General features: G+C 44.5%; 23 protein-coding genes and 4 long non-coding RNA genes across 52 annotated transcripts; 13 read left to right on the top strand and 14 right to left on the bottom strand.

The window, feature by feature from the left end:
• Positions 1-1,359: 1,359 nt before the first annotated feature.
• On the bottom strand, positions 1,360-31,483 carry sptbn2 (spectrin, beta, non-erythrocytic 2). Of its 6 annotated transcripts, none has more exons than XM_086130452.1 (40): positions 31,054-31,483; positions 25,558-25,756; positions 21,943-22,062; positions 15,906-16,057; positions 15,546-15,719; positions 15,350-15,441; positions 15,129-15,209; positions 14,279-14,394; positions 13,952-14,064; positions 13,644-13,831; positions 13,420-13,537; positions 13,170-13,328; positions 12,779-13,081; positions 12,502-12,655; positions 12,002-12,396; positions 11,628-11,891; positions 11,335-11,546; positions 10,756-10,893; positions 10,456-10,675; positions 9,832-10,368; positions 9,343-9,545; positions 9,184-9,274; positions 8,945-9,091; positions 8,585-8,848; positions 8,247-8,471; positions 8,072-8,161; positions 7,603-7,881; positions 7,380-7,510; positions 7,077-7,281; positions 6,615-6,989; positions 6,298-6,542; positions 6,078-6,216; positions 5,924-6,008; positions 5,605-5,801; positions 5,366-5,493; positions 5,193-5,268; positions 3,771-3,943; positions 3,514-3,687; positions 3,310-3,352; positions 1,360-3,225 (listed from the first exon to the last, which is right to left on the bottom strand). In XM_086130452.1, the coding sequence occupies exons 2-40, from the start codon at positions 25,712-25,714 to the stop codon at positions 3,004-3,006; spliced, it is 7,185 nt and encodes a 2,394-aa protein (XP_085986578.1). In that variant the 5' UTR covers positions 25,715-25,756; positions 31,054-31,483; the 3' UTR covers positions 1,360-3,003. The 6 variants fall into 6 exon arrangements, with proteins under 6 accessions (XP_085986578.1, XP_085986573.1, XP_085986574.1 ...); XM_086130447.1 differs by lacking the exon at positions 21,943-22,062 and adding an exon at positions 4,598-4,675; XM_086130448.1 differs by lacking the exon at positions 21,943-22,062 and adding an exon at positions 4,598-4,672.
• Positions 31,484-35,227: 3,744 nt separating this feature from the next.
• On the bottom strand, positions 35,228-64,139 carry ltbp3 (latent transforming growth factor beta binding protein 3). 3 transcript variants are annotated; one of them, XM_086131464.1, is made up of 28 exons: positions 63,616-64,138; positions 49,766-50,044; positions 48,933-49,096; positions 48,761-48,866; positions 46,965-47,051; positions 45,861-45,977; positions 45,626-45,772; positions 45,422-45,529; positions 45,282-45,338; positions 44,937-45,014; positions 43,697-43,822; positions 42,836-42,967; positions 42,629-42,757; positions 42,408-42,527; positions 42,156-42,278; positions 41,654-41,776; positions 41,374-41,493; positions 40,851-40,979; positions 40,223-40,393; positions 39,281-39,361; positions 39,035-39,163; positions 38,762-38,899; positions 38,556-38,696; positions 37,907-38,035; positions 37,209-37,370; positions 37,034-37,123; positions 36,353-36,481; positions 35,228-36,025 (listed from the first exon to the last, which is right to left on the bottom strand). In XM_086131464.1, the coding sequence occupies exons 1-28, from the start codon at positions 63,851-63,853 to the stop codon at positions 35,874-35,876; spliced, it is 3,705 nt and encodes a 1,234-aa protein (XP_085987590.1). In that variant the 5' UTR covers positions 63,854-64,138; the 3' UTR covers positions 35,228-35,873. The 3 variants fall into 3 exon arrangements, with proteins under 3 accessions (XP_085987590.1, XP_085987589.1, XP_085987591.1); XM_086131463.1 differs by having other exon boundaries at positions 43,697-43,825; positions 63,616-64,137; XM_086131465.1 differs by lacking the exon at positions 37,907-38,035 and having other exon boundaries at positions 43,697-43,825; positions 63,616-64,139.
• Positions 64,140-67,551: 3,412 nt separating this feature from the next.
• LOC147193949 (uncharacterized) lies at positions 67,552-70,221 on the bottom strand. Its single transcript, XM_086131915.1, has 3 exons — positions 69,982-70,221; positions 69,201-69,896; positions 67,552-69,037 (listed from the first exon to the last, which is right to left on the bottom strand). The coding sequence occupies exons 2-3, from the start codon at positions 69,871-69,873 to the stop codon at positions 68,109-68,111; spliced, it is 1,602 nt and encodes a 533-aa protein (XP_085988041.1). The 5' UTR covers positions 69,874-69,896; positions 69,982-70,221; the 3' UTR covers positions 67,552-68,108.
• A 3,588-nt stretch (positions 70,222-73,809) lies between these two features.
• LOC147193948 (LRRN4 C-terminal-like protein) lies at positions 73,810-75,632 on the top strand. The gene has a single exon (XM_086130750.1). The coding sequence runs from the start codon at positions 73,810-73,812 to the stop codon at positions 74,503-74,505; it is 696 nt and encodes a 231-aa protein (XP_085986876.1). The 3' UTR covers positions 74,506-75,632.
• Positions 75,633-81,208: 5,576 nt separating this feature from the next.
• klhl13 (kelch-like family member 13) lies at positions 81,209-102,988 on the bottom strand. Of its 4 annotated transcripts, XM_086130746.1 has the most exons (9): positions 102,914-102,988; positions 101,842-101,912; positions 93,810-93,881; positions 90,598-90,739; positions 90,386-90,518; positions 89,773-89,969; positions 88,775-89,570; positions 86,292-86,405; positions 81,209-82,173 (listed from the first exon to the last, which is right to left on the bottom strand). In XM_086130746.1, the coding sequence occupies exons 2-9, from the start codon at positions 101,892-101,894 to the stop codon at positions 81,686-81,688; spliced, it is 1,995 nt and encodes a 664-aa protein (XP_085986872.1). In that variant the 5' UTR covers positions 101,895-101,912; positions 102,914-102,988; the 3' UTR covers positions 81,209-81,685. The 4 variants fall into 4 exon arrangements, with proteins under 4 accessions (XP_085986872.1, XP_085986874.1, XP_085986875.1 ...); XM_086130748.1 differs by lacking the exon at positions 93,810-93,881; XM_086130749.1 differs by lacking the exons at positions 101,842-101,912; positions 102,914-102,988 and adding an exon at positions 98,686-99,009.
• Positions 102,989-103,822: 834 nt separating this feature from the next.
• On the top strand, positions 103,823-111,735 carry wdr44 (WD repeat domain 44). Of its 3 annotated transcripts, none has more exons than XM_086131831.1 (21): positions 103,823-103,974; positions 104,251-104,328; positions 104,678-104,711; positions 104,815-104,889; positions 104,993-105,602; positions 106,102-106,250; positions 106,331-106,426; positions 106,553-106,689; positions 106,879-106,962; positions 107,053-107,159; positions 107,461-107,612; positions 107,693-107,831; positions 107,916-107,980; positions 108,105-108,221; positions 108,305-108,427; positions 108,505-108,696; positions 109,220-109,321; positions 109,421-109,536; positions 109,760-109,887; positions 109,972-110,106; positions 110,191-111,735. In XM_086131831.1, exons 2-21 carry the CDS (start codon positions 104,252-104,254, stop codon positions 110,277-110,279), a joined length of 2,727 nt encoding a protein of 908 aa, XP_085987957.1. In that variant the 5' UTR covers positions 103,823-103,974; position 104,251; the 3' UTR covers positions 110,280-111,735. The 3 variants fall into 3 exon arrangements, with proteins under 3 accessions (XP_085987957.1, XP_085987958.1, XP_085987956.1); XM_086131832.1 differs by having other exon boundaries at positions 103,828-103,952; XM_086131830.1 differs by having other exon boundaries at positions 103,850-103,894.
• LOC147193945 (U2 snRNP-associated SURP motif-containing protein) lies at positions 110,944-119,722 on the bottom strand. The gene is made up of 24 exons (XM_086131833.1): positions 119,605-119,722; positions 118,298-118,382; positions 118,096-118,207; positions 117,802-117,914; positions 117,589-117,656; positions 117,396-117,496; positions 117,232-117,296; positions 116,990-117,155; positions 116,713-116,912; positions 115,966-116,009; positions 114,789-114,893; positions 114,648-114,714; positions 114,203-114,372; positions 113,737-113,899; positions 113,404-113,483; positions 113,222-113,309; positions 113,021-113,149; positions 112,753-112,942; positions 112,606-112,686; positions 112,475-112,538; positions 112,228-112,375; positions 111,791-111,901; positions 111,350-111,522; positions 110,944-111,264 (listed from the first exon to the last, which is right to left on the bottom strand). Exons 2-24 carry the CDS (start codon positions 118,373-118,375, stop codon positions 111,150-111,152), a joined length of 2,631 nt encoding a protein of 876 aa, XP_085987959.1. The 5' UTR covers positions 118,376-118,382; positions 119,605-119,722; the 3' UTR covers positions 110,944-111,149.
• Positions 119,723-120,379: 657 nt separating this feature from the next.
• lrch2 (leucine-rich repeats and calponin homology (CH) domain containing 2) lies at positions 120,380-135,043 on the top strand. Of its 3 annotated transcripts, none has more exons than XM_086131836.1 (21): positions 120,380-120,733; positions 125,802-125,946; positions 126,127-126,253; positions 126,343-126,448; positions 126,717-126,853; positions 126,947-127,077; positions 127,177-127,264; positions 127,692-127,788; positions 127,955-128,028; positions 128,109-128,176; positions 128,571-128,678; positions 128,864-128,932; positions 129,489-129,548; positions 129,865-129,913; positions 129,997-130,137; positions 130,523-130,573; positions 130,652-130,715; positions 131,337-131,449; positions 131,864-132,001; positions 132,099-132,176; positions 132,742-135,043. In XM_086131836.1, the coding sequence occupies exons 1-21, from the start codon at positions 120,457-120,459 to the stop codon at positions 132,859-132,861; spliced, it is 2,241 nt and encodes a 746-aa protein (XP_085987962.1). In that variant the 5' UTR covers positions 120,380-120,456; the 3' UTR covers positions 132,862-135,043. The 3 variants fall into 3 exon arrangements, with proteins under 3 accessions (XP_085987962.1, XP_085987960.1, XP_085987963.1); XM_086131834.1 differs by having other exon boundaries at positions 127,931-128,028; XM_086131837.1 differs by lacking the exon at positions 128,864-128,932 and having other exon boundaries at positions 127,931-128,028.
• Positions 129,887-137,939, bottom strand: LOC147193943 (uncharacterized). Its single transcript, XR_015103122.1, has 4 exons — positions 137,746-137,939; positions 131,804-132,151; positions 130,956-131,032; positions 129,887-130,075 (listed from the first exon to the last, which is right to left on the bottom strand). It is a non-coding gene; the product is annotated as an uncharacterized LOC147193943 (long non-coding RNA).
• Positions 135,669-139,202, top strand: il13ra2 (interleukin 13 receptor, alpha 2). Its single transcript, XM_086131838.1, has 9 exons — positions 135,669-135,693; positions 135,866-135,966; positions 136,100-136,251; positions 136,364-136,520; positions 136,596-136,716; positions 136,821-137,005; positions 137,934-138,079; positions 138,506-138,665; positions 138,755-139,202. The coding sequence occupies exons 2-9, from the start codon at positions 135,879-135,881 to the stop codon at positions 138,769-138,771; spliced, it is 1,026 nt and encodes a 341-aa protein (XP_085987964.1). The 5' UTR covers positions 135,669-135,693; positions 135,866-135,878; the 3' UTR covers positions 138,772-139,202.
• A 2,549-nt stretch (positions 139,203-141,751) lies between these two features.
• On the bottom strand, positions 141,752-148,170 carry LOC147193941 (transmembrane protein 47-like). Its single transcript, XM_086132010.1, has 3 exons — positions 147,814-148,170; positions 145,454-145,594; positions 141,752-142,551 (listed from the first exon to the last, which is right to left on the bottom strand). Exons 1-3 carry the CDS (start codon positions 148,118-148,120, stop codon positions 142,370-142,372), a joined length of 630 nt encoding a protein of 209 aa, XP_085988136.1. The 5' UTR covers positions 148,121-148,170; the 3' UTR covers positions 141,752-142,369.
• A 5,290-nt stretch (positions 148,171-153,460) lies between these two features.
• On the top strand, positions 153,461-168,130 carry LOC147193940 (neuronal migration protein doublecortin-like). Its single transcript, XM_086131954.1, has 7 exons — positions 153,461-153,566; positions 155,730-156,161; positions 157,898-158,241; positions 163,237-163,339; positions 164,525-164,614; positions 165,760-165,857; positions 165,939-168,130. The coding sequence occupies exons 2-7, from the start codon at positions 155,798-155,800 to the stop codon at positions 165,993-165,995; spliced, it is 1,056 nt and encodes a 351-aa protein (XP_085988080.1). The 5' UTR covers positions 153,461-153,566; positions 155,730-155,797; the 3' UTR covers positions 165,996-168,130.
• Positions 168,131-170,467: 2,337 nt separating this feature from the next.
• LOC147193939 (calpain-5-like) lies at positions 170,468-178,348 on the top strand. Of its 2 annotated transcripts, none has more exons than XM_086130468.1 (13): positions 170,468-170,701; positions 172,186-172,374; positions 172,954-173,085; positions 173,359-173,567; positions 173,799-173,991; positions 174,074-174,264; positions 174,533-174,610; positions 174,712-174,907; positions 175,017-175,139; positions 176,612-176,814; positions 177,028-177,149; positions 177,251-177,387; positions 177,827-178,348. In XM_086130468.1, exons 2-13 carry the CDS (start codon positions 172,210-172,212, stop codon positions 178,007-178,009), a joined length of 1,932 nt encoding a protein of 643 aa, XP_085986594.1. In that variant the 5' UTR covers positions 170,468-170,701; positions 172,186-172,209; the 3' UTR covers positions 178,010-178,348. The 2 variants fall into 2 exon arrangements, with proteins under 2 accessions (XP_085986594.1, XP_085986593.1); XM_086130467.1 differs by lacking the exon at positions 170,468-170,701 and adding an exon at positions 171,380-171,510.
• Positions 178,349-178,509: 161 nt separating this feature from the next.
• On the bottom strand, positions 178,510-198,422 carry LOC147193938 (serine/threonine-protein kinase PAK 3). Of its 3 annotated transcripts, none has more exons than XM_086130469.1 (16): positions 198,224-198,422; positions 189,430-189,623; positions 189,218-189,318; positions 188,301-188,454; positions 188,174-188,211; positions 186,372-186,434; positions 185,109-185,270; positions 184,823-184,997; positions 184,397-184,460; positions 182,911-182,959; positions 182,683-182,795; positions 182,416-182,533; positions 182,122-182,221; positions 181,836-182,032; positions 181,632-181,769; positions 178,510-181,329 (listed from the first exon to the last, which is right to left on the bottom strand). In XM_086130469.1, exons 2-16 carry the CDS (start codon positions 189,599-189,601, stop codon positions 181,240-181,242), a joined length of 1,734 nt encoding a protein of 577 aa, XP_085986595.1. In that variant the 5' UTR covers positions 189,602-189,623; positions 198,224-198,422; the 3' UTR covers positions 178,510-181,239. The 3 variants fall into 3 exon arrangements, with proteins under 3 accessions (XP_085986595.1, XP_085986596.1, XP_085986597.1); XM_086130470.1 differs by having other exon boundaries at positions 185,109-185,267; XM_086130471.1 differs by lacking the exon at positions 186,372-186,434.
• A 4,792-nt stretch (positions 198,423-203,214) lies between these two features.
• mepcea (methylphosphate capping enzyme a) lies at positions 203,215-207,440 on the top strand. 2 transcript variants are annotated; one of them, XM_086132017.1, is made up of 6 exons: positions 203,215-203,505; positions 204,412-205,998; positions 206,092-206,181; positions 206,778-206,996; positions 207,083-207,206; positions 207,288-207,440. In XM_086132017.1, exons 2-6 carry the CDS (start codon positions 204,460-204,462, stop codon positions 207,320-207,322), a joined length of 2,007 nt encoding a protein of 668 aa, XP_085988143.1. In that variant the 5' UTR covers positions 203,215-203,505; positions 204,412-204,459; the 3' UTR covers positions 207,323-207,440. The 2 variants fall into 2 exon arrangements, with proteins under 2 accessions (XP_085988143.1, XP_085988142.1); XM_086132016.1 differs by having other exon boundaries at positions 204,412-206,181.
• A 3,605-nt stretch (positions 207,441-211,045) lies between these two features.
• Positions 211,046-211,947, bottom strand: LOC147193936 (uncharacterized). The gene is made up of 3 exons (XR_015103063.1): positions 211,811-211,947; positions 211,495-211,606; positions 211,046-211,340 (listed from the first exon to the last, which is right to left on the bottom strand). It is a non-coding gene; the product is annotated as an uncharacterized LOC147193936 (long non-coding RNA).
• A 1,055-nt stretch (positions 211,948-213,002) lies between these two features.
• Positions 213,003-216,379, top strand: spag7 (sperm associated antigen 7). Its single transcript, XM_086131846.1, has 7 exons — positions 213,003-213,146; positions 213,784-213,851; positions 213,937-214,025; positions 214,110-214,194; positions 214,279-214,368; positions 214,522-214,678; positions 214,763-216,379. Exons 1-7 carry the CDS (start codon positions 213,029-213,031, stop codon positions 214,876-214,878), a joined length of 723 nt encoding a protein of 240 aa, XP_085987972.1. The 5' UTR covers positions 213,003-213,028; the 3' UTR covers positions 214,879-216,379.
• On the top strand, positions 216,107-220,264 carry chrdl2 (chordin-like 2). Of its 2 annotated transcripts, XM_086131845.1 has the most exons (11): positions 216,107-216,221; positions 216,493-216,605; positions 216,688-216,781; positions 217,389-217,531; positions 217,822-217,915; positions 218,117-218,178; positions 218,315-218,468; positions 218,801-218,989; positions 219,068-219,241; positions 219,319-219,411; positions 219,493-220,264. In XM_086131845.1, the coding sequence occupies exons 1-11, from the start codon at positions 216,155-216,157 to the stop codon at positions 219,618-219,620; spliced, it is 1,311 nt and encodes a 436-aa protein (XP_085987971.1). In that variant the 5' UTR covers positions 216,107-216,154; the 3' UTR covers positions 219,621-220,264. The 2 variants fall into 2 exon arrangements, with proteins under 2 accessions (XP_085987971.1, XP_085987970.1); XM_086131844.1 differs by lacking the exon at positions 216,107-216,221 and having other exon boundaries at positions 216,384-216,605.
• Positions 220,265-225,830: 5,566 nt separating this feature from the next.
• On the top strand, positions 225,831-230,201 carry LOC147193933 (sialidase-3-like). 2 transcript variants are annotated; one of them, XM_086131729.1, is made up of 3 exons: positions 225,831-226,169; positions 226,310-226,547; positions 226,989-230,201. In XM_086131729.1, the coding sequence occupies exons 2-3, from the start codon at positions 226,323-226,325 to the stop codon at positions 227,982-227,984; spliced, it is 1,221 nt and encodes a 406-aa protein (XP_085987855.1). In that variant the 5' UTR covers positions 225,831-226,169; positions 226,310-226,322; the 3' UTR covers positions 227,985-230,201. The 2 variants fall into 2 exon arrangements, with proteins under 2 accessions (XP_085987855.1, XP_085987856.1); XM_086131730.1 differs by having other exon boundaries at positions 226,241-226,547.
• A 629-nt stretch (positions 230,202-230,830) lies between these two features.
• LOC147193932 (voltage-gated potassium channel subunit beta-2) lies at positions 230,831-252,907 on the bottom strand. Of its 2 annotated transcripts, none has more exons than XM_086131027.1 (14): positions 252,226-252,907; positions 236,273-236,316; positions 236,143-236,180; positions 235,887-235,966; positions 235,675-235,719; positions 235,244-235,288; positions 235,076-235,119; positions 234,197-234,283; positions 234,026-234,111; positions 233,819-233,939; positions 233,634-233,728; positions 233,331-233,451; positions 233,012-233,100; positions 230,831-232,559 (listed from the first exon to the last, which is right to left on the bottom strand). In XM_086131027.1, the coding sequence occupies exons 1-14, from the start codon at positions 252,525-252,527 to the stop codon at positions 232,470-232,472; spliced, it is 1,287 nt and encodes a 428-aa protein (XP_085987153.1). In that variant the 5' UTR covers positions 252,528-252,907; the 3' UTR covers positions 230,831-232,469. The 2 variants fall into 2 exon arrangements, with proteins under 2 accessions (XP_085987153.1, XP_085987152.1); XM_086131026.1 differs by lacking the exon at positions 252,226-252,907 and adding an exon at positions 248,339-249,627.
• A 5,974-nt stretch (positions 252,908-258,881) lies between these two features.
• LOC147193931 (uncharacterized) lies at positions 258,882-261,609 on the bottom strand. The gene is made up of 3 exons (XR_015103111.1): positions 260,997-261,609; positions 260,413-260,474; positions 258,882-258,996 (listed from the first exon to the last, which is right to left on the bottom strand). It is a non-coding gene; the product is annotated as an uncharacterized LOC147193931 (long non-coding RNA).
• A 657-nt stretch (positions 261,610-262,266) lies between these two features.
• On the bottom strand, positions 262,267-294,246 carry ephb4a (eph receptor B4a). The gene is made up of 17 exons (XM_086130751.1): positions 293,430-294,246; positions 276,873-276,943; positions 275,211-275,492; positions 274,214-274,604; positions 272,948-273,100; positions 270,194-270,529; positions 269,998-270,122; positions 268,995-269,160; positions 268,331-268,430; positions 267,135-267,199; positions 266,885-266,998; positions 266,300-266,547; positions 265,997-266,212; positions 265,732-265,881; positions 264,973-265,166; positions 264,371-264,529; positions 262,267-264,272 (listed from the first exon to the last, which is right to left on the bottom strand). Exons 1-17 carry the CDS (start codon positions 293,506-293,508, stop codon positions 264,164-264,166), a joined length of 2,958 nt encoding a protein of 985 aa, XP_085986877.1. The 5' UTR covers positions 293,509-294,246; the 3' UTR covers positions 262,267-264,163.
• A 5,302-nt stretch (positions 294,247-299,548) lies between these two features.
• dlg4a (discs, large homolog 4a (Drosophila)) lies at positions 299,549-336,659 on the bottom strand. Of its 3 annotated transcripts, none has more exons than XM_086130641.1 (22): positions 335,943-336,075; positions 321,767-321,928; positions 316,649-316,705; positions 310,472-310,525; positions 309,751-309,801; positions 309,308-309,432; positions 308,488-308,657; positions 308,212-308,348; positions 307,584-307,728; positions 306,805-306,940; positions 306,576-306,732; positions 306,384-306,486; positions 306,192-306,306; positions 305,319-305,495; positions 305,187-305,229; positions 305,069-305,099; positions 304,672-304,719; positions 304,484-304,585; positions 304,148-304,320; positions 303,482-303,594; positions 303,295-303,386; positions 299,549-302,445 (listed from the first exon to the last, which is right to left on the bottom strand). In XM_086130641.1, exons 1-22 carry the CDS (start codon positions 335,982-335,984, stop codon positions 302,339-302,341), a joined length of 2,340 nt encoding a protein of 779 aa, XP_085986767.1. In that variant the 5' UTR covers positions 335,985-336,075; the 3' UTR covers positions 299,549-302,338. The 3 variants fall into 3 exon arrangements, with proteins under 3 accessions (XP_085986767.1, XP_085986769.1, XP_085986768.1); XM_086130643.1 differs by lacking the exon at positions 335,943-336,075 and adding an exon at positions 328,952-330,559; XM_086130642.1 differs by lacking the exon at positions 316,649-316,705 and having other exon boundaries at positions 335,943-336,659.
• On the top strand, positions 300,998-315,036 carry LOC147193929 (uncharacterized). 2 transcript variants are annotated; one of them, XR_015103031.1, is made up of 6 exons: positions 300,998-301,121; positions 301,850-301,997; positions 302,242-302,518; positions 308,536-308,708; positions 309,313-309,450; positions 313,002-315,036. It is a non-coding gene; the product is annotated as an uncharacterized LOC147193929 (long non-coding RNA). The 2 variants fall into 2 exon arrangements; XR_015103032.1 differs by having other exon boundaries at positions 309,292-309,450.
• Positions 336,660-360,487: 23,828 nt separating the features above from the next.
• zbtb20 (zinc finger and BTB domain containing 20) lies at positions 360,488-395,359 on the top strand. Of its 2 annotated transcripts, XM_086130653.1 has the most exons (4): positions 360,488-360,689; positions 378,983-379,107; positions 380,432-381,943; positions 383,076-395,359. In XM_086130653.1, exons 3-4 carry the CDS (start codon positions 380,452-380,454, stop codon positions 383,627-383,629), a joined length of 2,046 nt encoding a protein of 681 aa, XP_085986779.1. In that variant the 5' UTR covers positions 360,488-360,689; positions 378,983-379,107; positions 380,432-380,451; the 3' UTR covers positions 383,630-395,359. The 2 variants fall into 2 exon arrangements, with proteins under 2 accessions (XP_085986779.1, XP_085986778.1); XM_086130652.1 differs by lacking the exons at positions 360,488-360,689; positions 378,983-379,107 and having other exon boundaries at positions 380,233-381,943.
• Positions 395,360-402,871: 7,512 nt separating this feature from the next.
• LOC147193926 (ADP/ATP translocase 2) lies at positions 402,872-405,508 on the bottom strand. Its single transcript, XM_086131001.1, has 4 exons — positions 405,291-405,508; positions 403,989-404,475; positions 403,772-403,912; positions 402,872-403,690 (listed from the first exon to the last, which is right to left on the bottom strand). The coding sequence occupies exons 1-4, from the start codon at positions 405,399-405,401 to the stop codon at positions 403,533-403,535; spliced, it is 897 nt and encodes a 298-aa protein (XP_085987127.1). The 5' UTR covers positions 405,402-405,508; the 3' UTR covers positions 402,872-403,532.
• Positions 405,509-408,477: 2,969 nt separating this feature from the next.
• On the top strand, positions 408,478-429,682 carry LOC147193925 (GDNF family receptor alpha-4-like). The gene is made up of 8 exons (XM_086131892.1): positions 408,478-408,872; positions 420,035-420,301; positions 421,611-421,703; positions 421,786-422,155; positions 422,872-422,981; positions 423,929-424,063; positions 425,048-425,181; positions 426,573-429,682. Exons 1-8 carry the CDS (start codon positions 408,818-408,820, stop codon positions 426,771-426,773), a joined length of 1,365 nt encoding a protein of 454 aa, XP_085988018.1. The 5' UTR covers positions 408,478-408,817; the 3' UTR covers positions 426,774-429,682.
• The last annotated feature ends 6,359 nt before the right edge of the window (positions 429,683-436,041 follow it).

The following is a 436,041-nucleotide window of genomic DNA, read 5'->3' as shown; positions in this document are numbered from 1 at the left end:
TGCACTTGTCTCAGTTTACTCATATATTTACTTAGCAGAAAATTTAGGTCTGTTGTGATGAACATGGAGCTATTATTCTGGTGTGTGGCCACATGTGGATACACGTTAAATGTAACTTCTGCTCTCACGGAAGAACGTTTGTTCTGTCCGTCATTATATGTTATTGGTACAGAAAGATGAACATAGATGCATCATTTGTAGAACTTGGACTGTTAAACTGAGCTGCACAGTAATTTAGCAAAAATACACAAGTTCATAATTTACTCCCCAAAAAGCAGCACATTTTTGATTAAACCAGATTTTATTATTCCTAATATTGTAGCTGGAGATACAGAAGTCAACAAACATTTCTGGAATTGTAATGAAAATGTTCCACGGCACACTGACACCATGTGGAAGAGTCTGCGATTACAGACATGTACCTGAAAAATGGACAGCATTTATACTTTTTTTTTTTGCTTTTTTTTTCAACGCATTAGTAACAGGAGTCGTAATAGTAACAACAGTAGCAATAATGATCATAATAGCAATTAATAATAGTAGTGTTATTAACTACAGAGGAAGAAAACGGACATTGTCAAAAGCAAAGTGAAAATGTAAAGTTTCATCCAATGCCGCAAGACAAAACCACCGGATGAAAAAAATGACCAGTTTCCAACTAGACTGCAAATACCCTCCCACTTTTTACAAAAAAGAAATCACCCCCATTCAGTGCATTTCGCCCCCATTTCTATAAAACAGTTCACACATCAAATCATTCAGAACTTTTATTTTTGCGAGTGCTCTGGCAGCCAACCAACTTTTCGTTCTTGTCAAAAGGTCCTCTGAGGAGAATTGCACACGCTTCAAGCACGCAGTGCAGTTTTGTGAGAGAGCACTTATGTTTGTTTGATTTTTTTTTTTTTTTTTTTGCTTCCGTGACCAATTTGGCCCAACTGAAATGGATTGATTTACATTCAAAATGAGATGAAGTCATACAATACTGTTGCCTGACCTTTCACCTTAGGACTCATTTGGAATCATTGTGCTCAACGTAACAGTGCCAATGGTCACTTGTTTATGCATTGTTAACCTTTGTAACTTGGCTTCCTCAGACTGTGGGCCAAAGTGGATGTTTGGTCACCCTGTACTCGGATTGGAGCGATGGTTCCACATTCATTTGGAACTACAAAATAAGGCCAAGCGTGACAGTTCAAACCAGCGCAACCATAATGTAGGTTTACATCTCTCTCTGTCAGTGTCATTGTGATCAGCAAGTATCCGGATTACCTGTAACAAAACCAAACCTCAGTTTTGGATTGTTATCAAGTTACCTCTACGTGAATTTTGGCAGTCAGAAAAGGCAAATTGACACGTGGATGAAAGTGACAATTATCAATATGTATTTTGAGACAACAGCTCTATTATATCATTGAATACGTACAGTAGTTGGAAGATTCTATGAGAATGTTTTTTCCATAGACTTGGCTACCTTATTTCTAGTGATTGGAGACGCCAATTACGCATCACATTGTTCTCCCACGCTGATAATGAAACAATCACGTTCTTGTCGTGAATTCACATAGATGGGTTGATGGTGGTACACAAAAGATAAACCTACAGTATAATCATGCCACAAAGCACAAATATCATTTGAGAAGATTCAAAACGTGTCTCTATTTGACAAGACCTTGATGTTTGAGCGCACCATTGGGCCTATTGTACCTACATATAGAGTCCATAGCCCAGTTTGATCATATTGGAATTTTTTTTTTTTAAATCTCCATACTGTGAAAGCTTATATCGTGAAAGTATTTGAATGGAGGGTAGGTAGGTTTGAGTACAGGGGTGAGGGGTATCTTTTCAAGTAAAGCGGCACTTCCCTACATCAAAGCCACACCAGCTGTGATTGGACATGTGCTGCCATCCATCGACGTCTGCCACACCAAATGTGCTTCGGCCCCCAAATGCCAGAGTGATGATTGAAACAAAAAAGAAAAAAGAAAAACTCCTTGGACATGTCAGTTTAAAAAAAAAGCGCAGAGGTAAAGAAAAAGCATTTATCAGCAGAAAAGAATTCCAGTAATATTTTGTATCCGTGTTTCATTTTCATCTCCATTTGAGTACCAAAAAGTAGCATCCGTCAGGCCGTTGTCTGATGAGGAGTAATATTGACGTGCAAAATCCACATCACCACAGCTCACGCTCACGCACACACGCACTACAAAAACTAATTTTCTCTGCTTTGTACAGACAAAAGAAAAAAAAAACTCATACAGACAAAAAAAAAAAGAACTCACAAATCAAGCAGAAAAGATCACTGCAATGATAAATTCTGGCAAATTTAGCAATACAAAAAAAGCTTATTTCATATATAAATTTCCTAATTGAGTTTGTGTTCACTTACTGTAGACTGCTAAAATTAAATGACCTTTATTAAAATAAAAAAAACTCAAGTACCGTCATTCCTAAAACAAATATTATCATAATACATACAAGGATAAACCCAACATTCTCCACTACTTTTTACTTTGTTTCTCTCCACGACATGGATAATCAAATCAATTGTTTTCTTCAAACCAGCAATAACAAAAGATAAATAATCATCAGAACAGCATTAATATTGGTCAGGTTAATAACATCAAGCTCAAAAGCAGAACAAAGGGTCTGAGGTGACTGCGTCAAATGAGAAGAAGAGCTTCCAGCAATTGGGGCGTCACAACGGCGGCAACGCAATGCAGGCCGACCAAATCTGCGGACAGGAGATAAACGGGACGCCCCTTTTCCTCTCTTCAAACATTAGTTCTGTTAATTATTGTGGGTGGTGTCTCTGGGTGAGGGCTTCCGTGTTTGAGATGCACTTAGTCGGCGAACCAAAAAGAAAGTGACAGATAAAACCGGAGGGGGAGAAAAAAAAAGTACAATTTCTGTAGCTGTCGAAATACAGCGCGCCTCTGAGCTGCGCCGAGACCAGTGTGTCGTTCAGTTTGTGGGTCGCTTCCATCCATGATTTTGACCAAAGTCCTATTTTTTCTTGCCAAAGAAGCTGAACCTCTTCTCCCGATCTTTATCTTTACCGTCTTTGTTGCGCATGGTCACTCCTGCGGTGTCGACCGAGCCGGGCGAGACGGGCGAGATGGGGGGCATGGTCATGGCGCGGCTGAGGACCCGCGGACTTCCAGGCGAGTCTCCTGATCCCGATGGAATGGAAGTGAGGATGGAGCGGATCCAGGAGCTCATTTCCGCCTTGAAGTGGACAAAAGGAAATTTGGAATCAACCAATTCACAGCAGAAATGCAACACATTTACAAAGTCTTTATTGTTTATCACCTCATCCTTTGCTTGGAACAAGTACTCTTTTCCATCTCCTAGCCTGGAAGCAGAGCATTCACATGGTCAGTTGACCCAAAAGTCACACAGTATTTTCTCTATTTTATTTTTATTTTTTTGGTCAGGGGTTTTTGAGAAATCAATTTTAAAAGGCTAATATTTGAGTCAACACAGTAATACGGCAAAAACTAGTTTGACACTCACCGGAGCTTGAATACATGTTTCCTCTTCTTATAGTCATGTGCGATCTCGCAAACTGCCTCGCCAAGGCTGATGGGGACCTCTCCGTGGTATGGAATCCCATTAGCAGCACTCTTGCCATCTTTGTAGAAACCCAGACTTCCTTTTCTTAGGACGCAGTATACGTTCTGCCATGATCTGTGTGATTATATAAAAGCAATTAGAATCGTGTTGATGAACACATAAAAAAAAAGGAAAAAAAAAGATGAGTTTATTATTACCTGGTAGCTGCCTTCTTGCTGTGCGACTCCATCTCTTGTTTTCGACAAAGTATGCCCTCCATGGCGTCCGGGTCGGCGTCGGCTCCACCTCGGCCCGGTAACGTGGCCGACGGATCGAGGCGTGAGGAGGCCAAGCCGCTGTCTCGACCCGGTCCGTTTTCCGATTCCGAGCCCTGTGGTTCAGAGCGGAACATGAGTGGAGGTGCAGGTGGACAAGGCGAAGGCTGATGGAGGACGAGAGCAGCTAAGCAGCCGGGGTGGGAAAGCTCGAATGACAGTCGCTGTATATCATTTTGTCAGTTCAGCGGGTTCGCATAATGACACATTGTCGCAGAGACACACAATTACACTACAGCTGCACTTCCTGAAAGCTTTTGTGGCACACCTGTCATAAATACCTCAGACATTATACAGCTTGAATTATATAGATATTGCACCTACAGAATCTAGTTGTCATTTCTGTATCTTTTATTGAGTGTATGCTGATCAGACGATGTATCGGGGGTGGCGGGGGGGGGGGGGGGGGCTAGCGCAACTGTCACGTACGGGGAAGGACGACAACAAACTACACATAAATTCAACAAACACAACTCGACATTCACTCGTGTCCTGGTCAAGATGAGCACATAAATGTATCAGCGTACTTGAGCCATGAACAGCACGTGTGCATGAATCTGCATGATGCCTTGGAGCGCAGCTGCCAACCAGAGGCCGTGACAAAAATGATCTTACATGATAAAGCGATGGTTGTGACAAAGCGCAATGGTGCTGCAGTTGACCAGGGGCTGAGCGGAAGGCTACAAAGCTGACCAAATCTTGGTACTCACACGCTGAGGCTGCTTTGGTTTACACACACGCTTAGCCTCTGATTTCGATCCCACTGACAATGATAGCGATAGCGACTGCTGGTAAAAACGCAACAGGACATTGTTAAATCATGTCAACTATAAAAGCCTTTCTTTACTCATAAAACAACACTCGTTGAGTCTTCGAGTCATCTCATCTCATGAGCAGTCAGTTTGGATTAAACATGGATGTCCGCTGGAGCTAAACATAGATCATGATGATGATGATGTAAGTGCCACCCTGCATATAACAATGTCGTGATCTGACAAGGGACAATGTTGATAAGTCAACACGCACATCACAAACAGTACAGTTATATATTTGTTTCAATGGGGCACTCAGAATCTCGTCTTATTTTGGAATACAAATGAAGCACAGGCATTAGTGACAAGACCTTTTTTGATTGAAAATGTCCTATTTCTGATTGCTTGCTAGTTATAAAGCACATCAGTGTTGTCATCTCATTGCAACGAGGATAAACTATTATCTCATTGAAAAACTGAATTTGAATAGGCATTAGTCTAGATCCACGACCATGATTTGGAAAAAAATAAATCAATAAATATAATCTCTTACCTGTGATGTGTCATTGTCACTGTGCACTCCGTTCACGGACACCGACTGATTCAGTGTTGTCTGGTCTAGACTGGTTCTGTGTTTGATTAAGAGATAAGGCGCATGATCAAAAGCAATGTTGACAGTGTTAACCCACAAGCTTTACATTTGATAAAAATCAACCTTTTGCTTACCTGGCAGCAGAGTCATGCACTTGACTTTCTGCCTCCGACTGCACCACTTCCTCTACGGGGGCCGGTGTGGGGGGCCGCCGTGCCCTCTCCTCCTCCGCTCGCCTCCTCTGAATTTCCTGCTCCTCCAGCTGAAAAAAAAAAATAGACACTCAGTTGCCATTTCTAAACTGGAGCCCTCATGCCCGAGGAATTAAGAGTGATTCTTCTTTCACAATTTCATTTGAATGCAGTCGACTCACTGTCGTAAGTTTCTCCAACTGGACAAAACGCTCTTCCCAGGAAGCAGCGAGCTTCTCAAAAGCCTCGTGGCGCTTGATTAAACTTTCCACCTCGTCGACATTGGAGCCGAGGTCTGCCGTCCGCACAAGAGGCTCTTGCCCGGCCAACCACGACTCCGCGACGTAGGCATCGCGTCCAAACTGCAATACCTCTAGCACTGCAAGGCGAGGGAAGGAGAGAAATATCCAGTGTTACGTTTGTACGATGCCATATGATCCGCTAACTGAAGCAAATGCCACATGCAATGTGCTCTCTCGTAAACAAGATGAGGATACATACTAATTTGTAAATAGTCCATCTTGTCCTGCCACTTTTTGTGGATCTTGTCTCTCTTTTCTTTCAACTGAGAGAGCTTTTCCCGGATCTGAAAATGAAGCTGTGATGAGCAATGACATGGTCGTAACTTTTATTGTCGCGGCAAGAGAATAATGACCTCATCGGTGGCATAGTGGTTATTGTTGACCAGCGCGTTGCCCATGTCAATACAGGCCGTGAAGCTGTCCGCTCGGGTCTCAATCTCCGCTTTGATGTCTTGATGATTGGCGATGACCAGGCCCGCTGAGGAGACATCCCTGCAACGACATCATGAGAAAGTAAGTTACAAGCTGCTCGGGGGCAAAAGTGTTTGCCCCCGAGCATGATCATGCACTCACCTGGGGCTATCGTGCGCATCAATCTGCAGGTTGACCCCATCCATCCAGAGCATGAGGTCGCGCACCATGTTGAAGAAGCGGAACTTTTCCACCGTGTCGAGCAGGAGCGCCCTGCGGGACTCGCCGGCCTTGAGAAGACCCTCCCAGGCAGAGCTCACAGCATGTTCGCTGCGGTTAATATCATCAGCTTTCTCTCCGGCGTAGGCCTTTTGCAGCCGTGCGGCATCGTCTTGCACCTGGTTCACCTTTGGGCGGATGATCGAGAGATTAATTCTTCCAGATGAATCTCCATCGGAGGCATTTTCTCAGCACATTACCTGCCCGCTGAGGGCCTGAATGTCGTTTTCAAAAGTATTGTGCTGTCTGTGTAGATGCTGGACAGTGTTCAGATCTCGGCCAAGGTCAGACGGCAGCGCCTCCCGCTTCTCCTTCACGCGGCCAAGAACCTCCATGGCATCCTGATGGAAGCGGTGCAGCTCATAGGAGGCCGCTAACATCTGCGTGCGCGTGTCAATCAGTTCCAGCAGGTCGGCCCAGGCCTCGTTGAGGCCGTCCTTCCACTCGGCCACGCTGGCGTTCTCCGGGTGACCCGACTCAATCAGGTCGTCCGCCAGCGCGTTGACGCCGTCGACGCGCTCTTGGCCAATTGTGCTCGTGTCACGAGCAAACTCGCGGAACTTGTCCCTCAGCATCTGCGCAAAGAAAAACAAATGAGATTCCGCTTCATTTCCCGTGGCGCCGTAATCATCGGGATGCGCCGGGGGCGCAATACGACTTACAGTGACATGCTCGTAGTCCTGTCCTAGTTCGTGGGAGCCGGCAACCACCTCCCTTTCTGCGATCCACTGCTCCAAATCATCCACCTCCCGCTTTAACTGGGTCAGACGAAGTCTCTCTTGAAGCCTCCCGCGGCGCTCCTCCGCGAGGTCTTTCAAGCCAGCGTACAACTTGTCGACTTGTGCTTGTCGTAAGGTGATTCGGTCACTGTCAAATTGAACATACCGCCATGCCAATCAGCCGTCGGGAATGTACTCCGCTCCTCATATACAGCTGTGAAACAACATGTGACGGCATTCTCCAACCTCTCTGGATGTTCACTGGTGACCATGAATCGGCTGCTGTTGGCTAGCTGGTGAATGGTCTGGGCGTAGTCTTCAAGTGCCTGTTCCAGAGTCTGGTGCTTTTTAACCATCACGAGAGCACTCTGCTCATCCTGAGAGGCAAACGGTTGGGGTGACTTTACAAAGGAGGTCATGGGGCAAGCGGCAATCGGTCCAATTCTCTGTCCGATTCGTCTTGGTTTACCTTTGCCTTTTCTTCCGACATCATGTGCAACTCCTGCTCTCCCATCCAGGCCTCTGCCTCCGCCGCGTCAGCGTAGAACTGCTGGGCTCGATTGGCCTCCACCAGACGAGCGTGGCGTTTGTCGGTCTCCGCAATCAGCTGGTCCCAGAGTTCTTTCAGCTCGACAAGTCGCTCCTCTAGGACAGACTGTCGCTCCCCATCGACCTGGCTTTGCGTCTTGCCTCGTTTGTGGATGTCATCGATGCGGGGTTGATGTCCCTGGATCTCCTTTTGCAGCGTCTGATTCAGAAACAAAAAGGACACCATCGGATTGGAGCCGTTTGCGTGGATCATGGGCGCTGCTCGGATTACAGTCGCGGTCAGAAAATCTCTTTCGAAACAACCTCCATCTTCCTGCATCATAGGAAAAATAAATAAATCATGCGATCATCATCTCTTCCAAAAACTTCAAAGGCTGAAGTCAAAATACCTGGTTCTTCTTGATAAGTAGCTGCACTGTCGGAAGATCCTTTCCATGGTCCGTGGAGGCCGCCAAGGGCATCCGTTCTTTCACCCACAACTTTAGGAATAAGATTTAAGACAATTATGGATGAGGAAGCCAAAACATAAATACACTTATGAATAAAAAATTAAAAAAAACTCACGATTTCATCTTCCAGGTCTCTGTTGAACTGGTGTGCCTCTTTGGAGGCAAGTAGCCGCTGTCTCCTCAGTCTAAGCGGCTCCTGAAGGCTGGAAAAGCTGTCGGTGACGCGCCTTTGCTGACCGTCCACCTCAGCCAATCCAGCGTCTTCCTGAGACAAAGCCAAAGCTTGGGACTGCAGTGACTGCACCTCCTTCTCCCTGACCTCCATCTGGTGTTCCAGCATCTATAACAGGCAGAAAAAAGAAAAAAAAAAGGGGGCGTGAGACATCAGTCGTTTAACCGACACGAGCAGCATGATTTGTCACCGGCGGGGAAGACGTCGCCGCGGTGGCCGACCTGATGCTTCTTGAGCAGGATGTTGACGCTGGTCAAATCCTTGCCATAATCGTCACTGTGCAGCTGACCCTCGAGGTTCTTCACCCAGCCGTCCAGAGCGCAGCAGCTTTGTGTAAACAGCTCTGCTCGATTGGCATCAAACAAGCATTGGGCTTTGGTGCGGGTGGTGCCCTCCAACTCCTCCCACTGACGCTGCAAGTCCTCCAGGGTTTGCTGAACAACAGGTTTCAGCTCTGGCTTCTCTGCCACAAGAGCCTGGCCCTCCTGTTAGGAGACCGAAAAGCAGGCGGGACAGTTATTCTTCGTTTCATTTCCGTGCGTAGTTTCAGATGGAAAGGGGGGGGGGGGGGGTTGTCACACCTTATCGATTTTGTCTAGCCAGTCTTTGTTCGAGGCCAGCTCTGCCATGAAGGCCTGGTGCTTTTGCCACTTGCTGTGAAGATTTCGAGCCTCGTCATATGACATGTCCTGAGCCGTCAGCATCTTCTCATTAATCCATAATGTGAGCTACGGGAAAAAAAAAACCCAAAAAAATGATCATGTGTCGAACAAAACAGCTGAATACTTTGAGACTTTTTCTAATGATGTGCTGTTCATACCTCCTGTCCGTCTTGGAGGAAGTGCTGCAGTTCCCGGTTGTCCTTAAGTTTTGCCAGCAACTCATTGGCGGCGTTCTTATTCTTGAGGTGCCTGGTCGAAGCGAACGAGGAAGTTAAAAATTGAGCGGAAAATGGTGTCTCTTTTCAATATGCTCCAACCTTTCCTGAATAGAATCCACTTTCTCTTGGATCTTATCCGAGTTTGCGTTGCCATCGTTAATGAGGCGCCGTCCCGCCTCCACAACACCGGTTATCTTCTCCTCGCTGGCCTCGGTGGTGGTGAGGAAATCTTCATATTTTTTAATGGCCTCTTCCGCTCCCTGAAGACTTGTCGGCATCTCCGTGTGGGATAATACATACTCCTAACAAAAGAGAGGAAAGGAATGTTCGGAGCTCAATTCACAACTCTAACCTAATTCTTGACAAGGCCTTTCGCACAAAATCAGTCAAACGTAGGGCGATGTTCCCGAAATAATTTTCGAAAAAGGATGTTTCGAAGGCGTTTCTAAGCAACGCCGCCGTCCTCTTTCCTCAGCGCGCCAGCTGGCGGCCTCGTGTTTGCTTATAGCTAGGCTCAGACTGCCACTCGAGATATTTTTAGAATGGCGGTGGCCGTAGCTCTCCGGAAAGAAACCTTAGTTTCCTAACCTGGCTGTTGAGGAAGGCCTCCGCCTGCTTTGCGTCCCGTAAGAACGTCTGGAAGTCGAACGCTTGGGCCAAGAGACTGTGGCGGTTCTCCCACATTTGACGCAGCTCATGCCAGCCGGTATCCAAAGCCTGGAGCCTTTGAGCCAAGAACATGTGCTGGGCATCTGTTTGACCTTGGGTCACTTCTTCACCCACCACTCGCATCTTCTCATAGTCGTTCTTATAGTTATCCACCTCATTTTTGATATTCTCATGCTGGGCGAGCAAACTCTCAGCCTCGGGCAGAGAGGTGGGAATGTCCTCAGAGGCGACAGCTGTCTGTGTGCGGGACAGCCAGGACTGGAAGTCATCAAGATCCCTGAGGAAGCCCTGCAGCTTGCTGGCCTCACCCAGTGACTCTTCACGCCGCTTCATGGTGGAGTTCAACTCCTCCCACACTTCCTGTATTCCCGCCAGGCGATCTTGAATCTCCCCTGCTTGATCTGGATGTTCCTGGGCCAGTTTTTCTGCTTCCTCTCTCAGGTCATCTAACTTCCCCTGTAGACACACACACACACACACACAAAAAAAAAGATTTTAAAACGTGCTCATCTTTCCACACCCAGCGTAGAGGAGACCGCGTACCTGAATAGCTTCTAGGTCTCTCTCCATCCCCGTGAGTTTCCGCTGTAGAGCCATCACTCCGGTCAAATCATTTCCCAAGCTCTGAGTAGATTCTATGACTTTGGTCTTCTCTTTCATCCACGTTTGGATTTCATTACATTCCAGGTGGTAGTTTTGGATATTGAGGGCTGACTCCAGGCCTTGTTTCTTTTGACCAGCCAGTTTCTGGAATTCTTTCCACCTGGGGACGATGCCAACGGTCATCAATCATCCCGCTGCGTGGTGGTTGGGTCATTACCATCATGGTGTGTCATTTCTAACCTGTTATTCAGATGGTCGCGAGTCTGGTGGATTTGGTCTTTGTTACAGTTGTCTGAAGACAGCAGCTGCTCAGCCACCTGGTTCACATCGGTGACACTGGTCCCTATGTTGTTCATTTCTGGTTCCAGTGTCTCAAACCTGTAGGAGCAAAGGTACATAATTCACAGACTGTACTAAAGATAAATAGAGCGTTGCCATGCCAATTTAATCCGCCCACTGCCTTCAGGATCAATCGTGCTGCCAGATGTAACTTAAAAACTATTATGTGTGGCCAATATGACCAATCAAATTTGAAATTCGTCTGAGAGGACCAGCTAACTAGCATACAATGACGTCAGCATTTTCCCATCACTTGATTGCTCTGAGCAATGATTGAATCCATTGTTGTCATGTCATTAAGATTAATGTTGACTTTAAACTGCTCCTGATGAATTGCTGCGTGATAGCGGTGGCATTTAGAGGTGGAGTCTCGTACGAACGTCTGGACGCCCAAGTACCAGTTGCGATGCCCACCACTGCATACTGAGCTAAAGAATACACAATCTCAATCCCCCCCCAATGCTTTACTTCGACACTGACCTCTGCTGCACCACCTCCAAGTCTTCAAGTTTGGTCGGGATCTCCATGCCATGTAACCACTTCTCTTTTCCTTCCACCCAGAGTTGGCAGGCACCCGCCTCGCTGAACATACGATAAAGTGCTAAAGCGCCTTCCAGGGCCTGGCGACGAGACACTGACAGGGACTGTAGCTCTTTATAGCGCTGCTCGATAGCAGGTAGCCGGCCCTCCACCTACAGTGACAATAAACAGTAATTTAGTAGTACAGACAGCACGAGATGATTTGAAATGCATGAAAAACAGACAAGGTATACCTCTGGGAAATTAGCGTAGGTTTGTGGCAATGCTTGGTTCTGCTCATGCAAGGATTCAATGAGGGGTTGGTGGCTCTTGATCTCCTCCTCTATTTCCCTCTGCTTGCGAGCTAGAGTTTGGGTGGAGAACTCGTCATGGCCCACGTCCTGACTGGACACCTGTCTTAGAGTTTCCATTAGCCAAGCATCCATGTCATTAGCATCCGTGAGGAACTGATACAGGGCCACTGAGTCTTTCAGCTTCTGTTCTCTCAGTTTTGTTGTCTGGGAAAGACAAAGAGCAGGAAATCCAACCAAAGTCATTTGTTTTGTTTTGTTTTTTCGAATAGGGTAGACGTGTCAAGCACTTTAAGGGAATGTTGATCACCACCCACCTCCTCCAGATGTGTCCACTGTGCACGAATGTCTCGAATATTCTCTGTGACCTCTGGGGCTCCAAAGTGTCCCTCGTTCACCAAAGCCTCCCCTGCAGCAATGCTGTTACTCAGCGGGCCGTAGCGTGCCGCCATCTCATCCCTGAAAGCCTCGTGTTTACTGAGCAGGTGAAGGGCAGACGTGAGGTCCCGGCCACATTCTCCGCTGGTCAGGATCTGCTCTTGCTCTCTGATCCACGCTGCCTCCTCCCCCAAGTCCCACAAGAATTGCCAAAGGCGACGGGAGTCCTCCAGGCGTTCCCTGCGCTGTCCAGCAAGCCGGCCTAGCTCCTCGTAGGCTCGGCCCAGCTGGTTGACCTTTTCACTCACTAGCCCCGGCTCACATGGTTGGTACGCTGGCAATGTGAAAGGAAAGAACATATACGGCCGGTCTTGTAAAAGTACGTTTCACTGAACAGAAAACATAAACGGAAGGTGGAAACAATGATTTAATCCCCCACCTTGGTCATGCGAAGTGAAGCGATTGGCAGCTCCCTGCACTGCTTTGATTCTCTCTGCCTGTGCTGAAATGTCAGCCTCTACGAGTGTGTGTTTCTGAAGTAGGTCCAAAACATCATGCAAATGCTTGCCACTGTCTTGGGACTGCAGACGACTCTACGTAGAAATAAGGACGCAAATCATTCAATGCTACAAAAATTGACATGGAGTCCACAAATCACAGTCGCTCTCGGGGCATCCCGGTTAATTGGCGGCGTGTTTAAAATGCTGTGGCGGTACCTTCATGTCAGCCATCCAGTCCATGATGTACCGCATCTCTTCAAACAGCCGCTGCAGGTCTCGATGGGCATTCAGTCGCTCTCTGCGTGCAGCGAGGAGCTCCTTGAGGTATTCCCAGAGGCGAAGCACATTGTCCCTTCTTGCAAGCACACGTCGCACATCATGGTAACCCTCGGCCTCCAGCTCTTTGGCAACAGCCTCAACGGCGGCCACACGCTCCCAATAGGCACCGATATCTGTCTCAATTGCTTCATGTTTACGGGTGGCGGCTTCCACCGCGCCCAGATCAGTTCCAAAATTGTCCTTGATGGCAAAATTGATCAAATTAGAGCTGGCATCAAAATGTTCGCTTTGTTCTTCATGAGGCTATAAAGCGATTCCAAAGAGTTACCTGAGACACCAACCGCTGGTTCTCACTCAGCCATGTTTCCCGCATAGCAGCTTTGCGGTCAAAACGTGCCGCAAGCATCTCCAGCTTTTCTTGGCGAATGAGTTCGTTTCTGAGTGCCAGCTCACGTTCGTGCTCTGCCTTTTCAAGCCGCTCCCATGCCTGCACATACAGGAAATACAGGAAGTAAGCGCTACATACTACTACTAAGGCTAAAATTGTCGCATGCATCTCTCTCTGGATACACAAATACCTTATTGATGTCAGAGATGAGTTTTCCCTCTCTTGGCATGTAAACTTTCTGGTTGTTTGCTCTCATCTTGCTCTGGATAGTAAAGAGCAGGACCTCCAAGTTTCCTTTCTCTGTGAATCTGCGGCGACAAACAATCATTGTTAAAACAAATGAAAAAAAAAATTTACATCCTAACGAAACAGAACAGGGTCATTGTTTTGAAATGGATATTTTCTGTTCCTCACTTGGGCGGTTTCTCCACAGTGCGGTAAGAATTAAAAGCCTGGAGCTGATTCTGTACAGCGCTGAGCGAGTTCGCTAGCTGTCGATCATTCAGCGTCACTATCGTCTGCTCAATCCACTCCAGCAGCTCTGAGGCCAAGGTCTCATACTTGTCTATCAGCTGATCGGCCTCAATGGCGTAGTCGAGAACCTGCAAGAGAGATCGAGGGGTTAAAGCAACCGGCCAAACAAATAGCAAGCGCAAACTCGTTAGATATTCATGATTCACATAAACGTATGTGCATTATTATTCATCCACGGGGGCGCTAACCTTGCCGATACGTTTGCCCTCCACTGCAAGCGCTTTCATCTTTGAGAAGTAATGGTAGTAGGTCGCCACGTAGGTAATGATGGACTTCTCATCCGGCTGATCAACATTAACATCTGGAGCAGGGTGAATAGAGTGTGTTTTAAGTGAAGTTCATATCTTGGAAGTACAGTGTCAAAGGTCAATGACGGGATGCAATGTCATCGACACTATAATTTAGCCTGGCAATCCATCAATCAGGCCACGGAAAATTTGTGGTTCAGAGGAAACACGTGCTGCGGTGCAAGTTACATAAGGCTTTGTGTGTCGGTCGTGGCTTTCATCACTCACCTTCCGGGTCCAGCAGCTTCGTCAGGCCCATCTCCTTCTCGGCCACATTGAAAGCATTCTGGAGGTTGTAGTGAGCGTTGGACCTTTTCAGGGTGTCAAACTCAATCAGGTCGGGCCTGCGGAGGCCAGGGAACAATTATTATTTTAATAGGAACAAACTCCGGGAGGCGGGGTGTCAGGGTTGAAACGCGCCGTTAGCTTTTTATGCCACAGAGAATTAGACCATAAAATAAATGTTATCGATTAAAAAACAGATTCGTCTCCGATGACAGACCTGGAAATTGGAAATAGCCAATGGAAGGAGTGAACTACTTGCGCAATTCAATCATGTGCTGCCTCGTCTATACCTTGAACAGTTATGTTAATGGTCGTGTCACGTTAACCTTCAATAACATTTCACCACTGTATCACTGCAGAGTCTCGGCTTGAGAGAGCCTTTCACGTACGCATGTACTCATAGCTTGGCAAGCTATTCTAACGGCACTATTACCGACTGGAGGTGCAAGTGATTTCCCTAGAATGGCTCCACATATAAAATAAGTGGGTTATTATTTCTGTGATCTAGGTCATCTCATTCCCACTTTTATTTTTATCTCTAGCCATCATATAGACTGAGAAGACCTGAATTAAAAACACTCCTGAGCAGTGCGATGGCACTGCAACAAGGAATATAAGTTTAAAAAAATAAAAAAATAAAATAAAGGAATAGGTGCAAAGCAAAACATGCACCCACCACAAGGATCTCAAACCTCACTTTGAAAAGAGCTCCATTCAAAGGGCCAACAATGGCTCGGTTCTTCGCACATACCAATGTAGTAAGCGGCATCAAGTACAAGGAGAAGTCAATGACCTGTGTTTGTGCACGATGGCATTGAACGCTAGGCCATCCCGCCAGCTGGTGGTGAAGTTGTGGATGTTGACATTGGGGTAGCTGTGGAGGCCAGGACAAAAGGTGATGAATCATTAACGTGAGACACAGGTCCGGCAGTAACTTGCTTTTAGGACTACAGTAGCATAAATGGCCTGATAGCTTAGCCATAAAGTGAATGCGCTCTCCGGCGGATTTCTCACCCAGCAGTTTTCATTTGGCACCACAGGAGGAGGGCATCTTTTGCGGATTTCTTCTCTTTGTTGTCCTCAGTCTCAACACTGATGTCCTGAATCTGTGGCCGCAACATTTATGAATTTAGGATAGTGCCCAAGTAACCCAATCTTCGGATGAGATAGAAGTGAGCATTTTTGAGATATGGAAGATTGTTCAAATTACTTGGAAGCGAAGAATTATGGTCCAGATGAGTCCCAAGGTGAGACGGTGGTTCCCATCCACAATATCGTGTGATCCCATGTTTTCGAGATGGACCTTTTGTTCTTTGAGGAATTGCAGAGCTTTGTCAACATTTTCTAAGCAGTGGATACGCATGCGGCCTCTCGTAGGTTTTGGCTGCGAAGCGAATGAGGCAAAAAAAAAAAAAAAAAGATCCATGTTGTAAATGTCAGTAGAGAAATAAAGTCACAATAAAAATGATGAAATGAGGCACACGAAGGGTCCTTCCTCATCACTTTCGGTGCCAGAAGGGCGACGGCGATTGATTTTTTATTTTTATTTTTTAATATCTCAGATACTGACCAGCTGTTCTCCTGAGAGCACTTCCAGCAGGCGGATAAGCATGCGGCCGTCACGCAGGTCCGTGTACAGGTCACCGATGCGACAAGTGACGCGGCCTAAGTGAGAGTTCACCCATTTGGTAAAGGTCTTCTTCTGTACAGCTTCACGCTCATCTGGAAAGAAATCACAAGAAAAGATTTTTTATCAAAAGGCAACCGCATTGCATCAAAATACCCCGCCCCAAAAAAATACATTGAATATACAATTTTAAACCTCAGCGAGCAGACAGTAAATCCTGAGGTGCGGTCCATTTTCCATAAGCTATGGCATTAAGTCACTCGGATCACTCTATTGACCGCTTAGAAAGAGATTTCAATTAGTTGTGTGTTTTGTGACATTTCTGCTCACGAGGTTAAGCGGCTCGCCACAACTCGGTTGAAATAAAGTGGCATTGCAAATGTTTGTCATCGCTATAGGGAAATGAGAGAAAAAGAGTGAATGATTTCAACTCAACAGCAGCTCAGACATATGGACCAGGGGAATAAGAGGCTAATCCCGCTCTACCAGCGAACAAGGTGGCCTCATTTCTAGGACATAAGATCTCCTTTCCTTTTGAATATGCTTACTCCAGTATGATACTTTGTGCTATTGATATAACAACAATACGCATCATTATATGTACGTATGAACACTACCAGACCATTTCAAGTAACACGAAATCTGCCACATTGCAAGTTTATTAATAAAGTCCAAAAGGGTGAAGTTCAGTGAACGTGAGCTAACAGAGGTTGTGTAATCAACCACTCGAGCAACCATCGAGAGGGTGGAAAAAAAAACACACACAAAAAAAAAACTGATTCTAAAATTTCGCACATGCTAGCTAAGGTGGAGCAATACCACAGTGCGTTACATTTGAACTATTGCAGGCTGAATGAAGGTACTTCCGCTTTGAACACCTTAAAAGGGAGAAAGAGTGGTTCCACTGTCTACCGATCTTTCAAAACGTATGAAGAAAGCCCAATGTTTTCACATGAGTCCGTTAATGAGTTTACAAATCGCCTTGCTAACACTTGACCGTCAGAATGCAGAGGGCCATTCCGGTTCTCCCTTAAATGCCTGATTCTTCAGCCTATGGCCATTTCAAATTCTCCGTTTGTCACCACTGAACTCGTAAGGCTTTCCCTGCACTTTTTGCAGGAAAAGGAAAGCAACAACGAACGATGTTTGCAAATGGCTCATTATGTGCTAATAACGGCAAAAGCAAAGAGATGGTCAAAGAATTTGCGGTATTTGATTTGATACGGCCTATTTAGAGTGGGATTAATCGACCATTCAAAAGCCTCATCAACTCAGATAAAATGACTGGAGAGAAAGAGGACGGTGGAATTTCCCACAGCTAAGACAGCATTAGAGGCTGTTGCGGAATCAAATGAACGCATTTAAAAAGGCCAGTTTTGTTATGTTCCCCGGCACACCCCTATTGTTAGATGGCACACCTCTATTTATCAAACTCAGCCTGCTTTTAAGAATCAACTTGCTGGGAACTCAACTGACATTTTGTGGTGCAGTGTGAGAACGTCAGGCCACATAAGACTCATTTTTATACGACACAGCGAGGCAGAAATGCAGCTATTTGTCATTGCGAACATGTCAGAGGCGCTCATGGGAGTGGAAGATGGAGGAGGCTGCATTCCTCCATGATAGAAAGAACTCTCAAGCTGAGGTGGACGGCAGTGTCGCGGACGACACGCCGCCACAGTGGCCCCTAATGACAAGGGAATTGAACAGGAAGGTGGCTGACAAACACAGACATCAATCTATGATGGCTTTGTTCGTTCCAGATCACAAGCAAAACACAAAACATGTCATCGGTTGCCGCTGCGGTCGATGAGAAGAAACCTAGCGCAGCTGTTTCGTGTCACGATAGCGGCACTTGCGGGTTGTGTTGTTTGTTGTTTGAAGATAAGAGGCATTGTTTCAAAAGTTGAACTTTCAGAAAGAGTAGATGATAAATACGAGAGCGAGGATCAGGTATGCGGTCTTAGTCAGCCGGTCCCCTTTCTACATTTTAAAGGTTGAAGAGGTTTTTTTGGTGCTGGTCCTGCTGGTCCTACTTTTTGTTAAGTGTTGATGATGAGTCTAATAATGATCAGGTAATATTAGCAAAAGTGACGACATACTAAAATGCATATCGATGTCCCACAGGATATGTAAAATCTGAAATATTGCATTTGAAAGGAGACAAAACCATACAGTGACGTTGATTGACTACATGTGGTCGCAAGCAGCGATTTACTGCTTCAGTTCTCGGCAGTTGTCGTGTTCAAATTCTGCCAAAGGCGTGTGCTGCTCTGCGGCCAAATACAAGCAGCGAATCTGTGGCTGTATTCCTCATTCGGTGATAAAACTCGCGTCTGGTTTTCCAAGAAAAGATAAAGAGCGACATAACGTGAGGGGAGAAAGGTGAAAAAAAATAAAGAAGCATTCTTGGAATTCTCAGTCCTGAAAACGAGTTCAATACATGGATCGGGGCATGGTTAATCAATCCTGTATCTCGTTGCTGTGATGCATGACACTGCACTTTGGGTCTGTGTCGTCACCGAGGGTAAGAAGTAAGAAGACGGGATGTCTGAAAATAGCGCGCCAAGCTGAGCAGCATAGCATTTCGCATGACGTGAAAGTAGAGTCTACCTGACTGATACGGTTGAACAGGCTGGACGATTGTGATAAGCTATCACACACAAAAAAAAAGACACCAGAGAATTAGCTCATGACAAAAGTTCTGATGATTCTTTTTGTCTCACCGTTCCTGGCTCTTTCAGATATAGGATGAAATACCCTCGATCCCATAAACTTCTGACATGCCATCTCACCCTGAACTATACATAATGATCGCTTCTGGTCACCATGTCCTCGGAAAGAATGGGTAAACAAAATGTCTGCTTTAATCTGCTTCAATGACCTTCTCTTCGTCGTTCCCTCTGAAGATTACGGTGGAGGAACGAGGAAATCCGTGGGAGTACGACTTTTCTCTCACATTTTCCGCTCGGTTATTTGAGGAACACCAGATACATGTTATTTTAACGAACCAAAGGATAAGCACCAGCCTAAATCTTAAAACTCGCAATTTTATGGTCCACGTTTAAAAAAATGACACTTCAGGATGCGCTTTTCCAACTGGCGATGAGAATGAGCTGTTAGTCATCCAGCACCCGTCGTGACAAACATGATTTGGGAGTGTTGAACTCGTGAACATGGAAAAATAACTTCCTGTATCTTTATCTAGATTCTGACTAACATTTAATGGGTTCTTTGACAGATGTTCCAACCCTGTTACGTGCCAACCCAACCGTAACTTTATCTCTCTGTCAAAAGGAAACAACAACAAAGCCAGTCATGGCTTTTTGCAATTTTTTCCATAGCTCCGTTTGTTTCCAGACACATAATTTAGCACCAATTGGTGTTTAAATAAAACCGCGAATGTGTGCTGCAAACTACAACATATCACCTGCAGATGCACAAAGCTGCACATTGCACTCGCTATGAAAGCGGAACTGTCTTGGTTCTACTGTCCTTCTAAAAGTAAGCCTGTGGTAAAACTGCCACCTTGCAACATGAGGTATGTACTCTTTTTTTTTCCCCCCCACCTCCCTTGTACAACCGTTTGAGGTCACATGCACACGAGAGCAAAGCGGCACGTTCCTCTCATGAACTGAGAAGAGGCCGACAGACTAAAGACAGCACCGAGACATCAGTTACAGAAGCGTCCATTTTGCCCCCCATTGTGAAGACGGCTAAGGTATCAATTCGGGTTGTGCTTCTCTACCGTCTGCAGCTGCGGTTGATAAATGTGGGGAGGGAGGGAGTGGCCAAGGCCAATCCCATGGGAGAGGAGAGCGAAACGGGCACCCCTAAAACCACAACATCTGGACAGTAAGACAGAAGTGAAATGTCAACAAGACAGTCATTGTCCCTCGGCCTCCAAAATGGACACCGTCTCGTGACATGTTTCTAAGAGCAAACTGTCAATGTTGGTCTGACTGTCCAAACAAAAAGAGGGAATTTGTGTTTGGATTGTGCGCCGGTTTGTTTTTGTGCGGATGCTGAAGTCTCACAAAGGGTAACGTGACTTGGAGATACAGCTGCGGGCCACTTGAGTAAGAGCTTTCGATAGATCAAGTTGCAACACCCAGTTGTTTAAGGTTGGCCGCATTCTTCACCGAAATGTCTCGCACGGTGGACAAACGACTACTTGGACGTATGAACCAAAATGAGTGCCAAAGTGAAAGCTGTGCGGTCTCAGTCCATTCTAGGTTGCGCGGACTATCGATTTATTTTGTGCGGTTTATGAGCTGCCGTTAAATTATTTCAAAAAACAATCACGCTGAGAAGGAATTCAGGCCACACTAGAGTCAAGTTCAAAAGTCCACAGAAGGTTAACTCAGTGGGTAAATGGAGGAAGAACAACAAAAAAAAACATTGTGCAATTGATTACACTGACAAGGCTCACAATCAATGAATTTAAAAAATAAAAAAAAGAAGCAAAGGAGTGATTTTGTACTTCCATGCGGAGTTTGACCACATAATATAAAGCTCAGACTGTGATTTGTGATGAATGAGAATACGTTTACATTAAAATAAGTTTGCACAATACCCCAACGTCCTTCTACTGGGAAAATGAAGCGTGAGTGTGCATAAACAAATATTTGTCTTCAGACATAAATTTAACTAGCTGGCTCACGCTCGCATTACAGTTATCTACTTCAACTGCGGTTAATGAGTTACTTGCCTTATCCTGCAGATATTCAGTGCCACGGGGTCGAGCGCTCGCTTTATGTGCTTTTGACTTAAGGCGGGTTGTGAATTTGTGTTTGCGTTATTTTTTAATTGGGAAAAGTGTGACAATGTCCTTTTTATGACTGTCTTACATAATACAGAAGACTTAATATTAGTTCAAGACTTATTGAGCATTTGGTCGTACAGTCATGTGTCACCACCGATGATGGTGGAACACATGCTTCATCTCCAAATACATTTCAAGACTTGAAATCACAACAATAGGAATGCTTTCAATTAGCGCAAGATGTGTGGAGGCCCAGACACAAAAGTATGCACAGCCTGTCCGCCGACAGCGTGACTGAACGCAGGGCTGAAGGAGTGACACCAAGAATGAGCCTCAAGTGCAGTCAAACCGGAAATGCAAGTACGAGTCACTCATAAGACGTGCGACTGTGGAGTGCATATTTACAGTTCTGTCCCAGACGCATCCATGTACAAACTGGACCAAAAGTAGTTTTCCTGTTCCATAACCAATCTCGCGCTTTCATTACAGTACATGACTATTTTCCTTTCGTGGCAAGCGAAGATACGGTTAGCATCTTCTGTGGTATCTCCATGCCGTCTATGAGACCCATTTGTCATTTAGTCCTAAATGAATTAACGCGTTGAGTGTTTCCAATCTTATTTTGCAGTAGCGCCCTCTACGTCGTTAAAATACGGCCGAGCGCCGTTACATTTTTCAAATTGAGCCCCGACCCCGCCCACCCTCAAGAAAAGCATCAGACAACGCTCTTTTGTGGAGCCCCACCGCTGAAGGGCCAGAAGCTTGCAAACACCGAAACCTTTTTTCTGCATACCGGTGGCACGAGGCCAAGTTGCGCGCACTGTAACGTGAACACGGACAATGACTGCAAACTCCCCGTGGCCTGCGAATAAAGCGTCCGTGGCTTAAAGGCAACCGGCCGCACTGCGACGCCAAGAATCTATTCCCATTACTCCCTTTCTGCTTTTAATCAAGTTAATTAAAAAAAAAATACAGTTTGGGTGAGCGCAAGCGCCGTTCAACGTGTGTGCACAGCATGGACAGAGACATGCATTGTAATAAGCTGAGGCCAGGTGGCCTACGAGTAATCAGGTGCCACACTGGCGTCCTGCTTTAGAAACTGAGCGGAAGCCTCATGCGTGTCCCCGAGCGCTTTCATTCACTGCCCCCAAATCACATTACAAATAGGCGCTCCCTTCTGACGTCAAATCGGAAAGCTGAAAGAAGTCTTCTTACCTTGTAGCTGTTTAAATCTTCCTTCCAGGATATTGGAGTATTGCACCTGATTAACAAATGCCGCAGGAGACAAGCAGGACTCCTTGTCTTTGTGATCCCATTCCATGGCCTTTTCCGTGGCTTTTCCCTCCAAAAGATTCCTCTTAGATCGAATCGAAATGTGGGCGCTTCAGCATATCACAGCAAAAGGAAAACCTTCCCACGCTAAGACTGCATCAAATCCTTTCAAGGGCTTTACAGAAGATCAACCTTTTGGATATCCACAACGTCTTGGTTTAGAATTTCCTCTCAATCCCCACAACGTGTTGAACGAGTAAGGCAAAGGACGAGCTTGCAAAAAGTTGGAATCCGGTCCAATGAAAACGCAAGCGGGGGGGTGTCTTTAAAAAAATCAAATGTAAAAAAAAATACAAAATTCAAGAACAATATAGTCTCTTTTTACCTCCTCGTGTGAATCATTTCACCACATTTGTGGAGGGGGGGAAAAAAAAGATTGCGATCTCTTGCGGTTCCAGCAAAGGAACACTGACTATTCCGCTCAACGCACTCTTCTTCGTCACGTTTGCCGGAGCAGTGCATTGTAGAAAAGGCTAACAGGCTGTGGTCGGATTGCTGTGTAAACAAAGCCTGCTGTGCCCTCCTTGTCTCATTTGCATAAGGTGTGCTTCGAAGGGAGGAGCTTCCAAAGAATTCTGGACAGCAGAAGGCAAGGGGGAGGTGCGGAGGTGGACAAAACCATTACTAGCGCTTCGCACGGTGTAACCGCGGGCAGATTATTCATGGCCACCTTAATTCCATGGAGCAAAAGGGGCGTGGACTGCCGAGAAGACACAAACACTCAAGTGTGTTATCCGGTGTCTAGCTGCACGCTTCCTTCCCTCTATCGTTTTCTAAGACAACATTACTTCTTTTGTGTGTGCGTTCCTCGGGTCAGGGGTTGTTGTGATACGTGATAAAACAAGAAGGAAGTTGTTGGGGGCTTCGTGGCAACGCGGCAAGCTAATATTAAATGATGTCTTCCTTTCAGGAAACCTATTAGGCAAGGTTTGAAGTGGAGGGCTGTTATCGTTCTGAACTCAATGGATGTGTTTACAAAGCGCCGTCATTTACATCTTGAAAATCTTGTAATGCAAAATGATTACTGTGACTCGGATTTTGAATGGTTGACATACTGTCAGAAGAAAAAAAAAAGGAACCATGCGCCTGCATGTGAAAAGAATTACACAAGCCTATAAAGAGCATGATGAGGACTTAGGGGTCATGGCCTTTGGTCTGGTGAGGGGGCAGAGTTAAAAGAACCTGTTTATTTGGGGAGGGATTGTTTATTTTATTTTCATCCGCCCTGATGAGCAAGGAGCATCTGGTTTGGTCTCATTAGGAAATGAACTGCCCTGGGTCTTACGTGACTGTGTGTTTACGGTGGGAGGTTGGCGCTGGTGGCAGTGGGGGGGGTTTACTAATGAGATCCAACGAGAACATGCATCTTCCTGATAGACGCGACGAGCGGAGCAAAGAGAGAGCTATGCGTTCAAGCACTAGCGAGTGCTGGGAAAAATAGAACTAATAATTCATGATAGCGATGGTCTGGTGAATGGACACCCACTGGAGGGGACAAGCCGCTGCACAGGCAATGAGTGCAGAATAGAGGGAATGAACGAACCAACTGGTCCATGAAATGTCCAGTCTCAGCCACCGTAAGACACTGCAGGTCGAGAGCGCCGAGCGCGGACAAACGAGACAAAACACGCTCCCAACACTACGGCAGCGACTCTCCGATCAGAGTCGATTTCCCAGAATCAACTCCTGTTGATTTTTCCTCAGAGATCTCCCATGCAGGGTATTTTTGACAAACTTCAAATGCGACTTCCATACAGTGTGGAACAACATAAAAGCTTTGAATGAGAGGCTGGAGCATGTCTGAGCAGCAACGGGGCGCAGGATGAAAGTCTTGTAAATTGCAAAAGATGGGCGGGACCCTGGCCCGGGGGTGGTGGTGGTGGGGGGGGGGGGGGGGGGGGTATTTACCGCAGCATGTCAAAGAATGTGTACATCAAGCCGGTACTTGTCCAGCCGCGATGGTAATCGTTGGAGTGCACACTTTTTGGGTGTCATTCAGGCAGCTCTGATAATATGCCAGCGATGATATAATACATAATGCCTTGGCGTCAAGACAGGCGGCTATGTCATGAGATGGATGTGTGTAGGGGGGGGGGGGGTTGTTTTTTGGTGAGGAAAGGAATCTCTTTCCATTTGCCCATGAACATTCAAAGTCTTTTTTGACACATCACTGCACAACAGTTGTACTCAGTCATCATCAGAACCTTTGCGAGAGTTGGAAGCAAGTGTGTCATTGCGGGAGGTTCCTGCCTCTTGCCCTCCCTCTGCTGGATTTTCCCCAACACTGCAAGTTGGGAGCAACTCAAAAGCAAACGGTGAACAGCTGGGAGAACATCTGCATGGATTGAAGCATTCAAACGGATGGCTTAGCAGTGTCTGAGATGCACTGGCGCTCAGCTAGCTTGAAGAACCTGATGAGTGGGAGTAGATTTGATTCGTGTTCAGGATCTCACAATCTTACCTGAAAATGCATTTTCATCCGCCGCAAAACACTGTTATGTGCTTTTCAAACAATCATTTCAAGGTTGGTTTCAGCAAACAGACCTTTTTCGTTACGGAATCACTTTGAGACTCCATCTTGGAAGACGATGCAAAAAAAGGGTCTGTTGTGGCCTCCTCGTTATTTTTCTGCATTACTTCTGCAGTGCATTGGAAGTGCAGGCCTCTCTGTGACACGGCCCTCTTTTATATCTATTTCTGTCTTGCCCTATAATGACAAAATTGCATCTCTCGGACCGCGAGGAATTGTGTTAGTACCTGACTCAAGAGCCTAATTAGATTTGTTCTGATTACTATTACTCTTTGATATTTTCCTTTGAGTTTTTTTTTCTTTGCAGCTTTCTTCCAAACAAGACCGTGCGAGGCTCAATTTGTGCACCAACGACCTAGTGAAAATGAAGTTTCACGTACAGGCGACAATGTTGTGTCTATGCGCATTTGTCAGAAAAAGAAACAAAAAAGGTTGTCATACGCATGCCAGGCTGGGAGTTGACACTTAAACACTTCAAGACACCACATTGTAACGTTGGTCTCATTTAAATAAACCACCCAAGTAGGGTTTTTTTCCCCCATCTACTTTCAGTTAAAAATTACCTTAAGACAACGACCCCTACATCTCGCATCAAAGCCGTTTATCCTTCAACCCACCTAATCGTTGAAGCGAATCATGAAGGAGAGCACTTCAAGCCGTGCTCAGAGCCATGCTTCACATACACCCTGAGTGATGCAATCACAAGTGGACAGCGTGAACCCAAGGTCCACTTAGGATCACATAATTGTTCGCCAGAGTGAAAGCAAGTGGGGATGATTAAAAAAAAAAGGTCATCTAATCAATAAGCCAATCAGAGACTATTAGTCGGAGACGGATTGCGATGCTATCGCCACACCGTGGGGCCAAGGATGATAAGGTCAGTCGTCGGGACGTTTGAAGACTGCATCATTGTAAAGTGACTCAACAGATACATTCAGATTCATAAAAATTGGCGAGGCCGCCCATACCTGCAAGGGCTTTGATGCGCGAGCGCTCAAAGAGGCGCGCGGAACTATTTTCGTTGTCCCATTCGGTCTCTGCCGCCAGGTCCCAGCGGTTGTTGATGTCATTGTACTGCTGCTGGATCTCCAAGCTGTCAAAGTCTGTGGGCGAGATGGTGCTCATGGTGTCCGGCGGGCGTCCAGGCAAGAGGAAAATTCATCCAACCTCGAGTCAGAAAAGACAAAGTCAGTCCACGCTGGGCAGGAGGGGCTAAATATTGTATCAAAAGCTGACAGCTGCACAGCTTTATATTCCACATCAGATAGGAGCTTTCACTCTACAACTAGCTGCCAGGGCTTATGTAATGAGATACAAGGCATTTGATTTTTTTGGGGAGTCAGAATTACACAATACTTTTTTTTTTTTTAACGTTTCTCTTTTCATACCATCCTAATGTTGTTCCAACAGCAACAGACACAAAAGAAATATGAACGCACAAATGTCACCCTATGGGTCTAAATACCAAAATGGAAATTTGCAGAGGATTAACCCACTATTTAGGAGCGTTGCTCAGATTAACGTCGCCGATGCGTCAATTTACTAAAAACAGTTTGTCGCGTCTGTAGTAAGGGTATAAGATGGAAAACAAAATGTTATCTCTAACAAAGCAAAGGATGTCAAAAATGGAAAATGATGGTCCGTCCATCATGCTTTGGTTTGTTGTTGAACAGCAAAGGATGAGGCATAGAAGCAGCAGCCCACGATGACCATTAATTATGTATCGTCACCATTTTTTTATATACAGCCCGTGTTCTTGGCCCCAGTTTCAGAAAAGCCAGAAAACACACCACTGACCCCCCCCAACTCTCGAACCATTGCATTATTAAGCATGTGAGAAATAAAAGCACATCCATAAGTGGCATTCGACACTGAAAGTAAACCTTAATGCTCCTAAGTCAAGTAAAAATCAACAACACATATTCTAACTATATAACAAAAGGGGGAAAAAAAATCAAACAAAAGCTTGGAAATCTTATTAGCAGGAGATTAAGGAGTGTCTGGGAATAGGAACTAAAGGCAGGGATTAGTGAAGAAAACAGAACACCGCCTCCACATTACCCCCCCCCCCCCCCTTCAACATTTCCCATCTAACCACACGACGGACATAAAAAGTGCTGCAAATGCACAATTTCATGACTTCCGCTAAACCCGGGGTCAGAAATACATCAATAGGCACAAGTTCACGACTGGACAAGCATCACAAATATGAATCATATAATTGTTCCAACTGGATGCAATAGATTCAAGCCTGTATGGGCGGCAAATGTGCGCCCCCCGGAGCCCGAAGAAATTACCCAGATTTCAAAAGCTGACTACCTCAGACAGGATCAGAGTGGCCAAGTGGATGAAAATGTGTCAGTGGGCGTGGTTAAGGGTGGGTGGGGTCTGAAAGGGCATTGAGGTGAAGGGACTCTGGCTGAGAGGCAGGACAATCGTGTTCTGGGAACCAAGTATGAAGGGTCGCCGTTCAGCATCTGTGGTAATCTCTCCTCAATGGATCAGACAAACAATCCCCCTGACCTACTATATGATACAAGCCTTTGCTCATCCTCCCCCCCACACACACAAACACTCATCGTGGAATGAAATCACACAGAAACCGGGATGACCTATTCCACCCTCCCCACCCCCTACCGCCACAATCGCGACTACCCACACACTGCCTGGAAAAGTCACAGTCAATCCACCCACTCAGCATGACACCATAGACTGCACTGGAGCGTATTCCGATTTGGCACAACGTGGCTCGGCTCAGCACTTGGAATCACACACGGCTCCGGAGTGCACACAGGAACAAGAAGACAGTAGCAACTACTACATCTGTTGTTATGGGTAACTAGGCAGGATCCTCTTGGGGACGAGATCTCCAAAATAACCTTCTGGGGGTATCAGATGCACAGCCTCGAGCTAGTTCACAACAGTTGTGCTTCTTCACATTAAGACCAGAAAAAGGAAGAAAGAGGGCTTGGGGGGGGGGGGGGGTGTAAAAATGGTTCCATAAAAGCAAATCCCCTTGAGAAATAATCCAAAAATTGAAAACAAGGTCAATATAATAATGACACAAATCAAATTGTCTTCGTAATTTACAGGAAAAAAATGCTGCTGTTTCTAATAATACAATTTAGTATCGGCACATTTTAATTACTCTCTTTTTATTCATTCTGTTTTATTTATTTTCAACCCATCCGATCCCCCTCCTCCTGCTCCTACAAAGGGGAAGTGGGCCATCCGGCGGTCCCTTCGGGGCTAAACCTCAGCCTCTGACCTGACAGACGCATGTCAGCCTATTGTGCGGCGGGCGCAAGCTGAATTCCGCCGAGCAGAGCCAGCGGCGTGACGGGCAGCGCCGCCGTTCTTTCCATCTCCCCTCTTGGTCACCCCCACCCCCCCTCCCTGTCCTGCTCTCGGTGAGCCCAGCCGGATTGTTTGTCAATGCGACCACATTAATCAGGAGCAGAGTAAATGAGAAATTGAGCCTAGATTGAGTCGCCTGCAGGGAATGACGTGGTCTGTGTACATTGGCCGGCCACGCAGCCTCTTTTCTCAACAGTGGTGTACACGACTGTAGCGTTGACACAAACGCAAAAGACACTACTGGTCTTGAAAACAACAACACGACATCTGCTGTGGGGAAATGAGCTACATCGACGATAGGACCCCTTCAGTCCTGCCCAATACAACGCCGGCGCTGACACAGGACTTGGAAACCCCAAAGATCCATATAATCTTAGTTTTCAGTCTCTTATTGTGAAAGGTTCATGTTTGTTTGATCGGCGGCGGGCGCCCTACAACGCTAACACAACCGGATGTAACCAAACTGACATATTTTAATTAAAATGTACACAGAGAGATGAAACACACATTTCTACTCTCCCTGCGCACACAATAAAAGTACCACTCAAACTAAAATGCCGGTGCCACCACACAGCCCCGTACAATGAAGGAGAGCGGGGACAGTTGTTCGGGCTTTTCCTGTTGGTAGCGACGAAGCAGCTAGGGGCATGTAAGCATCACAGGCCTCCCCGCAGGCTGCTGATCCCTGTCTAAATGCGTTGCTGAATAGGACAGCAGGCTCTTTTGTTGACCTGTAGCATCACATTCATCAAACAGTCAAGCCACCGTGCCCTCCGCACGCAGACACACACACGTCACTTTGATTCAGCGAGCCAGCTTTGTATACAGAATAATGGAAAACATCATTCGTTTCTCTTTTGTGTCGGATAAAGCACGCGGCGCAAAAAAAGGAAATGTGACAGAAGTGTCACTGCGGAGGCAGTGATCATTTTCCCCCAAAACCTATTCAACTCGAGACTCAAATTTGAATAGAGCGTGTCAACCAATGTCAAAAGATTTCAAACCTTCACTTATTATAAAACTGCTCCACTTCAAATGTATTCTAGGAAACAGAATCGGACTGCTTAACATCACAGTGCGTTACTGATTAGCAAACAATTCTCTTTCTACTGGGTGCATCTAATGCAAAATTAAGTACGTCAACTTAACAAGTACAACATCACTCAGTGTGGTCACATTGATATATTTTTTTAAAGGGCGTTCACACAAGCTCTCTTAGCATAATAATAGCACTGGAAACAAATAAACTAAACCACATGTTATTTTTGCATAGTAAGTCCCAGTTCCCATACAACAGGTTTACCACTCCCATCTTGAAGCAAAATAAGCTAAGCCTTTATTTGACTTTTGTTTCTTTCCTCAATGCTTTGTTTGTCAAGTGTCTCGCCAAATGGCTTTTTGATGATGAGATAAATTCTTATCAGCTAGTTTTTTAATACTGTACTGACATTATGGGGATATATTTGGAGGAGGATTGGGTTCTCAAAAGAGACCAAATTTCTAATTTGGTTTTGAGCTGAAAATGTTTTGGAACTCCTGTTTTGGGGAGACCCTAAGAAATGGCCATGAATTATTCAATACAACAATATTTAGTTGTACACACGATTCCGGCCACATATCCAGAGGGCCACTGTAAATTATTGACCACAGTACACGTGGCCATCTACCAACATACAAACCAATCCTGCCTCGAGACATTTCCCTCAGTAGCATTGATTTACTGTTGCTAGGTGGAAAAGAGGACATGCGGCCCTCTAGTGGCACAGTTTGATTTTTACAATTTCATATATATACACACATGCATATATCACAGTGCCTTTCTTTAACCTGCCTCAAAAGCAATGCAGAGAAATTCAGACAAGTGTATACAACTCAGGATGGAAAAGGGACTTAAAGGGGAATTAAAATCTAACCACACGGGCACAAGGTTTCTTTTCACACCATAGTTGGCTCTCGTGCATTTTATCAGCTTGCGTCAAATCGCAGATATGTTGTAATTTATGCATGGAGAGCTGTACTGAAAACCGCGATCATAGAATATTGTAAACAATTCCCATACGTGGACACCACAATCATCTGGGAAAGAAAAGCAATTAAAAGTCATCAATAAGCGCACACATATTGAGCAACCATGCCCAACTGCCAATCATCCTTACATGCCTATATTAAACAGCTGTGATGCGGTTTGTCATCGTGTAGGTTATCTTAACAACAAGGTGGTTTCCAACCAATGCGCCAAGAGAGATAAGGTGTGCGAAGGGAAATTGTCCAATTTCACTGAATTGGTCTGAAAATTATTCCCACGTAATAAATATTGTATATTTGTTCTACTGTCTATGCCAACAACAGATTGTGACCAACTAAATGCTCTTTCGTTAAATGGTAGAAGGTATATTGACCTGTGTATCTACTTTTTGTGATATTTTGGATTAGTGGTGTGCCATGAGTTTCTTTCTAAAGTTAAAAACATGTGTTTAATAAAGATTGGGAAATACTAGGTTAATGCACATGGTTGTTAAAATAATCAGTAGCCAACGCAACTTACTGCTGATACGTTCCTGCCGTTTAGGCCATGCAGCAGCATACATCTGTCCTAATCCATCCCAATATAACAGCGAACAACATCGAAATCCCGACACTGGGCAAATGGCGACAAATTCAATGTAGAAAATATCAGACAAAGCATATGCTCCCTAGCAGGTCAACGTTGCTTTTAGTTGCTCGTACTACAGCTCCCACAGTGTGGACGTGACGGCTGCATGGCAAGTCCGAATGTGGCAGGCTTTGACATGGATTCAAACAAAGGCAAAAGAGAGAGACGTCCTGATTGATGGCTCCTACTTACAACACAGACCAACTCCTCGGCCAAGCAGCTTGCGTTTGAGCCACACACGAGCCACGTTGTGTTCAATGTGACTTTTGTCATCATGTGAAATAAACACACATCGGCGACGATAAGCTATCTGTTGGTATGGGATGCTAATAGCGGTTGCGGGCTAACAGCAGTCACCTGAATGATATCACTCTCCTCGCTCATTAGCTTGGTTATGAGTGGGTTAGCCAGAAAGCAGGTAGAAGATGGAAGAAAAAATCAGGAATATGCTTACCTCTCGTTTGGTCTTCTGCCTTGCTGTATGTTTAAATTTCTACCCTATCGCATAAATCTGGAATTTTAGACGACATCAAAACGTGCTTCCCTCGCGTTCAATTGGAGCGTGCCACTACGCTAATTCGAGCGTTAACTGTTATTAAAAAAACAACAACTAAGGGTTAAAAATAAAATCCCCAAAAGACTGTATTAATGTACCTCCGTTACATCCGCATCATCGAAAAAAAAAAGATAGTCTCCTCCGCGCTTGCTATCAATTCGCCGTGTTCTAAAGGCAACCCCCCAAAAAGGGCCTTTTTTCTGTCTCTAGTTGAAACACATGAAAGCGGTCCGCCTTGGGAATAGAAGTGATGAGACGCCGGTACGAGGCGGATATCCGCAGCAGCTCGTGGCCGAGCATCCGACGCTCCGCCCGGGTCGAACCTCACTGGCGCTCCCACTGCCTGCGCTCCAGTAAAGCGGCTCGAAGAAAGAAAAAGCGGTGGAGGTGCTGCTGCTGGTGGTCGTTCAGCGTGTGCGTGGGGTGAGTGTGGGTGGGTGCTTGCTGAGCCGTCCTGGTCACATGCGAGGCAGCGTGCACAGATTCGGTGCTCTTCATGCACTGCGATTGAACGAAAAAAAAAAAAAAAAGCACAATACGGTGCTGTCCCTGGTGCTAAACGCAAAAGCCTCATCACATATTGTTTTGGATTGAGGTGATGCATTTCATGAGGTTTACACCAACTGCTGCTACCACTACTACTGTTGTAAGCAAAATTGCATTATGGATTCCGAAATGCTACGATTGTTGTTCGTTTCCGTCTATTAGCTCTTGTAATCCACTTCATTTTCTTGTTTTTTTTTCATTCTGGGATAGGCTCCATCTCGTCAGTGACACGAATGAAGTTCATCTATATGTGCCCTGCGATTAGCTGCTCCCCACAAGAAAAAAACAAGCCCCCTAAGATGTTTTTTTCCCATAATAATGTGAATGCATGAGTGAGTGTGAAAAGTACCCCAAATTGTTTGAAAATCCAGCGCTTGCTCCAAAGAGTACCATCATTTGCACGTTTGTCGTTGTATCACAATTATTGCACTACTGGCCACTTTCCAGAAAATATGGCACAAACACTAACATAACAAGAACTGGATGTAGCTTCTAAATTGCGTAGTGACATAAAGAAAGGTACAGAAAACACTTTAGAGTATTCAATTAACTTATCATGTGCATTTTCTGGGGGAGTGAAAAGCCAATGAGCAAACCCTTGTAAGCACGGGGACAACATTCAGACTCCACACAAAACCGGAGCCGGGAATGGAACCAGCAGAACCTTTGGCTGCAGCAATGCATCAAAAGTCAATCCTGGAATACTCTAAAATCCCAAGATGCCATTATCGGTGCCTTTCAAACATGGAAGCGGTGCAAGTCGGAACATCTATTTTTGGGTCTGTGTGCTCCATCTGCGCTGGGGAGGGTGGGTACATGTGCGCATGTGGGTGTAGCTAAACCAACAAAGTGGTAGTGGGTAGGATTTTATTGGATGTTGGGTCTCCTTGGGAGGGCCGAGCAGTTGGGAAAATAGCATCCCATTCATTACAAGAAATTTGTGGCCATGAAAAAGCAGAGGCGAGTTTTGTTGGGGATGTTTTATTGTAGCTGAAGATTTCCAATGGGTCTTGACACTTGGCTATTCATTTGAAATATTTTATCTTGCACTGAACACCCAACGCCTTTGTATTGACAATAAGTTCTCTCATACTGCCTCACTGAAAGATATTCCAATACTTGCATTTTTTTGTGTATGTCGTCTTTTATCTATGGGGTCCAGAGGGTTGAAGAGCAACATCGCCCTTGGTGCCTTTGAGCAAGGCACTCCCGCTTTCTGTTCAGTGGGAAGGTCCAATGTGGGAACATTTATCCATTCATTTTCTAATCTGCTTATCCTGACAAGGATTGTGGGTGTGCCTGTCCCAGCTGTCTTCGGGCAGTAGGAGGGTCACACCCCAAACTGGTTGCCGGCCAATCGCAGGGCACACAAAGACAAACAACCATTCGCGCTCACACTCACAGCGAGGGACAATTTAGCGTGTTCCATTAACCTGCCATCCATGTTTTTGGAATTTGGGAGGAAACCGGAGTACCCGGAGAAAACCCGCACAGGCACGGGGAGAACATGCAAACTACACACAGGAAGGTCGGAATCAAACCCTGCACCTCTGCTCTGTGAAGCGGACGTGCTAACCAGTCGCCGCCTGAACATTTCACTTTATTGTCCTAATATTAAATAGTCAAGTTACACTGGGGCAAAATGGCCACCTGGCAAAAATTCGTTTTGTCCCTGAATAGTCCGTGCTTTTTACGTCGGTCTAAATGAAACCTGACACGAAATGGAAAAAAAAAAAAAGAACGTCTCTCGTGACATTTGGCACACCTTGCATATTTGTTTTTAATTAACTTGCATACTTCAATTTATCAGTTTGAATCTCCCTGGCAAATAACAACAAATAAGTTGGAGATTAAAAAAAACTCAAACCGTATTAGGAGACCAGGACGGTCCAAAATATTGAAAGTTGTCTGGTTGTGTATTCCATTATAAAAGCCCCTCCACTCAACAGTAATGAGTCTGTGTGAATATGTGTCAACGTTTTTCGCACCCACCCAGCATGTTTACACCCCAGGGCCCAGTCCCCACCCCTGCGCCCAGACCCACACCCCGCACAGGGAGCTCATCCCCAATCCACTGTGACAAAGGGAAAGAGCTGAGTGCTGAATATAAGTCCGCCACTAGCTGCCAGAGCGCGTCCAGCACAGTGCTTTCTGCAGATTGCAGCAGTTTGAGTTAAACCCCCCTCTGTCTGCTCTCTATAGATGGCACCCGGACGGGGCTGGGTCATCTTTGGTGCGCGCGGTGACAAAGGGAGGGGTCGCGGCGGGCCAGGCACGCGTTTGGCAAAGTTGGCGTGACTGCGCTGGCACATGGTCGGACGGGACCCGTGTTCTTATTTTCTCCCAGTGAAATGTGGGAATGATATTCGCAACCTTAAAGCTGAATCATATGACTCCAGTCAAGGGGAGGTAAAGGAGGAGGGGCTCTGCGCTGCCCTTGAAGAATGACAAGAGGTCCCAGAGAAGCCGATCTAAATTAAATGAAGTGGACAACCACGACTTCTTCCACCATTTTATAAAGATTCAGCACCCCAACAGAAGACAACAATGTCTTACGTTTGAAGCACTTATTGAAGGTATAACATCGTGTTGAATAAGATGCATCGGCTTCAGTTGGTGAGAGGCCGTTATTTGTTCAAGTGGCACCCGACGGCTCATACAACGGAGGCCAATGTTTGGTCAACGTATTTTGCCGCTATTTGTACCTCGCTGCCATGCGGTTTTAGCTGTAGAAAAGATATATTTGTCATGCTGTGAGTTTGTTTGCATAATCATTTCAAAACTACATTAGCTAGTTGCCTGCGCGCTCCTTGCACCGCCCCCCACACTTTTTCCAATGTAGCCAAGACAATGAAATGACTTTGCGCTTGCTTTAAAAACAAAAACAAAAAGGTTGTTTGTGGTTAACTATAGAAAGAGAGAGTCATTACTGGCTATGTTTATCCCCCCCCCCCCCCCGCTACCACTGAAGCCGCAGAACACCTACTTAAGTTCAGCAGATGCAGTGCAGAGCAATCAGAGGTTTACTCTCCGGGCAGTGCGACCCACTAAAACGTATTCATAGCCTCTCGCCACCTTTCGAGTCACCTCAAAATGGCAGCGACGCTATTTTAGTTGCACCTGTTGCTCAACCTCCATTTCTTTCCGCCATGACCTCGTTCTTATCCGCCTAAACTGGTTGCTGAAGGTCACCCTGCTGTTCCAAATTGAAATGACATCACGCTGTGACAGAATGAAACCAGGACAAGCGAGGGGCTGGTGGCGCCATCGTGACGTGAACTCCCCGAGCTAACGGGGTGAGCGGCATCATCTTTGCATCTTGGACCAAACCTTTCCAATCTGAAGCAGAGCTGCAAATAATCGGTTGGGTGGAGGTTGGACCGGCTCAAAATTATTTGAAGGCACAATCGATTGGAGATCGTTTTTAATGGTACTGTTCAAGATTTAATCACTGATGTCTGAGGAATGTAAGCACGCGCCCTAGCAACAAAACGCATCTTAACACATAAAATGCAAATGCGCACAATTGTTTGGAATATTTTTATTATTATTACTATTATTAAATCCTTAACACATTTTCAAAATGGTTCAATGCAGCAAAAACATTCTCGTCTATTCCAAAATCAGTTTTGGCAAACACTCCCGCCTTTCATTGCTAAGTGCATGGTTTTTATTTCTAGCTTAACGTCTACTTAGGTGCACATGTCAAATTATACAAAAACATCCGGTCTCTCATATTTTACAGCAACAAAACAGGTTTTACAGCAACTCTCAAGCCACAAACTGTACAACAACACAATTCCAAGTAGGGCAATTTAGAATTAAATAGTCATGAACGCAGACGAGGATTTCAAGAGGGAGGGCGCTACGTGTAGCCTTCAATGTACAAATCTCAAATGGGCTTGAGTAGAAAACAACGATAAAAAGCATTATAAAAACAAAATCACAATAATTAATTACATAAACATTTACTTGAACATTTATCATCCCAATTATTTATTTTTTTTGAACGGGGCACGTGTTTGCTCCTTCCATAATTTTACATTGACTGTGTGTCGACACAGGTCCTTTCTCTAAATGCAAGTCAGAGCTGCATGTGCACAACACTTGAGTGTGCATTGCATGTACTGTGCATGGATAAATAAGAGCGACAATGTCGAGGGGGGGGGGGGTTATTGGGTTCTACGGCGGACGCATTTGTTTGGCCTGCGTGTGGCCACAAAGCCGTGTTTGCAGTAGCACTTGTACGAGCCCACAGTGTTCACGCAGCGAGCGTTCTCGCACGGGCTACTGCGAGCTCCTGGTTCTGCACACTCGTCAATATCTGGGGAGTGGGGGGGGGGGGGGGGGGGGTTAAAAAAAAAAGCAGAAATAAACACCAAAGCAAACAACGTTGTGAAGTGTAAGTGAAATTGAAACGCTAATGTGGCTCGTGTTTACACCGCAGCCTGCATTGGCTGAATGATCAGCTATGTGGTTTAATGGCGTGGTATCATCCAAACGCATGACGATATTGCACTTCAAAAAAAAAAAAAAATGAATGGCCTTAAACAAAACAACCAAGTTGTCCAAATTACTGCGCTATACAGTATGCCATGAGGTCTACTCTTTTATCAGTCACTTCAATGTATAATATGATCAAAGTACAAACCTATACAGCGGGTGTGGGAGTGGTCCAACCTAAATCCTTGGTTACATTCACACATGGTGCCCAGATAGGAGCGCACACAGTGGCCATTTGCACAGCTGCATTCATCTGAATCCTCCTCTGAACTGTCACCTGTCAGAAAACATTTTCATAATTTAAAAAAAAAAAAAAAAAAAAAACAGAGCAGAAAAGATGGGCGTGAGCTGTGGCTGACAGCAGCTCCTGTGTGAGAATGCGTATCGTGGTCGTGTGCTTTACTGTTCTCCCGGCAAGCGATGAAATGCTGAGAAAAACCATGGACAGTGGTGGCTCTCCTTTCCCACATGTGAGGACATTATAATACACGATTTCAGTGTAGTGTTTCCCACTTTTAATGCGGGAGAAAGACCGAGTCCAGTAATTGACGCCCCACCGTGCTATAAGGTTTAAACTAATTGCCTATAGATGTCACAAGATGGTGACAAAGCACGACAAACAGGTGCTCAATTTACTTAGTTCGACAAAAGCAATACTGTAATATAAGGCAGTGGATAACCAAGAATAGACTCCACCCAAAAAAAATCCAGAAATAGATGAAAGGGCGAATGTCAAACGGCAAAAGTAGAGGGAATGCGACCGATGTCAATTTCTTGAGGGGGCACTGCAAACCATGTGAAGTCAAAGATGTTGGGAGTGAGGTTTCACCTGGGTTATAGTTAGGGAACGCTATCAGGATATCCTGCTCCCCGTCCGACTCCGTCTCCAGGTGCATCTCGCACAAATGGTTGAACATCTCTGCGTGCAAAGCAGACAAGCCCTTCAGGGAAAACTCGCCGTGGACGGCAAACGCGTCAGCGTAACCGCTTGACCTTTTACGAACCCGAATGCCTCGGCGGGCACGTGTTGCACTCGGGCCCCCAGCCACGGCCGTAGTGGCAGCAGCACTCCGAGTAGGTGACCAGCATGACGCTCCGTGGATCGCTGCAGATCAAACCCTCGTCCACCTGCAGGAAACAGACGTCTTTGTGGGCTGCAGTGCGATCTGGGTAAAGAAAACGGCATCGAAGCGTTACAACCTCCAAAAGTCTTCATTCTGTAGAATGAGTACAGGAAGCTTTTTTTAATTTATTTTTTTGTCACGCTCATAAAATCCACAAATATTAATGCACGGCTTTCGTACGGCGTCGAGGAATTTGAAATAAGACTAGCAGCTTTGCGTGCTTGGTGAATGGCCCACTCAGCAGTTCCGCTCGTGAACGCGTCTCTATAGGCCATGCATTAGTCTTCCTTTTGTCAACTTGCTCACTTCCTGAGGCACACCTGCACACTCTAAAAAGACCAAGTGACGGTATCACAAAGGACGCCTTTATAAAGATCTGCGTTATTGTTGTACTTTAACAACACGGTATCGATCGCTGGTTTTTGTTGCCTCGTTTGGATGCATTAAATACACATGTTGTCTAGCAGAGGTAATAATAGGCACTGGCAAAACACGAATTGTGCATAAATTTAAAGTGTGAAGTGTCTTTAGGGACTTTTTTTTTTTTTTTTTAACTAGCTGATACTGATTTTACCCACCGTCATAGACGCACTGTTTGAGCGCCGCACTGAAGGTGCGAGGAGGGTCACAAAAACAGTGAAAGGAGCCGGGCGTGTTCTCACACCTCCCATTCTTACAGTACGAGGGATCCTGGCACTCATTCACATCTGCAAAGGGCACCACAGACACTGGTTACAGTATGAACATCTGTTTGGGGCCAGCCAGAATTGGGCAAAGTGGCGGACACAGAAACAGCGTGGTTTTAGCAATACGGCATAACAGTCCTGCGATAAATACCAGTTACGCTGTCTGCGGCAGAGACGCCGTTTCGGTTGCATCACCAACGCGGGCGGTATTTACAGCAGGAATGCAGTCTTGCATAACGTACAACACAGTGGACATGCGACGACGACGAAAAGTGCATTTGATGCTCGATCTCCTTCGAGCGGAATCTTCCAGCGCATCATAAAATGAGCGTCATCTTTGGAAAGGCAGATTTGTTTGATACACCTCTTGCGTTGGTTCTCATTCGATTGTGCAGGTGTACCCAATGAACTGCATCTTGCGTAACAGTGTCCGCCCCCACCGCCCGTGAGTGGACCGGAATGTTGTTACCCCAGAAAGACAATATATTTTGTTTTGCCGTAAGCAAATACATTTTTATAGCTAACTAGGATCTCGACTTACCGGCCTGCTCCTCAGGAGTCACACAACGGTTGCGGTCGATAGCGAGAGTCCAAGGCGGGTTGCAGATGCAGTAGTAAGATCCTGGTGTGTCCACACACAGACCGTTCTTGCAGTTGGCTGGGTCGTCACACTCATTCACATCTGCGCAATTAAAAACACGCGTCATCACGCTCACGTCTTTTGGCAGACGATTGTCGCGTACTCACCAGCCACTGCTGCTATCACACATTTCTTTTTGTTGGCGTCTGGGGTCCACGGTGGCTTACAGTTGCAGTAAAAGGACCCCTCGGTGTTGACGCAGTGGCCATTTCTGCAGAGAGACTCGTCGTGGCATTCATTCACATCTGAGGGAGAACATAAAAACAGCGTCGCCATGGTCACAGCGCCGTGGAAATGCTTATTGAATTACATTTTCAAACAGCATCAATGAAAAAGTTATAGAGGCGAGTACTGGAAGGAATGGTACTTTGGACACCCACCAATGCACGCAAGCAGGTTGCCGTCATAGTAAAAGCCCTGCTGACAGTAGCACTCGTATCCCGGCTGGGTGTTCTGACAGCGACCCTTCTTGCAGATTTCATCGGCAAAAAGAGAACACTCGTCAATGTCTGCAAAGAAAGCGCGTACAAGTCTTACAAGTGGCAGTTCATCGCGGCATTCGTGTTGCCGTCAGGGGATAGCAACGTGGACGAATGAGAAAAGTGCAGCGACGACATAAAATCTACCCTGGTAGGCGGGCCGACTGTACATGAGTCCTTCGTCATAATATAGACCCTGCCCGTGGGGACACAGGAAGTGGAATTCAGCTGGGTGAATGAGAGAACAAAAGTGGAATGAACACATTCATGAGAACACACTCATCAAATATTCCCACCAAATGAATAATGGCATGATCAATAAAGCGGAATTGTACTGTCATAGATGACCACATTCATGCGGCGGGCATCCTCCAGTAGTTGATGGTATATTATTTCCATATCACTAAAGTTGACCCATAGGTCAGTCATCTTAAATTTACCGTCAACTGACTTTTGACAAGCAATGTGTTTTATTGATCTCAATGTGTACCTGCCAATCATAACGACAGAAAAATAGCTTTGTGTTCGACTAAACAAGGCTGGATGTTACACCAAGTCAATTTGTGAGTAAATTGAGACAAGCACATTATTTCAGTATGTACACATTTAGTGACCTGAACATATTTTGGCCATTTTGCCGCGTATGTTGAAGTTGCACAGTGAAGCACTAAGAAAATTACTGATGCATGTGCATGCAGTTGGGCTTGTATTGCAGACTTAGCAAAATTCAGTCACCGTTAGTGCTGCTCGTCTATGAAAAAAAAAATACTGATCAGGATTATTTTGGTAATAATTGAAATTAGGATTATTCAAATGTTTTTTTTTAATAAAACAAGAAAATGTTTAAATGGAAAATATATTCAGGCAAATCAAATTCTCCGAAAGTCTAGAATTATGTAAGTGCTTTTAGGACCAAAATAAATCAATAAAATTTGTTAAAATTAAAAAAAAAAAGGGGTGCAAATATATAAAGTCAAGTACGGTTTCCTTGTACAAACAAAACAGTGCATTGGAGTTGACTTGCCAGACAAAACCACATTTTAGAGAGAGAGAGAGAGAAAACAAATACTGAGCATGGTTGGGTTATACCTGAGTGAGAAACGGGACACGGGTAGATCTCACAGTGGTCTCCCCATCCGACCCCGATGGAGCAGCAGCACTCCTGCTTGGTGACGTTGGTGGCCAGGACGCTGTCGCAGAACACGGTGTCATCCAGGTTCAGGTAGCACTCCTTCTTCTCATCTGCGACCATCTGAGGTGCTGCGAGGGGGTGGGGGAGGAGGAGGAGGGGGAGCAAACATTGTGAGAGCTCACCATCTGCCGTGTAAGCAAATGACTTTTGGAGGCGTAATATTGAGTCATTATCCAGCAACATCAAAAACATCATGAAAAAAAAAAAAAATCAATGGCGAGACAACGTCGTCATGCCATTGCTGTAAATTGATTGCACTTGTTACAGTCAACAGGCTGTGCTGTGCTCGCCGGTATAACCACTGATTGATTTCTTCCTCATTTCAGCTTGGCAATCACATCTATTCACATTCACGCCCACAATTACAGTGGGAATTTACATTTTTTTTAGTCCTTAAAAAGGGAGTATTTCTCTGTAATTGGTCTGATGTGAGTTGATCCCGAGTCTGGGACTGGGAGGAATCAAATGCGCCGGCTGGTTAAAGCTCGTCATCAAGAAATGTAGGAGGAATGAGAAGAAGCTTACCCTCGCAGCTGTGTTTGTCCTCGGAAAGGACGTAGCCGTGATGGCAGACGCACACGTAAGAGCCCGGCCTATTCTCGCAAGAGCCGTACGGCTGGCAAAGACCCCAGTCGGATGCGCATTCATCAATGTCTGCAGAGAAAAACAACACGTGATCTAACTTTTTGAGTCCAATCTAAACATCAGACGAAAGAATGTTTTGGTAGATTAAAGTGAGAAAACACCGGGTTATTGGTATATTTGCTCAGATCTTTTAAAAATAGCCAAACTCATGGCTTGAAAAGTTACATCAAACAATGGCAAATCACATGTTTGGCGATGTAAAGCAAAGGATACTCATACCAGTGTACCTTGAATTATGAGTGCGACCAACTAATGTTTTTTTGTCATTTGGTCCAATCTTTGCTTCTGAATTCTGACCCAGCGAACATTAAGTGGGAGATATAATCTCAGTTTGAATCCAGATCTTGCATGAATTGCTCGCGATGCGCAAAGAAACCAGGCAGCATCATTCCAGCCGACTGACCTTGGCATCGCCGGCCTCCCACCAGCGTGTAACCCTTCTGACACTCGCAGGTGTACGAGCCCATACTGTTGATGCAGCGGCCCCTTTGACAGTTAGATGGCCTCTCGCACTCGTTGATATCTGGAGGGACAATGGCAGCGTGTAAATCACGTCTCCAGAAACTGAGCTGAGCAAAGTGAATGATGAACTTTGATGTAGACTATAAACCACGTCGAGGTTAAAAATTGTTTAAAAAAAAAAAAAATAATAAAAAAAGACAGAGGAGGTGGGTAATTCATGCCTTCGCAGTGGCTGCCTTCCTGCGTACGCTGGTAGCCCGGGTAGCACTGACACTGGAAGGATCCCTCGGTATTGATGCAGCGACCGTACGCGCACAGCCTGACGTCCTCGCACTCGTCGATGTCTGCGTGCCAGAAGCTCGTTTGTCATGATACCTCCACTCCCACGTGGCCATTAACAGGACTCAATAACTATCTTGCTCAGGCCATGTCAAGTCATCATCCGCGGGTGACCTCTCTTCTGGCAAATCAATCTCGTAGAAGTGAAAGTGACGAGCTCGTGTGAGGATTTGGTGGCAAATAATATTCATGAACACTGGTCAAAATTTGCTGCTTGTCCAGTGTAATCGTGTACATACACAGACACAGGAGTACATTTTAAGATAGGTGCCATATATATTTAAGCTACTATTATTTCAGTAGTACAATTCCAAACAAAATGAAAAAATAGACAGTAGAGATATACAGAGTCATTAAAAACATTTCCCAAGGCCAATTTCTCACCACTGCAGCCTTTGCTGTCAACGGAAGGGAGGAAGCCTTCATTGCATAGGCAGCGGTAAGTTCCAGGAAGGTTTTCACATCTCCCGTTAGGACAGATTCCAGGCTTCTGACACTCATTTATATCTGGTGAACACACGTCAACATTTGATTGTAATTATTTTTTTTTAATTGTTACAAATACAGATGTCACCGACATCCTGATGAGAGATTTTTCGTTACTGGATCTTTAGGCGGATTTATTCATACGCTCACCATAACAGACGCCAGAGCGGGCCTCGTGACCCGGCAGGCAAGGAACGCACTCATAGGAGCCATGCGTGTTGTCACATTGCTCATTCGGGCAAGTGTCAGGACTCAAGCACTCATTTATATCTAAAAGAAAGCCACATGAAAACAATTTACAATTGGAACACACACACACACACACACACACGATGAATGTCTTGTCGACTTTTTTTTCTGTGTCTTTTTACCTTCGCAAACAGGATGACGGTGTGACCTGCTCCTAAAGCCGCTGTGACATTCACATTTATAAGAGCCGGGCAAGTTAACACACTGGCCTCCAGTGCCACAGATGTCCCGCTTGGAGCACTCGTTCACATCTGTCAAGACAGTGAAGCAAATTCATGACCTGATAATGGGGAAAAAAAATGACGTGGTTATAAGTCAGCCTAACTTACCGACACATTTGAGCCTCCCATGATGCACCATGTGTTTGTAGCCTTGGCGACAGTGGCATTTGTAGCCGCCGTCTGTGTTGATGCAAAAGCCTCTGCCCTGACCGCACGGCTCCGACTCACATTCATTATCATCTGGACAGGAAGGAGCAATGGCCGCATATTACTTTTGACATGGATTCAACATCCAGACAAAGAAGACGGAGCCAAATTTTTTATTTTACAAAAACAAACAAGAGCAATTTGAGGGCACATCACTCCGCTGATATAATTAACATTTGTCATCTGGGAAATCAATGCGCAATTAGCAACAATTTAGAATTGCAATAGTTTAAATGAGGTTAAGTTTCACAGTGGAATAAATGGTAGCAGTGATCCTCTGAAAGTGTGTGTGTGTGTGGGGGGGGGGGGGGGGGGGTGATGAGATTAGGCAGGATTTGATGCCGGCATGGATTTCCCATATTAAATTTTAATCTGGTTTGGAATACAGATTAATTTTGATTGGACACCTTCTGACCTTTCACACACAGCACATACATTTTAATGAGATTTAACAAAAATATGAAGGCTATTTTTGTAAGTTTCTTCAATTTAAAAAAAAATGCATACAAAAATCAAACTCACCTCGATGACAAAATCTCCTCAGCAGAGGTAAAAACCACATTACTTCAATTGTTACAAACACCTTCCAAATGCCGCGCTTAACTCTAAACTGATGAGAAAATGCAGCTCGAGAAAAAGTAACAGGACACAATCTGCTCGAAGCAAAGGGGCATGCACGCACGTTTCATCGGACGATACCCCGCCCCTCACCCCCCAAAAAAAGGTCCATGTGCACCTCCTTTAACCGCCATCGTCTCTTACCCTCACAGATGTTCCTCTGCGGGTTGAGACGGTAGCCGGCGTGACAGTGACAGATGTGGCCGTTCAGGCTGTTCTCACATTCTCCGTGACCACAAATGTTCCTGCTTAGCCTACATTCATCTGTCTCTGCTTCAGGGAGGGAACACACAACTTACTAGTGGGCCAGCATCTGCTACGGTAGAGCCATGCATATACACTCACTGGGCACCTTATTAGCGAACACGTTTGCTAGTACTCTAGAAGAACAATTTGATGCGCAGATTTATACCACCACAAAACATACATCCAAAGGGGATTTGTATTGACCTGTCATGAACGCAGAGGCCATTTGAAGCAAAGAAATACGTCTGCTTCACTATTTTCATGCGGAGAGAAATATGATGATGGAGAAGAAGATATCATAACATTAGCAGCTAGCTATGGACCCGCGCTTTGTCATTCCTTAAGGTCAAATGCCCAAACTACCCTATGAGCTTTCCGACACCCGTAGGCTACCTTGAAACTTAACGTTCTCACCCAGAGTACTACGGCTGCAGTTTCTTAAATCGTTAAACTAAGCCTGTGTGGACCCAAATAAAGTGACAGGTGAGTGTATACACATCCAGTGTTAAAACCTTCTGTGGCTTTCACCGGAAAGTAGCCATGAACTGAATTCCTATGGCTAGCTTTCTCATGTGTTAAAAGTGTCCATAAAGAAGCACAAGTAGGACAAATAAAGCATAGAAAGCAGAAAAGACAGATGAGGTCATTAGCAACATTCCATTAGCAGCCATGCTAAAACTTGGGCTCGGGACCAGTTGCCACTAGACAGTGTAACAAAACAAACAAACAAACAAACACTTATGGCAAAGTGGGATGTGATTCATATTTATGTTGATACAAAACAAAATGATGTCAGTTTATGTGAACAAATATATTGTATGTGTCATGGCAATGAGGTATTTTCTGAACAATGTCAAGTTTGGTTGAGCCAAAATATTTAAATACAAAACACAGACAAGAAAAACAGGACCTAAAGACTTAGTTCGTGGAAAGCATAAAATAAATAATAAAAACGTTTGACAGGATTTAGCTTAGTCCTAAAAACAACCCACAGGTATGCTAAACGTACAAGAAATGTATTAGTAGAGTTAGCGTCTCAACTGTGAGCTACCGGCCTAGAAGTCATCTCATTGTTTTCTGCTGATCTTTAGGATGGAGGACAATGAGCGAGCAATCGGAGGTTTGTGGGCAAACTCACGTGAGACTTTAGTTTGGGTTTCAAACGGGTCATTGCCGGGAGTCATTCGGATGATTGTCGGAGGGGTTGGTATGACAACTGCCGGTAAAACAGATGGGAAAAAAAAAACAATATGACAACAACAACAACAAAAGTGTGATGTGCCTGCCTGTTCAAGTACACACTGCAACTTCCAGAAGTAGAAAAACTTTGATTTGTGCAAACTCGATGCAAAAAAACCCGAACCTTTTGGAGAATTTCAGCCAAGCTAAAAGCTTTCTATTTCTAAACCTCAGAAAACTGGACTTGGAAAAAAAAACCCATAAGTCATGAACAGTAAACTAAGCGTGGACGAGGGCAGTTTACCAGGAACGCGAGGACTGTGAGCGCTGGTTGGAGCCTGCTGCACAGCAGTTGTCGTCTCTGGATGAGGAATAAAAATATCAATATTATCATTGGGATTGTGCTCGCAAGTACCAGTGTTTGCAAGAAGAGAGTTTATTGACCTTCCTTCTCAGGATTGGGATGGTCGGGTATCGGGGGGAAGACCACAGTTTCTCGAATACTATGGACAACATAGCCTTTGCCGGCAGGGCAGATATTACTGAAGGCCACTGAGTATCAAAACATGAAGACAAAAGTGTTATTTCATTGAAATCAAATGCCGCTGTCAAGGGAGCTGTTTCTAATACCGAGCATGGGGTCCTCACCTGTGCCCACCTGCGGACAGCGTTCACAGTTGCGCCCCCAAGCTTTGCCCACCGTGCAGCAGCACATGTCCTTGGTGATTCGGGTGGGCAGGGCAAGCTCGCAACCCCTGACGTCGGTCACTATCCGGTAGCATTGGGCCAACTCAGCTGCACGGGGGTGGGGGAATGGAACGTTTTTACCTCCACGAGGACCGAAGGATGGATGTTGGAATGTTTTAGCGGTAGATCAACCCACCGACACATTGATTCCTCTCCAGGACAAAACCGGCCTTGCAGAAACATTTGAAGCTCCCCAGAGTGTTCAAACAATCTCCATTCTGACAGATGCCCTGCATGGAGCACTCGTTGATATCTTCAAAGCCGGGCAGCGTGGGAGTAAAAACACGAAAATGTGATTTAGATACACGGTAGGTTCTTATCTCTAGTTACAGACAGGAGAGCAGAGAGTGCAGTTTCAGGAAGAACAGTGGAAGGTAGAACCTATTTCGGCTCAATCTTCAGTACCTCTACATCTAAAAACGGGAATAGCGGGACAGATTCAAATTGTCACCGTTATAAAAAATTGAAAAAAAGATGAAAAAACACTTTTTGTTTGGCGTCAAATCATAAAATATTGTGTAAACTTTAAGAAGAGGAAGGAAAGCACTGTAAAAGGTAAAAAGGCTCCAATTCTCTTGAATGCCCTACCCGTGGAAATCAGAGCAACAACCTGGGAAGAAATGCTTTTATTTGGACGCAAGAATCACTTGAACAGTCTTGCGTTTGGCTAAACCACACCAAGAATGCATTCGTGTCTCGCCCTGCAGCCTCAGCCAGATCTGCATTTCGGCCTGTTTTACTGCCGCACCCTCCTCCCTCAAATCAGCCCAGCTCTCAGGCCATTGAGCAAAGGGAGACCGTTGCCGACAAGGACTCTCAGCTCAACTTTATTTCTAGAGAACTTTCAAACAACCACAGCTGCAGACAAAGCACTGTATATTTAGTGAAAATTAGACATAAAAACTAAGACAGGTACCAACATAAAAAAACAATTAAACACAAAAATAACGCCGAGTCGAAAGCCAAAGAATCAAAACGTGTTTTAAAACGAGTTCTGCATCATAGAGGGGAAACGCTTCCATTTGCGGCGCTTCATTTCATGAAATGGACTCTTTCTGTTTGAACATAAGCATCATCCGTGATTAGCTTTGCCCAACTTGACGCCCATTGCGTACAGCAGGAGTTCCGCTGTACGCAAATAATGAAACGACAAAAAGACGATAAATGAAGTGAGCTATCGATGGAGCTGTTGGCAATGACGTAACCATTAAAAAAAAGTCAAATAAAATCAGCCAGTTACCTTGACAGTGAGTGCTGTTGAATCTTTTATAGCCTTGCGGGCAGGTGGAGCCGTAATCCTCGACAATTGTCTGCTTGACGGAAGCATCTGAGGACACACGTGTAAACATAGCATGAGGAGACCTTTCGAGAATAAACCTTTAAGTGACTCATTAACACCTCTCAGTTTAGCATTATGCATAAAAGGAAACATAAAAGCAAAAGCGCATTGCGCCGAGAAGGCAATTAAGTCAATTTCCCAATATAATCAAATTACCCCCAATAAAATGCTCGGAGTTTCACTGTAAATGGTAAAGCAAATTACAAAATAAAAACAGAAGCCTCCATTTTGCGCCAAAGCGTATTTTTGGCAGTGAGGTCTGAGAAATTGCAGTTGTCAAAGCCAGTGAAAGGTTTCTCCCCACATTTTACAGCGAAACAAACAACTTTCTTTCTCTTTTGCTTCTCTAATGAGAGCTTTTATGAGCCCTTCTGCTCACTCAATCCACTCTCGCCATGCGACGGACACGTCTTGAAACGTGGCCTTAACGGCACATTAGCCTCGTTTGTCACGCGTTTCGAACCCAGACGGATTCTAGGCGACAAAGGCCCGGGAAAAAGAGAGGCAGCAGTTTCAGAGAGCTGTGGGTGGACTGAACTGGAATATTGAGAATGTAAACTGGAACAACAACAGAAAAGCAAGATCAAAGCGTACATTGTGAATAAGAGTGTAAAAATTTGAAGCGATAAATGAATACGGATGGAACAAAAGCATACGGGACTCGGGGCTGTGGTCTAAATTCTAACCAGACGTACAGTATCAGGTTTTGTCAAAGGCTGTATTGTGTGACTCAGTGCCGAGAGCTGGAATAATAGTTGAGTGGAAAGAATGTGGAGCCAACATTTTCTTGAAATTCAACCTTGGGCGACGTGATGACAGTCCTGCGCCGGGCAGGCCAATAGGAACATGGGGATGTCGGAGAGCCGTATTTTCCACATTCTCCTCCTCTGTCTCACTGTCTGCGCGTGTGTCATTCCTATAATTGAATCGGCGTTCTCCTCCCTAACTTTCATGTACGGTGCTATCAAATTCACGTTTCGAAAGTTGGATGGTGCAATTCGCCGGGGATGCCCGACACATTTTTTGGGGGCTGGATAAATATTCCCAGGAACACACAAGATGCGGAGATGGCTTGTATGGGCACTTAGCGGATACTGCGATGCAACCCCCCCCGCCCCCTCCACAAAAAAAACGTCATATTGATTTTGAAATTTCCACACTTATGACGAGTAACTCTGGTCAACAAATATATATATATATATATATATAATTTTTTTTAAATTGGTGATGCTGATTCTGACTCCGCCCTCATTTTTCTCTCGCACATCAAGTTTTCATAACAACAACAATAATATGTAACACAGTATTATATTTAGGAATATTGATGATGAATTCAGGATTAGAATTTTTTTTTTTGGTCAACGTCACGGTTTTAAATTAAATCTGTATTCCATATGCAATTTTATAGGTCAAACTTAAAAACAACAACAACAACAAAAAAGAAAATATTTCTAAAACCTGATGTGGTGGGGGGGGGGAAAGCAAATTAGCATCAAAAATACTTAGGGACATATAGCGCCATTTCTGAATACAATTTTCAGTTGACAAGTGTTATTTTTGCTCGAGTTGCTGAAGTCGAAGAGTACTTTATTGTAATCTGGGAAGCACAGCACGTTGTTTGTTTTAAGTATTGTCGGCGAAGGACACAAACATGAATGAAAAATGAAAATGGAAATGTAATGTTTGAAAAGGCTTACTTGGCAGTTTGGGGCACTGGTAACACTTGTTTTGTCCCCATGAGTTGCCCACGCTGCCGCAGCAGTCCTCCTGGTTGGTCAGAACGGGAAGCGGGGTGCTGTTGCACTAAAACAACCGCACAAATCATTAGGAACACTTGGGGAGTCGTGGCGGCCCTGTGACGAAACTCACGGCTTGTTTGGGTGTGGTCTCCTGGAAGCAACGCCCCTTGGGCTTGTGCCGCGTGGGCAAGGGGCGCGGTCCCGTCTTCTGGGGAGGTTTGCCGTCTGCTTGGTCCACAGGTTGAATGACCACCGACGTGTCTGGCGTGTGGTGGACACGCACCTTTATCTGCACTGAAAACAACCCAAGGACATGAATTGACTCAAAATGTTTACCGACTGCTCACTTCATTTTTACCACCGGCTGCAGGGTTATTTTTTTTTGTTAAAGCATTTGAGATAATTGATACCGTTACATATTTAAGTCCATTTGATACGTTTCTTGACCATTCCAACTTCCAACTGTTCAGCTCATTCCTATTCCATTTTGCCTCTCCAAATTTCAAAATAAAACCCCCATATTATCTACTTAAATACTATTTTCCACATCACTTTGCCAAATCATACTGTTCCAATTCCAAAGGACATTTTCCAGTCAATAGTTCTTGTCTCGTTTAATTTTTACTGTTCCACCTCATTACATTTCCGAGTTTGTACTTTTACTCGTTCTGGAGTTGAATCAGTACTTGTACATTTATCAGAGTTTTACATAAGCATCTGAACTTCCGCTTCCTCTAACTACTATTGACGATTTTGACAGTCAATTATTCTATTATATCATCAAATAAAATAAAAAATTGCATTAAAATGTATTACAAATGAGATTTATTCCAATGATGCACTCACTAATGTTTTAGAAACTGAGCACTACATCTTGGATACCGATTCATGCAACAGGATACTAGATTGAGAACCACTTCTGAGGCCACTTTAAGTGTCATAGCGACGTAAGCAAGCGGGTACCTTCAGAGGAATGGTGGCCCGGCTGGGCGAAGGGTAAGGTGAAAACGGAGTGCGACTGAGTCAACTGGGTTTGTCCCAGGCTGGCTTGCTCCAGCAGCTTCTGGCCGTCGGGCTTTAAGGACACGGGGTAGATGGGTGGCTTGTTGCCTCGCGCCGCCTGAACTCGCTGGGTGAGCCGCAGAGGAAATTGGCACAGTCGGCCCGTGAAGCCCGGCGGGCACCGGCAGTGTTTTCTGGAGCTGCACACTCCGCCATTCAAACACGTGAGAGGGCACACAACTGTGGAAACGCAGAGGGAAGAAGCCATTTTTATTTCATATATGTAGATTTATAACCCGGTGTTAAGATTCATGGGTGGCCTCGATACCATCAGAAGCACCGATGTCCATTTCCAACCGAAATTAAAATATTTGTTACATGAATTTGTAGGGCCGGAGCGCTGAACGCCCGATGATGTCGGCATCTTCGCGTCCTCCGACTGGTTGGTCTGAGCAAATCTTTGACTAGCAAACAGAGTCTGAAGCGAGTCGTACACGGAAATATATGTGCATCTCCAGTGGCATATGAAATCTTTTGTGTCATTGCATTTGATGCATTATGTAGGAGACTGGACTGTTTCAGAACTGTCTGTCATTCATTCCTTTGTTGTGTCTTCACAAACACCCCCCATGGAATTTATTTTGTGATTTCCTCGCTGGATTTTCTGTTGTGGTGCTGCATTTTCAATTTTCTTCGTGCCATTGAAGCAATCATTAATTTACGTTTTTCTGAGGCGGTCTTTGAACGCCTCTCGAGCGGAACGCGGAAGAGAAGGCACGTCGTCCGACAGAGACGAGTCTGTATTTGTTTGAGAGTTTTAAAAGAATTAATAAAGTATACGTTTAAAATCAACAACACTGCAGCTCGCTTTGTTTCGGAGCTGCAACAATTATGCTTACAGTTTCATATTTTTGGCTGGTACATATTTTATTTGAAGGTTGTATTTGTCATTAAACAGACGGAAGTTTTGCTCTTTTTGGTTATTCAGCGGCCTAAAAAAGTGTACAAATGAGTAAAAACAACTTGTAGAAAAAAAAAAGTGATCCGCCAATTATTTCTGGACTCGCAGGTTCCTACAGCCAATCAGAAGCGAGCTCTTGGCAGGAGAAGAGAAGGTGACGTCACTGATGAGTTTCACAGCCTTTAATGGGGGGAACCCTATCTCAATCTACAGAATGTATGAGAGAAAAGAGCTCGTTGGCTTCGCCAGCCATCACGACAACTTTAAAGTCTCCATTTTGGAACCTTCAGCCTGCCGTTTTGGGACTTCTGAGGAAAAAAAAAAAAGGAGAAACGGAAGAGCTTTTGGCAGTTTCAGATTCACAGCTCCTCACCACTACACGTGTACTAAGTAGTGTTTTCTTTTCGCTGGTAACAAATTGCATTCAAACAACACCAAGACAAAGAGGAAAGCATCCACATGGAAACAATTAGGGGCGCACTGCCAGCGAGTCTGGACTGAGGGGTAATTATGGGCCTGGATCACTTTAAACACAGCGGGGACATCCTCAGCATGAGAAAGACAAAAGGCAACAATTCTGAAAGGGTCTCAATAAAAAAAAGTCAGCCAGCATGTTGGAAAGACTTATTGTGAGAAAACTGCCCAAAAGTCCAAAACTATTATTGCTGTGAAATGAATTTGCACTTATTTACTGAGCAGAATAAAGAAGGTGTTTATGCACGGGAAGGTGTTTTAGGAGCTCTTGATTTGTACTAATGCGATTTAATAGTTATTACGATCTTAGTTGTAACGTTCCATCGTAAATCACAAACACTGCCATTGGAAGAGGAAGGACAATTTCAAACACGAAAAGAGAAGGCTACAATGTTTCTGCGATGTGACCTACCAAAATGTTTTCATTTAAAAATGCCACCTCACTGGATTTTTTGACATGCGCGCACACTTAACACAAGGTGACGGTGCAAAACCGCCATGCAGGCAGCGACATGCTGCATGAATGACAGGAAGTAGATGAAGAGCACACACACACACACACACACACACAGGAGTCATCTTTACCAGACATCCTCTGACATAAGAGCTCCACAGTGGGGTTGCGGCTGCACTTTGCATCCAATTTGGGAACTGGGAAAGACGCGGGGGAGGAAAATGGCGATAACAGAAGCAAACCAAAGACCGTCTTTGTTTTTTGTTTTTCTCCCCCTCCCGAAATGTTACACAATGTCACACGATCCCACACAAAGCCACAGAGGCTGTACTCGGCAAGAGTGGAGCGGGGAGCCCGGTCTGACTGCAAAAAGTCCAGAACGGAGGGAGTTCTCTGAAGATAGCAGAGTCAGGATCAATGTCAGGTTCATGAAACTCAAAGGGAGATGAAAAGGTTATCCAGCGGGTCAAGGTCGTATTACTCAAATGTGGGGTACAGGCCCTTCAAGTGAATTGGACTTTGGTTTCCATCCATTATCGACTGTTCTTCATTTTCTTCCAGATGCACCAATAATTCTACGATACAATCTGACATTTTGACGATTGTGGTGCAGACGTTTTATACCCACTGCACTTTGGTGAAAGTGTACAGTTAGATGCCTGCGTGCGTAACTGCATTCCCCATTAATGTCCTTCACCCCAAAGTACAGTAGCAACCACTTGTGGTTCAAATACTGTGTAAATCTTTCAAATCCAGTTGACTGTCAGCAACTTTATTAAGCAGGAAAAAAAAAAGTTTCCAAGTTAAACATCTTGTCTATATTACACTGCTAATTGGATTTTGCCTTGTGGTTCCTCAGGGCTGCAGGACTGACACATTGATGATTATCCTTTATGATTTACATTTTATGGAGTGGATCATCACTTGACATAGTGGTGACAAAAGGGAGAAACGCTTTCTGGTTTTCCCTGCCGATGGAATGCAGGGTGTTAGCTGCATATGCATGGCCCGCTAAGAGAAAAAAGACCAAAATTGCTTACATCTTGAGAAGACTTTCCCTTCATCAGCACGGAGTTTATGATCCTCCCATGCTCATTAAGTCATCAGTAAGCTTCTTTCGGTCTGGGAGACAAGCCGTTCTGGGCGCGTACCACGCCTTTGTCTTGAAGGATCCAACACATTCCAGAGACGGGGAGAGGGTGGTGGGGAGGGGGGGGGGGGTGTTATTAAAAATCAAATGCACTGCTCGTTTGAGCGACGCGATGGTACGATAGCAGGAGGCAGGACGGCGGCCGTACGGACGGCGTGACGGCGGCACGAGAGGTCAATTATTGACTTTTTCCACAAAGCCCCGACAATGGAAAGAGATTACAAGACTGCAGTTGCAACTCGCCCCTTCTCCACCTTCATATGTCCATGCCGCTGTTGTGCATGTGGTTTCTGTTAAGCCATTAAAAGTGTTGTCATGCTCTGGCAAGAGAGGAAATGTAGGATTTTCACAGGCCTGACAGTAAAGGGTTTTCTCATGTGCTTCGGGACATCTATAAGGGAAACACTCTCTTTAAAATGCTTGTGGCAGGTTATGTTAAAATGTGGGGGGAGAGATAACGTGCCATTGGAAAAATGACGTATGCGGCGTGCGGTAGTGTGAGGGATTCAAGTCAAGAGACGCCTAAGAAAGAAAATGATGTGATATTTAGAGCTTGTGATGACCTGTCTCTTCAATTTGAAACGACGCAGTTGCATTCCACAGCCATAAAACTGAAACCCTGTACGTGCATGGAAATGAACATGAGATTTTGGCCTGCTGGAAGAAAAGGAAGGGATGACGGAAGGAAAGGCAGAGGCAAAGAATTGGGGGGGGGGAGAAATGGAAGAGAGGGTGCGTGGAAAACAAAGGAAGCGGAGACGAGAGCAAAAAAGACGAAACATGAGAAAGAACAGGTATCGAGGAAGATGGGAAAGGGGGGGGGGAAGCAGGAGAAAAGAACAAGTGAGGAGGAAGTCGGGAAGGGGCGAAAGAGAGAAGACGGCGGAGAAGAAGGAAAGCAAGTGACGGAAGAAGACGGCAAGTCCAACGGAGGGCAGGGAGACAAGCAAGACGAACAAAAAGAAGGACGGGGGATATAGAGACAAGGAGTTACTAAGAAGAAAAAGAAGGACAAGGAGCAAGGAAACAAACAGAGAAAAGAAAGATAGAAAGAAAGCAAAAAAGAGACCGGATAGAAAAAAAAAAGAAAACCAGGTTTTCCCTACGAGTGGCCCGTGACGCGACCACCCACTCGATGGCGTCTCTCGATGACGCATCATCATAACGCAAACGCCCCCCCCCCCACGTCATTCCAGCCACAGCCGCACCCTTCCCGCCCAAAAACAACAAATTACACACCACAAAAACAGAGTTTAAAAAAAATTAGTTGCACGTACAGCAGACTGCAGCAAACATACGCACGCACACAACGACCTGATGTGTCCCCTCCACACCCGCCGTGCCACAAACAAGCATTAGCCACGCCCCCAATCAAAGGAATCAGACTGTGAAATAATAATGACGCCGGTTGAGTCACTTTCTCTGTGATTCACGGGCCTTTCGGAACCAACCAACCCACACGCAGATTAAATATAAACACTGTTTCTCTTTCTGAGCTCCATTGCACACTTTTGCACATGGCAAACGCACGCGCGCACATTTCGGCTCTGCGTGTTTCCACTGGTGTCGTTTTTCATATTGTTGGCCTGCGATGCGGACGCACCGCTCACTAAAACGCACAGCGGCGATTACGGTAAAGCGTGACGCAGTAAGTTGAGAGATCGAATCATTTCAGAATACGTTGCCAGAATTTCGGGGACATTCTATGCAACAACATAACATTTGGACCGAGCAACAGAGCCGAAACCGACTGACACCTAAATTGTTGTCCTTTTTTATTTGCATTCCTGAACGCACAAAAAAAGTGTTTTAGTGGTTGAATGTTATGACAGCACGGTGAACTAGTGGTTAAACATGACCCGAAGACCAGTTGTCTAAACTGCTATGGTCAAAGTGTGACAGTAGAAAACAGCTGCTCTATTTTTGTACACACACATACACACGGACACACACAGTGATAATGCACTGGGGCTGTCCCTTCGGAGGAAATAGTTTGGCACGTAAGCTCCGGATGAATGAAACAGAACAGATATAGCCCTAATGAGCTTTAAAAGTACTCAAGGGGGGGGGACTGACTGTTTTCTCTCTGTTTGCAGTCATAATGCTAGGCTAAGCTAACCACCTTTATTGGAAAGCACTGCAACTGCTTGAGTCTATCCTCTCATAAAGCTCAAAGCATCTGTCCAAAGGCGTCATACTAGCACTTTTGCATGGGACAAAAGCTGTCATCATCTTGTCCTTCTACAGTCTGTAGTTGGTTTGGAGCCACTTGAACTCTGAATGGCGCTGCTGGCACCGGTGTGCACACTTTTCTCCACACAGATTAAACATGTCGCAATGACTGGGTGCATAAAAACAGTAAGACGAAGCGACATCGTTCAAGGGTTCTATGAACAAAACAACATAACATAAGACGAAGAAAATTAAATGTGTAGTTTAAAAAAAACACGTAGCTGTGTTCAGTTTGTGAGGATAATGCTAACACATAACGGGGAAACGTTAGAGACAGGCTAATGAATAGTATTGAGCCTTTTAAGGAGCGGATATTTGAACACAGACAATACACCAATAAATGTAGAGCAACAATATAACAGTATTCGCATGCATATATTCTTTATCCTCGGCGGAAAAAAAAAACTACGATGACTGCAGATTCCTAAATAAATCCGTTGAGTGATGCTCTTTGTTCACATTACTGCCACCCGGTGGTAAAGGAGCCGCAACGACTCATGATGTACAAACTTAAATTCTTTACATTCTATTTATGTTATTACGATATACAAAATACAATATATTTTTATTTATATAGTGCTTTCACCACAGCTGCAATATATGTTAAGTATAATAATATAGAGCGCTATTTTCCTCATCACAAGACGAACATCTTTGTTGGTTTTGGGGGAAAGGCCGCACTGGATTTCTGGCTTTCCTATTCATCTGAATGGGGAAAGGTGATTTGAGAACGGAACAAAATAAATTCATATCTCAAAGCACCAATGGAGTTCACAGCCTTTGTTTTTGCAATCAGACCGCCTCTTGCAGCAGTCAGGCCGGTAAGGCTGAGCCAGACATTGGCAGTAAATGACATAATCACTACCTTTTCAATACACTAAAATCTCTGCTCCCACCACAAACCTCTCTGGGCTCCATCAGCTACCAGAATCTTTGGGTGACCTCATCGTATGTTATCCAAACACAGCCTTAGGATACTTATGGATTTTTTCCATATGGCTAGTTTTTATTTCGTTTTGAGCAGGTTTCTTAGTTTTATTCTACTTTTTTGAAAATATATGGAATATTTGTCAAGTGTAAGATGAAAAAAGGTCACTAAGTATTGTGTAATACAATTTTCAAGCGATTGTTTGACTTTGTTTCTTTTTATGGATGTCCATCAATACATTTAAAGTGAATATCAAATGTTCGTGCATAGTATTAATTGACCAAAACATAAAGGACCTTTCTGTCATCGACTGACAGAAAGGCAGTATTGGGAAGTACCAACGTACAAATACTTCAGTAAGTAAATTTTCCAGGTATCTGTACTCGCGTATTTTTTGTTCTGACTTCTTACTTTGACTCCCTACATCTGTCAAAATCTGAAAAGCCCTAAACAGGAAAGTTGTATATTTCATTTGCTAACATTTCCTGATTTTAAATGTTTTGTTCTTCACTCCACAACTTTAGCAGCAGTGCGGTCGGTTCTGTTAGCATAAAAGTTAAACCAACGCTAGCTAGCGCTTAAACAACATGCTTCTGCCACTTCTGTCGCCTGGAAATGCTCATAATTCCCAGCACAGATGTTATTCAGTAAGATAACAGTCCGTAATGGTGAACGCGTCAGCTTCAAGGTTTGTGAATTGCAGCACAGTCTAAGAGCATGGCAGCAGCTCTGGCAGAAGCCGTGTTATTCTGTTTACCCTGGCTAATCGCTACAGCTACAGGGTCCCGCGCGATGGCGGCAGTCCCGGCGCACGCATTCCTCCGACCGGCTTTAAATAACTGCTCCCATTCTCCCCCCCGACCCCGACCGGGCAAATAGGAGGAGAGTGCTAAGGATGGTAAAGAAGGTTGTTTGTTTGACTTGCAGGTCGATAAACAGCGTTTGAACACCGAGCACACTTGGGCGCACATGCTCGCGCAAACATGCACAGTGTTGCCTTGTGACATTGCCCCAGAAAAACAACCCAAATTGCTGCTTTGTTTTCCAAACATTATTTTACTGCAATGCTTCATGGCCCATTCAAGTGTCTGGCTCTTTTTACAGTTTCTTTTTGTAGAAAGTGATGACTGGGAGGAATTTGATTTGAAATGACTCACAGGGGTGGTCTCCCTGTATAACAGGGAATGTTTCGATTCAGGGAATGTATTGTCTGGTGCACAACAGACTTTAGTCGCTGATGCCATGACGGGACATTCACCTGACTACGGTGCAGGTAGCGTGTGTTCAGTTCCCGGTTAGGTTTCAAGTTTTTCGTTGCGCTTAAACTGACGCAAAGACAAAAGCAACCTGCAAGAAAACTGGTGGATTTTGCTGCTTAATTCATATTCCACAATGCAATATTAACCAGAATGTCGTGTTTCGGCGAGTGGGGCTCTATAGGACCTGTCATTGTAAAGAAAAAATTTTGACTTGTTTTCCCCTTTAAAAAGGTACAGTGTATAGAATTTAGTGCCATCTAGTGATCAGGTAATAGAATGCAATGACCCAAGCTCGAGCATTTTGAAGCACAGGCACTACGGTGCCTCAGAGAGACCAGCAATTTCTTTTCTCAAACGACTTCTACTATTCTCTCAAGTAAAGAAGTAAGTACATTTTTTTATACATGATGTTTGTCTCCTTCGGGTTTCCGTAGCCGAAAGATGGCGGTGAAACATGGCAGCCTCCTGTATAGGAGGCGCGCCGAGTGTAATATAATTAACGATTACTTCACCTACAATTACATCTTTAAAAAAAATGACGTGTGAGTTGACTTATTGAAATTTGTGTACAGTATTTGTAAAACAATGAACATTGAAGAAAAAAAAACATTTTACACACCGTCACTTTTAAAAAGTAACACTACAACTAACCTGAATATTAAAAAAAAAATTATGTCACAAAGTCCTTGTTGTAGTTAAATTATTGACAGATTTGTCAATAAATACACTACATTTAATTATAATAATGACTAATAATCTTTCTATACAATTCATTAGGTAATCTTGAATTCTTCGGCGGATCGAGTAAATTTAGTGACAAGCAAAGAGGCAGCGGAAACAATATTGTGACAGAGTCCTAATTACACGTGAAATAAAACGCAGGCCACATCAAAAGAAAAGAAAAGTACTTCATGTACATCATCCCAAACTTGACCGTGAGCGTGTTTGAGTGCCTTTCCCAAACCAAAAGCGAGCATGGAGTCTGTGGGGTGGGCTTCAGGCTAAAATAAATCAAGCCACTAGGCAGAAAGCAAACGCGACGGCATTTAACGGAACATGTGGACATTTTCAAACTCCCATGGACCTCTGACCTGTGCTGTGGCGGGGAACGGGGAGGGAAGCAAAACAAACTGCAGGCTACTACTGTCATTCACTCAAAATAGAGAACCACATGGGAACTTCCCAGAATAGCCATTTCAACTAATGATGATGAGGTCCACTTTCAGCAATAAGCAGCCCAGACTGTGACATAACTGGTCAACATCCTGTCACGATAAGAATCTGTAGTGCGAAATATTGAAAGACAGACAGACAGAAAGAAAGAAAAAAGGTAGGCAGCTACCATTGAGGCTGATGAGGAGATGACAGACTACATGAAAATATTTGGACACACTCTTAGTAGAAGGCTGGTAGGCTATAGATGGGCATTGGATCCCATTTCCTTAGTTGACTATATGCTCCTAAATAGTGTCTAAAGACTCATGTGTAGTCCTGGCATTGTTTAAATAGCTGATTGAGAGGTGCCTCCCCAGAGCTTTTTCTGTCTAACATCGAGCCAAATAAAAAGGAACCAAAGCAGATGGAGTCACAGGCTAATAAACTTAAGCCAATGAATGTTGGATACTTGGTCTGGCCAGCACAAAATAACTTTGTCTCTCTTTGTGGACGATAGCACGCAACAAGATCGCTGCGCCAAGTTGAATTCAGGGTCCCCCCCCCCCCCCAAAAAAAGTACACCTCCTCACAATTTGAATAATGACCTAAGAAATGCACTTGGCAGGTAGACGGAGTACAACAGGATGGGGTCCTTCTTTCAGTCCTGACATAATCAATAGTGATGCTTGCGTCTTTTTTCCTGCGGTGCGATGACAACGCGCATGCTTTTGATGTGGAGGCCATGACAAGGAATTACATGATATTCTCTGAGTCAAACTTTCTCTGCTAGTTACGAAACACTTTGGGCGTCGACTGGATTTAATTTGGGAAGCCAACAATGGAATAGAGAATTATCATATGCACAGTTGCTCACATAATAATAGTAAACGTAACCCCAGCAACAAATGTTCATGCTACGCATGATTGTAAACACACTGCCAATCACCTGCCAGACTGTATTTGGGGCGTTTCGATAACTGTCACAAACTGTTGTTAGCGATGTCAACAACACAGTGTTGTCCTGATACTTCAATTCAATCGAAAAAAAAAAAAAAAAAGACAATTTCATTACGCTAACAGTGTATTGTACGACGCCTGTTACCAGATTTTAGCTGCGGCTACTCTGTTAGCAAGTGCCCCATATATAGTATATGGGCGCCATACACTATATAGTTTGGCGAGAACCAGCGGATCATGGCTGCCATGCTGACACAGTCGCCGTTGCTAGTGATGACTTTTGAACAAACCAAGCTTACTCATATGTTGTGTGAGAAGGCAAAATCGCTACTGTGGTTCTGATATCACTTCATCTCATAAACCAAAATCTATGGGGAGAGATTTGCCTAAAATCTCACTCATGTTTCTACAGAGGAAAATAGTGTACTGCTTCGCAGTTTAAATTTAGGGCATCAAATGTAGATTACCGAAAAATGAAAACCAGTTTGTTATTCATTATCAAGTGGAAATGTTCTTTAAAAAAGCAAAAATTATTTTTTTTTAATCTTTATTATTCGATAGCTGCAGCCCTACATTGATGTGATATTCATCTACTGGCAAACCTTCAAATTAGCATGATTGTTTTTTTTAGTCACTGCCCAAATTAATCAGCCCAAGTCATCTTTGTCCAGGCTTTGTGGGTTTTTGTACCGATGCACACACTCAAATAGTTTTGGTCAGGCTGAGCTCACGTCACAAATATGGAAAAGTCCTCATATTGTTGCCGCTATAGCTGTGGCCGATTTAACACAGGGGAGAGAAATTTCCACCGGTCCACTCTCGCACACATTCCAGGGCTCACGCAGAACAACACGCATCTCGTGTGGCATAGGAAGCCAAATGCTCCTTGAGGCTGCCGCATGAGCCAAAAAACTCAGTCATATTTTTCCACTCTTTTTTTTGGGGGGGGGGGGTGTTGATAAATCCAGGATGCAGGTGCTTTGCAGAACAGCTCCCACCTTTCCAGAACAAATGTCTCACAGTCACCAGTTATTCCAGGAATTTAAACGGCGGAATTATTTGACACGAAAGCTCCAATAATGTGACATAAACAAATCAAAGAAGAGGAGCCGGAGATCGGATGTATGAATCTGCAACGCTGTGACATGCTCAACTGGAAGACTCGTCTGCAGGTTAAAAAGCCACAACAAGCTAGTAAATCAAAGCGCTCTCTGGAGAAAACAATAAAGGAATTGTTGAGCTGATGATAAAAATAGCTAAGGGATGAACGCTCTGAAGTTAGCATCAAAGCTAAGGCTGACCACAAATTACATTATTTGTTTCTCCTGTTGATTCGCTTTCACGGGCCACTTAAAATGATATGACGGGCCACATCTGGCCCCCAGGCCTTGAATTTGACACCTGTGCTTTCAACCAACAGTGACAGGAAAAAAAAACCGACAAGTGAACGACAACTGATGACAAGAATGCGGTGACGGAGTCACGGCTCAGTAAAATATTGTCGAAGAAGACTGGAATGTGCACTGCCAAGTCCGCTTCAGCGGATAACAAAAGTCTACACACCCCTGTTCAAATGTCAGCAGGTGTATGTGATACAAAAAAAATGGAAGCAGGGCATTTCAAAACTTTTTCCACGTGAGCTACAGTATAACAATTGTAAAGTACAATCTGTACAAAGTACGCGGGCCGGGGGGGGGGGGGGCGGACGGAAATAATGTGATTGCATAAGTGTGCATACATCTTTATAACAGAAATCATGTCATATATTTGGTCAAACATTTTTGCCAGTTGCGAGCTGTTTTATGGCTAATTGTGAATACAAGACACACCGAAGGCTCAAGGGGAGAAAACAAAAACAAATCATTTTGAACTTTTGACATTGAATAAAATGAGACTTCAAGGCGAGGAAAAAAATGATCGTTTGTGTGTCTGTAACATGACCCTGAATATACACTGCTTCTTTGAAAGGGAGTCAAAGTGGTTTCATTTCCAGCAACGTATAGTCATGGAAACACAAAAAGTTCACTCACTAATGACTTCAACAGATGGAGAGAAGGGATTTTTTTTTTTTGATCAGCACATAGATACAAATTCTCAGGGTAATTTCATTTGTCACTCAATATGTCAAGACTTGTATTTATTTTACTACGATATTAGACTCTATTTTATCACCGTGACGGAATCAGAGAACGTCGTGAGTGATGTTTAACATCTGCTATCTTGGACCATCATTTATGGCTCAGCCTCACCAGCCGCTCTTTTTTTTTTTTGGACGAGTTCCTTTATCTGGTCTATTGGACATTCTGAGATAACTAATCAGAATCACTTCATTTTTTTGGGGGGGGGGGTGTGAAGGGGAGGAGGAGCCTGGGGGAGGGAGAGGTGGGGTCATGTTCTATATGCACAGTAAGTAAGGACTGAAGTCAGTTGTGGGCTGGACAAGTCAAGTAGACAGTAAGGCTCCACGTCTGGCCACATTTGGTGTGATGGAACGGAGAAAGACTCACTCACGCCAACCAGACGCTGAGCCACTCTCTTGGGGTGGGGGGGTCTGAGAGTGCATTTATGTACCATGTAATGAGCCTTGGCTCAGTAATTAAAGTGTGATATGGGAACTTTTTCCAGGGAAATGTGACGCAGTGAAGGGAACTCCATCTCATTTCACCACCAAATAGTTTTTATCAACCGGATCTAAAAAAAAAAAAAAAAAAAAAAACACACATCCTGGTTATCACATCTGAGCTGACTTTTTGAATTTGAGAGAGCCCATATCTCATGAGGCGGGGGGGGGGGGGAATCAGCGTGTGCCTTTCTGACTGTTCTTATAGTGTGCGGTCAATATTACCCACACAGCACACATAAGGATCTTCTCCAGCAACAATTGCAAGTCTCCTCCCCCAAACCACATTCTTAAAAAAAAAAAAAATACACACACACACGACTTGTATTTTTTGGGCCCAAAACAGAATTTTTAGTTGGAAAACGTTGAAACTATAAATTACTGAATTACTGACATTTATGGCAACTATGTTAGTTAGCCCAGCAAAGCAAGCAATCTGTTTCTACTCAAATCTTTAAGTTGAGGTTCGATAAAAGGGAAAATCCTTCTGTATACTCTCTCTTTGGGGGGCGGGGGGGTCCAAATACAGGAAAGCTAATTCTCACAACAGCAAAGTTGCCCACCTTAGAATGTAAGTTTGTCAGTAATAATGTAAAGTAAAAATGTGATTACATTTTGCTAAAACGATCAGAAATCGTTGCCAGTACGTTGGAGTGCTTTGCTACACCACACGAAAGAGGTTTTTGATACAGCTCTTGTATTGCATGTCTGCATTTCAGGCAGCGAGTTGGGTTGTGTAATTATTCCGTCAATCGCCTTTCAGCTCTGGAGAGCCATTTTGTCCCGGTTTCATTAAATCTCTCAAACAAAGGCCATTTGTCTATGAAAGGCGCCAAGGTAGGTTTTGGTACGCCACTAATAACATTGTTTAAAGTTGAGTGGTAACATTTTAGTTTTGGTTAAAAAAATAACCAATCACCGATCCAATCAGAAGATGGACCAAACTAGCATGTCTATTTAAATAACATTTAGAGTGTTAGCAATGGTAGCTCAGACCATCACTTGAGTCAATTAGATTGTGTTTCCTGGAATGTCTTATTTTGCAGATTGATTAATGACGTCATTGATTGATCGACAAATTATGACATTACGACCAATCACAGATTGTGCATAAAATGCGAAATATCTGCCAATCCGACGCAGTTGATGAGATGTAAAGTCTCCTTGATAAATAATATCAGCCTGGTGAGTCTATTAAGCCGTTTCACAAGTGCAAACAAAAAATCATCTTCACTCAAGACGTTTCCGCATGGCTGAATTTGCCTTAATTGGCTCGATGCTTCAATTTAAAAGACATTGTTGGGCAACATACGAATTTCCCCTCACGTAAATGTTTTTGTCTGCTTGACGTGCTTACGTTTTTTTCCATTAAACCTCCCTACTCAAGCAAATTATTTGGTGGGCCTCTTGTGACTTTGACAATTTGCGTCTACTCTCCCCACGTGTGATGATGATGATGATGATAATGAGGGTTTCGAACTTTTTCACAACGCCACGAGCCCTGGACGGATGCACATCCAAATTGAAATCATCGGGGCACCCCTCGGCGTTTATCCCAGCAGCCTAATTATATCACCCCCCCCCCCCGCCCCCCCCAAATCCAAACCGATTGTCCACTCACCGACCCTGAAGCCCTGTCCGATAAGCGTGTCCCCCGCCTGGCCGTTCTCCGCTATGAGCGTGGTGTTGTTGCCCTGCTCGCAGCGGTCCTGGCACTGACCCTTCAGGCAAATCCGCTTGCAGATGAACGGCGCGATGACCACTTTGAAACGCTCACGCGTGGACAAGCGCTCCGTGCACCGCGCCAGCCTGTGTAGGCTGAGCCACAGGAGAAGCACGCGGCAGATCAGCGAGGGCATCGTGGCATCCTCCGGTGCCACCCCCCTCACGCAGCCGGACACATGAAACCACCAGCCGGCGGCGATCCGTTTTATTCGCCGATTGACAACAATGAAGCTCCTTGTAGGCTTTCCCCCCCTCCTCCCTCCTCCAGAAGGAACAAAATCACTCCTCCGGCGTGCGTTGGTGATCCACCCGCAAAAGCGAGCACCGTGGCATGGCTGAAAGTTCCCCCTCGAAAAAGTTCTCCAAGCGCTTCCTTCTTCGCCTGTTGCTTCCCGGGAGTGCGTGTGCGACTCGGGGAGAAGGAGGGAAGAAAAGGGAGGAGAGGAGGAGGAAGAGAAGTGAGCCAGCCCTCCGTGCAGAAAGACTGGCAGCGGGCCAGGCAGGCGGTGTAGGGGTGAAGCCGAAAAGTGCTTTTCGAGTTGGATAGTCAGCGACTGCGTTTCTTTCCCACCTCGCGTGCAAGCCTTGAACGCACCACAGGCCGAGTTAAGCTTCCATTCCAGATGCTGGAAATAGCAAATCATCACAATACTGCTTCTTCTACGTCACACGTCTAACAATATCAAACCTTGCTCGACGGTCAGAAAATCTCTTACAAGACTGACCCGCGCAATTCATCAAAGCAGTGATCAAATGTAATTCTGGATACGTATTTGCTGACTGAATACTAAATGTATACTAATAAAAATTGCAAGATCTAATGCTGGATATCTATTTATTTGGTAAAGTACCAGTGTAGACTTATACTTTTACACTCTTGGATATTTCTTGGAATCAATATGTAAGTTGAGGGGTTCGTATGTAAGCTTATGTTAAATTATTATTTAACATAAGTTTACAAATACATCATCCTGAACAAAATGTGTAAACGACTAAAGTCTCAGGCATATAGTTTGTATTCGTGTCATCTTCATATTTAAAATTCAGTGCCAAGTTATAAGCAATCCAAGTGTAAACAAGACATGTTGTCCCAGCATCTCGTAAGTAGGCGGGTTCGCCAAATGGGGTAAGACGCTCCAAACCAAAAATGGAAATCCAAATATAGAACCTATAACAAGCGTACCAGCAAACAATATGACCGTCAGCCATTCAGGGTAAAAAGAATAGACTCATTCGAGTCGGTTACCCCAATGGCATACACTCAGTCGACAGCCCCCCCCCCCCCCCCCCCCCCACTTTAAATGATTACAATCACGACTTTCATGCCTGGGAAAAGTCAAGTGTGTCTGGTATGGACGTGCACCGCGGTCCCAAAGGGAGGAAGGCGCTATTTGGGTTCATGTGGTCAACAAGGGAAAGAGAGAGAGACACAATGAGAAAGAGAGAAAGAAAAATAGAGAAAGTGAGTCACTCCCCCCCAAAAAGTGTTTACTTTCCAGGCACTGAGGAAATGATTCCATGGAGTTCACAGGCTACTCTGACATCTCTCTTTGTCGTCATTAACTGCTGACACGCAGACACAAAAAATAAATAGCCTACGATGTACACGCAATGCATACTAAAAATCAAAATGATACTGTGTAGCAAAGGAAAAAAATAAAGCAAGGAGACTATTGGGCTGAAATAGCGTTGGTCACCGTTTGTTAAATGAAGTTTGCATTTTCCCCCCCGTATTGTTAGCCTAACATGAGAATAGTCCAGTGACCTTGATTCCATTTTTGCAGATTAAAACCGGGAGGGCTGACACAGAATCCAAAACACAAATGAGCAGTGAGCAAGCACATTGGTATTACTTATTGATATTGTGACAGTATGTTAAAAAAATCGTTTGGGTAATTACGTTATGAGGCGAGTCCTTCTCAAATTGTGGCGATGTAACCCCCATTTAAAATGTTTTTTAGTTTAGTTTTTTTCTTTTTTGAAGAGGCATGCTTCTCATTGGCATTTTGCGAATTTGCTTGAAATGACAGTTTATAATATTTTGTGGAAATACATCACAAATGAACCAAGTGACATTACAGTACTTGCTGATTCGCTCCGGTAAGTAGATTGCTGCATTCCATTCTGCCATCGAGGCTGTGCTGAGCGACGCAAACCTCTTATGAAAATCTTCAACGTGCAAAGGAGTCCCATTAAAATTGAATTTACAATGCATAAACGGTGGCACGTTTTTCGCGTTAAGCCTTCAAACCACACCAAAGGAACACACCAGCAGTTTGCGTGCGTTTGCGACCACAGCTGTCATTTCTTAAGTGTTATTTGGGTTGTGTGTTCGGGTGTGGCCACCCTCTGTCTGGCTGCAGCACAGTCGTGACGCAATGACATCATGCGAAGAGTGCAACGAGGGCCGCTCTGATATCAATCTCGCCGAAAACAAAGCTGGGCCGTAATGTTTTGTTTATTGGCTGGCTGGTTCGGAAAAAGGGGCAGAAAAACAAACTTAGGTTTCAAGGGAGGAAGAGGCAACAGGTTAAAACTTGAAGCTGGTCCGCAGTATTGCGGGGGGGGTGAGGGGTCTCAGCCCAGGTCAATGCTGATTTCGCAATCAGGGCAAGTGGGACAGTACAACATCCCAACCAGCAGAGGGGAGTGTGAAAGAAAAACAAAAGCTTGATCCGTTTAAAGTTACGCTTTTCACAAAAAACTGAAACGTTCTCGGGTGAAATTCGTGATGATACGCTTCAACTGCAAAATGAACACGTGTACATAAAAATATCTAATTGTTTTAAAACAACCTGCTGAGTGTGTGTACCTTTCAGGTCTCAATTTGCTTCTCCTGCGGGCTCGCTCTGCAGCAACTTGTCAAGGAAATTAAAGGCACATTTTCTCGCCACCAACAAACCTCGACAAAGAACAAGATGAAAACCATGAAAAAGATCGAGTGATTCCATTGTTTGTCCAATAAAGTTGAAATATAAACAAGGTCCTTTAGTACAGTGACATTTATGGTGCGAGGGTACATGACAGTTTGAACACAGAAGCATAGAAAATCCATTGCACGTTGAACAGGGACTTCCTGTTTTTATCTTCAGGTTACATGCAAAGGCCTCCGTTAATGTCGTTCAGGAGGGGGGGGGGGGCAAACCTACAGCATTATCGAGGCAAAGCTACCTTGGCAAACCACACTGTGCGTATACAACGACAAACATTTCACATTTGGAGCGTCTTTCACGAAGATAAGATTAATACAATGCTTATAGTTTAGTTTGTTATATAGTACAGCAAAGGGGCAAGGATATGTATTGCGATATAATTTGGGGCTGTTTTGTTTGAAGGCTGAAGACAGAGATTATATGGGAGAAACATCCGTTTTAAATATGAACAAAACAAAAACGCTTTACTGCACATCGACAAGAACCATCAATAGATACAACAGTCACATTTACAGCCATATTCACAAAAAGTGCATCAGAAAGGCTGGCCAATGTGTCATTTTGCCTCTTTCATATTTGCTCACAGCTGATTATTGTCTACATGAAGACATTTTGTGTGTCTAATATTGTGGCTGGTGTCGGTAAGATAAGTAATGATCAATAAATAATGCCTCAAGTACCCTGTAAGCTTTACAGTCATTACATGTTTTAAAATCATTTCATATTCGTGACCAGAGTTGTTGGAGTCACTAGGAATAAGAATGACTCTTCTTAAAATGGTTGCCAGTCAAATCTAATTCCAGAATTTCATAAACACGTGCAGCTCATGACCAGAGTCCTGCCACGTGAGAATTACATTCAGTAGCAGCACTGACGGATCATTTTTAAATCAAGCAAGGCACTTTCAAATGTATTTATTTCTTTTTTAAACGGTGGTTAATATCCGCTCCAGGTTTTGTCACATAGCAGATCAAGTCAATACTGTGTGCTCCGAGTGGTGCTGTGTGAACTTCATGCGAACTATTAACAACACAGAAGAAGATAAAATAGGAAAGTGCCAGGGGACCAAAAAACAGGTTCACACACACACAAGTTCTTTTCACGATGGAGGCTTGAGCTCATCCGTGACCCTAATGAGGATAAGTGCAATAGAAAAATGAACGGATGGATTTTTGTTCTTGACTATAGCTCCACAATCAGCTGCCAATAATTCCCCTTTTCCTCACTTCACTATTGTTCAAAGTCAAATCACAACATCAAAAGTGTCATTGAAGGAAAAGGTTTCGCCACATTGGTTGACTCGGCCTGTAAATACATTTTTTTCTGTTGCGATTGATATGGGCAAAGATTTTTTTGGTCTTTCGAAACATCCGTGGTGCCAAACGGAATTTTCAGAGCTTCCAGATTCTTTGTCCACCGTTCAATTTAGACCCACGTTTTCGGAGTAATTAGGTCTCTACACGCAGTCGACAACCGCATTCTCCTCCTCTTCCGCCCCCCACTCCTCAAACCTCATTTGCGGGGACGGCGCGGCCGGGTGAAGGTTGTTCATGTCATCGATGGCGTCGGCGGTGGCAGCGATTGCCACGTGGCCGCCCTCCTCGCGGTGCGTCCGGATGTGCTTGCGCAGCGCGGCGGGCTCCTTGAAGCTGCGGTTGCAGAAGGGGCAGCAGCACGGCCTCTCCCCCGTGTGGATGAGCTGGTGGTGCTTGAGGTGCTGCAGGCGGCTCAGGCGCTTGCCGCAGATGGCGCACACGTACGGCTTCTCTCCGGTGTGCGTGCGCCGGTGTTTGCGCAGGCCGTCTAAGTGCCGGAAGCAGTTGCCGCACTCGGAGCACGAGTACGGCTTCTCCCCGGTGTGGATCCGCAGGTGAGTCTTGAGGGCGCCCGATTCGCGGAAACAGCGGCCGCAGACGCTGCAAGGGTACGGCTTCTCTCCCGTGTGGATGCGGATGTGCTTCTTCAGGCTGGAAATCAGACGGAATGTCTTTCCACACTCCAAGCAGTGGTGAGGGCGATCTCCGGAAGGCTCGACGACCGCGTCAGCGCCCGAAGGTCCCGCTGACTCGTGCGCTCTACCCGGTGAAACACCGTGACCCCGTTCGGGTCCCGAAGTCCTCGCCGGTGGCTTTTGTCCGTCCGTCATTTGCTGCTGCGGGGCGCTGCCGCATTCTCGAACAGGCCTTTGGTGGCGCAGAGGTTGGGTGAAGGTACGCTGGGAATCTCCCCCACCCCCAACTTGAACATAGCCCATGGTGTGCGACGACTGCTCGCCAACACCGACTGTGTCCTTCCTGTTGCTTTGACTGGAGCTCGTCGCTTGTCCCTGCTCCACTTTGATCTCAAAGCTGCCCGCTTCGCCCGGTCCCTGAGACGGCCTCGCCTCTGAACCACAAAGAGCACGAAAGATTTTAGTCTCAAATGTAATGTACGGTGACGCATGACGATGGATGCCTCTGTCAAATATATTTTGAAGCGGGTATTCTACCAATTATCCCATCAATTGCAGTCATCGGCAACTCATGGAGGAATGCTAGAAAAGCCGTACCTGATCTGTTGGCGTCAGCGCACATGTGAGATGTGTCTGCCGCAAAGGAGTCCAGAGCGTGGTTGGTCACAGAACCATCGGGTTGAATAGACAGCGGGCACATCTTGTAGTCATCTCTTGGCTCAAACCCATGAAGCGAGTTATCCATGGAACCACTGAGACCCAAGTCGACGCCGGCTCCACCGTTTCGAGAGTTTTGATGGTCCCGGTCCACGTCTGCCGGCATGGAGGACAGCGATGAAGCGAAAACCGACTGAGCGATGTTATGAGGGCCACTGTATGAGATCTGAAGCTGGTCTATGAGCTTCTGAGCACTGCACAGACAATCCTGCATCGTCTTCAGCTCCCTCTCCGATACTTCCAGGCGCACTTTGAGCCTCTCATTTTCTTGTTCCTTGTGCAGCAAATCTTGATGAGTCTCGTTTAGCACAAGCGCCACTTCGCCCAGGAGAGTATCAACTGCAGCCGACATGGCAGATTGAATGGTCGGTGCAAGGCGGGATTTCAGCGATGTTACACTCACGCTGCCGTATACAACCTTGTCTGGTTTGCGCTCGTAGCAGGATTCCACCACAGGCCTGTCAGGAATGTTGTTGATACTTGCTTTGCGGTTGCCACTATTTGACGAAGGAGAATCCTCGCTGCTCGTATAACCTGCCCGCCTGGAAGCCATAGCTTTACTTGAGTTAGCGTGGCCTAAAATACACAGTCAACGTCGTGTTAATAAGCAAAACGGACAACTAACAGGTATGCTCGAAGGATAGTAAGAGTCAGGTATTACCTCTTAGTCTGACGTCACTGACCAAAACAATGCAGACCACTCGGAGATTAAACGGGGCCCAAATCCGCGTGCTAGCATTAGCCTGAAAATTATAACTATGGTGCAAATATGTACTCTTGAGAACACGGTTACGGACGTTTATATGTAGGAATAAAGTTCAACTGCGTTATTGACTAAGATGTACACATTTCTCCCTGTGCCGATCCCTTCGTTCGCAACCTCTAATTACGGAAGTGCATTTTGTCCGTCGCAATGAGAAGGCGTCACAACTAGTAATGCGCTCTGATTGGACGAAAGCGCGCAACACGTCAAACGCTGCAGCAAAATCTTTTATGGACAACCAAATGTGCCAAAATGACATCAACAAAATTGCAATAACATACATAATCAATAGTGTCATAACCAATCCACAGAGAAACACGAAGTCTAAATAATATTGACCTCAGCATGTTGCTGAATTGACAGAACTACAGCGTCAACAAAAGGTGTTGTTCCTACTTAAATACGACAGAGGACGTTGTAGACCGCTCCGGAGGCCGAACATATTCGGAACGTTCATTTAGGAGTACAACAATAAAAGTAGAATCACATTTCTGTAAGATATGAACAGTTTGAACACCCACACTGCGCTTAACTATAAATGAAATGAAATTTACAGTTCAATTAAAATGTATTAGACACAAACGGTAACTACAAATTGTGCATTGTTTTGAAACAATAAAACGCGAATTCCACTCCATAAACCGTTATCCTGTTTAGGGTCACAGGGTTTCTGGAGCCTACCTTGGCAGCTGATTTCAGTCAGAGTGTATACCGGATGAGTTGGCATTCAAATGGAGGGCACAGATGAACAAACAACCATTCACACATTCCGACCAATGGGATTTTGTGTCCTCAGTGAACCTAATGTATGTGTTTTTAGAACGTGGGAAGAAACTACACCTGGATAACACGCATGCAAGCTTGGGAAGAATATGAAAACAACACAGAAATAGGCCCGAGCTAGGATTTGAACCCAGAAACTTTAGACCACAAGGTCGACAGGCTCGCCAAGTGAATTTACCGGTACACTGTTTTTTTTCTTACGGTCCATGAAAATACGACAGTCGTCACTTGTTGATTCTGTTTTAAGGGAAAATGCAGGACCATCCCGCCCATCTACAGAGGGTGGGCAAAAACTGACTTGGTTATTGCACGCATTTGGCTGCAAAACCCACGAACAAGTACCATGTGCTCGAAGTAAGAAAAGAAACATTTCATTGCAGTTTTGGGTTTTTTGCTTTTGTCCGATCCAGATATACATCCCCGGCAAGCTATCGTGCTGAGCTCGTCTCATCTTTTGATGTCCAACTCAAATGTGAACAGCAGAAACAAAGGGGTGTTCCAATACTTTTGGAGCGGTGTTCATACGAGCCCAGATCAGATCATTGCCAGAAAATTTTGTGGTACTTGACAGATGTTTTTTACTGGTCCCACGGAGGGGAAAACGAGGACAGTTTAATGAATCATTTTGCGATGTTACATGGATGGAATTCTTGAGGTGTGTGCTCTATCTATTTGTTTAGAAATACCAAGTTTGCGCTTCGAGTGAGTGGCGTTGATGTCCCCGAATTTCCCCACCTCCCTCCTTTGACTCCCTTTCCAGCCAGCCAGTCTGAATAAGAAAAGAGGCCCATGTGATGTGCGTAGCTGTGCATCATCCAAGTCTGATCTGGTTTATTTCCTGTCTTTGGTGAGCAGATGTCCCTCAGCCACATTCCGTTTATGTTTGCACGTTGTTTGGGACCTTCCATGCAAAGTCATGCATTTTATTTAGCTGAGAAGTCTAACGAGGCGTAAGCGGCAGTCTGGAGGCACTTAGTAATCGTTCGTGGATAAATCATGGCAGGCATTTTTGTCATTTCCAGCCTCCCTTTCAGAGCGATGTGAGCTCATTAACAAGCGAGACATTTTTTGTTTTGTTTTTTTGAAACGTGAATAGTGCAAAGGAAAGGAACAGTGCTGAATTGTTTTTGTTGGCCCGAGCAGAAAAGTCTACACACCCCTGTCCAAAGGCTTTTTTTTTGTGATATAAACAATGAGAACATGAGTAATCATTTCAGAACCTATCCCACAATTAAATTATAAAGGTTATAGCTCATCATAAGAGGGGGAGTACAAATAATGTGGTTGCAGAAGTGTGCACACCCTTCCCAAAATAGGGATGTGGTTGTGTTCAGAATCAACAAATCGCATTTCAACTCACGTTGAATCTGAGTCAGAACATAGCTGCTGCTATTTAAAGTGTCTCTGCTTACCCCCCCCCCCTCCCAAAAAAATCGCTGTTTTAGTAGGCTTTTTCTAATGTTTTCTTTCTCAAAGGTTTTGGGCCAACAGGGCCTGCTCTTTCAAACTGCTCTCAAATTCCTTTTGCGGATAACTCGTGTATGGTTGGCATACTTTTTGGAAATATGGCCTAAAAGTTCAACCTTGGGTTCAATGGACTATAAGACATTTTTACAAAGCTGATTTTCCCGACAACTAGGGTGTGTTGACTTTTTGCATCTACTGCGAGTGATAGTAAACATTTCTAAAAGCATGCAGACTCATTTCACTCTAACAGGGCGAGGGAGGTGGAGCGGGTGCATGAAGGGTCCAAAGAGTGGGGGGGGGGTCGGGGGGGGAGTGTGGGAGGTTGCAGTCATTCGGGAGAGGAGCAGGAGAAATAATACATAAAGGAGACGCAGGCAAGTGAGGAAGCAAGTGGAGGACACAACAGCGGCGTGAGGAGCTTCTGAAAGCGCTTCAACCACTGCAAGCAACAAGTAAGTTATTTTCCCCCGCTCGCAACATTTGACCAATTTTCACTCTTTGCCGAAAAGTACACTTGGGCAGATAATTTCAATCAATTTCCTGCGCAATCAAACACCAGTATTTGTTTTGATTCATTGTGAAAATTCCACACGGAGAGCTTTCCTGTAAGTGGATCCAGCTGACTGGGCTACACTGTGTCCCGCATGGGTGTGTGTGTGTGTAGGCATTCACCGAAGCTCTCTTGTGCAACACGGTCTGGAATGTTAAATTTGTGCGAGCCGCCTGCGACAGCTAAACATGTGAGGACTAATCCTTGCAGATACAAAGACACGATTAGATGTTTTCGTCGTCCTCGCTTGGGTTTTGTCCAAGCTACCTTCAAGATGCCTCTTAGGATAAACTGTCATCCCTCAACTGTCTGGAAGTGTCGATGTAGCCTGTAATTGGCGAGCGACAAGTCCATAGTGTACTCCGCCTCGCACCATAAAGTCATCTAGGATGGGCTCTGTCTGGGGTGGAACATAATCGACCGTTCTTGTCACATCCTAATTTTTTTTTCCACTTGTTTTTGATGTTTTCCCACATCCTTCTTTTCCCTGATGTAAGTTGACAAGCAAGGCGGGTGGAATTTTCAACCATTACTGTTTGACAGAGTTGGCAAGTGTACCGACACTCTGTACCGAAGTACAGATGGGCTCTGTGCGTTTATTAAAAAAAATGGTGAAAGTGCTGATTCAAATCCTGCACTTTGATAAAAATACACAAGTAAAAAAAAATTACCGTAATTTTCACCGCCACTTATATACAACACCCGTTTTGACCGCTCGGTGCAAAGAAAAAATATTTTCCCTCCTTTTATCAACTTAAAATTCACACAGCAGGGGCCCATCCTATCAAACAAAACACTGAAGAAAAAAAATCCACCCCTGAGGGGGGACTGGCAAGGTCCCGATCGGGTCCAAGATGTGACTATATATAAGTACAGTACTTATTGATCCTGATGATCTGTTCTTTGTAGCGTCTCCAGGCCGTGTGATGGCTGCCAGCCGACATGTTCCCTTGATGGTCATTTGCCTGCTTCTCTTCAGCGGTTCCACATCCCAGCCGACAACAGAACAAGAGACAGGTGCCAATCAAACACGACCCGAGGCCCTCGCGCTCCCCTCGGATGACTATCACGACAATGAGGATGAAGTCGCGACGGTTCCGACTAAGACCATATCGTCAAACGGAGGAACCTCGAAGAGATGCGAATACAACCCCTGCGAGGAGGACCAGCCGACTTGTTTTGAGCTCTCAGCGATCAATGACTGCTTGTGTCCGGGATCGACGTCTCACCTTGTGGCACCGCAGCCTCCTTTCCTGAAAACGGTGACCTGGAACGGTTCCGACGTGGTCCTGCGCTGGTGTGCCCCTCACTCCTTCGTGAAAGGCTACAGGGTGACGGTCGGCGGGTCGGAGAGGCGAAGGTTCGGGAAGGAGAGACGCGGCGGCGGCGTGGGGCCCGTCGAGAACGTCTCCGAGGTTTGCGTGGCGGCGCTGAATGACGCCGGGGAGAGCGGGGGCTCGTGTATGATGTACCGGCCCGAGGAGCGCAGTGTGGCTCTGAAAGCGGGGCTCATCGCAGGCGCTCTGGGTCTCTTGCTGCTCGTCTTGCTGGCTGTTCTGCTCTGGAGGCGTCGGCAGCAGAGGAAGCGGCAGAACGGCATCCCGATGGGAGGCGTCGCCTAAACTCAAAATGACAACGCACGTTTTCTCATGAGACATCTTTTGAGGCACACTCGGGTGACAATTTTTTTTGTTTGTTTGTTTGTACAGCAGATAGAGCGACGAAAGCGCACTTTTTGTTGTGGGGTTCACATAAGCAGAATCTTGATTCGTATCAAAAACTGTATATTGCCCCTACAAAACAGTGGCGGAACTTGACTTTCATTCAGAAAACACAGATAAAACTTTTTTTGTAGGTCAGGGGCCAGTGCCCCCGTGGGCCCCCCTCTAGCTCCGCCAGTAATACAAAATACTTCAGTATCAATCAACAAAGAATTGTCACATGCTATTTAATTTTTTTGTCTTTTGCAAAGTTGCTTCACCCAGTTAGATTTTTGTGCAAATCTCTTGTTCATTACTCACAAAATGCATAAACATGTATGTACATATACATTGTTTAGACTTTATGCATTCACACAAATATTCACACCACGTATTCCTGCTTTTTTTTTTTTGTTTGTTTTTTGTTTAATTATTCTACAAATGAGTACCGGTACTCAAGCTAAATCCTACAGTTTTTTGTTTTTTTTTAATACAGTGCAAACAGTTGAGAGTCCATTCACAATGTGTGGGAGTGAAGTATAGGTGGTTAATTCCTCTGCTATGTTTTACAGGAAAATAAATCCCCGGTGACGCAGTTTATAGATAAGCAAGATTTTTTTTTTTCTTGAAACAATTAGTGCTGCATGTTTCGACACGGCAACACCACGAAGGGTCTAAATGCCGGACGGGAAACATTCCAAAAAGACACAGCAGGGTTGTTTGTCAACCCATCTGTACGGTAATGCTGCTGTTGTTATTTGAGGTAAAATACATGGGGAAAAAAAGCTCACGATAATATTTAAGACTAAGACCCAGAACTGACATGTTTGAGGTATGAAGAATGAAGTCTTTATGCCACAAAAATTGCGTGTGGCATTGATTTGATGCTTTAGCTCTCTGTGAGAGGCGGCTTTTTCGTTGTTGTCGTTTGTGAACGTTTATTTTTTTTTTTGTTTTAATTGAACGCACACCAAGCAAGGTTTGATCTTGACTATTGTACTGTAAATGTTTCTTAATGGTTCTGACTATTAAACACGATTCCGGTCAAACTGTGTCTGTGCCGTTACTTAAAGAGTTTATCAATGCCTGTCCAGCGCCATCTGTCATATTGTCGGATGTTGGGGCTCAAGTGTTCACCGTTGTTTTTGCAGCTGTAGTTAAGAAAAAGAAAAAAAATCTCCAGTGGGTATAGATTTCGTCAGGCTTGTTTGGTTGCAAGTGAGATTTCACAGTCTTCCATCGCTTGGCTGGTATGAAGTCATGATAAGAAAGAATGTCCAGTATTTCAAAGTTTCCACTTCATCCTGTCAACGAACTTTCATCTCACAACTGAGTTTCATTTTGGCAAGGTGGCTCAGGGAATGGTTTTTTTTTCCCGCACAGAAAGGCCACTGCCGAGATTGGAACCTATCGACTGTGGTGCAAGAAGACGACTCAATTGACTTATTCACTCTCAGCCCAAGTCACAACAATAAACCTTCGATTTCTGTAATTGTCAAAGGCAGTGAATGAGTTCACCGAAATGAACTTGTCTGGCTGTGGCCAGCTGTTCCAATACTTTTATCCACGCCGCGTACCTCTCAGATAGCCCAATCGGATTTGAATGTCGAAATGAGTCACAAGGTACAGAATGTATTTACTGTTTCGATTAGATGTGACACAGCACGTTTTTGTTTTTGTTCCTTGTGAACTCCTTGTCATTTTCAGCATCTTTTAAAGCGGGTGACAAAGCAGATGACAACCGATGACTCTTTCCCTGAGCGCGGACGCATTTGGCAACAATGGTCTGCATCTGACGAGTGTCCCCTTCTCAACTAGGAGTCACGGCGAGTCACCCATTCATTAGAAAGGTGAGTCGGGGTAGCCAGTCGCAGGCAAAATCGTTAAAAGATAGTCTAACAAAAAGCTACTTTGTGTTTGCGCGTACGTGTCACAGAGTTCCTGGATTTATGAGCGATTTGGTGACTCACGGTGACGCGAGTGGCTTTGTAATCATGTGCTTGTGATGCGTGGACTAATGCTTCGCAGTTGTTCCATTTTTGATGGTTGCAATCGTGGCTCCGTGAACCCAAATGTTCTCCATTAGGAACGTGCAGTGAGGAGGGAGCATGATTTTGTCTAGCGCGCCGGCGAGTGGCAGATCTTTGCTGCCCTCTGCTGGTCACATTATTAAGCACGTTCATTTTCACTCCAAATTTGTCCAGGGTATTAAAAATTGAAGACTCGAGTGCAAGGAGGTACCGGGAGTCGTCGCAACGTACACATCCAATTCTAATTCAAAACTAAAACGACTAATGACTTGTATTTGGTCATCAAGGATGATGCATAAAAGATGAAGAGAGGTCTGCGCTATCGCCGTTCTTGATCGTTATGCATTCCGTCTGATCTTAACATTCATACAGTACACATCTTGCAAAATTGAGCTTTAAAATGACTTTGGTGTCCTTGTCAGAATCACTTAGTCCAACATGAGAATGGAGCAGAATAACAAAACTCTTGAGATGTTCGGATAAGCGGCCAAACATTTGCATGGATAAAACTACAATGATACGACTTTTAAAATGTGTTACCTTCATTTCATCATGCACCTTTTTTTCCCCCCTCATTGCGATTTGGGCATGTCCCCCACACTACTCCAAAAGTGACTGAATGACACAAAATCAAAAACACATCATGTCATTGTCCACATTTTACGTTTGATTAAACAAATCACGCGTGTATACTCTTATTTCTACGATATTGAACATTTTGCATCTGTCCACCCTGTCATGATAGGGTGAAAAAATATGCTGGGGAATCTGAAATTTGAAATATTGTAAACAGTACAAGGTGAACTTGCAAACTCGATCATGTTGTCAAGTAAAGGTCTACTATCGTATCATAAAATGCTAATATTAGCCAAAAATGTCCACCCTGCAGTTGTCCACTCTGTCAGCGAAAAGATAATTTTTCAGTTAATTTATAAATAATCAATAAATAAAATGGGTGAAATGGGAGAAGTCTCAAAGGCACCTTGCGGCCATACAGTATACTTTCGTATCCGCCATCGTTAGCATAACCGCAAGCTAATAGCTCATTATTTGGCAAGTAGAAGAGTCACGCTTATCGTAAGGTGGAACTCACCGGTCCGTAATCATCGGCCAATTCATACGCAGTATTTCATTTGCGTTTTACCCAGAGAAAATATGAACGACTACAGAAGTAGTTAGTTCTTTACTCAGCTTTCAATGGGCATATACAACGTTTCCAAGTAGGTCGCCATCCATCGGAGTCTTTTGTTGCAATGAGGTCACCCTGTCATCTGTAGACCACGTTACCGGTTCAGAGAGTTGAAACGGGGTGAAGGAGGAAATGAATGGACTTGATCCCCGCAGATGTTTTCGCTCACACCGTGACGGTGGAACATGAAAAGCCTTCACTTCTGAGAATATGCCGAGTGATTTATGCGGAGGGGCTTGCGTTAAGTGTCAGCTTGTTACGAGCGCACGCGCGGGCCCGTCCGCGCGTGTCCTATTTGAAGCGTGCGCACACCTTTTATATCCGCTTCAATGGCAATCAAAGCGCCGTCCCGCTCTCATTAAGATCACTAGGGGTAGTTATTGTGGAGCTAGCTCCCAAGCACCTTAGGCATTAGCTCGGCGATAATGAAGTGGGAATGGAAATGAGTTGATCTAATGGGAATGGATATGACTTTGTGCTACTGTTTAGTTTTTTTCCTTTGGGGGGGGGTCGACATGTAAATTGTTCATTTCACCCTCATCGACTACCTGGCAGGCAAGCAGGACAGCACGAGTGTGCCTTTTTTTATTTAATGTGCAGAGGAATTCGGGTAACCATGGCAACCCGCCACTGTACAAGGGGACATATAGGCCAAAGCCCGAGTTATCCATCAAGACCGCCAAAGCACGCAAACAATCGGACGTGACCCATACTGAATGAGATGGACTTTTTGTTCCCGATTTACGCCTCGTCCTTTTAGCATCGCTTTGCTAAAAAGCATTTGCTGCGATTCGGCTCGATAGAAAATGAGATGACATTGGGGCTCATTCGCGTGATAGAAAAATGATTAGCGATGCAATAGACCTCGTGCGGTTTGCCGAAGGACTTCAGCAGGTGCTGCCGTTTGGGTCTTTAACCGGGCAGTAAACCTGCAGGGACATGAAGCCAGAGCCGTATTTAACCTTGCGAGATCCCAGAGCAGAGCAGCTGTTCTCACCGAGCCCAATTTCAGCGCCTCAAAGGGGGGAAAGCGCACTCTCGCAAGTCTGCAAATGACTACTTACTTGACTGACAGTTATGTCAGGAGGCATCAAATTTGAGGGAAAAGGCCGCAGGGCCATCGAAGCGGAAAGAATCGGGATGGCGTCAGAAAGCAAACATACGCTGCAATAGTGCAGCAATAACTCGCCATAAACATGCGCTCCGTTGGTGTGTGATCGTATTCTTCGGCATCGACGCGTTGAAAAGGATTATCCGTACAAAGTCAATGAAGAAGACGCTCTGGTTTGGAAGTGCGACGCAAGAAAGCGAGCCACGTGCCGAAAATCTAATCTAGGCCTGTGACATGGCCAGATGTTCGTAGAAAAACAAATCCCAATTACCGCTACCTCCCCCTGGCGTCACCGCACGCATGCACGCTGCAATCCAGCTGGTGATGAATCGGGGCCGGATTATTCACTCCGCGTTCACAGCGGACCGAAAGGCAGCGCGAAGCAGAAAAACGTGACCGATGAATATATCATGAAAGAGGATGAATCAAGACATGTAAACCTTTCCGAAGCAGGTGGGCTTTAAGAATTGGGAGGCGGCTTTTGATTCGGCGCATAAAAGAAACAAACGCCAGAGCGCAACGGGCGTAACGTTGGGATACGTTGGCCACCTGCCATCCGCCCCTGATCGATAGCCATTAACGCCGTTTGCGAGGATCTGCATCTCTGCGGAGCGTTTCATCATGATGGGGGAGGCGCGGAGCTTCAGTTACAGTAAAAGCAGCCGCCGGTGTGCCCCCCGTCCCACCCCCACTTCCGCCCTTATCACAGCTGCTGCTGAGATATGCCTCCTGACTGACAATGTCATCAGGGAGCCTGGATGTAAACACACACACAGCAGCAGAGGCCGGACAATCTGGGTCACTTGCTGGCTGCATGAGAGGAGCCACGGCGAGCCCGACGTGCGCCGAGGATGTCGGGACACCCACGTAGCTCGTCACTTGGGAAAAGGGGCCACCGGTGGTGATGAAATCCGGCAAGAAGCGCAGGTAGCAAAGATGATGAAAGGGAGATGTGACGAGGGAGGACGTTTTCTTTCGGGGGGGCTAGTTCTCTTTGATTTCTCACTCGAGTCCGCATTGTTCATTAAAAGCCCGGCGCCATCATGCAATATTGACACTAGCTTGCACAAACTTTGGGATTTGGAGGAACTCTACAGACTGCGACGTCGCCGTTCCAAATCAGGCGCTTGAAAATGAAGAGATTTTTTTTTTTTCTTTGAAAGTGCCCACGCATTCCCGCCAAGATTACGACGGCAAGACGGGACCGCGCAGCTCAGACGAATTATTTTACTTTCTTGTCTCGGTTTACTCACAAATTTACTTTGGTCAGCACGAAATCCGATCCTGCTTGTTCGAACGCAAAGCTGACATGGTTTCAGGAAGATGTTCACGGATTTTGGCAACATTGGAACCTTCTGCCATTTTCATGGAAGAGCATTCAATTGTTCTGCTAGTCATTATACAGCACTGGCACAGATAGAAGAACAAAGATACACTTTGCCCGAACACATTGTTGTTCGGGCAAAGTGGTTGGGAATCACCTCCATAAAGGAGAGACATGAGTACATGTCTGACGGTGCGGATCGAGGTTGCTAATTTCCAGTGAGGGCCACATCGTCGTTACGATACTCCTCAGAAGGCCATCGACTGTGAAAACAAAATCAAAGTATAGTCAGCATCATCATATCGCACACAAGCGTCCCGGCAACTGATAAACGATTAAGCGAATGTAGTCCCCGTTAGAAGTCTAGAAAAAAAATCATTACAGATTTTCTGCCCAAATGAAAAGAAGAAACTTCTTATGAGACAAAGTACACACAGTACAGTATTTGTTTTACTTTAGTGGTGCGGCGGGCCAAATCTGACCCTCGGGCCTCGATTTTGACACCCGCGGTTGAATCCGGTGCCGGCGTACTTAATATTGTGCAAATCTATTCTGAGCACAACCGGCCCCAAATGAAGGCGACTCGGAGGCAGGATCGTAATGTGCCGTAATGAGAGTTTAATGAGGATATAACGGCGTGGACCAAACTCACCTGATGATGACACAAACCTTTTGTTCTTGGTAACAGCATGAAGCGCTCGTCTCGGACACCATATGTTGCCGTTCTGGATTTAATCGGCCGGGAGCAGGTGGGCCGACTGGGCGACGCTTCCGTCTGTCCTGGTGCCAGCGGAGAAAGAGCGAGAGAGACAGTTTCCAGGTAACGCCGGTCAGCGGATTGTTTACAGCAGCAGTAAACAATCGGCAACTGACAGGTTGTCGCCGGGAATCTTTCCCAATCAATCACAGTGGAGAATCTGAACGCATAACCGAGCAATCCCTTTCGCGTTAATGATGCCACAAATGTCGACTTACTTTGAAAACCATCTTTATTAAATTTAGAAAACAGCACTTTGTTAACAGTTGTGTAGCAATCGCAGGAAAGTAAAACCGAAGGAGTGCTGTTTAGGCGGGCCTAGTACAGAGCCCTGAGCTCTTCCTGGTAAGGTTCTCCTCCGCGACGCGCCCGGAGACGTACGACAAGCGGCGAGATCAGGTAGAAAAGTTGATTTGCAAAGTCCCTTTTCACGTCGAGGTACTTTCTTGAATACAATCTGAACCGAGTCGGCAACATGAAGGTGGAAATCAGTTGCCGTTGGCGTAGCGCTATGTCGGTTTAACCACTCGGAGGAGCTGGTGGGGCTTCTGCACAACTGTACGACTGAGGGACGCAGTACTGACTTAGTCCGAAAAGGAAGTGCAAACAATGTCTATATGGGTTTGTTGGGGAGTTAAGGGTTTATGAGGGTGTGACCAAAATAGGGCTGCCCCCCACCCACCATCACTCATCAAGGTGCTGAAAGCGGCGACTCTCTGGACGGCGAGCTTGAGATATCTTCGAGCGGGAACACCGTTAGCGTGCAGGCTCGAATCCCGCCGAGCGACTCGGGTAAGTCAAACACTTTGTGCCACTCGTCTTTCTCGGGGTCGTATTTCTGAACTATTTCCACCATGCAGCGATTGTTCCACGAGTATCCGCCCACCACGTAGATCTTGTTCTCAAACACGGCCACGCCCACGTCGCTCTGGCCTCGCAACATGGCGGCGATAGGAGTCCACAAGTCCAGGGCGGGGGAGTAGTACTCGCAGCTGAGCACGTCGTCGTAGTCGCTGGTGCCGCGGAAGTGGTTGCCGCCGATGACGTAGAGGCGGTCGCCCACCGTGCACATGCAGTGGAGGCCGCGCACGGTGGTCATGGGCGCCTTCTGAGTCCATTTGTCTGCATCTGGGTCAAAGCACATCAGCTCCTTCTGAAAGGTGTCGTGAGTGATGCCGCCTGCAGAGAGACGAGAGGGCTAATTAGCTTGCGCGCCAAGTAACCGGAGGAGGAACGTGCGATGGGATCGGCCAATGTGACTCATTCGCTCTCTTACATGGAGGTAAGCGGGCCAAGCGGATGAAAAAAACTTTGGCCACATTCAGTAGGGGGCATAAAGGATTTGAAAAATACTCAAGTCATTTGGCATTCACTCCCGAGTGAACTGGATGACTACAAAAGCAAGAGGGCCACAATGTGCTCACGCAAACATGCACAAACAGAGCGTAGACGTCGAGACGCACAAAGCTGAGGCAAAGTGGGGAGGGGGGAAAAAAAAAAACAGGACATGTCTACAGGGAAGGCTTAAAATAAAGAGGAACACAATCCCAGCATGCATTTGGGTAGATGCCAGCATCCCCGCCCCACTCGCAACCCCCCCACACCCCCAGGCAGAAAGACTCGGAGCGAGAGCAGCCAAGATTTGCGGTGAATCGACAGCAGAAAGCGCTTCGCTTGCTGCCCACAGATCGCGTGCGCGCTCTATTGAAGACGCTTGAGCCGCCTTTTCGGGCCTGCGATGTGGCGCCTACTCAAGTGATCAAGTCAGACTTTCTTTCAACAACTGGCCCACACACTCAAGCCACCGGGGAGAAATCCGGCTCTCATTCAAGTCTTTCTGTTTTCAAATGCGAACCAGAAATGAAAACACGAGCTGATTTTTCATATTCAATTTTAAGATCTGATTTAAAAAAAAAAAAAAAAAAGAAATGTGAAAAAAAAATGTGCCACTGCCATCGTACCGAATTTGATTTGAATATGTCCGTTTGATGACCTGATCGCATCATTTTCACTTAATTCCTGTCGGCACTGAACGCCGCAGACTCTGGAGTTAATGACTTCAACAGTATCTCGACACACTTTTTTTTTTTTTTTTAAATCAACCTCTGTGCAATGATACGTGAGGAACTGTGTGTATGGCACGTCTCGGTTGGAACGTGTGCACCAACTGGTGCAGATAGAGCAGAAGGGGAAAAAAAGTGCTGCTGACTGCAGCAAAATCAGTTTCCATAAAACTGTTCTGGCAGGTGGCAGTGGGGTGGGGAGTGACTGTAAAGTATCATGTCTGGAGGAGGATAAGAAAAGTAGATTCAAGATTAAATTTTTTTTCTTAATCTATTGGTCTGACGACTACAGAAAGCATGACACCAATGTTCATCCATGGTGCAAGTCTGTACAGTTTGACTTCCAAGTATAAATGAGTAAGAAGTTGTGGAACAAACCCACAGCTCGTTTGATATCATTCGGCGGGGGAAAGAAAAAAAATATATATAGAGTCACAGTGAACTCGTCATTTTCTTTTCAGATGAACTCATCCTTCACTTGTTTCCCCGCAAACACACATTGTCAGGTTCCATTTTCGTCCGTCAGCCCGAAAAACGTTATGAGACCTTGCGATAAATTAAAAACAAGCCTTCCAAAGACACCAGCAGAGCGGCTGATTTGATATAAAAGTGCTGTACAATCATCCTTCGCACCTCCTCAGTCAGCCCACTGCTCGCTGGAGGCGTGTTGTGTGAAAGCCAACACTTAACCTCAAGTAACCTCCAACAAGAAGAAGGCATTTCACGGAATCGCTGATAAATCTCACATCGGATGATCAGAAATGCAAAATATTTCGCAAAACGGGTCATCTGAGGCAAGTTTACCCCTCGGAGCCCAAATGGTCATGCGAGCGGCTTGAACCGCAGCACCTCAGGGTGCCGGCCGGCCCTGCGGTCCAGAGGCGCCGCGGCTCGCGCCGCTCCGCTACTCGCCTCTCAAAAGCGCGCCACACCGCTTGAGCCGTGACGGTCCGTGGGCTGAGCGCATGTGTCAGGTTCATCCGGCTGACGGAATACCTTCGGACAACCGAGCGGCGCGGCCATGCAACGGGAGCTGATCCGCTGTGACAGACCAACACGGAAGTGCACTTCGGCGCGGATCACCTTGCTCTAATCCGCCCCCGCGACCCCTCCCCCTGGGTGCTGCGGGGCGCTCGGTGCAACAAAATTCCACTAATTGGCCATTTAACTTGCCTTAAGCCTTCAAAAGCCCTGCACTATATTTTCCGGAAGCAATACTTGAAATCTAAAGGTAGGTGACTTTCAAATGAGACCCTTGGAAGCATTCCAAATTCTCCTCATCATATGCGCCCGCACAATCCAACTAATCGATGCTAACCACAATACAGTTTATACCTCTTGCGTTAAACTATATTCCGCAACAAGCAGAGATGACAATCTCCCTGTTGCGCGCTCTCTTTTTTTTTTTTTTTTTTTTTTAAATCCAGCTACACTAAACACGAAGGCATTTTGGATGCATTAGGGGAGAAGACGTGTAAGCAATGCCAACCAGCGGGCTCCAGACAATGAGAGGTGGCCGGCTAAAAGCAGATTTGCCATCCTGTGACCACTCCGCTATGCGTCGTTTCATTGCTTAATGAACTGGAAAATTCGAGACCAATCGATTCGAGGGTGCGCTTGCACACCACTTACGACGGTCACGCGTATTTTTGATAAGGAGCAAAATCATAGCGCGTATCTGAATGATCAAGTGTACAAACGAAGTGCATGAGTCGAATCTCTGAAATGAATACATTGCCTCTTAAGTACTCGGGACAAGCTCCAGCATGCTCAGATATTCTCTCTCAGTCTAATGTGGTCCAATCAAACGTGTAGGCTGAAAAACAAACGTTGCTAAAAACCCGTCAGGCTCATCACGTATGTTGCTGGAACAAGACCGTGCCCACAGCCAGTACGGATTAACAGGCGGGATTTTCCATGTGATGCCTCCCACGCAGACTTCATCCAGTTATCAACCGCACCCCACCCCCCTCCCGCCCCAGCCCCGACTGCCATTGTAAAAATTTGCTCAGGATTAGTCATCCAGAGAGAAACTAGGGCTCATCTCCATAGCGCATGATATGCTGTTTTCAATCCCATGAAGTGAACACAAACAAATGGGGGAGGGGGGGTGACACCCAAAATGAGTCAGGCGAAAACAGCAAAGCTAACGTCGATCATTAAGGTACTCACCAAACAGATTTCAAAAGATGAATCAGTCCAAGGGCCTTTCATGTCTCAAAATAAAATCATTCTCTTGCTTTGTGTCACATCTACCGGTAGTTTGATTTCTCTGGTCCAATTCTGTCAAATGAAATTGTGCCCCTTCCCCCCTCCCCCAAAAGGCAGAAAATCCGAGCAAAACAAAATGCGTCACAACAAACATGTGACCGGGCTCGTTTCTCTCTGGTCACACTTGCACATAAACCCCGTTTTAGTTACAACAAGCTCTGGTGCGATTTGGCCCGGCGATTAATGCAATTAGTGCGATTAATTTGTTCAAGTGAGAGAGAGCGCTTCCGTTGAGTCAAGGAACATATTTGACACGAGAAAAAACAAAAACTGACGGAAAGCGAGGAGTAGTCCACTGCCTTTCCGAGAGTGTTAAAATGCTGACATTTCGAGAAACTCATCGGACTGTTAAATAACGGACTCAAGAGAGCAAATGGGTTTATTCGGATAAAGTAAGGAAAACTTGTGTCAGGCAAATGCGGCATATTAAAATAGCGGGTGTTAAAAAGTCACCGATAAGCAGCGAGCGGAGACTCGAAGCCGCCGTCGTCCCCGCTGTGCCAACAAGCTCTCCAATCTCTCAAGAAGAAACATTTGCGGTTGGCTCCAAAAGACATACAAACAGTTTTATTCACCGTTTAACGGCGTATACTATTTTGGACGGTCAAGATGGAGGTTCTGGATTGCCACCACGTCTCCCCAAAATGCTGTGGTGGCAAAAAGTGGGCGTTTTGGGCTGGAAAATTTGGGAGTGAGATACTGCACCCCTCGAGGGTGGTTTGAGGGTGTCGACTCATTGAACCGATTGTGCGGTCATGACGTGAGAAGAACTTTCTGCCTTTCGCAGTCAAATAATTCTCATGCAAGAGAAGATAAGAGAAGAAGAGAATGTGTGATATAAGATGGCATCATGTCAATGTATTTTTTTGGAGGGGTGGGGTATAGGTTTTTAAGATATATATTTTGTAATTATCTCTATGTAATGACAGAGACGCAACAGATTTGTGTTCTTCGGAAACTTACCTGAAATATACATGTAGCCGCCATACACCGTCCCGGCGTGCCCGTAGTGTGGCTCGTTCATTTTGGCAACGTACGCCCATTCGTTCGTCCTCGGGTTGTAGCACTCCACGGTCGCTTCAAGGCGGCCGAGGAGGGGGGAAAAGGGGAGCGTATTAGTATAAAGTAGGTCAAGACACAACCGAAGAGGACAAATTGCAGTAAATGGAGGCTTGGAGGGTCTCGGCGTGGGAGCTGAAAACACAACTTTAAAAACGCGGGCGGTGCATCCGAGAAAAAAAAAAAAAAAAACATCAGCAGGGGGCAAACAGGAAATTGGAAGAGGGTAAAATCACGGAATCATTTCTGACAAAGGTCCTGGGGATGTTTCCATCAAATCAGGGACGATCTGGAGAAGAAAAAAAACAAACTAACGTGATTCCCGAAATGTTGCGTACTGTTAATTTAGCAAATTTGATCGCAAAGAAGGGCCGTTGTGTGAGTTTGTGCGCCGCTTGTGTGACGCCGCGACAGCAGTAGAATTCAGCGTCTTGTTCCAGCGTCTCGAGGAACAGCGATTTTATTATTATCGTGCCTTATTAGCAATGCGCCCCCTCTGTTTGAACAACAACAAAAATATTTTCGCGGCAGGCGAGGGGAAGGCACCCGATTCTTCCAATATCGTCTTTGCTCATCGTCGCTGCGATGATGAACGCTGACCGCCATCACCACGATACAAAAAAACATTTCGTCAAACAACAACACTTAAGCGCCGCGTCTTTACGGCTTTGTGTGTGTGCGTGTGTCATTTTAGTGACGCAACAACCAAACTCGGGAGAAATAATTCTATTAGTCAGGAGATTTACTGGCGACTCTTCTCCATCCCGCAAGGCAAGCGGAGGGTTTCTCAGAGGGTGGGATGAATGAATACTTTGCCCACTCATCGCCGGTCATTAAAAGTGACCTTGAGCCCAGCACGGAAGTGTACAGTCACTCAGTAGAGGAAGTCAAAACATCCTGAAGCGCAAACACTTGAATACTGGAGATTTACACCAGAACACCAGTTTTTGCTGGCATGCTTTCTATTTATCGGATGAAAAGCCTGATTGTGATTAGCGTGACCTTAACAGCCCGCAAGGTTTTTTATTTCCCCCTCCCCCTCACAAATCTTCATGGAAGCAGTGGGCAGCCGGGAGACAACTGGCAATAGGGAATGGATTTTTTTTTGTGTGTGTGTGTGTGTGACCTTCAGATTTGGCCCAAAACACATGGGACAGAACACAGTAATTGGATCGGCAAGCGACAAGTGTTCTGCAGAGGCCGATTAGTTCTAATAATCTCAGGGGATTAAGAAAAGAGGCAAGAAGAAGGGGGGGGGGGTGCATCGAGTTTAGTTTTTGAGATTGCTTTGTCGGAAAAGACCACAAAGCCAAAAAGAGAGACGAACTGCTGAGCACCAATAAAAAGAGAACCTTGCTGACTCAGAACCCTCGGCTTGATAAAAGAACCAGACGAAAAGGTCATAAAAAGATCAGATTTAAACCTAAAAGACCCTTAAAAACAACTTGACATATTCCAATGACCTTAAAATCCTTCCGTGGAAACCACAAACAAAACAAATTTTTCTGATTCTTGTCACTGAAGCCGACTGTGCTGTCATTATTTTGTCCACCTAAATGCTCACCAAACTCACCAAATCCAACAATGTGGTTCAAAAGAACACATCACAAGAAAAATGGATACAATTACATCACTACACGACGCCTTTGTTCTGTTTCAGCTCTGTAAATGTTTTGTGTCCGGGTTTTTTCAGGCTGGGTTTCCGCTCAAACTGAAAATGTTTCAAATGATGAATGCACATATGCGGACGGGATGACGATTACCCCCACCATGTGGCCTTTTGTGCAACGTGGCATTGCAGAAATCGGCGGCTATTAGCAATCATTTCTTGGTGGGTTTTCGCAGTATACTTTCCTACCATGCCTTTGCATGTGGGAAAGGAGGTTCATCGTTTCTGGCAAAACCGAAAAAGAAAGACTACAACACTCTGTTCAGGAGCTGGTGTCGGCCACAGCTCACTCACAGACACTCACGCGTGGACCACTCCTTGCCTCGTGAAGGGACAAAGCCAATGCACAAGCACAGGATTTGCCACGCATTATATAGTGGCAATATATTTAAAAAGAGGTTTTAATAACTGGGTTTCAAGCGCGTGGGAGCGCTAAGACTATCAAAGTGATTTTTTTTGGGGGGGGGGGGGGTCTCCATATCATCCGTAGCAGAACAGCAAAGGTGTATCTTATTAACTCATTCACTCCCAAAGACGTTTTTAAACGTCTTTTAAAGACTTGGTCTAGAATTGGCTGGTACTGAATGAGTTAAAGCAGACGTTCTTTCCAAGAAAAGTCCTTTTTGGCCAAGTGTCTAATCTCGTGCAATCTTTTGCCATTTCTGAGAGAAGGGAGGAAAACCAGGGGCAAGGGGAGGAGCCAGAAAAACCAACTCACCGAGCTCCCCGGCCGCATTCCTTCCACCGACAGCATAGAGGTGTCCCTTGAGCGCGCTGAGGTGGAAGAAGGTCCGCTTCTCGTTAAGGCACGCCACCTGCATCCACTTGTTGTACCGGGGGTCGTAGCGGAACACCGTGTCCACCGCGGTCTTGCCTTTGGTGTCGTAGTTGCTTTGGCCGCCCACCACGTAGAGGAAGTTGCCGATGACCGCGATGCCGTGCTGGTAGCGAGGCGCGTCCATGGGCGCCAGCGCTTTCCACTCGTGCGCCTTCTCGTCAAACAGACGCAGCTCCTTGCTCACCACGAGCTGCTGCCGCAGGACGCCGCCCAGCGTGACCAGGTGGGCGCTGTCCGAGCGGATGGCTGTCCGTTCCGACTGCATGACCGGCTGCATGTAGGGCATCATTTGGTAGTTGCTAGCTTCCAGGAGGAGGTTGACGCAGGTGTTGTCCGTACGCATGAAGTCCACCGTCTGGACGTGATTGATGAGCTCCTGCGGGTTCATGAGGGGGAAGCGGATGTTCTTCATGAGCTTGGAGGCGTGGTCCATGCGGCTATCTTCGTAGCGTAGCCAGCGGCAAGCGGCCTTGAAGAGGTCCAATTCGCTGCAGTGTTTCAAGCTGTTGCTGGACAGCACAAAGGCCAAGCGCTCAAACGGCAGCTTGACGAACTCACCCGTGCCCAACAGCGAGGGGAAGTTTTTCAGTATGAAATTGTTGACGTATTTGTCCACCTCTGTCAGGTTATACGTGTTGGCGATGCGGCCCACCTCGACGCAGTTGTCGAGGGAAACCTGCAAAGTTCGAAAAAGAAAATTGCCAAGCGGCACCAAAGTATGTTGATAACAAAAAGCCAAGTGGGTTTGACTTAGGTAGATATGTCGACATCGAGGTAGCTTCAAAAAAAAAAAAAAAAAAAAAAGCTATCAGGTAGTGTGCAATTGGTGATAAATGTGATGCTGCAGCAAAACACCGCGCGCACGCACGCTCGCTTACCCCGGATATAAGAAAGACCTTGCAGAAATCCAACACCGGAAGGATTTGTAAGAAGCTGGCTGCTTCGAGCGTGTCCTGCAGATTCTCCATGTTGAGCGACAACTTGGCTGTGTAGATGAAGTCGATGATCTTCTTCAGGCCTATTCGGTTCACTCCGTGGAGCTTGATGCACATTAAATCCTGTTCTTTCATTCCACCTGCATCGGGGGCAAAGTAGAGGATCAGCAAAAAAAAAATAAAAATAAGGAGATGGCGCCACACAACTAATACATAATCCTCCTTTGATTGACAGGTCTGGGAGCTGCTGCATCCAGGCAATGTTCTTGTCCGGAGTTACACTCAGGGAGGGGAATTCAATTCCCAAGATTTTGCTTTGAGGCAAGAGGTCGCTCTTGGCTGACCAAGTCATAGTGACATACCTGCTGCGGTGGCAAAGCGCGGATGTGCTCATGAATAATTGAAAAATAAAACGCTTTTACTTCAGAATACAATAGCGCGAGGAAAAAATAAAAAATAAAGCAGCCGTTTAATGAATCAGCGATGTACATCCCACGCACGAATTATACCAGAAGGACACGGGAGGAGTAAATAGTCGGAGTCATACCAGACCCACCTGTGAACATGGCTTTGAAATAGTCAGAGGAAGAGGCCATCATCGCTCGATGAACGGGGAAGGCTTCGTCGCCGTCGCCGGCGACCAGAGTGACATCGCAGAGCAGGCCCTCTATCCTCAGCTGGTCGAAGCCCTGCGTCGAGAGCAACGACGAGAGAATAAGTCTCTTCTCATCTCAAGGGGCGAAAGCCGGGACCCAATCGAGCTCTCACCTGAAGAACCACCGAGCTGTGTGTGTTGCTGGTAAAAAAGCGGGTGTTTCCAGTCTTTGATGCCTGAAGGTGAGCGCAGATGCCCATATCACCGTAGCCCAGAGCCACTTTCATGTGAGTGTCGTCGTCCTCCACGAGGGATCTGTGACGAGAATGAGAAGCGGCTTTTACGAGTGCCGCTCGAACACCCGCGGCGGACAGTCGGGTTCGGCTCCGCGCCGAACGGCAGCTTGGGAGGGGCCGAACCCCTTGTTGCGCGTTAACTGGGTGCTGATGGTCAGACTGGAACATCCTTACAACAGATGGAATGGTATGAAAATTATCTTGATCAAAATTATCAGCTAACAATCATTGGACTTATTCCTAAAAATCAAACTGTGTATAGTGAAGCTTTTAAATTATTATTATTATTATTTTTTTCAATTCAAGCATTTTCACGCAGATGTCAGCCATTCCAGCTCGAGACCAAGCTCGGTCTGCAGCTCCTTCCGGGACGATTCCCCGTTTTGCTTCCACTGCAGGAGTGAGTGGAGACCGTAAAGTGCAAAATCGATTCATCCCAAATCATGACCACTTCTTTCAAAACAATCCATTCTTGTTTGCGATTACTTATCGAAACGGTGAAATATGAAAGGACTTGTGGTCGTGGGGTTTGTCGGCAGTTTCTGAATTTGTCTTATCTGAATGGTCAAAACTGGTCTGACATGAATGTGAAAAGAATAAAATGAGGATGGCCTTCAGCAATGTTTAACTCTTAAATTCACGAGGCGATCAAAAATGCTGCTTTGAACAGAGGATGGGATTCCTTGTGATGTGTCGCTAACCTTTTGCTGACCTTTTCCACTTGGACATAAAAGATGCCGGCAGAAAGACTGAACGAGAACGCCCCGCCCCCCACCCCGATCCAAACAGTTAACATATGCGGAATTCTTCGCGGATGAACCATTTACATTTTGTAACCATTTACATCTTTCATGCTTCAAAGTGGAAAAGCTGCCAAAGTGTTTGAATGCCCAAGTAGCCTCTTGGCGACGTTGCCAAAACCAGGACCAGCCGTGCAATTTTGACATTTGCACCATCCGCGGCATCCGCATGGCAGCCTGTAATAAACCGCGTGGCGCCCCCCCACCCCCACCCCCCCGGAGGGCCGTGAACATGACGTCAGTTCATGTAAATAACTGGGGTGTCGCAGAAAAGTCGCTTTGAACAAAACAATGTGCAAAATGGGCGATTTTGCACATGGGCGATGTTTTCCGTTTCTTAGATTTGGAGCTGCTCTCCTGAGGCTTCTGGATGGCACTCTCTTCTTCTTCTTCTTTTTAATGCGTAGTGACATTTCTGTGTCTAGACTCAGGCAAGAAACTAATGAGTGCAAAGTGCAGAGCTGTGTTACGCACAAAGAACATTATTAAACAACTGCGGCCCAGACAAGATCGAACGAGATTTGAGAATTAAGAAAGCCGATTCCGAGAGATTCATTTTTCTTTGCAGTAGTTATTTGAGGGGGGGGGGGGGGGGTGACCTGAGTGTGCAAGATGCTATTTGGCTAAAATAACTACCCGTAAAACAGGAAGATAAAGTATCCGTCTGTTACCGAGTTTCAAACAGCAACTCTAATGTAGATATCAAGTCGGTATCAGGCCGAGGCAATATTTTGAAAGAAAGAAAGAAGTCAGTTTATCACCGGGAGGAATCCCTTTACAACAACCTTTCTATCTCCCTTATGCGGAGATTTATTCACACCGTCAGTGAATACAAGGTTTAAAAATATTACAGCTATCCTCCATGCGGATACGTTGATCGAATTCTCAAGGGTAGCCGACACTTTAAATGCTAGCTGGCCTGATTTTGATAAAATATTGTCTTACAAAAATGCTTGGCACGCCATCGCGGTAAATCTGTCTCCACCAGGCTCTCAGTCACTAAGTGAATCAACGTGCATTCCCATGTGCTTTGTGCAAACTTTGCTTTCATATTTAAATCTTTTTTTCCCCCAACCAGAAATCTTCCAAAGGCTACTAAATGTTTGACAGCCTATTGACAAAAATATAGCTCCATCCTGATAGACTGATAAAAGATTTTGGCTGATAAAAGAGTTATGATGGGACAAAATTAGAGGATAGATGAATTATGATTTGAGAGGCATGAGAGCCATGAAAGCACCAGTGTGAAACTCGAGGCCCCGGGGGCCAGATCTGGCCCACCATGTGATTTTTATGTGGCCCGCCAAAGCAGATCATGTGTGTCAACTTCCATGATCTAAAATCTGCACCGAAATCATCAAATTGCCATGTGTAATAAATCACATTGAGAATTTGCAATCATTTTCTGAGCCTGGTTACACTCACTTGAATCATAAGTGAACAAACAAATAATTGACTGATTTCAAAACTTGTAATCCATCAATTTGTTGATTAAATATTGATTCGGCCCTCCGAGGGACGACGTCACTCCAAAGTGGCCCCCGGCAAAAATGCGTTTGACACCCCTGCACTAAAGCCACAATGCATTTTTTTTCCTGAGGTCTTGGCGACCGATTGGCGCTTGCCAGCACAACGTTAACAACAAACCAACAGCGGACAAAGATGAGGTTTCTTGACAGTGCGCCTAAAAAGTGATCAAGATATACATTCTATACAACACACACACGATTAAAGAAAGTGAAGAATCACGATCAAACACAGTCTTACAGAAATGACAGCGGAACCTCGAAGGTTGAAGTCCAGAAAGGTCACAAAATGTGGACACGACTGAGATTTTCTTGGACAAAGACACCTCGAAAATTACTCTGACCTACTTTGTGTTATTGGAAAGTACTTAGTGCCAGCGACACTTTTTCCTTTTTTTCTCCGAAACGACTGTGTTCAACCTTTGTGGTTCCACCGTACGTGCTAATTGGTCACATTAAAAATAAGTCAAATTACACAATATGGGCACGTGATGGATAAACAACTGAGCTGGTTGCCACTTGTTTCACATTCCAAGGAACTACGAAGACGAATGGAAATTTGGTTGCGCGCAAAACAACAAAAAAAGCACACCAAACAGACGCCACCGCTAACACGACTCAATGCGACACTTTTCTTTCTTGGAATGATGGCGAAGGGTCACAAACGGGACGGCGACACATCTGGCAGGATTCGACACCTGCCACTGCTCAAAAACCGCACAGTGATCACAAATCACAGGGAAGGGACACCGTTGACATTTACCGGGTCAGGTGGTATGGCGGACAGGCAGCGAGGAGAGAGTGTTTTGTCCACACCACAAAGGAGTGTTGGTGGCTGCCGGAACGAAAAAAAAAAACAAGACAACAACTACAGCATACCAACATGAGAGACGGAATGCGTTCCGGCGGTTGAAAGCGAGCTTAGGTGAACTCCGCTGATTGATGGAATGATTGCGGGAGAGTGGAAACCTTTTGCCCTATTTGCTCGGACAGTGCCAAGGGGACATTGATTTACGTAACTGCAGTTTGGGGGTTTATCAATTGGGAGTGGGAGGTGGCGGCGTCATTATTTTTGGGATTAACAAACAATACCAGATGAGATTTTTTCTTCCCAAAGAGATGATGATTATCAGTGAGGCTATTGCAGTCAAGTGAAATAAAGTTAAAACAAAGTCAGTGGGACTATTACGCAGAAACGCTGAGAACTCGAGGCAGACTAAAACGAACAAATAAGTGGTCCCCAGACCCCGGTACATCAAAAAACGACATCACACATCATTTAATACAGCGAGGAAATTGATTGAAATACGGAGCGAGTCTCTGCATTTTATTTCAAAAGAGAGACTTGCTTTGGTGCTGCTGTTTTGGTCCGCAGAGCTGGCAACAGACGTCAAATTAGAAGTCACATTTGTTTTTGGAATACGAGCGAGCAGATAAAAAGACTAGATTAAAGGAAAAAAATGGAGTAGGGCATCATGCCCTGCGGTGTCGATGAGAAAAAAAATAAAAATAAAAATAAAACAAGCCAAAGACTCCTATTTGTAGGCCGGGACTGTTTGCATCTGCAAAAAGAAACCCTTATTTACCAATTGAGGTTTTGAGAACAGAAAAAAAACAAAGAGTAGCAAGTCAAAGAAACCACTAAAAAGTGCTCAGGGAAATGAAGAAATGAGCCAGGAGGGATTGAAAGTGACAGTCTATCAAATCCCCTTCATGTCAGTGGAAAGCTTAAAAACATCCTTCTACCAGTGACAGTTTAAGAAGCTAAAGTCAACTCGGCTTTTCCGCGAGATGACAGTGGCTCTTGAAAGATTTATAAGAATAGCTTTGCGGTCTTAGCTAGCCGCGAACCAATAGAAACATCACAAAAAAAAAAAAATCCTTCCATTTTAGATTGGAAGGCATCTTGACGAACAATGTTGCGCTCCGTAAAACTTCGCAACCCCTCACGGACGCGTGTGGAAGAACCCGAGCGAAAACGCTTCCGACGAAGGGTTCGCGTTTGTTCAAGGGCATATGCAAACGCTTCTTCATCAAACATTCTTTGTCATCGGTTGAGGGTTTGTCAACGACGTGGCCGGATGGCAAAATGGCGTACCGAGCAATCTAACAGAAGCAATACAAGGCTGAGCAAACTCATTTGACTTTCAAAGAATGCAGCGAGCGCCAAACTCAATCACTCAGTCGTCGGACCATCTGCTGTGCTCCTATACATTCCATCGACAACTTCTTTAAATGACACAACGGCTCCAGACATACCTGTACCTTCCACCGCGAGGGAACTCATCCATGACAATCCCGGCTCAGAAAAGCAACAAAGCAAAGGCGGCGGGCGAACGACACCTATGTCGCTTTCGGTACATGGAAAAAAAAAAAAATAGCCCAACAAAAAACTGGTCAGCTCATTATTATTGATGCAATCAATGGAGAAACAGGGCCTTCCGCATGCTGCTTTTTCAACAAGCTTCCGCCCCGCTTGAGACGGCGATGACACACTTGGCCCCTTCGGATAAAGTGAGAAGTCAAGAACGCTAACCGTTCAGCGAATTTGCAAACCGCTTGGTTGTGCCGGACAGTCCAAAGGCAGCTGGGCAAGAAAAAAATGAATTAAAGACGAAGCAGCATTGCATTGTTGCTAAATGTTCCGTCTCACAGTTCTAGTCCATCAGATTCTCAGGCGGGCTGATTTTCGTGATGTGCGAGACGACATGACGTACCCGATGGGCGGATTTATATCATGAAGATGGACGTCAGCATCATAACCATCAACTTGAATTCAGACAATTTATTCCGCTGAGGAATGAACACGAATCACAACTTATGAAATCAAATGCGATGTTCAGGGCCACAGAGTCAATTCCTCTTCCATCTCGAATGATCGCATCATCTGGAATTTGTGTTGGTTAATTATCAGAATATCAACATTTGGCCTGAGTATGGTGGCAAAAAAAAAAAAAAAAAAGATTAGAATTTCACCTTCAATGAAAAGAGATGCATAATGTGGAGCGACTCAAAAGAAAAAAAATGTTTCTACGTGAACCACAAAGAGTTAAGTGAGAGGAAAAAAAAAAAGGCTTGCGTGTGGGTGGCGTAGACAATCTGTCAACATGCACCAAATGCTAAATCAACCCGAAGGATACTGCAGCAGGAAGACAACCCAGAACAGGATGCGTACGACTAAAAGAGACGCCGGGCGACAGAAATAGTACTTGCTTCGAGATACTTTACATTTTTAGAAAGAAGATATGTACACAAGTTGTCAACACAGCCGCAGAAAAACATGGCCGCGTTTTTGACAATGACGTGATACTACAGACTTTTGACGGTGCAGAGCAACGGCGTGGAGATGACTTTTGGAATGATCGCGCCGACAACTGAACAAAGTCCCGGCGTATTTCGGGACTAACAAATGTTTCGCGGTGCGTGACAAAAATTTCTCTTGGGGGAACAAATGCGCGACAATAATGTCAATCCAAAAAGTCAGGGGATAATTAAGATTGTAAAGGAGTGATGAGTGAGCACATGGCGACAAAACACACGTAGGAAAAAGTGTAAAAGATGTAATATTGATGATGATCAATTGGATTAATGGCTGAAAATTGTGTTTGTACCCCCCCCCCCAAAAAAAAGGTGACTCATTATTTTAATTCAAGGAAAATGTTTTTTTGGATTCAAATTGACTTTTATATCCAAAAAAAGTGAGCTCAGTAATCAGACGACTATTTGTTGTGGGAAGACGTTTAGTTTGATTCAATTTCAAGATAGGTCATATCTGCCGCCCACCCCCAAAAATACATTGCAACTAATTAATCCGGATCTCTGGCCGTGTAAATGTGTTTTATTTCTTCAGGAGATGTGAGATTCAAAGTGAAATCGATTTTTTTTTAAAATAAAATCCTCCCAGCTCTTCTTGAGTCTGACGTCAGCTGTCAAATCGACAACATTTGAATGTGGAATGCAGATTCTCGTTTGATTAGCTTGGTATCGGGATTCTTATGAATTGATTCGGTTGGTATCGTGATTCCGCCGCAGAACGAGTGCCTGACAGACACGCGTCTTTATGTATCGCACGATAATTTGATTTGCCCGCATTAGCTAGCTAGCAGAACAAAATAAGCACGCGTGTATTCCAAACCTTTCGCTGTGGATGTAAACTTTACCCTAGCTGCATGCAGTTATAAATATCACCAAAGCCTCAAGGGCTCCACAGCAAAGGACCTCCAAAGGGAAACCTATAATTGGGGGGGGGGGGCGATATCCACCTAACCAAAAACACAGCTTACAATGGACACGTTTCAAAAAATAGCAAGCGGTCTGGTGAGGCGGAGCCTCGGGCCTTGACATGCTTCACTTGACAGTGCGTGCGTACAACCTTCTTATGGAGACACGCAAACGCCATCCTCGGCCACTTGCGTGCTCGCAATGAACCCTCGTGCTTTCGTGCGCCGCGCTAGTCCACTAAAAGGACATTCTGACCAGACGACGGCTGAAATCTCGCTGCATTACTTTTTATTTGGTAGAAAGGGACCGAGTCTTCTATCGCTGCCGACTGGTGAGGAACAAAGCAAAGAAAAAGACAAATAAGACACAAGGAGGACAGACACATATTTGGTGTTAGATATATTCAAGAGGAAAAGTGTTTGATGATGATGATGATGTGCGGCTGGATGTGTGATCCAAAGATTATTCTAGGTGGGAATGTCAAAGGACCGGGCCTCAATGGTCACGGCTACTGTGGCGAGCTCGTACATCTGAACAAGACAAGTCAATTGTGTTCACATGTAGGGAGATAACTTGGGATATTTATCAATAAAGTACCGACATTAAGTCTTAACAGGCAATTGCTTCCATCAACCTTCAAGATGCTTCTCTGTTGAAACAGGTGTCAAATTGTACATTGTGAAAAAAAAAAAACACCAAAAAACATGATTGCAGGACTTAATTTCATTCAGCTCACAAAATTAAGCTTGTAAGTAGCTCAAAAGTAAATCTGCGCAATAATTGGCCATTGCATAAATCCAATTGAGCAACCAAAAAAGCCAATATAATCACCCGTGAGGTAGCCTAGCTCGCTTTCAAATTATTCGAAACCAAACCCACATTTTCACACCTTCTCCCGTAAACAGGACCGTTCGTGGGGAGCTGATGAAAAGAAGGACCAAAAGAAAGGCTGGCAAAAGATTGTGTGAAGACCTTCTGGTCTACCCTCCCCCCCCCCCCTCCCCCTGCTTCTAGAACAGTAGCAGATGACAATAGCTTCGAAAAGCAGGGCAAGCCAGACATCCTGACAAAGGCAGCCTCCTCCCAAGCCGGCGAGTCCCCGTTTCCAAATAAACACAGCCACAGGGAGACGACAAAAGTCGTGGACGTACTGCTCGCTGTGTCCCGGACAAGCAACGAATTGACTGTTGCCCGAAGCAGCGTGCCAGAGAAACACCAAATGCATGCTGGACAAGGCTAATCTCTTGAAACGGTACAACCGCTCAAATCACATTTATAGAACCCGCAACTGGAACCAAAAATGCCAGCGTCCAATGTTCAAAAAAGATGATTATTCTTTTTTGGAATCTCTCAAAAGTGAGAAACAAACAGAAACGTCCCCGCATCCACATTAGCGCTGTCAGAATGCTCTTACTCACATGTAGGCGGGTGAAAGCGGCGAGGACCGGGACGTCTTAAGGACCGGCATTGGGAATTTCCAGCTGACGGGAGAACCGCTTTTCCATTTCAACGGCATGTTGTTGTCACCAGAAAGGCGCTAGAGCAACACCGACGGCAGAGAGCGTTTCCATGCGAAGCTTCTCAATGCAGTCTTCCATACCACTCCTGCCCACACCATTGAAGGGGGGGGAGGGAGAGCGGGCCGCGGCGACGGAAATACACAGGGTGGAGGCAGTGCGGGATCCAGGCAGGGTTGTGACATTAGCGGCAGCGCCGAGAAGCCAATAGGTTGCATCCACCGCGACTGCTCGCCTCGCTGCAGAAGCGGCGGTCTCGCGGTAGGAGGGGGAAGGGGGGGCGGGGGAGCTCAGCCTTCCGAGGGTTCACCAAGTGTAGCTAAGCAACAGTGCCACCTTGTTAGCACAGTTGTGATTACCGCCATGGTCATGCTGTGGCATTTCTTTGAAGCTAAGCTGACATTCGTTCGGCATTATTGTTCAGTTGTGTTGGGACTTAAGCTTGGTGATTTTATTTTAAACAATTCTGAAGTGCCAATGCTGCGGCACCTTTAAAGGTAAAACACAAATCCGTTGTGGCGTGACGATCAACCTCCAATTTGTTTGGATCTCTGGGAAACTGTACTTATTTATTTTTGTAGGCAAAAAAAAAAAAAATTAAACTCACTTCTCAGGAACATTCGCAACATTGTAATTTGGTCAGAAACAAAAAAAGACATGCAACCAGAAAGTCTCCAAATATCGCTATTATTTTTTAAACTCTTTCAATGCCAGCTATTTTCAAGAAAAACTATTTTCTGAGTGCCAGCCAATTGAAATCAATCTGGATTTCTGACTGATCTTTCAAGGCGCACTCAATATTGTTTTATGACTCATGACAACACAGAAATGATCAAATGAAAGATCAGACTCTTTCTTCACAAAAACTACGGTCCGCCATCCAACTTCGCCAACGCCATCGCAACATTCCCCTCTGACGCGAACATGCTAGGACCCGTTCTGATATGAATTTGAGATTTCTGATTCAGCCTTCATTGTCAACGGCCAATTCGCAACTTCATTCGAGTCGGCACCGATTCTTGCCCGGCCCGTCCGTGCACGTGACAGTTTGTGCGCTTCTTCATGAACGTTGCAAATTTGAGATACGCACATCACGCGGGCTACTGCAAAATCTTCAAGAGTTGAACACAGCGCACTTGAGGGCCACAAAAATTCCACTGTCGCCAGGTCAAGGAAAAAAAACTTTGCTGCCCCATCTGTCATCGCCTCAGTTAGACCAGATGTCATATGTTGCGCTGACTATCAGCTAAATATAGCCCCGCTGTCATACTACAAAGCTCTGAACTTTTCACACACAAGCCTCGGATGCCTTTTGGAACTCTGGCGGCGAAAAGATTGCACAACAATTGAAGATCAACAATGCAGGCACCTTTTGTTTGTTTGACACTGTGAAGAGACAAATTAATTCAACAATGTTAATTATGGTGGCTGCGGCTGCAAACGCGTCAAGTGCACTAAATCATACTCGAGAGCTATTCCGAACATGTTTTACTCTCACGCAACTAGCTGGGGTAACCCAAATGTTTGACACAGCTCTCGTTATGATGTAGTACCGTTCTACACCCTGGCAAACGACAAACATAATAAACAATCAACATATATTTTTTACTAAGTACCTCTTTGACAGTGTCAAGAAAAAATGAAAAATTGCAATGGTATTTTTTGCTTTTTTAGATTCAACTTCATTATTGGATATAATTCCATTGTCCAAGTGGACATGAAGTGGCATTTTCACTTCCTGTAGGTGCAATTGCCACATGTTCCAATATAATTGTATCCATATACTGAAGTGGGCTGCAATATGACATTAGCATATTATTACAATGCCTCCAGAGGAAATTAAATTCACACTGCCACATATTAATGTTGCACACCACAGAGGAGTAGACACCACTCATGACGGCATGCAAGGGGAGAGGTGAGAGTGTTTGGGCATGCAAGTGGTGACTGTACCCTTGAGCTGAGGTTACGTGCCTTGCTCAAGCACAGCAGTCAGGATGCAGACTCGCATTATCACCAATAAATAGTTGTGGGGGTCAAATCATGACTATTCCGTTCCAAGTCCTTGCAGATGAGCTCCTGACATAAGACGCATATGTGTTAAGATTTGATTTTACTATTTTTTTTTCTGGCAGTTGAATGTGCTTGAGTTCTTTTTTTCCGTCCATTTCCCCGCTGCTGTGAATTTAACCAGAAACTGACTCACCAATCACTGGCGAGATTGGGAATACATCTCGGAACTGGTGTTTGGTCGATAAGAGGCAAAATTCAGGAAATTACTAAACTGCAATCAGCGCAGATGCTGTTGAATCAGTCGTCACTAGTTTGCTGCCAAGAGAAGTGCAACATGACGTCAGCTATGGGAAGCTTGAGCTCCAGCAACACAAGATGGCTCTTCCGGGCAGTATTATTCTGCTCAATGACACCGGGACGGAAAGACTGCAGGAGAACATGCCAGTAAAACTTAAAAATAGAAATCATTTGGTCCTTAATTTCTCCAGATATTTTTGTCTAAATGTCTAACCTATCTGTATGGACTGATATTACCTTCCCTTGCGTCGTCATCGTCATAGTTTTCTTGAAATAAATATACTCGTCACATCATATTCAAATATTTACTCTTTAGCTAACACCAGTATTATTAATCCTGTCGCAAACACATGTAAGAAAATCCTATTCCTAGGTCGAAAAGGTTTCCATAAGAAAATACCAGCTTTAACTCTCCATCGAGCTATAAATACCCATTTGTCCACAACTTCTGCAGCAGCTGTTTTTCAGCGCGGTCCTCAAGTACAGCATCTTAACTCCTAATCAGGTGTTACCTGATTAACACCGCTGATTCCACATGAAAGCTTTTCTCCAGATGGTATGATAGACTTACAGCCAGGATACAGTCAGGTCAAGTCAGGCCAGATAAACGCTACACTGTACTTTTTCATAAATATGATTTCAAAAATTGATTGGATTTGTCTTGACTGAGGGTGTCATTTAAAACTCTCTCAATAAAGTTCAATAACTATCACTTGTTGCTAGTTGTGTAATAGAATTGCACATTACCTGTCATGCAGTCCAATGGGCATTGCGTCCCCTCTGTGCACAGGGTGCTCCATACCCTTGCCAGGCAACACCTTTCAAACCAAAAAATAAAACTTTCAACCGACAACAAATAGAACATTAAAGTAGCAAAGGCAACATTCAAGTGGGAATCGGTACAAATGTGAATACTGCAAGTGTGACCGATGTTTGAATGTCTTAATTTACGTGATGACAACGAGTTCAAACAATTCCTTCCACACTAGTGACAGACATTTATCCTGAAATTAAAAAGTCTGACAGGCAGACAAATTTCTATTACAGTCCAGATGAAGCTTTTAGGATTCTGAGTTCTCTGCTCATCTCGAGAACTCAATAAGAATTTGAAGTCCTTCAAGACATCCCACCATGAAATATACCCATCTTACTTTTTTTTTTAGTTCCAAGTCCTGATGTGGGCTAATTGAACCTAAAAATATCTGCCTGTTGTCATGCCTGAAAAGCGCAAATTCCATCATCAATGGAAACGACTCAAGGAGCTGAAACGCGTCAAAGTGACTCCCAAAATAACCAAATGAAAGTTTTACCTTTCTGTGGCGCAATGCAACGTCTTGGACACGCAAGGGAAGTGACTATATTGCGTGAAAAGGGAAAGTGTGCAAATGAGTGAGCTAACTTGTTTATGAGCACAGGAAACCACCGTAAAAATCTCATTTTACGGTCATTTGCGGTGAGCGTTACCACCAGTGGGAAGGCTAATGCTAACAGCATAGCTAAGCTAACGCTTCACCGTTTATTATTAGCGAACGCAATATGCATTAAGAACAGTCGACAGTGATGTTGTCAGTTGTGTTTACGAGTAGCTATTTTCTATATATATTATTTGGGTAGTTTAGAACTGCTAAACAAGCTGAATCTTTAACGTGAGTTACTTGGTCGTAGAGTTCGGTGCTACTTGGTCCGGTAGATTTGCCTCGACCAATTAATAAACAGCCTGGTTGTCAACCTGTTGTCTGCTGATTAAATATGTACCATAACCGATTCGATTATACTACATTAAATATACTCCATGAACTTTAAATAATACATTCCATACCTTCCACGACAAGGTAACGCTGACTGATGTCCTTGTTTTCCTTCCAAGCCCTGAAATCCACTTAGAGCTAGGGAGCTGCCCATTCTGTTTTAGCCAATCAGATTTTCGCTTAATGGTAAAGTCCGAACATCCAAACTTTTCATTGGTCAAATAGTAAGGCAATCTTTTCTTATTGGCTCAAAACTTCCGTTACTAAATACGTACAGAATTTCTCATGAGACGTTCTCACGCATTTGCAAAAATGTATTGCTTTTATTATTAAGGTACATATCAACGGGTAGGATGGGAGCAATTACATTTCCTATTCAAAGTGCAGAAATTCTAAAGTATGTAGTATCTGACAGTCGAACAGGAAATGTTATAACATTTCCCCTTTTTCTTGTATTTATTTTCAAACTTTACAGCCAAGTTTAGTGCACCTGACTTTAGGCTGGCGTGGTTGTCTCAGAGTCCATCATTGTCATGGCATGGAAAAGCCTTGCAATTAGACCTGGTGGGATACTATATGCCAGTAACCAAACCAGTGCTGTGTAGTATGGTCATAAGAAAGATCCTAGGCTAGACATGACAGGTCATATCCATTTCCTTCCAGGACATACGAGACGCATTCAGTTTAGGGCTGCGTGCTTTCAGTGCATTCATCGGACACACCCACTGGGTTTAAATGTGGAGCGAATAATTTGATTTGGCATAATGTTGTTGCACATTTGACATAGTCGTTAAAATTTAGATTCATTTTCAAGTTACATGGACTTTTAATTGCTAAGCAGCTGCTTAGTTCTTATTAAATTTGCATGTTCAACAACCACTTCTGCCTCTACTCCGATACAGCAGGAGGCGATCTGTAAACCAAAGACCAAGACGCAAACCACTGCCTTATGCCCCGCCCTTTGGGTATTGGCTGACAATTTTCTTTTTTTTTTCCCTACAAGAAATGGGTTTGTTTATAAGGCTGTCCACTGCCTCCGAACGACTAGATCGGTAATTGGTGCAAAAGACGCCATTTTTGCTTCTTGGGTGATACTCTGACTGGATATAAGTAAATGATCGCCGGCTTATTGGTAGATATAACAAAATACTTGCAGCCTTTCGCTAGTATGTACCAATGTTGCTCTAGTTGAGCGCAGTGTAACGTAATGCTGTGACGTTGACAGGAAAGTGTTTGTCGAATAAGACAAGACCGAGCCTTTTCCATGTTATTGTTACAATGCAAAAGGAACGAATGAGATAGCGGAGTCATCTCCCTTAACTCAATCGCATGTTGTTGTTGTTTTAAATAAGTGGTTGCTGGTGGTTAGACTGGCTAGCTAGATCACGGTGAGCTCATTTCATGTTAGCATGGCGTCAGACACGAGTGACACGGACGAGTTCTACGATGCTCCGGAGGACGTGCATTTCAGCCCATCTCCCAAAGTGTAAGGAATCACATTTTGCTATATATATGTATATGTGTGAGTTGTGTCGATCTTCTAAAATAAACGCTTGTCTTTAATATTTGTTTTACATTGTTATACACTCATTTCACGTCCGTGTAATCTTTCATTTTCGGTGCACACAAAACCTTGTTGTTAACAGGACCTTTTCCCCATTAAAAAGAATATATGCGCAATGTTGCAAGGCTCTTGAGTGTTGTAAAACATTTTAGTCATGCCAGTTAGTCATGACATTTAAAATGGAAATCGCATGCATCATCTCTCAATTTGGAGGTTTATGAAAACTAGTCATTTGATTATGAGTTATTCTTAATGTTTCTGTGCCTTGTAGGTCTCCAGCGAAGTTTGTCATTCCCTCGCCTCAGGTATGTTTATTAAAGTTGTAAATAGAAAAGACTTGCAACAAAAATTCAAACAACTCTGATTTATATATTTTTTAACCTCACACAATGTTTTCATTATGAACAGCTCTCACATAGATCCCATGAAGACGAGAGCTGCGAAGAGGCGTCCTCTGAGACGACTCAAGATGATTCCCTACATGTGTGGTTTTCTATTTTATTGCTTAATAACACACACACACACACGAGATTTGCACAACAGCCATCATAAAAGTGAACTGGATTTTTTTCTCTCTATCTCATAGATCATCGATAGCATCATTGAAGAGAGTCAAAAGGAAAACGGTGCTGGCGCCGAACTGTTCGATCAACTCCACGTTGGTGTGACTGCGGAAACCGAGTCGAAGGAAGAAAGCAAAACTCCACAAGTACCTCTGGAGGCATCAATTGCAGCTGACGAACCAAAGCCTAGCGAGAGGCCCGAGGAGCAACCGGAATGTTCGGCGACAAACGGAGTGTGCTCTCTGCCTGTCCCCTCTCCTTTGGATCTCCCAGGACCTTCAGTTGGAACACAGGAAAGCATTCAGCCCCCAGACATCACCAGCACAATAGGACAGCGTCACCCCGATGCGGAGCTTGCGGTCGCAGAAGGGGAGCAGGAACCCAGGTCTGCTGACATTTTAGAGCAGGTTTCATTTGCAGACAGACCACTGGATTCCATGGACACCTCTGGGCCTACAAAACCACCGCGGCAGTTCACAGTCGAACCAGACATTGTAGCCAGCACCAAGAAGCCTCCGCCGTCGCGACCGCGCCCTCCCAGCGGAGCTCCTCCGCCGAGACCGCCTCCACCAGCGATGCAGGGTCTCCCTTCCAAGAAGTCTCAGCAGTCTCTCAGGCCCAGTGGGCTTGATGGTAAGAGAGCACATGATATGTTTGGCATCAAAACAACACAAACAGTAACTTTGCTTTGCGTAATTGGGCGCAGTCAAGCTGTAACAGTTAAAGGACCGTTTCAACGCCGTCCATTTTCAAACCCTTCTTTACCCTACCGTGTGGAAAAAAAAATTCAAAATGAAACAAAGATGTCCATGGGATTAAATGCCTGTCTCATCCTTGGCATTGAACGAGTTAAAAGGTTCACACAAATTGTCGGAATTAAACTTGGAAGGCACCAGGGGTCTTATCCAACCCCTGAATGATTACATTATGTAAGATATGTCTCAATACCTCAGCGTGTGAGAGCTTGATGTTTCATTGCAGCCTTTCAGGAAACACAATGGTCCGAGTCTTGTTTACTTATTACTGACTTCTGCTAAAATGTAAGTCAATGGATAACAAGCCCTGCCGTGCTGCGGGTTAATCATAAATGGAAAGCCTTTTTTGTTTTACTTACTAGTTATTGCCTGTGCAGTGTCTGCAGCGACTCCAGTCGGCAGCAACCCTCTGGAGCCATCTGGTCTGTTGTCTCCCAGTAGCACTGTGAGGAGTTTAACCAGAGAGCTGCAGCACTCCTTGGATCTGGCCAGCGCCACCAGTGGGGACAAGGTGGTGACCGCACAGGTCAGTGACGCACTCTATGATTGGAGTGTGCGCTCTGGAGCGCAACCATCGACAAAGAACGCCTGTTTTGTGGACTGTAGGAGAATGAGGGTGAGGAGGCGTCGTCTCGGGTTGAGGGACAGGTTCCCGGACCTCAGCGTCCACGCTCCAACTCTGGTAGAGAACTCACTGATGAGGTCGGCCCTGGTTTGTTTTTGCGCTTGTCTCGGTGGCCTTTATTTAGCTTGGCTTGAAGCCACACCCGAAGCTGTAGCACATTCCTGACACTGAGGTTCACTGGAGCGTACCGAATGTTAAAACAGGAAATCCTGGCCAGCGTGATGATCAAGAACCTCGACACCGGGGAAGAGATCCCGCTAATCCAGGCGGAGGAGAAACTTCCCGCTGGGATTAACCCCCTCACTTTGCACATCATGAGGAGGACCAAAGAGTATATCACGTAAGTTGATTGTGTTTATTTTTGTATTTTTTCCTAAAACCAGAAAGCGGTAGAGAGGAGAGCAGTCTATTACTGTGCTTTTGAGTGTGACGCTCTTGGAGGGGGGAGGGAGGGGGGGTCCTCCAGTGAAAAACAAGGCACCGTGTTCTAAAAGGGAAGTTGTTCAGTATTCCTTTTTTTCCCCCTCAGAAATGACGAAGCGCAGTCAGATGATGATGACAAGTCACAGGCTCCGTTGGCAGACACAGATGGGGGAAAACTGAAACAGAGAACGTAAGCACCTGCATCTTATTTGATCCTCCGCCGCAGTTGTAATGCCCCTTTGGTGCTGACCGAATCATCTGAATCGGCCCTTATTTCCAGAACTCAGTTGAAGAAATTCCTGGGCAAGTCGGTGAAGAAGGCCAAGCATCTTGCTGAGGAATACGGAGAGAAGGCGGTCAACAAAGTGAAAAGTGTTCGCGATGAAGGTAAAAAAAAAAAAAAAAAATCAAATCAGTCAATCGGGAAGTGATATAGAACTGCTCACTTATGGCCTTCTGGTTCGAACAAGTTTGGGGCGCATAGACAGCTGTTGAGTACATTTTACCAATGTGCTTCAGAACCACCATTTGGCATTTGTTATTCCTCTGGCTCCATCCGACGAGCCCAGCCGAGGCTTTCTAAATGCCACTGGAAGTGGTTTGCATCACGATGGGCTGTGGTGATGATATTCACGTTCACAAGGATGCGGTTCCATCAACTCTAAACCGTTTTCCTGGGTGTGTTTAGTTTTCCACACGGATCAAGACGACCCGTCCTCCAGCGATGACGAGGGGATGCCCTATACCAGGCCTGCCAAGTTTAAGGCGGCACACAGCTTTAAGGGTCCTTTTGACTTTGATCAAATCAAGGTCGTGCAGGATTTGAGTGGCGAGCACATGGTAGGATAATTTGCCCTTTCCTCCTGTGATATTGTGAAACGAAACTCGCCTGATTAGCAGCATTTGTTCCTTGTTCTCAGGGGGCCGTGTGGACAATGAAGTTCTCACACTGTGGCAGGCTGCTGGCAACTGCCGGCCAAGATAATGTGGTTCGCATCTGGGTCTTAAAGACCGCCTTTGACTATTTCAACAACATGCGATTGAAATACAACACGGAAGGTATCCCCATCGGGCATCCTGACGTTTGCGGCGGGATTTGATTGGGAGGGGAGTTCCAGTGACGGTTTTTGCGTGCCTTCCTAGGTCGAGTGTCACCTTCGCCATCTCAGGAAAGCTTGTGTTCCTCCAAATCTGACACTGATCCCGGGGTGAGTCGATCTCAAAAACTTGGGAGTCAATTTGACGCCGGTGGGAATGGCGGCGGCTATATGTGCCTTGTGATTGGCACCTCATGAGCATTGTTGCAAATGTCTTGCTGTTCTTGCGTTTCAGGCAAGTTGTGCTCCAGAGGACCCAGATACAGAAGACAGGAACGCTCCTTTTCGCCAGGTCCCCTTCTGCAAGTACAAAGGCCATACAGCAGATCTATTGGATCTGTCTTGGTCCAAGGTGAGCATCTCCACAGCTTTCCATTCATCCTCCATTTTAAATGCCGTCTTGCCTCACACGATGCATTTGCTGCGTTACTGTAGAACTTCTTCCTGCTTTCGTCATCCATGGACAAAACGGTCAGACTGTGGCACATATCCAGGAGAGAGTGTCTCTGCTGCTTTCAGCACATTGATTTTGTCACGGCAATCACATTCCATCCCAGGGTAAATTGATTAACTCTCTCTGAAAACACTCCCAATTTAAATTCCAAATTGACTGCAGTAGTTTTGTTTCTTCCCAGGATGACAGGTACTTTTTAAGTGGCTCTCTGGATGGAAAGCTGCGATTGTGGAACATTCCGGACAAAAAGGTGGCACTGTGGAATGAGGTGGATGGCCAAACGCGCCTCATCACCGCTGCCAACTTTTGTCAAAATGGGAAGTACGCTGTCATCGGCACCTATGACGGAAGATGCATCTTCTATGACACAGAGGTACCTTTCCTACAACCTTCCGTTTGTTTTTGTTTTTTTGGCATCCAGTTTTGTATTTATAATGTGGAGCAGGTTGTTGTGGTAATGAGATTTGGGGAAAAAAATATATCATTAGCATAACAGTGGCAATTCAAACTGGGCCGGGTGTAGCACGGGGAAAAACGCAGAGGCCCAAGCACAGAGCCCTGGGGTTAACCTTGGGAAAGAGGGGTGGTGAGGGAGCTGCAGTTGTTGAAGGAGATGAATTGCCCTTGGTCAGTGAGTTAAAACTGAACCAGGACACGGAGTTGGAGGTGATGTGAAAGCAGGTTTCCAGTTGTGAGAGGAGAATCAAATGATTGTGTCAAAGGCTGCCGTGAGGTGAACCGTGATGAGGATTATAAGTCGTGTCGCTTCAACAGAAAGGTCATTTATGTTCATTCCCTAAACCACGTCAGGCAACAAGTGCTTTTAAGATACTGTCTAGTTGCCTTGGGTACGTCATGTCTAATAATGTGCTTTTTTTTTTTAATGCATTCAACAGCGTCTGAAATATCATACCCAAATACACGTACGGTCCACCAGAGGCAGGAACAAAGTTGGGCGAAAAATCACTGGTATTGAACCATTACCTGGAGAGAATAAGGTAACAGAATCATCTCAGTTTGACTCGACTACTTCCAAAAAGCTTACGGAAATGTGAACATTTTAGCATATTGGCTCAATGGTACCTCTGCTCTAATAGATTTTGGTAACCTCAAACGATTCCCGCATCCGCCTTTACGACTTGAGGGACTTGTCTTTATCCATGAAGTACAAGGGTTACGTCAACAGCAGCAGTCAGATAAAGGCCAGTTTCAGGTGAGGAGCTAATTAGTCAGAGTAACATTCATAACCGCTAAGTCATAAAACCTCGCCGCAACATCCTCGAAAAGCAGGGTCAGAATCAACTAACATGACTAACTTGTAAAACATTTCAATAAAGTAGATCATACTCACCGGAGATCCTGATTAGTAAATGAATTAGTCTTTCAGCTCCACTTTTAAGGCCAAGTAAATTTCTAACGCGGCTGTCTTCCCGCAGCCACGACTACTCCTTCATCGTCAGTGGCTCAGAGGATAAATACGTGTACATCTGGAGCACTTACCACGACCTCAGCAAATTCACATCAGTACGTCGGGATCGCAATGACTTCTGGGAAGGGATTAAAGGTAACTGCGCTGTTAATGTATTGCCGACAATTTCATGCTAACCTCCTGCCCCAACGCGTGTTATGGGTACTTTTCCCCCCGTAGCACACAACGCTGTCGTCACATCAGCCATTTTCGCACCTCACCCGGGTCTCATCGTGCCACAAGAGACGGGTGCGGAAAAAACGGATGCCGACTGCAAGAGCCTGGACTCCAATGAATCTGAAACGATCCCCTCAGGTATCGTGTGTGTACTACAACTATACCATGAGAACAAAATCCAAAGTGTTGTCAGCTGTAGCTTGAAGGAATATTGTGCTGCAGGTGCCCTGAAGACGGATCACACCGAGGTTCTACTCTCTGCTGACTTCACTGGGGCCATCAAGGTTTTCATTAATGTGAAGAAATATTAAGCTCCATGAGACTTTTACTTGTAACTCGCACACATACGTAAAATCGTTTTAACTCTGAGCGTGACGGCTGCATCACTGCTTTACCTTTTCATCTTAAATACCAAGCAACTGTTGAGTAGTTTGGCATTTCTAAAAGCTTCGACTTGCCGATGTTACCGTTATGTGGTTTCGGCAGCGATGACGTGTTCATTGACACCGAATACGCGGTTAGCTTCTTGTGCCGTCACATTTCTCGGCGGCGATCTTCTAACTGTTGCAAGACACTCTCTGAACTGTAAGTCATTCATTTCAATGTGTCTTGAAATCATGGTTATTTGTAAATGTGCCTAAACACTGTTTTTGTTTTTTTAAGTGTTTCCGCTTCTCGACATTTCCTCTGCTGCTTATAGCAACGTTTTAGATACACGAACTCTGCACATGTTTATTAGTGAGGGTCAGGTATCTTAAAATGTACTTTTCAGAAACACTAATGGCTCCACGTTTGATACATTTCACTAGATTAGGACTGTAGATTTACTTTGTAACATTGCACACTTCTTGCTTTTGTAAGCTGTATTGATGTCCTCAATAAAAAAGTTTTTTTTAATATTTGGAAGCAGAGTTGATACCTGGCCCCGGCACTTCTGGGAGAAGAACTATTATAAACGCACACAAATTCACGTAATCACTAAGAGTGATTTTAATGTTCGAGCGTCGCACATTTCAAATTATTTTATAAACAAACGTAAAACAAAAATATAATTAGTGTCCAAATATGATACAAAAAGAGAGCGGAATCTTGCGGGGGAGTTTGTTTGGGGACCAAGATGACGCAGCGCTGTGAATGGTGGACACCTGCTTGTAGTTGAGTTGCAGGCCTGGTGGCGAGAGTCAATGTTTACTCTTTTTTGGCTTCTTGTGGGAACGATGCGGGGACTGTGACCGGGACCTGCGCCCCCTCCATTCTGGAGATGGAGATCGGGACCGTTTGGACTGTCTGGGACACCTGAGGGGGAGGAGATGAGATCATTGTGAAAATAATGATCAATGGATATATTCTTTGCACTATATCAATGTCACGTGGCACTTGCTTTGAAGGAGAGATGCTATTTGATTTTCTGTTGCGCCTGTCCGAATCGCGACTCCGTTGTCTCTCTCCGTTTTCACTTTTCTTGCTCTTCTTTTTGTCCTTTCTGTCCTCTGTTGGCTTCTCTTTTGATTTGGATGTGGATCTCTCAGGCTTATCATCCTCTTTATCAAATTCCTACAGAAGATGAAACAACAGATTGAAAAACTCACACAAACGTTTTTATTAGCAAGCGGGTTCTTTGGGACCAGTATGTTCGTCGTGATACCAGATTCAAACCACGTTGCACCCACTGAGCGACAGTTTTTTTGAGCTCCTCTGATTGTACTCGTGCGTACTCTTGTCAGTGTTGCCAATCCAAAATTTGTCATTAAAGAATTATTTATCTTACTGAGCGTTTTGCTGTTCTTGCTCAAAGAGCGCCTTTGTGTTCCATATACTGTACCTTCTGCAGCAGTTTGTTCCTGTAGTGCTCCACCTGCTGCTGGATGCTCACGCCGGACTTCTTCTGCCTTTTGCCGCTTTCCAGCTCATCTTGGAACTTCATAACCTTCAACTAATTTACAAGGGTTATGTTAAAAGGCGCCGATTAGTATGGAGGTGGAAGTCAATTGTGACTTTTAAGAGAGGAATAATTGAAATCAATTTGTTTATGAAACCAAACCTAAAATAAAAATAGTTGAACATTCGAATAGGCTCATTTAAAATTGTTAGTTGATGTGACGGGAATTTTGAGATCTGTCCGCGCGCATCGTTTTTATTCAATTTAAGACGTAATTCCGAACACATTTGGTGGAGGCGATAGCAACCAGTCACTTTTTCATTTTGATTACATCTACACGGATTGCTTGACTAATGGCAATTTCAGAAAGATTCACTTACTTCCAGCTCTCTCAGCTTTTTTCGTTGGCTCTCAGACAATTGTAAAGTTCTGAGTGAGCTCTGGAAATGTGCGCTGTCATGTTTGGGGGAACTGCTCGAGTCATCACTGCTGTCACTCTCCGAGTTGCATCCATCCAGTGAGTTGACGCTGTTCGCGACAGAACAAAGCACCGCGCTGACTCATGGATGCTTTTGAAACGCGTCGACAGGCTGTAGATAAAGCAAAACAATGACGGAGGTCCCTTACCTTACATTCACTTCTTTGACATTGTCCTTGCCTGACGCGATGCTCCACTTGGACTCGGGAAAGGCTTGAAGAAAACAAAGAACGTTACACCCCATCGGTGCTACGCAGAGGACATTTGTGAGCTGTGTTACCTTGCGAGAAAGTCTCGTCGTCGGCCGTCTTCTCCCACTTGGACAAGGGCCCTCTGGGGAGAGCCACCTTGCTGTCATCCACTGAGGACAAAGGGGAACAAGTTCAGGACACGGTCACGCCAAACTTAACAGCCGTGCTTTACTCACGCGGCATTCCGTCAATGTCGTCGATGGCGCTTCCCAAGGGAACGCCGTCTATGTCATCAACGGGAACGCCGTCCAGAGGGTCCCAGCCCATGGGGCAGCCGTCCAGGTCATCCGCTGGGCCTTTGCGTAGAGGCAGCCCGTCTATAAGTGCACGGTCCATCGGTACGCCGCCGAGTTTTTGAGAAGCTTCCTAAAAGAAGAGCGCCAGAGTGTCATTTGGATGCCGCATAGGTGACTGATCAAAGGAAAAGAACCTTTTCTCACTCACTTCTGCCACCTCCGTTAACTCTTCTCCAGCTTTGACAAAGCCCAGGAAGATGTTTTGAAGGCGGATGAGATAAGGCTGCGGGTATATGGCCCAGTCCTCCCAAGCTCGAAAACAGCTTGTGACCTTTTGCTACAAGAGGCAGAGTAATTATGTTTTCAGCTTTTTTTTTTTTCCATCTTAATGCTCGACAGACATGGTTACCTTGAACTGTTCAGCTTGCAGCCTGGCTTGTATGTTTTTGTACGCTTCATGAAGCACTCCAAATATCTGTGACAGCTTTGATTCGAAACTAAAAATAAATGATTAAAATCGTAGCTATAAATAACAGGAAAAACATCGAGAGGACCATGCACAAAAGGATGAATAAAAAGGCATCTCCTTACTGCTTCCGGTAATATGAAGCCCCGGCGACTTTGGCACTGGAGTTGTACAAAATGTCTGATACGAGATACAAGCTGGCAATCTACAAGAGCAAAAGTAGCGATGTTAACAGTTGCATAGACTTACGCCACTATGTCGCAGTTCATCAGTGGCAGCAGGTCAGATTTTGAAGCGATCAATTCTTTATGGGTTTTTACAGGGCAATATATCACTGTACAAAACCAAACACAATTTTTTAAATAGTTTCTCTGAATGGTGGCTCACTGCACCATGTTTAGTAGTCTGAATAAATGTGTCCCCAAAATAAATAAATAAATAAATAAACTAGCACTCGCCTTCTTTTGAAGGGAAGTCTGAGGCGAGGAGAACGATTCTGTGACGTGGCCCACGACTTCCTCCGCTGCGTCGGCTCGTTCAAGACAAAAGAGCATGGCGTCGGCGATGACCGCTTTGCTGGCAGTCAGCTCCTGAAGCAGCACGTCCAGCTTCTGTCTGTGCCTGCGTATTTTGTTTTGTTTTTGAGAAAAAAAATTAACCGCACTTAAGGACCGTCAGGGATGCTAAATTAAAAAACAATTTTTAAAAACACAAGATAAGCCGATTCATTTTCACATTGTTTGGCATATAACTCGAAAGGAGCCAATCATGGAGTGACTCAATTGTGCTTAACAGTTCCAATTTTATTAGCTTTTGTAAGTAGAAGCGAAGAGGGAAACAAATGGATTAAAATCAGAAATTGGCCTAACGCCCCTCTCTAAGTTTGTATGTCTCACATGCACTACGCCTGTTTGGCGTACTCACTCGGCTCTGAGATGCCCCTTCTTCACCTCCTCCTCGGCAGAAGCGGCCTCGTCCCCTTCCTCGGTCTCCTCATCTCTGTCCATGTAGCTGTTGAAACCGGGGGGCCTCCACAGAGAGCCTCCGCGGAACATACGGAAATCCGCGGTCCTCCATTTGGTCAGCGACTCTCCCTGAGGAAGTGAAGGTGCGATAGACTCAACACATTTCGGGCTTTGTGTTCACAAGGAATGTATTTACTTGATTAGCATTGCCTTAAAAAAAAAATCAGCCTTAACATTCAAACCCCACACAGGAAAGCCAGGAGCCGAGATTCAAACTCAAATCATCAAAAACAACCAAATTATTACAAACAAGCCACAGTGCAGTTTCTCTAGCAAAGCAAAACTATGCCCGCAACACTCGACTCATTTTTAGGAACTGAGTGATATCACATTTACATAAATACCTGCAGGATGGAGAACAGTTTCCAGCGATAGTAAACGTGATTTTGACTCTTGTTGTCAAAAAGGAACCTGGGACAAAAGAAAATAACGTTAGTTGCCACGCGGCCTTAAACGTGAAGACAAACACGCAAGGTGATTTGTACCTGTACTCGGGGTTGCTTTTTTCCTTGTTCATTATCATGGCTTCAAACAAAGGACCTTCACGCACCACAAACTCTATCATCCGATGGATGAGGAATAATAAATTTCTGTGGGGAAGGGGGGAAGGAGACAGAAAGTGATTTATTTATGTCAACCCCTCAATGTTCTTTCTGTCTCTGTTCCGGCGGGGAGGGAAGATCTCTTAATACCTCTTTACACTGAGCTAGTGACCCGTGCAAACTGCAGGCTGGCTCTTTGCGCACGTCTTAACGGCGTCGGTCCTTGTCAAAGCATTTACTGTTTGAAAATGCGAAGCGCATATATTTTGCCAGTCTAAAAGGGCCGGCCGTTTTCACTCAAGTGCACAGTCACTGCCCTCTACAGCATGCAGGACGAGACTCGGATCACTTTATTTCTGGCTCAGTCAAAGGGGGAAAAAGAATTCCTCAGCAACAGAACATTGAGAGACTCGTTTTGCCTATTTGACCTTAATTGGCGACCGTCAATACAGATCTGAGATCTAAATCCATATGATGATTTGTTAGAAAAGTCCACAAGTTGGATGTGAGGTAACAAAGATAAGACTCACTCTCGAAAACAACAGCATGTTTATTTTTACGAGATTATGTGTCCAGATTCCGGGGAGTGAATGACCTACATAAAGTCGTGATTTTATTATTATTATTCTAATCTGGGTCACACCTCGGACAGCAGTTGACCATTGACTGAAAAATGATTACGTGTGGCATTTCTTGCAATGCACATTACATTCTTGGCATCCAGCCTACACTATATGAATAGAAATATTGAGAAGCACATCTCAAATCATGAGTTGGACTAGACCCCTCAATTCTTTCTTTCGATATGTTTTGGGCTTTTTTTTTTCGGCGTTCATTCAAAGCAATAAATCGATACAATTTAATTGCACGTGTTTGCTATGTTCTTCTACCTTCCTGCCATGGTGGGAACGTATTGGTAATGTCTTTTTTTTGGAACTGGGTAAAAAAAAAAAAAAAGGCAATAAAAGTTTTTTGGAGCTTTTTTTTTTTTTGCTTAGTTATGACTACCGCTTTATTTTGGGTCAAAGTTTTATTTTAATGAATACGATAGAGCACCTGCCTCTGTCCTATCACTTGTGTGCTAACAGCTGGTCAGTCGTAGGAGGAAGAGTGTGTGTACCTTTCGGTCGGGATAACCACTTTGACTACGGCTTCGGACAGAGTCTGTTTGTGAAGTCAAACCAAATAGTGAAAATATGACAAATGTGAATATTTGTACAGATGAAAGAAACACTGCAGGATACATACAGCAGAGAAACGATAGCATACACACTACAGCAACAGGAATGGGTGGCCCCCTATCTAAAAATGAGGGATTATTTTTCCAGATTATTAAATAAATTTCCCTGACGCTTTATCCTTCTACAAACTAACACAGACTCAGCCTACCAGTGACGTAAACTGAATACCCATCACATTAGGTACACCTGCACAATCTATTGTGTTTTCAAACCCTTATTGAGCAAACCAAAAATATGTAATAGTTAACGGATGGAAACAGAGACGCTCTTAATTAACTATGAACCTTCTGCCATCTAGTGGAATATAATTTAATTACTCTGCCTATTACTATAAATCACTGCTACAGGCAGATGAGCAAAGATACATTTGCTGTAAAGAACAAATCGCTTTTGGACAAAAAAAGTGTCTTTTTCCACACAGCACGAGTCACTCAGAAACACACACACACACACACACACAAAAACGGAAAACCGAAAGCTGTATAAAAATGTCTGCCTTCACAAAGATAAATGATGCACAGTTTGGAGTAACGCGTAGACGTGCAGGTGTACCCAATGAAGTGTCTCTTTGGTACACTGCTCTGATATCATGCGCATGCATCAAGCAAAATCAAGCCAGACGTTACCTTGTCGAGATCTACTTTGGACAAGGCCAGGGGTTTGGTGAAGTCATTTCGAAAGCGATCCCTTGGCTGCGCGTTGAAAGGAAGGCCTGACTGGGGTGGCGGCGCAGCCCTCACCCCAACTGGAGTGTAGAGCGGCTGCGGTGGAATTCGAGCCGGTTTGCCCCATCCCAGTTTCATTTCAAATCCCATAATCACTTTCCCTAAAAAAACAAAACAGTATGAGAGACAGCCATAAGAATAATGGCAGAAAGAAGCATGCTTTTAGGAGTACCGGTACCATCAAGCGCTGCCAAAGCTCGCTCAGCATCTTTCCGTGTCATGAAAGCCACAAAGGCTCTGTTGGAAGTCCTGCAGCGCTCCTCATCCGTGCGGGGCCACATGATCTTGACGCTGGCCAGAGGACCGTACTTACCAAACTCTTTGCAAAGGATCTCCTCATTCATCTAAGGAGCAAAAAAGTGCTTTGTGTGAGCTGGGATGCTAAAATAAGCCCGCGCCATGGTCGAGTGTGAGGCTTACCTTGGGACTGATACAGCTGATGTATAGATTAGTGGTGGTTGGTATTGTTGGGTCATCATAAAATACTGTGGAACACGACAAAGTTGAGTAGTTGGGTTACTCATATCTCAAGGCGCCACTGTATTTTGACTTGTTTGTGTCACAGTACATGAAAGGTTTCTTACTTGGTCGTCCTAACAACGGTGATTCCAAAAGTGCGTATCCTCCTCCACCAGCTGGTTCGTTTTGCTTTCTTTTGTATCTCTCCTCCCGTTCTTCCTGAATCCTACATTTTTTGAAAACAAACGTATAAAAATATTTGTTAATAACTGCCTAAACTTTAAACTAAACACCACACGAGGGACTTTGGTGACTCACATCTTAAGTTCCTCTTTGAAAAGCTCTAAGTTACTCTTCTTCTTTTCCTCTACCTTTTTTTTAAAAGCCTGTGAATTATAGAATCCAGTGTGACTTAGATGAAGATCGTAAGACATTTTATGACCAATATGCAGAAATCCAGGTAATTCCAAAGGGTTCACATAGATTTTCGAGCAAGTGTAAATTAGGAGATTCGTATGGGTCCAGACTTACAGACTTTCTGCACTCTGAGGATGATGCTGGTGTGGCATCTTCAGATAGGGGAGCACATTTTGAAGCAGGTCGATAAAGCCTACTACTTTTGGTGGCCTCTCCTGCTTCCTCATCTGCAAGAAGAAAAGTAGTCCCCAAAAACAAACAATTAAGGCAGTTGATCTTTAGTCCTTCTGCTCTATTTGTAGGTGACATTTAATTGACAGAGTTGTATTTGTATTTAAGATGCGCTTTGAATAGGATTTAGTACTCGCAAAGATTTGAGGTGGAGTGCAGCAAGTCTTAACAACTGACCCTTTGTTGGATTTACAATGCCTCCGCGAACAAAAGTTTTCACTCCACTCTTTTGATTGGGCTCAAATGATGCTAAAAATTCTTCAAAAACAACAGCTGCCTTTTCTTGCTCCTGCAACGTCAACGCAATCATGTCAATATAGTTAGTTAAACAACATTTTTAAAACATTTCCTTTTCAGTTGAAGTTTATAAAGACCTGACCTTTTTCTTTCGCACTTCTTTTTCCTTCCTTGTTAGTGTTTTGACTGGGGGGACAGTGTTTCCCTTTTTGTCAGCCATTCTTGCACTGCAAAAAGAGAGACATGAACCTCATACCAATTAACATGGAAATGACAACCACATTAACGTAACAACTCATCTCTTTTGCACAGGTCCAAAAGTAAGTAGTGGTGCGTAATTATTGAAGATAATATGATATAATCCCACAGCCTCCATTTTCTAAAATGAACTGTTGCACTAATTTGGTATTCAAATTAGCGGGATGTGAAATCCTGTTAGCGTTGGCCTGTATCTTTGACGGTGTCCTTCCATGCATTCGAGCATGAATCATCCCATGTAATCGCTGCACCTCTACTTGTAACCTTTCAAGCACATTAGTGATAGCAGGAAACCGCTCGGGTCGGGCAGTCATGAAACCCCGGCAAGGCCAGAAGAAATGCGTGCCAATCTCATCCTCTGCATTCATTATCTTAATCGAGACTCTAAGGCTCAAGTCTTTTGAAGGTAATCTAAATCCAACAGGAGACATCTTTGCATCCTCGATGGTAACCTTCATGTGCACTTTGCTGTATCCTCCCATGCACCGATGCATATACAATTAAAGTATTTTCCAATCTATCTATGCACATTAGCCCAAACCCAGGCCTTTGTCGTTTCATGTACCCTTGCCTATAATCAGTCATCCCCTTTATGAACGACCATTTTCATGGAAATGACACTAAGCAACAGCTGGTGGTCCACCGCTAATTTTGTATACAGTGTAGTTATTGTAACGTGACACAGACGTGTAGTAAATAACAAGCGGTGTGGGAGGAAAAACAAAACATCACAACTGTAGTTTCGACAGAGAGCTGCATTCTTTGTGTACTGGCAGAGACAGAAACACATGTCGTTACTGGTTTAAAATAAGAGAATAAACACTGCCCGAGGTAAACGGGCAACAAACTGCACTTTTAGAACCGTCACGATGATTTTAAAGGGCCCGTTTCACCTTACCTCCTACTGACGCTTCACTTTGCTAGCATTGCTATGCTAACATCAACATTTAGCTTCGCCGACGATTGTTCACGGGGGTGCAAGCTAACCCTTCAAGAAATGGACGTTTCCACTACATATTCCCCATCAAATCCTCCCTTGCAATAAAAACAAGTGTAAAGTAACCAAGTTACCAGCAACTAGCTAACGCCACCCGCTACCCATTAGCTACGCCAGCGAGCAACGACACGTTATTAAAAGCCCAACGCATGCACACGGGTGCTTCCCAGCTCCACTTAAACAGTGCAACTTACAGTGTGTTTAGTATTACTGCTTCATCATTCTGGCAGCGATGAATAGCTGATAGTAACAAGAACAGGCTACCACATAGCGGAATACACAGACGACTGCAGTTCAGTCGGTAACCATTGAGGGCTAATGCATATTCATGAGGGGGGGGGGGGGATTTCACTCTTTGTTTGGCTCACTTTGGTCCCCTAGTCTCAAATGATCGTCTTGTATACAGCCAAGAAACATTTTGCACTATAACAATGTAACGTAAACTCACCAAACAAAGCTGATTTTTTTCTAGTAGCTACGTAAATAACGATGGAGCCTTACAGAGGTTAATTGTACCTTCTGCCATCTAGTGGAAAATAATCTAATTGTTCTGCCCATCACTACATGCTGCTCACTACATGCTGCCAGTTCAAGAGTAGCAGGTAGTAAACTTACACAATTTGATTCACCCAGCACAAGCATCAATCATACATTTTTGGTGAGCTATTTTGTTTGTCATGTCATGGACTGTATTTCGCTGTTTGATGCAACCATGTGAACTGAAAACACGTTTCGAAAATAGTTCTCAGTAAATCATTCCCAGTTAAATAAAGAAAGTTACCTTTTGCTTGAGGAACACCTCTGCGGCTTATTAATAAATAGGAGGGGGGTCTTAATGCCTAAAATGGCCACCATACCACATCGACCACCGCCAGCATCATCAGTACCTCCACCTCGGTGGCGGCCCACCCACCCCCTTGCGCCTCCCCTCAGTGATGCGCGCCTCTGCACGCGCATGGGCGTAGAATCTGCGGCTGTGCGCTGCTGCTGCCGCTATCATTGAGACTCAATTCCTCTTTCTTTTTTTCCTTTTTTTTTAAACGAAAATGGCGTCCAGTCAAGGAGGTGTGGGAGCTGTCACGGCGCTCCAGAACCACCACCACTACCCGAGCGTACCTCACTGGAGCCCGGGGAGCAGCCAGTACCAGCACCAGTACCACCAGCAACAACAGCAGCAGCAGCAGCAACAGCAGCACCTCACGGCCCGGAGCCTGGAGCGAGCTCTAGAGGATGCCGTGTGCTCCGGGATTCTCAACCTAAGCGGGCGGAAGCTGAGGGAGTACCCGGGCGTGAGCTACGACCTCGCCGATACAACACAAGCAGGTGGGGTATCACCAATGCATTCTGGTGTAAAAATGTGTTCGCTTGCATACCCGGATGTTACATTGTGAGGACAACGAGTCTGACTGTGTTGTTGTCTCCATGTGTCTGCGCTTACGCAAAGCGATCGTGGTAATGATTTGCATCATTTATTTTCAGCGCAAGGGGCTCGGTTGCCGCTCGGTTGTTTTGGGCGAAACCAGCAGCCCCTCGTTTCACAGCGCCCCTCCTCCCCCCCCTCGAGATACATGAATGAGACGTCGGCAGGCGCACCCAAATCAGCCACTGGGCAGTGTAGCGCATTGGAGGAGAATATGAATGAAACATTTCTAATAGATTCTGGGATATATTTTTAGTGCGGTGCATTTTTTTTTGGTCGCATGCGGACAAAAGATCGTCCTTGCAGCCTCACCCTTCTTTACATGCATGCGTGCGCGATGCTTAAAAGAGCACGCAGAAAGGAGGAAGACACACTAGTCTCGTTTCCTACCTCTTATTTCTATTTTACATGCAGCCGTTTGGTTTGTTCATATTAGCTCTTGCATACAGGAAATTTCTACCGGGCTTTTAGAAGATGCACATGAAGGCACACAATTGTTTTAATTCAATGAGATCCCAAGGCAGCCTGATCAGTCAGTTATTATTCATTCTGTCAGCATCTTAAGTCATTATACTTGCCACTGAGATGGTTCATGTCTGCTAATGATAGTCTTCTTCTCTGATAAGTCCATATACCATATGCTGTTACACTTTGTCACGTATATCTCAAAGCACAGGATAGTGATTGATTGGAGGTGAGCACCCCAGGGAATTAAATGTGGTCAAATTGTTTCATATCCACAACGGCTTTGCTACTAATGTTTACCCTTTACGATGGACAATGCAAGGCAAGCTACAGTAGTTTCCAAACTTAAGCATAGTGGATGCCCGGGGCGAGCATATGATGCAGCACGATTATCGGTTTTGATTTTTCCCCCCCAATTTGTTTGTATTTCATTAATTGTATTTTTTTTATCCATTAGTTTTAACTAATTTTTGGAGCATGTTTGTTTATTTTTATTGATTTCGATTTTTTTTTTTAGTTTTAGTTTTATTTTTTTAAATACATGGAGTATTTGTTAAGTGTAAGATAAAAAAGGTCACTATGTACTGTGTGATAAGGCAAACTGCAATTCGACTTGATTCTGTACAGATGTACGTCAAAACTGAATCCATCTAAAATGAACCCCAAAAACGAATGTATGAGATTAATAGACAAAAACACAAACGAAAGACATTTTCGATTTTAGTATTACAGTTTTAGTCAGTTTTGTAAACGTAACATTTTGTTTCGATTAGTTTTCTTTTTTTTTTTAAGTATTTAAAATTTTATTTTATTTCATTGGCAAAAATGTTTTTCACTTTTAGCTTTAATTTCATTCATTTTTCTTAACTCGGTATGATGATCCCCAAATAAACTTTGTTGACTTGATCCAAATGAGCTTTCTACTGACAATAGCGAAACGAAAACAGCTCGTCTATGCTGCCGGCAGCCATTGTTTTTGCTGGTGAGCTTTGAAGGCTGAATGAAAGGCGAGGTTTTGTGTTGTTGCTGTTTGTACTCAGGGTCTGGCTAAGTGCGGGTCATCTGACTAATGAGCGGTGTTGTGCAAAGAAAGCAAGGGAGTCTCCTCGCACAAGGGTGTCTGTTTGCAGTGCGCCACTGGCACTTTGTCTCCACTTGGTTTGTTTTCTCATGGGAAAGAGCTGCGGGCTGAGGGCCTGACTGGAGAAGGCTTGGTTAGTAACCTGGGCAGATGTTCAGGGTCATATGTCAGCGTTAGCTCACTCTACAAAGGACCCGCATCGCCCTGCTAGACGGCGTGAGGTATTTGCACTGTTTGCAAGTCGCAGCATGTGGAATTCTCTTGAAATGTTCATTTGCTGAATTGGAGTCGAGCAGTGACTCTCAACTGGTGGGTTAGGACACAAAAGTGGGTCGCTAAACCATTTTGAATGGTTGGTGGGCAGGTAGTAAAAATGACAAGGGGTCCTTGGTTCTCCAAAAGTGGGTCTCGAATTAGCGGCAATAAGAAAGAAGCAACGCTCTAAAGTGGGCCAGCAGTTGAGATTTGGCCAATCGAACTTCTTCTTGACTTAAAGAATTGGTGTTATGGCTTTTAAAGAAGGGCAACTTAACACACCTCCTCAAAGTGCACAAGGTCACAGACAAGATAAAGAAATGTAATCTTTGTTTGTAGGTCACTTTGTCTGGATTAAAAAAAAAAAAAAGGGAAGCTGCGAAATACTTGCAAAATGTAAACATTCCGGCCCCAGAAATAGTATTGTATCGTTACTATTAGTCATTATCACGTGCTTTTTTTTTTTCCTGCCTGAACTTCTACTTGAGTTTTGTAAAATGGCTTTTTTACCAGCAAGGGTTAAAATGTGTTTCTCCAGTTGATTTCCATGCTCAGGCACAATAAATAAAAGTACTTTCATGGCTTGAGTGTGACCAGCAAAGCTCTTCTAAGTCATGTGTTGTCACATTCTTGTGCTTGCTTCTCCAAGATCCCTCACTGAGGACCGACTGCCCTCAAACGCACATCTCGACGTTCTTAAATTTAATTATCAACCTGTGTCAATACGGTGCTCGTCATAATAGTCCAAGCACAATGCAGAGAAAAGAAAAATGACAGGCTGCATAAAAACTACCAGTTGCCTATTATTCTAACTATATTTGGCATGGTCGCAGCCACGTGACTGTAGCTTGACAATCTCTATTCCTGCGCAGTGATTTTCCGGCCTCGGGCTCATTCATGATGTGCTCGCGCATGTTGAGACACGACATAGTTGTCTGAGAAAAAAAAAACAAAAAAAAAACAAGGCCATATCACTTTAATGATGTCGCACTACAGTAATCACTCGTTGGACTTAATCTGTCATTAAAGCACGTAGTTACGGTTTATGTAACAGTGAAAACATTTCCCACTACATTAGAACCACAACATTGTGTTCATTTATTTGACACCGCCTATTGTGTGTTTGCCGTAAGACGACATAATTGGCGCTCCCTTATTTTTCCCGTCTCTGCAGTCATTTAATATTAATGTGGCCAACATTTCACGCAATGAGGTCAACATAGGCAAAAGTCTGCACTGTGATCAAGAAACACGAGCTTTGCGCGGCTTTCAACACTCGGTTTTCATTTCGCTTCTTTAACTACACGTGAATAATGGAATCTCATCGAAATACTGTAGCTTTATGTTCTTCAAACAGATAGTCATCTTCAGTGGAGTCACTCAGTTTTGAAATGATTGCAGAATAATGAAACTGTGCAGTCTTATAAGTGCACTGTAGTTAAAACTGCTCTGCTAACTACTCCTGACTGTGATAGTTTGTTAAATGATCCTAACATTGACATTTTTACATGTTTTTTTTCCCTGCCCACAACTTAGTGGATGTCAATGAACGGCTCCTTTATGTAAATGGCATCTTGAATGTTTCCTGTGGTTAAATCCTTGCGAGAGCGACAGCACTGAGAGAAGCAGCGCTCAGCAGGATGTCTATTTTAGAGTTTGCTGTGTCATTGGCGGAAGGAGCCAGGCATCATCTGCACCTCGGGCACAAATGAATGGATTGCCGATTTGGCCTGGAGGTGCGGCAAGAGTGGACTCTTGCTGGGAGCGTCTGCCAGGCAGCAGGTGGAAGAACAAGGCCCACTGTGGGCTGCAGATGGCATGTGGTCTTGGTTGGAGGAGGGAAACGGGAGGTGGACACGCCTATGCCCCCCCCCCCCCACCAACCTCCGGTGGTGCGAAGAATCCCCAGCTGTGAGGCTTCTCGGGGGGGGGGGGGCAGCTGCATAACATTATTAAGCTTTAAGCATTTACTGTTAATGGAAGGTGCTTGCACCCTTTGACCGCAGCTTTGGTCTTCTCAATGTGATAATTGGTGTTTCCTTTAACCCCCCAAGGCCGATTTCTTGCGGCCTGACAAAGTGTCTCATGTGGTCTTCTCACATCTGCTTTCTGGATTCTTCCTGGCCTCTGCGATTGAACCTCATGTAGATGAAGCTCAATATTTAATAGCCGCATCATGGTAGCTATAAGAAATGTCATGTGTTACTTTATTGCGTGAAGGAGCAATGATGTTCGCTGATACAATATGTTTATCTGTGGCTCTACATTTTGTCACGGTTTGGCATCAGTTCATTTGCACAATCAATAGGTGTCCAAACTAGGTCGGCTCCTCATACGATAAATCGCTCGCCTATGTCCCCATGTGTCCCCTTTGATTTGAAAAGACAACGCTTGTCTTTGTTGAGTTATGGAGAGAGCGAAAGCGAGGAAGACAAGGCGAGAGCTGCAGATATTGTGGACGTGAAAATATTTTTTCGACGGTCCATAAATGATCTCGAGCGTGGTTGTTGACATCTGCAGGATTCTTTATAATCTATATATAGTTGGGTCAAACGTGATTTGAGTCGTTTTCTCGAGACGGTCACGCTGCGTATTATTTGTGATGACATTTTGTGGATTTTGTGCAGAGAATGGCAGAACAATCATTTTAATTCCAAATTCCATATTTTCAAACAATATGAATGGTTGTAATATCTCATTAGTATACTGCCGTGCTACTTCTTGAAGGCATTAATGTCCCTCCCAGTGGGATCAATAAAAGGAATAGGAATTCCATCCATGCAGTACGACAAAGAGGGATGTAATTTTAGACCGCAGTGTTCAATGATGACATGTTCCCCACTCACTACGTTGTATTGATCCGTCTGTCTAGTAGTCAATGGTTCTTGCCTACGACAGAGACAATGCCTGTATGTTCTCAGTAAACATTATGGACCATGTGGACAAAAGTAGTTGACCAAGACATTTTGGACAATTCCAACTTTTTGCCAGCATTGGTGTTGCTCTGAGATCAATAAAATGCCAACATCTGGAATTTCTTCAGGTGACCAGAATGTTTGAGCATCTTCCCAGAATAGTGAAAGCAAAGGGCAGGACAAATTTTTTTTCTTCCATTTTCAAGATGCCATATTTTTTTGTTTCTAAAGCGTGTTTTGGTTTTTTGTCGGCAGATCTGTCCAAGAATCGTCTTTCTGAGGTCCCTTCAGAAGTTTGTCTCTTTGCCCCACTGGAGTCGCTCAACCTCTACCACAATTGTATCAAGTGCATCCCAGAAGCCATCATTAACTTGCAGATACTGACGTATCTTGACATCAGGTGATCATGCCACACTTCTGGCCCTTATTATCCAGAGTTGCAAAGTACAATTATGACGTGTGTGTGTGTTTCAAATACCGGTTCCATTTTTACTGCGAAACATTGTACTTGAATATGTAAGTGTTATTTGCGCACCATTCTAAAAGTACGTTCTCGTTCCCCTCCCCCGCACCTCTCCAGTCGAAACCTCATATCCGTTTTGCCCAAACACTTGTTCAACCTTCCGCTCAAAGTTCTGCTTGTGGGCAACAACAAGCTGGTGTCTATCCCCGAAGAGATCGGCAAAGCCAAAGAACTGATGGAACTTGTAAGCAGCTTTTCTCTCTCCATGCTTAAAAGCTACGCATACAGTACGCCACGCTTGTTGGATGTTTTCAATCTCTCTCCCCACTGCAGGATGTGAGTTGTAATGAGATCCAGGCTCTGCCAGCCCAGGTCGGGCGTCTCCATGCCTTACGAGAACTCAACATTAGGAAGAACTGTCTACAGATTCTTCCGGAAGGTCAGAGTGAAACCCTGACATTAACCTGACCCTACGTTGCACTAACTCATTTTTCTTTTGGTGTGAATGTGAGTGTGAATGGTTTATGGATGCATCATTTAGAATATCTCCAAAAGGTCTCTCTCTATTAGATAGACCCAAATGTAATATAACCCAATATTGTATGTGCATATATTGTATATAATATAGAAATGTTGGGATTAATAATGACTTACCCAGTGAGCAACAGCAGCTCTTTGTGACACTCCCACGTCCAATTTGCCGACAGAGCTGTCTGATCTCCCTCTCATTCGACTTGACTTCTCCTGCAATAAGATCACAGAGATCCCAGCAACCTACAGGAAACTCAGGCAACTGCAGCACATTATCCTCGATAACAATCCTATGCAGTCTCCTCCAGCACAGGTGAGTTCCAAGGCTTGGTTCGCAAGCAATATAGATCTGGCACGATTGCGCCATCTGGTGGAGAAAGCAACACATCTCTCGTCAACGTTTCAGATTTGCCTCAAGGGAAAAGTGCACATATTCAAGTACCTAAATATTCAAGCGTGCAGGTCGGACAAAAAGCCAGACGCCCTGGACCTGCCGTCCCTCGGCAAACGCTGTCTTCCACAGCCGCTCACAGATAGGTATGCCTCTGCCAAAGTGACGTTTTATCCACCGATTGTTGTGTTGTAGTTCTCACAAGTTTGTGTGCCATACCCACTCGTGTTCTTACCTGTGCGCAGCATGGAAGATTTTTATCCCAGTAAGAACCACGGGCCTGATTCGGGAATTGGGAGTGACAATGGTGACAAGAGGCTGTCAACAACAGAGGTCAGACATCAAGTAAATAAAAAGAGTGCACCTTAACCTAGATACAAATGTCCATATACACGTTTTGTATTTTTTTATATGCTGATAATTGATGACTTAATTACAATTAAATCAATTATAAATGATAATATTAAAACCTGAAATGAAATGTTGAACTAAACAAGTGTACCCATTCATTTAAAAAAAAATTGTTTGTTTGTTTGTTTGTTTGTTTGGGACCCATCTATGAATGACGTGTCCCTTCAGTCTTTTTTTAAGAATCAAATGTGACCCCTTTGAGCCTAAAAGCTTTCCCTCCTCCGGACTAGGGGAACCGATCACAGAATGGAGGCCAAAATGTGCCACATATGACTTCGAATCAATCTTTGTGTTGAAAATGTCATTGAAGCGCACGTAGGCTGACAGAGCATCTCTTTGCTTCACGCAGCCTTCGGACGACGACACCGTCAGCCTCCACTCTCAGGTGTCTGAGACGGCCCGCGCCGATGCACTCTCAATCCTTTCCAAAATGGACTCTTGCAAAGGTTACCAACAATAAGTATCCGATTACCCCTTTGAACGCAGTAACGGAAGCGAGGGGATGAATTGAATGAAGTGCCTAGACGTACAGTATATACATAAGCGAGCGTTAATGTGATCATCGCGGATGCTTCCTCCCTCTATCAGATCAGGATCTGTATGACTTTATAGAACCCAACCCGGATGAGGATCCTGCTCTGTCAGAGTGTGATGGACAGCAGAACTGTCATGTGTCGTGTATTAAGGTAAGGAGCTATTTTCTCGTCGTCTCTTCCGAGCTCTGACTGAGAAATGACAGAAAAGTTTCTTCCATTGTGTATTTCAGGAATTGGAAAAGGTTCTTAACTTGTCTCACCAAAGCAAAGACAAGGAGAGCTGGAAAGAAGAGTCGGGGTAAGATTCTATTTCTATACATATGTACACAAAAATAATAATTAACTCATTCACTCCCAAAGACGTTTTTAAACGTCTTTTAAGACTTGGTATAGAATTGGCTGGTACTGAAAATTAAGTGCGCTGCGTTATACTGGGAGCTGTTTGTGATATTTTCCAACGCCTTGCAACTAAATAAGGAAACTACAACATCACGAACATATCTCAGTTTGTGGGCTGGTAATGTAACTTTTGAAGGCCTGCCGTGGTGTGAGACAGTCTTGATCATATCTATTATACTAATAAAAGGGCAAAAGGAATGTAATAACGGGACTTGGGTCGATGATGACTGTCATGGGGAATACCTTCGTACACGTGAAGCTGTACTAGGCCTACGCTCCTGTCCGCCTTGCAGCTCCGACAAGGAGCAGCTACTGGAGGAGGAGGAGGATGACGAACTGAAGGAGGTGCTGGATCTGAGGAAAATCGCCGTCCAGCTTTTGCAGCAGGAGCAGCAGAACAGGTGCGCGGCTCCTCCGCTTGACTTATCGCCGGGCATTGCAAACGCGACTCGAGCACGTTTTCATGGCTGTCCTCTCTTGGCGCTAACAATCTTATCGGCTTCACGTCACTTGGCATCGGTTCGCCCTTCATCCTGTTTTCTCCTTTTCTTTCCGTCGCGGTGGCCGTGTGATGTATTGCTTCTAGACGACGCTCCTTAATTTGCCGAGCGGAAAGTCTGATCCATCGGCGCAGAGTGACTGGTCGAGCTCACAGGTAGAGAAAGAGGCTTTTCTTTACAACCGTTTCTTTCCCCTGTCGGTATGTCTACGTGCACGAGTGAATGGACGCCAGTGTTCCTCCCCAACCCTTAAAACGTGTCAATTAATACTTTGTCTAGCAGCCTTTTCCGATTAGCATTTTTTACTTCATTGACACCCCCCCCCCCCATACATCTAGCGGAAACAACTCTTTATCTTACACCTAATGACATTGCTAACTTTCACCACTTGCAATAGTGATCCAGATCTTTCTCTGCATCATCCTGCATCTTGTACAAACGTGGTACAAACACAACAGGACGCTTCCGGCACGCTGCTTTTCGCTGTCAAGTCTGTTAGCGATCAGCTGATGGCCACTGCAAGCTGCTCCTCCGTGCGCATACCGCAACTACGGGACTTGCCCCTTTAAATTACACTCATCGATTATTCCTAGACATCCCTGGGCCTCTCGCAAGGCGCTTTGGCTAATTTTTCAAGAAAAATATTATTGTTCAGGAAAACTGCCAGGTTATGATTTACCTTTATCGTACGTGACTGTCTTGTGTCTGCAGATTCCTAAGTCACTCTGGGAGCTCCAGCAGCAAAGCCAGGCCTCCTCCTCAAATCCGCAGGTGCGTTGCTGTGCCACATGCTTCCTGTTCTGCACGCGCTCAGCAGTGCTGGTGGAATGGCAACGATCCCGCAGTTATTGATATGCGCTTATGGAATCAATTATGCAGTAGACCAAACTGTAAAAATTCTATCCGTGCCCAAATATAGTCAATACATGGAGTCAACTGTTAAATCTGAAATGGCGTGGACTCGTGCACAATCTGATAGCTGTATCAATTCATTCCATTCAATCAGGGAGAATTTGTCACCTCTTGTATTGCAAAATGGTGCATAAAAGCTGGATTTAAACATCATCGCTTCTCTGATTTATTATAGCGCTTCCTTGGATGAGGGACATAGTGGCGCATCGGTGCTAAGTGGACAGGTACGATCTACCTACGTACGTGTATTTCTTTTAGCTGTGTGTCTGTAGCCTGGAGGGAACCAATTATCTCCTTGTTTTCATAGCCTCCGTCATCCTGCTCCTTTGACAGCAGCCTGAAGATGGATCAGTCAGATTCCGAGTCCAAATGGCCAGAAGTGCCGCCTGTTCTCAATCAAAATGAAGATCGCAAGAGAAACAAATATCTGAGAAAAGATTATCTCAAGGTGTGCGCGCGCGCGCAGTTTTTAAATCCGTCCCCTGTCTGCTTCTAACGGAGCTTTGCGGACCAAACCAAACTGATGTGCTCCATTCTTCATCCAGCTCTTCCGATGTCGATTAGCTCAAATTTTTTGGCTGAATTCCAGTTATTGCTGGATTCTCATAAAGTTGTTTTCATCAAAAAAAAAAAAAAAACCACTGACTTCTGCAAACTGATGTCCCACCCTTACATGGAAATTGGTATGGCGTGATCTTGTTCATGATCCAATAGGGATGAAAGCTTTGTGGCGGTTGGGTTTTTCCAAAGAAGCTATTGACTTAAAAAAGAACAAACAAAACAAAAAAAACCTTTTTGTAATGAAATACTTTTTTTGCTTGCTATCTCGACAGTACAAATGCCAGAGCGCCCGGAAAAACTGCGGCGGGAATGATGACTGTGAGGTGCGTGCGTGTATGGGAAAGAGTCGTCATCATTAATCCTGAATGATATCCTGCATGTGACATTTATTTTGTCTGCAGGAGAGTTTACGTAACTCGGAATTCAGCACCGCACTCACCGTGTTTGGACTCAAGCCAAGATCAGGTACGACCGTGCACACGTAAATCCAAACGTTTGTTTTATAAGCATGCAAAAATATCAAACTAGCAAGCCATATTTTCATACCAACCAGTGGGTTTATTTTTAGATTATCATAACTGTGTTACCATAATAATAACACGTCATGTCAATCCAATGTTTATTTGCTTGACATACATGACTTTTTTTTTGGAAAAACGTGTTTGCAGATAAAGCCATAAAACGGTGATGTAATGATGAACTTACTTGGAAAACAGCAGTCTGCCGATTATTTTCTTCTGAAGTTAAACTGATTGCACAATTCTCTGGAAGCGAGGTGGTTTCTAGGGAAACAAACAAATCCGTCACCTCGCAGTTAATCACAGCGGAATCTCCTGGGGCACTCCCGGGTTCACTCTCGACACCGTTTACATTTGAAGGCACTGGATTTAAAACTCTTCAAGTGCTATAAATCAGTCACGATAAGCATCGTGACCTTCACTGTTTCACAGAAATGTTTTTAACGTAAGCCGTGGAGCTCATCTGAACTATTTTGCATGTACTTTGTGTTGGCATGTTTTTTTTGTTTGTTTGTTTTTTACTTCATTATCCCGAAGTCTTAACAGTTTTGCTAATTTTATATTCCAGCCTTCGCCAGAGGAAGTCATCAGGAGTTGAGCTCGACTGAGCCCAGCTTCACCATGAGGAGAAAGATGGAGCATTTAAGAGAGGAAATTGAGCAAATCGGAATCCTACGACAGGTTGTTTCCGACCATTTGTATAATTATGAGTACGATTTGACATGTATCCAAATTTTATGACACAGGCCAAAACAGTTTCAGGTTTACTCAAAATACAGTATTTATAGTCTGACCGTGCTGGCTTCTCAGCAAATGTCTCCTAAACGCAAATGAACTCCCGGCGTTGAGCAACATCCACACCCAAAGGCTCTTGGGAGTTAGCATTTGAGCAACGCTTTGAGCCTGTTCTGAGAATTTATGTGGGTTTTTAAAGCCTGTGGATTCCAATTTGGCTTGGCCCTTTCCATTACATAACACCATCAATGACTCCACTGCAGACTACAATCAGAATAATAAACACGGTTGAATGAATACCTCTCTGCCAATAAAGGTCATCATCTTAATCTTTGTTCCAAAACACATGTTTAATTGCAGAACATCGAGTCCAGACTGAAAGTGTTGCTTCCAGACGATGTCGGAGCCGCTCTGATGGATGGCGTGGTCCTTTGTCATTTAGCCAATCACATTTGTCCTCGCTCTGTGGCCAGCATTCACGTACCTTCGCCTGCAGTGGTAGCGCACTTTGATTTATTGCACCTTTTAGTGTGAGGCGGCTATTAGGCGTCTGCGTTTTCATGATGATCCTTTTTTTTTTTTTGTGTCATCTCAGCCAAAGCTCAGCATGGCTAAATGCCGTCGAAATGTGGAGAACTTCCTGGATGCCTGTAAAAAAATGGGAGTTCCACAGGTAAGCCTCGACAAACTTATTGAGCAACGTTTTAAGTAATGCTGCCAATATGTCCATTGTCTTTGTGTTGATTATCCCCCCCCCCCTTCTTAGGCCAAGATACACATTTAGACGTTGCGTGACATGAAAATAAAAACCTTTAAATCGCTGAAACTAATCCTGATACAACCTTAGTGACCCACTCTATTAGAATGAATTAAAGTTGAGTTAATTTGGACAAAATGATGCATTACAACCCTCTTGTCTATAAAAAAAATAAGACTGTTGTAAATACACGGAGAGCAACACAATCGACACATTCCAAAAAACAACCCAAATGCACCATTGTTTGACTAGTGGCAATGGAGGGTAGTGCAGGCATTATTCCTCAAGGCCACTCGAAATTAATTTTGCTCTTGATAGCGGACCAAGTCTCGTACAAAACAGGCTTACTCAAATACAACATTACTTTCACTTGTTGGAAAAAAATGTCTCCAGTTCTTTCTTGACCAGAGTATCGGTACTTCTGTTTTCTGTCAAGAGTGGAACTTCCACTTGCATTTTTTTTTTCTTTGTGCGAATGCAGGACAAGCTGTGTCTGCCCCATCATATCCTGGAAGAACGTGGCCTGGTGAAGGTCAGCTTGACCGTGCAGGCCCTGCTGGATCTGCCCGCCATGAAGCCCACGCAACTATCGGCTGCTTGACATAAATCCGCCCGGCCCAAGACCACGCCCACTTTACCGGAGGTCGGGGGGGGGGGGACACACATGATAAGACATCCCCGTCTTCCCACCTCGATCGGAAGGCGAGGACCCGGCGGCTCTCGGATTTGCTTGTGCCCGACAGAAACGGGAGAGAAGATAGTCAACGTTCCTCCTGTCCCTGTGTATGATGTCACACACTTCCTGTTCATCACGGCTTTGACTTTGTATCCTCTTGCGACTTCCACCACTGGTACTGCTTGGACAAGACCGCGGCTCTTAAAATAAGCCCTGCTGATCCCTCTCTTGATGCTCAGTGGTTAGCGAGCCTGCGTCAAGTGTCGGTTGTGACATGTAACTGACTCATTGATGAGCGTGTAGTTCAATCCGACTCTTTCAACTTTATACCGGTAACTGTTTTGCCAGTTTGAGCACTCTGCTGTTCCAAAACTTTGCCTTTCCAAATGCATGACGACCACGTTTTGTTATTCCGAGTCATGGCATCGCAAACCTTCTGTAAATTAGTGTACAAATCCTCCGCTTGTCGATACGACCACTGTGATAACGCGTTGCCCACTGTGGTTCCTGAGCATTTCCTCCTGTTTTTATTTCAAGTCATGTATTTTTTACATTTTCTACCGTTTTTTTTATACTTTGCCACACACAGACACAAGAGAAGCTTTTTTAAATCTTTGCTTTGGATGCTTTTCCAGTGGAGCGATCTAAACACGCCGGGACGACTTCCACAAAGCACAACGTACAATTTCATGCTCAATCATGTCGGAGGGAAAGCGGAAATGATTTTGGCATTTGTTGTTTCTTTGCCAATGTTTGAGGATTTTGTTTCGCGCGTTTGTACTTTTGGCCCATACTCTGATCATGATGCAGTCTTGAATCGGTAATCACATTTTCAACCTCGTATTTTACTGGTGTGATTCCCCGCCCCCCCCTTTTGAATTGTAGCCATTATTTATTTATTTAATGATGATTTCTTCTTACTTGAAAATTATTTTGAGTCTTCTTCGTACTGCCATCGACAGGACTCACGGGTCTTTTCAAATAACCTCCTTTGAATAAAGGCCACAAAGTAATTAATGAGGACGGGTCGAGGATTAACCAAGTGTTGACTGAATTGCCCCCCTCTCCCCTTTCTTCCTTTTCATTTTTTGACTCTGAGTGACTGTTTTTAATTGTGACTTCATCACTTCCTTCCAAGAAACGCATACTTCTTGTACTCTACTTTCTTTTCTTTTTTTTTTTTTATAAACATGGTTGCAGTATTTCGGAAACCTTTTCACATTTGTTTTTTTGGTGCTCAAAATGCCCCCCCCCCTTTCACTCTGAAAGCAGAAAAGGCTGTTTTGAATACATTTTCAAAACAGTGCTTAAAACTTACAGCTCTCGTAGAAGAAGTATGGAAGGCATAGACAGCAATGTCAGATCTGACATGAAGTTAGTTGGAAATGTTACCAAAAAAAAAAGGTTTGTTCGAGCTGTACTTTTTAGAAAGCACTGCGCGGCTTATTACTGTTGTTGTCATAACATTCACTCCTTAACAACAATGACATTCTTTTTCTGTGAATACTCCCACAACTGGCAAAAAAGGGAGTGATCTTTGGCTTCGGGGGGAACTTTCAGGATTAGCTTAAAATGCACTTTACAGGCGGAGTTAAGTTTAGCTTCTCTAAACTTTTGAATGCACGGGTCCATTTGTTCTATGTTTCTGTGTACTTTTTGCAACTTGCTGTTCAACTTGCTGCAACTTGCTGTTCATGAGCTCAATGGCAAAATTCTCGCATCAGGTTTTTTAAATTTTATTTATTTTTTTGTCCAGGAATGGACCGATACATTTCCTCGTTCAATGAAAAATTATTACTTTCACATCACTCTTCATTATGCTGTTTTCCTGATTTTGGAATCATCAAAGCTAAGATGACAATTCATGGCCTTTCATGACCCAATCAAAGACAACGGTACAACCATGAGTCAAAGTGACATTAAGACACTGCCAGAAAACAAAAATTATACACAAACTTTTTTTTCCCTGTATTTTAAAGTAGGTCAAGTGCATGTGAAAATAATGAATGACCGAAGCTCTGTACATATCATCTGTAATAATTTTCTCTCCAAGTTTCTAACAAAAAAAAAATCAAAAAATTATTATAAATAAATTCTTTGCAATTCACTCTCGCCTCCTTTTTCCCCTCCATTCTACAAATTGTATGATTCAGTGTGGAACTGTCAAACATTTTGGGAAGGAATCCCAAAGGGTAGGGGTATTAAGTGGTGCAGCATATAAAGTGTCAGAAATGTTTCAGGACTGACATCATAAAAGACATATAGCAAATCCAAACAACAAATACCTGATGTTGTCCACAACTTTAAAAAAAAAAAAAAAAAAAAAGTTCCCTTGATTATTCAGTTGAGCATGAGACAGACTGTTGTTATAGCTGCTGCCTGCTCGAGCCGTGAGTCAGGCTGAAATAGCCCCAAAATTTCCGGACACAACTCCGACCTCACACATGCACTGAATAAAGCAAATGTCGCAGGATGACTTTGCAGGCGTGCAAAGGAAGTTGAAAACTCATCTTTTGGGTTTGAAATGAGTCTTTTAGAACTAGTTCTGAAACATTTCTTGGGACACAAGAGTCAGCAGGTATGAATTAAACCAAAACTAATTTTCTTTAATAACACCAGGCAACTTGCCTTGTCATGATCTTTTTTTTTTCTTTCTTTTTTGGATAGTCCCTCCCCCTGGCTTCTGACTTAGAAGTCTAAAACTACTGGGCAGGCAAGTATCATTCACTCACTTGACACACACTCTGGAACAGTCATGTAAGTATTTCCCCTGTGGGATTTTCTGGGTATAATTTTTTTTATTCCACATTTTTAATCACCGATTAGTCAATCTGAGAGTTTGCCTCTTTTATTTTATTTTTTATCATTTTCATTTTGTCAATTGCGATTGCATTTGTCCATGTTTAACTTGTGCCTGTTTTTCCAACAGTGCGTACGTAAAAATGTTGCCGTTCAAACTGGCGCACGGAGCTTTACTGATGGTGTTCTCAATAATCGCCTTGGAGGAGTTGCATAGCAGTGCTATGCAAGGTTGTCGGAAACATCCTACTACGTGGCAATGAATATTATGTCATCAGCAACTTGTTCTGCAGAAATACGCAACTTTACTTTAGCTTACTTCTGTTGCATCGTTCATACTTGACTAATGACATTTTATTTGCAGTGGACCCCCCCGAGGAGATTAAAATCATAGATCCTGATCATCTTGGCCATCTGGAGATTACATGGACTCTACCGGCGAGTTTACGTAAATTGAAAGACTGTCCTAAACTGTACAAGGTGGAATACTTCAACGCTTATTCGCAGAGTTGGGATGTGAGTAGCACCTTTGCAACGCTCCTCATGCACGGAAGAACTGCTTCAATAACTCAGATACAAGCATAGTAACTGAGAATAGGATCCCACCCCTTACCCACACAACCCCCAGATTATTCAGACGCCTCAGAGGACATACAGCGCTCAGTTTGATCTGATGAAGGAAATACGAGTTAGAGTGTACACCCTGCTGAGTGGACGCTGCACTAATAACACTTGGATCAAGAGTGGGAACTTCACGGAATTGGTGCAGAAACCTCCAAGCTCAGGTCAGTCAGCTGCAAAAAGCAGTGAGGAACGTTTGAGTTGATATTCCTTGATTTGGTACTGCTCAATTTCAACAGGTCGTCACGGGAATGCAGTCAAAGATTTCGGGTGCGTGTTTCATAACATGGAGCACATGATCTGCAAGTGGAGAAAACATCCTACATCTCCAGCCAACTCACAGCTTTATATGTATTACTGGTGAGCCTATTTTATTTTCCCTGGTGGAGGTATTGGCGATTAAAAAAAGAAAAGGCAATCGGTTTGTAATTTCATTGTAACAATTCGATTGTTCTCCTGCGCAGGCACAAAGAACTGCAAAAAACGGAGGAGTGTCCCAAGTACCTCTTTACAAACGGAGATAGGAGCGGCTGCAGCTTCACAGAAAAAGCTCTCCCCGATTTTACTGATGTCAATTTCTGTGTCAACGGCTCTTCTCCAGAAGGTCCCCTGAGGCCTTCGTACAAGTCCCTTCAAATCCAAAACTATGGTACATACAAGCCACCCAGCTCTAATGTGGAAACGTGTGACGGCCCACTCACTGCGGTGAATTAGGGATGTTCTTTTTATTGTAGCACCGCAACACAGCATTGCAGGAACAGAGCCGCATTCAGTCTCGTATCACTCTGCATTCCTCAAAGCGCTGACTACTTACAAAATACTGTTTCTATTCTTATCCGAAAACAAAATATGCAACGTGTGATCGTATAGTGTTATTAACTAAAGCAATCTGGTAAAAATTATAAGAATCCCAGCGATCCTTTTTTTTTTACAACTACCGTATTTACAGTAAAACAGAAAAAGAACACAATCACTCCCGTTTACGAAGTACCGTTGAACACACCACACACAGGTACGTGATGCGTCATACTGTACTGAACGGCGGCCGCGGGTTCCCGCCATTAATACAATCAATCAAATGGAAAAAAAAAATAACGACATGAACAACAAGACACAAATTTTAAAAAGAAATACACATGACCTGGAATACGGTTTGGCAGGAGCAGAGCCGCATTCAGTCTCGTATCTGAGCAACAAACGAGCATTTACCAATCAACTCAACACATAAAACGCTTCAGTCGACAAAAGGTAACTGTAACAACGACACAAAAAATAATCTGGGCTTCGAACAATTACGGGAAGTACTTGAGCACACAACATAGCAGTATAAGAAAAACACATTGAAATATTAATATTGAACCGTTATTTGAGCCGGATAATGCCACTCACCACTGCATTCCTCGGAGCTCTGACTAACGCTACGGTAGGAAGCAGGTGCCAAACTGTTTTGTTGCGTCACTTCCGTCAAAATTTAATAAAGTTTATGTATCACTCCGTTACACATGTAACCCGCTGCGTTCCCATTCTCAGTCCTACTTCACCCGTCAGCATCATAATGTCTTCTTTTTTTGATGCAGTGAAGCCTGACGCTACAAACAAGCCAATTCTGCTGCCAGGAGACGCTCGTATCAACCTCCGCTGGAGGAAACCGGATGGAAAAGTTCCTGGGCACTGTTTAGAATGGGAGGTGGAGCACACGAGCGATGGACCACAAAATAAATCTGTGCGTTGGGTAATATGCAAAACTCCCAGAGGTCTTTAAGTCGTCCATTACTTCCCACCACTCTTGCTTGTTTCGAATGGAATTAGCTGTACAGAAAAGAGGGAAAACGTGACAGCACCACCTGTTGACAAAATGATTACACTGCAGTGAAATGCTTCCAGAACCGTGGCATTGCGTTTGACTCGTTTTAAGACTCATTTTAAGTGTAAAGCAATTTTTTTTTAATAAAAGCGATGTAAAATATATTAGACTTGCCATTTGTTGTGCGAGGCTCCCATGTTAACATATAAAAGTGATCACGTGTGTACAATTATGGACTTTTTTTCTTGATGTGGCAGCAATACACTTTACAAAAAAATGATCTCTCTGTATTTTTTCATGTTTTTTTTCTCACCCTGATTTGTCAATTCCTCATATCTTCTACAGGAGCCAATTTCCACCATGCACACAAGCCTGAATTTGCCTGCTGTGGGTAAGAAAAACTGTTTCCGCGTACGCTCCAAGATGCACAAATATTGTGCGGCAGGAAGCTTCTGGAGTGAATGGAGTCCCCAAACATGTACCATATTTGAACAGAATACAACAAGTAAATAAACTACTCATTCTTCTAAAATATGCCCCATAATCATAACTCCCCCATGTACTTATACTACATTTTTCTCAATGTCTTTCCAGGTGACACCGAATTTTGACCCATTTTTAAGAGTCTCCAGCACTTGACTGATGGTGTCCCACATGGATCCCTGTGGAGCCCTCTTACTGTCTACCACTGACTGAATCCAACTTTTTGTTCATGTTTGTGGACATAGAGTAATTGTGAGCCCTTGGCGGCTGAAACATGTTAAATGGATATCTATTCATTTCAATGGTGGGAAGATGATTTTAAATGAGTACAGCAATATATTTATTCTTTGGAATGTGTGAATGTTAAGTCATATTACAGGGGAAAATTGCAGTCTTATTTAAAAATATATATTTTATATGCTTTTTGTCAATGTTTAAACTGATTATGTCTAGAAATTCCACCTTGGTAAAGAGTTACAGTCTAACATGCAGTTTGCCTGAGGTTTACCTTAACTAAAGAAAAAAATACAATAAAATAAAGCTCATTTGGATTGCACAATTTTGTTGAAGACTTTTTTATGCACGCAGCATGGGAATGAATCCATCTGGATCCTGCATGACCTCAGCTTTTTTGTTGTTTGATCCCTTGTACAAATGACACTGACAAGGTCAGCCATGCAGCCATCTGCAGGCTTCCCACTAGCCATAATTGTGCATTATACACATTTCTGTCTGTGGGTAGGTTACTCTATTATAAGTACAAATGTTAGTCCTCAACTTTAATTCCGTCCGTTTGTACCATTCCTGCTTTTCGATGTGTTGTTTGTCTTGTCCTTTTTTAATTCATGTTCGGCGTGTGAGGGCCCAAGGAGACACACGATAGCGAGGGAGACGTGTTTCAAGTTAATGTGTAATTTTGGTGTGGTCACGCTTGGTATTAGACTGGAGTGGTGGTAATGTATAGCTCAGTTGTTGCCATCTGCTTCACTTTGCTGCTGAGGACTTCCAGCTCGGAGGACCACGAGACGAGCCGCAGCGCTTTCAGGTTTGCCTGCGTGATTCCATATTTTCACTCTTCTGCATTGTATACCATCTGTCCATCCGCCAACCCTTTCTTCACCATTTGTCATCCGGATGGTTAGTGTGTGCAGTGGAGCCAATCCAGTTGTGTAACACCCTGGACTGGTCAGCAGTTAAGATCAACTTTGCGAACCACCACACTAGCAACAATCATCATTGTTTTTTTTCCTTCCTCAGAGTTCAAGAAAGTGTGTCTCCGTCTCCCAGGTTCAGTAACTGGAATCTGTCCCTGCAGTTTGAAAGGTTGCAGGGCCCAGCTGGTTACTGTCCCCAGGGGCCGACTTGTTCTACCAAATACCTGCCTCGGTGGGGCATCTCCTCCAAGCTGCGCTCATACGACTGGGTCAACGTGCATGACAAAGTGTCTTTGGTGTCCTCTTCAGAATCATTCCGTCATCATGAAAATGTAGCAGAATAATGAAACGTTTATTTTAAGTGGGCAAATATTTTTTTTTCCAGGGAGGTACAAAGAAAACATGATGCATCAGCATTCAGCTGTTTTGCTGCACCCAAATGGAATAAGCTGCCAACAGATCTGAAGGTAGCTTCAAGTGGAAATGCTTTTAAATCCAGGTTTGACTTCAAAATGGCGCCGCGAGAGTGGCTGCCTTTCCAGCAGCTCCTATATTTTGTTGTTCTACTTCTTTCCCTTTCGTAACTTTGCTGCTGTGAATTGGGAATTTCTCCATTGCGAGACTAATAAAGGTTTTCTTATCTTATCTTAAAAGCTATGCCTTTTACCCCCACCATCCCCATACCTATGATCAAGATATTTTACAGCATGTCTATAATCAATATTTCCAAAATCATGTGAAACTACCTTTCTCTAATTTCTTAAATTCTTAACTCCGTTTGCCTTTAAATGTTGTATTTTGCTTTTAGGTGAAGCGCATTAAGTTAACTTGTGTATGGAATGCGCTACATAAACACTTGCCTTGCCTTTGTAAGTTCTATAAATAAATTAAAAATATACTTTAAATGCTGCGTCTCGCTGCGGGGTTAGCAAAGTGGCAGAAGATCAGCACATTTACCAAACAATCCACTGTACAGTAAAATCTCTCACAAGGACGAAGCAATGCCATTTTTGACCACACGGGGATAGAAGAGAGTCAGAAGTGACACAAAGGATAAATTAGATCCTGAATGAAGGCTGCACAAAGTAAACAGCAGCCAGTGGCCGGAAACATGCAACTGGCTCACGACAATCGAACAAGCGTTCTCTGTCAAGGGGTGTGAATGGATGGGCGACTTTCACAATAGATCATTTGTCGCGGTGTATTTCATGTTATTCATATTCATTTTACAATATGTGTGCGCTTTGAGTTTGCGGTGGTATGCAACTGCACTTCATGATACATGTGAGGGATGTTTAAATATATCACTCTTGTGCAATATAGCAAATTGATTCAATGTCTGTGTGTACGTTGGGTTTTCAAGTGCAAATAGCGAATATAAAGTTCACTACCCCTTTTGGGTTTTTATGAAAATCCTCCCTGTGTGACAACCCTTCCCATTTGTTTTGCAACTCCACCACCTCCACCCAGATCACATTTCAGCTTGCTATTATAAGAATCCCACTGAAGAAACGCCTCTCACGTCCAACATGACAGAATCAATGCAGACATTTGGGACTTTCCCCCTTGCTGTTGGTTCGTTCCCATACAAACATCAAATCCTCACGTGGTCATCTATCCAGATGCTGCAGCTGCCGAAATAGTTTATTTGCGTTGGTTCTCCGGGCAGCTGTTGCCGTTTATACTTTTGAGGGTGACAACTTCACCCCAGTCTCCCAGCACATCCGTGCCTTCTGTTTCACACCCGCATGCAAACTGTGAACGTAATTGTAGCAAATGGAACCAAAATGCGAGCGATCCCGCAAGCTGCTGAAAACGTCGCCGTGTGGAATGTGAGCCCTCGATGATAAACACCAAGTCCATATAAGGGGGCACCCCTTTTTACACATGGGTCAAAGGTCGAGATGTTTAAACCTCAGCTGGCAGGACACACCAATAATTTAAACCCCTCAACTCCTCATACCCCAAAACGACACTTTTTATTCAGCAAAGTACTTCGTGTACAAACACTTTTTACACATTTCCATTTCCATCAGAGACACACAAACTATAAATACAGTAGCTCCAGCATATTACATAAAAGCCGTGACGTGAGAAGACACTCTATGATATGTTTCAGGCAAAATGCAGGAAAAATGGCACCACGAATACACCGACAAGCTCCTCGTTGTCATGCTACAAAAGAAGAGGCCCAAATTAAAAGGCCACAACACGGCAATGCACTGCTGCCTTGAAATATTCCGACCCTACTGTCCATTTTGTCCAAACAACAGACATCCAGGCCACCGTGCAGTGGAAATGTCCAGCAACGGGTGGGCGTCCCAAAAGGTCGCCACCTCACTCCGATAGCGGCCAGGCTGAGGGACACGTTGGTGAGCAAATGGGGGATGGAGCGTTGATAGTAAACTGAAGGGGTTCTACTCAAAGAAACCTGTCCTACTCTAGACCTTCGCAACCTGACTAAAAATAACCAGAGAGAGCCAGAGAAGAGAATTTAAGTCCGTGCTCCTATACACACCGGCTGTCCAAAGAATTTCGACGTGTGTTCTGATGAAGGGCGGCGCGCGAGGCGTCAGTACATGGCATCCTCGTATATGTCCGTCCGCAGGCAGAAGAGGACTCCGCCGCCCAGCATGAAGATGGTGGCGCCCCAGCCGAGGCCGTAGCCCCAGTTGAATTCGTGATACGTCTGCAGAACCGTCCCGTCGATGAACTTGATCGGGTACAGGACCAGCGCGCAGGCCTGCAGCACAACTGGTGGAAAAAGACAAAAAAAAAAAAAGGAAGCAGGGTCACCATCCAGATTTATTCTTTTCAGTTCTACTGCACAGTAAACTACAACGGTGATCATAAACCGATTGTTAAACGAAAACCTCTCTGACAGTTTCAATCAAATCTCAGCATTATTATCTTTGGAAGAGAGATATTTGGATGAACGCTTCAATAGCGGAAAAGCTAGTTGAGCATCTCTACTTTTAAAGCGGCATATAAATTTTGGGGGGGTGCTTGTAAATGTGAGATGATAAAAGATTCTTTTCAAAGATTGTTGTTATTGAACGCTCTCAAAGAGGGGAAAAAACAGTGACACAGTTTGGGGAAAAGTAATGATTCTTCATTTTTTTTTTTTTTGTCTAGAAGAAGAAAGAACACTACTGAACATTGTGAACATTCTGAACATGAGTGCGGGGAGAAGCCACTGTAGCAATTTGGGGGAAAATGAAAAATCAAGCTTCATTTTTCTGTGACAAAGCTGTAAAGTAAGACTTTGGAAACGTAGGAAAAAAAACGTAGAACATTCGACAAGAGTGTCAATAACAGTAGTGAAAACATAAATGATACAAAGGGTGGAATTTTTCTTTCATGGCTCAGATGGCAACGAGAGAATAACAAGCCCGATCCCCGTGGACGGCACGCGTCGTCTTCTCAAAATTTGCTTGCGTTTTGCATAATCCGGCAGACAAACAAACCAAGGCACCAAGCGCCTAACAAAGGGTGATCCACACAAAACACGTGTGCGCATGGTGAAAGTTGAAAACAAAAGCTTTGCGTGGCGCAAACCCGCACGGATGTCAGTGGAAAGTCAGGACTCTTGACCTTGACATAAAAGGAAAAAAAAAAGGATTTGGATGCCTCTCTCACTGTGACTCATTTTCCTTGAGCTAAGTCTTTGCGGCTTCGAGGATTTGAGCGTGACTTCTCATCCGCCTTTTCCTTCCTCCCGGTAGAAGTGGTGGCGGCCCGAAAGAATGCAGCCGTGTTGATGGAGGCCAGACTGAGCTGAGGTCATATTTCTGGACAGAAAATAAATACCGCAGCGCTGCCAAAGGGCATTTAACGGGGTCCAATACGCGTCCGCTCCTCCTCGCCTGCGCGCCGTACCCTTGTATAGGCGGCCTTATTCTCTCTCGCCAGGCTCGCAAAGCAATTACGCACACAGGAAAGGATAACAGCGGCTTCCCATGCTTTTCGGTAAATGGCTAGCAGGCAGTGGTTGAGCCATTAAGTCAACTGCACACACTGGCCCTTTATGCCTCATGTTTTCAGAGAGGAACAGAGACAAAGTTCCCTCACAACCACTATACAGCTTGCGTGAATAACTATCCATCAGATTCAATTTAAAAAATGTTAGGCACAATCGGTTCTGGGATGTTGGCTGACCTCCAATTTGTTCAACTTTAGAATCTTTTGCTAAAACAAACACAAACCATCACCATCATAAAGAGCTTTTAAAATTCACTTTGTTTGTCTTTTTTAATCAACTTTTTCAGCAATGAGTATTTGAAAACAAGCAGTGGTGCAACACATGTAGACAGACAGTACGTAACAATATATTAATACTCACGGGCTTATATTCTTTATACTTTCCGAATATTGACTAATAATGTTACTACATCTTATGGAGTCAGTTGCATAACTGTTCTTTGTGTCTCTCACTATCTGCAAAGGGGAACACACCAGGCGGAATAGCCCACAATCCATTGAAGTGAAGTAAAACGTGGCAAAAAGTGACTATTTACATTCTCTACATTTTGTCGTTAGTGTTAATTAGAACTTTTGGGGTTTTTTTCTGGGGGTGGGGGGTTGAGTTAGGCTGATTGAGCAAGGAGAATAAGCACAAAAAACTGACAAGGACTGTTTACACATTTCGAAAGTAGTGGTGACAAACGTTTTGGTCTAAATTATATGCTTATAGGATGGACATACTCCCACTTGGTGTCAACAATTTCCCTCTCTCAAGTATGCATGTGATGCTTTTTTTTTACCCCCTCCTCCTTCGCGACTTCCCGTTGTTGGTAACGCTGCAAATACTGTGGCTGCTTTTTCTTGGCCGGCGGGCCAAGCGGGCCTCTGGGCTGCTCACCACAGAAGAAATGAGCTCAAGCAACGCACCACTGCTTCTCTCCTTCAGCCGCCTTTATTTCATACGAGCTCTGGAACAAATAAAAGCTTGTCTGCCTGGAAAGGCTTGCGGTTGGGCCGAGTGCGTACTTGCCGCTTTCTTGAGTCTTTTTTTTGTCACGCGTTGCGCCCTGTGAATTTGGTACCTGGACCATCAATGGGGTCTTACCATACTTGATCTATTAAATACCACTGTCGTGTTGTAATCAGGGTTCTACCAGTTGAGGATTTTTCAATACAGTTTAATTTTTAATCCATTAAAAAAAAAATTTTTAGTATTAGTATTTTTTTGTATTTAGATATGTTTTTAGTAAGAATTAATTTTCGAGGTTTGTTAGTTTTTATTTTCATCTGTTGCTTCATTTCAGTTGAGATTTTATTAGATTTAGTATTAGTTTTAGTTTTTGATAGTATTGGAGTAACAGGAGTTTTATAAAGTTATTTTTTTAAGCGGTCCTGTTTTTATTTAATGCGATATAACAGCAATCACTGAAATCAGACTGGACGAAGAAAAAAAAATCAAACAGGTACTGGAAGCAGTGCAACCAAACTAAATGCTACGAAATAAAGACAATAGACTTTTGGGAATTTATTCCTATAATCAAACAAAGATTACAATTGGATGTAAGTCAGTCCTTCGGGTCGTGTTCAGGCTAGCGGAGAAGGCCTTGCTGACCTCCAACCACCGCTTGCCATTTCAGATCGCGATACATATTCAGCGCAAACAGTAAGAAACAGGAAGTAGAGGACGACTGACCTGCAGTGAAGAGGAAGACGGCCACAGTGCGGTAGTGCTTCCTCTGCGTCCCGTGGCACAGCGAAATGAGGCCCACCAGAAAGGCCACCAGGGTTGCGGCGGCGCCGCCCACGAGCAGCACGAGGGTGGCAATTTGCCAGTCTGCGGGAGGAAACACGTACCAAAATCTTAGAACGTCATCCAAGCAAATATTTCAAAGGAGTCACAAGGTAGTCATCGTTACGTAAAACTCAACGTGGTTGTCACGGAGATGGCTTTGGGCCCGGGTGGAAGGAAAACCTTGTGATCATTTCTTTGGCGCCTGGAAAGCAATAATAAATATTCGACTATTTGTGGTCGGTGGTTGCTGAGGTCATGTTCCAGCCACGCTGACTCGGAATACATCTTGACTCTGTAAATGTGTTTGTGAGAGGACGAGTCAAAAGCACTCCAGTCCAGAGTGCTGCTTGACTTTCGGTTTGTTCTCATTTCAAAATCTCCTCATTCTTTTTGAGGTCTTCTCTTGGAAGGTGCAGCATGATTTGTTCTCGTCAAGCACACGCACGAAGATTGCTTTCCCGTCCGTCTCTTTCTTGGCTGCTTTGTTGTGCATCCCCATCCTTGAAATCCCACTCGCCGGTGTCGGGAGACAGTCGACGGGACTGAGCTCAAAAGAATAATTTGCATCGGATGAGGCCAACAATTCGTTTGTCATCGGGGAGAGAGAGAAAGGAGCGCGTCCCCGCGCGATAACACCTCAACGACATTTGAATAAGAAGCACACGAGGCGAAGGCTTATTGCTTCCAGCTTTACCACATCACGTGGATAGAATTTCGATCAGACACCTCTCACCAGCAACACATATTTTTAAGGTCATAATATTTCATCGGCATTTCTCTGCTTCTCACTATTTGTGTGTGGAGCTCAGTCCAAACATGAAAGGAAAAGCCTGGGTTAGACGTTAAGCCTGGGCTTCTCCCCTCTGCTTATGCCTTTTGGCCAAGAGGCCATTTCACCGTGACCCAACCCTCCACAGTTGTTTTAATGGGATCTGCAGACCGTCAAAAGCGTCAAACTCACCTCCCAGTCGGCCCCACACATTCCGTAACAAGAGAGCTCGGGCCAAAGCCTTGTTTCCGCAACATTCTTTGTGGCGCGCGTGCAGACGTGCAAGTACGACAGTGAACACAACATCTTAAACTGTGCGCCTAAAATGAGTCAGACTCATTTTAAGAAGCACGCAAATAAAAGTTGCATCTGCAAGCAATAACACCAGCGGAACCTTCAAAGGCCAAAAATTAGTTTGAAAGCTCTCGAGAGATATGTATCGGCTAACAAAGTTGCGACGAGTTAGCCATCGCTCTCAAATGTGACTGAAGGGTACCAGTGATGTCAAAGAGGAAAAGTGTGATGATGTCAAGGATGATGTCTGTTCTACTGCAAAACAAGGGGGTGGGAGTGTAAACCGGGTGGGTCCACGTGCCCGTGGACCCGCAGTGAAAGCCTTCCTTGTTAACTCTGTGTGCGCGGTGTCACGAGAGGTTAAAAGGGCTCCACTACAAGTGATGAATTGATGCTCCCCCTCCCCTCCCCCATTCCCCGACACTTTCAACACCACATTAAAACAAATATTTGACCAGAGTAAAAAAAATATTTTCAAACAATAGGGGCTCATTCATATGACCGCTGACTACCTTGTTGGCTGTGACTTCATCAGCATGGGTTCTATTCACACTCATATCCTTCCTGCTCCTGAATCAGCCTGCATATTTATCGTACACCTCACTGCTATTGTGTGGGGGAGGCCTCACGTCAATGCAACTGCAAAACAAACCTTTGACGAATGATGTGATGATGAGGGTCGGAGGTGTGTGCTTGGGTCAGATTAGGAGCGCAAATACGGACTGAAGCATTTTTTTTTTAAATTGAAAGAATTCAGATGTCTTTGTCCAATGATGGTGAAGAATGTGAATGGTAGCCTCCATCATCAGCCCTTTGTTTAAATTAATTCATATATCTTGAAAATTGCTTTTTTTTCCCTTTTTGCGACAGATTCCAAATCTTTCCCAACTTTTTCTTACCACGTCAGGTTGTCATGTAATGTAGTCCTATAATATATTTAGTTATATTTATTATTTATGCATTAAAGTTATGTTCAAGAACAGGTGGATTCTTTTTGGAGGGGGGGGGGCAACGCAATTAAAATCCGAATTGCGCAAGTTTTAAGAGGTCAAACTTAAAAACATAAATTCTCAATATCATCTGATGTGCTAGGAAAAAGCTAAATTAATATTAATCCAAACTTTTCCCCGTCCCACCTAAACACAGAGAGCATCCCAGCAGAGATGAGGACACACGAAAAGAAATGCAATCTTCTGACCTGAAGTGAGAGTGGAGAAGCAGCTCCACGAAGCCTCCTCGTCCGGCTGCCTCGCCTCGGACTGGGAGCACGACTCCCACAGGGACAGGGAGAAGTGGTCGGCTGTGACCCAGGCCGGACTGAGCAGCGCCACCAGGTCCAGGCACAGCGCCAGGAAGACGCACAGCAGCGCGATCAGCTTGAAGGGCCGCAACACGTACACGTCGTTCATCGACATGGTCCTCTCGTCGCACAACGCCGTGGGGCTGTCGCTGTGGAAAGAACCCGAGGAGGAGGAGAGGTGTGCGTGCGGGCCGTCTGCCACCATAACACGCACTAACTCGCGAACACACACCGACTCAAGCTCGCTGCAACGCTTCCCGCTTGGAAACTTTCGACCCGAGACATCCGGTAAACCTTCACATTAAGAGAGACGTGTAAAATGCACACTATTGATTCTCAGCGAGTGTGTCGTGGGAGATCGCGTGAGGCGGGCTGTCAGACAATTTCACTTATTTTCTCAGAAATGTTACATTTGTGACGTACTGTATCGTGACAGACATAACAATTCATTATTAGTTCCACTCGATCGTGGAAGGCACAATTAAAAAGGCAATGACAGTACATAGATCATCATGTAAAATCCAATGTTATTTTTCAAAATGACGGTTAAAATGGTTGTGATATGAAGTTATTGATACAACTGTCGTCCCGCTACCTTTAAAAGCTTGGAAGAGTTGTTGTTGTAGTGTTTTAAACATCCAGAAGATGGCAGTATTTAGTCGTTGATGCAACTATGTTGCCATACATGGAATATAAAAATCATCTTTCTCTCTCTCTCTCTCTCTCTCTCTCTCTCTCTCTCTCTCTCTCTCTCTCTCTCTCTCTCTCTCTCTGTGTCTACCTAGGTGCATTTTCATTAAACACCAAAAACGATCTAGCAGAACAATACAACATCATCAATTAGACACATAATGAAAACGAGGTGTGATGGAACCTTTGCACATAATTTGTTTCCATCGCAATTGTCGATTCATCTCCATCAGAATATAAACTGAAAGATTAAGATCAACCGTCCTGAATTTCTCCTTCACACGTTTTTGCTCGAGAGATAAATGGGCCATTTGCTTGTGTGTATGTCATGTCTGATAAACAGGTTGAGCACATCACAGACAAGTGTGTGACTTGTTTTTCTCTGCCCAAATCTATGTACACCCTATCGCAAACGGGCCATTTGCAAAACTGTTGTGATGTCGTGAATGATGTGTCGTATTGTTCTCCTCTGCAGTAAGTATCAAAAGTCCTCGATGACATTTTTTGGTGAAGGGCCGATGAAAGTTGACAAATATTAAGTAAAGAACTATGTTAAGATAACCGTATGGACACGTTACGGTTGTCTATGTGCATTTCTTGTTACCTTTGTAAAGGCAGCATTTTTAGGAAAAGCCATAAATTAGATTCACTCATCGATGTGTACTTGATATAATGGCGGATGAATCTCTAGTATAAAGGGGCTCACTGTTGCGGCCTACTTTGGTTTCATTGTACCCTTCACATTTTGGAGGCTAAATTACAGGTTTTCAATGACTTGGGCATCATGACAGTTTCAGACGACTCTGTTGCTAATGCGGCTGCCAAGATGCCAGCAGGGCATATCGAGGAGGGGTGCTGAGCGGAGGGTGTAGTATTAGTCGCGTCCACGGCGAGCACATTGCTCATTTCCTTTAAATGCCCCTCCTCGATGTGAGCGACCAGTCATCCTCCTCCAAAAAGCCCCTCATTAGAAAATCCTCCAGGCAGACAAAGCTACTTGCGATGGCACATGCACTGAAGAGCAGACAGAAAAAAAGTCTGGTCTTGATTTAATTTTTTTCTTTTTTTATGGGGGGGAGGGGGTGATCCTAGGATTAAGTCTAACTTATCCACCAAGACAACCACCTATGGTACAATCCTCCTGTTAGCGCTTATCCATCCGCCATATTCTAAAGCCTCCCACATGCAGGAGGAGTGACTCATGGGCATTCTCGAAATGATGGAGAACAATGGCGAAGACGTACAAACAAAGAAAGAGGTTGAGACGCGCGAGTGATTCAGCAGCAGTGTGGATGACGCTGCCAATGTTTCGCGGGACGCTTCCTAATAAACTACTCATCACATGATCTCATCCTTTTGTTGCCTTCTATCTTTTCCTGCTTTTCCTCCCGCTGCTCAGGCTCCCAATAATCCTCTCGAGGCTTTTCCGGCTGTGAATAATCTTGCGTGGTAAATGATGAGGCTGTATTTACGGCTGGCTATACGGCGCAGGTCTAACGGGCTCATCTCTTCATTTACTAGAAATCCACTTCAGTTCTTCCTGATGTCATTTGTTGTCGTTTATTTATTTTTCGTGAGCAGGGTTATGCAAAAATTGCTTCGCCGATGACAAAAGTAATTAAAAACTGGTGTGGATCCCGGAATTCCCATCCACACATTTGTTAACGTTGAATGATATGGACCACATCAGTGTATCCGGCCCATCGCTATGTCTACTTCCTGTTTCTTGCTAAAAAGGGGTTTTAGTTTCATTTTGGTGGACAATCTATACCAATATTAAGATTCTGTTCCACATTTAGCAAATACAACATGCATTTTTTTGTTGTTGAGCACTAGTGTTCTAAACACGTCTTTAAAGAGAAAACATGAACCGCGAAACTGTGATGCAGACATGCTAACTAACCACTAGCCCACAATGCTACATCGTTTTTGATCAAATTAACCTTAATTTCTCGGTGACTTGTGAATGTCAATGAACAAAATTGAAACACAAGTAGAATGTTGATAAATAAGAATGACAATTTGGGAGAGTTTGGCAGACTATTGCACTCAACTGACGCATTTAGTTTTCAGTCAACCGGGATGTCACTCTGCGAAAACATTAGCTTTGTCACAAGTGTGTTTGTCTGTTTTCGTGCGAGTATTTTGAAGCCGGCGCCTGCGTTTAAGCGAGCCTCACAGCATCTGGCTTTCGAGTGCCTTCCTCAAGGTCACGCCAACGGCGAGTGTTGACGGACGCCACAACGACTCGGTGTCCTTCCTGCCCTTCGTGCCGATTCGGCAATCTGCTGCTTTGGTTTGTTTCCTGGAGACTGCAGCGGTGACTCCGCAAAAACGCTGAAGTGGGGCTTTAAGGGAGACGATGATGATATGTGTTGGGACTGCTGAGATGGAAGCTTTCCCAGCGCATTATCATCATTGTCGCATCATTTCATGACGTTCACGAAAGGCTGGGGAACAAATACAGGACAGCAATTGGGAGTGTGACGTATTGGTTTGGTGCCATGACCAAAAAAGTCCAAACACATTTCTTGTATTCATTGTGGTCTCGTGTCACACAAACTCTGAAATCACTGCTGAATTAAAGTTTTCTGTGACATTCAGTTTTATCGAAATGCACTTTTACACTCGCTATCTAACATGAGAGACGTAGCAGGTGTAAACAGGAGCCTACTTGTGTCCCAGGATGTCCAACTGGCTCCCAGTGTCTTCTCACCGCCCACTACTTGTTTTGCCAGCTTGTGGACATCTGTTTACTTCCTCCTCCATCCATTGCCATGGTTGCGACCTCGCTAACACTGCCACTTCCAGAAGACCCTGCCCCCCTAGCCGGCAGGCCCTTCTCCACCTCATTCTGCAGACACCAGCTGTGAGCCACTTATGCGTCTCATTTCAGTCGGCCTCCTTCAGGCTCCTCGTGGCCTCCAGCAGGGCCGAAGTCACCAACTCATCGTCGTCGTCATGTGCGATACACAAACCCGAGCAGGCTGTGTTCGTTTTGTTTTTCTGTTGACGGTAGTCGGGTAGTCAAATGGGATTGTGAATGGTTCCATTTTGAGTATCGCTTTACAACTTTTGGAGATTAGTGTCAAACTCAACCGCATGTTCCTCACCTCTGGCTGTGATTTGAATTTTATGACTTGTTGTTTTGCTCCATTTGATCAGAATCAGACATTTCGTTCTGGACTGTGCACTCACAAAATTTGTACATTGTTCTGCAGCCTTTGCCCATCCATCCATCCATTACAGTGTTATTGTGTGACAGTGTTCGGGGAAGCTTTTAGAAGCGCTCTGAAGGTTTTGTGGTAACTGACTGCTATTTCAAACTGTTTATGATTCCTTCCGCCTTATCTAAGGCCCCACGTCCAACGAAAGAAAAACAGCACCCAAAAAAAAAAGATGCTGCCAACCACCATGATCCAGTTTTGGCTTTGGTTCTTTATCTTTTTCAGAAAAGCAGCTCCTATTTTTTTTTTCCGCTCCAGCCAAGTCAGGCAGTGTGTTCCCATTTCCACTTTAGTATTTTAATGCTAATTTCATGGTAGGGACAGGAAATGGAAGATTTGGATCCTGTATCCTTCATGTACACTTGCGTTCACGGGTTCACAAGGCATCCAGCTGAGAGCGGAAAATCCAAATCTGCTGCCTCCCCCTGCCGCCCACCCTGCCGCTCCATCTTGCCCTGTATTGACAGCGTGTTACAGGCCCCTCTGTTCACACTGCAGGCAGTCGGGCGGGGCAGGGCCGCACTGAGGGAGCCCATCACAGTGCATTAGAGCTATGCCTGACATGCAAAGGCGAGGCGCCACGATTTGGCAACAGCTGAGTTTAAAAGTGATGCTTGGACAGATTAAGCGATGAAGAAGAACTTTGTATCCAAAACTGCGTTACAGTATTATTCATTGGTGCGTTGGTGTGGAATAGCATTGTAGCATCATGTGAGGTGGCGTTTTGAGACAACAAGGGTCCCTAAGTTAATAGGAACAGTTTGCTCTAAAGAAACATTATACATTTGCACTATGGCCCACAAAATGGAGTCACAAAAGACGTCATTTGTCTTAGTTGAAGTTTCCGACAGGGGAGTTCCTTTTCTTCACATTGTTTGGATAGTTGGGCTTTGTCCTCGGATGTTGTCGGCCTGTTGGGAGTATCATATGGTTCCCCTGTAGTCTCCCAGCTCACCTTTGCCTCCATTTGACAAAAGTTTTTGTGGAAAAGTTGCCTCAGCCTTTACCATAACGGTCTCAATGTGTATCCCATGCTGCATTCAAGCATATACATTACTGATGTCCATTCACTGTCGAACTCCGATCCTCTCTTTAAGGCCTCAGACAGAACCGACTTCATATTTCCACCACGGGCAGACATAAATCAGGGGCTAAGAATGTACTTTACACCTTTCAACTCCCCCGGCTGTCATAGCGAATTCCGGACTAGAAGTTCCTGTGCCCTTGAGCAAAGCTCCTAATTCCCCCCAAGTGCTCCCGAGAGTACATTTAAGTTGCTTAATGTACAATCCACACTAATGCACCTTATGTTTTAAGATCAAACTGAAAATGTGGCTCTTTCCCAGGACGCCAACCCGCTGGGGGATGGATTTGTTGTTTTTGATTACCCATCAACAGCACCGTTCCTGGCGTCACCTAAAAAGTGATCTTCATGTTTCCAAAAGAGAGACAGAGAGAGAGTTTCCATCTCATCTGACTCAGAACCGAATGACCCACTTTTTTTCTGGCACCAATATTACTGATCAAAGTGGGCGTGTCCACTGTGACGGCGCTAGGACCCAGCGGCTCTACCGGTGAGGCAGGCAGGCAGCGGCTGGCAGACAAAGGCGAGCAGAGGCGGCGTGGAGTTTTTTTCCCCCCTGCAGCATTGACTCACGCGCTTACACACGCACCCGCTCCGACACACTCCCACTTGAGCACACGCTCCGTTCACTGCTACAAGCATCCACGCAGGTAAGTCGTCTCCGAGGTGCGGTTGCGGGTGCGTTTTCATGCAGAAAGCAGAATCTTTTTTTTTTTTTTATATATACTTTACAAGATAGCGTTTGAGTTATTTTCCAAGTTATGCATGTGAGGGTTGCTTATTAAGACATACAAAAGAAAGCAAAGCTGGCGTCAGCCGATGCCACGTGCCAGTCCTCTTTATCAGGAAATGCGGCGTCAATTAATTGAACTTTGTGGTTACCCTTTTGTGTGCTCATCTCGATGATATTTTGTGTGCGGAGGCAGTGTCACATTCTGAGTTTGAAGTCACTGGTCAGTAACCAGCCCCCCAAAAAATGCAAAATGAATGGCTACCCCGCCCCTCCAATCTGGCGTTCTCGTTTGCAATTCCATCAATTAACCCGAATACCGCGATGGTAATCTTGTGAGAATGCGAATTGGAATGATAAAAATCAGTGTTTCGTTGCTAGAAATGTACTCTTAGGACTTGCGTGGCTATCCTCAGTAGCATGCGGTATTGTAGGTGATGTCACCCTAAAATGAAGGAACCGGCTTGGACGCAGACAATGGACTGTCCTTCCACTTAGCGCTCTGAAGGGGAAGGGTCATTTTTGGAGCAGCAGATGGCCTTGGAACCTGCTCTTTGTCATCTTAGGCGCACCACTGGTCACACCCCTGTCACCAAAGCCGTTATAAAACTGAGATGAGAGCTCCTTGTGCATTTGAAAGGACATGGATGAGATTACTGCGGTTAGCAGTGCATGCTGAGGGTTTTTGTATCTTGTGAGAGTTTTAGTTTGTATTTATAAAACAGAAATTGCCATACCCCTGATAGATTGTCCTTTGGAAGCAATGCTTTTATTTGCCATCATATCTCTTTGGTATGTTCCTAAGTCATTAATGGTTAAATGGGACATTCAATTGTTGCAAGCAAAAGTGTTGGGAGATAATGAATCAATCAGGAGTTGGACTCGAACCCTTAGTTGCAGCTAAATTTAATCCATGTAGGACATTTGGGACAATTCATGCATCCACTGTTGTGGCATTTGTTTTGAGGAAAGCCCAAACCAGGTATGTAAAGCATTGGTTGGCTGACTTTGGTGGAGAAGAATTTGCATATAACCTTAACCCCACCAGCGATGGACTCCAAGAGCTCGAATAAAGTCTTTCTTGTAGCATTGAAGCTGTTACAAATGCGAAGAACTCCTATTTTTTTTTTCACTCTCACTTAACCATCCCATTGTCCTTATTCTGGTGTGGAAACTGGAGTGTTCTGCTTAAATTTATGCCAACTGGTGTACTTGACAATGTGGGCCGGAATGGGGTGCAGCTGAGGTGTAGGTGTAGTGATGCAACTGTGCTTAAGTTTGAAAGAGATGGACCGCCCTCCACTGTTGGGACTCTTCATCTCAAAGCGCAGCATGGTGATTGTCTAATGGACAATCATTTGCATATTTCCTCAAAGGCAGGAGGCATTCAGCCTCATTGAAATTCACGCGTCTCTTTTGGATATCTACTTGCAGAGCTTTCTGATGGCACATATCATCCAATAATTGACAGAATTCAGTTCAAACCCACTCAGCTGTAATCTCCATCAGTGATTGGCTTCCCGCTGGCAGAAGCAGGTGCAACGACTACAAAGTCTAATTCCAGGTGTACATGGCTACCCATATGGTCGGGTATACCACCGGAGGTCACTATTTAGTCGTATCCTCGTTTCGGCATACGCCAATTCCAATTCAACCATTAGATTCTGTGCTCGGGGCAAAGCGAAAAGTGTTCATCTGCTGTAACTTGGTGTCGAAGAACTATGTCAAAGTGAGTTGGAGTTTCACGTAGACAAAAATAGTACTCATGAGCTAATATGCTTGAGGCGAGGAATTATAACTGATTTGCAATTGGGCCGGATAAGCACTGATGTGGACGTAGACTCTTGGCCGATGCTGGAGTGTGTCACTGGGTGCCGTTTTAATGAAGCCCCCCCCCCCCCCGTCCCAAAAAAATTGGAAAACTGAAACAGTTGAGGCTAAACTTCTAAAACTTAACACTACCTTGTTGTCAACCTTTGAATGTTTTCGGCAATTCACATGACTGATCCACAAATCTCTGAATTCACTGTACGAGGTTTTTTAACTAGCTGCTTAACATGACTTCATTGCAACCGATTTGTAGACTCTGTGGAGCTGGTCCACCCCCCTCCCACCGCACATCTCGCTAAAGTACACCAACTCTCGCTCACCATGGAGCTCGACTTCGCACACTTTGACGAGCGAGACAAGGCGTCCCGGACCCCGCGCGGCGGCCGCTTGAACGGACTCCCCAGCCCGACGCACAGCGCCCACTGCAGCTTCTACCGCACGCGCACCCTGCAAACCCTGAGCAACGAGAAGAAGGCCAAGAAGGTGCGCTTCTACCGCAACGGAGACCGCTACTTCAAGGGCATCGTGTACGCCGTGGCAGCCGACAGATTTCGCAGCTTCGACGCGCTGCTGGCCGACCTGACGCGCTCGCTGGCCGACCACATTAACTTGCCTCAGGGTGTCCGCTTTATCTTCACCATTGATGGCGCCACTAAGATCTCGGCACTGGATGAACTAGAGGAAGGTGAGCTCATTATTTCTTTTGTGACTTCTCTTTGAGGGACTCTTGCGGTGAGATTTAAAGCCTCTCAGGATTCAAAAATGTTGTCAGCTCAGTCTTAAAGAAGCTAACTTTTTAATCTGAAGAGGTGTTCACCTAACATTGGTCGACTTATACTTATTACTGTACACCTCCGTTTTGAATTACATGAGCCACATTTATACTTTTCTGTTGTCTCACAGTTCAGTGGTTTGAGTATTAAAGCGATGCGAGCACGATTCTGAGTACTCAACATTTCAGTCTGCGACAAATGCTCCATTAAAGGACAGCCTTAGCCTTTCATTACATTTTAACTGGTTAACCTTTGTGGCCATAAGCGGTAGAAATCGCTCTTTGCGAGGATTCTATTGACTGCGTTTTGCGCCATAGTCAAAGTGAAGCTGTTGACGTGTTTTATTTTACGGTGCCGCTAAGATGCACATCAGTGGCCTCGTCGGATTCGGAGTGTGCATGTAGCCCGGGAGAAAAAAAAAATGTAAATAGAAGGTTCAGCTTGGCAGGATGATTGGCTAAATTCCGGTTTGCTGACGGCAATTATGACGTTAAAAAGATGCACATCTATATTCTTTGTTACCTTTTTAATGATGTAATTCAGTCCTGCTGTCCCTGATTGTTCTTTATACCCCACTTTAAACAACTGACTTGTTTGAATGACTATGTTCTGACCTTTACAGACAAGTCGAGGTGAGGTGCCATTGTCAGTTTTTGAATGTGCACCTTTTTAGCCGGAAGAGACATGTGGCAAAAAGGAAGTCTGGAATTTTCTTTGACAATTTTAATTTCACATTGGTTGGACACACATAGATAAGTACCTAAGAAGTGGAGTTAAAACCAAAAAATGGGGCAGGAAGCAATGTGGATAGTTGTTCATTGTTCATCTTGTGCGGTAGAATTAATTGCTCAATTTCCTGGACACTGTGTAATGCTGTTTTTTGTCTTCGCTGTAATATTCCCACATTTGGCCTAATTGTTACAGTCTGTGCTTTTTTGTTTTTTTTTTTTTTTGCCAAATGTTCTCTTCCCCCCCTTCACCGGCTGTCTTTTGTTTCTTCTACTCTCCATGCCTTTGATAAGCTACACTACATGACCAGAGTTATGGCTACTCCTTGAAAATGGGCGTTACATCGGGGACATACTGGGATAGAAGGATATCTGCTACATTAAACCTTAATAGCATGCTCAGTTTTTGATTAGCTAATGAAACTATAGTATCCAGTTTATTTAAATACACTTGGTGTTGTGCGCTATTAAAATAGCCTAGCGCAGTTTCATATCTCGACATTTTGGGTTTTATCGCGTCAACGTACTTAAAGTTGTCGACCACACGTGATAAAATGGCCGCCCCCACGAGATGGATAAAAATAAGTGGATTTTGATGCGGAATTCATAGTCCACCAACAGAATATTGATCAGAATGCCGCGTTGAAACTAGTGGGGCCACATAAAACATAATGCGAATTTATTTAATTTTGGAAGTTGACTTCACCCTTTTCATGAATTATTGTCTTCAGACTTGCTTCATCCTTGAATAGAAATATTCTTGTTGTTACTAAAATCAGGTTTGCAACTCCCTTGGAAGGTTAAAATTGGATTTAAAGCTTAAATTTCTCTGTGGGAGGTATGAGGACACCACCGGGACTCTCTGATTTCCACAATATGGTGAAAGGCTAACCTCAAACCGTATTGTGCTGCCTTCTCAGGGGAGAGCTACGTTTGCGCTTCAGAGAACTCCTTCAAGAAGGTCGACTACACAAAGAACGTCAACCCCAACTGGTCGGTGAATGTGAAGGCCTCTGCCAGCCAGAAGAGCATTCAGTCGTTGGCGGCCCGCGCTGCCAGCGAGCCCAGGGAGCAAAGCAAAGACTTTGTTCGACCCAAGCTGGTGACGGTGATGCGCAGCGGCGTCAAACCGCGCAAGGCCGTGCGCGTCCTGCTCAACAAGAAGACGGCGCACTCTTTCGAGCAGGTGCTCACCGACATCACGGAGGCCATCAAGCTTGAAAGCGGGGTGGTCAAAAGGATCTACACGCTGGATGGCAAGCAGGTATGCCGTTGCCCCGCCCACTTTATCCTCATGATATTTTTCTAGGCAGCTGCTGCAAGCGTGGCAAATCTGCATTCGTTGCCGCATTTTATTCAGTGACTTTTATTACTTTTGTGCAATAAATTTCCCCTCGTTTTTTATTGGCGAACCCTTCATGGAGTTAGTGGGTTACATAATTTCTAGAAGACTAATAATTTATCTGAGCATGTGAAATGACTGTCGTTCTGTGGCAGCAGTGTACATTTTCAGTCTCTTAAATATGAAAAAAAACTAACTCTATCAAAACCATCCTGATGCCTCAACTCAAATAAAACCACAAAACGGGGGTAGCATTCTTACCTGAGCGCACGTACAATACAGGGCTTGGTCCTTTTGTAGAACTTGGCGGGTGAACGACAGAACTTCCCAGGACTTTCAAACTCTGTGGCCTAAAAAAAAACACAACCAAGGACGCTCATGACCTGAACCGCAAGGCAGGTGAACACCAACTAAAGCTGAACAAGACAATGAAGGTCATTGTGCACATTGCTTAGCTGTTCTCGTAAACCTGCCGGCTCAGGGCACGCAATCATACTTTGTACTTAACCTTACTTGTCCGCTTTGATGGTTTGGAACCGCTTCTGATGCATTCATTTGTTCACAACTCAATATAAGCACTCGCGACCTTTTGATCTTGGTGGGATGACATAAGTCATGAACTGAGCCTCAAAGCTTGTCTACAGATTTGTCCGTTGCTGTGAGCCTGATTTAAGGTGAGGCACACTCCTTTGATAGGTTGCAATTTTGGGGAAGTAAGAGCCATTCAAATAATTGGTCAAACAGTCATCAAGCTAGATGACCAGAGATTGATTATAGTTGAACTGTACAACCTCGGACACTTTTGAGGCTCTGTGGCATGAAATCAGCATATAGGAAGAAATCAGGGTTTTTTTTCTCTGTATCGTAAGACCTTGCTGGAGGGGCGATGCTGTCTTATGATAGATGGAGGAATTAGATTTGAATGCATCCTCGCCGGGGTGCCGTCGGTTAGCCCCAAGGTGTTGCAGAACTGGTGTGCCAAATATTTGGATATAGTAGTTGTCATCAAAATACCCCCAAAAAAATTGCTGCAGTGTACGCACACTTGGCATCATTCACGCGTTAAGAATTTGTTTCACCACCAAATGTCATGCATCCAAATTGTGGATTGGCGTCACGACTCGGATGAGTTGTTTATCTGATGATGAAATGAAGGCTCATTTCAAAGGACAGAAATGTTGAAAATAAAATAGCTGCACAATTTCTCTTTGCGCACGACAATGGTAGACTTTCTAACGCCGATGCGTTTGAGGTGATCTGGTAAGAAGCGTTATTGATGCAGTGCCTGCCCCTCCCTGACTTTGCGCCGCTCCTCCTCCTACCATTGCATAGCGATAGCTGCTAGGTCTGGTTGCTAGGTAACCACATCCCAGGCACAAAGAGAGAGCCCAGCTGGTGTGGACCGGTCTGCCGGATACCACATCCTGCAGTCTCGTGGGTGTGAAAGTTGACAATCGATGCAGGTTATGATATGTGATTGATTGCTGGCGTTTTTGTACAAAATTTAGTACACGCATTAAAGACGCACCGTTGTTTTTTCACTTGCGTCCAAAAGGGTGGGGCCCATTCAGCAGTAATTTTCCATCTTTTGAGCCAATTGTGTGGGGTCCTTTTTTTTTTTTTTTTGCTGACAGGGCAGTTAATTGTTCCCATTGCCTTGAAACGCATCTTGCTCGTCGAGCAAATTTAGCATTAAATTAGTCTTTATCTAATCGTCTGTGGATCTTTTTGTATTACATCTGCAGTGTCTGGTTTGTATTGAATGAATTAATGCAAGGCTTTCATTTAATAAATGCCACATGCAATTTGGGAAATCGGTTTAGTTAAGGTGCACCGTGCTTTTTCTCTTTGGCACTTTGTGTCCCTTGTTGTGACCCTGCTTTAAAGACAACTTTTTTTTTTTTGTCCATCGGCGCAACAATAGCATGAGGATGCGTCCCACAAGGCAGACTGTCTTGCAGTCGAAGAAAAAAAAAAAAAAAAAGAAGTTAATTACAGGGAATGATTTGCAGCATTGGAGATGGATTCCGACATGTGTTTGTGGCGTCTTAACGACCAAATGCATCTGCTGAGAGGGAAGAATGGTCTGCTTTTGCAGTCTGCTCGCTCTTGGCCTCACTGCAGAAGCTGTTGTCATGGCGATAAGCTCTGCCGGGATGAATTCAGTTTTTGACAAAGGCTGCAATATGATGAGTGGGCCTTTTGTGATTTACGTTTGGGTTTTACCTGTCCACTGATCGTTTCACCCGGTCACGTGAAGATGTAACCTCGACCGCTGACACACACACACACACACACACGTGCTTAGCTTTATATAGGGGCGTGGTCCCATATATGCCGCAGCCATTTTAACGCCATCAACTAGTAAACATAACCTCGGGGGAGGAGGAAGAATCGTATTTTAATGACGCTCTGGCTAACATCAGTCAGACAAATATGATGCTGGCTTCCTCCAGGATGGGGGGTGGGGGTGGGGGAGGGCAAACAGATCAGACACCAGCTGGCCCCCGTGACTGTGCAGATATATCTCCGGCGGAATTGGTCATCTGTGCTTCAGATGAGAGTTGATGGGAACGTGCTGTTGGTGCACCAAGGTCATGCGTAGGTCACAGAATTTTGTGAACTCGGGACGCAATGTAGATGCTGTGGCCAATGCTGTGCGCCGTTATTTCGCCAAGTGGCGTCTCAGGATGACTTTCGTTGAACTACTTTCTCAAATAGCTCAGTCCCAAAGGGTGGGTGGGATTGTTGGCGTTCTATGCCGGGAACCTACTTTTCTTCACAACTTCAAATCAGCAAAACCTAATTTGTCGTCTTCCTTGTGACAGATACACTTGCATCAACCCCATCGGGAGGTCATATTTTCCTGACAGCTGGTCAAGCAGCGATTGGGGGGGGGGCGGATGGGTCTGGGTGGATAGAGTTTGGGGGAGGGCGTTTAAGTGGGATCTGAAAGGAGAAGCCCCTGATTTCCAGTCGCGCACAAATTCTTCCAAATAAGCACAATACTTAAAATGGGTCTTCAACATCCAAGCTCTGCTGGCAGGGCTGTGGTTGTGTCACATGTCACTCACTTCCATACTCTGTTGGATTTGAGTTTTTTTAAATTTTTCTTTTTTTCCCCCTCCCCATGTTGAAAGCCGATGCTTTCCTTGTCATTCCCAAAGCAACTTTTGACATTTCGAGAGCAAGCGAGATTGTTTTTCGATCAACTGTAGACTGCTCTGAATAATACAGTAGGTCCAACGTGTATCAGTCTCAAATACATTGTTTAATACTAGAATTTTTAAAGAGTGACTGTACAGATAATGTGAAATTTGAATTCAGTGGTAGGCGGGTGATTTTTTTTTTTTGGGGGGGGGTGTATAGACACTCTTATTGAGTTCAATTTTGACAGACCTTCAGGAAAGGAAAATAGAACAATTTGAGTTAACATATAGTGACATATTTAATCTCAATTGTTGATGGGATGTATGGTGATCAAATTGGATGTTGGAAAGGCGGATCTTGTGTGTCCATAAATGAGCATAACCCGGGCAGGTAGTCTGGCTTGGACAGAGTGCATGACTGCCTTTTGAGTGTATGCGTATTCCTGCTGAGAGTTTAAAGTGGCGGTCTTTCCGATAACCACGTTATCCCTTTAATCGGCTCTGTTCTTAAAGCTATTAAAACATTCGAGCCTCTCCCCTGCAGGCCCATTTTGGCACGTTTCTTCTTCCCGGGGGGGGGGGCCTCCCCGAAACTACCATCTCTTCTTGCCACACCCATAGTAATGAAAAGTCACATGCATCTAATCCCTTTGCTGATGTTCATGGTTAAAAAGAACTAAAAAAACATACGCATTGTGAAAATTGCCCTCGCTTGCTAATTAGCATTTAATCCAGTGAGTCAAAGCATCATTTCTACGCATCAGTGTGGATCATCCTGCCTTTTAATCCAGTTGGCGGGGGGGCACTATGCGCACTATGGGCCATTGAGAGGGTGGGTACAGCTGTTGGATGCCATGCCAGGAAGTCGCCAGTCCACACTCGGAACTTGTTGACCAGGACAGCTGCTGGGGCGGGCGGGACCTTCCCAAATTATCTGCAGCTCATAGTTTAGATGTGTATCAGCAAATGTGCCATGATGCATCGCCAAATGTGGCATCCATCACGTCACATCTTCAGAATATGGTCTGCTTATATTGAGACTTACATCACATTACATCTAAATGGATAATCAAGAAATATGGAGTAAAACGATTTCAGCGTGAATGTCTTTATCAAGCATGCCTAATGTGATAATGAGGCCTTTCAGGATGGAAAGCAAAGCAGAAGGTGTGTCTGCAGACATGGGTCCACAAAGGACACAACAGCTGCCGCGGACTCAAAAGTTCCCCCCAGCGATGAAAGTTGAATCATTAAACGTTACAGCAAAGACATCCGTAACTTTATACAACAATGTCTGAGGGCTTGTTGTGTCTGTGGGCCTTTTGGAATTGACGCTCGCTGTGGCTTGAAAGCAAGTTAACAGGACGAGAAAAAACACAAAAGCGACACACCGGCTCACATCAGAATCCCCAAGACTGCTAGAAAAACTGTTTTCATTTGTTTGAAAACAGTTGACTACTACTAGGGGTAATAAGATTTGCCTTTGTTTATAGCATATTAGCATTAGCGCTTATGTCAAATGATAATTGGTGTCTATGTATTCCAGTTAAGAATATTCAATTTTTAAATTTTCACCATAGAAAAAGCACAAATATGATCTTAATACAGCAACAAATAAAAATGTACCCACCAAAAAAGGCATAATGTTAAAAGTGGCTGACATGATGAATAATAATACCTCCAAGTGCTCTAACTTTTTTTATGAGACTCCTTTATCGCAGTTCATCATTGTATTCCTGCTCACATTTTTTTTCTCTTCACCTTCTAGGTTACTTGCCTTCAAGACTTCTTTGGGGACGATGACGTCTTCATTGCATGTGGACCTGAGAAATTCCGCTATGCCCAGGATGACTTCTCTCTGGATGAGAATGGTAATTTACATATGTGTTAATGACACTCCATACCCAAACAGTTAAAAAAAAAAGTGCCATATTAATGTAGCAATTTTTTAATTGTGGTTGCAGTAGTTTGGAGCTGTACAGCAATCTCCCGAGAGCTATTTTGTTATTTTACTGCCTCAATTGTTGCTAAATCGGCTTAATATTGCATGTGGCGGTCAATGATTGTTGAGGGGGCCCAATGAGGAGACAGGAAAGGGATTTTCTTATCTGCAGGCAGCAGCGGGAATAAGAAAAAGGTAGAAAAAAGAACCATTAATCTGCCCGGCGACGGGCTGAGACCAGCTGATGTGCCGCGACAGATATCGTGGCGAAACGTTCAAGCAATCCTCTTCGCGCGTCTCGGTACTCCCATCAAGTCTTTGTTCTTTCCTCCAAGTTGCTTTTAAACCACTTCGCTTCCGAATATAAACACAAGCCCATGTGTTGCGCTGGGTCACGAATTCTGCCTTGCGAGGATGATCAGTTTTTGAAGGTGTGCCGAACGCCTCTTTTGTCTCCCGCCCTCACGATATGGTGCAGTGCGCTTCTATGAGCGGGGAACGGGAGCGCACGGGTCTATTTCGTGGATCTACTATAACTCGTGCTGCTCACCGTGATGTTCAGACACAATTTTGTCATGCTTCTATTTGCGTGTTTCTATGAATTTTCTCCTACAAACAAACAAAAAGAAAAGCAATCATTGATGAGCGCGGGTTTATTTTCATGGTTTTCGGCCCTTACCGAGAGGTTACCCGGCAACCATAAATGGGATCTGTGGCCTTGGGCAATATCCAACTCTCCACATTTTCCAGTGAATAAAAATACACAAGAAGCTGTGTTTTTATTTTTTTTTTGCGGCCATCACATGGCGCCAAGGTCATTTTGCGCTTTTAGATGATGAAAAGTCGAAAATATTCAGTCGTATTTTCTGATTTATTAGCCACAAAGCATTTGAACATTTGCGGTTAGGATGCAAGATAATGGTTCAATCGAAATTCTGCCTGGCAACATGTTTGTCAAACACAAATGGTAACCGTGTGTCGCTTAACCCCCAAGGAAACATTTACATCATTCATGGCAAAAAAATAATAATTTCGACAGCAACTCTGCTAACCGTTGGGAAACGCAGTTTCAAAAAAATGTGTTTCCCCCCCTCCCCCCTCTCTTCCATTTTAGAGTGCAGGGTGATGAAGAATCAGAAAGCTCATCGTAGTTTGATCAAGAGTCCCGGATCGGTCAAACGCTGCAAGTCCCCTGCTGAATCAAGTAAGCTCTTTTCTTCAAATTGGCTTCCATGAGAAAATCCAGAAGATCAGATCAACTGTGCTGCTCTACAACACCTGCTGCCCCCTTTGTTTTTTTTAATTGCCAATGTTACGAGTAATGGTAGTAATGTAGATCCTAACCCACATTATGATCCATAAACAAATACAGAGAGTGGCTTCATCATCTTCAAAAGAATCAAAACAAGGCAGCTGATTAAACCATCTCAGTCTTGGCCCCATTGAGAGAAATGGGATCAGCTACCGTAACGATGCTCATTTACATTCTGTGATCCCAAAGATAAACGGCCTCCCACTCTTTGTTTCTATGGCATTTAAACATTTCATGATATCCGGGAGGCAATGGAACAATGCTGCATCTCTCTTAGGGGATTTCGGAATGCTTAGCGGCATCCAACCACCGCGGCTGCGTCACCGCCCCTCACATCAGGCATCTTGTTGCGTGACCAAGCCACGCAGCAGGTGACATGTAAACTCCCCCGCTGGGGTGCAAGAGGAGACCACACCATATTGGTGGGGACGAAGGCACGATTCCTTGCTCTTATTTAAGCGATTTGATTGGGGATGTGTTATGGCTTTTGGGTGGCCTTCTTCTTGATGCCACACTTAGCCAAGTGGTTTCAATGAAGGCAGCACACGGCTTAAACAATGCACCTTTTAGTCCCAAGTTGTGTTTAAAACACTCACTGGCCACCTGGCTGGAAGCTTGCCCCAATCTTTTTATCTCTTGTACTCATAGACAAAACGCTCCTTTTAAAGCACTTGAACAACTCTGGTGCTTCTCTAGGATGTGCACACAATTGGAACCAAACAAATGCCCCCCCCCCCCCCCAACTTTTGGAGGAATGAAAATCACAGGGTAAGGTTGTGGGATAGGAAGAAAACCCATCTATGGTGCTGCATAAAATTAAACAACGCTTTTGATGCTTGTGCAACGACTGTTTTTGCTCTTAAACTCAATAAAATGTGAGCGTTCCAGCATGAAAACGGGTTTAATAAATATGCCGTGCTCATGACAGGAGGACAATAGCAACCAAAGGTTTCCATATTTTGGCATCCGAACCTTATCAATGCAATGTCTTTTTTTTTTTTTTTTTTTTTATAAACCCCTTCCTCTTGCCCTCTCAGCCAACGGGACAGGCTCCAGCAGCCAAATTTCCACCCCGGTCTCAAAGCACTCCCCCACCTCCACCCCTACCAGTCCTGCACTCGGCACCCAGCAGAAGGTACCAACTGCACACGCTTTGTTTTTGTTTTCTTTAAAATCCTTAAAAGCATCATTTGAACACGTTCTGTTGTGTTCACAGGACCTCTACCTGCCCCTATCTCTGGATGACGATGATTCTGTCGGGGAGTCCATGTAGACACTGAAAAGCCCCCCCCCCCCCCAAACCCACGTAGCTTTCCAGCTCTTCTCGAGTGCCACCTTATGGTCTGGCAGATCCACTGATGTGGCAACTAGAATTCCTTTGCTGCTTGAGAACACACACATACACACTTTTTTTCTTTTTAATTGATTTTTTCACATGAATTTTCTTCCTCACCAAAATATTCCTCTCACCATGACACCCATATAATTTTCACTTTGGTTTTTGAGAACACCTGTCACTCCAATCACAAAATCCCGAGCAGCAAAATGGGTGATTTTTGAGGTCAAATCTGAATTTTTGTAAGACTTTCTATCTGTGACGTCCTCCCCTTGTTAGGGCATACAACCTCCCCCCACCCAAGGAAGGTCCAGTGTTCTGAACCTGCTGTAAATACTGTGCATAGTTCTGCTAACCGTTTGTTTTTCCAGTCACCATTGCTGTGCTTCCATAACATTTGCTCAACTTTTTCAGTCTGGAGTCAAAGTAAAAGAGGAACTCTTGAGGGGTAAATATGTGGAAAGATCTCCTGTAAAGATCAATAATTGCAATAACTTCAAAGACATTGAGGGGGGGGCATTCGACACATTCCTCAGCTGATGCTTCTTTTAAATTGGCTCCATACATACAGTAGCAGGCTATACCTGGTGACATCATATACTTTCTGTGTTGTACATACTGCATTGCATGATTCTGGTGAATTACTTTAAAGCTTTAGGTGCAAAAAAAAAAATGCTGATCTAAAGGACCTAATGATGCATAAGATTGACCAAAGTTCAACTTGTTCAATTAGGCCAATCAGCAGACGGCAGTGTTTTAGAAATGTTTTAATAAGGCACAGATAAATAAGTAAAGGTCGCAAAGCCAAAGTGTGGCAGGATTTATTTAAAAATAAATTCTGGAGAAACACACGGTGATGTAAGCATGTTTCTCCAAAGGCTCGCCATAATACACGTTGCTTTTAATATCTTATAAAGTTTATTAATTTATATATGAAGGGGTACCTGTCTTGAATTTTTTCTCTACCTTTAACAATGTGAGCTACGAGCACTAGTACTTTCTTTCAAGGCTCCATGTGCAGCTCTTTTTAAATATAATAAAGAAGTATGTGTGTATTTTTCTGAAGAGTTTTCTCAGGTTTTGCAGGCAATCAAGCCCGAGACTCTTTTGATTCAATTGGATGACACTGAAGCACAACCAGCTGCAGGCACTTTGAATGTCTGCATGGCACCATTACAATGCAGGACCCCCCCCACCCCGTGCTGCCTTTGTAGTATCCTTCCCCCCCCCCCCCCCCCCCAGTTCAACACGTCTATGCATTTGGGTTTCAGGAATAGTAATGAAATATCCATGCCGTTTGGCTATGACGTCATGAAAGTGGCAACAAGCTTATACACACGAAAAGCAGTTTCAATCATTTATTTGATATCCTTCTAGTGTGGAGAAATGCCATAAAATAGTGACAAAAAACGTCATTAAGTTCTACTAGTCATGGTACTAGTGTGATTTATCTTACTCGTGTGATATTCAACAAAAACTCGGAACAGTTTGCCATCCGGCCATCACTAAATGCGCCTCTGCTGTTATTGCAATCGTTTTACAATAGAGGGCGCTCGCAAACAAGTTTTTGCTCGTCTTTTTATGTATCCCCCCCCCCCCCCCCCTTCCCTCTCCCTGCCACAGCGCCATTTACACACACTTGGATGCGTTTCTTCGCTTGTCCTCCTGCTTCATTTCTACAGCATACAAAACAAAATGTCTGTCTTGTGTAAACTGGCCTCCGCGACATGGGATGGCCAGTGCGGTTTCACCATCCCCAACATTGGTGCCTTGTTTTTGATCAAAACAAGAAGTGCGCAATCTTGCTTGCTCTTTTTTAACCACTTTTCCAAATGAGGCCTACCCACAACGCTTGTTTTGTAGACTTAGACACTTTATCATGGTGTAAATACCCTGCCTCCCGTGCTTTTTTTTTTTAAATATTCCGCCTTTGCCTTTTCTCATTAAATAAATGGTCTTTGGGATTTAGGATTTTTTGGTGGTATTTTGCAATGTCAAACAGTGGCTTGTTTCAGTGCTTCATTCAATGTAATAACTGGCATCATTTTGCAATTAAAATATTTGTACAAGTACTTCGCCTGTCATCATTTATACAGTGAGTCCGGTCATGAATACTGCACATTTGCAAACAATAACCCCCATCATCGCTCACATAAAGGCTTATAATTGCTTTTTGCTGCAAAGCACTGCTTTTGTCTACTCAACTCGCTTGAAATTCGGTGCTTGGTATTGAGATGCTACAGATTGGCAATGAAATAGATGTCAATCGGTGACCTTAAACATCATTCCTTTGGGCCAATACATCACAAGACCTACCCCAAAAATATATCTTAACATCTTTGGCACATGTACAGCTAACAGGTGTGTGTTGGAGAAAATAACTGGGGGTTGGGTTCCACAATTAAGAATCCATCAATAGTCAAATTTGCCAATATGTGCTGGCTCACAAGACTGAAGTTTTAAATCATCTGCCCTGAGGCCCACAGAGAGAAACCTTAAGCTAAAGTACGAATTAGAAAGTTGTTTTATTTTGGACTCTTGCTTCCGTTTCACAAATAATAGGTAACAAAATACGTTTTTAAGCACCTGGGAGACCACAGGCACATTTGGCAGCTTTCTGTCTCGGGCTAGCGCGAAGATACTAAGGTATGCTTTTATCACTCACTGAAATTGACTGTAATGCCTCACTTTTTGGTCTTCCTGAAAAGAAGATTTAACGTCTACTTGAGAATTCGCCAGCCCGTTTGACAAAGACCAGAAGGCCAGCACATTACACTAATTTTAAAAAGAATACACTTCTACTACAAATGGAAATCTGCTGCCATCTGTTGACCGTACTGTATTTTGTTGCGCTTACCGTATTTTGTGGGGTTAACTCATTCGAGGAATGACTACTGTATATGAAGATAAAGAGAATCTAAACATAGATTTCGAAATTGTCACACTGCCCAAAGTTAATTAGAGGAAACAAAAGATGGGAAGGCTCTCTTATCGGGCTAGCGCCCTCTGTTTCAAAACGACGTATGCTAGTTAATTAGTAACACGTGAGCTAAAAATGTCGTCTTTGTCGCCTTGTGATATGCCTGTGGGCTTTTAAAGCGAAACTGGATTTTATTACACCTTCACAGACCCTTGACCTTAGTAAAGACAAAAGTTATCCCCGGATCCTGCGGCAATAAATGGAAATAAAATTGCTTCATGTTCCGCAAATATTGGCTCAAGTGTCAGTGACGTTTCGGGGCACATTCTTGACCCAGACTGTTTTAGTCACATTTCAACACTAGACGCATTCACTGGTGCATGGTTGCGTTTTTTATTTTTATTTTTTAATTCTTTTGAGAAAGATGATTAAGAAATACCAGAAGCATGATGGCGATTCTTATCAGTGTGGGATAAACCAAGATTTAACCTGTCAGTTGTCACCTTTCCTCGACCACACTGTATTCTGGAACAAACATGCACGTTCACTCTATTTGTTTATATTTTTCTTAATAATTAGGGGGCAGTTGATTAGCGTTGTGGTTAGCACGTCTGCCTCATAGTTATGCGGTTCAGTGTTCAAAACTCTTATTTTCACATTCCCAGATTCTGTGGCTTGCCCCCACCTTCCAGATACATGTTAGATATTGGTGATTAAAAAAAAATGTATTCCTCTGTCATAATGTGAGTGCAAATTGATTTGAGATATGCACACACACAGAAATATAATAAATTGAAGAATTTAAGAAATGTGATCATGGTTTCCAAGATGCCATCAAAAAGAAGCTTTTTATTTGAAAGTTGGGATGGTTTGAATCAGACAAGAAATGTGAAAGGATGAAGTAAATATGAAAAATATTGTACCTCCGAAGCGCATGTGAACTTGACTTGCATTTTAAACATCACATCCATCTCTTTGTCGGCTCATTATTGATCCATGAGCTTTACTTTTAATTTGGTCGCGTCTTCTTGAGCCGGTCGTATTTCTTTTGGCTGTCACGGAACATTCCTCTTCACTTGGCTCTTTTTCCCTTCACGGTTGAAGATTATCTGAAAGCCGTCTTTTCCACTTGTGTCTCAAAGAGTCAAAGAGCTCCTTGTGCTCCTTCCTGACTCAAATCCAGACAACGGAGTGCATGCCAGTTTTGTCTTTTCTAGTACACTTCAGCTAGTGTGCACAATGAATGCCCCGTTAGTCCTGTTAATTGTCGAGCTTTTAAATACGACTGACCTCTGGCCCCTCTCTTGGCGATCCCAAACAAAAACGGCCACTATATCAAAGCTCCAGCAGATTCCACACACATTGCTGGGATTGGTTGTACGGGTGTAATGCAAATCAAACGCAACAGGTTTTGGCTTGTTTCACCTACGAGGAGCTCTGAAATATTCAGTTTCAGTCGCCCCTTCCCTCCCGTTTCTCCTCAGCAGCCGTTTGCATGAATCCACGGAGCCGCTGGTCAGACCAGTTTTTTCGACTCCTGCTTGTGGCCTAATTACGACATTGGCTTCGGGGAGTTTGCACAGTGTGCAATCTGCATCTGAGACCATCCTCCTATGCCTTGTTTTATGGAAAAACCCTTTGTAACCCCCGACGTGGGATGCATCGAGGATTTCGTCTGTGACTGACCTCAGAACGGCAAAGCGCAAGACAGCCCCCTCGACAGGTGAGTGTTATAACCCGGCGTTCCTCACCCGAATGGCTTTCTGTGAGCTACCTTGCACTGGCCCACTCACAGGTCACTTGATTAGGGGCACCCGCATGCTCGAACAAAACTCCGCGTGCGGGATCTGATACGCACCTCTGAAAAATCTGATAACCATCTGTCACATGGGGAATTCTGTAACATTTCCTCGCCTAAATGAGGGCACCAAAACCTTTCAGTATGATGCAATGCCGTTCTACAAACTATAATAATGAATAGATTGATACTTGAGGTACTTTTTTTCGACGCTGCCAGTCAAAACCGGGCGTTATTGTATTGCTTTGGATGTGTGTTTCATCATTACATGCAAAACACTGAGAACTGCAATCTAATAATAAACAACAAAAAAAAGTGATACCTTTATGGTCTGGCATATAAACACCTTACCAAAATACACTGCATGATAACATTAGCCTGGAACTCCAAACTAGATAACACACACACACACACACACACACACACACACACACACACACAAACACACGCAGAGTCACATTCAGTCCCCCCCCCCAACCCCTGGATAGGCTAGGATAGGTTAAGATATATCTCTCCCCGGTAAATCTTATTCAGTGATTTCCCATGTCGTAAATTGAACACAACAAAACTATATCAGAGGAAGTTTCAAGCGTAAGAGAAGAGCGGTGGAATAGAGGCAGGGTGCGGCTCCAACAATGCAGTAATCCATCGGCAGTGTGTGGGAGGGGAGAGGCGGGCAGGTAAAACACTCGTGAGCTTCCTCATTGTGGAGCAGGAAAGCATTGGAGTCAGAGGTACGGTGACGTTTTTTGTTTCCTTTGCTGTATGTGGAATTGTTTACATGCAACTGGTCATTAGTATCCAGGTTTGCTGTATATCACTTGTTCTACTCCACCGGCAACGTAGGGGAAGATTGGAAAGACACGTCTGGGTATTGTGTGGTCGTATATGTTCAATAAATACCGTTTGGCAAATGAATACCTCCCAAACAGAGCTAGATTACCTTTGCCGAAGTAACATTTGTGATACATTGTAATGTAATGACTTGTACTTTGATGCAAGTCGACTTATTTGTCTTGGGAGGACTTGATGGCTTCAGTGGAATTCGTTTGGCCTTTATAGAAAGAATGAAGGAATCGGCGTGTGGAGTCAAAGGTTCCAACATCCGTATACAGTGTCAGGGTTCATTGCTCCTTTAGTCATGTGACGCTTTGGGATGCTCTAAGGACGGTTTGGGCCAATGTGGAGAATGGTTCATGGCCGTTGCAAGGTTGGCGTGTTTTCATTTTTGGGTATGGTTTCAGTTTATACAAAGCCTTCGGTGACTTATTTCAATATTTTCAGAGCTAGACACTTGGGAGATATTCACAATGTCCTTCCGGGGATTGAGAAGTGCAGATGTCTATTTGAGGAGGGGGAAGAAAAAAAAATCACAATATGTACTGTACGTATCATGCTTTTTTGTACAGCTGTGAGTCTTCCATTCGTGGACCATGTTCTCCTCCGCGAGCCCCTACAAGAACCAGCACTACAGTGAGCTGAAGAAGGACTGCATCAAGAGTAAAAAACTGTTTGAGGATCCCGAATTCCCGTGCGTAGATGCGTCACTGTATTTTCGGAAACCACCACCTGGTATGGTGCAATGGAAACGTCCCGGGGTGAGTGCAATTTCTCCTCTTGGGAAATTTTGGGGATGTCAAGAAAGAACAATCCAGACGTACTGGAAACGATTCCACAGTTTGTTTCTAGACCAAAGTGATTTTGTGTAAATCTCATCAAATGTATCTTACGGTGCTGGGTACGGTTTTTCGGACCTGAAGTGGCTGTTATCAGTTGACCCCAATAGGCAGAATGTGCCCCACGCAACAAAGTGAATTGAGTGGTAGAAAAGAACATTTTTGACTGAAAGGAGGGGGCGGGGGCGGGGGGGGGGTAATTTATGTGAAGCTATCAGAGGCACCAAAGTAATTGTGTGAATACTGAGAGAAGACCGGTCTTACAAGACCAAACTTAAATAATACAAACTGCAAATTGGGTGCTTAATCCATTAAAAAAAAAGAAAAAAAGCAAAGCTTCAGCGGTTATTAAATGTCCCATAACATAGTTTGGCTGCCTTTTATGAAGTATGTCAAGTTGACCAAATGTGGTGCCTTACCCGTGATCTCTAAAAAGGGCTGCTTAGCTTCTCCTTGTGGTCAAATATTTTCATGTGATTCGTTCATGCTGTTGCGGTGCAGGAGATCAGCAATGACCCTCACCTGTTTGTGGAGGGTGTCAGCTCGCACGACTTGCACCAGGGCTCAGTGGGGAACTGCTGGTTTGTGGCCGCCTGCTCATGTCTGGCGCTGAAGCCCATCCTCTGGAAGAAGGTGAGCCGAGTGGATTGGGTGAGCCGCGCTAAATGACGGAAAGTTCGTGTGAGTCCTGAGATCAGGAATTCACCCGAGGCCGTTTTACTCATCTTAAGTTTCTTCGCCCGTTTTTTTTTTTTCTCCCTGCTTTGTCATACAACACAACACAACACAACACATCGTTATTAATTGGGCGTTTTTGCAACAAAGCGCTTAACAAAACAATTAACATATAATATTAGAAAACATAAAACATGGGCACTACCTCAACTGGCACAATTGTGTATGCAGGTAATTCCTGACTGGAAGGAGCAGGAGTGGGACTCCAAACACCCGGAGAACTACGCCGGAATCTTCCACTTTCAATTTTGGGTGTTTGGAAAGTGGGTGGATGTGGTGGTGGATGACCGGCTTCCGACAATCAACGGGGAGCTCATCTACTGTCACTCCAACGACAACAATGAATATTGGAGCGCCTTGCTGGAGAAAGCCTACGCAAAGTGAGTCGACTACTTATCATGCGGCATATTAGACTTGCGGACCGGAGCGAGTCAACATCAAACAACACCTGCTGGACTCCTCGTACTGGACTGTACCGGAGTCCGAGTACTGTTAATCTTCTTTGTGTGTGCCTTTGGACTTGGCCTTGCAACAGGCGGCGGTTCTCCCACTGATAAAATGCCACTGATAATGAAAATACAACCAAAACGTGCCTTTCATCCCGCGCCCAGGCTCTCCGGCTGCTATGAGTCACTGGAGGGGGGCAACACTGGAGACGCTGTGGTGGACTTCAGTGGAGCTGTGGCGGAGGCCATCAACCTGGAAGCGGAGGCTTACTACAAAGACCAGCAGAAGCTGGACCATCTCTTTGAGGATCTGCTCAAGGTGTACGACCGTGGCGGAATCATCAGTTGCTCCATTAAGGTATGAGGCGCTTCCTGGCATTTGAGCTGTCTTGCATTGAAAAACAAATGGTCCTCATACATTTTTTTTTTTCCCCCATCAGGCGCAACCTCATGAAATCGAGCTGAAGTTGGCCAACGGGCTGGTGAAAGGTCACGCCTACTCGGTGACAGCAGTGAACAGGGTGCGTCTGGGTCACGGCCTGATAGCCTACTTTAAGAATGAAACCATCCCCATGATCCGCATGAGGAATCCGTGGGGCAAGACTGAGTGGAATGGAGCCTGGAGCGACAGGTGGGACCCCATGCCGAGCGTGCACCCTGAACTGCTTGTCAGCCAGTCCTCCATCAAGCATCTGCAGTTGCTACAAAATGCAACAGCAGCATTTTGGAGCAACTGGAGATGCCTAAGTGGCCCTCATAAGAGGGAGCACATAACCCCAATTCAGGCTTCCCTTCACTGGCTCCCAGTACATTTTAAAGTTCGTTTTATGGTACTTTTCAAATCTTAAAGGGGCCTCGCTCCAGTTTACCTCTCATCTCTCTTTTAATCATTTTGTCAGCTCTGAGGAATGGTCAAAGGTCGGTGACACCGAAAGGGGCAACCTTGGCATCACAGTGGAGGACAATGGAGAGTTCTGGTATGCAATCGATGTTCCAAATTACAAACAATCGTCCGTTTGTGACCCCCCCTCTCCGCCAGCTCCCCTTTATTCATTTCAACTGGACCCTTCGCATGCAGGATGTCTTTCACAGACTGGTGCAAGCACTTTACCGATGCTGACGTGTGTCGCCTCATCAACACGTCTGTGATCAGCATCCATAAAACCTGGCATGAGACTGTCCACTTTGGGAGCTGGACCAAGCAAGCGGAGCCTCTCTTAAACCGCTGCGGCGGCTGCGCTAACCACAAGCCAACATTTCTGCAGAACCCACAGGTCCGACAGAGCAACAATACACAATACTTGTGCTTCATACCAAGAGCATTTTCAAACATTCTAACCGTTTTTCGACTCCCCCCACCCCCTCCCCGATATCTTTTTGTAGTACGTTTTTGATGTGACGAAGGAGGCCGACGAGGTCCTCATCTCCTTACAGCAAAGAGATATGAAAATCCACAGGAAATTCGGGCAAGGGGAAAATCTCACCATCGGCTTCAGTATCTTCAAGGTAAAATAACCCCCACGGTAAATGAGGAGTGAAGTTAAACAATTGTATAGGAAATACATCTAAAATAAAGTCAAATTACTCACACCTCAAGGAATATAAAAGTGTTATCGGGGGCTGTAGCCCAGTGGTTTTTAGTGGTGCTGGAATTACAATAGAGTGTAGTGCCTAAATGGCGTATTCACATTAGCATCTGCGCTTTAAAATTCATGCATGTACCGGTAGTCCAAAAACAATATGTAGACCAGAGTGTAACATTGCTAGAGGGCATGAGGGCTCTTTGAGGAAAACAAAGGCAAGCAAACGATTCATGTCAAGTATAGGATGTAAAATTTTGCCAAAAGAAAAGGTTACAAAAAAAAAAGTTCAGACTGATTGTTTTCTTGGCACACTTCATTCAAATGTCTCTTGGGTGAACAGTCTGGGATGTGTGGACACAGGCCAAGGCTCATTTGTTCACATTCTGGATCCGTCCGAAGACTGACCAAGCGGGTTTTTAATGACACCTATTAAGTTTATCAGATCATATCAGGCCTTTTGTTTCATCAAGACGCTAAATCACACCAAATCACGCAATCATTGAAGTTGATTGTTTCAAGCTGAAGAAATCTTAGGGGAAAACTCCAGACTCAACAAGCAGTCCGTTTGACTCGGCGCTTTCTAGTTTTGAAAACGCACGCTTTCTCACAAACGTTTTCTGTTCAGGCGCGAATAATATTTTCTCGGATAAAGTGTTCCGCACACGTGCCAAACCTTTTTCCTTTAATGCGATTCGCTTGACATCTGGCTTTGGTCAAACACACATCATGCGCTCTTATCGTGCTGACTGCTGACACTTGTGAAGGCTTCTGGACAACATTTGAGGTCAGCACCGCCATCAACATGAAGCCGCTGTCTGCACATCGCTGACTGGAAACATTCATTTATCCTTCCCTATCTCTCATCTTGTTAATATTCTTCTCCTCCTTGACGAACTAACAGTAGAACACGGTGGGAAAATGAGGGATTGTGTCCCCGTGAGAGTTTTTGTGACGTCAACAATATCGCTCCGTTCGAGCTCATCGTAAATGGCGGCCCGCTTTCCGCAAATGCGATTAACGCAACATTTCAATGGTGAGCTTTAAGATCGATGACACAAATGATCATCGTCGCTCCAAAAAAAGATTCATTTTTACCTGGATCCAAATATAGGTTCCGACGAGTGACAGCCTCTGAACATTTAACACAAACACACACACATACACACGCAGTCTATATTTACATATACCGTATATCAAAAATAATTAAACAATAGAAATATGAAATACTATCACGTCATTAAATGCGTATATAGTCACCAAATTTTATTGACTTCAAAACTTCTATCACAGTGTATTCATAACTCTGACACCAGGGGGCAGAAAAAACACAAGCTGGCTCATTGACACTGCTGGGCGTCAAGGACAAGTGCATTTTCTGCTATTTATTGATCTCAGGTGGAATTGAACAGAAAATACAGGCTGCACGACATCCTGACCCAGAAGTCCGTGGCGACGTCGACCTACATCAACGCCCGCACGGTCTTCATGAGGTGCACGCTGCAGCAGGGCCGCTACGTCATCCTGCCCACCACCTTCAAGCCTCACACTCTGGGCGACTACATGATGCGACTCTTCACTGACGTGGACTCGGGCTGCAGGTAGCATCCGTGTTATAACTTAGGCTTGTTAATTTTTATTATTATTTTTTAATGATGTTGACTTTCATTGCCGTCAACTGCCTCACTCTTGTCCTAACGCATACGTCCGATTGCATAAACTGTCACTGACGCAAACAAATCGACTGAATTTCTGCTTGTACGTTTTCTGCATTTGGACTATCGGGTCATCCAGAAAGTCGTGTGTGCTTCCAGGGAGCTGAGCGAGGATAAGCCAAGGGTGAGATGTTGGAGCTCTTTCTTGGGATACCCACAAGTGGTGACCCACGTCTACGTCCATGCTGCCGAGGGGCTGCAGAACCAGGACAGCTCAGGGGGTCAGTCGCTCTCGGTTTGAACCCAAATTTAGGGAATCTCCTGAGACTTGCATGCCGCCGAGTTTTGCCGTGTGAGTTGATCATCCCGCGCTCGCACGCAGGAGCCGACCCATATGTGATCGTAAACTGTGAGGGCCACTCTGTGAAATCGATGGTCCAGAAGGACACTTTGACTCCAACGTTTGAAACCAGTGGCGTTTTCTACAGAAAGAAGCCCAGGAAGCCTCTCACTGTACAGGTAAGACATTTGTTCACCTTCTCAATTCAATCGGGTAGACTTGATTTTTTCACCAATCATAAGTAAATCGATACTTTTGGTTTCTTGTGAAGACCAGTATTAGGCCTTTGTCAAGCAGCAGTTTGGTAAATTGTGAATAATTCTTGATGTTTGACGCCACTCCCAGTTGGTGTGCTGTCTGTCAAAGTAAACATACAACCAAGAGAATTACACACAAAACCACATCGGTTTGCCTCGGGAAAGTCCACTTCGCTTCATGCAAACAAACACAATAGATGGGCTCATGACTAGCATCGGTGTCACTGTGTTTGAATTACACAGAGACAACCGGACCTATTACGATTAAATGACAGTTTACCGAGGAGTCCTTTCCCATGCATCGTCTTAAGTATTTTCCCATATTTTTTTTATCTCGCAAAAACCGTCTGCCTGACGCCAGATCTGGAACAGCAATGCGATGCAGGACCAGTTCATGGGCCAAGTGGTACTGTCTGGTTTGGCGAAGGACACCTCCGACCCGCAGAGGCTGCGGCTGAGGAAGCAAGGCCGCAACATGGCCGACGAGATGCCCGGCAGTGTTACTTTGAGAATAGTCACTTCCACTCAACTCACCGCCATTTAAGGTTCCGTGCGCAACTGTGAAAACGATGACATTAAGGTCATTAAGGTCATCACTCCCTATGATTTGCATTTTTGTAAAGCAAGGCAATGTTGGATAGCGTGAATGTCGGTTTTGTAACCATCTCTGTATCTTATGAGTAACTTATACATTTTGTACGGTACAACTCTTTACACTCATCTTAATATACATTCAATGATTTTTTTCTTTTAATTCAATTAACATGTTTTGTATTATATCGGGAGGTGTTTCTAATATTTTGGTTACATTCCAAAGAGCAAAATATTTCAAACAGGTCCAAGTATGATGCATTAAAACCAGATTAATATGTGACAATGTCAATCACGACTGAATATTTTTTTTATGTTTATACAGCTCTTTGTATTGGATCACATTGTGTCCTTAGTGTAAAACCTGCAAGCAAAATATATAAAAACACACTATATCACCTTCCAGAATGCAAATTCCACACCTTGAATGCAACTCGCCAAAGCCATGACGCATTACAGCAACTCGGTTTCTTTTTATTTCAGTCCAGTTCCCAAACTGCGATTTTTTTTTCTTTTTACACTCAAGACACAGCCATGCACAATTCAAAGTTCAAAAAGTCTATTGCTTCAACCACAATTAAAAATAGTTATCCAAAACCTCACTCCCCATCATGCTTTTTTTTTCTGTCCTTTCTCCAAGACGGGGAGAGCAGCCTGCTGACGTACGCCCAGACGGATCAGCAGTTTTACAAAGCTTGACAAGAATAAGAGTAGTAATCATGATCATAATTTAAAAAGTAACATTTTTTTGTCTTTGTTCCATTCTCTTGATACACATTAATAGAGGAATTTTCACACCACGTGTACATATTGACACATTCAGAAGATAGGAATGTACAGGAGCAACCACAGAACGGGGGCGGGGCACATCCGAGGCGTCTCCACCTCTCGTGTTCACAGTTCGCGCCTGTACACGGGTGTCGCCTTTTGCAACCAAGCGTCCTCACGGGAGGCCAGCCATATCCAGCGCTCGCCCACACACAAACTAACTGGCACTAACTTGATTGATACATACCATAAAAGCAACCTGAAATGTCTTGTTTTGAAGTTACATCATTTTGGAATAAAAAAAAAGGGGGGCAGTTGATGGGGGTAGAAGGGATGGTCCCCCCTTTCATATTTACATACATACATACATACTGTACATACAGTGGACACAAAAAGTCTACACACCCCTGTTCAAATGACAGGTGGTATTAAAAATAAACAAACAAGAACAAGATGAGTGGCGCTAATAAGCCTCTTATAAATGCGGTTGTGTGATGTGAAATCATGTTACATGGGAGTCAGCGCATAACTGCCACCATTTATAGTACCTCTGATTAACACCAAACACACCTCAGATGTTCTAGTAGGCTTTTCCTGATATTTTCTCAACTTTCGAGCAGAAGCCTGGAGGTTTTGTGTTACTGCTGACTGGTGTTTTGAACAATTCATAATTCCCACGACTTAGACCGAGGGACCAAGTCAAGGTGGAGGTAATTATTCATCAAGGTTAGCACAAAACCTTTAGATCGTCTGCCAGAAAGCGCACACACAAAAATGTCCGGAAAACCCCTGCTAAAATATCTGAGGTTCATTTGCGTTTAATCAGAGGCACTTTAAATGATGTTACACAACAGGATGTGCAAATTTATGCAGCCACCCATTTCCCCTCCTGTTCTTAAAAATGTTTTTGTCAATTGTGTTCACGAGCGGAAAGGATATTAAAATCTCATTTCATCTCACTTTCATTTTGCGTCACAAGAAACCTGGCATTGAGACAGGGGATGTGTAGACTTTTTGTATCCACCGCACATATCCGAACAATCTTAACCTAAGCGAAATAATGAGAAGCGAGTGTAGAGTTGGTTGGTTCACATGCAGGACTCGTGTGTCACATCACTCCATCTTGTGGACCTTTGCTGTACAACGGAGGTAACAAAATGTGACTGAGCAGCTCCCCCCGAACCTCGATGTCACAGCGGCGGATCGGAGTCAGACTGAAGGTAGCCCTCGGACATTCGCGCACACGCGATTTTAATTGGGTGAAAAGATGTCGCAGCATGATAGGAAGACAAGAGCGCGCACGCGCACACACACTCGCGTACACACACACATCCATCCATGTGCAGTAGACACAGTGGCGGAGCTACCTGGGGATGCTTTTTGTTGTTCTCAAGAAAGTAGACGTGGGTGGTCACTGTATTGTGATGCATCATAATGATAATGCAGGGAATGGCCGTTTGCCGCGGAGTATGTGCTTTTAAAATAATCAATGAAATATTGTTGATCTGAGGTTACAAATGGGCACTGCACATCCATGCAAATTTGCTCGGTAACAACTATGAATGTTAAGAGAAGTCTAAAAGTGTACCGGATCATGGTTAAAAAAAATTTTTTTTTTTGATTGATCTATTGACGATCGATTGACTGATTAAATAAGGGCAATGCTAATGTAAAATAAAGCAGGGCCATTGAAGAATGCTCAAATCCAACTTTGGTCAGCTGAAATAGAAACCATGGCTTTCCCCTTGTCACTGCACATTTACACGCGTGCGCGTGGACACACACACACACACACACACACACACACACACACACACACACACACACACACACACACACACACACACACACACACACACAGCACACAGCACCCAACAGCTGCCCCGCAGTCATACGAGCACAGTTTGGGTCCAAGAGCCACTCTGATCGAACACTGCAGGCGTGGGCGTGATGTGTTCTCCACATTGATGACACAAGAGGCAGAAAAAACTCTACCAAAAGCTCTTCTTTGAGGGTCTTGTCCCCCCGCCCCCTTTTTTTTTTTTGGTTTGAAAGCAGTCATTCCCACCCCACAGAACCCATGTGCACGCGCACTAGTGACACACAGCTCTACATGTACTGAAGACGTAAACAAAAAGGTCTTTTTTAGCAGCACGGTGCCGAGAGGCTGCAAAGGCCGCCGTTACTGTACGTATGGGTGGGCTGGGGGGGTGCTGGTGGCGAGGGGGGGGGGTGGGGTGGGATGGGGTTGAAGGCGTTTGAGAAGGGGATTCACAGAGCTCCGCCCGACCCCCCCATTCCGCACTTTGTGCTGTCACATCACCCAGCCCGCAAATCAGAAGCGCCCCTATACCGACATGAACGCACCCCTGGACAGGGAGGGCTGCGGGCTCGGGTGAGGACAGAGGGCGCCCCCTAGCGGCTGCTGTTCTTTATGGCTTCCTTGGCAGCTACAATCAGAGGCGTCAGGCTGGACAGAGGCTTGGCCAGCTTGAGGAACGAATGCTGCACAGAGGGAAAAACGACATGAAGATCATATAAAAAGGAGGGCAGCGGACGATTGGGTGTCAAGCATGAACGCGAACAGGCTTTTATTAGGGAAACACATTTTATTTGACTTCTACATTCACAAAAACCTCTTGGAAAGTCAAATGTAATCCCGTGTGAGGTCAAATCGATTTTCCCCCCCAGAAAGGTTCACTCAACTTACTTTTACAGAAAAGGCTGTCTACACTAAGACAAAAAAAAAAAAGTGTCAACTTCCCTCCCATCTGTGAAACGTTTGTTTTTTTTCAGTCCGCTTTTACCTGAAGCAGCTCCTTGGCAGAACCTCTGCGATCGACATCCATCTCCAGGCAGCGGTTGAGGAAGTCTCTGAAGACGGACGACAGTCTCTCTGGGTTCTGGAGCTCGGGCGTCCCGTTGGTAGCTATCAGGTACAATGCCTGCAAAGACGGACACGGGTCGACATGGAGCCAATTGCCAGTAGGATGAATGACCGCAATTCTTACCCTGAGAGGATTCTCATTCAGATATGGAGGTTCTCCCTCCACCATTTCAATGGCCATGATCCCCAGAGACCAGATGTCCACTTTTGGGCCATAAGCCTTCCGAGTCACCACCTCCGGCGCCATCCAGTAGGGCGTTCCCACCATCGTGCTGCGCTTGTTCTGCTCTGGAGTGATCTGGGCGCAGAAGCCGAAGTCGGCTGTAGCGAGGGGCAAAAGGAAATTCCCATCAGCGAAAGCGTCAAATCGACTTTCTTTGGCAAGTGTCAGTCTGGAGTCAAGAACCTACTGAGTTTAACAGATCCATCCATTCCCAAAAGGATGTTGTCACTTTTGATGTCTCTGTGGATCACCTGGTTGGAGTGTAGGAAATCCAACGCTTGGAGACACTGGAGAGAAAACAATGATATTTGAAATATTCATTAAATAACTAATATTTGTTCCTTGGAATTGTATTTATTCCTTCCCGACAGGCCATTCTCTTCATTCCGGATCATTTTGTCGATCCGATTTGAGCCTCTATGCGCGACCACGTCAATCTAATCCGCCCACGGCCCTCAGAAGAAGTTGGCGTGTCTCTTACCTCTCTACAAACCGCTGCAATTTGGCCCTCGTCCATGCAGGTCTCCGTCACGACGTCCGTCAACGAGCCGCCGGCCAAATACTCCATCACTACCCAGAGCTCGTCTCCTACCAAGTAACTGAAGGAAAAAAAAACCCATACCAAAACCCCCCCCCCCCACATTAGCAGAATATAACCAGGTATGTATTTGGTGTGCTTGATGAAGTCATCAAGACGGTAGCATTACTTTTAATTCTAAAACGAAACAACACTAAAATGAATCCTGACCTGTCCAGATAGTTGACGATATTTGAGTTTTTGTTTTCCCTCATCACCAAAATCTCATTGATGATCAACTCCTTCTTGGGTTGCTGCTGCAGGTTCATCTGCTTGATGGCCACCTGTCATAGGAGGAGAGGAAAAAAAACCCAACAAAAAAATCCAAACCCCACATTATTGGTTCAAAAGAATTACCTTATGACATTCAAAAGATTAGGGCCACAATTGTCACTTTACCTCTTGGCCAGTTGCTATGTCGATGGCTGTATACACAGTGCCAGAAGCTCTGGAGACAAAGAAAGTAGATCAATAAACATATACTGTATATATATACATACAGTATATATCAGTGGTGTTCCGTCAGGGCCAGCAAGGCCTTCTCTGCTGGCCTAACCATTCTCAGAAAAGTAAATTTAATAAATTTACTTTTCTGAGAATAACAAATTTAATTTGTTATTTTATTTTCATAAATATGTCAACAAAATTATTCTCTGTATTCTTTACGTCATATTATTTCCACTTAGTCGAGTGGCTTTCAATGTTATTTTAAATTGTTATTTTGTTATTTTAAATAACATTGAAAGACACTCGATAAATAACTTCTTTATTATGGTAGAGTTTTTAACCAATCATATTTCAGATAGCTTGTGTTGCCAGGTAAACTAAATTTGCTCGGGGCCTTCAGATTAAACAGAGCAGGCCGATGTGCGCTGTAAACGAACGGGCACAGTCAGCTTGCAATAGCCAATCAGATCACGAGTCTGCGTACCAGGGCCAGCTGGACGTGCGCGTTCGGTGATTGGATTAGCGCCTGCTAGAGGGAGCTGTTGCTGCATTTTGACCCAAAATGGCCGAAGGAGAAGACGTTGATCGGGTTGCTGGACTACTTTCCACACAATTTTCAAGACGGACCTTCCACTGGATTTACCAATTTAAGTTGTTTTACCAAGGCAGCAAGGAAACATCAGAGCACGGCTGGGCACTTACAAGCTACGGTGCGTTTAAAAACGTTTGCGGACACTCGAGTAGATCTGCAGCTCGGTGAACAGGCACTACATTGGTGAGTAAATGAATTGTATTTTACATTTCTTCTTGTTATTTTATTTCGTTAGTATTAATGGTCACGAAATAAAATGACAAAGATACAAAAATGTATCAAATAAATCAGCTTACCTGCAATTTATAATGGCGCATTGTAGTCAGCTTCGTGCACTAAAATTCGTTCAATCTCAGCTGCTCAACATTTTCAGTTATTTGCTGTTGTATGGCCTATTCTCAAAATGCAAATGATCTGTTAATTTTATTTTCGAAGAATAGTTTGTTTTGTTATTGTGTGGTTGGTGTCTTATATGAAACTGCGACAGACTTGTTTAAGATCACACAGTGTAATTTGGGTGGCATTTTTAGTATTTTAAATCATCTTTTTATTTTTGACAATATCTGTAAATTTAGTTTCCTGCTCTTAATTGTGAATGCATACTTGATGGTTTTAAATGCTCCTGAAATTAAGTGCTGCTTGACGAGCCCTATACTGTATTGTGTTATGTGACGTCACTGCAGACCTAAGGTTGAAATGCACGGCCCGCCACTGGATATACTATATATATACAGTATATATATATATACAAAAAGTTGCCTACTATTGCCATCATAGTTTATTTGTTTAAGCTATTACAGTTGAACTTTCAAAGACTCCAAGTTTCCACTCACGCGCACTACTTACCCTTGGCCTATTTTCTCGAAGCGCGTGTACTTCTTTTTGGGATCCCCCACACTCACGATACTCCCTGAGTCAAAGACAAAACACGGGCATAATGATTGTGCGTGTCGTGTGTTTCTATGTGTGTATGCACGCATGTGTGTGTAGGAGGATACGTAAATGTATACACGCAACATTGTGCTGTCTTGACTTTTCTGTCTATTATTAGCGTATATCGTCCAGCAGTGGCCTCCTCTCACGAAGGCAGCTCGCTAAAATGAAAAAAATAAAAAAAGCGCTCTCTTCATCTGAGAAAAACGCTGGTATGGTGTTATTTGTTTAATGCTGTGATATTTAAAGGAGAAAAACAAAACCTGAGATGCACAAAAAAAGTGATGTGGGCTAAATTGTATAGGCAGACAATAAGAAGAAGCGTATCAAGACACATACTGAGTCTTTCTAGAATCTCCTCATCGGTCATTTTGGACTTCTTCCTCTGGCGGTCAGTGTGGCGGTACATTGTGCTGGATGTGTTGTCGGGCTGGACCTGCGACTCGGGTGGCGTCACAACCTCTTTGATGGGAGTGGGAGGTTTGGGCGGGTCCATGACTGAGCGCGTGTAGATCTGAGAGAGCGCGTGAAAAGATTTCAAGAGATGCGGCAAGGTTTGGCTTTGCATGTTTTGAATGCAATAAACTGTTAAGAATTATTATTATTATTTTTAAATTAGACGCACAGATTTAGTGTGCTCGGGTCGAGGCGCGATGACGGGGGGCAGTTCGTCGTCGTCCTCCTCCTCCTCCTCTTCCTCCTCTTCCTCCTCCTCCTCCTCCTCGTCCTCCTCTTCAGACACAGGTGGGGCGATGGGGGGTTCTGACGTTGATGTTTTGGCACCCTGCTGAATAGGAAAAAAACACGTATAACACCACAAATAGTTCCGAGCCGGTGGAACCCAAACCGGGAGATGTGTTTGTTAGAATTCATCTTATAAACCTAAAAAATAATAATAAATCCTGGAAATGAGAGTTGTGTCAGCAAATGAGGCAGCACAATTGTCGGGAAGAAAATGCGCTAAAGGACAGGAAGGTGTTAGTTGTCGAGTGACAGCTAAAGGAAAGAGGTGCACTTTTTGTCAGCGCGAAAGGGCTTTCGGTCCAAGAAACACGCATGAGAATGCACTTTCTAAAGGGACCCACACGCTGACGTATTCGGTCGGCTCTGCTAAGTGGAGCAAACATGCGGCAATGTTGCTCGAAAGTGCAATGCGTACATGAGCTGCAGACAACCTTGAAATGCACGATTCCTTTCACCAGGTGTAAAAGTCGACGCTATTATGCTTCAGACATATTTATTATGCCTAACCCTGAGTATTTTGTCCACCCGCTCCACCCCCCCCCCCATTTCAAAAGTCAGTTAGCCTTTTCCTCCTAAGGAAACATCCTTTTCCAGTCTCGTCATGCATAAATGCCGCAGTGCAGCTTCGTTCTGGTGGTTAAACAAGAAGGAAAGACCCAGTCCTTCATTCAAGCCCGCTAGGCCTGTGACCTGCTCCAAGAAGGATTGGCTCAACCGTGCAGTGCACAAATTGAAGTCTGGATGTTTGGAAGCGGTGGAATGTGTGTGTGTGGTTTTTTCGGCATTAGGAAAAACAAAACAAATCAAAAATAAAGGCCATGCGGTGTTATGATGTCAATGGTGATGAAGTTACAAGGGAGACTTCTTAATCAAGTTGGAAAGAAGATGAGTTGCGGGACATGCACTTTGAAAGTCATCGCAACCCTCCCGCAGCATGCGCCCCTGCCTTGCCACCACCAACAAGAGGTGCTCTTACCCCTCCCCACCGACACCATCAAGACAACCTTAAGCGCACACGTCACTCGCCTTGAACGGGGAAACTCGCACGAGCTGTTTCATCCTCGCCGTAGGGCATAATTGAGATCAAAGGATTGGACCTTAAAAGCCAATGCAGAGATGTGCAATAGTAATATGGAGGAGTTACCTTGTCAAATAATGCGCTGCAGGTTCTAAGGCTGACAGGAGGCCCAGATGACAGCAGTCGGTTCTGAATGTGAAGGTTGAAAATGGGAGGATTTACTCAAAACAAACCCGCACAGCGTTGAAGAGTGAGTGGATTTCAGGGGGGGGGGGGCAGGTGGGAGGGGTCGCGACTGAGGGATGGATGTCATATCTGTAAAACTGGGCTCCGGATGCGATATCAGGAGTGCTGACGCAATACAGACGTCTTTCATTCCGATTTAGTAAAACAACTATTTGGTGAGAAAATCATTGCCTACAATCGATAAATGTCTGCAGGTGACAACGCCGTTCAAAAAGAGAAAAGAGACAAATGATCGCGGTGTGATGCCAAGCCACCATGATGTCACATGTCATCATCATCATCATCATCATCACATTTGTAGCTCCAAAACTCAATACTCGTTCCTAATTGAATAAACCTCAGTGGCCTAAGCCGCATATCAAAGCTGACACTAACGCCAATTTGGTGCGCTTACGGGCAAATTGTGTTTCCTGTCAACAAATCTCAAAACGACTGCACTTTGATCGTGAGCTGGAGGCGCTTCCATTCTTTCAAACTGGTCATTCTGGTCGACTTTCCTCATCAATACGATCGCGATGAGGACGATGCGCTCGGCTGAGGTCAAGACGAGGCTCGGTCTAAAAATGGGAATTGACAAGTGAAATGATGCACGAGGAGGCTAATCGATGCACATTAGGTGCTCTGTCTACGCAAAAAAACAATAACACCACAACATTGGGTGCCCCCCCCCCCCCCCCCGCACAACATCATGAGATCCAATACAAGCTGTGAAATAAACACAGACTCAAGATTCGACACCGCTAGCGCACATCTATGTTGAAATTGCCCTAGAGGGCATGATGGGATAATTGCATCCACTTTTTTGACAGTTGGGCCTGCTCGAGACACACGAACGTTCCATCTAAGGCCCGAGTTCAGAGTCCAGTTTGCAGGGCAGCGAAGCGACTAGACCGTCCGAGACGCCCTCAAGTACGCTCTCACGCGCAAGCCCTTTGGCCGAGCGCCACCCTCGCTGGCCCTTCACTGGCACAACCCAAGCGGCGGCCGCGCATGATCCCACTGTGTTTGGCCCAAGGCGGCGAATCCCCCCCCCCGCCAAACTCGGATTGCACTTCTTCACCCGGCTGAGCGTGTGTGCAGAGAAAGGCATTAAAAGCATAGATTACTCCGTTCAAAGCGAGGAATAAGGTCAGCCTAGCGGGAGTCCTCCTCAATGCAGCCGAGCCTTCTCGGCTGTTTGCATTACAGAATCGAGTTAAGTCGATCGGAAAAATAAACTCGGAGCAGCGGTCCTTCTCATGGAGGCTCACTCAGTTTTTTGAGTGCAAAACTGACTGGAATGGCTGCAAAGTTCAGGGAATTAGTGGGACGGCATCATGAGTGGGAATGTGCGCATTTTGCCCATGAAAGGGAAAAGCGTGTGCACTGATAGCAACTCCGCCAGTCAAGTCACGCCAATGAATCGAATGCACAAAATGTTCAAACTTACCTGTGAGACTTTTGAGACGAGAAGAGAAATGACGCCAAAATGCTCAATGTAATACTTGGGAGTGTGTGCTTTGCGTAATTTCAACAAGTCCACCAAATCACTTAAAAAAAAAAAAAAGAGTGAGGAAACCGACCTCTAAGGAAGGTCGGGTTAAATGCTAACATTCCGAATAAACAGGCCAAAGAAGCCACCGGAAGCAAAAAGTAACATGCATGAATCGAAAAAATAAACCCGAATCACGCCATTTACTCACCAGAGTGTTTGCTGCTATGTAACCATGGGCAGACTTGTCTGAAATAGAAAGAAATGAGCGCATTCAAAGACTGACTTCAAAGTCTTTTTTTTCCTTCCAATGGATGAGCATTCTTGGAGCCGCGTACCTCCTGAGGTGAAGCTCATGTACTTCTGGTTGTTGACCGTCTCTTTGGAGTCATAGAACTTGAGCACATCCAACACAGCCTGTGGGTTCTTCTTCTGCTCCAGCTTGGTGATGTTGGAGGTCTGCAGGAGGCGCGCCCATTGCTCCGGGATGCCCTGCAACCACGCGGGCGCGTTGGGGGAGAAGGGGGTTGTCAGACTTTTAAGATGAAAATACTACATTCAAAACACTCTGATGTCAACGGCTGGACCGACGCTTGTTGGTTTCCGTTAGGAGAAATCGTAATCTCGCCAAGTGTTGTTCCCATGGTAACCGCAGAAGGCGCTTGTGTGGACTAAATGGTTAAAAAAACATGAGCTTGATGCTGTATCGTGTCCCCAGAAAGGGGGGAAAAAAATCAATTTTGATTGATACTGTCAGAGATATGGAATGTGTTACAAAATACTGTAGAAAATGATTGCTAATAAGCATCGCTAACTTTGCTTGCAGGCAAATCTTTTCATCTGTGACTGACTGGAACGAAATGATGTGACACGGTTTCTAATCAATGTCGACACTTTCCAATTCTAGTGAAGCCAACGTAGCGGACTTCGAAGTCCAAAACCCAGTCGTGTGTCGCAGCGCCGCCGTTTGGCAAACAATCAAGTTCTTATTGGTTATTTTTAAAATGCATCATGATGCTTTTCAAAGTCACGCGCAAGCCAAAAAACTGGGAGAGACTTTGTTCATTCTTTTGCAATTTGAGTGCACCGAAAATAACATTGAACTGTGAGGGGTGCAAAAAATGACAGATTTTGTCATTCGGACACATCGATTGATTTAATTTGGATCAGCTCAGCATCCTTATCAACGTGCGATGTTTCTGAATGAATGACGGGCGATCACTCGGCTGCCCCGTCGGGTGAAATCGACACTCACTGTGAATTCTCCTGTTACCGCGTCAAAGCCCACATGGATGGTGTGTTCAAAGTCGGAGGGAAGCGATATCTCGGGACGCTCCTTCTCCTTCTTCTTGTTTGCTAGGCAAAATTATCGACACAAACTCCATTTCTATTGGTTCGACATGGATTATTGTACTCCGAATCAAAGAAGTGACGGAAGGGGGTGAGATGGGGGTGACGGGTACTCACTCTTATCGCCTCCGGGGAAGATGGAGCGCAGGCGCACTTTCTTGATTTTCTCTTCGGGGGCCATTGGAAGCGGTTTGGAGGCGGGATTCACTGATGAAGAGTCTCTGGAACTACTGTTCATTCTCAAGGGGGGGGCCGGTGGTTTCTCTTCAATATCGACACTATCAGACATCTTTAGTAGCACTCACAATGTCCTGGAAAAGAGAAAGGAGTGACGGTTTTGAGTAGTGTGACCATCAAGCCTTCGACGTAAAACATTTCGCACGCCGAACGTGGAGAAGAGAACATTTTAGATTAAGGGAGAGAGAGAGAGAGCGTGATAAGTGATCAACAGCACTTCCTGTTTTCTGATGTGACATCATCACAAAATGGTGCAAAAGGTCCAGTCGGGGGTCGTGATGTACACGGTTCCTTTTCTGGTCAGCTGCTTTCTGAGGCAGCGGAATTGTGGTAATGTGACTATCACATCAGACAGACCACAGCGCATTCGGAGGCACGTTAACGGTCCTCGGTGCAAAGTGGTCTGAGCTTTGACCTAATTTAGCCTTCCAACAGCAGGAATCTGGTTAAAGCGCCATTGGCTTGAGTGAACTGAAATGTTTGCATGTGACAACCTGCGCTATATTAAGACGTTCAACACTCATGTATTCGTTTGCCACCTCCGCATCCCACTAGCATGTTAAGACTCCTTTCACCGCCTCAAACCCCGAGGCCAGGCCCATCATGTGATGTGCCGCACGATCGTCCCAGAAAAGCGGGCCGGCCGGGCCGCCCCCTTCATGGAGACCTACATTAACAAACAAAAGCCGACCCTGAGCTCTTACAAAATGCGTGCGCTCCGAATCTTGCGATTCGCACGTGCCTTCACGGTGACCTAAAACGACTCACGTTATTGTGTTGTACGATTATAAGTGGCCATCTCTTTGCAGAGGGCAACATGGCTGGTTGGGCCAAATTCTTTATTGACTCGATTACTATGACAAGGACCCAGTGCTCTCATTTCTGTTGGCATTCATGTCAAAATATCACTTGTCACAGAAAAAAGGGACAATTTGTCCCACTTTACAACATTCACATTCATACTTTGTTATACAGTCAAACGTCGAAGGCCCAACACAAACCGGGCTGCTGGTCGACCTCCGTTTTGTTCCTATTCCAAAAACTGAAATAGTTTTGCCACTTGTTGTCGCTTGAAAATGACATCACAGTTCGTCAGGACTCGGGTAACAACCAATCATGGCTCATCTTCGGCAAAAAGGTGACAGGAAAAAAAAACTTACAGACTGAGGTTTTGTAGCTTCAGTGCTCAAGAAGAAAAGACAGTTGAGGGAAAGGGACTTTTAGAGTCGGCTTTGAGTTGGGCTTTGAGGGAATGATGGACAGGACGAAGGTATTGCGATGACATCCTCGTGTCAAATCTTCACTGGAAACTCAGCAGGTATAGGACCTGGCAAGAAGCCCTGAAGATGGAGGAAAGGAGCTCAGTCATCTGATCAGAGCCGCTAGGGCGAAGGAAGAAACTTTGCCAATGCAGACAACTTCACTCACAGTCGACCTCGGTGTGAAATTTCAAGAAGTCCTGAAGGTCGCTATGTTGATGTTGGACTGAGGAGAAGTTGGAGAGCGCAACCTGTGTTCTAGTCTTTTGCAAAACGGAGGCACGGCACCGAGCAGATTGTTCAAAAGGCCTAGGCGAAATGGAGAATTAAGATTCTGGGGAAGCGCGGGGGATTAGAGCAGGCCCTGATTGATTAATTGATGAGATGAGTGTCTGTCAGGAAGTTGGAGCACGAGCTGTGTCCGCTTCAAAGGACATCAAGGAAGGACGCTCGACCTTTTACAATCCTTCATCTTACATGCGGCTTCTTTACTCGAAAAAACACACAACCTTTTTGGGAGTTCGCATGACAGTAGCATTGTTGCACCCAAGTGTGAGAAGGGCAAACTATAAATGAAATGTTGAGCTCATAATGTATTTTTAGAAAGATAGTTTCTGGTTGGGTCTGCAGCGGCCTGGTGTGTCTGACAACAACGGGGTGTTGAAAACCAGACGATTATTTCGTCACATTCTGAAACTCACGGCCGAAGTCATGTTTTCTTATTTTTTTTAGAATTGAATCATCTGTTGAACGAAAGATGTCGTTGATTCGAGCAGAGCTGATAGGTGCCGCGAGTCGACGTTTGAAGCGGAAGTGAAGTCAAATATTGACTTTAGCGTAATGTGTCGGGCCACTTGCCGTCGACTGAAAATGACATCACAGTGCCAAAGGGCTCAGGTAACGACTCTTAAGGCACACCTAATTTCTGGAATTGGTCATGTGACATTTGTAAACTGAGCTCTGAGGCACTCGGATGCCATTTTCAGGTGCCAGTATTGGGTCAATACGACAGCAAAATGGCCGCCCCCGAGATGATTAAAAACAGGTTGGTTTTACTGCGTGATGCTGAATACCGTGTTCAGACTAGTGTGGGGGTGGGTTGTGTGTGCATAGAAGATATTGAAAAGATCATTTTGGACACGACTTTTCCCTTTCAGGCAAAAAAAAAAAAGATTTTTGTTAAAATATGACATTATTTTAAGATGTGACTCACCATCAACGCAGGTCTGTAGTATCTTTAAAACCACTGATGATATCATTGTGAAGCCGGGTCATGCATCATGGCTTATGACAAGTGCAACTGAGATGCGATCGATGGGGGATCACTATCTGGTCACCAATTACAGAGGAAAAATGGATCAATACGAACAACGCCACATAATGAACCCAGCTGACATGCACACGACTCCCACTATATAGCTCATACTCAATCACAACGCCTCTTATCCTCCTTTGTGACACATAGAAGAAAAAAAAAGAGTAAACAACATGAAATAGAATTCCACTTTTGGCATTACGGTAGACAACAATTCCACAAAAAGACTGCAGTCCTAACAAGTAATTGTGTTTACCAGACTTGACTTTGTTGAAGCAAATATAAAACTAGAGCAAATAATCAATACTGTATTAAACTACGCGACATTAACCTACCTACAAGACACAAAGCACTTCAAACACTTTCTCTTTGAAGACTCAGCACTGCAAGCTCTGATTAAATACTTGTGGAAAAGGGGCGGGGCCACACTTGTATCACATTATTGGATGTTCTTATGTCCACTGCGACAAGCCACACTCTTAAAACTGCTGTGTTTATAGTAACCCAAACTGTGAAATAGCTAACCCAGTGCTGGGTCCAAAGGGGGCTGAGCCAATGCTAGGTTACTGCGCACTGGGTTGAGGGGTAAAAATGTTTTATTCTCAGACATCCCTGATTTGTCCCTTTCGTATTAGAAAAAGACCCAAACCCACACTGCCAGGGAAGCTGCACTGTCTGTACAATAAGCATGTCCTTGATTCAAAGTCTGCATTTCGCCTTCACACGTTTCTATATTCTTCTTTAGGGCAGTTAAAAGAATGCAAACAATGTCAATGTTGCGTCAGTGTCCTTTGCGAAACGTGGTGTAGGAATGTATTTAAAAAAACAACCCTGACACTCCAACACTCAGGCAGATATTACAGAGGATGTTTTCACATTTCCCTCCCATGAAATATTAATCTCACCACGACGAGCGGGCCTTTCAAACATTAATGCTGAATTTGAACAGCGAACACAGGAAGAGGGTCTAATCCTGAATCCAGTAATGGCCTCGCTGAAGAGGGTTTACTGGCCGCTTGAAGAGAAGGGCTCTGGTGTAAGCTAGCCGTTGCTTTGTGCCCATGGTTGGGACGCATTCTCTTTGCACGGTGCCTTTATGAATGACAAAATGGTCAAAGTCTCCTTGAATGTCTATATTTAGCGGGTGTTGTCCATGCCTTGGAAAATGCTAACATCTTGCGTTGACAAAAAAGGCCTACATTCAGTCCATAATATGCCAACTGGAGCATGATTGCGCAATATCAAAGGCTAAGCTAATGGATTCTATGACCGCGCGCACTTCCACTGTAAATGCCCATTCACCCTGACCCCATGACAACCCGCTGCGTTCTGAAGACTTCTCTTTTTCGCATACTTCTTGAAGGGAGATTCCTTTTTCCAAAGACAAACCCGTGGCAGGCTACCCTTTAGCTGCTAGTTAGCATGCAGCACAGAGCACAACCATGTCTTAATCACTTAGCGTGGGGGGGTCGCTATTATTAGCCACTAGCCAGATGTCGCTGTCTGATCTTGTTCTACCTGATTGTGGCCTTTTCACGGATTGCCTCAAAATCAACCAAGCTTTACATCTTATTTTGTTGAGAAGCTAAAACACCACATCCACATTGTTTTCTAATTCTTCCTTCAATGAAATAGATCAACTATAGAGGAAGTAGGTCTTGTTAGTCCCCTTATTCCCTGACTTTTGAAGGATTCAGTTGATCAGCTCCAACGGCTGAGGGATAACGTTCCCCTTATTAAACAAACTGAGAAAACTGGTTAATCCACCCTGCAGGCTAATTTATTCACCACCAAAGTCTCATCCTTCCCCAAACCCCCCTGCTGGGGAGGTGTGAGAGGCCAGACTGTCTGCCATTTAATATTTAGCTGTGTGCCGCTATATCGTAGTCCCACTTGCACGAGCATGTGTGCTCCTACCACCCTGAAAAAAAAAAAGGTAAAAATGACATTTTCACAAGATACTGTATGTTTAATGGAGTCATGCGTGCATTCCCTTTTTTGAGGACAATGTGTCATCAACACAAATAGAAAATGAAAAGTGTGAAAAGAATCAAATGAACGGTCACAGCAGACAATTCTGTTGCTTGCAAGCAATGGAATGAAAGTGTTTTACTTTGTCGGGTGTTAAGTGGACAACATCTGTAGCAACTTGAAAGCATTTTTAACCGCATTAACGTGACAGGTTGTCTGTTTTGGCAAAATAACTGAAAAAGAGGCTCTACTTCCATTTCCAAGCACACCTATTTGGTGATGTTTTTGTATGAATGTTATATTATCTTACACATGTTGAATTTGAATTTAATTTCGTTTGATTCATAACCATGACGGATTAGAGGAGAAGCTGTTCTGGACCTGGCCAGATGTTTAACCGTCCACACACGCAGGCATCGGTTTCCATTAGCCAGCAATGACGACACATAACGAACGTACACGTTTTCTTGCACAACAAGCATGCTGCAATGCCTGTTTCATGAACAGCCAATCGATTCTCGAAATGGGCGCGCTTCAAAGGACACGCTGCTTGTCAAGTGTGTGCAGTCAAGGTGTGTTGTTGTTGGTTGCGTCATTGGCATGTGACCCAAAAAACATAACGAGAGCGCAGGGAGAAAGCAAGAGCAGACAGTGATGAAATGCTGACCGATAAACTTGCATGTGCGCGCGTATCCGTGTGGGCGTGCACGTTGTGCAGGAAAGCCAGGAGCATCAATATAACACACTTATTCTAACAAGCTTCCACTTTGGAATCGGAAATATATTTGTAACCTACATTTGGCTCATGTTAGCAATATCCCTCAAGCAGTCAGTGTTTTGTGTTTGTGTCTTTCCACTCACGTTCAAGGAACAGATGTTTAAAAAAAATTGACACTCAGCAGGCACTTTAAAACGTACACCAGCAGTCAAATGGCAATAAATACAAGAGGTGGCTTTATGCAGTTATAAGTATTTTTGTGACTTTATTCATTTTATGAGTCAATGTCAGTATTTTTGCTGACGTTATGATTCTGCTGTCCTCCAGCGCACTTCCTCGTGAGCCTCATATTCGCTTTTGGGCCAGCAAGTGAGTGGAACAGAAAGCGTGGAACAGAACGCGTACACAATAGTTTCACCTTGCTGCAGCTGAGAAAATAAACTGAGCTCTTTGGAGGCGAAGCAACACTGCGATCTTCCCTTTCACCTGCATTTGTGAAGCTTGAATCACACGCTCGCCAAAACAGCTTTTCGGGAATTAAGAGCAGTTAAATACCGCAGCTGGACCGTGCGGCGCGTGCAGCTCTCCCCCACTGTAAAGTCAAATCCGGCGCTGTCAAAAAAAAAAAAAAAAAAAAAAGAGGGCCGAATTGTGAGTTTACAACATTCAGGAAACCCAAACGTGAATCGACGAGGGAGCGATCTGCAGTCTTCCTCTCAATTTCCTTAACATCGAACTTTTGATTTTCGGGCATTCGAGTTCAGCCAAACCCCTCTGCAAACGCCTGATCCAGTGAAACTTGCTTATCTCTTAAACCTCTTCCAACTCTGCAACATTTCATCCTGATATTCAGCACGTCTCTGTCCATCTTCATCCTCTGACTCATCTTAACAGTAAAAGGGTGCAGCAACTTTCTGGAAAGCCGAACCTTCCCAAGAAAATCGTTTTTGCAACGTCCTCAACGTCAAATTTCCAGCCGGAGTTGAACGCGTCCCAAATGCAGACGGGACTTTTGTGGAACTCGGGCAAACAAAGACATGAATGCACGCGGACAAGTAAGGGTATTGTAAGACGCAACAGACATCAAGTAGGGAGATTACGACCGAAGCTGTGTCAATGTGTCAGTGTGTGAGTGTCTCCCTCCATCCATCTCTCGCACTTACTCCCCCTCCCCAACGAGAACAAAATGGCCAGATGGCTTCCAATCCTACATGCTAATCCACCACACACACACACATACACACACATAGAGCAGCCCTGACACACCTACGGCAATACACTGCTGAAGTCAAGTTTGACCCTAAAACAAACACACGCCCCGCATAACATTGATAGAAGACACGGGAGACCTTAACGGTGACTTGACGGAACAATGCGCTTTCCGGCAGCAAGTCTCACCCCGACTCCAACAGATGGAGGCCTCCTTGTACGTGTATCAGATTTCAGAGAAGTCCACTTTAAGTGGGCCGCGGGCCAAGACGATGTTCTGCTGCTTTTGTTAGTCGAGGCGAGGTAAGCGAGGCTGCGTGTGTTGGGTTACATCTGCCATAATGGAAAACATAAGGGGGGCCAAAGAAATGCAAACACGGGAGGAGAAAAGAGGCCAGCATAAAATCATACGGCTTTTTTATTTGTATTTTTTCATGGTATCACTCGGTGGAGAGCAAACCTATGCCAAAGTCAACCAATTACAATTTGGATCCGGATACATACCTCCTGCATTTTTATTTCTTTATTTTGCCATAAAGATTCGTATCACTCAGAAGTGAAATGTAAGTTACAACCAAAAGTGAAAACAAAAAGTCAGTTGACCCTAATCTGCAAGTTAAATCATACAGGAAGTTTTTTTTTAATCATACCCCTGATAATGACTGAAATGGCACACCGCCCCCCCCCCCGCACATTTGTTTACTCAACAAACAGCACAGCAGACGGTGCAGTTTTACCAACCTTTCCGCTAACGCCGAATACAAACGTACGAGCGTCGTGGGAATCGGCCATGTTACCTTTTGCCTACTTGTTTTCGGCGATGAAATTTTCATGAGTTGCAACGTAACCTTCAGAGACAACGGAGAAAGACCGGATACAGGGAATTCTGGGTTTGTGGGACAGTCAGAGGGACGTTCCTGTGCTGGATATCTGCAGATGAAGATGTGGGGACTTTATGAGCCCAACAGTCGATAATATTGTCGTGAATATGTGTCGATTTAGGCAGTGGATCAGTCGGATCTTGGGCAATCTGGCATGGCAACTAAATATTTCCTCTGCAATATGAGGGCAAAGAAATCATATGTGTCATCGAAGCATAAATAGAAGCATCGACTGACTATCAATATACAGCAGACCAGTGTTAGCAGAGAGGAACACCTTCTGTAACCCATCCCCCAATTCTCCTTGCTATCATCTCACCCTCCCCTCCATCACTACGTTGACTCCCTAAAAATCTCCCTTACGCCTGACAGCTAGACAACAGGTTTCCCAGCAGGCCTTGCGCCTCACAAATCTCAGGGACAGATGCCGCCAGAGATGGATTTCTCCCCTTAGCTCACTTGCACGCAGTGGAAACGCACATTCATCTGGATCCCATCCGACCAATTGTCCTCCACCGATGGGCTGTGGAGGAATCTGAGGAATAGCGGCTCGGCTCTCACAGGACCGGCCCCCGCCCCCATTTCCATCCCCAAAGAAGTCAGGTGACCAGATGTTGTATATCTGCTTGTCAGTGGAGCCGCCATGAAACTGCTGCACACGTCCATGTCAAAGCCAGGAGACAGAGGCACGTCCCAGCTTCGCGTGTATGGCTAGTGACACCCCCCCCCCCCCTCTCCCCAAAAAGAAAAATTTCCTCCTACATCATCCTTTCTAGAGAGGCCTCAAAAGGATGCAGCACAGAGGTAACAAAGAGCATCCGTGAGCATATGAAGCATCCGCACATACAGCTCCCAACCATCCATCAAATTCAGGACTAAACCCAAAACAGCGAGGCTTCTTTATATTTTGGGGGTCCTTGTGTTGGCAACTGCAGCTGCCGCGGGCCTACACAAACGCCACTATTGATTAGAAACACCTCCCCATCACTAATTTGCGAGGCGGGTGCCTGCACGACGTGCAGAGTTGATCAGATGCAGAGGAGTGGAGGTGGGGGCGCAGATATAGGATGGTTAAAAAAAAAAAAAAAGGAACACGTCAAGCCCGTTTGAATTATGCAGTGACCCAGGCCCACTCGAACAGACTGCAGTTCTAACAGCTGCCTCCTTAGCCGGGCCCATTGCAGAGCGCAAGACAGGCAAAAAGGGGCGACAAAGCACCCCGGCATACATACACTGTCTCCCCTCCTCCCGTCCTCTTCCTCGCCTCTCCTGCCTCCCCCTCTTCAACATCCCCATATTCCATACACAGAGAGGGAATTACCTGAAATATGTCTTCACATTCTCTCGGTCCGTGGTTCGCCAATGAGCCATCACCTGTGCTGGAACCATCGTCTTCCGTCCTGGTCCTGGTGACAGTTTAGGGCAGGTTTTCCATTCTCTTGTCAGACCAGTTCCTGACCCTAAAAGCAGGCTTGCTCGGCAGGCTGGCTGGCTGGCTGGCTGGATGCTTCACTGGCTGTTCGCTGTTCCCTAGCTCGTGACGTCATCCGCCCTGTTTCGATTATTGGTCGAGAGGATGAATATTAACGAGGGGAAGCGGGTCCGGGGGTGGAGTCAGCAGCCAGGAAGACGTTGTTGGTTTTCTGTTTGACAGACCAAAACTGCTGAGTGAGACGGTCGGGAGGGCGCGACAGAATTAACACGTTCTGCTTTTTTTTTTCTTTTTGTGCATACTTAAATCACATAACTCAGCTTGTAAAATAAATAAAAACGAAAAACCTTATAATGTCAATCACAGATTTCTTATTTATTATTAGACTCATTGTCATTCCGCAAGGACAAATACAACATTAAAATAAGAATAGTAAGAATAATAATATACAAAGAGTACACAGAATTCCGCAACATCAAGTAGCATATATGCGATACATGCTTCTGAAGCATTAACATCCAAATGCTATCAGATGTCATTCATTCGTGATACAATAAAAAAAAAAACAACTCTGTGTGTGCGTGCGTGCGTGCGCGCGCGCGCGCGCGTGTGTGTGCGTGTGTGTGTGTGTGTGTGTGTGTGTGTGTGTGTGTGTGTGTGTGTGTGTGTGTGTGTGTGTGTGTGTGTGTGTGTGTGTGTGTGTGTGAGAGAGAGAGAGAATTTGTGCACACAATGTCTGTCTGGACACTGGAATGATTTACTCCTGTGTTACCCGAGTGTTGTTTTAGAACATGCAAATTATTTAATAGACATGTGTGGTCAGATTTGAATGGCATTCAAAACGTGGACCAATAATTTGTTATTTTATCATCCTAAACTTCTTTTCATATATTTACAAAATGACAACTCAATACCTGGGAGTCATCTATCTATACAGCCTATAACGCCAATCGAGGATTCAGAGGCGGGCAGACATGACAACCAAATCCCTGGCTGCATTTGACTTTAATTTGCCTATGATGTCATCTTTTTGCTCGAGCTCACCTGTGATTGGCTGAAGGGCGCAGCATCTGCTGAAGCTCATGGCTAGCATCTAGCTCAAGGTGGAAAGCGTCTCCAAGGCCCTGTGGATCCTGGCTGGTTGTCCGGACAACGCCTTGTAACGTCGACACCCCTTGTTGAGGAGCAACATAGCTGTTCAGTTGACAGCACTGACTCAAATGGGGAGTGATTTGAAAAGACAACGAGGGTGAAAAATGTTTCGTACCGTTCCTAATTCTCAATGCAAATATTGCACAGTTAAAGGCCCGTCATATATCCTCAAGAGCTCAGCAAAGGCCCATGCATTTTGTCTTAAGAAGTCTTAGATATATGGCAGATGAAGTATAATCCCACACGCATCTTTTGACTATCTACTTTTTCTTGAACTCTCAGGAGCATTAAGCTTAAGCCGTGACTTTGGAAGTAAAGACAAATGCAATTTTAGTTTGCCAGTGCAAATCCAACATTCTCAAGTAGACACAAGTCACTAAATCATCATGACAATTTCAAGAATCCGGGACAACATAGGGGACATATGCACTGTTATCACGCGCTTCCCATAGCCAATATTGCACCACTATACTGCACAAGCGCAAAGATTTTTACATTCAAAGTCATTTCAATTCATGCAAAGGTCGAATAATTATTCAAACAAGAAGTAGCCACAGTAATGTCCAGTATTAGTGGAATGGATGGTACTACACTGATGTCTGCTATGGACAGTCTATTAAATGCGCTTCATTTTATTACATCAGATTAACTTAAGCCTTTCACTGGTAAATTTGGCATGCAGAACATAATAGGTCACGCTCATCCATGCTACAGCTGCATCCACAAACACGACTACTTTTACTCTGCCTGTGTGTGAGGCTGTGTATGTTAACACAACAGATTACCATCCAGCCCCCCACCCTGCATCCACCACAAAAAAAAAAAAATTAAATTGAGGTTAGTGTGCCTCACTGCAGTTGATCACGGGTAAATATTGATGGGGGGGGGGGTCTCCCTGATGGTAGCAGGTTAAGCGTGGACAGCCGTGCACAGTAATGACAGATTACAGCTTGATTTTAAAGGCCGTGCACTTAATACATTGGAAGGCCTTGCCAAGTTTTGAAATGTAGGTTTTATGGCACGTTTCAACCTGCTCCATCAAAGAGGATAATAAGGCTCAGTGGGAGCTAGCACGGAGCATACCCGATGGATGTGGAAATCAAGGCGGTTGCATGAATTCCATTTTTCTATGAGATTAAAAAAAAAAAAATCGCCAAATGTGGGCGAAGATCAGAATCTTGTGATCTTAATTCATCTTCTTATACCTCAAAGGACATCAATGGTGATTCAGATGAGGCTGGAGTGACCTTTTGAATATAAAAGAGTTACAGAGAGATAAACGTGGAGCCTCTGTGGATTGGGGAAGAGGCTTTTAATGTTCGTGAATGCAGAGACACACTGGTGTTCATTATTATGCAGTTGGACGCATCATCAAAAGGATATGTGAGCTAACAGGCCAGAAAGGGTCATCCTCAATGAGAAATAAAGACATTGATTTTTTTATTAATTGCTGTTGCTGAAATTTTAACGTTTGATCAATCCAACTGGCCCAATTAAGCCTTGCGTCAGTACTAATCAGCGCATGTCCAACTCGCATAGGATCACCTATCGTCTCTGTGAAGGCGACGCAACACCCTAGCCATGACAACTGCGGTCTGGGCAAGCGCCCCACCCTCTGACAGCTGGCTTATTGTGCTCCGAATCTCTGAAGCGGCCTTGTTTCCCTTTACTTGACCAGTTCAATAACTAATCTCAATGCAGCCGGCAGCGTGGAGATCGGAAAATGAGGAGGGCAGCCGGGGTCCAGCATACTGAGGTCACTTTATGATTCAATGACCAGTCCAAAAATGTTCATGCAACTTTTGAGTAAGTCAATGGCAACATTGACCACGTAACTATCTTCACGTGTCCTATTATTGTTGTTTTCTATAATGCAGTGCATTGAGAGGCAGACTTAAGCGTTCCCTACTTATTTTGTAAATGCCACGTCTATGACAGACACACACGGCCTGAACACCTCAGTCGAAACAAGCTTTGGGGGTGTTACGATGTAAGATAAGAAATGTTAAGAAAGCACGTGAGTGATGTTTGAGACGCTTTGATAAGGGCTCCCGATTATGTTAAAAGATCATCTCTGCATTGTGCAGCTTCTCTTCAAGACTGCAGATCACATTTTAACATCCAACTTTGGCAAGCATCAGCTAAAACGAAAGCATTTCATGCATGACGTACGTGTTCAAAAGCGCAGTTGACCTGTCAAGTCAACGGTTACTTTGAATGACATCACATTTAAAAGCCTGACCACACCTCAAAGGACAAACATACTCCCTGATGTTATGGCACACAGGCCACGCTTGAAGCCTCCCATCCTCTTCTGTCACATGTACGCTAATGAACAACAGACCCGTGCTCTTGATCCAAAGCGCTTTTTTTGGGCCACAAGAGCTGCGTGTGCTCACCACGTTCTGCTTGGACACACATAAACAATAGAGCATGTCTGGACTGCTTGGGGCCCAAACGCTGAGGAAGGGCAGATGGTGCCCGGAATCGAGGGCCGCACCCTTATTTCCATGAGAAAAGAGACTGACATAAGGGAGGGAACAGGTACCCTCTCCCTTATTTCTCCTTTATGGAGATTAGAGTGTGGGGGGGGGTGCATTTACCCAACGGCGGCACTCATTTAAGAACCCAATTAAGAACAAGCTGCCACATCAAGTGCAGAGAGCATCAACGGCTGTTTTTTTTACTACAGTTTCTTATTTCCCCTATCAAGAATTAAAAAAAATAGAATAAAAATGTGTATTTCAAAACATCCTCCTTTAACTAAAACAAACACTTATATAAATAATAGGACAAAATGACGTGAGACATAATTTTGACAGCAAAACACAAGGAGGAGATAGCACAAGGGTGGACCAGCAGGTGGCCTTCAACTGTTGAATTGACGTGGTGTCTCCCTCTGGTGGCCTTTTACGGAAAAACTGTTTCCGTTTATTTTTGCTCTTCCCAACAAGGCTGAAATGCGTCTCTGTAAAGTGAAAAAAAAAATGTCTTTTGAATGTGACACACCACAGATGTTTATTTATTTGATTTTCTGTCAACTCAAAGTAGGCTTGTTGATTTGTGTAATTTTAATCTAAATTGCTAAATTTCTTGATTCCTGATGGTCCTAATCTGACCCAGTCGTAGTTTTCTTTGCACAATAAGTATATAGTGTTGCGAAGTGCGAGACTGCTGCTGTTTAGTTTGCATTTTTGTATTTAGCGTCTATGGTCACTGATTATTGCTCTCTATCTGAATGGATTGTTGTCTTTTTGGCAGTTTTCATTTATATGTATACAGTATATGCTTATTTGGCTGTGTTCTTTGGGGTTCTAGTTGTGAGGTGATTTATGCTCCACCTTCTTGCCGGATCGCCCTTGATAAAGAGTTTATTTATTTAGTTACACACTCACTGACTTATTAGAAAGATCTGTGCTTCTACAGCATGGGAGTACTTTGCCACCTCTACTCTCTTGACACTGTCAATTAATGCAGGCATACAGGGAGGGGGGAAAAGGTTTGGCCTCGAGAAGAGGAGCAGTATTTAAAACGTAATAAACACGTCAAGTTTGGGCAAAGTGTGTCCATACAGCTTGCAGTAGTTCGTGACCTTCCTGTCCTGACGGTGACCATCATGTGAATCAAAGAGGCTGCTGGTTGCCCCACATCAGGCCGGCCTCTCGGCATCAATCCTTGCCGAAGTCATCTCCGCCCCCCGCCGTTAGCTTGAAGCTACATCCCCTCGCCCGGATGCGCCGCCATGCCGACTGCAACGCCACAATCATTTATTCACCCACTTGCCTGACACGAGTATCGAGAGTTGGCCGAGGACGCAGCTAGGCGCGTGTGGTACGCACTGAACCCCGCACCACAGCCAAACTAGTGCAGACATAGGCTGTGTTGATGTTATTATTCATAATAATATTTGTATTAGCCGCGCGTTAGCATCGATGTGGTTGCATTTGTATGCTAGTTAGCTGCTAGCTAACATTAGCTCAGCTAGTGACAGTCTGGACGGAGGCGGGGAGAACTGTGAGGTGAGTCTATTATTTTGATGGTGTCCACACTCCGGACTGCGCTCGAAAAGGTGACCGTTGCTGAAATATTTTCAACACCGTTCGAGTCACATGTTGTTTATTCATAGGCAGCGACAAGTCGAATTGGGTACTTTTTGTGGTCATCGGGTGTCTTTTAAATGGAACGTTGACTCGACGTTGGCCCGGATGCTAGGAGCTAACATGCTAACAGGATAACTGTCCAGCATAGTGCCTCGAACTTTTTCACATCATTAACCCCTGCCTCGTCTTAATATGGCAACGTTCTACTTTGGTAGTGGTTCAGTTTAAATAAGCGTGAAAGACAAATTAGCCTGATAGATTTTGTAAGGGAGACTGACTGAAAAGTAAAAGTTTATTATTAGTTTTAAAATAAGTGTATTTAATGTTCTTGTTAGTAGCAATGTTACAAATCTTTTTTTTTTTTTTAATGACAGACCTTCAAAATGCTTCGTCTGGTTGGAATGGATACTTGAAATTGAGTACAGCGCGCCAAGAATATAGCAAATAAAATGTTGGGTTCATGAGAAATGTAATTTTTTTTTGTGTGTTGAAGAAAACTGGATTGCAGGGGAATATATGTGTGTGGTATCACATATAGGAACTCTGGATTAGTTGAAAGCAAGACATAAATTCATTATTTCTCAAAATATCTTATTTAGTTTAGTTCACTGACCAGATTGAGTTCAAAATATCCACCGATAAGCTTGTACTGGCTGAAATTTTAGAGGCTTTGAACTGCTCATTCCATGACTTATTTTTCCCCCCCATAGAGATGGCTGACACTTGTCACATTGTTATTTACAGTGTTGTTATTGTTGTCAGTGTTCAATTTAAAATGCTGTTGGTTTTCTAACTTTTTCCATCTGATATTCTCTTAACTTCCAGATCAAATACAAGTTTCCATGTCCAAACCGGCTTTGGAAATCAATCGCAATGTCCGTTGACGAAGACACTGTAAAAACCGCTAGCCCACAGGCTAGCTCAACTTCATCGTTGCAGATTTCAGAATGTTCTGGAAGTTTTAGCACCGCTTCAGTTTTAGCGGAAGGTGCAGCCGTGGCCGCCTCGGACTTGGCTGCTTCTTGCCCAGTCCCCGGCACCGCCGCCTCACCAAAGCACACCAGCACAGTTGACGCTCTGAGCCACTCTCATGGCGCTGGGCCAAGATCCAAAGGGAACGAGACAAGCATCAATCGCAGGAATAGCTTCCACCACGGCAAACAGCATCAACAAATGAGAGTGGCGAAGCGTCGCAACACATCAAGCTTTAATTTCAAGCATCCCAACTCTGGTAAAAGGAGACGACGGGTAAACTCAGAAAGTGACTCTGTCCTGCCAACTAACTTTCTCCTGGGAGGGAATATTTTTGACCCATTAAATCTCAACAGCCTGCAGGATGAGGAGGTCAACCGGGCGCTGAATGCAGAAACCCCAAAATCGTCCCCCTTGCCGGCAAAGAGTCGAGATCCCGTGGAGATCCTCATCCCCAGGGACATCACAGATCCTCTCAATCTGAACAGCTGCATCGGGGACAGCAGCTTTTTGGTGTCCCCCTTAAAAAGCGGCGGAAGGCGAAGGCATCGCAACAGACATCACGGTGGCAGCTTTTCAACCCAGTTACACCTTTGCGAATCTGGAAAAAACGAGGTCAAAACTGGAGACTCTGTGTCATTTCCTGGTACGGTAACCCGTTCTAATCTGGAAGTCTCGAAAGCGTCAGACAGAGTCTCTGGTGGCGAGGGGGATTCTCGTGTCCTCTCTGCAGACGATTCGTCCAACGTGAAGGAAGAAGCCACCTCCATATCTATGGAGGATTCCACTTCCTCCGCTCATGGGGGGATTGTCCAGCACATAAGCAGGCGCAAGCGGAGGCGCAACTCTGGCAAAATGGACCCCCCTGTGACTCATTCTACCCCTGTAGCGAAATCTGCATCGGGTGAGCAAAATCATAAACCTGGGGGATCCAAAAATTCCTTCCACACGCCCAGGAGTGGATCCAAATCTGCTCCGGGAGGTCGCCAGCACCAGCATCCGCACAACCAGGCCAGGGACCAACAGAAGAAGAAGTTCCAGTATGGCAACTACAACAAATATTACGGTTACCGCAACCCGAGTGCAAATGAAGACCCCCGGGTGCACGTCTTTCGCCCAGAGTGGTTTGAAGGTAAATGCGTGCTGGATTTAGGCTGCAACTCGGGCCACCTCACCCTCTACATTGCAAAAATGCTGCGGCCAGCCCGCATATTGGGATTGGACATTGACAACGGGCTGGTGCACGCTGCCCGCAAGAACATCAGGCATTACCTCTCCGAGATGCAGACGCAAGAGGCCAGGCGGGCGACGCAGGAGGGGAACACCAGCTGCGATGGTGAGGAGAGGCACACGGAGAGCAGGGAAAACGGCGACACACTCAAAAGGGAAAGCGGCCTCGCGGAGGAGGCGGACGACAAGGACTCTTGTGGCACGGAACAGGTCAAGGCTCGGAGACAAGATGGCAAAATAGAAAAAATGGAGCACGTGGGTAGCGATCAGCCCGGGAGCTGCTCTTTCCCTCTGTCCCTGCAGATCTCCCGGGGGCCCATTGCTGCACCTCCTCTTACCGAATCCTCCACCGCAAAGCCAGGGGAGTTCCCCGCCAATGTGTCCTTCATCAAGGTAAGATGGCGGCTTCTGGACGCTGGTCTGGTCTATTATTTTAGGGAAAAAAATGCAACAAAAGCAGCAATATTAATATAAAGAATTCAGTATCGTTGATAAAAGCCAGCCACCTTTTGTTATTAAGTTGAACATGACATGACAAGCCCCATTTCCACGAAGCAACTGAGTTGGGTAGATTTACTGTTTCTATAGTAACAAGATGTCAAGGGTATCACTTTGTGTCACCCTTGCGTTAGGCCGTCTTCTGCAGTGATCGTTTACCACGTGGGTGCAGAAAAAAAATACACACACAACAGTCCACTGATTGTTGAACATAAAATTGTCACCGGTAACAGCGAAAGGGAGGCGAAGAACACAAAATGGGCCTTCTAATGGCCCCATGCCAAGAACGCTGAATGATGTCTTCCATTGTCCTTGTCCATGTCCAATTTATTAATGGACACTGATACTACTGTGAGATGTGTTATATAACACAACGGCGAGAGCAGGGTTTTCCGGACTGAATCTCCCTGTGCTCAGCTGAACTTGAATTTAGTGCTAAATAGCCTCTAATTACAGTATTGTTGATTTTCTTTTTTCCTCTTTCTGTCCAGGCCAATTATGTGCTGCAGAACGACAACCTGCTCGTGACCCAGCGGCCCGAGTACGACGTGATCCTGTGTCTGAGCGTCACCAAATGGGTTCACCTGAACTGGGGGGACAGCGGCCTCAAGCGCCTCTTCAAGAGAGTCTACCGACATCTTCATCCCGGAGGCCTCTTCATCCTCGAGCCGCAGCCCTGGCAATCCTACATCAAGAGGAAGAAGCTGACGGTAAAGACGCAAAGTCCTTTTATTTCAAGCATTTTTTTTTTGTTCCCAGTAGTAATGAATGGAATGTTTCTTGTCTTCCTCACTAGGATACCATAAACAGAAATTTTCACAGCATTCGCCTCAAGCCCGATCAGTTTTCCTCCTATCTCACTAATGAAGTGGGCTTCACCAGTTGCGAGTTCCTCGGGACGCCGAAAAGTTTAACCAGAGGTGGTGTATTGTTCACGAATGTAAAAACGGGGAGGTTGATCTGCATTGTGTTTTGATGCCATGATCAATTTCTCCCTTCAGGTTTTCAGAGGCCAATCTACTTGTTTCACAAATGACCGCTTCTGCCTTTGTGATGGGACTGAATGTGAGTAAACGCACAGCCAGCTGCTGGACGCTTCCATCTCCGCCTCAGACTTTTGACGAGGGACTTTCTTGAAGAAGGGGACCAAAAGCAGGATGTTGGGGGGGGGGGGGGGTGTTGTGTGTGTGTGTATGGATGGAAGGGGCCGGGGGTGAAAAGACTCTCCAGTCACAGAGGAACAGGCACTCTGCTTGGACATGACTACTTGCAAACGATACATATGATGCATGGCGGTGTCGTGCGTTTGGATACCTTGGGCTATATCTCTTTTTTTTCCTTTATGAATACTGTGTTGTGTGCCACCTCAATGACACATGGAGCAGATCTGGATGCTTCTGCAGAATGTTCTCCAATGACCATTTCAAAAGATGTTTTCCTCATCTCCAGCAGCTCAGTGTGGCCAGACTTGAGCTACTGACTCATTCCCGATCATACGAGCAATTCGTGGCCTAAACACACCACTCACAAGTTGTTTCCGTCGAATAAAATGGTTACCGGTAAGTTGAAATTCTACTTTGACTGCATCAGCCTTAAATTTTGTAGATTGCTGCCAAGTCACAGCCTCGAATTTTTTATTTTTTCGTATTTGACATACTTTATGACAAAATGAGGCCCAGGGGTTGACCAAACATCAAAGTACACGACAGACTGCATTGTAAAGAAAAAAAATAAAAATTGCACTCACATCAGCCAAAAACATGGTCAGTTTGCAACCACTAACCCCAAGTGCAGAGTTGACATCCTCTTTGAAATGTTTTTTGACAACGGGGCTTCTTTTTTTCCCCCCGTGTGTTAAATGTAACATCATATTTTCAAGTTTGGAAATTTCTGAGGAGGCGCCCCTTTGATCTCATTGCTTCATTGGGCTGTTGCGATCCTCCGTTCGAATAAGGGGGGGGGGGGGGGCTCATTTGAGACCTGATGCCGGCTATTTGGCACAATGGTTGCATGTCCGCGACGCCATACCTCTCTCTCTACCTTTACGCCGTGTTCGTAATCGTATCTGTGTTGAGCTCATGAATGTAGAATCGAAGCAGCGAAGGAGCCACGGCTGGGTTGCTGCAGCATCTTCAACCCGCCGTGAAATCCACTGTCTGCCAATTGCGCACAATTCAAACGCAAAGTAATGCACTCTGAAGCGACGGCTAAACCACGAGACCGTACCATGCCTTGTTTGAAGAAACACATTTCTATACGAATGATCTGCAGTTTCAGGTGCTGCCAAATGTTTTCTGGGTCTTTTGCACTTGATTTTTGACGACAAGAGGTCCTAACATTTGTCATTTACAGGCAGTCAGTGAACGATTGTACCTGCGTTGGTGTGCACAAGCACTGCTGATCTTAAATTCACTGCAGCCGCACGCATTGATTCAGACGTCATAAATGATGTGTCATGTTTCTGTTTCGGTAAGTGATCAATGTACATACGTTTTGAATTTTGTTTTTGCTCTTGTCATTGTTGAGTTCCTTACTGCTTATTTGTGAATAGTTGATTTGCGTTGGCCTCCATTTTGTGAGGCAAAGGATGTTTTTTTTTTGTAAAAAATGTTTTTGTCTTAAACAGGATCTACTAATCCATCTGGTTAAATTGCAATTGTTTGCTTACTGTCCCCCAGAAGGCACATGGATGGAATATTTCATGAGCAAATTCAATGTTTTTGTTTTCCTAATATAAACTGAATGCAAGGAGCCAAACTGTCACTGCTCTTTTTTTTTTCATTTCATTCAAAATGCTGTTTCAATCTGTTGCCTCCCCCAACTTCAAACACACCTCCACCAGAACACAAAATATAAATGAAATTTAATTGACCTTACCAAAAAACATTTTTGCTAAATTAAGACAACCGTATTCTCAGGTATAAATCAGCCCTCGGCTGTCATACCAAGGGCCAATTAATTTTCGTCATTTACTCCCCCCCGCCCCCCTTACAGCACACAAAATGACCATATATCTTTGCTCATTCATGTGCTGTCATAGTCTTTGTCTGATTGCACCTTTGCTGTCTCAGTAGTGGTGTTTTAACTTTGCAAATGTCACAACTAGATATCCGAGGTAAAGTGTGTCTTTTCTGCACATAACATAGCATTACATTAAGTTAATGCACTGTAAAAAAAATAAAACAATAATAATTAAAATGGAAAAAAAGACGGACTCCCCTGGAGGGCTTTCACTCATCTCTGTACTCTTCTGTCAGCGTAACTTGTGTTTTTACATGAAGTAATAATACTGCTTCATGCCAATGGGAAAAAATGGTTTCTTCCATTTTGCAGCACTAGACAGGAAATAAATGGCGTGCGTTTTGATACAAAACAGCCCTTAAGGCATAATTCTATTTTATAGGTAGCAATATGCCAATGTATGGAAATTTCAGATGAGGTCCCCCCCACACACACACACAAATATACTTCCTCCGGTTGCTCAACAGAGAAACTTAAGGGGCGTATGATTATTTTTTTTAGCTGCTCTATATTTCATGTTGATTTTGCACTGATGAGGGAATAAAATACATTTCTGAAGGCGAGTTTTGTGTTTTTCATCAATCTCGATGTTTGTTTTCATTTTCGGGGGACGGTGGGTGAGGAAATTTCCCTGCTGTCACGGAAACCTGATTCTCGTGCCTCTGAGCGACAAATGTGACAATGTTGTGGTTCACATTTGAAATGATGAAAAATGTCAATAAATCAAGAGCCACTCGCGAAAAGAAAATGGGTGACATTAGAGCCACTCGAGTAATTTCAACTATTCGCTTCTGTTGACTCTGTTTTTTGCTCAGCTGTCAAGTTAGCAGAGTGAAGACAGACAGCCTGGCGTAAACAAAGTCTGTGAGGGGCGTCTGCTGTTTGGGTCACGTTCGTGTTCAAACATTCATACCAGATGACAGCGTGTGACACAATGCAACGGCTTGTGTTGACAAATAGCATCCATACTTTTGGAATGCCTGTTCTCCCCTCAGCCATATTCATTCACTCATCAACGATAGGCCAATAATGACCGTCAAGGCCGATGTTTATCGATTGCAACTCGTGCTCTGAGTTTGTCAAAGTTCACCTTGTCCAGACATTTGACCTTTCTGTCTCGCAGGCAGAATAACAAAGAATGTGCTTTGCAATCAAGACTGTTGAACTGTCATGTCTGATGTCCGGTTGGCAATGTTGTCCTGCAGACAGACAGACAGACACGATGGTTCGAACAAAAACGAGACACTTCATTCACAAAAGTGCCGGCCCACCCCGACTACTATCGGAGTCAGTCACTTGACTATTATCGTGTCCTGCCAGTGCAACATCGGCCCGCATTGGACTCGTTTCCGCATTTTCTGTCCGTACAAACACAACGCAGATGTTGTTATTTTTTGTGTAATTCGCCAGCGATTGAGCGAAACGCAACCTCTTGCACCAAGGTGAGCTGGGATGAGGTCCAGCTCACCTGCAACCTAATAAGAACATGAACTGCAGTACAGAAAATGGATACACTCCAAAAACTAAACAAAAATAAATGTTGACTAACATTTTGTTTTTTTTAATACTTATATATATTTCCGATATCAATATAAAATGTGTTTGTGTATGTTTTTGTCTTTAACAAAATATGATCATGCGGAACTGGTTGACAAATTCAATGTTTCTGCTTTGCCCTGTCAAAGGTGACATAACAATTCTAATTAAATACTATACAGGAAAAAAAACCCACAAATAGTTTGTATTTTCACACCTTTATTAGTAACACTCCTTTTCAGACGGTATTTGAAACCGCCCTTTTTTTTTAATAGTCGATGCGCTATATGTCATACAATATTTCAAACAAAGAGATGGAGTTTTATGAGCCAACAGGTTACAGATTCACAGCAAAAGGACTCATTTTCAAATTGCGCTGATATTTTAAAGGTCTGCAAGCAAGATTCAAGGCCTCGAAATAGCACGCATCACTCTGTGACTGTTCTCGCCGGTCCCGGCTGAAGACTGGCAGGTGTTAAAAGCGTATGGCACAGCACCTGCAAGTGAACAGGGGACATATCGGGACTGTCACACATTTGCTTAGACAGATATGGAACGGTGCGATACTTCATCATGACATTTCTATACCATATGCAAAACGTTGACTTTTGTGAGACTAAAGTGTATATTTTATGATCTTTGTATGCCCACCTATATCGTCGAGGGCACCCGTGATGACCGATCATGTACTCCTGAGCATAGCAGAACCGTCTGCAGAGTCCTCTACGCCCGCATGTCCAGTATTGTGGTTCGGGATCATTGCCTGGAGACAACGACATTCATGATAATGATGACAACACCATCCTGTGCTCTCAAAGACACAATTTGAAGAAACCTGGCAAATTGTTTGACTTCCATGTATGACTGAGCAAGTCGGGCCCTCATGAGATCAATGTATGTGGCTTTACATAATTATGTGTCGATTTGATGTCACAGAGTTGTGAAAATCGTTTGATCTGTTGCTTACCCTCCACGACGGCAAACAGCAGGAGAAGCACAAGGAGAACCAAGCCCAGTCCCTTCATGTTTGGGCACCAATAAGCTTTCAGATTTGGCTGTGGGCACGCTGCTGCTGCATTTATACCTCTTTGCAATCACGGGGGTGGAGTCAGCCGGGCTCGGTCCAAATCCCAATAACAAAGTATGTTTGAATGAAGGGAGTCTGAGAAGTGAAGCCCGCCCAGTTGAGTCAACCTGCTACAGTATGTGTGGCCTCTTCAGTACCAGACAGGACACATTATGCTGCAACTATTTTTTTTTAACCCGAAGAAGAAAGGCTGAGTGATATAGTTAATGAATTTACATATGCATCCCTATGGCAAGATAGAGAGGATGCACTCGAATGAGCAAGGCCCCCAAAAGGTAATATTCGAGGATTAAGTCTAATTTGAAAGACAGTGTGCCCTGCCTCGTGTTAGGGTTGCCCTCTGTCAGCGCACTGCTCTGCCCACATCTGAATGCAGCAGGAGTTAATGGGTTATTGCTGATGCTGAGAAACCACAATCAAACTATACAAAACATGCTGCTGCCATGACGCAGGGCGAATTGTCATCCAGACAATAAGACTACAAGGCATAGACACGTGCAGCTGCGCAGGTGCTTGTGCAGCATGCCCCCTAGTGATTGTTTAAAATGTTTGAACCAGCTTGTTTCTTTTGTCATCTATGACTCTATGATCAATCAATATAAAAAAAAAGATGCATTTTTCAGGAGGGAAAAGCCAGCCATGGAATGATTATAGAATCGTTTGGTGGTGAATTAAAGTCGATACATTTAATTTATGTACCATTTGTCCTTATTAGGGTGACTGGCTGACTTTTGGGCAAGAGGCAGACTTGTCTTGTCACCAGTCGTGCGGCCATCGTGAAAAATGGAAAATTTGCTTTCCATTTAAGATTGACAATTGTAGTGAATTGAGTGTTCTGTCAACATCGGCATACCTCTTAATCTTAAGGAAATCAGCATCTTAAACTGTCTCATTTTGCAACATTAGAAATAGTTTAATTACCTATCAAATGTACTATTAATTTATAGAAGAAAAGGTCAAGAAAAGGTTCACCAACCAAAATAATGCAGTACTGTACTACTGTGTATGGTATCTGTATTATGGAATTTGCACTTAGAGGCGCCAAAGCTTTTACTTTACCAATTTGAGAAGCGCCGAAGAAGACACTACTAGGCGCGCATGCGTAGTCGTTGTTGTCGCTGTCGAGTCAAGATGGCGGATCTGCTCGGTTCAATATTAAGCTCGATGGAAAAACCTCCAACAGTCGGCGACCAGGAAAGTCGGCGAAAGGCTCGAGGTATAACAATATTTTAGCCGTTGAAGCAACTCAGTTTGCGTTCTTCTTTTAAAACGGCATCGAGTGATATGATACATGACTGGGAAAAATATGGAAAGGGCAAACGAGGTTATTTCTGGTGCTCCTATAGGCCGGTTTGGCTATCCAGCTCACATTTGGGAAATAGTTCCGCCTTAGCCAAAGACACCGCCCACGATCTCGTGTTTATTATCAGTTCCACAAATCTACACCCCGGATAGACAACGCAGACGACGCACACCCGCTAACAGCTTAATGTGTATGCTTCATGTTGGCTGTTGACGCATTCGTAGAGTTGTGATTGGTCCCTACGTTGAAAATGTGTGACGTCTCCGCCATCGCTTGATACTCTTAGCTTTCGTTTACTGTCCTTTTGCAACATTTGCATCCTGCAGAATGACCTAACCAGCATCCAAAAAGCAGACAAACAGTGCATTTACAGTATGCGGAAATACATGTCCTAATTTTATCAATTTGCTACAATGAAGTTTATTCTTGCCTGGTAATCACCATAGTGTTGGATTTACAAAAAGCGCATGTCAGGGAAACAAAGGACCTGCGGGACTGTGTGAGAAAATCTGGCGTAGCTGAGTTTTATTAACTTTTACCACATTTGCAGAGCAAGCGGCGCGGTTCAAGAAGATGGAAGAAGAAGAGAAAAGAAAGAAAGCAGCGTTCAGGAAAAAGGTAAGCGCTTGAGCCGAGTGGTCTTGCTTCTTGACATGTGAACTTGCGTGTAAAGTGGCGCTAAAGTGCTTCTTTCAATATTTAGATGGAGAAAGAAGTATCAGATTTCATCCAAGACAGTACACAACAGAAGCGAAAGTATAACCCAATGGGGAAGATTGAGCGAAGTATATTGTAAGGTTTATTAAATATTGCATTTACACAAAAATGAGTTTTTGAAGAGATGTAATTACCCAACAGTAATTATTCCGTTTTCAGGCATGATGTCGCTGAAGTGGCTGGTCTGACGTCTTTTTCATTCGGGGAGGATGAAGAGAGCCGTTACGTCATGTTGTTCAAGAAGGTTGGAAAATATGCTTTTTAATCCACTAAATATCGACATGAATGGGAGGCAGCGTTTTGACCTTCTACTTTTATGATCCTGTAGGAATTTGCTCCGTCCGACGAGGAGCTGGAGGCTCTTCGCAAAGGAGAGGAGTGGGATCCTCAATTAGCGGAGCAGCGGCGCAGGCTAAAAGTAAGACAAGAGGCCCTGTTACCAGACGTATCATTAGGCACTCCTGCTTCGCTCTAATATCGAAGCTGTTTCATTTTAGCACGCCGGTTTATCATGTTATCACTGTGCTCTTATGATGGAACTTTTCTTTATTTTTTTTCTCGACTACTGTAGGAGCAGGCGGCTCTGGAAGAAGAAGCATCCCGGCAGAGCGACAAGTCGGAGGTGTGTCCGAATTCCAACTACAGAGACAAGTACAGCCACCTGATTGGCACCTCCGCAGCCAAAGATGCAGCACACACACTGGAAGCCAACCAAGCATATGGATGTGGTGAGTGTCGCTAATTGCATCCGTTAGAGCACACAAAGAGCTGCCCTTGCAATCATTTCCCTGTCGTTGACTTCTCTTACGCAGTGCCGGTAGCCAACAAGAGGGATACTCGCTCCATAGAAGAAGCCATGAACGCAATCCGAGCCAAGAAGCGGCAGAAGTTAGAAGACGACACAAGTGCACGTAGCAGCACTTTCTGAGTTGCTCCGTGTGACCACGAGGAGGTGCAATTGGATCTTTGGCTAGAAATGCAATATTCTGCACTTCAGAGACTTTATATATGGCAGGGTGAAACTCTATTCAGATCCTGATTGCACAGAAGAGACTCAAGTTTTCTGAGGGCTTAACTGTGTGTTAACTATTAACTTCGCATTCATAATTGAGAGTGTAAGGAACATTCTTGTGTTAAAATTGGGCGCCCCAAGTGTTATCAACAATACTGTCTCGGACATTTTAATGCAGATTGTTAGTATTAGTTTTAAAAGTGTTGAGATCACTCTACCAAGGTTTTTAAAGGACATAGAGTATGTCATTGATTCTCCTTTTCCCATTTACAATTTTTACAAGTCAACATCTTTCAAGACAGGTCAAAGATCTTTTAAGTAATACAGACGTGTGTGTTTTAAGCATCAGGGATTTTTTTCCCCCCTTATCTGTGATCAACCGCCACTCCATGATGTCATGTCAATGGGTACAGTGATTAGAGATGGAGCAGAGGCATCCGAAAGCATTTATTTTCATGTCCTTTTTTTGTTTATTCTTATAAGACAGATGTTTGGTTTGTTTTTTAAATGCTGTTTTATCACCCCATATGGAAGATGTAAAAACAGTAAGAAAAAAAAAAGACTTCATGAATTTGTCATTTTTACAAAGGTAAAAAAAGGATCATTTTTAAAATACAAGGTACTTTTTAAAAAACGTATATTTGATCTAAACAACAAAACAAATATAATATTCAAAGATAAGCGTAGAATGTGTAGGATAAAGCGAGAGCATTTTGACAACTACCACTTATTGATTAGAAAGGAAATTATCCATCAGGTTTTATATAAAAGTGCACTACTTCATACTCTACTATATTGCAGATAATTATGGTAATCTAGTATTTAACCAAAACTCGCAAAGTGTGCTTCTCAGTATAATTAGATGATTTTAGTATAGAGTTCAGATTTTGTCATTTCTATTCAGAATTTTAGTTTTCATTTTCATCATCATTATTCAAACCGAATATAATAGTCCTGAATGCAGGTATAGGTTTAGTCGTAATTCAACAAAAATTCATTTATCGAGAGCTTCTGAGAACAACAACAAACCAATTTTTCTGATCGCATGTCATGATGTCCTTTATCCCGCAGGTGGCGCTACCGCTCAACCAAGCAAATCCAATTCGTGCACTTTGATTCGTGTAGAAAGATACAATGTATTTTACTGTCTTACTTCTCGGTTCGTATCACGTACGAGTTGGGGGTTGATAAAATGAAGTCCTTGTTGGTGTCTTTGATGCTCGTTTGGTGCGCGGACAGCCAGCTGAGAGGCCGCAAAGGTAAGACTTAACTTCTCGGCCACGCGTATCGCCTTTCAAGGACATTGATTTACAAGGGTAGAAAAACCTATTCAAGCTATTTAGGGTTTTGTGTAGAAGCGTTGAAGATTTACTGATTTATTTATTCCACATAAAATCTGCACTGGCGTCTGAGTGAATTGAATGTTTTTCTTTGCGGCCCCTTTTGTAATTGTTTTACAATTAGATCACATGCATACGTCTTTGTTTCGTTCCCTGGAGCTCATGTTCTCATTTGTAACCACCAATGCAGGCTCGGGGGTGCTGTGCACCTTTAAAGACAAGACATTCAAACCAGGAGATAGTTGGCATCCTTTTTTGGAGCCCTTTGGACTCGTCTTGTGCATACGCTGCTCGTGCACTGAGGTACCCCCACTTGTAACGTTTCAGTCTCAACAAGGATTATGGCAACGTGTGATGTGACACACATGGCGTTGTTTTGTTTCAGAAAGGCCATGTAAAATGCAGTAAAATTAAGTGTCCTCCTCTGCCGTGCGGCAAGCCAGTAGCAGACCCGCAGCAGTGTTGTCCACGATGTACAGGTAAAGCGTTTGCCTCATGACAAGACAAGACTTTCTGTCTTGCCTTGTCAGTTGACTCCAAAACGCACTTGGCTCGACGCCTTTTTCACGGAACATCAAGCCGTTGTATGGATGAATGAATCCACAGGTTAATTGTCCCTTCTGCCATCTAGTGGAAGAGCGTTTACTTGTTGGATGGTGGCACTGAGTTCACTTAAACTCACTTCGCAATGAACAGCAGTTTGAGAAATGTTGAACGATACATCAAAAAAGGGGCTTCAAGCTATTTAGCGTCACTACAAGTAGACATTTACTGTCAAATCAAACATAGCAGAGACTTCCATATCGTGTACTTAAAATAACCACGTAGCTTAGCCTTAGGAAAATCGCATGGTGCGAACAAACGGCAAAAGTCCACTGACATGCTCATGGATAACATCGACAGTTGTGGTTTTAGAAGATATTTCAGCACAAACGGTGGAGCAACACATGTAGACAAACAGTACGGTAGCACAATACCCAGAGGCATATATTCTTTATCCTCTACAAAGGTCTAGTAATACAGCATACTTAACGTGCAGCCATGCTTGTCGCGACCTGATACAATATGGTATTCTTGTTTTCTTAGACGAGCCCAAGATCCCAGCAGGCCTGAGAGCTCCTGCGAAGTTGTGCAGATATAATGGAACCATCTATCAACCTGGCGAGACCTTCACCAAGCATAACCTGCCAGCCAAGCCAAGCAACCAGTGTGCCATGTGCTCGTGCTCTGTGAGTCGCACCATTTTCCTTTACAATTATGGCATAGTAGATGATGAGCATATGGTTTAACGGGCAATCATATAAATCGTGGAGGGGAAACGGTATCTCATGAGCCGATATTATCATGTTATTGTCTCAAGATCTCCTGAATCTTTGTATGTGCTTATGTCTTTGTATTTGGCTATTCAGTGGTAGATTTTGTATTCCTCTCCACTCTAACGCACGGAAAATATATCGTAAAAAAAATCTTCTCTTAGCTTTTGGAACTAAAAAGACCTCTATCTTTTTTCCTCCCTCAGAATGGAAACATCTTCTGTGCAGTTAAAACTTGCCAACCAATCAGTTGCTCCTCTCCGGTCACGCTTGCCGACACCTGCTGTTTGGTGTGTAAAGGTAGTCCAACTTCTTGCAGCTGTCAAAGAAACGTGTCTCTTTTCAACTTGGACGAGAGCATTTTGGTCCTGGCTTGAGTGAGCGCATGGCAGATATAGTCCCAATTTTGAAATCGGCCCAAATACAATCATTGTGTTCAATTGTAGTTTCATGTCGTTGTGCATTAACGTTGATTTAAAGTTCACGCATTGTTTCCTTTAGACTCCAGCGCCAGTGGCTCGTCATCAGCAGAGGATGGAAACCAGCAGCTGAACAGAGGCGTTGTGTGTTACTTGACAAATACATTCCAAATGCTCATATTTCATGAATTACATATGATTGACAATTAAAAAGAAATATTTTTGCTACAAAATATTTGCATCGCTCAATTAGGTGTCCTGTATGTTGTGTTTCTTATAGAGACATTCAGTGGACCAGTGTTTGGGAGAGCTGGCGCGTGCACAGTCCCCTCGGGTCAGGACTTCTCCCAGTCACCTGAGCCTCAATAAACTAAACCTCAGAGGGGCTGCAGAAACCACTGTGACGATTGTGTTGCAGAGGAAGCATCAAAAAGGTTTGCCTCCGGTTTGTTTTGCTAAGCGCTGCGCACATGCACTTTAAGAAGACGGAATAGTCCTTTGCATGTGAAGGGAGGGGGACAGATCAAGCAAAACTACAAGTCATATCTATTAAGTTGCTTAAATGACAACTAGAAGCAACATGTTTATTTTATGCAGGCATGTATGACTCTGTATGACATATAAAAAGAGTTTTCGAAAGAGAGTGTAGCAGCGCCATCTGGTGGGGAACTGCCTCCCTCCCACTAATGCAGTTACCTTTTTTTTCCCCCCCTCTAGTCACACACCAACCATGACCATTGTTTTTTTCCGCTGTCTCCCTCATCAGCATGTTTATATAACGGCAAGACATACTCGCATGGAGACATGTGGCACCCGGTATTGGGGAAGGTCCTGGAATGCATCGTGTGCTCATGTCGCGATGGCCTGCAGGAGTGTAAACGTATCACGTGCCCCAGCCACTATGCGTGCCAACATCCGGTCAAGTCTCCAGGAAAGTGCTGCAAGACGTGCTCAGGTAGCCAAACACGGAGCGCTAGCTGTTCCACTAGCCGTTGAAACGAATCCACACTCTCCCATTTGTATTTCCGTCTAGAACATAAAGCCGCACGTAACCAGACTCAGTGTTACACGGGCCACAAAAACAAACTTTCGGTATACAAAGTGGAATCGGCTTTGAAGGTCGACTCCCCCAGCACAGTTCGGATCATGGCAATTGAAAGAGCAAATACTGCTCAAGTGGAGGTCCAAGTGTGGAAGATAGTAGATGGTACTGTACATATCACATTTTTACATTTTTCCCCCCAAAAAATATAATATGTACAGTAAACGACTTCTTTCCTACAGGTATTTTACAACTGATGGAAATTGGAGATGTTCAAAGGAAAGATATTCAGCATCATCCGGAAAATTACACATTACTGACAACAGTTGATGAAGGTGCCTTCCACGGCGTTTCTGTACATTTCCGTGCAGTTTTCTAAATGATAACGGCTGACTACTGTCGGGATTGTTTTCCAGAGATGTGGGGGAAATTCAAAGAGGGAGGAGGCAAACTGGATCAAGCCGCGACCGTTTGTGAAGATGGCATTCGGGAGATGGTGACGTTTCTCAATCCCAAGAAGGTCGAAGGCCTGTGCTCGCCTTAACTCGCTTTCGGACTGGAAACTTTTGGGAGCAGTCTTAACGCGTACTCTAACTGCATGGAAAGCATTTGTTATTCCAGGATATGAGGCTACTTGGTATGTACAATTATTATTTTTAATATACATATTTATTGTAAATACGATGTTTTCTCACAGGATGTAATGTTGGTGTTGTGAGTCGACTGCTTTCACTGGCCAGCAGGGAGATTTAAAAAAAAAAAGTGTTAAAAGGTCTCCAAAGGGGCCCATTAACTCGGTATCTGGGAATTACTAGAATATGTTGTGATGTATTAGCCAGAGACCTATTAGAAAAGGACAATAGTACAATCAAACATTTTCGTAACTACAATGGAGCCTTTGAAAGTAAGTCTTCTTGTATCGCGGAGCTGGATGTTTGATTTCAAAGGTTCCATTTGTTTTCTGTCATGTTCATCATGATGTTCATTTTGTGTCGTACAATTCTCTCCCCGTACATAATATGACAATGAGACAACAAAGCCAAATGTGTAAATAAAAGGACATGTGTTTCTCAGCTTAAAGATGGCGGCGTCCTATTTGGATATGTTGTCCTTCAGAATCCGCCAAAATATAACTATTTGATATGCACATTGCATAATCCAACAACAAACAATAAAAATAACCGTGTATTGTAATGTTTGGTTTTTTTGCCAGTCCATAAAGGTTCTCTTGTATAAAAAAAAAAAAAAATACAATTCAAAGATGGCACAAAACTGTTAAACGAGAAACCAACGTGAAGTGCAAAAGCTAATTTTTCAGTCAAATCAACCCACTCAAAATTTTAATATTATTGAGTAACTGTCCTGCTTATCATTCCGAATCCGTAAAAAATAATACAGATTTATTAGGCCTGCTGATGTTGTAGTACAGGGCAGTATAACACTGTGTTAAGCGCAATTTATACATGTCTGCCATCTGGTGGTGACAAGTGATATTACAACTCGGTCATATTTGTTTCCTTTTTTTTTTTTTTTTTAAACATTCGCCCATCCCGGTCCAAATTCTCAATCAGTGTAAACGTTTTTTTTTTCCTCCAGCTGTACATTGTAAACCGAACCGTAATCAATCCGACCTCGAAACACCAAGACGCAGTTCACCTCAAGCCTGTTTGATCAACAGGTGTCAAGTTATCTGTGTGTTTCCCATGATTCACTGAGAGCTGCCAGAAGGCTCCAGAATAATATTGCTCCTTCGATGAACTCCTCGTGTGCCCCCTCCCCTTCCAACAATGACTCATTGTACTCCTTTCACACTTTTAGCGCCAGATCGCTCGCTCGCTCTCCCACACTGCAGGAGATATTTCCAATTTGCATGCCTTCATTACTCACACAAAAATGTTTGTGTAAGCCTCTGAACCCAACAGCTTGAACAAGACTCTCTCAGTTCACATTGATACGCTTCTCCCTGGCCATTGAGTGGGGAAAAAGCCCATCGTTTATTTTACTCAAGGTTTGAATTTGTCACACGCGCTAGGTGAGCTGAGCATGCTTACTCTATTGACTCTGCAGGTTGTAGCAGCTGGTGGCAGTCATTGGGTAAAATTTACATACTTGCTCAGGCCCCTGTTTAGGTTCACCCCACCCTGCTGCCATGCAGGACAGAGTGAGTGAGACGTGAAACACGTTTGTAAATCAGGGGTCGCCAACTTAATTGGATTTTGACCAACCTCCGTCTTTTAATACGATCACAATTTAGTACGATAATGAGTCACGGTTTGGGCTAGCGGCGGTAATGGCTTTATTTCATTTTCATGAAGGCATGCAAGTAGCAAAACAACTTTTTGGCAGCTATTGCTTCTCGTCAAGTGTGATGGACCGGTGTCCCAAAATTTCTGTCAATCATCTCCTCCACAAGGAGGGCAGAATGCTGTACATCGTGAAACACGAATCCAAGGACCTCTGACTTAAGTCATTTCAAATGTCATTCTTGGAGGGAGGCAGAGTGGATTCTGAAACAAAAGGGAAACGATCTTTTAATAGTGTAAGAGTGAGTTATTTAAAGTTTTTCAAAAAAATTGCCATGTATACAAAGTCAGGCTTCAAAAAAATCAAGTGTTTGTCTACAGTCTCAAACGCTGCTGCTACCCCGGTGTGGTATTTTTCTTCCGAAACATCTCTGCGTGTTAGAGCTGTGAAAATGCATCCTTTTAAAGTCCCCCGCTTGCTGGAATAGAGTAAATTCTATCGGCTTGCGCTGTGCTTTCCGTGCAACGTTGAGCCTAGCTAGCTAGCTAGCGGGCTAACTTCACTTGACAGTATTCAAAAGGAAGTGAAGGGCCAAAGGAATCGCAGCAAATCATGTTAAAAAGTAATTAAGCCTCACTGCCGTGTTTGCTTTCATAGCTGATTCATGCACTCTGCCGTGTTTATACTTCATGACAAATACTTCAGAGACATGCTGAGGGCCTTGTTATTTTTTTCACTCTCGAGTGTGAGTCACAGAGAAAAACAGTGTCATGAACACTACGCTCCTCGTGATCACCTATAAATGTGAACTTTGTTAAACGCGCTTGCAAAGAGATAAAAGGAAGCTCAGCACATTTCAAAGGTTGGGATGTGTCACGGCCTCTTGTTCGGATCTGAACCCTCCACATGAGTTTGTTTCATCAAAGGAAAAGCATGAACGGCGCCAGTCTGAAGCGAGCTCATTTGGCACTTGATTAATGAGCAGTGTTGATGAGGTCCCTTTTCGTCACAGCCTGATTGGGTGTCTGCTGCCTTGTTAGCCGAGCTCCAGTGGCTGACCTTCACTTGGACAGCCAGGTAAACAGTTTGGACAATGCGTGCTATTCCAAAGCGTTTGGTATTTTTGAGTCGTTTGATATGTTTGATTTTGGATAATGAGGGTGTTGTGTGATTCTGTTTGGGCAAACATCAGGGTGTTAATCTTTATTCACTAACATTTCCAGTGTTTAGTGCCCCCCCCCCCCAAAAAGAAAAAAAAATGCTGTTGTCATACGCTTGTTTTCACCAAAATCATTCAGTATTGACATTCGTTCTTTTGAGTCGGCAAACTACAATGTGAATGCTGACAGTCAACCATGCCCACAAACAAACACATATTGGAAAAGGCATCAGTAGACGACCAAAGCGCATACTCAGCATCCCATCGGTTTGATCAGATGCCAATGCTATCCTTGTTACAGCCGCTAGAGGGCACATTTCATGAAAGTACAACATTCATTTGAATAGCCAACAATCTGCAGCTAGGACAGTTTTTGTCTTTTCTCTCTTTGTCACAGTGGTAGATCATTTTACTGTCGAGACAATTCAGATTGCTGTGCACCAGATGTCCCTTTGTGCTGTTGTTGTGTTACTTGTCACTAATAATCACAAACAGGAGTTTGGAGATCCGAAAATGCAGCCTTGCACTGCGGAGCTTTAAACATTGTATACCGTCTCAAGGAGCAGAAAAATGGGCGCGATGACCACGTTGGTTTTCGTTTGTGGGGAACATGACTCGAGCCAGCAGGGCAGTATTACAGGTTTACAGCATATCATGTCCGGTTCAAATTTCAATTACGTTTGGGAAGCGCATTGGCTCAGGCCTTCCTGCGCGGATGTTCTCCTTGGCGCTTGTGTGGGATGAGGACGAGGACAAGTTTTATAGAAGGAGATCGACAGATGGAAAAATTATTGTTGGAGTTGACCAACCGATTCAATCTGACTCATGTAGAATCTAAAGCGGCACAGAGAAAACAACTTCATGGATTAAAAGCGTCACTGAGCTGTTGTGCGGTAGTTGTTTATTAGTCCAAATGATAATATGTCATTTTCATCATCCTTTCTGATCACTGCAACCATGCGAAATGAATGTCGGTCCTTTTGTTTTGGTGTCCTTGCACATTTCCTCTATAATTATAAACATTCACACACACGGCATGAAACGTTTTCAGTTATTTTCTCCTTGGATGCAACTCAACCAACTGCTCTCAGCTCATTCCGGCTTCTCGGTTTTGACTCCCATGTTCCATTGTTCCCCTTCAGAAGGCGCCTGTATTTTATCTCCAAATCCCTTCGGGGAATAAGCGCCTCCTTGTGTTCTGTCTTCTTCACACAAGCAGAAAAAAAGGTAACTGAAACGCATAAAAAGGTGTTGTGAGTGTGAATTGTACACACTTAAAGGTGCTTCATTTTAGTGTTGCACTCTCTCTCATTTCCTTGATTAACTTGAGTCCCATTTCACTAATCCATTGTCTTGTCTCAACAGTGGTAGATTCTTAATTTGTCCCCGCAAAAAGAAAAAAAAAAGTTTTGTTCCCATCATAATTCTCCGGATTGTAGTATAAATCATAAATGCGAAGAGTTTGTGTGTAGCGTGGCCAAACCCGTTCAGTCCGTGTGTGTACGCCGTCTGGATGCTATCAAGTCTTGCTTTGGAGCCTCTGTAAATATTAAGATTCTTCAGTGTGTTCTTCAGCATCCGAGCAGCTGTGTGAATTCCTGGTAAAAAAAAAATATATATGGGCATTCCTCTTCACCATGGGGCCATTGTGCAGCCAAAGCGTTTTTAGGCCTGGAAGAAATTCTGCCGAATAAAAATAGCCACGAGTCCTCATCATCAGACCGCGCCACATCAGGATTTGATTTAGCCTGCATCTTCTTCATGCAGGGAGTAGAATCTCTCGGGCGCAGCGCCATCCTCGTGTCTCTTGGAACTTTTGCCGTTGTCTTTAGGAATGTCAATTGCCTGAGCAACAAAGACTCATTTGTATCGTTAAGGCCACGTATCGGTCCTGAAATGTCACCTTTCATTTCTCCATGAAACGCCCCCAGCTCACTAATACGCTTGCACGCCGAGGCAGCTACGTTGCTAATGTGACCCTGTTCGTTCATGAGGGAGTATTGCCCAAAAAACGAAATGTTAACGGTTTGCGGTTGTATTGTTTTGAAACGTGCAATCAATTCAACATAAGAGAAGTGATCAACTTACTCGATGACCTGATGGAAAGGGACGCACCGGGGCTTGCAGCCGGTCATGCAGCTCTCTGTCCCTCAACAACACCTTTCTAGCCCATGGGACCAAGTCGAGACCTTTCCAATTCCTTCTTTTTAACCTATTAACCGGAGTTAGATAAGCAGCCAAGAAACTATAGCGGTCTCCTTTTGCGACAGCTTCTTTGTGTTCCCATGAGCCTCTTTGAGCGGCGGTGCACATGAGTACATTATTGACGCATCCCTCGGTCACACCTTCTGGCTCTACAGTTTCGGATTGGCTATAGGTTTAATCAGGCCATGATAAGTTAAGAAATAATCATTAAAAAAATGAAATAGAGAATGATTTTGCCAAGGATAATTTCAGTCATAATCTGCTGAGACATGTGCAGAGTATATACTCAAACTGTATGTCCTCTGAATTATGAATCGATGATTTTCTTTTAGATTTCAAGAAAAAAATATTGATGACACAAACCAAACTACTGTCATGTTGAAACACCATCCAAGCAGTCGGCTTACAAAGCAAACACATCATGACCTCTTAAAGATTCAGAGGCTTCAGAGTGCACTTTGTTTTCATCAAGCATCAAGACCTGCAGGGCGTTAAACTCAGTGCTTTCTCCGCAACGGTGTACAAAAGAATGCCATCAAAATAATCGACAAATATATTTAATAACTCTGGAGCAGGTCATTTTCATTTTGATAGTTTTGCACCACCTGCTGGTCAATATTTAAAAAGCCTTGATACAGACGTTTTACCATTTTAAAATGTTTTTCAGTTATTACTCAACATTACGGCAAGTAAAACATAATGATATCGAAAACAATACTACTCCAGACGTTGTAGATTTTTATTTGCTCTTGGGCGCACTACGGAGTGCCTCTCAGGAGATTATTCTCTTTCTTCCAAGACATTTGAAATGTCCGTGCTGGAAAACATTTTGGGGAATTACTGAGTCCACGGTAACTGAAAGACATTTTTTTTCTCTTTGAAAAGTGCCGTCGCCTAGCAACAACATGTCAGCACTATACCTCCTGTCCAATGGGTGGCGACAAAGTTTATTGCCAAACGCGCAAGTGAGACTCCAGCATTTTTGTTAATTAATATATTTATTAAGAACAATGAACCTGAAATAAATATCTTATATATCTACTGTAAAAGATATATCGATAGTAGTAATATTTCTATCAACTCAGGCTTGAAAATATTTTCGTTCCGAACGATTTTGTCAATGACGACTCATTGCGCATGCGCTGCAATGACTTCTCGACTCGATGCGGAGGGATATTATTTCTTTTTATTTGATTTTGCGAATGGGTTCGATTGTCTCGATGGATAGTATCTCAAAGTAAGCTCGCAACGACGAGTAAATAACAATTATGGCGCCTTGTGAGGCAAACCTCACTTTAGGTTTGGAAAAGCGGCGACCAAGCGAACGCGGAAGTGAGTAGGAAGTAATTCTCCCTTCCGCGTCTTCTCTTGCGTTCGTCCCTCGGCGTCAGTGTCATGATCGACGGAGCTCTTGGCTCCACTTAATGAAACGAGACTGTGTGTTGATCAGCTCAAGGTGACAGATGTGAAGCGTGACAAGTGAAGGTAAGGACTTTTTTTTACGTGCCGTGTTGCACAACGACGTGATGCATATCATTGTCAACTCTTCTTCCCAGTGAGTCAGCTTTGGAACGTGTGCAACCAAGGTGTTGTGACTTGATAAACGTGCTGCATGCACCTCACAGGAGCTGGTTCATCATGGGGAACACGCCATCGAAGAGCGACGGCGGAGAGGCGCCACCAAAAACAACTTTATTTGAGAGGGAGCCAAGCGGCATCACGTACAGAATTCCTGCTCTCATCTACCTGAGGCACAGTGGCACCTTTCTCGCCTTTGCAGAGAAGAGGACCTCTTCACGTGACTGTGATGCCAAACTTCTGGTTATGCGAAGAGGGGTGCAGAGTGATGACGGATCTGTTCAGGTAGGACATAAAAATGACTCACGTACTCTTCTCATGGTTGTGCTGTTGTTTCCCTTTCGGTTGTAACTTGGGAGGTGTGTCAGAAATGTCACAGGACTAGTGTCACCTTGTCTCAAGGTGTCCCCGCAGTGATTCATTCTCTTCCATGCCGCTTTTTCCTCTGCTCTAACTCCAGCTATCTCCAAATTTTCTTTTATCACATCTCAAAATACTCCTCTCTGTCTTGTCTTCTATTAATACTGAGAAACAAACATTACAGCGATTGCACTTTATACGGTTTTATTTCCTTTGACATCATTCCACTGTGTGTGGGCATCGGTCAAAACTGCGAAGGATGATCTTTTAAGGCAGGCAGGTGGTTTAGTGAACATTATTAGAGTGTACCGGTGTACCTAACGAAGAGTCCAGTGAGTATATTTAACAACAGTCTTATCCTTCCAGTGGCTGTCAAGCGAGGAGTTGTCAACGGCATGCCTGCCGGACCACCGCACCATGAACCCCTGCCCCGTGTTTGAGAAAAACACCAGCACCTTGTTTTTATTCTTCGTCTGCATCCTGGGCAACACCTCGGAGCAGAGGCAGATCATCACAGGTAAGAACAAGACGCGTCTTTGCTACGTCAGCAGCGGTGACGACGGCCACACCTGGAGCGAGGTCACGGATGTAACGCAGAGCGTGATCGGACAAACTATCCGCAAGTGGGCCACGTTCGCCGTGGGTCCGGGTCACGGGGTCCAACTGGAGAACGGGAGGTTGATTATCCCAGCCTACGCCTACTACATCCCATACAGGTGCTTCTCCTTCCCCGTTCCTCACACGGTTTACCCGCGCGCGCTGACGGTCTACAGCGCGGACTTGGGCAAGACGTGGCACATGGGCAAGATGCTCCTCAAGAAGTCGTGCGAGTGCGAGATGGCCGAGATCATAGATCACGAGGGCCGGAGTCACCTGTACTGCAACGCTCGCAACTTCGGCGGCCACAGAAGCGAGGCGCTGAGCGAAAACAGCGGCGTCTGCTTCGACAAACCCCGCACGGCCCGAGAGCTGGTGGAACAACCCAAAGGCTGCCAGGGAAGCGTCATCGGCTTCCCCGTGCCCGAGTTCATCCCCAGTGAGGAGGCCGAGAACAAAACGTACGACACGTCCCCGCTGTCTCCCGACACGCAAACCTGGCTCCTCTTCATGCACCCGACCAACAAGCACAGCCGGCGGGACATGGGCGTGTACTTGAACCGGTCCCCGCTGCACTCGCGAGGGTGGGACCGGCCCAGGATCCTCCACAGCGGGCCCAGCGGCTACTCAGACCTGGCCTACAACCGGGACAACGATCAGTTCTCGTGCCTGATGGAGTGCGGCAAAGAAAGCGAACTGGAGCAGATTGCGTTCATGTCGTTCACGCTCAAAGAGGTCATGCAGACAAACAGGAAAACTTGCTAAATAACGACCGTCGCTTCCGCCAGCTTAACATCTAAGCATGAACGATGCTAATGCTAACATCGCTCTGTGTCTTCTCGTGTTCCCCCTTTTGTGGAAGTGCGCATGCATGCCGGAGTCGTGTGGTCTGATGTTTACTTATTTACACGACGATGTACGTAAGTCCAATGTGCTACCATATTTCCTCAAATAGTGGCTGGGGTACAAATGTATGCAACTGCAGTATCGGGCACGTATTTGTAGTCGGCGTGTATTTAAGTGGAGGCCTTTATTTGTACAATCGCCTGTGTAAAGTTAGAGCGGTAGACGCCGTTGTCTTGTCCGGGGAGAATTCTTACTTCTGTTTTTTTTTACAGTGGGAGTCGATTGTGTAACTTCCTTGCCTTAGCACTTTCTTTTTTGTGTGTGTCCCTTTTATTGTTAGTGCCTATCAATAATGCAGTGCAGTAGAGGTGGATTTAGCGTCCCGAAGTAGTAAACAGAGTCGGTGATTTGAGTCATTGCAACTTTTACGGTGACTGCATGTGACTTGACTTTAAAAAAACTTTTTTTAAAAGGCTCGAGACGGAACATTGACTGGCAATCAAGTTCCAGTCCACCATGGAGAACATTTGGAAGGCTGTGATTGCCGTAGATGCCTGGCTCGATTTTGAAACTGTTAAAAAAAAAAAAAAATAGACATGGCGGTCGTGGTACGGAAGAGGAACCGAGTCGTAACGAAACTTACAGGCGGTCTGTTGTAGGGTGGGAAGCATACAGTGGATTTAAAAAGTCTACACACCCCTGTTCAAAAGTATGATTGGGAAAGGGAGGAATCGGACCAAGATGAATCGTTTCAAGGGTCTTTAACTAACCCCAAACACATTGAAGTGAATATTAGCTGTTCTAGTGGGCTTTTCATGACGCGTTGATTGAGTTTCACAGGTGAAAGGTCACATGAATGATCAAAGTAGTTTCAGAATGAATCTTGGTCTCGTGTTTTTATATCACCAACACCTCAGATTTGAACAAGGGTGTGTAGACTTAATATCCGTTGGACTTGAGACCTGCAAGCAAGCCAGGAGGTACATTTGAGGTACTTTTTTTACAAGCTAAAAGCATGACTTTGACTGAGCTGTGCTTGGATGTCATTTTATTTATAATATTTTTTTTATTGCTGCACAGTTTGTAAAGCCACGCCGCGCATTTTGTTTATTTTTAAAATCCCCGATCTCATGAGTTGTTCAAGAGCCGGATGTACTCGGCGACGATATCAAGGCACGCTATTGGCGCCAAGGCCACTATTTGAGGACGTAAGCTATTTAAGGAATCATATTTTTTTGACGGCTGATTTTAAGCATGCCACTCTGCCATGAACAGGCTTTGTGTGCGTGCGAGCGAATGTGCGTGTGTTGCGTAGCATGCTTGACAACTGTTCCTGACTGCTTCCCGCGTCTTGTGATATTTTTTCCTACCTCAATTCATTTTCCTTCAATCAAGGAGTGTAGCATCCCCCCCCCCCCCCCCCCCCCCAATGATCCGGCTTTCCTCTCATTTTATTTCACTCTACTGTGATTCACATATGCCTTCTCGGGTCATACAGCCTTCATAGGTTTGCCACCTTGCAAGCTGTGCCAAATATAATTAATCTAAAATCGGTGAGAGGTTTTTAATTTTTTTTTTTCCTTTTTAGCGCTTGTTCGTTTGGAGCAAAAGTAATTCATATTTTTTACAATTTTCAGGGTACGTATTGCAACTTCCCCTCGTTTTTGAAGACGACAACTGTGAATAGTAACGTGATCTGACAAGAATTGAGTAGGAAATCACACAAAAAATTCGACTGTATACCTATGGACATGTAAAGTCGACATTATACAATGTAACCATTTCACTTTCCAGCGACATCAGTGCCACTCCACCGCATATGCAAAAGCACCCCCCCCCCAAAAAAAAGTTCAAAAATCTTGATCCAACACAGCCAATTTTTCTACTGAATCCCACAAAAATCCTGCGAAGCGCCCGATGGTTGTCGAGTGATGACTTTTGTAAGATTTCCAAAAAAGAAATTGCACGCACAAAGGACCCGGTCATTTTAGGCTCCTTCTTTGCCAAATGTTGACGATTCTCCAAATGATTTTTCACTCGTGTCAGTGTGTTGGTGTTGACTGTTGTGGAAAGTGACAAAAGCTGCATGGCTTTTTTGTTTTTTGTTTTTGGTATTAAATGAAAATGATCACGGCATCAGCTGTCTCGTTGTCATGTTCTACGTTTATGCGTTCAGAAGTCAACGACTGAATACATAAAATACTGTAGTGCGACTATTACAGCGTAAATCTCATTACCTTATGGATTCACAAAGTACCGTAATAATTAGGGAGGTTCAAACGTCGAATGTAAAAGGAGAAGGCGGATATTTGAGCTTGGAACATTTTAAAAATATAAACGATTGTCATTGATGGCAACGGCGTTAGCGCAACAACGCTAGCAAGTTGTTTGCTGCTGAACAATTTGCTGAGTTGTTTTTACTCCTATCTTGAACATGGGGGACAATACATGTAAATTTCTTGACAAGAAATATGTTTAAGAGTGCATTTGCGGAATGAGTTTAATCAGCAAAATCCCCCGTTTTTTTTTCGTCATCTCCGGGGGCGGCCATTTTGTCACTTTCTGTCGACTGAAAATGACATCACAGTTGCTCAGAGCACAGGTAACGAACAATCCTGGCTCAGCTTCAGAGAAGAGGTGACCCATGGTTGGTTGCGACCTGAGCCGAGCAACTGTAATGTCATTTTCAGCGACAGAAAGTGGTGGGAGAACACTGGACAACTCTTTGATCATGTTTTGAAATGACTCTCACGCACACACACAAAAACAAGAGAGAAGGACCCTTTTAATCATGTAATGTGCTTTCCCTTTAGACGCAGCAAAAGACACGTTACATTCAGCATGTATTGTTGCCCCTCTTTGCACATCCTCTTTGTTGCAAGACAGTAAAATAGAAGTTATGCAGGCAAAGTTAACATCTCCATAGGTTGGATCGAGTAGTTCATGTACGCTGGACGCAACACTCAGTCGGACTGTACATGGTCACGGAGTAACGGGGGGGCGCTTCTTTCGTGATTCCTTAAACGAGCCCCTTTACCTGGCTGCCGCATAGAATCGTTCTATATACACTTGAATTGTGTGCCGACTTCAGCACGTCGTCATAACACTCCCAACCCAAAAGTCCCGATTGTGGGTCACAATGACAAAAGGAACACAACCCTCACTCTCCATAGAAGTCGTAGAAAACGAAAGGAAAATGCATGGAAACCAGAGTATTAAATGCTCAGAACGTGGAAACAAAAACACAGAATTTCCCAGAGAGATGTTTGAAGAAGCCGTAAAAGGCTTCCATTAAAAAACAAACAAACATATATTTACTCAATCTCACCCCGTGTGACTCATAGCGCGACTTTTACAAATGACCCCTGCGTGCACTCGACATGTCTTCAATGTCACACTTGGAGCTTTCGATCTTTGATCCTTTTGCCGTCAAGTGCAGCTCTCAAGGGTGCTGCAAATCTACATCACGCCGATAAAAGCCATGCCATATTTGATAACCTGTTGGAGCTTTTCTCTCTTAAAGGGACATGCGCACAGTTGAGGAACAGATGAGGCAAAAAAAAAAAAGACACTGCCAAGAGATGCGACAGGGTTGGAAAAACGTACTTTGACGGTAGCCACCCCGCTTTGACCCCATGAAAGAAACGCATGAAAATACACATGATAATCCAAAGATTTGAATCTTTCCGCTACTTTTTGAAATGCATTCACTTTCATCAAGAGCAGTCATTCTTCGCCAAACTTTGTAAACTATAATCTCACGTCCTTAGTGCATTTTTCATAACTCTGAGTAAACTGCCTATTTCTAAAAAGCATGTGATGTATTTTGTTTTTAATTTCCTTTTTTTTTTTTTTTAAACCGCACAAGTGAGCCAACTTGGTAAAGCAGTGAATCCTTGCCAGACCAGTCGCATGCACGCTATGGGAAATGTTGGTCATGACACATTTGAACCAACTTCTGTCCCTCTTGATGCTCGTTGCGGTTGCTGGGGACACAGTTCAGACTGTCAAAATGTAGCCGGAAGCAGCTCACGCATTGACTCAGCATATTTTAGCACAGAGGCGGTGTCGTCATCGTCCCCTTTTTGGAGTCAAAGTCCTTTTTTTTTTTTTTGCTTTTTGCAACCTCTCACTTCTAACCTTTGACCTCCTCTACTGTCGACATCATTTTCCAATCAGTGAGTATTAATATGACCTGTTTCTGTTGTGATGAACAACTGCAAGATTTTTCTTTTTTTTTTTTCCCCCCCATACATGATACTGCGCGCAATGGTTTAATGCGCTCATTCTGGTAGCATAATGTTGCTGAGAACATGCAAGTTGTTGAGTATACGGCAGAGAAAAAGCAAAGTCTTTTTGTCTTCTTGGTCGTTCTTCTTGCTTTTGCTCGGACAGGTGCGAGGTTCACGCGCGAGACTCCTTCTTTGAGTGCGGCTTGTTTCCCAGCACGGCGTCCATCTCCGTGACTGTTTGGGGGTTCATTTGGGATAAAATCTGCAAAGGAGGAAAAGTGTAATGAAATGCTGGCCCCATTGGAACTTCACTACAATGGAGTCAATTCAGAAGATGACCAAAACTTGCTGTCATGAAAATTACTTTCACTGTTTATCTAAAGATGTGGTGAGCAAAGTATGGTTCGTGGGCCACATGCGGCCCGTGTCGTTCTTCAATCTGGCCCGCTTTAATAATCCAGATATTGAATGTAGCCAAGGTTTTATAATTTTTTTTCCCTAGAATTGAATCATCTATTTGTTCATTTACTATATTATTTTCATTTATTGTACATACATTTTGTCACACTTATTATCATCATATAATCCGTTTTTGGACAATGAGCACATTCATCAATATCAAGTGAGCTGAACTGTAATCAAACTGCAAAAACTGTACACATTACTTGAGTGAACCGCTATCGATCTGATGGACCGAGAGAAAAGAATGTTTACCCGCAGTGCGCCCAGGTTCTCCAGTAGCTGGTCTGTGTTTGAAACCCCCAGAAGTACTGAGCTGACGCCTTCACTGCGAAGGCACCATGCTGGGGAGGGGGGGGGGGGGGGGGGAGTTAAAAAAAAAAAGGTTATCTGCAAGACATTCACGAGGAACGCATGCTTGCAGGATATTATTGAACGGTCCAAAATATCTTAAAGCAGAAACAGAACCAGACCTCTCGACTGTGAGGCAGGTATGCTAACATGAAGCCGCCATGCTACACAGAGGCAATTTTTTTAACAACCGATATCTGCAGTGCATTTTTTTGGGCTGTACCGATGGCCAACTGTGCGGCGGTGCATCCCAGCCTGTCTGCCAGTAGGTGGAGCTCTTTGATTTTAGCAAGCTGCCTTCGCCCCTCCTCACTGTTCACTCGCTCCCTCAGCCACTGGTAGCCCTTCAGCCGCAGTCAATTGGAGAAACGGGGGGGGGGGGGGGGAGAGAAAAAAATAGTGAGGTAAAACGCTTCTCTACTGATTTGTCACCAAAAAAAATAAATAAATAAAAAACGCCCCACTGATTGGGTGGGGAATTACACTGAGAAGAATCCCACAGGAGTGCCCGCGAAGTCAAACTGACCTTCATTGCTGCTCTGGAGCACTCTGGTACGCCATCGCTGTACTTTCCGGTGATTAATCCACACGCCAGTGGTGACCAGGTCATCGCTCCGACACCTGAAAGAGACCAGTGGATTTGTCTTTGCCTATTCGACAATGAAGCGGAGATGATCAAGTGGGATGTAAACGTCGGAGATGAATTGATACCGATCTTGTGGTAGAGCTCCGGTAGCTGCACCTCGACTTTATCCCTCTGGAAGTAGTGGTACTCGGCCTGCTCGCACACGGGTGGGATCAAGTTGAACTGGCGGGCTACCGAGTAAGCTTCCTAATTTGCAGGAAAGATTTAGAACGAGATGGTTACCGCCCCTCTCCGTTCACAAAGTGAAAGCGGGACAACGAATTGAAGGTCACCATGATTTCCATGGCGCTCCAGCGGGAGGTGCCCCAGTACATGGCCATGCCCTGGTTTATGACAAACGTCATGGCCCGCACGATCTCTGTGGGACGGCAGTTTAGAATGCCGGATTGAAAACCCGATTCCACTTGAGTAGCACACCTGATCTGAAGCATGTTCACGCTTACCTTCCATCGGACTGTTGACGTCATTTCTGTTGGCAAAAACAATGTCCACGTAATCGAGCTGGAGCCTTGATAAAGATCCTCTTAAACCTGATGATGATATGACGCGACGTGATATGAAATATTATGACGAAGAAACAGTCCCAAAATACGGTGTAAAGTCGATGCGGATGTTGTTGCACATCTCAGAAGGACACAAGTGTTTTACAGCAATTTGAAAAAAGAAATAAATAAATCAAATGACAAATGTCAGCCTCTAGATGACGCTCGAGGAAAAAGTCTTATTTGACATTTCAATTCAGTTGTATAACTCGTGAAAGAAACATGAACGTATCATAAAATCCTGAGCCAGAAACAATTTTAACAATGCCATGCCGCTGGATCGGAAACAAATCTGTTTTTAGAAGGCTGATGTGGACTTAAAGCCCGTCTGTTACGTATTCTTGTCGAATGTCATGGCTCACCCTGCGTGTATGTCATCATTTTGGTCCACATTTTAGTGACAGGCCCGAAGCCGACTTTAAAGCCCAAGTATGAGATCTGTCCCAGCGTGCCGTGCAAACGTTAAAAGCTGCACAAACTTGACCTGTTACGTAACGGCCACAAATCAAAAGGCTCGTGACAGTGACGCCCGGTCAAATCCTTATTTAATTGGACAGCCCAAAGCCATGCCACACAGTGCGCGCTAAACAAACAAAAGTAGCCTTCTATAGGATTACGTTGTGCGGGAAGAGCAGATCAGGCGGCTGGAAAAACCAATGATCCCCAGTTGGATTTTCCAATGGGAGCTTCACCGTATTGTTTTGTCCCCTCGGCTGACCTTGAGTGACTAATTCACACCAGATCGTTTCATCCCAAAAGGCAAATGGCATCATGCTTTACCTTCAATTATGTGCTTTCTGGAGAGCCCTCTCTCTGTTTCTGCTCTGTGAAATGACAAAAGTAGACTCGATGATATGAATTTGAGCTAACAAGGGAACAAGATCCACCGTTCGAAATAATATTCATACTGCACTGAAAAAACCCCCCAAACAGCCCGTAAATACTTACTGGCCTCCCCAGTAGATCTTTGTTGTAATGACAAAACTTGAACGTCTATTAGGAAAGAGGAATTATTGATTATGTGGTTTAAAGAAAATATTTCCCAACTTACACTATAATACTATGCCAAATTGAACAGCAGCACATATAGACGAATAATCTAACCAATACCCTGTCATATATTCTTTATCCTCTGCCTAAAATGACGAATATTCCTGCGGCTTACGGAATCGTTTATGAAACCCTTCTTGGTTTCGATCTCTATGTCTGTATTATGTTGCCCCTGGTGGCCGAGACGAGCGTGGCCACGGAACAAATGAAACTCGCGTAAGCCGAGGCACCGCTGCAATGTGTTGCTTCGTAGCAAATCACGAGGACGCAAAGAAATGTATTTCACATGTATTTGTCTGATTAAGAAGTGGTAGTGGATCGTAAGTGACCTCCATCCTTTCTTCTTGATTATGTTTCCCAGCGTGATCTCTGCCCTGTGAAGAGACACATTAAGGCGACTTAATTTCATGAGGAGCGTACATCTTTACAGCATGATATATGGCTCAAAGGAAGGTGGAATGTATATCTATATCTATATATAGATATATATGCACACATATACATATACAGAGACGAGACAAGATCATAACCGAAGTCTGACCTTCCAGAAGCGTAAACCTCTGCGGTGTCAAACAGGTTGACCCCATTCTCATAGGCTAAGGTCATCAGGTTCTCCGCCATCTGAGGGAAGAAATAGCGGTCGAGACTAAGAGAGGAACGTGATGGATGTGTGGCAACGACTCCACGCGTGACCATGTGACAAAGGAACACAGAGGCCGCGGCTATTGATTCTGTAATAACGGTGGCCCGTAAAATAAATAAATAAATAAAAGATGGTTATGAGTATAAGGGCTCACCTCATCGGATATTTGTGATCCAAACGTCACCCATGTGCCTGGATGTGAGGAGATTGATGGATGTGCGTGTTACATTTGAGACCACGGGGGGGGGGAAAGATGACATTTGACTTCACACTTGGGAACTCACCTAAGCCGAGGCAGGAAACACGTAGGCCGGACTTCCCGAGGTTCCTGTGAGGAGACAGAGGAGACGAGACCTCTAAAATGAAATTGAATTTTCACAAATCGTATTTACATTTTGAACAGGGATTATGTTCGGCAAATGTGTCCTCTGCATTTCACATTTCGCAGTCGGCGCACCGAAGCAGGGAGCTCAGCTTGATTGTTGCCTCTTAGTTTCACAGTTGACGTTGCACAAACGACTTGAGGGATATATATATTGATTCATTGATCAATTGTAATACGGTGAATGTTAATGAGACGTGGGGGGGGGGGGGTAGTGCCACATGAAGATGTATGCCACTGCGCTGCTCGGTGCCAATGTGCCTGTAGTTAAAATGTGTCTAATTGTTGCGAGAACAATTGACCTTCTGCCGTTCATATGTTAACAGCTCGCAGTCGTGGTCCGCTTAAGCAAAATAGCTGCGGGGAAGCGGGCTCGGATGGAGTCCGAGCCAAAAGCCCCGAGCCTCGGGTCTGAGCGCTAAATGGCCCAAAATGTACCAGCAGGAGCTGAGGAGAGATTTATTACCCAACATGCCACATTAGATTTCCCAGACGGCTGAGTTTTGAAGGGCAAAAAAAAAAAAAGCTGCATTTGTGACCACGGGAGCAGATAAAATGTCTTGATGCCGGCTCTCCTCCTGCATGTGTGCTCTCCTAAATCTTAATTAGAGGCAAGTAAAAGGGTGGGAGAGGAGCATCAGAACCGCAGAGCTACCGTAGCTGCTCGCTGTCTTTTCATTGCCAGTGTCCCCCCCCTTCACGTGCCCCCCCACCCATTACACTGCCTGTCTGCCTGCCTGTGTCCGCCACAAATAACCAAATGCAGGAAGACAGTCTGTCAGAGCATTTAGATTCAGCCCAGCGAGCCCTGCTTTTATTTTCTCTGCTCTATTTTTAATGCCTGACCCTTGAGCTATTTTTAGATTTTCTGTACATGTAAGCGTTTGTGTCCTGCCGCGTGGGCGTGCGTGCCAGCGTGCACACGCGCTCTCCCGCGTATGCGGCGTGTGGGTGTGAAATGCTCATTGTTTAGACTCTGTCAAAATAGCACACTCCAGCAGGGTCAGGATTGCTTAGCTGCAGGGTGGAGGATGCAAAGAAAAGGCGAGTGGTGCTCGACTGAAGCCGATTCCTGGGATGCGAGGCCCGACTTTCCAACACGGCTTCCCACCAATGACAGCAGGACTCCTCTGAGACCGGCAACACACTCACTTTGAACACTTGGCAATATCGTATACGAGGCACAGGGGACTTCTTCTAAAACCATCGGAATTGTTTTCATTTGCTTTGTGCCTTAATGACTGTGAATGATAAGACAGACAGAGAGACCAATAGTTAGCGACTTTGCCAGCTAGCTAGCTAGTTAGCTGCTGGCCTAAATACTTATAGAAGGACTGATTTCGAATAATTGTTCCATGAAGGTGTGCTAATGAAAAGACAGACAGAGACCAATAGTTAGCGACTTTGCCAGCTAGCTAGCTAGTTAGCAGCTGGCATAAATACTTGTAGAAGGACTGACTTCGAATAATTGTTCCATGAAGGTGTGCTTATGAATTCCTAGCGGTCAATTGTCATAATTTTCTTGGCTGCAGTGCTCCCACCTGTGTACAGCATGTGGATGTAAGATTTTTTTTTTCCCGTCAGATTTCAGCCTCTCTGTTTATTTAACCAATCAGATGTCTAATTCAACCTCACATGGGGTCACAGCGCTGGGCCTCGATTTGGGGGAATATTGATTCTAAACTGTGTTTTGTGTAGTATTGATGGTTTGTGTGATTGCGAAGTCATAGTGGTTGTATATTAACCTGCTTAAAAAAATAAATAAAGGGAACTCTTAAACAGCAGAGTGTGAGTCAATTCGAGAGTCTTATTGGCCTTGACTCTCGAATTGACTTACACTGAGTATACCATGTACCTGTATGATATATCAAAGGATATATTCATACATGAAATAGGTTCAAGGAGGCAACATCCTGGTATTAAATGCATGGTCCACATATACAGTGTACGCAATATGTGCAGTAAAAAAAAAATCAATTGAGTATGTCAGTGTTTCTCTTACATCTGCACCCTTCCCGCACTGAGCCCAACTCCACAGCTCTCTGCAGTGCTGCAGTCTGCTTTATGACTATCAGTGAGTGCGGAAGGGCACACGTCACTCTTGACTTTGGCTGACAAACCTGTCCCTCACTTTCCCTCTGACATACGCACGCACTTCAAGACCAAAGTCTGCAGACATGCCATTTCATGTGAGTGAGGCTCTTCTGCAAAAAAAAAAAAAAACATCCCGAAAGAATGTGCTGTGCAAGCACGGGGGCGGCCTCCCGATGCGTCACCGGGCCCGTTCACGCTTGATGGCGACGAAGCTGCAACGCGGGCACACATCTGTGTATGGCCCTGCATGAGTGCGCCCATGAGCAGTGCACACAGATGCTGCTATGGCCTTCATAAGGAGCGCTGCATGGTTTCTCCTGTATTATCATTTCTGTCACACAATAAATCACAAAGCCCAGACAAGGTGGTTGGACGGGACTCGGTTGTTGTGATACATTATTAATGGCGCAGGGCGGGGAAGGCACACAGGTGCTCTGTCATGATGTGGTCAGCATTTTAACCTGTGCTGACACCTCCAGTTAGCTCGCACACCCGCGGCGGCGGTGAGACAAATACGTGCAGATGGTCGCGAGTACTTGATGGATATTTTGTCTTCAGAAGGCACCTTCATGCTGAGCAGGCTTTTCTCCACAAGCAAGCACACCTTAGATCAGCCCGCGGGCCGTAAAATAAAACGTACAGTACTTTCAAAATTTTGGATTATGCGTGTTGGGCCGTGGCCGGGCTCTTATTGGCCTGTGAAAAGTTGCTTGGAATTAAGTAAATAAAGCCAACTTTCAATTTTTTGCAATGTGCGTGGACGGAACCAGCAGGACCTTTACTTTGAAACCTGTTGAAGGTATGCGTGCGTCGTTTACGTACGGTGTTTGCGCGTGATTAGCAACGAATCACGGTCATGGTAACGATTCAAAATGGCCGCCTGTGCCCCCCCCCCCCCTTCAAAATAAAGATAGACGCTGAAGGCCGTGGTTTGAAGAAAATACAGACTGTTCAATATTTATTTACAAAAGTCGGTTTATTTGTGGTCAGTCGGTTGCCGTCTTGAAGCACGATGACGTGAATCGGCACAACGAGACGAACCATGCGGAATAAATCCAGACATGTGACTGAGGCTGGGAAAGCGAAGCTTTCCGAAGATTTGCATGCGAAGCTCGAAAAACAACAAGATTAGTTTACCAAGTTACGCGCAGCCGGAGAAGCAGCAACGAGGACCAGCTTTGTGATAGCCCACGACATCGCTACGAACACTAAGACATTTTCGGACGGGGGAATTCGTTCAAGAGTGCTAATATGTCCGGAGCAAGAAAAGAAGTTCATCACAACCAGGTAAGGACCCTCTTTTACTGATGAGCATCTGTCGTGTGCATCACATCTGCACCGCAAACATTCATCCTGCTTTGATGCACTTGTCGAAGCTCAACAGAGGCTCGATTTCTCTCACTGAACAAGAAAAAACAAAACACTGAAACGTGCTTACCTAGATTTTTTTTCTGCATTGTTTGGACAAAAAATGTGAGCTATGTTACTTGATGACTGCCATACAAAAACATTGTGGTATCTTCATCGAAAACTAAAATCAGAAAGCATTGCAGTGTTCATGTTCTTGAAAAAGAGTTCCTAACGTTGCACAGTTGCAATTGTTTTGCGTTATTTCACAGAATAAATAATGTACTCTCATCATCTAACAATAACATCTACTCATCAGCTTCTGTAAATGTCATGTACTTATTTCTATGTAGAAATACAATCGATGACCGGAGTAGATTTCGAACCTTTGGCCACAATAGTTTATGCTTCTCACTCGCCGCCCCCAGGGAAAAATAATTGCCCACCCCATGCCTTAGATATTAACATTAACGTCAATGGGTGTTTGTGTGTGCACGCTCGCGCACACTTGCATGAATCTGCATTTTTTCTGAAACAAATTGGTGGCAAGATGGTGGACCTTCCGCATGTTTATAATGATGCCCCATGGCTGCTGGGTTTGAAAGAAATCTACAGGGTGTCTTTTAAGTCTAGACACACACTGTTGGCAAAAAAAAAAAGCACATTATGAAGAAATGACATCTTAATCTTCTTTGTTCAATTTTAAGAAACAGCTGCAGTATGTTTCCAGGATTTTGCTGGTTTCATGTGAATTTGATGCAAGAACTGCACATTGTGTCAAGACTTATTGGGGACACCTTATACTCAACACCAGAATACATTTTTGGGCTGTAAATTTACAAGGAATATCTGTCTCTTTTTTTAAATCAACCTTCCTCTTATCAAATTCTTTGAAAAAAAGCCACCATATAATATTGAAATTTATAAAAACATACAGTAATGGCATCATTGGATACAATGTTAAATCGTTTTGGAGAGGATAAAGAATATATGACAATGAGTGTTGTTCCAGTATACCATATTCTCTTTCTACATGCTTTTGTAAGGATTTAGTTCATCGCGCTGAAGACTTCTGTGTTACGATGAAAATGCAATCTGTAACTGCCTCACATTTGCCGTTTCTATTTATGTCTTTTATTCTTGGCTCCTCTAAATAATGCAGCGCAGTTCGAGGCAGAACTAATTTTTCCACAACACAAGTTTCCGCACCGTCACGAGGGTATAAACAGTTCTGCCCAAGATTCGCAAAAGCTCTGGCAAAGTGATGCCAATTTAATGTGCACTTGCGATTAATTTATTCCACTATTTTTGTATCTCCTCCATGCTGCTCACAGACCATTGTACAGTCTTCCCTTTTTCATATTTTCATTCATTTGTTCTGTTTCTCACTTAGACTGCAGCGTGTGACAGAAGCCGTTCTTGTCACTGTTCTACTCTTCACCTCGGCTATTATTAACGAAACGTGCTAAACAATCAAGTGATTGTGTAACGTGACGTCTTTTGTTCAGTACTGTCCATTCAAACCGCCGAGAAAGTGGGTCTGTCCTAATTGAAGACATGATGCAGGAGAATTGAATGGAGGGGAAAATTACTACTCTGTCTCTCTCATACAGCTATATTAGTGGGCATGACCCACCTATTAAAATGCGCGTAATGAAGTGGAGCAGCTCCAGTTGATATTAAAGTAGTGAACCACTTTATGACGGTTGGAAAGGTCCCAGGAGACACGGTCATGGACAAAGACACGCATATAATTCCGAAGGCAGAAAAATAATGAGGGGTTTTCAAGGGTTTTTATTTCACTAGAATACGATTAAAAGTTGTTTAAATCTGAATGTGAATTCAGAAATGTGTTTTGCAAAGACTGAGGACTGAGGTATGTAGATGTAGCATTAAACTGTTTGTCATCATTTCAGTTTTCCTGATGTTTTTAGGCTTGGTTAAAAGGGGGGGGGCAGTGGTGCAACTCGGCCCTGGCATGAGTCGCCCCTCCCACGCTAGATACGCGCTTTCAATTATCTGACGCAATGGCGCAATGTGCAGTTAGCACGCTTGCTCTGCCTCCACCCTGAAAATACCTTCATAATCCGCTGCCGTGGCTGCGTTAGAGTGCCTCGTTGTCTGCTGTGAGCTCACGCATGTCACGCAGAAGGCAGAGGGGTGAGGAGGGGAGAAATACATTTGAAAAAGTCCGACTTGCCCGCAGCGTGTGGCTTGGGGCTGATTTTGAAGTCTCGTTATCTAAGCCTGGCTATTTTTAATTTATTTTTTTTAAGCATTCAAAAACAGCAGCGTTGTTCACTCTTCTCTGGGGTGTATCAAATTTCAAAGGCATATTTATTTTTGACTTCACAGGGATTTTGAAGCGTGTGTTTTGGTTTAGCGTTAGCCAAGTAATGAGATGAGGTAAATTGGTAGGTCAGTGGCACCTGCCAACTTGCTGTACTGTATGTCTGGACAAAGAGCGATGAAGCGGAAGATTTGAATGGCGGCTCACTTTTCCCTGGCTGGCTGCCTCATAAATACTATACCTCATAGGCTTGGACGGCTCAAGGAATTTAACATGATTGAATGCAGTTGTCCACATGTTTGGGCCTATTTGGATGTCAGCTGATGCATATTTGCGTGATGGAAAGCATATGAGCTGAGCTACTCACTGTCACAGTTACGAGATGAAAAAAACCCCAACACGACAATACAACCCCCCCCCCCCCCCCCCCGCCCGCCGAAAACTATGCTCATATTTGATATTTTAGCCACATGTCCATTTTCTATATCTGCTTGGTTCAAAGTGGGTTTCCCTAACTAACTTGGGGCAAGTGGTGGGTGTTTCCGGTGTCGGTTGTAGTCTGTTTCACCTGATATTAGTTGGGATAGACTCCAGCTCCCGGCGGCCCCCAATAGGATAAGTGGTTACAGAAAGTGGATGGATAGTGGATGGTTTTTTTTTGTGTGTGTGTAATCATTTCCTTGAATGACTCGCTCCCTGTCACCGTTAGCTCTTTGTCAGAGGCAAAGAGCCATCAGCCCCCGTTTTATCGTTCACTCATCCAGTGGCTGTGTTTGGCATATGCAAATAGTTTGCTGGCCCTATGGGGACAGCGGTGATTAATGTCCTAAACTTGAACTCTGCCTGCCAACTGATGTGATGTAAACAGACACAAAATGGAACATTTTCTAGTATGTCTGCCAGTCAGCTAAAAATCAATTGAAAAGTTATATATACATACTGTATGTAGTTTGTAGCATTTTGTGCTTGCCTTTTCATAGTTTGCAGTATATGTGGAGAGCAAATATTGAGTCTCTTTCTATAGTTTCTACTGTTGAGTGCAAGTTTTGTTAACGGAAGAACTTAAAAAAATGGTTTTGTTATTTTGGTGGTGGAATATGGAACGGATTACAAGCATTTTCATTCATTTTGATGGGGAAAGATGATTTGACAATGCCAAATTAAACTTGTAAATCTAAAGCAAGGTTATTATGGACAAACAAAAAGGAACAAAATAATATCACTTAAAATTGATTGAAACATTTTTCTAAACGACACAAAAAAGTAAAAAATAAAAAAAATAAACGAAAAAAAACAAAGCATTTTTGAAGAAATAAAGACGAACGAACCAACCTGCTCTAAAAGCCAATTAAAAAATAACTGAATGTGAAAAGCAAAAGCCAGAACGAAATAAAAACAAACTATAATGACAAACCCCCAAACCACCGTATTGGCCTTGGCTCAATAAAGTCTGGTAAACACTAGTTGAGATCAACAATCTGAAGCAGTCTACAGGAGCGCAATGTATGCCATTCAGTATTTCCGGCCCCCAGATGAGGTGAATATATGGGCAAAACTTGACAAGGCTGTTGAGGTTGGCTGATTTGTTCATGTGCTGGCTGAGGCGTTCAAAAATGCACAGTTGAAGTGCACTCCGAGAGAGCAGCGGACTCGATGTCAGCGCACTCACATCGCAATGCTAATTGACGGTAATGCACTGCCCGGTCGAACCACAGCCAGCGTATCGAGTGCTCGAGATCACGTCGGAGCTCGGAAAACATGTTAATTTGAATGCAATGTTGACTTTGAGAAGTTGCGTTGGAGCGCCCGTGCGCACTGTGGAGCGGAGTTGCTGAAAAAGCAAGGCCGAGTACTACGTGACATGTCCAAATCTGTGGAAAGCTTTAGGAACCTTTCTGTTTTACATATTCCAAGCCCTGGATACAAAAGTAGGATACACAACGGAGCTTTTTGGGCAATCGAATGCCGCCGTGTTTGCCAAAAGAAATGAAGACGCATTCCGCCGGTCCTGCAGCTCAGTGGACTTTTCAGTTTCAATCGTGAAGCTGTGCTGGAAGTAATTCTCACTTCCTTCCCTGCTTGTTGTTTCTTCCCCATTCGAAAATAAATAAATATGAGGGCCTTTAAGTTCGGCGTCATCTTGCTCAGGTGGCGCTCGGCTGCAGTCGCGCCACAACACCGCTGGTGCTCTTTGCCAGAACGGTGGCCCGCTCCGAGCGTTTCCTGCACATTTCCTGCTCGAGTGGACTGACCCAGTCACGTCACAACCATTAATTTCTCCATCACAACAATAATTCATTCATATTACATGTGCATATACATTAGCTATATATGGACTTCTTATCCTGCTGCATTTCTTCATGTAAGAGAGCGAGAGCTATTTTAAGCAATCTTTTCCAAGGTTTTAATGGGATGTGTGTGACTGGCTATTTGATTGCTAATTTGTGGCTCATATTAGCCGGCTTACACCTTTTACAAGTCTAGAGATCCTTGTTGCTGTGAGATTTTGGAGTGAACCAGTAATAGATATTGTGCTCATAAATGACTAAACAGTGTATAACTTCTTGGTCTTATACTGACTGTGTTGGGCAATAACTAAAGTGTATTCTTTAACTCACGTTTACGATGCAATTAAACAGGTTTTTTAAGAATCTCGTCTCAAGGTAATTTGGGAAGAAAGTGTGCTACACTGTAAGCAGAAAACTAGCAAGGTGATGCTATGAAGTGTAGATTTCACATCTCGGTTGACGAGCATCCCTTTATGAGCAAAATACGGTTCTTGTAGAGTAGATTCTGTTTTGCCATATGGGAATTTCTCATTTGTTTGTCATGAAACCGCCGCGAATGTTAAGAACAAACGTTGTACAGAAAGCTGTCGAATTTCAAACTTTGTGGTTTTGTGGTCTTGACATTTTGTATTTAACACAGGGCAGAGCTTCAATTGCAATTATGTGTACAGTCTAAATTGACCAAAACAGACTAGCTGGCATGGCTTTCAAAACCAATGATTTCATTTGCCTGTGGCGCATGAATGATTGCGACTCGCTAAATCTGCCTAGCAACAAATGACGAGAACAAACGTTTCTTTCATTGTTTTGGCACAATTGATTTGAGTCTAGTTTTCGAATGAATCGCTCGAATTTGACTCGTGTAAAATCTTTCGAATAACCGCCCTGATCTCCATAAACCACTCGGGTCACTCGTCTCTCAAGGCACCACTTCCTACCCAGGCAGCTAACTAGCTAACTAGCATCAGTTCATTTCTGCTAATATGTTACTTTACTAAATAGAGAGGATCACAGAAGGAGTGACTCATTTTCTGAGAAAGAAATACTTTTACTGTTGTACTATGTTTTTATTTCATTTTCAAAAAAAAATCTATCGTTGATTTTCTTTTTACATTTACTTATGTATAAAATAATACATTAAGAGCTTTCATTGCAATGTGTGATCTTTTCAGTCACCACTATCATGCCGTCAGACTCTGCCCAGACATGATTAATCAACAAACGCAACAAAGTTCCAGCAGGGGCATAGCATGCAGTAGCTGTTATTGTCACCGAGTGTGCTACTCAGGTTAATGATGTGTCCCGTCGGGATTAGCAAACATGAGCAAACAGCGGGAACGACAGGTGCCATCTGCAAGGTGTGACTCGCGGCACATCTGTCTCGCCGAGTCCTCACGTTTGCTGCACAAAGTCGGCAGCACAAAAAGCTACAGTGCTTGAGCTTTGATTTTTTGTCGCTTTAGCAATAAAAATGCACAGCACGGACTGTGGCCAGCCTGATAAGCAGCAGCAATGCTCGGGGTGTTAGCGATACACTAAAGGCTATGCCGAGGGTGTTGCCATGGGCAACTGCAGGTGGCCATATGCCGGATCGACGACTGCATTGGCGACTAGTGACACTTTCTCGGGAATTGCGGAGTGGCAAGACTAATCCAAGAAGTGTGTGCGTTGCATGATTGCCTTTCGTTGTGTGCCTCGCTCCTCTCTGAAAAGCTCATAGATGAAAAGCAAATGAACTGAAAAAAAGGACAGAAGCGGTTCAATCAACCCGATTAGCAGGGGGAAAACGATGATGAGATCGCCCTCCTACTTATTGGATTCTACAGTGACGCAGCGAACGGATGAAGCATCGTTCGCTAGCATGTGCACATAAATGGGATTTTGTTTCCCCCCCGTATTCTGTGTCTAAACCTCAACAAGCTCGGCTCCCCCCCAAAAAAGATGATGTTGCTCTGTTTTCATACATCATGACTCAGACCTGATGTTGTGTGCTGCAATGATTTTTTCTTTTTCTCTCTCCGCGGCCATACAAAAAGCTTTTTAAAGCCTCCAAGATAGACGCGGGACATTTTGGGAAAAAACAATTTCTTTGAAGAGGACAGTGGCAAAAAAATAAAATGTTTGATTGGGGATTAAAAAAAAAAAACATGCTCATGTCCAGCTGGGGCTGAAATCTAATTTTTGTTTCTCTCTCTCTCTCTCTCTCTCTCTCTCTCTTTTTATTATAATTTTTTTTTCTTAACACGTACTGTACAACGCAAATGCTGCGGGGGCTGAGCTAAACGCACACGTCGACAACCTGAACAATATGTTCCGCAATGTTTGCTGGCGACCTCAATGTCACCTTCCAGCGTAGCTCATGCATAAAGATGAGGGGAAAACGACCATTTTCCACCCAATCTATCCACATTAAAATGCACTCCCAGTTTGCCAAGGGCTTTCCAAAGTAACAGGTGGTGCTGCCTGTAACCTTTCACCCTTCAGGCTTTTATAATCATAGTCAATCAGAAGGAAAAACAGGATACAACGGATCAATCAAAGGTAAAAGGAACAACGTGGCTCATGGAGACGAGTCAGAAATAATTTGTAGTCGACAGGCTTCTTGCAAGTTGATCATGTAGTGCATCTGAGGTGCGTAAAGACTTATTTTCTTTTCCTCCCTGGGTAATTGCCGGTTCCTGACAGTCGTAAATGTTCAATATTTACTCAAGGTCCCTGCCGAGCCTCGGACGTCACGTGCGATGGCAAGATGCCAACTTACGCTAGCCTTGTTGCCAGATTTCAGCAATTGAGGAGCAACTCATTGAGTTGGCTGTTTGTGTAACGCGTCCTCCAAGTCATTCTGCACAACGGAAATGACGAGGGGAAACGTCGGCCAGAAATTGGCATTTGGGCTGCAGCTATTGAATATTTCTTTCTGAAAATGGAATCAAATAATCAAGTGTTCAGCTAAAAATAAAAACAATTCATTGAATAATGAACGACCAACTGGTTTCATTTTTAGATAATCAACAAATTTATTTTTTTTTACTTTAAACTAAATGAGTGTGGGACGAACTGACGTCAGAAGCACCGTAACGATTTTACAGCACGTGTGAGGAAGCCCGGTTTGTTAAAACGATTGATCAGTAAGAACTGCACCTGTCTCAGACTGCAAGTGCTGCTGGGAACAACTTGTTCCGAGGGGGTTATCGTCCTTTATTTTTAAGGTTTGTTTTGAAGTTGGCCTTCCCACTACGTGTTACTGTCGTGCATAGTGTGAAAAAGCGTTGCAGCGGCTAGCTTGACTGTCTTACCAAATTTTGGATCTGTGGTGTCAATATCCCACCGCTCGGGGCAATACGAAGACGAGTGATGAGATGGAAATAGAGAGAGAGGGACAAGGAAGAAAAAGCCATCTTGGCCACCGGGGGCAGTATAAGACAGACATAGGGTTATGCCGTACTGTAGGCTCACTTCCTCTCTCAGCTTCTCAGTCCAAAAGTAACCAAGTCATTCTTCACAGAGGATCAAGAATATTTGCCTTTTTAGGATTATTGTATGTTTGAAATTGTATCTACATGTGTTGTTGAAAGGGTAACAACAACGCCCTCTAGTTGGTAAATGTTTAGCTCACGTGCTTGTGGAATTTCCCATTGTATGTTAGCGTTCAGGTAGTAATAGCACAAAAAAAAAAGCGTGAAGCCATTTTTTTAAGAACATTTGCACAAATTTTATCGGCCATATTGAGTCACCTGCCACCATGCACAGCTTGCAGCAAGTCAAAGCAAAATAAATGAATTTGACAGCTCAGATCTCTGGTCATTCGAATCTGAACGACCACTGTATTGGAAATGTTCGACTCAATTTGTTGGATTATCTGGAGGTCAAAAGGACACGGCGATCCAACCGAAAGAGCGTTTCACCCGTACGTGTCCTTATCCTGTCCCGCCACCTGTAGCACACTCACCTGTACTTCATACTAGTGTGGCGCCCGATGGCCTCCTTCATGTGCGCGTGGCCCTGAGAGGTCTGGCGCGACCCGGGGCCCTCCCTGGTCTTGACCGACCCTTGGGAGGTGTAGTTGCCATTGCGCTCTTGTCCGCTGCCTCCTCCTCCGCCTCCGCCGCCCGCTCCTCCGCCACTACCACCTCCGCCGCCTCCTCCTCCACCACCGCCACCTCCTCCTACTCCTCCGCTGCTCCCTCCCGGGGGCGGAGCGGTGCGAAGGCCACAAAGTCGGTCCTCGCTTCGACTCTTGAGGTTGTGCTCGGTGCAGGCGAAGGACACCTGCATCCTGACCCTGGTTTCCGGGGGCTGACGTCGGGAGTCGAACCTTTGGCTTCACAAATGTTCACTTGGAATCAGTGCGCGCTCGGTGCCGCTCCACCTGAAAGGGTCTCTCTCTCCCGTGGGCCCAGGTTAAAGATTTTGTCTGAGAGTTCCAGGGGGAGGGGGTGCAGGCAAGAGTGCAGCCTCTAACATGACACATGCAGAGCTGCCGTCTGCTCCGTCTCCTGTCTGCTGATGCAAACCTGACAGAAGGCTCTCTGACTTTTCACAAGATGCATCAGGGCTGCAGTCTACTTTAGGAAAAAAAAAAGCACTCGGATGCTTGCTTGCAGATTTGGGGCGGTGGGTGTTCTTTAGGGAGACCTCAGCAGAGGGGCCCACAAACATGAACACGGCTCGCTCGCGGGGCTTGTGTCTCCTCTTCAGCTGAGGTGACTTGTTCCCGCCTTGGGCCGGAGAGCTCGCCGGCGTGCCGCAACAATGACACACACATCCTCACGCTTGCTGTCGAAGTCGAGCATTTTTCCTCCAGTCTTTTTTTTTTTTGTCGCAAGGTGGGAAAACACGGGCTTACATCAAAAATTCAGTGCATCGTCGTCATGCGTGCAGCAGCGCCGCGCAGTTTGATGCAAGGAGGAGGAAAAAAAAACCCCCAGAGGAGGCGATAGCGGCATCAAATCCCAAAATCCCAAATATTTTGTTGGAATTACCTTTTTCAGTGTGCGGAGCGGCGAACATGCCGGCAGCAGCTGTACAAGCCGTGCGCGGCTCTCCCTCTTCTTCGTCTCGCGCGTAACGCAACGGAGCAATACGCACTGAGCATCGTGGAGCCGCAAATCAGCTGCAAAAGCTCACAGTGAGCGTCATCCCTTCATCATAAATTCGACTTCTTCTTTTTTTTTTTTTGCTCTTCTTGCATTTTCCAGAAGCTCCCCAAAATGTTCATGACACACGGCGCAACCTCTCTCTCTCCTGCCCCCTACTCGCCCCCCCCTCATTCTCTCCCTCTCTCTCTCTCTCTCTGACTCTCCCATTCATCACACGGATGAACAAATTTCCTCACATCATGTGTGTGCTGCTTATGCAATCTTGCCTCGTGGCTGAATTGGAACTAATTTACAACCGCGTATCGCAGAACGCACATACCCCCCCCCCCCCCCAACCCCCCCATCCCCATCACACATGCCGCTCTCATGTGAAGGCATGTCTGCAGCTCTGCATCTCATCCACCACGCCCATTAATCTGAATGAGCAACCGTCACAATTCGACTGCAACATCTGGACCGTCATCTCTGGGTGGGAGCCAGATGCCTATTCGACTCCCATTATGCCACATCATCACAACACACATGACATTAAAACTGATGAGTCACGTCACAGCAACAAGAAAAAGCATCCCCGGCTACAAATTAAATTTGCACACATTCATCATTTTCTGCCAGTTTGTTTAAAATGTCAAATGGAAGCTCGCTTTGGAAGCTTCTGCAGTCCCAGAGCAGATTGCATGGCAGCAGAGTGGAACTTTTGTTAAGCTGGTAACTTTCCACAAGGATGAAAACCGTGCATTTTATTCTAACAAAAAGAATAGGAGTGGCAATAAAAAAAAAATTAAGTGAAAATGCAGGAAGCTTAAATAAATTCTCATAATCCTCCCTGCAGTCCACATTAAATTGAACCCTGAGGTCATTTGTCCTTCGTGAAACTCATTAACTTGGAAAAGGAGGAAAGTTTACTCGTACCTATCCAAAACGATAGTCAAGCGGATCCCAGCTATAACTACTGTATTTCTTTTACGCAACCATATCGATGCTGTCCGCTATGTTGATTATTTCGCATATGGTTCACAGTAACAATGACACAAGTGCACATCCGTGCAGCGGGGACGTGCCGAGATAATGCTGCCACCTAGCGGTCGTTTTATCTGATTAAAAAAAAACCTGTTCTGCCGATTGGATGGGAAACGTCAGACATGCTGGGGACATTTTGAACAATCTCTTAAATGATCAAATACGGTTCCTCGAGTCAAAGTGAGTCTTGCTATCTTTTTATCAAGCCGAATTTTTGATCCACAGGCAGATGTTATGTTGACCAGGGAGTTCGTAATGGGGGATGAGTGACAAACAACACATTCCAGATGTGCAAAGTAAGCTAGAAATCTGGGGCGGTGGTCCATAAACTTTTGATACCAAGTACCGCCCCCCCCCCCAAAAAAAAACATTTGACTCTCCAAATTCCACCAGAATGACCCATATTGAAATACAGTTGCGTGGTAGGCCACGGTGTTCAAAATAACAATGCATCGGTTTTGTCCCCCCGCCCCCCAAAGTCAATGTTTTTGTTCGCCAGTATAACATTATGCTCACTTTCAACATTAGCATATAAGCAAAGGGAAAATGGACTCAAATAATGATTCTAATAGATCCCAGAATAGTTTCACTGAGCACTTCAAAGCGAGATGTAAGCGAGCCAGTGAGGCAAACAAGCGCCTGTCAAACCATGTGTCACCGATCCCCCACCACTACGACGAAACCCAAATATCAAGCCCCACCCCCTCCCGTGGTGATGCTGACCCTGTCAAGCTGGAGACCATCTCTGGAGTGTGGGGGTGGGGTGGGGGGCGGCAGCGGTGAGTGGGAGAGGGGCGCAAGCTCGATCCTCAAAAACGTCAAGACACTTCTATTCAGCTTTGAAATATCATCAAACGCTTGACGGATCTTTCTGGGTCAGTGCTGCGAGTCGGATGTCTCCAACCTTCCGTTCCGTCACCACTGAATCATGCGACATCCATGCATTAGTCATCTAAACTTGAGCAACAATACAAAGACCGTCGTTATCTAATTGATCATCGTCCATCGATTTTCCAGTATTTCAAACCAACATGGATGTTAAAAGATTCATTTAGTGTGTTCAAAGCTCATCCGTTTTATTAGGTATACACGCAAAAAGTGAAAATAACTGCACTGCATCAGACTGCGAGGCGTTTTCAAATGTTTGCTGTTGCGGTAGCTTTCGAAGATCACATTTGACATATGGATGTTTAAACTGTTTACACTTCTGCAAATCACAGCTAGTGATTTAGCGTCATTGCCCAAGTCAGTTTTAACTTACTGGCCCAATGCTATATTTTTTTTTTCTTTATATCTGCGTAGATACTCAGCCATGCAGGTCATGGTAATCCGCAAAGATTAAGTCGACACGGACTCTTTTTGGTGGTTGAATTTGTCGTGGAATTTTTCTTTTGTTGTTTTTTATTTTACCAAAAACAAAATCGCATATAAAATGTGGCTTCAAAATATTGTTGAATAAATATGGTAAAATGAATGAGGGTGTCCAAAAAAATTAAAAAAGTGGTTAAAAAGAAAAATGCATAAAATAGAAAGTCACTATCGTCCCTCGTTTGTGTTGTCAAGAAGACAAAGAGAAGCGATGAATAAATAACACAAAAACAAGATGAAAGTATGCCGTAAAAATAGCATTGAGGTGCTGTGGGATAATCCTTTTGGGGAATAAATTTTGCTCACGTTTTAAGTTTTGGCCCAAAAACCCGATATCTGTTCCTCTCACCTGTACGACATGGCCGAGCGCTCAGCCTCGCAGTCGGCCAGCGAGAGGCCGCATTCTCTGAGGTAGAGCTCCAGTCGCCGACGCTCCACCAGCCTGTGCGCCGCCGCCAGGATCTGAGACGCCAGGGCCTCGGACTCGGTCTTCTGGTCCGGGCTGGTCTTGCTGCTCCGGGCTCCGCCGGCCTTGGTCACGATACTCCCCGAGGAGGAGGACGCTTTGGGCTTCTTGCTGATGCCGTAGAGGTCCTCCACCGAGTACTTCCCTCCCTTGCCTCCTCCGGTGCCCCCGCGGCTCGCGAACATCGTTATCCCCGAGTCAAAATGCTGGAACAAATCAGCCTTTAGCTCATTTGTGTCAGCGACTTTCGGCAAAAAAGCAGCTTGTGAGTTTGAAACAAAACAACAAGGCGGTGCCGTCCTTTGATGGAGATTCGCCAAGATTGGAGGACGTCGGGCGTCGAAATGTCTGCAAAGGAGCGCTCGCAGGCCACGCAAAACATCAAAAAGTGCCGGATTGCTCCTTTTGCGGCGGCGACGACTAAAATAAAACAAAGAGCACACCTGTCAGTCGCAAACAATGCCTCGCTCGCGCTGATGTGAGGTGGCTCTTTGAATTAAAAAAAACAACAAAAACGGATAGGAATAAAAGCACTCCGCATCTTTCTCTCTTGATCTCCCAAAGGACGGACACTGGGGGGATTTGTGCTCAAACCCCGCCGGCTTACATTTGTTCAGATTACCAGGCAGATGAAGTAACTCTGCTCTTGCAACCGTCGCGTAATCTGGAAGAGGCCCGACTGATGCAGCTCAACGCTTTGACCTTCACCTTAGGAGACAATTTTGTGCAAGTGGGACAGTTAACTCATTCAGTACCAGCCAATTCTGGACCAAGTCTGAAAAGACGTTTAAAAACGTCTTTGGGAGTGAATGAGTTAATGAGCTGATATGCGTTCTCCGCCAAAATTCGTCAATACCAAGTACTTCACGAGAGGACAGTTTGCTTTCAAAAGTCTGATCGAGGTTCAGGGTCTTCAGAATCACTCGTGCTGGTGATGTAATTTATACGCGTGTTTACGATATTCGGAAACGGGGCCGTTTCTTTAACCGCTTCGATTTGGTGGCTTTCATTGATGTCAGCAATTTTCTGGCATCTGACTCGCGTGGTGAGAGCTAAAGTTGTTCACGTCTACAAGCAAGTCACATTGTAAAGCGCTCCAGATGTAAATGCACGTGGCAAGTTGCATTTTTATTTTATTTTTTTGGTATCTCCTTGATGGGATCTATAATTGCAGCATGATAGTGGTGGTATTAAGAGGTGGATTAAGTTGGTTAAGTCGCCACTCAAGGCCCTGATGCCACTGCTTTCCTGACACGGACCCCTCTGCCATGCGCTTATCTGTCACTCACTCATCGACTGTAGCACGGGCTCATCTCGAATATGTTGTCATAGGAGTATCTCTTCATGTGAAAGTAACACAAAAGGCATCAGGGTGAATTCTGTGGGATGAATTGACTCTATGTCGACTTCATCCTGACCATAGGAAGGAAAAATCTTGCACAACGGTGTAGTTGAACATCTTTCATGCACCCTGTAACCTGACAACATGGTAAACTGTCCACTGTAGTCACCGCTGTCCCTGAAAGGGTTCGTAGCAGAATTTGCCAACGATGCTGATGAATCCATTTTTTTAAGAAGAAAAAAAAATTATGCATATAGAATATAGTAAGATAGTGTCGTGAGCGATGCTTTATTCGGAACGGCTTCAGAATGTAATGACAGCTATTACTTTGCCGTCATGACATTCCATTTATCATAATGGGAGTGGGTGAATGAGTTAGAACCTTGACAGTGGAAAATCGTTGTATGTATAAATTCCAGAGAAATGACAAAAAAAGCTGTACCAAAAAAAAAAAATCTGCCTTTGCTGCAATCATTACAATTTTGAGTACAGCGCAGACCTTGCAGAGAGAAGGCTGAACGATGAACAAAAGTGGAGGAGCATTCGACTTGTTTTGGTTTGAAGGCTTTGTCCTATTCACAGAATGATGTAAGAAGGCAGCACAGTAAAATGCCATTATTTACGGAAAAAAAAAACCATTAACAAATTGATGAGATACCTGGATTTTTTTTTTTAGCTAATCAAAAACAGCTAAATTGATGAAAAAAATAATGATTTGCCCAATGCCCCTTCTCTAAATTGTAAATAGGTGTGAATGTGATCGAAATGGTTTATCTATATGTGTCCTGTGATTGGATGGCAATCAGTGCATGGGGTACCCGGATGGTAACAAGTTTGGATTTGTCATCGAACATCATTTGTATTTTATTTGACTTTATTTACAGTCATTTTGTTAGTTTTTATCAATTCATAGTTTTTGGAAATGCTTTAAATTTAATGAGTTTTGGTATTAGTTTTAGTTTTTTAAAAATACATGTCATATTTGTCAGGTTCAAGATTAAAAAAAAAGAAAAAGACGACGGTCAGTCACTAAGTGCTGTGTAATAAAGTAAATTACATTTTCCAAACGTCTGTTTGACCTCTGACCTCCGAGCGGCGATGACCGAATGAATCATGTATATGATGTCAGAAAAGTCACATTGACAATGTCGGCATCCATTCATGCTTCTGTCTTCTCATGGGAGTGTGTTCCCTCAGCATCCCACTTGCGCCTGAGCCACATCTGCGTCTGTCTCTTTGCTGCAGTGTCTTTTGAAAGCGCAGATCATCTGGGATTAAGCCGCTATAAGCGCTCTTGAGGTTGACTGCAGCCGTACAGGCAGATGAGGGGTCGGCTGGGTGGTTGGGGGCGTGGGCGAGGGGGTGCGGGGTAATCTTGATCTCCCTCCGTGACGGCATCCTCCTGCTTAAATGTGCTGGGATTTGTATGCTGCATGGATGAAGTGAATGCTGCATTGCTCAAATATACAGTAGATGTTTGGTATTGTGTAACAATGCATGCAGCGCTTTCTTGGAATGCTCGGCTTTGGTTTTTAGTCATCCGTTGCATAACTTGAAACAAAAAGACACACAGTCTGTATAAAAAAAAAGCACTCCAAAGCTATTTTTTCTTTCACCTTGCACCCACTGTACAGTAGAATATTTTGTAACGTGCCTATAGTCAGCAACCTATAGAAATGGATGATGAATGCAGTTTTTACCTTCCTCCAGTTCACGATGCCTGCTATTACCTGTATCACTTTTTTTTAAAAATTTATGATGACTAATTTCAAAACATCTATGTTGACGTACGTTTTTAGAGGAAATCCAACACGCTTTAATAATTCAAAGCAGGGGTGGGGAACCTACGGCCCACAAGAGCATTTGATCTGCTCCATTTCGCACTTGATAGCGCCTCAGAGGGACCGTTGAATGCTATAACCCCCAAAACATTAGACCCACAAAAGCTCATGATATACTGAGTCATATTTTTTTCATAAATTTTGTATGGCGCTCAAAGGCCCATTATAAAAACTGAAATAGAAAATAGGAAAATGATTCCCCAGCCAATGGTGCTCAAAATGGTTACCAAAATTTTGCACCTCAGTTCAAGCCACAAATACGAACACTGCATATAAACATGGTCACGTTTGTGAATGGCTAATTTAAATATATACACTCTGAAAAGAAATAGGTGTGTTAAATTTTATACCGTATCGTCAGGTGGTAGACATTAAAATCATCTGGATCCAGATACATATTTTAAGTAGATATTTAGGATACTTTAAAACGTGTATCTGGATCTAGATGATTATATTTCGCGCAATCACTTGACAAAATAAAATTATAAAGTGTTACAAAGTGACATTCGGGTACATTTGTGAGGGTATTCCGAAGGAGGGGGGCGCCATTTAAAAACCAGCCTTGGGCGCTCCGTTCTTGTGTCATGTCATAATGTGGCCGCTAGAGGGAAGCAGTGTGGCGTTGCTGAGCTCACAAAGATGCTGGTTAGTGGGCAGTCCTGAAATGTATAATGTGGAGGCAGATTTTCTGGACAATATTTTCTCCATTAAGTTGATAGATATACAGTATATGTCAATGTATTACCCTTCATTGTGACACAAAGTCAAAACTGAGATGAAGATGATATGTGTCCAAGACGGATGTGGTATTTACAATTACAGTACAATGATCTTGTTTCATGTGATCTATTAGAACAGTGTTCACCTGCCCTTATTGAGCCAAGGCACATATTTGACATTAAAAACAAAAATGTCCCAAAATGTAGATGCTCTGGTCGACCTTCTGCCATCTTGTGTTTTGCTGGCATAGGTAGACGAACAAAGATACATCATCACGTGACACGAATCGACCCTGGTTGGGATTCCCTGTTTTAGCCCTACTGCAATAGGAATACTATAAACGGAATAAATGGCATTATAATAATCACATTACCTCAATATGATTACACCATATCACTGCAATTCAAATGTACTCTGAAGGCTGTATTGAGATTACTTATCATAAATTCTGGTATCTTAGTCACCCAATTTTTTTCCATGTTATTGTGCCCTAATGTAATCAGATTGCTGCTTTGTATAATCTTTGCCATTTTCAACCCTTAGCTAGCAAATGTCTTGTAATCAGACGCCTGAACATAATCAAATTGCCGTCATTAATGAATACGCTTCCCTCAATGGCTACTTCTGTGCGGTTGTTATCAGATTATTGCAGCCGGTTTAATTTTCCTATCGGATTACTTTAACCACCTGCAATTTGATCACTTTTTCCAGATTACAGTTTCACTTTCTGCAAACATGCAGTGCTGCCCCCTGTCCCCCTTTGTCTCATATTGCATCCAGATGTTGTTCAAATTACAACCATGTGCTCTGGACTTTAAATGGGGCACGCACGCACACACACACACACACACACACACACACACACACACACACACACACACACACACACACACACACACACACACACACACACACACACACACACACATTTGGTCTCGCCCCCGAGTGCCCCGCAGATTGACACAATATGCGGCAAACGCACACGGTCTGGAATAGACGTGAGTGGCCATGTTTTTAGAGTATAATTCAACAGTTATGATAGGCCGTCATTCATCCAAAACGGGCTGACACAGTACGGGGGCATCGGGGGTCTAAGTGGGGGGCGCCATATTTATTATTCAGCCTAAAGGCAGACTTGATGGGAAAGAAACGTCTCGTGTGGCAACTTTTGCTTGTCTTTGTGGTCATCGAGGATTAAAAGAGGGCCTTTAAGAGCCATTTTAGGTGCACTCCGATGGGGGTTGTGCAAACTGACTGAGGAGGAGGATGATGATGATGATGATCAGTGTGAACGTGCTTGGGGTTGCAGCTTTTAGCGAAGATTTATCTTTGAGGGACGGCGAGGTGAGAGGGTGAGTTCGGGTGACCTCGCACGTGCAGGCGAGGCCTCCGCGAAAGGTTAAGAGCGTAAAGCCGGCAATCCCACTTTTGGACGGCAGAGTTCAAGATGGAAATCCATCACGGCGATCAGGAACATGTCGAACATGCTGCTGGATACGGTCACGCGATTTCACGCACAAAGACGACCTCACATGGACGGAGGAATTCGATCGCCGCCCCGCTCTCCTCCGCCTGGCACGCAGATCGAGTTTCCGAATCCGGCCTGACAATTCACACTGAGAGCGATCGGGGGGCTCACACTTCTTTCATTTCCTCACAAGAAGCTATCTTGGCGCTCAACAAAAAAAGACGCCGCAGGGGAGCCGGGGAGGCCCAGACGCTTGTTGTGAAGGTGTTAGTGTTCATGTTCACATTCTTCACCCCAGCGACACCTCCAGTGAAAATATGATCTGCGCTTTGAAGTTGGCTGAATTATGGCCATTTCGGAGCACTGCCATGTGGGGGGGGGGCATTTAACCTTTAAATATTCCAACCAAAATATTGTGTTTGCTCAACATGTGCCATGAATTGCTTTTGGGCAAACAAAAGCCTTCCTTCGCACAAACTGAATTGTTTTTTTTCCACTGCAAAAGGCTCTCTTGCAAGAAAATTGCCATTCAAGGACAGCACAAAACTATTGAACAAGAAGCCAACGTTAAGTACAAGAATTCCATTTTTTTCCCACAAAAATCTGCGCTGAGATTTTTTTTAATTACATTTTTTTCGCTGGTCTTTGGTTAAGAAAATTAAATTAAGAAAATTAAGGAAAAAAATGGAGAACCTTAGTATACATCACGGCATGATTATTCCTCTTGTAGATGAGTCCAAAGAAAAGGCTGCATTACAAATAATTTGTATGTGCAGTAAAAAAAAAAAACCACACATCATTGATCCATTTACAGTTAGTTTATTTTCCTTTTATTTAAACCCCCCCCCCCCCCCCCCTCAAAAATAGATAGATAGATAGATGGCATTTCTAGGTTGGGTTGGCCTTCCTGTGTGAAGTTTTATGTTGTCCCGGTACTTGCGTGGGCTTGCTCTATATACTTCCTCTCATGGCAGAAATGGAAGACTTTGTCTTGCCTATAGGTAATCTTATTTCTGTAGTCTGAATTCATGGATAATAGTAGCAAAAGAAAACAAGGAAGGAACAACACGCTGTGTACGCACCTTTCGGCACATTTTTAATTTGGAAATCAAACAATACAATTTGCACAAATGCATTCTCAGAGCGACAGCTCGGAAGTAATCTCCCCGAGAAATGAAGTGCGACAATCATAACGTTGAGGAGACAGCAGGGGGGTCTGTCGTCTGCAGATGAGCCGGGCGGTGGAAAGTCCAAACTTAATTCCACATTGACTTCCCCGCAGCCTGAGGACGTAATGACAGTCTTAGCCCGCTCTATTTGAGCAGGTGGGCCTGCCGCCGCCTGGCTCCAAACTAAGTCAACAGACAGGACGGCGAGCAGCAACATGACAACCCCAAAGATTACTTGAGGGTCGGTTGTTGTGCAAGCGCTTCGTCGGGAGTCTCAAATGCGGGTCACATCGTAATTACAGTCGCCGACGGGGGGTCGGTAATTACGGTAAGGCGCAATATATATATATATATATATTTTTTTTTTACACATGGGTAGCCATGATGTCTGCAAGCCAGAAGCTGTTCTGCACTGTGTTTCCGACGGACAAGGTTACTTTTCTTCATATGCTCTATGTGGGAGCCCTAATGAGCAGAGCATCATATTACATAATTGCCTCCGTGTTTAGTTATGATTAGTTCTCAGGTAGAAGTCAAGGAAATTTTGCGGGAAGCTTCCAACAGGCCACATAAAATGATGTGCCGGGGCCAGATGTGGCCCGGTGACCTTGAGTTTGACACCGGTGATCTAAGGTAAAGCGTCATCTGCTTTGGCTGCTTGACCGACAAACATCAAGACTTTTGGAGCAAAGTGCCTGCCAAAGGAAATCTGGCTCCAAGGAGATCTGGCAGCTCAAGTTTGCATTTGATTTAGTTTGAAATCGAAAATGTCCTCCTTTCTGCTTCCAAGGATGAAAAAGGAGGAGGAGAAGCCAAATTAGTCCAGTCAAGTCTGATTATAAAGGGTGTATCACATAAATACAGTGGAGCCTCCCCAGAGTCGGACGGCCCAATGTGAGATCCAACTCATACAAAATGTCAAGAGCTCTAACCGCTGCGCAGTTTTGACTTTTCACTCCGAACAATCATGATCTTTTTCCCACTTGGATGACAATTAAACTGTCAAAATCAAAAAGTGAGATGCATGATGCGACTCTCTCTTGCCTTGTTGCGTACTATACCATTAGACTTAACTGTAGGATCATTAATATACAGGTACTAGCTATTGCGAATGAGAATTCATATACTCATTATGAATAATTAGCAATACACAGTTACGTCTTTCTGCGCTGACGCATTAAAGCAATCAGTGTTTAACCAAAATCGGCTAACTCAAATTTATCTGAACTATTTTCAACCGTTATCGTCTTTCAAAACAAACAAACAAAAAAAAGCATCCAGATTTTCAATCTTGATGGCACGCCGTTCCAAAATCATGCATGTTGGAGACTAAGTTGCGCAATGGTGTGAACGTGAGTGAATGTTTGTCCAGCTATTTCTGCTTGGAGAATGACTGGCAACCATTGCTTGCCTCTCATCATATTTTATGGGGTGTTTTTTTTACACACACACACACACACACACACACACACACACACACACACACACATGCAAGATGTAATACGCAACATGTATTATGAGTGAACCTACTTTCTCTCCCTCCGTGGTCACATGCTGCTTCAAGCCTCTTCCCGAGGCGTTCCCCACACATACTTTCAAGTCCACACCGCACATAAAGAAGGGATGAGAAACCAAAATGAGCTTCTTACCGTTTGAACAGCCACACACAAATTGCTGCGCTTATTTCCAGTGATTACTTTACACACGGGCAGAGTGTGATATGCATTTGGAACAGTAATGGAAGTATCCCCCCCACCCCCCATACAGGATCACATGCTGCTTCCCCACCCCCTCAGGGCACCCCACTCCCTCTTTTCCTTTCGAATACACACACATGTACCTGTCCCACTGACACACACACACACGCGCAGCCCCACACTTGAATGCACACAGGAATGCGAGTGGAATGACACAATCCGCCGAATGCAAAAAGCTGGTCGGCCCGCTCGCTAATGAATAGCCATTCAGACGGCGGGACAAAGCTGCAGCTGGATTTGCCCTATACGGCGAGGTCAAGGGTCACTCCCAGCACTGACAGAAGTAGAAACCAGAGATGAATGCGAGGGCTGTCTTTTGATTCAACAATATAACAAAATATAATGGCTTTTATTTACCGCCACCGCCGGGATGCTTCCGGGGCCGCGCGAGAGCGTCGCAAGTCGAGCAACAAGTCAGGAAGGAGATCATCAAAGCGCATTAATCAGGCAGACTTTCGAAAAAGTCCCGGCAGGTTCTCCCGGTTACGGTACGGAGCGGAGCGCCGGAGTTTAAGCCTCGTCGTCTTCGCTGTGAGCCCGTCTGAGCCCGGGGCGAAAGGGAAGAAAAGAACATCTCCTCCTGATTAAAAAGGGCTGAGGACCAGGAAGGGAAACAGAGGAGAGGACAAGCTCCCAGCCTTTGGGGCAAACGCTCTCTGGAGAAACACAAGCCGGGAGTCGGCCTCAATATTGCACTCTTGTTAATAAAAGTGGGGCGGCGGGAGAGATGAGAGACCCCCCCCCCCGCCGCCCCAAAAGCCCTTTAGCTCTTTTTGATATGAACAAGAAAGACAAGGAGCTGCAACTTCACATCTGTTAGCAATGAAAAGAACTTTCAAAACGGGGCGGTTGAAACCTATCTGGAAATGTCTTTGGTCAAAAGGTGGATCTGCTTTATTGTACCGTTTAGACTTGAAGACGGGCGTCGCAGCCGGGGTCACGCGGGCCTGTCAGAAGAGACCCAAGACAGGCTAATGACGTGGATGTTCACTTGAAGGCCACATGGGGACTTTGTGATGTCATCTCAAGAGTACTGTACTCGTGGGTGGGGGGGTGGAGGGGGGGGGGACATTGAAAAGGGCCAGCGCAATCTTTCCAAGCACGTTGTTCAAATTATGAAACATAAAAGGGAAGGGAATAAAAGGGAGAAGAATATACTCCGTTCCACATTCAAAGTGTTGCCAACATCAAACCTTTCGCAACAGTAAAAGGCACATTTTCAGTCATATTTAAACATTGTTTGGATACAAACGGTCTCCTGACTGAAAGACAGAACATGAACTGTTGACCCCGACCCGTGACATTGGCGCGCAGGTAGCACTGAAGCAAAAAAAAAAAAAAGTGAGCCACTTTACGGACTCGGTGATGTGGCCTGAAAATCTTTTGTTTGTCCACAAATTTTAATCATACGGTGGTTAGCGCATCGACCTCACAGGGCAGAGGTCGTGGGTTTGATCCCGGCCACGACCCTTGTGAGAATAAAGCGGATCTGAAAATGGATGGTTTTTCTTTTTAGTTCTGATCGTCATCTGTCGTAGCAAAAAAAAAAAAACGACGGTGGCTGATTTTTAAGTTGCTTGGATTCCTTCTCGTACCTACTGACAAATAAAACGTCTTCGACAATGAATAGTTATGAGCATCTTTATTTGTGAATGCTGAATACAAAGTAGCCTACACACAAGACAGTAATCAAACATAACCTTTCGTTTTTTTGTTTTTTTTTGTACTCTATTATTTCAAAGTGGAGTAGATGGAGATCTTCAATATGAAGACCCCATTTCCCACGATCCTTCAGAAGGACCATCTGTCATACTTGCGTCACATCCCCAGTGCTTCGGATGAAGGCTTGTCGTGGTTTTAGATGAGCATTAGAAAAGACGGCACACTAAGCGCCAATTTGATCTACACTGATTGCAGTCTTGAGTCCACTCTCTATTGATTATAAAAGTGCGGCCGTAAAATGGCCGCACATTTCCTGCACCTCATTTCGCCGGCTTCTTGTTAATCACCCCGGGTTAATTGTGCCTCAATCTTCTTAAAGCCACCGAAAATGATCCCAGATGATAGAAAAGCCATGTTTAAGCTCCTGTGCGCTACAATTTGCTCCATCAGGTACAGCGAGGGGAAAAAAAAAAAGAGAGGTGGGTGGAGGCGGGGGGGGGGGCTGCGTTGTGTATTACATCTCTTATCTTCAGTGGTGCGAATAAAAATCGGGGGGGGGGGGGGAAACAGGATTTTGATTTTTGCATTTAGAAAGAAGGCGCACGCCTTTTCGTATCCGTCATGGCCGTTGCGTGGATGGGTTTCCCCATTCGCTGCAAGAGCTGTCAGCCTCCTGGGGGGCGTTATGCAAACTAATTTGCCGTAAATGCCAGAAAGACTTTACCCTTTCAAAAGATGCAAAATCTTGTGAGTTAAAAAAAAAGAAAAAAAAGGAATTACAGTCTCTTCTTTAGCAAGCGCCTGTAGTCAGTAAGATGAGGAGAGGGCCGGTGGCGCTAATCAAACAGCAGCTCTGCGCAGTTATCAGCATTCCATTCTGAAACCGGGGCGTTCGGCACACTGGGGGGGGGGGGCATTATTTGTAATCCGAATTCCTTAAGAAGACTTTTTGTACAGCTCGAGGCTAAAAGAGAAACAATGTATGACGTTGAAAAGGAAAATAATGTCATAAAAAATACAGTTGCTGTACATTTAAATGTAGCAAAATATTCTAACGCTCAAAAAAGAAAGTCACTTTTTCTCACACGCACCAAAAAAAAAAAAAAAAAAAAAATGGCACTGGAAGATAATGAATGTGACATAAGCATTGACATTTGAGGCCAGAGAGGTTTCTGGTCATGTTTGGTCCATGTTCAAGTTTCCATATAAGCATGCTGCAGAAAATGTTCCGCTACTTGAGAAAAAAAAAAAAAAACAGTGCCGCAACGGCCATTCGAATTGCCTCAGTTGCGACAAGTGCCGTCTTTCGTTTTTCTCCTCCGCGCTAGAGCCAGACGGAGGAGGATGAGAGGAGGTATGATGACAAGCGAGCACGGCAAAGCCCGCTTTACACGCCACACCTGAGTAAAAGAGAGTTCGCGTTGAAATCAAATGAATGAGTGGGGGGGGGGGAGGCTGAGGGGGAGAAAACCCCCAACACTGTTCAAGTGTTCAGTTGGTGATATGAAAGCTGCGATCCAGAGGGCAGCAGACGTGTGTGAGTGGTTCTTGTGTGAGACCTTTTCATTGGCCTTTAGCTTTTTTGCCGCATTTGACAAGCAGCTGCTTTTCATCACTGTGTTCTTTCTCCGCTTGGCACTTGAAATGGGGGTGGGGGGGGTCCTTCGACACATAAGCAGGGCCCACTTCGCGAGCAGTCCTCCCGCACGTGTCGGCGTCGTCTGTGATGATTAAAATTCCCCCCCCCCCCCCCGGTGATTCATAATAAATTTGGCCAACGTGTCGCTTCGGGTCCAAAGTAAGTCACAAGAGAGGATCCAGAGCGCCCCGGGCTGACTTTCTGACATCCGTGTTTGGGCGAGCTAGAAGGTCACAGGTGCCGCGCTCTTGTTCTGGAAGTTCATGGTCTGGATACTGGAGAGGATCTTCCGCTGATGGCCGGCCAAAGTCACGCCCATGTGTAGCAAGTCTCTGAAATTGCAATTCGGCATCAGTTCAACAACTGAAAAAAACAAATGTTAAAAAGCCGACTGACGCCGTGACAGAAACAAACGTAAGTCAGGACTGACTGTGTCGTGATCTGGCCCAGCTGCTCCACAGTCGCGAGTCCGGCTTGCAAGAAGCTGTCCTCGTAGCGTTCCATCTTAATGGCCCTCAGCCATTCGCCCACCGAGGCACAGGACGAGAGGGCCATCGGCGACCGCTGGCCAAGCAGGGGGTAGGAAGGCCTGGGGGGAGGAAGCAGGAGAAGAAACAAAGGAAGTCACACACGCAACAACAGCAAAACAAAAAAAAAAACCCCGAGAAGCTTACATACTTGGCGCTGCGGCCGCATTCCCGCTGACATGCCGACATATCATGTGAACCACGTGATTGACAGGGGGCAAACAATTGGATTTGTCAGGGGTGGGGTGTCCTCTACTGTATGCGAGATGGGGGACGGCTCCGATGTAGACGGAGGGAAACGTGCACAGCAAGCTGCCGACGGGTCACAGCGGGACTTGGGTGGGCGCTACGTAAGATGAACAGCGGGAGGCGGATGGATGCCCGTCACGCGACGGACGCGACAGCGGACTCGGTACGAAAAGGACACGCACGCGCTCGTCGTCGTCGCCACTGCTAATCTGACCGATGACCCGTCAGTCAACCGAGCGCACGTGCGTCCACTCACCCGGCTCCCTCCTGGGCGACTATTTTCAGCGACGCGGGGTTCCGGATCAGTTTGTCCAAAGCGCTGACGAGTTCGGTGAAGCGAGGCCGCGCCGAGCGATCCTTCTGCCAGCAGTCCAGCATCAGCTGGTGGAGGTGGGTGGGGCAGTCGGGCGGTGGGGGCAGCCGATAGTCTTGCTCTATCGCGTTGATTACCTGGACCAAAGGGAAAAAATGCAATTATGACGGCGGCGTTATTCTACGGAACAGTCTCCTTATCTGAGATTTGACTGTTTCTTGAAATAGCGAATTACCGCTTGAGTGTTGTAATAGAACACACAATAGAATAAAAGCCCAAACACGTGTGTTTGGAGACTCTCTGTACCTTCCGCTAACAACCCGGGTTAAACTTACCACTTCCTCAATAAAGATCTAACATCTTGGCGCATTACAAAAAATACGAAAATACACATAGAGCCCGCGAATAGGTGAGTTTTCAACAAATAGGGACCGTTTGTGAACAGCAAACTAAGAATAGGTGGACGTTCAAGCGGTTAAGATTCCCGGTCTGATTCCGATAATTCAAAAAAAATCTGTTTTGAGAATATGAATGCCAGCCGTCGAGTAAAACCAACCGTAAGGTATTAATCTAACCTTGTGCGTTAATGTGGCACATTTTGATACAGCTCCTTCGATTGTGCCGGTGTAGCTAATGATGTGCTCAGTAAGCGACCGCGTCTGGTTCGATGATATTCTGACGTGGATTTTGTGGTCAACCTACATCTTGGTTGCTCATGTCCCAGTAGGGCCTCTCTCCAAAAGACATGACCTCCCACATGACGATACCGTAGCTCCAAACATCTGAGGCTGACGTGAACTTTCTGAAGGCGATCGCCTCCGGCGCTGTCCAGCGGATTGGGATCTTCCCTCCCTGCACAAGTGTGGGGGGGGGGGAGTGAGATGCCCACGTATCCGCCTTTTATACAGCAGAATGAGTCCCGGCTTCTCGCGAGCTTTTTGACTGGGTTTGAGGCTAGCGGGCTTACCAAAGAACTGGTGTAGGTTGGGTCAGAGGAGTTCTCCTGCAGGAAGCGCGACAAACCAAAATCGGACACCTTGCACACCAGGTTGCTGTTGATCAGGATGTTGCGGGCCGCCAGGTCTCGGTGGACGTAGCTCATCTCCGCAAGGTATTTCATGCCCGAGGCGATGCCGCGGAGCATCCCCACCAGCTGGATGGGCGTGAACTGGCTGTCGTTAAGCTACGCGGAGGAACGGGGGAAAAAAGTTTCAGTCCGAGAACGCGATGACGACGCGCGACGGGGTTGCGATTTTGCCACCAAGCCGACCCGCAGAAAAGAATCCAGAGCGCCGTTCTCCATAAACTCGGTGAGGATCATGACCGGGCAGCTGGCTGTGATGATGCCCTCCAGGTGGATAATGTTGGGGTGTTGGAACTGGCCCATGATGGACGCCTCGGACAGGAAGTCGCGCCGCTGCTTCTCGGTGTAGCCGCCTTTGAGCGTCTTTATGGCGACGTAGTTTTCTTTTTTCCCGGGCACCCTCAGCCGGCCTCGGCACACCTCGCCAAACTCTCCTGTCGCGACACAATCACACATTTAGCCACTTGACATCATTTGGAGGGAGGAGTTAACGCAAAGCTCGCTTGCAGCGAGGCCTGGCCTTTGCTTTGAACAGGAGCCGTTAATGCGGCGAACACATTTATCAGTTAATAGCTTTGTGCCGGCATTGAATTCAGCCTGATAAAGAAGACTAACAGAAATTGCTTTTAAATGTCACTGAATCCATTTCGCTTAGTAAATTAGATAAACTTCACATAATGGCATTTCAAAAGAAGATCATCTTTTGCTAAACAAAACATTGGCCAAACCAAGCTTCCGTCCAATGATGAGCGCATGCGACTGGCGGCTTACCGGCTCCGATAACCTCCTCAATCTTGACAAAGGAAACATCGATTTCCTTGGCAAATTCGCGCACTGCCTCATTGGGGTCCTCGTAGGTGAAGGGGTCGATATAAACCTTGACCCCTATGGGAGTAACGCAAACAAAGTCGTGGGAAAGGAAGAGAAAACAAAGGTTAGAGAAGTCTGAGCGCTGACGAGCGGCGTCAAGATTAAAGGGAGGATTTTTCACAATGTGAGCACATTGGAGCGAGCGCGTTACCTTGGCCTACTAAGTACTGGCTGTTTTTGTCGCTCATTTCTGGGTCCTTAATGCGGCTGTGTCTGCTGCAGGTAGACGGGGACAAAATACGATTAGAGGAGATAAGGGATGCACGTTTAGCTTTGTTGTTGCTTTTTTTTTTTTTCCTGACAAAGGCTGTCATGCTCCATCGGTTGAACGCGAGGCGAATCAAATGAATGCAAATGATCAGATGTAGAAGATGGAAAAACAATCACACAATGGCTGATTTTTTTTTCTTTTTAATGAGAAAATGCGCAGGAAAAATAAAAACACTGTAGGATTACAAGATTATTTCGAGTTCAAAAGAAATGTTTGCTGTAGAAAGCCGCAATTAAACCATTTACTCCCAAAGACGTTTTTAAACGTCTTTTCAGACTTGGTCCAGAATTGGCCGGTACTAAATGAGTTAAATGACAAGAATTTTTTTTTTTCCTTTCAACAACACCTGTGGAGAGTTAAGCAACAACTTTTTCGTGAAAAATATCTGGTGGCGATGATCATGATTTTTTGTTTTTTTTAAATAACAAAAATCTCATTCATTCGACATGTTATTAATTAACGATCCTGTAAAACTCTTATCGGCCGTGTAGCTGCTGGAAGCCTGCCGTCCTCCATTTCTAGTCCCTCATACGCCTAAAATAGCAATCATGCACCACCCTTAGAAGCAGATCTGGGCCTCCACCACCCGTTTGTGAGCGTGTGTGTGTGTGTGTGTGTGTGTGTGTGTGTGTGTGTGTGTGTGTGTGTGTGTGTGTGTGTGTGTGTCACAAGGTCACTGCTATTGTTCTCCTGTCCTGTGGAAACAGGGTTGAGACGCCTGCATCCTGTCTCCCCTTGCCCGCTACCTCCACCATCATTGCGCCCTCTCTCACCCACATCAACGTATACAAACACACACACACACACTTTCTCTACTTGAGACGGCATCGCACGCGGCTCGCTCAAACAATGAAGCCCGACCGAGGTGGCCCCGAAGAACAGGAATAAGTTTTAGCTGCGCAAGCGAAACGAGCGCGCCACTCGACGACACAAAAGGGAGCAAAGCAGAGTGCACGGCGACAACAGATTTTTGCGTCAACAACAGAACAAAGCGGCAAACGCCACATTCCCCTCCACCATTTTTCCATTTCCTGTTATTCTTGCCGCGTGTGTCTCCTCCCCGCCCTGACTCTCACCGTATGCAGTAAGCGGCCACAAAGATGAAAGTGACGAGCAGCAGCATCCCGATGGCGATAAGGATGCCCGGCACCAAGAACTGGGAGGAAGAGTCAATTCCTGGCAGAGTAGAACAGAGCAAAAAAAAAAAAATTAAATTAAAGCAGCCACAGAAGTCAAAGGAGGAGATTGACATCAATGGCCAACAAAAGTATGAGAAGAGGAGGAAATGAAGGAAAGCAGGAAAAAAAAAGAACTTGAATAAGATTGTCAGCGCAAAGACGATAACCCGGTACAAGGACGACATTAATTTCATTTCAAGAGATTACGCCGGCGCGCGTTAGGAAGATTGCTGAACCAAATGTGGAAAAAAAACAAAGTCTTTGGTTTTAACCTCCCTCGAAGAGGTTATGGTTTCATCGCATTTAGCGTTTCGTGAGTTAGATGACACACAAAGTAAACTCTGGAGGGTTGGGGCATAACCCCCCCCGTCCCCCCCGTCAAATCTTGGTGTAGACTTGGGAATGTTTGGTACTTTAGTCAGCATTGCAAGATGTTCGGTTTTCACGATGAATAATGTCTGCAGGAGGTGAACAGGGTCGTTTTGACACGGGCAGTCTTGTCTACATCCCACACGAGCGCTTTTGTGGTTTCGCGATATTCGCCCGTTTGTTTTTGTATTACCGTCGGGCAGGGTGCGGAAGACTGCCGCGGGACTGAAGCTGCCGTAGCCGGCCATGGTGCGCGCCCGGACCTGCACCTCGTACTGAGTGGCTCTGCGAAGGTCCGTCAGCACGGCCTGGTTTCTGTTACTCTCCGCGAAGTGGCACGGATCCTCGCTGCGCCGCTCCTACAGACGGAATGAAAACAGCGTTTGGCAGGGATGGAGGTGTGAGTGAAACGGCAACGAGTGAGGAGACGACAGACACGTCAAACAAGGGCGCCGGACAGCTACAATGCAGCGTTTGTGCTTGTAACGCCGCTCGTAACTCTGGCGGGTTTTCGGCCAAAACCAATCAGGACTTGTTGAAATTGGTTATAGAAACAAATGAGATCATTATCTGCCGATGACAACAACAATTAAGATTGCTCGTAAAAAATCCTAGGCTGAACGATTTTGAAAACTAAAAATAAATAGAAAAGATAACCTTTATTTGTCCCACACTGGGGAAATTTGCAATATATATTTATAAATACATATAATATTTTAATAAATAATATAATAATAAATAATAATAAAATAAAAAGAATATAATATATATTTTTAAAAAATATATTAATATAATAAAAATACATATGTGATTATTTGTTTCAAACAAACAAGAAAAAAAAATTCTATATTCCAATAAACAATGTTATATTTATTCTTGATAAATATTTTAGTACAATAGGCTAGTCTTCCATGGTCAGTATGACAACTTCACAAAATTATTCCAAACAAGTGTGATGTAAACATAAGCCAGTAAATCATAAATCTACTCGCTTTATTCAAATTAGTTGGATGATATTAAGACTCAAGCCGTCATAAAACAGAAATTATCGCCCGGACCGCGTGGATCAAAACCCAGCAGAAGCAGAATTTTTGACGCTGTTTTGTGTGTCGGACGCGAGCCTAATCTTGCGGCCGGCAAGCAAAAAGACGAAAAGCGTCGCTTGTTAGCTTGTGCGTGCTAACGGACGCTCATACCTTCTCACAGTAGCGTAGTTGATACTGCAGAATGGTGTAGTGGGGCTGCACAGGGACGGACCAGTGAAGGGTTAAGCTGCTCTCCGTGGAGTCACTCTTGCGAATGACAGACACCAGCGACGGTACTGCGCGGGATACCCCGAGTGGATTAAAAACCGTCCGCGTTACTCCCGTCACCTTTCTCGCAATTTCTTACCATCATAGCTTGTGGTGATGTTGACGCCCTCGCTGGAGGGGTCCTTGCCGCTGAGCTGGGACACCCCGTTAAGAGCCTGGATGGCGAAGGTGTACGTGGTGTGAGGCAGCAGGCCCCACACCTCCACCCGCCGACTGGTCAGGCCGTGCTGAGCCGGCCGGTAGCTGACGCTGTCGCCGCAGGACACGCACGAGCCCCTGGGCGTTCTGCACATGAGGCACCTGATGCTGTAGCTCAGGTCGGCTCTGCCGCCGTTGTCCAGAGGCTCGTTCCACTCCAATCGTAGCGACGTGCCGTTAATCTGGGAGGCGATGCTGCGCGGCGCTGAGGGAGGCCCTGCGGGCAAAGTTTCAAAACCATCAACCATCTACCGGAACATTGGAATCGGGTTTATTTTGCCAGGTGGGACTTTTGAGACACTTTGAAGGTTCATTTTCATGCTCCTTTAGCACGCTACAACTTTCACATTAAGCTAACGCTGCTTTCGAACACATTATTATGCTACAAACGAACCAAATTATATTTCGTAATAGCAAAGGGAGACAAACGTAAACTGAACAAGCCATTTTTTTTCCTTCTCCGTCTAACAGCTCATTTGTCAGAGAAATGTCAAAATCGAAATCAACAAACCTTGAAATTAACATGAACCCTTTCAGGGACAGCGGCTACTACAGGGGACAGCTTATCATGTTATCAGGTTACAGGGTGCATGAAAGCGTTAAAATGTAAACATTTCAAAGATTAGAAACAAATTTTTTTTTTATTATCAAGAGCAACGAGGCCTCGGCTGTTCCAAAGATGGATCATGGGGGTGGGTTGGGAGGGGGGGGGGGGGTTGCTGTAGCTATCCATGGAATGAGAACAGCACTCCCAAAGCCACCATAAGAAATGCGTTTTCTAATATTTTTAGTTTTCACTGTCATCGTGAACGCTATAAATAATAAAAAACAAAGAACTGGTGAAAAAAAACTGCAAAGTGTACATCTGCTAAGGTAGTACAGAATGGCACTGACAGGCATGCCAGTTTAACACCTCCACTAATATTGTGTCATCCTTATTACATAGTGAAAATGTCATCATAATTTCATTTGCGGCTTTTTTTTTAAAAACCTGATGCAATCAAGGCATAGCAAATTTTCCCCATCAAATCCAATTACAACCCCTGCAGTTGTGTTTTTTTACGCCGTTTCACCTTCCCGTGACCTACAACGGTCTTATTTGTTTTTCATATAGGCACAGACATAAGATTCCGTCTTTACGTGTCGCCAGGAAGCAGAACAGTGAATTTCCGGAGCCTTTGCGTCACAACGGGGGAGCGTATGTGTGGCAGAATTTCACTGGCGCAATTACGCCGCGGCGAAACGTGGCCGATAATGAGCGCTGTGTGAAAATGGTGAGAAGATAACTGTTGCCTCGGGCCGAGCAGAAGACGGGGGGGGGGCTTCTTCTGCCGCTGCCAAGGAGACGCAGCTTTGTCACGGAGCCTCCGGCTGTCTTGCACGCAAATACTTTTCTCACTGGAAGCCCAAGTGGGGCAACATCACGGACCGCGGCTGACGTACGAATTCGGCACTCATCACCTGGGGGAAGGTAGTTTAGAGGGCATTCGTTTTCCTACTTAACAATCAGATGACATTTTATTAGCATCATCGCGCCGGCGTATGTCTGGTAGAAGATTTCATCCTGAGTGGAAAAAGCAACTCTTGGGCAGGTTGAATCCAATGTAAGAGCCGACTGATTTGGTAAGATCCCAAATAAAGCAGACGTCAAAACGTGCTTTTTGTGCTTCAGGTCGTGTTTTCACCACAGACAATTGAAGCGTGAAGTGATGGAATTGGAAGCGTTAGTGGAAGACAAACAACCCATAGTACTGAGTTACAGCAATCAATTCTTGTGATTATTTTTGGTGAAGCCCGCAGCTGCATAAAAGTTGTTTATTGAACTCGCCCCGAGTGCCCGTTCTGTGTAACGTCGCATTTAAATTTTAGCACACCACACGCACAAAAAAATAAATAAAAAATCGCGATGGGAAAGGTCAGCGCCAGACAACTGTCACACTTGGCTTGAAATGATCCAGGCGCAAGGAATTACAAAATTTCAAGGAGCTTCGTGAAAGGCGACCAAATCATCCCTCCGATCATTCAAAAGCGTGATATTTCCACCAATTTTACTCTGGCTTCTTCTCAAATCCAAGTTTAACCCAAGACGGAATTGTCCATAGGCGCTAAGCGCACGTCTGTCCATGGCTGTCGGCGAGCTCCAGCTCATCCGAAAATGGAAGGACGAAGGCGTTGCGATGAAAGTGATCAGGAACAAATACGTGCGTTGTGAAATGAAGTGAAATCCCAACTGTGGCAAGTGAGAAATGTTTCACATCCTCTTGATTGCTAATTCGGGGGGGAAGTGCATCGAGCTGTCCAAGTCAATTCCTTTCACACGTGATCTTGAATCCCGGAATCGGCGCTGAGGTGTCACTTAAGACCGTCAATGGCTACTTCCCCTTTTTGAGTGGAAGCCCCCCCCCCCCCCCCCCCCCGCCCCTCCAATCTGTCACTAATGACATACATCTCAATGGCCAGCTGTGGCACAAAAGAATCAAAGCAGATTTAAAGGGAGAAGGGGGGGGGGGGCGGATTAGCACCAGAGGTGGCAGAATCAGAAGCCGGCAAGAGAGCCGTGGCGAGCGTGAAGCTTTGCACCTTCGTATTTGCCAGCACGGATAAATTCAGAAGCCATTTTTTGGCGATTACTCACTAGTGCACGCAGCGTCGGGGGTGTCGGATTGTGCTCGGAAGTATCCGGGGCGACACACGCATACAGACTCCCCTCTGATGGAGGCGTGGCTCGCTCCCGGACAGACTGTGCACTGTCCCTCCGCGCTGGACTTGAAGTGACCCACGGGACAAGCTGCGGAGGACAAATGAAGGAAAAGCATTATGAGCCTCTTACATTGCAGATGACCTGTGGCTCCTACACGCATGTTAACTCTGCTCAGGTGCCAGATGGCCGCAGATGGGATAAGGGAAGAATGTAATGAGAGCTCAAGTCATAAATCAGATAGACTAGTCTTTTATATGGGGCGGGGGTGGGGGGGTTGAACCAAAACATGATAGTCCTTAGAGAGATAAGGAAGGAAAAAAAACAACAACAGCAGATTTCCTGTTCCTTGAAAAAAAAAAACTGAGAAATCATCTTTGAGTGGAGCAATTTCAAGTCAAGGCGTCTTCGGCTGTAAAATGTGACTCGAGATCACTTGGCGACAGGAAGCTCCTGCATCGCCATTGTTTGTTTCAAAGATGAACTTGAGTTCAGCAAGAAGCTACAAATCAGGGTTGTCTTGAGGGGAAATGACACCTATGTGGACCTCGGGGAAATAAACGAGTGGACGCGCTGGCCAGCAGGCGCTTTGTTTCAATGACGCCGCCCCAAATGAATCAAGCGCGAATCAACGTGACACAAGTGTGCATGCGTTGTACATTTCGGCGTTCGGGCCGGGAAACGTACGTACTTGTTGATATGTAAGCGAATGGAATTAGCGCCGACTCCATTTCCGTTTTTAGAAACTATCAGCCTACGAAGCCAATCAACTGTTCAATCTTCTTATGGAGGCAATTTCCCTTAATGCTCCTGCGCTTGTTTTTTTTTTTTTTTCTCCTTCCGAGCCTTTGATTGAATGTGCTCAAAGTGATACGGTCTTCACAAGCCTCCCCCCCCCCCCCCCCCCCACTCCACCATCCTTCTATCGCACTCAACCAAACGTCGTCCCAGCAGTCAGCCTTTGACCCCGCTCTTCCCCTCGGAGATAAGTGCTGTTCGGCCTGACCTCTCCCCCGTCCTCTCTCTGTCGCCGCTTCCCCTCCTCATTATATGCGCCGCTCTCCCACGTCCTCTGCAAATGCGTCTACCCTCGCAAGCGCACCCCACCCGCAGCTCGCCATTGTTTTCACCTCTTTGTAGGCGTCGCCAGGCGCGGAGGCGCTGACTCACAGCGTGCGCGAGCTAACCTCATCTCAGTCCTACCTGAGCATCTCGTGTGTCCCTCGGCGGCCTCGTATCCGGGCACGCAGGCGCAGGAGGTGGTCGGCTGGCCCACCCACTGGCCGTCTTCGCCGCAGAAAAGCTTGGGGGAGCGGGCTCGGGGGCCCTGTTGCGCGGCGTGCTCCACGCACACACCCTGCGCCTCCTGAACCAGAGTGCGTGGGATGGTCTCGGGGAAAGAGGAAAGAGCGCTGACGAGGGGGGGGCACTTTTTGAAGAAAACTCTGACGGAGAGCAAGGCCATGCAGGAGCCCTGAGCCTGAAAGGCCAAGTAGAAGCCTCTCTTGGATAAAGGGCCGAGTCGTATGGTCTTCATGTTGGATTTCCGCTCGCCCCCCTTCCTGAGGAGAAAGTCCGCTGCCACTGTATCCACCTTGGGACGGGAAGAAAGACGTTTTAAGTCTCAACCTGGCCGGATTCCAGCGCGCGGGATCGACAAGCTTTGGACACATTTGAAATTCTGAACGGCACCTCACATATGCTTCACATTATTGAAACTTTTCCAAGCGTGCTATTTAGGGGTTCTCGTTGATTTACTACCTTCCTGGCAAACGTTGTTTCCCACTGCTGATAAAACCTCATACGCACGTCTGTGCGTATGAGGTTTGAGGTATCAGTATGAGGTATCAGTGCGTTGCGGCTGTTTATCACGATCATCATTTCATAACTTAAAAAAAAAAAAAAAAAATTGTAGTGACTGTAAATTTGAACCGGCGTGTGTTTCGCAACATCCCACGGTGCGTTCGAGAACACCATAAAAAAAGCGGAATACTTTATAGATGCTTGGGGAAAAATTGGAGGGAAAAAACGGTGTCACTGCATCGATTACAAGGCCCAAAATGATTGTGAAACCTGCTCACTCAACCCAAAAGGAGTGAAAATACAAAAAATAGAAGTCCTAGTAGCCTTTTTTTGGGGGTTTTTTCAAGACCGCGTCTCAATACTGTTCCGCACCTGCATTCCGAGCGCAGGCGCATACCTTTGTGTAAGGATTCTCCATCCACGGCGGATACGTGTCTGTGGCCTCGTTGGAGTCGGCCTGGTAGTAGTAGAGGTTAAAGGTCTCCTTGCAGCTGCGGTGGTGGCTGTTCCCGGAGGAGCACTCCATCATGGTGAAGCGCAGCTCCACGTAAACCTGCGAGGCTCCCCGTCGCGGGATGAAGCCGCTGCGCAGCCAGTGGCTGAAAGAGCTGTCGGTCTGACAGATCTGATAGGTCCTCACGCTGTTGTTCTCCTCGTCCAAACCGCTCACTTCCTCCCACTGAGAGCAGAGACAAATTTTTTTGTTTTTTGTTTTTTTTGAACGGCACTTGAAAGGGAATCCGAGCCCGAAAGACAAACGGTAGAACGTTTCCATTAGCCCGGCTGTTTGTAATTGTCCAGTAAAAACGCGAGTCTTTTCGAAGGCCAGCGCATTAAAAAGTCTTTCATTCTCTTCTTTATCGGTTATGGCGGGAGTCCGCCTCTGAGACTTCAATTCGGGCTCCGTCACGACTCGAATTCTGGCTTTTTTTCTTTTTTTAAATCATTCCGCACACCGAGGTGCGGTGCAGCTTGTGGGATTTTTTTTTTTTTTTGAAGTCCCACTTGTCAAGCAGAGCACATTGCAGCAACCTAGACTGTCTTTCTTTCAAACACAGCAATGCACAAGTTATGGAACACATTTGCGACCGAATATCTGATTGCACGGCAAGCGGCCTTGCTGATCGTCAAACGTGTTGAAGTGCAGGAAACACCCTCGACGTGAACATAATCAAGGCTGAATCCAGCAGGTGTGCTGGAGAATGTCACTTATGTAAATATGTAAATGTTTACACCCCCCCTAAAAAAAAAAGATGATGCGTTGACTGAGGCTGAGAGCCAGCAGCCGAACACCGACGCGGGTTCATCGCCTTTTGGAGAGAGATTTTCCCCGTTAAGCCGAAATGAAACAATGTGGAGCGCGGCAGCTCCTATTTTTCATCAACAAATGCCGCTCGCGTCGACGGCGTTTTGACACATTCGGCGGGGGAGTGACGGACGGCGAGCTTGACTCCAATCCGGTCAAATCATGCCAACATTTAAACGAAATTTGAAATGTTGGGTTTGTCTCAAGGGATTGTCGAGTTATCCGATCGAAGAGAGGCTGGCAAAATATTTGATCAGCATATACGTTGTCCATTTAATATGCCTGACTGTTGATCACAGATGGGAACGTTTACATGATTTATCAAAGCGCTGTGGGCCCCCCCCCACACCACCCCCCCCCCTTCCCGTTTATTGACATCCTTACAACATTTTCCCATCCGAGACACGAATAGAGGAGAAAATATGGTAGCCGCCGGCAAAAATAACTCAGCAACCACTCATTGGTTGATCAAATTACAAATCTGCCTGTTTTTGGGGTTGCTGGAATCCCAAATTGTGGGCTGCCAGCGGATTCCACGCCACGGTCGATGGGACGTATCAAAGCATCTGCTTCCAATCTGCTTTCGAATCGCACATTCGCTCCCCTTCCGAGATTACCTGCCATATAAGGAGCTCTTTCGGAGCCACGACAACAACGAGATGCCCCCCCACCCCCGCCCCGAAATCTCCCTCCCATCGCCATGAGGTCTGGGCTCGCAAATACAGATAAGAGGGCGGCGCCGTGCTGACATACCTCCGGCTTGGCCCGTGAGAAGATGGTCCATCTCAGATCCGATGTCTCTACCTTGGTATTCATCAGCACTTCTGCCAAAGACAATTGCAACGTATTAGACACACAAAGCAAAAACAAATCGGCCATTACATGAGTTGCACCTGCACGATTTCAAAAGGGCTGACTCGGCGGATCCCGTAAGAGGGTGAAGAAATACCCGAATATATGATGCCTTGTGTCACGCAAAGTCTTCGCGCATTGTTAAGATGCAACATTAATTGAGTTGCGAGGGAGTCTCGCCAGTCGATTAGAGACAGGAAGATGGCCACCGATCCAAAAAAAAAAATCCCATTCTCCCTCATATTTGTTTTCCTTCTCCCGCGTCTCGCCGGCTTCCCGCGACAGCGGCTTAACGATCGCACTTACACTCAGAAACACGCATGGATATTCGGATTGTATATCAGGACTTCAACCCTTTCGGTCCCGATCTGCACTTGCAATTGAATGGACCCTCCCCCCGCCCCCACCCCGGTTATCTTTGCAGGCTGCAAGCTGACAAGCAACCCATAAGTTTGTGCAGCGATTCAACATCTCAGTAAAACCTGAACCGCATGTGAAGCATTTGGTTTAAAATGACTTCTTTTTACAAGAGGACATCCCCCCCCCCCCTTTCCACACACCCCCATCTCTCAGCTGGCTTTGCAGTTCTTTTCCAAGAATTGTGGCTCGGATGAGATTTTAGAGGCCACTACATTCCCTCCCGAAATCTCATCTCCAGGGTCCGGCAGTTTGGTTTTGGAGCTATAAACAGGATTTAATACAACTCTCTCACGTGCCGCCATCAAGTGCATGAAAATGGATGTCGGAGGAAATGGAGTTTTCAGGCTGTATTTATTTATCATTGCGGTTATTAAATTGCTCGGTTGAATCAGTCAGGAGTGCCATAATCGATTGCCGTCCGTCTTTCCCCATTGCAATTTACCTGTATTATTAAATGGCTTTTCTGGCAATGAGGTCGATTCAGAAGAGGAAAAAAAAAACCGGCTTGAAAGTGACAAAACAATCTCACATTTATGGTACACAGGAAAGGCGACTCTTGTTTGATGGTCAAAATGAACAAGCGGGGATCAAACGGCGAGCTGAGGCATCACCTTCGGCGGAGACCCCCTTTCCTCCCGCCATTGTCGTTGCCGGGATTTATGACACCATTGTTGTCGTACGCATCACCGCGTTCGCTCCTTGTCTGGCTTAAATATAACACCAGTGGAAACGTTTCAAACAGTGGCGTCGCTCGTTTCTCCCCCAGACTCGCCCCGACATGTTGCTCGATTGTCCGACACGTGCTCACGTTACACGGCGGGTGGCTGTCTCCGATTTACTGATTGCGGCAGACACGTCATTAGGCACACGTGTACAATCTGATCGGATCCGGTGCGAGTCCTTCTCGAAAGAAATCCGCCTCGACTAAGATAATAACGCTCAGCTTTGATTGGCACCGTCGGAGAGTGACGGTTGCTTGCATGGCGCCGCCAGTTCTAGATTCGCTTCGGAATGATATTCACATCCACAATTATATTTGTGACCCACACGGCATCTTCAGACATATTTAGCGCATAATAAAGCGCAGAGGAGAAAACCCAAATTAGGAATACGCCACTTAAAACTCATTCAGTACCAGCCAATTCTGGACCAAGTCTGAAAAGACGTTTAAATACGTCTTTGGGAGTGAATGAGTTAAGCGCACGGTACATTTCTCAACTCCGATCTCTGGTCATGTCGGTGATGAAATCTTTCCCCACAGCTACAACCTGTGTTCATATTCCAACTTGTCCAAACTATGAAAGGCAATATGAGTTGGAAATCTCGGTGGGTGCGTGCGCGGTCTAAAAATTCCTTCCGCGACTCCCATCAGTTGAAAGACGACAAGCAGCTGTGAGCCAGTCAGCCCCCCCCCCCCCCCCCCCCCCAACGAGCACCCCCACCCACCCCCCTCACCACCACCCCGGTCTTCAACACCACCGGCTGTATTTGATTTAATTACACTAAGAACTGCAGCGCCTACACTTCTTCATCTCTGTGATCCCGCGTAAAGTGAGACACTTAACACACCCCGAAGAGCAACATGGAGAGGCACCCCTTTTATGAAAACACACCAAATAAAATGCACGTTATTGGACATCCTCCTCCGTACAGCTGCTTTTCCTTTCTAAGATAACATTCGAACACAGAATAAATAATATCAGGTGTCAGGTGACTCCCGGTGTCCTTGTTTTGCTGCTCACGCCCGCAGCAGCTCACATCTTGCCTCCAGCTAATTCAATACATTTCTCAGGCAACACACACACGCACACACACACAAACACGCGGACACACAAGACAAATGCAGAACGCATTGCAATCCCGACCCGACTCTCGCTGTCACAAAACCAAATTGCTTAAATCTCTCTTACCGCATTCCACCTCAGTGTTATTTTCTCATCTGGGTGACTGTTCTCTAACACGGCATCCAAATGTGCATCGCACAAAAACACTGATCATATATATATTTTTCATTTTTACCTTGCCCAAGGACGTTTCGTTCATATAATTAAGCGATGTCAATAATGGCCACAAAACATTGTGGTTATGGAAGGTATACTTCTCATTTTTCTAAGTAAATAAAACGAATTATTACATAATATAGAGCTTTATGCTTATTTGCATTAGCACCATACTTGACATCCGTTAAAACAAAATTTGGTTTGTTTGTTTGTTTGGGTAACCCCAAAAACTGATGACTAGTTCAATTTATGATTATAGTCTTATTTATTTCTTTTCGGTGGATGTAGATGAAGATCCAAATCCAGGAGTTATTTTCAGTGTGCATTTCCCGGTAGATGATGCGAGGACCCAAATGATAAAATATAAGCACATCCAGGAGAGCTGGGTCGGGTATCAATGAAGGCGCACGATTTGGAGGCAACCCAAATTAGGATTGTTTGCCTTGGGCCGAGTCTGCGCTCTTCTGAGCGCCGCGCTTGATTTTTATCAATTTTCACTCCTTGTGAAAATAACAACATGCTTGACATCGATTTTCACTTCAAAAGCAGAGAAGCCCGGATGTTTACGTGAAGACGTTTTAACTACAAACCGATAAAAAGGGGAAAAAAAACAAAACGGTGTTGTTTAGGTTGTTTGGTTTACATGATGTCTGCAATTTTGGAGCCAGAAAATGCAAACATTCAGCTCTTAGGACTCCAAGAGGACATGTTGTATAATAATACCACAGCGCTATAGGAGTAGTATTTCTGCTTTTTTTTTTTTTTTTTTTACTGCGTCTGTCCAACAGTTACGTTCAAGTCTCCCATTGACATTTTGTCATTGTCGGGCTAAAACCTCCTATGTCCAATTTTGGCCAATGTAATTATTTAGTTTTGTTTTTAAATCGATACTTAATGGTCAGTCATCCCATGCATGGGTCTGTTATTATTTATTTGTTTGTTGTTGGATTTTTTTTTTCTTTTAATTCCAAATAATTGATCAAACTTAAGGGCGGCCCGGTAGTCCAGTGGTTAGCACGTCGGCTTCACAGTGCAGAGGATTCCAGCTCCGGCCTCCCTGTGTGGAGTTTGCATGTTCTCCCCAGGCCTGCGTGGGTTTTCTCCGGGTGCTCCGGTTTCCTCCCACATTCCAAAAACGTGCATGGCAGGTTGATTGGACGCTCTAAATTGTCCCTAGGTGTGAGTGTGGGCGTGGATGGTTGTTCGTCTCTGTGTGCCCTGCGATTGGCTGGCAACTGATTCAGGGTGTCCCCCGCCTACTGCCCGAAGACGGCTGGGATAGGCTCCAGCACCCCCCGCGACCCTAGTGAGGATCAAGCGGTTCGGAAAATGGATGGATGGATGATCAAACTTAAGTGTTGAAAACAAGCCTGCTGTTTGACAATGCAACGGGGATGGCTCAACAAACAATGTTTTTTTTTGGTGACCAACCGACATGCAACTACAGGCCTGGCAAGTATATTACAACCGGTCTATATAATCACAGATCATTTTCACAAATGAAAAAGAAAAAAAAAATCCCATCATTACTTGGTCCTTTTCATATCCTGCGAGGTGGTGCGCCGCTGCCATAAATTTATCAATGACAACGTTTGGAATCGCACCGTGGCTCAATTCATCACATCCGACTGGCCGCTATTTTCTTTCAAGTGCGCACCTGCCACACTTTCATATGTTGATTAGATAGACTTTAAAAAAAAAAGAGGAAAAAAAAAAAGCAGCACCAAACAACCACTCCCCCCTTCCCCAACCCAAGCATAGTAATCAGTGTTTATCACAGCTCTATCATTAAAGTTTATGAGACAGGATGCGTGAGCGCGCGTGTTTTCGATGAGATGGTGAGTGTTTCTATTATGCGCATGCATGGCCATGCCTTTCACTGAAGTCGACTCGGAATTAAGTCTCATTAGAGGAAGCCCCCCCCCCTCCCCACATCCCACCCGACATTCTTTCAGCAGCAGCAGTAGGTTTGGCCACCCACCCGCCGGAAAATTGCCCCCCCCCCCCATTTCACAATACCAGAAAACAGTGGAAACAATAAAGGCTCGTCATCTGGCCAGATTTAACCGCAAAAACAAACACGTGTACAGTAATTGCGGGACAATTGTCCTTATTGGAGTCAAATTAGAGCAGCGGACACTAAGCGTGAGCGGTCAACAAGAATGGCCGCGTACATGATCTGTTGACAAAGAAAGAAACCAGATTAGCTTGCCCGTGCTTCGAAGTGAAGAAAATGTGAGGCGGGTGACGTCATCCAAACTCATCCAACCCTTTCGGTGCAACAAACAGGGTGCGAGAAGGTTTTAAGTTTTCGACAACAATGGAGGGTGTTGCATGAATCCCTTTTGAAATGTAAAACCTGACCCTGTATTTCTTTTTTTTTTAACAAAAGGGGGAGGGTAAAACCAATACTGCACTCTCAATTTGTCTGCAGGCTTGACGTTAATGAAGTAATATTAAATTTCGGGACATTTTTCAGCTGATGCTTTGACATCATTCACAAGGCTTTCATCATTTTTTTTCTGTTACCGTTTCTCCTTCGCCGTTTTATTTTCGCTGCGGCATGGGAAGCGAAGAGGGAAATGGCGGGCGCACTTCTGGTACGATTGCACCTCATTTCATTCAAGCAAAAAATAAATAAATAAATTCTTGTTCAAAAATGTTGCAAAAATAAGTGGCCATGACGCCAAATAAATACATTTAAAAAATAACAAAAAGGAAGAAAAGGAGGGGAAAAGATGCAAAAGAGCAATTAATGCTCCCGAAAAATGTATGCAGCTTAACAAAGGCACTTTGTGCATATCTTGTTTGCTCTTTCAAAAATTGGCTCCCATACGTCGTTGTTTTCGGTCTGCTGTGAGGCAGAAAGTAATTGCTTTCATGAGTAATTGCACGCGCCGGGCGTCACTTGATCCTAATGTGCATTTTGAAGACTATCGTTAGGAAAAAGTACTAGTCAATAAACTGAAAGGGAATTAAAATAAATGACCTGCTTCGTGCGCCTTTCTTTGCACGCTACAAGACAAAAAAAGGCTTTGAATAAGACCAAAATGATGGTGAAATCTGAGAAGAAAGCTGAAGGTTTTCAAGTAACTCAATATGAGCAAGATGGAGAAAAGGTCAGCCAGCATGTGAAGTTCCCGCCCCCCCCAAAAAAAGCCCTTTCAGATCTAGCGCCACCTAGAGCTCATGTCAAATTCCTTATTTCTTTTTCTTTAGCATTCGGGCCACGCTGAAAAGAAAACAGAGGCTGTTACAACAATAAAGTTATAGAGTTACAAGAAAAATGCTTTCATATGAGTGGGGGGGGGGGGATTAAAAAACCTAATTTTTAAATTGTAAATTTTTTTCCCCAAAAGTCCTTAATTATGCAATCCCCAAAGCAATGAATTAAGTTTTTTTTAATTTTTTTTTTTTTTTTAAGCGCTTGGATGAATGGCCAACTGGACTGCTGCTGCATATGTTTTCGATTTTGTCAACGGTCTGACTGGTGCCGTGAGAAATTAGGCGCACGTTTGAAAATTACAAATGAAGCCTTCGGAAGAGATTTATTGGCCCACAATTAGATTAAGTGATCGATTTGCAATGGTGCTGAACAATTAGCTTAGCATAAAGACGGCGAGCTAAAAGACAGCTGGCCTGCTTTTTTTTCTTCCAAAATAATACGATATCTGGGCAGTCGGTTTAATTGGAGCTTTATTATCTTTGGACAGAGCCAGGTTGGCTGTTTCCGCCTCATTTACTCCCATGACAAACAGACAACCTCGTATTTTTAGAAGCCTTGTTAGGAAAGCAAATATGCATCTTTTCCAAAAAAGCCAGTTGAGTTCTCTGAACCCCAAACCCATTTAGATTCATTCCTCCTGCCTGCTAGCATAACAACGAAGTAAATTAATGGCTCTCTTTTTTTTTTGGTACATTATTTTTGAGTATGAACGTCTGGGATTAATTGGGGGGCGGTTTTGTCAGATGAGAATTTCAATAATTGCGGAGGATTATCATGCTCGTATGATGGGAATGCCGTTGCCGTCGGTAGTGGGGATATATAACAAACATTATTGTTAGCGGCGAGCCCAAAATATCGGCCATTTTTCACTCCGTGTCAGCTTTCCATTTGTCGGTTGAACTATTTAGATACAACCTTGAGTGCGCGCGAGGGGGGCCGTGTTTGTATGTCTTATGGCAGCGTTGTGTCTAGTCGGATTAAACCTCAGTTTCCTGTAATTCCTGTCCCCTTCCTGTGTCCGGGGTCTGGTGGAAGGAGGGGGAGCTCACCGACGTGCAAACCATTCACATTAAGCGAGCCAGACACTGTTGAACTGCTCAACTGCGAATAACAAAAGCCTCCTATGGCCCCGCGTGGATGCGCTCAGCGAGTTTGGAGTACGTGCGAGCTCGTGAAATGGCTTTGCGAGATTGAGATGAAAGAAAGGTGTTAATGTTTGACGCCCCCCCCCCCAGTCCCCCACCACCTTTTTTCTTTTTCTTGTCTGTCGGGATGCATATCAATAAGAGCGAGAGGATGCTTCCTGTCCCAGGACAGGATGTGACCTAGTTTGGGAGTCTTCTCGAAACCGGACAGAAACCATAGACAGGATCCACACTGCTGTCAATCAGGTTGACGGGGAGATTCAAGTCCACTTCATGGAAACGGAGCCTGTGGATTTTTTTGGCCGAGCGCCACACATTCATCAGAGTGGACAAACATATTACTTTAATAGGCGGCTTCGCAGCGCAGGAACTCACCAGGTGGCAAGAACATTGACAGGAAAATCCCCCTAATTGTCCATGTCTGGCTTTCCGCTTCAATGGTATCGCAAACCGAGGAGTTGACAAGCCTTTCTTTTTCGCAACCCAAACAATTTCTAGCGTCCTATTTTACATTTGAGCAAAACCTCAGGGAAACCAAACAAAACGACAGTGTCGAAATCAGCCGCTCTCTCCGCGCCTCTATCGAGCCGTCGTTGCGCTTGGGAAGCTTGAGCGACATCCGCATGACGACCGAGTTGAAAATATGGAGAAAAGGTAGATACCGAGAAGAGATTTTTGAAAAGATCCACCATCCGTTCCGCTCGCATATCAACTTCAAGTCATACCCTCTGCTTATGTAGGCAACCAGTTTTCAGCTTTTGGACAGAAACCGTAACGCTATCAAAATTTTAGCGCCCCTTTAAATTGCCCGTTCAAGCCAGGATAGGTCACTTTTTTTTCCTGGGTGACTTATAAAGCGCTCGGAATGTTGTTCTGACGAATCTGCATGTGAAAGAAAATCTAACCTTCCAAATTTTCGGCATGTACGCAAAAAGCCAGGATGGCAACAACCGGCGTCTTGTTGTCGGCAGCAATTAGCATCAAACGCTACCTTGCAGAATTCTTGTATTCTACCGCTGGGTCCATCCATGTTGAGCCCCCAAAGTGTGCCGGGACTGGTAGGTGACCTTCAGGGTCCACAATATGCACACCGGTGCGGGCTTGCAGCAGAAACCACCCAATTGATCCTTTCTTCTTAGTCAGAGGTGAGTCTTTCCCAAATTATAGCCATGTCAGACTTTGCACGGGTCAGCTTTTTAAGTGGGAAAAGGTTGAGTATTCCTTTTTTCGCAGTACAAGCCAGAAATTGCTTCCATTTCTGCCCCCCCCCCCATACCCTGTTTTTTTTCCCTCTAACCTAACCGCCAAGGCAACAGTCTTTGTTTGCCATGTGCGAAATGAAATCGTTCTGAGTGGTGTGATAACAACAGAAAGCATTCAATAAAAGACTTGGGGGGAGGTGAATGGGGGGGACGGGGACGTTTGAGCACAAAACAAACGCTCCCTGCAATTCCACCTGAATGAATAGTCATTCGGGAGCAAACAAAACATGACATTCTTCAAAGTCGCCCATGTTCAAATGGCTCCGTCCGTCAGGGTGGTAGAAAAGTTGTGACCCCCGGCGTGGAAGGGGGAGGTTACCAGAAGGTAAAAAGGATATGAGACATCAACTTGGTTCTGCGCCATTTACATCACCGCCCACAAGTAATGAGTTCTGACCCGGGGTGTCAAATGCTGTACAGCGGTTGTGCGTCTTGGACTCAAACAATCTCTCCCTTTGTATAAACAACATTCACGCTCAGCTCAGCTCTCTGGACCCAAAATATTCCCAAGGAGACCATTGCGCGCAATGAAAAATTAACGTCCACGACTCTGCGACTGTTGGGAAACCGTTTGGAGCCTCTGTGCGCTTTCTTGTTTAATTACAAGAATGAGACATGGACAAAATCGAAGCTTAAATTTGACTCCGCCGGTGTGCATGCCCGTCGTCATTTAGAATACTTTGATTTCATCGACACGTTGGAGCCGGTCATGTGATGCACTCTCCCTCTTCTGATTGATGCAATCGCCTCGATGCGCGGCCCATTTCAGCATCTCTGGAATATTGATCCGCCATTAAGTGAGTTCACCTCCCCTCGTCTTCCAATTATGGGCAGCACTCTCTCAAGCGCTCTTCAAAAATAAACCGGCCACGTGAAAAACTCAAGAGCTTCTTGAAAGCACTGTTGCAGCTCCCTGGTGGATCGCTGATACGCAATCCTTGGTAAGGAGGAATGAATTACCAAAGAAAAGTTTCAAAGAGAAACTTTTTTGTTTTTTCCACACGAGTTTGCTCTGCGTTTTTAGATGACCCACAATGGAAATCGTGTGACTTTTTGACTTTTAGAGTCATAATAAAATTTACTACTTCTTTGTAGATGTCCTCTAATCTTCCATATTTTTCTTCTTCAGACTTCACTCAAAAATCTCAACTACCGGTACCTCCCCTTATTCTGACAAATTCCAAACAGAATAGGAAAAAGAAAATTGGACTCCAAATGAATTTGCACGTCCCTAAATCTCCAATCCTCCTTGCTGCTGGATGTAAAAAACGGGCCCAAAAAATGTAGGTCACTTGTATTGATTAACGCAGCCAAGAACATTTTTATTCATAATGTAAACTGTCACACAGCAGGGAGCCTGGAGCTGAACTGATGAAATAGCCCCCCAAATATCACGCCGTACGATTTAATAAGCCAAAAAAAAAGCATCCAGCTGCTCATAGAACAGAAGCATGCCGGTCTCTGATGACATCGTTTCACAGACTTTGATGTCACAGGATTTTTATCCAGTTGTGTGACACAGAATATGAAAGCACATTTGTAAAAAAAAGAAAACGAAAGTCACAACTGTTATATGATTTGGGATTACTATATAGTCTAACAAGAACTTCAGACCTCAACAAAAGTTATTGCCGAAAAGCGCGTTAGCGGCTACTGTTAGCTGCTATCGCTAGTCAGAAAATAGCTAGCCACATACGGGTTACTTGTTAGCAAAGGTTTTATTGATTGAACATGTTACATTTGTGGCTAACTTCTTTTCACGCCTGGGACACACAGTAACAATGAAGTTTCTATATATTTTATTTTATTTTTTTTTGTGGTAGAAAAATTACATGCACGAATCGCATCTGTGGCGTAACTTATCACCACTTCGTATTTGTCATCGAACTTAATCGCGTTGAAAGGTGTTTTATTGTTTCAGTATGTTAATATTACAGCGGCTAATATATTTTTACACTTCAATGGATGTTTAGCACTCAGAAATATGAGTCAGCCTGTGGATAAATTTTTAAAAAAGTTTTAGGATGGCGGCATTTTGAATCGCAGGACAAATGCATGTTGGACCTCGGAGCTTCCGCCGTATTTAAAAGTTAGACACTGATATCGGCCTGGGGATCTTTCACGAATCATCAAATTACGCTCCACAAAGCATTCTTGAAGCAGCAATCATCTTCATTAATGCACACGGGCAGCAGATTGTGTGTGCCATCCTAACAAAAGCACCATGGGAAAGAATTGCTTATGTGCTTTCTTTCTCGGGAGGAGCATTTTCCATCCCCTTGTGCCCTGTCCACAAAGAGGCCCGGGGTTCAGGGGTCAGTGACCTCCTGCGGTTTGGACAATTTGAAGCCATGCAGGGATAAAATCTGGGATGATCTCCTCACCCAGCAGGAGACTGCCACACCCCCCTGGCCCCCTGGTTTAGATGCTTCTAATAACCCGAGTTGATCATTTGTCAGTCTTCTACAACAAAGTGTCGCATTGTTAATTTTTTTTTCATCCCTACTCATCCCCCCCACTGAAAAATCCACCTTAAAACTTTTTTGCTTCTCTATATAAGCCCCAGAAATGTTTGCTGATGTACTTTTTTTTTATAATCAAAGATTTTGCTAAAGCTAAATATAAAATGCATTTGGGGTGGAGAAAAAAAAATACCGCAGTGACTAATCTGCTGTGGAGGTGGGCCGCTCCAAGCAGTCCTGTCTCTGGTGAAATAAACCATCCAAGAACTACAACAAGACTCCCTACGAACCAAAAAAAAGGTCTTTTCGTTCGACACGTCCTGATTTTAGTTCTGCAAAATGACAATAGAAATGCAGTAATTGGACTCTTTTGATCAGTCTGTGCATTATTCCAGCCAGCGTGCAAGTTTGTGGCTAAAGTTAGACTCATCTTTGGATGTGAAGCCATCAGAGTACCAAGAGCATCGATTTTGTTCTTTGGCGCACCGAATTACATTCCCGAACCTTTTTTTTGAAACACAAAACCACGACTCTGTCCAATCTCAGGGCCTTATCGCCGTAATAATTCAGTCTCCCCCTTACTCCACTGCCAACCGCAGCCATAAAACTCTGCAAGTGTCACTTACAAATCCCATTAGACTGTAAGGGTACAGTGCAGCGTAAATGACAATGAGCCGAGACAAAATGCGAAGGAAGCCGTTAGGTGCAGCACTCCTTAAAAAGAGGAGTCAGCCAGCTGCCAAAAACGGCGCTCGCATGCATCGTAAAGTGAACTCGCCGACTCGGGTTGAAAAACGCGACTCCCTGCTTAAGCTCTTAACTGCGTGCAGCTGTAGGAGGGCAAACCGCTCACAGGAATGTCTCTGTTACGCCGTATAAAGCAGAACCCACACAGCGCAGTGCCTGCGAGCCGGCCCCTCTGAGACATGCTGAGCCGCTGTGCATATATGCTGAGGGTGCGTGCAAACATTGCATGGGGTCTCAGAGAAAGAGAAAAAAAATAATACATGCGACGTATGATCTAGGGTCAGGGAGGGAAATATCATGGCCTCCTGAGTTTGCTTCTCGGCGTTATTGTGCATCCAGCTTGCAGATACCGCGGCTCTCTGTCAGCTGTCGTCTTACGCCCCAATTCTTGAAGGAGGAGGAAAAAAAAAAACCAAAAACAAACAATGGCAACAAAAGTGGCTTTCCAGTTGAAGCGCAAGTCGTGGTGATGATAGATAAACAAGAATGACAACCAAGAGGTAATCAGCGGTTTTGCCGCTAATTAAAAGGCCCTTTAATCACTTCATTATGATCACAAATATGGCCCTAGGTGTGTATCATCATAAAATGCAAATTGCTCATTATGCAGATCGACTCAGACTCGGGTTAGTATTCTCATCTGTTCTTGACTGGCGTTAAAGAGAGCCCCCCCCCCCCCACACATCCCCAATGCCCACGAAAAAGTGCCATTCTTTGGTGCTTACAGGCTGATAGGCAGTGGCCTCATTCACACTCTGCTGCAGCCCGTCCTCATTGTGTCCCACTCTCAAGGAGCAGAGGAGGGGTGGAGGACAGACGGGCTCTCCAGAAGTGGATGCCTGATGTGGATGTATGGGTTGGGTGGGGGGTGGGGGGCGGCATCCTCTCGACTATCATCCACCTGCATTTGCACGAGGGACTACGCATCCCCCGCGACGAGGGCACTTGTGGCACTCGGATGCCTGTTTAACTCTCGAGGAAGCTAATCACGGGATTGAGGTGCCGAGGATGATGGGCGAGCAGCTTTTGGAGAGAGGGAGCAAATGAGGCAGGGGGGGGGGCAACTTGCTTTAAATGCAAATCCCTTTCTTATAAAAATCGGTTCCGTTTAAAAGGATTTCTGTGGAAAAGATCCACATTTCTGCGGCAGCGGGAGAGAGTGAGCGAGCGGAATAAATAGCATCGCTGCAGTCAGGGCATCAAGGAGACAAGAGGATGTGCAAAAAGAGCGGCAAAAGAAAAAATCCGACATGTGCGTTAAAGGAAAGGATTGTGGCTCGTGTGAGGACTTGTGGATAGTGGATACCCCCCCCCCCCCAAAAAAAACAGCCTTTGCGCGTTTCATGGTTTTGAAGACGATGAGCGTTTCAGCTTAGCAACGTTGCGCTATTCTTTTTGCTTGTCATGCCCAGGAGGAGGTGAAAAAAAAAACGCAAAGGTAAACATGTTGATTTATATAAACAAATATTTTGCCACCAGGCCTCCACCCAACAAGCCGGCTACTATGAATATCTAATAACATAGTAATTCACAGCAAATACGCTCGACGGCAATCGAGACCTCTTCTGTTACCCTACAGGAAAAAAAAAAAAAAAAACAATAAAATATCGCCAACTGTATCGAAGCTGTTGTTTAACACTTTGCATGCGGAGCGCCACAGTAAAATTTGCAACAGCCAGGGTGGAGCCTCCCGTGTCCCCCGCGACTAGATACCAGCTGAAAGAGCGCTGTCAACGTTTTTCGCCCGCCACAATGAGGCTGCCCCCCCCACCCCCACCCCACCCCTGCTTAAACAAACTCGACTGGCGACTTCACTCTCTGGCAAAACCAAACTTGACTTGAAGTTTCAGCTGCTGAGACATACCATCCAGCGGCATAAAGGCGAGTCCGCGGGGGGGGGGGGGGGGGGGGTCGTGACAGTATGAAACATTCAACAATTTTTCTCAACGCCTCCGCCAAATCGCAAGCGTTACTGTCGTACGCAAACACCTGAATGGAGCAGATTCGCGTTTGCCATGACAACTGCAAATAGTCCCATTTGGTGATCACAATCGAGTACCGTTAGTGAAGGACAAAGCGGGCGCAGTCGACATGAGCGCCGCCACATCACAGGGTATGGCATTCGCCTCTAAATAATGCTCTGTTTACAGTAGTGTGGTGGGGGTTTTTTTTTTTCTTTTCTTCCAAATGTGGTAATGAACGAAAGCCACTAGCTTCTAAGTGGTTTTTGACGCTGCCACAGAAGCTTACGCTCATATAATTTAATCTCCGGGCACAGAGTGTCGTTTTATAAGAACTGAAAGCTTCTGTCTTTGTCAATTTGTGGGCCGGGGTTTGTACTTTTGTGTACGAGGAGTAATTCCTACACGGGAGGGGAGCAAAAAAGCCTTTTTGTTTATTTTTTTAAAAAAAATTGAAACCACTTTCCCACTTGAAACCCCAACCCGCAAAGTTTGTTATAATTTTCCAGCCAAAGTAATGATCAGATCAAGAGGTCTGGGTTTTAATCTTAACGGGGGACAGAACGACACGGCCCCCGGAACGATCTAGGAAGTCATTTATGACCTTGCTGAAATTTATTAAAAAAAAAAAAAAAAAGGGAGACGCTTGGCAGCTGTGAGTATCGTCTGCTCTCACTTCATTGCAGAAAAAAAAAATCTCTCCATCTTGGTCGATGACGATGAACCTCCAAATTCGAAGGCCTTCAAGGTCAAAGGATTTTGAACTTAAAAAGTAATTCATTCAGGCGGCCCGGTAGTCCAGTGGTTAGCATGTCGACTTCACAGTGCAGAGGTACCGGGTTCAATTCCAGCTCCGGCCTCCCTGTGTGGAGTTTGCATGTTCTCCCCGGGCCTGCGTGGGTTTTCTCCGGGTACTCCGGTTTCCTCCCACATTCCAAAAACATGCATGGCAGGCTGATTGAACTCTCTAGAATTGTCCCTAGGTGTGAATGTGAGCGTGGATGGTTGTTTGTCTCTGTGTGCCCTGCGATTGGCTGGCAACCGATTCAGGGTGTCCCCCGCCTACTGCCCGAAGACAGCTGGGATAGGCTCCAGCATCCCCCGCGACCCTAGTGAGGATTAAGCGGTTCGGAAAATGGATGGATGGAAGTAATTCATTCAGTCTCAGCCATTTTCAGACTTTAAAAAAAAAAATTTTTCTTTACTCTAAGTCTTAGGGAGGGAAAAATATATTTTTTCATATAAGTACCTCAGGTTGAATATATATAAATGTCTTTGGGAGCGAATGAGTTTTAAACGCCATACATGATATTATACATGTCAGTCACAAGCTACAGCTTCTAAATGGGTTCACAAAAATGAGTATTGCTTTTTCTTTGGCTTTTTTTTTTTTTTTTGTAAAACCAACACAAAGGGGGGTTACTCAGATGACCAGAACACGTTTCTTCATAGTGACATCGGAAAGTTGCACACCGCGCGGCAAAAGGTTTGCCAAGTCGACATCAATAGGGATGAAATGTTGACAGATTAGCATTTTAAATGGTAATTCATTATTGTTGCTACTTTATTTACAGTTTCGGAGAATTGTACTGTAACTGTGTGTTGACTCGTTATTTGTGTGTTATGCTAGCAAACAAATGGACACGTAAACAACAAAAAATGTAGAATGATTTGAAAAGTTACTTAAACCATCGCTTGCACTCTTACTAAAAAGATTAGGCGGTGCCTGAAATGACTTGAGCAGATTAGTTAAATCAAAATTTTTTTCCCCCATGGGGACTGTTTTTTTTTTCCTTTTATAAACAAGTAAAGGATCATTGAACTTGAAGATTCCACTGCTGTCAAAAGAGATCCAGACCTTTATCCACAACACAGGAAATTGTGTGACCACAAAACAATTATCGTCTATAAAAAGCCACATTAAAAAATACAATAAAATCTGCTTGATATTAACATCGATTTGTACATCTGGAAAGCATCAATAACGGCACAACTTCCCTGATCACCGAGACTTTTATCATGTCGATTGCCACATTTTAATGCGTGACTGCACACAACAAAAAGCACGGCTGAGCTCCATCTGAGCTTCTATCGTTGTGCTTCTATAGTCAGATAGGCACCCTCAAGACCCCCCCCCCCACACCCCCCCCCTTCTAAGTAAGGCCCAACCAGAGCCAGCTGACAGATTGGAGTTCCTCCCACAGAATAAGTGAAGTCAAGCATGTTCCGCGTGTTCCTGTTGACAACCGGCATTGATTGAAACTTGGCACGAGATGCCATTGTTTCATGTTCAAAAAGTGATGAGCAGCGCCGGAATGGTTTGGGGAAGTTTGCCAAAGAATTGCTGGAACACCACGTGACCTCTTCTATTAGCGTTTCGGCAAACTTTGAACAGCATTGGGACATCAAAGGGAGACGCATAACTGCCGGCGGTTGTGCCTATACTCCATGGGTAAATGTCATTAACCAGAAAAACCTGATGGTGGATCAAAAGCCCCACGTGGGGTTATTGTTTAGAATACAAACCTAATAAGCTCGTATACTGATCCTCCAAACGCACAAGCCTTTATGACAAAATACAAAATCGGTCAAAGCAACTCAAGAATGACGGTTGAGGATCCTTACCAAGACAAAATGGACCTTTAAGAGTCTTCTTTATACACTTGGACCACCCACAAGGCTTAAACATTTGTTTCCTCAACTACGGTTTTCATATCCTGTATTTTCATTTTGATTCCGATCTAAGGGAATGCAATAAGAGCTTTAGTACACAGGAACCCCCCCCCCCCCCCCCCCACCAAAGTAAGATAATTGTCCGAACATGTCCAATTGCCATTGCTGCCCAACGCACGGAATAATTTCATCTGGATCGTGTCCAGAGTAAATAACGGACAAGTTTTGCCCATGACACGATGCATGTTGTATATTATTACCACAACTTAAATTAGGTACTACACAACTGAATGAAACGTCAAACCGCAGGTACCTACTAAAAGAGATCCATGACAAAATAAACAATACAAACATTGACACACACACTCCTTTTGGGGATTCGAGGCATGACTGCTCCGATGTAGCTATGGTTACTGGCATGAAATGTCACTTATAGTGATGTTTGCTGTAGCCTCATTTGAGAATTCCTTGCGGTTTGGTCTCCATGCCCTTTCTTAAGGACGATTCCAAACTGGAATTCCCCTCCCACCACAATAAAACAAACAAAGTACTTGGTACTCACCTTCCTCGGCACAAGTCCGAGGAGCCCAGTCCAGGAAGACGCATCCCAGCAGGCCAATGATCCTGTATGTCAGCTCCATTGTGATGGCGAATGGCGCACAATGCACTTGTGTCCTCTCTTGAGCCTTGAATGAACAATCAGATGGCACCGGCGTCTCGGCTGTGTTCTCGTTGACCACAGACCAGTCTGCATTTAAAGTGGACTACCAAGAGGCAAAATACTGGAGCTGGAGTGCGCTTTTAAAAAGGATAATGCGCCATATGTGTGATGATGAAAAACAACCCCCCCCCCCAAAAAAATTAAAAAACCTTTGGGGGTGCGTCACATCAAGTCCAACTTGAGAAAGTCCAGATGGCGAAATCACAAGTTATCTGTCACGGTGACAACTTGTTGTTTAATAAGCTCTTAGTGTAGCACGAGACTTCTCCCAAAGTCTCCGGTTTTCAGAGGGAACCACCCAAACAGTCCAAATCCCCGACAAAACCACTTCACATTTTTACGAGTCCTTTCATGCTCATTTTTGTCAATCGCAGCGCAAGAAAAGGAGGCAACGTGCTCTGTCGCTGAGACGCAAATGCAGCACACTCGTTTGCTGACCGGGGAAATATGTGGGAATGGACGAAAAATAGGGTAACGACAGGGCTTACCTGGCGAAAATGGCGTTTAACGTTTAAAAAGACTTTAAACCGAGACGATGCAGTGGATGAAAGTTGTGCGGACTGCAACCGTCTACTGGGAAGCTGCGCACCCACAACAGACTGCCGCTCATCCTCCCCGCAGCGTTCAGAGTCCAGCGGCGGGCAGCACCAGCAAGCTCCGCCCACTCCAGCCTCATGGTCAGTGGACCTGCTTGGCGCGTGTGATATCGCGGAGTACTTCCGACCAGCACCGTCAAAATAAAAGCGCACCGCCCACGTTATTTTAGTGAACGAACTGCATTCCATCTAAAACATCTGGTGCCAAAAGGGGAATTACTGTACTTTCAATATATTTCATAATTCAAGGCATTATTGAGAACATCATAATAAAAAATGAGCAAGAACATTTTCTGACGTTTCAATGGGACTGTTGCTTTTACCAATCATATTTCAAATTTACCAATCATATTTCAAATTAAGAAGACCATAATGGCTATGTATGTCTACTTGTAGGTTCAAGTCATTCATGAAACTTCTTCTCGACGTTGCAACAAAATTCCACAGAAATGACATCAAATGTTTAATAAGAACTGCAAGAAAAGGTGTGTGCCCGCTTACTGTGAATATTATTTACGTTTAAGACATGAAAGAAGAACACAGACAACCCAAAATGATGAAAATGTCTATGCCAGTCACCCGAGACAACTATCCTGTCGGTATTTCACACGTTTACCTTTCACACTTTCCAGTGGAACTCGGCCTAAATCTGACAATAGTAGGAATTTATCATACCGAGGTGATACTCCGAAACTGCTCTATACATTCTGTCATGGGTGTGTCTACCTCATTGTGTCGTTTGTTTGTTCCCACACAGAGAACTGCGCTTTGATTGCAACACTTTGACACTTTACTTTGACACCATCATTTTATTTTGAAGTAAAATTAGCCTCTTTTCCGTTTTTAATTTCTCTTGAGAATGGGACGAGCAACCCAGCCCAAGCTGTAAAATTGTGCCAGATGAAACCTGGTGGTCGACGCGGGTACTATCACTCTATCCCGATTTAGTTGGCCCGATTCTGTCCTGAATTTGGCCCTCATCTTGGCTCTGCTGGCGGTGGGGGGAGAGTGATCTGATTTTCTAGGCCACAATACATGTTCAGGCCTGAAGAATATGAGCTTTCAAGGACAATCCCTTAGGCCAGATACCCTTTCACCTAGGATTTAAATGGCTGAAGCCTGTGAAATGTAGATACTGGACTTAGCGTCTTTCCATTCTGCCAAATATAGGCATTGCGGCTTCTGCAATATTCACAAGCTGGAGTCTGCGGAAAGAGTCTGTTGAGATAATATTGAAGTTGCATAATTAAACCCCGTCAGCATTGAAAATGAGCTTTCATGCATTTGCACTAACTCGGCGGTTGCTTTGATACATGTACGTCTAATGACATCTCTTGTGCAATGTTTTTCTAACAAGCCAAGTGAACGCAGCATTTTTTTTTAATGAGAGTCATAACATTACGCATTCATTACATCAGTGATGCAGCATAGACTCTTTTTTTAAATCTAATTAATGAGTCCTTTTCTCAAGGGGGAATGGATTGAATAAATTCTTGAAAAAGAGCCGTGAAGACGGCTTCATTAATAATTGTGCAAAAAATGCAAATTTGCAGTCAAAACGACAAAATATAAACAAGACATTAAAAATTCAGCTGTCTAACAAGGCCAGCCAGGCAGGGTTTAATCTTGGCAAGGCGGGACCAGTTTTTCTTGTTTTCGGGGTTCAGCTTGCGTATGTTTTTGGCAGAAGTTGAATAAGAGAGAAACCGAATACATTTCAATGGCCCTGTCGCGTTGCCATCACCTCAAGCTCGTTTCTGTGAAAGAGTTCAAGCTACTGTCGATTAAAGCTGTCATATGTGGGCCAAGCAGGCCTTATGGGGACACCGCAAACAACAAACGCAAGAAAAGGAGCACCGACTTATCTCCTGCCGTGCTTTGAAAAGACTCTGCAGCTAGGAGAACATATCATCCCACTTGAAGATATTTTTCATTCCCCTTCAAGTTCTATCAAGCAGGAATCTAAACACTGATCTGTTAGCCTCTTCTAAAAAAAAAAAAAAAAAAAAAAAAAAAAGAAAGCAGGTCAAGAGCAGACTTTGTCTCCCCAAATCAGGGGAAAAAAACGGTTTAAATGTGTTTCCACTTCACTGAAGCCAATCAATACGGGTGCTTGTGGGAAGACGGCATGCGGGGAGGCTTTTACTTGAGAGAGAAGACAGGTAGCTTGCTGGACAGATGTCTTTTGTCTCAGTCAAAAATGAATAGGATTAGATTGCTGCATTTAGGGGGGCGGCGGCTGGCTAATTCCAGCCACTTTAATATGGGGCCAGAGGGGCTGCAGCTAACGCCACACTCAAAGCTGTATTCTTAACACAATTCCTGCCTTTTACAACAAGTCCAATCCTATTATAGAAAGAGGAGCTCAAACTGGAACCGCTGCCGAGATAGATAGATAGAGAGAGAGAGAGAGAGAGAGCTAGCTAGCTAAAAGTATTTGTTGAGCGTTAAACTTCACGCATCTTTCTCGGCCTTCTGCAATTGTCTTTCATGCACTCGCCGCTCCACCTCCGATACAATCACCGATACTATTCATGCATTCCCTTTATCTTCCTATTCTGGGCTGGTCACTTTCACAGGATGAGTTAAACGTGGTGGGGTGTGGTGGTGGTGGTGGGGGGGTTAAAATGGGGGAAAAAGCTGGTTTCTATGGGCACTATGAAAATGTCTAAATGGTATTGACTTCGGCGGCTCGGTGGCCGAGTGGTAAGCGCGTCAACCTCCCAGTGCAGAGGTACCGGGTTTGATTCCAGCTGTGGCCTTCCTGTGTGGAGTTTGCATGTTCTCCCGGCCCTGTGTGGGTTTTCTCCGGGTATTCCGGTTTCCTCCCACATTCCAAGAACATGCATGGCAGGCTGATTGAACACTCTAAACTGTCCCTTGGTGTGAGTGTTAGTGTGAGCGTGGATCGTTCATCTCTGTGTGCCTTACGATTGTCTGGCAACCGGTTCAGGGTGTCCCCCACCTACTGCTCAAAGACAGCAGGGATAGGCTACGGTACGCCCCGCGACCTTTGTGAGAATAAAGCAGATCAGAAAATGAATGGATGAATATTGACTTCCGCTGTGAAATGCTGTTGTTTTTTTTTTTTAAATCACCATGAAAAGCTTTATAGCACCACCCATTATTCAATGAAAAAATCCAAACCCCATGTCAGCGGTCATTTTCAACCCTTTTCAGTGTCACCCTCATTGGGAAGAACACACCTCGCAAATGTTTGGTGGCGAAAGACTCAACTGATTGTTAATATGAGTGTGGTAGCTTCAGGCTGCAGGTGTGTGTACGTCTTCCACTCACGAAAAAAATTCAATATGAGTATAACTCAACTCTGTTAGCTCCCCACGGTACACAGATAAAGCTGCACATGACATGAACCCGATTGACCAACACGTGACAAATGAGCGCACAGTTCGAAGTAGCCAGCTGGGACTTGACGGGCCAAATAGCCCCGAAAAATGGTTGGGGGCGACGACGCAAAGAGCGAATGAGTAAGAGCCGCTCAGCACGCTGAAATAAATAATAGAATATGACAATCGAAGGCAGCTGTTGGAGCCTCCACTCCCGACTGGAGCTGTCACGTTTGCAACGGAGGTAACAAATGACGCCGATAGCCGCCATGTTGCGGAGACTGATGACTCGCAGCTGAATTTTTCCGAAATTTAAAAGATAACCATGCAATCAACCCGGTTTTGAAATCTGCTCGGTATTAAAAACTCCCGCGTCAAATCTCTCACGCAATGGAAACCTTCATGCTACATGTCATTAATTAAGCGCCATTTTTGGACTGAATGCTTTGCGGCACTCGAGGAAGGAGACTGCAAAAGCTCCAAATGACAAGTGTTGTGCCTTTTGCTCCGGTGATGATGATGACACCGTCTTTGATCGTTTGTGTAAGGCTGCACTGCTTCAATGGTTTCAGACAGAAGTCAACCACTTTTAAGTCGCCTCGGAAATCCTTTTTTTTTTTTTTCCAGTTCTTCAGCTCGGGTTTCCACTCCACATCAGGCTGTTTATATATCAGCTGCTATTTTTTTTTCTTTTTCAATGAAGCACCGCAGACTTACAGAGAGGAAATTAGCTTCTTTCTGAACAAAAAAAAAAAAAGTCAATAATTTCGCCTGGTAATTTAATAGGATGACATGAAAAGAATTTCACCTTGATCCTGCATTGTGAAGCAAATCATCACGCTAATTTTGCTCTGCAAGCTTCTACGCTCACTTACGTAGGAACTGAAATGGTACCCTAATCACCGGCTTGATTTAATGATGCAATTTGAAAGCATTCCTTCAGCTTCTTCTGTAAGATTTATTTGGCCTGCTGGCAGCAATAACAGGATGCTTGCAGAAAATTAGTGGCGCATTTCTGACTTGGAACATCTTGAAATTTTCCAAATTAAAGAGAAAACACATGAGGCTATGACCACACGACCGCTGGTATCTTGAAAGACATACATTATATTAAAAACAGTCGCGGCCTTTTGTTCGTATGGGAACTGAGATCGGTCTAATAAAAAAAAAATTGAAAGCGGTGGTTAGGATTAAGTTTCTGAACATTTTTTTGGGTGAAATAAATGTTTTTATGACTTTTTTTTTAATGACGCTTCCGTGTCGTTTAATCACACTGGGAATATATGAGTGGGCCTACTGATGAGAATATAAAACAGAAAAAAAAACGAAGAAATTTGCTGCTGACAGGTTAAACTGCTTCTGTCAAGACTTATAATGACTCAAAGAATTATACATTGTGTTTAAAGCAACCACAAAAACTGTTAGCTTCATGCTAGCACAGAATGGGAAAAGGCATCGATGGAATAACATCTACAATGTGGGGCTTCAAGCAACAGATCGTTCAACACAAACGGCGCATGTCGCTTGACAACATGACGATACACACCGGCGTATATTCTTTATCCTCTGCTGTAAAATGACTGCGCCTAATGAGTCGCTTACAATAATTATGGAAGTCTTCGTTTTGTGTACGCCTGGCATAACAGGGCTATATAGGTTTGGAGAATCTTATCATCATTATTTCTGTGCTTGTTTGAAGAAACAGACAGGGTAGAAAAAAAAAGCCCAATATATTCTTCTTAAGTCTTGGCATGAAATGGCACTTTTCATGTTTTGCATTCATTTGCATGCGCACACGCACGGACTATTGTTTGCCATATTCACAAAGATCCTCCCCTGTGTGCTTTCGTCGGGAGGAAATGGTTGCAGAGATGAGGAAGTTCGGAGGCAGCGTGAGAGTTTATAAACGGAGAAGGAGTGCCCTCCCCTGGTGGCACCGCAAACCATCAACCCAGACCGCGCCACACATTTACTGTATGTCCAACGTAAATCCAAATAAACAAGCCTTCAGAGTCCATTCTCAAAAGCATTTTAAATCAATTTTATTATGTCATAGCTAATTTACAACAAGCGCTTCACTGAACTGGAACATTTTCATTTGCTTGATCTTGTCATTTGTTAAATGTAATTTTCTGCATCAGTTGACTGTTGTCATCAGTCTCTTCTGTAAAAATTAAGATACTTTATTTTAATGAAGAATATCACACTATGATATGGATGGCTGAGAGAGATATTGAGAAATTAAGAAATACACGTAACCCTCAAATGAACAAACTGAAACATTCGATTCATGGATGTGGCTGAATACTTGCTTTATATGTGTGTGTGTGTGTGTGTGTGTGTGTGTGTGTGTGTGTGTGTGTGTGTGTGTGTGTGTGTGTGTGTGTGTTAAATTGGGCCGTAGGATTCAGTAGTTTGCATCAATTGCATCAATTCTGCAGTGTCCAAGGCTAACTCTAAAGTCAGACGGCGTCTTATGTACAGCAAGACCGCAAAAAAACAAACAAAAAAAAACCCCTCTCTCGTATGTGGAAAATAATATAAAAATATACAGACAATTTCAAATAAATAAACAAAACATAAATTGATATTTGTCATCAGCGAGCTTCGGCTCTCCCGTCGGGATCTGAAGGAAGTCAGTGAACAAAAGAAAAAAAAATCAACAATAAATATGACTGAGCAATCAAAACTTTACCTGCACTCTTAAGAATTCCGTAAAATGAAAAAGAACTCAACACAAACACATGCTTCATAAAACCTTGGAAAAATCCTTTAGCTTTTTCGCCTATTTTATTTTTATTTTTTACCTGTGGAGTAAAATGCTTTCAGTGCAATTAATAATTTAAAATCTGGACACATACTGTCTAACCCTCTTTGCATAACATCATCGCCGTATTGCACTACACCGCGTGCGCGTCTTACACTCTCTCTTGCACACGTACGCACACCACCCATTATACATCGCAACCGATCGTGGGTGTTTACAAAGGACAGATTTTCTCAAATAGTATCATCTACTATTTCATATTTTAAGTACCCTCGCACTTGCGCACACTCACACACATCTGCATTGCATCGACGTCACGTGTCCATTGGTTTTCAACTGACGACTCACAGGTCACATGTACTCGTGAGGTCTCCTTCACATTCAACATTTCTGTGTAGCTTTTCGCTGAGTGATTAAATTCCACAAATCAAACTCCAAATTCAAACAAAGGAACCAATGGAACGTGTTTGGAGATATATATATAGTTTTTTTTTGTACAGACTATAGTCCTGATAGAAATCGTCATAAAAAAGATATATGTGTATATATTTATATTTGTATATATATATATATAGACCATTTATTTGTGACTTAGCTTTAATATGTACGGTCACAAAAGGGGAGAAAGCAGAGTAGAATCGGAAGCAAGAGAGTAAAAGAAGACCTGTGCCTCCCACACGCAAACACCGTGACGTCATGGCTTTTAGGACAGCCACTGGGAAACAGTGTGGATGTCTGTGGCTGAAAGGGGTTCGGTTCGGAAGAGTGATGGCTGCGTTCAAGCTCTGCTGATGGTGCCCAGAGAGTGATAACATTCATCCAGGTTTGTGACCACACAAAGGTCGGAACAGACGACGCCTCTTGCCGAGGGCTCTGCTAGCTTACAGCCTGAGGTTACAATTAGTGTTAGCGGACGTGCTTGGGCGTGTGTGCGCAGAAGGACGCTAACGTGTGTGTCAATACTTTCTGCTCTGCTCACAAGTGACCGTGTCTCTCTTCGTTCATCACGAGACATGCTTCAAAAACTAACTCGCACTCTCCTTAACTTGCCTTTTTAAAGGATTTTTTTCCAGCCCTCCCCTACAGCTTTCTTTGTTATCCTGTCATTCTGTCTTTGAGGATGCATGCACAATGCATATTCTTTATTTTATTTTTTTTCCTTCTCTCATTATAATAGTTTCCACAGCCTTTCAATAATAGTGCCTTGTGATATTTGACGAGTGATCAGTCTTGGTCACTGGGGTTGGATTTTTCGAGTTCACTTCAGAACTGAGTAAAAAAACAAACACTGATTGCAGCCCATAGAAGACGTTTTTGGCCATGGGGGTCTCAGCAGCACCCACTACTCATTTTCTGTCCTGAAACAAGGCAGAGTTGACTGGTGGACAGATAGTCAGTGGATGGGAAACAAAAAAAAATGGGGTAACCAAAGTCTTTTAGGGCACCTCCATGTCAGTTGTAGGCTTCAAACTACCTTGGGATCCACCCATGTCACCCTGTACTACCTTTTTTTACATCTCTGCTCAAACCTGATGTCTTGTTTACCTCCAGACTGTTTTCGCGACAGATGAGATATGCATCAGTTCACACTTGACACCAAAATGCATCCGGGATATTGCCGGAACTCATCCCATTCATTCGACTCCTTTGGATGTGAGGACATTTTCGCTCTGCTAGATGCCGAGGAACAAAAGCTGAGGTGTGTTCCTCGTCATCGCCACACATTCATTCTGACACCAACTCTCTCCCGGACATCTTGTGTCCCCGGTTTGGGGGGTGAAATGGCTTTTTAGTGCCAGGTGTGAACGTGGCGTCAGTCTCTGCCTCATGGAAGTGGAATACTAATTAAGTCTGTTTCAGTCTAATTACACATCAGTGTGTGTCCGTCTCATTTTTTGTTTCTCACGTCGTCACTTCCTGTTTTTGTTATCTGTCTTCTTCAGTGAAGCCTCTCTGGAGGACGGCCCAGGAGGCGCGGCCGGCTCGGCGGTGAAGGGTGGTGGCGTGAATCGGTCGATGATATGCGGGGCAGGGAGGGCATCACAGCCTCTCCCGGGTGGGAATCCAAATATAAGGCCCTGATTGCTCCTCGATCACTGTCTTTACTTTGTGATAGACCTCTTCAAAGCTATCTCCTTCGACAACAGCTGCAGGACAAGGAAAGAGAAGGCAAACCAAACAAGATGCTCAAGACCTGAAACCACACGCGATTGGATTCTGGTAGGTGTGCGGCCTCATTTATATTCCTCAGACTGCTGGTATTTGCCCCGAAAATGTCTCCGAAATGTCAAAACATGCTGAGGCCTCTCAAAAGTCAAGCGCCAAAAATGTAAATGTGACGCTCATTTTTGCAAAAGGTGCATGGCTTAACATCGGTTGGTAGAGTTAAAAAAAAACAACAACAACAACCACAACAAATTACCGCCATCTGGAGTGATCAAATACGCGTGTGCGATGAACTGGAACTATGTACTCAAATCTGTATCGAAAGTCTCTCTTGCATTAAATGGAGCAATTTTGCGACTAAAAGTGCAGTGGGGTGCAAATGCAGATGCTTGAGCTGACGTTTCACCATCTGGTGTTGCCAGAACCCAAATTCACTGGTTAGCATGAAAGTCACGTGCAGGCATACAACTTTGCACCTTCCTTTTTTTTATTTTGACAGGTGCACACGTTTGAGTGCAGTTTTTCGTGAGCATTCGTTTGCTTTGAGCAAATTCCTGTCCATATTTTTTGGGCTGTTAGCCATTTTGCCACCATTTTTTTCTTTTTTTTTATATGTCCATACCTTTTATAGTGGACTCGGTTATTATTGTGATTGTGAAAAACGCAAAGTTACCACTCCATGCTACACGTGGCTCCTGTATAATTAGCCGGCAAAACTGTTAGCGCTCTATATGTTCTCGTCAGCTAGGATTCAAGTGTGCAACCACCTGTTCCTGTTGGCAGCCAATATAAGTTGTGTATTTTAGTCTTCCGCAGTATTCTGCTCTTACCGGAGAAACACTCGAGGAAATCTTGTTCTAGTTTGAGGGCTCGGTCCATTCCTTTTCTGGCCTGCTCCTCGGTCAGGCGAGTGTTAATCTCTCTGTCCGCACAAGCAAATAAAAAAAAAAAGATCTGTTGCAGTACTTAATTTCAACACGCATGAATTGATTTTGAACCAAGTTGAAGTGTACGTACAGAACATTCTCCAGTGACTTAGGCCGGACGAAGATGGCAATAGGATGAAGCTGAGCGGCTTGTAGTCGTCGGACAGCGTTGGCCGACACGTCCAGAATGCAGTGTTTCCCTTGCTGCGTGCGCAAACGAGCCGCGTTGTAACTTCAACACCGTTTTCAACTGCATGTGAGTTTTTCTAAAGCTAAAAATATCAACCATTGCTCGAGACCAGAGGGTGTCAAACTCATTTATGTCTCGAGCCACATTTTTGTTACTGTTTCCCTTGAGACCGTTAGGACTGGAAGCATTTAAAGAAGAACGGTTGATCCAGCTATTGTTTAAGTTATTGACATGAGGGGTTTGGTAACAAAAAAATGCTTACACTAGAGTATCTCTCTTATTTATTACATGTAAGAATTTTACATTTTGATAGCGATCTTAGCTAGCATCATGGAAGTTGACAAGTTTGATTTGCTTTCGCGGGCCACGTGAAATGACGTGGCGGGCCAGATCTGGCCCCCGGGGCCTTAAGTTTAACACCTGCGCTCTAGACCTTATATTTCCCGGGCAATTAAAAGCACGTTTTTCACATTTACCGGATGACCAAACGTCAAGATTTTGTAGGAGTGTATGAAAATGAAGTTTCAGTATCCTGCTCGATATTCTTGCTTTTTTTTTTGTACGCACCTGTTCAGCCACCTCGCGGACACTCTGGACACTGGTGCCGTACAGATGACTGTTATACTGGCCCGCTTCGATGAAGCGATGGCTCTGGATGTCTTTCTCCATCTGTTCCCTTGACGACACAAAGTGGTAGTCCCGCCCATCCACTTCGTACTCCCGTTTGGGACGCGTGGTGTCTGTTCATACGACAAAAACGTTCTTCAACCTGGCGCATCGGCCCAATGGCGAAAGGAGAGCAAATACATCTCCCGGAGGAAAGACTCGCCTCGAAAAAAAAAAAGGCTGCGAGTGGCGTTGCAGCCGTGTGTCGTTGATTTGATTGACAGCGCCATTACTTACGTGGGACGCACGAGCCAAACTTGTCAGGGAACTCGGACAATAGGTCATCGTTTATCCTGTCCTTCACAGGTCCCAGGATGATGATGGGCCTTGCGTAGTGAACTAATGAAGTGAGAAGAGCGCGTGGACATTTAGCATGCATAGAAAATGACAATGATTCAAAAAGTCCACGGATTTGACCGCCTTACCTTCCACTTGGGTGACGGTCTCATAACTGTGCGATGTTTTATCTCTCCCTGGTGACAGATCAGGGAAGCAATCAGCCAGATTTCTTTTCGCCTTGGTCATACGACATTCAGGTTTGTGTTAGCATTTGTGAGCTCGTTGGGTGTCAAAGTGTGTGACGGAGGAGAAAAGAATCGGATTTCTTTTATGATGAACCAACACGGGAAAGACGGAGGAGGTGATTATGATCGCCCAGTCGAAGGTTTTCTTACGAGAATTAAATAGTACGTGAACAGAGCTTGCTTCAGAGCTATTATTTATATTAGCGAGCAGTACAGCGTTTTGTGTCTCGGCAGTATGTGACTTCCCAAATCCCGCTCTCGTGTTGCAAATGTATCGACGAGGAAGCCCGCTAATTACCTTGCGTTCCCATCGTGTCCCGACCGTGATCCTACGAGGACAACGATAAAGATCGACACGCTAAAATGAAAAACAATCCAAGCGGGCTAGTCTGGGATAATGAGCTTTCTGAACCTACCCTCTCTTTGGTGTTGACGCGTGACCACTCTTTTCTTTCCACCCTGGGCACGGAAGCATAAGAAAAGCAAAATGAAAGGCAGGAATTGAGGAGGGGGGCTGTGCATTGTGAAGGACGGCGTGTGTGTCTGACCTGTGTTTGCTGGGAATGAAGCCAACCTCCTCAGCCTCGTTCTGGGGGCTGACCTTGCGCGCCTGCCACCATTCCTCGTCCCCGCAGTCCAACACGTGGAGAACGTCCCCAAACCTGAAGCCAAGCGCCTGGCTGAGGAAGCCGCAGTCCGCCGTCTTGTCGTAGTCAAACAGAGCCCTTGGAAAATACAATCGTCGTATCGATTCCACATCTCGACATTGGCCATCGCAATTTCATTACTGGACACTATTAAACCTTTTATGAGTCACTTCCATCCATTTTCTGATCTGCTTATCCTCACAAGGGTCACCCAGGCCGATAGAAGGGCGCGCATAGACGAACGACCATTCGCGCTCAGAATCACACCTCGGGACAATTTAAGGCGTTCCATTAATCTGCCACGCATGTTTTCGGAATGTGGGAGGAAACCTGAGCACCCGGAGAAAACCCACGCAGGCAAGGGGAGAACATGCAAACTCCGCGCCGCACTTATGAGTCACTTAGAAGTCGAAATTTAAATTTTTCACTGAAGCAACACCCTTTAAAATTTTTTTTAAGACAATCATGCCCTGACCGCTGTTTTTTTTTCCCTAGCACATTACAGCCCTTAATCACAATCCCATCCTGGGGTTTTTAAGGCTGACGATAATGACCTGCACTCCACTGATAAAATGGTTCTTCCCAAAGGCAATCAAATGATCAGAATCAGTATATGATTATAATGCCCACACACTTTTGTAAATCTCTGTTTAATCTGGATTTAGTCTCAAAACGGAAGATATTTGGACGAGGGCGCTTCAGCTATGCATTGTATCAATTCTGACGACCGAAGGGGCCATTTTCTTCTCGGCCGCGACGGATTCACACACGTACCTGATGTAGAAGCCCCTCTTCGGATTGCTTCGTAGCGTGGTCGTCCCGGAGCCCATGCTGCTGTTCATCAACTGCTCCCTCAAGTCGTGGATCTTGGCCTCAAAACGACTGTACTCTGATTGGGGTAGCGCGAATCCTATTTATAGATTCTTGAAAGAAACCTTGTTGACGTGCTGCGGTTTCGGGCTTTACCGTCTGGTCTATACTGAGCGATGATGGTCACCGTCTGGCCGGCGTTCTTCAGAGCCGCGGCCGCCTGCTCGTGCGTGGCCATTCGCAGGTCCACGCCGTTCACCTGACAAACGCGGATGGAACGTTAAGCGGCCACGCGCTCAAAAAAGGCCGAGGGAGTAATTGTCGGCGAGCCGCTGAGCGCGTCTTTACACTGAGGATCTGATCGCCCTTGTGAAGCTCTCCGCTGAGGTCGGCTGGCCCTCCTGCCAGGATGAAAGAGATAAAAATCCCCTCTCCATCTTCTCCCCCAACGATATTGAATCCGAGACCCGTGGAGCCTCGGTGAATGAGAACCCGGCGAGGTTCTCTGGAAAAGGAGAGGAAAACCCGAGGGGAATGCTTCCAAACCTGTCAATGGGGCTCAAGTGACATTTCTCACCTGGGGATGTCGTCGTCTCCCATCAGGCCGTGTAGAACAGGTGAAAAGCGACTCGGTGAGGTGGGAGTGAGGGCTTGCGGGTAATCGGAGCCAAGGTAGTTGGGGTGGCTGAGTTCAGTATCCATGTGGGAATATGCTAGGAAATAGACATTAGAAAGTGATAGTTCATCGGGCATCGATAACTGACTTCGCCTTAACTCGAATAGCCGTTTAAAAAAAAAAAAACTGTAGAGAAGAAGGAGAAGTAAGCGATGGTGTGACGCATCACTTCAGTTGTCCTGCCAGTTTTATGCTCGAGCTAAGTGTTGCAGGCGACATTGAAGTGAAATGTTTGGCAAGACTGTCCCAAAAAAAACAAAAAACATGTGGTCCGATGTTAAAATGTCAGTCTCAACAAGCTGTCACTCTCAAAAGTGTTCGGCTTGCATGAAACTTTGGCCACCCGAGTATTTTTACTCATGCTCGGTGGAAGGGGTGGGGGGGGGGGCATTGGTGCATCCCTAATACAAAGCCTGAAGCCTTTCGACCTCATCTTTGAATTCTCGCACGGCGCCCACATTCATCTGCAGTCATTTCAGAAAGATGCTATGTCCTTGCGCCTCTATTTTTAACTGTTCTTCTAAATTTGGTTCTTTCCGTGGGTGTATAATATTGGAAGCACATTCGCCAAAAGCTTGGACATGATGGCAAACACTTTTTAGCTGCCTTATGTCAACCACGCTGACCTCCTAATCCCGTCTTCTTTGCATTCCCCGCATTCCTTTTTGAGGTAGACTTACTGTTGGTGAGATCGGGAGGGTTATAGGAGTTGGTCAGAAACAGGTTGTTGGGCTTGGCCACCCTGAGGTACACCACCTCGGCTGTGTTCTTCAGTGCCCCCACCGCATCTTCATGCATGACGTCTTCCAGACAGACGTTATTTACCTATTAACGATTGACCATAAAGAAACAGGCGAACGCAATCAATCACGCCGCGAGAGATCGCGTGAACGAGACGAGGCCTCTGAGCACAAAATAATCAAGGCGACACATTGGCATAATCAGATCCGCCCGGAAAGCAGAGGGAACAAGACAAAGTTCATTTTTCATTGCTAAAACAACATCATTACACATGATACACTCAACAAACCTTCCAAGTCAGAAGTCAGCTGCTATTGTGTCTACTGTCCAGCAGGTGGCGGTAACGTTCTGACATTACATCCCACTCATTTATTGATAGTTATGAATATACTGTATGTGTGTGGCTATGTCGTGCTCGGTTAAATGGGAGACGTAGGGTCTCTGTGGGGGCCTTAATGGGTGGGGGGGGGGGGGTGATTCAAGGGCCCGTGACTGACAGGAGCCCTGGAAAATGCTATTTTGCTATTGTGGAATCGTGGGTGGCAATATCATAAAAGAGTGACTGACCGCCAAGATCTTATCCCCGATCTGCAGGCGTCCATCTTTGTGTGCTGCTCCACCTTCGATGATTTTGGTGACATAGATGCTGTTATCTCCTGGTATGTGCTGGTTTCCAACTCCTCCGGCAATACTGAAACCTAGCCCTTAAAAGTCCACATCCAACCAAAGAGGAACGGGTCAATGCCTCAAAAAATGTTCTCAAGCCAGAGAGTACATTTTAGCCGTGATGACATCATCCTTCGAGCCAGGAAAATTGATCTTGGATCCGCAGTTTTGACGTACCTTTTGGCCCTTTGATAAGTTTGAGCTCAGTGATCTTCTCCGCCGCAGGTTTCCGACGGAGAACGTAAAGGCGGACGATAGCACCTGCTTCCTTCAGAGCCTCCACAGCCTGGCTGTGTGTCACCTCTCTTACGTCAACGTCATTCACAAAGAGGATGCAGTCGTTCACACTACCGAAGGGAAGCGAGAAGGGAACAAAAACATTGCGGTGGTCCAAAAAGGTATTCATCCATCCGTTCATCCATCCACGTACAATACTTCTCCCATCTTTCAAAAAAAAAAAACAATGTCGAAAAATGAATAGCAGCCCAAAAACTTTTGGGAATGATGAGCGTCATCGTGGGTCTTCCTATCTGCACTAGGCACGTCGTGTTTTTAATTCATTCTCTATTTTAGAATGTTCACAGTACTTTTCCCAAGAGACTAAATACTTGGCTTATCGCTATTTCCGTTTGCATGTGCTTGAAATTGATTTCATGGCCATTCCAATTATAGCGGGCTCAATTTTGTAAGATTCTGTGCCGAGTGAGGGCTGCGGAAAGTTTCGGGCATGGCTCTCGAGGGTCGTTAAACGCTGCATTCCAGGAAACTCTGAATTTTTTCGTCTTTGACTGAGAAAAGTGCTTTGGAACTCCAGTTGTGGCAAATCGATGTAACCTGAGTCTTTATTTTTTTTTTTAAATTTAATGATTTTAATATATTGCAATTTGAAAGCTCAACGCTAAGCCGGCTAACTCATCTTTCTATTGCACCCTGTCCCTGGATGTATTCATGCCCCTGTAATTTGTGTTTTATTTTGTAAAGCCCCCAAGTGTGTTACCTTAGGCGTCCGTCCTGAGCCGCTGCTCCTCCAGGTATGATTTTTGTGATGAAGATGCTCGGGTCGTCACCCACGTGAGGATTGTCGGTTCCCCCTGCTATGCTGAATCCCAGGCCTGAGTTCCCCTACAGCAGCAATTACAAGTAAGGAGAAAAAAAACCCCCAACACAGTGAATAATTCTTCATTATGTGCATTGTCCATCAATGAAAATCACTTTAATTGATCTATTGACTATCCAGTACTAACTGTGCTTCTAATGCTTTTAGTTTCGTCTACTTTAATCTTGTATTTTGTTTTGCACTTTGTGACTTTTAACTACTGATAAGGACACGACAAAGGCTTCAGTTTTTAGATTCCAACCGAATCGTGCAAAACGATCAAAGTAATCATGCTGAGTCAAGATCCGGCCGGGCGAGATGATGAATTTGTTGTTGGCACTTACTCTCTCCAGTGTGATTTCCTCATATTCGATTTCCCCTTCTGTGCCATTCACCTGCCAGAATATAAATGAGTTAATTGACTGTCGAAAGAGAATAAGATCCAAAATCATTTCTAAAATTAGTCATCTTAATTAAAAAAAAAAAAAAAAAAGAAAAACAGTTAAGATTTCGGTCGTCAAGGACATGGACACACTTCTATTTGCTATATTTAACCCTTACCCACCCCCCCACTCCCCCTTTTTTTTGGAAGCATTATTATGATTATGCCAGTAAGGTACCCGATTGATGAATAGCCACATTGTTCTTTTGCTCTAATTTGCCTTCTGGCTGAAGAGCATAAAAACTCATCAGTAGTACCTTGGCAATTAAGGGCGTCCCCTGTGGAAAACAAAATTGAAGGAACTGATGTCTGACCTAGAAACAACTTTTTTTTTTTAACCAGCATTCGAACTGTAACAAAAAATAGTTGATGCCCCATTTTGTTGATCCTCAAAATGCTTTTCGTTACATCCAACCACCCGCTAAAAACACGTTGGCCGGTGGCCCATGTCAGTCGCACATACAATCAATCACACTGGCAATGATATGAGGACCTGAAGCGAAGCCGTCCAGCACTGTTATCATTCTACCGAATTAATCGTCAACGTGGCGACCGTCGGTCAAGAGAATTTCTCTCAACGTCATTTTGTCGCGTCGCGTTCGAGACTAGACGTCGGTCCTTACATATGGCGATCCATCGAGTGTGTCCGTGTTCACCACCACAGGAGGACTATTTCCCTGGAGCGAGAGAGAAGGAGAGAAGACATGTGAATTATATAATAGAATCATGCCAGAGAGTCAAAGACATGGCAGCTCTCGTCAGAATAACCGTGAAACCTTCCCGTCGCAGAAATGACAAATGGCCATTTTGGCTCTCGGCGTACGGCTTTCCCCACTTTGCCGTGGTTGTTACGTTCAAGGATACGGGATAATGAGTCAAGAGCTCATGCCGGTTGCTATTATGTTTTCACGAGGGTCAGATAAATAATTCATGCTTGCCACTATTACCTCAACTGGAAGCCGTTGCCTTATCTTGGTATGGCTGTTTTAAAGGACTGTCCCGCATGTGTTATCAATGCTGTAAGGGGCCAACTACGCTAAACAGACTGAATGTGTGGACGAATTGCTTTTAATCACCTTCCCTTGAGTTCCTTATTTCACACTTTGATATGTTAAGGATAGAAAGCACTCACTGTATAGCACCATTGATCGGACACGGCTGTGCGCGAGATTGTGACGCAAGTCACTGCGTTATCCTGCACTTCAAGGCATATTGGAATTGTTTCAGGAAATAACGACACGGTCCTGTTTTTATACAAGTGCTGTAAGTTGAGTTTGTAACGTGGTGGTCTGACCTGACGAGGTAACCAGCAAAAACTCGTTTATTGTAAATGAAATAACATCCATCCATCCATTCTCCGAACCGCTTGATCCTCACTAGGGTTGCGGGGGGTGCTGGAGCCTATCCCAGCCGTCTTCGGGCAGTAGGCGGGGACACCCTGAATCAGTTGCCAGCCAATCGCAGAATGAAATAACAGTCACTCCGATTTACCATGAGCGATTTAAGAGACGATTCCATGACCAAAAAAGAAAAAGAAAAAAAAAAGTACGATGTTACTTGAGTCAACTCACACACTAAAGTTGACTAAAGTAAGTGAACGAGGCGCCACCGTGTGGCGTGATACCGTACTGCAGTAACGGACTATGACGAGTTGAATTCTGACCCGACTCGCACGTTAATTTCATAGCAGGCCATTTCGGCCTTTCTCATAGACATTCATTTGGATTTTGTGAAGGCTTTGCGTGTTCCCTGCACCATATCTGCCATCGATTGACGATCGTGATGCTGAAAAATGTTCACGTGAAAGAGCTTAACTATTTGTACGATGAGCTCGCTGGGGGCCGAGCGCGAGTTCTAATTAAGGTGATTTTTCACCACCGCGTATTTGCAGCATTTACATGTCAGGGGAAGAGCCGTAAAAAGCCGATGAAACACAATCGGAAATCGTTACCGTGAGGGTTGCCGTTACCCTCGCGTTAATGATAACGGTTCCAATCTAGCAGCCTCGAAACGATAAATACAAGTCTCCTGCCGCCTCCTCATAATGCTCACTCTACCATTAAAACCGTGCCTGTGCAATGCATCAATGTGTAGCTGTTGCCAGCGGGCCGTGCCGTCGAACATGACGTCAAATTCATCCTCATCTATTCCCCAGACAGAAATAATGAATATAGCTAGCAGAGAGGAAAGATAATGTAGAGCCAGCTGTCCTGCACAAATTCTGACCGTGCGGAACGTTGGGAATTTTCGGATTGGCATCTGTATTTGGTTGCTTTGTCTGATTATCCTCATCAGAGTGAAGCAGGATATTTAAATAACCTGTTAGGTTTTTTTTTTTGTGTCTAAAATATATAAATATTTAACATCAATCAATCACCTAACGGGTGTTGAACCTCCCCGCCTCAATTTGTAAAAATGCAAATGATGCATCAGAGAGGTTGCACGCCCCGCAGTTGGAAGGCCCATTAAACAGTCGACAAGTTTAATGTTTTCCTTTCAACTACCCAATAAATTACTGCAACAATTAAGCAATACAAGCATCGTGGGAAGCACCAAATGTTTGTACGTAGTACAGTAAGAAACAATATTTTTCCTTTCGAGCCAGAACAAGTTAGATGATCGTACCGTAGACTGAGTCTTGCATTACGACGGCATAATGAGAAGCTCTGTGTATTTGGTGAGCCGTTTTATTAATGTCGGCGATATGATAAAGCGAAGTGTGCTGATTTTAGTGCTGGTTGAGGTCATGGCGGCGCAGAAGTTAATTTAGATGTCGGATGAAGCAGATTTCCTGTTTGTTGGCTCACTATTAAGTCCTGCGCGTGGGGTGTTAGAAAAGGTGGCATTGTGCATTAACGTGTACGCAGATGGCCACCACCTCCACGTTTGCGGGAATATGACGAACACAGAGCCCAATGTTTCACATCGATAGAAGTTGAGTCACAAACGTGCAGTAAATATGATTTAACACTGGGGGTCGCCAACGTGGGACCCGCGTGCGCCAAGTAAGCCACCAAGGACCACCTGAGGAGCCCGAGGGCCTGTTTCCAAAAAATAGGTTATATTGTAATATATTATTTTCATATATTATGATATCATTGTACAGTTTGTCGAATATGTTGTTGATATATTTGTGTTTGCTTTGTTTGCCAGGTTGGAATTCCAAACAAGAATCCGTTCAAATATGAGGTAATTAAATCAACATGTACAGTATATGCATTTTTCTTTTTTTAAATTAGGTGATATTTATCAATGTACAATATTATTTGAGGTTACACTGAAAATCCAAAAATAAAATTTAGCACTCCTATAGACATCTGGCACCTTCTGTTACTGGGTCAACTGTGTGAATGCCCTCAACCACGATACGAAGAAATATGGGGCTTTTTTTTTTTTTAGTACGATACTGTATATGAGTACAAATTGATGAGCCTGAAAAATGTACAATCCAATCCACAACTCTGACTACCATCAATGGACAAATAATACGACCGCAAGAGGAAACGCAAACCTACCCTTGTATGATGCGGTCGTTTCTTGGGGTTCCGTACATTGTTGAGGAGCCGGCAGCCCATGTTTTTCGCACGCCCCGCGCTCATAAACATTTTTACCTCAGTGCGGAGGTCTAAATGATGGTTTAGTTAGAGCGTAAACCCTGCACACATCTCCAAAAAAGACGCGCGCACTCAGTAATGTGTGTCGTGAAGAGTTCCGGTTGCACGCAAGAAGCGCCTGCTGCCCAAAACACTGCGTTCATGCAAAGCGATTTCAAAACATTGGTTCAAAAGTCCACGTAGCTTCCACGTCACTTTGATGAAACGGAATCATCCGCGGTATTCCCACTTAACACCTGCTTGTCCACGGCCTAGACGAACCACTCTGGTCGATTGTACTGGGCTTTGGGCAGAACGTGCATGACCCAATTAGTGTCCTCCTCCTCCCTGCTGTCTCAGAACGGTATAGACCTCATCTGCAACCCTGAAAATAACAGCTTGAGCTTTGCAAATTCCTCATCCCTGATATGACTCACGGCTATTATCCGAGTCCTTGTCGTCCTGTCTTAAGAAGTCACCCATTCCAAAAAAAAAAAAAACCCCAGGACTAATCCCTGACGTCCTCCATCATCCATATCAGCGGGCAGGGATAGCGACGTCGCTCGGCTGCCGGTCTGCGCTCAGTTGAAAAATGCAGTTCATGTTTTCTGCTGCTATACTGTACTTTACTCCTCCCCTCCCGTGGCGCTGAGGCAAAGAGGAGCGAGCGGGGAATTTTGTTGGCAATTACTCGGCTGTCTTTCAATATAATGGCCGTGCTGGTGATGCGAGAGGGGAATTATGCTGTGGTGGAACTTTGAAGGACGAGCAGCTCAAACTGGCCCCGCATCACAAGCAGGTTTAGAAGTCGGATAGATAGCGAGTCAGCGATAATCGCTGAAACTCCACGCAAATTTTATTTTATTTAGTTTTTATTAATCGCTGGGCCACTCAGTGTGGTCGCGGGCCGCATCGCCGCCGGTTGCCCATGCATCCGCGCAGGAGACGTACGGTACCCATTGATCAGACTGATATAAGGACATGCGGAAGGACAAGCCGTCAACTTGACGTTCTCATTTTGTTAGCGAAAACGCCTCCACCTTACCTTTCCAATTATGTCACCTTTCTAAGTGCGGGCTCTCGCTAGCTGTCGTCTGTCATTTATACAGTGTGTGCGCAGCTCTCATCCCCCCCCCCCCCCTCCTCTTTCATGCATAGTTATGCCCTTCCCTTCCCAGCGGACCTGGACTGCTGGCGCACGGTAATTACACTGAAGCTGCAGGGACATCTTCAAACATTTATTAAAGAAAAGTAAGGAGGGCGAGGAAAATGAAGATAGACAGCAGATACAGGATGACAAAAGTGCAGAGCAGAGAGGGGATGGTATCATCGAGATCTCTTGGGGGGGAATGCTATAGAAGCCTGCAATTAAAGATGGATGTCAGACACATCAGCAAGGGGGTGACAGTCTTTGAGGATGATTTGTGTGAAAAACATGAGGGTTTTTTTTTGGCGCGACAGTGATTTGCATCCTTTTTAGATGAGAAAAGACAAAGTGGAATGATAAGAAGAGCTGCCTGCTGGTTCTCTCCAGCTCTGTAGGTGTGGGACTCATAGCATGTTGTGTGTACTGTCGTCTTTATTGTCTCAATAAATGATGATCTCTCTATGATCTCAAACACACACTCATTGCCCCCCCCCCTTCCAGCATTAGGTTTACCATCACAATCTAATCGGATACAATATCTGTGTACACATTGTTTGAAAATGTTTTGACTGGCGCTGTCAGAAAGGTATTAGTACTTTGGACCCACACATATTCTCAAATTAACCTATTTTGGGGACTATCTCTGTTATTTTCGGAGGGGAAAAATCTCACTTATTCTGTTAATGGCAACAAAAAAAAGTCTGATTTTTTTTGTGTTTTTTGGAATGGCAAAATATTTTCTGCGCTGTGTTGATATTTATTGTGTCGTTGCTTTGCTAATTGAAACAATGAATGTTTACGGTCGACTGTAAATTTGCCCCCCCAAAAATCCAACCTGTGCAGCGGACGCACCCGACGCGCTCATCCAATCACGAATTTAATAGCGACAGTGCCGGATTTGTGATTGACAGTCAGCAGAAGTGGAAAATGGCGGCGCCCATATCGGCATTGGCTCATGATTCCTTCATGCAGTCCCATAATGTGCATTGATTTTTACCGAAGCGAAAGCAGATGTTTGCCGGATCCTGTTTATCACCCAGAATTCTCCTCTTACCTACTTTACCCAAGTATTGCCATGTTCGCTGAGAGCCTCCTACCTGTAAATCAGTGAGGCCTGGAGTGCTGGTGGCGAGCCCTGCGCCATTAATGCAATAAAAGCGACAGACTGACGACACCGCCTACACACGAACACGACCACGCGAGTACTACACCGGCTGCGATGGTGCCCACGCGCATACTGCAATGCATCACAGAGGCGGCGCCTTCTCCGCCAAACCATTGTGAGAAAAATAGAAGGATAAGCCTGTGGGAGAAGGACAAGCCTGTGGGAGATTCAAAATAATCATTTGATACGTTGTCGTGCTCGCTGTTGTGTGTCGCGGGCTCCCGGCAGCTGACTTTTTGGTTTTCAAAAAGTGACGTGAGCAATTCACGGGGCATGAGATCAACGCCACCTGACTGATTATGACAAGTTTATTCAGAAATCGTAATAATGATCTGTTCGAGGTCAGGAACGCCACGTCGCACGGTCAAACACTGACACCTATAGGTTAATGAGTGATCTGCAATCAGGACTATTGATGTTTTCGCTTTCAACCGCGGGCCACGGACGTTTGAAAGGTTGACCCCGCGGGGATTTATTACGTCGTTGCTCTTACCACTGACGTGCCCATCCACATGTTTTAGGATGTGTCTGTATGTGCTAAATTACAAGGGGAAAATTTGAAGGCAGCATACTATGCGTGCGCGTTATTGGAACAATCGTGTAATCCACATTGTGTCACACACATTTATTTCCACTGCAGAGAAGATATTCACACCGAGACACTGAGTTAGGACACCGTAACATCACACAACCATCAAAAAGATGACCTCATCCTTGCTACAGATGAATTTCTTTGGAATGGTGGATCATTCTGTCATTTTAATCTGTAAAAGACCTGAGCCAAAACCAGATTGAGGAAAATGACAGGAAACGAGCACACATGCAAGTCTGGACAGTGATGACAGATGATGACAACGTTCGGGCTTTCCCTACAGGCGCAGGTTAGTGCTCTTACCAGTGTGGAAACAGCAGAAGTGTACATTGGAGTGTGTCCTGTCGACATCAATACAGGCTGCAAAACAACAAAAGGGAGAGGGTAATTGTGCTGGACGTGCGGGTGGGCTCAAGGGAGGGTAGAACAAAGGCTTATTTTATGTTTTAATTTATCAGAGCGGATGCTGACAGCTTCATGTCGCAGTGAGCTCTCGGCAGAAAATGTTAGAAAGCAGGTCACCAGAGCTGATAGAAGAACCGAGATCAGCTACTATAAATATTGATGAAGGCTATAATTAAAATCCATGAAATATATTGCTCCCTAGTGAATTAGGACCACGCCCACTTCAATCTGAGCGCATTCCCAACTCTATGTGCACGTTCATTTTCATAACACGCTGTGTTTCAATCAAGCCCTTGAACTGATTGCCATGAAATAGTTATTGGTAGGCTGAAAACCGGAACCTTTATAGTTAGTGTACTAATTGTACAAATTCGACCAACATTTTCAGTAAAATAGGGCTCTGAACTGCAAGGTTATTTTAATTAGCGGAAGTTGAAGAAATCACCTTAACTAAAATTGAAAACACGATATTAAAAAAAAAGTGTTTTGAGAACATTTCACGTTTCCAAAACTAACTATAATTATAGCGAATGTGTCCCGTTAGCGTGTTTGGCAATTATTTCAATACATGAGCCTTTGAGATTGATTTTAAATGTATTTAATTCAGTACTGTACTGTAGTCCGGTTCGACGGAGAGAGGAGTGCGAAATGTTATCTGGGAGTTGTAGTCCATTTAGTGTATCACCGCCATCATTTAGCATTGGCCAATGAAAACAGCCACTGGATGACGTCACCCCTCGTTTGCGTGTTTGAATTTTGGTTCGAATGGCTTCAGTGCTTTTGTCATTTAAACACGACGAAACGCGATGTTAGGTAAGAAATGCTTTCCTTTTTGGTTCATGTATGGAAAAAAAAATACAGCACATTAAAAAAATGTACGCAGTGCCCTTAACCTCTGCTAAAATGTTGCTTAAAACGAGCCTGCAAAACCACTAGCTTCCATTTTCTATGTGGGAATTTGTTTCAAAATTCAAACAAACAACATTGCCCCCCTCCCCGTGTCCCTACACAGATTGAACTGAATCTTTTGTTCGGTTGCCTTTGGAATCCTAATGACAACAAAATATATATCGGTCGGGATGGTACGCTATACAATACACTGATTGTGTTCATATTTATTTCCAGTGGGCAGGTTTTCAGCGATCCAATCTGACGACAATTCCTTTTTCTAACACAAACACAGCCCGCTAAATAACGGTTCCTCCGAAGATCAATCTGCCTTGCTCAGGTGCACATTCCCCTAGTTGTTAAAATAGCAGAGAGTTGAAGCATTTACTTTAACCCCCAGAGCCCGAAGCCTCCCTTTCCCCCTGGCCTTCTATTTTCTCATTTGTCTTCTCACTATGACTTCTCTTCTTCTGCCAAATGTGAGGGACACCATTTTCCCCAGGCCTTGCGTATTTATGTCTTTGCCCTTACTGTTCCCGAGTTGTCATCAACACCTACCGGTAATTAAACTCCACTCCACTTTTCAATATGAAAGCCTAATAGTCTGGACAGGCTCGACGAAGCTGATTTATTGAGTTTTTATGGCATCTACGATGTTTTAGTACACATGTTAACAAGGTCTTTAATTTTTAGGGTTCGAACCGGATTGTAATTTTCATTTTTATTGTTTTTTTTTTTCGTTTTTTTTTCTCTTTGCTGCTATCAACAAGAGAGGGATGAAGGCGACCTATGATCTCACGAATTTTAACAGGAAGTCATCCCTTAGACAAAGATATGCACCGTTTACCATCATTGCCGCGCATTGCTTTCGATATGAAATTGTTGCGAGCGCAGGCTCAAGGAGGCGTTGGCGCAAGGCGAAGGAGAAGCTTACAAATCAACAGGTTGTGTGAAACTACAATACAAGCGGATAGGCCACATGCAGGGGAGGGAAAACTGGTCACAAACATCTCACCGTGACGCAGCGATTAAAAAAAGCGCACGCGACATGCAAACAAATGCCTGTGTGGAAGGAAAAGTCTCAGTTGCCACATGAATGTTTTTGTTTTTTTTAACCCTTTCAGCGGTTACTCCAGTGGACAGCTTATCACGTTACCAGATCACAGGGTTAATGATCATTCTTTTTGAGATTCATTCTATCTTTAAAAGGAGAAAAGCTCGCACACAAACAATCGACGCTCTATTAGCCAAAATCAGCCGTTAAGGCTACTGAGATAAACGGTCAGCAGGCGGCCGCGCATTATATGCATCCGCAGCCTATAGTTAATCACTTTTTGCGTCAGCGCATTGTTTTGCGCCGTAAAATGCCTCATTATTACGCTGCAGCGAAGACACTTTTAATGGAGCATCGGAGGACGCATGTTGCGGGGGGGGAAATGTTTAGGCCTGTTTGACTGTCCCATTACGATAACGGAGCGAATGAATTGGCGCTAGCCTGCGGATGGATAATTTTGTTGTATGCGTTGCATGTCTCCTCATCATTTAGAGTCAAAACAGTCAAACAAAGTCGTCTTCATCTAAATTTTGTCGTCAAATGAGAGTGCAGGAGACACGTCGGGTTTAGCTTGCGGTAATGATAGGACAGACTACGATATTTATTTATAGTTTCCATTAAAACACCAAAATCAACTTTTTTTTTCCTATTTTTTTCTGGTCTCTCAAAATCGCCCCCCCCCCCAGCTCTTCGCCATGCAGTTTTTGCTTCCTGCTGACTGCGCGCAAATACCTCAATTATGAACGGAACTTTTGTTCTACTTCAGTTGACTCTTTTTGTCGTGCGTCCTCTTTCCACATCCGGTGTGGGCACCGCTGCCACGGTGTTGGAAAAGGAACCGCAAAGTTGCTCTCGCTCACATCTAGCGTGAAAACAATGCTGCTGTTTTGCCAAGCGGACCCAGCACACGCACAGAGAGAAGAAATCCATTTTTTTCGGGTACCACCCGCCCCTGGGAGGAATGAATGACTCATGTAATGGATTCGAAATACTCTGTGGCACACACCACAGAGTGAAAAAAAAAATTAAATTAAATAGACTTTGATTATCTGGTAATGGTAGATTTTACGGAGAGAAGCACGCCTCTGCATGACCCCCCCCCCCCCCTCTCTCCCCTCCCCACGTTTCCACTATAAATGGTGCACCGCTCGTCTCTGAATAATTACTGAATCCACAGCTTGGTGCTGGATGACAATCTCCCCTAAGATTAAGGGAATTAATCAAGCCTCCAAGAAACATGGGGATGGGACATTGTATCTCCCACCTTTTTAAAGCGAGTGAAATCTGGTAGAAAGATCTTTTGGTTTGATTCCTTTCTTCTATTTTTTTTGCCAATTTTTTCTTTGCCACAGTGCCGTGTGAGCTTAGTGTAGTTGTAGCAAAGGTGTATAGAGTACCAAAAAAAAAAAAAGGAGTCCTGCTAATGTTGAATGACATAACTTGAGTAAAAGTAAAAAGTAGTCCCCCAAATTATGACTTCACGTTAACCCCTTTCATGCACCCTGTAACCTGATCACACCGTAGTAAGGGTTAAAACAACTGTTTTTACAGGGTGAAATGTTTCAAACAATTCCACAGTGGCACGATTTTTACTGCCTGCCGCTAATCTATGCGAGCACGCAGATGCGCTGCTCATTAAAATAACATTAAAAAGAGACGGTAGCCTGATGCCCCGTGTCCACTAATGAGACGCTCCGTGCTGCTTGCGGTCGCTCACTTCCCGATGCCCGTTGATTCACCTCGCTGGCCGGTTTGGCAGCTTTTCCCTCAAATACCCCCCAGCACACCGCGGGACAAAGCTCCACGAGCACCGCAGCTCAACCTGAGCGCGGCCTGATTTAAATTTGCCGGGGGCAGAGCTCAGTTTCTCAGAGTGTTCTCTCTCCTCGTTAAAAACAAAAACAAAACAATCATGGACACTTGTGCTCCTTTGTGATAGGGCAGGCCCACGTGACTCACTTCCTGTACACAGAGTAACGCATCAAAGCCGCTCAAGGTGTTCCAACACGAACGGGCTTGTGAAGCGGATCGTTATTAATTCAGTACCAGCCAATTCTAGATCAAGTCTGAAAAGACGTTTTAAAACGTCTTTGGGAGTGAATGAGTTAAGCGGGCATCTACCGTTTGCACGTGCTGTATCCCCGCCGTGCTGTTCCAAAGTGACGGCCGTCAGGTTTCTTTGATGCGACTTTGCTTTGGTGTCTCGCCGCGTTTGCGTTGCAAGACGTGTCGGTGTGTCGACTTAATATCGCGCTGCAGTTTGGTGCCTGTGGAGGGAGCCGAAGGGACTCGTATCCAAATTGTGCCTGTCGTCTGTGCGATGTAAAATTCTAGAATTATTTAGTACAGTTTTAAAAAAAACAAACCTGATTTGACCCCCACCGAGGCTAGATCAACCTTATCCCGGCTGCGTTTTGAAATTTGATCAGGTAAACTTCTGCGCGAGTCCTTTAATTTCCGTTCTTAGTAATCACTCGGCAACCTTTTCACAGGCTCCAAACAAGCGGCGATGAAAGCCTTTGTTGTGACAGCCTTCCCGGCCTTCCACCTTGCAAACCTATTTGGCGAAATGAATCTTTGACGAATATTTCCTGACCGCCTCTCATGTTGGGCTTGCACTTCGATTATCACGCTGTTAAGATGCCATATCAAGTCGCTTCAAGTGCTCCTTTCCGCCTGGCGCAAAATTTATCGATGCACCGGGTTGGGATTTCACAATACGATACACTCAAATGAATTTAAAGTGCAGCAGTTTTGACTTACAGCAGTATGCGTTCGAATCGTCCGCGGTGACGTCATCGCTAGATTTGCCGACCTCACAAAACGAAGTCTCTTAAGGAAATTGAAAGGCTGCGACGCCGGCGATAACCAGCAGAACATCAACTCGCGCTTACGGTGGGCGAATGGACAACATTTGAATTGGAATCGATGCCGATGACTGAGGCGCGCCGCGAAACGTGTCGTTCTGTCCGCGCTGCCCCCCGCAAGTGCTGACTGGCAAGTTGCATTGGGGGGCCCTCACGGCGTTCGATGTTGATCAACAACAGCCATCAGCTGGGGCGAGTTGTCCTCACCTTGACGGGAGAGATATGCGTGTGCGGCGTGTAGCCGTGGATGGCCTCCATGGCGGCGAGGTTCTTGTCGCTCATGTGCAGCATTTCGGCACTTTTCCCCGCAGCCAGATGTGCCGGGCTGTGCTCCAAAGGGGGCGTCTCCTCATCCTGGTACCTGTACTTCTGCGGAAACCAGGACAGAAGTGACACTGCGTTAAAAAAATGACAACCTGACAGGACCGACTTAATTGGCCTTAACATAATCGTAACAAAAGACAAAGATCGCGATCTTTTGAACGCGTCAGCACTCGCAGAGATTTCGAGAAACAATGCGATGTCTCCAAGTACCAAACGAAGTCATTTCGATCCGGCAAGGCGGCGGCGTCCTCCGCAACCTCACGGTTGCATGAGTCAGGCGGCGCCATGACTCATACGGCACTTCGGTGGAGATCACGCGTGTTCGCCGTAACCTTACCCCCCCGCCACTCCCCGCTGTTAGCCCACACATGGGCAGGCGGACCGCCGTGTTCGCCGCACGCGCGGCAGGTTTTGTTTGAGGTGTGATGACAGAAAATTTCCATCACGTGCGTTGTCCAAAGGTGGACAGTGTCACAGCGGAGAGCGGCCATAATTGTCCTTTGGGTTGCCGTTTGTGTTTGGATACACGCAAGCGCCTCACCTTCTGCGCACGATCCGCAAACGAGTGCCCGTTACAAAAAAAAGAATAATAATTGGCGGGCATCATCCGAATATTGTCTGATGTCGGCATCAGACAATATTTTTTTGGGGGGTGGGGGGGGGGGTGGAGTGGCAGATGTAGAGAGAGCTACATGGCCGAGTCCCGTCTCAGACCGGCTGCCTAGCAACCAGAGCAGAACGGAGATTGCAGTGCCACAGTCGGGGGGGGGGGGGGGTGCCAGCAAGCGGGGCTTGGATCGCATTTCACTGAGACAGCAAGTAAGAGACGGAGGGAAAAAGAAGGGGGGGGTGGGCTGGGGTGGTTGTAAATGACAATTGACAAAGTGAAGCAGAAAACAACAGCACAGCAACCGGGAAGAAAATAATTTGTTGTTGGCGCTGATTTATTTTTTTCTCATTTACTACAAATACTGTTTTTGTATTATTATTTTTTTTTAAATATCTCCTTTCCCCGTGTCTCCTAATTGAGAACAAGCCTGCCCAACATCTCTACATTGATTATTTTGAGTCAAAACGTAAACAAAGCATTTCAATTACACGTGTAGCCACAACACACGATCGCCTGAAGTGCCCCCCCCCCTCCCTGCATGAGCAACCATCACGTTGTTCTGTTTCCTTCTGTCCCACTCATGGGGGGGGGGGGGGGGGGGGTGGCAGCTGACGCTTACGTTCTTCATATGGTGCATCTTGGGCCGGGGCTTGAGGTGCGTATCAGAGCGAGCGCTCCATTGGCAAACGCATAACATGTCAAGCGCTTGAAAAACACCGCGCTAAATTATGACCACGGCGCCATTTCGAAAGTCAATCGGCAAAGTCTCTCGACGGCAAACTGGGTTGCGAATGCAAAACGTCTTTCAATAGCTTTTTAGGTATTTCATCACTTGTGATGTCATAATATGCCAGACACTCACTCACTCACTCCCGTGAATCGAGCGTGACCAATAGGAGCAGTCAAAAAGATCGAATCAGATTTAATGACCATATATGGACTTCTTATGCAGAAACGGTTTGTCAATTACAGTTTGCACCAACAGAAATATCTCTACTAAACCCCCAAAGTACCAAAAAAAAAAAAGGGGGTGGGGGTCTGCTCAGCTTCATTGAATCCGTATATCACCAGAGTGGGCGTTGTAAAAGAATAATCAGGGCACCGTAACAAAGCCGGCAGCCCGCGTTTGCATGGCTTGTGATAATCGTCCTCCGTTGGAGTGGCTGGATATAAGTCGCTCCCTTAACGGTTCGATGCCTTAACTTAATGTAGAGCAAATGTCAAATGCTATCTTCCATCATCTCCCGTTTGTAATTTCAAGGAGCGAGCTTGAGCTTTTAGATGACGGCGCGTCAGGTTGAAAGGAAGGATTGTCAACCTTGCCCTGCTCAGGGCGAGTCATTCGCCCCCGAGAACCTTCAGACGGCAAATGTTAAAAAGACTTTGTGAGAAGCTCCTCCTGGATGCGTGACTTTGGAACAAATCCGCACCGATGCTTCTCAAAATAGCCGTTATGAATTGAAACGGCTGCCGCCAAGACGGCCGTTTGATGGCGTGCGTTCAATTTCCGTGCCGCGACAGCTATATTAACATGACGCGTACGGCGCGGTGAGATAATAGAGCTTGACAGCAAAAAATATATATATTTGAAAAAAATGAATGAAACTCCACCGTGTGAACAACGGCGACATAAAAAAAAAAGCAATGCAGAGCGCAGGTATATGTACGTTTTGTTTTTTTTTTTCTCCCCCACCGCTATGGTGAGGGGGAGTTTCCGCAATCGGCATCACGCGTTCTCGCTTGAGTAAGCCAACAGATGGTGATGTATGACCTTTATCGTGAAGTCGGCTACAAACACAAAAGGCAGGGGAGAGATCACACACAACCGTCATCTGTTCACAGAGACGACAAACCTAATTCAATAAGATGCGCGAATGTGTACGGAAAAAAGAAATTCTTCCAAACTCTGCCAGCCAGGCGATTGTACCAATCTTTGGATGAAAGTCGGGATGCGACACACTCGCCTTTGTTTTGGGTCTCCTGATGGAAACCAACAGCAGGATTACATGCGCCACCGAAACCACTTGCAGATAAAATGACTTTCACGAGGCAAAGTGCCAAATTCTATCCAGATGAAAGAGTTTCGAGTTTAGATGATACAACAATACAATACGTCTTTATTTATATTTACTCTCGTGCAGGAAGAAGAACGGTATTTGGATTCTGCAACTCAAACTTCCACATGACCTGTGAAATATACTCTCAGTGATACAACGTAAGCCTAAAAATATGTATTCCCAGCGCAGCCCACTTGGATGCTGAGGGTCTGCATTACAACAGGGAAGCGGAGAGAGAGAGAGAAGCATAAAAAATACATCAAGAAAACAACTTTTCTTCTACCTCCTCTCAGTTTGGCATTTTCTCTGTTCCTGTTCCTCGCCCTAGTAAATTCCGCGTAATTTCTTTTCTTGCATTAATGAGACTCTGCGGCTTGTTGTTGTTGTTTTTTTTCTCGTCTGCAACATTGACGGCATGCACGCAGAAGCGTCGTCATATTTGAAAATCTGATCTGACATTTACCAACATTGGCATCCTTATCTCCGAAATAGGAAATGGAGGGCTGGCAGAAAGCAGTCAAGGCAGGCAAAGATGAGGTTACGTTTCCCAGAAGGTACACCTACCTGATAAATAGAGCACAATATAATTGTATTGTTTAAAAATAAATAAATACCAGAGACAGAAATGCCAATCCGGTACATAATCAGGATGATTATTTTTGATGGCAATGTTATATTTATGATTGTCGTTTGTAGTATAGTTTTGTTTGCGAATAGACCAGGGGTGTCAAACTCATTTTTGTCGCGGGCCACATTGTAGTTACGGTTTCCCTCTGAGGGCCGTTATGACTGTGAATTTTGTAAAACTATAGAAATGTTTAACCACCTCCACATATTATATTCACAATGAACAACAAATAGATGGATAACTAGTTTTGACATCAGAAGTCAAGAATAATGTTCAAACATTGTATTTATCACATTATATACCGCAATTTGACATTTTGGTTCAGACTTCGGTAAGCATCATGGAAGTTGACATGCTTGAATTGCTTTCGCGGGCCACATAAAATGATGTAGCGGGCCAGATCTGGCCCCCGGGCCTTGACTTTGATAGCTGTGGAATAGACGGTTCAAATATTGTTCAACCTTTAACGCGCTCCGGCGTGATGCTGAATAGGCAATTTACTGATGTCATCAATGTTGCATACTCAACCCTGAGAGAATGGGCACCCCCCCCCCCTTTTTTTTGGCGGGTTAATGGCTACACTGCGAACGAGCATGCACTTCCATGCAAGTCCATCGGCCTCCGGTTGCATGATAAGAATGAGCCCTTGGATGCAGCCAGCCGATTATTCGCCGTCAGCGCGCCGCACTTTAATAAGATGCGCGTCCCTTATTGGCTGCCCAACGCGCAAACACGAGGGAAGTCACAAGTTCACTTCAAGCGTCCGTGAGAATGCAGCTTCAATAGATAATCGCTTTGCGCAGTCAAATGCCAAATGAGTGCGCGCGGATGGAAGCGGCGAGCAAAGGGATGCATAATTGGTTTTAGTGGTGGTGCGTTGGAGTTTCTGTGAAAAGGTTTTTTTTTTTTTTTTTGGAAAGTGTTGAATAACTGATAACACATTTTTATAGTCAGGGGAGAAAAATGTGTCGGCGCAAGTAAGGTATAGGCCACAGTACCCTCTGCGTACGGTCACTTGTTGCGAAAAAGGGTTTAGCACTTTAAGGAACTAGAGTTGTGGCACGGCAACTCAATGCGTTGTCATGGTGACATCTGACAGTTCCTGGCCAAGCAGAACATCATTTCATTCTCCTTTCGACGGCGTTGCGGAGAATCCTGGAAGAATCCTTTCAGGAGTGCATGAAGGCCTAGCGGACAAGGGGTTGAACCCTAAATGCCATGATTTGCATTTTTTCTAACACGCCTCGTCGGCCACCAACACGTGTTTTACAATTGGAAGTGTTTCAACCCGATTGGATGAACCTTTGAAGCACTGTAACCCGAGACATTGTTACCTTTCTTCAAAACGGGAGCTCCTGATTGCGGGTTACAACTTTCCACGGTTTCTATTTTTAAAAATAAAGCGCCATTTCTTCTCAGGGGCTCTTACCCCCCCCCCCCCCCCCCCCCCCTGTAAGTTGCTTGCTCCTCCGAGCTGCACGGAACAGCTGTGGTGTTTGATAGCAGATGAAGTGGAAAGAACAAGTTAAGGAGGTGGAGGTGACCCCCGCGCCAGTTCCGACTTGAACCGCATCAGTAAATACGCGCTGCCTCTCATTCCTCGGGCTGTCACAGTTGAAGCAAGACAGTACTCCTCTACTTGAGGAGCGAGCAAGGCTGAGATAGCTCGGATCCATGCGAAGCGAGAAAGTACTGATGTGATTCCAGTGATTCATATGCGCATTACAACCAGCGTGCGACATTTAATTCCACATGACTCTTGCTTGTCTCATTGTTGGTCTGACGGCAGGTCACGCCGCCTCGCCCGTTTTCCAGTAACGCTAGACCCGAATCGATCCTGTGCGCGAGGCCATCATCGATCTGGAACTCGAGATGACGGCGCAGCGATCTGAGCCCTAAAATCGTGAAACGCATTCAATTGCCGTCTTCGCGCTACCCAGTATGGCATCCTGAAAGCAGGACGGTCCGTCGTCATTTGGACCTTGTGCGGCCATCAATGAGCATTAAGCAGAAGAGAGCCCGTGAAAACACTCCTGAATGCTTTCAGACACATGAAAGACCCTTTTAATTAATTCACTCATTCACTCCCAAAGACGTTTTTAAACGTCTTTTCAGACTTGGTCCAGAATTGGCTGGTACTGAATGAGTTAAGATCCTGCATAAAAGATGACGGAGAGGCTCCATCCAACAACAGTTATGTAAGCAGCTTTTGCTCACCTTGGAAAAGATGATCCTTCTCAGGGTTGGCGTGCACAGAGCCATACCAAACATATCAAAGAAGAGAAAAGCTGTGAACGCTACACGGTAGCCGTGCAATATATTGTTGATACGCGAGGTCCCAAAAGACTCGGTCAAATAAGATAACAAGCCGCCAGGGGACCGCAACAGGCCGGACGCAATCTGTAAGAAACGAGTAGAGTGAAACCTCGAAATACAAACGCCCCTGACGTCGGACGAGTCGCAATTCCACTAACGTTTTCTCGGAATCTGAACCGCGCCGTCATGCGTGATGTCACTCACAATGTCTGTTCCGGTTGGGTTGCGATGAGGTGTGTTGAAGAGATGCTTAGAATGCCGATTAGCCGTGCGGTAAATAGTAATTCCGTATATTGAGCTGCACACTCAGGCACGCCTTTGCAAAAGGTTCATATTCCATTTTAAGAGGCTGAAAATGTAATTAGAATGTATGCGGTGCATGTGCAGGGACAATTACTGGATACACCAGCGCATATGTTGGTGGATTTGTGTCTAACAAGTAGTGAATTGCCCAAGATTGAAGAACGGTCATCACGCAATATCTTGGCAATGAATCGGGATCCGTGAAAAGCAAATTCTCTCAGGACTTACTCATAAAACGCACAGCCGTTTTAGTGCACAAATAAATGCAAACCTCTTTGTATTGAATTAAATAGATAGAAAATGTAGTTGGGTGGGGGGGGGGGTGCACACATTTGGCAAGTTCGTCATACAATATTTGTGGAGTCTAGTTCAAATGTTATACTGTATATGGAGCTCAACTGCTTGAATGGATTCCTCTAATTTTTGGAGAAATCAACGTGCAGTGTTCCGGTCATGTGATTCAAAGGAGGCATACGACTTCATTGAATTTTTTTTTTTTCCTGAATTTACTCACTTTTGCTTCGCCAAGTGGTGAGACAAAATCAAATGTTTTTTTTTTCTTAAGTAGACTATACAGCTAAAATAAAACAATGTGGATTTATGTATCTATATTTTGAAAGTCGACTATACATCTACTTAAAATATATATCTGGATCCGGCCAATTTGAATTTGTGCAACCACGTGACGAAATCCAACGGAGTAAATTCAACACACCCTTTTTTTTCTCCACTCTTCTCATTGGCTCTCCCTGGTGAGGAAGGATATTGAATGGGCTCCGGGCTCGACAAAGTGCATTTTCCCCCCCAAGGTCAAAAATCATGCAGTGCAGTTCCCCTCCGCCTATGATGCAAAACCTAAACGTGGACCAGTCAGCATGAATAGCTCCGCTTGGCCTACTGTGGAGAGAGTGATTTCATTCATCGGCAGGAAACTCGTGAAGCCGCAACTGCTACGTTGCACGACGCAATCCCGGTCGGCCGTGTACATTCGCTCGCAACCGATCCAGAAAATGAGATGCCAATCGCGTTCCCTAAACGGCCGCATTGTACGGAACGTTCCCCCGAAAAAGAAAAGAAAAAAAAAACGACCTGGCGACGGGCGTTGGTGCAACCAGCGTCCGGCACCGCATGCACCCCCCCGGGGCTCGGCTTACCTTACACCCGAACATGAGCGACAGGGTCCGGTTGCTGCAGATGACCTTACACTGGCACATGACGGGCGAGAGACACTTTAGATTCCTGATATTAGGCAGAGACATCAGTCCGATAGCCTCACATCCACACCGCTACTCTGTCCGCCGCCAACCGCCACCGTCGCCGCGACGCGATCGCCGGAGAGCCGCGGAAGTGGGTTGGGGGGGAGTGGGATGCTCCCTTCTGGCTAATCACCGTCGGAAATGGAAACAAACCCGGCTTCGGATGACTAATCGCCTTTGAAAGCAACTTTTTGCATGATGGTCACCTTTAAGGCGTTCTATACTGTACCGACTGTGGTTTGACGGGGGGGGGGGGCATTCAATGATATGCACCCCACCCCCTCTCTCCCCCTTCTCCCTCTTCCGCTGTCTCGCTCGCGCTTTCGAATAATGTACTGAAAGCTTACGCGCAACTAGAATCAAACGAAGAGGATATTGAGAGCCGGTTAACCGCAAACAGCACGCACAGCAAGCTAGTGTTAGTTATTTTCTGTCATTTATTTCTTTATTTTTTTTTCTTCTTTAAATGACGCCGCTTTAAGTTGGATGGTATATTTCAGTGGCCGTCTGGAATGGGACGATTGCGCCCCCTGTCGGCTTAGAAAAGCCAGCAGAATCGGAGCTCTCCGTGGTGCTGAAAGACAAAAGTGCCTTCATGTGGCGTGTCTACTTTAGTGATTGAGGTGAACCCCCCTGCCATTCATTAGCGTGCTCGCTCAAGGTGGCTTCCACCTCGCCTTTAATAAATGAGTCCGGAACACACACACACACACACACACACACACACACACACACACACACACACACACACACACACACACACACACACACCGTGATGATGCATTAAGCTACTTTCATGTTTGCCCTCACTGCAGTGACGTCTCAGGTCAATGCAAGGCTGTGATGTTATTGAAAGGCCTGCAAAAGTATTGCAGAGACTCAACAGAGCCCAAATCGAATAATTCCTCTCATAGCCTATTTGCTCTCATGGATGCCGCTCGGTAATTTTTGTTCGTTTCAGATATTTCCCCAAAAAAATGAAAAAACAAAAACCCCAATCCATCCATATAGGAATTCCATTTGCGTTACAGTACAGTGAGTCTCTTGTGCAGGACTGTGTTGACATGAAAAGCCCACAGGGTGGAGTGAGAGAACCGGCTCGGTTACATTTAAATATTGTGCATTCATCTCAGGACCGACTGCGGCGCTGGGCTCGATGCTCCCAGGTGACGTCAGTGGTTAAAAAAAAAACACACAGAAAAATCCAATAGACAGACGACCTCATTGCTCACTACTCTCTCGTGAGGGATATCCTGGGAAGCGTGTGATTATAAGAATGGTAGCAATGCAGGTTTATGACAGCAGGTCAAGGCCCAAAAGAGTTATTCTCAAATGTGCTTTAGTGATCTCTCAACTAAGTAGTCCTTCTATTTGCACATATGCAGTTCGATTTAAACCGGTGCTCGAATTCTCAAGCGTGTAAGTGAAAGATGAATGAACGCGGGGCCGTCTGTGTGACGTCTCCAAAGTTGAATGACGTATTTGCTCATTGTCATTCTGCGCTTTTCTCAGATGACATAAGCACGCCCCCCCCCCCCCCCCCCCCGCGATGACTTTTTCAACTGGCGCGGCCGTTTCCATGGATATTGCTTTGTTCAAGACGAGACACAGACGTCCTTGATTGCAGCACTTAATGCATTCTAATGCTCCGGCTTGAAAGTGTTCACAGTGAGTTCGCCCTGACGAGTAATATGCCAGCGATGGGCCATTTTTCTTATCAATCTCACACCGGCGATGCCACTTATTTCCCGCAGGTCCCCTTTATGTGAGATCTACACTATTTTCATATCCCCGTCAATCAAAACTCTCGTCATTGAACACGTTCCGAAAGAGATTGCGTGTACTGACGTTTTCAGACTATGGAGCGTTTGGGTGAAAGGCAGCACACACCCGGAAGACACATATCGACAAACAACCATTCACATTCGCACCTACGGACAATTTAGTCTTCAATGAATTGAACTCATTCGATGGCGAGGATGTTTTTTCTTTTTTTTCAAGAATTCAGGAATTTAATCCCAGGTGCTTCTTTATGGATTTTTTTTTTTTTTTAGCCACATGGTAGGGTAAAGAAGGAGCTGAAAATGGCCGGCATTGAATTAGTATGCATGTTGTGGGGATATACATGGAAACCGGAGTACCCATAGCGCTCTGTATTACACTAAAATGTTTGCATCATGTCGTCTGTTGTCTTACGTTTGACCTTGCGGTGTGTGGACATTTTATTTTTGTTTTGTTTCCATAAAGGCGCATTCCTGACTGGTTTAGACATAGTTGTGTCTGTATAGAGTGCTCTGTTAAGTCAAGTTGACCCGCTCCATCTCAGCGTTATGTAAGGCATGACGGTCACAGTTGAGCCGTGGTATTCCGCCGTGTAGGTTTTTTTTTTTTGTGTCGTAATACTGCATTGTGTGAAAGAGAGTGAGAGAGAAGCCTCAAAAGAGCTGGAGTGTTTCCATGACAACGTGCGCACGGACGGGGGTGGCGGACGTCTAACAAACGGTCCACTTGCCAACGGTGTTCAGATCACCGTATTTATGGAATGACTGCTTCCGTCAAAACTGGTTGCGCACTGAATGGAACCCCCCCCCCCCCCCCCCCCCCCCCGTCCCCCAAAAGCTCCGCGTGACACCAATAAGACGCACCGGAATTTTCCCCGGGATATGCGGCAACCAGTTTGGCCGGCACGATTCACCCGGATATCAGCTCACTCATGCACGCAGGTTACTTTATTGATCCGGGTGTAGCGTACTTGACTTTTGCTTGGTTGACACCCGACGTTCGGGTTTCGGGTCGACGTCACGAAACAATAGTTGGTCAAGGCAAATTTGTCATTCTGTTTTAGAATTCAGTATGTGCAGTTAGACTCTCGTAGAGTCCAATGAGATCAAATGCAAAGGTGACGGATACAACTCGGCTAATTTTAGAAACTCTTAAACCTGCTGGGGCAAAAGTAACCCAAATTGGGTGAAATAGCGAATCCAGCGCCGGGTGCGAACGCGACCGAGCCAACGCTGCGTTTTTACACCTAGCACATGGGTTGAGGAGTTCACCCAACACGTTGGGTCAAGATGTTGATCCCACAACGGAGAATAAACTAGCCACACCGATGAGTAAAAGTTACCATTAAATCCGCGATCAGTTTCTCAACATAACTGTGGTTAAGATGAATAGAAATTGTACTATCAACATGTCCAAAGAGGAACAAGCAACTTTGCCTCTGTATACTTCGACTTCATTACCCAACAAAACTATCCAAAATGACCACCAACTCTTCAGCCTGCCCAAATCCAATCTGTTGGGTCAAAATAAATAACCCAACATTGGGTGAAAGTATCTCACTCCGCTCCAAAAATCCGCAGGTACCCAGCGAGTGGGTTAGGAAAACAACCCAGCGTTTTTGTTGTTGTTGTTGTTTTTTTAGCATGTGCTGTTTGACTTCTAAACCACCACAAACGTTGCACGCTCTCACACACCAAGCATACGACGCGAGCCCACATCGCATATTCCCGCTTGTGTGTCTTGCATGCAGAAACCACCCAGCTGTGTAAATTTGACATGCCGGAATGGAGTCATCGCCAATCGTGATGACCCGGAGAGCTGCATTATGCATGAGATACGGCGCGCATGCTATAGTCCCAAAATACTTTTAAAAGCCGCCCCGCTTGCAAACTGCAACCGCGCTTCCTCGCCGTTTCTTCAACTTCTCCTTTTTGAGTTGCCGCGGGGCTTTAAAATAGACGACGCGCTCAGGGATGAGATGTTTAAATCTGAGCATCAACCTTAACTAACGCCCGGACTGTAATCACGAAGGGGGGGGGGGGGGGGGGGCGCTAATCCACGATCTTCCCCGAACGTGACACAAGCAACTGCCACTCTCGTTTGACAAAGCCGCCACCTGACTTTCTCCAGCGCCGCGCCAGCCTCCGTTGCCCCTCCTTCCTGGGCTAAAGTAGACACCCGCGCGCTGTCCATGTACGCGGACCGTCCTGTGGCGGCTGCTTCCTGTCTTGAGGGTTTTAAATGATGAGGAAAAATAGTTGTTTGGGGGGGGGGGGGGGGGGGGGGGATGAAAGATGGCTCCTGACTGTCAGCTCACGCTTCGTCCCGTTTCCATCGCTGCCCGTTGTTGAACAGCCATTGGCTGACGAGCATCTTATCAGTCGCTCTGTGCGTTAACGCGGCCTTCGTTCTGACTCGTGTCGAGGTTTTAAATCACACCCCCCCCCCCCCCCCCGCCCCCGCATGTTATACTCGACCTTCTCGGGTTTGTTAGGCACAATCGAATGAGTTCCAAAAGAAGTACAATTGACTCCTTTCTATTTCCTCTTCACCATTTGTGAGGTAACCTATTTGTGCCCCCCCCCCCCCCCCTCCGCGGAACTTACATTATCTTCAGCAATTTCTGTAATGCTGTCAGTTGCCACAAGATGGAGCCAAAGCCCCGGGGAAAGAGCAAACTAGTGATTGGTGTCAAGGAAGTTTGAGGTGTGAAAGAAAATTTCCAGGACTGGTTGAAGAAAAGATGTCAATTTGGAATCCGAGTTTCATCCTCTGAGAGTCAAAGGCATTAAAAAAAAAACACCTTTTTTTTTGGGCTACTCCCTCACGCACTCCTGAAAATTTTCTTCCAGAATTCTCCGCAACTCCATTGTCATTTTATTTTTTTACAGCCATGATATGAGAATCTTTCTATCTGACTTTGTTTCTAATTTATATCCCGGTTGTTCTTTCAAATATTATTATAGATATTTGAATTTTGAAGGAATTTTTATGGTCATGCCAATACACATTTCCCCCCCTGATTTGGCACGAAATACGATTGACCCAGGTTAGCCCCCGTTCGTATTTGTGAAAATGAAATTGAACAACCAAACAAAATCAATTAAATACAATAAATAGACAAGGGAGATGCTTCGAATGCGTGCAAAGGTGCAGCTGCAGCACAACCAACTGATATTTACATTCTACTGGAGACAAATTCCCTTGTTTTGTTCTACGCACTTGGCCAGTAAAGATGACCCAACCTTAAGGTGCCACGGACTGTATTCGACTTTGGAAGTTCCTCCGTTGCTACCGGGACGTCACGTCGCTACATTCTGTGTGGACGCTGTGACGGCATATTCACGTCATCCATCCCATAATAAGATTGTTGATTGCGTTTAAAGCGAGGCAGTCTACTTGCCTGGTGGGGGGGCATCACGACAACTCCGGATACACATTCAGATATGAGATTGGCATTGTGCTATTGTGTAAGTTTGCTAGCATGACCGTGACTGCTCGTGCCCCCTTTGTGGGCAGCACATTGCTAATCATGACATAACAACAGCCCACACCCACCTATTCCCTCTGGCTTTAACTTTTCCACGAGGACGGAAATGATCAAGCAGGTGGCTTAAAAGCAGCAGTGCGCGGCCTTACAAATTTGCCACATAAGTAAAAACTTACAGGAGACGTTATAGGGACGGCGGGGGTGGAAAAAAAAGGAAACAATTAGTAATGTTTGTTTGGAAGAATGTATGAGTGAAGAATGATGTGGTGAGCCTGCACCTTGCTGCATGTTTCATTAGAAACGTTTTTTTTTTTTCATTCTAATTTAAGCAGTACGTGCAAAGTTTTTTCTTCCTTTTTTGTGGTTAAAAAAAAACCATTTGTTTAGGGGTAGTGGGCATCACTGATGAAATGCAACAAAGAACCCCCCGCCCCCCACCCCCACTGATATGCTAGCTTGAGCTTGGCAGCAAGCAAGCACAGCGTGTTACCAGTCATCCATGGCCACGATTGTCTGGCAAACGCAAAAATGTTGCACGGTTGACGGATTTCCGTCAGGGGTGTCAAACTCATTTTTGTAGTTGGCCACATTGTAGTTACGGTTTCGCTGAGCGGGCCATTATGACTGTGAATTTTGTGAAACCGTATCAAGGTCTGATCACCTCCGCATAGTCCATATGCCGTGCACAACAAATTGGGAGAGAACTAGTTTTGAAAGCCATTGTTTACGTTCATGTAATAAGTTACTTCATGAGATCACGCTTGCTTGTATGGAATTCTGCACAGTCTATACAAAAATTTACATTTCTGTCTGTTAAATCAATATCTTAATTTACATGCAATACTTTTGACCAAAAAAAAACCAAAGCGCTGTATAGAATAAATAATTCAATTTTGTGTAAGAAAAAAAACATTTTTGTGGTGAACAAACAAAATTCAATCATGTGAAGCAACAAAATAAACAGATAACAGCAATATTTAATAGAATAGGGCTCAAGAAATTAGGATTGAATTAATGCCCCGATTATAGGCATCTACTTTTTTTTTTTTTAATGAGGCGGCTCACCTATAACCCTGCCAAACCATCAAATTATAAGTAACCCTCAACCATCACACCATATTGTCCCATTTTGTCATCACCGTCTCAACCAATCATGCGCGCGTGTCCTCGTCGACGCCAATCTGGATGATATCCCCGCGCACGATCCCATACGGGGAACCGCACAAAATATCTGCGTTGATGAATTGCCGAACGCTTCAATCAACAAGTCTGCTGGAGTTGTACTCCCTCTGCACGTCTTGGCGTGCTCGCTGGCTCATGCCCACCCACACGTGTCGGGCCACGCTCATACCGAACATAGCCGGCGCATGAATAAACATAGCCGGCAACACACGTCGACTGCTTGCCTCTCATACGTACTCCCCCTGATTCATCGATGACTCTGGAATGGCATTCGACGCAATGTGCACAAACGGAAGAACCCCCACCCCCACCTCCCCTCAATCTCAGCCCGCCAGAGCGACGAGCCGGCATTGAGCTAACATGCAAAACGGAAGAAGACGTCAGCAGTGAGATGGAGGCAGAGGACGACACAAACGCGGAGGTGAATTTACCTACCACACATGGGCAGAGGGAAGGCAGCTTAGTGCGGCCCTTCATGAGCGAGAGACAGAGGAAAAACAGCCTCCCAGACACCCGCAGCGGAGGAGGAGGAGGAGGAGGAGAGGGATGGGGAGACAGCTACAGAAACTGGGAAAGGACCAGAAGGAAGGGGGAGAGAGGGAAGGGGAAAGGGGGGTAGGGGGGGGGGTGTCGTAGTAGACGGGAAGAGAGAGTTTTCCTGGAAGCCCGAGTTGTTGGTGTTGGACATATGGGTGTGAATATAGAGGAATGGCCGCCTGCTCCAGTCGTGACTCATATTATAATGTTTGTCACTGCCGCACGGTGAGGGAGGGGAACCAATCAGACATGGAGACACACACACACACGCACGAAAGCCCATCTATGATTTCATTTGATCTTCTCTGTGTGCGCGTGCGCGTCCACGCTAGGACTTTCTTCACACGCTCACTGATACGGTACATGTTTTTTTTTTTTGTTCATTTTCTTAAAACGGGCGGCTTTACAGAGAGCAAAATAATGAAAGTATGACGTAATCCTGAAGGAAAAAAATGTAAAGGCAACACGTGAGCACTTTTGTGGAAGTAATCCATCCACCTCAAGATGCTGATCAGAGAATCGGCATCTTGATACGTGTCGTTTGAGTGGCGGGAGGACCGTTATGGCGAAGGCAAAGTGCACATCAATAGAATTCGTGATGGCGTGAAGTGCAAAAGTGCAAAGGAGCCGTTTTCATCAACATCCACTTTGAGACTCCCCCCCCCCCCCCCCTTCAGATGTTTCCAAGTCCCAAGCCGCCATTGGAATGTTAACCAACGGCCATAAGCGGAATTTTCAGCCATATTAAATTCCAAACTGTCTTGTGTAAAAGGGCCCCCTCAGCCTCACCCGAGTGTCAGTGCCAATAAAAGATTGGACTCCGCTTCTTGCATGTTGAAAGGCGGATCACTTTGGCCAATTGATCTGTGAGCTCACGAGGCTCCTTTTTTTTTAAATTGGCGAATGATAGGCTTCATTTTTGCTCTGTTTTATGAGGTGAGGTGAAGGTCAACATCGGCGTTTAGGTCCCGTTCCACTGAAGAACAAAAGTACATTCGAAATGGTTTATTTTATAATAATTATGGAGTGATGGGGCCTATAAAAACGCAACCTTATTGTATCAAACTATATCGGTTGGTTAAAAAAAAAAATGTTGTGACCCGTAGGACTAATTCTTACGACCCTGGACCAGCTCAATGACAAGCCGTTGTTCTCCTGACAATGATCCTGACAATTGATTTGAATACTAAAACAGTGACAATACCACTATAGAGTAAATGCGCTCTTATGAACAGTTTTCATACCGGTTAAAAAAAATGTAACACCGATTTCTTCCACAAAGAGCGACAGGGTTAAACTCACCAGCACGTACTTTGACTGTGCAGTTTTGCCCCATTGATGTTCAACCCAGAAAAAGCACCTCATTAGGCGTGTATCCAATTCCCTATGTCGCTTATCCGCTCCAGAATCACATGACGCGCGACTGTTATCAATCACAACGCACATCGAGTGACGGACGAACCGTTCACACTTGGAGCACAGTGACAACTTGCGATGAATGGGGACTTCACCCACGCTGTCCCAATAGAAGCCATGCCGAGCAACCGTGAGCCCGGCAGTGACGTTGCCATCCAATTAGGAAAATGCTTTTAAGTCTTATACTTTCAACGGGAACGTGTGCTAGTTATAAATGACGGAAACTTGTCCTGGGATCAGATATTTAGCGATTACTATAAAGGAGCTTGACTGACACAGTGTGTGTGTGTGTGTATACACAAAATGCATCCATTTTTTTTTTGAGGGGGGAGAATAAACAGAATAAATGTATCATAGCCTCTTGGACGGCTTCATGCAGCGCCAATTAGGGGTGATGGATGGGTTACGACTCCTGCAGAACTCGGGGGGGGGGGGCCCAAAGCCCTCCGTGACCCGCGCGACTTCTGCCTTTGCGTCAGTGACGAAAGACGAGTGGAGGAAGCACACGGTGACATTTCCATCCGGAAGGAAGCCGCCGCTCTCCTTTTGAGGAGAGTCTTAACCGCCAGTGACCCGCGGATGCGGCTTCCTCGCAGCAAATGGGAATTTTTCTCGTCTCCGCATTTCACGAGCCTTCTCGGCCGCCTCCTCCGCAGAGGTCAGACTCCTACCTGCGAACCGTGGGCTTCGTATTATCAACACCCTTCAATGGCAGGCCTGACTCCCCCCCCCCTCCCCCTTGCCCCCTCCCTTACTTCGATCATCTCTATTCTGTCCATGATGATACCTCGCCACGTTGTCATGGCAACAATCGGGCCATGATTGCGTGGTTGCTAGGCAACTGACATCACCTACAAGAGGAGCATTGGAGATACAAAGCCAGAGACAAACAAAACCCACCAAAGATGTGCACTTGCACGTTCTTTGTGAGTTTGTGTTCGTTAGGGCTTTCCGTAGATGAGCGAATTGTTTTTTTTTTTTTTTTGTTGTTATTTTATGCCCGGTCACATATCATGCATACAGTAGGTGGCGAGTCAAGATGTCGCTTGCCGTTTTTATCCGTGCCTCGAATGAGTCCTTTTTTTTTTTTTTCTGTGTCTAATATGCTGACACAGTCCATCATTTGAACAGCAAGTTGTCTGTCATGTAGCAAAATACCGTATGCATGAAATGGCACAGGCGGCATAAATGTGTCACTTTCCCTGATCTACGTTGTCCTGTGGGTGCCTGCATTTTACAAACCTACCGCTGGGTGTCGTTGTGCGCCATTTTCAAAAGTCCTGCTAATAACAAAACCTAAATTGCTCATGTCTCGGCCACCTCGTTTGACTCATAACTCGCACACGTCATCCAGTAGGTTTGAGACCAAAATGATCCAAACATCAGTCCCTGATTTAAGGTTGACCCAGACTGACTTCAGCCCTAATTATTATTTAGTACTCATCCAACCGCAGTTGATTGTTTTGAGCCCGTAAGTCTCCAGTCTGCCCGTTCTTGGGCATGTTTGTCCGATTAACCTTATCAGATTCCACTCGCACCAGCCAGTCTCTAACCCGATGACAAATAATCTGCAATCTATTGTACGGTACATATCAAAGGAGCTCCCGAATCTAAAACGGGAAGACAATCAGAAGTCTGCTTCTTCGTCAGGCTGAGAAGCCAGAACACACTTTCTGACATGTGCGTTGGATAAACAGTTAATGGGCCTCCTTGCAAATTGGGCCTCCTGATGGAGGTGCGGATCATTAAATTAGACGAGAGGCTCATCAGCAACATGCGGTCATAAATAATAGCAGACGAGCTCCAACACTCACAGATGAAGCAAAGAGATTGATGCGGGTCTGGATGGGGCGGTGCAGCTGAGGCCGTACCATTCGGAGTTGGGCCACAATTTACATGGGAGGGGGCGGAGCTATACTTGAAAGTGGCACCAAATGGCAGAGTTACAAACTGTCAGCGTGCGTAATGCGATGCAATACCTGAGCGTATCAAGAGTGTGCTCAGTTCGGTGAACGGCGAAGGTTGAGAGATGGCGGCCGCAGAAGATGGCTTTCGGAACTTATTTTTAAGTCCGACCAGTGACAAAAAACCTTGGAGGTTTAACCGTAATAAAATTGCCGTCACACGCAGCAGCGTCCGTCCACAAAAGCGGGCCTCCTATTTTCGAATTAAAAAGAAGACCTCCGAGCCGTGCGGTCGTGGCATCAGATGTGGGCCGCGCCGGGGCCCACATCCCGGGGCGGCGGGGAGAAGATAGCAATGTCTCGGCGGTCGCATGCGAAGGCTCCCCCCCCCCCCCCCCCCCCCCGCGGACGCAAGGTTGCTCGTGCCCTTGAGCGGAGGTCACGCGAGCTCTCTCCGCGCTCGCTAATCCCGACACGCTTGTCACACGCCGTCATTGCGGGCTGTTTTATGAACTCCGCTAGCACGTGTACAGCGGGAGGCGGAAGGCCCTGAGCGGGCGCGAAGCCTGTGCGCATGTAGCCGCTGACATCGACTACATCCTATCAAATATATAATTGATATGAAGAAGCACTAACAAGAAAGGCCTCAAAAGTGCTCTCAAGTAGGCCAGAGGGGAGTCCGGAGTGCAAATGAAGAGGATGGGGGTGGGGGGGGGGGGGTAGCGGTGAAGAAGGCAAGATAGTTGCAAGCGCGAACTGGTGAAGTAGACGTACAGGTTGACAACCAGGACAGTGGCGCAAATGAAAGTGTGCTCATTTAAAGTGGCGGAAACGCGGTGACGTGCCCGCTGCGCTCCGTGAAACACTTTTGGTGCCGTCATAGCCTCTTTTCCCTGACATCCTCGCAAAACATTGGGCCGATTTTCTGACCGAGCGCGCCTCGCGATGAGGGAGACTTAAAAAGGTATTGTCGGGGCTCCAAAACCAAAGAGAAAATCCGGTGGCGTCTCCTCCCACCGATACGTTCTAATATGCCAGCTGGGAAGCGTTACGTAATGACGCGGGGCCGTGCGATGCATTGATTTCCAATTCATTATTTATTTTCACTTAAGATTCTCGTGTAGGAAGCGGCAGGGAAAAAAAATTACATAAGCTCTTTTAAAAGTCCAATGCGGCACTCGGGAGGGAAAAGGAGAAAAAATGAGCAATGGGTTCAAATTGAAGGTGAGCCCCCCCCCCCCCCCCAATGAAACCAGTTCGGACTCGAGTTGCATCGGCATCTAAAGCAAACGTATTAAAAAAAAAAATTTAAAGTCATTTTTATTCATGATCATCTTGCGTGTCTTTTCGAGGGTGTACATGATTGATCCCGAATAAAAGCAGTGACTGCTCTTCATTATTCACCCCGGCAAAAACCAAACCGACTGCATTCTGCCATCGGTTTCTTTTATGCTTTTCAAAATTTGTAAATTTCAGAGTGAAAAGACACTTCTTGGAAAAAACGCACGCCGACAGATAAAGATGACATCACGCCGTACCCCTCGTGCCACCGTTCTCCGACTAAAAAGCCGTCGCCAGAAGTGTTTTCAGAGGCCGCCGGGCTCTGATGTCAGCCCTCGAGTGGCTCCGGCGTTGCCCCCGCATGGCAGAAACCAGCATGCAAACCTTGTGCGCATGATGTGTTGGCAAACACGTGGGTGTTATGATGCAGCTCACCACCCGTCGTCTGGTTCATGATGGCACGGCTCACCTGCAATGCAGCCGGTGCCCATTAAAGTTTAAACAACCCGCATTTGAAGGGATCTTTGGGTTTTTCTGGCACCGATCTGTCACAGGCTACCGGATGTCCGATTGAGTAGCTGCGGCCACATCATCCAACGCTTCATTGGCTGACCGTGTCAATCACGTTTCCACCAAACAGCCGTGGGATTTTGCGGGGGGCGGGGGGGGGGGGGGGTGTTTCTGTCCATGTTCAAGTTTTCTCACGGCATATCAAAGTAACCTTTGAGTTTTGAAGGCTCAAAGGCAAGTATGTTTCGGTTTCGGGTTACCAGTTTTGTGGTATGTTAGTCGTCCCGAAAGAGTTAAATTAAGGTCACCTGCCGGCTCGAAGGGAAAATCTATCCATCCATCCGTTTTCTAATCCGTTTATCCTCACAAGGGGCACGGGGGGGTGCCGGAGCCTATCCCAGCCGTCATCGGGCAGCGGGCGGGGCACACCCTGAACTGGTTGCCAGCCAATCGCACGGCACAGATAGACAAACAACCACTCGCGCTCACAATCGCACCCAGCGACAATTTAGAGTATCCCATGAATATGCCGTGCATGTTTTTTGGAATGTGGGAGGAAACCGGAATACCCGGAGAAAACCCACGCAGGCACGGAGAGAACATGCAAACCCCAGCCGGAATTGAACCCTGCACTTTTGAATTGTGATGCCGACATGCTAACCAGTTGTTCACCGTGCCGCCTCCGGGGAGGGGTGGGAGATATTTTCATGCTCACGGAACACAAATGTTATTTCTTCAATCTTTTTTTTCTTTTTTAATGACATTTCCCATTGGTTTAAAAAAAAAAACAGGTTTCACTTGACCCAGTTACTAGAACCTGATTTGACTTCCGTGTCGTGTATCATAAATATGCCCACCAGGGTTCATTAGAGTTGTTGACAAGCAATGTATTTCAGTTTTTTTTTTTTTTTTTATAATGCGGTTTTCCGTTTTGTCGCCCTTTCACTCTTACTTTTTCTTCTTGGAAGTGACAATTGTGAGTGGTATGCCCCAAAAAAATGGTGAAGTGGTGGTTGTCGGGCTTGGCTATTTTGTGCCCATTTCCAACGGACCAGTCGCAAACCGGCCGTCATCCTGCCTGTGAAGCGACCTGAATCGCTTGGTGCGAGCAGAGCTTTTCATTTGCAAACTTTCCCCTTTTCGAAAGTGACCATCTGTCTCACGATCCCTCGCAGAGTGTGAGGGCTTCTCTTGCCAGCTTTACACTTAAGTCTTTTCTCACTTTGATCGCACGTCTGGAGAAATATCTTCGCTTACCAACTGTGGTTCTTTCGCTTAATAAGGTGTTTTGCTTTCCAGTGAGTCACTCACCGAGCGAGTTCACGCTTGCGGAGATCAAGCCACATTTTTTTTGTTTGATCTGTCGTTACCTTAGCTTGTATGCTTTCCATTCCGCACAATTAGCCCCCCCCCCCCCCCAAAAAAACGTGGATAATATCCTTTTACATAAGAGTTCCACTTTGTCAAATACAGCCTCGCTGCGTGACTGCACCTACTTATCTATGTTTAGGTGACCAACAATCCTCGTTGCCAGGGAAACTGTGAGTCAAATGAATTTAAGCGCAAATTTATGTAATCCATCCGAAAGCTTCAGTCGCTCGACTCTACGTATCCCCGAGCCACCTGGTTTGCGTGCGCGCGTGCGTATGTGTCGTCACTTCCGGTTGCAAAGTGCATCCAGGTGTCCACCTCTCACTTGGAGCCAACTCGCACTGACATACACACACACACACACACACACACACACACACCTGCTTCCTTTTTTGTCACGTCAGGATATTTTGGGGTCTGCCTCTCATGATGACAGGACAGCGATCGTGTGTGTGCGTGCGTGTGTGTGTGTGTGTGCGTGCGTGTGTGTGTGTGTGTGACATAATAGAAGATGTGTGACGGCCAGGTAAGAAATGAAGCAGCGGGAAGCTTGAGAGATTAGCATGCAGGGCAGAGTAGCCTCCAATGTGGACTCTCGTGGACTTGCTGCAGTTCCAGTGTGACACAAAGCATGCCCCCCCCCCCACTACCGCCCCCCCCAACCCCCCTTTCCACCAACACTTTTACTATATCCGCGCAGATTGGCAGCTCACAAAGCATGACACAGAGCGTGGGAGACGTGAGTGAGGGTCATCCAGAGTGAGAGAAATGTAAAGCAGCGCTCCCTTTTATATTAAAAAAAAAAAAAAAAAAAGACAAAAAAGGAAGTGTGTTGTTTCATTGAGGGACCGTGAACAAATTAGCACTTGGCTCTCTTGTGTGTACAATACAAATACAGCTGTGGCTTTCACACACATGCATACACACACTGGGCCGGAATACCACGAAGAAGCTTACCTTTGTAGTCACAATGCAGAGGCAGTCCATGGTATTTAGTAAGAAATATCGGGGTGTGTTTCAACCCCCCCAACCCCCCACGACAGAGGGCTGAGACCCCCACACCCCGCTCCCCAGCCTGCCCCACTCCTGCACTCTCGCTCTCGTCCTGCCGTTTCCCCCCCTTTTCTCTCCTTCTGTGGATCTCTTCTTTGACTAACGGAACCAGCGAGGGAAAGAGAGGATGGAGGGAGGAGGGGGGGGAGCGTGAAAAGGGAGGGGGAGGGCCACAGTGAAACGGAGAGAGTGAGCGGAGGAAGACAGAGGGGAGAGGGTGGTCTCGGAATTTTTTATATGAGAGAGAAAGTGGAGGAGAGGCGGCAAGGTGAGGGCACATCCGCGCTTGTCGAGAGATAAGGAGGTGCGTGGGGGTCGGGGTTGGGGGGGGGGGGCGTCAGTGTGAAAATGGAAAAAGGTGGAGCGATGATGGCGATGGTGGGGATTACAAACATGAGACGGGGAGCCACATTGTGGTAAAAGGAAGAGGGGAAAGTGAAGCGGAATAAGACAACGGAGCAGGATGGAGGAGGAAGAAGCCAGGGAGGGGACAGCTGATGAGGGAAAGCTGGCGAGGGTGTGTGTGTGTGTGCGTGCGCGTGCGCATGTGTCATATATATATACATATATATACATATATATATATAGTGTGTGTGTGTGTGTGTGTGTTTGAAGACAGAAGGAATTAGACCGCGAGAAAATGTGTTGAGGAGGAGAGTGTGAATTACATATGCATCGGCGAAGAAAAGCAAACATGAAGCAGAGCGGCCTCGAGAACCAGACTGAAAAATGGACAAGAGAGAGAGAGAGAGAGAGAGCGAAATGGCTTTTTTAAGGCTTTTGTTTTTCTTCCGCTTGTTTCAACACTCGGCAGCTGTTGCCTGAGCGATGGTGCAATTGTCGCCATGGCAATCGGGAGGCTTGGTGTTGTCATCGATACAGTAGCAGGTGCTCCATTTTTTGCGTTGGGTGAGAAAGTCTGAATATGCGGGTGTCATTTACACACGCGTGAGGATGCCCTTACTGCCGCATTGGAAATACTTGAAAGGGCCGAAATACACGTCTGAATAAGTACTTTCAAATAAATAATCGGAAAGCCTGCTCAAGCTGTACGCGGACATGCACTCGGTTGTTTGTGCACTCTGCCTTTAAGATGTTGGACCGTACCACTCGTGGCCATGCAAAAGGGGAATATTTGCTTCACTGTCTTTTGCATCATCGCTTCTATAATTAAGTACAAATCCACCACACGCCCCCGCCCCCCTCCACACACTCCCCTCAATGCTGGAGCAGTGCTACAACAATCAAGCGATTCTGGGTGACGAGCGCGCGTTTTAGTCCCCGGGGGTGAAGCGTCGCACGGGGCATTGGATTGAAAAAAAAAAAAAAACATAAGAGTGAGCGACTCCTCCAACTGCAGATGGCCACATTCTACAGATGGCCGCTGTTAGAAATACGCTCACGCATCAAGAAACGTCCATGAATGCCAAGAGCGTGAAGGCATCTGACGTCCTCCCTCAAAGTTCAGACCCGGCGCGTGACATGTCGGTGGCGACTTGGTGCTCGAGCGATTCAAACCAAAATGTTTGTGTCGCGCCTTAATGCGGCATGAGCGATTGGCACCGAGGTCATTACAGTGAGATTTTACGGCAACATAATATTTAATTAGTCCCTCTAACGTTTAATGCCATCCGACACCTCCGTTTATGGATTTTATTTACACTCTTTCTGAGAAGACTGAGGTTCCGCTCAATTTTAAAAATGGCAATAAATGGGCCTCAATCTCGGAATCTGCGAGTGGCGTTCTTTCAATGAGCAACGAAACCCTCAACTCTTAATGAATTCGTCAGATAAGCATGTCGTGCATTTGTGCACCTCGTTGGAGCTGCAGATGAACTGAAAATATTTCGCATTCCAAGCCGTTGCCAAAGATTTGACCGTCAAATTGCTTTTTTTTATGACACCGCTAATGACGAGCACCCTCGAGGACACGTGATTCAGAAAATATGGGTGCAAAAAACACGCGTGTTAGTTTAATTAAAGACACCAAATGAGGGGTGTCAAACTCATTTTCGTTGCGGGCCGCACTGTAATTATGGTTTCCCTTCTAGTTAGCGTTTCCCTCAGGGGACCATCATGACTGTGGATAGCACCCAAAAAAATAAACCACAAATATAGAGCATGTCGGCTTGTTGACCCCGTCGTGCCTGCGTGGGTTTTCTCCGGGTACTCCGGTTTTTCCTCCCCCATTCCAAAAACATGCGTGGCAGGTTGATGGAACACTCTAAATTGTCCCTCGGTGTGAGTGTGAGCGTGGATGCGTGTTCGTCTCTTCTGTGTGCCCTGCGATTGGCCGGTAACCAGTTCAGGGTGTTCCCCCGCCTACTGCGGGGGAAAGAAAGCCGGGATAGGCTCCAGCATCCCCAGCGACCCTTGTGAGGATAAGCGGATTGCTACAAATGGACAGATGGATGTATTTAACTCATTCAGTACCAGCCAATTCTAGACCAAGTCTGAAAAGACGTTTAAAAACGTCTTTGGGAGTGAATGAGTTAATTGTACCCCGCCAAAAAAAAAAAAAAAATCAATTTCAAAAGAAATATATAGTCGACACATCATTAGCTATCTCATGTCAACGTGACGGATCGAGGAAATTAACTTAAAGTAGTAAGTGACTATGAGTCAAACCTCACAGAAGATCAAGTCCGTGATGTTTCATTTATTTTTTCCTCCATTGCACCTCACTCTCTTTGACACTTCCTGGTGAAATATATCTCACACGCAAATGAAGCTAAATATAAACCAGTCTGCCATAGTTGAAAGTGAAAAGAGGTGTGTTATGTGTTTGGATTTTTTTTTTCCAAAATAGAGTCAAGAACATTTAAATGTGTGGGAATCTCTCAGACGCTATGCGTTTATGCATGCAGAATGCGAGTTAATATGGACAAGGCATGAAGAAAAAGTACAGGTAACATCCATAAATGCACACACGACACTGTTTTGTTGAGAAAATAAGAGAATAATCGGATCATATTTGACTGTGGGTAGATTCGGACGTAAAAAGGGACTCACCCACAAACGCGCGGTCTCCATCCTCCGGTACTGCTGTGCTGAATGATGATCGTCCTTTTGGCTCCACGGCGCGCTTCTCGTTCAAATGTAGGCCAAGGACGGGCGCTGGTCAACTAAATGGGCTAAACCTGAGCAGGACATGCACGTCATGGGGCTGCTCAATGAAAGGTGGGCAGGTTGTATATTTAGTAAAGGACAATGGAGCTTTACCTCAACGGTTGGACCTTAATGCTCGACCTCTATCCATTCCGAGATGATGCTCAGCCTCTGATTTATTCATTGCAACCACTTTTTCCCCCCCACAGGAAATAATGGAAATAGAAACCTGTTTACATTGGGTCCTTTCAGAATCACACTTTAATACCCGTCAGTCCCATGCAAGTGTAAAAGTCATTATGAGAAGACAGTAGTCCGTAATAAATATGATCTCTAGCCCCTTCTTGTGCCTCAAATTGAATGTACAAAAAAATAAAATAAATAAAAACCACAGCGCCTGAAGAAAAACAACACCGAGTTAGTAGAAGGCGGTACTTAAGAGATGTCAGTCATTTGTCAGCCACTCGCAGGGCTCACTCATCGTGGCTTTACAGTATCGGACATTTGATTATCGTTTTTAAAAGTTTTTATTTGTGCAAGGCTTTGGGACTGTGCCAGGAGTGTGTTTGCTCGCGAGCAATGCGATGATGTCATGTCTGACGGCAGTTGGACTCATTTTACAACTCGTTTGACATTTGACACACTTTGTTCCAAACGATTATTGTGCCTTGGAGACTTTTGGATTTTTCTCGCAAGCAATAGATAAATAAATAAATAAAATCCGCTTTTCAATGACATTTAAAAAAAAAAAGCCAGAAGCGATTCTGAGTCATCAAGGACGAAAGACACCCACAGGTTTGTACGCACAGCATGGCGGAGTGACTTTTTTGATGTTGTTTGGGGCCTCGATTTGAGGAGGTGGTGGAGGAGGTTTAAGTTTGCCCGCAGATTTGCTGCATGGACGTCACGAGTAGTATAGTCCAGCTGTTGCCATGTGTTGCGTGCATCAGGTGCGACTTTCTGAGGAAATTGGCCACAGGCTGGATTCTAGTCTTGAAATGTGTGCCAAAAGACATGTTCCATTCGGCTGATGCAGGGTTTCTTTTCGGAGGGATATTTCGTCTGTCACCTGACTGCTTGCTCATGTTCCTGCCTTGCATGGAAACTTGATTTTATTTTAGTTTCATTATTATACAAAATAAAAGGCCACAACGTGGTGCAATATAATGATATATGCGCGGGGGTGGGGGGATGATTTGCAATGATAACAAATGCTCAGCTATGACACTGTGTGAGATAAATATGGATCATCAGTTGCTGCCCTAATCCTGTTAACTCCCCCCCCCCCCCCTGCGAATCTATAATGAATTGAGATCAATTTTTGGTTTTCTTATGACACCTGAACAAATTTTAACTGTTTATTTTTCTTCGATCTTTCCGTATTGTGTGATTTTTTTTAAAATATCCATTCAAATTCTACAGATTATTGTGGGTGTAATTTATTGTGATGTCCAAGTGCACCAGATCACACCGAGAGGTGTTTCTAATATATGGCATCTCATGTGTAACTATATAATGGAAACAAAATAATACCCCCCCCCCCCAAAAAAAGTCCTGTGCCTGATGTTGAGATGTAAAAAAAAATAAATAAATAAAAATAAAAAAAACCCAGGCAGGTGACCACTAGAGGGCAGCCTCCCCTTTTCCTCAAAATTTCCCATGATGTACTATAAAATTTACTGTAGTACGAGGGCCCTGGCGAAGATTGCATTGTCCCTCAGATCCAACATGAGTGACCTCTTGGAGGGGCGGGGGGGGGGGGGGTGTATTAATGGACAACAATTCGGACAGACTAATTCATTCAACATCTCTGAAATAAGCCTCCCAGAAAAGTGAGAGCTGTTACAGCTACTTTGGTTTATTTTTTATTTTTTTTAGGTCACTCACTGCGTATTTAGTCTCACGTGCGTCCACTTAATCTTCCATTGCTGATTATTTCGAGCACACACAATCATCTAGCCATTTTGTGATTAATCGCTGGGCATATTGACAATTTCGAGTGGACGCTGAGGCCCGCTTTTGGAATGTGGTGCAGACTAGCTCAATGTTGCTCCCCATCTCCTCTCGTGTTATCCTAAATAACGAACCTTGAAGCACATAAAGTCACTTTCAACATCTTCAGTGTTTGCTTATGTTGAGTCCAACAATTAATGTGTATTTGTACATCGCAATTTTCTTACCTTTTTGGGAGGGGAAAGGCGGCGTGTTTAGGTGTACGTGGGAAGTTGGAGAAATAAATTTCAAGCCATGCGAGGAGGATGTGAGTTACTAAGTGTCATGGTAACAAAGAATATACTGTACAGCACTGTAAACTTGGCGCATTAGTGACAAGTCAACGCGAGGGACCACGAGCGCCGTTTTTTTTCGGCCTGAGTCGTGACGGCACGACAGCGATTTGACACCGAGTGCCAACAAGAAAGGAAGTGGAATTGCAATTTTTGTCAACACGTAATTGTGGCATTCCCTGTATTTTTGGGGGGTGGGGGAGTGCCATTAAAATGATATCCGACTGAGTTGTGGTTGAAGTTATGGGACAATTATATGGAGTTGAACGCCATCTTCTGGTGAACACTTGTCCTGTTTTTTTTAGCGCCATAAACATGAAATCTGAGTTTTTTTTGGCATTCTGGAAAGATGAGGCGGAGTTGAACGCCTCCTCCCGGTTTAGCTTTGTCCTACAGTTGTTACTGGCAAAGTATGAGGGTCACTGGGTTCAATGCATTCCTAAGCCCAGCACATGGGCCTGTGCATAGCGGTTGGGGGACATGCACCAAACATGTTCTCGTTACATGGTCTTGCGTGTTTGGTCGCGCTTGTTTATGAAAGCAACTTGTCTTTGTCTGGATTGTTGCGATTTGTGTTCAACAAATTAAAATCCACCCGTGAAAGGGAAATAAGAGGCACGCCGAGCAAGACAGACTTGACATTTGACTTGTTCACCCTGTACATCATAATCATGCCAGTATAAAGAGGCTGCAGGCTATGTTTGTGCTATATGAAAATATCCAACTATGCATTTTGGGTGTGACCCGAAAGCACGGTTGTCCCTTGAGGCCACATTCGAATGATATCAGCGCATATGAGACAAGATACTTTGTTTGGGTGAATATGATGCAGCTTATTTTTTTTTATTATTATCATTAAATAAAATTAAAATGCCATGGAAAGGCACTTTGTTTGTGGGGCTATTCAATCCAACCGCAGTGGTTATGCGCATACCGCTTGCCTCGCACCCATTCATCTGGGATAGGCTGCAGCTTACGCAGAAGCCAACTGAAGAAAAGCAGTATACAAAGTGAAGGACAAATAATACGTGCCGTATGTAACATATTCCAAACAGGATGTGCCAAGCCTCACAGTGGAGTACTTTTTCGTTTCCTTTGAGGGAGGGAGGGCCTATCGAGCTAATAAATCATTCATTTTATAAAGAATATCAAATTGCAAACATTGAATTGAGCAGCTCATTGTGAATACTTTATGGACAATGCAGCAGTTGCCTGGAATTGCTTCAGTATGTTTGGAAAAAGGTTTCTCCTGCACTCAAGGATGGAGATAGAAACCATTATTTGGAAAGTCCATCCTTCACTCAGTATAAGCAAAGCCACAAGTGGTTTTTTTTTTTGGTCCTTCCCATTTCCAATAAACACATCATTTTTTTTCTCCCCGCGCCCGCATTGAATTAATTCAGTCTTTGTGCACCATGAGTGCATTTACAATAATGAAAAGCAGCTCAAACTATGCCTAAAGTCCCATCAGTCATTTTCCTGCTTTTTAAAGGGCCAATCTGTGCCCAGCAGTGTGAATAAGAGAAGAAAATGTACAGGCCAGTTCACATTATCCAGTCATTGACCTTGGTGAAGCTATTTCTCTGGTCATTCAGCATGTCAACGCGTTACCTCTGTGCTCATTCAGTTAACCAATTACCTTGAAGATTATTGATTTTTTTGTACTTTATTCACAAAAGAAAATGAACACACACAAAAAAGCCATTCTGTATGCACATGCTACAGGAATACCAAGGCAGGCAAAGTGAGCCAAATATATCAGAATTCCAGCTTGTTTTGTTTGAACCCACTGTAAAAAAACATTTAAAAAAATGTAAAGCTTTATAACACCCCCCCCCCCCTGCCCCCCAAAAAGAAACAGAAAACAAAAACATATTCAATTTCCCTGTGGCCTTCAACAAGCAAAACTGCTGCTGCACCTTTGCCTTCAAATTAAACTCACACACACACACACACACAAAAAAAATTAAAATTATACTTCCACAAGGTTGCAGCATTCAAGATAGGGCCAGAATGCAATTTGTCTCTTTGACTGATTAAAAAAAAAAAAAGAAAATTAAAAGCTTGCAATTGAATTTCTCCATTTTTTTTTTAAATCCCACAAAATAAACAAAAGGGCCGGATAAAGCACCAGCACCAAAAGAGGTTAAAAACCTTTCTAAGTGTAAAACATCATTTAGTCTTGTTCACTCAGCATTATTCAGGGAAAACATATTCATGCAAATCACAGAATGGGCACTTGTTAAAAAAGAAAAAAAATTAATGCATTAGTTACAAAAGGCCTTTTTTTTCCCCAAAAAATTCTCCCCTGAATGGTTTGTCACCCCAGTCCATATTGCGCACGTAGACCAGTTGACCTCCATAGTCATTCAGCATGTCAACCAAATACCTTTATGTTCATTAAACACGTGAGCGAGTGACATCAAATGTTAGCCGATCACTCAGCATGATTTCCTCCACGTTGATCCGGCATGTCGCTGTTTGACCGCACTGGTCAATTCGTATGCTCGGCGGTTGCCTTTCTTTAAATGCAGCGCGTTAACTCCCATCCCTTAATGGTCATTCAGCCTATCATATGGTTTCATTAGTCTTTCAGCGCGTCGTTCATCTTAGTCATTTAGAATGGCAACTCAGTTTTTGTGTATCCTCATTCGCCCACGTAGACCAGCTGCGTAACTTGTTCACCTGTTGAGGGCAACCCTCAATCGCGATGCGAACCAATCATTCGGGCCGACGAGCGTTTAGCCCTCTCCTCAGCATGCCAACCTGTTCCCGCTCTCGTGTCACCCAGGCTTCTAATTGGCGAAGGATACAGGAAATGAATCCAGCCTTTCATTAGTTTGACAATATATTGATGCAAGGAAGAACTCCCGGTGTCTTTTGACGTCTGAATCTTGAGGTCACGGTGTGTCAGGTCTATAAGACTGTTTGTTGCGGGTCAACATAAAACATTTTCATCTGCTCAAATTTTCCAAAACATCATTTTGCGTCAAAGCGAAACGAAATGAAGTATGAATCATGAGGTATACAGGAGCCCACATTATTCTTATCTCAGCTAGACGGCTGACACAGACAGGGAGGCTCGGGCACTGAAAAGACTCGAAGTAGAAGAAGCCCATTAATCATTTATACTACTTGGACACAAAAGACAGCACTGTGCCAGCTCATTTCAACTAGACTGAACATGCTTTTTTTTTTTTTTTGGAGTGGGGGGGTGGGGGTCGAACTTGTCATCTTTGATCATTTTTAAGATTATTGCAGCCCTGGACCAAGCCTGAGCCGCACTGACGTGTAGCAATAACGATCGTCACAGTCTGAAAATGGTGTTCGTGCACAACATTTGGAGTTTTCATTATACTTGGGCAGTTATAGGCTCTGTGCGGTTCATTTCTATTCCAAGATGAAGGTAAGCCTACACGATGTGCAATTGCCCATATTTGAAAGCACAATTAGATGAAAAAAAAAACCCCCAATAATAAAAAAGAGAGAAACTAATTTTTAAACAGTCTTAATATTGACACCCAAGGTAAAGACAAGGAGAAAGATTATGGACAAAAACGTTTTGGACAAAGGGTCATTTTATCCACTCAAACTATCAGGGAAAATTAAGTTTTCCATAATTTCCCCAATGTGCGACAATGTGTGAAAGTGTTTTTTTTTTTTTAAGTGGAAAGAAGAGGTCTCTCATCTAAATAGTGTGTGAGAGAAGTGAACAATAGGTAATTTCCATTAATGAGTATCATTCTCTTTGCTAATGGGGTGGTGAGGTGATTGCACTTTTTTTTTATATATTATATTTAATATGAGTGAGCCTGGGGGAAGAATTCCAAGTCGGGAAACAAAGACGATCTTTGGTTGAGTTTCTCATTGGTTCCCTTGGATGGGGTGGAAAATTTCCTTCCCAAAATTAAAAATAAATAAATAAAAAGGAAATAGACAAAGCCAGAACACATGCAGGATTTTGACATCGATCACCAGCGGTACAGAAACTGTCAAAAATGTTGACAGTGGCGTCCTCATGTCTGAGCACAACATTAAAAAAAAAGGGGGGGGATAAAACAATATTGACTTTTTGCTTGGTTTGATCATTGTCTAAAATCCACAAATGTTGAAGAAAAACAAGCACATGAAACACAGCACAAAATAAAATATAGTTTCATCATTTTGGGAGAAGCAACAACAAAGCGGTGCCCCTGCTCCCCCCCCCCAAAAAAGAAAAAAAACATTTGGCAGTAATGTGAGGAGGCCTTTTACTCTGTCACATCTACCACGTCTGTGATCACTTCTTGTTAGATTCAGTGTAACATGTACTACCAATGTTGTCACTGTGCACTGCCACCCAAGTTATTTTGGGCCCAGTAATTGACAAATTAAAACCAAAATACCAGCCACCCCCCAAAAAGAAGAGAGCAAGGAGAGCAAAGTCGTGTTATTTTGCGCACTTGTCTTCTGTGGGTGTGTTCAGAAGATGAGAGGCATTTTGCAAAATGTTGCCAGCTTTGCTTTACTTCTTGTTTTAACTTTAAAGTATCTCAACAACAAAAATACAAATAAGGCTACATGTTGTTGTCCTCCTCACATTAAGGGTTGCTTTTTTTTTTTTTCCTGGTTGTAACAATCGATGCATAGACTGTAGCAGAATTTTGTTCCAGAATGTCACACACACCCTCAATGTTAACTACGGCTGTCAATCAGCAGCAATGACAGCCGAGAAACTAAGATCAATGCAACTTCAAAGCCCCTCTGGTGATTTTTTTCTTTTTTTAGTTGTTCAGTTAAATAGGTAAATAAGAATATTTTATTTGTAAGCCTTTTGTCAGAGAAGACTCACAAAGAGCTTCACATCAATAAAATACAAAAGTATGACATTTTATGATTAATACAAAGGGGGCGGGGGAAACAACAATCCTGTCAATAATGCCTGCTTAAACAAGTGTGTGTGCGTGTATGTGTGTAAATGTCCCCAAAAAGAAGTATGTCTTAGTTGAAATGGAAGTGAATTTCCCAATTAGAGGTGAACAGACTGCACGGCTGTATCACCTTTAGATTTTAATCATGTACACGGGACATTAAGTAAAAAGCGGTCAAAAGACCGCCGTGACCTTGCTTGACAAAGTAATTGCAGCGTATTAACCAAGTAGGGAGGAGCCTGACCATTGAGGACTCGGTAAGTGACTGTTAATATTTGGTCCTAAATCCTGAAATTGACAAGGAGCCCGCATTGCAAGGACGACAGAACGCCATTTGCAGCTAAATGGAGATGCCCTAATGATGTTTTCTTGGGAAAGAGTCAAGAATTCAGAAAAAGGCACACATTTCCAGTTCAGAACATAAATGAATATTTTTGAGGAAGAAAAAGCACCGTTGGTTACAGTTTTAGTATGTTTTTCAAAAAGCCTGGCTAGATCAAATTTTCTAAAGCTTGGGTGGACACTTTTCGAAAGTGACCCGAAAAAGCTTGAGGAGCCAGGCTGTTAATTTCTACTGTTACAATCAATACTTCAGTTTTCATGATATTGAACAAAATTGTTTTAATCAAATAAATAAAATCGAAAAAAGGATGGGCTCAAAGACTGGCCCTTGAGGAACACCACAGCACTAAAGGTGGACATACAGCAATTTATGAGGGCCAAGCAACTACAACGAAAACATCTATTAGCTAAATTGGCGATGAACCAGCTTATCTCCAAAAACGCAGATGCATTTTCTCAGCAGGATATGCCGGTCAGTGGGATCAGAAGCTGCATGGCGATCAAGCAGCTGCAACGTTGGACATTTCCTGACATCACAGGCCATTAAAATGTTATTTTTACAGACCCTGAAAAAAACAGTTTTGTAGGAATGTAATTGCCTATAACCAGATTGAAATATAGGACATTATTTCTGGTCAGCATTGCAACTAACCTGTTTTCAGGCCGTTGCACAAAAGCAACGTCATCTATAGTGGCAGAAATTATCTTTTGGATTTCTCTTTTTGGATTAGATCAGCAAAGAAGAAAAAAAAATGTCAAAATGAAATTCAAGCACAAGTGCGAGAGTGTCCGCGACAGGAAGTTCCTCGTAAAATTTCAAGCTGCAGCGATTCTCCCATCTCGGCTTCCGACACACCCACCAAATTTGGCAATTGGCGTGCAGCCGCCAAAGAAGTGTGACTCATTGAATTCTGAGGAATCCTGCAAGTCTCGGATTCTGACGTTTTCCCGAGACACGAATTACAGAGTCATCCATTTGGAAAATATGTCACATCTCAAGGTGAAAGTTCTACATATAGAAGTGGTTCAGGGCTAATCAGTTGAGTACTGTGAAACCTTTGCGCACAATCGCTACTTCAAAACAATTTAAAGCCACTAAAAACTGCGCTCGTAGAGTCATATTCTACTTTTCTTCACAGTGACAAGTGTCCAATATTGTTTCTTCATTTAGCCTTAAAGTAAGGAGAACAAAAGTATTTGCTTTTCGATGGCACATGATGAACACATTTTTTTTTCTTTTCCCAATGTCTGGGAGGTGAGTCTTTTCACATGAGTGCGAAACAGCTGACTTTGGAGCATACTTTCCGTTCTTGCTTCTTGTTGGCTTGCTGGCATGTGGTTTGTCCGACCTTTCGGTCAAAAGGAAACATTTTGTGTCAATGTTACAGTACGGCCCACCCTGCAGACACCACAGGCGTAAAAGACGTTATTGAGCCAGGTCAGAAGAGTGCGCATCACTTTTCCTACATGCTACTATTGAAGTAGAAGAGCTTTCGTGTGTGTGTGTGTGTGTGTCTGTGTGGTGTGGCATTTAATATGCATTATATTCTAATGATTGCATTAGACTTAGACCTTGGCAAAATGTTTGGATAAAACCGCTTGTTGCATTCCTCTGGGGAAAGGCGCGCATCTTTGTTTGTGCGTCTATTCCACGTTCAATTTCCACACGTTGGATTCCAAAAATGAAATAAATAACACAGTAGAGGTTAGGCTCTAAAATAAAATGTCTAATTCCACTGCTAATTGAATCACAACTAATCTCATTGGTAACAAACAAGTTTGAGCAGTGCAGGTTTGGCATCCGGCTCGTAATGAGCTGCCTCGACGACCCTGTAAAATTAAAAGCCCGCGGCCGTGCACATATTAATGTTTTAAATCAGAAGGGAGAGATGGGATACAATCCGGAGCCTGGCTCGCACAATAACACTGTGACACACAGCACATTTCAGAGTTCATGGGAATTCAATAAATTCCCTTAATTTAAAAAAATAAAAATATTACAGCCAAATTGCTGGCGAGTGAAAAGCCTTTTTCATCTTTCCACACAGATGCCAAAGGTCCTTTGGATGCATGCACGCACAAACGCCGAAGAAGAAAAGTCTTGCCGCTGTCCTTCGTTGGCTCTATTTACAGATGTGAGAATAGGCTTGACCTACACACTACTAAAAACTGTTCGGCTCAAGTGTTACCACAGACACTGCGTGTGTGTGTGTGTGTGTGTGTGTGTGTGTGTGTGTGTGTGTGTGTGTGTGTGTGTGTGTGTGTCCGTCCATCCATGAAGTTACTTGCATCTTTTTTTAATGAATACTTTGGTGTTTACTGATGAGTAGAATTAATGAGGAATTTATCAAGAGTAATTTATTCAATTTTTTTTCCTTCCCTTCCTCGTGTCAAATTTAACTGTAGCAAAAAAAAAGAAAAGAAAAAAAGAACACTCAATAACAGGTTTGGCTGTCAAGGTTTGGTGGGTGGAAAGAAAATATCACCAAGAGCAGAATCATTGTTAGAATTGTGTGGCTGGAAAAAGAACTTTGGAACCTCAAAATTTTAAAACATCATTTCGAAAAAGATTTTTTTTTTCATTCCATTTTGATACATTTTATAAACTTCAGAAAGACCTTGGAAGTCAGCAGTTACCTTACCCGCCATTACATATTTTCCCACCCTCATTCGACCACACCTCGACAAAGAACCGTTTTAATCCGAACCTGCAATTAATATTCGCCACCATAACGCCCCATTCTTGATGAATTATTAAAGCTTGTGCATATAATGTTAATACTGCACACTTTCCAAATCAATAAAGAAGCCATTCAAGATGAATTCTGTAATGAGAGCTTTTTCCATACACGTTTGGGTAAATAAAACGGTCACACCAAAAATCTGCATACAGCGCAGTGCTATGTAAGAGTTGCCGTTCGTTGTTATTTGAGATTTGAACCCTTTAAAACCTGAGGAAGTTTGACCTCTGACCAGAGGAACAAGGCCAGATATTGTGATCCAGCCTCATCCCTAGAAACAATTTTGAAAATGCCGTTAAGCTTACAATTTATCTCCCGCAGCCAAAGTTTGCTTGTTTCATTGTGGCTACTTTAGGCCGCTACTCCAATGGATTATTATTTTTTTTTTTTAAGAACAGTATTTAGAAGTTACTCCAAATATGTGCTTTGTGCATTGAGGGGACAGAGAAGATGCATGCCGATTATGCAAGGTAGTATTTTTTTGTTTCTGGTATGATTGATGAATAGGTTTGAATTCATGAGTTTGAAGCTTTTGTTTGTTTGTTTTTACCCTTTCAGGGACAGTGGTTACTACAGTGGACAGATTTTCATGTTCTCGGGTTCCATGGGTGCATGAAGGAGTTAATATATTTTGTTTCTGTGAACACCATGTGAGAGACATTTGGGGTTTGTGTTCTTAGGCAATGTGAGAAAACAAAAGCACTTGAAAGAGGACAGTAAGAATCAACACCCAAAAAAAGAAAAAAAATCTTACCTTTAGGACATGAAGACGTGCCTCAAAGCTATTTCCAAGCTTCTTTGGTGGTGAAGTTGGCGAGTGGAAAACGAGCACAAGAAACAAAGCCTGGCTTAAATGCTATTTGGCCATGGCAGAGCAATTGAGAAAACAAGATAAATGCCTTAAAATGACGATTTTAGCCTTGTTCTCTTCCCCCGCGGTTTGAACGGGTGGGTGACATGTCACTTGAAAAGATGTTGCGTGAGGTTAAGTCTTTCCAAGGGAGACGGACATTACTGTAATTGACATTTCAACAAGTCATTTGGTTCAAAAATACATGTGATGGAAATTCAGACATAGTTAAGATGATCTTGCAGGAATGGGTCGCCACCAGGCAGTCTTGTGATCTTCTCCGCACAATTTCTCTTTTTAAACGATGATTTGATTTAGCCAGATATGCCGAATTAAGTACAAGCAAACATACAGTATGAGAGTGAAACTTCTAGCTATGCTTGCAACCTGTTTAGAACTGTTTTTAAAGTCCGGTCGAGTGCAATTTTACTTTTCGAGACCACGACATTGCAGTTCAGTTGTATTGAACTCAAAGGTGCATTTTAATTTATAAGAACTTCAAAAAAAAATGTACTAAGGACAATTTTTATTTATTTTTAACGGTCATGTATAGTTCATTTTAAGTAAATTATTATGATTGAACTTCATGTTGGAATTGCTTATAACAGTAAAACCCTTATTTTTGATGAACATTTGGGCCTACTACCCGACTGTATTTAATGTTCATCATTGTTGTAGTACTCAGAGAGCAAAGTGGCCTACTATATTTTGCAGTTTGAGAGCCACTGATCTATACCTAATGGACAGATAGATAGTTGTCAATTAAATTCGTAGGTTTATTAAACCAGCGATTCCCAACCTTTATTGAGCCGAGGCACATTTTTTGAGTTTGAAAAATCACAAGGCACATCACCAAACATATGTCAATTTCATACTTTTTGCCATCTAATAGAAGATCATTTATTTGTTCTTTCTGTCACTGTAAATTGCTGGAATAGATAGATGGACAAAGATATATTATTTGTTATTCATAAATAATTTTCTCACCGATTAAGTGACATTTGATCAGTTCCCGCGGCACACCGTTAGGGCTCTCACGGCACACTGGATGGGAATCGCTGTCGTAAAGCATAAAAGTGGCAAAAAGTCAAACACGGATACATACATTTAACTAATGTAACGTGTTTGTTTATGGCGTTTGTCGATTCTGCTGAAGTAGAAAAGTGACATTGGTCGGTTTCGTGACGGTGAGGGCGTTTCTCTATGATGTAGGTCAAAGCAGTGGCGGGAGGCTTGTCCTCCGTTGAACCCGCATGGCGTGGAGCCATATCCACGTCCTGCAGAGGGCGCGCACGTCCAGCCCACGCCGACACGCATCCAATATCCCGAATGGAGATCTCCGCACGCACGTCGGAGATGTCGATTATCTGAAAGCTCGCCCCTTTTACCTCTCCGATGGTACTTGTTAAAGTTGTTGAAAACGTGGCTCGGCTTTTTAAAATTTATTTCTTTGCAACACGTGGATGTTTTCCGCCATTACACGAACACTCGCGATGCTTCTTGTGGAGGGGAAACGAGGTTGCACGCGCGTAACCTTAGCTGACCTCTTTGTCAGGAAACGCTTTTTTCCTTTCTTCTAAAATTTGGCGATGCTTCGTTTAAGAACGGTATCCGTGTCTATCCACGCCACGGGTTTCACATATGAATGATACACGGTCATTATCGAATACGAACGACCGCGCTTCATTATTCTGATGTGGACCACAGACACGCGTGTATGCGCGCACACACGCACACCTGTCACTGTCTAGACAGCGAGGGAGGGGGGACATTAAGGCGGAGAGGGGGCCCGGGGGGTTGGTCCCACATGACCCATTTGCTTCATTCTGTGCCAGCCAAAATCTATCTCAAGGCGTTGGAAGAAGAGAAAAAAAAATCAACAACAACAACACGAAGGGGAGAAAAAAAGCAATCACTCCTCCGAATCTGATTGGCCGTGCGAACCGGCACCGTTCGTTCCCCCCTGCTCCCAAACTCGAGGTCGGCTCGGGACGTTAAAAAATAAATAAATGAGAAAATAGAAATGCGTAGAAAGTGGAAGACACGGCAGACAATCTAGCTTGTTTGGTGCTCGGTACTCGATTGGCGGGGGCGTCGGCCAATGGGGAAGCGAGTTGCCGCTGTTTCGCGTGAGCGACATCATCAGCGTCCAATAGGAAGTTGAGTCGCGTGATGGACACATGCTCGACTCCTCCACCGTCCTTGTGATCTAGACGGGGGAGGAAGCGGGCGAGAGAGAGGAAGAGAGAGAGGGTAAGAGATGTGACAGTTCATTCACATTTGTGGACGTGGTTGATTCTATCTGCCAGAGTTCCTTCCCTTTCCGAGCACCAATACACATATGTGACTATTTCAAATGAGGTTTACCATCCGTGTTTACAGGGCGCCATGTCACCGCCGCGGCTTTTATTTGTAAATATTGTGGCTCCTCGGCGAGCAGGAGGCACATTACTACTACTAGTAGTAGTACTATAACAACTCCCACTGCTTGCACATAATGGAGCCTTTCTCGCTCCCCTCTCTCTCTTCCGTGGGGGGCTCGATAAGTGACGAGCAACCCAAGACGGTGCACTGTTCTCTCCCAATGGCAGCTTTAAGTGAAAAGGCGTGCCTGCAACCCCCCCACCCTTCCACCGCCCCCCACCCCCTCTCAAAGTACCCGATGTATAGTTAAAAAATGGGAGGGCACATTTGAAGCGAGCTGCTTCTATGAAGGTAGGCTGCAGCGTGTGTTTATTGATGAGATGAAAAGAAGATGGAAGTGAGAAATGAAACAAAGTGAAAGGGACACGTTAGACATCTTCTAGCTCAGACGTCGTCGTGGGGGGAGATCCATGCCACTTTTTCTAAGGGTCAGCGAGCTTCGAAGTGGAGGTAAGACATATGGATTTTTTTTGTAAGTAACTAGGGGTTGGATGGATATATGCATTAGGGATTTTCCTGTATGTGTGACGGGCTCCTTGTGGAGTTTTTTTTCGGTGAGGGGAGAGCTTGCGACTTGCGTGTACTCTTTTTTTTTGGTCCTATCGCGAACTTGATTGTGATTATTCAATAAACGTCGGACAGCAAAGCCAAAACGTCCTCCGTGCGAGGAGTGGGCTCAGTCCACGCTGCTGCCGGGCTTCGATGTCCATTTATATTCGCGGATTTAAAAGAAAAAAAAGAAAGCTGGACATGACGCAAGTTTCCCCCATCTGTCACTATTCTCTACGTGCCCACCTACCTAACATAACCCAGCCTAAGGTAACGTGACCCAACCTTACGTGACCCTCTTTACTTTCTTCTATTTTTTTCTTGTTCTTCCTTTTTTAAGCACTTCGGAACAATGCCGCGTTCAAGTGACCGTCAGCGATGCTCACATTTTAAACAGCGGAACAAGTGTGCGCGTTTTGGCTTTTAGGTCACTTTAGATTCGCTTTCTCAAGCATGGCACGCAAGCTCCCACTTCTTGTCCATGCCATATCACTTTGTGGAACTTAGCCTCGATTCCAACCGAGAACATGTCCTGCCCACATTTTTTTTTTACACGAATTAATATCAATAGAGCTTCTGGAGATGGTGATACACGACGACGTGCTCATCGGAGCAGATAAGGAAGCCTGGCTAATGCTCCAACAATACAGTTAAGCTTCGAATCGGTTGTGTGTGTCACAAGTTCAATTGTGCACCATTTATTAAATGCCAGCGATATGTGAAAATGTTTTTTTGGCGGAGGTTGGCCTAGATTTGGAGCCGTGCATGCTGTGGTGTGATTAAAGTTGCAAGAGGAGCTTTTTCAGTGAGCCTTAAGGGTGTTTTGTTGAGAGGAGGGGGGTCACAAGCTATTATGTTTAAAAAAATATTATTACACATAGGTGGATGTAAATATAAAGGTAATTAGATGTCGTTAAATTCTCGGACGGGGCCTGAGTTGGATCAACATGTCAGTTATTACTGCATGATATACTGATGCACACATATGAGCCCCTGCGTGTGAGTGATTGTGTGTGTGTGTGTGAGGACAAGAGAGAGCGTGCGAGTGTGTGAGTTGCTCACAGATGTTGTCCCACTGAGCTTGTCTTGGTCAGATTCATGTCGAATGATACAGCATGTTCTTGTGTACCTTAACCGCTTCACACCATACAAGCTCCTGCACCATCCAACTTGGGCACGTTGTGGGCCAATGTCAGAGGTTGAGCCTGGTGTTGTTGCCCCAAACGAAGCAAGACCAAACACTCCTTCTGGGTCCTTCAATTAATTTTTTTTGGACTGTCTTGCACAATATGTTACAAGTTACAGTCCATAATGGAATGAATGGCGCATTTGTGGCTTGACACATGTGGAGGGAGACTATTGCTGCCTGATGTGGCACATGTGACATGAGATCATTCCAAATGTGATTGTATTGATCGACTGGCCAGCATGTGGGGGAGTGCAGTAAAATGTGGACGTGGGAGTCCTTTTATCTGCAAAGACGAAACTCAACACCTGTATTTTTGTACATTTTATTGTTTGATGAATTGAAGAGTACTTGTGTGTGTGTGCGTGTGCGTGTGCGAGCTCTCACCACAGCTTGATGTCCAAAAGTGATTTCATCACCCCAGAGGAGGCGAGATAAGGCCTCAGTGTGACATGTTTCATCTCGGTGGAATCACTATTTATTTATATGCATATATTCCGTGTGTACATTAATATGCACAGTGTTTGTGCATCACCGTGCGTCCGCTTTTTGTGTCACTGCTTAAAATCCCACCCATGACTAATGAATATTTAAGAGCATGTCTGCAGACCAAGGAAGCTCATTATTATATGAAGGAGAAACTGTAGAGCAAGGTGTGTGTGTGTGTGTGTGTGTGTGTGTGTGTGTGTGTGCGCGCGTGTGTGTGTGTTTATGAGCGCACGTGTGTGAAGAGGGTGCTAATCCACACCCAGTAATCAATCCCAATTTTCTTTTGGTGTCACAATTCTTCTGTCGTGCTCTAGCTTGTCAACAATTCACATCCTCAAATGTATTTTTTTTTTACACAGAAAGAAATCCTGCAATCAAGTCACACATTTAATATTGCAGAGAGTCTTACAGATGTGTCTAGTATAGTTCATAGTGATACATTACCCCCCCCCCCAAATAAAATAAAATAATAAATGTGTTTTTACTGTTGGTTTACCGGTCAGTATTCCAAATAATGTTAATTCACTGTGGTCCCAATTGAGGTCCCTGCAGCATTCCCTTTCTGTCTTTTTTTTTTTTTTTTTGCAAACAGCCTTTTTACCAGCAAATATTTTCAAGACTAACGAGAGGGTGGCCAGGATGTGTATATATATAAATTTTGCTGAGAAAAATGTACATACGCCACGCATTTCAAGTACACAATATTAAGAAGTAATGTGTGTGAAAAGAAAATTCTAATAATCGTCGACCTTTAATCAAGTCAGGCTCGAGAGTCCATCCTAGCTCTATTATATTCGTATATTCATTTTGGCAATGCAATTTCAATTTGCTGTTGCAACAAATGAAACACACCGAAACTCATTTGTTGTCCCTTCCTTGAGTCTTTAGCAGCCACTTTTTTTTCCTTCCTTTCCACTCCACATGTTGCATGGTAGAAGAGCTTCTCAAACTCGAGGAAAACGAATCTTTTGGTTCAGCTGCAATATTGTTGCACTTTACAAGGCAAGGAACCATATTTGGTAACGTTAGCTCAAGGCAAAACGGGTGCCAACCGAACTCACCGTCAGGCAGTCGAACGACAGTCTGTGAAAATGACACATTATATGTATTATTTCTGCAAATAGTATACTTTTTTTATACTCATCACAATATTGTAAAGCAGAAAATAAAAGAAAATGTACAAATGTCTACAAATACAGTACACCAGAATAATTTTCCAAGCAAATTTCCAAACACACACACACACACACACACACACACATTTATATATATATAAGGATATATATATTTTTTTAGTTTGTATGTTTGTATGTACACAGTGCTTAAATTAATCAACCCACCACTCAATGTATAGTTAGTCGCAGTTGCCCAAAATAAACAGAATAGGTAATTATCAACAATTTGTATGTTTTGGCAGTCGTAAAGCCACCACCTTGGAGAAGCCGATTAATCGACAGGATACTTTTAGTGCCTAAATGATGGTGAACGGCGCATTTTCAAATATGCTATTTTATAAAACAACTGGAAAAAAATAGCAAAAAGTGATTATTTCCTACGATGTCGAGTTATAGGTTGAAGAGATGAACAGAGGGGGGAAAAAATCATTTTGTGATTGAATGTTAATTAAAAAAAAAAACAGAAACACATGGCGGCAGCTGGTATTATTCAGCTCAACACATTATTTGTACATAGATTTTAAAAAAAAAATGAAGTGACTGCATAAAAGTGATAATCCTCCTAAATATTGGGCACAAATGCGAATGTTCGCAAAGGAGAAATAATTTGGTGGATCGCTGCCATCGCACAGCACCCTATTTTAGCCGCAACAAAAACAACTTGTCCCATACGAGTAACACAACGGGAAAATGTGCTGCTGTTGCATGTAATTAATGAGAGTTGTCTCCTGCGCAAGCTCTCGCTGCTTTCATCCAACTGAAAAATGCTGCTACATGAATTTTGGTGATTTTCCTCGCAGCTGCAAGACAAGGAAAAGAAACTCATTTGGTTTTGGCAAGGAAGGGGGGGGGGTGGCGAGGGAATGGTGAACTTTTGTAATGTGGTGAATTTTCTTTTTCAATCAAGGTCAAACGTGGAATAACTAAATATTTACATCCAGTTTTATGCATCCATGGCACTTGGACTGAACTTTCATCATCACTACTTTCTTTAAATTTGGCAGGCTGAGATGCTCCCGGTGTTTTTAGGAAATATGTTGTCTCAATGTTCTCAAAATTGGCCGAATTGGCGTCACACAATTCAGAACCCCTCCCAGTCTTTTGACTTCCAGAGTAAAAATGTCAGGCGCAAAACTTGGAAGGCATTTTTTTTTCTCGGTTTCTCTGAAGACTTTCGCTTTGGAATCTCTGCTCCCTGCCAGTATCACAGGAATGCATAATGAAAGCACACATCGAGGCCCAATTTGTGAACGTTGTTGTCAGCGGGCTTTTGTTCCCATGCAATACAGCCCAAATGTCAGTCTCACGAAGCACAATGTCATTTCCGTCGTTCGCCCGTGATCAGAAATACAGCCTTTCTCAGATTGTATTGTTTGATATCGGCTACGCGGGGAATACAAAGCAAACATTCCAACGCGGGGACGGGATGTCGACACGTTCTGCGTTTCTGCTCATGCCTACTGTACAGAGAGTGTAAAGTTACACCACCGCAAAACCATTACAGTCCATACGGGCTATCTATCTATCTATCTACATCTAGATAGATATTTATTTACAGCACTTTTTTACAGTCAGTCCTGTTTCGAGCTTTCATGCCAAAATTGTTTCTGTAGTTCCGTCGGGGTTTGTGCTTCCTTGTCGAATCATGCACACAGTAAATCATTTTCAGGAAATGACAGCGTTGTCGATCCGATTCTATTGAATCGTGGCAGCTTCGTGCGTTACCATTACCTTGACTCCACCCCCATGATTCTCTTTGCATGTGTCGCTTCCTCCCCCCCCCCCCCCCCCAACCCCCACCCCCAAGTCTCTTCTGTTTGCTATAAAAATAAAAGCATGTCCAAAAAAACTTTTTCAAGCATCCACAAGTAAAGGGTCTTTTGGAACACAGAGCTCTGTTCGAGCGTTGAAATGTGTGTTGTAAACTTTGCGAAAGGAAAAAAAAAAAAAAAAGTTAATTTGTGCTCGCGTGTGCGTGTGAAAGACACACGCATTGAAACCTATTTTGCATTCTGTTGCTTTGAACACACAAGCAGGTCTTGGCATTCAAATCATGTGAAAAATGTATCCTGGATTCTAATAGTGAAGACATGCGTTTGCCAAGAGGCATGTGTGTCCTCAGTTCACCCTGTTTACCCATATGGTTCGCTACAAGTCATGATGTGCTGGGCCTCGCTGCATGGGAAAGGAATCGAAGCAGAGGTTGAGCATTTTTGCTATGTCGGTGTGTTGTTGGTGTTTTTTTTGGGAGTAGTTGGTTAACTTTTCCAAACTAATATACTGTCACTTTTGTGTTTTGTGCTTCCATCTTGGCTCAGAAAAGACCTTTTTTAAAATAAAAAAAAATTTTTTTTTTCAAGCCTTGAGCCAGCAAACAGAAGCCACAGCAGCCAAAATGTTAAGGTTGCTCACAGGCTCTCCGTCCAGGTTTGTCTGTATGCACTGAGAAGCGACTCAACTAAACCCACAATGCTGTTTACGTTGCGGCTCTGTTTTAAAATGAAGACATTTTGGAAGTGTTTACGTTGAATTTATAGCCCCTTTTTTTTTTCTTTTCTTTTCTTTCCTCCCCCGCCCTCTCACCAACGCAGCCAAAAGAATACACGTTGTCTGTTGATAGAAGCTCTTTTGGCAGACACTTTTCTTTTTGAATTCTCATTTTTACTGGGAGTCTGATATAATCCCTCTCCAAATATCTCTCTTGGATACTGTCTACATTGTTTATTGCCCGAAAGTCAACCTTGATAAAGGCACGGGAAGATCTGGATTCTCCCCCCCCCGCCCCCTGCTGGAGACTCGTTATTAATTTGGCTGCTTTTAACGACAAACTGCAAACCGAAACTTTTTCCTCTTCCTCGTGTTGGTTGCCAACGCTTTAGGCCCATGATAAAAGCAAAGGTATGCAGTACCTGTTTCTCAACTACCAAATGGCAAAAAACTATTTTAGGTTGAGCTAATGAGACTGTTTCACAATGCGCCTGACGTTTAGGATCAATACAAAGAAACCAAACCGATCCTACTAGTAGCTTCAGGTTTGCGGAATGTTTTGTGCTGTTGCCACACATACGGTTTTTATTTTCTCCTGAAAGTACATACAGCAGAGACAACGGAGTGACTTTCTTTTTGCCGCAACAAGGTTATTGCAGTTGCTTTCACCAATTCGTCCCATCGAAAAACTGTTCAGACAAGGGCGAGTAAAAACCTCCCTTCGATTGTTCTTGGGTCTTTTTTTATGGGCAAGTCCACACATACCTGGACTGTACAGTGCATATATTAAAAATAAAATAAAAAGTCTACACACCCCTGTTCAAAACTTTTTCTTCCATTAATGTGACCTGTAACACATGCGACTCAATTAAATAAATAAGTTAAAAAAAAAAAACAAGAACCTCTAAAGACTCTAATAATTGGCTTGTGACTGTGTTCGGAATGAACCAATTACATTTCAGACACACCTGCCTCCATTTAAAGTTCTTCTGATTAACTCCAAATAAATTTCAGTTGTTCCATCAGGATTTTACTGACATTTTTTTTTTTTGCTTCCTAACTGAAAGCCTGAAGCTTATGTCTTCACGCTGATGACTATTTTGAACTGTTCATAATTGTTCCCACCCTGTCTAAAGCCCCATGTCCAACTTCAATCAAATTAAAAAACGAAACAAAACAAACAAAAAAAAAAACACAGGATGCTTCCATCCAGAGGTGGGCGTAAGTCACGTGTGCAAGTCACAAGTAAATCTCAATTCGTACCCTTCAAGTCTCAAGCAAGTCCCAAATCAAGTCGACTCGAGTGACGTTGCTCTCGTCGCCACGTCACACCAACAACTGACGCTGACGGGGTGGACGGGTTGGCGTGAACGAAACGACAACCCTCTTTTTTTTTCTTGCTTCCCTTCTTAAAAAAAAGGCTAAACAATGTTAAATTCCAGATTTCAAACTCGAAACAAGATGTCTTGCGATGTGGTGCAGTTCAAGTCTCAGTCAAGTCGAGTCACTTGGGATAACCAAGTCCCAAGTCGAGTCAGTCATTACTGGCAAGCAAGTCCCAAGTCGTTAAAAATAGCAACTCGTGTCCGACTCGAGTCGAGTCATAAGAATCGAGTCGCCGATCTCCGCTTCCGCCGCCGTGCTTCGCCGTGGCGACGGTGTTGCTTTCATGATAAGCAGCATACATGCCTTTTGGAAATCGGCCCCAAAAGTCCAATTTGGTTTTCATTGGACCATGACCACATTTTCCCTCATGTGCATGGGAGATTTTGTTATCATTTTAGCACTTTCTTGAACAGTTTCGATCAGACCTTAACCAGATGAATTGGTGAAACAAATTACCTGGTCGCAGCGGGATGGGGGGGAAAAAGTGGTGAACGCGTGCGTGTATGTTTTTTGTGTACTTTTAGGAGTTTTATGATCTGCAGTTGCATTGATAAGGCTGTTTATTTTCACTTCCCTTCTTGAAACGATTAAAAGGAGAAGTCAGAGGTCATATTATGTATTTATTTTGTTTCATTTGAACACGGGTGTGGTGACTTTTTGTATCCACTGGACAAAGGTATTTTTGAAAACACATTTCTGCTTTGCTCTGCGTTAAAAAAAAAAAAAAGAAAGACCTAAGTCGACACACATTTTAACAAAATCTCTCTCGACATGAATCTGCATTTGCCAGCTGTCACGAGTTATTAAAAAAGCAACAGCAACTGCTCCGGTCACGCATTCCGATGCCTCAATACAGTGAGGCATTGTTTTCACATATGCATGTATGTCAGTTGTGTGGCATTCATCTTATTTTTTTTTTTTGTCTTGAAGCAAGTGTTTCCTTGTCTGTAACTACCAGGAAGGCTGTGGCATCGTTCCCAACTACTTTGTTAATAATTACAATGTCAGATATGGAACATTGACAGTTGACAGTTGACTGTCCTCCAATCAAGAGTTTAGAAAAGTCACAGAATAGTCCCGTGGCTTCTCGTGGCCTTTTTTTCGAGGTCTTATACCAAATTGTCCGTGACTGGTTGAACTTGTCTCGGTGCGTATAAAAACACGTACGCTATGAGTGTGCGCGCGTGTGTGTGTGTGTGTGTCTGTATATATAGATCTCTCTCTCTCTCTCTCTCTCTCTCTCTCGCTCTCTCTCTCTATATATATATATATATGTGTGTGTGTATGTATATATATATGTGTGTGTATGTATATATGTATATGTATATATATGTATATATATATATGTGTATATGTATATATATATATGTATATGTATATATATATATATATGTATATGTATATATGTATATCTAAATGTGTGTTTTGTGGAAAAAATCTCTGTGTGTGTGTATATATCTATCTATATATATATATATACTGTATATATATATATATACAGTATATATATAATGTATACATACTATATATATGTGTGTATATCTATCTATCGATATATATATACAGTATATATATATATATATTCTCTTTAATTAAAGGGCAGTCCCCCCCTCCCCCACCCACCCACACACATCTCTATACAGGGTTAAGTCTCATTGTATTGCGACAATCATTCGGAAGCCAATGTAAACAGTCTGGCAGGTCACTTAACTAACACATAGAGTAGTTTGAAATACACTCCTCTTGAAGTGGCTGTAACCGGTCATTAAAGGGTTGTTTTTAGTTTTAACCTAACCCCATTGAAATGAACTCTCACATCTAAAAGGTACGTGAAGTGCCGCCTCAAGCGCTCTGGTGTTTCGGTAACCAATCAAGATGGCGAAGCCGTGCCAACGATCATGCGGCATGATATTTTACGGAATGTTACCAGAACCAGCTGATGTGCTTGGGTTGCATCCTGGGGGGTGGGATGGGGGTAGGGGGGGGGGGGGACAAACTACCCTTCAAAGAGAAGAATTCTGCCACATCCAAAGAGACCACACTAACCAGCCATTCATGTGCATTAGCCAGGCTGGTGATTACCATTGGCCGAGCTGAAGGGCGATCATGTGCCGTGAGGCGTATCTGTAGTGACTCAGATTGGAGACAACAACTCCGCCAGTAAACAGTAAATGACAGTAAATCTGTGAAGTGTAGCGCCGGGGCGAAGGCACGACGTTCTGTGGCGTTGGTCGTATCCCTAATCCATTGCATCTCTTAGCAACAAACAAAAGTCAAGTAAGACGTCAGGAACGCATGCAAACAAAGTGGGCTTTTATTTTTTATTGCATTCGGCTTTGTACAGCTCGACTGGCTTTTCTGGTTGGAAACGGTAAACAGCTAAGTATGTACATAGCTTCATCAGATACTTGTGAGCTTGTACTTTTGGAAGGCCTTACAGCTGGAGGCTTGTGTGACAGTCAACAGGCAATCTCCCTCCCCTTTTTAAAATTAGTCAAATCTAAACGATTAAGGAGAAGAGGGGAAAAAAACGGTGTCACTGAGGATATTTAAATGTTTTGGCAACAAAACCTCCTGTGTGATCATACAAACGTGTGATTGTGTGCCCTGCGCTTTTCTAAGCAATACAACTCGTAAAACCACCTCAACCTTTGGTTCCTGGAGTCATTCCTTAGCATTACCAAATATTTAATTATGACAAGGTGACACATAGGTGGAAAATTAACAATGTGTATCTTCACCACCACATCAAAGTGGATTTGTAGATTAGATTTAAAAGAAATTGGAAGAGCCGAGGGCTCCTTCGAAGCTGTTTCCGTAGTGTCGTTGAGAACCGAAGCAACGACAATGTCCAGAACCGTGCGTTTGTTTTTTTTTTGTTTTTCTTGTTGTTGTTTTTGTAGTGTCTTTTTTTGTGTTAATATTGTGTTAAACCATGTTAGTTAATCATAGTAGAAAAACGGGCATACGGTTGTCAAACTGAGAAATTAATATGTCAAACAAACGTGGAACCAAGAAGCTAATTGTATATTAACGAAGCATGTTAGCTACTAACTTTTGATCTTCTCTAATAGGTTTCATTCGGACAAAACACTCAATGCTTTTCTATATCATTTCATCAACAGCTTGACCTACGCAGCAAAGAGAGTACTGAAGTGCGTGTGCATTGGGGTATCTGTTCCATGTTAAACGGTGTATGTTTGAAGGTAAAGAATACAAGCCTTGTATATCCCAATGTAGCGAGCGGGAAATGAGTATGGTTGCTATAGCTACACAAGGTAACGACCCTACAATGGAATGTGGTTATTATAGCAAAGCAAGGTAGCTGCCCTTACATGGTCATTGTTAAGATAAGCAGAACATATAGCGCAGCAAGTTAGCTGTCCTAAAATGGTCATTGTTAAGATTAGCAAAAAACCTGCAGTCTGCCCAGAAAAAATCATCGCTAGGTGGCCACGCATACGGATATGGTTAAAGCCACAAGCAATCACACAAAGGCCCGGTAGGGGCCCCTATTATATTTTTATAAACAGAACAACTGTGATACTATTATAATCCATAAACCAAGTTGTGAAGTAATTATAGATACCATTAAAATCTAGCTAACGAAGAAAGCCACAGCCAATCAGAATTACACAACGCAGTATGACACCATTAAGTTAACAAACGATCGTAAAAACTAACCAATGAAATGAGAGGGGTTGCCCCTAAAATCGCTATAAAACCTGTGTGTATTCCCGGGAGAATTCAGAGTTTTCCGATGTGCACATCTGTACCTCTCCGGGTTGTGACTGAATAAACTCGTTTGTGACCAGCCTGCACCTCGGCCTCTGGACTTAGTTTGTTTTTGGACTTCGAACGATCTCGGCTTCAAGCTCTTAGAAACTTCTGGTGTGTCCCCTGATCTGCGGCTCGACTAAGAAACTTCTCTTCGCTTCTTTTGTGTCGGCCCACCGGATCCTTCAGCTGACGCCCGGAAAGAGGCGGAACGCCTCGGCGCGCCCCTGGTCTCCGGGAGAAGGCGTGGGGTCTGGCTCCGGGCCGACACATCATTTTCTTCATCTATAAGTGTAAGAAGTTCGTATCATGATCAATTGGGCTGAGCACAGATAAATGCATTCGATTATTATACAACGAGTTAGAAGTGGGGCCAGTTATCTCGAAACCGTTGAGTAACAGCGCGCCCACAAGATTCTTAGAAACACATCTTCTGTTTGTGCCTGCGGTCATTATTACCATTTGGTCTAATCTGAAATTTTTTTTCAGATTATTTGACCTCCTTCCTGAATTTTCCATCCGATCCCAATACAGCTTTTATTTTGTTGAATTATCTTCCCGGCAACGTCGTTGATTTTCTATTCCGTTGCGAAAGGGATTTTTTTTTTCTTGTGAAATGCAGGACCTAGCTTGCTTAACAGATCTGCCTTGCAACACTTTGATATGGATTTCCTAATATGCTCCGACTGCGGCTCTACCCCACTCGGCTGACAAAAAGCGACACCTTTGCGTTTGCAATGTGTTGTAGCACGGCGCGGTATGAGATTGAAGTCAGATTACATAAATCGAATTGCTCAGCTGGCCCGTCGAGCACTTGGTGAGAGTGCACGCGTCATCACGTGGTCGAGCGCGTTTCAAATGTGTCAACGTGACACTTTTAGATGGGTCATATGTTGAGTGAGCTGATGAGGTGCGTATTATATGCATATATTTACTACTCAAAGACGTGGCAAACTATAAATACCCTTCCGAGTGCTTGAATTCCTGGATATGACATTTACGTATAAACGCCTCAGTCTAAAGCAGCCATTTAGCTGATCAATGACGCCCTATGACATGCGGCATTCGCTGTTGTAGATCTTCATTTCTTCTCTGCCCCCCCCCCCCCCCCCCAATTTCATCCATCACGCTCGGCTATTTTTCCCTGTCAGTTTGTCCAAAGAGTGTTGTGAGCTGGCCACCGTCTACAAGAGGGGGCTCAATTGCGGCCCCTTGAAGCGCAGGCCAACTGACAAAAAGTGCGGGGTCAAGCTGAACAGCTTAAAGCACCCTTGTAGCTCCCGTTTTGCCGAACGTTCGGCTGATCTGAGCGCACACTGATGAAATCCAGGTGATCGCCATCGATTTACCGGGCGAATCATTCCACGTTGGCGTTTATACTCGTCGACCTGCCACAAAAATTAACAAGTCCCATTTGTGGTGTCGCCCCCTAGCCTTCCTTCGTTGAGCCGCAAACCTGGGGACGGGGAGTTCAAGGCCGGGAGTTGATCAGAAACTAAGTACAAACTTAGTCATGAGTCCAAGTGGCAGGCTGGTCACAAGCGAGTTTTATTCAATCAAAACCCGGAGAGGTACAGATGTGCACATCAGAACTCTGAACTCTCCAGGGACAAAGCACAGGTTACCTAGGGACGCCCCTCACTTTATCAATTCTAATGGTATCATGATGCGTTGTGTAATTCTGATTGGCCGTGACAATCTTTGTCAGCTAGATTTTAATGGTATCACAATGGGCTTTATTTTAAAATATAATAGGGGCCCCTACTGGGCCTTTGTGTAATTGCATGCGCTTTTAGATTTAACCGTATCCATGATACGCACCGTATGCTTGGCAACCTAATGATAATTATTGCAAAACAGACAATAGTCATTACATGTATGCACTTTGCTACGCATATGCATTTTGCTAATCTAATGATGACCATTGCAGAGCAGCGAACAGGCATCACCTGCATGCATTTTGTTCCTGATTTGTTCACTGTTTGCCTTGTTCATTGTTTTGCCTGGCAACCATATGCTTATCTTCCGCTCGTTACGTTGTGATATATTAAGTTATATATATTTTCTTACCATAAAAGAGACACCACGCACGCAAGCTGCGTATGGAACATTGCGATGATGCAAAGATAAAAAGATAAGCATGCCCCCCCAAAAAAATAAAAAATACTTTTGATTGACAGAAACGTAAGCTCTGTCCGTTATACGCCATGCCAAATGACAACCGCAAAAAATAAAATACCCCCTCCGGAGAAAACCTTTGTCAATTGCACTTGATGAACTTTTTTCAAAGCTTGATTTCTGATCCAACTCCCCGGTCGCAGATTGAGCCGGTGTACCTCATAACGTGGCCAATAAATGTAATCGTCATCATGAGAGCCAATTGGCTCCTTTGCCAAAAAAAAAAAAAACCCCTCCAACCCGAAGGATTTAGTGTCCTTGTAAGGATGAAGAATGTTGCTTTTGTGTACTTAAATGCACAGATGGATGTAACATGTAGGTCACAGAGCTGGAAGTGTTTAAAACCATTCAGGAACAAACGCACACACACACATACACGCACACACATGTCGCTACATATGTCTATACACTCACGCACACACAACGCCGTAACCTCAAAAGACGCTCACTCCTACAACTGCAGTCGAGGCGAGGCGAGACTGAAGAAACTTGTGGCATTGATGTCGTTCTCGACTTGAGGAACCTTCCTTTTAATCGTCACATATGTTGTTTCGCGTTGCTCAAAAAGGTGCTTTGAGCAAATCTCTGTTCTCTTTTCTCGGCGTACGTATACCGCAAATGAGTTGAAGAGCCACATTAAAGGTTTTTTTGTGTTTTGTTTTAACAGAGATCAAATTATACAATTATTGCTAGGTGGGTTTTTTTTTTCTCCCATTCCAACTTTATCTCTGAACGTTATGACTTGAATCCACTTTATAATGTTTGAACTCTTCCTCATATTTCGTCTGATTTACTTTTGTTATTACTGTGACACAAACCCCCCCCCCCCCCCCCCCAAACCCAATTACTTATTGTTTGCGAAGTGTCCAATTTTTGCCGCCGTTCCAAATGGAGAGGCAGCCTTTGCCTCCTAGTGATCACTCTTGAAATGAGCATGACCTGCTCTGGGGCGAGGGGTGGGGGGGGGGGGGGGGGTGAAGGACTTTAGGAGACGAACATGTGAGTTGTTGGATGGTTCTTTTGGGGTCAAATGCTCTTGAACAAAAGCGCGGCTCATCGACAATTTTCCCAATATTTAATGAGGCCATGCAGCGTGAGATGTTGCCATGGAATAGAACAAATGTCTGTGCTAACTTTACCCGACAAGAAAAAAAAAAGAGAGAGTTTTCTCCCATCTGTAACTGGACAAAGGATCCGCTATGGTTAACGGGTGGTGGTGGGTGTGTTTTTGACAGAAAGTTGAGCAAGCTGTCCTGTCAAAAAAAATATTTAGACTGTCCTGTACTTGTGTTTATTGTATGTTGTTCCCCGCAGGGATTTATTTCATTTCACCACATTTGAATAGTTTTTTTTTTGTTGTTGGACTGAATGTCTTAACACATTCAACTTGCGCGTTATTATTCAGCCCCGACTTGTATTTAGTGTCGTGTGTATCTTATTAGATCCATCTAGTTGACCAAAAGTAGTTATTCAAGAAATCTGCGCCGAAAAATGGAGCGTTACTTCTTGCCTTTCCTTGTTACTTGACAATGTGAGCGACGATGTAAGCGAGTATTTGCAACAGAAATGTTATTTTGCGTGAATGGATGTGATTTTTTTTAAGGAGGGATTTATTTCGGCAGCTGTTGCGAGAAGCGAGTGGAAAGTTCAGCCCAAAAAAAAAAAAAAAAAAAAAGAAACCTAAAGGCAAACCTGCCTCCCAGTGTATAATTCAAACATTCCATAATCATCACAAGACATCATGACTCACTTGAAAAACATGGAATCAGTGAAGTTGCGTTACGCCTCACAAATTCCAAGTTGGACAGACCCCCCCCCCCCCAAAAAATGTTTATTTAACAGCAGGAAGCCGAAGCTATATAACGCCTCACCTGTTAATTTTGGCTGCAAGATTCCGGCCGAATACCTGCTGAATTCTTGGAACACTTTCGTGAGGGGCTCAGTGAGGGAAGAGAAGAAAACGCAGCCTCCTCGTCTGAGGTCATTTTCACCTGTCTGATCGACGGCGTCGAATTTTGCCATTGTTCTCGCTACGCGTTGACACGGCGTGCTCAATTAAAGGCCACATCTCTACATTCGCAAGGCGTACTGATTTTTTTTTTTTACAATAAAGATTCGCAGCCCCGAATGGTCTTCATCAATCTGCCGGGGCTTCAAACAAACTCGTAAATGATTGCTTTGAAAAACAAAACAAAAAAAAAAACAAGAGTGATGCTCGATCTTGCGTTGCGCGCACATGCACGGCCACTCAATTGTCTGCATGTGGCCTTTTGTCTCCAGATGTAAACGTGGCAAATGTAGCAAAGGCCTCCGACGCGCGCTGGAAGCGCTATTAGCATATTCAAGATCTATATTATTCACATGGCTGATACTGCTCCTTTCATACGCGTGCCTCTTGTGTCTGTTCTCAACCCCCATCCCCCAGTCTCGCCACTTCACCCCCCCCCTCCCCTTCAACCCCCCCCCCCCTTCCCCCCTACCCCAACACCACCGCCTTATTAACTGATGTCCAATTTGATGCAGCATATTTCATGAGCTTGTCACGTAATACAGGCAGCTGATTAACCTGGAGTCTGGCTGCTTGGTGGGGTTACAGCCCAAATTTTGGGGAGGGCCCAAACGGCGGCCGGCCGTACCCCTCCTCACCAGCCCTGAGCCTTCCTTCAGCCTTTGTTGTGGCGGTTGCAGCAGAGCATGCATTGCATTGGCGGTCTGAAGCATTGTGTCTGATTTCCAGCAGACAAACTGACCTCTGGGGATTTATTGACAGCAAACTCCACAGAGGCAGACACAGAGCTCGGAGCACGGAGGCAGGCGGCGAGGGGCGGGGTGGGAGAGCTCGGAGAGGAGAGGAGAGGAGAGGAGTGGTGGGTGATTGTTTCAGACAGGGAGACAGACAGATGGAGGGGGAAGGCGGCAAGAGGGATGATGAAACAGGAAACAGGTAGAGATACAGAGAAAGAGATCGGCGCGAGGGGTTGGGGAGTGGGGGCTCAAATTTGGTTGGACTTTTTTTTGGGGGGGGATTTTGTTTTTTGGTGGAGCGTGCGGATGTGGGAAGAAAATGGCCGCCACCTACCAGGATCTAATTAATTTTGAAGGATCATCAGGCCCTTTAGTGTGAGGCAGGGTACTGGAGGTAGGGGAGGGGGCGCCAGGCAGACCCCTGGGCTGATTAGAATTCACCGCAGGTAGGCGCTGGCTGCTGCTCACCCACTGTGTCACGGCTAAAATGGAATCACTGTTGTGAGTGGCAGTCTGGGCAAGTGGAGCCTGCCTCCCTTGGCCTGCTCCCCTTTGTTGGCACCATTCACTTGAGTCTACCCCTAAGGCAGGTGGATTTCCATGTCTGCGTGCACCAGGGCAGCCAGATATATGTACAGTATGTTTGCTTTTCCTAACTGTAGCGCCCCTGGCAACAGGCGAACCTGACAGATAATATTTGCCATGGTGATGGCAAATAGAATTTTGGCACAGGCATGGTTGTTATTCAGTTCCAAATTTGACTAAGTCATATCAAACCGGCGAGGTTATCTCGGAACACAAGTTGCTCCTATTTGAAGATTTTGTAGTAAGGTCTGCGGCAACGTGGTCATGAAGAAAGATCCCCCCCCATCCTCCCCTCCAACTTTTTGGCCTGAGTTGGCTCATTTCTTGAATCTTTCCATTCTGCTTATTTAGCGTCTCCTTTCCTGACACTGACGTGCTTAGTTTGCCATTGTTGCTCCTCAGGTCCGACTCGGGGCAGTAGACGGCGTGCCCTTTCAATGCTTCATAATGTAACCTCACAGACGGGACATTTGTGTGTTGGATCTCCCTGTCCGTCGGTGTCTTTTGCAATTTTGCGGTGCGGAGCTCCTCAGGGCTTTGTCCCTGGCCCAGTTCTGTTCAACATTTGCATGCTGCCTGGGGAAATCTCTTCAAAGTTATCTGTTTCCATTTAATGCAGATGATACCCAAATTACCCATTTTGGCTTACAAACTGCCCTAAGGACATTCATACATTGTTGGCCTAAATATTTTTTTTTTAACAATTCAACTTGAAGTAGACTCAGGAATCTCAGCTCTACCCCTGCTCACTGTTGCATCATCTGCCATCCTAATACTCAATGCTTAAAATTCAAAGCCACCCCCACCCGAAAAAAAATCATAATTTACATCACTGCCAACTCCCCTCCCCAAGTCCTCCTTGTATTGTCACTACAATTAACCCCCCAAACGAAGCCGCCAGGATCGAAATGGGTACTTGAAATCTAGAGCAAATGACAACTTCGCTTTCAACGCTGCGTCGACTGTCTGTTCGTTTTGCAATTCTTTAAAATGTTTAGTTTAGTATCTCAAAATATCCGAAATGTCCTGCTTTGTCTTATGTGACTGACCTTTTTAACTCCTCGTCTATCAGTGTCTATGTGTCTCTGCATGTGTGTGTGTGTGTGTGTGTGTGTGTGTGTGTGTGCACGCGCCCAAAAGTGAGTTCCACTTGTGATCGCCCATTTCTGTTGAAAAGGCCGTTATCTGTCATAAAACTATCAACATGAAATACTAACAACACATGAATACATGAGGGGGAAAATACAGAGGTCACTTGACTGAAGTCAGATATACTTTTAATCTGCAGGATTTAACTCCCAAACGCATGAAAGTGTTGCTTTGGCTGCTATTTAGAAGAAAGACTGCAAATATGGAACGCCTCTGTTCAGTGTGGGAAATTTGATTGAGACACTAAAAGGAAATTTCACACTGCTTCAAATGATTTGCCCCCCCCCACCTCCCAGTGTGAGTGACCTAAAATGACACCATATTGCTTTTTTTTCCCCTGCCATGCCAAGTTTAGTTTAACTTTCTGCAGGCTGCCCTTTATATACAGTATTAAAGCTGCTGTTTAAGAGATTGCCTTCGCATCACCGAAAGCAGCTTGTCACATGCTTCGTGATGTTGAATGGCCGGCTTGTGCTTGCCAATGAATGTCTTGTGTGTTTAATATTGGGATTCATTTTTTGATTATTACAACTTGTAAGAACTGCACGACGTCTTTGTCTTGTTTGAGCTGTTGGAGATGAGAAAATAGCGCGCATGCACGCACGCACGCACGCACGCACTCACTCACTCTCTCTCTCTCTCACACACACACACACACACACACACACACACACACACACACATATGCACATACTGAGTGCATTAATTAATGTGGAATCAAGATCGTTTTTTTTTTTTTTATTTAAAGGGTGTGGTTTTGTTGCCCAGTGACTCAGATAACTGCTGAGAGACTAGCTATCTCCAATATAATTTTCAACCTTGTTGCTGAATTGCACACAGGACGGTCCATCTTTATTTTTTGTTTTAATTTGGCATTGAAAACTCTTCACACATCTGTTGCAGCATGTCGGAGGTAGACATTCGTGTTGCTTCGGGTCCATCAAGGGAGTGGCAATATCGATGTGATCTAAAGATTTGTCTTTGTCTTTTTTTTTTTCTTTCTCCCCTTCTTCTCTCCCCTGCAAACACTTTGGCAGAGCAACACATGATTTGGGAAGAGAGGACTGACAGCCTTGCCTAGCGCCCGGCCTCTGTTCAGCCATCTCCACCAGCAAACTGAAGCTTGACCCGCACTTCTTCACCAGCCGCACGTCATCTAACTGTGAGTTCCGTTTCTAGTTTTCACTATTCAACGGCAAAATACTCTTGATTATGCTCGATACCATCAACTCATTTGGTTCAGGATTTTGGATTATTAGGGCTATTCATTGATGATTATATGCTTTTACACTGACTGTTAATTTCACATCTATCATGCCCCAAATGCGCAAGTGGAATTTTGAAGCGTTTCTCAAAAGCTGTTTCCACCACCTCGCTGTGGTGATGCTTTATTTTTCCGTCTAATTTACTCGAAAAATGTTTCTTAGTCATCTTTACCCTTTGTTCAACAGTGTGAGCTCACGAACTACCTTTTAATATACATTTGCGCTCATACAATCGGGGCCCTTGTTTGTGGTTTCAATGATGCATTTTATTTATTTTTATTTTTTTAAAGGACGCGTTGTCTGAAATATCCTCCAGCTTCTCAGGTGATCATAAACTAAATATACCGCGTGTATATGAAGTTGTGCGAATGAACACATTTGAAGTAATTCACTTGTAATTTAAAACTAAGATTCCCTTGTATTTTGTAGCAAAACTTTGGAGGAGGAAAAAAAAATCCAAATATATAAAACGCTTCAAGATGAATCTTAAGCACACATTTTCTACGGCGGCACAGCCAGTGTGTCTTGAGTTTGGAAGCGCCATCATAGTGAGCACATGACCAACAAAAGAGTCCGCTTGTCCTCTGAGCCCTGTGCGCCACCCACTGGCGATTAAAGGAGCCTCCCTCTCACACACACACACACACACACGCACACAAAATAATCTTCAATACACTGCAAGGTTAAGACAAATGTACACTACCATTATTATTATTATTATTAATAATAATATTGCTATACATTTTCAGTGGAGTTAGATCTGAACCATATTGTAAATGTTACGTTCGCAGTTTTGAGTGGCGCATTCATATAAGACAAGAGTTACTGCTCTGGTTATGGTCCAAAGAAATATTTGGAGTGCTATGCACAATCCTCATATCATTTCATGACACTCCTTTTAAAATTCGATTGCAATGTACAAAAACACAATTTCATACGCAATGGAGGGCATCCGATGAATGAATACTATTTTTTTTAAGCCATAGTCATTTTAAGGTCCCCAAAAATGCTTGACTTGTTTTCCCGCTTGTGTTACAACAAAGCTTACATTTTATGCCTCAGTGTCCCCCCCCCCCCCCCCCTTCAGTCACGCGCGTGAGAGTTGCACCGAAGACCGCTTCTTATTGCAATTAGCAATTCCAGTATCAAGTGCAGTGTACCAAACGCGGCTGAATAATGCAGCGTCTCTCTAAATGAGGTGTGTCGCTGCCCCGTTTTCAGGTCACATCAGTTGCAAGGGGATGACCGAGCGCATTCATAACATCAATCTCCACAACTTCAGCAATTCTGTACTTGAGACCCTCAATGAGCAGCGCAACCGTGGGCACTTTTGTGATGTGACTGTTCGGATCCATGGAAGTATGCTGCGAGCTCACCGCTGCGTGCTGGCCGCTGGAAGCCCCTTCTTTCAGGACAAGCTGCTTTTGGGCTACAGCGACATCGAGATCCCTTCTGTGGTCTCGGTGCAATCCATCCAAAAGTTGATTGACTTTATGTACAGCGGGATTCTTCGCGTGTCTCAGTCGGAGGCCCTGCAGATCCTAACCGCCGCCAGCATCTTGCAGATCAAGACCGTCATCGATGAGTGCACTCGCATCGTGTCCCAGAATGTGGGCCTGGCGGGCCCGGGGGCCTTCCCCGTCATACCGGGAGACTCCGGCCAGGACACCCCCCGCGGCACGCCCGAGTCGGCCACATCCGGGCCGAGCAGCGACGCCGAGTCGGGCTGTATGCAAACGTCGTCCCAGCAGAACATGGATCGCGCCTACACGTCGCTCTACGCTTACTCGGGCCTCTCCAACGGCACCCGCGAGCGCTCCCTTTACATCAACCCCATGGCGACCAACTACGACCCGAGTGCCGGCGCTCAGAAAGACCAGCAGTCGCAGGATCCCCCCTGGATGAACCGCATCCAGGATCGATCCCAGCAGGTGGACCGCTTCATCTCCACGGCCGAGTCGACGCACTGTCGCAAGCAGTCCCGACCGGTCCGCCTACAAACGGGCGGCATGCACATCAAGCAGGAGGCCGAAGACGAGTACGGCTGCTTTGAGAACGTGGGCGACTGCCAGGTGGAGAACGACCACGCCGAGGGCGCGGTGAGGGAGTCCAAGGTGGAAAGTTTCGACTCGGGTGTCAGCTCCTCCATCAGTACTGAGCCAGACGCCATGGAGCAGCAGCCCTACCTGAGCTTTAACCGGGAGGGGGCCGCCGCCGGCGGCGAAGGCGGCCAGGTGCAGATCGAGGTCAACGACTCGTCCCCGGAGCAAGCGCAGGAGCCCGACGAGGGCGACCAGAGCCACGGCACTAGTGACGGTTCCTTGATGCACCCCCTGCCCAACGCCATCATGACCCAATCCCTGGCCAGCACACAGCACTACCTGCGGCAGGTCGAGTCACACACCAGCAATCTCCGAATGCCGCACACCGTGACCAGCAATTCCCAAGTGTTGGGCGCCGGCAGCACCTTCTTGCCCACGCTCTTCCCCTCGCAGCCGACCCGAGACAGCAAGTCTTTCATTTACCTTTCCGGCCAGCAGCAGGCCCAGTTTGTGACCGTGCCGCCCCCCGCCATACCATCGTTCCCCAACGCCATGGCCGTGCCGCCGCCGCCATCCCAGCAGCAGCAGCAGGCCATGGGCCAGGGGGAGAAGAAACCCTATGCATGCACTCTCTGCTGTAAAACCTTTACCGCAAAACAGAACTACGTCAAACACATGTTTGTGCATACCGGTAAGTGCCGTTTGCGTTCACATTTTTTCCAAACACACATATATGGCAAAACCAAAATAGTACTTTGTAGAGCAGAGTGACAAGGCGGCGAGCGAGGATTGAGGTGATCGTTTGGAAATAATGCCATTACCTAGAAAATGACAGTACATGGATTACATAAATAGGCGAGCTTCATTTGAACCCCCCCAAACAATCGGAGACAAATTGCATCAACCGAACAAACGTAGCAAGACGCGCTGACTTGTTAAAGTGAGAAACGCGCGCAAACTTGTGAGCGCCGTTTCATCATTTACAATTTGAATCCAGCAGAGGTAAGAGTTGCCGTCAAATATCCGCACGGCCGCTGCAAAATTTACGAGTCGTTGATTAAAAGAAGAGCAATTACGACGAGAACAATATTGAAAATATAAATTGGCCGAATGTTAACCGCGTCACTTTTTGCCTCTCTTTGAGTTCGTTTTCAAAAAGTGTCACAACAATAGCGCACGTGACACTTTTTAACTCTTCAAAATTCAACCCCAGACTATTATTGAAGCGTATTTGTGATTATTTTATGTACGTGCTATAAATACGGAGAACCCGCCCCTCCCCCCACACACCCTACCCCCCATTTGACTTTGAATCACTGAAGCCAATCATGTCGATTGAGAATGCTCGTCATTTCAATTTAGGTAAAGTAAGTCTAGACATAAATGTCTCTCCAGCCAGACACAAAGCGAGTTTTAATGCTTCCCCCACCGGTGGCCTTGAGGCGTCCACTAGATGAAGTCAGCAGGAGCATTAACTTTGAATTGTCGGCTTGCTGACGAGCTCATATTCCTTAATGAAACGGCGACTGGACACCTTCTGTTTGGCTTCAAGTGCCGACGACATGCACGGCGCTGCAGATTTGTGCAAATGACCACTGTTGGCTTTGTCGTGTGTTTGTTGATGCCACGAACAGATGGAGGCGCTTCAGACTCAGATAAGGAAAGGGAAAACCTTTTTTTTACATTCGCAAGTTTCTCTCTCTCTGCTGATGAGAATATGGTTAAATACGGGTACAGATCGATGTCTTTTTTTTTTTGTCATGCTTCTGTGGGACCATTCAGGATATCAGCGTATCTCCCGTTTGTCTTTCATGCCCACGCAGGAGAAAAGCCTCACCAGTGCAGCATCTGCTGGCGCTCGTTCTCCCTGAAGGATTACTTAATCAAGCACATGGTGACCCACACAGGGGTGCGGGCCTACCAGTGCAGCATCTGCAACAAGCGCTTCACCCAGAAGAGCTCGCTCAACGTCCACATGCGGCTGCACCGTGGCGAGAAGTCCTACGAGTGTGTCATCTGCAAAAAGAAGTTCTCTCACAAGACCCTGCTGGAGCGCCACATGGCCTTGCACAGCACAGGCAGCGCCATCGCGGGGCTGACGGGCCCCGCCGGCAACCCCGGCCCCGTTTCCATCCCAGTCTCCATCCCCATCCCCCTGCCCATGGCCGTCCCCGAGCCCGGCGCCGGGGTGGTGGCCCTGGCCATGCCCGTGAGCGGAGGAGCGGGAGAAGGGCCCGGGGTCCCGACGGGAGTGGGCGTGGCGGCCGAGGCCAGCTGCCAAGAAGGGACCACCTACATGTGTTCCGTCTGCCCCGTCAAGTTCGACCAAATGGAGCACTTCAACGACCACATGCGAATGCATGTCTCCGACGGATAAGTACAACCGGATAAACTTCTCCAAAAGAATGACAAACAAAATGGCACTAGATTTTCCTTTTTCTTCTTTTTGAGGTATGGAGAGTAACGAGTACAGACACTGGCACATTAAGTTTCCCAAAAGGAAAAAAAAGAAAAAAGAAAAAAAAAGATTCTCCTTTTTGTTATTCTAAATAAACAAAAAGATGGTGGCCTTAAGGCTTAGTAGTTTGATACTGATCTACTGGATGGATCTGAACTACGGGCCTCTAAATGTATGATTTCCTAAAATACTGATTTATGTGTTGAACACTACCGAAAGGCCTACGAAAGAAACATACACACAAACACACCTTTAGCGTAGGTCTATCTGAGCGAATATAAATGTGTGTCGTGTGTGCATCTGCATGTGTCTGTGTGTGCGCGCGCGTGTGTGTGTGTGTGTGTGTGTATGAGAAAGAGAGAGAGAAATGCCATTTAAAATGGCAGTTGTGAACCCATACTGACCAGTTTGGAAACGTTAGAAGTCCAAACTTACTGTGGTATAATTTACAACAACAATAACATTAAAAAAAAAAATCAGCTGGGTGGGGCTACACATTCCCTCTAAAATACTAACAGTCACAAGATTGCCTTCTAAAGTCAATTTAAAAAAAACAACAACAACACACAAGCAAGAAAGTAGTAAATTTGACACTGGGTTTTATTTATTCCTATGGTATTGAGATATTTTGATGCCGCTGTTGTTAAGGTACAAATTTCAATCACTTCCCGTCAAAGATTTGCGGGAATAATATTTCGTATGTTTTTGTAATTGTCCATGCATTTTTAATGGTTTCGTTGACTTAATTAGACTGTGTTTATGAGACGGAGTGGAAAAAAAATAACAAAACAAAAACAAAAAACGTTTTTCAATACTCATTTGCATACACTGCCACTAATCTCCTAAAAGACTGTTAGTCAAGGCTGCGCCAATCATAAAATGAGTGTGATTTTTAAAAAAATATATTTTTCCCCCTGTCTTTTTTAATACTATTTTCTTTCTCTGCCTTTTTTCCATTTACAGTTAGAGCAGCTCGGAGTAAGAGACTAGGCTCTCTTTACTCCGTATTTGCTGCACCTCCACTTCCATCCGACTGCGATGGGCTGGAGGTTTTAAAACAAGATTTGTCTCTCAAACTACCGGTATTGTTGTTATTGATTATCCTACATGGTTATTCATTTTCCTTTCACTCTATTATGCACCTGTGGGAGGGGAGGGTGGGGGTGGGGGGGTTGAGGTTGGCTGTGGATTTGAACAGTGTTAAGGAGAGAGACATTCAATTACAATCCCAATTTGTTATTGAAATAATCGCCATCTGATTGGAGGATACAACCTGGTCATGATTTTTTGCAAAGCCGTCTTAGTGATGGGAGCTTCATAACACACTCTCAATGTGTCACTGCCAAATAGCCGGCGACGTTTTCAAAGGAAAATTTGGAGAAGTACATCTCCAACATAATTGCAAATATATATATATATATATATAAAATGGTATACATTCCAATTTTTCTAAAAGCTTGGACACACGTGTACAGATTACATTTGGAAGTTAGTGTGCGTAAGATGTCATTCATGCGTCATAACAGCACGTATTTGGATTTTCACATTTTCACCTAAATAGGACACCCGACATACACAATATACACACACGCGCACACACACACACTGTATCGTGAGTGTGTCTGTGTGTATAAAAATACACACACGCACATTGTGCAACTGAAGATTTTGATCCTTTGTGTGAGCAAAAAACTTTTGTCGTGATGTTGCTCACAATACAGCAGATATCAAATCAACACACACACACACAACGTGCGACTTTGCACAGTTTCATAAAATGCCTGTGCTTGGTATTTAATCATATTCGTTCAATGAAATATGATTTTCTTTTAGTCAATTTTAAAATCGGGAAAGAAAAAAAAACAATCACTTCAACAAAAAAAAAAAAAATCTTGATAAGTGGACTGCGTTATTTTCTCGCATATATGTTGCACTGCTTAAACCAATAAGTGCACTACTGCTAACAGAGGTATAGTTTTAGAAAAAGAGGATTTTTTTAAACAAACAATAAAAAAATGAATAATAATCTAACATTTGGTTATAGAGTTCACGTGTTAGCATAGCTTTGTTTCAATTTTAAAGTAATCCAGCGGTTCTTGGCTTTCGTTATTGCTTGCAGTGACCTACAGTATATCAATCCATATACTGTTTGTACAGTACTTGTGCCGTTTTGATGCAAGCATTTATTTAAATATGTAAAAATGACCTGTGCTTTTTTTTTTTTTTTTTTTTTTTTTTTAATGGAGTCACTTCCCTAGAAACTCAATAAATCAATTGTGTTTCTTTTCGAGACAGAATTTTCCTGAGAGCCAAACAGTGAAACGGCGACAGTAATAATCACGGCAACTTCTGTCTGACTCGGCGCTAGTGATGATAACAGCCATTATCACACTATGAATAATAATAATAATAATAATACATTTATTATTGTGCGTATGAGTGTGCGTGTGTAACATAGATGATAAAAATGTGTCCTAGTACAACTTTTTTGGGTGGGCGTGGAAAGGTGATGGAATGCAGCTTCTTTGATAATACTGTAGTGTGTCCGTGGGTCGTGCACCGTTTGTGTCCTTTCCTTCCTTTCGTGGGTGTCGTCTGTCCGTGTGCTCTTTTTAGCCGAATCAAACTGTTGATGAAGTGAAATCTCTTGACCTTTGTAGGGCTTCCTTTGCAATATGCAGCGCAGGTACATGACGGGGAGCAGCTCCTCGGGCCACACACCGTTTGGGCTCGTAACACACTTTGGAAACATGAGTCGGACGTCCGAAAACTTTTGGACTCCAGATTTCGTCCAACCGCAACTGAGATTCTATACTGCGGTTTCTCTTCTATCCCCATGTGAACATTTTCTTTCACATGTACCCCCCCCCCCCCCCCGTCTCAGTGATGGTGCGCGTTCTTAGCCTAAAAACACACACACGCACACCCCTATGATATGTATATATGGTGCGGTCCCGGTGTTGTAGCTGTCGCTGCCAGGATGGCAAAACGTGCTGCATGCTAGTGCTCTCGTTGTCTCGACACAGCACGTGGAGGGTCATCTCTTTGCCTTAACAGACAATGCACTAAATAGTCGATGTAAGCAAACTGCCGAGTTCTTCTTTTTATTTTTGTCTCGCCACACTTTTGGGCTCACGGCGTTTTGTCGCCAGCCCGGCCGAGCACTGCCAAATCTCCACGTCATCTTTCAAGCGCAAAGGCAGACAGGTTTCCGTGTGACGTACGTTACGTATTTCAGTGATTTCGCATTCCTTTCGCGGCGGCCCGCTTTTTTTTTCCTTTTTTTTGTTGCTGCATAGTTTGTGTAAACACATATATCTAATGCACTATAGACTGTAGCTAGATGAGTACAGCCAGCTTTGTGGTATCAATGGTCTAAATAGTAGGTTCAGTAGCTTGTCGTTGGCTTTGGAAAATATTTCATTTCGGAATTACACTATAAGCGTGTCTCGCTATCATTTTTATGTTGTTGTTGTGGTGCTGGTGGTAGTTTTCTGGAATAATAAAATCTCTCCGGACGAGGGCGACTAACTCATCCCATCGTCAGTGGTTGTATAATAAGATTGGAAGGAACGCAGACTTCTTGTTCGTCTTCTCCCCGGTGCGCATTAGCTTCCCTTTTCACTCTCCATTCGTTAGACAGTACGGTATCTTCTCGATTCCCACTTTTTCGGATTCTTGTGGCGGTGCCACACGAGCTTTTCTTGGTGTTGCGAAAGAAAAATGTGTACAAATGGTTTTGAAAAGTTGCAGCCCCTTTTGGAAAGGAGGCTCCTTTTGCTCCTTTCTTGTAGTTTTAGCTAAGGGAGATGTTTTGTTTTTTTTGTTGATTTGTTGTTTTTAGTGGGGTGGGGGGCGCAAATTTTTGGCTTGTTTTCCAGAACAAACCCTATTGAATGCTAGATACCAATCTTGCAGCTGTTTGTATTGTGTTCACCAATCACATGACATGTTTTATTTATCATAGCGTAGAGATTCGGGGTGGACGGTGCGTCGTTTTATCTTTCTAGCTGTACGTTCGAGTCTTCATTTAATCACAATACTCCTTTCGATCATCCTGCTTCGTTGTTCTGGCTCACACGCAGTCCGCTGGTGTCGTTTAATACGAAGATGTCGCTTTTCGCCCGGCGCGGGTGGAGGGTCTTCAAGTAACTATCGAGTCAACGTGGTTCGCGGCGACAGAAACGGGCTTTTGCATTGAGGTGAAAAACACAGGACGGGAATGGTGAGGGGGTTCGTTGTCGCGTCCGTCTTGCCGGTTGTCTCCATCGGTTTTTCGTCGCTCGAGCTCGAATTAAGTCACAGTTCAGAATCAAACGTATACGTCACAGCTTTTTTTTTATCCGCTCTCCTACAGCGCACACATCAGTGTGAAACAGATAACCTTCTGACAAAAAGATATTTATATATAAATATATATAAATGTATATAAAAGAATCACCTTCTCCACACAGTTGAATGCATTTTTCCCTTGCGGGATATCGGGAATACGTCGATCAAGTGCCTATCCATACATTCAGCAACTATACAGAATTTTCATAGTTTTTCTCTCCTACATTGCACAGATACAATATATACACACAATGGTCTATTTAGTTAAAAATATACGGCAGTATTTATACGAGTAGAACCCGGTGGTGGTAGTGGTGGTGGTGAGTGCATCCGAACCCTTTAAAAGAGCTGAAACATTCTCTTGCCATCGAGTCAAAGCAGAGTGTTCCGTTATTTTACGAGTGGAGGATTCAAAGATATCAAAGATGCACAATCGCTGACAAATGGCTGACCGCCATTTTTTTTTTTCTTCTTCTTCTTTTTCCTTCTTGCACGTCACTCACGTTGGCGAGTGGCTTGGTGAGCCGGCCGCGCGGGTCTTACCCTGACTCGGGAGTCGGCGTGTGTAAATATCAGCGCAACTCCAGATGTTTGTTTAGACCCGTTAACGCGGCGGCGGCCTTCGTAAGTAGATTAGCGAGACCATTCGCTTGCCGGTGTCAAAGTACGGCGGGTGCCCTTTGAACTCCATGATAGGGTGCCATATATACAGCCCGATGCCAAATTCCCTCATCGAATATTGATGAATGCTTTATCTTATCGGACTGTCTTCCTGCCCAACGTACAAGCCGCACAACGGAGCGACGTGTAAAAAGAAATGAGCAAATACTTTTTTTTTTTTTTTTTTAAACCCCATCTTTTGGAGGAAAAGTCTTGTAATCAGATTAGAAAATGGTGTGAACACAACACAGGATTATCGCACAAAGGTCTCTCTTTGTGTCAGACGTGAAGTTTTCGGATGGCGATGACGGCGTGGCTGCGAGATTAAAGGTTTTGGACCGGCTCATTATTGTGTCCCCTGCGGACTAATTACCACACTTTCATTCTCCCGCCCGGTCGAACGTGCCAAATTGAAAATTTTAGGGGGGTGGGAACACTTCGCATTAAAACTACCATTGTTAATTAGTACAAAGGACTATTAAGGCCACACGGAAAAGGGGAAAGGAGAAAGAAAAGGAATTGTGGTCCAAAAACAAACCTTTTTTTTGAAAGGTAAAAGTTGTTTTGAGAATTAAATTTAAAAAAAAGCAGTCACTCTGTCTCAAGAGCGCCGCCATATACGTATTCATGAGGTAATACAGTCGAACCTCGTTACAACGCACCCCGAGGGACATCACGAATCGGTCCGTTCCAACGCTCGTTCGTTGTAACCCTTTCCAATAAAATGGCCGCCAGCGACGACGTATAATAGAGTGTGAGCATTTGTAGATGTAAAAACATGAATGTGTGATCACAGTGTAAACATGTCAATTCCAAATAAGCGGATGTGAAGAAAAATAAAATGATCAGACACGAAACAAACAACTGTAGCCTTCCTACTTCATCTCTGAAAAAAAATTAAGTCAGCAAGTGAAAAGTGCCTGCTCCAGTTCAAGATGTGCCGTAACCCGAAGCCATTGACGATCATCTGTCGGCCTCGAACTCTTGTCGCTGTTACGGATGATTGTCGAAATCGTCGACTTTGCCCTTTCGAAAGTGAGAGAATAATTTCAGCCATCGCAGACAGCCCAAATTTGCTTCCGTTGACCAGGCGTGTTTTCAGACCAGGTGCGCCGTGCCTCCTCCGGAAGTGCGACGATGTACGAGTCGATCGCGCACTGTACATTTTGTTCGTAAGCAAGGTCGCGGCGGCAGTTAGCTTCCCGCGGTTCGTTGCAACGAAGGCCTTTTCACTAGTGGGTGGGACCAATCTGGTCATTCTAATCAAGTGTACGTTGTAAAGGTGTCCGCTGTCGGCAAAATCAGAATATGGAAAATGAATTTTGTGAAATCGGGACTTTGAAATGTGAACGCTATCGGGTTGGAAACGTCGTGAATGGGGTACGCTGAGAAGAGGTTCGACTTGTATCACTAAATATTTGTTTTAAAAAAACACACAAACACTTTTGATTGAAAATTTTACAGAGCCATGCATATTTTGGTGACTTTATTGGGGCACTAATACTCGGTAAATTCAGAAAATTGAGAAGAATCCCATTCAACCTCCTGAAGTGATTGCCTCCACTTTGATTCTTTAAGTCCTCCATCATTCGTCGTTTTTAAGAATAGGAGAAAACAGCTATGACAATACACCAATGCTTTTTTTTTTTTTTTGGAAGGCTTCGTTTCATTGACATTCAAAATCATCAGCGGTATAGGCAACGTGATAACTCGTCCCTTTCATCCGCCCATCAGTCACACACACCCGCACCTCATATACACGCTCTCTCTACATCCACCCGCATTTTCTTGATGAGTGTTTTTCTGCACAACCCTTTCCCGTTTTTTTTTTTTTTTTCCCAAGCATCTGCCGCCACCGTCGTAAAGGTCGACAGCAGTGCTTCTCAAACTTCTCACCCCTGATCCCACCTCCACAAACGTCACCAGAAAAATAACGATACTCAAATATAGATGATCCCCCGTTTCGACTTTGCCACAATATGGACTTAATTCAATGGAATAGCATTCAAATTTTTTGACTGTCTTTGTAAGTTGCTGGCATAGATGGATGAACAAGCAATACGGTTATTCTGACAAAATCCCCGCGGCACCTATGATGATTTCTCGGGTTCGGAATCACTGGTGTAAATAACATGATCGCACAGTTTGAACATTAACACGGTGCCGAAATAAAAGACGATTAAAGCTGTATTTGAATAATGGTTCCATTCAAATGTATTGCACAGAAAAGTGGCATTAAAAAAAAAAAAAAGCTTTTAAATTTTTTTAAATGAATTGTACTTAAAAGTTAAATACAACTCAACTGTAAATCTACTATACTCCATTATTTAACAAAAACTAAATAAAAACATACATTAAAAGAAAAAATAATTTAGTGATTCCTTCACCTACCACGAGAGGGAGCCCACATATTAATCGTGGTGCTCGTGCCGCGGTTTGAGAATCACTGATTATGTTCATTTGGGCTCAGCTCAATTGCATTCCTGTTCAATCCGGAACATTCCAGCCAGTGTTACCCTTCAACCCCCCCCCCCCCCCCACACACACACACAAACAAAAACAAATAACCTTTATTTCATTTCATCTCGAGTTGTGAGCCTCTGTGGACACCGTCCACTACAATGCCGATTGATGTTTGGCTGTCATTATTATTATTTTTTTTCCCCAAGTCCAATTGGCGAGGGCAAACCCGAACTAGACATTGGTGGTTCACACAAACCAAAGACGAGGGTTGAAATTGTCGATTATTTGGGAGAAAAGAACATTTCTTTTAGTTTTTCTTTCTTTCTTGTTTTTTTTTTGGGGGTTATAAATGGCATAAAGCGTAACGTTTAGTTGTAGTTTTGTGCTTGTCTTCATTGGTAGACTAAATTAGATTTTCTATTCAAAAATGCTACAAATCTATTTAAAATAATTTTTGGGGGGATGTTTGAATCTATAAATCCACATGAATTCTTCTCGTGACAAACAGCTTTCGTTGGACATGTGCGCCATCCTCACTTTCAACTTTTCTGTGGACGCCTCACCTTCACGTTGTAGTACATTGAACAGATCGCAGTTTTCTCGTATTTACTCTTTGTACCCCCCATCCTAAATATTGGATCTCCACATTTTAAAGGCTCTCGCAGCAACAACAAAACTAACATCGCAACTTTTGAAATACGTTCTACTTGAGATGGACCAAGATGTTAAGTTTGCACATATTTGTCGGTTACCAAGCCAAAAACCCGAAGAGAATGGGCGGCGGCAAAGGAAAATTCACCTGATCGTTATGAGACGGTATATTTTTTGTAACGACAAAACATCAATCATCCTGAAAAAGTTTTTGGTCTAGATCAGAGGTGTCAAACTCATTTTAGTCGAGGGCCAATTTGGAGTTGCGTCTTCCATCGGAGGGCCGTTATGACAATGAAACCACCAAATTATTACTTGTACGCAACATATTAATAGATAACTAGTTTTGAAATCAGTCAAGTCAATTATAATAGTTTTGTTCAATTATTGTTCAAGTGAGTCGAAACAGGGTAGCCAAAATTTGTGCAAAATCTCAACGTTATTTATTACACATGACAATTTGACATTTCGGCACCGATTTTAGCAAGTTGACACGATTGATTTACTTTTGCGGGCCACATAAAATGACCTGGCGGGCCGGATCTGGCCCCCGGGACCTCGAGTTTGACACCTTGGTGTAGATGCTTTCACTCTCGGCTCTCAAAATAGGAAACGGAATCGTGGTCTTTTTGATGAAAATCCGAATTGCTTCAATTTACGAGGCGAGCACTTTCTCCTTTTGCTTTCTTTCAGTCATCGGTCTTTTTGTTGCCGCTTTATCTTGTTTCTAGATAACTTTCTTATTTTTGGGGGGAGTAAACTCAGTTGTTGATTTTGTTTCTGCTTAAATTAGCTTGCTGTCTTATTATTAACCCCCTCTCCCCCTCCCGGAAAAGCAAAACAAAACAAAAACTTGTCCGAAGTGGAGCTGTTGTCGTAAATGGTGGTTCAAGATGACATCAAATGAAACAACCCTGAGATATATGCTGCAGTAATGTGGTTTTTTTTTTGACGTTACTATTTTAATATTGTTCTGAAACGAGCTTGTTTGAAATGTTTCCACTGCTGTTCTGAAATAGGGAAAAGCAATTTTTCAGTCTGCCCATGGAGTTTTTTTTATTTATTTTGATTTTTTATTTTTGTGAGGGGTGGGTGGGGGGGTGTAATATGATTTGTCAAACACTGGACTGGAGTGAGTTTTCCAACATTTCCAAGCTGAGCAATGTATCTGACAGACATGACTGCACATGACGTGAGGGCGGGGCTTCGTTCGAGTTTGAGTGAGACGTCAAGACATTTCTTTTTGTTGGGGCGAGGGGGTGTATACCCGTGTAGGTGACCCGCTCTTCCCACATTGTCGCCTGCTAACTAGGGGGGTAGGGGGGTGGGTGATTGGCATGATCATCAATTCATTCATTGATTGGTCGGAAATCTGCAGAGGGTGCAAAATTGCTTGTTGGTTAGCTACTGAGTCCAAAAGAAGTGCACTAGAGTTGGTTTTGGAGGAGTTCAGAACTGTTTTTTTAGGTTTGTTTTCTCGGGGGGGGGGGGCAGTTGCTCGTCAAATGTTTAATTTTTTAATGAATACGAATCCTAATTTCCCCCTTACTCCACTGCCTATCCCTACTAGTGACAGATTCCATTGACAAGACATGATAAAGGGATATTATTCCATGTGACGGACAAGATTGGACGCCTTCTTGCTATGGTCAAGCCGATAATAACAAAATTGTCTCATTGTTCCACTTTCTCAAACCAGAAAAGAAATTTGCACTATAAGACTCATTTTGGTCTTCTTTTATCAAAAAAGAAAAAAGCAATAGAATTCACTGAACACCTTGTGGGAACCATGGTTTGTTTTTGGGGCGTCCGTCGTGGGACACGTTGATGTTTTCCACTTTTGAGGGGCATTAAAGTGTCGCTTCCTCCTGGCTTTTGCGGGGGGCGGGGGCAATGTAATGAGGGAAGGGATCCATCTTCAACTCGCGTCGTGTAAACAAATGAAAAAGTTTGCTTATTTGGTCGTTTTGACTGTTTTGTTTTATTTCCTTTTGAGATCTAGAATGTTCCAAAAAAAAAAAAAATCAAATGCACCTTTTTGTGATATAAACTTCATTGGCTGCATCCACCAAAATTGTTTGTTTTTTTATTATGTCCCACCATCAAGGTCTGACCTTGACATAAATTATTGTTTAGTGTGTTTTAAAAAAAACAAAACAAAAAAAAGTCACCAGCCAACGTGGCTTTGTAGCTTTTCTTCCTGTTCCCACCGCTTTGTCTGGTGTCACGGTTTGTCCGACTGTGTTGCGTGTTCGAGGAAGCATAAGTACGTGCCTTCTTGTAATCTCGTTATTATTGAGAAGCTGAAGCCAGCCAATTGTGTTTGCACTAAAAACCAAATTGCTTTTTTTTGTGTGTGATGTAGACTATTTAAAGCGAGCTTGTTGCGTCACTTTAAAAGAAAAAAAAAACGTACAGTATGCATGAGGGTAGATTGGCCCATTTGTCGACCTGTAAACAAAACCAGTGCAGCTTCTTGAGGATCTTGTGAATATATCTCGGCTTTCAATTCCATCTCCTTTAGTCATCCAGTTTGTCACAGTTTCAATTGTTGAAACAAACAAAACAAAAAAAAACAAAAAAAAAGATTTAAAAACAAACAAACAGGCAATACCATAACTAAAATCCATCTTTTATGTTCACATACCACAATCAGAGAGTTACACATTCTTTTTTTTTTTCTTTTTTTTTCCAATCCACGGAAAAGCATGAGGTTGCCTCGAGACTCTTGGTCAATTTAATTTTATTTTACGTGTATTTATTGCATATTTTCTCAACATCTAATAAAAATTTTAAAAAAGCGAAGTAACGTTCATGTGTTTTGAGTCTTAAAATGCACCTTATTCATGTCAGTCCATGGGAAAACAAAAGAATAATGATTTTTTTTTTTAAAGAAAAAAAATGCTGGCAATGTAATATCTCTAATTTAGCACCTTACTACACAGCATGTTTTCACTTTATGCCAGTTTAGCTCTTCTTTCATTTGGAATCTCGGATTTGTGCGACTTGTTCATTCGTGGGATGTGCCAAAGTTTGGAGGCGATCTCCCCAACTGTTGACACTTATCAGTTTTCTTTCTTTTTGTTCTTTTTTTTTCTCCTCTTCCTCCTGCTCCTCCTGCTTCAGTTATCGCAAACTTTCCTATAACAAGTGTGTGGAATCGATTTATCTCAGCAAACAGTATCATAACTTGCCATTTTACAATAAGCCCTGTATTTCACCTATATTTACCAGTGATGTGTATTCGTTATTATAAAGAAAAATAGCCGTAAAAGCTTCATTATGTTACACAATATTGTGACTTTTTTCGAAAAACTGTGAAGACTTATCTTGCATATACTTTATACAGAAGTATTAAGCCTTAATACAAAAGACTAAAAAAAGTGTGGAAGAATAAACTGATTGTTGCTAAGTAAGGATGATTTTTGTAAATGTTACCAGCACTTTTTTTGTAATTTTCACTCTCTGAGGTATTGTACAAGTTCGAGCTGTTTGTGAAGTTTGATTATGAAGGAATAAAAACGAGTACTTTCCTGTACTTCACACCATGTTTTGTCGGCCTTTTTATTTCTTTCGCAATTCTCACCGATGACAAAATACGACGGAAGCGGCGGGAAGGTCGAACACAATGCATCACATTTCCCCATAGGGGCATCATGAAAATCAAAATGAGGTGATCAAACAAAACATTTTTAAACGCTCTTCACGTGAATGAGGAGTGAGGGTATAATAACAATGAAAAGCACTTTTTTTTAAAAATACATTAACTGTCACGCAAGTATAAAAGTATTTTTCCACAAACATCAACAGAGCAGCGTATTTAATTGTACCGTTGAATATTCAGATTTTTTTTTCTGTTCTTCGAAAGCAGGGGTCGGGAACCTTTTTGATTAACCAAGCCGAAAAAAAACGACCATGTATATAGTAAGGCGTTTTAGCCGAAAAATAACGACCATGTATAGGAGGGCGTTTTTAGCTGAAAAAAACAACCATGTATTGTAAGGCGTTTTTAGCCGGAAAAAAAAAGATCATGTATAGCAAGGCGTTTTTAATTTTGAAAAAAACGACATAGTATAGCAAGGCGTTTTTGAGCCGAAAAAAACGACATAGTATAGTAAGGCGTTTTTGGAGCCGAAAAAAACGACATAGTATATAGTAAGGCATTTTTGGCCCGAAAAAAACGACATAGTATAGTAAGGCATTTTTGGCCCAAAAAAAACGGCATAGTATAGTAAGGTGTTTTTGAGCCGAAAAAAACGACATAGTATATATAGTAAGGCGTTTTTAGCTTAAAAAAACGACATAGTATAGTAAGGCGTTTTTGGCCCGAAAAAAACGACAGTATATTAAGGCATTTTTGGCCCGAAGAAAACGACATAGTATAGTAAGGCGTTTTTGAGCCGAAAAAAACGACATAGTATAGTAAGGCGTTTTTGAGCCGAAAAAAACGACATAGTATAGTAAGGTGTTTTTGGCCCGAAAAAAACGACATAGTATAGTAAGGCGTTTTTGGGCCGAAAAAAACGACATAGTATAGTAAGGCGTTTTTGAGCCGAAAAAAACGACATAGTATAGTAAGGCGTTTTTGGCCCGAAAAAAACGACATAGTATAGTAAGGTGTTTTTGAGCCGAAAAAAACGACATAGTATAGTAAGGCGTTTTTTGCCCGAAAAAAAACACATAGTATAGTAAGGCGTTTTGAGGCCGAATAAAACGTCATAGTATAGTAAGGCATTTTTGGCCCGAAGAAAACGAAATAGTATAGTAAGGCATTTTTGAGCCGAAAAAAACGACATAGTATAGTAAGGCGTTTTTGAGCCGAAAAATACGACATAGTAGTAAGGCGTTTTTGGCCCGAAAAAAACGACATAGTATAGTAAGGCGTTTTTGAGCCGAAAAAAACGACATAGTATAGTAAGGTGTTTTTGGCCCGAAAAAAACGACATAGTATAGTAAGGCGTTTTTGGCACGAAAAAAACGACATAGTATAGTAAGGTGTTTTTGAGCCGAAAAAAACGACATAGTATAGTAAGGCGTTTTTGGCCCGAAAAAAACGACATAGTATAGTAAGGTGTTTTTGAGCCGAAAAAAACGACATAGTATAGTAAGGCGTTTTTGGCACGAAAAAAACGACATAGTATATAGTAAGGCGTTTTTGAGCCCAAAAAACGACATAGTAGTAAGGCGTTTTTGGGCCGAAAAAAACAACATAGTATAGTAAGGCGTTTTTGAGCCGGAAAAAACGACATAGTATAGTAAGGCGTTTTTGGCCCGAAAAAAACGACATAGTATAGTAAGGCGTTTTTGAGCCGAATAAAACGACATAGTATAGTAAGGCGTTTTTGAGCCGAAAAAAACGACATAGTATATAGTAAGGCGTTTTTGGCCCGAAAAAAACGACATAGTATAGTAAGGCGTTTTTGAGCCGAAAAAAACGACATAGTATAGTAAGGCGTTTTTGGAGCCGAAAAAAAACGACAGTATAGTAAGGCGTTTTTGGCCCGAAAAAAACGACATAGTATAGTAAGGTGTTTTTGAGCCGAAAAAAACGACATAGTATATATAGTAAGGCGTTTTTAGCTTAAAAAAACGACATAGTATAGTAAGGCGTTTTTGGCCCGAAAAAAACGACATAGTATATTAAGGCATTTTTGGCCCGAAGAAAACGAAATAGTATAGTAAGGCGTTTTTGGGCCGAAAAAAACGACATAGTATAGTAAGGCGTTTTTGAGCCGAAAAAAACGACATAGTATAGTAAGGCGTTTTTGGCCCGAAAAAAACGACATAGTATAGTAAGGTGTTTTTGAGCCGAAAAAAACGACATAGTATAGTAAGGCGTTTTTTGCCCGAAAAAAAACACATAGTATAGTAAGGCGTTTTGAGGCCGAATAAAACGTCATAGTATAGTAAGGCATTTTTGGCCCGAAGAAAACGAAATAGTATAGTAAGGCATTTTTGAGCCGAAAAAAACGACATAGTATAGTAAGGCGTTTTTGAGCCGAAAAATACGACATAGTAGTAAGGCGTTTTTGGCCCGAAAAAAACGACATAGTATAGTAAGGCGTTTTTGAGCCGAAAAAAACGACATAGTATAGTAAGGTGTTTTTGGCCCGAAAAAAACGACATAGTATAGTAAGGCGTTTTTGGCACGAAAAAAACGACATAGTATAGTAAGGTGTTTTTGAGCCGAAAAAAACGACATAGTATAGTAAGGCGTTTTTGGCCCGAAAAAAACGACATAGTATAGTAAGGTGTTTTTGAGCCGAAAAAAACGACATAGTATAGTAAGGCGTTTTTTGCCCGAAAAAAAACACATAGTATAGTAAGGCGTTTTGAGGCCGAATAAAACGTCATAGTATAGTAAGGCATTTTTGGCCCGAAGAAAACGAAATAGTATAGTAAGGCATTTTTGAGCCGAAAAAAACGACATAGTATAGTAAGGCGTTTTTGAGCCGAAAAATACGACATAGTATAGTAAGGCGTTTTTGGCCCGAAAAAAACGACATAGTAGTAAGGCGTTTTTGGCCCGAAAAAAAACGACATTGTATAGTAAGGCGTTTTTGAGCGGAAAAAAACGACATAGTATAGTAAGGCGTTTTTGGCCCAAAAAAAGGACATAGTATAGTAAGGCGTTTTTGGCCCGAAAAAAACGACATAGTATAGTAAGGCGTTTTTGAGGCGAAAAAAACGACAGTATAGTAAGGCGTTTTTGAGCCGAAAAAAACGACATAGTAGTAAGGCGTTTTTGGGCCGAAACAAACGACATAGTATAGTAAGGCGTTTTTGGCCCGAAAAAAACGACATAGTATAGTAAGGCGTTTTGGACCCGAAAAAAACGACATAGTATAGTAAGGCGTTTTTTGCCCGAAAAAAACGACATAGTATCGTAAGGCATTTTTGGCCCGAAAAAAACGACATAGTATAGTAAGGCGTTTTTGAGCCGAATAAAACGACGTAAGGCGTTTTTGAGCCGAAAAAAACGACATAGTATAGTAAGGCGTTTTTGGCCCAAAAAAAGGACATTGTATAGTAAGGCGTTTTTGGCCCGAAAAAAACGACATAGTATAGTAAGGCGTTTTTGAGCCGAAAAAAACGACAGTATAGTAAGGCGTTTTTGAGCCGAAAAAAACGACATAGTATAGTAAGGCGTTTTTGAGCCGAAAAAAACGACATAGTATAGTAAGGCGTTTTTGGCCCGAAAAAAAACGACATAGTACATACAGTAAGGCGTTTTTCAGCCGAAAAAAACGACATAGTAGTAAGGCGTTTTTGGCCCGAAAAAAACGACATAGTACAGTAAGGCGTTTTTCAGCCGAAAAAAACGACATAGTATAGTAAGGCGTTTTTCAGCCGAAAAAAACGACATAGTATAGTAAGGCGTTTTTGAGCCGAAAAAAACGACATAGTATATAGTAAGGCGTTTTTGAGCCGAAAAAAATGACATAGTATAGTAAGGCGTTTTTAGCTTAAAAAAACGACATAGTATAGTAAGGCGTTTTTGGCCCGAAAAAAACGACATAGTATATTAAGGCATTTTTGGCCCGAAGAAAACGACATAGTGTAGTAAGGGGTTTTTGGAGCCGAAAAAAACGACATAGTATAGTAAGGCGTTTTTGGCCCAAAAAAAACGACATAAACGCCTTACTATACATGGTCGTTTTTTTCAGCAAAAAACGCCTTACTATACATGGTCGTTTTTTTTCAGCTAAACACGCCTGACTATACATGGTCGTTTTTTTCAGCTAAACACGCCTGACTATACATGGTCGTTTTTTTCCGGATAAAACCGCCTTATTATAGATGGTCGTTTTTTTCGGCTAAAAACGCCTGACTATACACGGTCGTTTTTTTCGGCTAAAAACGCCTTACTATACATGGTCGTTTTTTTCGGCTAAAAACGCCTTACTATGCATGGTCATTTTTTTCGGCAAAAAACGCCTTACCATACATGGTTGTTTTTTTTTCGGTAAATAACTCCTTACTGCCCTGCGATTGGCTGGCAACTGATTCAGGGTGTCCCCCGCCTACTGCCCGAAGACGGCTGGGATAGGCTCCAGCACCCCCCGCAACCCTAGTGAGGATCAAGAGGTTCGGAAAATGGATGGATGGATGGATGGATGGATAACTCCTTACTATACATGGTTGTTTTTTTGGAAAAAGATTTCAGCTAAAAATGAATGCAAATTCTGGAGACAATGGTCAAGACCTGGATTTGAACCCTGGATCTTCCCACTGTTAAGCTGATGTCTTAACCAGTGGACCACGGTTGCGCTACTTTCACTAGCTCAAAATAAACAACCCCAAAATGCCTTTACATACTTGGTTTAAAAAAAAAAGCTTGATATGCAAACTGTGCAGTTGATGGCCGACACCTGGATTTGAACCCTGTACCTCGGGCCTGGAAAGCGGACACAGTAACCAGTCGACCAAATTGGCACATGCTTTTGAGCTTGTAAGTAACAACCCAAAAAGGTCTTCATATACAGGTCATGCAAAAAAGCTTGACATGCAAGCTTCGCAGAGGAAGGCCGAGACCTGGACTGGGCAAAAAACACCTGACTATACATGGCCATTTTTTTTTTGTTCAAAACGCCTTACTATACATGGTCGTTTTTCTCGGCTAAAAATGCCTTACTATACATGGTCGTTTTTCTCGGCTAAAAATGCCTTACTATACATGGTCGTTTTTTTGGGCAAAAATGTTCAGCTAAAAACGCCTTACTATACATGGTCGTTTTTCTCAGCTAAAAATGCCTTACTATACATGGTCGTTTTTTTCGGATAAAAACGCCTTACTATACATGGTCGTTTTTTCCAGCTAAAAAAGCCTTACTATACATGGTCATTTTTTTTCTCCCCAAAACACCTTACTATGTACAGTAAGGCATTTTAACTCACCATGTCTAGTCAGACTTTTTTCACTGAAAATTTGACCATGCATAGTTAGGCACTTTAGCCCAATTAATGCCAATGTATAATAAGATGTTTTTCGCCCCCCAAAAAAATGACCATTCAAAGGAAGGTGTTTTTTGCCGAAAAAAATGACCATGTATAGTAAGGCGTTTTTAACCGGAAAAAACGACCATGGAGAGTAAGGCGTTTTTCGCCCAAAAACGACCATGTTTAGAGAGCCGTTTTTCGCAATTTCTTTTTTTTTTTTTTAAACCACCATATATAGTAAGGCCTTTTGAGCCACCAAAAGACAACCATGTATAGTCAGGCGTTTTTAGCCCCAAAAAACAACCACGTATAGTGAGGCGTTTTTTGCAGAAAAAAAAAAAAAACGACCATGTATCATCAGGCGTTTTCAGCCCCCAAAAAACAAGCATGTATAGCAAGGCGTTTTTAACCGAAAAAAACCCGACCATGTAATGGAAGGCGTTTTTTAAAGCCAAAATCCGTGAGCCAGATGCAATCAACAAAAGAGCCACATTTGGCTCGCGAGCCATCCGTTCCCGAATCCTGTTCTGAAGCCTCAGCGCGACCTTTCACATTGCTGCAAAACGGCAAGCCTGTAACTCATTCTACGAAAGAGAGGGACTACCATAAATAATATGCTCATACAATTGGGTAGTATCCCAGAATGCTTTTGGCAGCAAACACCCTTGGATAGAATGCCAATGTTTGATCACACACGCTCATCAATAAGCATGTACTTTCGTCCTTCTATGCCTCACACATGCACATTTGGGATGGGTTTGTTCACGCAAAGCAGTTACATTTACCGCCGTCTGCGGGCATGAATGAAAATCGCAGAGGGAGAGTTCATTCATTGTCATCGCCGAGAAAATACCACAAATGTGAGGCGTGTCGGAAAGTTCCACAACTGGTCTCACAATTGCCATCTTTCCAAACTAAAAAATTGTTTCCTTCAAAATAATCTCCTTGGGGTCTAATGGACCTTTTGAGACTTTTTGCGACACGTTCATGCACTTCGGGAAGGATTCTTCAAGTGCAGACAACTTTCACCTCTTCTCGTGCACTTGAATGAAGCACAGGTTCAAAGGCATGGCCAACAGTGAAGGGAAAAATTCCTTGTTCATTGTTTGGGGACAGAAATATGTTTTATGAAACCAGTCTTGGAGCTTTTGAAATACATTTTGTATGGGATTTGAAATGGATTGTTGGCGTACTTAAAACAATGCTAAACCAAGCAAAATTATTTTCACGATTGGAGCCCTCCTCACAACAACAGATTTATGAATCCGTAGTGGAATAAAAAATACAAACTCGGATGCACAGCAACAATAAATATCCACGGGGTAATCTGTTACCAGCAGGTATTGAGTGAATCGGTGTGCCACCAGGTGCGATGAGTAAAGAGACCGAAGGTCCGTGAATGTCCATTTTTAACATGTTTATCATCCCTTTCTTCAAATGTCAGGGTAACTTTTACGGGACGAAAGATATTCTTAGAACGCGCGGGCGCGCGCGCACACACACACACACACGCACCTGTTGCTTTTGACATCCCGCTTAAATTTGTCGTGGTAGCAACACGCACACGGAAACACTTGTTCCGGACATGAAACCAACCAATGACGTTGTCCGTCACGTGAAATTTGTCAAATTATTCACGCAATTATAGTATTGTCGCCCAAAATTATAACTTAACAAATGCAATTGGACACGTCGATTTGAATTTTGTTATTAAATGTCCAACGCCCAAACTTGTCTGAAGTTGTTTAATACTTAAAATGCATTTTACCAGTGAATATAATTTATGAGTGAGTAGTCTTTAATTTAAAAAAGGCAATGTTAGTCCCTGTGTCAGGAGACGAATTCGAAAGCAAGTAGAAATTCAAAGGCTCATTTGTTATCTTTTGTCGCCCTCTACAGTCACACTCCCGAAACAGCAACATTTAAACTTCCGCATTCTCGGAAATGTTTTACGAACATTGCCTGCTGCTTCATTTTGCATCACCACCACCCTCAAAAAGGGGGGAAAAAAACAAGCTTCTCTTCCTCAAATCTGTAGGGCGTCACATTGATCGGTCAGTATAGTTTCTACATCTAGTTAAAGCTGTCCATGCCACGCCAAAGAAAATACACAGATTTGTATGAGAAACATGACTTTAATGTTCCAATAAACCATTGAATTGTCAAATAAGGTGAATCATTTACTGGTGGTACCAACGGTTTACCCAAACGGCATTGCTGAACATATCTGAGCTTTCCGCCAAAACAAAACAAAAAAGCTAGCTTAAATCCTGCCTGCCAGCAACCATTGTTTTGTTTAACCGTTTAAAAACTGACAAGCAAATACTTACAAGGCTCTACTCTACTGTACCTAGCGGTAAGCCTAGCAGTGACCACATACGGGAAGGCTCAGGAGAAGATAAGCGCAAGTAAATATAGCAGTTGTGTGTAATCCACTTTTTCATGATCCAGTGCACTCATGCTATGACGGTGGAGGAAGAGAGTGGACATCCATATTTGTAGTTTGTTCCCCAGAATGGATTTATTCAATTTGGGACCACACAAACCTAGTGAACAACAGGAGGTATCATACTTGTTGAAGGAATGACACTGGTAAAGAGGGTGGTGTGGAACATTTAAAATCAAGATGCACAACGCACAGCCATTACCCATAACTAAATGGAGAGGACACTATAGTTTTGTTCCCATAAATAAGGCAGAATGCTGAGTCCATAAGAAATGGAAAGTTATTACATTTAGCCAAATTGGACAGTGAGGTGACACGGTGACAATTTTTTTAGAGGACCTTCTTCAGCTCATCGTACAACACCAGCACAAAAGCGCCACCCATGCCTCGCAGCACGTTGGACCACGCGCCTTTGAAGAAGGCCTTGCCGCCCTCGTCGCGGGCGATCTTACGCCAGCAGTCGATGGTGCCGCTGTACATGATGTCGGCTGAGCGAGACGCGAGAAGGAAACGTTAAGTCGGGCCACGTGGGATCAACTTTAAAACACACCGAATCTTCATTGGCTCACCCCCTTTGCGTCCAGACTGCATCATCATACGTCTACGGACAGTGTCGAAGGGGTAGGAGGTCAAGCCGGCGACAGCCGTCACACTCTGTGCAATCATCCAGCTCACCAGGATGTGAGTGTTCTTGGGGTCAGGCAACATACCTGTAAATAACACATGTAAGTCACGGAGCTTTAAAAAAAAAAAAAAAAAGAGGGGAGTGGGCAATGTAGTGCCTACCCTTAGCGGTGTCATAGATGCCAAAGTATGCAGCCCTGTAGATGATGATCCCCTGCACGGACACGTTGAAACCCTGATACAAGCCCCGCAGGCCGTCGGACCTAAAGATCTTGACCAGGCAGTCGCCCAGACCGTTGAACTCCCTCCCGGCGCCGGCCTTTCCGACGTCTGCAGCCAGACGGGTACGGGCGAAGTCGAGGGGGTACACGAAGCACAGGGAAGTGGCTCCGGCGGCACCGCCCGACGCCAAGTTGCCGGCAAAGTACCTCCAGAACTGAGCGCGCTTGTCCACGCCATCCAGGAAGATCTTCTTGTACTTGTCCTTGAAGGCAAAGTTGAGGGCCTGGGTGGGGAAATACCTGATGACATTGGCAAGGTTACCTCTCCAAAAGGAGAGGAAGCCCTGCTCCTTGGGGATACGGACGACACAGTCGACAATTCCCTTATACTGCTTATCTGCTGTGATCTGCTTGCTGGCATGTTGCACCTGGAATGAGGATGGAGGGAAAGAAAGAAATCAGTTATGTAAGAGTAAAGCCAATTAAGCGAGAAGCACGTGACACGACAAGGTTGTGACCTTGGTGCCCATTAAATCGCAATTTTTAACACTTTTCAAATAATTACTCGCCGCCATCAGCTCGATGGCAAACTAAGGCGGCATGCGGCTGGAATTTAAAGTGCCGATAAGGGTAAACTGTATGAGGCTCAATATACACGAATGAGCGAAAATGTTTGATAGTGGCTCGAGAAAACAAAAAATGGGTAAATAAAATGATGTAAAACTTGTCGACCCAGTCGTAAGAGTAAGACAGAGAACTATAAGACATCCTACAAGACGCCTTCAACGTTAGCTTACGGTAGGCTGTCGGGTTGAAATACAATAGACTATAAAATACACAAATGTCGCACCAACACGAGGGTCAAGCAAACATCGTGAGTTTAATGAGTCATTTCGTTGTATGGACGTTCGTACATGGTGTCCCGATGCCGCTTGAGAGTGTTTGTCCTTTGTTAGCAACGCCGGCTAAGGTTAACGCGGAGGGAGGCTAGCATTAGCAGCCGGCTCGTGTAGGTCATTCCCAATCCCGTGATGACCTTACATCCTTTAACCACAACTCTCGCCATCCAGGCACTTAAAACACGCCACACCGACAGGAAAGTGCTTTACTCGAAACAAAGTCCGGGTTGTCAACCTTATATTAGCGACAAACGCTCACTGCCGCATTTAGCAAATTGGCACAAGCTAGGAAGCTAACGAGTGAGCGTCACAAAAATGCTTTTTTTCCGGAAGACGTTTTTTACCTGAAGGAGAAGTTTGACTCTCTCGATGGGTGCGACGGCTGTTTTGGAGATGGCGGCGGAGATGCCACCAGCCAAAAAGTCCTTGGCGAAAGAGATTGCTGCCTCACTCATAGTGCAATGTTCTTGATGTGCCTTTCAGATAACCAGTATAATGCAGATTTCCCCTGTTGCCCTTTACGGCTGTGGCCTGCACCGACGAAATGGCCGATTGGAAAGCCGCGTTGCGGATTTATCCAGGCGATAACTCGCGATACGACGCGAGAAGTGCACGTGACGTCACACACAATACTTCAAACGTGCGTCCTCCTACACTGGATGTCTCCTGGAGACGATTAGACCAGATCCCTCATTGAGCTAATGAATCGTTGGTGCAGTATGTCAGCGCGTTTGCCATACTGGATGTGGCATTCTAGACTGAACTAAACTCAATTTTAGTCGTTACAAAGTGCTGCTCACGAAACAAAAAAAACACAACAATTAAAATACTAATGTTATCCCAAAAGGAACGTAATAAATAGATAAAATACCCTTCTCTAACTAAAATTTACAAACGCAATGGTACACCCTACAAGCAGGAAAGCGATGAGACGCTCCACTTTTCCACATCCAACACGGTGGCTCCGTCAACATACAACGCGATGCTCAAGTTAGCATCTATGTTCGCATCTATTTTCTACTGTTCGTCAATAGACCAGATACTGTTCCTGCCTGCTGTACAATACATTGTCTCATTTATTAACACAGACATGCTTTTTGTGGCATGCTTTTTGTAAATGGTCATTTGTTAGACGCATGTGCCATGCTTTTTTTTAATATTGTCATTTGCTACTAGTTTTAGTTGAAATCCATTTTCTAGCCAGCGAGTCTACACAGTTCAGTAACCCAGTTATCAGTAAAGTTGTACTGTAAGTGTCGTGTTTGCTTACGACATTTGACAGCTTTAGGTTACTGAATGTCAGAGAGGTGTCACCTTCACAGTGTTCTTGACTACCATGCTACTGTCATGTCCGCACACACGGTGGAACGCAAGTCGGGGACATTATGATTTCAAGCGTGTCATTTTTTAGAAACGGCCAGTGGTACTAAATTAACAGAACCCCAACAACACTGTACAAATGACGCAGTATATATATTTTTGTGAAATGACAAAACATTAGAACATATTTATGAATATAGGCTTGTAACATCAACAAAATGTTCAAATGATGCATGCACCGTACAATTCTACTTATGTTCAAAAGGGCCTCCATGTGATCGACTCCTGACGTGCCTCTGCAGTCAGTTTCTTTGGACCTAATAGCGTTCCTCACCCTACTATTGACTACTGATATTCGAATTTTAGTTATAAATCTACTGGTTACAAATTAGGATATTTATTGCCACAATTGAGTACTTCATGACCACAACGTAATAATTACCGCCCGTCTTTCCGTAGGTTGAATGACATGTGCTCCAGAAAGTTCGGTTGGATAATTATTATCGTCACGAGACGCGAGGCCACATAATATTCTGAATCCTGCAGTCCCCTGGTGTAATGCACAATGTTGGCCACATGAGGACAGTGCTGCGATATCATAGAATCGCACCAGTCTCAAGAAGATTAGCCATTTGAATGCAGTGTAATAAATAAATAAGTGTGGTTTTGTGCGAACAAAAGTGGACGGGAGATGTCATATGGCGTGACATCAACTTTCATTTAGGTGGAGACGTGTTTTTGTTTTTTAATAGCCATTTTTCTTTTTTTTACCCGCTGCCACTCAAGTATCCAGTTCAACGAGATATGCACGGGGCGTTCAAATGTCTCTACGTTCAAAAGTAATCACCGTGAAGTCACACGCTAATGTACAATTACTCTTGTTTTTCAATGACAAGTGATTCCAGACCAGAGAAATACTGCAGATCGCGCAATGAAGAAATATGCAGGCTTTTGTTTTCTTTTAACCACATGTGACACATGTTAAACTGCATTTCTGCTGCAATGGGAATCCGCCATCTAAATCTGTTAGGAGTGTTTATTGGGCCCAGCCTTTGATCAGTTATGATGCCATTCCAACAGGCTGCATAATCATTGTCTTCTTTGGTGAGCAAAATGAAAAATAAGTCAATATTTACAGCGCGGCGCAATTCTCTTCGCGTGTCATTCGGTGATGACAAAAAGCACACCAACCCACAGGCTAGCTGCAGCAGTTGGAAAAGTGAAGATTTCACAGTCCCAATCCTGCTAAGGGCTGATATGAAAGCACGCAGTCTGCAGGGTCCGCAATGGTCTCGCAGCGACGCAGGCAGGACCGGGAACAGGTTTCATTCACGTTTAACATTTAATATCACCCACCAGAGTTGTTTATAAAGAGACGAAAATCTCTTTAAGACCATGACAAGACCAAGACCGTATTTCAAATTGTAGGTTGAAAAGACGAAGACGTTACGGTTAAGGAGCTTCACCACTAGGCGGCGCTACGACACTCATTGTACTTTCATAAATGGCAGACTGGGACAAACAAGAAAATGAAAATTAACTCATTCACTGCCAGACCACTTAAAATAATCAATCGGTGACTTCGATGGCCATCAATGGCGGTGAATCAATACACTTTTTTTTTTCCTCCCCAAAGCATTTACCGTACATTTTTATTCTTGGCAGCCTGCTTGCAAAAGAAAACAAACCCCTCATCTGACTAAGAAGATACTGTAAATGTGAAATAAAATAGAATTTAAATATTAAAAGATGTTTTGATGGTGTGTCAAAGAGGGATACGGCAGCTATGGAAAAGGCTCTCACGGCAGCTAACTCCTCAACCAACTTCAACGTAGTTCCTTGGCGCGAGATGACACCAAAGCAATACTTGTATTAGACAGATGTGCGCAAAATCAGCGAGTAGGTTAGTTTTTCGGCAATTGATTCCATATTTTATTATATCGTGACTCACTAAGCCTGTCTTCAACCCAAGCATTTCTAGTTGTATAATTGTAAAACCGGAAGGTAAATATGTCTTTCAGATCTACTCTCCACTTCGCTGACATTGAGCATCCCCAGCTGTCCATCTTGCCATGTCCGCGCGCACAGCTGTTCCCCCCCGGGAAACATTCGCGGCAACTCTTGGGATTATTCCTCCTTTTCCAGGGGCCAATCACGTGACCCCTATAATAACAGGAGACGCGAGCTTTGCCTCTTTCACTTCGACGAGCGGACAACTGCGGAGCGACACATATGAGAACTTGCGAGCGCAGCACAGGGACCTCTTTTGGACATTTCCATCAATCATATAGTGGACGTAAGAGACGCGGATGGAGCAGCAAAGATCGCGAGAACTTGCGCGCCGCCACCAGTAGCGCGCACGCTACGTCGCTACTCGCTCGGTCGCGCTCGCGGTGTTGCTGTTGGTCAACTTTTGTGCATCTCTTACCTGGCCGTCCGATCAAGCGAGTGCCGCGTACGGGACGCATCGTCATCGTCATCTTCACAGGACGGGAGGCTCGCATGTGGAAGCAGCAGACGCTTTACAGTCTTCCTATTCAAAAGTAGTCCCATGTCGGCGCACAGGATGATGTTCATCGGACTCCTGCTTCAAGTCTTCTCCCACGGTAAGCACCTTTAGATACATTTGAAAAAGAATCACATTTCGGGGGAAATGTTTGCTTCCCATGCAGTGTGCGGTATGTTATTCAAAAGGAATTAGGAAAACACCGTATATGCACGTGATTGCAACTATAAGTGAAGTAATGAATGGATACGTTAATTTAAAAAAAAACAGAGACAAGAACACCGCTTCCCTGTTCATTAAATCCATTCACGAAGTTGTGTTTGTGAAAGTGACATCCATCTATCTATCCATCTATATTTGTTCACAAAGCACATTATGCAATATCTATTTTGGATCTGGCAAACTGTTAAAAAAAATAATCATTTGAAGAGAATTGGGAAATGTGGCTACCGTAGAGTTAATTGCTAAAATTGCAACCGTGTACACCGTGAGTGCTTTTATGACAAGAGAGTAATTAAGAACTGCTGCTATCTGCATTTTTGTAAATGCATCATGTGAATGCGGTTGGTGAAAAATGCTTTTAAAGGAACAGCGTGGGGGTGAGAGGGTGAGCGGGGCGGGGGGGGGGGGGGGTGGCGTAAAGGGAAAAGGGAAGCATTTGTCAAGAGTAAAAATTGACTGTCTCACACATGCGAACGCAATTGGTCAAGAAAAATGAAGCCGATTTAATCACATCCAGCCTGATCGCTATTTCTCTGTATTCCACCTAATATATGCACTTCCGCAGCCGTCCAGGTTGGAGTGGAACCTTTCGGCTGACAAAATGCTCCCATGAAGCCCATTTGCAATTAATTTCCGGGGGCAGCACAGTTTCCATGTGGATGACATCATGGGTCCAATTCTTTCTTCTTTTCTTTGGACCTGTTCCAAAAGGGAATGACGGGGTGGCGTGGGGGGGGGGGGGGGGCAGTGGCCATGCAGGACATATTGATTGGACTCTTCCCACATCGTGGAAACATCTCACTTATCTGGTGTTCCCCTTTAAGAGGAGGTTTTTTTCTTCCCATTAGCACGCGTGTAAATCAGCGACATGGATACAGAACGTGTGCATTAGATGGTGATTGCCGAGAGGATTTCATATGATGTCAGAAATTGCAGGATTCACCACTTAATGGCAGTAAAATAAGAGACCGCTTTATGACGCGTCATCAATCGGGGCACTTGGCTTGATTAAACTGGACAAATACTTTGGGATGAAATGTCATGGAAAAAAAAAAGTGACTGCAATTTCTCGTTGCGACCTGAAGTAAATTTGGATGATTTTCTTCTGTTGCGCCATCGATGGAAAAATACGGATTCGAATCATCAAGTCGGTAAAATTGTCGTGGCTGAAAAGCAGCGCTGCAGTGGAGCATAAATGCCTGTTGATTTGCAATTTTCATACAAGAAAAAAAAATTGCTTTATGGATCATCTTCATTGCTCAAGGCGATCAGACTCATTAATTTGATGAGGTGGTGTGTGTGTGTGTGTTGTCCTCAGGCTGCGCATCCACATACCATCTGAAAATCCACATCTTCATCTCATAATGTGACTTTATTGACCAGATGATCAGGTACAATTTGACGGACAGGAGGGACAATTGAATCGCTTTGTGGATAATGTTGTGTCAGGCCGCTAATAAGATTATTTCGGAAAGCCCGCTCCTGCTTTGTGGCATAGGCAGTTTTTTTTAGAACCTTCATCCTGGGTATCATCAAGGTAAGCAAATAGGAAATTGAAGTGATATTATGTTTGAACTTGACCATTTTCCACCATTCTGAGTGTCATTTGCAGAAACACGTGGTGGACATACTGCACTTTTTTTGGGGGGGGGGGGGGGTTTCTTTGCCAAATACCAAAGCAATTCAGATTAGCCTTATGGCCAATGCATTTGTTTATTTTTTAAATATATGAGTCAACGGTCAAAATGCCACCTCATTATTGTGTTCAAAGGCTCTTTCAAGCAGCGATTCGACTGTGATGCCTTCCAGCCCAAATGCAAATTGTCAGCGATAGACTTTCATGCCTACTTTCAAAAGGAAATCATCTGATTTGAAATATTCCTTCACAGGTATTAGAGAAAACAGTCGAAGAGATGGAGCGGTGAAATCACATTTCATGCAATGTTATTTTTAGATTGGAATACATTTGGCCGTGCACAACTCTGTCACCTTAACAAAGGCGGCGTGGCGCTTTAGAGGGAGCCTTTCCCCAAAATGTCTGTCACCGCTGACAAGCCACAGAGCCGCGGGCGAAAGCTCGCCAAAGTCGTCATTAAAGTGTCTGTTCAAGATCGAAGGAGGAGGAGGAGGATCGCACCTGTCGGTGTGCAGCAGATGCAGCCTTTGCTTTTCTGCCCTGTGGAAACACCGCTCCACTTCCCCCCCCCCCCCCCCCCCCCCCCGTTGCGGCAAGCCTCCGTTCTACCCAGCAGGGAAAGCACACATTGCACGCACTCAAAATTGGGTACCGTTTGCATAAATTGTTTTCTTTTTAAGTCAGCACGGAAAGATACGTTTGAAAAGATGCGAGTGTCGGGCAAATCGATAGGAAGCCAGTCGACTTTGACCCCTGCGCTGCAAAGCCCTCGTGGATTTAGTCACGTGACCTGAGGCGCAAAATGGAATGCGACTGTTTTAAGATCGTCATTGAGGCCGCCGCCCTGAATTTCCCCGAGCGCGCCAAGTTCCATACGCCGCTCAAGTCGTTTTTACGAGTGAGTGTTTAACACGCGACTTCTTGAGCGTCGCGACAAGGCCGCCCACTGTTGTCGTTGTGCTTTTCTTGCCTCTTTCCGAAGCGCGGGGCCCTGCAACTCGGTTGTGTTTTGGCCGACTGCACACAAAGATTGAACTGGCAACACGCCCACTGGACATCACCGAGATGAGAGAAAATAAAAGGATGGCTCATCATTTCAAGCATCCGATGTCGTAAAAAGATCATTTGGATTATAATGCTTGTATCGAGAAAAGTAAATTGCCAAACGCAGCTTTGTGGATGACGGGGTTATTTAATTGAACCGTCACTGCTAAAGCGGGGCAAATTTGATTATTTTACCTCACTTGCCACAAAGTTAGCAAAGACATTTTCTTCTTCAAAAGAATATCCTGAGCAATTAGTCCATGCGGTATGCTCGGAGTGATTCCCCCCCCCCCCCCCCCAGCAGAGCAGCGAAAAACTGCAACACACCCTCGGAATCATCATTATTATATTTTTCAGATGATCCCACTGGAATGGATGGCACAGCTATCGGGGGGAGCACACGAATGATCAGGGACTGGGGTGGGGTCGGGGCATCTCTGAGTGGCCAATTCACGGCACAGATGGGCTTCCCTCATGTCGAGACTCTAGTGCGCAACTACCGCGATGCATTTAACGGGAATGGGAGGAGCCGTTTTAATTGCCGTGATTGAGGTCGGCTGTGAGCACTCCCACAGCGCCGCAGCCCTCCCTCCGGCAGATCAACTAGCCTGCGCTCATCTGAGGAATGACGAACATCTGGTCTAACCCGCCGTCACGCAGAGATAAACCATGAGGATAAAAAAACAAAACAAAACAAAACAAAAGAGATGCTTGAGGCACATAGCAGCTATCAATTCAGCATTCTGTCGAGTTTGTTTTCATTTACACAGATTACACTTGTATGACAGTTAAGCACGTTAAAATGTAAACAGGCAAACAGAACCCCCTCGCCCCCAAGATTAGGATGACGATGACATTTTGACCCTGGAATGGGAATTACAGTAAAACCACTGACCAGGCACTATGTGGGAATGGATTGAGGAGCTTCATTAGTAGTGCTTTGTTGCCATCTTGTGGCATCTATAGGCAACTCAACTTTTTGGATGGGGTGATAACTTTTATAGTTGAGGATAGTTGATGCAGACTAGACACAAATTGGTGAATTTTTGGCATTCACTCGATTTCAAATCCCATTAGTCCCTATGAAAGATTCATTCTTCAGATTGAACAACTCACAGGTTGATGTGAGCTGATCGACTATCTTCTGATACAAAGGGAAGCTTTTTCTTGCCCAAAGCGCTTTGCATTTTGATTGCAAGTGGCACACGTCGATGCAATTTGCCAAACAGAATGTCTCCATCACTGCCAAGAAAGCATATGGACACATCACAGTTTGGCGCTGTGAAGGAAGCCTGAAAGGTTGACAAAGCTGCGAGCTAAAACGCCGAGTGCTGGATGCCACACCGGAGGCAGGCTGCTGTAAGGCCAGAGGAGCGATGATGTGGCGCCGCATTCCAGGGTTACACTTCATCAAAACAAGACGCGGGTCGGTGTCGTGCTTTTGTCAGGCAATTGTTGATTCCGAGAGTGGTCTGCCGCTGCTGCCGCTGCCGCTGCCGCTCGCGAGGCTCCTCCGCTGCGTTCCACTCTGCCCAGTCGTGTCTCTGCCGGAGCTGTCTCTGTGGGCTACGTGCATGAAAACTGATTAGAGCGAGCGCAACTGTGCTCTACCTCTGAAAGGCCCACCGGCTCAGAGATACCAATTTTCTTGGCTTGCACAAATTGAGGACTAAATAGCAAATAATTTCTCCATTGGAGATAAGGACTTCAAAAAAAAAAAAAGGCAGGACGTCAGCAGACTGCAGAGTCCTCTCGACCCCATTGTTGTGCCATCATTGAACTGTAATGACAACAAATGAGGGCGCCGTCATTTTATAAAGATATATCAATTCTTTCTCTCTGTTTGATGTTTAATGATCAAACAACAATAAGGGAAATTCTGCCACATAATTTTGTGGGGGGGGGGGGCGTGGGGTGGGGGGGGAGGGTTGTCGTTGCTTTCGTGAAATCATTTTGGAGCCTGACAATGTTTTATTTCGGCAATAATACTGTTATTATTGCGCGTAGCTCCAGAAAAACGTCCGTCTGCGAAAACAAAATACACGCCCATGCATCTTCAGTAATTATTTGAAGGCACGCGGGAGTACGGTAAATCAGAGGCAGCACTTTTAGCTGGTTATGATTTTAGCACTTCCCTTCCCTCCACCGGAGATGCATTAATCATTAAAATTTCATACTCACGTATATGCCAATGGAGGGGATTCAAACTAGACCTGGGATGACAAACAAACAGGAAAAGGCCTCTACCGAAAGATCAACTGCGGAATGGGAGACATTTGGACGCTCATGCAAATGAACATGAAGATGAGAATAAGGGGCGGAGCTGACAGGATCTATGATGTCACACTGGTTGAGGGGTGGGGTGTGGAGCAGTGGTGGCCCACCGCGTGGGGTCAGTGGCTGAAAGACAAAAGTGGACACAGTGGCTGACGGATGGTAATCACATGATTGGACCCCCTATGCCCCCCCCTCCCCCCTCCGCCAGATGAGATTGCTTGTCCCCTGGCAGATGGGTCAATTTCAGTATCTATGGCTTTGACCTAATTGTCTCCAAAATCAATTTGGCCACAATGTCCTTCTCTCAGGTGTTGTGTTCGAAGGCAGTCAGGCAATCCACAGCATTAAGAACCTCATTACATCCTCCTCTGTACAGCGGGCCCACGCTGGGCCCTTTGTTCCGTCAAGGATGACGGTTCAAAACATCAGGAGAAAGCAAGCCAACAAAAAAGACAGACTCTCCGAGCAGACGGGGTGATAGCCAGAGTTTGGTTTTTTGTTTCGCAAGAAGGCCACTTAGAGCAATTGCAGAAAATCATATCAGCATATGTTTTCGTTCGTTCACAGTATACAGAGCTTGCGAATACTCAGAAACATTCAATTCAATAGGCAGAAAAACAAACTTTTAATTTATGAAACTTTAGCTTCAATAGCCTTAGAGTATACAATGTATGTATATGGAATACAACATGTAACATGTAAAAGTAAAAGGTAATCCTCCAAACATTTGCCTGGTTAAGAATTCAGTAGTAGATTTTTTTTTTTTTTTTTGCGTCTGAAACTCAAATCTAAAATGTGCAAATTCAGTTGTTGACCAACTCATTTGACCAATAAGTAACACTTTTACCAAACGAATCAATTAAAATTCAGCCATAATAAATGGTCTTTAAGTTTACACAAGTTCAAAGTGGAAGTAATTGTAGGTTGAAATGTGGACATTTTTAGGCCGCCACAGTTGACAGCGCATAATTATTTTTCATGGTCTGTAAGTGAAAAGTGTAGATTGAATTTAAGGCCAGGGGTGGTGTTCTGCCCTCTCTGACTGCAAGTACAACGCCGTTGATTCCGCCATTTTTAATTTCTTTTCTTCCACACTTCACGGAAAGGTCTCACTTTAAAAACTTTGCTCTTTGCGGGGCCAGCGGAGATAGTCATGTGACTGCATGGCACTATTTGATCGTCTTGTGACGGGCAGAAGTCGCTCGGATAACCAAAACGAATAGATTGCACACGCAATCCCGGATAGAACACAAAACTGCTCCGTTCGCACTCTGAAATCACTCCGCCAGCCCCTCTGCTATTTCGAATCTCTCTAATTGAACATTTGTCATCAGGGCGTGTCACTTCACTTCACGGCAAACGTACGACCCTCGCCCCTCGCACACACAATGAATGAGCTTGTTGACGTCGTGCTATGCAATCACTAAGTGCAGTGTGAAAAGGCCTCGAAAGAGAGAAAAGTAGTACCCAAGTTACCAAATATGGTTCTTGCTTTATAAAGGGCGGTACTGAAATAAACTCAACAAGTTGCCGTGCCATAAGTGGGGAAAAAAGTGATGACCATTCCAAGGACTGATGATCAACCGAGGCTTTAAAAAACAAACAAACAAACAAACAAAAACACATCTGCTCATTGTAATATTCATTATCAAAAGGTAACTTTCAGTTCGCACGTTTTCAGCGTGCCCTTTCATACCTGGTGTCGTCGGGTACAACCGCTCAATCTAACAAGATCCAATTATCCCATTCTAATCCTCGCCGCTGATTGACACAGTCCCTTTTGTAATTAACAATAAATTGCGTTTGTACTTTGCAGCGGCGTGGGACTGCGCCGCATCATAATGAGAGCTTTTTGTAATTATTCCGAAAAGTCACTTCGGAATGACACGGGCACAAGAAAGAAATGAGCTTTTTAAGATAAAAAAAAATAAAACACAAGTTCAGATTCAGCTTGTGTGAGGACGCCCAGCGGCAGTCATCGCAGCCTTCCCGGTTTAAGCATATGTTTAATTTTAAAAGATGTTGGAGGACAATGAGCTGATTGGTGGAGAAAGTGGCGAGAAAAGGGCTGCATCAGCAAGGACTAACACCAGCCTTAATTATGGCTGATTAACCAACTGTGTCCTTCTTAAGGAAACAACTCTGTCCAGGGGCAAACGCAGCACACAAGCCGGCATACGCAATTAATTCATTCATTAATTCCCTGGCGGCTCTTAAAACAAAGTGAAAATCCTTCATGCACTCCAAAAGTGACGCTGCCGTGTTTGAATCCTTAATACCGCGGGGAATAAATGCATTTTAATTGTTGGCATGACATGGGGGGGATCAGTCATATCAGATTGGACAGAGCTTGGACAACTTACTCGACCTTTCTTTCGTTCGCCATCTGCTCGGCCCAATTTTTTTTTTCTTTCCCAGCTATGTCTTTTAATTTACTGTGTTGAATGACATCCAAAAGACACACTTTTGGCAGGAAAAATAGTCATACCACATTGTACTCGTGATTCTTTGCCGCTTTCCAGTACGGCCTGTGGGGGTCAATCGCCGTCCTTACATTAACATTCCATTAACTGTACACTAATGCGAGTACTTAGTTTTAATTTGTATGACAGTCCGTGAAGTGAGTCGTCTCATTTGCTCAAAGCGCTGGACCTTTTACATGTATCGTGTTTGGGCTCACGTCCATGTATAGTCACTCATTATTCACCCCGTTATTTTTATACTAGACACATTATAGGGGTGTGATGATTATTCATTTACATTTTCAATGTTTTCATTTGATTGCGTAATGCTGAGTGGTATGATAAACAAATGCTGAGCGTGACTAGTCCTCATGGTTGAAAGAAACTTTAGAATAATCATAAAAGTACTGCTAATCATGCTTCGTACGTAACAGTGGTCAAAATTTCCGTTTGTAATAAGGTGTCAAACACATGGCCCGCGGGCCAGGTCTGGCCCGCCACATCATTTTATGTGGCCCGCAAAAGCAGATCAGATTCTTGCTACCAAACACCTCATGATAGTAACTGAAAGAACAGTTGAATCAAACAGTTATTCTTGACTTCTTTCTATAGTTTGAGTCAGAACGCCCCCACCCCCCAGGCACTAAAATGTGGCCCCTTGACAAAAGTGAGTTTGACACCCCTGATCTAACTCAAAGATGAACCAGTCACAACTTATTCTTGGATCATCATAACAATTTCTCATGAAGCATACTTTTATTGTGTGTGTGTGTTAAAAGTTGGTTGCAGTTAACAGTTTCCATATTTATTTATTTTTTAGTGTAGGAGCTTGATCAATAAGCATTTCTAGCATCCAATAATAATAATAATAATCCAATATGACGTTCCAATAAAAATCTCTCAATTTCTGATAGTTGAAATGGATACGTTTGAAAAGCACCTCACGCGGGTTGCGTCCAGCGTGTGCCTTTCGTCCTCCCGTCGCCTCCTCCCGCTGGTGTGACTTCCATGCAGGAATTTCTTTTGGTCACACTCCCCGTCTTCCCAGCAGACTTCCTCCTCCTTCGCCACACTCTCCTCTCATCTCCAATTACTGGCCGGCAGCGTGGACGCTCGGTCATCCATCCCACGCCTTTGAATGGCTCAAAGATAAATTGGCCACAGCCAATCACTTCCCCGTGAACGTTGGCGCGTTGGCGTGTGGTCTCCCATGAACGGTGTGAACCTTCATCATCTTTTCCTGCGCAGACCGTATTAATCACCCCAGTGAGAAATCAATAGAGTGGATTATGGCGCCCATATCACCATATTTCATCCCCCAGTTCTTCTTCCGACGCGCACGCCGCTCTTGCCTGCGAAATTCAGAGATCTTGAGTTAATCAATGAGCACGACTCCATCGTATGTGCTGCTTTTATATCTATCAGATACGCTCTGTGTTTTTATAGATTTTAACAACGATGCGCCGTATGCGGCCAAATGATCTCGGAATCCAACCATTTGGATAAGATAAGCATCGCTTCTTCTTTTTTTTTTTGACTAGACTACGATCGTTCTTCCCGCCGCGGCCTGCGGCGTCACGGCAGGAGCCGTGGCAGGTTTCCTGCGGCGGCAATAAAGCGTAGCCTCTCTGTTTATGATATATTTCATGCGTGAGTGAGACGTGGACCTCATGTGGCGTCTGAGATTACCAAATACGCGGCGATGGGACGGGATGGCAGCTGCGCTTTGCCCCGCCAGTCGCCAGCAGCTTAATCAAAGCGTGTGACCAATCTTAACACAATGCTACGTATGTGAGTGTTTGCGCGCGTAATCTATATGTTAATGTACGTGAGGTTGCGCGCGCTTGCCGACAAACACCTGCAGCCACACTTCGGTGTTAATGGAGCTTTCTTTGCCGTTTTGGTTTCATCCACTTTACACCTGTTACACCTTTCATGCAGGTTTTTCCAATCTTGCGGTCAGGGCCAACGACGTTCATGGAGCAATTATTATCGGTTTGACGATCATCAGAATAAGCAAGCAGACACAGTAATCCTTGGCGAAGTGTTTTTGATTGCTGCTTGTTGACATCGTTGCATGACTGGTAACTAGCATTAGTTTGGGTAGAGCATGTCAATTTTAAGTGAATGCATGCGTTTTTGATGTGAACGTCACGAATATAATCACGCACGAGCGCATTGTTTTCATCTTTGAGACTTTTGATGGATAAAGGAACTTGTGCCAAGTTGGTAAATTCAGATTCACATTCAAACGATGAATCCGTTTTTCTGAATGTTTTCATTTTGAACTATACGGAATCAATGCGATGACTTTATGTCATAAATGGCTTGTGTGTTACATCAAAGCTCGGTAAATGCGGCAGGGACTTGAAAATATTAATGTTGTAGCTTTGCTCACAAAAATATGTAATCAGCATTCAGTGAATCCATAAAATCGGAATAACTTTGTCACGATTGTTTTTAGAGTGAGCTTATTTATAGTTTTAGAAGTTGTGCCTTCATTTGATGATTAAATTATTTAATCCTTTCAGGGCGGAACAAGGGGAAAGGCTTATTGCATTAGTAATTTACAGTGGACATGCCCTGCGGCATCCTGAGAGGGCGTTCAACTATTTTTTCAAATTGATAGAAACACATCTGTGTTCTGCAGTGGACTTGTACACCACTGCAAACTACAATTTCAGCAATGAATGCGTTTTTAAATCAATATTAATTACATGAAATCAACATTATGCTGTATTCCAAATGATCATTGTCATTTTCCTAAAAAGTCAGTGGGGATGGTATTGATTCCAGGGGGTACGCCGCCTCTGGCCATGGCAAAAAAAAAAAAAAAAAAGTCTGTTTGTAATTGCATATTTTACTCCTTGCTAACCTTGCCTTGTTGGGACATGATGGCCATCCACCAGATTCTACAGTCGTTGGTGTGTCTTCATTTCATTCTGTATTAATTCCCATATGCATTTTGGCAAATCGAGATTTCGGAAAGGATTTTTTAGGTTGTTGAAGTGCAAATCGAAAGATTGGGCATCTGAGCGTTGGCTGCGCAACAACATCCACTCTGACGCAGGCCAACATTCTACCGTATGAACGCGACTCTATTCAGCAACTGACACACAAATAGGTATCTAATATGCACGCTAGGGAGTGACACGAGGAGGGCTTCAGAACTAAAAGCGGAGCTGGAAGAGAAAACAGAAAAGGTTCAGATTGGAGTGTGTTTCGAACCTGATAAGAATGTGCTCGCGTTGCATTGCGGCGTCGCAAGACTTTCGCATCGAGCTTCTGTGTTTGGACAGCGCCGTGATATTAGCTGACTGCTTAGTTGGAAGCACTCCAAAAAGCTCGGCTGGCCCCCCACCGAATGTCAATCAATCCAATCAGCCCACCCGCTTGCAGTGTTTTACGGCCATATTGTGAATGAAGAACACTTGTGAGCTTTCAATTTAATCTTCCTTGTGGTTATTATAATGAGTAGTTCTCCAATCTGTCCACAGAGCACAATTCATTTGATCTGTTGCCTTAATTACAACCTATTTATCGCAACAGCAAACAGTGGGACAATCAACCCCGCGGCTAAGCACCTTTCACACAGACGACGTATGACCGTGTCTCCATCAGGTAGCGCACCGGTATCGGCCTCCTTCGACTGTCTGCTGGCAGAGCAGGGCTGCATCCAGCAGCAGTCCTGCAAGGTCCTCTACCACCTTTTGGAGTACTGCTCGGCCGAGGAGGCGATTTCGCCGCTCGGCCCCGACGCCCGCAACGAGTGCCTGGAGGCTCAGAACTCCTTGCAGCGCCATCGCCCACTTCAAGTGTGCAAATGCCAGCGCGGATCTCGTAGGGAGGAACACTGCCTCAGGGTCTACTGGACTGTCAGGTTTGGAGGTGGGATTTAAGCTTTGCCATCTGTGTGTAAGTGTGTGTGTGTGTGTGTGTTTAATGCTTACCTACACTCACCAACTATGACAGAACGCACCCTTGCATCAAAAGATCTTCCATTACACACTCAAGTGAGCAAAGATTAACTGTACACTTTCAGAGATACTTTAGTCGAGTGTACACTTCAAAAAGAATATTTTTAATGTTCAAACTGACAAATGTTATTCGCAAATACTCATTATCTTGCAATTTTATGGCTGCGACAGAGTCATTTTTACCACTGTGTTACATCACCTTTCCTTTGAACATAGTTCGTTTAGAAAACAAGGACACTAATTGTCGAAGCTTTGTCGGTGGAATTCTTCCCCATTCTTGCTTGATCTAAAGCTTCAACTGTTCAACAGTCCGGAATCTCTTTTTTTTTTACACTTCATTATGCGGCACACATTTTTAATGGGAGACAGGTCTGGACTGCAGGCAGGCCACTCTAGTAGCCGCACTCTTTTCCTACGAAGCCACGCTTTTGAAGACTGCGGTTTGGCTCAGCCACAACTCATAAGGAATCGCGGTATCGAAAATGGACGGAAGTATCTTTTAGTCCTGCTATGAGATAAATATAGATTCTGAGCTGTTTCGGGTGATCTATTTGCCACAGTTGCATGTTGTTATACAGTATTGCGTTTCTGTATAGTTCTGATGGTCTCTATAATTGCGACGTGATAGTGGTGCTATTAGCAGTTGAAGTCAGGTAAGCCCAGGTGACAAATGCACAGCCCGCCAGTGTCACGCATCATTTACTGAGAAATTGAGGGAAATGTGAAAAGATATTGCCTTGCCTCAAAAAGAAAATCCTGGATCTGCAACTTTACCTGGATCCAATGCCAAAATTGGATAAGCTCTTCTTTGGCCTGTGCCCCGTTACTCCAGAGTTTTATTTTGTACATTGAAATTCATGACTGTATGATACTAAAAGGTCTTTCTAATATTCTGCTTGCCTTATTGCGCTACATTAGAGGAGGGGCATACTTCTCAACAGGGCCGAAGTGGGACTCATTTTCTGGAGTTTCACGCCTCAGACAGGTCGACTTTAGTTCATCTTTTAAAACATTTTTTAGACTTATGAGTGTATCAATATAAAACCGATGACCATTCCATGCAACTTAAGATCAAAACGTATGAGACCGTAGTCTGACTGCAGTAAGTGCTCAAAAACTAGAACGCTAATTCCCATGGAATTTTGTAGCGCTCCTGAAGTTCAACGTCGCAGCCCTTGCGTGCAAGTTACGAGAAGAAGTCTTTGCTTTTCTGTTTTAAGCATACGAAGAGTATGAGGTTTCCCCATATGAAGAACTCGAGTTCAGCCTGGTGAGAAACATCGAGATGTCGCACATGGCCTCCATCATGGCAGGTACGGCCACGGACACGAATGAGTCAACGTGTTCGTCAAGTTTCTTTCCTTGTCGTCATAATACTCTTCTTTTCCCCGCCAGCTTCCTCCATGTCTGTGGACGGTCACAATCAGTGTCTCAAAGCTGCCCAGGACTGCGGCTTGTTTGAGAAATGCGGCTCCCTGCGCTCCGAGTACGTCGTGGCGTGCACCAAGCGAGCAGCGGCCTCCGACAACAGTTGCAACCGTCAGAAATGCCACCGAGCCCTGCGGCGCTTCTTGGAACGTGTGCCGGAGGAGTACAGCTTCGCTCTGCTCTTCTGCCCTTGCTCCGATACCCTGTGTGGGGAGCGCCGCAGGAAAACCATCGTCCCGTCTTGTTCCTACGAGGAGAACGCTAAGGGGGAGGAACGAGCGGGGAAGCCCAACTGCCTCAGCCTGCAGAACTACTGCTCGAGGGATGAGCTGTGTAGGTGAGAAAGGTTACGTGCTCATGCCAGAGCTGAGGACACGCGGTGTTTTCTGAGGTGAATACTGCTATTAGTCATTTGGCAGAATCTATCCAAATAAGAGGGAGAACTAGCTCCTTATTTTAGAACATGCTATCCTTGTGTATCACGTCTGCTGCTGCTGTGCACCTTGACCCACTTACACACGTGGACTAAATTGTTTGTACCTGTGTGTTCATGATCGAAAACACCATAGGGGCATGTTCAGCCAAGGCGTGTCCTCTAAATAGCATCATAGGTATTTTCAAATTTGTGATACGTCAGTCACTGTGCTGCTTGGTGACATGGTGTGTATCACACTTGACATGGACCAGAGGAAGAAAAGGGGGAAACTTGTGTCAGGAGATTGGAAACAAAATGTTTTTGTTTTTTTTAAAGGTGCATTGGGGGTACATTAATCACTGGTATTTTTCCACTATTCACAACAGTACTCGGTCCCTCCCCCTCACATGCTTTCCATTTTTAATAGAGAGCAGCAAATAGCAATGTGTCTGGTAGTAAGAGTGATGCAAAAATTTTACCCAATAATAGCAAAGTTGGCTCGCACAACTCATTCCACAAAAGACATCCGGTGGGATACTTTCTGATCACTTGCAACCTCAAGCAGAATCAGTGCACTTCACCCCTTAAGGCACCTTTAATATTCTGCCTTTTTTTTTTTTTTTTTGCATGTGCGTCAGATCCCGGTTTGCTGACTTCCAACACAACTGTCAGCCAGCTCCAATGTCTGCTTCTGGCTGCATGCGAGAAAGCAGAGCTATGTGCCTCAAGGCCTACGCTGGACTCATAGGTGAGTAAATAAATGAAAGCGGAGAAAATGTTGAGAGATGGAATCGTTTTACGGAAAAGGCAGAATACGGCGTGAAGGATTATTAGACATCATCAGCAGGTGTCTTGCAGTGATATTTTACTTTCATAATCCTTTTTCTCACCAGAAAGCGACTCTTTACTCGTTTCACAAATAGTCATTGCTTTTCACACTGGGCAATATGTTGTAGGGTTTGTTTGTCGGCAATAATTGTCCTTTACGCTCAATCAATTTTAAACAAACCGCATCGTCTTATTAATCATGTTAAAGTAGCATTTGCAAATTTTCTCAGGATTTTGTCAAATTAGTGTGGCCTTTTGATGAGAAGGCTAGATATACGGCACTAAGGAAGCACCAAGAAAAAAAAAATTACTGTACAGATAATATCCATGTGTAAGTAGTCATAGGTTTGGATGCACTACAACGCTACAGAATGAGAAGATGGTTGAATATCTAAAATAAATAAATAAAGAATTTTATATATTTATTTATACTTGTAGTCGAGTATATGACTTGAAGTCTCGATGAGGGCTTCAAATTCACAGAATTTTTGGGCAAAATGTCATCATAGAAAGACACAATCATGAAAAAGTCATGTCCCCCCCCCACCCCATCTACTTTATGCACGATTCTTCACAAAAACTTTGCCATTTCCAGGCCTTTTGTTGCAGCCGCTTCTGGGATTCCTGTCAGAAATAACCCCCCTCTCAAAAGAATCTCCCATTTGTATTTCTACTGGCAGCTCATCAAAATGTCTTACTTTGTATTGTACCCCCCCCCCCCCCCCATGGTATCTTTCAAAACATTTTTTTGACCCCCGCTGTATGAGCGCGAATCTTGTCGGCAGTCTGCTCGGTGTCTTCAACAGAGGCGCAGAGCATGAATAATAGCTTGGCTCACGTAAAACTGATGTTTGCCGTCTTTTGCAGGCACCATTATGACTCCCAACTACGTGAGCAACAGCAGTACGGAAGTGTCCCAGTGGTGCACGTGCGATGGCAGCGGCAACGAATGGCAGGGCTGTCAGCGCATCCTGCACATGTTCAAAAACAACATTTGTCTGCGTAAGTGTCATTTGGTGGTCCTCTGGTTCGACGGTGATCACCTTTCACGTTTCAATATTAACTCTTCCATTGCTCAAGCTGTTTTTTTTTGGGGGGGGGGGATTTGCAAAACAAGTGCATAGGTCAGTGTTTTGTGACACTTTTGAGGAAGACGTGTTACTGTGCTAAGATTTTAAAACGCTCCTCCTGTTCATCTATTCAAGTTGCTGACATTAAATGTATTTAAGTATCAAAAGTAAAAATATTCAAGCTTTTGAATAATTAGTTTTGATTCTAATATTATTTTTTACGTATTTAGCGTACTTCAGTGACGTCGCGAAAAGATTTGCAATGCAGCTACTTGGCGACGTTAGCTAGCATGCGTTAGCCTGACCGTAACATTATCCAGATGGCGAAACAAGCTCATAACTACAGGAAGATCGACATTTTGACGTCCCTGGACCTTAATCCTCTCAAAAGAAAACACTTTCTGTCAAGATGCTAACGAATACAATGACACATTTTTGTTCACTGCTCAAAAAAGCTTTGATGTAAGTTTTTCATATGATTGTAGCTTGGCGTGCGGCGCTTCTCTGGCGGGTAGCTTCAGCGTAGTGAGATCTAAGGTAACTTGTAGCAAAGAACACATTTTTCAATGAGCGAGGCGAGGGAAAGGGACACACAAGTTTGCGTTACAGTCATCTTAAGATTAGCTATTCCAACTGACACTTGGCGAGAGGCGGGGTACGCCCTGGACTGATCGCCAGCCAACCATTTATTATTTAGTTACAATCGTCGGTGTGTTGAAAATGGTTCATCCAAAAGGCGAGGTTTCTCGTGAATAAGAAAAGAAGGAAAAGTTCAATGCCTCATACTTTTAGGACCCTCACATGACATGCATTCAAATTTAGGACAGACTGGGGAAGTCAGAATGACTTGGCGATGATGTATAATGAACCATGTAAAGACACCCCCCCTCCCACCCTCCCGCTGATTCCACCTCAGGTGCTGCTATCAGCTCCATGGGAGTTTTCGTGACGCCCCCCGCTGAGACCAGCCCCGTTCCAGCTCCCGAGCCTTCCCCGAGAGCCCGCGAGGAGAAGGTTCACGCCGTCAACTCTCTCCCGGAATTTACCACCGTGAGTAAGCCCCTGTCGGTGCACAATCACCACCTCACCCACATGAGAGTTGAACCCCTCCCTCAACATCCACGGAAGACTAACTAAAACTAAACTCCAGTGGAACGCTCCGCCCACCCTAAACCCCCCTCCTGCCCTTTGTGGTCACGGATTAGCGGAAGGTGTTTGCAACGTTTGGCTCAGTACTCAACTTTTAATATTCATGTATGCACACCCCTTCACTCTATATTCTCTTTCTTTTCTCCTAATCCTTCCACAACACCCCACTGCTGCAAAAGCTGCCACCGGAGGGGGCTGCATTAAACATTCATACACAGTTTATTTAATAATAACCGCCTTCGGAGTTCTTTTATTTTTATTTGACGTATTGGGGTACGTTTAGGTGAGCTGGATATGCGATCGGAAGCGAGTGATGGGGTGATGACGGTTTGTTGCGGTCAGTAAAGCGCACTAACAGCCATATGTGCTCACCATATGAAGGTATTCATGCATCAATTCACTTAATTAATCATTAGCGGTGAAAAGTGCACATCGTCACTTTTCGGGCCCAAGAAAACATCTTGACATAGGTCGACAGCTGGGTGAGTGACTCTCCATGGTGACAGCTGTTTCCTGCTCACATCACAGAGCAGCAAATGTGTTTACAGTGTACACACTGCAGGCTTCATCCGCTACAGCTGCAAGTAGAACCTTTTAAGTGGAGTGGTCCAATAAGACTCGTGAAAAGGAATGACTTGAAGATCGACACGTTTTGTACTTTCCATTTTGACAGTTGCTTTTGGTGGACTGAACGATTTGGAACAGAGTTGCAGTCAGGTAAATGAGCTGTCACGTACAGTATATAGCGCTTTTCTACCTTTGCTACTCGAAACGCTTTATACCACACGTGTCAAAGACAAGGCCCGGGGGCCATATTTGGCCCCCCCCACACATCACTTTATATGGCCCGCAAAAGCAAATCATGTGCTGCAACTTCCATGATCCTTGCTAAAGTCCGTACCGAAATGTCAAATTGTGACGTGTGATGAACGTTGAGATTTTGTAATCCTTTAGTTACCCTGTTTACACCAACTTGAGCAATAATAGAACAAACAAACAACAAATTAGCAGCGGCAGGTTCAGCCAAGGCTAAAGTGACATCCAAAAATGTCAGCTTGGTCAGAGTTTTCCTCTTCGCCCAAAAAAAAAAAAGTCTGGAAAAAAAAGAAACTTTAAAGCTGTATAACAAACAAATAGTTGATTTTTGTAATGGCAAAACTTGTCATCCGTCAATTGGTTGTGTACAAGAAATAATACAATGAGATGATTACGTCAACATGAACAAATACAAAGCGCTTCGGGTTTCCTTCACACGTCACTCCTCTCCTAATCGCAATGATTTCCATTCACAGATCGAGACAAGTGAGGAAGTGGAGCAAGAGGAGGTCAAGAGTGAGGAATTTAACATCATCCCGCCATATTCTGAGAAAGACTCCGACACTGAGTCAAGGGCCACCGAGAGGCAGCGAGGAGCAGCCAGCTCAGTGGCGCCAGTCTTTCCGCTCTTGCTGCTGTCTCTACTCATCCTGGACTGGGAGTCTGGCAGCCACTAAATCGTTCACCTTCTGCTCGTTTCTCTGTCATTGCCGCATTCAAACCCATGCCAACTCCCCGGGAGAAGTTGCCAGAAAGAACTGCAGAGGCTTTCATTGAAAAAGGAAAACTCCTCTCCTTCTTAAGAGTGAAAAGATATTCCGTCGTGCAGCAGTATCTTGTGTCTTAGCTCCAGAGCAGATAGCGCATGGCTGAACGAAGAAGTGCCGTCTGGGCAAAACAGTCCACCCGGAGCCTGCTCCGCACTCCAAAAAAAAAAAAAAAAAAAAAAGTACATCCCCTCTTTTAACAAGAAGCACATAGCCAAAGGCCACACTCCCCCTCCTGTACGTGCTCTCCAAGACAAAACCGCAAGAAGCGGCGTGCTCTAGTGCTTCCGAGACGGAGCGCGTCTTCTGATTTCTTTTTCATGACTCACCACGCATTTGTTACTCGCTCGCCCCGTCGGCTCTTCGTCTGCCCGCATCACACGAGGCTCTCATCGAGTTAGATCACTTTATCGGTTCGTCGGAACGCCGTTGAAAGCCAAACGCGGTACTGACTGAAAACAAATCGCTGGCCACTCGACTGGTACTAAAAAGTAACTTTGCTTTTGCGCTCCTATTTGATTTAACGTCATTGTTTTGTTTTTTGAGGAATCCAAGTAGCATCATATGGCATTTTGAAAACTTCCATTCCAGCCGGCTTGACCTTGAAGACATGAAATTAATTGTCCCTTGAACGATCTTTAAAAAAAATCTGTTCCAGTCATCATTTTCACCATCATAAAACATTCTGAGCATGCACAAGCGTCAGTCTGATGATCTCTAATATTGTAAACAAAAACAAGTCATACATTGTTCAAAGTTCGGCCGCACTCGCACCGGGACAGCTCCGTCGTACTACCCTCGCGTTCTTCAGAACCCAACACCGAGGGAGTGCGACTTACTTGACTTTGACGACTTTTCCAAGACGCGGGCGGAATGGTCGCAATGATGATGACACGTCCAGGTTAGCCATCGACATCGCCGGCCCATTTGCATTGCGCATATGACCAGTGTTCCACTCTAAAGTATCTCTTTGTACTTTAAAAGGCTCCGCTTTTGTATCGTTGACAGTTGACTTTGGCGTCCTGGGAACATGCGTCTACCTTTTACGGCCCTGGAAAAGTTACCTCCGAGTCCAATAATTAGCCCTACGGGGGTACGTTAGAGTAGATGAAGGGTCATAAATGGACTCTTATTCCTCGGCGCGCGCTCGCTGAAAACAACAACGCATTAAGGCCGCTGCCCGTGAGTGGAGGAAAATAAAATGGTGGTGACAAAAGCAAAGGAGAGCGTCGTCGGGTCGGTCGCCTGCGTTGTCTTCATGCGCGAGCGATGTTCCGTCTTTACAACCGTTGGCTCATCTCACAGCGAGCCCCTCCAGTCACTTAGAATTATTCCGAGTGGGATGAGTAATGAGAGGGGGCAACGGCAATGAGATAAACCTCCACGGTAGAAATGGGGGGGACGGGTGGGGGACTGAGAGCAATTATGGGACAATTTTCGAAGAATTCAACACGTAGCAAAAACGAGGAGGACGGCTTAGGGGAGGAAATAGGCAATTTACAGCTGTCATAGCCTCTCACCTTTTTTTTTTTTTTTTTTTATCCCGAGATGTGTTTTAGTGGCACTTTGCTGTCATGTCAGGCAGATGTTGCGAGATGAAGATATGGAGATGGGAAGGGACACGGAAGGCTAGAAAGGCTGCAAAGGCTGCCGGCTGCTCTGCTCATTGAGCAGCACATCGAGCCATTCTTTCTCTGCCTGGAATAACTTTTGCTGATGTTAATGATTTTTTTTTTCTTCTTCCCCATGGCTCATTTTCTTGGGAAATTACACTGTTGCGAGGTTGTAGGTAAAGACAAGCATATGGGATGCTCTCATCATTATTTTGAGCAAACTTATCGACGACTTTGCAGCAAATAAGAGCGATAATTGGCTTCGGAAGGGAAGACGTACACGCACGATTACAAAGCATTAAGCGTTATTCTCATCCTAATGACGAGTTCTCATTGAGCACTTCGACGGGCTGGACCTTTTCCAAAGATGTATCATGAAAACCGGTACATTTGAAAAAAAAAACCTACAAAAAGGTTTGCTTGCTGTCAAAATCACAGGAGGAGCACAGCTATACATTCTCGTTTCCTGTAAATACGATTGTACGTAATCGCTTGAGGAGGCCGCATGGCCCAACACTTAATTAACTTGTTCCCATTGGGAGAGTTAATGAAGGGTTACGTTGGCACAGGCCATTCTTTTCTTTGATCATCCTTTTGTTCAAATGGACAGTTAGGGAGCTAACAGACAAAAATAATAATAATAATAACACATGAAATAGTAGCATTGCAAATTGGTCTAAAATATGTAACATGGACACATGAAGGAATTAAAAAGTATGCTTGAAAAAAAAAAAAAAAGAAGCACTTGCCATTTGAGTGTTGTAGCAATTCTGCTGCTAATTTGCCATTCTCTGGCGCTGGCCTTAATGACTGAACTTGCGTTTTTATGTGTCTTTGCGTTTCAAAATGTGTGTTTATATTTGTAAACTATGAAAAAAAAAATCATTTTACCATACAGTAGCTTGCATTTTTGGTGTATTCATGACTTCAATTGCATAATCATCCACACATTCTTTTGATTTGGATCTTTATGATCCTTCTCCCAAAATGATGTACAGAGAATGTTTCATGTGTTTAAAAACATCAACATATCAATCGCGGCGAGGAAAAAAAAATAAAACGTGACTATGATGTGTAAATGAAAACAAAGCAAGTGTAATTTTTGTGACAAAACAGAACTGTGTGCCAGTTTGTTAAAAGACGAATAAAAGCCACATTGGCAGCTTCTGGATCCAATAGGACATTATTGGATGGAAATGAAAACGACTGCTGTGTTTTGCCAGTCTTTTTTTTTTTTTAATGACATTTTAGCAACAGCAAATACGAATGAAAGTGTCACTAACAAGCTTACTGCCACTTTAATGGCATACATCGGCTATGCTGGGCAAGCATTCGCACAAAAAGAGTCTTGAATTTAAGGACAATTGAAGATAAAATTGTAATGATATCCAGATTTATCACACACATGGGAAAATACTTTTCAAATGGCCAATTCCTTTGTCATTTCTACGTTAAAAATCATTATGAGTTGATGCGAAATTCTGATTTGTCAAAGATGGTAAAGTGTGGGGTTTTTTTGTTAGCCGCAAGCTAACAAAAAGATTTTTGTTAGCCGTAAGCTAATGAAAGATTTTTCTTAGCTGTAAGCCTGTCACTCTCGGTGGAGTTAATCTATAATATATGTGTGGATTTTATTTATTTTTAATTGGGCTACTGAAATAAATTGTGTTTTAGCGTCTGTGAAACCGCAGAGCACCTAATTTTGAGGTTTCGGCAAGCCACAAGGTGAATCAAAAGAGTTGCTTGTAATCTGCTCTCCTCGTCATGTCACCCGGTTGTGTGGCCACTTGTTGCTAAGCAAAATTTGTGCCCTGCAGCCAAATGGAAAAACACACACACACACACACTCATGCGCACACGCAGATCCTAATTTCATTGCCACTTTGCGAGCGAGAATAAAGAAGCCACACGGACTATCAGCAGTTACAGGAAGTCAGACACACACTTCTTTCAAAAACCTTTCCACCAAGCAAGTGACTTTTTTTCCCAATCTTTTTTAGACAGAACATCAAGATGAACCACGGCAAACTATAGTTGCACAAGTGTGTCCACCCCTCTGATAACTTGGATGCGGCTGTGTTCAGAATTAGTCAGTAACACAACTCCCGTTATCTTAAATGCATCTGACTTAACCCAAATCAATTTCAGCTGTTCTAGTAGGCTTTTCCTGACATTTCTTTTTGCTTTCCAGCAGACGTTTGACAGTTTTGTGCTAATGTGGGAATGGAATTCATTGGACCGTAACACATTTGGCCATATGTCTTTGGGGTATTTCATGTGTGTGTAGAGAGAGAGAGAGAGAGTGTGTTTGACTGTGATTGGTTAATTGTGAATAAGAGGGTGTGCACACTTGTGCAAACACATTACTGCAGTTGTTTGTTTTTTTTTTTTTTACTTCTGCTACAGAATAGATTTACCCCCCACCCAAATCATTTGAGTTGTACACGTTATAGGTCACATTAATGGTGGAAAAAGTCTTGAATGATTCATCTTCACCTGACATCCCGAACGAAGTATGCCAAATATCTGGCATTTAAACCCGGGTGTGTAAACTTTTCATATGGACGGTTGGGCCCACGGGAGGGAAAACAAAACAAAAAAACAACAATTAATTCCGACGACTACTTGAACAATGAGGGCGTCTGTCTCTAAGCAATGCCTGACCTTTCTCCTTTCTCTTTTTGTATCAGCACACGCCATTCGCCGGCGGGACTCAAACTGCAAATTTGCATGAATTGAGGCGCATAACGAAGGACAGCTCTGAGCCCGGAAATCATCTTTTCCTGTGACAAATCCCACCGGTCCTTTTTCTTATTTGAGATACTAACAAGTCACCCTTTGCAGGGAACTTCACAGGTTGTCCGGAAAGCGAGGCGTACGTCGTCATATGAATGATGCTCGGATCTCATTTAGCTGCTTGTCGTGCACACGAGTTCACTGTCACACTGTCATGGAACACCGAAGAGCCTGACGGGAACATTTTTGAACGGTGTTTACCATACACCTGAATGTCGGCTCCCATTAGGGAGAAACGACAGCGCACGTGCTTGCAATTTCTTTTGTTCAGCTATTCAAGCATTCGTTGTTTTGCTGATCTTTTTTTTTTTTTTTGGTGTTGTTGTTGTTAATCTGTTTCTCATTTTGTGTCTCTGATTACTTGTGTATTTTTTTTTGGGGTCCTTGTAAACCTCCCACGATTATGTTTTAGTTTCTTCTCTTTTCATGTACAAGCTTTTGGATTCATTAGTGACTTTGATATTACCTGTCGTTAAAGGAAATGGAGAATGAACACAACTCCAAACCCAGATGCAGCAGGGTCACATTTAAAATCACGTTACGCTTGTCTTTGATCATCAAGTAACATCAGCATAGATCTTATAACCGCCGCTTGCGCAGTCGAATGAAATCCAGTTCATGAACGCTGTATCTCGGCCTTTGAATAAAGCCACTAAGGCTCCGTTTTGTTTTTCCGAGATTATTTTTTTTACAGCTCATTTGGCCTTAGAGAGTCCAACTCCAGGCACGTATCACTAGCGCAGCAATAACAAACACCGCGTTGACATTGTCACTCGAAAAAGTCTCCGAGTTACAATGGATCTCATTACATGCCGGAGGTGTACTTTCACTTCTCCTGAATTACTTTGTAAAATACTCCCGAGGGTAATTAAATTACAGTACTGCAAATGTAAGCAAAGTTAGTCATCCTTTGCCCACCAGGGGCTACCTCGTGAGTCTTTATTTCGGTAATTGGCCTCGTCAGATGTGTTTACTTCCACCCACGGCTGGCTTTCCCAAAAACCCTACGGTGAAACCCTCATCGTAGTTTGAAACCCTAATTTAAAACCCTACTTCTAAACCATTAAGCCTATTTTGAAACCCTATTTCTAAACCCTGACCCTATTTTAAAACCCTACCACTAAACCATGAACCTTATTCTCAAACCCTATTTGCAAACACTAACACGAGTTCAAAACCCTACTACTAAACCATTTTCTCCAGATTGAAACCTGACTTCTCAACCCAAAACCTAGTTTGAAACCCTAACCTTAGTTTGATAATCTATTTCTAAACCTTAACCCTAGTTGAAAACCCTACTACTATACCATTAAACCTAGTTTAAAACCCTACTTCTAAAGCATTAACTCAAGTTTGAAACCTTACTTCTACACTGTAACCCTAATTTGAAACCCTATTTCGAAATCCTAACCCAAGTTTGAAACCCTACTTCTAAACGCAAACCCGCCTTTGGAAACCCTAACTTATGTAATTTCCAAGTCGTCAATCTTGGCCTCGAAGAGAGTTGGGTTTTCAAGATGATGAGTACAGTTTAATATTATTTGTTGCTTGGCACTGACAAATTGTTCCATGCGTTCCGTTGTCTCGAAGCTACGAAAGCAGACGAAGGGAAGCAACGCGAGTTTGTCTTGGCTGACAGGCCGCACACAAGCTGCTTTAATTCGACATGATGGTTATAACGCGGCTAGAATCGGCGGCTGGGTTTTTGCTTTGACTTGACAAAAAGGTTGTGAGTGTAAAAAAAAAAAAAAGGTAATTATTGTTCAAGTCGCTACAATATCACAGCAAGTCAATACGCTCACGTTTGCATGTTTTCACTGTTCAAATATCAGTGAGCTTTTGGTCTGACATTTATTTGTCCTCCTCCCACCTCCCCTTAATTGTCGCAATGAATAACATAACTGATAATGGCCAAAGTCGCCGCTTCCCATTTGCTCCAATTTGACTCGCCTTGCAAAGCTGTCATAAAAGGCCTGCCAGACTGCATCTGACAAAAAAAAAAAAAAAAAATATGGCAATCTGCGCAATTTCCCCCCATACGGACACTAGCAGCCCCCACTGCAGCGATTGTGCATATAAACAATGCCCCGCAGTGCTACCTAGGCACCGCTCACACAAGAGCGATGCGGTATTGAAGGAGCGCGCGACGCCTGCCAGGCTGAATTACACTGCTGCCAACGTCTGCACATTTGGTAAAATGCAGATTTTGTTTTGGGGACACAGATTTATGTGAACATTTGTGCTCATCTCACCGTGAACGTATTATATGATAATGCCATAAATTGGACAGTTTGACAATAGTACATTTATAAGCTGAAGGCAATCTGATTTTATTGACCGTATAGGCAGGAGCTGCAATGACACGGGTCATTGAGCAAGTGGTGGTGTAGATTTTCACTGAGAACAAAGTTGGCTCTTTTCGACGAGAAATTTGGAATTTCTTCTTTGGAGGACAAAAAAAAGATGATAGAGTAGCTTGCAGCTTCGTTCGTCGGAACAGACAACAAAAGGTAGTAAGTGATGATGTAGAACACTTTCATTTAAAGACCCTTTCCTGGAAGGGATTTACAACCCATAAAACATGATGTGGCTGACAACAAATTCCATTCTGGCCTTCACTTTAGGTGCAACTCTGCACCTTTCACTTCAGCTAGATTGCACCTCGGCATGGTGGTGGTCTTTCTGAAAAATGCGCCTCGAAAATCATTTGCTATATATAAAATATGTAATACACGCAACTGGGCGGGTGGGTCGATTTTGCTGGTCTGTCATTCATCATTCGCCTGCGGTCGGGCCACGTCATCGTCAGTCCGTCATTATATCAAGCCGTAGCAAAACTGTCGTGTTCGTCCGTTATTTTAACCGTGCTTCCATCGTTGCTAAATTACAGGTTGTCACCGCTATTTTAAGACCTCCAGATCTTCTTCTTCGGCGGCAATCGCCAATCTGCCATCGTATCATTACCCCAAAACATTTCTACCTCTTCCCTACTCAATGGAATTCCTGGTGGGAGGTGCTAGCATGTACACAGAGGAGTGAGGAGCTGGACGGGAGTCCAGAAGCGTCAGACTGAGAAGGTCAATCGGTGCTGACCCGGTTAGTGACGATTCCGGGAACCCACTTGCATCTGTGCTTTGTGAGTCAGGTTTTCAAAGTTTCCAGTCATGCGCTGACAACACGCTAAGTACGACAATGCCCGCCTTTGATAATCTAGTCAGTAAATATTCAAAATCAGATCGTATTCAATCTGACAGACTCCACCGTGTTCAGAACTGCCATTCTTAAGCGTTGTTGTTCTGTCTGTCAGGCTACTGTTCTCAAGAAGAGAGTGCCCTAAATTGTGTGCAATAGCTTCACCTTAATCTTTTTCTAAAGCTCTGCAAGAAGGCAAACTGTGTGGTTCCACCGTGCACGGATTGCATGAGCCCAACTGTCAAACTTTGAACTTTTCAATTACTTTGGAATAAGTTTATTTCCCCTGACAACGCAAAGCGCTTGCAGAGATCACGCAGAAAAGAAATCCAATCAACTGAGAACAGCTAAGCTATTTATTTTTGCTTAAACAGTTAAACGCACATTGTACCAGAGTTTTTACAGCACAGAAACACATCAGGAAATTAAAAGTATCGACTGAAACAGCTGCATACTTTTTTGCCCAATTGTTTGGAAAACGCCGACTTTTATCACACATTGCTGCGTTATGATAGCACATCTGTCCTTATATTCGGTATGAGCCGACCAGACTAAACTAGACTATGCCCTCTGGTTGTTCCAATCGTTATGGGAGGCAGATGTCCATCCACAGATGAGAGGCATGTTGACCTAACAGAGGGGGGGTTTTTTTCCCAATCCAACTACTTCCTGGATGAAGTGGTCAAACAAGACCTTAACTACCTGTATTTACAGACAAACTGCAAGTTTCAGATCGATAATCTGCCTAAAGTCAACCTTACTGTACAAACATCGTGGGTAGAATTGCTTTTTGTTGCTGGAATCATACCGTAATGACGCGACTGCTCCGTAGTGGAGCCAAACTGTCAACAAAAGTAAAAACATTTCTGTTAGCTAGCAGATTGCTTCTAAGTCCATTCATTTTATTCGGACATATTTTCACAGCAAGCCATTAACTCACGGAAGCATCATATCCATGTTGTCTGAAAGGGAAAATAGAACGCAGAATAATCTTACGACATAAAGTGTTGCTCATGTCCGGAAAAGCAACTTCAGATTGTTTCCGTATGATTCACATCATAAAACAAGAGTAATAATCTGCAGCGAAATATAAACGACTACTTTCGTCGTCCCGACGGTGAAAATAATGCGCCTTGATCCAGAGTGTCCCTTTAGTAGACGAGAGACAGGACAAGCACCGACTATCATGAGAGGTACAATTTAATAAGGAAGGAGACGGTTGCGATAGAACCTGATAGCTGCTTCTGTTAAGCGTCGGCCCTTTTTCTCCTCAGGCGAGGACATGCACGGTCTACACATATGAACAGGCAGTTATCATATGCTGCATGGAATTAACCCCCCCTCAGCCGACTGAAATTCCCGATGCTAAATATTATCTGCTGGACCTACACATACAAAAGACACCAAAATCAATCCAAAACCACTTGGTAATCCTGTAAATTCATATTTCCTTTGATGTGGCTTCATTTTGTTGATGTACAGTATATAAAAAAACAACAACAACACTGGTTTGCATTTCCAGAAAAAATAATCAGCTATCTTTTTTTTTCAATTTTATCTGCACTGCATGTCCATTT

This window comes from Hippocampus guttulatus, chromosome 15, assembly GCF_054856545.1.
Source record: "Hippocampus guttulatus isolate MCC_2025c chromosome 15, RoL_Hgut_1.0, whole genome shotgun sequence".
Lineage (NCBI taxonomy): Eukaryota > Metazoa > Chordata > Actinopteri > Syngnathiformes > Syngnathidae > Hippocampus > Hippocampus guttulatus.
Note: the sequence above shows the minus strand (reverse complement) of the source record. Positions and strands in the feature narration are given on the sequence as shown.

Bases quoted from the DNA above. Each gene is read 5' to 3' on its own strand.
- spag7 (XM_086131846.1), top strand. From the start codon at position 213,029: ATGCGTAGTCGTTGTTGTCGCTGTCGAGTCAAGATGGCGGATCTGCTC. The intron at 214,369-214,521 runs GTAAGACAAGAG...CGACTACTGTAG, and splicing joins AGCAGCGGCGCAGGCTAAAA to GAGCAGGCGGCTCTGGAAGA. The intron at 214,679-214,762 runs GTGAGTGTCGCT...TCTCTTACGCAG, and splicing joins CAACCAAGCATATGGATGTG to TGCCGGTAGCCAACAAGAGG.
- LOC147193938 (XM_086130469.1), bottom strand. From the start codon at position 189,601: ATGTCTGATAGTGTCGATATTGAAGAGAAACCACCGGCCCCCCCCTTG. The intron at 188,455-189,217 runs GTGAGTGTCGAT...GCGTGGTTGCAG, and splicing joins CGGTAACAGGAGAATTCACA to GGCATCCCGGAGCAATGGGC. The intron at 182,796-182,910 runs GTAAAGTGACAA...CTCCTATGACAG, and splicing joins ACATAGCAACTGGCCAAGAG to GTGGCCATCAAGCAGATGAA.
- il13ra2 (XM_086131838.1), top strand. From the start codon at position 135,879: ATGTTGCCGTTCAAACTGGCGCACGGAGCTTTACTGATGGTGTTCTCA. The intron at 135,967-136,099 runs GTTGTCGGAAAC...TTTTATTTGCAG, and splicing joins GCATAGCAGTGCTATGCAAG to TGGACCCCCCCGAGGAGATT. The intron at 136,521-136,595 runs GTCAGTCAGCTG...CAATTTCAACAG, and splicing joins GCAGAAACCTCCAAGCTCAG to GTCGTCACGGGAATGCAGTC.
- mepcea (XM_086132016.1), top strand. From the start codon at position 204,460: ATGTCCGTTGACGAAGACACTGTAAAAACCGCTAGCCCACAGGCTAGC. The intron at 206,182-206,777 runs GTAAGATGGCGG...CTTTCTGTCCAG, and splicing joins CCAATGTGTCCTTCATCAAG to GCCAATTATGTGCTGCAGAA. The intron at 206,997-207,082 runs GTAAAGACGCAA...CTTCCTCACTAG, and splicing joins TCAAGAGGAAGAAGCTGACG to GATACCATAAACAGAAATTT.
- LOC147193933 (XM_086131729.1), top strand. From the start codon at position 226,323: ATGGGGAACACGCCATCGAAGAGCGACGGCGGAGAGGCGCCACCAAAA. The intron at 226,548-226,988 runs GTAGGACATAAA...TTATCCTTCCAG, and splicing joins GTGATGACGGATCTGTTCAG to TGGCTGTCAAGCGAGGAGTT.
- LOC147193932 (XM_086131026.1), bottom strand. From the start codon at position 248,664: ATGCAGGTGTCCTTCGCCTGCACCGAGCACAACCTCAAGAGTCGAAGC. The intron at 235,289-235,674 runs GTCACTTACGAT...CTTTCCTAATAG, and splicing joins ATCAAGAAGAAAGGATGGAG to ACGTTCAAGTTTTGTCATTA. The intron at 233,729-233,818 runs GTATCAATTCAT...GGTCTCTTTCAG, and splicing joins GGAGCTCTACCACAAGATCG to GTGTCGGAGCGATGACCTGG.
- ltbp3 (XM_086131463.1), bottom strand. From the start codon at position 63,853: ATGCCCTCGCTGATCTGCCGCGTGCTTCTCCTGTGGCTCAGCCTACAC. The intron at 39,164-39,280 runs GTAGATTTTATG...CTTTCTTTGCAG, and splicing joins CAGTCGGCCCGCCTACCAGG to ACATTGACGAGTGTTCTCTT. The intron at 36,026-36,352 runs GTTTGTACTTTG...CCCACTCCCCAG, and splicing joins CTCCCACACCCGCTGTATAG to ATATTGACGAGTGTGCAGAA.
- lrch2 (XM_086131834.1), top strand. From the start codon at position 120,457: ATGGCGTCCAGTCAAGGAGGTGTGGGAGCTGTCACGGCGCTCCAGAAC. The intron at 126,449-126,716 runs GTCAGAGTGAAA...ATTTGCCGACAG, and splicing joins TCTACAGATTCTTCCGGAAG to AGCTGTCTGATCTCCCTCTC. The intron at 129,549-129,864 runs GTGCGTTGCTGT...GATTTATTATAG, and splicing joins CCTCCTCCTCAAATCCGCAG to CGCTTCCTTGGATGAGGGAC.
- LOC147193925 (XM_086131892.1), top strand. From the start codon at position 408,818: ATGTCGGCGCACAGGATGATGTTCATCGGACTCCTGCTTCAAGTCTTC. The intron at 408,873-420,034 runs GTAAGCACCTTT...TGTCTCCATCAG, and splicing joins GCTTCAAGTCTTCTCCCACG to GTAGCGCACCGGTATCGGCC. The intron at 420,302-421,610 runs GTGGGATTTAAG...TTCTGTTTTAAG, and splicing joins CTGGACTGTCAGGTTTGGAG to CATACGAAGAGTATGAGGTT.
- ephb4a (XM_086130751.1), bottom strand. From the start codon at position 293,508: ATGGAGCTGACATACAGGATCATTGGCCTGCTGGGATGCGTCTTCCTG. The intron at 275,493-276,872 runs GTATGTCAGCAC...CTCTGCTCTCAG, and splicing joins TCTCACGGGCCAAGCCGGAG to TGGGAGGAAGTGAGCGGTTT. The intron at 274,605-275,210 runs GTATGCGCCTGC...TCCCGTCCCAAG, and splicing joins TGGAGAATCCTTACACAAAG to GTGGATACAGTGGCAGCGGA.
- wdr44 (XM_086131831.1), top strand. From the start codon at position 104,252: ATGGCGTCAGACACGAGTGACACGGACGAGTTCTACGATGCTCCGGAG. The intron at 104,329-104,677 runs GTAAGGAATCAC...TGTGCCTTGTAG, and splicing joins TTCAGCCCATCTCCCAAAGT to GTCTCCAGCGAAGTTTGTCA. The intron at 107,613-107,692 runs GTAGGATAATTT...CCTTGTTCTCAG, and splicing joins ATTTGAGTGGCGAGCACATG to GGGGCCGTGTGGACAATGAA.
- LOC147193945 (XM_086131833.1), bottom strand. From the start codon at position 118,375: ATGGCTGACAAAAAGGGAAACACTGTCCCCCCAGTCAAAACACTAACA. The intron at 116,010-116,712 runs GTAACGTCTGGC...CTTCACAAACAG, and splicing joins CCAAAGTAGATCTCGACAAG to ACTCTGTCCGAAGCCGTAGT. The intron at 114,373-114,647 runs GTATTTATGTAA...TCACTTCCTCAG, and splicing joins AACTGTTCTCCATCCTGCAG to GGAGAGTCGCTGACCAAATG.
- LOC147193941 (XM_086132010.1), bottom strand. From the start codon at position 148,120: ATGGTGGCAGACGGCCCGCACGCACACCTCTCCTCCTCCTCGGGTTCT. The intron at 145,595-147,813 runs GTCAGAAGATTG...TTCCTCCCGCAG, and splicing joins CTTCTCCACTCTCACTTCAG to ACTGGCAAATTGCCACCCTC. The intron at 142,552-145,453 runs GTCAGTCGTCCT...TTTTTCCACCAG, and splicing joins CGTCTTCCTCTTCACTGCAG to TTGTGCTGCAGGCCTGCGCG.
- zbtb20 (XM_086130652.1), top strand. From the start codon at position 380,404: ATGAGGTGTGTCGCTGCCCCGTTTTCAGGTCACATCAGTTGCAAGGGG. The intron at 381,944-383,075 runs GTAAGTGCCGTT...ATGCCCACGCAG, and splicing joins ACACATGTTTGTGCATACCG to GAGAAAAGCCTCACCAGTGC.
- LOC147193948 (XM_086130750.1), top strand. From the start codon at position 73,810: ATGGCTGCCAGCCGACATGTTCCCTTGATGGTCATTTGCCTGCTTCTC.
- chrdl2 (XM_086131844.1), top strand. From the start codon at position 216,384: ATGTTTTTCTTTGCGGCCCCTTTTGTAATTGTTTTACAATTAGATCAC. The intron at 218,469-218,800 runs GTTTGCCTCCGG...CTCCCTCATCAG, and splicing joins GCAGAGGAAGCATCAAAAAG to CATGTTTATATAACGGCAAG. The intron at 219,242-219,318 runs GTACTGTACATA...TCTTTCCTACAG, and splicing joins AGTGTGGAAGATAGTAGATG to GTATTTTACAACTGATGGAA.
- dlg4a (XM_086130643.1), bottom strand. From the start codon at position 329,056: ATGTCTCTGCCTAATATCAGGAATCTAAAGTGTCTCTCGCCCGTCATG. The intron at 306,307-306,383 runs GTAAAGCCCGAA...TACCCCAATCAG, and splicing joins CGCTCAGTATAGACCAGACG to AGTACAGTCGTTTTGAGGCC. The intron at 304,321-304,483 runs GTAAGTAATGGC...TCGTATGAACAG, and splicing joins GTTTGGCTCGTGCGTCCCAC to ACACCACGCGTCCCAAACGG.
- klhl13 (XM_086130749.1), bottom strand. From the start codon at position 98,783: ATGCCGTTGAAATGGAAAAGCGGTTCTCCCGTCAGCTGGAAATTCCCA. The intron at 90,740-93,809 runs GTAAATGTCAAC...TTCTCGTCACAG, and splicing joins CCGCCATACCACCTGACCCG to ATCCCTCGTGGAGGACGACG. The intron at 90,519-90,597 runs GTGAGAGCTCGA...CTCTCGACGCAG, and splicing joins ACAGCTCGGTGGTTCTTCAG to GGCTTCGACCAGCTGAGGAT.
- LOC147193940 (XM_086131954.1), top strand. From the start codon at position 155,798: ATGGAGCTCGACTTCGCACACTTTGACGAGCGAGACAAGGCGTCCCGG. The intron at 158,242-163,236 runs GTATGCCGTTGC...TTCACCTTCTAG, and splicing joins ACACGCTGGATGGCAAGCAG to GTTACTTGCCTTCAAGACTT. The intron at 164,615-165,759 runs GTAAGCTCTTTT...TTGCCCTCTCAG, and splicing joins CAAGTCCCCTGCTGAATCAA to CCAACGGGACAGGCTCCAGC.
- LOC147193949 (XM_086131915.1), bottom strand. From the start codon at position 69,873: ATGGCTTCCAGGCGGGCAGGTTATACGAGCAGCGAGGATTCTCCTTCG. The intron at 69,038-69,200 runs GTACGGCTTTTC...TTTGTGGTTCAG, and splicing joins CGCTGACGCCAACAGATCAG to AGGCGAGGCCGTCTCAGGGA.
- LOC147193939 (XM_086130468.1), top strand. From the start codon at position 172,210: ATGTTCTCCTCCGCGAGCCCCTACAAGAACCAGCACTACAGTGAGCTG. The intron at 173,568-173,798 runs GTGAGTCGACTA...TCCCGCGCCCAG, and splicing joins CTGGAGAAAGCCTACGCAAA to GCTCTCCGGCTGCTATGAGT. The intron at 174,611-174,711 runs GTATGCAATCGA...CTTCGCATGCAG, and splicing joins GAGGACAATGGAGAGTTCTG to GATGTCTTTCACAGACTGGT.
- LOC147193926 (XM_086131001.1), bottom strand. From the start codon at position 405,401: ATGAGTGAGGCAGCAATCTCTTTCGCCAAGGACTTTTTGGCTGGTGGC. The intron at 404,476-405,290 runs GTAAAAAACGTC...TCCTCATTCCAG, and splicing joins GAGTCAAACTTCTCCTTCAG to GTGCAACATGCCAGCAAGCA. The intron at 403,691-403,771 runs GTGAGCCAATGA...CGTCTCGCTCAG, and splicing joins GCAGTCTGGACGCAAAGGGG to CCGACATCATGTACAGCGGC.
- sptbn2 (XM_086130452.1), bottom strand. From the start codon at position 25,714: ATGAGCACCATCTCGCCCACAGACTTTGACAGCTTGGAGATCCAGCAG. The intron at 14,065-14,278 runs GTGAGTGATGAA...ACCCTGCTCCAG, and splicing joins GAAGCTGCTGGACCCGGAAG to ATGTTAATGTTGATCAGCCG. The intron at 5,269-5,365 runs GTAAGCAAAAGG...AATCAAACACAG, and splicing joins GTGCATGACTCTGCTGCCAG to AACCAGTCTAGACCAGACAA.